A 546763-nucleotide genomic window follows, 5' to 3' on the forward strand; every position below is an offset into this window, starting at 1 on the left:
TCACAATGAAAATAATAGCACTATAAATTACCCCGGCTGCTGATAGAAGATATAAGGAATTGAAATAAAATTTCTAATTCTGAAGCGATACAAAAAGTTGTGATCTAACTCCTTTCTCATCAGTTCGCACAATCTGCGCTAGCGCCGGTTGTGGTAACTTCATGAATATAATCTACGGAATTGGGAATTTACACCTCTTTGTTCCCGAGTGGGCGCAAACTGAAGTGGACGTCCGGATTCGTCGAACTGTGCTGTCCACTGGCCGCTCTATATCTCACGGAGGAGTGTCAAACAGATCTAAAGACATTTCTTAGAAGGGACTACGCGGCGCTTTAGACCCTTACTTTTTCTACACTTAAAGATAATAAATGATGCATCCGAAAAAAAAGAATCCGACCTGTTCACGAGATAACGATCGGGAATCATTTTTATGGAAATGTTCGCCGGAATTATAACGATCAGAAATCCTTTGGGATGAGTCGAAGCGAGCAGACAATGCGTCGGCAAAAGTAGAATTTTAAAGACACCCAATGCATATTATCTGATGGAAATCTATAAATAATTGCAGCAATTTTTTAAAGTGATAAAAATAATTTATTACAATATGTTGGCAAGACCACACTTATTGTTTTGGTTTTAGTTAGATCACATTATTATCGAACAATTTAAAGGTAAAATATTGCAGTCTGCTATACCTACGCAAACGTACCCTAAAATAATGATGTTTATGAAGGTTAATCCAATATAAGATAGTAGCACTTTCATATTCATTTGAATTTTATTTACATCAAGTACCTACTTACGCATTTTGCCATCAAACCTGACGATGTATACTCAGCCACAAATGACAAAAGACATAAGCCTCTCTATACATAAAAGTATAGCGCCGGCGCGCGGCGTCTAGTTGGGACAATGTACCTACTAAACATCTCCGAGACACCATTTCATTGGCAATCCTTTGTGTTTCCACAAATAATGAGCCAAGCACTCGAGTCTTTATTTCCTCTCTTCATGGTTCCGAAAGAATTTAAATGTTAATATCCTATTAAAGTTTATTTTTGAGGTTTCTGCGAATAGCCCAAGATATAATGGAAAGTATTGTCCTATCGAAGTAGGTACATAGGGTGGGATAACAATTGGAACTACATATTAGAATGTGGTGGGATAATCTTATGTTATCAATAGAGGCCACTTAAACAGGAGCTTTATCAATATCATTGCATAGTAGATTTACATAATAATGGAAAATGGGTTGCAATATTGTAGCAACAACAGCGGAAACTTAGGCAAGCTTAAAACAGATCAAGTGCGAGTCGGCCTTGCATACGAAGGGTTCCGTATCATGGTACAAGATTATGTACTTTATAAATTTTTTTAAATAGCGGCCCTTTTGAAATTTTTATTATGAAATAAGTACACATTTTGTGAAAATTTCAACAGTCTACCTATTCGGGTTCATGAGATACGGCCCGCTGACAGACAGACGGACGGACAGCGGAGGTTTAGAAGTTAGTCCCGTTGGCACCCTTCGAGTACGGGACCCTAAAAAGGTTACTGAAAATAAATAAAATATTTTGTAAGCAGTGACCAAAACAAACGAAAATTTTTTTGGTCTTTTTTGCGGTTTATTGCGATGTTCTAGCTCGGAAAAAAAATACTTCACACACCCAAAATATGATGTTCATAATTATGTACGGAACCCTAAAAGAGCGAGGCCCGACTCGCACTTGACCGGTTTTTGTTTTATTATTTTCTTACCATAATGCATATAACTACATAGGCTATAAATTAATTATTTATTATTAGGGCTATGTGCACAGTGCACAGTGCAACCATATTATCTATTAGCGGGTACATTCCGTTACATTATAATGTTAGAAAAAGATAACACGAACGTCGCTTTGTTATGATAAAAGCAGAATCTCAAAGCCCGCTAGCCGCTCAAAAAGCTAGTCTCGTTGCTTCGGGAACAAAACACAATGCCAACCTCGCACTGAGTTGGAGTTCTCCAAGGGAACCTCTGTTTACCACTTCGTTTCCCATTCAATCTATTGTTCGGAAGTGAAGAAGTGCTCCATACTGGATATATAATGTTTCCCATTGTGTGAAAGTTAATATTTTAGCCCGAACGAAATTCGCTCTATTGTATCCCGCAAACGTTACCTGCCTTCTATAGAATAAGTGTGCGGATTGCACACTTATTATGGAAGCTCTATCAATAGTCGAAAATATCCGCGAAAGATCAAAATGCAAAGTATGCATTGCAGACGCTGTATAAGTGGGCAGACCGTTGTAATTGATCAACGAAAAAAAGATAACCACTCCTCCAAAACCGCACAAAAATAGGTACGTATTCCTTGGAACTGATCCATCATATTTTATAATAGAATAGGTACAAAAAAGCCTATACTCATACTTAACCAGATTAGGTTATGGTATGGTATGATAAAATGGTATGTTTGACTACAAGAGTATTTGTAGTAGGTGTAAGTATATTTATTTTATTGTATGATAGGCTTGCACTTGACGACAATCATGGATGGTAAAAAGCAGTGATGAGGTACCTAGGTATTGAAGCGCGCTCACTTAGAAGACAACCTTACTACCTAATATCTAATGTGGAAAAGCATTCTTTTCGATATCTTTTTTCGTATGTATGTTAAAATTGTCTATAAATCTATTCTGTTTTTAGCGAATCCTAAGGTGTATAATTGTGCAAAGACTGCAAATTAGCATTGCTTGTGCAGCACCAACTTCGTAGTTTAGCTGTACAGGATTCGTAAAGGTCTATTTTGTAAGTGCATCCTTATTGTAAATTAATCGACATTCTACCAATTTCAAACCAGTGGTGAATTCACTTGGCTATCCGAAAGAATTTTGTAAAAGTTTATTTAAATAAAAACTTCTATCGTTTTCTGTTCGGTGCATTCACACATCACAAAATTACTTAAGTTTTATGAAAAAAGCTGCTAATGGCAATAATTTCCATTCAAAAGGTGTGTACTGAAACGCCTTAGTGATAAAACAATTGCAGCCAACAATAAAGTTATATTCGAGCCGAGCCGGAGCGGCGCACCGTGTAATCACATACGGAGTGGATGGTCGTCGTCGACCTTGAGTGACGCTAGAGCGTTTTCCTACTTCACTTCCTGCTCGTTGCCGGCTTACCTGTGTCTTGACTCGAACGTTATACTTAGGCATAGTTTACATTGAGTGCAAAATGTCTACGCAAAAAAAGTATTTAAGAAGTTGTCCCAACCACCAGCTACACTTCGTGGCAGTGAGCACTGAGCAGGTCACGCTTGTCGGGGGATTGTCATTAGAACTAAAAAGTCTTATAGTGGAGACCGAATATTAGTAAACGTAATATGGGGCACCTGCCCGCACGATGGAAAGACTATATAAACAGGGGGAAGGAAAGCGACTAGATAAAGAAGGCTAGCAAGCACTAGATGTGGTCGCACAGTGTTCGTCGGCAGACTGATATGATGATAATAAAATGAGACCCCACCGAGATGATGCAAGGCTGACGTACTTACGTCAAAAAAGATTGAACGTTATGCATGTCGATAAAAATATAAATTCGAAATTAAAAGATAGCAGAAGGCCTGACCGTAGAAAAATACCGTGAATCAAAAACGTACGCGGAACGTTTGGACAGAACACCTGATCCACATTTGGGTATTACACAGCTCTTCAAAATTGAAATTGCTTTATCTAATGATATCTAACATTGGTAACCCGTATGAAGATAGCCAGGCTATGTAAATGCTACAAGAAAGTACTTAGATAAATCAGGGAGCACGGGAGTGCCCATGCATTGGGAGTTCAAAATATTCTTATCATTTTACATACTGTGTAAGATAAAAGTTATATACCCAGGTAGTATTAATACCTAATGTCTGTTAACCAACAATGCCTACAAATAAATAAGTTATATGTTTGGATAAGAAAACCACGTCTTCTAAGCACAGTATCACAATCCTTTAGGTACATAATGAGTAACGAGACAAAAACCGCGGAACTTGTCGCGCAATTTGTCATTATTCGCTTATAATTCTCGTGTAGGTATGCCAAAAAATATTAAACACAAGGTAAGCCCACTAACTATATATACTCTGATCATTTAAATATAGCCAACCTGTTCTTAAATATTACGGAATCACAAGATTAGGAGCATCCTAAAGTAATTTTTGTTTCCTTAGTTAGGTGTTCAGTTCACATCTTGATTCAAGCTGCGGATGGGTTAAAACTATTATTTTTTACGTATAAGTTTTGTAGATTTTCATGCAGCGGCCGTAAACTTGGACAAAAATACAAGGGTAACAGAAAGTTCAATATGTGTAATGTGTGTAAAATATGGTGTAATCTCAGTAATGGCCGCGTTTATATCCACCATTTCCCGGTTAGACTCTTCGCTCTTGTTTTAACCCGAATGCATTTTGCTTTTGTGACGGGTCTCGCTAGAAATGAATACTTCCTGAGCATAGGCAACCGTATAATGTCTACTGGCAACATTGAGGTGGTAGCAGGAACAATGTGTCAACGCTGGTACAGAAGACAATGTTCGCATATCTGCGCGCCCTCGCAATCTTCCTAATGAGTGAACCCTTTCACACTTAGGACAAAGCGGGGGTTCGCGGGTGACATGACATGTATTCACGATGTCACTCTTTGTGGTCGCGGGCAAAATGAATTTCTCCATTTACAAAAGGAAAAGTTACACGCTATTACATTTTTTTAAGTGATTACATTATTGTAGTTTCACGCCATGGTTGTAAGTTGTAAGGCTGTATGTAACGTATTTCGATAAAAAGTCTGGATGCCACAAACACAATTTTTGGGTCTTAAATGAGTAGTTTAGGGATGTGGCCCGATAAAGCAAAAATTTTTAAATTTCAAGGCAGACCAACTACCAATTGAAGTTTGAACTTGTTTTTGATTTGGACTTAAGAATAAGAAAAATCTTTATTTGCAAAATAATGTTCACAAAAACTTTGACCACTAGCTCCCAAAATAGTATAAACTGTGTCATGGGAGCTAGTTCCTTCTCTGGTGCTAATCTTTTAAAGCGCTTAACAGTAATTTTTAAGCCAGGAAATTATTTTTGTTTTAGCTGATCCTATCAATCGCTTTATAAGGTACCTACTAGGAAATCAAAGTGACGTTTTGCCAGCGCAGTTTACACTGTTGGTTGGTTGGTGTTGGGTATTTAGTAACTCTTTTGTTGTTAGCTGGTAGCAATGGAACAGTAATAATTGTTGTGATATCTCAAGATGCTTTCGTATATAAGTATACGATTTTCTAACAATAAGGACCTCAGCTTCTTCATAAAGTAAATGAGTTGGGTATCTATACAGCAGTTTAAGACGAAAATAATCATCAATCCTAATGATTCATTCAGTACTGAATTCTGAAGTGTGTCCATCTTATTCGTCGAATTAAATAAATATTGGATACCTCTACTAGTGTTGTGTAGTATCTATGTTATTAATTAAGTACTAAATACGTAGGTTAGGTATAATATAAATGCATATGTATGTCGTATGATAATAACTACGCCACAGAGTCACCAATTTATCATTTGGGGAAATAATGGTGCCGTTGATACCAACCGGAAACAGCGTTTAAGAGTAATTAAATAATCACATGCAGTCCGCCTGCTTTGTGTTATCCTTGAGTTAATGGCCTTTATTAATCGTACTAATATACAATTAATTGTTATGTCTATTACTCTAATGGTAATTCGCTATTACATTTATGTAGAGCAACAATATTAATTTAATTTTAAATTATTTATATTTTTAGTGTTTATAATTTATTTTATTTTATATAATATTATGTACTTCCAACCAAGCTTCCAACGAACTTTTTTATAAGCGCGATTTATATTCAGGTAAATATGATTTATCCTATTTTCCTACTTTTTTTTCTACTACTTATCTTTAAATGCCCTTACTATGCTATGTAGAGAAAGGTTGCTATCAAAAATAGATTCTTCCTACAAAGTTTCGCCAACCTTTACATGCCTACTTTACTTTATTAACATAAAGGTACCGGTATTTACTTTTTCTCGATCAGCGTCATTTGTTATAGACATCAAGCTTCCATATTTCCACACTATAAAAATATTTTCCTTATCACAGTATAGCAACAATTTCCTTGCATAACTACTCGTATGATAATAACATAATCTATCAGTTTCTTACGATTGTAAGTGTATTACCTACATCCGATAGCAACTTTTTACGAGTTTCAATACTCGTTTTAGCGTATTGTGTTAAAACGCAACACAAATCAATGTTAATTATTAACATTTAATGAGCAAGTCTGATATAATAGTTGCATCACATGAGTATTGGTGTAATAATAAGGTTGGTAGTGGTGCGTGCACGCAAGTACGGGGGGCAATAGGAAGCCACGATAGAATGAAAGAGGCAGTTATATACGTTCCATATGCATTTAAAAGAGAGGTAAAAAGGCACGGGTTAATCGTCAAGACGAGTCCAAATAAAATTATTATTGTTCGCGTGTTTACACAATTTGATTTGTATTGCTCGTATCACTGGCTACGTCTAACATTTTCAATTAACAGGGCTCTCTCCGTCACTCGTTTCATACAATCGTAGTTCCAATATCATTTGAATATTAAGCAACCAAAGTCCATGAAATTTTGCAGACATATTCTAGAAACTAATATCTGTGTCTGTGTTTTTTAGATTTTTCTAAAAATATGTAGTTTTAAAATTACAGGGGCTCAAAGATTTGTATGAAAATTTTTAAGAGCGCGTAACTTTGAAACCGAATATTTTAACAGAAATCTGGAAAACCACAGACATAGATATTAGTTTCTAGAATATGTCTGCAAAATTTCATGGACTTTGGTTGCTTAATATTCAAATGAAATTGGAACTACGATTGTATGAAACGAGTGACGGAGAGAGCCCTCTTAAGACAATAAATAGATGTCTAGTTTTAAACCTCCTAAGTAGATAGGTTGAAAGTAAAAAAAAAAACTTTAAGGAGGTAAATGCTTTTTTTAATGTAGTACTAAAAAGGATTGAAACTTACTAAAAAAAGCCTAGATACAAAATCCAAACAAGACTATCTACTTAGTCCCAGTTGACATAATATTATTATGCATTTTAGAGAGTTCCAGTCGGGATTGGCATTGTTTTAATCAAATGTTTTAATCCAATGGGTAACAAACTTAAAACTAACAGCGGACGACGATTTTACGAATTTTGGACGACCTTCTATTTAATAATTCCTAAGATTTTTTTTTAAATAGGCTTTATCCCAATTTGATATCCAACTAGAGAAGAATATTATAAATCTACAAAAGCTTTAGAATTAAAAAAATATGAATGTCTCTCCCGCTTCCCGATAACATCTAATTATAGCACTCAAGAAAACAGAAATAGAATCCGTGAACCCTTGCAAGGGTGAGGCGTGGTTGGAATGGTTTTACACCTGTGCGACTTTTAATGAAGGGTTGGCTCGTCTTCTCATACTTTCATACGCAGGTGGATAAAAAATGTGTACCTGATATATTTTTCTGTAGTAGTACGAAATTACAGGAATGTTTAAATGTATGTGTGTCAGTTCATCGCTATAATTCCCGAACTTATTAAATTTGAATATGGTGCGTTGGCTTCCACTATGCTTCCACTAGTGTCGCTTTGTGAAATTATAGACCAGGTACATATTATATCAAAATAAGTAAAAGATCTTATTGTAGATTGCGCAAAATATATTTCCTTCGTCCGTAAAATAGTACCTACCTACTTACTCCGGGTACTTACCTAGGTATATTTAAACTTAATCTGGTAGATATTACTTACCTATTTTTCATTCATTTGTTAGACCTGTAGGTACTACTAACTTATAGTTTCATAAAGATTATTTAAAGTTCACATAATATTATTCGTCATAAAAAATGCCTATCAAAACAAGCCGATCAGGTTGCGTCATTCCTAAGTCATCTTTATCATAAAAACCTTACGTCTGTCTTGGTTATGTCCCACATAATAAGCAAGAATAGGTATGTATGCTCGAGGAAGTTGGCTGAATATGCAAAAACCTTACAAGTGCCTCTCTCGCGGTGTCTATTTGAGACCATAAACATGCGTAACTGCAATAATTGCATTATCCAAGCGCTGACGTCCGCGCATTAGAGCGATTTACTCGTATTTACCTTTAGTATCTATCTACCTAACATATTTTTGCCCATGTTTTCTTACTAGAACTAAAAACCGTTCTATTTTTAATAAGTAGCAACAAAAAATTACACTATCATAAGGATATCCCAGTTTCCAATTTCCTCAGAACAAAACACGATCAAGAGGAAACGGAATAATATCCACCTACTTTGATATTTGAATATTTACAGGAAAATCGATTTTTCCGGCACAAAGCAGCATGTGTGCACAATTTTGCAGTATGTAATCTCTAACCCTTCACATCTAAAATCAATTAATGACGTTTGTATCTAATCCGCAGTGGATGGCGACAGATGTGTACGACGGAGGGATGGCAATGAAAATTCATAACCCTCCCTCCGAAAACGTGGACCCTACCGAATTGTGCAAACTGCTGGCTTCAGGCGCATCTGTCCATTTGCTTCCTATATGACTAGTGTTGATAATTAAGTATTTAGATTGTCGATATCGTTATAGGATAGAGCCGCTTCTCTTCCTGACCCACCGAAATTATCTACATACTTTTTCAAGAGAAGCAAAGCGATCGCGCTTCTTACCAAAATAATTAAATAATCATTTTAATTGGAATAGGAATAATAAATCCAGAATCATGGCTTAAGAATGGATGATACAGATAGATTGGCAGGTCTTAATTATTATCAACCTTTAATAGGTAAAAAATTACTTATTAACAAAACTATCAAAAACAAGGACACTGGTTATATTAGTGTGCATGTCTAATGAAGTCAATTAAACTTAATTGGTAGGTCCTTACACGACAACGATAAAAACAACGAATCGATCGAAGTACTTACGATTACTTCCTGAAACCGGCAGTTTTGCAAACAACAGCGGAACTGGCATTGTTTCATACCAAGAACAGTATGCGTCTGATACGTTACTGCTTCCTGTTGCCAATGAAAATGTAAACATGAGACGATAGATGATTTCGGAGACCTAAACGTCTATCGTAAACGACATCATACTGAAAAACAAGACCTTCTTTTCATATAGACATACGAGAAAGCGTAAAATAAGTATATAAACCTAAGAGCCGGTTTCCCACTTGTCGTCTGTCATACCCGGATTTTAATCCGATGTTTCAGTAGCAGAACATTTGATATGAAGTTATTCACAGTTGTGTGAAACCGATTTTGTGTCAAAATGTTCTGCATCCATCCGATGCAAAACATACCTACCTACAGACCTAAATAATATACGTAGATAGGTGCACAAATAAGAAGCACTATCTCATATTAACTATTCGTAACAAGTAACATTTATAATAAATATCGATAAGTAATATAAACAAAAGCAACTCAGTCCTATCCAACTAATAATGTAATCGGACGCTGCACTATGTCCCTCGCTGAGATAAGTCGCCCCAACATTCAAACAAGTGGCTCACGCACACTAGCACACAATCAGGAAGTACAATGGAGATTAAAAGGACTTGACGCACACACGGCGTTAATGTAATAATATTCTAGTAGAGGTAGATGAATATAAATAATACAACGTACGCACACAAAGGGAGAATTTAAATAAAGCATCTCGCGCATTGTACCAGGAAGTAGCAGCTCCTCACACACACACGAGAGTGGCGTTGAGTCCGCTATGGCGCTGGCGCACACTTGTGTGTCAACTACGCGTGGGAGCGCGCGCACATGGCTCGATTGGGACATACCGAACGAGCCCCTTGACGTTACATTTTTTACGACACGCATATAATATGTCACAGAATGTTTGATGCCGACAACGAAGGAATCACAAATAACTCTTTGGAATAAAGCCGTTTGAATTGTCAATATGGAACACTCGATGATAATATACATAATTGAATTCCATCATATCACTCTACCTGCTGTTTAATCTTTCTTTTATTAGCTCTCAATATTCGGACAATACTAGATTATACCAAAACGAGCCATTTCATACGAGATGTTTAGACAACGAGGGAGATTATAAAATCGCGTATGAATGCAGTCTCGACTAAATCACTGTGCTTTTCACTTCGATTGCGAGGAAATGAACCAGTGACCGCGACCTGTGGATGAGATCACTTTTATACTTACTTCACCGCTTCTGGTCATTAGAATAGAGAAGAATTTATTCAAATAAACTTTAACAAGTACTTTTAAATCGTCAAAGTTATTTACTACGTACCTATGGTCTAGCCATACACAGATAAATCACCCATTGCGCAGGTACAAGGTCAGGTTTTTTATCAAGACGCCAAATACACAATGTAGACCCGCCGACCGATAGACATATCACCGACTGCGCAAGTTCAAGTTCGGAGACCTTTTGACATGATACCAACTGTATCAGGAAAGTATAGCAACATTGGAGACTAGGCCCTAAAGAAATTTCCGTACAACATTTTTATGCCCAAAAGCATAAAAAAACTGTTAGACCGCTTACTCTCGGCATTAAAAAGAAAATGAGTATGAGTTAAAATAAGCATTAGTATGTAGCTACCTATATTTATTGAATACAAATTCGCCTGCGTATAAAAACTAAACGTTTTCCTAATAGGTAGGTACGTTGAATAAGCATGTGCCCTCTCCCAGCGCGGGTGCATTCCCGACCCGATTTTTTTGATCATGTTGATCCCAAATCAACGAAGGGGTCGCTTTGTCATGTGACACTTGCGCGCATAGTAACTCGCCTGGGGGTTACTCGTCAGAATTGGGGGATAATTGTCTATTCTCTTTTTAACACAACCGATGCACGAAGTTAGGCACTTGTTATTTGGACTTAGATTATGTAGAGTTGACACTCACCTCACATTTTATGCATATTATGTAGAAACATATCGTAAGATGGCCACTAGGCATTCAATCTCATTATTGCATCAATTAAACTCGCTTGAAATAAAAAGCATGAAATCTAGATGTTTTTTTTATCTATCAATCTACATTAACGATTAATCGCTGAGCTTATAGATTGACTTGATGCATGATTGGTGCTAGATTGATCTCATAGCAGCCTAACGACATTATCGTTGATCCTATGTGGCAATTCTAAGATAGGTTCTAACTCCCAACTACTGGTTTATCCTTAACGGGATGCAAGGATCAGATGGCGATCGCGCTGTGTATCTAAGTAGTAGCCTGTAAAATGTGGGTTACAACAACTCTCAACAACATTAAAATATTGTTAAAATGATACAAAGATTTAATATCCAAAGTTTAAATGCATGATGCATGATATTTATGTCATCTTTGCATTTAGCTGCTCACGAGATAGCATAACTACAATATTGTTATAATAAATTATCATCATATTGCTGAGTTTCTTGAATTCTTCGCAGCCATTTCGCAGCAGATTTTGCTTTCTGCAAAGTAGGCCTACATGAATAATGATGAAATACATGATTTTAACTTTGATGGACGATAGCGTAAAATTGTAAATATTACTTAGTACGTAAGTGATGAACTTCCAAAGAATGTCTCGAATGTGATTGTTCCTAAATTAGTACGGAGTACCTACTTATTAGGTAAATTGAACTTATAACAAGTGATTGATATAACCATACCACGTAATTATAGGTTGTAACTTAACCTTTTTGTACAACATAATTTTTCTGAAACAGAAGTAGGTATGTAATCTACCTATACTTAGTTATAAAGGGATGGTAAACGTTGTAACCGGAACTTAGCAATTTCATTGTCGACAGTAATAAGATTCCCAAGAAAAAAATACTATACCCATTACGTGATATCACCAAATTGTATGACAACGGATTATTAAGTGAATATAAATATATAACAACTAGGTAAATCGAACCGGACCAAAAAATAAAAAAATAAAACTCACAATTTATTTTTGGTCTCGTAAGTCGCGACATTTGTATTAGGTGTCTTTAATCCTTACAATGGATTGTTGCGGCTTCTAGTAAGACTTAACGACATCCGGTAGAATGAATGACCGCGCTAGAAGACGCGAGTTTAGCTTCAGACTTCAAAAATATTTCCTCTGCTAGAAGGCGGTTACGGACCAAACTGCCAAGCAATTGCGAGTACCTATAACTATTACTAAACATTCTCATTCTCAAGCAACAGCTATAGGTACTGAAAACACGAGTGAGTAAAAATTAAGGGATCAGAGGTGAAGTCAGTGCTTGCTGACGTCAGCATTTCTTCAATGGGTCAGATGTTTGGTCAGGTCATCGATGGGTCAGATGCAGTCAAAACTTGCTCCTAACTTGATCACATCCATCCATACTAAATCATAAATGCGAAAGTGTGTCTCTCTGTCTGTCTGTCAGCTGGCATTTCACGGCCCAACAATTTAACCTATTTTGATGGGTACAGAGTTAGCTTACATCCCGAGGACTGAAATCGGCTTCTTTCATCCCGGCAAATCAAAGAATTCCCACGGGACTCTTAGAGGCCCATCCATTTATTCGATTGTCATGAAATTTGGTACAGAGGTGGCTTGCTTCCAGGAAATTGCTATAGGAAACTTTTTATCCCGGAAAATCAGAATTCCCACGGGATTTTTAAAAAACCTAAATCCACGCGGACGAAGTCGCGAACATTATCTAGTTCTAATACTTTATAAATAATGAAAAATGCGCCGTGCCTCTCTCAGCTAGGTACCTTTTTTTACTAAGTATCCAAAGTTACAAAAAAAAATACACCTTACAATTGTTGGCTCCAGCATAAACCACGTGGGTTTATATGCTGAACCTACCTACATGAAATATACGCTTAGGTAGGGGTTAATAAGTCAATTTTGCTATTTGTTGGAACAAAAATGTCATGAAAATATGTAATGAGCAAGTACCTACTACCTACGTAGGAATTCCTACCTACTTATGGTCAATCAAAAAATTTCGCAAACGCAGCAGAGTAGTGAAGCATTGCTTACAGTCGCTGGTTCACGAGCAGAAAGTGGCGCAACTTTTGGTGTGACATCGTTGCCTAGTTTAGTAAATTATGTAACGCACAACAACAGTGAGCTGCCAAATCGGGGTCGCGGTCTACTACCAATCATTCGGAAGTGCGTTCAGAAGTAGTTTTATTTATTTAGGTACCTAGGTTTGTAATGTTGTTGTACTTAACTGTTTTTTTTATTTGATTTTTATTATTACCAATCATTCGGAAGTACCTCAAAAGGAAAAACAGAATCCTTATAGGATCACTTCGTTGTCTGTCTGTCTGTCTGCCTGTCTGCTGTCGGTCCGTCTGCCCGTTTGTCGTGTCTGTCAAGAAAACCTATAGTGTACTTCCCGTTGACCTATAATCATGAAATTTGAAAGGTAGGTAATTCTTATAGAGCAAGTAAAGGAATACCGTGAATTTGGGGTTAAGTATATAATTAAAAAAAATTAAGAAAGAATATAACCACACTTAGTGGGGCATCATATGAAATGGCTTTACCTGTAGGTACATTCTAAAACAGATTTTTATTTATTTTTATGTATAATAAGTTTAAGTATAATAGATATTGATTTATCGTGCAAAATGTTGGAAAAAATACCCGAGTACAGAACCCTCGGTGTGCGAGTCCGACTCGCACTTGGCCGGTTTTTTCCCATGAATTCGGTAATTTCTGTAACACTTATACTTAATCAATTTAAATTATTGTATTTTGAATGAGTAACATTTGACGCAGATAGTAGGAATTTAATTAATTTTATTTATGTAGTCGCAAGTAAATACCTATTTATATTGCTTGTAGTAAAACCCGCGTGATTCGGGTCAGCACACAGGAAGCGCCGCCATTTCCATACGATTGCAATTTCAAATGTAGGGGCATCCGGTCTAGACTTCCGTCAGTATATGTTGATTTCCTAGTTTTCCATTAAACGGGGAATAACATTTTCATTAATTTAAGGCACCTGTTTAGGCATTTAATATCTACTAGATAACGTTTATTTATTCTTAAAGGGAACATTACTTTATGTCGCCTCGTCGTACAAACATTAGATTTTAAACTCCTTCAGTGTGAGACACTTTGAAATTAACCAACTTCAATGAAAAAGGTTCTCCATTCGGTCAGTGTGCATGTATGTACAGTAGGTACTAGGTAGGTATCTGTGTTTGCGATTTCTGAGTTTACTCGTAGGAGTCAGTTCCCCTTATTAGAGTTCCGTACCTCAAAAGGAAAAACGGAACCCTTATAGGAACACTTTGTTATCTGTCTGTCGTGTCTGTCAAGAAACCTATAGGGCACTTCCCGTTGACCTAGAATCATGAAATTTGGCAGGTAGGTAGGTTTTATAGTACAAATACAGGAATAAATCTGAAAAGCGCGTACTTTAATTAAATTAAATTAAAATGTATTTCAAATTTCAAAGTAAGATAACTATACTAAGTGGGGTATCATATGAAAGGGCTTTACCTGTACATTCTAAAACAGATTTTTATTTATTTCCATGCATAATAGTTTTTGATTTATCGTGCAAAATTTTGGAAAAAATACCCGAGTACGGAACCATCAGTGCGCGAGTCTGACTCGCTCTTGGCCGTTTTTTTAAAGATTTTTTAATCGTTTAGGTTCAAGCAATAAGCTAACTTAGCCTTTCATTCGCATAGGTGGGCTTGCCTATTCTATAATAATCTATGGATTAGCAATCGGAAACCTTTTAGTTACTTAGTTAGTTTGTTGTTTAATTGGAAGAGAGTTGATATTTTCGTGTTTCTATTGCCGCTATAAAAAAACTATGATACTTAGCAAATTTCAAAATGGCCGTCAAATTAAAAAGGACATACTACCTGTGTATTATATCTTATAGGATGGTACGGAACCCTTCGTGTGCGAAACAGACTAGCACTTGACCGGTTTTTTTCATGATAATGGTGGAACTAGGATTCAGCTGAGCTTATGATACAAATAAGTAGGTACACATATTATATGATACAAAAAACCAGGAGAGTGCTACCTGCTTGTGCTTGTAAAATCAAAGAGTTCCGTCCTGATTGATGGACAAACAAATAGTAAACAAATTTCGCATTCATAATATTAATAGGGGTTGTAAAAATTGGTAGGTCTGTACCGTGTACAATGTACACAGAATATATTGAGATTAAAACCTATTTCGACATAAAATACAGATAAAATATAAGCGAAGCGAAAGGAGGGTCTACACTTCCGTAGTACCGGTTCCTTTTCCGTGCGGACATGGCCGGAAGTGAAACAGAGATTCGTTCCCTGACCCTCGTGTTCCGGTCCCCGTAGAACGAAGTTAATTTCCTTTTTCGCATGTCTTAATTTCCGCTGTGAACTGTACTTCATGTCTTCCATTTCCTCAGAATTAAATTCTTTGACACATTTCAACCGTGATGATGGTGAGTACCGAGTAGTGACTAGTGAGTAGGTACGAGCTACTAGTAAAGTACGGAGTACCTAAGTATAGGGCAGCGATATCATTATCTACAAGAATGGTGGAATAAGTGCTTCAAATGCGGCCCAAAAATAGAGACAAAATTAATGTTTAGGTGTTAAGTTTTTTTCAGAATAAATATTTTTGTGTTCATTTAAAAAAAACGAATCTTTTTAAACCTACCTAATTAGGTTAGGTCAGAAATTCGAAAAAAGACATCAGAAATTCGTCTGGTCTAATTACTAGAATAAACAAAAGAATCAAAATAAAGGAATATAAAACACCTTAGTTTTTAAAAATTGGATATCACACGTACAAATGTTAAATATAATTTAGTACTATCGCCGCCGGTAGCCAAACATAAATGCTCACGCAATGAACTTATTTCGGGCACTTCCGCATGTGTGGAGATTCGGCCCCAACCGCTCGTCGCATTCCAAACGGGCCACCTCCGACCAGACGATTACTACTATACCTACTGATGAATTACAATTTCCTTGAAACTGATTTTTTAATTGAAAAACCGGCCAAGAGAACTCGCGCACCGAGGGTTCCGTACTCGGATATTTTTCCGACATTTTGCACGATAAATCAAAAACTATTGAGTATGCATAAAAATTAATAAAACTCTGTTTTAGACTGTACAGGTAGAGTCCTTTCCTATAGTAACACACTTGGTATAGTTTTCTTACTTTGAAAATTGAAAATACTTATTATTTGTTCGCGAACACATTTTGATTTTTTTTTAATGATTTATGATAAATCACGGTTTACGGATTTTTTTCTTTACTTGAGCTATAAGATCTACCTACCTACAAAATTTCATGATTCTAGGTCATCGGGAAGTATGTACCCTATAGGTTTTCTTGACAGACAAGACAGACGGACAAACGGACAGACGGACGGACGGACAGACAGACAGACAACAAAGTGATCCTATTATAAGGGTTCCATTTTTCTTTTTGAGGTACGGAACCCAAAAACATATCTTAATGACATACAATCGTCAGTAGATAGGACATTCTTAGACAAAAAAAAATATACACCCCATAAATTGTTTCGAAAATCAGTCCTGCGGGCAAGCTATTTTTTATTTTCTTAGCATTAGTAAGTATCTGTTTTGTTAACCATCGAGATCCCAAATTATTTCAGACCATTCGTTGAGTAAAATGTTTACGTAACTATCGATACAAGATCATAAAAATAAATGGACAAAGAAAGTATAGGCAAGATCTGCGGTCACGGTCACGATTAAGCACACGAACGGTCAAACATCTTAATGTTTTATTCTCCAAATTACTCTACATGAACCTACTCTACAACAGACCATTGCCGTTCAGCTTTTACTTATGGCATGTTACGTATGAGTAAAAGAGAGGGCATAGAGGGCATGCGGGCGAAGGGAGCAACAGGTAAAGATTCCGAGGCCACTTCCGCCTTGGCTGCCGAATATTTCTGTACGAACCGGTAGTGGGAAGGCAGCCAGGACAAATAAGAGTCAAATCTATATTAATATAAAACAGGAACATCTAAATGGTGTCTTGTATCCGTATACCCGAAACGATGGTGTTTTGATTAAGTTGTGTACGTTTCGGGTGGTCGTCACCATAAGTGGGCCCAAATAAGCAGGCAAACCAGCAAAACCTAGAGAATTAATTATATTTAGCGTAGAATTGTTCAGGAAGACATTCATAAAATGCAGACATTTAATAAACTCAGCTGAAACCGGTTCACGTTCATATTGTCTCATACTCTACCAGGAAACTTATAACCAACAACGCAGACGTTTCCTGTGCTAATAGCAAGAACAGATCAACGATCAACAACTGCACACCTTTTACCAAGGAATCCAAAGTCTAATAGTAATATTATAAACTTCTTATCTTATTAGGTACCTACAAAGCATTTGTCTCGCTAGGTAGGTAGGTACCTAATACTGCATTACTTAGAAATTTTGCAAATAAGGAAATAGGTAGGTATTACAAAATTATTTAAATAAAAGACTAGCTTCGCTGAAAGGATTACGCCAGCCAACACTTCCGCATGCACTAGACTCACGCAGTTTCCACACCACTATCACTACAACTGGAAATAGCTATACCTACACATTGAATTTGATAAGATTTTAGGTTATATTGGTTTGTTTACAATCATAAAATATAAAGTTACGCATGCAGAAACTTAGTTGGCTTTTAATATTATCTACGCTGCTATTAAAAAATGGGACTATTCTCAAACGGGTTCCCGAAGTTTTATCTCATTCTCCGCTATATTATGTGAGGCGTGGAGGCGGAGGAGGCGAGGGACGGGGGGCGGCAGGCGCGCGTCCGTCCGCCCGCGCCGCCACCGCATCGTCAGTCCGCGTCAGAGAGTTGCCCGCGACGCTTGTCTGCGAGCTTGATCCCTCAGATACGCTGCTGGTTTACGGCGTGCCGTAACACGACACGTTTGGAGGGACCGCCGCTGCTTCGCGTGTGCTTGGTGCTTTATAAAGATCGGATACTGTGTTTCTAGTGCTGTGACAATGCATATGTGCTGAATTTGCAAGTTTCCGTATACACCTTAAAGGATTTTAACGACACTGCAAGTTCCGGATCAGCTCAGCCGGTGAGTAGCGGTGCTTATCGCGAGCGGCAAGCCGCGCTATCTCAAACTCACGCATTTCCGACCCCGCCCGATAAGGCCTACGGTGACTACTTAGATACAGAATCCGAACAGACGATATCAGCGAATATAAACAAAAATATATTATATACCCTGAAAACTTTTAAGTTTTACAGGTTATAACTATGTGCAACGCAAAAATACGAAGATAAACTATTATATCCTAAATACCCGCTCTGCAATATTCCTTCTAATAACAGATATCATGCACGTGCACCCTTTTTCATGGGCGTCGTTCCCCCTGATCAATTTTGACAACAACAAATACGACCCCAACATCAGTACAAGATTAACCTTGATAAAATTATTGTAAGGCGACTAACTTTATAAAACAATAACTATTGAGCTGTTTACGTCAATCTTGCCGATATGTTATGACTAACTATAATTTTGTACTTACTTAGTAGCTTTTGCTTTGTTTAACCGGGATATAAGTATTAAATTCTTTTAGGACGAAAGCTCCTTGAGTAAACGACAAAACCGGTATCCTACACAGCGGTTGAGCAGTGCAAAACAAGCAAACTCGCATTTATAATATTAATAAGGATGTAAATATCTATATAGGTAAATAGTATATTAATAATAATGGAAGTATGGATTATCTAGTTTCTAATACTGTTTGTGCTCTTTAATTTGAAGTGAAATTTTGATATTTAAATTATAGTTTAGCGAAAAATAATTACCTACCTACCTTTATAATATATTATTTAAAACTTAATATTTACCTAACTAACATGCTTAAAACAACTGTAATGTTTAATATAGGTAGGTATCTGCCAAACGCTAGCATACCTATAGATGCCAAATAATATCTTCCAAAGGCGCCTGTTATAAATTGAAACACAATTTACGGGAGAAAATGTAAAAACCAGCAAAACGGCACTTACAATACTGCCATCTATAATATTAGCTTAGTTATTAATTTTTAAAATTAATACATAGTAGCTCATTGCACACATATACAATGTAATCATTGTATAATAAATTAAGTTAATATACAGTAATATCAATATTTCATAATTTTGTTTACGTAATCTTCGACAAAGCGATAAAACTGAATTGATCTGTTTAACTATAAACCATAAAATGATAAATAATATTTATCAATTCGATGGAAATATTAGCGCCATCTGTTGACGAGTAGAAGCTATAATAAATATACTTCACAAGTTCAATATTTTCGAATTAACCATCGCCTACGATTAATCTCATGAAAAGAAAGGACTTCAATAATAAGGATTCATTTCTAATCTTTCCAGATCGTCGTGATGAAAGTAGTAAGCCTTCAATTGCCGTCTGGGCCTAGTATGGAGCGATTACCGCTACCATTCAGCCCGACTGAGCTTTTATGGCGGTACCCTTTACCTTGGGCGCCGCCACCACCGTCACCTCTTGGCGATACAAAAGCCCAGTTGCCTGCTGGTCTACCTCCAGAACCAAGACTGTGGACACGTGAAGATGTCATCGTATTCCTAAAATGGTGCGAGAGAGAATTCGATTTACCAAAATTTGACGTGGATCTTTTCCAGATGAATGGTATGTAGTATAGATTTTGAAATCACATTCAATGTCTTTTCATCACTTTGTGACAATAAAACATTGATTAATTTTTCTTTGCAGGTAAAGCCTTATGCCTGTTAACCAAAACAGACTTAGGCGAGAGATGCCCTGGAGCCGGAGACGTCTTGCACAATGTCCTTCAGATGTTAGTTCGCGATGCATGTTTACTCGGACGAATGCCGTCTTCCCCAGTGACTCCAACAGCTCGCGCCGCTCCGTACCCACCATCGCCACATTCTCACCCTCCAACCCCCACCTGGACTGTCGACGGATTCCACCACTTTCACGGAGCCGTCGCAGCGGCTGCGCAACCCAACTCTGTGACATTAAGTCCGGCACCGTCAGTCGATAGTTCGGGTAGTCCGCAAAGGGGAGAATCTATGACCTATGCCCCAGCATACGCTCCTCCTGTACCAATAAATGCTCAAGCTAGCTCGGGAAGTAATCAGTCAGATTCTGATGAAGAAGCCCAATTCTCGCAAGCTCCTCGTTCCCCAAAAGAAGTTGCTCAGAACAGCCCTGCACCACAAACACACGTTGTTCCTCAACATACACACTACAGAGTTCAGCATAGAGAATTCTTTCCGAACGATATGCCTGAATCTAATACAAGTAAGATATTTTACACAATATTAACGTTTTATAAATCATATATTGTTCACTTACAAATAGCATATCTTCTAATGATTGTTTCTTTTTGCTTTTAGATGGAAGACTTTTGTGGGATTTCTTGCAACAGTTGTTAAATGATCCCACGCAAAGATACACTAATTACATAGCTTGGAAAAACAGAGAAACTGGTGTGTTCAAGATCGTAGACCCAGCTGGACTCGCCAAGCTTTGGGGTATTCAGAAAAATCATCTTTCGATGAATTATGACAAGATGTCACGTGCTCTACGATATTATTACCGTGTCAATATACTGCGAAAAGTTCAAGGCGAAAGACATTGTTACCAGTAAGTAATCATAGTATAGTTACAAAACCTACATTCGTATTTTTATTAAATCTTGAGAACCTATTGTAATTTTTTGTTCAATTTTTACAGGTTTCTCAGGAACCCAACAGAACTGAAGAATATAAAGAATATTTCGCTATTGAGGCAACAAATGGGCCATACACAACAGCCTGTCAAAACAGAAATGAAAGAAGAACGTTGTGAAGAAGACAACATAGATGAAGATATGCCGACTGACTTGAGCATAAACACGTGTGAACAGTGGCGGAAGCGGACGTGGCCCGACTCCGCCTCGGCGCCGCACGACAAACACCGCATCAGCGCCCTCATTGGCGATAGTATTATGATGATGAAAAGAGACGCAGAATACAATTCCGAACAATGTGCTCTAAACTTAAAAAGTGAAAAATGTGAACAATGATTATTACAGACACATGTACACTTCTAATGTGATGTGGTGTTAATAAACATTAATTGTGCGACAAACTACTCCAACGGCTTAGTTCTAGTCAAATTTCTCTCAGATGTTGAGTCTTCCTCTTAACAGAAAGTAGAATATTATGTGGGAATTAAATGAGGTAAATCACTGAGAGCGCTTTGACATATTTAGTGTAGCTTTTGGAGTGTAACAGGGTAGGACATGGACCTAAATGATGCCTTTGTGCCAAGTGATTTTTATCTAATAGTGTCAATTACATTTAAGTAGATAGCAAAGGGGACAGAAGTTTATTTGTGTTAAACTATACTAATATTTTGTGCAATGGACCATTTAAAACTGTGAACTGAAATTAAGCAGTTGCAAATTGAAAATTAAAAGAGGTTGCCGATATCTACTGCTGCGCAGAGTTATCTCATGTACGCGCCCAAAATGCATTTTTGTTAATTTAATTATTAGTTATTTCTATGTTTATTTTCGTTTTTTTTTTTTGCAAAATAGCTGAGAGATAAAAGTTATGAAAGAATATCACATGAAACTTTATAGTCTTCCATTAATTTTATTACAAACGTTTCAATTGTAGCATGTGAAACAAAATATTATTAAAGCTACCACACAACATTATATTATGAACATAATAATTAATTAGAGTCTATCAAAACAAATTTACTAAGATATTTTGGTGTCAATTTGTCCCACAAATTATTATTATATAAATATAAAAATATTAATATAAAAGACAATAAATTAGTTAACCTACCTAAAACAATGCCTTGGAATCAATCAAAAAAATCCACTGTGATAAAAAGTATGAAGTGGTAGTCTTGTAGAATATGCTAGGGCTTTTACTCAATGATTTCCAGCTACAATTTTCTGTGATCTCTTTTAACAATATAGGTAAATAATCAAATAGAGAGTAAAATTATTGCGTTTGTAAATATTGGTTAAGAAGTAAGTTAGATTAAGTGAACCAAAAGAGTGTATGTATGATTTGTCAAACAAAATGTGGAGCTTTATTAAAGTACCTAGGTATCCATAAGAGATATTACAACTGAGTTTGTATTTTTACAATAATTTCTATTTGGCATCAGCCATGATTTCCAACTTGTACACAATATGAATAAATATTAAAATATTGTGTCAGATTTATAACTTAAAATAAATGGAAGTAATGTTATTTGATTTTTTCCCACACCTTACTCCTATAAGCTGACGTCATTTAAGTACGATCTATATCCCATTCCTTCCGTTTTTTCTGAAATCATCATGTTCCATCTGACTGCATGGGATGATGCAGTCTGATCAGTCAGTCAGTGACCTGATTTGTTAGGTTAGTGATTAGCCACGGCCATAGCCCTCCCCCTAGACCTGACTATATACATGATATTACACCACAGTGTGCACAAGTGGAGACCACAGCTCACTTCAGCTCTGCACCAGAGAAGCCCTTAAGGCCTAAGTATATTATTATTTAAAAAAAAATTGTCACCAAGACAAATACAGAACAAATAAATAGATAGGTATAGGTATAGGTATGGTATCCGTTTTTGAGGTGTGCCTCAAAAGGAAAAACGGAACCCTTATAGGATAACTTTGTTGTCTGTCTGTCCGTCTGCCAAGGAAACCTATAGGGTACCTACTTTCCGTTGACCTAGAATCGTAAAATTTGGCAGGTAGTAGGTCTTATAGCACAAGCACAAGTAAAGGAAAATAACTATACCTATTATACGGTATACCAAGTGGTGTATCATATGCAAGGGCTTTACCTGTACATTCTAATAAACTCGAAACTTGAACTCCGCACGCATGGTACGGCTCCACGACTTCGGGCTACGATACTTCGGCATTCGGCAAATCAACTGGATATTTATGGCGAATTTTCAAATAATTCGGCAAATCAGCCAGCCGGCAGACGCGAAATTTTGTTGCCACGATAATATATAGGTATATCCCGAAAAACAGAATTCCGCGGGATATTGAAAAAAAAACCTATATTCGCGCCAACCATTCCCGTTAGCGCAAATGTGCGAAACGGTACGGTTGCCGCTGCCCATACAATTCGGATATCACAAATCATTTTCCGAATGCCGATAGTGGAGCCATACGTCAGAATAATTCACAAATTCAAATCAATTTGCAATTTTTTCAAGATTGCAATCAGGGTTGGGACGCCCCGCACAGCCCCCGGAGCGGGCGGGCGACGTGCGGCGCGTCCCCCCGCCTGATATCCCGATTGCCATCGCGACCTGTCGCGTACCATACGTAGACTTCTACACTGGAGAACGCAAATTGCAGATGTGGGCACTGCTTTTGTTAGAAAAGACATGGGGGCTAATTTAGTTGTACAAAATCTCTAAACTAAAAAATCAACAGGTCTAACCCGTTCATAATGCTCCATGCACAAAAAACATCTGCTCAAAAGACCATAGCAGCCACACTGAGTTTGTAGCCTATAAAACGTTGAAAAATTCTACCTGATTGCTTGTTATTTCTTTTCTGGCATGTGACATTATCATCTTGAAGATAAAGAAGTTTAAATTAATGCTTTGATTTGCATTAATTGCTGTTTGTAGTATACCTATTTAATCAACTCCTAACTACAAATAATACTCCAGTCAACATTTATAGCAATAAAATTAATTAATGTAATTTAGCAATGTAACAACAGAAAAGCTCGAAAATATTAAGGTCAGTATTCAGTATACCTATTAGGGTAAACAATATGAGGATGCTTTGAACAAAAGAGTGTAATGTATTATGCAAAAACTCACATTCTTATCCTTCCTGTACAAACTGCACTTTTGTCTATACTACACCCTTGTGCTTTGAAGCACTGAATATATAAATTTTTTAATCATCAGAAATAGTGAGTTGTTCAATAAAAATCATGTTTTTAAATAATGACTTGAAACAGATATATTTTATCATATAAAATACCTAGCAAACTACAAGCTTATTTTTAAGATATATCTTAAGAGACCTACCTATCTGCCAAATACTAAAATGTATTCCAACACTTAAATGCATCCCAAAAGTTGTTCTTAAGCATTAATACACATTTCTGTATTCTGTTTTATACATAATAACAATTAATCAAATACCTACCTATCTATGCATTTGGTGGTTGACTTTGAAAGAAAATAATATCATCTGCTATCACAGTAGATGCTGTCCTAACCTGTCCATCATCTAATTTGATTTCACCATAAGACAGCTTGCCAGTGACATACACCCGTTGACCTTTTTTAAGATACTTATAGACAGTGTCGCGTAGACCTGGTCGGAAGACACTGACTCTGTGCCAGTCTGTTCTCTGAAGCATATCACCAGACTCATATTTGTAACTGAAGTGAGTTGCAAGTGGAAAATTTATGACTGGGTGTTCTTCAGAGCCTCGTTTTTGGGGATCAGCTCCTACTCTTCCCAACAATGTTACTTGATTAATTGCTGGAAAATAATATTATAATCTTTTTATCAACAAATTACACTATAAGCAAGTATTTTTTTAAATTGTAGTGAACATTTACTTTTTTCTGTATTTTGTGCGTCATACTTGGCAATAGTTGTGTGTAACAACTTCCCAGTTTGTACAAACTGTTTCACATGAGAGAATCCCTGTAAAGAAAAAGTTTAAATTACCTAGTTACTTAGATGTATTTTCACATGGACCCGCCAAGTTGCGGCAATTTATAGGTTAATAATTTAGAGTCACCTTCGAAAATCGCTGCATTTCTAACACAATATTTCTTTTAGCACAATTATATTATAGTGCATGTACCTAAAAACTTGATAACCGTTAGCAGTTGAAAAATTTTATTAATATTAACCCAAATAAACGAGATTAACTTTTCGTATTTATTTTTTTACCGACTCTTTGTTTTTATTGTTTTTTCACTAATTTTCTTTTATTTATATTACTGGTTTTAGGGCTCTGGGTTCTAGCTTTTATAAGAACACGACCACAGAGCAAAGACACAGAGTACATTGAAAATTATACACAGATAGGTAAGCCCAGAATGTAAGTGATGTAATAATAATCTAATAAATGACTCGGAACAATAAAAGACATGGAAGGAAGGTTGGATAAAGACGAAGATTGAAGAAGTCAGAGGAACTACATGTGGTCCCATGTGTGAGTTGTTGAGATATGAATACCTAGGTATTCATATCTCAACAACTCACACACCTAGTATTATAATATTTATAAAATAAAATATTGTATACCTAGATTGCCCACTCGTAATACCTACTTTACACCATTCTCTCTTTTTTTTTCTCTCTCTCGTCTGGCTTTACAAAGATTAGCCAATGTCAAGTTTGTAGTTATTTGTAACAAGTTAGTTAGACTATACAATTGTGGACCTCATCTGTGCCGGCGCTCGCCGACATACGCACGGCACCCCCTTGGAGCGCTTTCCAGTCAGTTTTAACAAAAAAAACACTCCAAAAAGGCAGAGCACGCCCGCCAGCCAACGCCAAAACCAACACAGACGAAGTCCTACACCATTCTCATTATGGTTCTCACATTGTTCCCCATAGGGTTGTTCTCGGTAATCTCGGTTCTCCGTTCTCATGGTTCCATTTATTCGTTGACAACTGCTGATTAGTCTTTACTCTTTAGTACAGAGTTTGTGGCAGTTTGTGGTCTATAGAGTATAGACATTCTATAGATAACCTATACACACTTTATACATACCAATACCATAGTGAACAATCAGTATAGATATAGATAGATTTCGTCTATTCACTACCGTCTACCACTATACCAATCCAGAAGAAGTTGTTGCCTGTGAAGGATGCCTTCTGCAGCGAATGCGAAGTCTGAAAAACCAGCTTCTTCGGAAGCAACGGATAATTCACCTATCCGACAAGTTATGACTATTATTGAACACAAAATTCGCAACTTGGAGAAAAGAAAGGTACGTGCAATTTAATGGTACTGTACAATGCTCTCGGCATCAACAAACGTTTTGTATGCTATTTTGTGATGTTATTTTTGTTATTTGATAGGTGGACTTGAAATTTTTGCATACAAGTACTATAATTTTATGTACATTAAGATCGGACGCTAAGCTAACTTTTCAATCGGGAGCATGTAAATAAAGATGCGGTTTTCCGTTGACGCCATTTTTACACATGTGCTTCAGTAATTTTGCTTCCAAATTGTGACGCCCAAAATTCGCTGAAACCAAGAAAGTCTTCCTAGTTCCTACCTCTAGAAACACAACTTGTACTTAAATAGATATTATATTCGTGCTATGCTCAGTATCATATCCATTTCTAGTTCCTATTAGGTACCTACTTACATACCTATAAAAAATAAATATTTTGTCTAGATACACATTTCAAAAGATTAAAGGTTTTACATAAATCAACCACAAAGTCACTTAAAATGTAACTTCTAAGGTCTATTTCTGTTTATAATTCAAAAATTTACAAACATACAGATAGGCACCTAACAAAAATATACAGTAAAACAGTGATGTACAATTATAATTGTTAATTTACAAAATAAAGTCAATCACTTAAATAGTTATAACTTTATAAGCAACTAAATAAGAGTATCTTGTTTCTTTGTGGTTTTTTATCAAGCCTATGCCAAAATAAACTCGATTCTTACCTATCAGATGTTTCAGTGCTATAAATTACAAGCATAGACCAATGCATCAAGGGCACTAAAAGGGGTACTAAAATAACTATAAAAGTATGCCTAAGGTGCTCAAGGTAATTAAAATAGTTAAATTTCTAATTGACTTGGCTATCATTATAAAATGAAGTCAAAGTCAAAGCCATTTATTCAAAATAGGTACTATTATAGACTTTGACTGTCAATTGTTGACTATGTAAGATAATTGATTTAATGATGATAATTAACCCAAACTAAAAGAAACTAAGAGCTATGAGGGTTTCAAACGTACGTTCGGTGCCTAAACGTGCCTACAAGTGTTAGTAATTCAGAAAACTGTTGAGATGGCCAGGCACCCTTTGAGGAAAAATTTGTTACCCAAAACTGGTTCTCGGGTTAAGTGCTCAAAACAAGAACAACCATAATATTAAGATTCATTTTAATGTAATTTGTATATCTACCTGCCTATGTAATGTATTGATTATATTTACCTAATGCCTTAAAACGTTCTATAATCTAGAATTACCCAATATAATTTAAAAATGAGTAATAGTAATATTATGTAAATATTGTGTAATTATTATTATTATTATTATTTTAGCCTGCCTCTAATTTTTTTTTTTTTTTTTTAATTATTATTATTATTTTTTATTTTATTTTTGTAATTTTTTAATATATTTTTTCCTTTCTTTTTTGTCTTTTTATATTTTTTCTCAATATTATGTATATGCAGGTAAATATATATATTTTTTTTCTTCAAATTAGTAAGTATAAATATACTTTTTTTTTTTTTTTTTTCTTCTTCAGAGGTCATCCCAAATGCGGGCAAAGGCCTCCCCCCTTTTCTTCCAGTAATCTCTGTTCGCTACCAGGCGCGTCCAGAGCACTCCAAGGCCGTCGAACTCCTCCAGCTCTGCGCGCCACCGCGTGCGGGGCCTGCCACGGCGCCGCGCTATGTAGCGTGGACACCAGACTGTGCTCTCCCGCGTCCACCTGTTGTCAGATTGTCGCATTACGTGACCAGCCCATTTCCATTTCAGTTTTCTCGCTTGTCTGATAACATCGATCAACTTAGTTCGGTTCCTTAGGCATTCGTTTCTTAATTTATCTACCAGCCTCACTCCGAGAATACTCCTTTCCATTTTCCTTTGTGCTATCTTTACTTTCTTGATCTCTTCTTTATTTAGTGCCCAGGTTTGTGCTCCATAACTCAAAATTGGCAGTATACATGTGTTAAATACTTTCGATTTAGTGGACAGTGATATTTTTTTGTTTTTAAAAATGTATTTTAAGCTCCAGTACCTTTTCCACGCATTCGAAATTCTTTTATTTAGTTCGTCGCCTTGGGTAGAGCTCTTGAACGATATCGTTTTTCCTAAATACTGTTCTAAATATTGTGTAATAGTAAACCGCAAATCAATATTTGCAATTAATGAAAATATGAATGGATTTTCTTTTGGAATGACTATGCAGGTCCTTGGGTCCATGTTTCACTTCTTACTTTACTTTATTTCTTTCTACACAATATCAAAATGGGGTTATTCAAAGAGTGAATCAACATATTCCTGACAAGCCAATAGTGCATCTCTTCACAATACATAATGGTAGAGGTTGGGATAGCAATGAAGTGAATTCCCAGATAATTTCACATTTGGTTTGAGGAAGAGTGTGGTTATGGCTCTTATGTTTACAGTCATTATCAGATGCTAGTGATAAAAACAGGCTCTTCAGGCAAGGAAGAATTGATAAATTCGGTCACTTATTGAGCTAATCACTTCAGAAGACTACAATCGAGTTTTTTATCATCTGCAACTTCTACCAAACATGCTTACTTACCCAGAGCAAACTGCAGTGTTTAGCTACTAGGCTACTAACTCTTATGAATAGTTTGATATAGTTTATAACCTAAATTAAAAATTTTCAAAAGAAAAATAAAACCGACTTCAAAAACGACAAACACTAAAAAGTAAAAAATAACTTTTGTTCAGCTACACGTGTAATGTACCTAGGTATGAAGTCGAGCGAGCATATTAAAACAAAATTAGAAATCCAAAAGTGAAGCTCGCCCGACTTCATACCTAGGTACATTACACGTGTAGCTGAACAAAAGTTATTTTTTACTTTTTAGTGTTTGTCGTTTTTGAAGTCGGTTTTATTTTTCTTTTGAAAATTTTTTATTTCACAATTTTTAGTGGCCCCACTGTACTATAATATGCTGTGCCCAGTTAAAACCCTACTGTTTACTAACCTATTACACTGATCGCGAGCAATTTGCTCCTATCCATTGAGGAGTTCTGTTCTCCATCTCCGAAGATATTCATCAGATCTTCACCAAAGGAGATCATTCTTTTTGGGCCTTTTCTGAAAGTGCCGGCCAACGAAAAAAAATGGTACGGATCGTTAGAACTAGCCATTTGGAGTAATAGTTAATATGGCAGAAAAGTTGTAGGATTGCTCTGAATCAAGTTATACAAGGTCGAAGATTCCTCATTTTCATACATTTTATTGATTTCTAAAAGTGCTGGGAAACATAAAATAATGTTAGATATTGCTAGAACTAATGATTTGAAGCAATTGTCATTATGACGCGAAGGCTGTGGGGCCATTATATGTCGTGTTATACAAGTTATACAAAAAATGAATATACTTTGTACAATTAATTGTAACCGATTTTATGATTTTTTTACTGTTCTGATTGTTTTATACGAATTTGAATACACGTCCAATTATTTTGACTCCCACGAAGTGCTGGATCAGCTGCAATGTGGACAAAATTCGTTTATACATACCTGGATTGTATGCGGCCTTGTAATACTAGGTGATCTCATCCATCCATCTCCCAAACTTCTGCCACTGGGATATCTCCGGTGAGCTCTGTGATGAATGCACCATTCGGTTATACGTACTGTTCACCATAGTAACTACGGCCTTGCTTCAGTCGATAGCTGCCCAAAGCAACCTGCGTCGATTCTTCTGTGAATCTAGGAAAGTCATTGAACGGAGGATGTCGGCTTCCATAGCCTAGAAATGAGCTCTTCTTCTTTTATAATTATTGTGTGTGGTAACAAGTTCTGCTAAACTGTTTTGCGCATTGACCAGTTCATGGATTTCGTCAAGGAAATCACGTCTGTAGTACACGTTATTGTCTATCAGAACATGATAGCTGTTTAGCAATGTTACCGCGATCCTGAAATAATCAATCACGTTACTTAATGTCCGGTCACTCTGATCAATACTGAGCAAACGAAAATCTCTTTTAAAGCAATTGTTCATCACTTCCACCATCCAGCGGCAAATGGAAACAAGCTTAGATTTATTGGTTTGGTCAGTAATTAGCTGGATTTCATTTAAATGTTTTGTTTCTAGCATTTGTGTCGCATAACCGCATGCCTCAAGAAAGAAAGGCTATCTATAAAGGACATGTACAGACAGATACAGGCATGTACATATATCTTCAGAAAAGCACTAATTACTTTTTTCAGTGAAAATCATACCCTAACCACAAGTTCCGAAACCACTAAAACCCTTTATATTTGCTGCGATGGAACAATAATCTACACGCTGCAGCAACTTCCAATGCCCAGATTTTAAATGATACCTTAAATGATATAGAAGATTTTTACTGGATTTTTATCTTAGTCCATGGTTTTAGAGATACTATAAACAATCTTGAGGTAATCTTTCTTTCTTGAGGTGTGCGGTTATGTGGCACAAATGCCAGTAACAAAACATCAGTAAAAACCCAGCTAACTACTGACCAAGCCAATAAATCTAGACTATTTACCATTTGCTGCTGGATAATGTAAATGAATTAACGACCGCTTTGGAAGAGATTTTTGTTTACTCAGGGTTATTCAGGATTTGTAACCGGACATTAAGTAACATGATCGATTATTTCAGGATTTTGTCAGCATTGCTGAACGGCTATCATGTTCTGATACACAACAACGTGCATGCACGTGATTTTCTTGACGTAATCCATGAACGGTCAATGAGCAAAACAGTTCAGCAGAACTTGTTATCACAAACAATATGTAATTATAATAGAAGGAGAGCTCATTTCCAGGCTATGGAAGCCAACATCCTCCGTTCAATGATTTTCCTAGATTCACAGAAGAATTTACGCAGGTTGCTTTAGGCAGCTATCGACTGAAGCAAGCCCGTAGTTACTATGGTGAACAGTACTTATAACCAAATGGTGCATTCATCACAGAGCTCGCCGGAGATATCCCAGTGGCAGAAGTTTGGGAGATGGCTGGATGAGATCACCTAGTATTACAAGGCCGCATACAATCCAGGTATGTATAAACGAATTTTGTCCACATTGCAGCTGATCCAGCACTTCGTGGGAGTCAAAATAATTGTACGTGTATTCAAATTCGTATAAAACAATCAGAACAGTAACAAAATCATAAAATCGGTTACAATGAATTGTACAAAGTATATTCATTTTTTGTATAACTTGTATAACACGACATATAATGGCCCCACAGCCTTCGGGTCATAATGATAATTGCTTCAAATCATTAGTTCTAGCAATATCTAATATTATTTTATGTTTCCCAGCACTTTTAGAAATCAATAAAATGTATGAAAATGACGAATCTTCGACCTTGTATAACTTGGTTCAGAGCAATCCTACAACTTTTCTGCCATATTAACTATTACTTCAAATGGCTAGTTCTAACGATCCGTACCATTTTTTTTCGTTGGCCGGCACTTTCAGAAAAGGCCCAAAAATGTATGGAGCTAGAATGATCTCCTTTATATGGGACCACCTGCACAGTATACCCTTTCAAACAAAAAAAAAAATTTCCAAATCGGTCCAGGGGTTTTTGAGTAATCGGGGAACATACATAAAAAATATAAAAAAAAAAAAAAAAAAGATTCCGACGAATTGAGAACCTCCTCCTTTTTTGGAAGTCGGTTAAAAAGGCTCCGTAACATCCTACAAAAAATGACACTTTTTAATTGTTTTTGTGATGTAACACAAATTCACATTTTTGAATTTTCTCCATTACTTCTGCTATTAGACATCACAAATTTCATTATTCTGGACAACAGGTAGTACCCTATAAGCTTTGATTCTCTTGACAGGTCTTGACAGACACAACTACAATGAAGAATCCTTTAAGGGTTCCTTTTTTTCTCTAGAGATACGAAACTACTGGCTTGTGTCAAATAGTAGATCTGATCAATCTTAATTTGCATTTTTACAGAGCAAACTAACATCTTACCGAGACTTGCAAAAAGCTGGTAAAGAGCTGAATGGTGATCAGAAGGTTGCTGTTGCGAAGTATGATGAAGTTGTTCAGACATTGGAATTTGCTCGCGACATGTTTAAGCAAGTCATGACAGTAGCAACTGTTGCCGAGCGGGACGCTAAAAAGCAAGCTAAAAAGGTAAAACAATATTATCTATACTCTTTAGTCTATATACTAATAAATAAAATTAAAGTGTCTGCCTGTAGTTTCGAAATAACTACCTCATAGTAAGCTCATATAGTTATTTGAACTGTACCACAACTGAACTGTGTGATCAATCACACGTTTTTAAAATTTTTGTCTGTCTGTCAGTCTGTCTGTTTGAATGGGCTAATCTTCGGAATGGCTGAACCTATTTTGACGGGACTTCAGACAAGTACAGGTTTAACCAAGTGACATAGGCTATTTTTTTAACCCAATTTCAAAAATGGAGGACTTGGATTCAGAATTTTTTTCTCGCAAATCCCTATCCTTGAAGCCGGTCAAATAAACCTAGTGTTGTGCAAGACCAAACTTTAATAAAGTAATAAAAGAATTGAAAGCTTTATTATTTTCTCAGGATGCATGGGTTCGCTACACAGCAGAGACAAATAAAATACGTGAAGTACTGCTTGTGTTGGATTGTCTTATGCAAATGGGAAACAATGAGGCGAGGGAAGACTTTCTCAATGGAACTAATGGGGCAGCCAAACTGACAGAAGATGATCTGAAAATTTTGGATGATTTGTAAGTATTGAAGCAAATAAGTATGTTGTTTTGATTATTTAAGGAAATGTATAGCCCACAACAAGTGTTTGTTCAATAAATAATAAACAAACCAGTCAAATGTGAGTCTTCTTCTTTTCACTTCTGCTGTTCCGATTTTTTCTTCCAATACAATAAAATGATCCTAACATGAAACCAAATCAATCAATAAATTATCAGTTAAAAATAATTTTTAACTGTTTCTTGCTAAACATGAACTTCCGCAAAGTAACGCCTGATTCTATTCTATCCAAATCAATCAATATTAAAAAAAAATATCAGTTTTGTTTATTTTTATGCTTAACTAAAAAATTGACTGCCTAAATTATAGTTTTCACAAAAAATACCTAATGTTAATATCTCCTATGGTTTTGGATTTCCAGTTAAAAAAAACACTATAGCTCTTTTTGCTAGCAATTAGTATCAAATTATATCTCTCATCTCATTTTCTATTCTTCAGTTATAATGTGCTATTAAACTGTTTTCCAGGTACCCAGAAGTGACCCCTAAACATGAAGTAAATGAAGAAGGGCTGCCTGGGTTCCATTCTTACACAGTAAAAGCTGCAGAACACTTGTACGCTATTATCGATGGCAAACCAAAGGAGTTTTTGGGAACAACCTATGCTCATATTAAGGAAATTATAAACGCGGTTCACGAATGTGGTTACTTTGATAAATCTCTGGAAGTGTCGGTCGCCGCAGAGCCCGAGGAGTGCCCTGAGCCGGAGGAGGAGCCCGAGCCCGAGCCCGCGCCCGCGCCGTCCGTGCCGTCCGCGCCCGAAGCGGCGCCCGCCTACGCGCCCGCGCCGCTGCCCGCCCCGCCCGCGCCCGCCGGTCTGCCCGCGCCCGCCTACCCGCTGCGCCCGCTGCCGCCCATCACGCTGCAGGAGGTGGAGCACGCCTACTTCGCGCAGCAGTACCCTCAGCAGAGACCCATCGCCGAAGTCATCGGCTCACAGAACTTCTTCTTCCTTCAGGAGTCCGAAATCGACAGTCCCGTCGGCACTCCTCAACCTCCCCCCATCTTGAACCAGCAGGGCTCCCCGGCGCCCATTCCCACGCAGACGTTCACCAACCAGCACTACGTGCTGCCCGGAGGCCGCGTGCCCGAGCCGGGCACGATCCCGATGCCGCCGCAGCCGCACTTCCCGCCGCACCCCGAGCCTGCGGTGTACCCCGTGCCCCTCGCCGCGCCGCTGCCGCACGTGCACGTCGCGCCCCAGCCCCTCGTCCAGCCGATCCACGTCGACCAACAGATTCCGATTCCACCCGAAGAGAGGAAGCTTCCCACGCCCGTCGAAGACGTAGTCGAGGAGAACTCGAAAGAGAGCAGGAGCCCCGAACGCGACGACGGGGACCGTAAGACCCAAGGCCAGGGCGACGGACAGAACAGGTTCAGGAGATACCGCGGCGGCGGCAGGGGATCGTCGAACGGCTTCCGCGGCCGCGGGTCCTTCCAGAACAGGCAGAACAACGACAACTACCACGGACGGCACGGCGAGTATCAGAACAGGTCAAACAAGGATGGATACCGGCAGTACAGCGACAACTACCAGAGCAGACACGGCAAAGACGGCTACCAGAACAGAAGCGGAAACGACGCCTACTACGGCAACGGCGACGCGGGCGACTCGCACCACCACGAGAACGGCGGCCGCGAGCGCTACAACGACGCGGGCTACCAGGGCGGCTTCAAGAGCCGCGGCAGAGGCGGCCCGCGCGCCGCCCGCGCCGCGCCCCGCGCGCCGCGCCCGCACCAGTACACCCGCAAACCCGACAACGTGGAGTAACTCACGAGTGCTTCTAATAACGGACTAAATCATTTGTGGAAGGCAAATTTCACCGGCAACAACGCGCTGTGGTAACAACAAACAAGAGATTATGGTATAAAAAACAAATTAAATAAAAAAAACAATAAAAAAAAAGTAAAATGATAAAACATGAAACTGAATAAAAAATAAGTTACTTGAATTTAGATGTATGATATATTATGCGATTATTGTAAGTTACGTTAATTCTAGATTCTTGTATAGATTGTGTCACGCAAGTGGCTGAAGCGACGCGGCGCTCGGAGAGTGGAGCGCCTCGGGCCGGCGTCGCGAGTGCCTCGTGGGTGCCTCGTCCTCGTGATGATAATTTAAGTACAGGAGATGTGCACACTGACATTTGCCCTCTAATGGGACTGAGCTATGGAATACAAGTCATTTCATTTGTTTTACGATTACCTGTTTTTATTTCATAATTATTAACATAATTATTAATTGTATATTGAAGTAAATTGTCATTTTTATGCTTAAGGTGAAAGGCACGGGTCTGCCCGCGAAATTTGGTTTTTCGCAATTTGTAAACTAATACGACAAAGTAGGCTTATGGCATTCTAATAGCGCCAATGGCAGTATCATTTCCACGGGTTTATATAAAATCTTTACTTGAAAGTGTCTAGTTTAAGAAATTAGTCAGAGTATCGACTGTGAGTAACTCTCGTCAAACTCATTATTTTGACTAATTTCTTATATAAAAATCATTACTTGTACTTACTTGAAAAGTGTTCAGCACTTTCAAAGATTTTTATAATATGAACCTGCGGAGATGATACTGCCATTGGCGCTATTAGAATGCCATAAACCTACTTTGTCATATTAGTTTACAAATTGCGAAAAACCAAATTATGTATTTTTGAATTTCGTGGGCGGACCCGTGCCCTGCACCTTAATACAAAATTACTGAATAGTATTTAAAGTTGTGCTGAAATTTTTATATGATTCTGCGACACTTGATATGCTAACTTTTGAAATTTTTGTTTTTTTAGGGTTCCGTATCTCAAAAGGAAAAACGGAACCCTTATAGGATCACTTTGTTGTCTGTCTGTCGTGTCTGTCAAGAAAACCTATAGGGTACTTCCCGTTGACCTAGAATCATGAAATTTGGCAGGTAGGTAGCTCTTATAGCACAAGTAAAGGAAATAAAATTGAAAACCGTGAATTTGTGGTTAACTACATCACAAAAAAAAAAAAAATGTGTTTCAATTTTCAAAGTAAGAAACCAAGTCTGGTATATAAAACAGCTTTACCTGTAGATTTTAAAAATTATTTTTATGCATAATAATTTTTGATTTATCGTGCAAAATGTTGGAAAAATACCCGAGTACGGAACCCTCGGTGCGCGAGTCTGACTCGCCCTTGGCCGGTTTTTATATGAATCTGCGACACTTGAAATGCTAACTTCTGAAATTTTAGTTTTTTTTACTTTAACGTCAATAGGATTAGCAACGCAGCGACTTGACCCATACAGATGAAACACGTACAAATTAAATGTAACTTGTCGCTGTATTTGTTATTTAATTTCAAGTTTCTCTCTATCAACCATGTTCTCAATAGAGGCTGTGTGCAAGAAAATTAAAGTATTCTATGAAAACAAACCTGTTTCATTGTTAAGTTCACCAAAGACCGACGAATAATATAGTCCTAATATTCCACGCTGGATTTGCGATTGCTGACCTGTTCCAATTCAATAGGGATGATGAGTGATGACTACTGGTAAAATTAGTGACTTTTTATCAAACGTCAAAACGCTTGATTAGTGAGGAAGCTTGTATGAAGTTCACAGATGTGACGTCATAAATAGTTGACATAATTTGACGTAGGTACCTACTTTTTTAGCTAAATCGATAATTTAAAAATGGTTAGCTTTAAAACTAACAACTTTTACGAATTTTGGAAGACCCTCTATTTAATAATTCCTCAGAAATAATTTATTTTTAACAGTCCTCATCCCAATTCCCGGTACGCTCGATGGAGTTCTTCGAAGCGGCGTAAAAACCCACTCTACACTTTCCAATGTACATGCATTTCAGTGCATAGAGATAGTCTCTATTCTACTTGGAGCAAATACCTGTTTCGGGGTCAGATAAATTACCTCAGTCATGACGTACTCAGCAAGCTAAGCCAGTTGCTTTAACGGTGAAAGAACACATCGTGAGGAAACCTGCATGCCTGAGAGTTGCACAAAGTTTTCAAAGGCGTTTGAAGTCTGCCACTCTGCACTGGGCCAGCGTAGCAGACTAGGTACCTATAACCTCTAAACGATTCTCATTCTGAGAGAAGACCTACTCATTAGTGAGTCCGCGATGGGTTGATTGATCATGATGATGATGACGTAACTACCTACTCTAGTAAACTCTGATTTATCTCGCTGATATTCCCAGTTGTCACACCGGGCATTGTCTCCAGAGGTGCCACTGGAGATCAATTCATTGATTTTTCTTGGTTTTCTTGATGGTCGCTTCTGGAGATAACCGAGACTATAAAAACGGATTATTTCCATTCGTCACCACTGAAGCGTCATCGCTAGTGGCAACTGGGAACTATTCATAGGTACTTACCTATAGTTCGTGACAAGTCGACATGGCAATCGGGGTACGACGGAACTAAGTGGACAATCCCGTATCTATAACCTACTAATATCATAGAGGAAAGATTTGTTCTACTGAACCGATTTTAATAATAATTCTTTGATTAGAAAGCTACTTTATCCAGATGTAAACTTATTGGTTTTGGTCAAGAAGTAACATTAAGGGCCTGTTACTTCTGGACCATTTGGGTATATTATATTATGAACTAACTGATGCATTAAGGTTTTCCAGAACCCCGTGAGAACTTTGATTTTCCGGGATGAAAAGTAGCCTGTTAATCCAGGGTAGGTATACCTAACCTATCTCCATTCCCAGCCAAATTCGTCCAGTAGTTTTCTACAACACACACAAACTTTGGCCTTTACCTATAATATTACTGTAATTTATTCATAACTAGCTGATGCCCGCAACTTCGTTCCCGTAATAATTTTTAAAAATCCCGTGGGAACTCATTGATTTTCCAGGATAAAAAGTAGCCTATGTTCTCCGTCCTTTTAACTATCTCTATGCCAACAAGTGTAAATTAAAAATTTATAACACCCCCGACAAGTGAAGGTTACAATAACTAGAAAAAAGCTGATAACTTTCAAACGGCTGAACCGATTTTCTTGGACTATTCCGCGGTGCCTACGATTCAAAGTATCTGAGTTTTCCAAAACATCATTTTCAAATAAATAATTATGTATCTAGGCAATGTCCATCTTGACAGCTTGACATTTGTCAATTGACATAATATTATGAACCTAACGGTTATCTAACTTTCTTTTCTACAAGAAAACTAGAAAAGAGCTGATAACTTTTAAACGGCTGAACCAATTTTTTTGGATTATAGCTAAGAACACTCTCGATCAAGCCACCTTTCAAACAAAAAAAAAAGTAAGGTCAAGTGGGGTAAGAGAAACATACTTTACTGGTTTGTGAACATTTTGGCCTTCAGCTATCAAAATTATACATTTATTTCGATATTAATTGAAACAAATCTTCGCTTTTGAAATATACTAACATTTTTTTTGATACAGAACTAGATTGTTCGTATAATTACGGCACAATTTAGCAACAAAGCTAGGTCATAAAAATGTTCCTCTTACCCGAGATTTGGGGTAAGAGGAACACTCGATACTTTTAAGTAATAACTCGTGTTTTTAAGTGTTTATATAGCATGTATTAAATTATTTTTTGAGTTAAGGGAATGAAAACCTTACCTCGTTTAAAATAAGGTCTTATTTAGGCTGACAGCATACAAAAACGAAATTTGGGGTAACAGGAACATATAGGTAAGGTCAGAGGTGCTAAACTTTTTCTGGTATTAAATGAACGTATTAAAAACTAGCTTTCCGCCCGCGACTTCGTCCGCGTTTTGGTTATATCGCGCTTGGCACAATTTTTCAAAACATGAACCCCCTTTAGTGTCCCGTGATCGGTTAAAATGAAGCCTATGCCCTAGCCCCGGGTGTCAAGCTACCTACCTTCCAAATTTCTTAAGATTGGTTCAGTGGTTTAGGCGTGGAAACGCAACAGACAGACAGACAGACATACAGACAGACAGACAGACAGACACAGAAAGACAGACTTTTGCATTTATAATATTGGTCGGAATAGTTGGGATAGAAATGTATTCTAAAAACAGATATGGTTTTAGTAAATTTCTTTACTTAATTACAATTTAAAAAATGAACTCGTAAGAAACAATACAAACTTCTAACAATTTTGAACTTTTCTCACTTTGGCCTATACGCGTAATTGTAAACAACAATGTATCACAACAAAAATACTGTCACAAACAATAACATTCGTAGTGAAATATAAACTATATTATAATGTTTTGAAATATAACTATAACATAATATTTTGAGGCTGCATAACCTGACAAAGCGCCACTTTTGACGGCCCTAACTGCTTCTAATAGTTTTTCTTTCGGGTAAGAACTTCTATCGGTCTTTTTTTCGTAAGCTCGAGGCATTTTGCTTTTTCTGTAACAAATAAACAGTTAAACAAATCATGGCTATTTACGGAACGTGTTATACCGGCTGACTTTTTAAGTCCTGGCCAAAATTTGTAGGATAAACCTTAACCTTTTGTATGGGACCAACTTTCGTACTCGAAAAAAAATATCTACTAAGTATTTCATACATTTTGGTCACAGCTGATCGATACTTTTGTATGGAACAGCTGACTTTTTATTTAGAAAAAGTTGTTCATATTCATAGGTAGGTTTATCCTACAAATCTTGGCCAGTACTTAAAAGTCAGCCGGTATTTTAGCGGTATTTTAAAAATGTTTGTTACCCCCTGAAACCGGGAAAGAGGAACATATGTTTCTCTTAACCTAGTACAGCCGTTCCTCTTTCCCAGCTTGCCATTTTGAAGGTTATGTTTTTATTGACATCGAAAAAGCACTAAAAACACACACTACAAACAATACAATACGTAGAAAATAAAGATTAAACGTAATAATTACACTTACCATAGCAATCAACCGCAAAACTGATGTTTTTAATATTTTAATAACACAAACAAGGAACGCCGCTAGGTCTTGGTTTTTTTAGTTTGACAACTGATTTTTTTTTCTCTCTTTTACTCGCTTATCTGCCGTGTTGTAGCGCAATCTATCCAAGAATATATGAACTACGCCTAATACTGTTATATCAACGTAGTGACCATAGAGCTCGCCGTTATAGTTTTCTTTTTACTAGTTACAGTTTCTCTTCCCCCCGCGTCCCTCTTACCCCACCTGACCTTAAATTAAAATAGGTTCATCCGTTTAGGCGCTACGATGCCACAGACAGATACACAGACACACAGATACACACGTCAAACTTATAACACCCCTCTTTTGGGTCGGGGGTTAAAAATAAAGTCGATTGAACGCGATATATCATTTTGAGCGGAAAACACCGAAGTGAATTTCGGTGCGAGTAGGTAACTCTGTTTATGATTTTCCGCTAGAGATTTCTCTCTGACTTTATTAAATTCACATAGAAACAATGGGGGTCAGGTGGGTAGGTAAAAAATAAAACGTTCTAGTTGATAAAATTGCCATTTATTATGATTTCGAATAATGAAAAAATGTGAAACAAATCTGATTACTTAGTCCTGCCTTACTAGAACAAAATAAATAGAGTTCATCTTTACTTTACCTGACAGAACCTTGTATTTTACAATAGATACTTATTGCGTATGAAATACGTATTTTAATCGGCTTATGAATATCATTATAAACCTATACAACCCAATACAATTAATTATACAAAATATTTTCTAATAGTGTACTTAATCTGTAAAGTAGAAATATATACCATTTTTGTTCATTTACAATAAGGGGGTAAATCGAAACTTAAAAACTAAAGATCACTCTTTTCAATCAGTATTACTTTTGATAACATTCGAAAGGCCGCTTTAGGAATGTGATGTTTAGCGTAAGTACTCTAATTTAATGAGTAGTATAATTATTTGCTATAGGTACTCCTTGGGCTATATTAGGGCCATAGCAAACACGATGCTTCAGCATCAGCGATCGGCGATATACCTAGTTGCTTTTCGGAAATTTGATGTCGCGATTAAACGCTCTATTATGCAAACAAACAGTCTCCATTCGCAGATAGTCGATTTTATAAATTATTTCAATGCAGCGATCGAACGCAGAACGTCACTAAAACGCGATGCAATATCGAAACAATCGCTAAAACGTGCGATTTCAATACAGCGATCATTTATTAGTATTATTTAGTATTGTGGCTGCTATAGCCCTTAGATACAATGTGATTGACAAGATCATTCCAAAATATACCGTCTGCCGCAAATCAAAACCTAGTGAGTGACAAACTTCTCACATATAATTTTTATATAACATATAAACATATAAATATTCTTTCTAAATCATATCCTCTTGGCTGGGACAAAAATCAGTCAGTTTTAAGATGCTCTTAAGTATTATAGTCTCTTTAGGAGTTTAAGTATTCAAAGATAAATTCATCTAAGAGCTAGTTACTATGCAACAAACGATAGGTAATCAAAGCTACGGGATTTTCTAAAATTAAAATAATATGTATCTACCTATGTGGTAACGGACGGTATGGGGGTGCGTCAAAAGGGTAGCTGACAGAAACTTTGATGCCATAAGTGCTACTTTGGTTTTAAGTGTACAAATCTTTAATATGCATTGAAAGGTCTTAAAGTAGTGTTATTATCATTTTCCGTGAAATTTTACTAAAAATACAGCACAAGAGATGTTTAGCTTCGACAAGATGCCTCAATGAAATTATATTTATACGATAAGTACTTAGTTATTCTAGAATCTAGGTGATGCACTACTGTCCGCGTGGATTTTTAAATCCTGTCGGAACTCTTTGATTTTCCGGGATAAAATTTCCATATGCTCCAAGATGCAAGCTTTCTCTGTACTAAATGTTTTGCCTTTGTTTCTTATGTTTTTGTCTTTAAATTTATATATCACTAGGTTTTGTTTTGAGGCAGCACTTGGGAACCAATAATACGGTAGGCTGTAAAGATAAAATAACAATATAATCACATTCATTTTTTTGAAGAATGAATAAAGCTACAGATCCAGTAAACAGTGCGTTGGGCGTGTTAGAACGTACTCTGGCGCTACAATCGAGGCGTGCCTCGAATGTTAGGGTGAAATTTATAGAGCGCACTCTGACTTTGCTTAGACTTAAGACAGAGTTAAAACGAGACAGATGTATATCTCTCACATAAATCTGTCTCGTTTTAACTCAATCTTAAGTCTGAGCAAGGCATAGTGCGCTCTATAAATCTATCCTTAGAGCGGTGTGCACCAAAGCGACAGTAGCGCGCACAAAGCCAAATAAAATGGATGATTCCGAATTCCGATCGCCTTCTATCGCGACACGATACACCAAAAGAGCAATGTGGTTGCGCGTTTAAACATAATAAAAATTACAAGGAAATGCGTATCTACTGCTACGTTAAACTTAAAGAAGTAGAATGGTTAAACATAAACATTCCAATTGTATTTGTGATGATAGTCAATGATGATAGAAAATAATTCAACTTTGAATGAAATAAAAAAATTACCACTTATCCTTTATAAAAAAAAAATATAAATTACTATTATGACCATAAATTGTGATGATGAATTTCTGACTTAATACTTAACCAAAACATTAAAAATCTAAAAGACAAGTTGGCAGACGATTTTATCATACGCATGATCATTGAACGTAAGACACGTTTAAAATAGTCAATAATAATTAATTATTATTAGTCAAATAGCGCTAAATTATTTACTTTGTTTTGTTGCACCATAAAATGTAACCTATGAAATTACTGTTGTGAAGTGTCGCAAATCGCAAAGTAATTCGTGACCATCGACTAATGCGCTACGAGCGCCATGAAAGACTAATGTGTGCACATCTTTCTAAAGGTGGACTTTCGAGTTGAACATCCGTGGCGCCAGCGTGGCCGCGACAGAGCGGCAGATTAACGCACAATGCAACGTAGGGAAAATATAGGGAACGTCATTTGAGCGCAGCGACACTGACAGTCAGGCGTAGGATTACCAGATGCCCCGTATTTTACGGGTTACCCCGTATTTCAGAGAATGATTACACAGAAACAAGTAATTGGAAAATAAAATACGGGGTAAATAAAGCTCCCGTATTTTATACAAATTCAGCCGCAGCGGGCCGGCGAAAACAATGTACAGTGTACCCATTTTTTAATAAATGCTTGAATTATAAATCTGCCGCACTGTTATGTCGATACTGTGTATCAGATGCTTGACTCGAAAGTCAACCTTAATTACCTTTTGGGTACGGAACCCTTAAAACGTATAAGGCACAACGTACCTATATACGAGTAGAGCCGAGGCGCGGCATTTTGCTCGATCATAACTCAAACTAAGTTTTATGTAATAAGAAATAAAAGTAAGCTGCGCCGCGTGTCATTTGATTATTTTCTGTTTTTTTCAACCATATATCAACTTACATAAAGCTAGGTTTGTTTTCAAAAAGACTCTGCTCTACTTCACTATAAAGGTAGCATTGCGAGCACAACACACCACAACGTAGTTATGTGTTTGGATTGTATGGATCTAAACTTCACAAAGGATGTATTTATTTCAGCTATGTTATATTTATGTCGGACGAAATAAATGAAAAATCCAGTGCACAGCTGTGTTGTTTTATTTAGATAGTGGCATTCGAACGTACCAAATCTAGAGCTAAATTACTTTAGTGCTACATGCTATTTTCTGTGGTTACCTATATCATATACTATTGATTTTCGCTCTGCCAGTTTATTTATTATTCACAAAATTAAAGAAATAAAAGCGATTTATTAATCAACAAAAAATTGAAAAAAAAAGCCAAGATTTTGTTCCACCTCGGCATTGCACATTATGACAATTTATCTAATTTATGTACATAAAAATATTTAATTATGGTATTTTTTTAACAATATCTGTTACTTAACATTTTCAAAATACGTATTTTACAAAGGCCTTTACCGATAGCCACGAGACTCACGACCTTTGAACTCGTTGACATAATATCTTTCGCAATTTTTTAACTATTCCCCATTTCTACTTACAGCAGAGTTCATAATATATTTATTTCATATTCCCATTAAATGCATTAAAGTATGATTTCAAGAAGGGCTTTACGTAATAATTATTGTATAATTTTAAAAATGTATCTAGATCAATTTTTTAAAGTAAATAATGACATTCTTTATTTGATAAGAAACCCCAGTTTCCGGAATGCATATACTCGTAAATATATTAACAATTCCGCTGTCCCACACCCCTTTTTATAATACGCTAAAATAAAAGTAAAGGAAAAAAATCACAAACATACAGCCGACGGCACTACTACACAGGGTAAACGGTTTTGCGTCCCATTATGCGAAAATGGCACCCGCACCTATGGTTTGACGCAACTATCGAACATACACTCCATAGACGTACATACCTTGACGTGACATCGTTAAATAAAACTGATACCAAGTAACAGCCATTCGATTCAAGAAATTCGACGTTTGAATTTAAAAAAAAAACTTATAATATGTGATGTACATCCGTTATAATTCTAAACTATAGTAGTTATTACGTCCATTTCGAATAGAAAATATTAAATGCTAAGGCTAGGTTCAGATAGTCGCGCGGTTTGCATGTTTTACCAATCGTGCACTTTGCAAGTAGACACTTGAAATAGTCATGTAAAAATGGGTAGTAGTACAATTTATTAAATATTTTCATCAAGGTTTACATTCAATATTTAAATTTGTATACAATTTTATGCTGCTTAGTAATAAAATACGAATTTATTTTCTCACGGGTGATTGTCAAATAAAACAAAATGGATACAATATGACACTAGGCGTGACGTCACCGCCATTACGTACAGGCGTGCGAGGGAGATAGCGAAATGTTCCCACTATTAAAGATATAATTTACTGCCTTTATTTTACTAACTATTTTGATGTTGTTTTCACAGAGAAGCTAGTTTTGATTGTATTTCCTGTTGAAGGAAATCGAACATAATATTAGGCCCTACTGCCTTACATAGTTCAAATGTTTATTTAGTAGCATTTAAGGCCGATTCACACCAAGCACGTAGTCGTGACACGTGCGTAATGACGCGCGTAAACCCCCAACACACCAGGTTACGCATACATCTACGCGTTACGCAAGCGGTGTGCCATGTTTCATACAGTTCCATACATTACAACGCAATGGTACGCGCTACGTCTACGCTTACGCAACGCTTTTACGGAGCCTGTGACCGAGCTTTTAATCGCGCATGCGAAGACCACATCCAGTAGAATCAAGACAACCAATATTTTTGCACATGTACTATTTTGCTATTTTTTTAATTGCAGTCAGTTTTGTGGACTAAATAAATAAAAAAAAGATTTGCCGGACGTAGTGGACGGTGATTTGATTGAATCGTGCGAACTGTACCACTGTTTTGAATTGTAGGCACAAGCGGCGCCATTTGCGAAGCGCGCGACCACGTGAACTTTTCTAAATTTAAAAGTTATAAAAAATATTTTTAAAAAATACATACATGCAGCACATATTTCACAAGTGTAAAAAAGAAATGTGAGTTAGTCCGTCAGCCAGCGCGCTAGTGCCGGTGTGGGGAACGTTAAATCATCTGGCGCGACATGGCGTGCCGCACGCGCCGCTCCCACGACTCCGCGTCGGCCCAGCCGTGCCGCACGTCGCGGAACAGCTGCCACAACAAAACATCATATCATATAAACATATAATAAAATAATAATTACATATACAATATTAAAAAATAATAAAATACTAATATTATAAATGCGAAAGTGTGTCCGTCTGTCTGTCTGGACCTACGCGGATTTCCGCTAGATTTATCCAGGCTATACATAAATATAGTCCATACAAAATGAGAACTCACTAACAATTATTTTAACTGTCATGTTAAATAAGGACTAAAATCGTACATTTCACATGACATTTAACACAAAGTTAAAATAGCGAAATCTCATTTGGTACGCATTTACATAAATCGAGCGGGGGGGAAAGGGCGCAAGTTTATTTAGGTATCGAGTCTGAGCCGATTCGACTCCCTCCGAAAATATTGTCAAAACGCTCTACTATAGTAAAAACTCCGCTGATTCTAGAAAAGTCACCATGAGTAGCTTAAGCCACCAGGAGCTTATTGTCATCTTTTTGTATCTCATCGTGTTCCAGATTTCCTAACAAAACTTAAAGTATTTATTAGGTATGTCGTCACATGCGTCACTTACCAGCACGCCATCACTTCTGCGACAGATGTGATCTGTCGACTGCCCTTCAGCTTCCTTATCCTCTAGGGCCTAGTCTAGGCTATGTTAAACTCTCGACGAGAACTAGATTTACAAGTCATACGCTCACTTGCGACAGACAGCCACACCGCGTCCGCCAGTAGCTTGTGGCGGTCGCCACAATTGTAAACCTCAATACGAACCTAAGCCAGTCGCCACTCACGACGCTCGTACTAGATGGCAGCACGAGTACCTTACAGCTGAAGCTCGAGTAGAACACACAAATCTGAATCGCACTAACAGAGCGTTTAGGAATCTGCACTATATATAGCTTGCTGCACTCGGCGTGCATCAGATACTGCAACATTTGCTCACCTGCGACAGCCACACCTCGTCCGCTAGCAGCTCGTTGAGGATGACGGTGGTGTCCTTGCTGGGGTTCTGCATGCGCTTCTCGGCGACGCGCTTGCTGCACTCGGCGTACATCAGGTACTTCTGGTGCGAGATGCGCGAGTACAGCTGCACGCGTCCGCAGCACGCCGTGCACACGAGAAACTCCTGGAACGGTAGAAGGTCATATGACTACGAGTTGGTAGCTGCGATTGCTGCTAACGACGCGGTTTTGAGACTTACTATCCCGCGGTAAAAGCTGCCTATTATTGGAATTTAGAAAGTCCGAATTTGTTGTTTTCGTTTCCTGCGTGTCTCGGGGGCACGTTAAGCCATCGGTTCCAGTTAGTATGACTAAAATCCGCCGACAATAATCGATAAATCTAAATAGGTCTTGACGATTCAAAAGTACTTGTAAAAGTCTAAATAATAAGTCTAAGAATAAAAATATTTTGAATTTGAATTTAAAGAATCGTAATCCCGTATAATAGAATGTAGGATCTGGGAGCCCACCGCATTACTATCCCAAGAAAACTTGAATACCTATGTGATAAAGGGAAAGTAATGGCCCTCAACCATGAGGACCACGAGGCAGAGAGAGATTACCTTCTCATAGGCCAGCCTCGCGTCGGGCTGCACGGGCTCGAGCGTGGCGGGGTTGTAGGGCTGGCCGTACAGCAGTAGGCGCGCCACGGCCGGGCGCGCGCACGCGCGGCACGCGCCCGCGCCCGCCGCTACGCTGAGGCCGGGCCACGTGGCCACGGCCGCATCCAGCGCGCGCGCGCCGCCGCCGCCGCCACCCGCGCCCGCCGACACGCGCGACCGCATCGTCTCCGTCACCTCGTCCACCGTCTTCACGTTCGACAGGAAATATTCGTCTGTGAACATAAACACAGCCCCTGTATGTGACTTACCACCATTTTACATTAAGTTCTGAAACATATATGTTATCTACGTGTATAAGTTAATAAGAACATTATTATTAATTTTTGTTTACATCGAAAACAGGCTGTGAGGGTAGTTGTATAATATACAATATTATTATGTTACCGCCCAACCCCGATTTAAAGCCAAACTAGTTCGTCCTAGGTCAAACCAGTTTATCCTACGTGTGCAGGCTATACCATCTTAACCAAGGACAATCTAGTTTCGTCTTAATACATTACGCTTTTAGTTTGATCTAATCTGAACTGATAGAGCCATTGCAAGTGTCAAAAAATCTTGGATTACCAGTTTTGACAATCTCTAGCTACTGCCGCAGCACGCTCGCGCGCTCGTGCGTTGTAGTACGATGCCGTGTAGAAATCAAAGGAGTATGGGTTTAATGAAAACTGCCATACCCCTTCCAGGTTAGCCCGCTTCCATCTTAAGACTGCATCATCACTTACCACCAGGTGAGATTGCAGTGAATATCTGTAGTAGTGTCTTTAGTTTATAAAAAAACCTACCTTGCTCTTGAAATATTTCCGTCAAGAAATTAGGGTCCAGTGCGTGTGATATTAATGTCTGAATATAAACTTCGAAATTTTCTTGATACATTTGAGTTTCTAACATCCTCTTTTCTATAAAGTTGACGTCGTCCAGTGGAAGTTCACTTCTTACTAATTCAACTATTGTTTCTAAGTGAGATTGTGACCGCACTTTTACAGGAACTTGCGTGTACAGCTTTTTATTCTCAGGGTTCCATGCAGCGTACTGAAAAATTTGTATCATTTTTGGATAAAAAGTTTTGAATGGTGCTTATTGTAACTAAATTGGTGGATATTTTCTTTATTACACTTAATAATAAACAAATGAGTACCTACTTAATCTTATATATAAAAATGAATGTGTGTCTGTCTGTCATCATATGTCGTTACATATATAAGTTTATTAATTGTACGTTTACACGTGCAATTGATAGTGAAATTAATGTCGTGAAAGCAATTTCGTGCCACTAATTTCGTAATATAAATTCCGCTTTATATTTTCTCAAAATTGCCGAAGGGCCTCCTTATTAAGATTTTTGTTGATGATATTTTTAACTAAAAAAATCGTACGTACAAGATAAGAGCGATAATGGCGCATACGTAAATTCATCCGTCCACTCGCCCTGCAAAGCATGTGTGTGCGCGGCGGACTGTAGGAAGACCTACGGTAACCTATGCGGGAGGCTGAGTATGACGTGATGACAGCCAACCAATCACAGACATGTGCCCTTCGCGCTCTTGTCAATCAGACCCAATTTCAGACAAAGAATCAAAGGTGGACTCGACATCAAAATAATAATACCTTGCTAGAGCAAGCTAAGTGTATGGAAAAGCTCTGAAGAGTGATAAAGACAAAAACACATTTTTTTCTTGGTCATAGTTTGTTTTTGTTGGGCACAGTTGTCATCTGTGCCCAACAAGCCTCTATGATAGTAATTTATTGCGAATATTAGGAGTTTTGATTTAGTTTTCTGTTTTTGTTGTTGATGTGTCGAAAGCCATTTATGGTGCATTGCTTTGTGATCGGCTGTAACAGACGTAGCAAACGCAAATTAAGAAACCTAACCTTCCATTCGTAAGTATGATTTGTTTTGTTGTCCCTTTCGGGTATACGCGTCTGACAAATGCATTGATTCTTTATCTGAGGACCCAATAAAGGAGTTCTACGCATTCGAATCATGTTTCTAAATGTCAGTCAAGGTTTATATTATCTTGATCAAATACTAACCGTGGATATATTTCTATATAATACTTTTCCATTTTCCTCGAAAGGCTCGTACTTTTGCAATAGCGCTTTGCCGTCGACTCTCCATATCGCCGGCCACATCTCGTTTAAGTCGGTTTTTATCGCTACGAACTCCCCCGACTGCAAAAACGAAGGTTTATTTACGTGAAATCGTAAAAACTGGCAGTGACGTATATTATAGCTATATAATATTAAACCTATTTGCATTAATTGATTGTACTGGTTTATCAAGTCAATAACTAGATGGATAACAAGAGACGGTGTATAATGGAGAACAGTGGTATCCGTTTTCTGCCTATTTATTCACTTTGTTTCCTTCAAAGATATTTTTAAGAAGAACGAGACTGTGTTAATTTTATAACAAGTTATTCATTTTAAAGATGGCTTCATTTATCCTCATTATAAAACTATAACTGGAACTGGACTAAATTGTATATTTTGAAAATTTTATCTGAGGAAACATTATAAAAAAAGGAAAATCGGAACCCTTATAGGATCACTTTGTTGCCTGTCTGTCCGTCCGTTCGTTGTGTCTGTCAAGAAAACCTATAGGGTACTTCCCGTTGACTTAAGAATCATGAAATTCGGCAGGTAGGTAGGTTTTATAGCACAAGTACAGGAATAAATCCGAAAACCGTGAATTTATGGTCACATCATTAAAAAAAATTCAAATGTGTTTTAATTTTCTAAGTAAGCTAACTTATACCAAGTGGGGTATCATATGAAAGGGCTTTACCTGCATATTGTAAAACAGATTTTTATTTATTTTTATGCATAATAGTTTTTGATGTATCGTGCAAAATATCGGAAAAATTACCCGAGTACGGAACCCTCGGTGCGCGAGCCTGACTCGCACTTGACCGGTTTTTTTAATGCAATATTCGGCTGAAGGCCACTCCAGTAAACTCAGGTTGAAATCTATCAGAGCACACTTTGACTTTACTTAGACTTAAGTTTCGGTTAAAACGAGACAGATTAATGTCAGCGGTATAACGCTGTCTCGTTTTAACAGTGTCTTGAGTGTTAGCAAAGTCAATGTGCGCTCTATAGATCTCAGCCTCACAGACCTCGCTTCACTTGGTCAATGTGGCCAATGGTATGTAGGTATATGGAATAGACAAATACCTGATACGGCATTTCTTCAACTGACATATTACTGTCAATTTGGCCAGTTCTCGAAACATGCTGATGTGTTTTTATATGGTGCAACTTCCTGTTGGAGTTGGCTTCGTTTTCTGTCGAGCCGTATACGCCGTAGCCCAGGCCTGCTGTGTGTGCAGAAGCTAAAAGGATAAAAGCAGTTTAAAAAATCAATTACAATAAATTAACATAATATAATATAATGATATATATGTATTTAACGTTACCTTATTTGCACGGAAAAATGGAACACCAAGTTTTTTGTTATTTCTGAATCTCGTTCACAATTAAACCATTTGTGAATGTAATTTAAATAAGGTAGGATTGGTAGGGACAAGGAAAGCCAAATGGTGAAGAATTCACCTTTTGCGATAACATGTACACATTTTTGACATGATACAGTCATGAGTGGTGATATGTCTGTTTTACAGTAATTCATAATATACAAACAATTGATCTATTTATAGAAATGAACATGTTATCCCTATTTGGCGAAGTGAGGGGTGCTACCAGGAATAATTACAAACTAAAATTATTTAACACATGTATCAGTAATATACTCGCGTTTATTTTATGTCTCCTCCTATTATACAAAAATATTTACATAAAATATTGAGAATTGTGCATAAACAAATAACAATTAAATAGAAATACAAAAACTTATGTTCGGGGCATGGCCTTCTAATACATTACTCACACTAACTTATAGCTGTCAATGTATTATTATGCAATTCATTTCTCCTTATAATATAAATCACTTTCGGCTAACAGCGAAGTATATGAATACACTATCCATAAGTACCAACTAAATTCAAATACTGTAAAATACAATACATTATTTAGTATATACATCAGACAACCACTGGTATCGATCCCATAAAAAAAAATATACCACAATTTTGGAATTATTAATGGTAGCACCCCTTCGAAAGCGAGTATGACAAGAGTCACAAATTCTACAATTTACAATTAAATGGCACTAATAATGTGTCATCAACAATTACATCAATGAAATCTTGTTACAGGCTAACCCTAAAATAACCACCTCCATTAAGATAGGTACATCACATTTTCTTCGTAGAAGTTATTTACAGTAAATAATAATAGATTTCATCTAATAAAAATTTACATAATTATCACAGTTAAAATGTAACAAGTTTTCACCGCATGCTGCCTCGCGGGCAGTTAGCTTGCTCCTGTCATACAAGCTTCAGGGCTAGCTCTTCACCATCGCGCTCTACTTCGCAAGTGGAAATCTAGCAAGTTGAACGCACCTTCCTCGGGCTGGTGCTGGTAATAGTACTGCTGCTGCGGCGCGGCCGGCAGCGGCGCGGGCGGCGGCGGCGCGCGCGGCTTCTTGGCGGGCGGCGCGGGCGCGGCCGCCGGCTTGCTGGGCGCCGGCGCCCGCGCCTTCTTACCTTTGTCGCTCAGCGGCGTGCTGGGCACGTTGAGCACGGGCTTGTGCAGCCGCCGCGCCTCCTCGTCCGCGTCGTACGCGGCCTCCTCCGACCCGTCGTACTTTCTCTTGCGGTCTTTGTTGAGGTTGTAGTAGCGCGGGTCCTCCAGCTCCGCGCCCTTCGCCTGCGCGGCCAGGAGGTGCGCCGGCGCGTGCGGCCCGGCGCCCAGCAGGCCCGGCGCGCCCATGGCGGGCGCCGCGCCCATGGCGGGGCTGCTCAGCGCCATGCCTCCGGGCGCCATCGCGCCGTTGGCGCTGCCGGCCTCGCAAGGACTCTTGTGGTCGTTGCCGTACGCCTTGTTGTTGGGGGTACTGTTCGTATTGGTCCTCGACCAGGTCGACTTTCTGGCACCCCTGCCGGCCGGCGGCGGGGAAGTATCGCGCTCCCCTTGTAAGAACTTCAAATAAGAGGCCATGAAACCCGATCCGGGGCCCGTGACCGGGACGTTGAACTTTTTATCCATTACTTTTGTATCTTGCGAAGTACTGTTAATGTTCGGCTGCTGAGAAGAGGGTGCTACCGTCGATGCAGTATTAGCTCGTTGTTCTGCAAGGAAACCAAGTTCTTCTTCTATATTGGGCACTACCACCTTAGGCTGTTCCTCTTCACGAGTTTCTGGTGTGGAAAAAGATGACGAGGAAGCCGAAGGTGGAGTATCGCTGAATGAAGATAACGGTGTTAACTCCACAGAAGATTGGAAGTCTGGATGAGGGCCGAGATGAAATGGAGGGAAGTAGGTGAGGGCGTGACCGTGCTGCATCGCAAGAGCTTGATGTTGATTGGCAAAACTTGTCGCATGTAGGGGTGCTTGAGAGCCAAAGGCAGATGTGCCTGAAAACATTTTGGGGGGAGGAGGAGGAAGATTCCAACGTTCAAAGTCAAAGTATCCATTTTGTTGCTGATTACTAGTGGAACTGTGAGCAGGGGGTGGAATTCTACTGGCCAAATAATCTGCCATCACTGCAGCATTGGAAAGTTCATTAATGTTTGTGTGAGATGGTTTCTCAGTACTTTTTCGCCGGGCTACCGTTTTGGTCGGCGCCGGTGTGGGCGGTGCGGGAGTAGGGTTTTTAGATTGCTTGACTTCCTGTAATTGGCAACTCTGTTGCAAGGTCTGCAAGTTCTTGACAATACTCATTGGGTCCCCACGACAACTAGATAAATCTTGTAAAGCGACATTAGTGCCATCAACATAGTGCTGTTTATCAGGCAAATTTCTGTCATTTGAGGTCTGAGATGTGGTTTTCTCACTGTGAGTATTTTCAGTTATACCATTATTATAATTAGTGGAGCTGTTACTATTACCATTACTACTAAATTTTCTTGCTGACTGTCTCTCAGTCTCCCAACAACTTTGGTTGGGGTGGCTTTGATTACGTTCATACCTATTTTCATTAAATGACTTGCTTTGTTCAATGCCTAAGGCCCGGGTAATAACAGAAGGGTAGGCCACTTGACTGTTCTGTGAGGGTGGTCTAGAAACAGAAGCGTCTAATGGTGACCTTGGTGCAGCATTATTCACTTTGCTATAGTGATCTCCATGTTGCTGTGGAGAGTTGGTGGAGTTCATAGGACTATGATACATGGGATATGCAGGACTAGAGCCGTGTCCTATTGGAGAAGTCTGGGGGGCAGTTTGCAAAGGGCTTTGTCTTCGTGCTACGGCAACACTACAATCTGGGCCATTTTGAGAGCTACTACTAGAATAGCCAGTATCTGTACTGGAGCTGCTTTTTGCACGAACATGATATTCAGACTCTACATTGTTACCACTCTGGTAATGCCTAAAACTTGAACTCTGTGAACCTGCATATTGAGAGTTGCCTATTCTGTTTGGTTTGGAAGAGCCACCACTTCCACTATAGTTCAACCTACCGGGGGCATCCATTATAGAGTAACTTATGGGGGATGACTGTGGTTGGGGCTTATCAATGGAATCACAACTTTTTCTTGGTTCACTACCTAACTCTGGGTAAATTTTACTTTGAGCCTTAGTCTGTATTTGTGGTGCTTTAGATGTGGGAGAAACGAATCCACTACTATTGCTGGGAGTTGGTTTTTCAATGCTAGCAGTTTTAGGTGACTGGGAGTTGTAGATGGAAGCGGAAGGTCTGGTGGAGGTGGTAGAGGCGCGGTAGTCTTTGCTGGGAGGGGTGGGGGAGGAAGTCACTGATGGAGTTGACACAATGCAAGATTGTTGGGAGTGAGCAGGGTTGCTTGCAGAACTTGAATATGACTTACTTCCAGCATAATCCTGCTGTGATGAAAGTTGACCACTCTTTGCACTACTCGTGCTGTATGAATTATCAGCCTGGTTACCGAAAGATGAAGGAGGTTGAAAAAATGATGAGGATGATGTAGAAGAAGTTGGCTGTTTGGACGCTGTCGCCGGCGATCCGGACCTATTGCTTTGTTTACTGGCACTGGAAATTTGTGAATTGAGGTGGTTATTGAGAGTTTGTGCAGCAGCAAAGTGAGCATTAAAGTTTTCATATGTTGCTGATGCTTTTGTTGTAGCTGGACTCGGAGATGAGGGCACAACACTTTCATGAGGTAGAATTCCAAATGGACTAGGGAGCTGGTTGTTTCCTTGCCAATTTAAGCCAGCTGTGCTACCCGGGGTTGACGATTGATCGAAAAATGAAGTTCCTTGAGTGGCTAGTGCCTGGTGTGGATAGTTTTCTCTTAGTGAAGAAATTTCAGTTTCCACTGAGGACTGTTTTGATGCAACTGCAGCTTGAGCCTGTGCTATCACTTGGCGATGTTGTGCCTGAAGAGACGAACTGTAATGTGCAGGTTTTGGATTCGCATGATGGAACAGAGGTGAGAACACTGCATCATACCCCACAGGTGGGGTGGAAAGAAATCCACCAGGATTAAACGGAGAAGCAGTTGATGAGCCAAGTTGGCCTGCTAGTGATGCTGTGGTGTGCGCCGCCTGTAGGAGCAGCTGGCTGGTGGTCGACGGCACAGCCTGACCGCCCAATCCAGTACCACCACTGGCCAGATGGTGATGGAAGTCCCCACTCGCAGCACCAGCTTGTACCCCTGCCAGTCGATTGTACGAAGCATATGCTGACCATGGTCCTACTGGATCCATTACCACCTCCGTGTTACTTGGTGTAGTGTCAATGTATGTAATTTATCAATAGTAGTCCACACTTTCATCCATAGTTTGTAATACACACAAATCATATATTTACTACCACTAAATTGGAGCACTTGTAGTCATACTGAATAACTTAATTACTCTCCGTCCAAATAACACCCCTGAAAAGAAAAAAAACAAGCATTTAAACATTAGCAGGCAAAAAAAATTGTCTTATAGGATAATTCCCAGTTAAAATACTAATTAATCAAGATTTTAAAATATGATTTCGAAGTACAAATTAGTATTACTTTCTTGATTCGGTTATAAACACATCGAAACAAAAATAATGCGCCGCTGGACAGGGAAGCGTCAATGTGTTCGAACAATGCAGCAACTTATTTTACTCGAATCTGTTTTAGAGAATGAACATTTGGTTAAAGAAACATACCATGGCATTAGTTTTGAATAACCATTTATCAATGTGGTTTCAGAGGACGCTCACACGACAGATAACATCATAAATATGGCCTCGACGACTCTTGGATCCCTTGCGACGGGTTTTGTCTATTGTGAAATTAAAAAGCACTTATACTTTGTTATGCATTACATATAACTGATCACTGAACAATGTACACTTCGCAACTAATTTTCTTTCCTTAGTTTTTACTACAATATTGTTTCAGAGAAGCGAATACTTTATTTACAAGTAGAAATACGACAACGTTTCGCCTTTCACATAGCCGCCATCTTACTTGTCGAATGTCGAAGTCGAACGCAGTCGAATGAACGACCGCACAAAACAAGCGACTTATGCGCCATCTACAGTTAACAAACGCATTTTCTTTTTTTCCACAGTATTTTTTTGGAAGTAGGTATCTAGACTAGATAGCCATAAACGGTCGTTCGATAGTAAAAAATATTATATTGAGCCACAAGTTTATTATTAGCTAAAATTTGTTTCTTATTACAAACTACTAAAATACAATTTTTAATGGAAGTGTCAAGAGTATTTTCGGTAGTCGACGTACTCGGGCTCACGGGTAACATTGTAAAAGTGTAAAACATTGTGAATCGATAAGAAACGATGGCTCAACGGAATTATTGGTATAAAAATTATTGATAGTAATAATATCTGAATGAAAGTAATACCATAAAAAGTATTAAGCTGGGAAGAAATCTGTACAGCGCAATTTGACTTTGCTTAGACTTAAGTTTCAGTTCAAACGTGACAGATTTATGCCAGCGGTGTAACGCTGTCTTATAGATCTCAGCCTTAGAGTTTAGGAATCTTAGAAGTACTCTATCTATAATATTTATAGAAAAACACAATGGTCAAATCAAAACCATTAATCAAGGTCACTGATTTAAATTCTGAGATATAGACGGATTTTTTAATAAACTAGTCTATGGTTCAATGCGCGCCACAGAAGAATTACCAAATTAATGGTTTAAGGTGGATGCGACGGGTCTGTCCGCGAAATTCAAATTTCATTTGGTTTTTCGCAATTTGTAAACTATTACGATAAAGTAGGCTTATGGCATTCTACGTCACCACTACGTTTCACTGCAGGGCCAATGCCATACTTTCCATACCGCTCGGCACCCGCTCTCGAGTAGGACACGTGCGCGCGTCTTCCTTTCAACACCCGCTCCCACCTGGGCCGCCGACATAAACTCTTTTGACTTCTCTGGCGCAGTGGTCTTATTAGTGGGAGGTCCCGAGTTCAATTTCCGATAAGGGTTTGGAATTTATAATTTCTAACTCTGTCTGGTCTAGTGGGAATGGAGGCTTCGGCTGTGGCTTGTGACCACCCTACCGACAAAGCCGTGCCGCCACGCGATTAAGCGTTCCGCTATGATTCCGTGTAGGTATGGGTTTAACAAAAACTGCCAAACCTCTTCCAGATTAGCCCGCTTCCATTGTAGACTGCATCATCACTTACCACCAGGTGAGATTGTAGTCGAAGGCTAATTTGTATCCGAATATGATAGAAAAAATCCACAATCTCAAATACCGCCCTAGTGCGTTAATATTACCGTACAGTTTTGTAGGCTAACTGCTGTGTAATATTTTTGTCGCATAATCTGTTAATACAAGAACTCAGTCAATGTACAAGTTTTAGTTAAAGGGTAGAGGGAATTTAAGTAAAAATTAAACAATTTGAACTCGTTTTTCACATTTATTACATTAATTAAAGGTACTTTCACATTAACAGCTATGTATATTCTTTGGTACAGAGATGCATACGTTCAAGGAAGACTTTCGAAACAAAACTTATAATTTTAAAAGCGCGCTGTACGTTTTAACATAATCAGCTATTTTCTATGTGTTAAGCGGAAAGGCTTTAAACTTCAAGAGATCTTCATTGTGAATAATTGTTTTCGTGTAGGCGGTTTGAGTCGCCTTGAGAAGTTGATTAAGTAGTTTCAAAGATTGTCACCGTGGAACCAAGTAGGTGCTGCAGAGTGACCAACATTATCAGTTACTATTTCTTTTACTATCGTTTAATCCTTCAGGCTGAATGCACATTGGCTACTGGCGCCCGAAACTGAAATCTGCTGAAAAGCCCACGCTCACGGTATTACAGCTTAGGCGAGAGTAACCACACGTCCAGACTTATGCTCAAGTGCTAAAACTTGCAGCTCCCGGTTGTAAATGTAATAAAATGCATAATGAGCAATAATACGTACCACCATAATACTAAAATAAGAGACTTCGAGTTCGGAGACCATAATATAGTCTCTAGGGTTGATATTTATAGAGCGTACTTTGACTTTGCTCAGACTTAAGTTTCAGTTAAAACGAGACGGTTTTATGTCACCAGTATAGCGCTGTCTCGTTTTAACAGTGTCTTAAGTCGCACTTTGACTTTGCTTAAGTCAAAGTGCGCTCTATAGATCTCAACTTAGGTAAGTACACTAATTCAATATAATTAAAAAAATGTAAGGGCGAGTAGAGACAGAAAATCAAGTTTTACAACAAATCAGTGATTAATTTAAAATTGTTTTGTATGAACAATTTAATTGTCGTCTAACTTTGGCACAAAAACTTAATGGGCAAAAAATATAATAGACGGCATCTATACAACGCACATGTTTACAACCGCGCAGGACGGTTTATCGTAAAACTATCGCTTATATTAGTTAATATAATAAATATGATTTTGGAACTGTGACTGAATACTACTATGCAGTTGAAAACATCATACTTACATATGTAGATATGACGCAGCGAAATGGCATAAAACGTGAGTTAGCTAACTCCCTTAGGGATATGGACGGGATTAACGCCCGGGAGATGTTACCTATTAAGATACCTAAAATGAGCCAGACATTTATTCAAATGTCGCGTGAGGCGGTCTACTTGGCTTCTGGAGCGAGCTTGGATGGCTGGAGTGAAGACTTAGGCGGGGAGGGGCAACGCACGCACAACAGACGGAAACGTTTAAATGCGGAAACCAGCCCAGAGAGAAGAGAGAAGAAAGAGGCGGGCTGAGAGAGCAATAACGTCGTGAGTCGTGTGTTGTAGACCTTGTAGTCACTAGTTGTGTTTGCCATTTTTGTCATATCCGAACAAGGTCATGCTGTTGCAGTTTTCAGGCTTGCTGCCTTGTTGAGCGAAGAGTAGCTACAGATAGCTTGACATTGTAATGAAGTCTTACATTTTTGTAAACATTGACCGTTTTCGTAAAAATTTTTGTCATGTACGGGACACGTGTACTGGTTATGTAAGCTCTACTCAACAGTCAACGTTAACGTCGAAATTTACAGACAGTGTAAAAACAAGCCTGTTTACCGCGAATTTCCTTATTGACAAAAAGTTAGACTTATGTTCTTGACACTATAGCCATAGCTATGTTGGAATCGTTTTGTGTGACCACACTGTAGCTAGAGCCTAGTATTGAAATCTCTCTGCATGTCATGATAATATACCCTATCCGAGAAATGAAGTTCATCATATAGCGCTCTCTCTAACTAATCCGATACAAAAACAGCACTAAATTAACTTCATTCCGCGGATAAGTTAGTATAGCGCTCTCTCTGTCACTTACCCATACAAATGAAAGAGCCAAACAGAGAGAGCGCTATATTTACTTCATTCCGCGGATAAGTTAGTATAGCGCTCTCTCTGTCACTTACCCATACAAATGATAGAGCCAAACAGAGAGAGCGCTATATTTACTTCATTCCGTGGATAAGTTAGTATAGCGCTCTCTCTGTCACTTACCCATACAAATGATAGAGCCAAACATAGAGAGCGCTATATTGACTTCACTCCACGGATAGGGTATACATAAGCCAGACGAGAGAGAAAAAAAAAGGGTATACATAGTAGGCACAAAAAATATTCAATCTTTCAAAATTGAATTTCCCAATTAACATGTTAGTAACCTACCTACTGAAGTAAGTAATGTGTTTCAACTTTTCTTAAGTCACAGTTCCATATTCTATAAATAAAAATAATACTGCCCTTATCATCTGAGGAGTCTGGTCATAATTTTTTTTTACCAAGGTGTTTACGGAGTGTCACAGTGATGTACGTATTAGTGGCGAGTCGATATCGATGAATTGTAAAAATATGTAATTTTTACTAGTAGGATTCCTACTAGTCAGAAATTATATCGGCACAGTTTCATCGATTTTATACATGCCTAATGTAAGTAAAAAAATCCATTGTACAGATACAACTATCAAGGATGAAATGAATGCGGCGACAATAATAATATTATGGTTACCCTCATTTCGTATGTAGCAAACAGTCGATATTTAGCAAGCCACAGTCCTACTTACAAGCACATTCCTACTTACGTTAAACGTTAATGACCAGACTCCTGAGATGACAACGGTAGTACAAGGGCAAAATAATGTACACTGAAGTATAAACGTTAGGAAAATAATAATGAGATACCAGCTTTTGTTTTTGATTTCGTCTGCATGATAATCAGGGTCGTTAACAATGTAGGTATGCTACTATCATTGAATTTTTTTTTAGAATTGGATCATTAGTTTATTTTTATACAAACTAATAAGTTTTACCTCATTATAATATGTATTACCAAAAACCAATGCAGGAGAATGGAGGAATATCTTTATATCTTCATAAAACTTATCATACAAATGATGATTTTTTGGCAATAAATTTTCTACGAACTACATATTTTTTATAAATCGTTTCATAATAATCTTCCTAAAGTTTATAAGTTCAACGTCGTCCCTTACCTACCCCATGTCTGCTTTGACGTCTGCACAGAGTACTTTATATAATATGACGACTGTGAATGCAAGAAGATAACAGGGCCAGGGCCTACCTACCTACAATATATTCAGTGATGTTGCGTTTTATTTTGGCCTGTTGCTACGTACACGACCATGTTGAATAGTCTATTTTAGTCGACCTATCTGTCTACACATAATAAAACTGTAACTGGGAGGTTTCTGTACATTAAAGGAAACATTATTATCAATATAAACCTCAAAATATTATTTTTGGATATTTTGTCTGTCTGTCTGTACGCGCATCACCCGGAAACTACTGAACGGATTTAAATGAAATTTGGTACAGTGGTAGCTGGTACTCCGAGTTAACATATAAGGTCGTTTTTGTCCGGAAATAAATTAGGGATGGAGGATTTTACTCCATAATTCCGTCTTGAACCAATTTTCACATTTTTTTCTTTACAAGGGTTGTACTGTGTAACTTTGGTGAAGATTTAATGTTCAGTTTCCGAAATAGAGGACTGAATTCCTCAATGGGTAACAGAAAATCGATCACGATCAGTATAATAGCTTAGTAAAAAGTAGACTATTAACCATAATACATAGCATATAGCATACAGTACATAATCATTTCTCCCCTATTAGTAACAGGTTTGCTTCCGCTAGAAAAACGGGTCTAAAATTTTAAGTGCAATTCAATACGCGTTTTATTGTATTCAGAACATTTTACGAGAAATCTTTATAAGCAGGTAGGTAGATTTTAATAGGTATAATAACTCATTCATACCCATATTTTGTCTATGGAATAGATAGGCTCTCCGTGCGAAGCCGGGGCGTATCCACTAGTATTTAATATAAGTACCTTTCTTTTATTAATAATCTTATTATATTTTCAATTTTTAAGTAAGTAGAGTTGATAGTGAGTATTGCTAATTAGTATTTTATGAGTATTACGAGATTCCGTAGCATAGTGTTTTATAACAAAAGCCTCGAATTGGCCCACGTTGAACACATGTATCATGTCAATATTTAGGAGACATGGAAAGTCTTACCTGGTATTTCCCGTAACTTACAAAATATTACAATATTTTTAAATGAAAGTTATCGAAATATTTATCGATATTATTATCATCACTAGCAGTTACGAATAATATTACGTTGGAAATATACTTGTGTCGTGTTGTGCCGTGACACGTCACAATCATGTTGCTTTCATTCATTTAGTTATAATCCGTACAAAATCAGAATTCACTCGCTATTTTAACTCTATGTGTCAATTGTGATGTCGAAAGGATGGTACACCTTAAAAATATGGACTAAATCGTACTTTTGGACTTTGTCTGTGGTGGCGTTTGTTGGCGCGCGTGCGGTGCTTTTTTGGAGTGTTTTCTTGTGAGAAGTGGCCAGTTTTTGTGTTCTGCTGGTGTTTATTGGTGGTGGAACTGACTGGGAAGCGCTCTAAAGGGGCGCCGCGTGTATATCGGCGGTCGCTGGCACAGACGAAGTCCATACTTATACATATAGTTTCCCTAACTTTGTAAATAACTACAAACTTGACATTGGCTAATCAGTGTAAAGCCAGACGAGAGAGAAAAAAAACGTACTTTTGACATGACAATTGACACAAAATTAAAATGGCGACTGACACACATTATGGTTGAATGACATGTTGCCCCGCCTTTTGTCTCTCTCTAACTACAACTTAATATATCAAACAGAAATTCTTCTGGCGCGTCACAACACAACACGACACGCTAGTGTATTTCCAGTTTACATTTAAACATAAATAATGATGTTAAGTCGGTTGCCCTCAAATCTCTTGACTGAACTTATGTGATATGTCAGTATTAAGTAGTGCTATCTTTTTCGTATGTACTTGTTCCCTGCAGTAAAGATTAGCAGAACTTTTAAAGATGCCAATTTACGGCTGAAATAATAAATTTTAAAAAATAGATGCGAATTTTCGAGGGAGAAAAAACAGAGAGCTGTAGTGATTTAGTATCACAGAGATACTCGTTATAAATATTGTTATTGACTTAATAATTGAACTGTGCTAAATATTTACTATAGTAAAATCTAGAATCTACAACGCCTGGCGAGCAAAAATATAATCTATAATTGTTGCGATACATTTACTAATGGAGTCTGCGTTTTTCTTGTATATTTTGCAATAAAATTATGGCAGCCCCATAATTTTAGTCATGAAGAGCTTACTCGAAAAACATAAGCTATAAATAAAGTAAAAAAAAATCTTACATACCTAGGTACACATTTTTGAGTAAACTTACAAAAGAAATGTGCGTTATTTCATTAACAATCTTTGGAATAAACTGGCAAGTAAAAAACATAACAATCACAAACTTAAAACTAACAACAGACCCTCAAAAAATCATTATTAACAAATAATAAATTCATAAGACTGGAAAATAATCTCTTAAGGTAGGTAATAATTTAAATTTTATGAGTATTTTAGTTCCTCTTATTTACTAATTATAATCTTTTTCTACTCAAAAATATTACATATGTAAATGATTTTATTATCTTTATATTGGACTATAAAAGGCATAAAATCTATCGGCTAACTGTGATGGAAACCACGAATAATAATAATTATTATAATATCCTGAAATACGAAAATATAAAATAAATATCTGACTGAAATGAATTAAATGCCTTGAGTGAGAGAATTCTCTAAAACTATATCAAATTCATCCAACGGTTCGAGTATTTGTCTGAGGAAGGTGAGCAGGCCGCGCTTGCGCAGGAAACTCTGCTCTTCATACATCTCGATGGTGACGCGTGTCATGGACATTGGCACAAGCATTCTGTGAAGCCAATGCTCTCTGGAGATGAAACATTTTCATGTCAATATAATTATGAACTTAAAATCATTCTTAAATATCTTGGATTCACATAGGTTAGGAAATAAGACCGAGCTGATTCTACAAAAATCGATCAAATTGGTCGACCTTATAAGATGTTCATCCATACAAATATAAATGCGTTCAAGTGTGTCAGTCTGCTGGCTTTTACCGTTTTTTTAAACCGATTTTGATGAAATTTGGTACAAAATTAGCTAACATCCCGGGAAAGGATATATGCTACTTTTTATCCCGGGAAATCAAGGAGTTCCCAAGGGATTTTTAATAACCTAAATCCACGCGGACGAAGTCATCGTCTAGTAATAGTTATACGAATACTACACCTAAGACAGAGTAAGTAGAGTCTGTCTGTCGCCTTTTCGTGACAATCACTCACTGAAATGGACATACTCGTGTATATGCTGGAAATCGTGTGCCATACAAAATGGCAGTTTTTTTTGTGCCAATTCGAACCGATCCACCGAGCGTACCGGGAATCGATTTTATTGACAGTGTCAAATGATCTTCCTGTTAACACTATGTTACATCACTAATATTCGGTTCTGAGTACGCTATGACACTCACTGCTACCGATTTTATTGACAGTGTCGAATGATCTTCCTGTTAACACTATATTACATCACTAATATTCGGTTCTGAGTACGCTATGACACTCACTGCTACTGTCAGCGCCAAAATGGCAAGAAAGAACGAGTCGGCAATCGCAAGTCTAGCGTGTATTAGTAGAGGTCAGTACAACCACTGGATCTATCTTAACGAGACAGCTTGCGTCTTGGACATGGACATGGGTTTTCATCCCGAAAAACTAAAAGGTCCTACGGGTTTTAAAAAAACTTAAATCTTAAATCGTCGTGGACGAAAGCGCGAGCAAAAGCTCATTTAAAAACTATTGATTTAAAAAAATCATTTGATTTGTTGCACTTAATGTGTAACCACATTGGGCTGACGCAGTGTCGTGATGTGATAGAAGACAGTTGAACCTGACCTAGTGCTCTGGCGCGCTGTTTGGTGGACTAAAAAGCGTGAAGACTTTGTTTGTTTGCAGCCTTAAATCAGCCTTAAATGGATCGTACCTGAGACTGAGGCAAATGAAGAGTTGGAACTTCCCGTCCTTGCCTAGCGATCGGCCTACAGAGCTGATCTCATCCATGAGATGGCAGTAGCACCTCCATATGGCTCTGTGCTCCTGGTCTTGTCTGCAGTTGTACGCTACTCCACAACTCTTGTTCGATTGTGTGGTTGATTCGTCACATAGACTCATTTTGAACTCATCCTTCACTCTTGCTGTAAGACGTAGATGGTATTTGTCGATATTGAACTTAAGTTAGATAAAGTGAGGTTTATGATTTCAATTTTTAAATGGATAGTTTACGTTATAGTTACTAAGCGAAAGCATGGCGCCTAAAAATATTGTCATGCCCAAATGGGATACCATGTCATTGTTTATGCACATTAATGCAGATAATTGAAAAATTAGTAGATGAATCACTTTTTCTACTTATATTAAAAGGGCTAGATTGGAAAAACTCACCAAAATAGTCCCAAATGAACAGATTCTTCCCAAATAAGCGAGCGGACTTGAAACCGCATAAGAACGCTTGCTCCAAGCACTTTACCAAGCCGTTTTCGCCGCATAGTAACACACTCAAAGAATTCGCATCTTTTTCCCGTTTCGATTGGTAATGCCACTTAACTATTGCGTTGACGCAATCACCTGTAAAAAATAAGGAATAGATAGATTATTATTATTCAACCTGCCACGCGTCGAACCGTCAGAGGGACCTACCTATCATGTGCTGTATGGTGGAGGTGGAGAGGTGCGTGGTGGGCGACAGAGCATGCTGCGCAGGCGCGGGGGTGCGCGGGGAGCGGTCGCGCGTGCGCGCCGCCACCACCACGCGCTCCGTCGAGCCGTCGTCCACACCCGTGCCAAGCCATCGGTTGCATGGGAATCTGGAATGAGCATCCATACAAATTTCTTATGGCTCCCGTTCTTTTGGTACTGGAGGAATTCTCCTTTTAAGATAAACCCCTAGGAGCGAGACCAAATTATTAGTGGGATTTCTACTCACCTAAACTCCCACTATCCACCACTTTCAGCACATATTGATTTGTGTGATTCTTTGGAATACAACATATATTTTATGTCAACGTATAATTGTCACGGATCCAAAACGGATCAAACTTGGAATGAAAATGGAAGGAGTTAATCTATTTTTCATCCAGCCACTTCCCGCCAGCCGCTTTATATCGTCGGTCCATCGTGCTGGAGGGTGTCCCACACTATGCTTGCTCAAATGTGGTCTCCAAGGACCGGATGTGGTGGCACTCTTTAGGGAAGGCCTATGTCCAACAGTGGACATTCACAGGCTGATGGTGATGATAATAACCTATTTAGAAAATATCTGTGCCCTCAACCAGTTTATACGCGCCATTATACAGAAAAACTACTCACGTATAAGTATGTCCTGTGACCTCGTTTCGGACGTACACTTGGTCCAGAAGCCATCGCGGAGACAAGCCGGAATTGTCATGTCCAATACGCAAAGTCGAAACTACTCCCAAATTTTTGTGCTGCAATACATTTTTTCCACAAATCAGAAGTACATATACATATTTTGATGACAAAAGATTGTAGGTCAGTGCCCCTATTACCAAAGGACAATTAATCGTGCTTCTCATTAGTTAGAATTCTCATAGCAGTAGCTCAAATTCACAACTAGATTTTAGCCTCTATTTGTAAAGGTGCAATAAACAAAAGTATGGTAACAGGGGATAAGCACAAAAGCCGAGGCAGGCTGCGGTATAATTTAAGAGACCTGGTAGAAAGAGAAAAGAATCAAATATAACTGCGCTCACTACCCGGACACGAAGCAGAGTCACGCGTGATGTCTTTTGTAGCTTTGATTCGGATGATTGTTCAATGCGTGAAGCAAAACGTCACATCTAAACTCACCCGCATCATAACTGCGGATTTACACCGCCCGCGCCGACTTTGCATTATGCGATGATGCCGCACTTATCGAAACTTACATGAAATACAAACTCATTGGTGTTCCTTGGAATGGGTATCTTCGGAGTAGATTCGCCGTTTGCTCCCGAAATTGAAAGCCAGCAGTTGGCAGTAGTTTGACTCGCTTTCCGAGAGGGCACAATTAATACGCGATATGGCAACTCTGCAAAAATGTATAATGATAATATAGATTGAAGCGCCTGTCTAATGAAAGAAGCTGAGAGTTTAAAAAATTAAATGTAAAACAGACTGCGCAGAAGCCTCAGAAACTTTAAAAAAAACTTTAGTGCTAAAGTGCTTTAGTACTTTATTCGAGGATATGCGAGAGGAATGGATGTGAAAACGGTTGTTACGGATTGTTAAACATGTTCCCGCCTGCTACACTCTTTATTAGCACCAATAGATTTCTAGATTATTCCAAAGTGACCTATCCTTGTTTTGGCGGTCCGTGCTTCTTAATTTTGGTTAAGAAAAACATTAGAAGGATATTTTGAAAAAATTTGAGCTTTTATTTTTTCAGCAGACCAGATTTGGAAAAATTCTGAGCTTGCTTATTTTTTCCCCTGAGCAGATTTGGCAAAATTCTGAGGTTGTTTATTTTTTCACCATATCAGATTTGGAAACAGCAAGTATAACAACTTGAGAAAGACAGAGGATTATTATGTAATAACGTTTTATTTTGTTAATATTTTTTAGTAGGTAAATTGAAATTATATAACTTACTTGTTGTTGGATATGTGTTGGTAAAGCAATAATAGTCTACAGCATTCAATGTCAACAGATGATATAGAAATTGCTCCCTCTCTTCTTCGCATCGCAAAAAAGCCGTTCTTTTGTACTGAGATCGTAGTAATGTTGTATCTGACAACAGTTCTCTGAGATGTTTCGACAGTAGCTTCTTTTCTAGCGACAGCCTCACCCATGCACGGGCATAACCAATTTCCGTTTTTATATCAGTCATTGCTTGGACATTCCTAAAAAAACGTATTCAAAGTCGATTTAATTGTTTAGTGTTATTTCAGTAGAGGACTAAAGTAACTATATCATCTTACAAATTTCTGACTATCAAAAGGAGTAAGTACCTACTTTGAATAAATGGTTTGAGTTTAAGCATTTTATTATATTACTTACAACCGCTAACAGAATTACACGGCAAATTAAATCTAAATCCAATACTATATTCCAATTCTAATAATAATGGATGTGCGATGAGTAAAATGAGATCTTACCTCATGTCAAATGTAAGGTTTTCTGGTAAAGGCCGCAGTGGGTTCGGTGGTTGTGACTTACGCTCCAAAGTGCTGGAATTACTGAGACGGTCGCGGGAACTGTCTCGGGATCCCCCTCGAGAACTATCTCGGGATCTATTTGTGCTGGTGCTTTGCTGGCTTTCGACTTCAGCACCCACGGATGATAAATCTGACAAAGTTATACATTTTAAATTTTTTAGGGTTCCATAACCCAAAACAAAAACGGAACCCTTATAGGATCACTTTGTTGTCTGTCTATCTGTCTGTCCGTCCGTCCGTCTGTCAAGAAAACCTATAGGGTAATTTCCGTTGACCTAGAATCATGAAATTTGGCAGGTAGGTAGGTCTTATACCACAAGTAAAGGAATAAATCCGAAAACCGTGAATTTGTAGTTTCATCATTAAAAAGAAATTAAAACGTGTTTCAATTTTCGAAGTAAGGTGACTATACCAAGTGGGGTATCATACGAAACGTTTGTTTGAGTGTTTTTAAGAGGAATAGTAGAGTTTTAAAACTATCTTATTCTTGTTTAACATGTAGTATTACTAAAAACACTATTAACAAAGGTACCATTTTGATATGCGATACTTTTTAGAGACTACTTTAAAAAGAAATAGATCCTATAACACTTGTAAGTTTCATAACAAAATATTTGATACTTACAGTCCAAACGTTTACGTAAAACACACCAAGCCAGAGCTGCATGTTTAAAAATAAACAATATTTTTAACAAAAACATGCAACAGCAGAACCTTTTCCGTTACTACAGTCTACAGGTTTTAGTTTATTATCCAATCCAGACCTGGATTGTCAGGTGTAACTCGTATAATGTGGACAGCGTTTTAAAATTGACGAAAAGTATCAATTTTGACGGGTATTTCAGAAAATTAAATAGCTTCCACGAGATTTTTAAAACCTAAGTAAATCCACGCGGACGGAATTCAAATTCAAATTATTTTTATTCAATTAGACTTTTACAAGTACTTTTGAATCGTCAAGAGCATCTACCATTGGTTCGGAATGCCTTATCGAGGACATCATCTATTTGGTAAAGAGATAAAGCTTGAATACTGGAGATGGACATGGCTACTTTATATTTCGGTAAATCAAAGAGTTCCCACGGGATATTACAATCCGGGTATCTTTAAAACAAGAGTGAATAGGCATCTTCTAGGTAAACGCGTCCCATCTTAGACCACATCATCACTTTCCATCAGGTGTGATTGTGGTCAAGCGCTTACCTATAGTGAATAAAAAAAAAAATCTATATCCACGCGGTCGAAGTGGCGAGGATCATCAAGTAGGTATGTATATATTTAATCTGATACGACTTACCAGGCGTAAGATAGTTAGGGTCGATAGGCTTGGTCGAGTTGCTGCACTGCTCCAGCTCTTGGTAATTCGTGAGATGCATCCAAAGGGCAGACTTGCCCATCTTATGCTGAAGGCCATGCGACCACAGACGTTCCAACAGATCACACAGTGACGCTATCATGGTGCTTTCTTCCACTCCCGTTATGGACACTTCGCTGCCTAAACCTAAGTCGTTCTCTTCTGTTCCCATTTTCTCAAGGAGCATTCTCTTGGTTTTGCTTTTGCATTCCTGTTTATGAGCAAGCAAGAATAAAAGAAATGAGCTGCATGAAAAAAAATATTTTTGGAAGTGTCTAAGCAGCCGCAAACGATCATTGAGTTTAAAAAATATTCGGCCACAAGGGAATTGATTAGTTTTCAAATTTGTTCTTTTAATGCAAACACATAAGGTTTAATTTTGAATGAAAGTGTCTACCTAGTATGCTAGTGGTCATTTAATAAAAACAAATATTCCACCAGACTAGACCAGAGATTATTTAGAAGTCGTAAATGCTTAAATTTTCTCTGCCAGGAATCAAACCCGGGACCACCCACTTATAAATAATATACATCCCTCCTGGCGGTCACAACCTGCGCCAAGGTCGTCAAAGATTTGGAGAGCGTCCTAGGGAATGTCCTAGTTATAGTACCTAAGTCGTTAAGTGAAAGATCATACCTTCAATAGTTTCTCGACGAAGGTCCTGTTATTCTGAGCGATCGCAGCGGGCGTGACCTCGGTGGACAGCCGCCTACCGATATCGCCAAGCAACAACTCCGGCGGGCAATCTTTCACTTGCCACTTCGCGTTCTTTATACGCTTCAAGCTGTTAGTTCTGTAACATTAAAGTAGTTTGTCAGGCCTTTTTACTTATTCTTGATTTAGTAAATACAAAATGAAAAGCTCGGCAAGCGTGAAGCAATTTACTTTTACATTACACAACTAACAACTATTATTATTTATTCTTTTTGAACAATTTTAAGAAACCCAACGTAATAAATTACTGTGAAATCAAGCAAATTTATCTTGTTCTGTTAATTTTTATGACAGTAAATAGAATCATTATTGGCGTATATATTCAAAAACAAATATAGAATTCAACGTCTTTATTTTTAAAATATTTAGATTGATATCCACATAGTTTTTGGACTTTATAATATAACAGTTAGCTTATTTCGCTCATATAAATATAATATGCTAATTATTTAATGTGTATATGGAAAAAATCTGTAAATTATATTAAGAAACCTTATGACAAAAATTTACATGCACAAGTTAACATAGCTGCATAAACTACATACAAGTCAATTATTCTATATTATGACCAGTGAATGGAATAGGTAGAGTTAAGAGTATAGATACCTAAAGTTGAAAAGAGAACATAACATGGAGTTGTTAAAACCACCAAAATATTAATTAATTTTTGTTGAATCCTTTAGTTCTCTACCTACTCCAATCTCTGATTATGACTAATCTATAATATAAATAAAAGTTTATCCACCACAAATTTTAATTACTATAAAAATCTCGTACTAACCAGAATTCAATATCTTGTTAGCGTGTACATACACTACACGCGGCGTTGGCATGATGTTTCGTAATTCGTAGCGTAAGTTAGTATAAATGTGCCCCACATATTTATTTATATTTTATGAACAAAACGAACTTTAATAACCTTGTAAAATTATAGTAAAAAATATTTGTTTGCACATTAAAAAAATCTTTTTCTGTATTCGCCCTTAAATTTTTTGTAGTAATTAAAAAGTAGTGTACAACAGGTGTCCATTGGTAATGTCTTACTATCTATTATGTACGCTTAGCATCCAAACATATAGTAAATACATGCAAAACGGCACATGACAAAGATTAATATTAAAAAATAATCATGCACAACAAATCACAACTTATGGAAGCATTATGTTGAAAATACACTTGAAACTTCACAAGAATTAGGAATATAAATATGAATTACTTAATGAGAGTTATAATTTCGTTGTTCTTTTCAAATATCCGAGGGAAAATAGTGATAGGACCAAATATCTATGAGAGCATAATAATATGTCAGTCAAATATTACATAGGTACATTATATTAAGATGATCTTTAAATAGTAATGTATATGATAACTATTTAAAGTATAATATTATTCAATGATTAATTGGATTTTAAAATTAGAAGTATTAGTTGCATCTTAATCTGCATTAGAATAGCAATGCAAAAACTACTTTTTTAATACAGTTGCTCAAAAAGTGGCGTATTGCAGGGACGTATAGCGTTCGGGATGTGGGCTATTACATACTCGTGCTTTTTCTTTACCTTTCCCGCACTAGTGCTTTTTCTTTCCCAACTGTCAAAATATTAAAAAGAAAAACCAACCATGAAGTTTTTACTAAAAAAATTCATAGAAGTTTTTATGATTCATGCAAATACGTATTTCTAATAAGAAGCTACTAATTTGTTTCAATATCAGATTTAATGATTTGATTGAATGAGTTTGGTTAGGTTTCATTTCATCTTATTAAATTTCATTTTCATTTCATATCACTAAAAAACTTCTACTGAAGACTTGGCTGTATGGCATAGTTCCCTTTGCCTACCAGAATGGGTGAAGAAAAAAAAAACTCTGCTTATATTCTACGGTTGGCGCCATTTTTCAGAAATTTTCTTTGCGAGTTTAGTTGCCTAAAATGAGTAATTTCGACCCTAGTTTTTTATATCTATTAACAATAAAGTTGTTTTAAATTAAATTAAATTAAGTTAGTTGAGTTTATTGTGTTTTTATTAAATTGCTTCATTTTTTCGCAACTGTATTAAAAATAGTCGTTCAGTACACGTGCGGAACCGTCATTGCAACTCGTTCCGACTGTCAACCCTCGCCTTCAGCTACGCCTCGGCTCGGGTAGACATTTGTCGGAACTCTTTGCAATGACAGCCTTTCCGCACTTGTAATGAAATATACTATTTACTATAGAAGCATATTTCATTTATAGGATAAGTATTTGTATAACTTATCAATACCACATATTTAAAAATTCGTAAACAAATTGTTTTTTGTAAAGGTTGATGTGACATAATATAATGTGTCCTTTATAATAATTTTATTATTATATTAAATGTTCACTATTTTGTGCTTATGTGTGTCACAGCTGATAAATATGCACTGTAGGTAACACAACCTGTACGTTATAGCTTTTAAATAAGACTAAGAAATATAACTAAATTTGAATTCAAATGGTTTGACCATTCAAGTCCAATTAGACAACATTTAATAAATATGAGTAAGTAACATACATAATGCTTTTAGCATAGTTTAAATAACACAGGTTTTTTTTCAAAGTATTATCGAGTCAAATGAATTGAGATTCACCATCAGAATAATAATAATCTATACTCCTAATTAATAATTTATCTACCCTACCTATTTTTGAATAAATATAGTAACTATCCTATTTAAGATTAAGGATCATAAATTATGCAAAATAATACCAACGTTTTTTAAAGAGTATTCGATAATGTTGTACTAAAAGGCAAGGCATATACAAAAATAAGTGTTCATTGAGAATAATAAATTAACAAAAACACAAAAATAAATAGCTGCATAATTTTTGCTTTTAATCTTAAAGGAATACTTTGCGCACTTATAAACAAAAAATAGGCAAATAATAATATTACTTATTTTGATTCATAAGACAATAAAAAATTATAATTTAAAAAGATATGTTAGGCATATCAGATGCACGAGTCATTCAGTTGTTTTTTTTAGCAGAATGACATAACAAAATAATCGACACATAGGTAACCATTGGTTAACAATAATTGACGATTCTTGTACCTTAAGCTAGTTTTTTAAGAATAAAGAAGTTTATAAAAATGCATTCACTGAGTTTGCTAAGAAGTTTGCTATGAACATTGTTCAATTTAAATTTACACATATGAAAAATTAAACGTAAACTCAGCAAACGCGTTCCGTTTAAATTACAACTCATTGTCAAAATACATATTCAGGGATGTTGCCTATGTCAAAAGAAATTATTTCTTAGTGATTATATTAAATAGGGTCTTCTAAAATACGCGAAATCCATGTCTACTGTTAGTTTTAAGTTTAATACCCATTTTAAATGATATATTATGACTAAAAAACCACGTGAAATGTCCAAGACACCACATTTCACTATTTTATACAAACTGTAAGAGAGCGTTTGGACGTTTGATAAAGAGTTGCTGATTTGATTAGTTGGCAACATCCCTATTATGTACTTGTACTGGGTATACTTATATAGAACCATGATATTAAAGCACCCATACACATTATACAAGAATAAACAAAAGCTAAACACATTTAGGTTCGATAAGCATATTTGCATGCTAACCACAACAAGCAAGCACTGATAACTTCTCACAATACACAATATTCACTTTTTGATAAAAACAGTTTCTTCCTATTCTCTGAGTCAACAATCCATGCTAATATTATAAATGTGATACTGTGTCTATCTTTCGGTTACCTTTTCTTTTCACGACCCATCCACTTAACTGATTTTGACGACATTCGATACAGAGATAGCTTGTATACCAAGGAAGGACATAGACTACTTTTCCAATATATAATACATCATCTAGTAATATCAATAAATTCGAGTATTAAATCAGACCAAAATGTAATTCATATACATTTTACATTTTCCAATTAAAATTATTATTAAAGTAAATACTTACTTCTAATCTAAGGACTACGATCAACAACTTATTAATCGAATTGAGATAGTTTATATAAATTAATAAAAGCAAATGCTATCGAATATATCATTGGTTTCATGGTTTGACCACAATCCGTTCACCGGCCCACTACTGGGCACGGGTCTCCTCTCAGAATGAGAAGGATTAGGTCTAGTCTATCGATAGCGGATTGGAAGATTTAACACACCTTCGAGTACATTATGCAGAACTCTCAGGCATGAAGGTTTTTTTACGATGTTTTCCTTCACCGTTAAAGCTTAATTTCTAATAACTGCGATAAGTAACGTTTTGGTAAGATATTTTGCTAACATTATATTATAATATTTTAATATTAAACGTATTGTCAATATGTTAAAGCTAAACTATTATATTTGTTATCTCAGTGTGCTTTAAAACATGCAAGTGACAACTGTTTTGTGTTTAAGGTAAAACTGATACTACGAAAATCTATGTGTGATTATTTTGTTCAAATTTTTTATATAGATAAAATACTAAACACAGTCACAGATATAGACAATTATTAACGAGTATAAATACAAGATTCGGCCGTTTGCTAGGCTTTAAGAAGATTGTGCATATTATTTTCACTAACAGTTTCTAAACTACCAACATTAGTTTTACTAATAGAGCTATCAATCAAATGAATAACAATTCATATTAACTATTATAAATGCTTAACCATAAATAGTGTCTTAAGTTTTGAAATTAATATGTAGTTGATAAATTTTATTTTACTGTGCTGTTTCTTTTAATGTGGGGAAAATGACAGATTGATGACAGAAAGAGAGATCGGTGTTTCACTGTTTTACCTACCCCCTATTAGTAAGGCCGACGGCCGTATAAAACTTGTCGAATTTAAAACCGCACGTGTTTTTTAATCACCCGATATTAACGTTTTGACAGATTTACTATGCAAAAACTGTTAGAACTTCAAATTTATTATTTAGTTAAAAGTTATTTGACGATTGCAAAATCGCCCCTCAGACAGATAGATACATAATAATACCAACAACGCAGTAACGTTGAGCCAAATCATTCTGTGACCACCACAGTCAAATAAACATGTGTGGTGTTGTGGTATTTGTCATATGGTTCAGAGCTTGGTTAACATTTTTCCTCATGGATGCGAGTGGAAGGGTCTCCGGTTGGGAACGGTAGAGGACACTACGGCGTGCGTTACTGGTCGTGCAAGCGGGCAGGCGGGGCGCACCTGCGGTCCTCGACGGGCGGGGGCGCGAGCGCAGCCGCATCGAGGCGCGCGGGGAAGGCGCGGTAGTAGGCGGCGCGGTGCGGCAGGCGCTCACCCGGCGCGCCCACCTCCACCTCACAGGCCCACGCACCCGCCGCGCCCGCGCCGCCCGCCCACACGCTGTACCCGCGCGTCGCCAGCCCGCCCTCGCCCAGCCGGCCCCTGCAACAACACCCGAGTGGTTCACGACTCAAGTATGCTCCCCTAAGCGCAGCCCAGACCCCAGGCAGTGTTCACTTTGGAAACTAATTTGTTTTCTACGTTAACGTATGGTCGTATGAATTTAGTCTGTTAGAAAGGTAGTCTGTCTTGTCAGAAAGGTTGTGTAGTAGTGTTTTACTGTTGCGTATAAATAAACTCTTCTGGTTCGGAAGCTGCGGTCCGCCCACACCCGACTTAATTTGGTCGGTCTATCGCATGGTCAACCAAAAAAAGTTAATTATTATTATTTGTCTCAAGGTTTGGAGGCCTTTAAACCTGAGGCCTGGGGCGGATCACGCTCTCCGCCCCACAATTAATCCACCACTGCTACCAAATACCCTGTTAAACCGTTACTATCACGCCCCCAAACCCAAAGGTGCAAACAAACTACATACATGCAAACAAAAGCACTTACCGCACTGCTCTTATCCTATGTTCGAAGACTTGCAGGTTAGCGTCATACTCGCCCCAGTTGGCCATTATCTTGTTGTCTACGAGCGTTGCGAACATCTGCGTTTCGAGGAAGCGCGACAGAAACGGTCTGTGTCGCTGTGGCTGGTCCGACAGAAAGGACGCTTTGTCGAAGTTCACCATTGATTCACGCGCCGATAGCCAAGAGTCACGGTCCTTGTGAATCAAACAAGAAACTTTATTAAGTGCGACAGGAACGGTCTGTGTTGCTGTGGCTGGTCCGACAGAAAGGACGCTTTGTCGAAGTTCACCATTGATTCACGCGCCGATAGCCAAGAGTCACGGTCCTTGTGAATCAAATAATAAGAAATTTTAACAAGCGCGACAGGAATGGGCTGTGTCGCTGTGGCTGTAAAGGACGCTTTATCGTAGTTTTCCCATGGGATTTTTAAAAATCTGAAATCCACATGGATAAAGTTCTGAGCATTATCTACTTGATACAGATATAGCTTGCATTCTGGAGACAGACAAAGACTACTTTTTTCTATGAAAAGGAGAGTATTAGTATAAAATCCTTAAATCACGCGCATGAAGTAGAAAGAGTTATAGTTAGTATTGTGAATGGAGTTACCTAAAGGTCATTTGAAAACGACATATTGTGTTGATAAAATTCAAAATTAAATAAGGTCAACCTATACTCAAGTTTTACCTGATCTGGCATAATGACGAAGTTTTCGTACATCAGGAACATGTGAACAAATCTGTTGAGGAAAGTTTCTCTTATGGCAATATTGAAGCGTATGTCTTCATTGTATTGTTCTTCATCGTTAAGCACTTTCTTTTTTGCTGTTGGCATCACTGTATCAGCATCTACATCGTCTATGTTCACACCTGTAAACATCACGCTTGAAATTAAAATCTCTCTATGGTCTTCCAAGGCGAGCATGAGAGCATGCTATCGCAATCAACATTTACGGGCGGGACATACCCAAGAACGAGATGCGTGATGTGTGAACAATTCGAATCAACATTTGGTATTATTGAGTAAATTTAACAGAAAATCAATAGTTATGCACGTAACGAATATTACCTGTGCGTTTGACAATGTCCACGATGCGTTGCAGCGCGTCGAGACGGCGCGGCGCGCGGCGCGGCGAGCCGGGCGGCGACGCGTTGAGCGGCCTACTCTCGTCCCACTCCAACACGTCATGGAACGAATGCTTGCGACGGAGACCGCCTATCGGAACGAATTTATTGAAGTGAAAACGTTGGCGCGTTGGGCGATTTTGGCATGGAAGCTGCCATTTTTTTTTTCAAAAAATATTATAAAACTCTAGATATGCCAAATTCGTACTCGTTATTCATATTTGTTGGTGCGTGACAGGCATACAACGTAATGGGGCAGACTACATAGATACTAAAAAACTGCTATGACTCGTGCACGGTAACTTCATCGATACTTCACGCAGAGTCCGTCTAATGTCTACCCGATTCTTGTCCGATCATCGGAGATACAGATACGATTTGATTGAGATCTGACACAGAACTGGACCATTTGATATGCGATCATGATATGATACGAAGTAATCTTCGTAACCTTCGCGATTCGTATCAGGATCGTTGAGCAAAAAGGTTTCGTCCGAGTAGACTGGATGTAGACCACAGAACTATAAGGATTCCGTTTTTCCTTTTGAGATACGGAACCCTAAAAAAGTAAATATTCTTTATTGTACACCAAATTACATATAGAAATATACAAAATAGATACATATTTGTACAATAATACACACAAGGATGCCAACGTTCACGGTTTCTCGCTGTTCTATGGTAGAATGGTGAAGGACAAACAAGGTTGTGAAGTTTCTGAACACACTCTCCAAAATATATCAGAATAATTAATTAACTTACCTGAAGGTAAAGTACAGCTGCTGCTCATTCCATCATTAATATTATGTTTGTATGAAGATCCGTTTAATGCCCCTAGTTTCGTTGGCTCGGTCTCCGGCCTTTGTATCTATGGATGAAAAAATATTACATAGGTACATTTAGTTTTACATGTAATAATAACACAATATTCCATTTAAAACTCAATATAATTTTATTCAAATATAATTATTATACAAGTTATACTTACATAGATATCTTCCATACCTTAACATTTTTGTGAAATTATTTTCGTCAACTAAAAACTAAAATGATGAGGGTCACAAATGCCCTGGTCCGAGTAGCCCATAATAAACTCAAATAAATTACCTGATGCTTGTCTAAAACATGATTGAGTTCTTCAATGAAAGGTGTCCTATGTGGCAATATTGGCAGTTCTTCAGGAAGTTGTATGTCAGGCTTGTCAATGTCGACAAGGCATAGAGCAGCTTCAGATACTAAAGCGATATTCCTTGGACCGTTGCTTCCGATGGTAATGGCTACGCTGTCGGCGTGAAGACCTGTTAAGAGCAAAAATTTAAATAGAAAAACCTTTTTTAAGTAATTAATAAAATTTTATTATTTGAAATAGAAGAGTGAAACTCAGATCTTTTTTCGGTATTTAATAGCCGCCAAACAGAACAGTCGTTTTAAGGCACTCATTTTTTATCTGTGTGAAAAACATCTCTAAAGGTAACAATCCTAATCCTACTCCTAGTAATATTACAAATGTAAGTGTGGATGTTTGGATGTTTGTTACTCAATCACGCAAAAACTACTAGACAAATTTGGCTGAAATTTGGAATGGAGATAGATTATACCCTGGATTAACACATAGGCTACTTTTATCCCGGAAAATCAAAGAGTTCCCGCGGGATTTTGAAAAACGTAAATCCACGCGGACGAAGTCGCGGGCATCAGCTAGTAAAAAATACATTACCCATAACAAACGGGACAGGAGCATCCAAGAAGTGATATAGTGGTGACGGCAAGATGGGCACATACACGTGTGCCCACGAAAACGGTAGCAGAAGCGACACTATGCATTCCGCAACTAACATAAGTTTGTTGAAATCTGAAAATGGTACAGAGTTTTAACACAATTCTATTTGACATAGATTTAGGCCAATAGCCAAGCCAGGATACCATGGCGGCGCCACTGGTCGCGTCACCGTGAGGTCTTGAACTGCCAAACGAGAAACACCACAGCAGACACCAGCGTAAGAGCGATCACTTCATATCAACAGTTTGCAGATACGAATAACATCATCATGCCACAGTGTACGAGAGAGGCGTCCCTGGTAGCGCAACTGGTGGTCGAGTGAGTGACACGCCAAAGAGCACTCCATACAAATAGTTGCGCCACCAGCAGGTAATCCCGGCTGCCACCGGTAAATTGGTTGTGGACCCAAGCGGTCAACAGATGAGAACAGATTCTGTCCATAGAGCATTTTTTGGTAACGCGACAGGTTACGCCGCCACTGTCCTAGTGAGGTAAGGCCTTTAATCTCTCTGTCTCTATTATCTCGTCTATCTATCGTATTACTCATTGCTGAGCATCGTGACCCCTTTCCATTATTCAAATAATGGCGGGAGTTTTCTTGGAATAATAATAACTCGACTAATAGCCGAAATTAATATTCAATTTATCCTTAATCTGCCGACGTTGTTAATTATTGTAAAAAAAGACCTTACAATTTTTGACAAAACAATGTTGCTAAGTAACATATCGACAGATTACAGGTAGGGTTTATTTTATTTTATTCAGATAGAAGCTAGCCCTCGACTGCAAGCACACTTTGTGGTAAGTGATGATGCAGTGAAAATGGAAGTGGGCTAACCTGGATTGATTAATATCAATATTGACCTAAGAGAACAAGATTGCCACGCAGATGAAGTTGCTGGCATTGTCTAATACACTAGAAAGCATAATAATTAACTCAACTAAAACTACCTGCCATAAAATATTTTTTTCAATTTTAACAAACGCATTATTTAGGGGAGGTTTTTAGTACACCAAAGTTTTTATTGAAGCAGAAATAAAAGGACTACATACCACTAGATCGCAGTAGAACCTGATGTTCTAATAGCACACAAGTAAACAATTGGACTACACATTCAACACCTAAAGTAGTAAACATCACACGTAGAGGATAATCTAACAGAGGTAACTCCTCGGGAGGATTTGGCATTCTTATCACCTGCAAAAAAAAAATATTATTGAACATTTTACATAGGTACACTATGTTGCACAAAAAAAAATATCCACTTAACCTTGCATCAACCAATAATTGGTTTGACCATTTTCACTTATTTTATTACAGATTGAAAATGGTCAAAACAATGTTGCTCTACGGCTACCTTCCTGCTTCAGCATTACGCGCCATTGTTTGTCAAACGGCAATTTCAAAAATCACTTTGAAATGGGCTTTTGGCAATGGACAAGAACTGGCAAATTGAAGTATATATTCGAAGAAGGTAATCATATCTTTTGTGGTACTGCTTTCATCATATTTACATTTTACACAGCTTTTTGGCCATATTTTATATACTCAACAGCTATCGACTATTGATAGATAGATAGTTTGAATTTTTAATTTTTTTTTAATTTTCACATTTGCAGACTTTCTATTTTGTGCACTGAACACTTTTACAGTGCCATCAATAAACCTATGTTACTGCATACACACATAACTGTAAATATTAATAGCAATACTTTTTTACAATAGCTTATTTATAGCTATATTATTCTTTAATATAGCAATAGGAGGTTCTTTATCAATTAAATAATGTATCTCTTGTTACTGTTAGGCACTGCTATTTTAATAATGCAGTGTTCATATAAATAATTACAACTTACAACTGGGATAGGATCAAGATGTGGTTCAGATGGTGGTACATAAAGACGTAAGGCCTGGCCGGGCAATGGCACTGGTACTTCATATAAAAGATTGTAGACATAGGATTCTGGACTAAGTCCTGGACCAGGTTGTCTGGGTAATGACCTGAAAACCAAAACATTCTTTTAAAAGAGACTAATTTCTAGAGTTAATCTTTTATTTGCCCCAGTGTATGTCAAAATAATACATGATACATCTAGATATGGTATTATAAGTATTTTATTGTTTTGCATAAAAGTTAATTTCATTTAATATATTTAATTATTATTAACCCCTGTTTGTAGTGATACAGTCTTGCATATCTTGAATGCATTTCTGAATTGCAAAAGTACCAATACAGAATTGTGGGCAAAGATACAGCGACCAGCGACACATTGCAGCCTAAAACCATTTTGGAACTGTATTGCTACAAAGAAGTAGGTGATCTCCCTTACATTAATATAGTTGCAAAGTTGTCAATCATCCCAATTTGTCTATGTTATGTAGTGTAACTGTTTATGGTGAAACAATATGGCACCAATTTAAGGGGTTTCAGACACTCTAGTAGTTACCGGTATGTTACCTATATTAGTTACTTAGACTATATAGTTAGTCATGTTAAATCTGTTTAGCAGTATGTAAAAACAACTTAAAATAATCAAGATTGAAACTATACATACCTAAATAAATTTTCTAAGAATAATTGTGCTACCCTGACATAAGGGTATTGGCATATAAGTGCTATACTTTTGGCTACATAGAGTTTATCTTTGGTTATATCATAATAAGTGAGGGCTGCACCAGTGTGTGGAGCTAATTTAAAGGATCTTGGTAATGAGCGGGAGCTCTCTTTTCCTGATCCCTTCCTGTGCCCAGGGGGAGTTTGTCCACTGGAAAGTTCAGTGATGTACATTGCCTGCAATGAAATCAAATTAGTTTTATATAACATTAAAGGAATTCCTTTTTCCAATTATATATTATATAAGTGTTATTAGTATTAAATATTTGAACTGACTTACCTGCAATGTGTGCATAGCACTGCAAATGTTTCTGTTTCTAACTTCTTCATAAAATATAAGACTGTATCCATAATATCTAGATGCATTTTCTCTAGTTACTACGAAACTGTGAAACTTTGGCTCCAATGGATGCTTTTGAGTTTTAAATTGAAGACCAGCTGGGAGACATAACTGTAGACAGAATGATTAACAGATGTTCAATCAATGTATTACTAAAATGTGGATTTCATATTCATTTAATATAACAGAAAAAAATATGTTACAAAAACTTACCATACAAACTGCATGCTCATCAAATGGATTGCTATGAACATTATCTGGATAGTGAGCTAAAACCTTTCCTTTATACGAACGGTCAAGGGGCGATACGTGTAAGTTATCACCTAAAATAATATATAAAATCACCGCATAAGTCTAAGTCAAATGTAAATTGACTTACAACAAAGAAAATTTTATAAGTACATAATTACCACTGAGCCTATCTGCTTCTAGTCCTGAATCAAAGTCGAGGCCACATATTATAAAATAATCTGCAAATCGACATCCTACAGATAAATCCGAGACAGACATATTCATATCGACCCGTTATTTATTATTTGAGACACTTTCTCTTCCAGTTATAGATTCCCAGGTTTGTCTCAGCATTGTTTACTTGTTCGTAGTTTGCAATCAAAATTAGATTGTATCATGGGATTCATAGCGTCAGCAATATCAATATTTGCCTTATGCAAATATAATTTAAGTAGGTATACTATATTTATTTAAAAGATTTAACACATTTTCAAAAATTGATGCACCACAAATAGATTGGATTCCAAAAAAACTAGCTAGTAGCTTGATATGTCAATTGGATGCACAGACCACGAATCCGGAGATAGACGACGAAGTTCCATAGATCTGTTTATGATTAGTAGCGAGTACTATACATACCGATAATATCGGATTATATATATAGAAAAAATCAATATCTATCTATAATAAACTTTCTTTGTATCATGGTCTTTCTATTTCACCCTCTTATGGCAATTTAACACTATACATTACACGTCTCTTTCCCACAATATAATATAGATGTAAACGGTTGCGGCAAAACGTCACGATGACGTCATGACAGCCTAGTAATTTTAGGGATGAGCCTCGAAAATCGTAATGAATCGTAAATTAAATATAGTGTCGCACTTTATCGTAAAAATATCGGTTTTTCGGTTTTCATTTACCGATTTTCGGCAAATAACCGATTTCTTCAACTTTTTTTGGTCAACAAAAACAAAACAAAATAATTTAAATAATTTATTAACGATTTCAAAATCTTATTAACTATTTTTGGTTCAATGACGTGATGGTGATAAATATTAGCACGCTTAAAAATTAAGGTGGATGCGACGGGTCTGCCCGCGAAATTCAAATTTAATTTGGTTTTTCGCAATTTGTAAACTAATACGACAACGTAGGCTTATGGCATTCTATTTGCGACAGTAACAGTATCATCCCCACCTATTTATTTAAAAATCTTCACTTGAAAGGGTCCAGTTTAAGAAATTAGCTCTAGTATCCACTATAACTCACAAATTAGTCGACGATACTAGAGCTAATTTCTTAAACTGAACCCTTTCAAGTAAAGGTTTTTATGTAAACCTGTGAGGATGCTACTGCCATTGGAGCAATTAAAATGCCATAAGCCTAGGTTGTTGTATTAGTTTACAAATTGCGAAAAATCAAATTAAATTTGAATTTCGCGGGCAGACCCGTCTCATGCCCTTAAGGGCCGGCGCACACATGGCGGAGTGCGGCGGAGTTCAGCGCAGAGCATGCCCGCGAAGTTTTCTATTCGCGTGACACATTACGCGAATTTCTACCATAGAATGCGCGAGCACGCGCGGGACTGCGCAAGTATCCGCACGGATGCACAATTAAATTTAGATATTATTTCAATGAGGACAAAGTCGATAGTACTTTGACTGTGAAAAATGCTCTGCGCTGCGCTCCGCCATATGTGGGCCGGCCCTTAAAGTACCTAAACTAAACCTTCGTAGGGTTCCAATGCACCACAACAAACTCAGCTGGGTATTTTTTGTTATTACCATCTCACAATCACACTTAAAACTAGTCAGAGCAATTTATTCATACTATTCTTTTATCATTATCTTTTAGAAAATAAAAACTTTAGATTTCAAGATACATCTCCAAAACGTTGTTTTGAGAGATTATTATAAACTGTATAACAATTAAATATCATAAAATGAATTGCTATAAGTGTAATAATTGTAGTTTTCTGACCAGCGTTTTATATTTAACACAATCGAACGTCTTGGACGAATTATACAAGACGCAAATGCCAAATTATCGTAGTCTTCATAAAGACATTATTCATTTAAAGTTACTGAGGTCAAGTATCAACCGATTTAAGTAATAAAATTTTCATTGTCAGGAAATACAATACAAAACCAGATAATGCAACAAGAATTTTGCATAACAACATGACTTATCTCATACTTATGACATACTTTTGTGTCTTATGACATACTTTTGTGTCTTATGACACAAAAGTATGTCATTATTATTCAGTTACTAGCTGATGCCCGCAGCTTCGCCCGCGTGGATTGGTCAGATCCCTTGCAGCATCAGGATTGGAGTTGGAATCCAAATTTTTTTTGAAATAATGTTGCAAAGTTCCTCTATCGATTAAAAAAGAAATGACGCAAATTGGTTCAGAAATCTCGGAGATTTTGGTGTACATAGGTAAAAAACACAACTCTCTTCTTGAAAGTCGGTTAAAAAAGTAGCCTATGTTACACCCTGGTCAATTCTCTACTTGTATGTGAAATTCCGTTAAAATCGGTTCAGCCGTTCCGAAGATTAGCCTTTTCAAACAGACAGACAGACAGACAGACAGAAAAATTTTTAAAAACGTGTGATTCAGTTATGGTATCGTTCAAATAACCATATGACCTTAATATGTGGTAGTTATTTCGAAATTACAGACAGACACTCCAATTTTATTTATTAGTATAGATAGTATAGATGTAGTCATGTTTTCAACAATAATAATTGTACTTGATTCTAAAAATACCATTCAAGTGAGAGTCGGATTCGCACAGAAGGGTTCCGCACGATCGTACAAGAAATCTCAAACCAGTGTAATAAAAATGTGCAAATTAATGACGAATGTGATTTAGTTAAACTAATTATTTGATTGGGAACACAAATCTTTAATTTTTTTGTGATGTAACCATAAGTTCACGGTTTTCAAATTTTTTCGTTCAATTGTGCTATAAGACATTGCCACCAGCCAAATGTCATGATTCCTATTTTGATTCCCCCAAAATGGCAGACACGGGGGGCAGACAGACAGACAACGAAGTGATCCTTTATAGGTTCCTGTTTTCCTTTTGAGGTATGAAACCCTCGACAAATGTAAATCTTTTCCATTAAACTACATTAACCAAAATATATTCTAGTAAAATGTATGAAACAAAAATTTTCAAAATCTATTTATGTGGATTTAGAAAATCATGATCAGTTTACAAATTCACAAAAAAATTAAGTTTACTAAATCAGATATAGATGGCGCTGTTGCCATTAACTTGCATTGTGGCAACTGTGCCACAATGCACACTGGTTAAAATATCTTGTATAATGATATGGAAACCTTCGTGGGTGAGTCCGACTCGCACTTGACCGGATTTTTTATACCTAAAGCCTGACTAACTAAATTCGTCATCATTCCAAAACGCTAAATGGTTGCAATTTTTCGGACAATGCGTTCTTAAAACCACTTTTAGAATGACCACAACCGTTTAAGCTATCGAATAAATTATTTATAAATAAAATTATCTCTGTAATGAAAATGCCATCATCGATGTTTACAGGTATCTTACAATAATCGTCAATTGTTAAAATGTCCATGTATGTCTTCATCCGCATTGACACAGTGAGGGCCACCTCTCTGCTAAAGACTCTTACAGCAAGCTTGACCTGAAAGGTAAAATGAATTATCAATGAATTACACAAATTCGAGCAAATTGTTAGTTATAAAATTATGAGACATAAATCACAACATTTCATGATAATCTTTGACTTTGATTAGATATGTGATGTAACCACAAATTCATGATTTCGGATTTTTCCCTTTATTAATTATTGTGCTATTAGGACATTGCTAGCTACCAAATGTCATGGATTATATACGGGAAGTATCTCAAGAGCTTTGATTCCCTTGTCTTGATAGAGACACAGATAGACAGACAGAAAACGAAGTATAAGGATTCCTTTTTTCTTTGAAGATATGGAACCCTAAAAATAGAGGACCTAAATGAATTAAAATAAATGCATCCTTTACTTTATTCTTATATCAAGGACATAATTCAAGAAATTTTTGGGCTGTGTCTTAAAAATAGTGCCACTGGTGCCGCTATTTTATGCACCAATTGGTCAAACCAATAATTAGTGGGACAAATTGAACTTTAAAATGTTATACAATCTACTTTGTCCTACTTGGAGGGGCAATGTGTAATAAGCCAAAATAAAAATCGGTCAAGTGTGAGTTGGACTCGCACACAAAAGGTTCCATACCATCGCACAAGATATAACACTATTTAGCACGCTGAAAAACAGACATACAGACAAACGGATGGACAGGTGGACGGACAGCGGAGGCTTAGTAATAGAGTCTCATTGGCACCCTTCACGTACGGAACCCTAAAAATTGATACGAGTCGTTGCAATGCTAAATACTTTTGGGTGCTCCACCTGTTTCTTCATAAAATGTTTGTAAAACTTCAGTTTGGTATGGTAAGATGTCTTTACTTGCCTTCATATTATCGACAGAATTTGGTTTCAAATGTCTATCTGTTAGTCGATTATTCCTTACAGTGCCACCAATCCCACCTACCGCATATATTTTTTCAATGATCTGACACGCAAATAGCACGGCGATTAGCGATGATTAGGTCCTTTTTCTGAAATTGTTTAAATGACATTTTAGTAGATGTGGAACATCACACATATTATGATATACTTTTTTGCCATTCATAATATAATAATAAACATTCAACCCATCATTGTCACTGCGAAGGAGACTGGTAAACTTTTTTTTAGAAAAAGTGCTATTACGAGGGCGGCACTGAAAATTTCGGGAATCAAGGAAGTGACACAACATTACTATTTAAAACATGTATTTATTGCTTTTCGAAGTATTCTCCGCGAAATTTGACACATTTTTCCATATCATGGAACCAATCATTGAAGCAACCATTCCATTCGGAAGTTGGGGTCTCCAAAATGGCCGTTTTGTAGGCGTCCACAGCTTCTTCAGGTGATGAAAATCTCTGACCACGCAATGTATTCTTTATTTTAGGGAAAGTACAGAAATCATTAGGGCTTAGGTCGGGGCTGTATGGCGGATGGTCTAATAATTCTATGTTTTCTTGCTCTAAAAACTCTTTTGTTCTGTGCGCGGTGTGAGAACTCGCATTGTCGTGATGGAGGATGATGCGGCGGTTGCAGTTCTCTTTACGGAGTTCAGAAACGACCTGTGGCAAACAAATGCTAGCATACCATTCTGCATTAACCGTTCTTTGTCCCTCAAGAGGAATCGTCGCAACATGGCCGGTTTTGGAGACAAACGTGGCCACCATTTTTTTTTGCAACACTTCGTGAACGAACGATTTTTGTTGGCTTTAACTCATTTTCGAACACCCAAACTCGTGACTGGTTTTTTGTTTCGGGTTGGTACGCGTATATCCAGGATTCGTCACCTAATACGATGTTGTACACAGCATCCTGCGTGGAATCTTTCGAGAGTTCTGACGCACCAAGTAACGCGAGCCGCTTTTTGCTCTTCACAGAGCAAATGCGGTATCCATCGGGAAAACAACTTTTTTACACCTAACTGTTCATGCAAGATTATTTGTATTTGACTCATGCCAATGTCTAAAGTTGCCTGAATCTCGCGGTATGTCACATGTCGATCTTCCTCAATCAGCTTACGCACAGCATCAACGTTTTCTTGGGTGACTGCAGATTTTTGGACGACCTTAACGGGGATCATCACTGAGCTTGACACATCCACGTTGACATTCAGCAAACCAGCGATAAATTGTGGTTTTAGATGGGGCTTCATCACCAAATGCAGAAATCATCCGGTCAACACACTGTTTTTGTGTTAAACCACTTCGAAAGTCGTAATAAATCATCGCTCTAGAATTTTCTCGAGTCAATTCCATTTTCTCAACGACTAAACAAGTTTGAAAAGACCTTGTGACAAGACCGAGAATCTTTTTTTAAATAAATAAATGGTATTCGATTTTTAAAACCAAGGAGTTTTCAATTAAAAAGATTTTAATATGACAGGGACGGTGGAAATATTCCATTCCCGATACTTTTAGTGCAGCCTATGTATGCCATAAATGATCTTCTTAACGACTTAAATATAATATAAATAAAAATATGGGTCTCCCTGCTAGGGCCCGCTGCATAGACCAAATTGCACAACACCCAAAACTGGGTATCTATAATACTACCATGTGCAATCATAGTATTTTGTTCCAAACTAGAGGATGCCCGCGACTTCGTCCGCGTGGATTTAGGTTTTTAAAGATCCCGTGGGAACTGGTTGATTTTCCGGGATAAAAAGTTGCCTATGTCAATTACAGGGACGCAAGCTACCTTAGTACCAAATTTCATACAAATCGTACAGCGGAAAGGTTTTTAAGAATCCCGTGGGAACTCTTTGATTTTCCGGGATAAAAAGTAACCTGTGTCCGTCCCCGGGATATAAGCTAACCCTATACCAAATTTCGTCAGAATCGGTTAAACTGTTGGGCCGTGAAAAAGTAGCAGACAGACAGACAGACAGACAGACAGACAGACAGACAGATAGACAGACAGACAGACACACTTTCGCAATTATAATATTAGTATGGATGTTAGATTTAAGGAAAGTATTTATGGAATTGCTATAAAAAACAAATAAACAAGTGTAAATTAAAAATTTATAACACCCCCGACGATCCAAAGTATCAGAGTTTTCCAAAACATCATTTTCAAATAAATAATTATGTATCAAGGCAACGTCCATCTTGACAGCTTGACATTTGTCAATTGACATAATATTATGAACCTAACGGTTATGTAACCTTCTTTTCTACAAGAAAACTAGAAAAGAGCTGATAACTCTTAAACGGCTGAACCAATTTTTTTAGATTATAGCTAAGAACACTCTCGATCAAGCCACCTTTCAAACAAAAAAAACTAAATTAAAATCGGTTCATTCGTTTAGGCGCTACGATGCCACAGACAGATACACAGATACACAGATACACACGTCAAACTTATAACACCCCTCTTTTTGGGTCGGGGGTTAATAAAAAAGATCTTCATGTGCATCTGACATCTGAAACTGCTGAACCGATTTTTTAAATTCTTAGACCAGTAGAAAGCTGAGCAATTCATGAGTGACATAGGCTATATTTTATTTTCAAAAAGTTAGAGATCTTTACTAAAATTGTAATTAGCTACCTGTGCATGTCACTTTTTCATAGCTTAACAATAAAACCAATTTAGATGTTTACCAGAAAGATAGCTTGCATCCTGAAGATGGATACCATACTATATATACTGGAAAATTAAATAAAGTCTAAATAAAGCCATTATTGTTTTTCTACAGACAAAATGACGGGTGTAAGCTTGTATAGTGAATGTAAAATAAGTAGTACAGATTCTTAATATGAGGTGTATGAATATAGTCTGCACATTGTATAAAAACAGAAATCAGCCAAGTTTGTGTATTTAATCCTTAGTCTATGACATTCAATTCCATCAGCCTGTATGCGTTCACTGCTGGGCATAGGCCTTTCCAAGAGTGGGCCACCAAACACGGTTCTCCACCTTCCGTGTGGACTATACAAATTTCAAACCCCTTATGGGTTGAATTTTCAAAAATCCCTTCTTAGCTACGTCTACCGTAATGACTATTTGCATACCAAAATTCAGCCCCATCCGTCAAGTAGTTTGAGCTGTGCATTGGTAAGTCAGTCAGTCAGTGATTTTTATATGTATAGATATATGGTATGATATTTAATAAACCACTGTTTTACTTGCCTCAATATGTTCAGGAATGCCTGGCATAGTTCCAACATGTTTCTTTTTCAGTTTTGTAGCTTCTCACACAGCATCTCAGGTGCAGGATTTCACTGTGTTCCCAGTGTAAACACCAATTCAGATGACCAACTCCTTATTCTGGAAAGTTAAGGCAGAAACATAAAGTAAATGGTAAATTATATTATCATTCATAAATAGAGTAAATTTTCTTTTTTAGCTCAACAAAAGAACCAGATTTGGAGAAATCCCACAGGGAAACAGCTTGCATCTGGAGACACAGATAGGCATTTTAAGAGCCATGCTTTTTATCCTAGAAAATTAAAGAGTATCCATCTCATTATCTCAGTGTTTATTTTATAGGAAGCTTTGAAGTGTATTAAAGAGTTCACACTTCACAATGAACAACATAATGAACATTTTTAGCCACTCATCAGTGAGAATATCCCTGTTTATTTGGTATAATGGATATATTTGGATTTGGCATGTTTAATGAAGAAATTCATCTGAAATTAATCCATACCAATATTATGAACGTGAAAGTGTAACTGTAACTTTTCACAGCCTATCCATTTAACCAATTTTGACGAAATTTTGTGGTGATAGCTTGCATCTCGGAGATGGATGCAGGCTATTTCTTGTTCCATGAAATGAAAGAGTTCTTAAAAATCTAATTCCACGTGGATGAAGTCACAGGCATCATCTATTTGGCACTGAAATAGCTTGCATCCTGGAGGAGACATAGGATACTAATTTTCATCCCAGAAAATGAAAGAGTTCCCATGGGATTTAAAAAATCTAAGTCACGCGAACAAAGTCGCGGGCATCATCTAGTAATACTTACTCTGTGATGACAAAACTATGCTTTCCACCTCCGTAATTGCAGTCTTATATAGTTATCATACTGCATGCATGTATGAGAGTCCCTTTAGCCTTTTCCATCCAGTCGTTCTCGTCCAGCCACTCTCCTGAGGTAGTTTTTCCAGCAGCTTGCACTTGGAGGTTGTTTTACATGCCCTTATCGCCTTCACAGTAAGAACACCCCCAGAAGTCCCCAGAACCCCCAGATGTTTGGTGCATCTTCGGCATTCGCTAGATGTGGGCCACCTTTTCTTTGATCTTCGTGAAAACGCAAAATGCAAGTCCAAACCAAGGAATACATTTCTCAATCGCGGTTATGGTTATTAGCGCTCACTGATTCTTTATACGAGTGTATACAAAACAAGTATACTCAATTTAAGAAAAAAAGACGATGAATTTCTAAGAAAAACATATGAAACAGTGATTTAAATTGGCTAAAAAGTTTTCGTATTTTATTGATTTCTACGTTACGCCATTTTTATTGATTTTTGTTTTATCAACAGTGTTGTCGACATTTGATTTTATTTCCCCCAAATTCAGATTTTTAATCGTACCTATTGAAATGAGAAATCGAATGAACGACATTGAACATTTTTATATTTTGTATGTTACTGCTACTCTGTTTTATATTACTTTATTCAAAAAATGGTTATCATGGTTATATCACTGTAATTTCAAACCTAAATATATTATTTTACTTAAATTTGCTCTATGATTCTTAAAAACCTTTAATTTTGGCAACATGAAATTTAAAGTTAAATCCAATAAAATATTATACTTTTTTCTATAAAAATCTAAGCTCGTTTTTCTTCCACCTTTAGGGTAAAACCCTTAGCTGGTCACACTCCTCATGCGACCATTCCATATAACTATAATACATATAGTAATAAAAAATTTCAAACGTGTGCGTAAAATATAGCTGTGGTAGTGAAGCGAGAAGCTTAATGTCTACCCATACTAATTATGTGAGATAGAAGACATGTACTTGCAATGTACCTAAGCATATTTGAAATACCGTAGGATAGCCGGCCCTGATTGGATGTCAATGTCATTGACGAAATCGATTCGGATATTTTTTAAATTGGTTTTACGGCTCTAGATTCCTTTTGAAAACAATTCAGCTAACCATTTTTTGGAAACTCAGAACATAGAACAAATCTGTGTTCAGAAATAATATTTTAGGGATGCACTTTTTGCATAATATTTAATATGGGTAATGTTATAAAATATGCAAACGTGTGTTTGTTTGTTAGCTGTCTTTCAATGACGCGGTAATGAAGGTTTGACCCATTTTATACAGATATATCTATTTGAAGACCTGGAGAGCGACGTAGGCTACTTTAATTTATCCCTAAAAATCCCAGGATAGAGCAGGTGTCATCATCATCATCAGCCTGTGGATGTCCACTGTTGGACATAGACCTTCCCTAAAGAGTACCACCCCAACTGGTCCTCAGCCTTCCTCATCCAGCCACTTCCCGATCGTCGGTCCATCGTGCTAGAGGGCGAGCAGGTGTACTTGAAATAAATACCTAGTACTTTTTTGACGGCCGAATGAGAATAAGAGATCAGCTGATATCATAATCGAAAATCAAGTGTCCAACCGTTCGCTCTAATACATCAATGTTTACTATGGTTCGCTCTTATTTTGTTAGTCGAAAAGGGGATGTTGTATCGATACCTGCAAAGAATCGGATCGCATCGACGGTGCGACGGTGCATCCCAAGTGTCCTGCATGTTCTGGTGGTCTGCAATCTATGGTGATGGTGGTTGTGCACAGCACCGACCAGAAACAAAAGCACAGCACAAACAGAATACACCATAGATTAGATGCCTCTAAATAAAGATCTAGTATAATACTGAGCAGAATAAAGTGCAGTGGATTACGATTTTTTATTTATTCCATTTTTGACGACAACAATAAAATTAATAACGTCAAAGTAATACAAAAGTCACTACTCTTAAACTCTTCTATCAACTATAAAAAGTATCTATATCACTCCCCCTCACGATGACTTTGGGGTCTGAGTGACTCCAATCATTTTTAAGAGTTTCGTCAACCTTGGCTGCGGTAACGCTTTTGTAAAAAGGTCTGCCTCCATATTTTCTGTGTCCTTGTAGCGTAAGGTAATCAATTTCTTCTGAACACAGTCTCTTATAAAATGTTCCTTAATGCTTATGTGTTTTGACCTTTTGCCAGTCATCAAATTGTTGGCTAACATCTGTGCAGCCAAATTATCATTATATATTGGAACGATTTGTTGACATACTCCAAGATCTTCCAACAAATACTTTAAGTGTAGAGCTTCCTTCGTGGCTTCTGTCATCGCCATATATTCGGCTTCTGCTGTCGACAAAGCCACCGCTCTTTGCTTCTTTGTCGCATAGCTGATTAGGCCACCGCCATATTTAAAAACATAACCCGTATAAGAACGACGGTCAAGGGTACATGCCGCCCAGTCCGCGTCAGCCATGCCTGTTAATGCCATTCCTGTCTTTTTATATTTGATGCTTGCATTCTTCGTTCCTTTTAAATAACGAAGCACCCTTTTCGCAGCTTGCCAATGTGTACTATCAAAACATGTATTGTATTGGCTCAAATAACTTACTGCAAACATTATATCTGGTCTTGTGGCTACAGCTAGGTACATTAGAGATCCAATTAACATTTGGTATGGTATATTCTCCATTTCTTTTTCTCCTGTTCCTTTCTCCAATTTCAGACCAGTCTCCATTGGCGTTGACACTGGCTTACAATCAGCCATGTTAAACTTTTTAATCAAATTATCAATATAATTCTCCTGTGACAACATCATTTCTCCCCCTACATGGGTGAATTGTATGCCCAGGCAATGATGTAGTGAACCCATATCTCTTAGTTCAAAAGCTTTTTGCAATTTTGTTTTAACTTCTTTCAATAAGTTTTCTGATTTATATGCCAGTATTAAATCATCTACATAAATGTTCGCAAATAGCTTTTCTCCTCCTTTGTCTAATATATACAAGCAAGGATCCGCTGACGAGTTCCTAAATCCAATTTCCAACAATTTTTTATGTAACTTCAAGAACCATTGTCTTCCTGCTTGTTTCAAACCGTATATGGCTTTATTCAATTGACATATCCCATTATTTTTATATTTATTTATATCTAATAGCATTTCTTTTGCTTTCCTAATCAACTCTTTATCTTTTCCGTGTGTAATTATAATTTTCAAATATTTGTCTAGATTTTTCGGCTTTTTCATGTAAATTTGTTCATCTATATCGCCGTTTAAAAATGCAGTACACACATCTAGTTGGGATAACTTCATTTTATTTTCAATCGCATGTGCAATGAGTAGTCTAATCGTACTCATTTTCGCAACAGGTGCAAATGTTTCTGTATAATCAATACCTTCTTTCTGATTAAACCCACGAGCTACAAGTCGTGCTTTTCGTCTATCTATTTCTCCCGTTGCATTGTATTTATATTTTAAAATCATTTTGCTATCTATCAAATTTTTGCTTTCATTCCTGTGTACAACTTTCCAAGTATTGTTTTTAAGATGAGATTCAATCTCGCTTATTATCGCATCTTCCCATTCATCACTGTTCTCGTCTATTTCACAGAGGAATGATTGTTCAGCATCCATTTCATAATCTTGATGCCATGCTGGTGGTTTTCTCTGTCTTTTGTCAAAAGAACTAGTCGCTTCGACTTCATTATCTGTACACATTTCATTATTTATTTCATCATTTTCTGTAGTTGCATCTACGAATATTTCATCATTCAATTCCTGTTCTGATTCATCAGTATCGTGTTCATTCAAACCTTCATTATTTTCTTCATTTTCTTTTTCAGGAAAAAGTATAATTTCTATTTCATTTTTATCAACTACATCTTGTTTTTGTTCTTCTTTGATCTCGTTTTCATAAAACATTTTGTCCAGTACTTTGACATCTCTGCTGATCATCACATTGTCTGTTTTTGGGTTGAAAATCCGGTACGCCTTGTGGTTTTCCGAATATCCTACAAAAATTCCAGCTGTCGCTCTGGCTTCAAATTTTCCATTTTTCCTTCCTTTCTTAAGTACAAATGCCTTACTTCCAAATATGTGAAAATGTCTTACAGACGGGATTTTCTTTACCCACTTTTCAAATGGAGTCGTATTATCAATACTTGTGCAAGGACTACGGTTTGCCAAGTAGTTAGCTGTATTAATAGCTTCAGCCCAAAAAACTTCTTTCATATTAGCGTCTATCAGCATACATCTAGCTTTATCAAGCAATGTTCTATTTTTTCTTTCTGCTAAGCCATTCTGCTCTGGCGTATATGGTGCGGAAAGTCTCCTTTTGATGCCATTATCTTTTAAATATTTATCAAACTGATTATTTATATATTCCGTCCCATTGTCGCTTTGTAAACATACTATCTTCTGTTTAGTAAATCTTTCAGCTTCGTTTTTGAATTCCTTAAATTTTGATAGGGCTTCATCCTTAGTTTTCATTGTATATACTCTTGTATATCTTGAATAATCATCTATAAATGTGATGAAGTATTTGGAACCCCCTTTTGATAGCTGTCTCATGGGACCACATACATCAGTATGCACAATTTGCAATCTTTCATTTGTTCTTTGCTCATCTTTAACGACATTAAACGGCAGTTTTGTTGCTTTGCCTTTAGCACAGACTTCACAGTCTTTAACTGTGTCATTTTTATTAAAATCTAAACCTTCCATAATTTTCTTATTAAGTGCTATTCTCATTTGCCCTTCATTAAGATGTGCTAACTTTCTATGCCATTGCTGCATCTTGCTTGCTTCGCAATGATTAGCTTTTTCTGCTAAATTTTCTCTAACATAGTATAAACCGTCTTCATTTCTTTCAGCTCTTAACAGTATTTCACCATTTCGCATCACGGTTGCATTTTTCTGTTTAAATAAAACTGTTGCACCTTTGTCTGTCATTTTTCCTACTGACATTAGGTTTGTAGTCAGTGACGGTACATACAAGGCTTCAGTCAGTTTCAGATCTGGTCTTTTCTTTATGTAAAGTTTAGCCAGACCACGTCCTTCAATTTGTGCTGAACAGTTCTCTGAAGCTAACCTTAAAGTTTTATTGTCATGTTTTTCTACATTAACGAATCTTTCCAATTCATGTGTCATATGTGAAGTGCAGCCGCTGTCAAGACACCACTTCTTCATTTTTTCTTTACTGTCATTCGTATTTAGACATGTATCTCCTGAGTAACATAGATTCGCATTATTTTTATTACCTTGGTCCACTTTTGACCAGCACTCATTAGCTTTATGTCCTTTTTTCTTACATTTAAGACATTTAACAATGTATTTCTTATTTTTTCCACGTTGTCTACTATATAACGCCTCTTGGTCAGAGTTCTGTTCACTTGTACTAGCTATATTTTTTCTAGCTTCAGCTTCTTCAATAATTTTTATTTTTAAGTTGTCTGGATCTGGTAGGTCATCTCTAGATTCTATTGCAATTCTAAAATTTTCGAAAGATTGAGGTAAACTATATAACATCATTATACTAAGTAATTCTTTGTTAATTAGTATATCCATGTCTGCGAGCTTGTCAACAATGTCCATGAACTTATTTAAGTGATCGACAATGTTTTCATCATTTTTCATCTTCCGTAATATTAAATCTTTCAATAGACTAGCCTTTTTTGCGGGACCTTTACTGTAATATATGCTTTCCAGCGTATCCCAGACATCTTTGCTTGTTGTACAGTTTTTAACTTGTTTTAACTCCCCTGGCGATATAATAAGTAATAATTCAGCTAATGCTAACCCATCTTTTTCTATGTATTTATTCAGCTCATCACCTTCTTTTGTTGGCTTCGTAATTATATTTGAAACATAGCTCCAAAGGCCAAGTTTCATCAACAGAGCTTTTGCATGGATTCTCCATGTATCATAATTTTCTCGTTTCAATGGCTCAATGTGCACGTGATGACTCATATTTTCGCTTTTCTTACGTGCGGGCCAATAACCTCTAGTATAATACTGAGCAGAATAAAGTGCAGTGGATTACGATTTTTTATTTATTCCATTTTTGACGACAACAATAAAATTAATAACGTCAAAGTAATACAAAAGTCACTACTCTTAAACTCTTCTATCAACTATAAAAAGTATCTATATCAAAAGAGCACAGAGTCACAGACCTTGATAGGCATAGGCATCCAGTGTTGCCAATTTGGTGACATTTCGATTATGCTAGCGACTTCTCTTGGCACTTAAGCGACTTAAAAAAAATATCTCATTTAGGAGCTGGGTCACTAATGCGACCATGTGGCTCTTGCAATGGCTCTTGTAGTTTGTATAAATTATATTATTGTAATACTTAAAAATATTCTAATTACTTCTACGACTTGTCTTACTACGGACTACCGACTTTTATAGCGATTATTAAAAATTGTCTTTGTTGAAATCATAATTTTCTACCCATGAAATGATAGAGGTCACCGTCTTACAGATAAAAAAGATATGGGATGTTTTCGAATGACGATGTAGTTTATAGCCATGTGTAAAATTTATTAAAATTTTGCATTTATTCAAATAAATCTCCTTGTGCAGTAAAAAATTGATATTTATTTTGTTTTGATTTCCTATTCTGATTTTTCATTGCCTTATAGCGACTTTTAATTTTTTCAATGCATGGTCGATCTGGCGACTTTTCAAAGATGCGTCATAATAGCGACAAACGGTTTTATAGAGTTGGCAGCACTGGTATCTATGGCTGTTCTGATTCTGAGCTTGATATTGTTGATAAAATTTGAAACATTCTATTGTGTAAATTATATTGCATTTGAAATAATTCAACAATCAAATAATTGTGTTGATCCTGCTCCTTATGATACTTCTATAGGACTCAGTATTCAGTGTTTTTAGTGAAACATAGTTCAAGTTGACTGTGATATTTTGTTTCTTTTGAGGATTGTTTAAAAGCCGAAAGGTAATTTATTACACATTTTGATAAGGATTTGGAACTTTAATTAAATATGATTGATTGGTGTCCATTATATTATAAACACTTGAATCAATTTTTACAGCTTAACAAATTAGGTAAATACCTACCAAATGATTGAAATGGTTTTCTAATAATAATTATATTAATGAAAATTGGTTTATAAGTAGCATTATGTGTTATCTAAAGTGTTATCTTTGATCAAAGATTTTTTTTTCAGAATGCTTCGTGGAAAAGTGCAACACCTATTTCACTGTACATTTTTTATATCATTTATATTTTTATTTTTGGTATTTGCGGGCGCCATCAATCTAAATGACAAGGAAAAACCATATATAGATCCTTGGGAAACCTATGGCATCTATGGAACCCTAACATTGTACACATTAAGACTCTTAACATTACTTACTATACCTCAAGTCCTCTGTAATTTTGGTGGGCTAACATTATTTAATGCATTCCCAGGGAAAATTAAATTAAAAGGATCTCCACTTCTTTCGCCATTTATTTGTATAAGGGTTGTAACTAGAGGGGATTTCCCTAAGTTAGTAAGGGACAATGTAACCAAAAATATGAATACATGTTTAGATGTAGGCATGGAAAACTTTATGATAGAGGTTGTGACAGATAAAGCTATAAACCTACCTAAGCATAGAAGAGTGAGAGAGGTAGTTGTACCAGCTGAGTACAAAACTAAAACTGGTGCACTGTTCAAGTCAAGAGCACTGCAATACTGCTTGGAAGATACAGTTAATATCCTGGCAGATACTGATTGGATTGTACACTTGGATGAAGAAACTCTGTTAACAGAGAACTCAGTTCGTGGTATAATAAACTTTGTACTAGATGGCCAACACCAATTTGGGCAAGGTCTCATCACGTATGCCAATGATCACATTGTTAATTGGCTTACAACATTGGCTGATAGTTTTCGTGTAGCTGATGATATGGGGAAACTCAGATTTCAGTTTTACATATTTCACAAGCCACTTTTCAGTTGGAAAGGGTCTTATGTGGTTACTCAAGTAAGTTTTCACTATCTTTATTTTTTACAAAGCATTACAAAGATTAAAATAAATAAAAAGTCATTACAATATTTTTAAGTCCAGTAGGTACATACTTGGGTAAAAGTACATTAAGATAGTTATCAGGATATTTTAGAATTGAGTTAATTCATTCTTTTCAGAAATTTTGGGGTCAACCAAAATATTTGTATATCGACTAGCTACCGCCCGGGGCTTGTCTCGGCGAAAATATACTTCTTTTTTCCGTATCCTGTGGATATTTGGAAGAATTTAGCCTTGTATCTTGTCTATATTATTAAAGGGAACCTCTGCGCAAAATTTCAGCTATGTACTTTGTAGGTCCAAGGGTTCGTGATGGGTGTAGGTAGATGAGTCAGGAATTATCTTTTTATAATATTTATTGATATTGAAATTCATTATAAAATATCTTTCTAGGTGTCTGCAGAAAAGAAAGTATCATTTGACAATGGTCTGGATGGCTCAGTTGCAGAAGACTGTTACTTTGCAATGAAAGCTTATGTACAAGGCTATACATTCAATTTTATTGAAGGAGAAATGTGGGAAAAATCCCCATTTACCCTGTGGGATTTTATGCAACAAAGAAAACGGTGGCTTCAAGGTATTCTTTTGGTTGTACATTCTAAAGAGATACCTGTTGTTAATAAGGTTTTTCTAGCGATATCTTGTTACTCATGGGTTACACTGCCATTTTCCACCAGCAACATCTTACTTGCAGCATTTTGTCCTATACCTTGCCCGCATCTTTTAGATTTAACATGTGGGTTTATAGGTGCTGTAAATATTTACATGTATATATTTGGTGTTATCAAATCATTTCCTATACATAGATTTGGCCCTCTCAAGTTCTTTATGTTTGTTGGGGGTGCATTAGCGACCATACCATTTAATATTGTAATCGAAAATATTGCAGTGATATGGGGTGTATTAGGTAAGAAGCACAAATTTTACATTGTAAATAAAGAAGTCAAGACTCCAACAACAGTATGATTATTATTATTAGTTTAAAAGCAAAAACACAAAACAGTTATTATTTGAATGTACATTGCACAAATTACTTAATGATTATTAATTTTATTTGTTGAGTGTTGATGTATGTATGTTTAGTGTATTATGATGTGATATCATTCATTTTCATCAGTGATTGAACAATTTAAAACATGAACAAGTGATCAATCACCTATTCTTTGTTACCAAAGACTTAAAGTAATATTTTTTAGTTATGCATAATGTCCATTCTTCAAATTGTTGTTTATTTTTTATTCTTATGTCTGGGAAAATGTTGTATGTGTTTTTTTCCATATAAATTGAGATATATTTGTATTTTTGGGTGTTTAATAGTTTGTTATTGTTGTTTCTTTCTTAAATTTTGTATGTATGGGGGATTGCTTGTAAAGGAGTTTTAACTTCAGTAATGTTACATAGTAGTAAACACCCAAAGGCTAATTAATTATTACTAATTAGCTGATTTTAAAAATAAATGTGAAAGTATTATAAGATAGCACAAAATTTATATTATTTACTTAATTATGTAATCATTTAATTTTTAATTATGTAATAATTTCAATCGATTGTCAGTTTAATAACTCAGCACAGGGCCGGCCTATGGGTGGTGTGAGTGGTGCGACCGCATAGAGAGGTGGGCATCGACATACGGGGAGCGCCGAAACGTAGTCAACAATGCGCCCCCTTGGGTAATATTATTAAAAAAACCGGTCAAGTGCGAGTCAGACTCGTGCACCGAGGGTTCCGTTACTCGGGTAATTTTTCCGACATTTTGCGCTATAAATCAAAAACTATTATGCATAAAAATAAATAAAAATCTGTTTAAGAACCTACAGATAAAGCCTTTTCATATGATACCCCACTTGGTATAGTTATGTCGCTTTGAAAACTGAAACACATTTAATTTTTTTTTAATGATGTAACCACAAATCAACTCTAAACTGGCTCTCAAGCAATGAACATATTTGCAATAGAACTTCTCAGGGTTTAGAGAACCTTTAGACCTGAGGCCCATCCCTAGTCCGCCAATTAATGGTTGGAAGAAAACTACATCAGGCGGCGGCCCTGGGCTCGTGGCCCACGTGACCTTAGAGGAAAGACGGAATCGAGTATATTTTTAGTGAATATGCATATTATTTAGGACCTACCTTATCAGTATACCTACAGTTAATTATATGTTAAAAGCCTCTGGAAGATAGGATGTGTTTTTACGTGACACCAATTACTGTACCTACCATTTATGTATAAACTTAAAGGCCTTTCCACAAAAATTAAGACACGTTTATCTAAACCTGACAGATTTCCCATACAAAGACTCAAAATTTCAATTTAGGCGTCAGTTAAAACCTGTTTCATATTTTTTAGAGACGTTTGTGTTTAAGTTCTTTGAAATGCACAAAATATGGCTAAGAACATCTTGGACGAAAACAAAATTTAGAATTCTAAATATTTTTCTGTAACAATTTACTTAATAACAAAATCATTAACATTAAAACACTAACTGCAACTGATCTCAAAAAGAACTGACAGACAATTTTAGATAGAATAAAAAATGATTCAGATAAGTACAACGTTCAAAGTAAAGCTAAGTACATAATGATGTAAAAATTAATTGTTAATATGTTAGTGTAATAAAATGTGTAGTGGGAGGTCGCGTGTTCGACTCCCGGTATGACTTTGGAATTTTATAATTTCTAAATCTCTGGTCTGGTCTGGTGGGAGGCTTCGGCCGTGGCTAGTTACCACCCTACCATCAAAGCCGTGCCGACAAGCGGTTTAGCGTTCCGGTACGATGTCGTGTAGAAACTAAATGGGGCATGGGGTTAATAAAAACTGCCATACCCCTTCTAGGTTAGCCCGCTTCCATCTTAGACTCACTTACCACCAAGTGAGATTGCAGTCAAGGGTTAACTTGTATCCGAATTTAAAAAAAAGGACTAGGCCTCTATAACATTTTTAAATATAATCAATTAATCAAGAATTTGTTTTCTTAAATTAGGGTCAGACAACATTTGGGTTGCAAGGCCGCAAAATTGCAGTTAGAATGCAGTTGTTGTGCAGTTAATACAACTGCATCGCAACTGCCGACCTACTGCAAGTCTGGACTGCCTAAGGACTGCACGCGGACTGCACAGTCTGTCAGCCTCGGCAGTTGCAATGCAGTTGTGGACGTGATTAAATTGTCATGTGATCAAAACCCATAACCCAGCTCAAAGTTGAAAAGTTGAAATAAATTATATGAAAATATTTTATGTAACCACAATCCAAAAAGTTAATTTATTAGGTATGTGGTGATAACTAGTAAGACTTCTGGAAGTGGAACTATCTTTATGATAATGTTTTAATCTTTATTGATAGCGAAGTACTATAAATTTTTATAATTTCATGTTTTTTTCTACAACTAAGTACAGATTAGACCTTGGTCACCTTTTGTTAGATAATCTAGACTGTTATAACGATCGTATTTCTTGTTTTTAAACATGTTGTACCTAAGTGTAGTAAAATAGGTATGATCAAATTAAAATTGTACTTCGTTTTCGTAGAAATAAACTTATCAATAATATTATTATCAGGGATAATGTACGGTATTGTTAAAGTTTTAAACACAATTGACTAGTCATACTTAATTGTAATTTTAATATTTATACATTATTGTAATTTAAAATACCGAGATAGACCAGTGTTGTTAAGATTTCTGTTCTCATGCCTACATGTAGGATAGGTCAATTCAGGGATCAAAAAAATATGTCAATTGCTGCCCTTTGCGTTATGTGCTTATGTAATTGCTTCAATCTACTGCCAGACGACACGTCCCCATTTTAAAATCGTAGGTACATAAGCGTTATCCTTGTAGCTAATTGAATACGCCTTTTGTATTTTGTTTGATAGCTAGCCCACACAGCGAATAAGAATCGCGCGATTTTTATTCGCAATTCTGTGACACTTGCAATCATATAGAGCTGCCCGCATTGCGATTTAAAATTCGCGCGGAAAATTACAAATTTCACACGGTGCGGTTTTAAATTCGTGCGAATATTTTATGTAGTATGAAGTTGTACGGCGATTACCGCTTTCGCAATGCGTGTAGGTGAAATATCGTACGCGGAAAATAAATAGCGCGAATAAAAATCGCTGTGCGGGCTAGGCCTTATTCGTATAAAAGGAAGCATTGGTATAACGATACTGCAAGTACATTTTATATTCAGCAAAATAATGTGTCTAACTCTGTTGTACCGACAGAATCTCTAAACTGAATTGATTTTCTAAATCGAGTGCTAACCTTTTCCGCAGGGAGCATTATGAAAGAGCCCTAGATTTAACCTGTGAATTTAGAGATTATGTACGTACACCAGAATTAGCCACACAGATTAGATACTAATTACAAAGGGATAATGATGTGTATAATTAAACATATTATTGGCTGTTAAATTGGTACCTGAATGTGTTACGTAGGTAATCTATCTTATTTGAGATTTGCGTATAGTGCTCGCAAAGCAAGTACCTAGTGCAATCTGAAGTTGCAACAAGGCGATTTGCGTACGTTATAGATTATTATAGACTAAGAATTACGTAGAGGATACGTAAGCCCGGCTGAGATCTGTTCTTGTATAATACGCAGTTATACGCCCCGTGTTCACATTGGACTTGTTTTGCGCGCACTATACGCTGCGTAATAAAATAATGTAGAATATACCTACTATTGAAAATTGCGGTACTGATAGTAAAATAATGCTTATAAATATAGGTCGTTATTAATGTGCGTGATTTTAATTGATTATTTATTCGGCACCTTATAATGATAGATAATTACTTGTACCTATCGAATAAAAGTGAATGCTAATTGCATGTAATTATTGTGTTTTATTGTACTTCATTCTCAGATATTCCTTCTTTCTGTTCGTGGAAATCGGATGAAAATCCGTATAGTAGTTTTTGAGATAAGCCCGATTAGCGCGCCAGGAGGAACGGGGAAAACGTTTGTTGCGAAAATACCTTGCTAAGATAAGACAATCAGGGAAGATAGCGATGCGATAGCATTTGCTTCGTCAGGTATTCCTGCAACTCTCTTAGCTATGGAAAAACTACTCATCCTCTTTTAAGATGAACGCACTAAGATTTGGGCGATTTGGGAAGTGTGCGAGGTTTCATGAGTTTTCATATACAGAATTCTAAATTTGTTTCGTTCGGCTCGGTTAAGTGTGCGTTCACCTTTAAACTTCCGCTATACGTATCTAGAATTCCATTGATTATGTGGGATGAATCCACTGTGAGCCATAGAGCACATGTAGAAGTTATGGGGCCATAACATTTTTGCTTTGTCACGATGACCTCATTGACTGTGAAGCACGTTTAAGGAAAATCTTTGGATATCTCAAGCAAATAAGAATGATAAAGGTACTATAATAAGTAGCCAAATACCCCAGTTTAGTTCCCCAGTTAATTGGTATTTTCATCAATAAAATATTAATTGATAACCTCTGAATAAGTACATTCCGATAACGTTCTTAGTCCATTATTAAAATCCATTTTTTTTAGTTTTTTTTTTAGTAAATTTTTAGTAAAAAAAGATAAAGTTTTTTTTAGTAAACCCGTCCCGGCTTCGCACGGGTGCAATTTAGTGTTTTTAGGGTTCCGTCCCTCAAAAGGAAAAACGGAAGCCTTATAGGATCACTTTGTTGTCTGTCTGTCTGTCCATCTGTCCGTCCGTGCGTCCGTCGTGTCTGTCAAGAAAACCTATAGGGTACTTCCCGTTGACCTAGAATCTTGAAATTTGGCAGGTAGGTAGGTCTTATAGCACAACTAAAGGAATAAATCCGAAAATCATGTACGGAACCCCTTGGTGCGCAAGTCTGACACGCACTTGGCCGGTTTTTTTTATATTGTGAAATGATAATATTTGCACGCGTGAAGTAGCTAGGTATCTGTCGGAAATCTCCAGCAAATACAAAAGTACCTGTATAATCCCACACAGCAAAGTTTTTCTGTCCATAGCCTCTACATGTGCTCTGTGGCTTACACTGCATTCATCCCACATAATCAATGGAAGTATGGAGACACACTAGATACGAATAGCGGAAGTTTAAAAGTAGATGAGTAGTTTTTCGAGTAGCAAGAACACCTGACGAAGCAACTGCCATCGCTATCTTCCTTGATTGATCTTAGTAAGGTATTTTTGTAACAAACGTCTTCCCCGTTCTTCCTGTGATGTTGGCGAGATTCTGAACATTGTTCACGCCTTGGCGAATGCATTGCTTGCACCTATTCTTAAGACTGCAGCTTTTAGAGATTGCATTCAAAATACTTACCTATTCGTAGATATTCGTATTTCAGACAACCATTTGCATAAAATTTCACGAAAATATTTGTATAAAAAAATAACATCAATATCGTGTGTTATTCTTATTAGGGTAAGTGCAGGCTCTCCCTACTCTATCGAAGGCAATCTATTAAAACTTTGTGGACAACTAGCGGCTTAGATTGATTGAATAGCTTATTTTATTTGCACTAGGTAAGTACCTACATCACAGGGGAGCGATGGACACTACGGTTGAAATCTATAGACCGTACTTTGACTTAGCTTAGACTTAAGTTTCAGTTAAAACGAGACAGATTTATGGCAGCGTTATAACGCTGTCTCGCTTTAGCGGTGTCTTAAGTCTGAGTAAAGTCTAAGTGCGCTCTATAGATCTCCTACGAGTAGGTACCTATTATTCGATGACCAGCCGACTTAAAAACTTAAAAAAGCATTCTACTCACGACACTGAGGTAGGGCTGATTTAGGAGGCAGCCAGATTGGAGCAATCTAGGGTGGTACCTATACACATGGCCGCTACGCATGTCTGCCGCTCAGTAATCGGATGCATATCTGCTCCTGCCGTCCTTCTAAGATCCGACCTACTACGACATGTTAAAGAGGCTTGACCACTTGTTACTCCAAATCGGCCCTGCCGCAGTATCGTGGGTAGAATGCTTATGGTACCTATATAATAATTTTTAAATGCTTCGACTTATCCATACAAGAAGATAGGTATTTATTACCTACCACAGGTGATACCTACTGATAATGGAATCTTTAGTGTCCCAACTCGGAATGGGTATGGTAAGTAGATTAAGGAGAGACACAGTACTCCGATACCTCCCGATTCTCGTAAATGTCTAGGTACCACAACGACGCTGCCATGACTGCCATATAGTAAGGTTCTTACGCGTAAGCCCCGGACTTAGTGAGGCTGTTTTGTATGTCATAATAATATGTCGTTTTGGTGTGGTTCAAGTGGCAAACCTAAAAGGCACCATGTAGGATTTCTAAATACAATAGAATATACCTACTTAGATGATTAAGCGAAATATTAAATCGCTTCTAAGTGCTTTTAAAATGAATGAGCTTCATTTAATTTGAGGTTGATCTTTACTCCTAATGCTTGTTTTATGAGTAACATGATATAGCATTTAATAACATTATGAGCGCAGGGAGCTTTCAGAAATAAAGCAAATTGTCGGGCACCGACCATTTTGTAACTAAACTTATTGTAACTTTATGAGAAAATATTCTTATTTTCATTGGAAAAAGTGGCAAAATAGGGAGTAGAAATTTTAAAGTGGGATTACAAGATGAAGTTTAATGGCGTATCACATAATATGGAAGAGCTTACATTTACACATTCTACTTTTTTCGCTAGACCCCAGGACTCTCCCCAGGACCTCATATTTGAATAGGTACGTACCTAAATGATTGGTATAGAAATACTCACGAGTTTATTTAAATTTGTGTTTATATAAATCAGCTGATCCTGCAGCCCGCCTTGCTTGCCGCAACCATAGTGTAAAAAGAGACACAGAAGTCCGACGCCTTCGACCTCGTGGTAAATGAGGACCACTATACAACATAGGGCCCAAACTACTTAGGGCATGTTCGGGTCGCTCCTTTGTCCCGCACGTACCGCAGTCGAGTGCTTCTAGAAAGCTTCGTCGAACCTTTTTATGTAATATATCATTACCTACTCATGGCGGCGGCGAGCAAAACAGCCTCTGCTGAAGGGCCGGCCGTGCTGCCGTGCAAACCAAAGTCCACGCCATTCGTTCCCTACGGCCTACGGGCGCGCTAGCGGCGTTATTTGACAAACTTATTATCAGTGAAAGTATCCCTTAGATCAAAATTGATGTTTTATTCGTAGGAAGTAACCCAATACGAGTGCTGAGCTTGAAGGATTCCTTGCTACAATTTTTTCCATTGCTAGGCAGGTATTCTTAAGATACCTATACTTATGGTTTTTGATAGGTTACGAATTGTAAGCCTTATATTCAAACCATTGATAGTTTTGTTTATTCTGAGATTCAAACGATAAGTTATTTAATATATTTTTTATTTATCCACTACATATCAACCATTGCATAAACTGCTTTATGAAGCCTACAAATTACACAAAAATATAACTTCTGAATATAGTCAAAACGCTGCCATTACATACTTTTCTAAAGAGATTACGCGTTGGAAGCCCTAAGCATGCGTTCGTGACCCGAGAGTACGTATACCCAATATAACATCGATGTATGGCGCATGCTTGGCCATAAGTTAACTTCACTTAATTTAATAATATAGCTTGCAGTGTAGGTAATCTTTTACCAAGGGCAAATGATGGCAGTGTTCGGTATTGGCACGGAAAGATTCGGTCGGGTGTCTAGTAGACAGGCATTTCTAAAAAAATGAGTGACGCTGAAGATTGCAATGGTGTCGATGACAGTGACGCCGATGAGGGCGAAGGGTACGTTGAAAGTGTAATGTGTCAATTTTGTTTGTGCTCATTCATTTTTGTAAGGTGTCTCAAAGAGAAGTTAAGAAATCATGGAAGGCTCAAACTCTCCTGTGTATACATAGTTATGATTAATTGTATATGTTGTTAAGGAAAAACATACCTAATTGTGATAGTAAAAAAATATTGCGAAATTCCACTGACAAATTAAACGTTACGTTAGTAACAATAAACGTACATTATTATTAGCGTAAGTAGGCAGAAACAAGAAAATACCTATTAGGTACGTAAAAGCAAAGTCATATCGTTCCGATCGTCAGACGTCAACATAGGAATTTCTGTACAATTCATGCCACTTGATAGGAGTACCTATCTAGATAATGCTTGGAGTACGTAAGTAGAAGATAATATAACAATATACCTACTTAAATATAAGAATTTTCAGTTTCGTGTAAGTCGCAGAGCCATGAATATCAGTAAAATCCTTAATTTTCTGCAGAATATTATTTAAGACGTTTTTTGAAATACAATTTTCAGAATCGTTTAGCTATAATTAGGGCACTTGTCCCACCACCGACGAGGAAGCGATTAGCTGTCGACTGTTTTCTCGTTCAAAAAACGTACAATCGATGTAAGTAGGTATGTTTCCGTGCCAATAAAAGCGCACACTGTCGGCGAGAACTCTTTCGACTAGTAATTTATCGCAGTAATTAAAGCCATCAAAAAAAAATCGCTCAGCGACACTCTCGTGGCGGGCAAAACACTCGCGCGGCTTCCGCTGGCATTAAAATGTCTCGGCCGTCTATCCGAATGACCACATGAGTAATTAATGCCCACACACCCTGGCTCATAACCCAGCCATAGCTATGCCAACTACATACTCGCTTCTCGTTGCTCGCTAACCGTCGGCGGTCGGACAAGTGCCTTAATGTGGCATTGTTAACCCGAAGGTGCTAATAAAGCCTTAACTGCTTTTGGGACACCTTTACAACCAGGTAGGTACTGTAGTAGGTACAAGGTACAATAGTACATAGTTATATGCTAATTTAGTAATTTAATAAGGTCTCATTGTAATAATACTTACTTGTGTATTTTCCATTAGCTGATTAAATTGTAGGTAGACCAATGGATTGCATGAATTTCATGCTAAAATACTTATTTTAATGGTGTTTCGTAAATAAAATGAATATTCTTGATGATTTAATATGCTGAGCCAAAGTCGGAAGCGCTTCTAAATAGGATTTGATTTAAGAACATTCACTAAATATTATTTGATACTTGAAATAGCTCGCAAAGTGCAGTGATAAGTTTAAATTGGATCTTTTCTATTTGTAGATTGGCCATTGACCCAAAACTGGGATGCCGGGTTCATTTTCCTACTGACGTCATACGAGAAACGTGAGTTACGCACCAGTCTCGACCGCAAGCGTCACATTCCAGTGACGTCATTAATTGTGGCTTTCTTAAAGACGTATTTGCACGATAATTATTGTAACCCTTACATCTTTGCTTATTTGCTATAATAATATGTTTAATCTACCTTCTTATATGGAAAATATTGGCGCTTATTTCTGCTTACCTAATTTTTCTAAATAAGAACTTATGATATTTTTTGTATTGATTGCAACTTTTATTATAAACACTAATTTCGGAAAAAAAATATATATTAGCACAAAGTTTCCTATTTATGAAACACCTGTAGAACCTTTGTGTGTAGGTAGCATTCACATTAACGATCATGTACTTATGTATGGCCTTTGAAATATTATCGCTTTTAAGCTCCCTGTGCCGTTTCTTCCATTAGTTCATTAAACGTTAAAAAATTACTTTTCATAGCCTTGTTCCTAAAATAACAATAAAATAGTACCGTGTGCCATCTCTCACGTCGGCAACATTGCAACAATGCTATGTCAGAGTACTTTCATTGCGTCGTAACTCCGTTGAGACACGTAATTTGGCTGTTATCGTTCCCTAAACGACAGAAGTCTTTGTAGGAGTACGTAGAAACATAGCCTACGTCTGAACTCTGAACGCGTGTTAACTGCTTAAGTTGGAAACATAAATGAAACATAATCCGACTCGCCGCAACTTTTAGACCCTGGGGCATACCTAAGTAGAACGACAGTACTGTGACGTTCGCAATCAGTTTAGTTGGCCAACACTCTCTTGCTATCGGTTGGAATGCATTTTTGCAAAAATAATACTATAAATTCAGCCAGTCAGAATTTATGGTATTGGTACAACTGAGATTGTAATAATGATTGATGCAACTTTTCCGTAATCGACCAATCTGTATACCCTATGACGACACCCGATCTTCAGCCTTCCTCATCCAGCTATTTTTCACTACTCTCTTTATATCTTCGGTCCAACGTGCTGGAGAGTGCGTCGGATCAGGCAGCGTGTTACAAGTGTGTTTCAGGCTTAAACTGCCTCCAATTTAGAGACACGTCGTACGCACGTACGGTGCGTTTCAGAAAGCTGCCTTTCAGTCAAATATATTTATAGTACGAGAGTCAACACCGAAAACTTTTTCATTATGAAAAGTTGCATTTCATGAGAATCAAAAAAGACATGATTGTAAGTTGTAACACACATAATGTGTAAATTACTTCAAATTATAATAACTTATATAATTACTTAAACAGAATTGCTTTGATAAAGCTTTTCATTTTATTATATTATCAATGCGTAAACACAAGTCAATATTTTTGAAAAAGAGTTTATGTTGTGGACTCTTGTCGTTTAAACCTTTTGCAGGAGACAGCGTTTATTGCCCATTCAACGTGAATGATAACATGCAGACTTGTATATAGAGTTGTGCTATTTTAAAAGTTCCATGAAAACAAAAAGTTTAGATATAAAACTGTAAATATAGATACTTAACAGAACGTTAAGCTTTTATAGTAATTACCAAACAACTAAGTTTAGTTATCGAAACTAGTTACTGGACCGAACTTCCTAAGGCCTCTTTACCTTTTCTTGCTCCTTATATATTATACTTCCTGCTCTCAATATTGGGATCAAATACATTCAGCTAACAGATGAGTGTAAAAATATTAAATAACTTCTTCGAATCTCAAAAATTTAAAGAGCACCCTTGATTGGATTTTCTTCAACTTTACTTTTTCTTGTTTTCTTATGTTCTCTGTTCTATTAACGAATTCTTTTGCGTATCATTATTGGACGTAGGGTATCATCACATGCTCGAATTTTCAAACTTTGAAGCGCGACAACTATGACTCTTAACAGAATCACCTTAGGCAAACTTACCTTTTTATGCTTTCTGATCTCGATTGGTAGATACACGTATCGAATTGGTTGGGTTAACATACTAGTTAGTGTAAGCAACCCTGACTCTGGACCTAATTTCGTTACACTATGCTAAGTTAGGGCATGCTCAAAAGTGCTATGAATTTTCAGAAGCATTATGCCAAAAATATTTTCATCTTAGATTTAAGTACATAATAATTACTGTAGTATCTGTATACCTAATAGGTATTATAATGCGACACGCCCGCGCTTCTATAATAACTTTTCGGATTTTTCGTTTTAGTACGAAAATAGGTTTTGAAAAGATGAACTTTTTTGTAAATATCCTAGAAATTTTATATTTGTAGAGCGAGCGTACCTAGGATACAAGAGTTACGAAGTACCGATGATCTTTGAAATTGAAACGTGTATTATTATTTTTTATCTGCGATATCAATAAATATTTGAAATCGGCAGATACAATAGAGGCATTTAATCTCATCAAATCTCGAATTTCACACAAGCCGGCATCATACAAAATAACCTACACGTAATATTAGTCATCATTCACAATAATTTAAACTCTTATTTCCTTATCTTTTCAGGTAAGTTTGTGTCATCACCCGAATGACGCACATATTTGATAAGGAACTAGATTAATTTTGATTTTGTACCAAAATTATTGTAACAGTTACATTTTCAAAGGAAGATTATTTACTTATTTGATTCCTAGATAAAAGGAAACAGCTGTCACACAAATGTGTCGGTAAGTACGAACTCAGTGCATGTTTTATCACTATCATAGATAACAAGGTAATGGCCAATCATTAACTTCGAAGATGATAACAAACTTTTATTTGAAAGATAAAATAGGTATCTGCTAAAAAGTAAAACGTATTGCGAATTGCGACGTTCCTTTCACATGGAAATGGACATTCATTAGGTAAGGTAATTCCAGAAGAAAACCATTGAAGAGAAATCTACATTTGTTACTTTGCTCTATTTGTAATCGTTCTCGATAGAGGGGACCTCTTTTGTTACCCTTACATTAGGCAGTCGACTGGGAATAATAAAACCCAAAGGAAAATTTAAACCAAAACTTTCCTTTGTTGTATTGCTACCTATCGATCTATTGCCATTAATGGTACTGAGTTTCGAAAAGGGAATAATAGAACCAGTATGTGCCTGTTATATTATTTTTGAAATTGTACACGCATACAGTGGTTCTGGTTATTTCTTTTAAAATATCTATTAATCTATACTTAAACTTATAATAAAACTGTAACTGGACGATTCTTGCACATCATTTTGATAACTTTATTCGGAGGAAGCATTATTATAGATATAGAGCCAAAAATAGTAGGTATTATTTTATCTTTGTGTCTGTACGTCTGTCTGTCTGTACACGCTTCACGCTGAAACTAAACTACTGAACAGATTTGTCATATAACTTGGTATAGGTGGGTATAGGTAATTATAGCTAATACTCCGGGTACATAATATGGTACATAGGATAATTTTTGACCCAAAACATAATAGGGATCGTTCTGAATAGGGAATGATAAAATTTTTGTTGATGTTACTCCATTATACCGCGAAATCATTTTCCGATTTTGATAATTCTACTTTGGAAAGGTTATGGATGTTATATACGTGTCTTATGTAAAAGTAAAGCTTTAATGAATAATTCGGAGCTGAAGGATGGAATTCTTTAACAGGTACCTACCTACTTAACGAGAAATCGATGGCGATCAGTGTAATAATTAATAGCTTAGAAAAAAGCATGATACCTACCATACTAGCATATAATAGGTACCTACTACCTATTAAATACTATGTATATACATATTAAATTTTCATTCCTTCCCTATTAGTAACAGGTTCGACTTCTGTCGGTCTGCTGGTCCTGCCTAAATTTCTCTGTGCAAATCATTATGGGTTTCACGAGGAAGGTTTATTTTATATGTATTGTAATATGTATATCACATTTACCTACTCATGGAATAGTTAAACCCCGGCCGATGCCGGGGCAAGACAACTAGTTTGCCTAAATAAAAATGTAACACAGAAGAGAGTGGCTATTGGCACCTACTTAGTGTCATAATACTTAGGTACTATAATAATAATTTACTGTGCATAATCGTACGCCCACCCGACTCACATAATTAAATTAACGAAAACATAGAATTAGAAGAAATAATAACTCATATCAATAAGGACACTCGTAGGTAAAGGAGGTAGTACCTAGTACCTACGTAGAAACTTTCAGTAACGAATGGTGAAAATAGAGAAACTGCGGTGAAAATAGAGAAAAATCAACAGCTCTAACTTGAAAGTTTTAATATAACATCAGTTATTGTTATGTTTACTGTACTGTAGGTAGACAAACTACATTGCTGTTGGCTTTATAACTAATTATACATGTGCTTTATTTATAGAGTTCAAGAAATGGACCACGTCGGCGGCATGACGGCCGCATATTGCTTATTTATTCAAAAGTCCGCGGCCCACTGCCCAAATACTTAACTGGTAGCTTAGATACCTCATTGCGAAGGTGTGAAATAAAGGCATTTGTCATTTGCGTGTTACTTATTCAGTAAAATATTTATTGGACTATAATTAAAACGTGAAATATTGTTAGCATTCGAGCTATTAAGATTCCAAAGATAACATGGTATTTTTAGAGTTCCGTAACCGAAGGGTAAAACGGGACCCTATTACCATTACTAACACTTCGCAGTCCGTCCGTCCGCCTGTCTGTCAGCGCGCTGTATTTCATGAACCATAACGACAGCTTAGAGTGAAAACCTCGTAAGTGTAAAAGAAGTAACTTTTCAAGAGGAAGAAAAAACTGCGTGCTGTAACTAACAGAAGCGAGTATTTACGAAATTCTCATTTAATGTAATAGATGGCGTTACGAGTATCGAATGAACAAATTAGTCAGATCAGGATGTGCGTTGCGAGGTTTTCTTCCTAGAAACGCAATAAAATAAATTTGAGCAAAAATGCATTCCCGAGGTTTTCACTCTAAGACGACGATAATAGGTAGAGACCTGAAATTTTCACAGAATGTGTATTTCTATTGATGAACAATAGACAAACAGGTACTAAATTTCAAAATTGGCGCCAAGAAAAAAAAAAACTGTTATTTCTTATGAATGATGGTGCGGAATCCTTACAGTGCGAGTCCGAGTCGTACTTGACCGATTTTTTTTACATATTAGGTATATAATATTATTTTTAGGTATTTAAGTAGGTAACTATACTATTAGGTACTATTTGATACCCGCGAACTCTCCCGTTTGGATTTAGGGTTTTAAAAATCCCGTGAGAAGTCTTCGATTTTTGTGATAAAAAGTAGGTACCTACTGTTTGCTTACGTCATGCAAACTATCTGTATCAAGCGTCCAGATCGGTTTAAAATTAGTCGTACAAATGTTATAGACTCAGTGTGTATTTTTAAAGCTTCCTTTGATAATTTTTTAAATGTATTAATGTGTAGACATTTTCCCAGACGAGAGAAAAAAAAAGAAATCGTCCATTTACAGTTTTATTTGGATCTGTTCCAGTAATGTTATATATGTATATAACATTACTGGAACATATATACCTATGGCGTATAAAATATATGTCTGAATATTCCTAGATACAAGATAGGTACTTACTGCAATTAAATACGAGTTAACGCTGAAATGATTTTGATCCTATTCTTGAGAAAAAAATTGTAAAGTGTGTCTTCTTCTGTATGTTAATAAAGTGTATATTATAATCATAGTGTGTAATAGTGTGTATAAATGCTTGGTAAAGTTAGTGGTATTTATTTAATTAAACTTTACAATACAAGGTAAGTTTTAGTAGTTATACTTACCATTTAAGTTTAATTGTCTTTGTTGTTTACTATGGAATCGCTCCATAGAGAATAAGTCGGTTACGAGAATTAAGCTCTACCACGTTTATTTGGCTCACTTAACTACCTACTCGTTAAACGTTGCTGGTTGAAATAATTTAACAATTTATAATCTACGTATTTATTTATTATATTATTATGCTTGCATCTTCTGTAATTACAAGGTGATACGAGCGATTTGGTCGCTTGGATTTAGGTTTTTCAAATTTTTGATTTCTTGGGATAAAAGTACCATAAGTTTGTCAGGCTTTGCGGTAGGTAGAAGTCACCTTTGTGCCAAACGTTCAATTTTCTCTGTAAGACAAAAGACGGAAAAGGGTCAGAAAATCGAAAAGCTACACCGCATGATCTTGAGGTCGGGGTTCGGATATGCGATTTCAGGTCCGAAACGCCCCGTCATTGTATTTATTGTACCGACCTATTCATTCAACAGTCAACACCCTTTAAGGACTAGATCATTTTAGGCAGGCTATAGTAATAACACAACGCAAAAGACGCTCGGATCTATTTTCTAGCTGTCGAGTCATAACACTGCATAATGAGGAGGTTAGGAACAAAAAGTGATAAATTATATGTTTAGCAAGAAACAGTTAAAAATTATTTTGCTATAATCCGCCAACAGGATAAATCTGTATGGTCAAACATGCAGTTACAAGCTAAGCACCGCTTACCTCCCCAACCAAGCAATAAAGCCAAGTTCCCAAGCAAGCACTGCCACCACCATTCACATGCAACACCACACAAGACTTTTCCACTACTCTCGACGCACGTTTCGCCCCGACACCGGAGGTTCCTCAGGAGATTTCGACTTTACAATGCTGTATTGTCAAGTGTCACTTGACAATACAGCATTGTAAAGTCGAAATCTCCTGAGGATGCTCCGGTGTCGGGGCGAAACGTGCGTCGAGAGTAGTGGAAAAGTCTTGTGTGGTGTTGCATGTGAATGGTGGTGGCAGTGCTTGCTTGGGAACTTGGCTTTATTGCTTGGTTGGGGAGGTAAGCGGTGCTTAGCTTGTAACTGCATGTTTGACCATACAGATTTATCCTGTTGGCGGATTATAGCAAAATAATTTTTAACTGTTTCTTGCTAAACATGAACTTCCGCAAAGTAACGCCTGATTCTATCCAATAATTATATGTTTACTTTTTTAAAGAAAAATGAGAAATACTTTTGAAGGTAAGTATATTATATCAAACTTTTTAAATTTTTATTTATATTTTTAGGAATTTGGATAATGAACAATACTGCAAAAATAAAAAATAAAAACTATTTACAGGTTAGAAGTTATTTATTATAAAAAAAACAAATTATCACCTTTTGACCCATACAACTGCTAATTGTCACTGTTTGATTCTTACTTTTTATGTTTTTTTCGAGTGCCAGTGTTTATTTGTTCCACCCGAACTGGTAATTCTTCCATACTAGTGAAGCAAAACACGTAAATAGCAATAACAAACAACAATAAATTAACACGATACAATAACGATCCGAAAACACTACGAAAAAGACATCTGACATAGGTAAGCATAACACATACAACGAAAATCAAAAACATAGATAAATAGCACCACAAACTAAATACCGTCACTGACAGAACACTGTAAATCTGTCATCTAACTCATTTTTTTTTAGTTAGCCCGCAGGGCGATCGGCTAAAAATGTATCAATCATTAAAGGACAGCATCAATGTCAAAACATGGTATTTACTATTTAGCCAATGGGATTGGCCAAAAACCATGTTTTGACATTGATGCTGTCCTTTAATGATTGATATATTTTTAGCCGATAGACCCCCTGGATACTAGCTTTTTGGGCTGCACAATCATTCGAAATCATAGAATTACATATTAAATGAAATAACAACTAATTTATCACTATTTGACACAAACAAGTACAGTTTCCTTGCTGTTTCTTTTAAATTTAAACACTTTTTGAACCGAAGGTAGGATTAAAAGATAGAATTTGTAGAAAATATTAAAAATTATCACTTTTTGTAGCAAACTTGATATTGTAAAAAAGTTTTTACTAGCATTTTAGCACGTTTTGGTACGAAATAAAACCAAGGGTGGATAGAAATCAAGGTGTAGATGTAGGATAAAAATTAAAAAAAATAATGGAAAAATAGCGAATTATCACTTTTTGTTCCTAACCTCCTCCATTAGAATCGAATCTGAGAATTCTAGATCCGAGGTAGCCGTAGTAGGTATTATTTGTATGAGGAGTTGCGCACTAGATCCAAATTTCGTTTTCCGAAGCTGAGAATTCAGAGCATTGTTCACGGACCAAAGAAAAACCACAATAGGTAGGTATATGAACGCTTGCGCGCTGCATCCGATCCGTCATGCGGGCTGTGGAGGCTCAAGAATACCAATCAACATCCGTCGAAACGGACGGAGTGTAAAATCGACATCCGTATTCGATTCGAGTTTTTAGATTTGAATTTTCTCGGATTTGGATCGGATACACGTGGAATGAATATTATGAAAATGCTGTAAATTGTAAGATCCGCGAGGTTGGTCCTGATTCTATATCGTTAGAAGAATTCAAGACTATCCATCGTCACAATATTTTGATACCTATAACACAAGGTTGCGACGAATATTGAACATCTTTACCTACATAGTGAGATTGTGTTTAATATTGATGTCGATCCACGAGTCAGTAAGAATAACTGAGGCATCCGCTATAAAGCTCAGGAGGATTGTTCACGGACTGCTTACATTATTCACGAGGACGCGTTTGAAACCTACTTGAAAATCAAGTACCTATACCTACGTTTCAAACGCGTCAAACCTTTTGGTTATTATTAGCTGAACTCCAACTCTGTTCTTCATAACATCGATCCAAATGAAAATTATTCAAACTAATTTTATCAAAAATATGCTCTCCTATTTAAGAAGAGCATATTATCAAAATAACGCTTTTTGGGAATTAAGATTAGATTAGATTATTTTATAATTTCAAAATTGTATGTGCAATTGGGTCTTAAAATTATAAAAGTCCATTTACAATCTGCCATGCAATAGCGCGCAATTTTTCAGAAGAACATTTTTATAGTTATAGTCGTGTGGTGTGTGTGGGTTGGTGAATTCATTTGGACTTGTAATTGTATTAATTCATGCAGAAAATTTTAATCTCTGCAGTGTTCGTAGTCGTTTATCGGTAAATCTGATTATTATTTATGTTGATAAATCTATAGTATAATAATTATACCTACTTATAGAGCTTTCCAGGTACGAGTGATGATATTAGGAATGTTGAAACTTTTTGTCTAATTAATTCTGTAACTAAATTTTAAACTTTACTCTATCAGAATTTTTAGAGGTATCGTGTTCAATATTTATTTGTCGTTTCGTATTCTCTCATAGGATAGCTCGAGCGCCCGTACTCACGGACGTATATCTGTTGATGTCACTGCTTACATTATTTACGAGATACTTTGAATTTTTTCAGCTAAAACTTTGATCCTGCGAAACATCAACCAAATAAAATGGGCAAGTCATCATCTAAATGTAAAATAAACAAAAAAACAATGTGAGAAATTATTATCTTGTATTTCAAGTTGATTACCATAACCATTCGTATATAATAAATACATTTTAATTTGTAATATAATTAGTCTAGTTTTAGTAAACATGTTATATTTTGTACCCTTAATTTATTATCTTACTTACTTTATCAATATTTTATACAATAATAATATGAACTGCAGGTTCATAATCAAGAAATTTAAGTAAATAAACATGCAAGTTTTATAATTTTATCCATTCTTGGGTTCTATACATTCCTACCTTATAAATATTAGGTTTCAATTTTATTTAAATAAAAAGTTTGAGAAACACTGTCGAGGGTGGTTAAACAGGCTTCAATGGCCCCGCAGATACTTGTAACAGTGTTTAAAAGTGTGTGACTGAATCTGAAGAATTTTAAAGGCAATGCTGGTAGGTGAGGGACGAAGTGTAGGGGCGCGGCCGCCCGCCCAAAGCTTCGCCAGTCGGCTTTTGCCTCGTGGGCGCTTAACTCGACTCGAAGCTCCGTACGTTTAAGGTAAACACTGAAGATTCGTTCGCGCGCGTGTACACTTACCGTTTAAACTTCGAATTTTCACCTCTCATGTTTTTTTGTTGTTTGTACTGACTATTATAACAGCGAAGTGAGTGACTTTTTGCCAAGTTTTTGTGTTCTTCGCCATGTGCGGCGGTGACCATGCGGCCGCCGCCGCCGGCTGATCATCGGCATATGAAAATTTTGAACTCTTTTGCACAGGTGAGTACATTTACTATAAACTTTATTAAAAACTATTACCAAAAAAATCGCTCAATTTTAACTGTCTAATGGTAGTTATTTTGTAACCAATCACTGCTACTATTTTAAAAATAAATTCATAATTAATATGCTGCTAAGACTTAAAATAATGTAGAAGAAAATGTTATTAATTAAAAACTTCGTTCTAAGAATTACAAAGTTTCTTTGTAAATTACAATGGAACGTTTGTTTTAAGTAATTTCAAAAGAAACGAAAAAGCAAAAGAAATGTAAAACTAAAATTATTCTCCTAATATTAATAAAAAGAACAATTTCAATATTTCAATAAGTTCAACAAAATCCAAATCTTTTTAAATTATATTATGTGTTATTATTTTTCTGATCTTACCTATACAGCTACTTTGATGTAACTATTTATTTACCATTGATAATATTTAATGCTCAAACACCTTAAATTTAAAGCATCATATGAAAAAAATATTCTCATTACTAGAATAAAATAAAATAAATAGGTATGATGTGTAAGTATGTACCTACCACATACTTACATTTACTAAGAACTTTTCTTTATTTAAAATTTAAGTGGAGAGCGAGAGAGATGTCGGGTATTTACATATGTATTTAGGATTTACTAAGAATACTGTAAAACCTAGAAATAAATAGCGATGAATTAAGCCGTCGCATCGGAAAAGAAATAATTATTATTTAATTAAAATGAATAGGCGAGTGAATCAACCTCGATTTTTAGACTTTAATTTTACAGAAAAGATGCCTACTTATAATAAAAAGCGAACAGAAAATCAGCAAGCAGACTCTGCGTAATATCGGAAGCGAAACGATCACAATTCCAACGACTTAATTGTTTTAAGTAAACGAACAGAAAAAGTTAATTTAAACAAAAAAAAAAAAAACATCAGTGCTTCTCGTTTTGCGATTTGACCGAATTTCAGGCATCCGCCGTAGACAGTAGTCCTAGGAACATTACCGTAGTATCTATGCCAGTCTGATTTTTTGTAAGTTGCTGTATTTTGTAATAACCATGCTTACTAAATTTCAAAATGAAAAAAAATTACTAAGGGAATATAACCGCAATTGAAGCGAATACAAATTCACCTTAATTTTACCGAAACGACCTTGTGATTCCTAATGTGATATTCATATCTTTCCAGCCTTCAATTTTTTACCGAAGACTCCTACTCCGAACTGGCTCTTTTGTACTGAGCATATTTAGGATATTACTAAAGGACTTCTTGGAGGCTCCCTAAAAACCCGAGGCCCGGGAAAGCCCCTCCGCCCCACCGGTAGTCCGCCAATGATAAGGAAATAAGTAAATTAGCTGAGGGCATTCCGAAGTAGTGGTAGGATTCACTTGAACATCGAAAGCACTTTGCAAAAGTTTATTTGAATAAAAAAACTTTTCAATTCAATTCTAAGTAAGGTAAGTATCGATTTTACTTGCTACTATGCTTAGAGTTTATGCTTAAGTATACCCAGTGACGGATTAAGACTACTTGGTGCCCTAAGCAATCCATGCCTGTGGGCCCCCCTATCCGTATGTCAACTAGAATCGGTCTTTAATTAAACCTTTACCGCCTAAAAACATTAGTTTTTTGTAAAATAAGATGATGAGATGTAACGTACTTTAGAAGTGGAGTAGGTGCGACAACAATAAAAACCAAAGCATAATTATTTATTTATTTATTGAAATGCGCCTTGCGGCTTTCGAATCGAATTGTCGGGCAGCGAGTGGGCAAGCGGGAGTGGGGTTATGATTCTAGATCGGACTCTATGTCAACTTAAAACGCGCGAATTTTCTAATTAGTCCTAGAAAAGTTTCTACTCTCACGTGACGTGAGAGTGAGACGTGAATGCCCTAAGGACAGATTTTTTGTGCTTCTTCTGGTGCCCCCTCAGACGTGATGCCCTAGGCAATTGCTTAATTTGATTAAGGGTTAATCCGTCACTGAGTATACCTTACCAAATAAAGTCTTTCTATATTCTGCCTCTATTTAAAACAAGGCGCAATTTTAGTTTAACGGCAGGCTTACGTGCCTGTGTGTGTTATAAATTTAACACGTCACTGAATTCATGATCAAAGTAATTAAAGTAACCTCGCAAACTTTCTATTGTAGTTTACATAGAAATTACATATTTCTATGTACGTAGTAGTACGTAAGTAATAAAAGGTAGAATAAAATGATTTAGTATATTTAGATAAGTTTAACAAACTAACTAACTATTATAAGTATGCAGTCCTTATTTCTACAGCATAAAATTGAAGGAATGGTTGTCAATTCATTTTAAACTTACAAACTTTACCTCCTGATAATATTAGTATACATTTATGTGTTCCCAGCTTAATCGGTTGGCTGAAACTAATCTAAAATTCAGTTGCAAGATTTCACCACATATTAACACGGCAAGTAATAAAACCTTATAACAATAATAAATCAAATAGGTACAAATCAAAAATTGCGGAACTTGTGATTCATCTGAGCGGCGCGGCGGCAATCGCATTTAGTCAAACTAACACACTGCGTTGTTATCGTTGTCTTCTTGATCCGAATTTCACGTAGACACGGCCGTAGTAAAAGTAATTTATAGTATCTAAACAGATATAGAAAAACACCCTTATAATATTATCATAAATATTTTTACGAACGCTTAGAGGAAACACTTTTATCGGTGGCGGATATAATTTCCGGCGAGATCCGGCTGCGTTTATTAAATTTACCCAGCTAAAAATAACTGTTCATTCGTAACATTTCGTTGCGCATGAACATTGAGGTAAATGCAGGTATTACCGACTCCTACACAGAAATTTTGTTGTTTTGAAATAGATGACAATTTTATAAATAAGAGTACCTACTTGGCTGCAAATATGAAAATATAAAAAGTAAATATGAAAATATTTACTTCATTGGATTGTAGTGAAACCAAAGCTAGGCACTGTATTAATTTGTTTCTTCCAAAACAAGTTTAAAATATAACTAAATTACATTCAACCTTTTATTGATAAAATATCCTATCAAAGTCTTATTTTTTTGTTTTGCAACGATAAAAATTAAAACCTTTATATTCTGTATACTATTTATATATTTTTTTAAAACATGTTTAATATAGGTACTTTCATTCAAATAAACTTTTACAAGTAGGTATAACTACTTTTGAATCGTCAAATGCATCTACCAATGCACTGGTTCGGAATGCCTTTCCTGCCGAGAAGGATCAGCAAAGCTGTGCACAAAATTATTATTATTATCTGAGTAATCACTTCTTTTTAGAATCAACAAGTGTAAATTAAAAATTTATAACACCCCCGACAAGTGAAGGTTACAGTAACTAGAAAAGAGCTGATAACTTTCAACGGCTGAACCGATTTTCTTCTATTATAGCTAAGAACACTTTCGATCAAGGCACCTTTCAAACAAAAAAAACTAAATTAAAATCGGTTCATTAGTTTAGGAGCTATGATGTCACAGACAGATACACAGATACACACGTTAAACTTATAGCACCCCTCTTTTTGGGTCGGGGGTTAAAAACAGCGGATATCAGGACGCTCAGGAAAGGCTCAGGCGCGGTGTCTGAATGGAGGCATTCGAGTAAATCCTAGTTGCCGAGGAGAACTTGAGACTATATTTTATTGACGCAATGCAGCCTATAGTTAGTAGGTACCTACTAGCTAGTCGTCTGGTTTTGAATTTGACCTATTTTTCGGTAAAATTTTCATGTTTGAAAACTGACGAAAAAGTTGTTTGTTTCGTTTAGTTTCTATTGACTCAACGTTGTAACAGGGTTCACTGCAAAACTAGAAAATGAAAATGGGCTGAAATAAACTATGGACTTAGAAAATCAAGCTAGCGGCCTAACATTTCTATCATCATCGTTATTATTGAAAACACATTGGTAGTAGGTACTCATATACATAGATAGTAAGGTTTAGCCTCCCTTGTTGATCCCGACTTAAGCGTCAACATATTACATTCACTCAACAGGATTAAAATGTCAACTTTGGAAACCGCCAAAGGGTAAAGAATCGACTAGGCCAACGTTTATTTATTCACTAACTTATGCCCGCGTGGACTATTCGAATTTCAAACCCCTATTTTACCTCCTTAGGAATTGAATTTTCAAAAATCCTTTCTTAGCGGATGCCTAAGTCATAATAGCTATCTGTATGTCAAATTTCAGCCCGATCCGCCCAGTTATTTGAGCTGTCCGTTGATAGATCAGTCAGTCAGTCAGTTAGCTTTTCCCTTTGTAGGTATATATAGATTTACGTTCATGTACAACAGATTCCTACCTACCTACATGAAGCCTTGTTTATTAAAATTACTTATTTAATAAAGTCGTTTAGGCGATATATTATGAAGTTAGAAGACTTTATACAGCCAATTTTTGCAAATCGGAAACGGACGCCCTTTATACCTACTTACCAAATTGTACCTGAATCTTGTACAAAATCGCTGTGCAATAAATAACATGAACCGGGATCTACTAGCTAAACCCATAAGCACGTAATTCAGGTTAAAATAACGTTACATGGGCATCGAATGCCGTTTATTTTTGGGAACGTAATAATAGAACTCAGTAAACTGTATTGCAGTTTCAAACATAGTTTCTAAGTTAGAAATTAGCTTTTGCTAACGACTTCGACCTAAAACTACGAATGGCAAAACGTAAGCGTAGAGTAATCTCTAGATTGTCGAGTTAATTAATTAATTACTATCAGCTTATGGTTCTTATAACTACAACATTTAAAAAAAAAGAATATTAGCCAAATTTATTATGCTGACTAATATTCCCCTTTCCCCTCCAACTAAGCGTAAAGCTTGTGCTAGAAGTGGGTACGACAATTATAGTGCAACGGGTGGGGTTTGAACCGGCGACCTTTCGGTTTTCAGTCCGCTCCTTTAACCATTGAGCTATCGAGGCTATCGAAGCTATCGAGGCAACATCACTGGATATTAGTTCTTCTTCAAGAGCTCTACACACTCCGCTACACCTAAAGTAGCGGTTGCGACTTGCAATCCCTGTCTCGCTGACCGTTGTCCAACAATTGTTTATCGGAGTCCTTTTAGTACTGGTTGCTACCAGGTGCAGTAGCATCTTCTTGACTGGGGTATACCGTGCTTCCTCTGAATGTAGTATGTGTTTCTTCAGGTCTACCTTTATACATTAATACATGGCAATAGCATAATCAATGTGCACAGGCGTTAACTTTCTTTCACGGCAGAGCCTGCAAGCATCCGTGTTCTGAAGCTTGAGATTGAAAACATAAAACTTCTACAGTTAGTCCCGTATAATAAGTATTATTTAATTTAGGTATGTGTTGTATAGCAGCTGTAAAATTACCTGCGTAAATCCAAAGTTGAACTTTCCCACATTAAAATAATTAATCCCTCTAAAGTCCAATATTTGAAAGGGATTTTATATCGTTTACGCGAGTTTACGTGCCATAATCTATTGAAAGCCAACATAATCTAACAACAGGCCGGAATAACGCTGTTATTTTGAGTTCAACATCACACGTAGACGTACATAAAGATATGTTTTACGACTTAAAGCTTCAGCTCATCAAGGTGGCCGAATAATGCAATATTGCGGAATTTTTTGCTGTTTTTATAGAAACTTGGGATATAATGGATGGATAATAATCTCACTGTGATCATTTTATAAATATCATCATCATCATGATTAACCCATAGCCAGCTCACTACTGAGCACGGGTCTCCTCTCAGAATGAGAAGGGCTTAGACCTAGGTCTCCCACGCTGGCCCAGTGTGGATTGGTAGACTTCACACACCTACGAGAACACTATGCAGAACTCTCAAGCATACAGGTTACCATCTCGATATTTTCCTTCACCATTAAAGCAAGCGATATGTAATTACTTAAAACGCACATAACTCCGATAAGTTAGAGGTGCGTGTCGAGGATCGAACCCCCGACTTCTCGAATAGAAGGCCGATGTCTATAACAACTAGGCTATTTCCGCTTCATAAATATAGAGACCGAAATTACGGAGATCGTTTAAAATATTATTAACCTACTTTCTATTGTTTTTCCGTTTTCTAGTGGATTGAGAGGTAGACCAATGAACTGGGCGGTTCAAGTGATTCTTCGCCAGTGCTTCAGCATAATATTGAGTATGTACGATACTCGAACACAAGAGTGATCATGGAAGTGGGACACTAAATGTCCAATTCATACATGTCGGATTTCAAACTCAAACGGGCTGACAAATATCGATTTAATAGTTTCTGCGATTTCGAAGATAAATTCAATATTTGGCATCTACTACTCCAAGTTCGTACTTAAGTAGGTATACATATATTTTAGGAATGGAATAGGTAAATAACTAAATATATTTATGGTGCATAGTGTGTTACTAATCTGTACTAAACTTAATATTATAAAGATTTGTAAGTTTGTTTGTAGGGGTAATATCTGGAACTACTGAACTGATTTTGAAAATTCTTACACCACTATAACACGACATTATTCCTGAGTTACATAGGCTATATTTTCGAAAATTGTAATAACCCGTGAGAAGCCGGGGCGGGTCGCTAGTTTATAATATACGTGAGTTATTAATATGTGTCTATGTACGACAAAAGTAAATAAACTTGTTATTTACTAGCTGATGACCGCAACTTCGTTCGCGTGGATATATATTTTTTTAAATCCCGTAGGAATATAATTAAATATTAGTAGCTATGTATATGGATTATGTAGAGTTGCAACTAAAATAAACAAAGTCCTTCCATCGAATTTCGATAGGTACCTACTTGCCTAAATAATGCACCAGAGACTTCTTTTGCAAAAGGAAAATCGAATGAGAATCGATGCACTCGTTTCTCAAAGCATGTACAAATTTTGTTTAAAAAGCTTTGGGGCGATCTAAACAGTATAAACAACTTCGAAAGTTTAGAGACGTGTAAGTATTTTCAAAAGACTCAACTTGAAAACAACTTGAGATGATTTAAGCAAATACATATAAAACAATCAGAGTAGAGTTTAGACGTTTATTCAATATGTTAGAACTAAACGATTATAGATAGCATAATCGTTATTTAATTTGGCCAGCGTGGTAGACTATGGCCAACCCTTCTCATTCGAGATGAAACCCGTGCGCGGTAGTAAGCCAGCCAATGGGTTCGATAGACTGTAATATAACTGTGGCATATAGTTATAACACAGACCGAATTATATAACAATTCTCTAAAATCTAATTTCTAATCTACACGATACTCCAAATTGTTAATAGAATCATTAATATTTAAGTGTACTATGAATATCAATTTCAAAATATTTAATTAATTAAAGGTTAAATCTCTAGTGTCTAATTAATTATTTATTAAAGTAGCAATCCGAACATAATGTTTTAATGATGATGAATCATTCTAACATTGCTGCCTAGATATTGTGGTAGATATAATTTCTACGAAGATGAGATTTAGATTATTAAATTAACAGTACCTATAGTAGATCTAGTTCTAAGCAGAATTATTATCTTACTCCTATCAAGAAAAGTCAAGATAAAAGGAAATAATAATATGTAGATTGTCACACTAATATAATAAAGGCGAAAGTTTGTATGTGTGTGTGTGTGTGTGTGTGTGTGTGTGTGTGTGTGTGTGTGTGTGTGTGTGTGTGTGTATATTTGTTACTCCTTCACGCAAAAACTACTGGACGGATTTGGCTGAAGAATGAAGATAGATTATACCCTGGATTAGCACATAGGCTACTTTTTATCCCAGAAAATCAAAGAGTTCCCACGGGATTATTAAAAAACCTTCATCCACGCGAACGAAGTCGCGGGCATCAGCTAGTAGATGATAAAATATTGTTTTCTCGAAAATTAATATGATTAGATTTTCGATGCATATTGTTTGATAGTAAAGTAATACTACAAGCATTAACCTTTGTAAAATCTGATCCAATTTAAAGTGCGTTTGTTTCTTGGTTTGTCCTTCAATCACATCGAAATAAATTATTATGTTTATATGCATGTTTCATTCATGTTCACCGGGGTTGGGGTGTGTCACGGAGAATCACTGAAAAACTTGTACCTATCTAGTATCAAAATACGTTGTCGAGGATACGAGTCTCGAGGTTAGACAGCTGATACCATTACAAGCACAAAGGGAATGTAGGTATCAATATCGTGTTTTCTTCATAACCACGTTTGATGTTATTGTATTTGCTTACAATAGGTAGAGCTTGGAAAATGTATGTAGGTGGATAGCACAGCATAGTTACGTGTCAAAGGCTTTCAACTTTCAAGGACTGAATCTAATACGTACATATTATTTCAGGTGTACGTACCTACATAACCATTTCTGTTGAAATAGTATACATTATTTATTAGCTCTAACAAGAGGTCAACTATCTAGGTAGATACAGGTAAGGTAATTTATGTAGACCATTTAGGTAAAAGTTGAAAAACGGGAGATGAAATACTTTATTCGGTTACACAGAAACCAGAATTAATTAAATTATAATATAAATAGAGAAGCGATATTGCCACAGCTATTGCTCTTGTGTTAAGTACCTTCCTGCCATTTACTTAGATGGTAAAAGGATGCGCCTGGACTTAGTTTAGATTAAGAACGGCCTAAGATGCGCAAACATTGTGATTTGTCATAATTAACAACTCTATTGTAAAATCAAGAATTGAAATGTTACTCTAAAACCACACAACGCATATGAAAGGAAAGATGCTATAGATAACTACATAATTTTGCTCTAAAATGTAAAGATCTTTTTTTTTGTGGAAAATGGGAAAATAGGTAGGTACCTATTTACCCATTGTAAGTAGGTAGATAGGTATCTACCTACTTACAATGGAAGATATTTGCTTTAAATAGCATTGTTGCTCATATTTTATCACCAAAATACGTCTGCAATATAATATTAATTCGCATTTACTAACTAATCTAACTAGCAAGCTAATAACACCCATATAAATTATTGTAGGACCCACAATAATTTATGTGGGTCTATCTAGTAAGTCTATCCATCTACCACGTCAGGAGCAATTTTCCGTATATCTCGTGTTGGAGAAATAGCCCAGGTTCGTTTGTAACCACATAGAGATAATTTCAACTAGGTCTATTCAAGTTTCTATTGGTGATTAGAACAAACAACGTGCTGTTAAGTAGGTTATAATACAGGAGCTTGTTTTGCAAATCAGTAGGTTTTTAAAATAGGTGTATATAGGTTTGTCCTCATTCACCTTTTGTGTCGTTCCACGTTCAGCTGCGTTAGTAGCGGCGGGCGGGCGCGAGAGTTTCAAAGTGTAAACTTAAGTTTTTATTATTTCAATATTTTTTTAAATTCAGATACAAGTACCCTTGACTCCAATCTCAATTGGTGGCAAGTGATGATGCAGTCTAGGGTGGAAGCGGGCTAACTTGGAAAGGCTATGGCAGTTTTTCATTAAACCCATACCTCTTTGGTTTTCTACACGGCGCGGCGTCGTACCGGAGCTTTGCCAGTAGGGTAGGGTGGTAACTAGCCACGGAGAAGCTCCTACCAGACCAGACCAGAAATTAAGAAATTATAAAATTCCAAACCCCTGCCGGGAATCAAACCCGGGACTTCCAACTAATATGGCCTCAGTGCTTACCACTGCGAAAGGGAGGACGTCATATAATAAATAATAATTAATAATATTTAGGAATACAAGTGTAAATTAAAAATTTATAACACCCCCGACGATCCAAAGTATCTGAGTTTTCAGAACATCATTTTCAAATAAATAATTATGTATTTAGGCAACGTCCATCTTGACAGCTTGACATTTGTCTATTGACATAATATTATGAACCTAACGGTTATCTAACCTTCTTTTCTACAAGAAAACTAGAAAAGAGCTGATAACTCTTAAACGGCTGAACCAATTTTTTTAGATTATAGCTAAGAACACTCTCGATCAAGCCACCTTTCAAACAAAAAAAACTAAATTAAAATCGGTTCATTCGTTTAGGCGCTACGATGCCACAGACAGATACACAGATACACAGATACACAGAAACACAGATACACAGATACACAGATACACAGACACACAGATACACAGATACACACATCAAACTTATAACACCCCTCTTTTTGGGTCGGGGGTTAAAAATATACGTATGTAATAATTAATTTTGATCAGTATGGAATCACTTTCATAAATGCAACACTGTCTCTCGTAGTAGGTAACCTGGCAAATGTAGGTAATATGGCATGACATTTACTCAGATGAGCAACCCGATATCAAATTCTTGATTGTCTTTTGACTGTTTGATTCATTTGGGATCGTTTACAAATTACAGTTAAGAAATACTGCACTGACTGACTCGTACGTTGTATCTATACAAATAATTTTGTACGTAGGTACCTATATACCTATTCGTTATTGCGCATCACAAAAACACAAAGGTTAGATCACAAAAGAAAAACTTAAAAGGTAGGTACAATAAGGCGGTCTTATCGCTAAGGAGCGATCTCTTCCAGGCAAACTTGACGCTAGGGAGAAATTGGACAGGTGGACAGTGGGAGGTGGTGTATAAAATTATTATAATAAACTTTCATGCTAGTACCTGAATAAACTAAAAAATAATATAATATTATCTATACTTACGGGGTGTGTTTGGAACACTCCTAGCTTTAAGATCATACTTGCATAGCTGATTTTATTTAGAGCTACCCGAAAGAATACTGACCGCACGAGGCGATACGGTGCAGGTCTGGTGCAAGGTGGCTCAAAATATGAGCTATGACCTTTAGTACCTTGTAAGTACATAATAGGTAGGTATATAGTATTAGGTATATTTTTGTTTAATTTAGAAAGAAAGAATTATTTAAGTATCATTTTCGTTTCTTCATTAATTCGAATTAAACAGGTTCGATTTCGCTAAAAAATTCGAACAATTCATAGGGAAGGTTTATAAGTCATCATCATCATCATCATTATCAACCGATATACGTCCACAGCTGGACATAAGTCTCGTAGGGACTCCCACATACCACGGTCTTGCGCCGCCTGAATTCAGCGGCTCCCTGCTACTGCGTCCGACAATTTCCGAATTTATAATTGGTATTGTAATATCGAATAGCTTGCGTCGCCATGCGAAACCAGGGCGGGTCAACTAGTAATAAAATATTTATAAATACTTACTTACTTACTACTACTATATTAATACGTATACCTAACTGCTCGTATTTCGAGTTTATTGCTAGTTTTCTTGGTAAGATAGAGTCAATACCAATTTGGAATAGTTTTTTAATAATTTTAATATACGGTCTACTTAATAAATAAACTGGAGTTTGTGAAATTGTGCCAAAGATATTCGTTAGCTGTTGAACTTTACCCTTATCTGTGTAAATCTTGTATGTAAATTACTCGTTATGTCTCGTTTAAATAATTTGATTGAATAAACTTCGTCGTACAAATAAATTAAGAGCTATTGTTCGCGGGTATATACGCGGGTCTGGCTGTATTCTTATATCTATATAGTTTCACGCCTCAGGCTCTTTAATATTTTAATAGGCTTGGAAAAACGCCACACAATACGCCATGAAACATGCCCAACGTTTTTCCAACCATTTTTAGGGTTCCGTACCTCAAAATGAAAAACGGAACCCTTATATGATCATTTTGTTATCTCTCTGTCTGTCCGTTTGTCGTCTGTCAAGAAAATCTATAGGGCACTTTCCGTTGTTCTAGAATCATGAAAGGCAGGTAGCTACGTCTTAGCACAAGTAAAGGAAAAAATCCGAAAACTGTGAATTTATGGTTACATTACAAAGCAAAAAATTAAAATGTGTTTCAATTTTCAAAGTAAGATAACTATACCAAGTGAGGTATCATGTGAAAGTTTTAGGGGGAATACAACGTACGATATGTTTTTAGAAAAAAAAAGCTCATTAAAACCGGAGCAGTAGGAAAACGTTAACAAAAGTCGCACAAACACACACAACTCGTTTACGTCAAACGCATACGTAGGTAGTACCTACTGTCTCAGGCCCATCGTGGTTAAAAACTCCATCGAAATAGCACAGTTTATGATATGAGCAAAAAATCGTAAAGATTTTATCATAGCACTACAAGTACCTACATTAAAGCTACGAAAAGTGTAAAACGCTGTGGGAGGGTCGTGAAATATCTACAGACAAACACAGAACAGATGTGAGAAATTATTAAGTAGGCAGAGATGCAGAGATCTGTATATTGCCGTCAGTAACGCTCTAAAGTTAAAGGCTTGAACAGACACATTGCGACGGAAACTGCACGGCAGGACGTTCCGTTGAGCACGCGCGTACGCGTGTTAAATTTTTTATACAAGGAACTACAGACGTGGGTCCTCGTATAAAAATTTGGCTTGTAGGTGTTTGAAAATGCCTGTGTTTAGGTGGATCGTATTAATATAAGCCTTTTTAATGGCTCTAGAACATCACTAGGGATATATTATAGGGTAGTTTGTGCTTTATGTGTAGGTAGAGACAGAGGTCATAAAATCAATTCGCAGCCAATATGAATCGACCAACTCATCAAGCACACGGCTAATTTGAAATAATTGGGGTATTTCCTATGAAAACAATGTGAACTTCAAGCTCTCTATACAATCGAACAACGTTTCATCTACACACAGGGTGTAACCAGAACGCAAGCAAAAACTTATCTTGTAGTTTTAGTGATTTAGTATATGTCGAACCCGCATTGTATAGCGTGTCAAACTCGGGTCAATGCCCCACCTACGACGCGGCATTGACTTCGAGTGACCTATTTACGCAACAGTCGTTGACCTCTAGTTTTATTTACAATATATTGTGAACTTAAAAAACTAGGATTTAAAAAAAAAAATCGTAGTCTGTTTTATGGTATCTTATTATTTTATTAGTAATCATCAGTACTATAGCCTATTTTCGTTTTTCCTAGCGTTCTGGTTCCAACTCTATACCTACCTCTACCTCTAAAAATACCTACATGCTGCAGTGGAATTTTATCTGTACGGTCTACATCACATCTGGGTGTGTACTATTGGTTATTTGATAAAAAAACCAAAGATAAAATAACTAGTGTATCTTATCAACTGGGAACTGGTCATAAGCTAATACAAATATCTCCTGAAGCGCAAATCTAGTTCAAGTCGCCTCAAATTAAAACCAGTTTTAAGAAATACATAGACTGCTAAAATCATAACCCTTCCTTTCGGCTTTGCCGTAGTCGGGTAAAAAGAAGTAAAATTACATAAGTAGCCTAGGTATTTATTTATTTATTAAACTTGTAGAATTACAGGGCATTTTTGTTACATAATATATAATTTATAATTTTGTATGTCCTGATATTTTTAAGGTTTTTAATTAATTGCGAGGTATTCTTTACAGCGGATTTTGAACAGCCCTTTAATAAATAGGGGTAAGAGGTATGGGATGTGGTATGGGTTTAATAAAAAACTGCCAAGTTAGCTCGCTTCCATCTTAGACTGCATCATCACTTACCACCAGGTGAGATCGCAATCAAGGGCTAGTAATATTTTGTAATTAATAAAAATAATGATAAAAGGCTCTTTTAAGTAGGTGTATATCAAAGCCATAATTATATTTTGTGTAGCGCTCATACACTGCAGTCAATGTAATTATGATGTGTAGACCTTCAGGCACTTGACAAGAACATGGCAATGCTTTCGGATCTCTCTGCACGGCATCACGGTACAATGTATGGGCTTTGTATTGTAAACCCGGCATGATAAAATATTTTTTATTTATTTATTTATTAACTGATATATAATTATGTACGTGAGTTTGTCCACGTGTAAGATCGTTTTAAGTTTTCTATTTGATTTATTTATTTATTATTCTTTTTGTACTGAAAAGTGTAGTCACATAGTAATAAATGAAGATTCCTCCCTATTTAAAAAGTATGTGTGTGTGTTGAAGTGAATTTGATAGACATAGATTTACATATTTAAATAAGTAATCCATAAGTACTATTAATATTATAAATGCGAAAGTGTGTCTGTCTGTTGTTTGCTAGCTTTTCACGACCCAAAAGTTTAACCGATTTTGATGAAATTTGGCACAGAGCTAGCTTATACCCCGGGGACAGACATATGCTTCTTTTTTCAGGGAAATCATAGAGTTCCCACGGTATTCTTAAACACCCATCCGTTTAACCAATCTAGATAATATGAAAGGTACATTGTAGCTTGTGTCCCAGAAATTGACATAGGCATAGGCGTAACAATACCTACCTAGTACCTACTAAACAATAGCTATATTATGAAGAGCGCAACATTTGAGCTTTGGATATTTCGGTAGCAAGTTCAAAGCTTTCCGGAAACGCTTTTTCGAACCGGTCATGAATTTTTACTAAACTGAATAGTAAATATTTGATGATGCAAAAAGACCGTGTAAAAATACGGTTAAAGTAAAATGTAAACACCCATTTTTGGTAAAACAGCATTCGTTAGAATAACATCCGATTAAAAACATACGATAAAATCGACATCACTACCCACCCATATCCTTCACTACCCATATTATAAATGTAAAAGTGTGTTTGTTTGTTGGTTCATTCTTCAAAAAGGCCAGTTTTTATTCCGGAAAATCAAATAGTTCCCACGGGATTTTTAAATACCTAAATCGACAGACCAAGTCGCGGGCATCAGCTAGTTTGAACGAAAATGAATTAAAATAAAAAGTCTTTCATTTCATTTTCTTGGAATGCAGGTGAGTAAGTAGGTAGATACCTATATAAATTATTTTAGTAAGATATTCATATTATTCACCTTAATTTTTCATGTTTCATGGTATCGGAATACTTGTGGTGCACCTAAATAGTGTAGAATAGGTACCACAAATATTTACGTAGGTAGATATTATAAGCTCAGAGAATGTTAGACGAGCTTCCGCAAGGTATGCCCAACTGAGAATGCATGCTGCAATACAAATAGGAACACTATCTTAACATCATACTATAATATGTACGTAGGTAGGTACATACTACGTGCGTTGTTGGATTATGAAAAGTTACCTACTACCTATTCACCATTATACGCCCGCGACTTCGTTAGCTTACAGAGAGCTTCAATAATATTACACTTCAATGATTCACGGAACGTTGGAAAAATATTTCTTTTTCAGGTGTGTTCTGTGTCACTTAGGCGTTTGCTAAAAAATAAACTTGTTATGTACGTTGTATAACCTCGTAGTTTAAACGTATTCAGATCAATGAAACTGCTTTTAGATATGATAATATTTGTAGGACTGTTGTAAATAAGTAGGCATTACTTTGCGAAAGTCCATGAGCATCCTTAAGAGATGTAGACCTTTGCAAATTGTAAAGTTTATCTCCTGAAGATGCTCCGGTGTCAGAGTGAAGCGTGCATTGAGTATACTTAATAGCAAATTAACCATTACGATTCATTTCTTTTTTATTTATTTATTCATAGATAGGAATTGTGTCAAAACAAACATCTGATAACTTTGTTGCACGTATATTTCATATTTTGTTCGTGTAGTTTACACATAGTTTACACGATTACTCAAAAAGTAAACTAACAATCACGTAACTCATCCCAAAGTCCATTATTCAGTCCATAGCATGTATTTATAATGGCGTGGCGCATCCAGATGAAAGTGTATAGACAAAGAGGCAGAGAGCTGACGTCAATATTGCTTTATGATTCAATCCAACGCTAACCGAGCTCGCCCAGCTGAGTGCAGCCCGTTCTAAAAATAATGTCATAACAATTTCACATACGTCTTAACAGGGCGCCATCGCTGCGCAAATATACACCACGGAAACAGCACATCACATAGCTGTATCATTGTTTTCCTCATGATTTATTTAAAAAAAAAAAACGGTCAACTGCGAGCCGGACTCGCACACGAAGGGTTCTGCACCATCGTACAAGATAATATAACACTATGTAGGTACTTTTGAAGTTTCTACGACAGCTTGCTGTTCGAAAACAAATAAATACCTCGAGAGCACCTGGAGGAGGTCCGTTGAAGCAGACCTTAAAAGATTAGGGCTCTCGTGGAACCATACTTATCAAGGTAGTAGCCAATGACAGGGAGACATGGAAAACAACGGCCGCAGACCTAAAATCCACGAGGAAATAAATCCATCATCATCATCATGATCTTCTAATTTGCATGACAGCCAAAAGGACTGGATGTTATATTATCTATTCGAAACCGTGTATTATTTTGTTCGGATGGCAGGTCTCCGATCTGCTTTGAACTTAATAACTATGTACTAGTGATAAATGATAATTTACAGTTACCCCGACGCATTGATCAGGAATTATGTAGCACCACTGACCTTTAGTGATATACTCTGGACTTGCCAACACAAGATTTTTGACCTGTTTTTGGAGAAACTTGATTTTGGTCATTTCGGAGCTGATAGCAGCATAGATTTAACACAAAGTGTCAATTTTAATTCCCAGTAGGTGCCCACGCTCGGTGGGGCGCTTCGAATCGGCACAAAGAATGGCACACATCTTATAAGATGTTTATTCAGTATTTAGCATTCATAGTATCCATAGGTAGATATAGGGTTCTACACCTAGGTTCTTGGTAGTAGGTATAGGGGAATCGTATCAGTATAATATTATCACCTTGAATACCTACCTAATAATATAAAATTTTCAGTCTACAGGACTTACAATATTACATTGAAGGCCCTCAAGTGATGGAGACAACAAAATAGGAGGACTTATTCAAGTATAAAATTTGGCCCTCATGAAGAGATAACGAGGGTGAATCCAGCTCAACTCGAATAAAGTCAGTAGGGCGCGGCCTTTAATCCTTCAAAGTTACGAAAGTCTGGTTTAAGGTTAAATAATGTTTTACTGTTTCCTCATAATTCTAATTCTTATAATATTAATAATATGGTTGAAAATGAAAATGTTTGGATGTTGTTATTCCTTCATGCCACAACGACTGAAGCGAAATTTTGAATGGATATAGCTTGTAACATGACTTAGCACATTTTAAGTTGTTGTTGCTTAGTAAAGGTGAGTTTCCGCGGGATTCAAAAACCTATATATCTACGCGGATGAAGCCGCGGCCATCATTTAGTTACCTATTATGAAAATTAAGTACTACATAAAGTATGACGTTAAATATCATCACTAGATAAGTACCTATACATGTTTGAAAGCCGTTTTATGGCAAGCGATTTCAAGTCCTACTGAAAAGATTTTATTTAAGTTTTTTTTTTATAATAATATGTCACTCCGTAAGGCCACATTATACAAACACTTACTTGCGTAAGGCCTTCGTGTACAGCCGTAACAGAGCCCTAGCCTCATCCGACAGAGGTTGGGATAGGGCTCCGTTACAGCCGCCTATCTGGCGAAGCCTGGGAAATCGAGTGAATATCTCCTATCTCTCCGCCTCGCTACATACACATTCCATTAATATTTTATTTATGTTGTCACATATAGATATTGTGTCTCTCGCAACGGGCTGCTGAGTCCTATAGCCACACAGTGTTATGCCTATGACTGCCCATGCAAAGCTGTGGCAAGCCTGCTAATAATGAATAACACAATCGCGCATCCTTTCTACGCCCCGCAGCGTTGACACGGCTCGTAGCTGTTAACAGCGGCTACGTTCATTACGGCGACTACGGTTTGTTACATTTATTTATGTTTTACTAGCTGGCTCCCCCGACTTCGCCCGGATGGTTTTATCTATGGTCCATCCATCCATCCATCAGCCTGTAAGCGTCCACTGCTGGACATAGGCCTTTCCAAGAGCGCGCCACCAAACACGGTCCTCCGCCTTCCTCATCCACCCGCTCCCCGCCACCTTCTTCAGGTCATCGGTCCAGCGGGCTGGAGGTCGTCCTACACTGCGCTTACCGGTACGCGGTCTCCACTCCAGAACACGTCTGCCCCAACGGCCGTCGGTTCTGCGACAGACATGGCCTGCCCATTGCCACTTCAGCTTGCTAATCCTTTGAGCTATGTCGGTCGCTTTTGTTCTCCTGCGAATTTCCTCGTTCCGGATTTTATCCCTGAGAGTAATACCCAACATAGCTCGCTCCATAGCGCGCTGAGCGACTTTTAGTTTGTGGACGAGGCCAACTGTCAGTGTCCACGTTTCAGCTCCATACGTCATCACAGCTAGGACACACTCATTAAAGACCTTAGTCTTAAGGCTTTGCGGTATCGACGACCTTAGTCTTAAGGCTTTGCGGTTATCTATGGTATGGATTAAATATTGTGAACTTATAGCACCGACTGACTGACGGACAACTCTGCGCAGCGAGTCAGTGAGTCTAGAAGCATGAGGTTCCTTGTCTATAGTAAAGCGAAGGTTAGTCTCTGGTGGGGAGTAAGAAATAATATTTGAAAATTCCTTCCGTTAGGTTAGTTCCGTTTTATGTTTTAATGTAAGCTCGGTTTAAACTATCGTCAGTGATTTCCATTATGAATGTGGAAGGAGTCACCCTCAGTACCTAATGAGGAACACGACGCTGAGAGAGAGACCCGAAATAATTTAGTAAATTTTGTTATTTATCGTTCGTCTCGTCAAGAGCTAGACAAAGCGTTGAGCTTTTGAAGTAAATATTTAGTTTTGGTTAACAGAAACGGAATATTGAAATAACAGTAATATTGCTCAGGTATAACCAACATTTACATCAATGAGAGGAGTTTTCTTGGGATAATAATACGTTGAATGAATTCAAAGACCGTTTCGCATATATACATACACATGAGACCTACTAAAAAAGTATTTATTTAGAACAGGATATGAAAAACTATTATTATTTCAGTAGGCTACAGCAACACCTATAAACACTGAAGTTTTAAGATTCAAGATAAGGAGCCTATAATAAACAACAATAATAAAAGTACCTAAACAAGAAGAATACAGACCGAATTTTAATTATTACTCTGTGGAGACGGTACCTGACTCGAATGGAAATCCGGATGAGATAATATACTACTTATTTAAGTACTAAGGGTACCTACAGCAAGTTATATTTATAAACTAGCTTATGCCTACGACTTTGTCCGCGTGGACTACATAAACATCGAATCTCTATTCTACCCCCTTTGGGGTTGAATTATCAAAAATTCCTTTCTTAGCGGATGATCATAATAGCTCTCTCTATCTGCATGCCTCAGCCCGATCCGTTCAGTAGTTTGAACTGTGCGTTGATAAATTAATTAAACAGTCACCTTTTCCTCTTATATATTTAGACTAGCTGATGACCGTGACTTTATCTGCGTGGACTTAGATTTTGAAAAATTCTGTTAGAATTCTTTGATTTTCTGGTATAAAAAGCTGCTCCGTTGCAACGTGATTGAATGACAAATCAACAAAGCAGGAAAGAAACACGTTATCTCCGTGAAATAAATGCGAAGTCATTTATTTCACGGAGATAACTTATGCCCTAACACAGGCTAATTTTTATCTCGGAAAATCAAAAAATTACCATAGGATTTATATAGATAAAAAAACCGGCCAAGTGCGAGTCGACTATTTTCCCAACATTTTGCACGATAAATCAAAAACTATTATACATACAAATTTCATGATTCTAGGTCAACGGGAAGTACCCTATAGGTTTCTTGACAAACAGACAGACAGACAACAAAGTGATCCTATAAGGGTTCCGTCTTTCCTTTTGAGGTACGGAACCCTAAAAACCCTATGTCCACGCGGAAAGTCATGGGCATAGGCATGGCATAGTAAGATATTATACTCCTAAGAGTGGCGGCCTTATCGCTGAAACAATCTCTACCAGACAGCCGCGTCACTCTGACCCCGTTGCATAGGATATAATGATCAGTGCGAAGGGGTCAAGGTAATCTACTAACTCAACAAAATGTATGGAAATATATTATGTCATATAACATACCTACGTTAGAAAAATACATATAACAATGATACTTTCAGGTTATGGTCAATTTAACACAAAGTTTTCCTCAATACTCCAATCACATAGTAAATAGCAACGACCTTTAGGGTCGGGTTTCTATTGACGTTTTTCAAAGGTTCTATAGTCCTTAATCTAAGGGTACATATCTCTAGGTGCATTGAGTTCAATAGAATAAGAGCAAATAGATTAGACAATCAAAATATTTAAATATCTTAAAAAATCGTGTAAAATGTAAATGAATTGTTTGCTTATTTGTATTTTTAGGGTCCCGTACCTCAAAAGGAATAAAGGAACCCTTATAGGATCGCTTCGTTGTCTGTCTGTCTGTCGTGTCTGTCAATTCAAGGGAATCAATAACTTCTTCAAATTTCAATAAAAACCTAGAATTGTGAAATCCGGCAAGTAGCAACAACGTCTTATAGCACAAGTAAACCTTTGCGCATTTTACTTTCTATTTGTTAATTTTTCTTTTCAAAAATCGTGCAGCATGCACGGACTGAAATATTCAGTGATAAATAGTGGTTATTATGTGATATTTCCACGGGTTAAACCAATAGGTATTAATAATTCAGCTTAACATACCTAGTCCCAGTATTTATTAGTCTGAGTCTACTTACTATTCTATCCCATGAGGATCTTATATCCATACATACCTACGCATAAGGTACTGGTCCAAAGTTCCGTAAGGTAAAGTTCCGAGTAAGAAAATTAGTCCAACAATGTAGAAAAAAGTCAAACGAAGCGTATAAAACTAAAACTGCTACATCTCCCTTAATATATTCGGAGTCGTTAATAGCAAATGAAAAATCAACTACCAGTCAAAGAGGAAACGCAAAGGCAGTCTGTATTTGAAACTTTTGTGTAGTTTTTAACGTTTTCATAGGAAAGTATGAAAAATGTTTTCTCTGTATCCATTTAATAAATATTTTCTCTATATCTACGTACGGCATTTACAATACAATAAAATGAGTTTGGAAAAGGAAAAACTGAACCCTGTCTGTCTGTCTGCCCGTCCGTTAGTCCGTCCGTCTGTACGTCTCTCTGTATGTTTGTCTGTCTGTTTGTCTGTTTGTCTGTCTGTCTGTCTGTCTGTCGGTCTGTCTGCCCGTCTGTCTGTCTATCTGTCTGTTTGTCCGTCTGTCGTGTCTGTCAAGAAAACCTATAGGGTAAGTACTTCCTGTTGACTTAGAATCATGAAATTTGGCAGGTAGGTACAGGTAGGTCGTATAGCACAAGTAAAGGAATAAATCTGAAAACCGTGAATTAGTGGTTATATCATTTTAAAAAAAAATTGTTTCAATTTTCAAAGTACTTTCGTACTAAGTGGGGTATCATATTAATGAAAGGGCTTTACTAGTATATTCTGAAACTGGTTTTTATTTATTTTTATGCTATTATGCATATATTTATCGAGCATAATGTCGGAAATAATACCCGAGTACGGAACCCTCTTAACTACTTTTAGTTTTATTGTTAAGCATCTAATTTAAATCCATCGTTTTAAGTATTAAAAATGAAAAAGTTAAAAAATTAATTTTGTAAGAGTGATATTTACCGTGCCAATTTAAATTTTTAAGGCATAATATTATGGTAATTGGTTTCGGCTGCAGTTACTTTACTACATGTAATTTTAATTTTTGATTAACTTACCATTTGTTTTTTAATTTCAATTTTGTGAATGCTAATAAGCATAATAGGTAGGTATAGCAGGAACCTAGATATATCTTTATTGAACAGAATTAATATGGATTAATTAATTAATTAATAATATATTAGTGGCGCTCTATAGGGAAGGCCTATGTCCAGCAGTGGACGTCCACAGGCTGATGATGATGATGATGATGATGATGAACAGAATTAATAAATCTCTTGACACTCTTCTCCCTATCGAGCCATGGTGAATGTCATTAGGCTTCACGGTCTGGTAAACTCACGCCGATATTTCCGATACACAATTTTCATCTTTAGATTAGAAATTAAAACAACCTGTACTGGAATGTTGGGGAGAGTCCTAGCTTTATTTCTTTTCTATCATAATTACTATGTTCTTCTAGGATACTAATAAAAAACAGTCAAGTGCGAGTCGCACTCGCCCACGAAGGGTTCTGTACAATCGTAAAAGAAACAACACTTTTTAATTTTCACGGTGCCATTTTTAAATTTTTTCATTGATTGTTATAGTGACAATAGAATTACAGATTCTGTGAAAATTTCGACTCTCTACCTATTACGGTTTACGAGATTCAGCCCGCTGACAGACAGACAGACGGATGGACGGAAAGCGGAGGGTTTAGTAATACGGTCCCGTTGGACATTTTGCGTACGGAACCCTAAAAAAGGTTATTTAAAATATTTCCGTAATATGTAATATTAGAGAGATGAAAAATAAAGGAAAACGCCACGAGCGTCTTAATTTAGTAAAGAATATTATGGTTGTATCAAAAGATTCAAGGAAGTGAACCATTTTGTGTTGCGCAGGTAAAGTCGCAAGCATCAGAATTTTCTTTATAACAATATTTAGATTTGAGGTCAGTAAATATTTATGACCTCATTAACCCAACGTAATTTAAATTCCCTTGTCTACTCTCAAATTGTTTTCATTCCACGAATTTCAGCCTTTCCTGTCCTCAACTATTTAAAATGTATAACCGGGTAATAAATACAGGTAGCAGGCGCAATAAATTAAATATGAGTAATGAGGGGTTGGCTATAGATAAGCCGAAAGATTAATTGGAGTAAAATTTCCGGTACGATTAGCGTTCCGGTACGATGCCGTGTGGGAACCGTATGGGTTTAATGAAACTGCCATACGTCCCTTCCAAATTAGCCCGCTTCCATCGTAGACTGCATCATCACTTACCATCAACTATGAGCAAGGGCTAACTTGATCAGAATAATAAAAAAATAAACTTGTGCCATGCAACTAATTTCATCGTGTAAATGCGACGTTAGGGTTCAGAAGTGTCCCTCGTGGGATCGTAACCCGGACTAATGAGTCAGCAAACATTGGCCGCTACAAACGAGTACGACTTGTTTGCTTTCTTACGTACTACTTACGGTATTGGCTTGCGTAACCTTATTTCTGTCTTATCAGAGATTAATATATACTTTAAAGACATCCACCGATGATAACAACGTAGGCAAGGAACCAAAAGCTTAATATAAAGGAAAAAGCTAATTGACGAACTGACTGACTGATCTATCAAAGCACAGCTCAAACTACTGGATGGATCGGGCTAAAATTTGGCCTTAGCTATTATGACGTAGACATACGCTAAGAAAGGATTTTAGAAAATTCAACCTGTAAAGAGGTTATAACAGGGGTTTAAAATTTCGCGGGCATAAGCTAATTTGCTATAATTCGCTGAAACAGACAAATCTGTATGGTGCAACATGCAGCTTGCGATTTGCACCGCCGGTCCTCCCACTGCTAAACATGAAGGAAAAGCTAGCTACCAAGCAAGCAATACGCACGCACCATCACACAAATCCCAAAACCACTCAACGCACAACACCAATCTAATACACCTAAGCATTTTACAGTGAAAAATGGGAGTAAGTTAATATGATCAGAGATTACCTTTGTTTGGTTAGCAATTTGTGATTATATCACGAAATACGATATTTCCCTTCCTAGAGCTAAACACAAACTCTACCTGAACTCTGGAGTTTGACTTGTTGTTCAGTTGTTTTAAGTGGTTAAGTAGTCCAAAGTCAATAGTTCTCTAAACAATACCAACATTAAACACTAACTTACTTACTTTTAAAACAAACCTAGGCACCTATTTAGCAATAAAATAACCTGTAGTAGATATTAGTATTTGTTTATTTACTTAATTAGTATAATATCAGCTGTAATCTGCATTTGTAGGCATTCTTCAAATTGATATGCTTACAGTAGACATTGTAAGTACCTATTCAAATACTTACTAGCTATCGCCCGTGACTTCATCGACTCAAAATTCCGCTAATTTCCAAGTACGCTCGATTATTTCTAAGCTCTTTGATTTTATTTTACGAAAATTTACATCGGCGAGGCGCAAAGGCAAAATAATAGCTACCTATTACTCCAAAATGCTGTGAGCGACGGACCGCTCCGTGTCTATCATCCATGGGACGCGTGAACAACACTCTCCTACCCGCCAGGTCAATAGCCATGGCTAACAATCGATATTTCTATACTTTAATATTATAAATGCGAAAGTGTGTCTGTCAGTCTCTCCGTCTGCTAGCTTTTCACGGCCCAACAGTTTAATCGACTCAGACGGTTACAACTTTAGTTTACATCCTGGGGAAGGACATAGGTTACTTTTCCCTTCCGTATTCCGGATTTTTATGCCGGAACTCTTTGAAGGGACGGGGTACCAACCCCGCCCCATCTTCCCCTATCACAATAAGAGTAACGTTAGAATTCCATTAAAATGTAACGCACCGAAACAAGAGTTTCGTTCGCATTCTATCGCATGAAAAATCCTGTAACAAGTACAACAACCTATTGATAAAAATGTTTCTGCCACAATACTCACTCGCATAGCGAGGAAATGAAACTTTATAGAGCTTAAAAGCGAACATCGTTTACAAGTGTTATAGCGTTGTTAGAGAGTTTATGTGTTTTCTTTGAATTTCCAACTACTCGTACAAGCAGAACAATGTACAACAGAATATATTATTGTTTAATTTATTGGTTTTCCAAGAACATTTTTATTGTTTTCGTCCATTATATAAATATTTATACCTAACTATGTTACTTAGTTACTAAAATAATAAAATCTATTTAGTCCTCTGTGTTAAATGACTCTAATTTTCTCACCAGAGGACTACCAATCATTATCATTTCAGCCTATAAACCGGAGATCTCTTAACCCTCGTCTCACTCACTCTAGATCTAACTCACTTTAGATCTTTTCGGCTCCAATGTCCATCGCTCCTATGACAAGTTGGCCTGCCCACTGACTGTCAACGTTCTACACCAAGTACCAACATTTTAGGTTTGTAACTCATTTCGTCTACGAGCTAGGACAGACAGACTTATAGCACAGTGACGTTAATAGAGCTCCGCTTTTATACTTTGGGTACACTTAAAACGCTAAAAAGGTTGTAAAGGTCCATTTTACTTAAACGCTGAAGTATATCGATGTTAGAGAGATGTAAACTCTCAACCACACAGTAAGTAGGTACCTCGAGAATCGTAAATTCATCACAATGCGTCGGTCTCAAATAGGTTTAACGTGACGACCGCTGTCATTCGCAGTCTCCCTTGACGTCTCTAAAACTAAATACATAGCAACTTAATTTATTTTCGGAAATGTAAGGGATTTATTTCTTCTCCACCACATATCTCCAAGGGACGATTTTTCAATCGCCAAATAGGGTTTAACTGGGAAGTGAGTTTCGTTTTTAGTGTTCCGTACCCGAAGGGTGCCAATGGGACGCTTTTACTAAGGCGTCCGTTGTCCGTCAGTCTTCCATTATGTCTGTCTGTCCGTCTGTCTGTCAGTGGGCTGTATCTCATGCACCGTAATAGGTAGAGAGTTGAAATTTTCACAGAGTGTGTAGTGTTATATCTCGTACGATGGCACGTGTACGTGTCGTACGACCCTCCATGTACGAGTCCGACTCCCACTTGACCTGTTTTTACAGTTCTTGTGTGTATTGAAAAATGTCAAATTAGTTCAACGTGTTCGTTTAGCGATTTTAAAAGTAGGTAATTACAAACCGCAATTTGCGGTTGTCTGTGTATTCGCATAAATAACTTCGAAACTTTTCGATGGATTTCAACACGACTGTCACCATCATTTAAAACATTTTACCAGAATGGTTTACATCGACATACATTCACATTCAGTCTGTAGAGTGTTAAGTAAGCTCATCCGTATGAATATATTATATACAATTTTTAGGGTTCCGTAACCAAAGGGTAAAAACAGAGTCCTATTATAATGTCACCCTGCTGTCTGTCTGTCCGTCTGTCCACGTGTCACAGGACTCATCATTTTTGTTCTTACCCTAGCATGTGGTATATCATTGTTTCGAGTTCATGGAGTAGAGGAGTGAATACATTTTTTTTTATCTTAATTAAATAAGGAAATGGGGGGGGGGGAGGATTTTCTTAGGTAGTAGGTAAGACAAAAATATTCTATACATAGGTCTGTCTACAGACTAGGGCCTACTGCATTTTTGCAGCATAAATTCAGTCAATCACAACCATTGTATTTGTAATAATGATTGATGCAGCTTTTCCGTAGTCGAATAACACGATGCTACAACTAGCAGGAAGCTATTTCTGTGCCAAAATCGCTAATATCGACAGACAAACATCGCATTTATAATATTGGTACATTATGCCTACTTATTTCTTTTACTTTTGTGTCAGTACCTTACTTCTGAAACTGTCATCCAAATGAAAGTATCATGGTTCTAAAATACTTTTGGCAGAAGGATAAAAGCAGGGCCATAGTCAATTTACTGAATCACAATAAACAATTTTGGTGAACTTCTACATCAATCAGGTTGACCCCATATTTTGCTACATAGCCGCTCTGGTAGTTATCCACTGGTAATATTTTAAAGCTCTCTCAAGCACCTCTAATGCTCAATTTACTTCTGATGATTTTAGAACACGCATCGCTGCAAATTGGCATCGGAAAATTAGTCGCAACTCGCAACGGCTTTCACAGGAAACTAATTAAAATTTATCACTCCGCTAAAGCTGAAACAAAACTACTCACAAATTACAATGCATGCATGCATACCATGGCTACTGTATTGAAAAACAGGTTTTAATAAACCATCGCCTGTTTGAAATTGGTAAGGTGTTTTAAATGCGTTTTTAAAATACGTGTAGACCTAGTTTTCCAAGCTATTACGTAGGTATAAAATTACAGATTAAGAGCCCGTGAGGGCCAGACCTTCGTTATTTTATAAAAGATGAAAGTGTCTACGTATTACCCTTGAACTTTAATATGCTTTGGATGTGGCAGGGGGTTGCCATGATACTGGCAGGCAATGGATGAAGTGATTTCTAATACTATTCCGAAGAAAATATAAAAAAGTAGACTTTATACTTTGACAAATGATTTTATACGTCTTTGTTACCTGTTATCTGCCAAAGCCACCATGATCTAAACTTCATAATCACTGATCGATCCTCTCAGTCTTGGGGACAATAAACTTTCAGGTTTTATAAAATAACGAAGGTCTGGCCCTCACAGCCTCTTTCTCTATTATTTTAGATACCTATATTATGTAGATGTTTAAAAACTCTTAATATTATTATTAAATTAGATTTTTATGGTTACCCATATTGAAACGATATAATTATATTGTAAATAAATACTCGTACCTATGTCTTTCTTATTATCTAGGTACCTACATCTAACTATAGGAATTTGCTTACCACTTTGGTTTTCGTGATATAATACCACATGATATTATGAAATACCATTTGAACGTTTTAAACCAGTTCAACGTTATAATAAAATGCCTTTCCCTGAACTAAAATTTATTTCTGAGAAAACATTAAATGTTGCAGTATTCATGAAAATGGTGTAGCTCAATGAAAATATTTTAAAGGAATGATAATAGATTTTTGTCATTCCAATTTACTTCTGGAATACGTGTAATGTTCTACATTTGTAAAAGCAATATACTTAGTACAAAAACAATTTGGACTTTTACGAAAATGGATTCTGCCGTCGGCATTGCACGGTTGAAATTTTCCCCTAGCTTAAGCTACTGCCACACCTGCGCGTATACATCGATGCTTGCGCGTCATAAACGCGGGATACGGGACGCGATGCGGGATCGTTCACGACGTTAATTTACAGTGCACATCTACGCGACTACAATTTGAGTCGCCATTCGCGAACCTCATTAATTTTACTCGAGCTCATATTATGAGCTCTTGACGCGGCGTCCCGCTCCGCAGAGTGCAAGTCGCGGTCGACTCGCGTTGCCTAGTCGCGTAGTTGTGCATGGCGCCATTAAAAAATATCATGGGAGGTGACCGCCGCAGGGTTGACGTTTCTGGTGGTGCAGGTGTGGATGATGTTTACACTGACATCCCACCATGCAAATTAAGTTATCTTGTGTTACAATGGTACGCAACCCTTCGTCTCCGAGTCCGATTCGCACTTGACCGGTTTTTAATTTCTCTTCTTTCCTATTTTATCATTGTACCGATGTTTTTTCCTCAAACTACACGTGGTAAACTTGTTTAATAGTCTTTAAAAATAGTTCGGACTACACTGATTGTATGCAATAAAAAGTGTTATTGAGCTAAATTAATGTTTGTCTGGCGCCTTACATAGAGATCTGGGAAAATAGGCCGACGCGACGGCTTTATTGTAAACATTGCTTTTGCCTGCGACTCGTCTCGCTTTTATCTCATACTAGCGTTTGCCCACGACTTTGTTAGTAAGGTAACTTTGCATTGCGTTTTGACGACATTTGCTTAAAAGTTGTATTAAAATAATAAAGAAAATCAACTTATCACTGCGACTGGAGAATGTCTGTATGCGGAGTGGAGTGTTCAATCGCGGCAATCCAAAAACAACTAAATTATCGATCGTTAATGCTAATAGCATAGTGGCGTTGATTCTGATGTTTTTTTTTCTAAACTAAATTTAGAGTAACTGCATCTTTTTCTTTTTAATATAGCTAAAAAAGGACGAAAAATGAATTTTAAATTCAAAGACTATAAGTTTTAGCGCTCTGTATAAATTAAACAATAGCCTCACGACTGACTCCTAAAGTTTCCTTTAAATGTGGTTTGACAGTTCTAAATAAAATAGGTTCGCCTGTCCTTTTCTTATTGCATTGATAAACAAGTGTAAATTAAAAATTTTCAACACCCCCGACAAATCATTTCCAAATAAATAATTATGTATATCTAGGCAACGTCCATCTTGACAGCTTGACATTTGTCAATTGACACTTGAATATTATGAACCTAAGGGTTATCTAACCTTCTTTTCTACAAGAAAACTAGAAAATAGCTGATAACTTTTAAACGGCCGAACCAATTTTTTTGGATTATAGCTAAGAACACTCTCGATCAAGCCACCTTTCAAACAAAAAAAAGTAAATTAAAATCGGTTCATTCGTTTAGGCGCTACGATGATACAGACAGATACACAGATACACAGATACACAGATACACAGACACACAGATACACACGTCAAACTTATAACACCCCTCTTTTTGGGTCGGGGGTTAAAAAAGGTTGCGAATACTTTAAAATTTAGTTACGCTCAGAATTAGTACCAGTGTCTGCTAAGGCCATTATTCTGTGGCTAGTTTCCATCTTTGAGAACGACTGAACTTATCTATCTATCTAGGCTATCTTACGTTTTAACTTGGTACATCGATATACAAATGAAAACTTAGAACTAGAATTATAAAAAAAGGGAAATTTTGACGACTCTGTTTATTTAAGACAGTCCTTTGATACGAACGGATACCTTTTGAAAAGAGTCTTTGAAACAGGCGAAAATGTTGAATTCAGTAGCGATTTGTTGTCTTTACATTTTGTACGGTGCTCAGGGCTTTAGGTAGAGAGTGCTTCCCGCAAAGCCTTTTGGGAATAAATTCGTGTCTATAATTGAACTTGACAAGAACATACTAAGTCTAATGGAATAATACTCTCAAGGGTGCATGGTTGATTTAAACCGATTTAAATTTTATATGAAAACGGTATCTTGACCAATTTTCCTTCCAAAGCAAGGAAAGACTGTTTTCAATATAATTTAAACAATCAAAACTACTTAGTAAAACCCTTTTCGCTTGCACATTGCTGGAGCGAGCTTTCGTGTAGACTGCCGATTCTCTTGTAATGAATATTTTGTGTACTTAACAAAAATTATGTTAAGGAATAATTATTATTATTATCACAATAAAATTTGATTCTCCCAATTCAATTAATACTGTGATAAATTTTATTATTACGATAAAAATCTAGTTTTATAAAATATAATCGGTACAGTGAAAAAAAAAACAACACGCAAAGAATGTTTTTGAAAACCTTTCGCGGTACGTTATGTCGTGACTACATGCACTCTCAACGAGTAAATGATATGGATTTTTCCAGTCCCCTACCTTGTTTCTAAAATGGAAAAGGGGCTTTTTAGTTATTAAACAACGCTACACAAAGTTATTGAGAATTCAGAACTTTTATTTGGTATATTTTTACAAGAGTTTAAAAACGTAGGCAGGTACCTATTCACGCAGACGTAATCTAGTCAAACTCAAACGGGCTTATTCCGTTTATTCACACTAAAATAGCCGCCCTAGGATATTTACTCAAAAACGTGTGTCCGACTATCCACCACAGATGACGAATTTGTATAGGTATTGTTTTTTAATTTGGGCAATTTGTTTTAGGGCATTTTAGGGTAGAATAGACAGAATAAACCGTCAAACATAAAATAAGGCATTATGAGCTAATCATAATATGGCCAACGAGATAACTTGCAAAAGAGCGTAGTTTATACGCAAACAGGTCAAGCTCCATTTCAAATTAAAATATCTGCTAATATTTAAATATACAAGCAGAAAGCTGCCAGAGACGACGTAAATATTATACGGAGGGCATAAATAATTCAGCGAGTTTCCAATTTATCCTGACGTAAGCGCCCTACCTCTGGAGAGCTATCCTATAAAATAGTATCCGTCAAACTTTAGTGACAAATGTAATCCACATGAATCCACCCAAACGAGTTGTCCATTTAAAAAAATCTAAATATATAAAAGGAAAAGGTGACTGACTGACAGCTATTATTACATAGATATCCGCTAAAAAAGGATTCTTGAAAATTCAACCCCTAAGGGGGTAAAATAGGGGTTTGAAATTTGTGAAGTCCACGCAGACGAAGTTGCGGGTATAAGCTCATAGATTATAGAATATAAAATTGCGCACCATAACAAATGTAAGTTACACAAAGTTAACCGGATAAGTCACTAAGCGGCTTTTGAAAAAAATTATTGCATATGAGTATAATTCTCATAAAAAAGACTGTTTTATACTATAAATGGTAGCTTACCAGTATAATAATATTAATATATACCAGTATAACAATATATAAATATACCAGCATAATGCAATATGAGCATTGAACTACTTCAGTTAGAATAAACAGTGCTTTTGCGCCTCTATGATCTGCACTGCACTAAAAGGTATAGTGCGCAAAAAACAAGTAACCTGAAGTTGTATCATGGCGATTTGCGCAGGTCATAGGCCAATTAATACACTAGCCCGGCTAAGATCTATTTTGAAAAATGCGCAATTAGACGCCTCGTGTTCAGATTAGACTACTTGTGTTGCGCGAAATATAGCTACCAATAAATGCAATGTGTAGTCAATGCAGTTCCAGTCTGATATCTGTTGTTATATTATGACGCAACGAGAGCAAAACTTGCACACATCATAACACAGTGACTGAATGCGTATGCAATGATGTAGAAACGCGATTAGCATGTAGGCGGTCGCCTGAACAAACTGGTTTGAAAATGACGCTTTTTAACGAGCTTACGGAACCGTCAGGGCACGCTTCGACAGGTAAATGGCGATGTCACAATGTAATCGATTCAAAATATATGACTGTGAGAACTCGCAGGCAGCGTAGCTTCGAATTGAACAATAACACAATGTGTGGTCAATCACTAACCATATTTCAGTTTTACGTCTTGATTATGTGATATCATATCATCATTATTTACGCATATGACTTCCTGGTTTAGGTAACTTAATTTTTGGCCTGTTGTTGCATACCTAATTCACATAAACTCTTTTGGATAAACAATTTAAAGATTTATACTTAACTGTCAAACCTGGAGTAAACTTAATTTCTCAAAGTACGTTTTTGTTCTTCAAGAAAAGCAGCTTTGGCTTAAGAAAACAGATCCTTGTACCGAAAATAAGTATCGAGTGTCTTTGCTCGAGTGCAATTTTTTAAAATATGTTCGCCCGAAAAGCCCAAATACTATTTCATAGTTAAAACTCGAAAAATTATGAACTTCATACAAACTTTCATCCCTTATTTAACCTCCTTAGAGGTAGAATTTCTAAAACCCCTGAAACAAGTGTTTTTAATTGTTAAACAAAAACCCAAATATCAACGTTTATAGATATACCGAAAAATTTTCATACAAACTTTCACCGCCAATTCCATCCTCTTAGGGGAGGAACTTCCAAAAATCCTTTCTTAGTAGAATCTGATTTCTGAACCAGTGGTAGAGTCATGACCTAATATCATTGATTTTAGAAACCTAACCTAACTAACTAAACAATAAATTCACTTCATTTCATTTCATTAGTGAGCGCTGACGTTGTATAAAACCTACTGTCTTTTAAGTGCCTTCAGCAATAAACCGTTCAAGCTGGCAGGACAAGTGTTTTTATACCTATATTAAGATTAAATGATGAAACATTATGTTAATGTAATTTGCATTAAATAAAAAATGATCACGCTGCTTGGAAATGTCGTACGAGATTCAATCGCAGTAGCATATAGGGATTTATATTATCCCGACGCACGTAACGCGTTAGCTACACAAGGCTACAAAATGCAAGTTTGAGTCTACGTGAAAGCCTGATAAATAGCGAGGCTGTCTGCGCAGAGCGGATTGTATCCATTGTATCTTGACTCGGAAGAATTCTGAAATATAATATTATAGCAATGCCCGTTGAGTTATTTTCTCGTCTTTTAGCTAATTTTAAGATCTATTTCAAACTCAAACAATAAAAAAGCAATTCTGTATTAAAAATGGCAAATTGAAATTCAGTTTTAATTTTCTCTGATAAATATTTTTGTTGCTACCACAAATCCATTACTTTCCCGATTAATATGTTCAATACAAAGGAATTAGGATACCAGTATTTTATATTATTTTTTTAGATACCTATCTATAATCGGCGCTTTAAAGCGGAAAAATTGTAAATATAAAATCGGTAGTAGGCGAATAAGCGGCTTTAACTCAATCGGTTTTATGGTCATACCTAGTACCTACCTAGTTCAAAATCAATCAAAGTTGTCGAGACTTGCAAACGGATGCTACGGGCTACAGTTCATTTTCCACGTGTTCGTAGCACATTCGTAGCACCAATTTGTGCTTAATTTAATGTGCAGGATGTTCGGTAAAACGTCACGATCCCATTGAGACTTGAGAGGTTATAGGGGAATATACTTACCTACTACACCGGACTACCTGTATAAATTATGTTTTGTAGCATGTTGATGTAGATTGCCCTATGCAAGCTATTATAGCTAGGTAAGGCTAAACTTTGGTTTAGTTGTGACTGTGTGCTAATGTACATAAAGGGAAAACTGTCTGACTGACATATGAACACACATCATAAATAAACCTCTGTCTATAATGTGGACCCCAACTTAAAAGCAACTTAAAGGTTAGTGCATTTTTTACTTTATAAATATTTGACTTAAAATAAATTGCGCTTGTTTATCAAATGCCACACTATGAATAAATAGGATTTAAATTGTGAACAAGCTAGGCCTACAGATTAACTTTGGAAACCAAAGAAACTTTGGAAAACAAGATAGATAGATTCATAGTAAATAGTAAGGCTAATTTGCTTTCTAATTCTGATAAAAAACCTATTCGTTTGTATTATAGACCCTGAAACGCACATTTCAGAATGTCACATAAAATCGTTAGTTCCGTGAACGTGATTGGAATACACGCGGAAACAAAACATGTTAATTAAATGAATCTCACGCTAATTTGTGCTGGCCTTTGGAAATGGAAATTAATATGTAAATATATGTGATTCTGCCTCGTTCTGTCCTTGTGCATTGTTACTCCTACAAAATCCTTAACTACAAGTATGGTAACAATTTTTTGGGTTAAATGTAATGGAACATATTATATTATGTTGGTAAAGCTACTGAAATAAAGATACACATGTGAAGTTTTAAAATGCCTTTTTTATTATATACCAGAATATTGGGGTTGCAATATTTCAGTAAGTGTAAAATATGTGTAAAATATTTTGAAAGACTTATTTACACGGGTAAATATATATTTATTTAGTATTTTTTGTTGCTGAAATAAAAAATGCGTAGAAACTCTCTCCCTACCTTGCAATTCTAGCGTGCCGTGCAGCAAACTAAAACATGTAGGACCTATACTTAATTTAGAAAATTCCAAGACTTTTTATTAATGAGACAATTTTAACAATTTTAAGAACAATTTGAACAGCTTTTTGCTTAAACTAAAGTGGTAATAAAAAAGTGTTTAGCTAGTTATTTGATCTGTGAGGCACGCTTTACCTCCCTAAGATCGTAATTAAAACTTTGCTCACTGTTTGTTCTTCGTGATACCACCAGTTTGTGAGCTACCATGATGAGACTTCTTTTATAACAGATTTTATTTATTTAGCTAGAAAATGGACCCTATTAACTGTGAATCTTTACTAATTGTAAAGTTCCTAGAAAAATCCGAAGGGAAAACTTTTCAGACTGGGAAAAATCTAGGACATTAACTTGGACGTCTAAAGGGCAAAAATTTATTTGAAGTAGATCTTCGTAGCATTTCTGATCAAACGAACTTCGATACGAGTGTTATCGAATCTTCAAGAAACAAAACGATGAACGGAAAAAATCTGGTTTATTTAAAGAACTGACAAAGTAAATAAGGAAAAACAAAGCGTAAATATAGGAGTCAAACAAAGACGTGAAAATAGGAAATGGGTCGGGCATAAAAACTTTTTACCTATAGTAACAATTTATAAGTCGATAGATATTCCGTCTTTACATTTTATTTTATGTAAATTACTCTTGCAGCAAGGTAGAGGAATTGGAATCCGAAGATCATATTGTGCTTGGCACCCAAAATATCAATAGACAATAATAAATAGATCGATCCTTAGATATTGGAGCTAGTATGTCTGCAACATCAAAGTTGTTCCAATTCGATGGAAACAAAATTCGTGAAGTTTCGTAGAAATTAGTAGAAAAAATTGGAATAATAAGTACTAAAATTACTAGTATTTGAAAATAATTTTAGTTTAACTCAATAATATCATTAAATCTTAGATAATAACAATAACGTGGACGTGATTTAATTTGTTAAATCACCCCATTAATTCCGATAACCATCTCTAACGTCTTCATTGTTATTTTGATTCTATTTTTACACAAGTCTTTTCACCCAAGGGTATTTATTCCATTGAGTTCCAAAGTTGTTCCTGCCAAGTTCAATTATAAACACTTTGGGTAAGCTTCGCCCACACTTTGACGAATTGTGAAACACAATGCGAAAATTAGTTTGTTTCAGTCAATAAGAGTTGAGGCATTGTAATAGCACAGTGTAAGGATGATGGATAATAATGGTGTCTTTTAAGAAGACGCGTGGGTACGTTATCTCGAGGCAACAACTAGGCAGATGACCATCTTTTCATTGTACCTATATAGTTAGACCCATGTCAAGATCATACTATTACAATAAACCAACTCAAAATATTTTATATTTTTATTAAGAAAATTTTTAAACATATCTAATATTCTCCTTTACATTTCAATAAATTTAACTTATGCTAAAATCAGGTTGACAAATAGTGCAACGTGTCGGGTTTGACCAATGACCCTTCGACCTTTTGAATTCAGTGCGCTTCCTGGCTGGTGAGCTAATGAGGGCTGTTTACACCTAGCTACCGTGGCTAGGATGTTCTATCATTAAGCTACATTACCTTGGATTTTAGTTGTGTCAATAAGGCTTTTCAATAGAACCACATCGTATACCCCTTTGTGTATATTCATTGATCGTAATGCGTAAGCATTTAGCCGATTCACTAAACAAAATCAAAGCGGATATTACTTAAATATATTGCCGGTGCCTATTAAATTACACATGTTATTTATACTAAACCAAGAGCCCATGGGAAATTTTGAAAAGGAACTCGGTAAAAGCTTTTTGTATGAATTCGCCCGCCACTTTGTTTAAATTAATTATTTCCGCTAAAACATAATATTTAGGTAACCTGAAATATCAGCTCTTATTATTTTATTTCTTTAATAAAATAATAAGAGCTCGATTAAAGAGCGACAAAGCGAATCTTCTGGCCTAGCCTATTTAAAAACACTGTAGGGGTAAGACAGATATGATATTTTTAGGTGCCGAATATAATGGTATATCATGCTCAGATCGTAGACTGCGTTATAAAAGTTTTCTATATAGAACGGAACTGGCTTCACCGCAATAGCAAATTCGGGCTGCTATCACGATTAATGCTCGTATTGTAAACAGGTGAAATATGTGATCAAGAATGGACCAAACTCTTTACTAGACAGTTCATGTGCGAAAAATGAAAATGTGCGTGAAATGTTAATGTGTTTTACTATGTATTCCGATGCTTTGTGCCTGTCGCCGCGATATTATCATTACTGCGACATACTCGTATCTACTGAAATCGACCATTTTCTTTGCGGTCGCAATGTGCAATCGTTGTTCATATCTGACTCGACCGAGTCGTAAGTAAAATGAGTTTTTCTTTCTTAGACATTTTCATTATAACATGGAGTACTCTAGACGGCATCATCTAAGTCACGTAAAGCTTTTGTTATGGGACAACGGTTCAGTTCGTACTTCGTTCATATGAATAAGAGCTCGCAATGTTTACCATACCTTAGTGTTTGTTGCTGATGACAATTGGTCTAGCAAACACGGTGTAGATTCTGCAAATTGCTGAAGGCTTTGTTTGGTTAGAAAGGAGAAAACAACAGCTGTGGGGCGAACGGCAACTGCTCCTATCTTGTATATTTTGTTAGAAACACTCATTAAAGCAAAAATAATATTATGTTAAAATGAGCACCTGCTACGTTCGCATATTTTAAAACAAATCAAACAAAATTTATTTGTTTCATATAGGATAACTAGTGTCCCTTATGCAAGAGGTCTGTGACTCTACCATCTGTTTTGAATATGTACAGTTTCTACTGAGAAGAGCGGCAAAAAACTCAGCAGTGGCTCTTTTCAAATCATAAAAAGTTACAATATTAGTATGTAACAATATACTACACCATCTAATGGGCTACTGAAAGTTGCTTCCACGTAACTTTGTCATTAAGGAATTTATCAATTAGCTATCATAGCCTATCATTGGATTTTATGATATGGCTATTAAGTATAGCCTCACCTTACATAATAAGTGTGTTTAAATTAGTGAAATGGCAAAACTAAAAATTCTTTTGTAACCATGTTATAAAAGCAAATACTCAGCCCCACAAAGGATTTTTGTACTTTAACGGACGAGTTCATGGTAAGTAGTTTCTAGGAAGTAAGTTGATTTTATGTATCCTCTCTTTTGGAAGAGAAGCCGTAATGAGTGGAGCCGAGGCAACGTCTTTCTATATAACAATTCTAACTAACCTTTAAAAAGGGAAGCAATTTTTACTAAATTCCTCATTTGACCTAGTTGGGAATCAAACCTGATATCACCCACTTATAGGATCACAGCACAAATTATTATTTCTTCGTAGTACTTAAATACTTGTAAGATACTAAAGAATACTTCTTTTTATTTGAAAATACTAGCTGACACATAATTCTCTTATTTCAGAGGTAGGCAATTCCCGCATCTGCGAGAAATGTAATATCATTTCGGTCCTTACGTTTAATATTTAATCTCCTACGTGATTAAGGAGTGAGGACATGTAGCTGGTAAGCAACTTAATGATAACTATCTAATAATATCAGATTCTGGGTTTTATTTAACGCAAAATACCACGTTAGATCATTGTATTTGAAGTTTAGTGAAGTGTCTAATAGACTCAATGAATTATTTAACAGGGCTCTCTCCGTCACTCGTTTCATACAATCGTAGTTCCAATTTCATTTGAATACTAAGCAACCAAAGTCCATGAAATTTTGCAGACATATTCTAGAAACTAATATGCTTCGTTTTGAAATAGGTTTGCTAGATATATATCTATTATATTTAGATATAAAAGGAAAAGCTGACTGACTGTCTGACTGACTGATCTATCAAAGCACAGCTCAACCTTCTGGATGGATCGAGCTGAAATTTGGCATGCAGTTCTTTGATTTTCCGGGATAAATGATGATGATGATGATTCTAAGTTTCGGCCAAATCGGTTCAGTCATTGAGGCGTGAAGGTGTATAACAAGCATCCAAACTTTCGCATTTATTACTTGTATTTTATTAGGGCTAAGATATCGCAGTCAAGGGATAACTTGTCATCTAATAGTCGTGACACTCTTGGCTGACTGGTCGTGATCATCACGAACTGAAATTTTTTGGGGGCAGATGTTATACGCCTCACGAGCATTCGCTACCCACTTTTTCCTGGTGACCGATAGTCTGATACACTCGTGCACGGGACCACAGCGGACTTAATTTGGAAGTTAAGTTAAGAAGTTCGTCTACGCGATGGGCTCACCATCGCGTAGACGAACTTCTGCGCCCTCTGGTACCCTCCACCTTGCCCTGCACTACAAGACGCTCTATGGAGTCACTCTAATAATAAGAATAAAAAGGGAAGTACGGTATAATAAACGATATTAACATGATAACTTAACTAAAACATTTTCTTGTTATTTATTTGAAAAGTGGAAAGGTAGGAAAGGAAATAATTTATGTCATAAGTTGTAATATCAGTTAAGTAAGAGGATTACTTACGATCCGATGCCCGGTGCGGCATTTGAAGCACGTAGACAATAACCTTGCAACAAACTCGCCAAAAGCAGATATTTACAGACTTGCTCCGGTGTTTGCTTTGTCCGATTTGCAGCGATTTTAAACTACGATAAACTTTTGCCCTATGAAAGTTAACGATCCTACTTTAAATTTGTTTTAACTTCTATGAAAGTCAACAGATACTTCTCTAAATGGCTTGTTCGTAGATCGCTGCAATAGGTGAAAATGTTTTGCTTACCTCGTGAGTCGTGTGGTAATTATAGAGCTCATTTTAGATAATTAATTAAAAAAATATATAAAACGCGTCAGATCGAGGGAAATCACGAGAGGTTACGCGATATCCAATATCCGTCTTCTATAGGAACCTTAAAGCCTCGACTACTGAACCGTTTCTAAGAAATTGGACATAAATTTTAAATGAAACAAGTGTTAACTAAAAATTTATATCACCCCCGACAAGTGAAGGTTACAGTAACTAGAAAAGAGCTGATAACTTTCAAACGGCTGAAGCAATTTTCTTGGATTATAGCTAAAGAACACTTTCGATCAAGCCACCTTTAAACAAAAAAAAACTAAATTAAAATCGGTTCATTAGTTTAGGAGCTACGATGCCACAGACAGATACACAGATACACATGTCAAACTTATAACACCCCCCTTTTTGGGTCGGGGTTTAAAAAAAATAAGGTACTTTAATCCTAGGAAAACAAACGGTGCCCACATGAATTTTTATAAAACCGTCAATACACGTGGATAAATTCTCGGACAAAAAGTTGTATACCATAATAATAAGCCACTAGCCACCTTTAAGCCACTTCACTGGTCATGCTCATAGCATATTAGGTCGCCAATCTTAACTTTATATTATATTCTACTAGCCGATACCCGCGACTTTGTCTGCGTGGATTTTGATTTTTTTAAATCCCTTGGGAACTCTTTGATTTTCTGAGATAAAAGGTAGCCTATGTCACTCTCCAGGTCAGGCATAAAAATCACGCTGATTCGTTGCTCCATTTCGGCGTAATTGAAGGACAAAGCAACTAACCAATAAACCAACAAACAAGCAGACTTTCGCATTTATAATAATGAAAAGTGATGTTGGCTAGTACCTAGTCATAATCTTGTAGGATTTTTTTTGATTGGACAAGAAATGTTAGAAAATAAAGTTTTCGAGCACATTTTATTTCTAGGGTAAAGCATTTTCTATAATGTCACCAAGTGGTCTGACAATTTTCCAATGATAACATGCTGTCCACATTTTAATACTACATTTTAAAATGGCGTATCTTTAACCGTTTCGTATTAGCATTTACATTAAAAATACTATTGAGCTTGTTGTATGTACCTATTGAAGTTTATTGCAGTTACTGCACTGGTGCTACGGATTTTATTAGTTGCAAATAATATAAGTGCAATAGAGCTGAAATAAAATGTTGTCTTCTTCTTGGGCTCACGAGTACAGGAGTGGATTGGGGCCAATAATATACGAGGCATCTATAGCACTATGTCTTTTGAATTACTTTTGACATGTGATCTTCTTGAAATTGGTACACTTGACTGAAAATAAAACAAGACACGGAGACAACTCAAAAGGATAAGCAAGCTCGTCATACTCTACTTTACTCTTCTTTGGTCTGCTTTGTTCTATTCATTCTATTCTTTTTTTTTTATTCACAATAGGCAAGCGCTTGACCACAATCACACCTGATGGAAAGTGATGATGTGCTCTAAGATGGGAAGCGTTTACCTAGAAGGTGCCTATTCACTCTTGTTTTAAAGATACCCGGATTGTAATTGGTAGGAAACACAAATCGCGAAAGAGTATTCCAAACCTTAGCCATGCGTATGAGGAATGAAGACGCAAAACGTTTCGTGCGTGTAGATGGAATGTCGACGACATAAGGATGGAAACTCGCCCGACGTCTTGCGGTTCGATGGTAAAATGGTGAAGGGGGTCTATTCCATTATATGCTATTCTTTTCCATTTGTTCAATATAATATCCTATTCTGAGAGAGGTAAAGTATTATGACAGTGTATAAAATCCTATGATAAAATCGGAGGCATTCGGTGGCAAGATTCTTGTCATACTTATCATAATAGTGGCACGCGCTGTCCTACGTGAAGTAAATAAATTTCAAAGCAAATCCCTCGTTTTCAAATGAATCTTTCAGTTTAATCATAGTATATATCCACTTCTCTAGAGCGTAAGTAAGAGCATTTTTCATGAGTTACGAACGTCGACTTTTTCATTTTATTGCCGAGCCCGTGAGGAGTTCTGCTTTTCTCTAAGAATGTTAGTAGTGAGATTTGTATTATAAAGAAAAGTATTCTTAGTCGGTATTTTATTAATATAGCACGGACACATTATGTGTAAGAATATAGTTCACCAGAGAATTTTGCATTTAAATAAGACTTATTATACCACCGGGCATCATAAACAATGGATACGCACCCAACTAAGAACCTTCTCCGTTTTGGAAGTCGGTTAAAAGAGTCGGTGATGCTATGAACCAAGTACCGATTAGATACTAGATTTTAAATGCAGATAAAATTATAGCAGTTTAGAATTATTTAGAGCCAACGCTGACAAGCGACAAATATTAATAACTCGATAGATACAGAACAATATAGTTCTCGCCTCTAGTAGCTTCGGTTACGTACCTATCCTTAAACCAAAATATTCTCAATAATAAAATACAAATATTTACTGGTACTTTAATGGCTTCGTAACTTTTAGGAACAAAGTAATTCTCCCGGATGACGCAAATCTAGCAAGGAAAACATAAATAATTCAGAATCCAATTTATATTGATGGACACACCGCTTTATTCGAAATCAATTTTTCTTACGAGCTATCATTTACTTTTTAAACAGAACTTGGTCTTTTTCTGCTGATATTTTTTTTAACTAATAGTAGGTATAGTTCGCGACACGTCGACATGGCAATGGGTGAGGACGCCCAGCACTCCTGCAGAGCCCCTTATATATATATTGAGAGCTATACATATAGTGTTGTGTGTATTGTATTCAAAAATTGTTTAAAGATGCTTGATTTCAAATTGGAATCTTTTGGTTCAGTTGGTTTAAAAAATTAGATTGTTAAACGAGCTGTAAGCTATCCATTTACGCCCGAGATGAGATGCAAAGCAAGGAAAATCTACTTCTAAGTCTTTGAGGAAAGTACTACTAAGTAATAAAAGTAAATAATCTTAATTCTAGTTTTAAATTATTACACAATAAAATATTTAACGAGAATGTACCTAATTCATCTTAAATATAATAAACCCTCACACTGCAACTGAACTCATACAGATACGAACGAGAGTATGTATTTTGCATATCTCCAGAGCCTGAGGTACGGCAGCTTTAAAATCTCCTCAAGTTCGTTCCGTGAAATGTTGACGTATAGCTGCACTGTTTTCGCGGAAGTTTCATACAGTTTTCCGACACTTAAAATAATTCAAGAAGTGTATTATGTTCACCGGTAGTTTATGTTATACGTGTAGTATCTATCTTGTCTGACTTCTTTGACATGTATTACGTAGATAGAATTTGAATTTATAATTCAATAGTCTATTTTTTTCATTCCTACAAGTGATGTCCAAAAAAAATCAATAGATTTAACAAGTGTAAATTAAAAATTTATAACACCCCCGACAAGTGAAGGTTACATACAGTAACTAGAAAAGAGGTGATAACTTTCAGACTGCTGAACCAATTTTCTTGGACTATTCCGCGCCTACGATCCAAAGTATCTGAGTCTTCCAAAACATCATTTTCAAATAAATAATTATGTATCTATCCAACGTCCATCTTGACAGCTTGACATTTGTCAATTGACATAATATTATGAACCTAACGGTTATCTAACCTTCTTTTCTACAAGAAAACTAGAAAAGAGCTGATAACTTTTAAACGGCTGAACCAATTTTTTTGGATTATAGGTAAGAACACTTTCGATCAAGCCACCTTTCAAACAAAAAAAAGTAAATTAAAATCGGTTCATTCGTTTAGGCGCTACGATGCCACAGACAGACACACAGATACACAGATACACAGATACACAGATACACAGATACACAGACACACAGATACACACGTCAAACTTATAACACCCCTCTTTTTGGGTCGGGGGTTAAAAAGAAAACTCTTAACTCACTCACCGACTGAATCATCAATGCCTAGATCAAACCCTTGGGCTTAGAAATCTTTTCGAAATTTCCACGGACGGAGAATAAAGAGGATTTTATTTTCCCTCAATGACTGAACCGAGAACTGGCTGGAGCAAAACCGGGGCGGGTCAGCTATGTTGAATAATTTTTTTTTAATCTAAAGTTCCCACGGGATTTCAAAAAACCTAAATCCACGCGGGCGAAGTCGCGGGGATCGGCTAGTATATTATAACATTAATAATAATTATTAGTATGCTATATCGAATAGGACACCCTTGTAATGGTGATATAGAATATGGAAAAAAAAAGATATTCAATAATTTCATGATGAATTTTCAAGACATTGCATAATAAACATGTTTATGCCAATTACAGCGTGGGTATTGAGTAAAGAGCACCCACTTGTGCAGTCGTAATACATCGGCACGGGTCGGATCAAAGCATTCTCAAGCATTTAGTAGGTATTTATAGAGTGCTTTCGTAATAAGGTTTTCTGTTATTCAATTACCAATTTTGTTTGGGACAACTTCCCTGGAGCAGTTTTGAGCGCGCCGTGCAAAATGGTAATAGAACCAGTGGGAGGTTTTGGGTTCCATAGGCGCAACTTAGGAATTTATAATCTTCGACCGTTGTTATGGCAACTTTGTCAGTCGGGTGATAATAGTAGTAATAATCCTACCGACAAAGCCGTACCGCCATGCAATTAGCCTTTTGGTACAATGCCGCCTAGAAGCTAAGAAGGGTTTCATTGAAACTGCCATACCACTACAAAGCCAGTTCCATTGTAGACTGCATCTCGTAGTCACGAACTAACTTTTCTAGCCTGTAACTGCAGGTCAGAGAGAGGTCTTTATTTCCGAGAGCGCCTCGCTACCAAGATCCTCCGTTTTTCTCATCCACTTACTTCCCATCACATTATAAGGTTGGGGACCCGATGTTGTACTTAGCACGCTGCGTTTGCCGATATGCGGTCATCAATCCAAAACACATCAGCTACCCCAGCGGCCACGGTTTTGAGACAGACTGGCCTGCTCACTGCCACTTCAGCTTGGCATTAGCATATGCGGGTCATGTCGATACTTTTCATCCTTCCAGGTGTTTCCCCTTTATGATAGACAGAATGGATTATTACAGAAAGAGTTTTATACCTTTGTATAAGAACGTTGTTACATTGCTCTACCTATCTATGGTTCTAGCTATGTATCTAAGGTTGCCTGGTGGAGATTGCTCTGAGCAATAGCCCACCTTTGCATCCAACTGCTTTTAGTTTTTAATTTCTTTGTTTTGTTCTTGGTTATTTCACGTTTTGTGTGCTACAAAGTTTTCTATCTATCTATATATCTATCTATGCTATGTTTTTCAGAAACATATACATACCTTATTGCTATATTTTGAGTACCAACTTAAATGCATTTTCATGATATTTTAGAGTTACAAAGGAGTACTGTAAGTTAACATAATACTACTTCATTTGCATACTTAGACTTAAATCACGACAACGAAATTAGAAATTCAGTAACTTAGCTAATAATTCCTCTGAGAAGCGTAATATGTTCCTCAAACTCATTCATTATGCAATTAGGGAATAATTCATTCATTACGCTACACGGACCTGCTTGATGAATTTATATTGCAATTTTATTTATTTTTATTTAAAAGGAAAACTTGCCTAGAGTTAGTTACAAGACGTAAGTACATACTTACATGTAAGTATTTACCCGATTGCGGTTTGCACTGCATCTATTTCTGCGCATAAATGCCGCAATTTAGATTTTTTAAGAATTTTACGAATCCAGTGGCTCCCGTGCCATCAAGACGAATCTATTGACGTCTTTCGACGTACCATTTATAAATTGGTTGAACCGTTGAGTAGTTCCGAGCGGGCATAAAAACAGACCTATACTGGCTGACTTATATTTGGGCTTCGCCGCAATCGTTGATAATACTCACAAGTTTTTAAGTGAGGTCTAACTTCGGGGCGAACAACTAGTATTTTTCTTGAATTCCCTTTCAGCGTATTCCCTTGCCATTTAAAAGAAAGGTCAGTTATGTAGGCATTACTGAGCAATCGTATTAAGTTGTAATAGAAGTTGAGTGAGTGGATTATTGGGGATCTGATGCGAGAGTTGGCATCTGAAGCACGTAGCGGGCTAGACAATGGGATAACTTACACAAAGGCATATCGGCCCACTCTCATATTTGCTTTACACGATATTTTATTCCTTTGAAATAGGTTTATTTGATTGTCGGCAATAAGAATCTGCATGTTCTCGGCCTATCGAAAGATCATACTATTGATGAAAATTCCCGCTATAAGCTTTTAATCACAGAAAGTGATTAAATTGCATCTTCTTGTATTCATGTATGTCGTTTACATTTATTTTTTGGTAACGACGCCACCACCGACTAGTGAGGTTCTTTAATTAAATTAAATAGTTATAAGTACTTAGTTGGCGGTGGTATTGTAACGAAAAATACCTAATTCTAAACGACACCTCAGTGGTGTCGGCCCTCGTATGAACGCGGCTATACATCGCACCACATTTCCATTTTCGGTAAGCTAGAATAATATGCAGGTATAGGTAGCTCTGACACAGATTTAGCCACATCCGCTAAACTTTGAGAGTAAATTTTCCGTGCGAAGAGGCTTTTAATGGTATAATTTTATAAGTAGATTCTCTGGTTATATCGCTGTGCAAGAAAACTCATCGATGACGAGGTTTTGTTGGGAAATTCAAAATTCAAAGTATGAAAAATTGCATCCGCACGTAAAGCTATCAATATATTTTTAAAAGATAGGTAATCTATGCTCATATTTCGGATAAAGAACTCTTTGAATCCGCACCCTTAACGTTTATGGAACCGTAAAAGCCTAAGCATCACTACGTAGCCGACATTCCACCGACACGTACGAAGCGATTCGTTAGCTCGTTCACACCGCGAAATGGAATGCTTCCGTTTTCCTCACCACCTGAATAGATAAGGGTCACTTCAGATCCAAAATGAATACCCTCTAGGCTCTAACGCGTGGCCTAGTTGTGACAACGCATATTAATCGATTACGCTTGTTTAAGCATCAGTGACACAAGTGGGTAAGTGGATGGGGGGCCGATTTTGGAGGTCTAAATTCGATCTTTTCATTTCCTCCGTGCTCTTTACTATCACTAACATCTGATAATAATAATAGCTGAAAATTAACCTGAAAGTCAGAATCTCATACTTGTAGTCGAGTTGTATGCGAACCCACCGCATTATTTTCCAAAGGGAAATCCTGCCATTATACAATTAATAGAAAGGGGTAAAGGCCCTCAGCAATGAGGAATATAACTATTTAAAAAAAGAATACTTTCTGGCAGAGTTCCCACGCTCGCCCAAATCTTCTGTGACGCTGTAAACAGCATAACACATTTCGAAAAAAAGGGTAAATAGACTTCACCTTAGGCCTCATCATCACTTACCAACAGGTTTACAAACATGTGTCAATATTATAATATATTACAAGATAAATGATAGTATTATTACTGTATTTTGTATTCGGTTTTAGCTTTACCTGCCTAATTTCATTTAGAACTTCGTTTGTTTGACCTCATTTGATGCTATTTTAACGTATACACAATATTAGTGCAAATTATGTGAATTGTAGCAAATCGTTTTCGGCCCTTGTTTATCAAAATAAAATAAAAGATTTTTACAAATAAATGAATTACTGAATAACTATTGAAAAAGATATGTGTGTGATTTATAATTTTATGAATAGGTATAGCTGTTATTAGGAACTATAGGCACGTCTACATTATTTCATTTTCCATTTTACATACCTAGCTCTTCACATACCTACCTATATAATCACCATCTTCAACCCATAATCGGCTCACAATTAAGCACGTTATTTTCTCAGAATGAGAAGGGTTTGCCATAGTCCACCACGCTGTACCAAGTATATTGGCCGAATTCACACACGTTGAGAACATTGTGGGAGGTTCGAAGGCATGCAGGTTTTCTCACTGTTTTCCTTCACCGTTAAAGCAAATAATATTTATTGGATCAACCGCAGGTATTAGGTACGAGTACATAACTCCGAAAAATTTGTGGTGTGTGTCCTGGAGCGGACATCCGACCCCCTATTAAGAGAACTACGTCTCAACCACTGCGTTATCACCGCTTTTATATACTTATGTAACGAAGTAAATACAATTTTTACATAAACATCTAATGTTTCATATTAATTATTACGCTATGACACCTAACACTAGATTTTGAAGCGAGTAGCTAATAAACGTAAACCATTGGAGCGTATGATCGAAATAATAACCTGTTATGGCAGAACCAATTTGCAGACTAATTAACTCTCACAAACTTGTACCGGTGAAATCCCTACATGTATCTCTAGTATTTGAAGCATCGCGTAGCTGATCTTACTAATAGTTAATTGCATATCTATCGGTATCGAGAGACGCAACAGGACAGCAGTAACAGGCCACATAAGTGAAAGCGTCTGCTGACATCATCAGCAGTTCGAATCGGAATTGGATCTGTCGCACTCATTTTTAGTAAATTTTTTAGGAAAATTAGTTGCATCAACTTTTGTTAGAAATACAAAAATTATCTAGGGAGAATTACAAGAAAAACAGTGTTTTTATTTATTGCAATTTTCCAATCGTGCACAGCGGTGCGCTGGACACTTTCGCATATGAAATAGGTATGGGTAGAGATGGGTAGTGATGAAACATATTAACAAGTTCTTCATTGAAAATTGTATGCAAAAAAAACTTAAGTATTTTAATTTTATTTTTATTAAAAATTCAAAACTAAACGAATATAAAGAAATGATTTAGATATCAATGAATAGCTAATCTGTCGGGAAGAAATTCGTTCCAGAAGCCCTAGAATGTGGGATAAAACAAATTGGAGAAAGCTATTTAGTAAGGTAAGATGACCGTAGACACTCATATTTCAAAAGGAATCATTAGATAGTCAATAAAACTTGATTAGTGATTAACGTTGAGGTAAATAGGGGATAGATAATTACTGATACAATAATTATGTTGTCAATAGAGTTATACGTATAATCGACTATCGAATTTAAGTTAATTATGCTTCTCTAATGACTAGAAGGCTCACGGAGTTAGGAATCAGCTGAGTCTAGTCTTAATCAGTATTAACATAATATTTTTGTAACTCAAAAAAACTCACACAACGATTTACCTGATAAGTAACTAAGAAAGCATTCTTAGGTATAACGCAGCCTAGCAGGTGGTAAGTTATAACCTATAATAAATAACAGCTGGTCAAATTCCAAGGTAATAACCCTATGTTTTACTGTTTTAATATTATAGTGTAGTAAAAATTTAATCAATGCAGTGGGAATCTATGCACTTGGCTTAGACTTTAATTAGAGCCATAATAAAGTCGTTAATTAATTAAAATGAAATGATGAATGATGTATAATTGAACCTGAAACTATTATACTTAATCATAAATTAATTATATCGTGTACTGGTACCTAAATATGTAGTTCCCAAATCGATAACGAAAAAAAATTATAACAGAGTTTTAGCTGAAGGTATAAGATAATGTAGCAGCAATTCATGTTTATCTTTATAATGCTTATAACTTCTAAACTTCTAAGTACAATTCAATGCCTTCATCGTGAGATAGTTTAAAGGATTTTCACTATCCTTTAGAGAATTTTACGATGAAGGCACTTAATCTCACCGCAGCGAAATTGGGGCGGCGTCGGTAACTGGTCGCTATTATATAACGTTAAATATTACATGGGTCACACTGAAAGGTCTAAGAATCAAATACCAAGGAATGTAGCGTACATTTATGGCAATACAATCAGATTAACATAACAAATTTTTGATCGCAGCTTAGCATAGGTAATTAATTTGCTCAAAGTACTTTTCTTAACTCTAAAAACAAGACTGTAATCCAGGCTGAATAAATAATTCATGGTATAACCACAGTTTTACGATGAAAACTGTGGTATAACAATGCAACTCGACACGAAAAAAAAAGAGTAGGTAAGAGCCACAAAAAATACCTACTTTTCAAAAAAAAAACAACCAGCTTTATCTTTATTCTTTGTTATATTATTAATCAATAAAGATGTTTAAATAAATAAAATAAATAAATAATATCCATCTAGTAAATAATATTTATAAACAGCAACATTTCGTTAGCAGGATTTAAACGAAGCGCGGTAGCTTTGCGAGGGTCACACTGGACGGCTATGTGGCCCATGTGCCTCAACCGAGGGTATAAACTATAACGCACCATTCGTACATGCGAGCGCTAAAAGTGTGGACCCCTATAAAGTTACTCGGAAAGATAATAATCCATATCAAGGCTAACATAAGGGAGCTAAGATTTTATCAAGATTGCATCGCTTTGCCATTTTCACAATTTTGTAAAAATACTTGAATCGGTAGCAAAATGTACTTGTACCTATATAATAGGTCGTTGTTCTCGCCTCAGCGCACATGTTGATTTTACTTATCCATTAGGTATACAAACAATTCATAATTCAATAACCAACAGAAAATTTTCTGCGAATAGAATAATTTTAAGGATAGAATAATAGTAGCTATCGTTAAACGACAAAATTGTTAGAATCTCACTTTGGGCGCCAAGTAAACACAAAGATTGTATAACGTCATGTTCAAATAGCGTCCCTTTGCTCAGTACCTACCTTCTCATTTTATTTCAATGTTATCTTAAGGTAGAACTTAAAACATTATAATTTAATAATCGTAGATTTACATTACGGGCTATGAAGGAATAGCGAATTAAAACCGCCCGTCCGTATTAATTTCTATCGAATTTCTTGACGTTAACTTTGGAGTTATGCTGGTTATGTCAAAAGTTAAGATAATTTTATGAAATATTAAAGATTACAAAGTTTCGATGGTCCGTTTACGAAATTAAAAAGCAATTAATGAACATCGTTAATACAGGCGCACGCTTATCTATAAATAAATACTTAATCATTTATGCAATGAATAAAATTGAAATGTCTATTGCTTTTCGTAAAAATTGTCTTAACAAGCTTATTTTTTTTTTTAATTTTGTCTTTATGTGTTGTTTCGGACTGAAAGAATGTTGGACGCAACTTTCACAGGTACCTTTTTTTTCTAATTACAAGATCGTCAAGGCTTGCGCTTGACAATTGTGCTTGAAAAATTACTTTTTTAAGCACGATGAAGTTGGAGTTGGACGCGCTTGCCTAGAATATTCTAAGACCTATTCATTCTTGTTTTCAACGTATTTAGGTTACACCTGCCAGAAAACCCGGATGCTGGGATAGAGCAATCTCCACCTTAACGCCCCAGCCGGAATCGAACTCGGCAGCTCCACTTATAAGACCACGCGCTCACCACTTCACCAAGGAGGTCGTAAATTAAACCATAAAGACTTTTTCATTCGTGTGTTTATACGATGATTAATAACGGCTATCGTGACTGTGAAAACTTAATGCGCTTTTCCTGTTATACGTTGGAAAAAGATTTTAGTCGGGCTTATCGTCTGTCAACATTGTACTGTGATATACTCGAATTTAAGTACTTGATTTTATGGCTAACTATTGTAGCTTATGCTCGCGGCTATCCTCCGTATGGGTTTAGATTTTTAAAATTTCAAAGGTATACTAGGTAAGTATAATTTTTTCTCAGGAAAAAAGATACCTAGATATTTAGGAAACTATGGTCAGGATCTTCACAACTTTGTTCCTCCTTCAATATTCTACCACAGGACAGCGAACAATCGTGAACTTTGGCATCCTTATGTGGTCGACAATCGACATCCAATCTGTTCGCAAGAATCCTTCTAAATTGTCTCTGGTCTGGGCTGGTGAGAAGTTTCGGCCGTTACCACGAGTAGCTACGCAGGAACCGAATAATATATTTAATAAAATAAGTCTCTTTCTCAGGAGTCTTGCTAAGTTTACTTTAATTGAGCGATTAAAACAACATGTTGTACTTGTTTCACTGAAGTTCGCTAAAACTCCAATTAGAGAAGGTAGAAAAAGAATCCCGTTGAACCTTCTACCAGATTATTATCACAGGAATAACATTTTGCACAACTTTTGAAATACTCGTAGTCTAGAAAGAACTGACCCGTAAAGAAAACTACTTTTCCTATGATTTATGTCGTATTTGTGAGGAGGATATAAACTAGATTTACTGTTTCGATGACAAACTGCTTTTAGTTGTTACTGAATAGGTACGTGTACATGCTTGTAACCTAAACACTCAACTGAGTCATGTTTTTAACTAAACAAGTAATAATAGGTAGGGTAAGTAGTAGGTACTTACACTGCGAAAAGTCGTAATCCCGAAGCCCGAAGAAAAAAATCGAAAAAGCCCGAAGGGTCGACGTATTTTACTATTAGGTCACGTTTTATTATCAGCATAGTCTGTAGCTCTAGTATCTACTAACTATTAACTAACTGAAAAAACTAATTAAACTTTAGATACGTTAAATAGACTAATAGTAAGCTCATTTAAGCTTTCATGGATCATGAAAATAGAATCAACGTGAACAATTCTGAAAAATACATAAATAAAGTGCCTCTAATAACCTTTAATTAGCAGCCCAATTTACTGTCCATTAAAACATTTTAATAATACATCGTTTTATAATGTACTTGCTTTATGAATAATAACAAATCACCGTCGTTATTTAATGAGCAGCTAATACGATAAACTTTGTTGCTTATTCCGTGTTTTTAACGGCTTAGCCGCGCTATGCGGCTTACCTAATGGAAATCGTAAATTATTTTTTATGTAAATGTTGTAAGAATAAATAATTACGAAACGTATCAAATACGTACCTTTTATTAAATCATACCATAAAATTTCACATAATATTTTTTCATATTTTCAATCAGAACTTCCTACTATTTTTCTTTAAAAAATACAGTACGCTGAAAGATAAAAATGTTAAGAAAACTCCTTTAAAATTTATTAACCCTTTCTTATGTATATTATTCAAACCATTAACAGAAAAAAGTTTACCTACTTCAATTATTGTGCCACACAATAAGTACACCTTATGATATAAAAATATGAGTTACCTATTCCGCAAATCAATAAATTATGTATCTCTTAGTAGTATAAAACCTCCAAAAAGTATTCTGTGAAACTTTCGTAAGAACATCCATCAATCACACGGTGTTTAGTTCACTAACCAAATTCAACAATGTAGAATATATTATTTTCTATACGCTTTGTCACTTTGAAAAATTATTTCATTTCTTAGCGCGTGTAAATATTCAGGTGAATTCTCGAAGTAGGTAGTATAAAGAAAAGTTATGAATAATTTACGTAGATATTGTTCCCGCCTTGTGCGTGACTTATGAAACTCTTAGTTTCCTATTCGTCATATGATTATTATAATATTATCGTACCTACACATAAAATGCTTCGTAGTTTTATAACAGGAAGAAGAATTGTTTACTTGGTGAAAATTTTATTACGGTCGAGACATCGTGGTGATTTATATGGTGAATCTATTTTTTCATATTAATAAGGTTTTGTAAAGCGTAGTTTATACGCTACGCCACTTTCATGAATATTTTATGGTAGTGGCAGTGATTTTGGTTAAGCACATAGTTGCTAGTAATTAGTGCTAGACTACACTTTATGGATAATCTATGCAATTAATAAATGAATTTATTGCTGCATGGATTTTCCATTAGGTACCTAATACATTTTTGAGCAGGTACCTACTTCAGAACGTAAAACTTTTTAATGTAAGTATACCTACTTGTCTAGATGACGTCCGTGACTTCGTCTTTTATCGTCTGAATTTAGGTTTTTAAAATCCCATGGGAACTCTCTAGGCGCTTCGCCCATTTCAGACTTTTTGTAGATTCGAAAATAATAATCGGGCCGATAATTTTTCCTACTTTTATAGCAGAATTATTGACCGACGTGTGCATTTAAATATTGCAATCTGTACGTTTAATTTTTTGCCGACAACAATTATTGGTCTCCGATTTACGAATGGGCGAAGCGCCTTAATTTTCCAGAATAAAAATTATTACTCTTCAGGTCTTTAACAAAATGCAAAAAACAAGTCGATCCATTGCTCCGCTGCGCCGTGATTGAAGGACAAAACCAAACAAATACAGTTTCGCATTTATAATGGTTATAGATCTTGGAAGCTTCCGCTATGAAGCTGTACTCTACGGCCTCTACTACACATTGATAGAGCACAGCTTTTTGCTCTTTTTGCCAGCAGCTATCGGTATTTAGTGCGTTCACAAGCTTGCGGTGCGGGCGTATGAAATACAAAAAAAAAAAACCTAAACTGGGTAGAAACGATTAGTGTCCGCGAGTAGTTTTTGTAATTTAACGAATCAAGTTAGTTATGTATTTATTTTTCGCATGGTTATATTTATAATGTCGTTTATAATAAATAGTTGACAAGATATGGATATAGTGATTTATTTATTGTACCTATTTATTTTGTTTATCAGACGATGCCGTTCCCATACCGTAAAAAAAAGATTCCGACGAATTGAGAACTCCTCCCTTTTTGAAGTCGGTTAATAATCGTTTCTACTTCTGTATAATAATCACATATAAGTATATTTTATGTATTAAAGCGAAGTAGATACAACCTACGTAGCTTTAATATAATAAATATCTAGGAATTGCATGAAAGAGGCTCAGAATGAGAGAGGTGTAGGTCTTAGTCTACCACGATTGCAAAGTGCGGATTGACAGACTTCACGCACCTTTGAGAACATTATGGAGAACTATCAGGAATGCAGGTATCCACACGATGTTTTCCTTCGCCGTTATTTAAAGCATGTGCTACTATATTTTATTCTTAAAACACACATAGCTTCAAAAAGTTCGACAAGTGTGCCTGGGATCGAACCTCCATCTCCCGATTAGAAGGCGGGCGTCTTAACCACTAGGCTATCACGGCTTTTTACCACTAGGCTATCACGGCTTTTATATAGTTTTATGAAGCACCTGCTCAGATTGCGAACATAGACGCTAATAGCAGTTGTATGTTTTAGTGGTGTTGAGCGTGGCGGCCGGAGCGGGCGGCGGGGCGGGCCCGCGACATGAGCGGCGCAGCAGCCCGCCCCGCCGGCCATGCAGCGACTGCGCACCACCTTCAGACGTTCCCGCACGCCCACGCCCCAGGATATGAAGACGCAGAGCAGCCTCGAAGTGCCCAAGCAGGTGCGTAGTTTCTTAAAACACAAAATGAAGAAAACTTTCTAAATCCCATTCATTCAAATTCGTTAGCATTACATATACCTACACTTTTTGATTGTCATTTGTGGGGCATCCTCATGTCAGGATGAGGAGCGGACTGAATTCCGAAAGGTCGGCGGTTCAAACCCTACCCGTTGCACTATTGTCGTACCTACTTCTAGCACAAACTTTACGCTTAATTGGAGGGGAAAGGGAAATATTACTCATGTTTAGAATGGCTAATATTTAAAAAAAAAAAATGATGTAATAGTGATAGAAGAATGATGAAGAAGTGAGAGAATGATGACTTTTCTCCAAGCTGATCTATTGGACGTCTTTGGTTTAGCTCACCTCAAGTGACACCGATCTTCTTGGCCTCAACCAGAATAACACTTACCTGCTGCCAAGCGATTTAGCGTTCTCCAACCAATTATACCCCTTATACATAGATTAGCCTGCTTCCATCTTAGCCTGTACGTTTTTTCATCGTTCATCATTTCATTACTTCTCTACCACCAGGCACAGTTTTACTCATCTGTGTTTTAAAATACACAGAATCTTACGTGTAGCTACGTATACATTTTTGTATACCTAAGTACAGACTAAGTAGAAACATAGTCATAGAACATACCTAATACAAATAAGTTAGTTTCTAGTTTACCCGCATAATATGATAATAACATCGTAGATGGCGGAGATTGCCTGTCTGAGTTAATATGTAATGATGTTGTCGGTTAGTCACATTTACAATATCATATGATAGTGGAGTCAATAAAGCAGTAAAATAGCCAGTCTTAGGAAGTCCTCAGAACATAATAATTAATGTGTAAAAAATATAATTAAAAAAAAAAAACATCAAAATCGGAGCTGTTTCTGAAGACTTCCGACGAAAAGGCTTCGTTTACTCCACTAAAATACGACGTACAAAGGAAAAGCTTGATAATTTCCGACCGAATCAATAATTTGTTCTGTTTTCACATTCGAATTGTGTAAAGCGTTACAAAGGGAAATGTATGATAAATATTAAGGTTGAACGTTGGCGTAATATCTGATTTTGTATAAGCTTTTGGTCATAAAGCCCGCGTATAGGTACTCGTGCCACCCAATCTCATGAATGCAAACAGACGGAAACAAACACATGATAGCTACGTTTTTAGAATATCATCATCATATTATCATCATGATCAACACATCGCCGGCTCACTACAGAGCACGAGTCTCCTCCCAAAGTAAGAAGGGTTTTGGCCACAGTCTACCACGCTGGCCAAGTGTGGATTGGCAGACTTCATACACCTTCGAGAACATAATAGAAAACTCTCAGGCATGCTGGTTTCCTCACGATGTTTTCCCTCACCGTTAAAGCAAGTGATATTTAATTTACTTAAAACGCACTCCGAAAAGTTAACGGACGTCCTAACTCAGCCATAGAAGCCACAGATTAGAACATAATGTACCTATTAAAAGTAGTAAAAAGTATTATTCTATTTTCATAAAGTTATTCGATACCTAATGACTGATTTATTATAACGTTATCAAACAATCATAATTTTATATACATACCTACATTATATACGTATGAATCTTTGATTTCCGTAATAGGTTTTGAATATTTTATCGTTAAGTAAATCATATAATAGAGCTATTCAGTATACCATTTTGTACAGAAATATTTTCCAACTAACACAGTTTATTTATTATCACAGTTTACAACCTTCCCCAATTAAGTTGGTTTTATTGAAACTTTGGAAATTCGCTATTGTTTCCTGCCCTTGTTCTGTTTACGAAAACATGTTCTCAAATCTCAGCTTCATAACAGCTTTGTAAGAGATTCAATTGTTTTCCTATTTGTTTATTGGGTTAATTTACATAAATAAAATAAATTGGTGCAGTGTAGGTAAAATAAATAATTTAAAGGTAACTTAAAAAATTGTGCCCAGTTAAAACTAATTTATAAAATAAAACTAATCACACTATCACGCTATAATATTTTATGAAGGCGAAAGTTTGTATGTGTGTTCGTATGTTTGTGGGTGTCTGGTACTCTTCCACGTATTGGATATTGTATGTATTATTTTCTTTTTGTCTTATCCATTGTATTTAAACAATATATGCAGCTATTAGCTAGCTTATAAATTGTACTGCCTAATGGTTTACTAGTAGGTATGTAAAAGGAGAAGTTTGAATAAGTATACGTAGTCATTTCTACGCCCCTGAGAAACGCTGTAGGTACTAGATACTTGACCTTGTTTCATGTTCTTTCTAAACATAAAAATAATTGCCAAGTTAATTTTCCCACAACCAACTCGTTGTTTGACTACCCTAGAACTTGGCCTCATTTTTGGCATTCACCTACTTTTTGGGTTGTGCCATAGTAAATGTAGAATCGACCATAAAATTACTTAACCCTTTTTGACTACAATTTCCAGTAGGTAAGTCAATTCTTAGTAATAGGATTCCATTGGCACGCTTCGCGTTCGGAACCCTTAAAACGAATATCGCTTATACCTACAGGTTTTACTTATTTCTCACACGTTTTGGGGAAGAAAATCATGGGACTGCCGATTACTCTCACTTAGAGAGATTTCGGGATTATCTAGGTCCGATAAGCATTTCTAGGTACCACATTTCTACTATTAAGCGCTTTCTCTATAAGCTAAACTTTTGCCTTTTTACAGTGGATGTTGCACGCAATCCTTTGACGTTGCGAAAACATGCTGTATAAGCCGACGTTCAAACATAAAGTGTCACCGGTGCCGAGCTGAATTTTTAAAGCACTTTTACATTTTGTTATTTTCACTAAACCTGCAAGTTTACATTTTCTCTTTTCATGCAATTCATCAACGTGTCTTCTATAGTATTTCACATTATGATAGATAATGCCACCGATTGTGTCCGCGTGTTACGTTAAAAAACTAATAGGCCGTGAAAAACTAGCAGACAGGCACACACACACACGCACACATTTTCGCATTTATAGTAGGTATTAGCAAAGTTTTGTGGTATTAGTATGGACTAGTATAATAATATGTCCGCAACTTTGTCCACGTGGACTACACAAACAACCCCCCATTTTTTTCAAAAATTTCACCAAATTTAGTACAGAGGAAGCTTGTATGATGCATCCTAGGGAATGAATATAGGTTCCGGAAAAGCAAAACGTTCCCACGGGATTTTAAATTCCTGTTTTAACGTGGACGAAGACGCGGGTATCATCTACATATTTGATACAGAGTTAGCTTGCATCCCGTATACAGCTATCTCATATCTAGATACATTTGGTCCCCGAAAATCAAGAGTTCCCTTGCGAGTTTTAAAAAGGTAAAACGTGAATAAAATCGCAGACATCATCCTGTGTGTAATATAATAAAAGATAGTACAAAATCTACTTGTTTATTTTTTAAAGAGAAAACTGTGGGAGTAGTTCCTAAGTGTTGGCAAGAGTTCTCAGAGAGGAGTGCGGCTTGACCTTGCCTTTTAGCTCACGAACTGCTGAAATACCAACTGCTATTAGACTACTTAAAAAACTTTCATACCAGTAAGTGAATAGGTTTTAACTGAACTAACATTAAATACATAACACAAACATTTCGATTTTTTTTTAAATTATTTCTGTGGGTATTTCTTGATATTGAGATATACTTAGTTAGGTAAGTACTAACTACCAGCTATCCCTTTTTTTATTCAATCTTTTTTAATGAATTTGCTGGAAGTCATATTGTATATTATAAATTACATTTATTGTACATACAATAAACACCTACTATTTTAAGATATTTACAGCCCATTTTGCTTTTCTCTATCACATTGATGGATTTGATTTAGAAAAATAATGTTCAATAGGATTTCATTAAGCAGAGAAAGGAGCAGGTGTTCCTTAATGCGCTTTCCATAACCATTCTTAGGGTTCCGTACCCAAAGGTTGCCAACGGATCCCTATTACTAAGCCTCCGCTGTCCGTTTGTCCGTCCGACCATTATCTCTTGAACCGTAACAGGTACCCAGAGAGTTGGAATTTGTTAATTGAAAAAAAAATTCTATTGCCGCTGTTACAATAAATAATAAAAAATTCGAAATTGTTGCCATAAAAATTAAAAAGTATTATTTCATGTACGATGGTACGGAACCTTTCGTGTGAGTCTGACTCGCACTTGCTCGATTTTTATAAGTTGATCCCTTGAATTTAGGTGAGTAGTACCTACCTACCTATTCATATATAAAATTGTATCTAACCTGTAAATATAACCTAAATTATAAGGGTCCTCGTGTTTCCTAATTCAAATAATCATTTATCAGTACGTTAGAATAGAGTGCACACTCGTATCTACTTTCTGTATATTAAGAAAGTGTTACTTGTGTAGATTAATTACAAACGGTAGGTACAGGTGTGGTACAGGCGCAAGAAGTTATTTTACTTTGCCTTGTTAAGGTAACGACCAAAATTTTGCAAAAGATTTGTAGCAGGTTACCGTAAGGATGAACGAGATTAATTAGTCAAAATTAATCTCCTTGGCAACCTCCGTGCTCTACGATCACGACCTAAACTGCCATCATAAAGGTGTGTTTCCACTGAAGCGGAGCAGCCCCCCGATTCTTTAAGAATAAGTATTCATCGTTATCGTAATCGATAGCAAATTCTGCCCTTTGATTGGTTGATTCGCTGTTTACATTTTTTCACAGCCAATCACGGGGCAGAATTGCTACCGATTACGAAGACGTTGTTTGACTACTTTTTGCCCTTGACTTCACGTGAGTGACCCCACATAGCGTAGGATAAGGTCAGGAAGAAGAAGAAGATATCTAAATGTTGTTTCTTTCGTCGTAGGTCCGGTCGGCGTCGTTCGATGAGATTCAGTTGGAGGCGGCTCGAGGCTCCGGCGCCAGCTCCCTGCTGTCCGTGCCGCAGTCCGGAGCGCGGAGCCGATCCTTCGACTCCGCCGGATCTGATGACTCGGGCACTTACTTAGAGGTATCTAGCTTAAAACTTTACTCCGATTAATATTTACATTTAGTAAAATATCTTCTCCGTTACAAAAACTTACAAACAGGTTAATTTTATTCATCTAAAGTCTAAAAACGTTATTAATGAAATAATTTTTTTAACAAACAATTAGGCATACTTCACAACAAGTTAAAAACGTAGTCCTGAATTTTATTATTATTTATAAGTGGCAAATTAAATTTCTATTGTATTATTTTTCCTATGGCAGGTCCCACGTCTTTGGTCAAGACGACGTTCGGGGAAAGGCACGCCACCACCATGCATTCACTGTCGTCACATGGAAACCTGGTTGGCTCAACGGAGCGAAGAACGAACGACACCTGAAAGGCCACCTGCCTCTTCATCTGCCGAAGATGACGACGACGATGAGGATGAGAGCGAGAGTGATACACCAAAAATTTTGCTCGCTCCGACCCCGCTGCCGAGAACATTCCTACCGCCTCCACCGCAGTCTCCACCACCGTCTCCGGGTGCACCGTCCTTTGAATTACAACCACCGATTGACGAACCACCCATACTGCCACAAAGACGACGTTCTATCTCACGACAGGAAGCTTTCTTTGTCGAACCTACGGGAAGCTCCCTCGAGAACGTAAGAGCTTCCGAGCAGGGCGCTAACAATGCTCCGAGGGACAGCTTGGTCCATGATATATATTTAGCTGTTCCTGAATTAAAACGCGATCGTGCCGCTTCAGTAGATTCGTGTTTTTCAAAAGTTTCCGGCGGTGCGAGAGCCGAAGAGTTAAGTGAAAATGGTGATTACTTGACCGTTCCGGGTACGGGGCTTCGCTCGCGGTCCGTGGATATCGTTTTACCAACTGCGGAGCAGTCGCGTTACAAAGCGCTCGCTCTAACGGCATCTCAAGCGCAGCCACAAATTAGTCATCAGGTGCCCGAAGAACCCCAAGCTATCCCTGTTGTACTGCAGACTTTAGATAACAGGTTAGTGAATAAACTTTACAAATTTGCTTGGTAACAAAAAGTTTTTTATTTGCTTTCCTCTTTGCCCTTATCCCGCTTTATTATTTTATGGTCGCGTTTAATTTTAAAAGTGCTCTTTTCCGCCTTTTATAGTGACGCAGTAAAATAGTTACTTTATTTTAACTAAGTAAATTTAAGTTCCTCTTTAATTATAGGCACTAGGAAATTGTTCTTGAAGGAAAATTAAAAATAATAATTTATGCCAATCGGTAGTGTGAGCCCGATAATGCTATGATACCAAGTCAAACTGAAACGAGAAAAGTTGTTGTGGCTTTTATTAGATATCGCCGTAGTCGTGTCTGTCATTCACATTGTAAACAGATCATATTGTTATAAATATATAGTGGTTTAACGTTCTCTGCCAAGCTAATTATCTAATATGTACCTATATAAAATGACAGTATATTTCTTAGTTAGTCCCTTGTGCATTCTTATAACATTCATCCGGTTCCGGTTGTAACGAAACTTTGTATAGGCAGTTGTTAGGATTTACCTTGGGGTTTGCGGTAAGGTTTCTGACGTAGAGGTGGGTGCGGAAGTAGTTTATACATATTTCAGCATATTACGACCCTTGAAAAATCTCCATCTTAGAGCAAACGAGAACGTATTGAAAAAGTTTATTGAAGCACGAAACAAAAGCTTCGTGCTTCAATAGACTATGTAGACTATTTTAAAAAAAAATTGCAAATCTAATAATATTGAGGCATACCTCATTACTTTAAAATGTCTTTATTTTGTTTAAAAATAATTGATTTGATTAGTTTTGTGAAAAATAATATAGATAAATTCAAACGTTGATTTGCATGGTCAAAACAATTTGCATCTCACTTTTGAGAATGTCCCACCCGTAAATACCTATTGATTGCAATAGCACGCTCTTATATACGCACACCCACGTGAACCATGAGAATACATAAAGAAATAAAAATATAGCAATGTAATCAAAATACACTTGCCTCTATTGAAGTACAATCTATCTTGTTAAAGTAAAATGATCCTTTTTAAAGTGCCTGTTGTAAATGGGAAAGCAATCGGGGACGTCGATGTTGGCCGGGCGACAGATTTTTATCAGGCACTTTGATCGCCTTTCGGTTCTATTTTTTCGCTTCTTTGATTTCAAACACATTATTAAGGATTTTACTGTATCATAAAAAAATATTTGGGTAAAAAAAAGTAGCAATAATGCCGATAAGCACTAAAACGCGTAAAGAAATCTTATATAAACATGTATATATCGCTGCATATCTAGAACAGAATACCAAAAGACTGTTACTTCTTGGTATTTTTATATGCCAGTTAGGCCTGTGCTTGACGACAATCCTGTCTAATAGACACTGCTGATAGTCTAAAGTTTATCATATAAGTTATTCAGAAGTATTTTTTTTACTATATTATTAAGTTACTTTCTTTAATCGCGAAATTGGGAAATACTCCAGAGACCCGCAACTAGAAACGTGCAAATAGGTATAAAATCCTAATAAATGTGAAACCAGCCACTTAGTACTCGTCGCATCACTACCGTTTGCTTTCCCTAATGACGCAAATGCACGTGAACACCTCGTTCGTTTGAGAAAGCTCTAAGCTCATTCGGTAGGTACACAATGGATCTAGAAACTAGAACATATGTACTATAATCACGATTTCGGTTTAGAGCGTGTATTTAACTCATCAAACCCACTCACCTAGTTATTTATCACCTGCAGTTACAGTTTGTCCCCTGGATACAATTTCATTTCAAATGAATAAAATTGAAATGTCTGTCTGTGATTTCAAAATAACTGCCTTTAAGATTGTTTATCTTATAAATAATACCTATTAATTAAAATCGAATTATATAAAAGGATAATGTAAGTCCCTACCTAGTTAACTGATTGGCGCACAGCTCAAGTTACTATACGAATCGAGCTGTGGGTTGATAGACATCTGCTAAGAAAGGATGTTTATCCGATAAGGATAAGGTCCACGCGGTCGAAGTAGCAGGCATAAACTAGTTATTTATAGGCACGTTACCAAAACAAAAATACTTTATTATTACAACTTTTGTCTAATTTTGAATTGATTTTCGCAGAACTTCTCTTGCGAAAGTGCTTACCACATAGTACTACAAAAATGTACTTACTATCCCGGATTGTATCCAGGATTTTTTAAACTTAAATGTGGACAAACAAAAGCTATAGTGTACTAATAAGGTACTTACCTACGTAAAAGCCCAACATGTTTATATACTTTAATCTGAGGTTTATACAAAAATATAATATAGCGAAACATTGCCATTTTTCGTCTTATCCCCACCGACCCTAAATCAAATCTAAAAGAAATAAGTAGATACTATTAACTATGTACGTACATAAGTTTCAAGCAAGTTATTATCCCTTTGATCATGGTCACTATAAAAACCAATATTACTATGCCAAAAACCGTTTGCCTTTTACTTCTTTTTACCCACTTTTCTAAGTATTTCCAATGATTGTGGGTTTTTACTAGGTAGCTTTTTATTTTTGGGTGATTTGCTTTGAAATAAGATTATTAAATCTGTGCCTTTACATCCACTTTTTTATTTAAAAATTGGGAAAATGTTGAATTAGCAACGTGTATTTACCTGCATTTTTACAAATATTCTGTAGATAAAATAAGTAATTGTTTTAAACTTAAACAGTTAAACGGTTTTTTTTTAAGAAAATAGAAACATAATAATGATACAGATAATATTCTCCATTCCACATTACCAGGTGTTTCGAATAGTTACTATTATTGTACACGTAGCATAAGCATAGATAAGAGTGAAAATTATTATACATATATTGTACCAATACGAAACATTAGAGTTCCTTTGTAATAAAAACTGAAGAACAATACGATTTAGTCCCAGATTTCATAATGTAAAATTTGATTTTACAGACTAAACGCATCCCTTATATAGAATCACTCGTGTGCCTGTCTGTCTGTAGGTATGCATGCCCGTTTGTCACAGCGAATTTGTTCCGAATTTACTGGATCGATTAAATATAGAAATTATTTCTGTGACCCCAATACGGTGGTGTAACGTAAACAAATATATTTTGTATATTAATGAATAAAAGGTTTGTTGTGAGGGTCTCAAATAATATACATAATTACATATGTTTTACTTATGATAGGACAACCTATGAGAAATACATGATCTTAGTATGGTAAATCTCTCAATATTGTACGTACGAACTTACATTTCATAGTACGGACTACGGAACCCTCTCCATGTGAGTTCAACTCACACTTGTCCGGTTTTTTATGGTGAATTCAAACCTCGTGAATAAATCGAATTAATAAAATCATAAGTATTTTAAGCTTTAGAACCTACTTTAGTGACAGCTCCTATGTTATAAAAGTGAGGTCCCAGGGATTTCGTTCCTGGTAGGAGCAGTAAGTTTATTTTTTAATTTCTAAAGTGGCTCTGGTCTGAACTGGTGCGAGGCCGTGGCTATAGTTACCACTCTACCAGCATGGATGTGCCGCCAAGCGATCAAGCGTTCCGGTACGATTCCACCCCGATACCGATTAGAAAAATTCTTAACCCCTACCAAGTTATCCTACCCATAACATTCCTAATATCCCTAATATTGATTAAACGAACTTTCCCGGATCATTTGGTCGAACTTATTTACCAAGTAATGAAGTTCGATTCAAAATTATCCTGGAAATTTCTATCGACGTTATTTGATTATCTTCAACCCATCGCCGGGTCACTATTGAACACGGGTCAGACGGGTCTGCTCTCAGACTGAGAAAGATATGGCCATAGTCCACCATGCTTGCCCAAGTGCGAATTGGCAGACTTCACGCACCTTTGAAAACATTATAGAGAATCCTCAAGCATGCAGGTTTCCTTAGGATATTTTCCTTCGCCGTTAAAGCAAGTCATATTTAATTGCTTAAAACGCACAGAACTTCGAAAAGTTAAAGGTACGTCCTCGAGATTGAACCCCTGACCTCCTGACCTGACCATAGAAGCAGACGTTTTAACCACTACGCTATCACGCCTCCTGTATTGCTAGCTGATTTGATAATAATAATTACTTAATCAGTCATCCATAAAATATTTACGGAGTTCTCGATAGTGGCCTCTTAATATTTAGGTCATACCATAACATTGAGGTCTATTTTCTCATAAAGATTTTACATTCCAAATTTTTCAATTAGAAAATAATGTTAGAGCAAACGTTGATGGTTTAGACTTGGAACATTATACCGGGCATCATTAAGGCTGTAATATTGCTTCGAAATACCTACTCCGATTGTGAAATTCACGAATGATCGCACTCCGTCAGAATTTAATTTCAAACTTTCCTTCTGCAATTTAGAAAATTCTAAATAAGTTTTAAGGGTAAGGAAGGATCTTCGCAATAATAAGTACCTAACTTCACTGGTAGATAGTTGTATATATTATAATATGTATAATTTTATACGTTTGAATTAAAAGCTGAATACTCTCGGGCTGTGACGTGGAAAAGACAATGGGTACATTGTCTCCGATATTCATTGTGGTTAGAAGGGCGGAAATTACCATTGAAATACTTCGCTCTGAAAACAAATGTACACATGGCATTTATTTGTAAAAGATATGAATTTCAAATCGTAAAATCGTTGTCTATCTGGGCTACACTTTTCTCCACCATGTTAATTCAACCACACTAAATCGCTAGGAGGCTATAACTAGCAATTTTAAAAGGCTCTGAAACTTTTTCAACTATTGTATGGCTATCGTTAAAACCATTTGTTATAACCATAGGAACACGTTTTTTGTATTTTAAGTATATAATGTAACGGCTATACTTACGTATTTAGTCGATGTAAGCTGGACTAGTTTCGAACGCGGGGTCATTTTTTAACCCCCGACCCAAAAAGAGGGGTGTTATAAGTTTAACTTGTATATCTGTGTATCTGTCTGTGGCATCGTAGCTCCTAAACTAATGAACCGATTTTTTTTTGTGGGGTGGCTTGATCGAGAGTGTTCTTAGCTATAATCCAAGAAAATCGGTTCAACCGTTTGAAAGTTATCAACTCTTTTCTAGTTACTGTAACCTTCACTTGTCGGGGGTATTACAAATTTTTAATTTACACTTGTTACATTAGGTGAATATATTACTTACCCTGAGCTGATGTCTCAATATATGGTCATAATGTTTTGTTAAACTATCAGTCTATTTCCGGTTCACTTACTGCAGTAAGTTCATAATATCAAAGTCATTTTTCTTCCTTACCCGTTAAGGTCATTAATATTTTTGTGTACAAGTACTACCCTACGGTAACATTATTCATAGTTCGCTTTGTAAACGTCACTAAGATTAATTATTATTATTTACGGTTAAAATGTTTCTAAAGTAGATAAATAAATAGCCTAGCCATAGGTAACACTTATATTTAACATTATGAAAATATATAAAGCCGCTTTCTTGTCAGTCTGACAAAGATCAAATATGTTCAGAAAAAATTGATATTGATGAATATTATTCCGTAAGCTATATAATATTATGCACGTATATAGGTATTATATTACCCAAATATCAGATAAAACCAACAGGTTTATGCTGAATTGTTATTTAAGTGCAGGAAAATCAATGTCTGCGGTTTAACCATTAATTTACATTCACAGTTTCACTATTTAGCGAAATAAAATAAACTTTATAATAATATTATAAAGAGGAAACCTTTGTATTTTTGTATGTTTGTATTGAATAGGCTCAAAAACTACTGGACCGATTTCAAAATTTCTTTTACCCCTTTTACCATTCATCATGATCAACCCATTTCCGCCCCACTACTGAGTAAGGGTCTCCTCTCAGAATGAGAAGGGCTTAGGCCATAGTCTGCCACGCTGGCCCAGTGCGGATTGGCAGATTTCACACACCTTTGAGAACATGGAGAACTCTCAGGCATGCAGGTTTCCTCACGATGTTTTCCTTCACCGTTAAAGCAACTGATATTTAATTGCTTAAAACGCACATAACTGAAAAGTTAGTGGTGTGTGCCCGGGATCGAACCCCCGACCTCCGATTCGGAGGCGGACGTTCTAACCACTAGGCTATCACAGCTTATTACCCCTAATTATTCTATATATTCTAATATTCTATACGGATTCTTCCGAATCCGTATAGGCTACTCGTCTTGGCGGGGGCACTGCCGTGCCCCCTGATATTTTATCCCGGAAAATAAAAAAAATAAATGTCCACCCGTGCGAAGCCGGGGCGGGTCGCTAGTATTTTATATTTTATGCCTTTTTCCCCAAACATTAAAGCTACTTTTTTTTTGTTTTTATAATGTTTCTACAATACATATACAAAATGTTTGTAATGTGGAAATCAAATCAGGTACATGCAATGCTATAAAATGCGAGCGAAAGGGTGCAATTTTTTTACAATATTGCCCAAGGGCGACGCATATTTGAGTCTGCTTTGGCGTCCCCCGAAATCAAATCTTGGTGCCTACTCGCAAATTAAGTTATAAGAATATTATATGTAGAATACAAATAAATAGTCTTGTTATAACTTATTGCGAGCTACTTGCCCAACGGGGGTGCATTTTTGAGTAGGTACATTTCGGCGCAAAAGCCCGGCGCGTTCACACCGTTTGCACCATCCCTGGTTCGGCCCTGCTTAGAAAGGCAAGGAGAGTTTTGGGAATTTTAATTGAGCCTTTTAACTTGGTAGCAATCGTTGTCGAAATTTTCGACATCGAATATTCCCGTGTAATTGAATTTCTAACTTTTCTACCGCAATTTAGGAAATGTTGAATACGTTTTAGGATTGAGGAACAAACTTTTTCGCGTTTAAGTTTTCTGAATTTATTATTAGGTACATTGTTTATCAGTATTTTGTATGTAATTTCATTTCTAAGTATGGGGAACCCCCAAAATTTATTGTTTTTATTTTTTTATTCTTGTGTGAAAATCTTAATGCGGTTCACAGAATACATCTACTTACCAAGTTTCAACAGTATAGTTCTTATAGTTTCGGAAAAAAGTGGCTGCGAATTACAGACGGACAGACAGACAGACATGACGAATCCATAAGGGTTCCGTTTTTTGCCATTTGGCTACGGACCCTAATAAAAAATGGGTAGGTATTATCGCCGCCGCTTATATCTTGTGTCAATTTTTATTTCGTATTCCTTTTGCTAACTTTTTCCTGAATGGTTTTAACGGCATTGGATTCCCATTAATTTTTTTATGTATTTTGCATTATGCTAATGAATTGACCTACATATTTACATAACAGTAGCGAATAATAATAACCATTCTTGAGTGAGACTCGTAATGCAAACCAAAATATTATTTTAAGTACCTAGTCGTTCTGTCACCTGCAGTTTTCATGAACTTTAAATGCGTGAATAAGACGCAAAGGTTTAATATTCAAGGGAATTCAATACTATATTTCTTGTCGCCAAAATTTATATTTGTCATCAAGTTGTATCACCTAATAAATAGATCTATTGCATTATTATTTATTTATTATATTCAAGTATGTAGTATACATACCGCAATTTTCTTCCGTGTTTATTTGTTACTTCTCTTTATTGTGCTTAAAATAGCCATCATCGTCCCAAAGTGGTTGATCACGCGGTTACTACTGTTTATAAATAGATTTATCACTTGGCAGATGTGTTAGCGAATCCCGTCGCCCCGCCCCGTAGACGTAGTAGCATACGTACATTAACGTCTGGTCTTTTGCATTGATACTTACTTGTAGATTTGTATCCACACATCATCAAGTAAGATAATATAATAACATTTAAAACAAGAAAAAATGATAGCAAACTAAGCTACGACAAAAACGATAAGTATAGGTGTATGATTTACACAGATGTTCTCAGAACACGTTCTGTGTGTCTAGCGGTTCTAAGCGATGCGCTTGAGATCGTTCATACACCGATTGGGGAGATCTGCTGGAACAAGCAGCTCACTGGAACTGTGGTGGAACGCTGCTGCATTTTCCGGTGCATTGATGTCATTATGGGACCGCTATGTAGAGCCATTTGATTGAGCTATGTATGTCCCATGTCCATCGCTATTTTAGTTACACGATTCGTTGCGCTATGTTGATTATTCTGGTTCTTCTACGGATCTTCTTATTCCTTAGACCCTAGACCTAGACTGTAAAATAGTGACTCAACACTCAGCAAGTTAGTTAGGTATGACAATAATATCAATTAGTTCACCAATATTTTAGTATAGATAGATCAACATAAATTAAAAAAACAAAGTAGGTACTAAATATTTATTTACCTTGAAATTTGTTTAGATAATGTCAAAATTATTTAGCAAACGAAAGAATTTGAAAGGGACAGGATTAGTTAAAAGAATCTCTTTATTAATGCGATACTTATACTCCTAGAGGCGTTTAATAGCTTCAAATTATTTTTAGAATAAAAACAAGTATTTAGGAATGAAATGTCTGAAAATAAATGTTTCATTTGTTTATTTTTGCACTGCAAACGAGAATACAAGTGTAAGTTAAAAATGTTCAACTCCCCCGACAAGTGAAGATTACAGTAACTAGAAAAGAGCTGATAAAATTTTCAAACGGCTGAACCAATTTTTTTGGATTATAGCTAAGAACACTCTCGATCAAGCCACCTTTCAAACAAAAAAAAGTAAATTAAAATCGGTTCATTCGTTTAGGCGCTACGATGCCACAGACAGATACACAGACACACAGATACACACGTCAAACTTATAACACCCCTCTTTTTGGGTCGGGGGTTAAAAAAGTAATTTAAGTCTTGATACTACAGGTTAGTAAAATCATCAAAGTGATGTGCGAGTCGGACTCGGAGTGGTACGATTTTAATATGCATGGCAGCCATTTTTAAAACTTTTCATTATTTTTTGTTAAAACTGCAATAGACATTAAATATACTCTGTAAAAATTTCAACTCTTTACCTATTAGGGTTTAAGAGATACAGCCCCCTGACAGACAGACGGACAGATGGGCAGGCTTAGTAATCCCGGCTTAAAGGGGCCCGCTGGCACCCTTTAGGTACGGAACTCTAAAAGATTAAAAGACAAAATGGAGGTAGGTATACTTACTCGTAACATCGGTGCATTATTTGTGAACATTATTTCGTCTCTCGGGTGTTAAAGTTTATCTTGTTAGTAAAGCGGAAAGCCATACAAAGCTCAAGCCACTGGGGTCTTGAAACTTGAGATTTTGCATGCAGGTTTTCTCTATAACGTAAGGGAGCGGAGTGAAATCGGGAAGATATCGTATGAAAATTCGCGATCTTTGAATATAACTTCATAAAAATAGCATTTGACCTATTGAGCGGACAAAAGCTATTTCACGACATCTGTCTGGGTGTACCGTACCTGTCTACCTATTTAAATATGATTAAAGTGGCTATTTGAAGCTTCATTTCAGTAAGGTACGACTACCTACTACACTTTTTAAATAGCAGTTCTTTGAAATGAATACCTATTGTAAAAAAAAATTGTTAGCTGAATAACAAAAAACCAATTAGGTGTGTTTACATTAATGAATAATTAAAATTGGCTGAAAATCTTTACACGTGCTTTACTTTGTTAAATCGACACAGGTCCGGAAAATTCGCACGAATTTTCCTACCGTTTTTGTTAAGCGTAAATTTATATGTGAAATAATTTTACTTATTATAGATGTGAATATGTTAATTCTAATCTTGTAACTAAAGATTTTTTTTGGGATTTTATAAAAAGTACTTACCATTTTTTTTCCGATACTTGAAGTAAGCCCTTGACTGCGATCTTGCCTGGTTGTAAGACATTGTAAGAAATTCTAACTGGGAAGTTAAAGTTAAACGGATGGCTGTGAAAAGTCAGCAGATAGACAGACACGTTTTCGCATTAATAATATTAGTAATTACCTATGGATATCTAAAATCTAAATTAGTCAATAGTTAAGTATGTCATTACGTAGAAACCAAAGGAGTAGGGGGTTTAATAAAAACTGCCATACATCTCCCAGGTTAGCCCGCTTCCATCTTAGACTGCATCATCACTTACCAGGTGGCATTGCAGTCAAGGGCTAACTTGTACCTAGATATAAATAAATTACATAATCATTGATAATGATCTATGTTACATCATCATATGATATATCATCATTATCTAGGGTAACATAAAAATCATACATAATCAAAGAGCTATCGATTGTATCGAGCTTATATCACCAGCAAGAGTACCTTTTCCTGAAAAGAAGATTACGCTCAAAGACATTTGCGGAGATATCAACAGAGTGTAGGTTCTTGTATGTATATTGTATACACCGGAGTACTTAATATGCTCCAATTTATATAGAAAGGTGAAGGCGAGGGTCAAACTCAGTGAAGGGGACGAATGCGGGTCCTCGGACCGTTCGTCGTGTCGATCGTGCGCATTTCTATTTCGGCTCGAACGCGACGACATCAGACGACAGCAGCGCCCGCGCACATTTGTAGGCCCTCTTTAGTTCACGTGTATGTGTCCCCAAACAAACACGCTTCGGATATAGTCGCAACCATAGAATGCGATCCGGCGAAAACAATAGTGTGTGAATGTGAATCATCAAACCAGTAAATCGTGTTCTGTGTTCGATCGGACCTACTAGAGGTACTTGTTGAGGAAGGAAAATACGAAACAGTGATTCATGTATACGATTGCAACTACGACATTTTAAAATTTCAGCACGAAGAAAGTTCTAACACTTCACTTGGTATTCATCGAAACATTATGTGAAGGAATATAATACTTATACCTACGAATACTTACATATTTGGGATCAATTTCGTGACTAATACAATGTTATAATAGGTACTTATTATATTTAAATACATTCCAGTATACCGTGAAGGTCACGCCATGTTCACTACACTAAATACCTATGTCAACTGCCTGTCTTGTATGTTTTCAATTTAATTGGAAGCTTTTTTATTGATACAAACTTTTAACAAACTGTTTCAGTTGCTTAAATAATTAATCTTTTAATTGGAGCATACCTACCATACCAACTCTTGATATAAAAATTTATTAAACCTTCATAAGTAGTTAAAATATGGTAAATAAGTAGGTACGTTAACTCGTCCTGAAATTAGACAAGTTCATTGACATAACGAAAATATCGATTTACATAACTCTAAGTACAACTGTCTGCGTAATAATAGGTACATTTAGTTCGAGTATGATCGATTTTTACTTTATGAGAGTAACAAAAACAAAGTGCTTCAGTCAATTGGCTCATTTATGCGATAGAGCAGGTGATATCAGCGTATAATAGACGCATTGACGACGGCTGGTGCTTGGCGCGCCGCTAATGTGTGCGCGAGATACCACAGTGTTTGCTTTGTGATTACGACGTCGGGAGTCTGCGCGCGCACACCGGCCACATATAAAAAAGCCGGCCACGTGCTTTTCACCGTGTCTCGTGGACAATAATAATAATCGCTGTAATAGTGCGACAGTGTCGGTGGTTGGCCAAATTACGTACTTGTGAACATTACGTCACGTAACGTGGTTCATTGCGATTATTGTGCGCGAGTGCAATATACGAAGTGCGTCGGTGTACTGGTGCGCCGATATGTTGTTGCATGGTGACGTAGCGGGAGGGCCTGTACAACGGAGGCACTTAGGTCTCTCAGGAGTTCTATGCTCTCGTGGAGTACAGGCCGCGGCGGCGCGAGGCGCCCGCGCCTGCCGCCCGCGGGGCCGCCGGTGCTGCTCGAGGAGCACTCGAGTGACGACAGTGACCACGACCCGCAAGGCGCGCTGCTCGCGGGCGCCGTCGCCAGAGCTAGAAGACGACACGCCGTCAAGTTTAAGAGGAAGTCTAAGATAGTCTTCAGAACACCAAGGTCGGTTACACGTTTTTACTTGATCTTGAACTCTGTTTCAATGGTTCTTTTTTGTTGTGGCAAACTAACAAAAAGTTAAATACCGGTATCCGAAATAAGTTCGATCGAACATTTTGTTGATTTTGCTAAGCCCTTAGAATCTGTTATGTATTGTCAAAAAATTATATTAAGTGCCTAAGCTGCCTGAAATAAAGATCTAAATCCATACTCTCTCTAATTCTCAAATCAGAAAGAGTCTGAAGCAGTTTTAGCCCGCGACTGACGAAGCTGGTCGCCCGTTATTGTTAGACAATTTGGGTCAATCAATGAATGGCCGATACATCGCACACGTATATGGGACAGGTATCACCAAAGTATTGCAGATATCGTCGGCCGTCATGGAATGCATGGTTTGGGACATCGAATAAATAATACAGATCGATTTAGGCTTAGCTAACCTCATATACGCCAGTGATGACCTAGTGGTTAAGACGTCGTGTCGGCCTTGTGTTCGGAGGGTCACGGGTTGGACCCCGTTCCATGCAGGCAGCTCTAACTTTTCGTAGTTATGCACTTTAAGTAATTAAACATCACTTGTTTTAACGGTGAAGGAAAACATCGTGAGGAAACCTGCATACCTAAGAGTTACTACTACTTAATGTTCTAAAAGGTGTGTTTAGCCTGCAATCAAAAACTATAACGGATAACCGGCTTTCATTAGATCGCCATTTAAATAATATCAGTCGGGTTAGTCTCACTAGTTTCAAATTAGTCCTGGGTTCCGGCATGAGTTCGGAAATCGGAACGCAGTGACACGAATCTTCTTCTTTACCTACTTCTTATTAGTTAGAATTACGTATCTTACTTGCGAAAAGTTGGTAGTTCTTGCTCCTCTAGTCTCAATCTAATATCTCAGTTCAGCTAAACTCTTAATTACGTTGAGCCACTGATCGTTTTTATAACTAACCAACTGATTTGCCCCGGTTTTTCACCGGTGGCCTCGTATCCTACTCATAGACTGTGAATGTTTGATGCAATCTTTTTCGTGAAATGTTCCAAATGATGGTGATAATATCCGCGTTAAAATCCGCAATGTAGGTACCTACATTATTTGAACTTATATTATAAGTATAGATAAGCTACTAAATGATGACCGTAACGCATCTGTTTACGTTATTTTCGAAATCCCGAGGGCGTGACTCTTTAATTTTCCGCGATAAATAGTAGCCTATATTCGTCTCTGGCATGAAAGCTGTCTCTGTACAAAAAGATGATACCCATGACATCTTCGGTGTGGATTTAGGTTTAAAAATCCCGTGGGAACTACTTGATTTTCCGGGACAAAAAGTAGCCTATATTCTTGCCCGGGACGTAAGCTATCTCCACCACGTCAAAATCGGTTATACACTTGGGCCGTGAAAAGCTAACAGACACACTTTCGCATTTATAATATTGATGTATACATTTAATAATTTTATTCAGACTATTATTCTTGTTGCTCCGTAGGTAGGTTATACCTACGCTGCCTGCATAATGTGTTGTACATAATATTATGATGTACATATAAACAGAAACTAAATTCGCGTTATTATTTTGCTGCATCCAAACAGAAATGCTATGTAAATACTGAAAGGAGCATCGTCCTGCATCACACTAATATTATAAAGGCGAAAGTTTGTATGTGTGTGTGTGTGTGTGTGTGTATGTTTGTTACTCCTTCACGCTAAAACCACTGGACGGATTTGGCTGAAATTCAGAATGGAGATAAATAATATCCTGGATTAGCACATAGGCTACTTTTTATCCCGTAAAATCAAAGAGTTCCCACAGGATTTCAAAAAACCTAAATTCACGCGGGCGAAGTCGCGGGCATCGGCTAGTTTATCTATATTTTTAGGTAATACTGCCGAACTAAGTACCTACCTAACAGCATTTTATTTGTTTAGTTTGGCATAATATAGGCTTTGCATGTTGCATTTTCCGAGCGAGAAAATTATCTACTGTTAAAAAACTACTATCATTGCTATACTCCCAATTGTTGTGATTGGCTTTTATGAGATTCTTGCTGCAACTAGAATATCATAAATTCAGCAAATAACAACAATTATTGAGACTGTAAGAATGATTGATGCAGCTTTTCCGGAACCGATTGCCAGAGCACCTTATTATGTATGACAAGACCAGGTTGGGAAAAAAACTGTTACTTAAAAAACTTTTTTTCTGTTTAAAACAGGATTAAAAACATGTTCAAAAAGCTTGTTTTAAACATTTTCTTCTATTTTCTCGACGAGACGTGTCCGAAGAATTTAATGATAATATGGAACTTTGATACAAGTATTGAACCTTGCTAATCGATATATACCAGAACTCAGTTCAAACATTTTGTGTAAAGGCAGCACTAACTTTGCACACCTTCGGCCGTAAAAAAAAGGTGCTAAGTTCAATGCAAAATCTCAAAGTGTTCAAATATAACGCTAAAAATGTTTTATATCCAGAATAACAATGAATAAAGCTGGAGGTATCGTATTTTTAATTACTTAGTTTAAAAAAATGTATTGCGTTTACTTGCTTTGCGCTGAGATATATTCTGTGCCACAGTGGGTTGTCTTTCCGTATTGAAAGACAACCCACTGTAGTACAGATAGTCACAACTTCTTAATACAGGGCTGCAGGGGTTGCCATACCTTATCTTTTATAACAATCATAAAAAAATATAAGTATTTTCCAAGACTTGTAGAAAATGATTTAACCTAGTTAACCATAGGGTATTTAAATATCTATTAATAAGTTTAAAAAAATGAGTAATCTGTAGCATAAGGCACGGAAATAAAGTTTATTATACTTTTATAATCGGTTTTCTAAGAATGGCATCCTAGGCTAATTAGTATTCCTGGCGTGCTCCCTATGTGGTCGCGACGACGCGAGAGTCCGATTCACGTCAGCATAACATCGAATTCGAATCCTGCACTCTGTAAAATATAAGTGAGAATGTTAAAAATATTCCCAGGGCTTATATTTAAATTTTGTAAGTTGTGGCAAACTTTGTTTACTTTATATTCTTCTCATGGATGTACCTAGTCCTACTAATATTATAAATGTGAAAGTGTGGATGTTTAGATGTTTGTTACTCAATCACGCAAAAACTACTTGACGTATTTGGCTGAGGAATGAAGATAAATTATACGCTGGATTAACACATAGGCTACTTTTTATCCCGGAAAATCAAAGAGTTCCTGTGGGATTTTGAAAAACGTAAATCCACGCGGACGAAGTCGCGGGCATCAGCTAGTTAATAATTCTTTTCTTATCTAATTTTGCCCTGATTGACTGATCGACTGACTATCTATCGACGCACAAGCTATACCACTGGGATTAGAAACTTATTTTGACTGTAAGCTACTTTTACAACTTAGACACCCACTAAGAAAGAATTTTTGGAAATTCCACCCCTAAGGGGCTTAATTCTATGGATGAAAGTTTGTATGAATCCGTCATTTTTCAAGTTATATAAAAACGTTTCAGAGGTTTTCCGGAAATTCTGCCTAAAAGGGGGTTAAATAGGAAATGAAAGTTTGTATGAACGTCTGTCATTTTTCAAGTTCTGTTTATGAAAATGGATATTTGGGTTTTAAGGAAAAAATAAAGAAGCACTTATTTCAGGATTTTTGGTAATTCCACCCCTACATCGGTTTTCAAAATCTCTACTCGAGCGATGCTGAGGCGGGTCAGTTGTGCGCCATAAAAATTATGCTGACACGTTTCTGATTCGCTTATTCAGTATATAAAAAGTTTTCCAGGCACCTATAATTTTAATAGAGGCTTTTACTGAATAGTTTATTAAGACCAAAGCAACAAAGTAAACTTTCAATATACAAGCTCTGACAAACCTATAGCTACGATTAGACGTTAGATTCCATGTATTTTACGCCAAACAAGTTTACTCTCAGTTGCCAGACTATCATAGAAGTAGAGTACCTATCCATATTATTGTAGAAAGCAAAACGCAGCTAGAGCAAACTTTATGTTGTCTGTTCTAACAACAACATTCGTTTCTATTGAAAACTTACTAAATAAAATGGTGTGGAAAATCGACAAAGATGTTTTCTCTGCCACAGTAGGTAGGTAATTATGTAGTATTTAATCTGCAGAGTCTTAAACGAATATTTGGTTGAGTGCGTTCAAAAACTCTAAGCGCAAAATAAACGGTTCCAGTTATGCAGCCGCGCTCTTGCGTAAAATATTAAATAGTAACTGAGGGGACCCAAGACATTCAAGCACATAATAATATTACAAAATTATGTTATTAAATTTTGTTTGTAGCGTTGTCTATTTCATTATCATCATCATCAACCCATAGCTCGGGTCTGCTCTCAGAATGAGAAGGGTTTGCCATGCCATACTGACCAAGTGCGGATTGGCGGACTTTGCACACCTTTGAGAACATTATGGAGAACACTCAGGCATTATAGGTAGGTCTCCCCGCGATGTTTTCTTCGTCATTAAGGCAAATAGGTACCTAATATTTAATTGTAATACCTAATATAAAAAGTGCCAGGTTCGTGCGTGCCCGGGATTAAACCCCAGACCTCCAAAATAAGACCTCAACATCTTAACTACTAGGCGTGTACTAGGCTATCACCATTCTCCTTTGCCTTTTACTTATTTGGCATTCCATTAATTTCCTAAGTGTATTGAATTTTTCTAATATAACTTTTAGGTAAAATTTTTCTTCAAAATACACTTTGCGCTGTTTCTTTAACTTACAGCCAATCATGGCCACACGCGTGTTTATTTTATGAAAAGCTTTTACATCATACAAGACGTTGAAGAACGTTCGCGATTGCTAGAGTGTCAAATTCAATTTGTAGCACACTTTTTATGGTAAAAAGGAAACGATCGAAGATTCCCTTAGAGAAAACGATCGAAGTTACCCTGGAATATTTAAAAGCCTTTCGGGTAAAAGGTTCTTTAACAATCGATACTCGTAGGTACAATGATGGCTGAAAGTTAATTAATTAATCACTTAAGCTCTATAGACTGGTAGGTATAAAGGTAGGGGATTCCGAAAGCTGCTAAAATATTGTGCATTGTATGCGGTAGATATCCATTATACGTGTAGAATTGAAGTGAACTTTAATCAGTGTATGGAGGGGTGGTCCTCTAAAATGTCATTCAACGTTATTGGAAATTAAATTGTACCGCCAATCAAGTACGCGCGGTATCGGGCCGTACGGGACACGGTTATTTGAATTTCTGTCGCCACCGAAACCTCTACTAATTTCAGCTATCACAGTAATACAATTATCTTCATTATTACCGAAAACCTCTGATGTGATATTCATTCTACTCTACAAAAATTATCTTCCTTTCTATAGTAATATACTTATACGAGTATTATTCATTCATAAATCAGTGAGCTTCGGGTCTTTCTAACAAATCAATCTGTTGTTCGTAAAAAAAAACGTATTTATGTATTTTTGAATATTGACATTTGACTTATTTACTAAAATTAAATATTTCAATGGAACATATGTTTTTTTCTCGTCGGCAATATAAAACACAGACTGACAGACAATGCACAGCCAAAACCGGTAGATCTAGAGATTTGAAAGGAGGATATATTATATATTTCTTGAGCGATTTACCATAGAGGAGATGGAGGATTATGGAAAGAAGGATTATGAGAAATGTCCAGGACATCTTTTGAAAACGTAAATACACGCGGGCAAAATAATTAAAGCTAATAACTTATTATAAAAAAAACTGCTTACAAATAATTTCGAATATTGGATTACTTATAACAGTAGTTCCTAGCCTAAATGCTCAGTGGAATGCGCTGGATCGGATAAGAAACCAGAGCGAGGACTGACTTATTTTCTCGTAGTAAAGTAAGCATAAAATCGCATACGAAGGCTTTAGTCCTCCAGACTTGGGTTTATTACATACCTACAAAGCCTCACATTGCGGCATGTAGAGCCAAAGCGACGCGACGCGTCGTCTTCTCTAAAGTTTCACAAAGTAAACTGAACTTATGTCGTACTTTAGTTTTCGTCAAAAATAATTAAGTACGTGGGTAGGTACTTACTCATCGTTATTTCACTATAGACACACGAAGTTCATATCATATATACCTAGTAGGTTTATAGCTAGTCTATAGTTTCAACATTTAGGTAGTAATTAGGTAACTCGTCGTCCACTGCTACGTCAAAGCAAATCCCTAATTGCTATGACGGCTACTATCGCAACGTTTGTTTACTAATTCTCTCTGAAGCCAATAAATTCCCCATCGCCACAGTACGAGGGGCATTTAATAACTGTCCAATTGCCAACAATCGTTTGATAAACAGTGTAAATTATTTACACAGTTTCAATCAAATAGACTCTCAAAATATTATAATATCTGCCCATAGAAACTCATTCGATTCTTAATTTATTTTTAGTCGATAGCTATAACTACTACATATATTTCTACGTTTTATTCATCTTCTGGGTCTGTTAATAATAATCTTAACAGTTTTGACAGGCTACAAGTTTTTAAGTAGGTAGTAGGTACCTACCTAGTTCAGTTTTAAAACAAAATATAATATTGCGACTTTTTAATTACTTAACCACTATTTAATACAAAGGTAATGTATCAGTTGTAAGTGATAATATTATTTGAAACTGACAGCTTGATGTGCCCTCCGAGGTACAGTGGACATGTAAAGGTCAAATTGGATCACTCAAAATCGGCGAGTTACGACCTGGGTCGACGATACCCAGCGCAATCAACTAATAAGACACTCCATCCTCACATCGCTAACACATTTTATTCCTCCAAGTATCTACTGAAAACAAAAATAGTTCGGTCGCGTGGATTTAGGTAGTGTTTTAAAATTAGGAAGCCTTTATTTTTCCAGCATGCTAAAATAAAGTTAAGAAAAACATAAAGAAACGAGTTTTTATGAGTAAGAAATAAGAATATATAAAAAATAGGTAGGTTTATCACCAAGAGGTCTTTCTGAGATAAACGAGCCCTAACGCGATGGATTTAGGTACTATTGAAGAATCTCTCTGGCCTGCTCCTACTTCCATCATCATACCAGCTCTATAGTACATATTACTTTCATCAGAATTGCATAAGTTTAAAAAGTTTGAAATTAGTATTATTACAATCAGAAGTGGAAAAAATAATTTCTGGGATTCAATTGCGGTCTACATTGTTACGAAGCTACAATAAAGCCTGTAAAATAATAAGCCCAGATCTCTTTTTACACAGCCATATTTATCTATAAAACTTACCACATTTGAATTTTTGGCTTTTGTTACGGCAATGCGGTTTGCATAAATTGTACCAACTGTCAGCTTAATAATATTATCTCAGGGGCTGTTTATTTGAACTTTGTGGTAGAATAGAAAGTCGTAAAGTACCTAATGAAAGTGAACATCATTCTTCGTTATCAGAGATTTCAAAGTTTTAACATTATATCTTATTTCGAAGTCATCTTCAGTCTTATTGACTTATACTTTATGAGCCATAACAGTAAGTTACTTTATTACTGTGTTCAGGACCATTTAATAAATAGGTTTTTTTATGGATTTGTATCTCGCATCCCACTTGACGTATCTGAGATAGCCGTCCCGACCTGATTTGGCGGGGTGACGATTTTTATGGCCAATAAATTTTTATAAGTATATAAATCTTTTATACTTTTTATATATCTACTTCCCATCTATTCTGTTGTCGTTAGATAGAACATTGGTGGTTATTGGCTATTCAAAGAGGCGCCTTGATGTTAGTAATGTTCATTATAATATCTATAATATATTATATCGTTAGCCATTGACTGCGATCTCACCTGGTGGTAAGCGATGATGTACCTAGTCTAAGATGGAAGCGGGCTAACTTGGGAGGGATATAGCAGTTTTATCAAATCCAAACTCCTGATCGGTTTCTACAGCATCGTACCGGAACGTTAAATCGCTTGCAGACACGGCTTTGCCGGTAGAGTGGCATTAAAAATCGGTCAAGAGCGAGTCGGACTGTGCTTATTAAATTTTGAAATTTTTATTTGTTGTTATAGCAGCAATATAAATAATACACATTCTGTGAAAATTTCTACTCTACCTATTGCGGTGCACTAGATACAGCCCGACGTACACAGACAGACGGGACCCTAAAAATAGAAGGGCTACTTTTTGTGTGGAGTTGATTGCAACTTCACACAAAAGTAGAGTGAAGTATAGAAAAAAGCTAATACTAAATTTAACGATCTACTAACACGAGTGAAGAAATTTAACCGTAGCTTTATTTATTTACATTAAATAAATAAATTATTAATAAATGAAATCGTGCGCGTCGTGCAACCAACTCGTAGAGTTGTTTTAAAGAGAGAGTTCGAGTAAAAATTTTCTCTACGATACAAGTTTCCTATTAGGGTGGAAACGGTACCTACTTAATATAAACTAGAAGATTTTCTCAACATTCACCTTCCAATTATTTATTACTAGGCATTACCCGCGATTTTGTCCACGTGGATATAGATTTTCATAAATCCCATGGAAACTCTTTGATTTTCCGAGATAAAAAGTATTCCATGTCCAGGATGCAAGCTCCGAGTATATCCGTGCTAAATAGATGATTCCCGCGGATTCATCTTATGTGGATTTAGACTATTTTTAAGAATTCCACGGGAATTCTTTTATTTTCCATCTCAGAATGAGAAGAATTTGGTCATACCTAATCTACCACAATGGCCAAGTGCAAATTAGCACACTTCACACACCTTTAAGAACTTTATGGAGAAATCTCAGGTATGCAGGTTTCCTCGCGGTGTTTTCCTTCACTGTTAAAGCAAGTGATACTTAATTGCTCAAAACGCACTTAACTCAGGAGAGGTGCGTGCCCGGGATCGAACCCTGGACCCCCGATACCAACCACTAGGTTATGACCGCTTACACTGTCACTGATATGCGCTGTCGCAACTAACAACAGCCTCTATTTTTAGCGTACCGTACCCAACCGTGCCAACGGTAGGTGCCCTATAACTAAACCTTTCTGTCCTTTCGTCCATCCGTCCGTTTGTCTGTCAGTGGGCTGTATCTCGTGAACCGAAATAGGTAGAGAGTTGAAATTTTTTCAGATGTATTTCTATTGCCGCTATAACAACAAATAATATAAGTTCCATAATAGCTGCTGTGAAAAAAAATGTTATTTCTTGTACAGTCAGCAACAAAGCAAGTTTGCATCCCGTCCGTAGTCGCTTTGACTGGCGGGTGCAAACCTAGCTTTGTTGCTGACTGTACTACGTGGTTCAGAACCCTTCGTATGCGAGTCCACTCTCACTTGACCGATTTTTTTAACATTTCAAACAATTTGTACCAACACTTGTCCACATGCAGTCTGTAAGGTGGGTCATGTAGATGGATAATTACTTACTATACCCAGGCTAGCTGTAATAACACAGTATTGCGATGTGTGCGAGTTAAAATAATCAGTTTCGTTTTTGTTGGTTTTCATTCATTCCATTAATTCAACACCGTTTCCAGTCCACCCGCTGCGCTGTGTTTTTATTCATTGAAGTATTCTGTTTGGCTCTAATAACAAATTACCCAGTGTGCTAGTGTTATTTTTCCATCATCTATCTATCTCATCATCTATCTAACCTATTCATACTAATATTATGAAGGCGAAAGTGTGTCTGTCTGTCTGTCTGCTAGCTTTTCACGGCCCAACATTTTAATCGATTTTGATGAAATTTGGAACAGAGTTATAATAGCTTATATCCCAGGGACGTATATGGGATACATTTTATCCCGGAAAATCAAAGGATTCCCACAACACAATTCGAAGCCGGGTTGAGTCAACTAGTTTTGAATAAAACTGTTTCATTTATTAATATAATAACAACAATGTTATTATATTATAACATTATATATATTATTGTTATTATTATAAGGTATATTAATATTTTATTTATTTTTTAAAAATATGGTAAAATGAGAAAAATAATTAAATGTTATAGGCGCCTAAATATAGGTACTTTGTTAAATCCTTATTCTTTCATGTGCTTTTTCCTTTTTAATGTGGACCTATTGTGGCACAAAATGAGCGAAGTACCGATAAACACACACCCTTGCCTACATATTATACACATACATCCGTAGTCAGATAAAAAGAGTTGTGCTTATCATAAATGAAGGATCTATTCAAGAGCGCCTTTGTAGCCGCAGACTAGTAGACGTGCTTAAACTACAGCTATTGAGCTTAATCTACTCGTGGCAATCTGCTGGCTCACTGTTTTGCTAGCACACTGTTTTGCGTGTTATTACGAAAACTGATATCTGTAGGTTTTTTAAACATGGTTCTTACCTAATAAAACTTTAAATTACAATAATCATGATATTTTTTGTGTTCCGTAAAGGTTCCGTACCTCAAAAGGAAAAACGGAATACCATAATATATCCAGATATTCGTGTATCTCATACAAATAAATAATTGCCCAAATGAAGGCCATTCGACAATTTTTCACTTTTTAAAGACTATTCGTACCTTCTTTTAGTACATCTCACGGTTACAAAAGAATTAAAAGTTTCTTTGATTAATTTGCCTGTGATAGCTAGATACGAAGCTTAATTGCAAGAATTTGAACTTTGTAGAGCTTCAAATCCCGTTTTATAAAAAGAAAACTAGCTATTTCTGAATTGGCTCGGGTCTGAGAGATTTTTCTTCCGGTAAGAAGCTTTAACTGCTGCTAATGAAACTGACCTAGAGGCTAGACTACATTTTTTATGTCTGGTTTATCACGTTATTATTTACCATTACCTGCGTATTTCAAAAATCATAATAACGGTTTCCGTGAGTTTTAAGCTTGTAAATGAACTTAAAGATAGAAGCTACAAATTTTGCTTGGGGCGCTGCGCTGGTTTTCTAACTCATACAAGGGATAGATACAGATATTTTTGAATCAATAACAAACTTCAACATTCTCGTTACATTTTCTAATTGACCCTCCATCGTACTTTTTGAAAGCAAAGTGAATAAAAAAAGTCTTATTTGAAGGCCGAGTGGAAATGTTCGTATTAACTTCGAGTAGAGCATGCAATTCCATTGTGCTACATTCGGGTTTTCGTCATGTTTCTCTTGCATAGGGTTGTCATCCGTCCGGGTTACCCAGCACACATTGTCTGCAAATAACTCCCTTGGATGTTGTGATATAAAGATATGCTTGCCTTCCCTTTAAGGCTGTAGGTTTGTTAAACATCATCAAAAAATTGAGTAATTTTCAGAGTTTGACAGATAGAAATGAAAAATGAGATTATTAAAACATCTCATTTTTAAGGGTTAGCTTGATCACAATAGTTTATAGAGTTTTGCAAGAGCAATTGTTTAGTTAAGAAATGAAATGTATTGACCATTTAATGATATATTATGAGACAACAGATATGGTTTCACGATGCAATGTGAAAAGTGTATACTTTATAGGATATTAGTGGAAAAGAGACTTCAATATGTCATACTGTTCCAGAATTTCCTTAGGAAAAAATAGGTTTCTTTCAATTAAAACGTTTTTGCTGAACGTGATGGTGCTAGATTATCAAAAGTACTCTACTAATATTCAGATCCCCCCCGATGAAGCCCAATCTGTCACACGCATTTTCAATGAGTAGGTATTGAAAAATCGTCTCGTGTTAGATGCGATTTTACTAGGGACAGCCCTACATTTACAGCAAAAATTTTCTTCGGAACATTTTGAATAGCACATAACAAGCGTCATGATTGCCTGTTCTAAATCAGAGGTTGATCAGTGCCATGCTGATATCACTCAAAGTAACTTGTTATTACGATTATTCGTCATCGGCTGAAAAGGATCTGTGTGTATATCTACATACTTAATCAAGTTATCGCAGTGCATTGAGCTCCATGTCCGTTGATCTATGATTAATAATAATTAGAAGTTGTAAGTTTTTTGTTAAGGTCGCTACATACGTAACGTGATTTCTCCGTTCCGGACGGGACGGGAGGATTTCTCGAACTACTATTGGACAACTGGAACGCCCCGCCCCGTCCGTTTTCTATTTGTCCAATAGTACTTCGAGAAATCGTCCCGTCACGTCCAGGACGGGAAAAAACACGTTACGTATGCAGCGACCTTTAATCGTCGCTGCGCATGAAAATTACGCTATGTGGAAAGTCACAAGTTTTCAGGATACTCGTTTAAACTTAAATTTTTTGAAAAAATCTGCTTTACCTTTAGATCAAAATCACATATCTATAAAGATTGATTATCTCTTGAACTAGCACACATGCTAAAGAACGGGCTTCTACATGTACCTACCTAACCTAGATACGCCTTTAAAAACCAAAAAAAAAATGACATAAAGAAATATCCTAGAAAAATAAATAGTGGATTTTGCATGCACAGCGACGAAATATTAATTATTTTTAGTATATAGTTAGAGTTTGAACTCTGAACATTTAGATTTCGTATATTCTACCCAATAGCTTAACTCAATATAATATATCATCTATACATACATATAATAAAATTGTAGAAAAGTGGTGTCTGTACAATGGAAATATATAAAAAAAAAGTAGCAGGGGTTGTTATTATATCGATGCCGAACCCGAAATTGTAATTAATTTTTTTTTGTCTGTTTGTCTGTTTGTCTGTGTGTTTGTGCACGCTAATATCAGAAACGGCTTATTCGATTTAGATACGGTTTTCACTAATATATTGTAGTAAGCTTCACTTAACATTTAGTGTTTATTTCATGTCAATCAGTTCATAAATAAAAAAGTTATGTCAATTTAAAGAATCACGGCGAACATTTTTAACGTACAGAGTATATGCTGCCCGAAAAGTCACTATTCCACGCGAACGAAGTCGCGGGCATAGCTAGTACATAATATTATTATATTAAATTTATTATGAACTAGGTTGCGCCCCCAACTTCGGCCACATAAAATGTATAATTTCAGAAAATCCTTTCTTAGCGGGGGTCAAAGAGAAAGCGTTCATGAATATTTTCAAGTTTCTAATCCTCGTCGTAAGCACCAGCTTTACGTTGATACATCAGTCAGTCAGATATTCCTTTTATATTACACACAGATTTTTCATTTTTTCATCGTAAATAATGGCGACTCAAAGCTTAATAATACAGCCCTTTGGAAGAAATTATAGCTACTCGCGCGTCGTCGTAAATAAATTAGGCGCGTCACTTTACCGCCTCGGTAAATATTATATTTTCGGGAAGTTTGTTTTATTTTGTTTGACTTGGAATTTTGAATTTAATTGGCAAAAAATGCGCCATATTTATTCTATCATCCTGAAAAATAATTTTGCAAGAAGGCACCTACTTGGTAAAAATAATTTCTCAGATAAAATTTTCATTCTAGGAAACGAAAAGTAGGAATATATTCGTAGCCTTTCGTAGCGGAATCTGTTTACAGATTTTTGACTTTAGCTTCAGTACCAGACGACTCCACTTTGCCGGTTAGCCAAGTAACCTATACTTACTATATAGAATACTAACTGATCCGCTCAGCTTAGCTCGGGTGAAATTAGAGGATTTACCTACCTAATATATTTTTTCGACATTTTGCACGATAAATCACTAACTATTATGCAAAAAAAAAATGAAAATAAATCTGTTTTAGATTGTACCTAGTCTATAGGTAAGAAATTTCATGTGATAGATACCCCATTTGGAATAGTTATCTTACTTTGAAAATTGAAAATACTTACTATTTTTCATGAACACATTTTTTTTGTGATGTGACCACGAATTCACGGTTTCGGATTTTGCCTTTACTTGTGCCTAACCTGCCAAATTTCAGACAGACAGACAACAAAGTGATACTATAAGGGTTCCATTTTTCCTTTTGAGGTATAGGTTTGGTAACCCTCATAAAGTTTAAATTAAGTACATAATTTTGTATTCAAAAGCCTACCAGTAAATAATTTAATATTTATATAGTCAACAAGCTAAGAATAATGTAATTATTTCGAATGCGAAATCCGAGAATGACGGGAAAGCGAGATTTCCGCTATTTATCCTGCCATAACAAGTTAAGTACATAAAGTTCATTGCTCTCACAATACATTTCGTAAAAAAATCGTTTTGATGTAGTTGGCGGTATACCTAGGTATTAGTCTCAAAATAGATAGTGTCCTGTTTGTACAGTTTCGAATTAGTTTGAATTAAAGAAAGTGTATTTTCCTTAAAACCATATTTTAGTTGAACCAACTATTTATTTATTGTAACTCTTAACACTTTTACATAAACTAACTTTTATATGAGTATATTAAAATACCGCCGACAAAACGTTTAAAATGGAATTTTCACCGCAAAATAAGAAGTAGGAGTTTATCTCAGGAGTTAAACACCACGTTTTTGTTTATCACGTTTAATTAAACCGCCAGACAGCAATGAAAAATTCTTTAGCACACCTGTTTAAAAGATTTTTTAAAGTTCATTTTCTTTTGTGAGTCAGCCTTTGAAGATTTTTACTAAGGGATTTCTGTAGATACCAACTTTCTAATTTAGTAAACGTTTGCAAAGGATTTTTGTGTAAAATAAAATTAATTAAGCTGTAAAATAATTGTTTTTGCTGAAGGTTATATTGTTCATTATAACAATAAAAATATATTGGAATATCTACTTACAAAAAAATACTCTCCGTAAAACCACACTATGAATTATGAAATGGAAAGCTGTATTCATATTATAATTTGACACCTTTTTAACCCCCGATCCAAAAAGAGGGGTGTTATAAGTTTGACGTGTGTATCTGTGTATCTGTTTGTGGCATCGTAGCTCCTAAACGAATGAACCGATTTTAATTTAGTTTTTTTGTTTCAAAGGTGTCTTGATTGAGAGTGTTCTTAGCTATAATTGAAGAAAATCAGTTCAGCCGTTTGAAAGTTATCAGCTCTTTTCTAGTTTTCTTATAGACGTTTTTGTGTTTTTTAAATTTTGAGAAATTACTAGTCTATATCTCAGTTTCAGAAAATGAAATTTAAAATAACAGGTTTGGTAAGTAACATAAACATAAAATAGACTTTTTGTTATTATATTCATTTTCGTCAATCCAAAAATAACGCGACGAGCTGTTTTTTAAATTTAGAGTTTTGTTTTGTATTTAGGTATCATTATTGTAAGTAAAGTATTGATTGTGGTATTGGAGCAATAACAAGTTATTAATTTCGCTCGGCTTAACTTTACTACCAATTATTTAGCTGTTGATTTCAGATGGACAGAGCAAGGTGAATTTTCTTGTTTCAACTTAAGCTGTAAACAATTTTTTGATGAAGCAAAGAGCAAAGCAAATACCAACGTAATATAAAAGAAAGAAACCCAAATGAAAAGCCAAGCTTACCCCCCGGTTAAGATTTATCCTGCCACGATCAGAATAAGGCGTCAGTCTCCACGGTACCTAAATAACGCTTGAACATAGAGGTGCTATAAACTAGAGGTGGTGATATTTCGCAAATTCAAGCGCTCCCGGGCGCGTTACTTACAATCATAATTTAACTCTCATTTGAATATTAACCAATCAAACTCAATGACATTTTGTTGACACGTTCCAGAAACAAATAAGTAGATACTTTTAGGATTCCGTACCACAAAGGAAAAACCCTCACTTTGTTGTCTGTCTGTCTGTCTGTCCGTCCGTCCGTCCGTCCGTCCGTCCGTCATGTCTGTCAAGAAAACCTATAGGGTACTTCCCGTTGACCTGGAATCATGAAATTTGGCAGGTAGGTAGGTCTTATAGCTCAAGTACAGGAATAAATCTGAAAACCGTGAGCTAAGTTCTGTACTCCTATAGTTTACAATTACAACTCATACACTTGAACCTAATTTACAGTTCTCGCGATGAATGGTACCTGTTGTACGAGTATGAACGATGAATAAGACTCGTTTATCAATTTGATTATAGCATTTATTGCTACCTTTGTATCTGAAGTGCTTTTGAAAACATTCTGTATTCCACCGTAATTGCTTACACCAATACGCTATATAAACTTCGTAAACTTAACTTTTGGCTTTTCCGTTTGGTTCTTGTTTTCTGATTGACATCCGTTTGATTGTTATTTTTAATTGACCCCGCAAAAACAAAATGAGCCCCAATAAATATATTTTAAGATAATATAGTAATGACGTCGTTTGAGACAATCATGACGTCAAAAGTTGCTTACGTAAGCTCTGCAATAGAATTTTGTTGAAACGTGATATATTTTTAATTCCGATACAGATGAGCTTAGCCCTTAATTGCGATCTCACCGGTAAACTTGATGATACAGTCTAACTTGGAAGCGGGGCATCTTGGAAGGGGTATGACAGTTTCATTAGGTATTCATCATCATATTCACATACCATTAGGTTTGATTGCATCTAAGCCTCTATTTAGGTACATTAGGCATATAACATTACTAGCTGTGCCCGCGACTTCGTTCGCGTGGAATAGTGACTTTTCGGGCAGCATATACTTTGTACGTTAAAAATGTTCGCCGTGATTCTTTAAATTGACATAACTTTTTTATTTATGCACCGATTGACATGAAATAAACACTAAATGTTAAGTAAAGCTTACTACAATATATTAGTGAAAACCGTATCTAAATCGAATAAGCCGTTTCTGATATTAGCGTGCACAAACACACAGACAAACAGACAAAAAAAAATTAATTACAATTTCGAGTTCGGCATCGATATAATAACAACCCCTGCTACTTTTTTTTATATATTTCTATTGTACAGACACCACTTTTCTACAATTTTATTATATGTATAGATTTAGGCACATTATAAAAAATAAGAAGCATCCGCTATACAGAAAAATAAAGAAAGGCTTCCAAATATAGATGATCATTAATCTGCCTTTAAAGCCGAAACTCGTTTCTTCCCCAAAAAAGTTTGTGGAACTTTATAAAGCGATTTAGACCCTTCTTTTTGTTGTGTGGAAATTTTAGAAATCGTTTTCCCTGACTTAACAAATAAAAATAAAAATTGATCTAGAAAATAACAGCTAAGGGTCAGGTTATAATCATTGATCTCGACCCTAAAGCATTTGTTAGGTAGGTAAGTATATTTGGATTTCTGTGGTAAGTAGGTATTACCAAATTGTTTGAATTAATGATATTTTGTAATGTAAAGTGAAAATTCCTTGTAGACATCCAATCCAACTTGTACTCCGATTGTGAAATAAAACGTTTAAAATGTCATCATTCGTGATTCATCCCATCAACGTCTTCCGCAAGGGGAACGGATTGCGGATATAGCACAGTAATCCAATGATAAGTGGGATATCTTATAATATGCATCCTATTCATCTTTATAATTTTATTCATCCGACTCCTTATCACTTTGGTTATTCATGAAGTAGATAGATACATAAATAAGTACCTACCTACCATTATTAAACACGTTGGAAAAAACAGTTTATTAATAATATATTGCAAGTAGAAATAACAAACAGGTACCTACCTCAATTTTGGGATGGTGATAATATGACGTAGGATGAAGGTGTGACATATTATTGACACAATATGGATACCATTTGATATATTATTGGCATGTTTTTATTAGTCATATCATAACAATAATAGGTATATTGCACATTCTTTAGCTATAATTTTTAAGTTCGCTATTATAATATTAATAATAATTAGTTAATTAGATTGATAATAAAGTTCAAAACTAAAACCCGACTAAGTACTCCTCTTAATAAACGCTGAAATACAGTAGGCAGTATTGTTTTTTTTATATTTTAATATTAAATCTTAAATTTGACATCCCAAGTTTCAGAAACCCCCACTTTTTTGGATGTAACATTTTTATCCGCATCCGTTGAATATTCATTGTAAAATGTGGCATAATTTCACCCGGAACAATCGATCCGTCGAACCGGACGAATCGATTGACACCTCATTCATCAAAATAGGCTCAGTAGCTAGACGCTACGGTGAAACATACACAAACAAAAATACACACATACATACAGAGGTACATAGACTGCTAAAATCATAACCCTTGCTTTTGCCGTAGTCGGGTAAAAAATATTTATCAATAAGTAGGTAGGTACGTCGATTACGTCTTGTATAAAAGCCGAAACCCGAAAGCTTAATGTCGCGATTGTCATTGTTCTCGTTAAATCCGAAAAGAGAATGCTTTTTGCTTTTTGATATATTTTCAATAGGAAATCTATATTATGGTCAGGTCTCGTTGTATTATACGTTTATCGCTTAGTGGTACCCAGTCCATTTTACTACTGAATTAGATAACCTTACTTTCAAGGATTTTTGGGTAAATATTACGTCATTCTTAACTTACTATAACAGTTAGATATACTCGTAGGTACTTTGCATGCACTTTTTATTACACATCTAATAAGGAAGCTATTTACTTGATTTTGATATTATTAAGGTAAAAATAAACGTCTTTAAACTATCACATTTCACACTAATATTATAAGGGCAAAAGTTTGTGTGTATGTGTGTATGTCTGTGTGTGTGTATGTTTGTTACTCCTTCATGCAAAAACTATTGGACGGATTTGGCTGAAATTTAGAATGGAGATAGAGTATATCCTGGATTTGCACATAGGCTACTTTTTATACCGGAAAATCGAGAAAGAGTTCTCACGGGTTTTAGAATACCTACATCCACCCGAACGAAGTCGCGGGCATCAGCTAGTACAAAATATATGAAGAGATATTTTCAACAATAGTGTTGCTATTTCCATTGTACACAATCACTAAACTAAACAAAACTATTACATTTTCAGTCACTTTTTTTACAATGTTTCCCGCTATGTTAGGGCTTGTCAATAATTAATTTAGTTTAGACTTTAGAGATTATGTGCACAACCATTATTGTGTGATTATTCAAACATCAAATGTCACGCGTTAGATTCAAATCCATCATATTATCTGAATCAAGTTTTATTCAGAATCAGTGTTGATCTGAAGATACTTCTAGAAGGTAAGGAATGGAAGGGAGATCCGATGGGGTCTGTCCCTGTGGATGGCGACCTTTTTTCTGTAGAACTTATGTCTATCTATCCCTACAATCCGTACGAGCAGAAATATTTCGACAAGCTCTGCCCAGTGCAGTGGTGGATCGCGTAGCTTTTCTATCCCTACAATCCGTACGAGCAGAAATATTTCGACAAGCTCTGCCCAGTGCAGTGGTGGATCGCGTAGCTTTTCTATCCCTACAATCCGTACGAGCAGAAATATTTCGACAAGCTCTGCCCAGTGCAGTGGTGGATCGCGTAGCTTTCTGAGACTCGAGGCGCAACCTGATCTGGAAACCCCCTAATTGTTATAAAAATAATCTTTCACAAAGTAACGCGAGAAATACGAATGCAATTTTTTTCTGTCATATTCAGAAACAATACTTATAGCGAGAGCTTTTCATAAAATCAGCGTTTAGCTATTGAATAATATCGCGAGCGAAGGAATGTTAAACCCTTACTAGATTGAAAAACTAAGAAAAACTATTTATTACATTATGAAACATAAGCGCAATCGAAGTGAGCGCGAAAACTTTCTTTAGCTTTACAAAAAAAAAAAAAACGAAATTCGAAGAAAGGATTTATGTTTTTTTTCCACTTCATTTTTTATCCCAGAGATTTTCTGCCTGGAACGGCCACTCTGTTCGCTTTATCATAGGCCCAGCCCTGATGCAAATATCACAGCGAAAAAACGGCAGTGCTTTATTCCACATTCATTCAAGTTCCCAAGTTAACAGACCTAGGTCAACTCTTTATAAAGGTCTACTGTTTACAAAAACTTACTGACCTTAGACAGTGGCTAAACGGGATGTATGAAAACATGCTTCAAGGTAGAAATAATTTGCTGCCTTATACTTGCTTAGTCAGACTTAAGGTGCATTATATAATAATTATTATTTGCTTTAGCTTTTGCGCACGACTTCGTACGCGTGATTTAGGTAATTTATAGCCTACTAGAGGATGCCCGCGGCTTCGCCCGCGTGGATTTCAGTTTTTTTTAAATCCTGTAGGAACTCTTGAATTTTCCGGGATATAAAGTAGCCTATGTCTTTCCCCTGGATGTATCCCAAGTCTGCACCTTAAAATCGGTTTAGTGGTTGGGCTGTGAAAACGTAGCAGACAGACAGACAGAGAGACACACTTTCGCATTTATAATATTAGTAAGGATAAGCATTAAGCATTTGATTATAACGAAATGAGTGAAAGACTTTAAAATGTCGCAATGGTTCAACGGATCGGAGTGATTTTTTGCATAGTTAAATTTAGATTTTTTATAGTTAAAGACCTGGAGAGTGACATAGGCTACTTTCTATCCCGGAAAATGAGGCTTCTACGGGATTTTAAAACACTAATTCCACGCGAACGATGTCGCGGGCATCAGCTAATATGGTTAGGTATACAAGTTTGAATAAAATTGGGGATGCTTTTTGAATTTTCATTATCTCTTTCAAACCCCTCATCGCTTGTGAAATGGCTATTTTTTGTGAGTAAAGAACCGAAAACTGTAGTGTCAATCACTTTTTGTTGCTTGAAGCCGCAACATTTTTGCTAATCTTTTAAAATTAATGGCAGCAGCAAAAATTAAATATTTCACAAAACAATACAATTTAAATGAAATTCCGCTTATCCATTGAGCCATTATTATTTTATCCCTTTAGTCCCTAAGTCCCCTAAATAGGCTAAGTTTATATCTACACGTTATGAACGTGGAATGCAGGAGCGTCCAAGGCGATGCGAATCTATAAATCTCTTTCTTGTGAGGTCGCCATTAGCATTTTGGGACCCCCAACGTCCATCGGTTTTTCGAACTATGTGCTCTGCCCATTGCCACCTCAGCCTTGCAACCCCCCGAGGCTATCTCGGTTAATCTGGTTCTCCTAAGGATCTCTTCATTTCTGATTTGATCACGTAGAGAAACTCCAAGCATAGCTCTCTCAATCACTCGCTGAGTGACCCTAAGGTTTCTTATGAGGTCCATAGTTAGCGACTTTACAATTATGGCATTTATGGCAAATCTATAAAAGTATCCGTTTCACTTTGCGGGAAAATCATAGCATTACTTTCAACTGTTTTATTTAGTTTACTTAGTTTAGAGATTGTATTCAAACGATTTAGCACCTACATGTTAGAATCAATACAGCAACGTGACCATGCAGGTGCTTATTTTATTTTTTTATACAAATCATTATTTATTTTATTCAAAAAAAGGTGTATTTAGGTTTAACACTCGTAAATAAATGTGTGTCTAATGAATTTGAGCTGTGATTAGTTGATTAAATTCACACTACTGTGTGAATCTATGTTTGTGCTAATATAATATCCGCTACTTGATATTCTTAGGAAGCCATTGACCCTATTTAAACTCACGATGCGCCGTATAATACCTAGTCATTATAATTACCATTTTAGCACTTGATTAGTTAATCTCCAGAAACGCTTTACGTTTCTTGTTTGAAATATAGTCTATCCTTTAATTCAACCAAATGGACCGTTCAAAGATTCAAAATTCAGCAACATAATATTAAATGTACATTGTACATACTGCTTTCTATCAAGTGCTTATCAAACATTATCTTCTGCCTTTAGCCCGAGGGTTCATCCCAAATGCCTGTACGTCCCTTTATGACCCAGGAGCTTTGAACTCTTGACATATCAAATGGGTGACGTAAAAGGGTGCGTCTAGTAATAATATTAATTACAATTCACTCCTGTTCATTATAATAATTTCTGTTTTTCATTTTCATTATTTTTTTAAAACTACTATAAAAACTTTATAACTACCTAGAAGATATTTTGCCACCTTTAGGTAGTATAAGGAAAACGCAAAACTAGTGTTTGTAGTTTGTACCTACCTAGCTTGATTTCAACATTTATTTAAACAGCATGACATTGTTCAATTTAATATATGCTCATTTATACAATTGTTGTAAGTAGGTATTATTTTTATGCGTTGGAGCCTCGCGTAGGCGCGCTCTGACCTAACTGACTCCAAATATAGATACTTAGCTCACATTTACTTTTATATTTGCTGTTCATTTCGTGGAGTATCTCTGTGCCTACTCGTATAAGGCCGATTTTCAAGTGGTTAACAAAGTACCTATCTAATTACCTGAACGTGATAAGTGCAAAATTTTATTCGCAACAGTTTATTATTTTAATAAATTATCACGTATCATGACAAAGACAGATACCTTGTTAAATTAATTAAGTATCTATACTAATATCAAAAAGAGATAAAATTTGTAAGTTTGTTTGTAGTTAGTTACCTAATGGGAATAACTGAACCGATTTTGAAAATTCTTTCACCAGTAGAAAGCTACATTATTCCTGAGTGACATAAGCTATAAAAAAATTAGAGATCCCTTTTTAAATTGTAATTAACTACACCCGTGCGAAGCCGGGGCGGGTCACTAATTTTTGATGAAGGAAAACATTAGTCGTCTGACTAGCGACCGCCCGTGGCTTCGCTCCCGTGAGAATTTCAAAAAGATCGGCGTTATTTCTGTCTACATTATGAAGGGAAGCTGAGTGCATCAACTCTCTATATCTAAGGGTTCTAGTGAGTGAGTCAGGATTTCGCCTTTCTACCATCGTATTGCAAGGCATCGTCAAGGTATTGGAAATTCTTCGTACACGTACGAAGCGATTTGCTTCCTCGTTTCTAATCCGAACCAAATTCAGTATGGAAGGTACCCATATTGAATTCAAGTCAAGAGTGAATAGGCAACTTCTAGGCAAGTGCGTTCCATCTTATGTTGCATCATCACTTGCTAGCACGTCTGATTGCAGCCAAGCGCTTAGTCTGTAAATTAAAAAATATAAATAACTTGTATGAGATTAGTCTCTAATACGACTAGAAAAATATTTATGCTGTGAGTGTACTGAATTGTTCTCTGATGTGCATCGTGCATAGCGCGTGTCGATGCGGATGAATTAACGTAATGCACGCGTCGCGCGGTGACGCGGGCAGCGCTCGTCGCGCGCGCCGGTACTGCAGCCTCCAGCCGCACTACACGCTCGCCGCGCTAGCTGACCGCTTAGTCACGCAAATAGCGTACACAACACCTGTCATGTTAATCGATACGTGCATTTGTGATAACCAACTGTGATATTAAATGTGATAATGGGTTTCCTCGGAGTGTCTTTCTCGGTTTTTAAAAAGTGCCCCAATCTCAAACTGAAGAGGAAAAGCAGAACGCGCAGGTATTTCTTACGACACACACATTCTTGACTTACACGCACGACTATCAGATAATCGGCAGAGGCCACGTGGGTATGTTATCATTGATAAGCATGAGATGTAGTGCAGAAAGAGGCGTGTTAAAATTAGCATAACATTTTTATTTTTATCTTGAAGCCTAATCAGAAGAAAAATGAATAAGCCTTGTTGAACTACAAACTAAAATGATTACAATCAGACTCAGGGTTGGCATATGATATAACAAAAGTTTTAAAATGTTTAAAACTAAAAACAACACTTTTAAACAGTTGTAAACAAGTTTTCCTGTTTTAAACAGAATGTTTTTTAAACAATGTTTTGGTGCAACCCTGCATATATCTTTGTCGAACCAATAGCTATGGAACTTGGCTATTTTTTTAACGTTATTAGTTCAATAGGTATCTATCTACAAGCTAATTATTCTAGAACAAGATATTTAATTGGATTGGAGATTGGCTGAAACTAAAAATTTTACCTATATTGATGAATAATTTAAATAATTATTATGAAATATCTTCAAAACAGTCAATGTTAATGCGGTAAACTGTACGACTATTAAGAACAGTTTACAAATTCACATACTTATCTACTTAATTTGACGATCATCACAGAAAATTATGACCAATTTACACGACAAGCAATCATGGACGGTCAATAAAAGTTTATTTTATGGAGCGTTCATATTAGCGACTAAACACTAAAATTAGCAATCCCATACGAAATACGAAAATGTCGTCGAGAAACAGTCATAAGCAGCTGTTAATATAAATTTAGTTTTTCGTTGAAATGACGCATACCTAGGTACAATATGACGTATAATAAAATTATAAAAAGTTTATAATTAAGTACTTAGGTTGAAATCTATAGAGCGCACTTTGGCTTTACTTAGACTTAAGTTTCAGTTAAAACGAGACAGACTTATGCCAGCGGTATAACGCTGTCTCGTTTTAACAATGTCTTAAGTCCGAGCAAAGTCAAAGTGCGCTCTATAGATCTCAGCCTCAGTATAATTCATTCTAAGAGGAGACCCGTATTCAGGAGTGGGCCGGTGACGGTTGATGATGATGTCGATGATGATGCTGGATACATAACCAGTTCCATTCCACAAACAAACATTGTATACAAACTTATACTTACGAAGTTTGTAAAAGAAGGGGATGACAATTATTATTTTTAACTCAAGTACGCAGTTGTAATAAATCAATGAAACTTAGTAAAGTGGATTTAATAAAAATTAAATACAAAAATCAAGCCCCGTATAAAATACCAAGGAAATATGACTAGACCTTCGCTTGTTTGAGCCACTCAGTTGAGTGCATTGCCTTTTGAATACCGGAATTTAAATTGGCAAAGTTGAAAGCCATTATGTAATGCGAGCACGAGCCCTAACCCTTGCCCTAAGTCCGTGCCCTTAATATACAAAGGTTCAAAAGAGAAAATAATAAGGATCAATAGACAAATGTGGACACAAATCAAATCCCAAATTCCTACGTTTAATTTTTCAAGAACATTTACCTACTCGTAGTTAGGTAGATGTTATTTTTTAACATCGCAACATAGTAGGTATAGAAATCACAACATAGACGTATTCCTTACTATATCCGATATAATTATTCCGGATATTAATTATTTATTTTTTATAAATTATACGCTGAAACAAAGATGAAGGAAAATGGCAAAACAATTTAAAATTAATTAAGTAAGTAGGTAAGTACATACGAATACTTCACGTTTATAATAATCGTAGTTAGCCTCATTTTATCCTAATTTATTTTCTCATAGACTTAGCAAAGGCAATCTTTAATAAAATAAGTAGGTATAGAAGAAATTTTGTTCTTCGAACTAAACAGGTCATATATCAAGACTATTTTTATAGAAGTCTAACTATAACCACCTTATCTGGAAGCAATCGGCTCAATCGCTCTAGTTTACGAATTGAAAATGTTCGTGTTATACGTCTTTGTTGTCGTCATCAACCGACAGACGTCCAAACCTGGTGCGAAATCGCCACACCACCACTTTGGGACCACAACGTCTATCGGATCTTCGATCTATCTGTGCCGCCCATTGCCAATTCAGCTTCGCAGCACGTTGAGATAATGCATTATATGTATCATCTTTGCGACTAGGAACATCTGACTGTAAGTAACATAATATTTTAACTTAGCAAGGGACTGAGTGGTCATCGCATTTGCAATTCATTGACAGACATTTTATGGTCAGAGCTAAGCCGTTACTTCCTTCTATTTAACTCAAGTAGAACTAATTAATATGGCATTGGATGTTATTTTCTGCTTCATGGAATATCGTGTCAAGAAAATTTACAAAAGGTGTAGTGTACCTAGTAGTGCTAATGTGATATCCATCTAAAACATATTATTTTATCTATTGTGTTTTTCTCGTCTACCAATACAAATATTGTTGTGAAATTCTCAATGCGTCGTACTACACTGGTTGGCTGCAACTGGTTATTTTGACATCTAGATTATTTCCAATCTCTTTGTCAGTCTTTGATCATAGGCCAACCTACATATTATTACCCTATCATATACTCGACTGAAGATTAAGTACGTGTTCTGAATCCTTTAAGTAAATACTAGTTAGGTATATTCTACTTGGTGGGCGCAACAAAAATTTTTGAAGCGAATAATTTGTTTGTAAAATTGTCTCTAGGTGTGGCAACATTACTACCACTGTGTTTACCAACCGTAACAAACCGTTGGTGACAACGTTGTGCATCAGTGATTTTAAAACCAATTGAACCAATCTATACCGACTTTAAAACTGACTCCGTAGGGTCCTTTTTGGCAATAAAAAATTAGCCAAGGACAATTCAACAAACGCAATTAATAATGGTTCAAGAAACGTCAAGAGTATGAACACTCAACACACAAACCAACGTTAAACAGTTGGGCGTAGCAAAAGAAATTCGAAACATTTATTAACTAAGTGATGCCCGTGACTTCATGGATTTAGGTTTTTAATAATCCGGTGGGATCTCTTTGATTTGATAAAAAGTAGACTATGCCTGTGTCCAGAGTGCAAGCTATCTCTTACTCAGTAGATGATGCTCACAACTTCGTCTAGGTGGATTTTTTTTAAATTCCCTGGGAACTTTTTGTTTATCTGGGGTAAAAATACATAGCTATATTGTCTGCCTCTCCGAGACAAAAGCTATCCCTGTACCAAATTTCGTCAAAATAGGTAAAACGGATGTGCTGTGAAAATTCAGCAGACTAGCAGACGCACTTTAACAATTATAATATTAGTATGGACGTAAACAAAAGGTAATAATAGTGATAATAAATTAATATTACCATTTAATGACTATAATTCTATAGAATTTTCCGATCACCTGATGAGTGGCCTTAGATTACTGTTGCATTTAATCAAGAACTAGGTAACAAGCAGGTACCTAAGTAATAAGTAGGTATGTAGTTTGTTACTACCTATGATTTGCTAGTAATGTTTGTTACCTATTTTATTCATGTTGATATTATAAATGCGTCAGTGTGCCTGTCTATTTGTCTGCTAGCTTTTTACGGCGCAATAGTAATGTGACCGATTTAGATAAAAGGTACAGAGTTATCTTGCACAGCACTTTTTATTTTGAAAAAGTTGAGTTTCCGCCAGGATTTTTAAAAACCTAAATACACGCAGATGTCGCGGTCATCATCTTATTAGATTATATATACTTACCTTTTTTTAATTAGAAGAAATAATTCGGAAGAAATATTTGTTTTCCATCTTACAGTAGGTAGGTAGGTACCTACTAGGTACCTACCTACCTAATATAATAATATAGTTTTATTTGAATCTTCTAAACAGAATATTGTATTACGTATCGTTATCATAATCATCAATCAGTAATTAATACCTATCTCAACCGAATAATTTAAGCGTACGGTCTACCGCATCTGCAAGTCGCAACTGACATTTCCATTCCGGCATTCATTATCTACGACCACAAGTATTAACCACAATAACGAACAGGTCCCTACTACCTTTACGTACCTAGATATTTAAAGATAATTGCCATTATAGCTAACTCAGGTGACGTGAGTTGGTAAGCTGTAGGAACATTACGCGCGACGCACACTGCCACAGTCAAGTGAAGTCGAGACTTTCTTGATTACTTTATTTACTTTGACACAAAGATTTTTTTTGTATTATTCCGATACAAGTTAACCCTTGACTGCGATCTCACTTGGTTGTAAGTGAATACCTAAATAATATTCCGAAAAATTATATAATATTAATCTTCTCTGATTTAATCTCGTGGTAGGCTTTTGACATCACTTATCAGTTATCACCCGTAATTATTACCCCTTCGGTACGTCCGTAAGACTAGAAGAGGTGTATGACTTTTATTAACTGTCATTCTTACCCTTAAGACCTTGAGATCGCAGTCAAGCGCGAACTTGTACCTAATTGAATAAAAATACACAATGGTTTTCTATTCATTCAATTGCCACATTTCGTGTTTCTGTGTCCATTCTTATTTTGCATTGCCTTGTCCTTGCCAGCCTTGTCCCAGTACCACTTAAGGCGGCTACAATATGCGACGGAACTGGTTATCCTCCATCTCGGCGTAAGCCTGGTCTACAAGTAGATATAAAATAAAACAGTATTATCTCATGAGCAACACTGTATACCCACACGGCTACTTAGCTTATGTAGGCCTCATCTTTAAAATTCATATCCATTAAGTAGTGTTTTATTACGGATCTATAGTAGGTAATAGATTTGTAATAAAACACTACTTATGCTGAGTTACGAGTAACTTTTGGGAGTAAGGGAAAATATAAAACTCTCTATGAGTACTTGCGTTTCTTTACTATGCTTATTAAATTAAGGTAGGTAATTATTTAATCTCAAAATTCACCAACCACAGAACTATACCTACTAATATTATAAAGACATAATTAAGTTACTTCCTGAGTTTGTGTGCCTGCTTGTAGAAAGTAACCTTCGGAACTAAATATGATCGGATTCTGAAGTTTTTTTCATTGATAGATAGATACCTAGCTACGTCATCCTCGAATGCTATAGGCAATTATATCAGGTGGACGAAATCGCGGGCAACAATTAGTTCTTAATAAGGTCATTTATAACTTTGTGCATCGATAAATAAAACATGAAACAATAAGTATCGGCTGACATTTTGTTAGCAAAGAACTTGGTTGAACAAAGCATGTCGTGTTTACTGGCGATAAAGAGAACAAGTGAATTTCTGCAAATCTGCAAGTGACGCGGCTAGCTAGGAATAATCAAACAAACTTGCCTCGAGAGCTCACGACATTATAAGCATCTTCACTGCCATTACGAATATCTGAATAAATATTTACCTAGTTAAGGAAGGATATTTTACCCAGTTAAGAAAATTTTAGGTGAAGGATACGAAGGGAACGGAAAGCGAATTAGTATAATATCACTACCCATATTATTATAAGTACATCGTTGTAGGGTCTCCCCACAAAAAAAGATTTTCCTTTGTGGATTCGCATATTCCAGCACTTTAAGCTGCACCAGCAACGTTTATCAATTCATCATGCTATCCCCCCCCCCCCCCCCCTCATTGCCACTTTAGCTTCGCGATTAAGATATAAAGCAGAAAAAGAAAAATGTGGACTATAAAGTTTACAAGCAATATCGAAAATAATATTTATTAGACTTTGAGCCCTTGTGAGCCAATATCAAATTATTGGAATGTGATCTTCATAATTTTTATATATTGTACATGTACATATTCATTTTGATATATTGTACTCAATGTTAAATTTTTATTAAAATTTTTGTAACTAATTTAACGAATTTTTGAGTTTCGTAAAATATTCAAAATGAAACAACGAATAATTATAATATGTCTCATACTACAATTAATGTCTATTCATAGCGTAGTGTGAGCTCACTTAGGTAGTGTGGACTTCTGAATATTCTTCGTTTATTCATTTTATTTTTATTGCATCTTATAAGTTCAATATTATTTTGTAGGAAATAATGAACACTTTTGAACTCTGGGAAATTAGTGTAGACGAAGGTGAACCTTGTCTTCGAGAGTATATATTTGAGTCTTTTGATAATGGCATAAATTTTACGCATAGGTACCCAAAACAAAAATATTTTTTCTAATCGGTTGAGTAATTTTGGAAATTACGTCCTGCATCCAAACTTACAAACTTTACGTCTTCATAATATTAGTGTAGAGAATGGCGGGAAAAGTTAATAAAACTAGAGTAAAGCTACTGAACATTTTGCCTCAATCCTTTTATAGCGGTTTTTCATAAGTGTATGTTCAAACGCTCGGTGTTATCCATAAAACGTGGAATATAACCGGTTATTATTCCAGGTGTGTGGTAATATTAAAGGGTTAGGTATGCTATGTTATGTAGGTACATTAAAATATGTTTATTCCTCGGTAATATGATAAAAGGGCAGGCTAAGCAGTGCCGCACATTGTGAAAGACAAGGGTATAGAAAGGATTGTAAGATAGTGTGAGTTGTAACAAGGTTGAAGTGTTTCGACTTTAGAGCATCAAGTTTTCCATTATTATTATCGTTCGTTATTTTATCACAGAGATTCGTATTTTTTACGATAATATTTTTCTGAATTCCAGGAATTCCTTGAAAAGGCCTTAGTTTTATTTACTAAAACTTGGAGTTCGCTTTTTATCTACTTAAGGCCATACTGTACGTTTGTCTCTGTATTCCATTATTACTTTAAGCTTCATTTTCAATGCTGTTTATTATTTATAAAAGTTTACATAATATTGTATAAGTATAACACGTTCACATTAATAAAGAATAGGCAAACCCAATTAGTTATCCTAGTTACCTAATATTGAAAATTTAATACTGTAAAGGCTCGTTTATCATGAAGGTTTATGGGGGCTATACAGACCGGAGATGAAATATAACTTTGGCAGTTTGGAACTGAATGAGACCTGCCACAAAATGAGCATATTACTATGTAAATAGGAGTTCTAAAACTTCACTAGAGTTCGAACGCATAGGGGTCCAGACATAAACGTGTGTTGCTTTTGCGCGCCGCGGGAATTAGTAGCAGTTCACTCTAGTAAAGCTGCATATTCACGAGGGAGCAATTTCGCTGCCTGACACGTGTAACGTATTACTTACTGTTAAAACATCAATTACGTGGAGCTGGAATTCGGAACTTTAAGTGAATACGTGCACACTTAGTAGGTTCATTAGTAGCTAATCACCGCGATGCTCCTTGTAATGTTGATAACAAAAACGGCCATTACGCAGCTGTAACTTGTAAATATACGGCTATACAAGGGTTGTACGCATAAGTGGTTTTGTCTCGCAAGGCACACATACAAAGGTAATTACACTGTGTGTATTTTTTCACCTCAAGTGATTACACACTTGAGGTAAAAAAATAAGCTTTTAAATCTAGAACCTAGAGTGATTATCTCCCAAGAAAAGGCTTTAGATATTATTGATAGTATACCTACCGGAAAGTAGCAAAGTTCTTATCTAGCTATAAGTTGCATTGCACGTTAAAATTGTAAAAGATACCTTAAAATAAGAATTTATTAATTATTATTATCAATTACTTAGGTTGCAAAACAGTATATCAATACATCAGTTTTATGTTGGAGCGACATATCTAGAATCTCTAGAGTTACGTGGTTAGTGGATGGAGACATAAGACAGTGGCTGCACCTCCAGCTGTTGGTGCTTGGAACCAGCTGCTCGCTGCTCAAGCAAATCTCACGTCCATGGTTCTCTCTCTTAGAATGTGCACAATCTATGTTTGTTACATAACCCAAAATAACCACCAAAGCTTATCGTCAACTTCTTCTTGTCTCTCGGCTTCTGGGAATTTATTTTACACAAAGTTGGAGCATCATACTTAGTTGATTACTACCTATTAGCTTAGCTACGAAATACAAAAATTGTATCTCAATCGGTCCACTGGTCCACATTCGGTCCAGTGGACCTTGTGCAGTGTTCGTACAAATAAATAGATAATAATTATTTTAAAACTAACACAAAATTTGTAAAATTGAAGCTTATTTTTTTAGTTTTCGGTATGCTATCGGCAGCTAAACAGTTAGTTACTTTAAAAACAGTTATTGCAGTTATTCCACACAAATAAATATGTTCTTTTTAAGCGATTTTTGAAAATATACTTGTCAAATAATAGAGAAATAGAACAGTGATTTGAAAAATTCTTTGTATTACCTAAGTTTTAGGTGTTTTTATAAATGTTTTATCATGTTTTTTTTATTCATGTTATATTACCAAACTTCTTCTTCTTTCGTATTCAGCCCATAGAGGTAGTAAAAAAATCTCACATTTTCTTTACTCACAATATGTCTTACTTTTCTGGATTTCCACTATCCACGTATTCAAAACCTTAACGCAGATTTTGAAAAGACGTTCACGGGCAGGATTTTTTCTCTTTCTTATCCTGAAAATAGGTAAGTAGGTATATTATACCCCAAAGAAAAGAGTAATTCCACGCAAGTAAATTCGCGAGCACCTGCTTACCAAAAATAAAAATATTACTTAACTATATCTACTTGACCTACTGGCAGCACCTTCTGGTAATAAAATTATTTGTTTAAATAAAAAAATTAACACCACTAAATAAGGTTCGGATATATTATGTGCTTAGATATACTAAGACACCAACCAAATTGTTATCAATATACCTAATTGTTATGTATTGTTTGTCAACAGACGCACAAGCGAGAGTGCCGGCGGCGCGCGAGTGATTCGCTCCACACCCGACTGGAGCGATGCGGCCATCAGCGGCGAGCATCTCTGGGCACCCACATCTGTGTCCGGGGACTGCTGCTACGTTGGAGACACTGAATGCCAGGTATGTTTGTCAACAGACGCACAAGCGAGAGTGCCGGTGCGGCGGCGCGCGAGTATTTCGCTCCACATCCGATTGGAGCGATGCATCGCGATGCGGCATCTTGAGCGAGAAAATAGTCGATAGCTACCCGCGTCCTCGTTGGCGGTAGTACAACTCCCTATAAGATAGGAAATAGAGAGTGGATCTATGTTTGTGCAAGTGTGTGCATTACAATATCACCTGCGTAGTTTACTAGTCCCTGTTATAATTATTGGCTTCCACCGCCGCCGCGCCGGTATGGCCGAAATTCAGTCAGGAGAACATTACAATAAAAATTTAAAATACGTATATATAGGTACTGAATGCAAGATATTCTACCCATTAGATCTGTAATATTCCTTCAGTTTAAAAATAATTTCTACGTGGAAACTAAAATGGAAAATATAAAAGGCCACATCGTAGGAACGGTAGAGCTCATTAACAGAGTACGCTTTCAATGGTACCGGACTCAATAGCGCCTTTCTTCATACTCGTACATTCTCATCGTGAGACCTTCCACATATTCCCGAGTTTATTTGCAGATCATTAACCTAACGTACGAGTCTACCTATCAAATGTAAAATAAAGCTCTTTTTTATTACTCGACTGTCCGAAAAAAGGAGTTAAATCGTTTTAGGGTTTATGCAGGTAAGTATGTACCCTGTTTATGTACCTATATGAGTTTCTTTGTTCCACCATAACTTTTATATCGAAAAGATTTGGATGTATGTGATAATGCATGATACATTATCACATACATCCAAATCTTTCAAAAATCCTGAATGACACTGCCTATAAAATTTAAAAAAAAAAATTAGGCAGAAGGCCTATAATTTTACTTTTTAGTTTGTTTTTTGGCAGGGCTATCGTGTTTTTAATTTTTTTAATAACGACTTGTGTTTATAAATGTCGAGTGGTGAAAATAGGTGTTTTCTGGGTCTCGATAATGGGAGCTTGAAGTCTAACCACTAGACTATCAACGCCTTTTTAAATATATATAATGAAATATAGATAAAAAAAAAAAACATTTAATCATTATATACCTAAACAAACCTAGCGGAAAATTCCAAAGTCAAATAATATTTGTTTGAATTTATAATTTACTGAATCTTCAAAAATGAATTTATATTTGAGTTGGAAGTTTTTTTGCGGAAAAATGTAAATTCGTAGAAGTAAATATCTACCTAACCGATTTATTTTAGAAAAATTATAAATTCTCTTATTTATTTATTAAACACATTTCTAGCTCAAGGGAATTTTATACCTACTGATTTTAACTGATTACGTAGCTTGTCCTTTTGTTTTTATTACTCCTTTACATTTTTTCATGTAAACGTGCATACCTAGTTAAAAGATGGTGTTTTACTGCAAACGTATTAATCACACCAGCCTTACATTATAGGTAATTTAATAAGGTATAGCATTTTACATGCTCATACGTACCTACATAGGAATTTTGCTTTTGTGTTTCCTAATGTAAATGCTATTTCTTTTAGCCCGGATGTTCTTTTTCACAAAGCCTTTGAATTTCCTTTGTAACAGGACCTACTTACGCAGTACGCAATCGGTAGTGAAACGTGCGTACCGGTCGGTTTCTTTAATAAACTGCTAAATGAACACTTACTGCGACTTTGTCTTTTTATTTTTGTTATGATGCCTACACTAACGACTTCGTCCGCATACAATTCCTTATTGCCCATGAAAGTAAGAAAGTTTTCCACTGTAAAAGGGATATCCTTTACTAGACATCTTTACGCTCACGCTCCTGTATCACTTCTATATCTTTTCTGCTGTGTTCTGCCGACATTGTGTCCGCAGGTCGTTAGTTGAACGTAAGATTAATGAGCCGCTTCCACCATTACCGCCGCAATGGCTTGTCACTGTCGATATAACAAAAGATTGCCCCCGGGGTGCAGGCAACAATCATTTACTAATAGCTGCGCTTTGCTTTAGGTACCTACTGTTTAGTGAATAAACGTTTTAATATATTCATCGTGACGTACCTATTTGGCTAGTCTTTATTTTTCTTCTCTTTCTCTCCCGTTGTATTCCTCATTTTTTAACCCCCGACCCAAAAAGAGGGGTGTTATAAGTTTGACGTGTGTATCTGTGTATCTGTGTATCTGTCTGTGGCATCGTAGCGCCTAAACGAATGAACCGATTTTAATTTACTTTTTTTTAAATTTTATCATGTAAATTACCTAACATAAACCAAGATGGTAATTGAAACTTGCATAGTTAGGTACACCATAGCATTGTCCGCAATGTTCCAAGAGTCAATAGAAATGCCACGCTTATAAAAGACATTATGAATGCCCTCGTATGGCATAGAAATTACAGAACTTTGTTAAATTAGAAATTCCTGCTGCAATTTCATTTCCATAATATAAATAGTTAAAGTTCTTATTTCACTTTGTACATATTTAGTTTACATTTCCGCGAATGTTCCGAAATACATATTTCCCCTGATATTCATAGGTGTGTTCCTACGTGTTTCCTTAAATTTATTAGGAAGAAATCGGTCAAGTGCGAAGTAGGACTCGCACAAGAAGGGTTCTGTACGATCGTGCAATAGATAATAGATACTTTTTATTTTATTTTAATTTTCGTGGCGCCAATTTTGAAATTTTTAGTATTTGTTGTTATAGCGGCAATAGAAATACACATTCTGTGACAGGTCTCTACCTATTAGATACCTACTGATAACGAGATAGGTACAGCCCGCTGACAGACAGATGGACGGAAAACCGAGTCTTAGTAATAGGGTCCCGTTGGAACCCTTCGGGTACGAAACCCTAAACAACCATAGGAAATGAATGAACTATTCACTATGATACCTCATCTTTGACCATTTTTTATCATAATAAGTTAATATAAATTATTTTCCAGCCAACAAAGCACTTAATTTCTCGAATACCTGTAAGGATTCCTTTAATAGAATTGATTTTTAGAATTGATTTTCTACCAGATTTGTAAGGTAGGTAACTAATAAATAAATTAAGGTCACTAAATAATAAAAAGTTACCTAATTAATGTACCTAATCATTATAAGAATGTAGTACCTTGTAATGACCGAGCTTCGCTGAGTGACTATTTTATTTGATTGGTGTTGGGAACTCATGACACTGATCTAGACAAATATGGGATTAGGAAAGTATAACATTATCTCAATACAAAATTTCATACAAATCGTTAGAGTCGAGTTTCCGGGAAATCAATCACACAATAATTTGTACACCTACTCTGCTCTAGTAATTCATTCTATATACCTTAGGATATAAATATGATAAAAGAATTGCTTAAAGTACAAGATTCTGAGCACTTATTATTCAGACCGCATACTACCACATATTGTCATAGTTAATCAGACCTGACGTCAAGTCAACTTAGATGAAGCGTTTGTTGGAACTAGGCCATACCACCCTAGCATAATATTATCTTATTATTGTACCCTGAAGAAACTTATTATTGTTATTCCCAGAACAGTGTCGATTTTAATGCTTGTACACATACAAAGCGATACGGCACGTGTCCAACGCGGCTCCTCTGTTTTAATACAAGCATCTGTAAGAAGGCTTCGCGCGTAGGAGCAGTGCGTGGGAACTAGGAATACCTACCTACTCACGTGCCGACAACGCTGACGCCCTTTACAATGTAACGTTCTCATATCTTTCTCTTAGGGTGGTTTCAGATTAGCGTTTTATTCTGCGCGCATAACGCTCGTCTTGGCAAACGTCGCGTTTACAGTTCGTACTTCACTGAATACGAACGCGTCGTGCACGCACTCATTCCGGCGTATTCGCTTGAACCATGCTCATCATAGTCATCCAATAGACGTCCGCCACTGATGTCGGTTACTCTGGTTCTATGGATCTCTTAATTCTTGATTTAATCACGTAGAGAAACTCCAAATGTAGCTCTCCTCATTGCCCGCTGAGTGACTGAGCTTTCTTATGACGCTCATGGATAAAACCATGTCGCAGATCAGACCAGTTAGTCAGTTAGTAGCAATATACTAGTTTTCGAAGAAGAAACGGTTCGCGCTTATAAGCGCGTCTACATTCGTACGAGATGCGCATGTGACAGGAGGCGGATTAGTGTGACATCCTGCCATGCAATTTCAGTCGTGTATGACGGCTATTGCGGATTGTGTATGTCAAAGCCTTAGCAGGTGCCAATTAATTCTTGTTTCCTGTTACAAGTCAGAGTTACTTCTCGCATTGTAATCGCGTGCCGAAATGTAATCATGTATTTGTCTCTCATTAGCTCTAACACGGTTAGCTATTTAGGAGACACAAAATGTAAATATGTATCCCTAAATTAAATGTAGATCCATGTTTATTTGGAGCGAGTTGTTTTCCCAAAAGGTGGCTGTAATGAATCTTGATGATTTAAGGCTGCAATTATTGTAATTTTATTTTTTTGATGATACAGAATTATGTATTTTTCAATATTTTCCGTGAAAGTGGTAAAAGTTTGAGTCACCTGCACCATGAATATTCACGAGATACAATCCGCTGACGGACAGACGGATGGACGGACGGACGGACTTGAAATTTTCACAGAATGTGTATTTGCCGCTATAACAATAAACACCTACTAAAAATTACAAAATGGCATGAAAATTAAGTTTACCTAAAGTTAATTTTCATGGCGGAGATTTCAAAGAAAGGCCTAATAGATTCCTTTAGCACCCTTCGGGTACGGTACCTTATATAAAAAATGAAATTCTTTACCTGTGTATTTTTTGGTGGGCAAGCCAAGTTCATAATATATTTTGGTCTACAAATTATTAATTCATAGTCGAGTTAGCTTCGCAAACTTTTCTTCCCCGTAATAAATATGCCTACTCGTATAAAAAATGATTTGGTAGCCTCAATACACATCACTGACTGATATTTGGACTTAATTGTTTCATTAACCGACTTTCAAAAAGGAGGTGGTTCACAATTCGGGCCAGTTTTTTTTATTTTTACTCTACATTAAACCAATTAATGGAAATTAATATTTGAGTAAACGCACAAAGGGACCTTTAGCCATTGATAGTCGCACAATAACGAGCTAACCGCACGACCGCTTCGAATTCGTGACTTGCCTATTTAAGGCTGATTTTCCACCAAAGATATGCTATGTTGTTAGCAACGTATGTGTGTCTATTCCACCAAAAGAATCACATGATTCTTCACAAGATAGCTTAGCTTTACTCTAGTGGGAAGGGATTCAACTAAGCTAAGTTTTAACATACAAGTCGAAGCGAGGGATGTGATCTAGGAATACGCGAGTGATGTAGCTATTGGAAGTATGAAACAGCCAATAGCAACCGTACTTTAGCTCGCGTCATCCATCTTCCTCGCATAGGTACAGTACGCAAACCGCATCTTCATAGCAAATCTTACCCTCTACGCTACATCACGTAGCATTGGTAGAAATAGATACATAGTTTCGTAGCTTAGCAACGTTTCTCACAGCTACTCACGCAAAGCGCATCTTCATATCATAGCACATCTTACCTGCTACGCTACATCGCGTAGCTTTGGTAGAAATAGACACAGTTTCGTAGCTTAGCGTTAACCTCGCTTACAGGCGACAGCTACTCACGCAAAGCGCATTTTCATAACTCATGTTACCCGCTACGCTTACCTACATCACGTAGCTTTGGTAGAATTAGACTACGTATTATAGCAAGAAACAGTTAAAAATTATTTTGCTATAATCCGCCAACAGGATAAATCTGTATGGTCAAACATGCAGTTACAAGCTAAGCACCGCTTACCTTCCCAACCAAGCAATAAAGCCAAGTTCCCAAGCAAGCACTGCCACCACCATTCACATGCAACACCACACAAGACTTTTCCACTACTCTCGACGCACGTTTCGCCCCGACACCGGAGCATCCTCAGGAGATTTCGACTTTACAATGCTGTATTGTCAAGTGACAATACAGCATTGTAAAGTCGAAATCTCAAGTGACAATACAGCATTGTAAAGTCGAAATCTCCTGAGGATGCTCCGGTGTCGGGGCGAAACGTGCGTCGAGAGTAGTGGAAAAGTCTTGTGTGGTGTTGCATGTGAATGGTGGTGGCAGTGCTTGCTTGGGAACTTGGCTTTATTGCTTGGTTGGGAAGGTAAGCGGTGCTTAGCTTGTAACTGCATGTTTGACCATACAGATTTATCCTGTTGGCGGATTATAGCAAAATAATTTTTAACTGTTTCTTGCTAAACATGAACTTCCGCAAAGTAACGCCTGATTCTATCCAATACGTATTATAGTTTCGTATCTTAGTAACTCGCTCACCGCGTAGCTACAATTGCACATCTCTGTTGGAAACGCAGCCTAATGATTGTTGTGTTGTTGTTGTTATCTTACTTTGACTACATATTTCGGAACCTTGGTATCCAATTACCAATTACCAATAGGCAATCTACCTCGGAATTTACCCTGATGTAAGGTTGATTTCACTTTATCGTTGTCATCATCTCAACCCATCGCCGGCCCACTACTGAAACAACGGGTCTCCACTCAGAATGGGAAGAGTTTAGGCCATAGTTTACTATACTGGCTAAGTACGGATTGGCATACTGACACTAGTTTTAAGAATGGGAAACTCTCAGGCATGCAGGATTCCTCACGATGTTTCCTTCACCTTCAGCGAAAGATATTTAATTGCTTAAAACGCACATACCTAACTCACTAGTTAATGCCTGGTATTCATTGCAATGCGACTACTGGTGCTATGCCAGAACCTTCATTTAAGTGCCGACAACAACTGTAAAAAGTTTCAACGCATAGGTTATGAACAGACAAGCATTGATTACCCGTTACATGTATATTACATACCTATATTATGTTAATAAGGCTTAAATCATTAGATTATACAAAGAACACTTTTTTTCTTGTATTCAGAATAAATACTTATATTCGTTATATGCTTCAGTGAACAAATTCCCTAGACACATTCACCCCTCCTTCATGTAAACAATACGTTTTGTTCTAACAAAGGTAATGAGGATAATTTCACATTTTATGTTAGCTTTCGTAGGGACTTGTAACACTGCGAAGGAGATATAAACAGGTATAGGTATTAACATCACGATTCTCGACACCCTGCCCCAGAGAGTTGATATTTGGATAGATAGAGCAGCATTGGGTTCAACCTGGGCCCTATTTCATAAAAGCCGACAGGTCGACAGTTAGTAAATTAGAAAAAGGTCAAGTGCGAGTCGGTTTCGCACTCGAAGGATTCCGTACCATCGTACAAGACATACCTAACAGCTGTATGTAGAACTCTGCAAGTTAATAACGGACTGCGCCATCTATATGTGATTTAGTGAATTAAATTTTTCGTGAACACATTTTTTCTTGTGTGATATAACCACAAATTCACGGTTTTCGGATTTATCCCTTTACTTGTGCTATGAGACCTACCTACCTGCCAAATTTCACGATTCTAGGTCAGCGATAAGTACCCTATACCCTACAGGTTTTCTTGACAGATACGACTGCCGTACAGACGGGCAGACACCAAAGTGATCCTAAAAGAGTTCCGTTTTTCCTTTTCAGGTACGGAACTCTAAAAATGACTTGACAAATGACAAAAATTATATTTAAAATTTATTCATTCTTGTCGTATTTTCATTATTTAATTAATTTGACTGTATTATAAAGACTGTAAGGACGAACCGCGTTTCTGAACCTTTCATTATATTATGCTTTTAGTTAGCTCACGAGAACTGTGTGCAGTGACTATTCTAATGTCGAAAACCTTTCCAGCCCAGGAGCTAAAATGAACTTTTCCACGCAGATTTCGAACGACAAAGCAAAGCCTTATTGGAGGTACCTATACTAAGATGAATAAAATGTATCCCATCAAAAACATAAATGTGAAAAAAGTGCCAAGTTCGATAGAGAAAATGAGAGATTGTAAGCTTCGCCGATAAAAGGTAAGCTTCGCCGACAAAAGCATTGATATCTAAATAGGTGCCAAGTTCTTATAGGTCTTTATATCATTCCTACAAGAATGTACAAGAAACTTTGATCGTTTTAAAATATTATTTTATGTTATTGAGTACATATAACTTGGCAAGTTTTAAAAGTCAGTAAATCACATTTTACGTTTAACATAAAATTTAGTTTAAGTTTAGGAATGTATTGGCAAATATCAAAACTTGCTAAGTGTACTATATTTTATATTAAACATTAAATGTAATTAACCGACTATTAAAACTTGCCAAGTTATATGTACTCAATAACATAAAATAATATTTTAAAACGATCAAAGTTTCTTGTACATTCTTGTAGGAATGATATAAAGACCTATAAGAACTAGGCACCTATTTAGATATCAATGCTTTTGTCGGCGAAGCTTACCTTTTATCGGCGAAGCTTACAATCTCTCATTTTCTCTATCGAACTTGGCACTTTTTTCACATTTATGTTTTTGATGGGATATCATCAATTTTTGTTAAGTTAATTTCTCTTCATTTATTAGGATTATCCTATACCTGTAAATTTTTGCGTGATTGAAAAAGCTTGCAGCTATGCAACTTCGCTTAGTCACTTATCAAGAGTGTTCATAGCTATAATCTAAGAAAATGTGTTCAGCCGTTTGACGATTAGCGACTCTTTTCTAGTTTTCTTATTAGAATAATAAAACCGGTTAATATCTACTATCCGAGTAATACATATTAGTATTCACTATTCAGCCTAATTCTAATAAGGCGATGTATTGGCATGGTAATGCGTAATGTGTATACTTAATATATCATTATACGAATCATTTAAAGCTATTTTCAACCCTCTGATAACACAGAAATACTTAAACCTAAACACGTACAACTTTGCATATCAGGTAAAACTTTTTGAATACTTAGAACCTAAAATTACATGAAAGTAGTTTACATAAACTGTTTTTCAACACAAGTGTCCACTTACTAGTTATACATTAGAAGTTGATTCTCTTCACCGTTAAAGAGAGCGATATTTAATTGCTTAAAATACGCATAACTTCGGAAAGTTAGAGGTGCGTGTCCGGGAACAAACCCTGGACCCCAGACCTAAAGAGCAGGCCGACATCTCAACCACTACTACCACTTTGTAAAGTTAATTAATATTTATTTATTAAAATTAAAACAATAATGTGTACAGTACCTACCTAAGTACTAATCAGTAAATGTTTTTGAAGTTCATGGGATACAATTTTTATTATTAAAACAACATAATATTGCAAATATTTTGGTGTCGAGTCAGCTGACATACCACCATGCTGCAAGAAAGTGGCCCATGTGCACTATTGTTTCTAAGCTACCTGCTTTTTTTCATCGTTTTGCCCCATTGAAGATCTTTGTTTTCGATACAGAATAATGGCACGGTAATGTTATGTAATATTACCGTGATAATGGTGCCTAATTTGTAATTTCTGAACGAGAAGTGGTGCGATATTGTTTCAAAACTAGGTATAGTAGTACCGGCCGGTTCGGAGTTAAAAGCCATAAAAGTTAACTAATTAGGTAAAATATTCCAAAAGATCATAAGTCGGTACGTACCCATTCCAAACGCTAACTTAACTGTTTACGCTAAGGTTTAAAGTCAAATGCCGTCATGAATAATTACAACAGATTTACTTAATACTAGCTGTGCCCGCGACTTCGTTCGCGTGGAATAGCTCTCAGCGCGCTTTATATAGCCACGGACGCTCAGGCGCGAGGAGTGTAGTACGTACTCTGTACGTTAAAAATGTTCGCCGTGGTTCTTTAAATTGACATAACTTTTTTATTTATGAACCGATTGACATGAAATAAACACTAAATATTAAGTGAAGCTTACTACAATATATTAGTGAAAACCGTATCTAAATCGAATAAGCCGTTTCTGATATTAGCGTGCACAAACACACAGACAAACAGACAAAAAAAATTAATTACAATTTCGGGTTCGGCATCGATATAATAACAACTCCTGCTACTTTTTTTTTATATATTTCCATTGTACAGACACCACTTTTCTACAATTTTATTATATGTATAGATTTTACAACAGGGTTGCAACAAGTGACGGAACTCCAAAGTCCGGAAATCCCGATCAGTCCTTCTTCCTTTAGAAGTGATAAAATAACCACCTGTTTACACCTACCTAAACTTCAATTAAAAATTATTATGTTTATCTTGTTATGTGTTTCATTATTATTATAAGTAATGTGCCTTATGTGCAGTTATGATAGTGGCAATTTGAAAAATACATCTATTTGACAACCCTATGCAGTCGTAGAATTTCTTTGTTTGCGGGAAAGGTAATAAATTTTTAGCTTTAACAAGTAGTCGTTAGGCTGAGTTTTACTCGACCGCATTAGGGCTTATGACCGTTCATAATATAAAACACTATTGTTAAAAAGTTTTATTGCTATTAGCTCTTAACCGGCCGGTACGACTATACCTGTTTTTAATTTTTAACGTTTCGCTGTCCAGCAACAAACCATGTGATTTCTAAAAAGGTCACTAACAACAAGTGGAAAACTTGAAATATCACGTTATTTACGAGTACGAGTTGCTTCGTGGCACCAGTGCTGCCGAAACAGCTCAAAGGATTAATGACGTGTATGGCGGTGGTTTCGCAAAGGAAAGCATAGTGCGTTTTTGATTCCAACGTTTTTGATCTGGAAATTTTGACCTGCAGAATAAGCCCCGGTGACGACCGGAGACCAAAGTTGATAATGAAGAATTGAAGGGTTTGGTGGACTAGTACCGGTGTCGTTCACTACAGCTTTCTTAAACTGGCCAGACGATTACGGTGGAGGTCTATTGTCAGCAACTGCAAACCATGATGGAAAAGCTAGCTGCCACACAACTGAGGCTGGTCAATCGCTCTAGGCCACTGCTGCTTCAGGACAACGCTAGACCACACAACAGGCGGCTACCCAATTAGAGGAGCTTCAATTGGAATGTCTAAGATATTTAGAAATTTTGATAACTTCTTATATATGGAAAAAATTCAACTCCGATGGGGCAGTCCATAGCGCCTTCAAAGATTTTATTGAATAGACAGCAATGGTATATACTTTGATTAAATAAATATATTATATTTAAAAAAATCGACTTTTTGTTCTTCCCTTACAAAACGCCAATTTCATATGTAAGGACCTAATATCATACTATATGCCCGTGCAAAGCCGAGCAAAACCGAGGCAGGTCACTAGCATACATTAATATGTAGTTATAATGTTATGTTACTTGCTTTGGAAGTTAATCCCATCACAATCCATATTAAAAAGCGAATATTTCTTTGTTGATTTGTCCTTCAATCACGTCGCATTGGAGCAACGGATCAACGTAATTTTTTACGTGAGTATATTTGAACCTAGAGAGTGACATAAGCTATTTTTTAAAAATCACAGTTTTTGAAACGAAGGACAAGGTCCACGTGGACGAAGTCGCGGGCATCAACTAGTATATTAGACAACACATACCTGTAATAGGGTTCATTATTGTTTGTTTTCAAGTAGGTAGGTATAATATGAAATAACTTTGCCTTCATACCTATTCGTTCATAATTTCTGAATTCGAACCGGCGACCACTTATTTATGGCTTTGATCACAGGTCAAGGATCTCTAAAGATGAGTATATAAACAAATGCACTATTATTAATTGTGAAAGTAGGTAGGTAATTACACAGTGTTACAAACTTAAAATGTGTGCCTCGATCCATACTTGCTGTTCTCTACAAGGCACCCCAATAACTTTGTCCTATAATATATGACATATTAAAACATAATTTGCTATTTTCTGATTTTTTCTTTTGTATACACCTAATTACCTATCACCATACCAAATTTCAAGTTTCTAACTCACCTGGAAGTAGGTTAGGTTTTTGATGAGTGAGTGAGTGAGTGAGTGTTAAAAATGGCACTTTTCAGACGTTAATAACTCAGGAACTGCAATAGATTTTTTCATGAAATTTGGGTTTCTAAGCGATCAAACAGACCTTAATAGATATGCAAAATTATAAATGTGTAGGTTTAATAGTTTTTGAGTTATGGGGGGGTCAAAAGTAGCTCGAAATGGTTCGTGTAATATACACTTGTCAGCGTGCCGCCGTTCTTATTAGAATCGAACTTGGCGAGACACGCTATCGCGTGTCTTGATTCATTCGGTGCTTTTTTGTCGCGCGATGTATAAGGTGTGTTGCTCTAAAGTCTATGATATAACTCGATGTCCAATTCCAGAGATAACTCGCAGGAAAAGAAACAAAACTAATTGGAAAGGAAGCTGCTAATGGGGCATTCGGTGTTCCATATAGTAAATAAAATAAGGGCGCTCGTCCACTCTAGTGCTAAGATAGCCTAAGTTAGATTACATGTCTCAGTGGTGGTTACACTAAAACGCACTTTGTAAGTATTAATTTGTTTCCTTTTAGTGCTCCGGGCTTAAACGAAAAAATTGAACAGTTATGGAATAACCTCGTAGTATGTTTATTACAGCAATTTATTCAGAAACTTATATCTAATGCTGCTGCTATAACACAGTTATCTCAAAATTCTCGTAGAGTTTTAGTCCATAAAATGTAATATAACATATGGAATTAGAAGGAAAAAATTGCAATCGTCGAGTCTAAATAAATCAAGAGCTTATTAATTTATAGTTACAGATAATTTCTAATCCAGTTGGTACATAATACATTATTGTAATTAGAATTACCTACACCTAAAATAAACTTTGTTAATAATAATAAAATTGTCGTAGGTATAGTCAGAATTAGGATTATTATCCGTCTTATCGTACCTTTTAAGCAATGTCCTTTGAGTGAAAACAAAAAAAAAAGGATATTAATATTCTATTCTTAAAAGCTTAAGGGTTTCTTTGACGCGTTAAATGTATTCACGCCTGATAGATGAAATTATTCTCCTTGAGTTGTTTTCAATTTGCATTCTAATTTTGTAACAGGCTTTCTCCTTGCTTCTTTATAGCTAAAAAATATAAATGTATTCAAGGTGTTTTCCGCTGGAATAATGACAGCAAAACAAACCACTTCTTTATCGTATCGGCTTACAGCCAGTAGCTATTCCTGCGATTCTAATCTACTACATATAAAAAGAAATAATGATTGACATATTATCAATGTAGGGCTCAAACCACAAACTGCTGAGTAGGTATAGAAACCTAGGACTTTTTCGTACGTTCTCTTCACAACATATACTTGTAACATACTACTACATTAGGATTGGTAGGTACCTACTCTCATTAATAAAGCCACAGCTAAAACCTAATATGTATCCATTAGTATAATCTATACCCTTTTAAAAAATTTAAAAGATTGTAAATAGCAGTCTATATTTTATTTTTCGTGAGAATTAATAACAAAATTAGGCAAAGTCGGGTGAGTGAAACTTGACCAGTGGTTTAGGTTGGGCGTTGACCTATCATAAGTCTATGGCGCTGATAGATCAATCAGTCTGTCATGACCATAGTAATATATAAGTCAATGGTCATGACTAGTCTTTTTTATGAGCTAGGGTAGAGCGCATATTGGCTTCTATCACCTTAGCTATCGTTTTTTCCGCAGCAGCTACTTATAAATCTCTATAGCAACGTCGGCCTCCAAGGAAAGCGTCCCAGCGACCGAACGGAAATATTTTGGAGCATTTCATGGCTGGAGAAGCTTGAACTTTTGTTTTAGATGGCTGCTAGAAGCTGCGGCCTTAGGTACACCTACCTACTTATAAAAACTTACAGTACTTTTCTGGTTAACAGAAACATGGATCCCGAATGAAATGTTCAGCGTGCAAGATCGTGGCACATCAGGCGTGCATAGACGTCCTAATAGACCGCGTGCAGTTCTCGTGCAAGCCTACTTTTCGGGACGTTGGGGTTCGACAGTACCGGGAGCAAACCCTGACTCATCACCATTGGGTCCATCGACGAACTGAGAAGGGCAAGTGCAAGGCTTGCGGCAAGGTAAAAGGAACCTTTACATTTGGGTTTTAACGTTTATTTTTCATTTGTTTGCATACCTACCATGTGCTCTGTTTAGTGAATAAATATTGGTGCATGTTTTACAGTTTGTGCTCGTTGTGTTTTGTGTTTATAACATTGTTGGCTAAACGTTAACCCATTTCTACACAAACAAAACTTTCACTTCATATTGAGTAGTTTCATGTGCATTACCCATCATAAGATGTTAATTGTCATAATATTTCAAGTTTACAAATATTTCAGTTGTAACTTGTTAGTAAAACATTGAACTCAATATTGTATTACCTTCCTAAGAATCCAAATAATTTATTAGAGACTGCCGTAACTCGTAGCGTAGGGCAACAAAGACGTCATGAAGGTCGTAGCCGCCATGAACTGAAGCTTTAAAAATATTAATTAAATTGTGTGATGATAGTGCAATTTATACTAGATTTTTAAATATCCTTGACTCTTTGTTTTTCCGAGAAAAAAGTACCTAGTCTATGACACTTTTCAGGTCTTTAACTATATCCATGTGAACAATCACGTAGTCCCATTGATCTGTTGCTTTGTGATTCCGCATGAATCGTTTACTTGCTCGCGAGTCAAATAAGCTTTTGTCACTTTCCAGGTCTATAAATTTATCCATGCAAAAAAATCACGTCGATCCCGAGTCGACCCGGTCTAACATTATTGAAATAAAAACCAACAAACAAACAATCTTTTTCATTATTATTAGTAAGGATTTGTACTTAAAAATAACTGCACTGCAGGGAGCTGCATGAATGGAGACTGCATCATTAATTTATGCAGTTAAATTATGCACATCTCTGAACTCGAAAATTTAATTACGTTGAAACTTTTATTCATAAATCATAATAAATGAAAGAGATATTGCACACTATTATGATGTTGAAACTCTCAAAGCACCCTGCACCTGCGCTTAACTAATTCAGATTTTAATTACAAAATACGGAGAATTTTGCAGTTGTTGGACAGTAATTAAAGGCATAAAAAGATGAGGAGTAAAATTCAAACGAAAAAATTTCAGAAGCCCTGGCGCACATTTTCAAGTGCCTACCTGTACTAACTAATTAACTATTTCAATGAGCAACTAAGTACCTACTTATATCTTTCGCGGTTTTTTTAAATCCTACACTCCTACACTAATTATATCTCTGACGACTATTTGCGTGCTAATTGTTTTGTTTATATGTATTACTTATAAACTTATAAGGTACTACTCGGTTAAGCTAAGTTTGCACCTCGCGTCCATTACGTCACACTGACGCTCAAGTACGGTATGCGAACCGAACTGACGCAACAAGATGACCGCGGGGAGGCGAGCGGGGAAGTGGGAGACGCGCCGCATTCCAGTGAGGTGCAAACTTAGCACGACCGAGTTATACATACATAAAGAAAAATAGTGTCCTCGTGTACTTAACACTAGGACTTATAGACAACACAGATCCTTACTTAACCCATTTCAGTGTCATTTCTTCAAATATTTTCCATATATAGCGATGTAAATATTTGTAGAGTAGCTGGCACCTATTCCATAACTTTAACCCAATATTAATTTATACCTGAATTTATGCGTAGGCTTATTTATTTATCTTTCGTTTGGTCTAGTTTCGTGACGGGCGATTAAACTCATGTTACTGTGATCGTTAAAATTGTCACCTAATATAAAACGAATTAAGTTGCACAAGTTAGTACATATTTATACCTGCACAATTTAAGTAAATGGCAAATATTTGGCTCAAAATTAACACTTGTCCAATGTACAACCATATATTATATATAATTTATATATATAATATATAAATATAAAATACATAATAAGCTAGATAAGGCGTGCCATACGAAATGACAGTTATTTTTTGTATCGATTCGATATCATAATAGATCATATAGATCTATGATATAATTATGTGCAGCCCATTATAACGTAATTTTATCAATCTGTCATGCGACTGGACTTTACAAAAGCAAGCAGAGCCTTCTAAGTTTGTTTTGGGTTGACCTTAATTTAATATTCTGTATCAAATGAAAACTTTCCCCCTTTTGTTCGACACAATTTCTGTGTGACATCAATTGAGAAGCTGGCGAACAAAACGATTTAATTAAACTTTTGATCTAAATACTTTTTAATCTTTAATACGGACATTTTTAATAGCCCACTGAATACAAATCTGAGCTCATTTAAAACAGAAGTAGAATGACCTAAAACTGAACTGGAATTGAGTCCAAAATTCATGATTTCGAATTTCGATCACTAAGTACAAACTTCACATTTACAAACAAAATGCCCTAAAACTGTTTGTGGTTACAAACAAAACGGTATAATTACAGTAAATTGTCAGAAGCTTTCTTTCGGTTTTTTGCTTCTTCTGTAAATTTTTTCATGCAGTACACCGCTGTCCGCCAGCTCCTCAATTATTTCCCTCGGTACGTCTGTAATTACCTGAAAACAGTATATAGTTTCTGATCTATATTCATGAGACACCTGAAAGACTCATTTACTCGTAGGGACGTCACGCAATCCCAGGAGCTCAGCGGGAATTTTAAAGAGGTGTTTGGTAAGGGCTGTAATTTACAAAGGTCAAACTATTGTTATTTCGCGTTACCTGATGGTTATGTAGATAAAATGGACCTGTAAACTGGTTCGTACTAATTTTTGAAATTCAAGTGAAATTGCCTAAGTATTTCAGGTCCGTTCAATCGTCTGCCAAAGTAACATCAATTAGTAATAACTAAGCTATAATTATACTGAACGCAATTGATTTGCTGTTAACTATTGTGAAATTGCGTCCTCCAGCTCTGAAACTATTCATCAGATCATCAGTAAGTTTACAAAAGGACTTATCTAAAACCTTTATAACAAAGAATCGTTAAAATCGGTTTAGATTTGATTGATATTGACAAAAAAGTTCATTCCCTATCCCGAACGAACCCTATTATTTTTCGGAATAGAAGCTATCATAAAGTTAACCCGGGGTATTAGTTATAGTACCTATGTCAAGTAATGCTGTGTTTTAATACTTTTAATACGTTCAGTAGTTGCAGCGTGATATTATGTGCATAGATACATAGACAAATAAGTATAGATAAGTAACTTGTACTTTGCTGGTATTCTATAAGATCAAATTTTATACGCAGTTAGCTATTAAATAGCCAAATTTAATTTACCAAGAACAGGTAACGCAGATGATCCTCTGAACAAACTTTCAGATTTTATCAAGAACTTCTACAAAATTACCTACGAGCTCTCGACTTATAAGCTCGGCCTTCATGGTTTAATCTAATTATTTCAAGTTGTACAGTACTAGCTTTAATAAGTAAGTTTAAAAAGATTTCTTACTTGCTGTTAAGACAGACGCACGCTACGTAGTAGGAAAAAGAATTAAATTAATAGATAACGAAATTACCTGCAATACTGAAATTATTTTTTATTTACTTGTCCAAGATATCTTGTCGACTTTCGAACGAATAGCAATATGAATCTATGCATTACATAAATACATAATATGTATGTATACCTATTATATTTTCGAAATAACAACCTATAATAAGTTAGCTTTTACTTATCGTAGAGCCATAGAGCCCACCCTGAATCGTTTAGAATTTTAGATCAATTAGTTTAATGAAGTTATTCCCTTTGGATCAGCTTCACTATTTTGCCTGTAAATTCAAAGTTCAATGGCGGACTTGGCTTTTGTGTTAATTTGTAGCTTCAGGCAAATTACTTAATAGTGCTCCATACTTAATTGTTTTAGGCCGTAATGCCCAACGGGTCGTATATCGATGCTTATTAAGTTATTAAACTTGTATTGTTTACTTTATTATTGTTGCTTACTTGAAATTTATTGAATTAATTTGTATAATTCAATGAATTCAACGTAGGTTACCTACTCACAATTTTCAGTGTCGCTCAGATCAATGGAGACTTTTGAATTTTTTTTAGCTAATGCCACGTCTTGTGTTGCATTGTGATTCAGGCGTCACCTATTTTACGTTGATAGTACTATGCCAAAAAAAACTTCACTCAACTTTTGACAACCACTGTAGTACATGGTTTCAATTCGTCTGATGAATAATGCGCGATCCCATAGATATATAAATAAATAATATTTGTATGAACGGGCAAAACTCAAGAAGGTATTTGTCGGAGTGTGCCCGACTAGTTTCAGACCCGTCTTGGGGTCATATTATACATTAGACCTCTGCACGCGATGCGGCGTTTAGCAAACTGGTCTAAAACTAATCGAACATGTAAGTATATGTGACGTCCGACAGATGCTTGAGTTTTACCCCATTTCAAATAGTAATTATAATCACAATATTTTATGACGAATATAATTCAGGTTAGTTTAAATGTTAGCCCATAAATAACGAATAGAAGACAGGTCATTAGTTTTCATATTTAGCTATATACCAGGTTCAAGTTTCGTTAAGTTTTCCGGGAATATTCCCGAAGCACAAAATTTAATTTCTTTGGACTAATTAGTACTAACGTACCCGAGTATAAAATCATTTGCATATTTTAAATTGCATGAAACACGAAAAACATCGCAGTCGCTCGACGTAAAATTAAAGCTTCATTTTTAATGACGTGTTAGCATATCGCGTACGGGCATTCGTAATGAACGCAAAGAACTACGTAGCAAGTTTACACCAAACCTTACCTTATGACCACAAGGTAGAGTTTATTTTCATTTATCACTGTAATTGCGATTAATTTTGTATTGCTTTATGACGATGGTTTGCTATTGTGAAGGACAATAGAATATAACATTGTAAAATCGACATTTGGTCATGAAGTTGTCACGACATTCTGATGTAATAAAGTTGTACCATGTTGTACTTATTAAATATCGTTTTGTTCTCAAATGGTTAAAAGTTTTTGAACTTTTGAATTTCACCGTGACTAGTCTATTTGTTGAGCTAATCTTCCAAACTGTCAAGTCAGACATTTGATTGAACTTAAAAGTAATCGAGGGTTAACAGGGCTCTCTCCGTCACTCGTTTCATACAATCGTAGTTCCAATTTCATTTGAATACTAGCTGTGCCCGCGACTTCGTTCGCGTGGAATAGTGACTTTTCGGGCAGCATGAACGTTAAAAATGTTCGCCGTGATTCTTTAAATTGACATAACTTTTTTATTTATGAACCGATTGACATGAAATAAACACTAAATGTTAAGTGAAGCTTACTACAATATATTAATGAAAACCGTATCTAAATCGAATAAGCCGTTTCTGATATTAGCGTGCACAAACACACAGACAAACAGACAAACAGACAAAAAAATAATTAATTACAATTTCGGGTTCGGCATCGATATAATAACAACCCCTGCTACTTTTTTATATATATTTCCATTGTACAGACACCACTTTTCTATAATTTTATTATATGTATAGATTAAGCAACCAAAGTCCATGAAATTTTACAAACATATTCTAGAAACTAATATCTGTGTCTGTGGTGTTTTAGATTTTTCTAAAAATATGTGGTTTTAAAATTACAGGGGCTCAAAGATTTGTATGAAAATTTTCAAGACCGCGTAACTTTGAAACCGAATATTTTAACAGAAATCTGGAAAACCACAGACATAGGTATTAGTTTCTAGAATATGTCCGCAAAATTTCATGGACTTTGGTTGCTTAATATTCAAATGAAATTGGAACTACGATTGTATGAAACGAGTGACGGAGAGAGCCCTCTTAAATAAGTATTATACCTATTTAATACTCCTGATTAATTTTATTGCCCTTCGCTTTTGTGTTTATTCATTTCATTTTTTTGTTGTTTTTTAATGTTTGCACTAGTCTGCATGTGCTGCATGGTTGTTTTGTTGTGTGGCAGTCATTCCGGCGCCGTTGCTGTGGTTGGTGCCTAACACCGCAAACATCTGTAGACAAGGCTATTGAATTACATGACGAAATAGGAAATCGTGTGCGTATATTCCCGTAGAGCTTACGCTTAAATGCTGATCTTTTGTTTTGCCACGTTGCTTTTAAAAATTATTTCTGTTTCACTGTTTATGTAAAAGACCCTTTTTAAAGATTCTGTTTTATTTACAGTCACTCCAAGCAAAACTATCATTTAGTTCTAAAGAAATTGTTGCACTGAGTTGTTCCTGGTGTAAAGATGCCTATCATAACAAAGAAAGCTGCTTTAATTTACAAAGGATAGGAGAAGAGTGTTCATTAGGTATGCCATAAATTTTTTACGTAGCTATCTCATTTTACTAATAGTTTTATGTATTTAAATTTTAAGATTTAAACATTATTAAATCCGTCACTCTTCCTTAGGTACGCAATGCAATATAATCGTCCCGCCGTCGTGGATAGTTAAACTCCCGAAAAGGGGTAGCTTTAAGTCTTCATTAAGAAAATCGCCAAAAAAGAAGAATACAGCGAAGAAAAAAGGAAAGGATTCTAAAAGCGAACAAAAGACTTTCGTAATCAAACCAATTCCAACTGCCAACGTAAAACCGGTGCTGGTTTTTATTAATCCGAAGAGTGGAGGCAATCAAGGGGCAAAACTATTGCAGAAATTCCAATGGCTGCTCAACCCGAGACAGGTGTTCGATCTTACCCAGGGTGGACCAGGACCTGGGTAAATATTCACAATTCTTTTATTTTCAGCAATTTCGATTGGCGGGTCCGAGGCTATACGATATAATATCTACATATTATTTTCTTCTCTACCTACTGCCAAAATTTTGCACGGTTAAATATTATTTCGATTGAGTTATAGGCAGTAAATAGTTCCAGTTCTAGTTATGGCCAGTGACGGATTAACCCTTAATCAAATTAAGCAATTGCCTAGGGCATCACGTCTGAAGGAGCACCAGAAGAAGCACAAAAAAAAATCCGTCCTTAGGGCGTCACGTCTCACTCTCACGTCACCAAAAACCACACCAAAAAAAGTTTCTAGGACTAATTTGAAAATTCGCGCGTTTTAAATTGACATAGAGTCCGACCTAGAGTCATAACCCCACTCCCGCTTGCCCACTCGCTGTCCGCTTTTGCATTCGACAATTCGAATGCCCCCGAAAGCCATTTCAACAAATAAATAAGTTATGCTTTGGTTTTTATTGTTGTCGCATCTACTCCACTTCTAAAGTACGTTACATCTCATCATCTTATTTTATAAAAAACTAATGTTTTTAGGCGGTAAAGGTGTAAAGAGCGATTCTAGTTGACATACGGATAGGGGGGCCCACAGGCATGGATTGCTTAGGGCATCAAGTAGTCTTAATCCGTCACTGGTTATGGCGATAACTAGCGATAAGATAATAATATAATTTTTATCATAAAATGATACTATCATAATTTGAGATGCTATGGGTAAATACAACATACATACTTTTACGTACGACTTCGTCCGTGTTAGATATATCATTTATAGACTACTAGAGGATGCCCGCGACTTCGTCCGCGTGGATTTAGATTTTTATAGATCCCGTGGGAAATAAAAAGTTGCCTATTTCGATTACTGGGACGCAAGATACTTCGGTACCAAATTTCATACAAATCGGTTAAGTGGATGAGTCTTTAGGAATCCCGCGAGAACTCTTTGATTTTACGGGATAAAAAGTAGCCTATGTTTGTCCCCGGGATGTAAGCTAACTTTGTACCAAATTTCATTAAAATCGGTTCAGTGGTTGAGCTGTGAAAACGTAGCAGACAGACAGACAGACAGACACACTTTCGCATTTATAATATTAGTATGGATATCAATCGGCGATAGTAAAAAATTTTCAATCGCGCCTCTTTATAATCTTGGTAATATATTATGTGTAGTAACTTCACTCACATTTTCGTTATGTTCCCAACATCATTAAGTCAGCAGGAGGTGTCGTGAAATCGTGAAACTTGCATAATGTTGCCCTGCTTTCCTTGAATATAGAAAACTCACCCATTTGTACATTAAACGATTAACTTAATCCGTTAATCTGCTAATTAAATATATAGCCATCACCATTTATAGACCTCTGAAACGAAACCAGCATACTGATGAGTTAGTTTTCGTAATTTTCTCTGGTAGATACTAAAAACCAATGTGATTAAACTCGGGATCGGACTTAATTCGCTAATTAATAGACACACGATTGGAGAAAATAATGGTTATGATGAAATACCTACTTAATTTAAGAGTGTTTTTATTTGAATAATGCATTTTGATATAAATTAATAATAAACAGTTTTTTTTTTTTTAAATTTTTATAAGATAAATATTACATAGTTGTACTAGTAAAATTTTGTAAGGTACATAATATTATAGGTATTGATAATTTTGCTTGAATAAATATTGTTAGATTTTGGTTGATTTTCCAAGAAATAAAATATTATGAGCTGTTTAACGCCACCGTAGCGCGTATACGAACGAACACTACTTATATGTACCGTCTACGCATCTACATCATGATCTACGTATCTCTATCTAAACTAGAATATTATGTACTGCAGTTTTAATGCGTCCTTTTTCAACCAGTAGATACTAGTACTCGTATAATGTCGGTGTAGAGTGAAACTCTAAATAGGATAGGAAGTACATACAAAACAGTATGCAGCATTTCAAAGAATTAAAATCAATGCTTGAAAGTGTCTACTTAGTTAAATTATGTATTACAAGGTTTTTTTTTTAATGTTTACAATTTAACAATGTGCTTGTTATCTGGCTATAAACGGTTTTTCTATACTCATTATTACAAGAACAATATGAATTTTTTATTTGCTTGGCAACGTTTTAACTCTCGAGGGAAAACATTTTATTATTCATTCACGTATCGTGTAGGTATATCTACATTCCACTGTATTATTAACACAACTGGCATGTTGTGTTAATAATACAGCGTTAGTAGTATTCTTAAATGTATATTAATACAAAAATAAAACTCAAAATGTTGTAGGTAACCGATAACCGAACCGATGGTTGAAGGTAAACTTTAATATTTTGGTTTTACGTAGGGTCAACAACAAAGCTACGAGTAGGTTTGCACCCGTCCATAGTCGCTCACACTGGTGGGTGATAGATTAACAGGGCTCTCTCCGTCACTCGTTTCCACTCGTTTCATACAGTCGTAGTTCCAATTTCATTTGAATATTAAGCAACCAAAGTCCATGAAATTTTGCAGACATATTCTAGAAACTAATATCTGTGTCTGTGGTGTTTTAGATTTTTCTAAAACTATGCAGTTTTAAAATTACAGGGGCTCAAAGATTTGTATGTAAATTTTAAAGACCGCGTAACTTTGAAACCGAATATTTTAACAGAAATCTGGAAAACCACAGACATAGATATTAGTTTCTAGAATATGTCTGCAAAATTTCATGGACTTTGGTTGCTTAATATTCAAATGAAATTGGAACTACGATTGTATGAAACGAGTGACGGAGAGAGCCCTCTTAAGTATTCCATCAATTTCAATGAAATTTGGCTTATAGTTACTCGTAACTCGCATACGGGGGATGACTAACGGACGTATTATTTATCTGCTATCCCGACTTCCTGCATCAATTTAAAAAATCTAAACAAGTCCACAAAAGTTATTAAATACTATCAGATAAAATAAACCTTAAAATATTCAAAATGCATACCCCGCATAAATACCTACTCGTACCAGAAAAATGAAGCCAGATACTACAAAAAGTTAATGCGAAAAGCAGTCGCAGAATGCATATTGTGTACGTTTTGCTACACTTTGAGACAGCTAATACTCACGAGAGAGCTTTGATCGTTTGACAAAGACTTGCGTTCAAGTGTTCCCGCTTTCAGCTGGCGTAAAGAGAATTACCACTAAGTACAACATTATTCACTTGCGAACTTGGATTGCACTATTAATGCTTCTTTATGAAAAAGTTAAAAGAATTCAAAGTTCGCATAAGTAGGTATAAAAATGCAAAATTAAACTGTTAAGAACTCTTGAGCTTTTATTGCTTAGCAAAAATGTTAACCAACTTAGATGAGAAAATAGTGCTTTTTTGTTTGTCTGTTGACTGATGTCTGCTTGCAGCAGAACTATTTTTGTTTTCTTTTTTGAGATCTAAAATAGGTACAGTAACCAACTTTAAGTTCCGTAGCTCATTATGGTGTTTTCGTCGTTATTGTTCCCAAAGTTTTAATTCAATTTCTAAGTAGGTACTAGTATTAGTAAGTCTCGGTAACGATTTTATTAGGTATATTTTAATGTAGCAATCAACCCCGGCTTCACAAAGATGCAAATAGTTACATAAATCAATAGTCATACAGTTATTTCCAACAAAATGTAGCAGTAGGCAACAAATAAATTTTGTAATTGGTATTCAATGGTGATGCTATTCAAAAAGTTGTATGAAGTTAGTAAGCAGATATTGAAATTCAAGTTTATATTCGCCACCGCAAACGCGATGGTCCAGCTTAAAATGGTTCGCATTAAAATTTCCAAGGATGACTCTGTTCAGAGGTTCTAAAAGTGTACTTGAATAAAAATCTATTCTATTCTAAAGAAGAAATCAGAATGACTATTTACTGAATAAATGGAAATTAAGAGGCAATTACCGAGCTCAAATACCTCAATGGAGCTATGAATAAAACATAAACGGGTCGTAATAGAGAACGAAGAACACATTACAGAACTTCGTGTTTTTCAACTCGTGGTGTTAGTCAGGTATTTATGTATTAATAGGCGGTTTAGCTATTTAGCTTGTTCAAATTTGCAGATGCAGTATGCTTAGGCTGCCTTTCCACCCAAACGGAGAGGAGCTGTGTTCAGTTCACTAATTAAATTCTTAATAAATGATTTTTGAAAACTTAACACCTAAGGGGGTAAAATGGGAACGAAGTGGTGGGCATAAGCTAGTGGGATAGTAACTTAGGAAATTTTAGGTCCGTAGTAAAATGAATAGTCTACAGCAGGGGCACCAGGGGTCTCCAAATTTTGAAGCCTTAGGGCCGTAATGGTTTTGTCAGTATGTTTCAAGGGCCAAAACAGTTTAAATTTTCTATCCTTAACTACATTTCCTACCTGGGTACTCTTCTTTTGAAGGTACCAAATATTGTAGTTGCTGGGGCAAGCGGAAGCCGGAAGAACATTACCTATTCTAGCAGGGCGTATTGGAAACGAGGAATGGAATCGCCTCGTACGAGTCCATGGAATTTCGACTATGCAGGGGTGCAGCTGCAGACCTTTACGACGCCGCGTGGTCCGATAGTAAAATGGCGACGGGGAATTAGATCAAATAATTCCTTAGCACACAGATCTCCGAAATAAAACATTCTGTAGAATACCAACAGACAGGCAATTTTCAGTGATCTTTACAAATTGCAAACAAAAAATTCACACATAAAAACTAAGTAACTAGGCTAAACTAGGTACCTATAACTTGTTTCAGCTAAAATGACGCGCCCCACATAATTTTGTTGATTTGTGTGGCGCGCGTCATTTCAAAATAAAAATAGACAAGCTTTGTCAACTTTATTCTAGGGAGTACTAAGTTGAACATAATAATAGTTATCTCGAAAGTCGAGACAAGATACTTGTCGAGTTTGTGTATTCAAGGATTTGAACAAGTATGCATGAGCGGTACACCTTGTGTTGACAAAAATATGTTCAAGTTGTGTGGGTGACAGGAACTTTAACGAACTTGTTTTGTGCCGGTATTCTGTGATGGTACGGTGTGATCGTCTATACTAGTGGTTAAGATTAGGCATTATGAAGAGATAAAATAAGAAATAAACTCAGCTGAATTATAGAAACACCTAGGTATTTAAGTCATGAGTTATTTACAAGTAATTAATTGGTACAGTACGTTGGGTGAACACGTAGACTTCTCGACCAGCTAACAGGTTTACACGGATTGAATTATAAAAAATTAATGTAAAATTTCAACTCCTCAAAATAAATATAATGAGTGGAGAGATTTGTTAATTTAGAACGTCCTGTTAGTGTGGAAAATCAGTTGATACGTGTATTTGCCTTATTTAGGCCATCGGTTTGAGACCAACCGGCATTCCTCAAGCACGGGGGAAATACCTACGCTGAAACTTCAGCCTTAATCCATGTTATGTGGGGCACAGCAATTGGACTCTCCTATTTTCGCTGCGAAGCGTTTTCAATTGCCTAGGTACGGAAACCTAGGTTCTTTTCAGTGAGCTCTGGGCTCGCCCCAAAACCATGGTATTTTTGTATATTTATATATTTGTTTGATTGATTGTCAATAAATTGGCCAATTTATTAGTTCGGAGAGTCCAGCTGTATAAAGACATGACGTGTTTGCTTTGTGCCGGAATCTCGCTGCTGGTACGTCACCAATCAACCATGTACCATATAATATCAAGCAAAGGAATTACAAAGTACAGCAAAACTAGTATTTTTATCTATTCAAAAACTCGGTGATTCACAAATTCAGCTGGCGTCGGTTTTAACAGATAATGTTACCTAAAATGCTGTTTGGGAAAGATCGGTACACAATAAAAAAAAGGTACCTACCTGCCTCGCCATCTGCCCTCTGGAGGCAGCGTGTACTCCATTGTCTCGTTCAGGGTAAGTAGATGAAATTTAGCTATGACTCGAAAGTAAAAAGGTCCCTTTGTCTTTAGCCTGAGATTCGAACCCAGCCAACTCTATTATCTTTAGTAGTGTAGAGCATTCTTGGTAAATTAGGTACTAATCGTTTTGTGAAAATAGAAGTATAAGGAAAAACCATCGTGAGAATTTCACATCCCTAGAGTTCTCTCAAATGTTCTAGTTCATTCATAACCATATAAAAGATTGATCATGATGATGATAATGATGCTTCGTCCTAACTTTTGTGATCAACTTCCACTAAATGACGTTAATTTATTTACTCAATTTCAATACTAATTTCAATGTAAGATGGAAGAAATTTGTATTTCTTAGTTCCATAGTAAGTACTTTAATTTAGGTAGGTATTAGAGAGAGAAAGTCAATATTGAAGGTTATCAAATTAAATATGCACACATGTGACTTAAGTTTGAGCTATATCAAAAAATCAAATGAACCATAACTAATAAATCTTTAACTTGAATCTCCTTTCAATATTCACTACTTCATATAGGTATAATTAAATATAGCAATAAAAGAGGAAAATAATATTCATATAATTTATTACTGGTGAATAGATTTTTCTACTACTCACTCAGTTTAAAAACAAATAAAGAAGAGAAACTGAATTTATTATTTAGACTGGGAATTAAGTAACTTTATTACATTAATTAATTCCTGGCCGAATATTGCTTCCTAAGCCATACTAATTATTGAAAGGGGAAAAGCAATATTCAAACGAAAAAACCCTTTCGGCTTTATGTACATCATTTTATCTAAAATACACACATGCCCACATAATTAATAGAGATATTATCTACAATTCTTACTTCTATAATAAAGTAAATTTTAAGGACACACATTACACAGTTTTATACAATCAATCTAGATATATTCAGATCCCAGCTCCGCAGTTAGTTATTTCGTCTCAATTAAACACTTTGGTTTAAGAAGTTTAATTTTATGTTCAAACGTGGAGTTAACTCATTGTGCGGTCTAGAGTATAGATACGATTTTTATAGCCTCGTATTCATAATTTAAGGATTATGTAAATCATTACAAACAAAATTTCTAGAACCCACCTCTGCTAAAACCAAGTTGTGGATCCCCGATTTACGTCATATAAAATACAAAGTGTGTAATACATTATCTGGATTCATTTCTAATTAAATCAATCAATTAATTTAATTAACTAGGGTTGTGGAGCTGATTTCAAAATAATCTAGTCAAAATAACACAAAATATAATACGTCACCCAATATCAGCTTCTGTCGGCTCAAAACACACACTGATTAATTAAGATTTTACACTATCAAATTTTACTAGTTACTAATTTTAACAATACTAAAATTATTGTTTCAATTTTACAATTTTTCTTTTCTCAAAACTTTAATTTTGAAATATCGAAATTAATGTCGAAATAATCTCGAATAGAGTGATGAGTCTCGAAGGCTGAGGGCCCGAATGAATCCTTCTCGACGACTGTCCTTTTGCTAATATCGTCTCCCTTCTCTACCTTTCGACTTTCTCCCTCTTCCTGTAACAGAAAAAAAAACGAGAGCATCTGATTCGTCTTTTGGTTGTCTCCTGCGCACCCCTGAATTTTTATTGGTGGACAGAAGAAATGGTGTTTCAAAGTTCCGCCTTTTGACACACCTCGGTGTTCCTGAATGGTCCGATTTTGGCTTCACAATTATTTCTCATGTTCCCATGGTGTTTTTTTTTACTTTCGCGCAATCTGGTTGCAATATATGGCATTGTTTATTACACTTACAAAGATTTCTAAGTTAAAATTGACGACTTTATCAAATTTATGACCGACCCTAACGCAATTTTAAAAACTTAAGCTAATTTATTGTTTGTTTATGGATAGGCTCAAAGAAATTTTGTTTTAAGACGTATTTCTCAGTATTTAATTTATTTCATTTCTTTATTTTTTTGTTCTACCATTCTTTTAACATTTAGAGTGATTTATCTCTCAAGCCGTTTGCTTTCTAAAAGCAAAACTTAAAGTAACGGCCATAAAAAAATCTATGATGAATAGGTATGACTATCTCACACTCCCCCAAAATAGATTTTTAATACACGTAGTAATCCCCCTTTTGTCCCTGCAGCTGTGCTAGTTGTTTCAAAATCTATTTTTCTCCTTATCTGTATTAGAACGTTAGTATTAAACCTCCCACGCCTATCTATTATCCCCTCGGGCATGACCATAACTACTTAACTCAGGTATCTCTTTGTTTAGTGTACCCCAAACTACCTGTTTTCTGTTCCTTTCAATACTCTGGTTTTACCTATCTTTCTAGTTATCTACATAGTACCTAAACAAATGAATGGCATTGTAGTTACCCTTAACTTTATCAGTATGAACGTCTATTAATGTATATACATTATTATATGGAACTGCCCCTATTATGTACGGTCCTTCATATAAGCGCATGAATTTTTTTGTCAACTTTTTATCCGCATCTGACTTCGTAAAAGTCTTAAGTTTCACTAAATCTCCAATTTCGAATTGTATTAACTTATGATTTTTGTTATAATGTAATTGCCTACTTTCGGCCGCCTTATCTATGTTTTGTCGTGCCTGTTGTCGAATCTGTTCTAACGGTTCACCTTGTAAGTCTGCCCTCACCGATGAGTCAGTGTTGAAATCAGTCGATAGCAGAGTACGTTTTCCATATATAATCTCGTTTGGCGAATATCCAGTTGTAGTATGTATTACCTGATTGTAACAATCTTCTATATCCGATAATAGATCTACCCATGATCGATGTGATTTGTCGCAATACGTCCTGAATAATCTACCTAACTCTTTATTAACCCTCTCTGTCGAATTTGGCCGCGGATTTCTAACAGATGTGTGCGTTAATTCGATACCTAGTTGGCGAATACCTAACTCGAAAACTTTTGAAGTAAAGTTCGCGCCTCTGTCTGAACATAATGTCTTAATTGTGACCTGCTTATGAAACTTTTTTACACAAGTTAAAGTAGCCTTCCCACTAGCCTGGCGTAGTGGGTATAGTCTGATTAACTTACTATAAGCATCTTGCATTACGAATATGTATTTAAAACCAAATCGTCCTGCCGGTAAAGGTCCAAAAATATCGCAAAAAACTCTCTCTCCTATTTCCTTCGCTATTACAGTTTTTATCGGCCCCGTGTGCGTTTCCAAAGCATGTTTTGACTTCTGACATGCCTCGCAAGCTCTTACAACACGACCTATTATACGAGACATATTTGGGAAATAATATTGACGTTTCATCAGAGCATAAACCTTGTATCGCCCGAAATGACCTACTTCTTCATGTATGCTAACTATCAAATCCCTTAGTATGTTCTCGGGAACATATAACCTTAAGATATCCCCTTTTATGTCTCTTCTATAAAGAATCCCTTCTTTAAGCACGTAGTACTTTGATTCAGAAGTGTCTGCTGTTTGCACGCGTCTAATTATCTCACTAGCAGTCTTGTCGCGACTTTGATAACTACCTATCTCTCTCCATCGCTCCCGCACTAATCGTCCTAATGATGTTTTAAATAGATTCATTTCAGGCCCCGTGACCTTGTTAGTTAATACATCGGTGGTCCCCTTTAAATGTCGAGACAATACGTCTGCTACAATGTTTAGTTTACCTTTCACATGTTCGACTGTGTAATTAAATCGCCCTATATAATGTACCCAACGTATCATCCTAGCGCTCAATAATTTGCACGTCTGCAAGAATATCAGGCTTTTATGATCAGTCCTAATGACTAAATTCGCTCCTCTCAAATATGTTTCAAACTTTGACAAACTGAAAATGATGGCCCATAGTTCTTGTTCAGTAACTGTCCATTTGCGTTCTGTCTCTGTCAATGCTTTACTACAGAACCCTAATATTTGTTCTTCACCTGCTTCATTCAATTGATAGACATAACCCGAAACCCCCAAATTACTGCTATCGGTTTGTAAATAATAAGTTCCCTTAGGATCTGGGTGTACAAGAAGTATCGTATCTATAAACAATTTCTTGACCCTTTCAAAACAATCATTAATTTCCTCTGTCCATGACCATTTCGTATTTTGTTTTAATAGGTCGCACAGTGGTTTAACCTCTTCGCTGTATTTTGAGATAAATCTTCTGAAATAATTTATTAATCCCAGAAATCCTCGTAATTGTTTTATAGTCCGAGGTATAGGGAAGTCTAATATAGCTTTAACCCGTTCAGGATCCATACGTACCCCGTTAGTATTTACTATGTGTCCTAACAACTTTACCTCTACACATAAGAACCGACACTTCTCTAATCTTCCAGTTAAGCCTGCGGTTTCTAATTTATCTAACACTCGATCTAAATGTTCTAAGTGTAACTTTATGTCCCCCGTAGTGAATATGACTATGTCGTCTAAATAGTTTACGCAAAACTCTCGTACTCCTACTAGGATATAATCCATTGCTCTCGAGAACCCTGCTACAGAAGTTTTTAAACCTTGAGGTAAAACATTATAAGTATACGTCTTCCCCATGAACGAGAACCCAGTATACTTCCTAGAATCTTTATGCAAAGGTATTTGAAAATAGGCATTATTCAAATCAATTAAACTGATATAATTTACTCCATGAAAGGATTGTAAAATCTCAGATGTGAGTGGAGGCGCGCCCGCGTCACCTACCATTTTCTTATTCAACTCTCGTGCGTCCAATAAGAGTCTTATTGACCCATCTCGCTTCTTAGTGAAAGTGAGAGGACTACAGTAAGGAGTCGCTTCCTGTCTGATCACGCCTAGTTTTTCTAACTCTTCTAATTCGGTTTTTACCTGTTCTCTATACGCCAAAGGTACCGGATAACTGTGTTTTACAAAAGGTGTTTCGTCTAATAGCTCAATAACGTGTTCGTACTTGTTTGTCAAACCTAAACCTTCCGTAAATACCTTACAGTGTTTGTTTAACACAGGTAGTAATAATTCCTTTTGTTCATTACTTAAGTTCGCGTCATCTAATTTTAATCCCTTAAATTTCTCATTATCTAAATTCATGTCTGATACACTTTGTTCCACTGGCCTAGAGTTTTGATTTAATATTAAATTAATCGTGGCTGCGTTCGTCTCTCCCCCTAACCTTTCGATTTTGCAGTCCGAATTCAGCCTAACACAAGACCTAACGCCCATATGTTCAATAGTCAAAGTGTGTTCACCATTACAGTTCACTATTCCTTTTACCCGCTCTAACCAATCGTATCCTAGTATCAATGACCTAGGAAGACGTCGCATAACTAGTACAGGTGCTTCAACTAAAGTACTACCTAACTGAAACTCTATTAGCACTAACCGATTCGTGCTTTCACTTCGCGATCCAAACGCGCCTTGTATTTGAATTGCTGGAATAGCGATCTCTGGCAATGTCCCATGTTCTCTTAGAATAGAGTCGTACAATTCCCTAGTTATTCCACTAATCTGACTTCCCGTATCTATGAGTGCACTCATACTTCTTCCATACAGTCTAACACATACTTCAGGTAACCTAGGTAAAGAATAATCAACACTCACATCGGTTTGTTCATCTAATTCATGATACATTGTGTACACATTCAAACCTCTCTTCATACAAGTTTCACAAGACACGCCTAACTCATTACACTCTGTTACATTTTCAAACTGGTTTTCCAATAAGATTCCTATACTCCTAATTTCAAATTGACTACTATACTCGTTATAATCAACGCCGATTCTTAATAACCGTTTAAGTCCCTTATCTCCGGTCCCCAAACTCTGTCCTGGCTTCCATCCACTATTAATTAAGATCCTATAGACTACACCTGTCCTTTCGTGATCTGAGGTCTTTCTGACGCCCGTGCCACACAAGAATAACTGATTTGACCTCGTTTGTGTTGGGCATTCTAGTTTTTTGATGATCCCTCCCCCACATTCTTAGACACAGTAAGATCCTCGCCCTCTTTCACGAACGTGATAGTCGGCCTAATTTGTTTAGATTCGGATACCGTAGGCCTGTTAAAGTTAACCCTAGAACCTAATCGACCACGATAGCCGCGTCCCCTCGTCGAATTTCCCCTAGCTCTCCAACTTCTTGTTGACATTGTTGCTACAATAGGTCGTCTCGATGATGACTCATTGTATCGTCTACCTCTGTAATTATTACTAACAGTACCTCTCGTAAATTGCCTAGGTTTTTCAACAATATTTTGCTCTATGTTTCGAAGAAATTTCGCTCCGTTCATGATGTTAACTTCCTCTGTTCTAGTAAACCATAATCGTTGTATGTCTATAGCATAATGTCGCATAATAGAATTGACCAAATCTCTCTCACTAAACGCAATAGTTAATGACTGCATTGATTCTGCTTGCTCAGCAAAATGTTCGGACATCGACATTCCCGAATCGCTTGAATATACCGCATTAATCAATTTATATCTTATAGATTCCTGAATTTGTTCGGTCCAATAATTTCGTCTAAAATCAATCTCGAAGTCAGCGATCGTAGTCCAGCCCTTCGAATACAAGTCCATAACCTTCCGAGCATGCCCCGAGATGCAACCTAACGCTATATCTATTTCGCGATCTAATCCATTTACCGCCCTTATATATTTCTTTAATCGTTTTAGAAAAACGATGGGGTTAGTGAATGGTTTTCCGTCGAAATTTGGTTTAGTTACTGACGGCTGTACAACATATAAATTACGGGTCTCAGATAATGTACTTGTGCTCGCGGTTTCAAGATTTGACCCCTGCCTATCAGATTTTTCATTTTCATTAATCCCGTTCGACTCGTGTGAAGAGACGCTCGCGATTTCATTTGAACCGGTATTTGAATTTAACTGATGTAATTTTGCTTCGAACTCGGTGATTTTTTTCAAAATCAACTCTAATGTAGCATTCCCTAAGGTCGTTGTTTGTTCGCTCGATTCTACGGTACTAACATCGCTTTGCCCCGCACCTACTTGCTTTGTTTTTCGTCCTTTCCTACCTGAAGACATCCCTTTTTTTTTTTCAATTTTACCCTATTCCTTTTACCTACTTTGGTACTATCTTAAATATTTTTAATTTTTTACTTTCCGTGTAAAATTTAGTAATATGCAAAGTTGTAATTAGAATAATAGTGCAATACTGCTATAATTTGCAACCACATGCGCGAAGTGCTTTGATTATATGAATCCCCAGACTTTAAGCAAAATTTGTTAAGTCTAAGAAATAAGCACGGGATAAATAACTCGGTCCTTGTAATATCCTCTCTGAAAACCTGTAAATTGTACATTTATAAGACACATAGCTTATTTCTGCTCCTGCTCCCCCTATACACAAAATAAATGTAAATGTACAACATATATATATATAAAACAACATGCACAGTGTGTCCTTAAAACTTATAATTTATAAATAGTAATGTAAGTTTATAAATTTTTCTCTCTCAAATACCCAATCACAATTTCTACGTTGTGTTATTTTTATGTTAATGTAAATCTAGTCATATCGTTATTTCGAATACGTACATAGATCCCTGGTCACTCGGCATCATATTTCTGTGATGGTACGGTGTGATCGTCTATACTAGTGGTTAAGATTAGGCATTATGAAGAGATAAAATAAGAAATAAACTCAGCTGAATTATAGAAACACCTAGGTATTTAAGTCATGAGTTATTTACAAGTAATTAATTGGTACAGTACGTTGGGTGAACACGTAGACTTCTCGACCAGCTAACAGGTTTACACGGATTGAATTATAAAAAATTAATGTAAAATTTCAACTCCTCAAAATAAATATAATGAGTGGAGAGATTTGTTAATTTAGAACGTCCTGTTAGTGTGGAAAATCAGTTGATACGTGTATTTGCCTTATTTAGGCCATCGGTTTGAGACCAACCGGCATTCCTCAAGCACGGGGGAAATACCTACGCTGAAACTTCAGCCTTAATCCATGTTATGTGGGGCACAGCAATTGGACTCTCCTATTTTCGCTGCGAAGCGTTTTCAATTGCCTAGGTACGGAAACCTAGGTTCTTTTCAGTGAGCTCTGGGCTCGCCCCAAAACCATGGTATTTTTGTATATTTATATATTTGTTTGATTGATTGTCAATAAATTGGCCAATTTATTAGTTCGGAGAGTCCAGCTGTATAAAGACATGACGTGTTTGCTTTGTGCCGGAATCTCGCTGCTGGTACGTCACCAATCAACCATGTACCATATAATATCAAGCAAAGGAATTACAAAGTACAGCAAAACTAGTATTTTTATCTATTCAAAAACTCGGTGATTCACAAATTCAGCTGGCGTCGGTTTTAACAGATAATGTTACCTAAAATGCTGTTTGGGAAAGATCGGTACACAATAAAAAAAAGGTACCTACCTGCCTCGCCATCTGCCCTCTGGAGGCAGCGTGTACTCCATTGTCTCGTTCAGGGTAAGTAGATGAAATTTAGCTATGACTCGAAAGTAAAAAGGTCCCTTTGTCTTTAGCCTGAGATTCGAACCCAGCCAACTCTATTATCTTTAGTAGTGTAGAGCATTCTTGGTAAATTAGGTACTAATCGTTTTGTGAAAATAGAAGTATAAGGAAAAACCATCGTGAGAATTTCACATCCCTAGAGTTCTCTCAAATGTTCTAGTTCATTCATAACCATATAAAAGATTGATCATGATGATGATAATGATGCTTCGTCCTAACTTTTGTGATCAACTTCCACTAAATGACGTTAATTTATTTACTCAATTTCAATACTAATTTCAATGTAAGATGGAAGAAATTTGTATTTCTTAGTTCCATAGTAAGTACTTTAATTTAGGTAGGTATTAGAGAGAGAAAGTCAATATTGAAGGTTATCAAATTAAATATGCACACATGTGACTTAAGTTTGAGCTATATCAAAAAATCAAATGAACCATAACTAATAAATCTTTAACTTGAATCTCCTTTCAATATTCACTACTTCATATAGGTATAATTAAATATAGCAATAAAAGAGGAAAATAATATTCATATAATTTATTACTGGTGAATAGATTTTTCTACTACTCACTCAGTTTAAAAACAAATAAAGAAGAGAAACTGAATTTATTATTTAGACTGGGAATTAAGTAACTTTATTACATTAATTAATTCCTGGCCGAATATTGCTTCCTAAGCCATACTAATTATTGAAAGGGGAAAAGCAATATTCAAACGAAAAAACCCTTTCGGCTTTATGTACATCATTTTATCTAAAATACACACATGCCCACATAATTAATAGAGATATTATCTACAATTCTTACTTCTATAATAAAGTAAATTTTAAGGACACACATTACACAGTTTTATACAATCAATCTAGATATATTCAGATCCCAGCTCCGCAGTTAGTTATTTCGTCTCAATTAAACACTTTGGTTTAAGAAGTTTAATTTTATGTTCAAACGTGGAGTTAACTCATTGTGCGGTCTAGAGTATAGATACGATTTTTATAGCCTCGTATTCATAATTTAAGGATTATGTAAATCATTACAAACAAAATTTCTAGAACCCACCTCTGCTAAAACCAAGTTGTGGATCCCCGATTTACGTCATATAAAATACAAAGTGTGTAATACATTATCTGGATTCATTTCTAATTAAATCAATCAATTAATTTAATTAACTAGGGTTGTGGAGCTGATTTCAAAATAATCTAGTCAAAATAACACAAAATATAATACGTCACCCAATATCAGCTTCTGTCGGCTCAAAACACACACTGATTAATTAAGATTTTACACTATCAAATTTTACTAGTTACTAATTTTAACAATACTAAAATTATTGTTTCAATTTTACAATTTTTCTTTTCTCAAAACTTTAATTTTGAAATATCGAAATTAATGTCGAAATAATCTCGAATAGAGTGATGAGTCTCGAAGGCTGAGGGCCCGAATGAATCCTTCTCGACGACTGTCCTTTTGCTAATATCGTCTCCCTTCTCTACCTTTCGACTTTCTCCCTCTTCCTGTAACAGAAAAAAAAACGAGAGCATCTGATTCGTCTTTTGGTTGTCTCCTGCGCACCCCTGAATTTTTATTGGTGGACAGAAGAAATGGTGTTTCAAAGTTCCGCCTTTTGACACACCTCGGTGTTCCTGAATGGTCCGATTTTGGCTTCACAATTATTTCTCATGTTCCCATGGTGTTTTTTTTTACTTTCGCGCAATCTGGTTGCAATATATGGCATTGTTTATTACACTTACAAAGATTTCTAAGTTAAAATTGACGACTTTATCAAATTTATGACCGACCCTAACGCAATTTTAAAAACTTAAGCTAATTTATTGTTTGTTTATGGATAGGCTCAAAGAAATTTTGTTTTAAGACGTATTTCTCAGTATTTAATTTATTTCATTTCTTTATTTTTTTGTTCTACCATTCTTTTAACATTTAGAGTGATTTATCTCTCAAGCCGTTTGCTTTCTAAAAGCAAAACTTAAAGTAACGGCCATAAAAAAATCTATGATGAATAGGTATGACTATCTCAATTCTTGTACGTGCTTTCATGAATCTAGCTTTTGCCTTGACTTTAACGGCGTGGATAAAGACGTCCTAGCGATTAATATCATTGCTTGGATTACTGTATGTTACATTAGCTTGTACGTTTACGAATTATACCTCGCCGCGGTTTGTGAGTGGCAGAGATATTGCGCGGACGTGACGCGAAAACAAAATATTGCCCCCATAGACCAAGTATGGGGATACTAGATACACAAGGGGCGTGGCGGTACGCACTCAACGAATGCACCGCGATATTATACTTTTTTAGATATACCTAGAAATAGCCTACTTAGCGCGTAAAACAATGGTTCAATCCGAAGTTGCAATCCTGCGATCAATTTACACCAAAAGATTGAATATACAATGAGATGATTGATGAATGATTTCCCGTATGAGATCTGTTTTATGCAATGTGTAGTCATACGCCTCGTGTTTAGATTGGACTACTTGTTTTGCGCGCACTATTAGACTACTATACCATTGGTATTTTTTTTTCAGATTAGAAATGTTTCGCAAAGTACACAACTTGCGCGTGCTGGCGTGTGGTGGCGACGGCACAGTGGGCTGGGTGCTAAGCGTGCTCGACCGCATCGGGTCTCGACCAGCTGTGGGCGTGCTGCCTCTGGGAACCGGCAACGACCTGGCCAGGGCGCTAGGTTGGGGCGGTGTAAGACCTTAATTTTAGTTAAATGAATATTAGTCATGTTATCAATAGGTACTCCTGTCTTTTCCCACTAAGGGTATGCATGGAATATGGGCAGTGTAATATAGGTACCTACGACGAAAATAGGGCAAAGATAAAATTACGTAGGTATCACCTTTTGGAATTCATTGGGCTGCCGAAATCGCAAAGCATCATAATATAGCCTACATCGTAGATCACTGGCGGGGATTTAAGTTTCTAGTATTCTTCTAAGTACGAAAGACAATGGCCGGGACGTAGTTAGGGTAGTTCGGGAAGGCCATGTCACTATTACGACATCCTGACAACCTGACGTGTGGTTTCATTTCAAAAAATTGTTGCGTAACGTGCGTTTTTCAATAATTTTTGTATTTTAGGGATATGAAGATGAGCCTATATCAAAAATCCTGGCTCATATCGGCGAGAGCGACACCGTGCTGCTGGACCGCTGGCAGCTGAAGGTGGAGCCCAACGAGGCGGCGTCGGGCGAAGACACTAGTAATGCTAAACCAGATTTGCCTCTCAATGTCGTCAACAATTACTTCTCGTTCGGTGTCGACGCACATATCGCTCTCGAATTCCATGAAGCCAGAGGTATGTCGTATTTTCGAACTCCATTAGTTGCACATTATAGATATTCGTACCTATTCATCATAATCAACCCATCACCGGCTCACTACTGAGTACGGGTCTCCTCTCACAATGAAAAGGGTTTGGTCATAGTCTACCACGCTGGCCAAGTGCTGATTGGCAGACGTCACACACCTTTGAGATCACTATGGAGAACTCTCAGGCATGTAGGTTTCCTTACGATGTTTTCCTTCACCGTTATAAAAGTGATATTTAATATACCGTGCCGTTCATTCCTATTACACAGAATATAGTATAATCCTATTACTAAAATTGTATTTATTATTAGTCTATTTGATAACTTATCACATTTTATACAGAGAGAACTTACAGTCTGAAAACTGATATAGGCTACATTGTGTTGCGACAAAATCTTTTCTTCTTTTTTTAATCCCGGCACACTTAGTGGTACATACGAGCGACAATACTTTCATCCAGATGGATTTATCCCGAGGTGTCCAATTGAGGAAAATCCGGGCGCTTTATTTCCTGTCATAAAACATATTTAGCTCGGACAACAGAAATTCCGCTACACTGTGGGTTCATTTATAGTCTAGTGGTGAATGAAGTATAAAATCCGTTAATTAATGCCTATGTCAGTTTACCTCACTTTCTTTTATTGTTGTTTTAGAGGCCCATCCCGAAAAGTTCAACTCCCGCATAAGAAACAAGCTGTTTTACGGCACGGCTGGCGGTAAGGATCTCATGCAGCGCAAGTGGAAGGGCCTGGCGGATTTCGTCACGATGGAGTGCGATGGGAAGGATTATACACCAGTGCTTCGGGAACATAAAGTGCACGCAATCGTATTTTTAAACATTCCAAGGTACCATTTTCATGCAACATTTTTTGTATTTACCTGGGCATAGTGTTAGATGTAGACGAGCCGCACGTCACTCGCTGCGTCGCAAGAGCAAAAAGATCCACACTACACATAAAAATCAAAATGACGTCAGTGATGAATCGCTAGGGTCTAGACCCATATCGCATCTTTTTTATATTTCATAGATCAGAGCATGCCTGCAATCACACTTGCAGATATGTATCGGTGCACCGCAGTTGTAGCACGCTTGCTTAGAAGATTCCTATTCACTTTTGTTTGGAGGTATACTACGTTACTTACTTTCACGTAAGTTATAAGTGGAGGGGAATATAGAAGGCTTTCGGCTTCTTTACTTGTAAATATCGCGAAGGAGCAAGAAAATTCGTGTGTGTGTCCGTGGAATTTGTACAAATAAATGAAAGCCGGGTTGTAACATGTGTCGCATATTTTGTCGGGCTAGTACTGTAGACGTAATTTCCATTTTCATTACTGAAGAGTACGTTGCGTTCTTGCGAATCTAGCAGACGATTGGCATGCGAGTCACACTGAATGTGTGTGACCATTATAATAGCAGTAGCAGCAAGAGCAATCTAATTTTCTTTTATGTCTAACAATAATGGTGTGAGTAGGTACCTAACTACGTAAGTTCCCTGATAGCGCATACAAAGTTACACACTTATAAATATTTAACTTTATTTTTCTTTGTAAGTGCATTAACCGTAAAGTTTGCACTTGCATCCTAAGCTAGCCGATTAGCTTTTCACAGTCCATACATTAAACCAATTTTGTCGAAAAAGATAAACGAATTTTGCAGAAATAGCTTGCATCCCGGAAAATCAAAGAGTTCCCAAGGGATTTCGAAAACCTAAATCTACGCGGGCGAAGTCGCAAGCATTAAGTATAATTAATTATTTACATTTTATATTATTTATGTGTATGTCTACTATATTTTAAAAATATTTTTATAGCTATGGGGGTGGAACTCACCCTTGGAACAAGTCGGGAGGAACTTCCGAGCCCTCGACTGAAGATGGTCTAATAGAAGTTGTAGGATTGACCACCTATCAACTAGTAAGTTATTTTTATCAATCGTATTTATTTTGAACTGATAATAAAATAGTTTGCAATTTTACTAGCAGGTACTACAATTTTATTATTAATGTTCGGTACGAAATGTTTTTTTTTATTGCAAGATAGACTTGCGTTTGACGACAATCATCTTTAGTTCTAAGTACCTATACTTGTAATTGTAAAGAGAATAGATTTGTTTGTTCATTTGTATTCGATTTTTATATTTTTTTCATCATTATGAAGCTACTTTTCTTAGAAGTAACATATTGCATGTAAATTACATACCTACATATAAATTACAAATTATAATTAGGATATTATTCGGGGAAAAAGCTAGTGCTTAATGAAAAGTAATGATGAGTTTTAGTTCTAGGTCAAATTATATTGAATTGTTCTAAGTAGGATTCGTTATCGTCAGTTCAGCTGCGTTGTCTCTTTGGAGTTTGGACGTAGTTAAAATTGAATGGGTACAAATTAATGCTATTTGATTCGGGCGCCCGAATGGACGCCCTAGCACTATAGCGTTGACATTAAATCTTATCGGCTAAGTGCTAAAAGGTGTATATGTAGGTATCCTATGAAACCTAGCACTGAAATAGAGCACGAATTTCCCCGTAGGTATAGCGATCGGCGTAATCCTATCGCAGGGTCCATTTCTGCTTTCTCACCGCGCGCTGATATCGTATAGACTATAGATGATACTATTCGCATTCCATTAAACTCCATAATGCTCTTGCAACTTGCATTATCCAGTACTAATACATTTATGTCGTAGCATCTATTTAGTATGCTCTATTATTAGATTATGTTGTTTCCACTCCAATGTAGGTACAGTTAATACTTATACATTGGTAGGTACCTACGGAATTAGAAGAAAGAAAGAATTTAGGTAGTTAGGTACCTATTATATTATTTACTTTTATCATGAATGTGTATAAAGGATAAATAATAATATGCCATTCTGCAAATGCAAATGATACTAGAATACATTCATAATAATCCATACTATAATATTATAAATGCGAAAGTGTATCTGTATGTCTGTCTGCTAACTATTCACGGTCCATTCGTTCCACCGATATTGATGAAATTCGGTACAGAAATAGCTTGCTTGCCCGGGGAAAAGACATTGGCTAATTTTGGCCAAAAATTAAAGTAATACGGCATTATTAAAAAATCTAAATCCAAATCGAAAAATTCCGGGCATTGTCTTTTTGGTACAGACATACCTTGCATCCTGGACTACTTTTTATCCTGGAAAATTAAAGAGTCCCCACGGCAAATTTTAGTAGAAATATTTACAGGAACAAAAAATTTCGTACAATATTATTCAGTTAAGTACTAAGTTTTCTCACGAACGACGATAAAACATGCATGTAGAGCTACTCTCCCCTATAATAGAGCTTTGATTTATGAACCATTCGTGATTGATTCACCACTTAATTTAATGGTTTCCATAAAAATGTCTCTGCGAACATTTTATTATATTCATTGGATAATATGGAATATGAATAAAAGGATAGGTAGTTCGAACGTAAGAAATATTAGAATTTTTTATCTTGAAAGATGTTATGGAGTAGAGCAAAAAACAAGACGAGGAGCTATGAAAGGGGTTGAACGAGAACTAGTTAAATAAAATAAAGGAAATAAATTAATATCTATGTCATATAGCAATGTGATATTATCTATGTAACGAAAAATCTCTCCAGTAGGTACAGACAAGTTGTCCTTTGTGCACGTCTTTTCATTGTATATGTTTCAGTTTGAAGTTATTGGTACGTGAATAAATAAAATAAAATACTTATTTTGGTAATTTAAGATTTCTATTTAAGTAAGACAAATTTTTCAAAGTTTACGTAAAGACGCAACGTGAAAAATTATGTAAAATCTTTTTTACGGAACTCAACAATTTACTACTTAAGTGCCTACCAGTGTGGAAACTATGAAACTGAAACTATGACTCATTTTTTAACTATTGAAGATGAAGTGGTTAATAACATCAATGGTTCAATGATTACCCATTTTCTAGCCATTACTGCAAGCGGGTGGTCACGGCACATGCATCACTCAATGCAAGACGGCTAAGATCGTCACCACGAAAGTAATTCCAATGCAAGTCGACGGCGAGGCTTGCAGGCTGGCACCTTCGATTATCACGTTGTGCATATTAAACCAGGCGATCATGCTCGCTAAGAAGAAACCAGGAAGAGTGTTGGCTCCGTAAGTTTTCAGATACTCACCATCATATTTCCTGATGACGTCCACTGTTGAATATACGCTAGCTTAAAGCTTTAAACCCTGTCTTTACATTATTTTAAAACTTATTTACTTACATAACGATGTTTACACAGGTTCTTATTAACACCCTTTAGCCTTCCTCATCCAGCCGATTCCCACCACCCTTTTTATATCGTTAGTCCATCCTACCGGAGATATTAATTGCAGACAAAGATTCCAATACAAGCAAAAATAGACTACTCATTCCAAAAGCTGTTTTTCATTGACACAGAGTCGAAGCTGCGTACTGAAATATATTTCCACAACGTACCTACCTATTGCACTTTCTACACAGAAAAGATTTGTCGGTTTTTCTCTGTAGTTCGTGCGATTACGATTTAGGTAGGTACTTTGTAGAGATAGAGGAATGTAAAATTTTATTTCGTGGCTTCGATTCGCTTTGACTCTCGGTCGGTGTGAATTTATCAAAGCTGTAGAGCTTCTTCATGTCCTCAAAGCACGTGAATGTATGAAACGTTTAGACTTGACAAAACGCGCGATGGTAGAGTATTAAACGCGGCTCTATTCAAGGAACTGGATGGAGGCATTCAAATTCAAATTCCAAATTCAAATTCAAAATATTTTTATTCAATTAGACATTTTCAAGTACTTTTGAATCGTCGAAAGCATCTATCACCGGTTCGGAAGGACTTTCCTACTGAGAACAACCAGCAAGAAACTCGGCGGTTGCTCGTTTCAAAGATTTGATATACAATTCGCAGTGATTCGCACTGTAGGGGTCTTGCTGTTGCCGTGTTTCGCAGAAAGACTGTCTACTGTGCGGCTGCCATCGCGCTTTGTCTATCCTAGGTCTTAGAACATATTACTGCCTCTAATAGTAGGTAATAATTATGAATTTAACTCATAATATTATGTTAATAGCGTGGATGTCTAAAGTAAAAACATTTTTTTCTAGCCTAACCACAATGGACAAATTGTCACTCACCGTGAATCTCATAACGATGGTCGATTACGAGCGGCACCATTACGATAAGGAATTGTTAGCCAAAACAGGTAAAAACGGATTTTATTTCTCTGGGAACACTATAATAGCCTTCTTAAATTACCAGCCATAACGTGACACCTACTAAGTACCCATTTCTTTCGATTTTTAGGGTCCCGTATCTCAAAAGGAAAAACCGAACCCTTATAGGATCACTTTGTTATCTGTTTGTCTGTCTGTCTGTCTGTCCGTCAGTCGTGTCTGTCAATAAAACCCATAGGGTATACTTTCCGTTGACGTAGAATCATGAAATTTGACAGGCAGGTAGGTCGTACACAAGTAAAGGAAAAATCCGAAAACTGTGAAAGTCATGTCAATGAAACATCACAAAAAAAAATTAAAATGTATACATGAAAAAATAATTAGTATCTTCAATTTTAAAAGTAAGATAACTTATACCAAATGGGGTATCATATGAAAGGGCTTTACCTGTACATTCTAAAACAGATTTTTAATTTATTTTTATGCATAATGTAATAGTTTTTGATTTATCGTCCAAAATGTCGAAAAAATACCCGAGTACAGAATCCTCGGTGCGCGAGCCTGACTTGCACTTGGCCGATTTTTTATTACAATGTTATTTCTACTAAGCCTCTACTGTGCGTTAAATACACTCAATTTATCTCGCACTGCGACACTTAAAGCTAGTCGGATGAACAAACTTGTAATACTTATTTATTATTATCTTTTAGGCTCAGAGCGTATCGCTACAGACGCGCAGTGAAGCAATGCTTCTTTTCAAAAATGTTATAAAGTACTAGCTGATGCCCGCGACTTTGTTCGCGTGGCTATAAGTTTTTTGGAGATCCTGTGGGAACTCTTTAATTTTCCAGAATAAAAAATAGCGTATGTGTTAATCAGGGGTACAATCTCCATTCCAAATTTCTGCCAAATCCGCTTAGTAGTTTTTGCGTGAAAGAGTAACAAACACACACACAAACTTTCGCCTATTTGTCTCACCCGTACGTACCTTATTCAAAATTCTACGGACACGTACAAAGCGATTTGCCTCCTCGTTTCTAATTCAAATAGGATATAGAACGCACTTCCGGCTTCAGTTTTCCTCTCCACTCTTCAAGTCAAGAGAATAGGCATCTTCTATATGCAAGCGCGCTCTATCTAAAGCTGCATCATCTCCTGCAACAGACAGTAGCTTAGGTCTGATTGCGCTCGTGCATAAATAAAAAGAAACTGTAATAATGAAATTCGCGTCCAGGTCCACTGACGCACTACTTGCAAATTCTTTCTACTTTACACTTTGTATGTTGCAACAATAAAAAAATAAAAAGACGCTTTCACAACGCTTCGGCTCTGCATGAAAATGCTTTGAGCCATACTTCTTTCTCCAAGCTAAGTGTCTTCTAGCTAATTATTTAATTTTATTTAATTAACTTACAAAAGTTAGCTCTGGTAAGTCATTGCATTTTTAAACACAGCAAATCAATTTTTGGCAAGTGTTGTATACAAAACTAGCAGATATTGATGTTGACATAACAATGAAGTTAATTTCTGCAAGTTTTATCGCTAAGTCGCATTACTAGAGATGTTTTTAGTGATTATTGAATTAACATAAGTAATTTTATCAAGCTCATTCAGTTATTTACAGACTTTATCAAACCCAAACAGCACTTTTTACATTTTTGTTGTTTTTTCTAGTCAGAACAAAGCTTTAAAATGGCTTATCCGATTTTGACGAGACTCTTGCAGATAGTTAGATGATTTTGTGAGGAGACTTTCTACCGAGGGCCATGTGACCAGTCGCAGGCAAAAGCTATTACTAGCTATTACTAGCTTTTGCCTTCAAGAATTTGTTAGCTAGAAGAAGTTTTGTTTATCTTGAAGCACGTAACGAATAGTTTTGAGTTTATTTTGCTATTTAGTGTATTAAAAATAATACGATAAAACTTCGGCTGCGCCACACTTTGTATGTCTGGTGGAATGGTCCCAAAATACTGATTACATTTCCATTTCGCTGAACAACCGATGCAAGACCGATTATTATTTGCTTAAGAATGAGCCCATTGATATCGATTGCTATAAGATTATGTCAATTCCAGCGGAACGGGTCGGCACTTTGGAAGTGAACCCAGCGGCTGACTTAGAGCAATTACGGACTCTCGTACAAAACATGATCAAAGAATCTCAGACATACTCGAATCTCGTTGATTGGTGGTTCGTGGACTGTAAGTATACTTGTTTTGTTTTTATTTATCTTCGTATAACCCAACGCTTCTTTTGCTTAATGTTCGTGTTACGTCTCTCTTGCTTTATTAACGTTTATTAATTCAATGTAGCCTTATTTCAAGCATAGTATTTTTCAACGTTCGACGTATTAAAAAGTAGGTACTAGGTAGCTATTTTTAGCTGAATGTCCTTTTATTTTGTTTAGTGCAGGCACCAGAGTGACTTAGTTTGCAATATAATAAATATGAGAACCGGATTCTATGAATGAATATAGGTACTGAACTTAAAACTTTATAATTTCGAGTTATCACATTTTTTGCATCCATGTTATGCGCAAGGCACTGAAATTCGATGGACAGGTTTATTTATCTATAATCCTTAGACTTACAGTAAAGAGTATGTTATAAGATTCAGCCCCATAAGGCTAAAAATACCGAAGTACTTACAACTTAATGAAATAGTACCTACCTACCTTGTAGCAAATAGCCTGTACACATAAGGCTTTTATATTTCAGCGGTGACAGCCGAGCGGTTCTTTCGAATTGACAAAGCTCAAGAAAATCTTCACTACCCGACCGATATTGGACATGAAAACATTTATATCCTCGACGCGGCGCCGCTCACTCCTGACACAGAATCAACCGCGCACCCTGACACCACTGCGACAGCTTCCTTAGATCGCACCGGACCATCTGTGTCTTTGGACACGACCACTGGACTATCCGTGTCGCTGGACATATCGCAGAGTGTCGACACTCCCAGCGCCGGAGTTTCTTTGGATGTTCCAGAATCACATGCTAGGTGATATTATTACTAACCTTAAAATCTATCCTTTTTTACTTCCTTACTCTAATATTATAATATAATAAGCTTTCTTCCGGGCATAGTATTAAAGAATATTATTCTTTAACAGTGAATCGGGATTCGGAAGCCCGGCGCGAACATCGGAGGAACTGCTTACTCCTCAAACGCCGCCTTCAGGATTGTTGACAGCGCCTGCCGCTCCAAAAATATCCATCCGTCCATCGTCCAAAACTTCTCCTCAGCCACCAAAAACACCCTCAGTACAAGACTCCACCTCCCCGCCACTGTGCACCAGTCCTCCGATCAAAGACCTGCAGGCAAACCGTGACTCTATTGCACGCTTCAAAACGTAAGTACATTTTTTAATTCTAGTGACGACCACAGATATTGATGTCTGTGATAACTAATAACTATTTACAATACACATTAATATCTTACTATATCTTTCCTATCTTCTAGGCTCGATCGCAAAACAAGGACTGTATACTTGATAGACTTATGAATACTAAAAAGCTAACATAAAAGTCTCCCTGTAGTTTAGAGTTCTAAAATATAAGCTATGTACAAAATTTTATGTCAACTCCTTATTAGATATTATAATGTTCACCTTTTTGCGGCGCTTTTTTCATGCGAATGTGACTATGGGTAATGTTTCAGTAGGCATATTATTTAAAAAGTTTTGTAGCTGCCACTCAATCTAAAATCTCGCGTTGTTACTTATGTAGATTTGTATATAGTATCTGCGTAACAGTGGTGGACTAAGCTCGACATCAGTAAATTGAGGCCACTGTTCTCTGTTCTACTTATTTTTCGCGGATTAAATTTTCAGAGGGGCCCTTATTAAATTTTTAGAGAAATAATTATTCAATAAGAAACATAAGCGCGAGCGAAGCGAGCTCAATTTTTTTTCTTAACTTTACAGAAACGATCTTATTATATCTTTTTCATTGTTAATTTTTATGCGCGCCTCCAACTTTCTCTAATTTTTTATTGAAAATAGTTTCTTGGCATTTTATTAAAAGACTTCTCGAGGTTTAGGCTGAAATCTATAGAGTGCAATTTGACATTGCTGAGACTTAAGTTTCAGTAACGAGACAGATTTATGTCAGACATGTCCCGTTACACAAAATAAATGTCGAACAGAGATGTTTTGTTTCAAACGTCAAAGTTCACGCCATAGATCGCACTCTTAGAGGCTTCCTGAGACCCGAGGCCCGGGGAGGACGCCCTCCTCTTAATCCGCCACTGCTACTTATTGATTCTATTATATAATAAGGCTAATCAATTAAAATTTTCAACGTTCTTAATTTCCATACAACCCATCCTAGTTTAGCTCTAGAGTGTTAAATTAGAGACTACTTTTTCAAGGCATAATTTACGTGTCAATAATAATAATTAGTACCTATGGTTTGCTTAGCCTGCACTTCTGTACCTGTCTGTTGATCTCTTCTGTAGCAGCAAGACACTATCAAATTATTACCTGCACTACTTTCCCTTGTTTCTTCTTATTGCATGCAGCGTTCACGAAAAGTTGTTTGGATTTGACCAAGAAGTGTTGGGATGTAGGTGAGATTTATGTAGACCGTTATACACATCTTGTTATTTCGTTTAAAGAATCAATCTGCTGATGATGACATAAATTATTAATTATTAGTTTCTCCAATCTTTGGAAGAAGTTTTGCCTGTGTCATCATTTTGGTGGAGTAATTATATAAGATCTAACAATAGCCACTCATCTGATTCTGCGAAGCCATCTTCTGTTATTAGAACCACGTGTCATTGTCTACTATCTTGGAGTTTAGGCGATTTCCATCCCTTTTTGAAGGAACGCTTTGATTTACCTACCGGAGCTTTCTAAAGTTACAACATTAATCAATGTCAAAATGCAGAACAATGAGCGTTACAGCCTTAATATTGTTACAGGAATTTATTGGAGAAAACAACGGACGCGCTGCTCAAAGCTGCAAAAGTGGGTGATTTGAAAATGGTAAGGGTCGTAACAACTGTCGTTTAAAATTAAGCATTCATTTATTTGCAACTTCATACGAATTTCGTGTAACGTCCAAGTGACAAATATTTACTCGTGACGCTGCAGAGTAGAGACTAATGATCCACAGATTGTGAATAGATATTATCGGGCTCGAGCATAGACTTTATCATTGAACTTCGGGTTCCAACTCCATAAACCTTATCTGAGATCTACATAAACCGTGAGGACGCAGATTCTAGGTACCTACTCATTATTTTAGGAGCTGGCGAACAAAATGGTACTTATATAGTATATACCTAATTACACTTCTGATCAAATTTTTTCTGGACTTTTTACCTCACCGAATCTCCAAGCAAAACGATCTAAAATTAAGCTGAAATTGAGTCCGTGATTCCGATCAAAACAATACCTGCAATTAAGTAAATTTTCAACAACTTTCTTTCAGTTTTTGCTCCTCCTGTTAGTTTACATTTCGTTTCGCTATACACCGTTTTATACGACAGCTCCTCAATTGGTAGATAAGTAGTAGGTATTGTGGGGGGGAAATGAAATAGTTGAACTTTGTTTAGATGAAAGAGCTACACGCGTCGGGTTACTCGCTGCTGTCGATCGACGCGACCGGGCAGACGGCGCTGCACATCGCAGCGCGGTACGGGAACAAGGAGATAGTGAAGTACCTGATCGCCAGCGCGCCGTCCGCCATCCTCAACATGCGCGACAACGAGCGCGGCCAGACGGCGCTGCACAAGGCCGCGGCGCACAAGCGCAGGGCCATCTGCTGCATGCTGGTGGCGGGCGGCGCGTCGCTCGCGCGGCAGGACCACGCCGGCCTCACGCCGCGCCACCACGCGCTCAGGGCGGACGATCACGACTTGGCGGCCTACTTAGAAAGTAATAAATATTTGATTTTTCACCCGACTGCAGCGAAGCATGATCTGTATGTATATGTCAAAGCCGTGATATTACAATCTCACTAGTGATATTATAATTAAACGGTAGATTGTCAAATGACTTCATTTAGTGACATTGTAATGCCACGGGGTCTTTATAGAGACATAAAAAATCTAGGTATTATGAGTCAAGTTGGCAGTGGAGACGTCAAGCGTTCTGATGGGTCAATTCCTTTTCAACCATCGTTTTCAACATCGGAAACAGACCAATCAGAGGCGGCCTCATAATCTAACAACCAGTGAAATTGTCAAAATATCATTGCCTTACAATAGCACTGTAGTGTCTATATGTACATATGTTTCTTTCCTATGCTGGGCCGATTTTGATAAATAATACATAACCAGATTCGTCTAGTCCGTGCGAGTGTCATGGAGTACATAAATTTTTTAGAAAAATCAAAATGGCGGATTTTATGCGCTTTAATGTGCGGGCCAAAAAAGATGAAGCTTAAACCGCAGTCGGGACTTTTAATTTTTTTTTAATTACTTGTTACTTGACAACATGAGAGTTATGTTTCTAAACATAACCCTGACAGACAGCTATTAACTTAAATATTATTAAATAAAGGCAGTAACGGTGCTTTGATATGCTATTATTGCTTTGATTTTATTAAGTATTTCTTTTGCAGGTCAAGAACATTTTCAATTAGTATCAGAAGATTTAGAGACAGCTGTGTGAGAAGAAGACAGTGATAAATATTTTACCAGAAAACTTAAATGCTAAATAACTAACAGCATTGTATAAATGACTTTAATATTTTAAAATTTTATTGTTTACTCAAACACCAAAGTGATATTGAGAATTTCAATTTACTTAATAATAATATATTATATATTTCGCTTAAAATATTTCCATTAAAGTGATTTAGATTTATGTACATTTAATAATAATACAGCTAATTTTTAATTGTTATAATTCTAAGACATTCAAAAACTCATTAGATTTAAAATTTATCCATTAGTTCACGGATGTAGAAGCAATGCAATAAAAAATATTGTAACAGATACCTACATTATTATCAATAATAATTATTTCCCTTACTCTACAAATGCATATCCTAATTCGACCAAAACAAATGACTTTATACATAAACGATATTCTTTTACTAAGAAACAGAATACAATTTATTTTTTCAAACCATTGGCACTTTACTTTTTTTATGATCGCCCTAAGATTTTTCTAGTTCAACTAATAAGCCGTTAACAGATTTTGCACGGATAGTCTAAGAATGTTTGCCTATTGTGGTGAAATCTAGAAATAAAAACAGTACTTAATTAATAATAAAATAACGATCAATAAGTTCGTTTTTTTTTCTCAAGATATGAACACTACCCACACCCTACACACTAGAGTGTAGACCGAGACGATGACGGCTTGAGCCACCATCGATACTAAAAGCTTTATATTATGAAGGACATCGAATGGTTCTAGCATAATATTGTGCCAACCTGGTAAAAAACGACAAGCACAGTTTAATTTTTGCAGTTTTGTCACAAAGTAATATTATTTGGTACCTACTTAAAACCTCAGGGATGCATAAAATATTATTTCAATTCCCACAATAGGCATAAATCTAGTTTGCAATACCTACTGGCAACGCATAACCACTATTAGTATTACCTAGCAACTATAAGTTTTTATCAAACACCTCTTCAAAAAGTCGTAGTCTACTGGCTCTTGAGCCTCCTTTTACAGCGACAACAAGATCTACGATATATCAGTACAATTTAAAAGCATTTCAGTAATAAAAAAAAAATTAAAATACACTCGTCATTTTATAATTCGCGTTCATTGATAATTATTATTATTATTAAGTACCTATTCGTTATTTCGAAATGATAAGAAATTCCTGAGGCATATCTTATTTACAGTAGCCATAAATTGGCATCTCCTGAAATTTGAGCAGCTGTTTAAATTTAAGGATAAACGAGTTACTAAGAGTGTGTAAATATTATTTGTTTGGTTTGAGTTAAATCTCTTCAACTATGTAAAATGAAGTCGAATTACATGTACATTACTACTACTAAGCAGGCCTTATTACTTTATATCAACTTGACGAATAATTTGTTGTGTTTAACTGTTGTAAGATTAAAATGTACTCGTGGCAATAATAATTATGCCTCTTTAATAGCGTGGTAACACCAGATTTTCATCGTAATACTAATAAGTTATTATAATGTTAATAGAATAGTAATATGATCTCAGTACTTCTGATTTATATATGTTTATCTATTAACTCTAATGTTTTGTACATAGTCATTGTATTTATTTAAATTTATGAATATTATTTAATATTCTTCCCCGTCGTACAGTTTACTTTCTTTTGCAGATACCTACATTTTTAAGGCATTACTAACAATCACCAGCGTAGCGTTCTTCTACCATGTCACTAACGCCTACATTAAGGGGCATGAGACGGGTCTGCCCGCGAAATTCAAAAATTTGGATTTTCGCAATTTGCAAAGTAATACGACAACGAAGGCTTATGGCATTTTAACCTGTGAGGATGATACTGCCATTGTTGCAATTAAAATGCCATAAGCCTGCGTTGTCTTATTGGTTTACAAATTGCAAAAAACCAAATTAAATTTGAATTTCGCGGGCAGACCCGTCGCATCCACCTTAAAATGTTATTCTTGCGCATTCCTTATTGAAATATTAATTTAACTTATGTTCCCTCATTATAATTATTACGAAACTTTTAGGAAAAGATTGTCCCATCAGTTAAAACACTATCGTCTCAACCGAACGATACCTATTGAAACATAAAGTTTGTATCGCGAATCAGTTTTGCTTGTCGGATATCGAGAGTATATACGGCGTTTGTTATCTCGTCGATGATATCAACGACTACTTATACAAGTACTTAGTGCTCGTATCATTGATGTTTTTATTATTATGACTGTTGCAAATACCTCTACGTATGTACTAGATGTACCTTATAGTTTTAGTGTTTAACGAATTTATTCGTACTACTCGCTAGTAAGCGAACAATGAAAGACAAAGCTGTGAGAATTTTGATCTTAATGTAAAAAGTAAGTTCATTTATCGTAAGCGCGATTGTACACCTTAATACAGTTTATGAGTATCAGTATACTTTGTGTCGTTGTAGATAGATTCGAGTTTCATAATGTCCAGTTTTTGTTTCTTTCTGTTTGCTTTCTTTTGGCGAAGTTCACTTATCACGAATTAGAAAATAGCTTAAATAAGTTTAAATGTAAGTATGTACCTTAATTACCTAATTTAAAATTCAAAATATCAAATCTCTAGATATATTATTTCGAATAACTTAACATGTAATATTCTTTTGTGCAAAAACTGTGTTGATTATTTTTTAACTTTTAAAGGGACCGTATTATTGGCAGTGAACGTTGAATGTATTATATTATAATATAAAGCCATATCTACGCGAAGTAGTTTTTTCATTTTAAATTTAAGAGAACGAAACAAGTCTGGACTGCTTTTAGAGAACTAAATAAAACTAAAAGTAGTTCGAATAGCAGGATTTGTAAAACAAATGAGTATTGTAGTGGTATTGAATACTACATAATATTTAGGACAGTTAAATATATTTTTACAAAATATAATTAATAGAGCTATTGAACAGTCGATATCTTATGAATTTTACAAAATACATAGGTACTTATTTCACTATTTCTACATCTCTTTTACATAATGTCATTATATATCGAGAGTTAAAATGACACTATAACTTATTCGTAATAATATAATTAGTAATACTTTCCTACTAGATATATACTAGTCTGTGTATATAATATACCTATCGGAGGCCTTCATCGTATTTAAAGATTAATGAAGTACTTTACGAGTATAATTATTACATTATAGTGTTAGTATTTCTCGACCAAATTCTAACTTTGTAAACTTTAATATGAACAAGATATCATTAGATTTAGACAGTCAAGCACTGATATATTATAACCGTTATAATGACAGGTACCTATAATGTTATTAACAGGGCTCTCTCCGTCACTCGTTTCATACAATCGTAGTTCCAATTTCATTTGAATATTAAGCAACCAAAGTCCATGAAATTTTGCAGACATATTCTAGAAACTAATATCAGCTGTGTCTGTGGTGTTTTAGATTTTTCTAAAAATATGTAGTTTTAAAATTACAGGGGCTCAAAGATTTGTATGAAATTTTTTAAGGCCGCGTAACTTTGAAACCGAATATTTTAACAGAAATCTGGAAAACCACAGACATAGATATTAGTTTCTAGAATATGTCTGCAAAATTTCATGGACTTTGGTTGCTTAATATTCAAATGAAATTGGAACTACGATTGTATGAAACGAGTGACGGAGAGAGCCCTCTTAAACCTTTGAGGCCTAGAAAAACTAGAAAATCTACGCAACGAGACGTACCTATTGCCACGGAACAGCATGAAAGAATATATCATTGAATAATGTACCTACTTATTATTTATACAAGGAACAGTATCTGTCAAGCACGTTATCCTGCCGAGACAAAACCGTGCTGTAGAATTGGGATATTACGGTACGTTAATCTAACTGACAAAAAATCTAAATTTTAAATTGCATATGACGGCCCTGTGGCATTCCGCAAAATACGAACTATGTTGCTCTGATGTAAAGCCAGTTTTTCGCATACTTCATACAGTTCCTTGTACAATGTCAAAGCCGCGTATTTTTCAGTGCCTAGTGCTAGTCCATTATAATTCAAAGGTTGCAATGCCTTTTAATAAGGTAGTCGTTGTATTTACATAATTTTAAATGCAGGTAGGTACCTATAATAGGGTTCCCTTAGATGATAGCTTTTGCTGTCAGTTTAATGTGTGAGGAGGATTACATCTGCTCCATCAATCATTCATCAGTCATTCATTCATTAATCATGGTTAACGGAGAAGCTATTATCTAATGGATGCCTTAGATCGCAGGTTTCCAAACGGACGGTAGATAGTTAGGCTCAAGACACATCGCGGGAGAGCCAAAGCGGGCGCAACGACGGGTTCTTTCTAAAGTATTGGAAAGGATTTAACATTATCTTCACTGTAAATTAAAAGTGTGAGTATGCCTTGAAGCAAGTTGCAAAATTTCTTGAATGCGCTAAAGAAATTTGGATTACTTTACACATACCTACCTATTTAGCTGGTACCTACTGAAAAATGCGTTGCTTATCTCGTCTTGTAATGTGTAATCACCTATAGATACCGATTCATCTAGTAACGATGTCAGACCAACAGTGTTCTAATGGTCCACTAAGCAGACCACAATCTGTCTGTATAATTGCCTTATCCACTCTTGGCAAAGTCAGCACGTACAGTAGCAAAAGACGATAGGTCCCGCCCCGGCTTCGTACGGGGAGCCTACCAATTCCATAGACAAAATATGGGTATGAATGTTATACGGTCTATTAGAATCTATAAACATTCCACGTGAAATGTTCTGACTACAATGAAACCCGTACTGAATTGAGGAGATCCATCTTCTATTTCGGAAACTATTCGTCAAAATTTTCACCAAACTTATCTACATGGTACCAACTTGACATTACAACCTTTGTAAATAAAAAGGAATTGTGAAAATGAGTCCAAATTTGATGAAGTAAAATCGATAAAATTTTGATGCTTTATCCCGAAGAATCCCTAATTTTATTCAGGATAAAAACTACCCGGAGTATCAGCTAACACTGTACCCAATTTCATTTTTTTGGTTCAGTAGTTTCGCGTGATGCGTGCACATACAGACAGACCGACAAAAATTAAAAAATGTTTTGAGGTCTATATCGATTATAAAACAGTATTATTATAAGTATATGTAGATGCACAATGTATTAATATTATTTGAGTGGAAAAATTACTGCAAGCCAAAAACAAGTACATAGTGCGTTTGTTAGGTACAATTTTAGTAAAGACACCTTGCGTCGCTTCGCTTTGACTCTGCTGCGATGTGCCTGACTTCGTGACACATTATTTGTTAATTAGTTGAATAAAAAGTGTGATTAATTATTATAGGTATTAAAAAACCTTATCAGATTATTTTATAGTCTTGTTTTAATATTACTGTTGTCATTAATTTATTTTTAGTAAGTAAAATGTTATATTTTAACTCTTGTTAAAAATCATTTATAAAAATTACAACAAAGTACAACATTATGCATTAGTATTAAAGGAGTAATGCTCTTATTAATTTATTTATTTATTACATAAATTATATAAAACCTAAGTATGATATTTGTGAAATCAACGACATTTAATAATGAATTGATATGAAATTTCTTGTATTATTTCAAAATCAACATGAAGTAGATATACCTACCAATAGACCTAGTTAATAGGGTTAATAGTTTGTAACGGAATCAGTTCGATTAAGTACCTACCTACATACTTTTACTAGAAGAATATTTTACACATATTTTTCTTAATAATCCCAGATAAGATCCCAGAGCCACCAGACGTTACTTATTTTCTGAGAAACAATATAAAAATTACTGCTCAGACTATAAGTAAGATTAAATATTAAATATGTTAATTAAAATAAGTAAGGTCTGGCGCGGAATTTTGCACTATAATATCTATTAATCGAGTTTGATTTAACTGACTCTTTATCAAGGTTATATTATTTAATCAGCGAAATAAAAAGGAGCTTGAATTTTTCCTGACTAAGGCACCTACTTAAAGTTGTAAAATATAGTAGAAAAATAAGTAAGTACCTACCAAGTACTTACCAACATAAGACACGTGGTTAATTAATAAATTAATTAGACAACTCACAATTATTACTTACCTATCTATTAGGCACTTTACAAATTAAGTCATAGATAGGTAGGACCTACTTTTATAAATGCATAAAATATTCCATGCGCATCCAACTAAAATAATTTAATGAAATATTATAAAATACTGTGAGTCGTTTAATGAATATCGTAATATTAATACTGTTTTGAGAGCACTCCTTCCTGTGTAACATACTTATTTTTGCACTCAATAAAGTCACTATTTTAAATAAAGTTATTTGATGAACTACCTACACTGCGAGTATTAAATGAATTATGAACAAAATTCGACTTTCATTTATTTAAAGCTGCCAAATATTTCCTTGAATCCAGCCCAGCACATTGAATTTTATTTCTTCCTAGGTATATGTAATCAGAGTAGGTAACTACTTAGTATAGTAGTTTCAGGAAAAAGGTATACAAAATATAATTTTCAAGGGAATCCAATGTTCCTACAGATTAAAAACGTAAATGGGGAAACAACGTTGCTCCATTACAACGTCAAATCCTGTGTGCTGCCTCAGGTGCTGCTACCTGTCAAGATAGTACCTACATAAGGGCCGGCGCACATATGGCGGAGCGCAGCGCAGAGCATGCCCGCGAAGTTTTCTAATCGCGTGATACATTGCGCGAATTTCTACCAGAGAAGAGAGAGCACGCGCGGAACTGTGCGAGTGTCCGCACGGATGCACAATTGAATTTAGATATTATTTCAATGAGGACAATTTCGATAATATTTTGACTGTGAAAAATGCTCTGCGCTGCGCTCCGCCATATGCGCGCCGGCCCTTAGTATAGCTATTGGTGTAAATCGAAATAAAAAATGGTAGGTAGCTATCTGAACTGGCGAGCAATATAAGGCCACTTTAAAATTGTAAAGAGCGTTGAAAGAGTACCTCTACCCAGGAGAACGATATTATGCACAATGCAGAAAGCACACACGGGGTCAATAGTTGTTGTAGCGTTTACTAGGTACCTGGGGCTGCTATTTCACGTCTCATCCAAGTTTGCTTTCCAATTTTTAAGAAACATCAATATCTAAGAATGTAGAAAGTGTTATTTTAATACATCATGGCTATAATGCCTTAAAATGATATTCGTATGATAAGACGAAAAAAAAAATCAACACTGACTCCATACAGTGAGATTTCTTTTATCTAATTAAATAGCTAGTTTTGAACAAATGCATCTCTTACCATTTCTTAGTATTTTTTTTTTGGCTCAAAAAATCTCCTTTTCTCTCTTAATTTCTCTCTTTTAACTCTTATTCTATGTAACTGAGAATAGGTGTTTTTTTTAACGTTATAACGAACGTAGAATTCTAATAAAATAGTGATGTCAAGGCGCATCGAAGTAAGTACCTACTGCCATTCGGCTAATTGAACCGCGGCAGAAAAGTGTCTAATATCGCCCTAAATATTAATGGCACGACAACCCCTACCGTAGACGAGGCGTAAGATGGGTTGAGCCAACCCCCAACTCAATGCTCACGCAATATTCAATATTTAAGTTGTTTGTTGTTTAACCCCTCTGTAAGCTTTCAGCGATGAGATGAGAAAACAAAACTTTCTCCAAGTTTGTTGCGGTAACGAAATTTTTGTGCGCATACCTACCTAATTTATATCGAAATTAGACGGTTATAACGCTGCTGGTATGAGACTGACGTCAATATAATGACGTGTGGTCTTGATGCTTTTGATAATACTTAATAATTTCTTTTCGAATTGCCAAATTAAATTTGAATCGATCTGTATCTAGTCTAATTGGTTCTAGATATTAAGATACTAACCATGTACCTAAAATCTTATCTGTATATACATAAGTAGATAATATCTCCCTGCACGTACAAACTGCACATACGCCTTCGATAAAATCTCGTATATAGATATTATTTGGTACGCACGAAAATACATAATTCTAATTAAAATTATGATAAAGATTGTAATGCGGGCCGCGGAGTTGCTTGTGTGGCGAGGCAGGTATCGCCAAGCATATCGTTGCGGGCGTCGTCGTTACTCGTTGCGCCATTTACGCACCGCTCCACGCTACGCAACGCACCACGCTTCGCAGCGCTCCACGCTACGCAGCGCACCACGCTACGCCCTGCGAGTCTCTGAACGAGGCCTAGGGTCCGTACATAAAGAAATTACTTAACTATTAATCCCAATCACGGGCTACGGACCACGGCGTTATCTTAATACTTTAAATACTTAGGTAATTAATTAGGTTCGTGATGAGGGCGTGTATTAAGAATGATGTCAGCGCGGATCAGATAAAATGAACAATGGATTAAGTAAAGGTGTGTAAATTTATGATGAGATAAGATTTAATTAAAGGGGCCTGCCAAAGAATTCTAAATAAGGAAATAGAAATATTCAGATATTAACCTAGAAGGGTTCCGTTTTTCCTTTTGAGGTACGGAACCCTAATGAAATGTTAGTGTCTACTAGCTTACTAGCAACTAGCCAAGGTTTCTATAGGTATTAAGTAGTAGGTACCTGTTAGTAGTTGGACCATTTTCCAGAATTTTAACAGCATTTTACATCTATAAAAATCTAAGTTTTTTTTTCCACCACAGGCTAAAATTACTATTATAAGTACTACTAAAATACTAGTTGATTAAGTGATCACTAAAATGATAAATATCTACTTATCCATGTACTGTAAGTATGAATGGACTGGAAACACGTCATACACATAATAATAATTATTACTAATATTCGTCTCGTAGGCATCTCGTAGACATCTCGTAGCGATTAGCTTACGCATGTCACCTTCACTGTAACAGGTACGCAATTTGTATTGTGTAGGTTGTTCTTCCAAGTCCTTCAATCAAACCTGCAAAGCAGTAACCAAGTTGGTAAATAGTTAGCTATAACATACGAAACATGTCAACCCTCATCAAATAAGATATATTGTAATAATAACCTTTCAAGCGAGTTAAACCTATACGACAAAGGTAAAGGCCATTATTTATTCAGCGAGCCTTTGCACAAGTTTTTGTCTACGAAACGACGTAATCTCGATGTTTAGGCCAGAAAGTAGGTATAATGTGCTACGAAATTCCCTTGTTTAGCTAATGGGGCTCGACCTCCGCTCTCAAATATTACTTAGTATAATTTCATCTATAGTGATTTTAACAATATTCGCCATTAAGACTGGAACAAACTCAACGTGTAATAGTTGGTAGGTAGGATATCTTTTACTATGTACTGAACAGTACCTAATGTAGGTACCTTCACTTATATTATGTACTTCACACTAGAGCGAATGGCGGATACTCCATACACCTACAGAAGCATGACTTACGCGAGCTTCACAATGTGAATGCCTTCACACAATTCTTATTTCCTAGTCATCATAATCATCATCATCAACCTATCGTCGAAATAAATATTTTTGTATTTATTTGTATTGTATTTGTAAACTGAAAAGATCTCTAAATAAATATAAATATAACCGTCATCTCATCGTCGGCTCATTACCGAGCACGGGTCTCCTCTCAATATGAGATGGTTAAGGCATAGTCTTCCACGCTTGCCAAGTGCGGAATGGCAGAGTTCAAAGACCTTTGAATCCATTATAGAGAACTCTTAGACATGCATGCTTCGTCACAATGTTTTCCTGAACTGTTAAAGCAAGTGATACTCAAAACGCACATAAATCTGAAAAGTTAGGCATCGAGCGCGCCCGGATTAAATTCGAATAAATAGCGACTCTTATTACGACGTAAGAAAGTGCAATATAATTAGCACAGTGCTGCGGCCTAAAATTTTATAAACACCTTTCTTTCTGTCATCTTACTCTTATCTATTTCAATCAAAAACGATACGAAAACGCAACTGCAGTCGAAGGAGCACACCGGCCGTGAGTCACGTGACCAAGTGAACACAGACTGATATGTGTAGAGACTAGAGTAAGTGTACTACCACCACTGTGTGTTGTACCACTACCATTAGCCGTGTTGGACACGTTTCCGTCGCGCGTTACGTGGGTATATTTCAGATTTGAAAGTTACTACCTACTTAACGCAGTCTGAAAGTTTTTGACGCTATAAGATGAGAAAGCAAAAGTTACGCTCGGGAAAAAGTTTACTGTCGTCGTGGTGACAAAATGCCCGTGACGGATTTTGAGCTTGTAATTTGTCTTTTGGGTAAAATCTTAGTAAAATAGATGTTTCTTAGTCGCTCGTTAAATTGGAGAACACTGAATAAATTTGCTTCATTATTTCCCAGGACCTTAACGGTTTAATTTGATCTCGATGAGAGCCCCGTGCTCTCATTTAATTACGTTGACAAATATTCTAATAATGCTAATTATTCTATAAATTATCATAAATATTTTGTGGTTTAAAATTGCTACATCATTCCTAGAGATAAAGTTCTTGTAGAGGCTGTAGATAGAGTCTACTAGTCCCTAGTAGAATTACAAAAAACTAAAATCAATTAGGATAATTTTTTTGCAAAAATAACATTATTAAGTATGATAGGTATGATAATGTTATGATTGATTGTGAAGACAAAAAATATATGTACATTTTATAATATGAGCTAATATATTATTCTTTATCTAGTCAAAGTAGGTACAATGTACATTATATGCTCATTGCTCATTTCTAAGATATAGCAATTTTAAAATGCATGAAATAAATAGCAAATAGTGAAAAAAGTGAATAGTTGAAACACGGAAAATAAAAATCCAACAAATACAAAGGCAATGAAGATACGTAACGTATAGTACGTACCGCAGTGAATTTATGCCGCGTCACACGTTTTTAATCAAAACAAAATAGGTACTTATTATGTCAATAAATAACAAAGAAATGGGGAATGCCAAATCGAAATTGTATCAAAATGTTTGCGTAGCATGTCACATGTAACAGAGGCGTGTTGTACAGGCGATATTTTTAATCAAAATTGTTACCCGCACATATTATAGACATTTCTTAATTGATAAATATTAATTAATCCAGTGTTAGGTTTAGCTGGATTAATAAAGAGATTTGGTATAATCGAATCAAATGATTATTTAACAATTCGAAAGTTATGAGCATTTTTCTTACTCAGGGAATATAAATTATGCCTAACTACTACGAGTATATATGTTACGGGCAACGTGATTAACTGGGCATTATTAATAAGGACCGGCCATTATTAATAATGCCCAAGAGCGATGGGCAAAGTGATTAATTTATCACTTCGACCGGCCGTTATTAATAATGCCCGACGGCCCGTGGTCCATGTAATAAGTCAGTGTTTAAGATAGCTTGAATTTATCACTTGGACCGGGCAGTATGAATAATTCCCTACTTGTAGCCGGGCAATGTAATAAATTGGACCGCGGCCGATGGCAGGGGCGCGTACGTGTGGGGGGAGGGCCTTAGGTTAAGTTAGGTTAGGTTAGGTTAACTCCTCTTCCATTGGCAGAGGAGGCTCGAGTCACCCACTGCTGGTCATAAGATTATCGAAGCTATCCATCCCATCCTCGAGGATTGGACGAAGAGGAAGCATGGAGCACTCACGTTCCACCTTGTACAGGTTCTTACGGGGCACGGGTGCTTTGGAAGATACCTGTGAAAAACTCTCAGGCATGCAGGTTTCCACACTATGTTTTCCTTCAACGTTAAAGCAAGTGTAGTTAACCTCAAAAAGTCAGAGGTGCGTGCCCGGGATTGAACCCCCGATCCCCTGACTAAGAGTCCGACTTTTATCCACTAGGCTATCACCGCTTCACTAATTACTATAATATCAACTGTGTAATATCAATATTATTTACTCATATCTTAATAATCTTAGACGGCAATTTTTTGTAATGATACCACTATCACACATTGGTGGCAAAAATAGTCTACGCTTAAAACGAAAGATATGGATTTCGTATAAATATCATAAGCAGTGATGCTTTCATTGTCACTATTTTCTAAAAGCTGGCCGTTGACCATTGTTAAGGAGTTGAGGTACAGAAATAACAATCAATGTTACGCCTCATCGTAGTTACGTTGGCGGTGGCGGTGTCTGCCACTGCCCTTCCTTCTGCCCTGCCGGATCCAGCAGGAATGACCTTTAAGAGTGATGACGAATTTGAAGACTACTTAGACGCCTGGCTTGCGACTGAGCAACTCCAATGGTTTAACCAAACAATCTCTCCACGAAGTGGTAATTTATTCTCTTTACAGTGTTAAATGTCTCTCATGTTTGTGCGTACGAGTAATTTTATACATATTTGTCTAAAGACTACCTAACGGACTAAACATTTACATGTCAAAGCTTCTTCAATGAAAATGATTATACGGTAGGTGCGGTGAGTAGCAGCAACAGTAGGCAGTGGAAAACAGGAACAGCTGGTTTGCCGACCCCGCTAATGAATTTTATAATACGCGTACCGACCTCAAAGTTGCATTACTTCATAAATTATTTTCAAGACAAGATAAAGTTGAAAACTAAAACTGCGATCGCTGAAATATTATACTAAAACTGTTTTCTTGTCGCTTGTTATTAATATTTTAATGTTGTAGTAAGTAGGTACATTAGTATTCATGAACTCAGAATTTTTTTCCACTTTCATTTGACATCACACTCGATACAATAGCAAAGAAAAATTTTTGGAAATCGCCACTTTTTTTGATGTAACATTTTCGTATAAAATGTAGCCTATGTCACCCGGACTTTTACAACGAATCAATTGATACCTCATTCATCAAAATCGGCCCTGAAGTTTAGGCGCTACGAATCTGGATACAAACATACATATATACACACATGTATACATATATACAATCATAGATAGACTGCTTAAATCATAACCCTTCAATTTGGCTTTGCCGCAGTCGGGTAAAAATATTTTATATTTTTATTAATAACATTAGATAGGTAAATGTGTAAAAAAAGCTTATTTTAAAAATATTACCTAGCTTACTTTATTTTTTTGTAGATATGCTCATTATTTTTTAACTTTAACAATACAGGGTGCAGTTTAAGAGTAAACGGTGATTTTGGTCAGCCACAGCCTGTGTACCTTCTTAGAGCAAGAAACACTTTCCTCACTCCTACTGGCAATACTGGTCAAGTTCGACTTAATGCTGGAGAGGAAGTCATTGTCTCTTGCCCAGGACCGAACAGACAAATTCGGCATCCCAACATTGTAACGAACGTTCATACTGCTGTAAGACTTTTAATACTAACTAACATAAACACATCTAATTTTAAATTTTAAATGTACGACTCCTCGCAATAGTACTCACCTACCTAATTTCCGATTTTTAGTTTTGATTAGGCACTTTGACACTTATAAACCGACAAAATCATTAAAAAATTGTAGCTTGATAACCGTTTAAAGGTTAAGTGATAGAGGGCATAGTACCTACTTCGAAGAACCAATGAATGTTGGAGTCTCTATCGATTATGGCGAACCCACACCGCACGACAGCATAGACCTGTCATTATTTTGGTGGAAAACAAGCCACTCGTCTTCATAAGTGGCTGGAGTAGTTGGACACAAGCAGCAGAATTAGTCTGTGGAGTCATGGAATGTGGAAAGTCTGTAAGAGATCTCAGTTCAACGGGCTCTACAGGGACGTTTAATGAATTAGACAGCGTGACCTCGAGAATTGGGTAAAAAATCGGAAGCATAGGATTGATGAAGAAGAATGTATTTTATATGTGTATACTGTATACCCAATATTGTTGTTATTAGCTGTTAGTAGGTACCGTATTTATACAATAGGCACACACAGTACACAGATACTTAGGTAACCAAAATTTACTATATTTTTTAGACCGCTCGATGTGTTAGCAATAACCTAGTGTCAGGTGTTGGGTGGTTGAGTGGAAATCAAGCTTTCGGACAAATTACTTGTAGTAGCCATGCCACGTTCGAGACACAGCAAACTAATCAAAGATGCTTCAACAACAATGTCGTTATACGGTATGCAATTTACAATGTAATGCAAAGACCTAATACGGAAACGTCTCTTAATACTTACAAGCAAATTCCCATAGAAGAAAATTTTAACCGTGAGGCTGCTCTCTTAAATCAGGTAGTGTCTCATACCTACATAATTGATCCCCGTTATTATTTTTAATGAAAACAACCTTGAAGTGCAGAGGTAAAAATTGCCTCAATAAATCTGTTTTTAATCAAAATCGGATTACATAGCAGGTATACCTACCTAGCCACAGTTTTTTCGCTGTCCTGTAAAATTTTAATTCCGTGGACTATTCGGTTCTGTTCGCCAGCTCCTCGTATCGGTGCTCATTAGTCTTTCATACAAGCATATAATCCTACTTATATTTTTTAATTACCTACTATACTGAAAATTATGTGCGTTTTGAATGCCGATTATTTTAATTTTTCTGTATATTTTTTTTGCGATTTGGATACTTAATTACAATTTCCAAAAATGTTATGAAATTGTTTTTGTAGGTATGTTAACCTAGCTAAGTTCATTTTAAATTTTTAAATTGATATATATTTGATATTTGGTCCCGTCGCTTTCATTACTCACAAATTTACAGTGAAGAAACCTATAAAATCCATCTATTCCATACCTTCCTTTTGTCTTTCCCTCTTTTTGTCTTTTTTAGTTATTCTGTCTTCATTTTTATTATTAAAGTTCTGGATTTATTGTCAACAACGTGTTCCATGTCCATTATTGGTCCTGCTTTGACACCACCCGAATGGAAGTCTTATATGTGTGGTACAATCAAGATGTAACAAATGGAATCCATCAAACTGGGGTTGATCGACCTAGCTGGTTAGGTAAGCGCTTGTTGCACACTTAATTATAATCCATCGATTCATATACAATTTGTATAGTTACATTGCTCCATATCGAAGACAATATTTTATGAAACTCTGATGAATGGAATGGAAGCGACGTCAAGAAGCTTGCTCTCCTCTTTGTGCCTGCAAAAGAATCTTAGCGCAGCTGTTGACTGTACCTGTAGATAGGTATAACAATGACTACTACTTGAATAAAAATCTATTCTATTCTATCTATTCTATTCTACTACAAGGCTCGGCCTCGATGCACGCAATTCGAAATGCTCCGAAGTTTCAGTTATTTTCCTTTTATCGACTTTAAATAAAGTGTAGGTACTTCAGGAAATATATTTTTTTTAAATACTAACTAAAAAATTGCAGATCGAGAATTTGATAAAAAGAAGCACTTTGGCTGTGGTAGCCAGAGATAATCACATTGAAATTGCGCTGGTTTTGCAATTTTCGTTACAGTACGTTTGAAACTTGTTTATCAGAAACTGTAATAAAGTATTTTTTTTCTAGCGGGTCCATTTTTCCCTGGCGTAAATATTAACAACATTTATACCCAAAACAACCAAAGACAAGTTTTTGCCAATCTATTGGGTAGCGACATGGTTAATAGATACTTAACATCTACCCAGTTCTTGGCTCGTGGTCACCTGGCCGCTAAGACCGACTATGTCTTTGCAACTGGACAACGCTCAACTTTCTTTTTCATTAACGCTGCTCCACAATGGCAACCTTTCAACGCAGGAAACTGGATGAGACTTGAAATAGTACGTATTTAACAAGTGATCTTTTTTAAATCCACAACGTTAATGATCCCTGATTGTCTCTCTCTGCTCTAAGGCGTCCAGACGATTTTAATAAAAATAGTAGGTGTCCATACCCTAGACGCTTACGTGACTACAATGCATTCGTGGCAGTAGGCACCCTATTCCAATATCTAGAGAATTATTCGTACTGCAAGGTAAAGGTCCCCTAAGGTCTGCACCCGTACGTAGTTGAAATTCCACGGACACGTACGAAGCGATTTGCCTCCTTGTTTCTAATTCGAACCGATAGGTTAGAACGCCCTTTCGGCATCAGTTTTCTTTCACCTACATTAATTTTAATATGGATACCGAAAGTTAATACGCATCTTCTAGGCAAGCGCAGCTCCATTAAAACAGTGTTACAATAATAAGTAGGGTACCTAAATATGCAATTTACATAAGCAACGTACCACAAATCTGCATATAAAGATTCTGCCTAACGAATATTATATTCTTAAGAGTTAAGAGTATTGAAAAAGCACTGGGCCTGCCAATCTTTTTTATAACTTTTGACGGAGGGATTCGCGTGGTGCGAGCCTACAAATTGATCGAAATCAAATCGGTTCTACAATATAAAAATAACCGGCCATCTAATTTCTAGCTGTATTTCAGAATCTTCGCCAACGCATTGCTGCTGCAGGATACAACACGGTTATTTACACAGGCACATTTGGCGTCACTCAATTAAGAAACAGCGGTGGGCGATTAATTGATATATTCTTGCATTCCAACAATCGTGTTCCTGTACCTGAATACTTTTATAAGGTAGGTACTCGTACTTTGCTACCTAAGTTTACCTAAGTTTAAGGTACCTTGTCTATCTACCTACGTTTGTTGAACCTACAGAACTTACTTAAGTAGTCATTCAGATATTCAAATGAAAAACTGGCCAAGTGTGAGTCAGACTCGCGCACCGAGGATTCCGTAGTCGGATATTTTTTCCTCACATTTTGCACGATAAATCAAAAACTATTATGCATAAAAATAAATAAAAATCTATTTTAGAATGTACAGGTAAAGCCCTTTCATATGATACCCCACTTGGTATAGTTGTCTTATTTTGAAAATTTAAACACATTTTAATTATTTTTTGTGATGTAACCACTAATTCACGGTTTTTGGATTTTTCCCTTTACTTGTGGGATAAGACCTACCTACCTGCCAAATTTCATGATTCTAGATGAACGGGGCACGATGACGGGAGGTTTTCTTGACAGACACGACAGACGGACAGACGGACACACTGACAGACAGACAACAAAGTGATCCTATAAGGGTTCCGTTTTTCCTTTTGAGGTACGGAACCCTAAAAATAAAACGCGTTAGTATGCAAGGCGCTCAATGAGCGCTCGAGGTGAACTCCTTTTTAAATAAGTAAAAATTTTTCTAGCAAAATCAGTCTTTTTAGAACTTGTCTTTAGAATTGGCGTGTCTTGATAAAATTACTGTGGTTATTTTCCAGGTGGTGTACGACGCATCTCGCCGCCGCGGCACTGCGTTCATTAGTATCAACAATCCGTACTACACTCTCGCCGAGGCTCGTCAGCGACAGTTCTGCACCGACAGGTGCCGCAACAACGCCGCTTTCAACTGGATAAACTGGCAACCAGACCGCGTAGACATCGGCTACAGCTTCTGTTGCTCTATACCAGATTTTAGAAGACGCATTGCACATGTTCCCAATTTTAATGTTGCTAACGGGCTCCTTTCATAAAATACTACAATTATGTACACCTAACTACTAAGTATACCTACTAAATAATTATTGTCTACCTATCACGGATCTCTACTAATTCAATAGGTAGGTACCTACGCTAGACCTTCTATTGCCGACTTGTTTTTGAAGCAACTTGATTAGTGATGAGAAATATCCTGCCAACACGAGGAACAATTGACACAAAATGACAATTTTAATTGCCGGTACGCCCGGTAAGACGCTTCGAATTGGTACAAAAAATAACTGTCATTTTGTATGGAACACCTCGTCTAACGTACTTACTTACTTGTATATCTATGCTATCTACCTATATCTACTTACCCGATCTCTTAAACGATGTATTATAGTAATTTGTATATGTAAATAATTAAATAAAATGATAAAACGATAAAATAAATTGAAATAAGAATGTAATTTTACCTATGGTAGCCTACTTATCTGGAGTGGAATTTTGATTAAACAAGTATTTTCGTCTAAAATCCTAGAACTTTGATCAAAAGTCGGAATGCTTGCGACTATAACGTGTTATTTCTCAAATATCGTTGTAGTGGCAAACAGGCGTTATGACAAAATATGGAACTTGGAAAACTCCGTTTCACAAAGGACTCGATTTCATATAATTCAGAGCAGATCCAGAATTTTGATCAATTAATATTGACCAGCTAATTAATACGGCTTAGTAATTGATATTAGTATTAAGGACAGTTAAATCATAAAATGAACATCGTAAACGTCATTATAGTACCTACCTTTGTGCCTAATAAAAGTAAAAATATACGTAGGTCGCTGCATACGTAACGTGTTTTTTCCCGTCCCGCACGGGACGGGACGATTTCTCGAAGTACGATTTGGACAACTAGAAAACGGACGGGGCGGGGCGTTCCAGTTGTCCAATAGTAGTTCGAGAAATCCTCCCGTCCCATCCGGGACGGGAAAAACCCGTTACGTATGCAGCGACCTTTATCTATAATAGCCTGAACCACCTGAAAAAATCCTAATATTGAAATGAAAAGGCGAAGCCGAGTAGGTAGTTACTTTTGAAGTTATTTTAAAACTTACTTACCTACCTACCTACTGTGTAATCCAACATTCGTCACGAACACACGAAATCCTGTCGAAGTGTCGAACCCAATAGTCGAAGCATGGTAGAAGCTATGGTAAAACTAGGTAAAACCGGAATTTGTATGTAGAAACACTGCCAAGTTTCAAACATCTATGATCTATGGCGTAGACCATACATGTTCCTATGGAATCATAATATGATGGCCATATTATGGCCCGTAGAGATAGTATAAGATATGGCCCCATTATGGCCCGATAAACGTGGGATTTGTATGTGAATTCTATGGATCATAGATTCTATGCTAATGGACGCGCTTCATGATTGTGGCAAACAACTTATATCAAATCAAGCATCGGCAAACACCATGCCGGTGCCAGATGCTTGTCAAGTGATAAACAACAAACAGCAAGCAAATACTTGCCATTGCTTTGGACTATGGCTTTGGAGCGTTTCGATTGGCAGACAAGCCATGTTTGCTGTACCTATGTTGTCTGATCTGGCGGCACCATGAAATGGCCTAGTTAGTTATCTGGTGATGCTACACACTTGTTACAAACAGCGAACCACAAGCACTGGCAAGCGTGTGGACGGATCTTTGCATATGCTTGCCAATGGTTGTTTCAACCCTTAATATGTTTGTTTACCACTGAGCAACTTTAATTTGAAGTCTCCTTTGAAGATCCTACATGTTATTGGTCTGTGGTCTTCATTTTCAAAACACTGACAGCCTGTGCATAAGTAATAAGTATTCTGTGGCCTGTGCTGACAGCTGACAGCGACTAAAAATACGTGACATTATTTTATTTAATACATATTTTCGAATCAAAGAATTATTTGATTTCAGTTTCAACTTTCAGTCACCCCGTAAATTTTATGTTTCATTGAATTACTCTTAAACAAATAATAAACTCCTTTGTAGATGGTGTCCTCTTCTCAAAACGACGACTTTAAAATCATTCAGTTAGTTTCCTATTCCCATTTATAAAAAACATTCTATTGTATTTAATATAATGGCTGAGGAACCAAAACCAGTTAACGAAGAAGATTTAAGGGAGTTAAAGGAAAGGATGAAATTAATCGTAGATGCGGATCCAGGCCAGTACCACAACGATTATTCATTGAAGAGATATCTACGAGCGTTTAAAACTATCGACAATGCATTTCAGGTAACTTTTAAGCAAGCACTTATTACTAACTTAATTTAATTAAGACATATTCCACAGCGTGGAAGAAAATTTAAAGAATTATCGACTAAGTAGCTAAATGCACTTTATAGGTAAGTATTGCTATTGCAAAATTCAGTTTTTGTTGCCCCTTTTCTATTGTACTTTTTTCTGACTTTATCCTGTAGATTTGGTTTTTAAAAATCCCATGGGTCTTTTATTTTCCGTGATAAAAGTAGCCTGTTTGTTACTGGGATGTAATCTCTCACCAAATTTTTGTGAAACTCTGTTTAAATTAGATGAGCTGGGAAAAGTTACAGACAGACACACTTTTGCAGTTATTGTAGAATGGGTAATACTTTTTTAAATCACCATTGAGTGCCATCCCCTTAATGAGGGGTATTCTAATAGAAAAATGTTAATAGATATAATTCTATTTAGGTATTACCAGGTTTATCCTACATGAATGAATATTTTTCAATTTAAATTTTAGGCCATATTAAAAACAAATAAATGGAGAGTCGAATATGGTGTATCTGACTTGCATGAAAACAAAGAACTAATAGAAAAATATAAAGACAAAGCTAGAGTTCTAAGGCACAGAGATATTGCTGGGAGGCCAATTGTTTACATCCCAGCTAAAAATCACAGCTCAAGTGATAGAAACATTGATGAGCTTACAAAATTTATTGTATATTGTTTGGTAAGTACTTTTTAATATTGTGAAAGTAAGTTACCTCTTATATTAAACCTACCTATTCAACATACATTTTAGTGGTGCTGGGAATAATTGTTATAGTGAAAAATCAAATTATTGGACATTGTAGAGGCACTAGCGAGTAATCATTTTAGAGGCTACGCGTGCAACGACGTAGCGTAATTCGTTAGTTGCATCTAGCCCGTTGTATTGTGCTGTAGTCTACAAGAATTGTAACTTTAAATAGTGAATTATAATATATATTTTTTTAGTGTTCATTTCTTTTGTTTTTATTACTACCCTGGTAGAGAACACGGCGCTACTATATATCCAGCAACATCAGTCGTACATTAAATATATATACATCAAATATCTGTACAAATATACCTGTACAGACATCATACCACTAACATGCATCTAGAGGTCTTGAATCTTCCAAATGTTTGGTTTTTTTCCTATTAAGGTAACAACCTTGTTACTAATTATACTGAGTGTTTAATACAATTTTTATATTTTTTATGCAATTTTAATAAAATTTATGTCAAAAAGTTTATTTATTTACTGTGAAGGAATAGTAGATACCTACTTTTATTCACTGACAATACTGAAACAATTTCTAAACCCTTCAAAAGCGAGTCAGACTTGCAGATGAAGGGTTCCCTACTCCAGTTTTCAAAAACTTGTGCATAAAAATCTGTTTGTAAAAATCTTATTTTGAAAATTGAAACATTTTTTTTGTGTAACCACGAATTCATGGTTTTCGGATTTTTTCTTTTACTTGTGCTATGACCTGCCTTTCATTATTCTAGGTCAACGGGAAGTACCCTATAGGTTTTCTTAACAAACAGGACAGACGGACTGACAGACAGACAACAAAGTGATCCTATGACAGTTTTAGTTTTTCTTTTTGAGGTATGGAATCCTAAAAACCAGCCTGAAGGCTAATTGCCACATAAAAAGTTAATAATTCTACAGACTGGTTAACCCATTAAAAACATGTTAAATTAAAACTTGTTTTGAAAGTTAGTTATGAATAATGTCAATGTTCTAAATTAAATATGATTTTATATATATTTAATTTTTTATATTTACTTTTTAGGAAGATGCCAGTAAGAGGTGTTTTGAAGAAGTGGTGGATAATTTGTGTATCGTTTTTGACTTGAATAACTTTACTTTGTCCTGTATGGATTACCAAGTCTTGAAAAATTTAATTTGGCTCCTTAGTAGACATTACCCAGAGAGACTTGGAATTTGTCTCATTATTAATGCTCCAACATTTTTTTCTGGTTGTTGGGCAGTTATAAAAGGATGGTAAGATACCAAAAATTTCTACAAAAAACTAAGCAATAATAATTTATTATTATATAATATAACTAGCTACTCATATATTTAATTTTTTAGGCTTGATGAAAACACATCAAGAAAAGTTACGTTTGTGAACTCTGAAATGGAACTCTGTCAATATCTTATACCAGACATCCTGCCCACCAATATTTAATGAAGGTATTTTAAATATACTATAGTTATTATGTATTTAAAAAAATCAAACTTAGCCATACTGTTATGCTTGCAATAAGTTATTGATGTTTATACTAGTCACCTACCTAATAACATACACTATTTATATACTGCTGTCTTAATTGCTGTTTTTAAGTAAAAATCTATAGACAAGGAGAAAATATGACTATTTATTAAAATAAAAATCACACGTGTTTTGAAGATTTTGGATACTAAGAGGTATGGATTCGCTTAAATAAATAGCCTAGTCTTGGAATCTTATTACTTTTTCAAAATTTAATAGCGAAATTATATAATTTGCAGGCCTACTATTAGGTATAATTTCAGTCATATCACATAAATGAATTAAGTTGTTATTTTATCAGACAGTTATATAAGTAAAAGAAAAATGAAATTAAAATAGTTCCAATATAGTATTCTATTACTTACTATTAACTTAAGTACAAGTGGTACAATGTAAGTTGTTGTATTTCATTAAAATAGATATGTAAGAATTACGTACATTTTGCTTTATTTCATATTTTTTTTACAAACTAACTAATGCCTGATAATAAGTACCTGATAAGTATGTCTTGTGATTTGTTTGTAGCATCATTCCAAAAATAATACATAAAAAAAACAACAATATTACCATTAAATTATAATGTATATGAAAGCTCAGTGAATGTTACTATACAAATTGTACTGTAATTGTATAAGTACATCAGTAGAAACTATGTAAAAAATATATATATTTAACTTCAGTTGCTGTAATCATGCTTTATTTTATGTAATGTATAATAATAAACATATATGTAATTGATATATTTTATTAAATAGTTTGATATTTTATGTTAGTTTATTTTATACTAGCTGATGTCCTCGACTTTGTCCACATGCATTAAGGTTATTAAAAATCCTGTTTCAACTCTTTCATTTTCCGGGATGAAAAGTAGCTATGATTCTCTCCAGGTCTTTAACTATACCCATACAATTGCGACGTGATTAAAGGACAAACCAATAACAACAAAAAACACACTTTCGTATTTTTAATAAGGGTAGTGATTGTTTAGGCTATTAAATTTTACTCTGCCGTCATTCATAATAATTTATGACTTATTTATTTGTGACAGTTTTTTTAATTAATTATACCAGTTTTTATTCAATTAAAATAGGTACCTAAATAAATTTCTTTTGCAATGTTGCAATTTAATAAATTAGTATAAGTTCTGAAGATTAACTTACTATTCTGTTACTATATTATTAACGTAGTATTAGTTATACTATTAATAGTATTCTGTGGTTATGCTCTAATTACAACAGGGTACTCTGTGTATAAAAAATATATAGTTAAGTAAATATATTTATTTGAAAAAATTCATCACTGTATTTGATTTAAAATGTTCTCTTCAATAGGAAAACCAAACTATGTACATATTTCTATATAAATTATACACATCAATAATAATATGATAGAAAGTAGTTAAGAAACCTTTCTATATTATGAAAGAACCCACGCAACATTGTTTGACTAGGGGTTTTTTAATTTGTATTCAGTGAAGTTTCCAAACAACTGCACTTAACTCTGGAAATAATTCTTTTCATTTTTAAGCTACTTACCTACTTTCTAGTTTATTTTTTTGATAATATTTCCACAATCGTGCTAGTTAGATAAGAAAAGATAGTTGTTATATTAACTCCTTATATATGTTGAATTCAACAATATTATCTTTTTCCTTCATCTCATTTCGTTACATTTTATGTGATAATTTTATCAGATAAAATGTTGATATTTATTCACTACTTTTACCTCTTTTCGAAATATTATGTAATATGTCAACTGTTGATAGCTGCGTAAATACATTAATAAAGAAAACTCCAATTATTCTTTTGTATAATATATTTACTTACAAAACAGTTATGTATAGGTACAAATTAATCGCTGTACAATTTCCAAGCAAACGTCTTCAAACAAAATATGTATTCATATTGTAATTATAATAATCATAATGTATTGTATTGTACTATTAACGTCGCGCTGTGACAAACTTGTGTCACAAGAGTAAATATATAAAATATTACAAAGCATTCGTAATAGCTATAGAGAAGCTATACAACTCATTCGAGAAAAAAGAAATTATACAACTTATTTGAGAAAATTAACTGAGATTAAAGTCATATTATTTCGTACATGATAAAGAAAATAATTCGCATTACAATTAAAATAACATTATTCAGTCACAAATACTTAAAATTATATCTACAAAAATTAGAATATGGAGTAGAATCTACACAAATAGTTGGCACAGTTCTGTGTCGCTACTATGTGATGGATTACTATCACTATGATTAGAAACATCCCTTTCCTTGTGGAGTAAATGGCGACCCAACGCACAATAATTTACAATATAATCTCTATCACATAATATTATAACATCCATCTTCATTTCCTTATTGGGACGGTATTTACTTATCCACATTGAATTAATTTAAGGAATCAGAAAAAAACTATTTAGAATTTAGATGCTAGTAATAGGTGATTAATAATTAATTATTTAAATTAGTATAATGAGTAATGACCTAAGCCATAACAAAACAAATAAGTGGTTAAACCCCAAAATTATGATTTGGGATGAACTTTACATTAATGATATGCAAGACGAAGTCAGTTAAGTAGTGAAAAATTTCAAAGTTAATTAGTAATATGAATTATTTGATTGGCCACGAAGTGAATGATCAAGTACCATCTCTTGATACTTGTAAATCTACAATCGCTTGATTGACAGTCAATTGCATTCAACTGACAAACATCAAATTAGTTCAACTAATGACTAGGTTTTTAATCACACGAAATACATAATATACGAATATTCGTCGTAGAAAACTACAGAAAATTCTTGTATAATAAACAGAAATTTAACAGCTACTATAAATTTTGCGACTATAATTCCTAATTTTATTATGTACTAGATAATGCCCGCTACTTAATAATCCCGTGGGAACTCTTTGATTTTCCGGAAAAAGTAACAATTCAGTCTATGGGATGCAGCGTTTATACGCCTAAAAATCAATTAAACGAATGGGCTTTTAAAGATCCTGTGGGCACTCTTTGACTTTCCGGGATAAAAAGTAGCCTACATCCCCAGGATGTAAGCTTAACTCTGTACCAAACATCAACATCGATCAAACACATGGGATGTGAAAAGCTATCAGATAGACAGACAGAAACACTTTCGCATTATCTATTTCAATGTCTCTTGAAAAAAAAACGTCATGAAAACTGTCAATGTGTTAAACACATGAAAATTTAAAAATCTAACATGTAGTAGTGCACATGGAAGCCAGAATTTCTATTAGAAGGTGGTTGTTAAGTCAGCTTGTTATCAAAATATTTTGCTAGATAACAAAACAAAATAAATTACTAGTAACGTCAGTAAAACTACATAAAACTCAGGCTAAAATTGATGTTTGTTATTTACGTTAAAACCCCGCCCAATGTCTAATGGAAAGCATATTATACTAGGCTAACCACACTATCTCTCGAATTATTCTGTCTTTTTCGTTCATCACAAATCGCCCACTGGTCGCTTGAAACCCGAAAACATAAACATAATCAGCTTTCAGGTTTTTATTTTAAAACTATTTATAGTTATTGCAAAAGTTTTATAGAAATAAGAAGCAATTTACTGTTTTTACATGTCTCATACTATACACAGTATACATACTATACATAGTACTATACACAGCAAAAACTACATTGGTAAAAATATGATGCTATAATGTGTTATCATACAATGCGATCGATAAGTAATTTAAAACGTGATAAATAATACTTATTTATGCATGCATGGCGACTAGACATAATAGGTATCAAATGTTAAACTTGAAATACTGTGCTGTAAACGCTAGTCTTGTTCATAATCATACAGATCTACGAATGTTTGACAATGGTAATAAAGTAAATATATATAGGCAGTGGACGGTTAAACTGGTTGCCCCTTCTAGATATCTAGGTATTATACCTTTTTCTAAGGCCGAGATCTATAGAGCGCACTTTGAATTTGCTCAGACTTAAGCTTCAGTTAAAACAAGACAGAATTATGCCAGCGATATATAGCGCTGTCTCGTTTTAACAGTGTCTTAAGTCTGAGCAAAGTCCAAGTGCACTCTATAGATCTCAAGCTAAGTCTTATTAGACAAACTCGCATAGCTGTAATTCAGAGTTAATTTAGCGAATACATAATGTAATTATTGTGAAACATAAACTATTATAATATAATAATTATCTTGGTTCATACATGTGTGACGTTATTTTAAACCCTTTTATTAAAATAATACCTATGTAGAACATGTTATATTAGTGTTTGAGTGAATTGTGATACATTTTATTGGAATCTTATGTTTTTAAAGAAGTTTTCCTTAAAACCGCCAAATAAGCTTTTACTGATGAATAAATTTAACAGATGTCCAATACAAAAACTGTCAAAACGTCATAATAATTTATTCGTCAGATAAAATTTATTTGGGTTCTGAAACGGTCCCTTAAAATGACCGCTAATAAAATAGTCCAATTAGGCCAATAATAAAAAAATTGATATTTCCTCTCATTTGAAGAATATAGGGAGCAATGTTTTACCTATGACGAAACGGAGACAGTATTTAGGCGTTTGGGATAACAGGATAATTATACTGTAGGAATAGGGAGTGTATACCTATTAAGTGCCATTTTTCTCGAAAACCACTGCACCTATTTTAATTCCGAAGATCAATAAAAAAATTATATGGCAATTTTTTTTAGATAAGTATAATTATTATTTTAATTTTTTGCTTTTGATTACTATTATTATTAATATTAGTAATACTGGACATGTCTTTTCTTAAAGGAATTATAATATCATAAATGATATGAAATATATCGGTAATATAATAACTAATCAATAATAAATAACATTATGTTATGTCCACATTTTAATACAAAAGTATTAATTATCATATTGTAATGGTTGACTTCATGACAAACATCCTTAAAGCGATAAAAAGTAATCAAATGAGTTAAATATTCTATTACATATATTCAAAAATATTTTTATTAATATGAAAAATAAAGGACACAATACTTTGTGATTTGTGAAACTTTTGTTTTTGAAATATTTAATTATAATTTACCTACAGCAGAGGGGTAACCTTGATTGCGTGTATAATTATATTATTTTTCTAATACACTTTAACTTTGCTACGGGTCTTTTGATAAAATAACTTATTATCATAAAATATTTGCTAATAAAGTAGTCAATTGAACAGTATTTTTCTATAAAATGTTCAAAACTTTACCTGGCTACTGCTGATTTTATGTTCAGAATTAATTTATTAAATCTACCTACATTATTTCTAATGGAATTGGTATTTCAGAATCACAAAAAGAATGAGAAGACTAGGGGGTTTAGAATGTACTTAAAAGTTATGGAACTTGATCTCACTACAAATAGTGGAATGTTGAAATTACGCGAAATGCAAACAAAATTCAGTCAGATGTTGAAATTGTGTCTAGATCGTAACTGCATTGTAATGCTTCTTGCCTTATCACTTTCCTATTTTTAACCGACTTCCAAAAAAAGGGGAGGTTCTTTCGTATCAATTGGAAAAAACCATTTTCTCGTATCAATCACGATTCACAACAGGGGCTTGGTGAAACCATAGTCCATAGTCGTCTTACTGATGTTAAAAAGACATGAAATGTCTGAGAGAAAACAACCAAATTGCATATGATATACGAACCAGTTCATCAGCTATATGCTATAGGCCTATTTTTATGAAATAAGTTATTTTGCATTAACAATGTCGATAATGTTATTATCGATATTTTAAGAAAGTTAAGTGATGATACATAAATATTTGAGGAAAATGTAGGTAAGTATTTCAATTAAATTACTCTGTAATCTTCCAGATTTTTACGTAATCTTGCTTAAAATATTAGGGAATCTGGTTTCATACAAAGTGTTATATTATGATGTAGTAGTCTCTGCACACATTCACACATCTGGTCTCATCTTGGCAATGTGAAACGTCTTCTAGTAGTATTCTACTATACTGTGATCAAAACGAAGCACTCTGTCTTGAGTGTTAAATTTAATTAAACAAAACTCGTTCACCGAAACATCTACGTTCAGTATCCCAAGAACATTTTAGAAACGGATTCCGATTCATATTAAACTTAAATGCAAATAGTGACATTTAGTATAAAAAAATCGCTCTCTGGCATATCTAGCACTAAACTTGTGGCTTCTCTGAAATTGGAACTTACTCATAGTCATTTTGTGAAATAGATATCACAGGGCGCCGCGAGTATTACGCTCCCCTATATGTCAGGTATTTGCACATATATTTATAGGGCGCTAAATCAGTCGTACACTGTAGGCTGTCCGCGTCACTTATAGTACGCGACAGGTTGAAATGGCAATCGGGAAGGGAACGCCCCGCTCAGCCTCCACACTAAACCGGTGCGGACGAGCACGGCTGACGTGCGGGGCGTCCCCCCGCCTCATACCCCGATCGCCATCTCAACCTGTCGCGGACTATTTACAAATTACAATTGTATTGACAAATTAAAATTGTATTGAATTATATTGTACAAAATACAAAGTAGAAGAGAAAATCCATAAGGAATTAACTCTTGCACGCAAGCTTTGTTTTAGTTGTAATTTGATGTAGTTAATTATTACCAATGAAAATTGCTTGGAGCATTTTGCTGCTCAGTTTCCGCTGACCCCATATTATGTCGGTTTACGAGACGAACACAAAGGGGGAATACGGTGCGCTCAGACGGGCTCGGCGGCGTGCAGGCGGCGCGGGCAGGGCGCGCGCGGCGGCAGCAGCAGCAGCAGCAGGCGCAGTCAGTCGGCCAGCACGCTGTGCGCCACGCCCGCCAGCTCCTCCTTCAGCAGGCGGAACGACGGCCGCTCCTCCGGCAGGTGCCGCCAGCACGCTTTCATTACCTGCGACCACAACCGACAGTTAGCGCGACACCATCTGAGGTTCTCTGTCATCATAAAATGGGAAACTTGTCATAATTCGAAAAAGTGACGCCCATTTTGATTTTTCTTGTCACTGATTTTTTCAAAATCAATATCTGGGTTCTCTATAATCTTAAAATAAATAATACGAAACGGTTGTCAAAATTAGAGAAACTGGCGACCATTCCGGGAAAGGACACTTTTTTATACTGGAAAATCAATTTAAAAAATATCATTTATAAAATTTAATTCCATCTAAACCACACCAAAGAGGTCGGAGAGGATATTTTAATATTAAGTAAACAAAAGGAATACTCACATTATAAATTTCATTTAAACAATCCTTGGGTTTTTCGAGCACATGTCCTTTCTGGACCATCTCCACCACTTCAGAATTCTTCATCTTACCGTAGGGTACTTTCCCGCACGTAAATACCTCCCACATTAACACTCCTGAAAACAAGAATTTACTTTAAAATTAATTGGAATTTAATAAACTCATTTTGTTTTAATGTAATATGGAAGCGGTCTGCAATTTAGGATGTGTTATCGCTTGGCCAAAAGAATAAATATCACTTTAAAAATATTGAAAACTTTTCAACCATTACAGATGTTTTACTAACATATCTCTCTGAACATGTTTTCGTTAGATTTTTGTCACAGGAGACCTTACAAAACGGGGGTGTGGCCCTGGCCTATTGGCCTGACAAATGTAAAATGAATTGGGATAAAACCATCACATCACGTATTCTTTATATAAGCGGCCCCTTAATTTAGGATGTAATTGTGGACCAAAAGAATAAAATAAAAATAATAAACTTCAAGAACGCTGGAAAGTTAACCAATCCAACTGACTGTTTGACTGACTTGACTGTTCATGAAGGAGTCACAATGTTTTGTTGAACATATTTGTTAGATCTTACGCGCATGGAGACTTGGTCTTAGGTTGTCTAACGATTGATAAAATCTGCCCTAAATAAGTAAAGATATGAAATACTTACCAAACGCCCAAACATCCGACTTGGATGAAAACCTTGTATAGTTTAGAACCTCTGGAGGGGCCCATTTAATAGGAAACTTGGTACCACCCGAACTCGTATACTGGTCGTCTAAGACATATCGCGCCAGTCCAAAATCGGCTACCTACAAAAAAAATTGATTCAAATAAATCTCAATGATCCATTTTAATGATCATAGAATGTGTTGTTTTTGTTGTATGAACAAAAAATATGAGTATACCTTGACAACATTTTCTTCCGCAACTAAACAATTTCTTGCAGCTAAATCTCGATGAATATAATTATGTTTTTCTAAATAGGTCATTCCCTTGCAAACCTGCAAATATAAATACAATTAAGTAGATTTATTTTATACTCTTTGAAACGTCGTAAATCTATCGATCTAGTGGAAGTTTGTACTGAGAAGTATGACAGGGTACCATTTTATTAAACCATACCCAATTGCATGCTGAATTGCTTGATGGTACGCGATGGCAACTGTACTACTACGGCCGAAGCTTCACACGAGACTAAATTTAAGCCAATTTAGAAAATATGATAAATTTCCGAATTGACTCTGCTGGTGTTTGAAGCTGGGACTTGACTCTGCTGGTGTTTGAAGCTGGGACTTGCCATGTCGCATGGATATATGTGACAAAGGCTGCTTTTTATCCCGGAAAATTAAAGAGTTCTAAGAGTGTACTCCGTCACATGTATATCGGTCGATGTTTGGAGCACGCGTCGTTTATGTGCGCGAGTGAAATGACGACCCACGAACCTGTATGCACATGTCCAGTAACACTCCGGAGCCGAGCTGGTCACGCGGCGTGCGGCGCAGGTAGTTGAACAGCGAGCCGTGCCGCATGTACTCCGTTACGATATATATCGGACGATGTTTCGAGCACACGCCGTACAGTTGTACTAGATTTGGATGTTGTAGTTTTCTGAAATAGATTATTGACACCCGCTATAATCTCCAAGCTACAAGTTTCAGCTTAATATTTAACAGGATAAGCTTGTCAGCCGACCATTTTCTTCGTTTTGTAAAGTCGCTTCGGCTTTGTAGAGCGTCGTCTCTGTCACGGATACATATGACGTTTTGTCACCTGCTTGTTTGTAGTCAGTTGCAACGAGAGAGACAATGCTCTACGAAGCCAAAGCTGCCGATTTTAATGTTTTTTTTTCTCAAGTTGATGCGATCTTCCCTACCGGATACTGTAATTCGATTTTGCAGTCTCTAAAGTGAACTTTAACATTGTGAAAAATAAGTTTTTGGATTTGTAATTTTTCACGTTTTTTAGCGTATGAATATGATCATCATACTCATAATAAGCTATGTACTTAAAAATAAAAAACGATGTCTTGAATCACGATGTAGGAATTGTCGATGTGTGAGCGTGCAATGATACTCACGTCATGACCTTGGCCTCGTCAATGAAGTCGTCCTCGGACATGGTGCCCTCCTTCATCATCTTGACGGCGGTGTCGGTGCTGCCGCGCCAGCGCCCGCGCCGCACCACGCCGAACTGCCCCGCGCCCAGCTCCTCCAGCAGCACCAGCTCGGAAGGGTCGATCTCCCATTTGTCTGCACCATTCACCATTCGACACTTCATACAAGCGGACTAATTTAATTACCTATTACTACTACCGGGACAGCGGCCTGTCCGCACACGATTTGTATGTGGGTAATGAATTACCCACGGCCTGTAGGGTTGAGCATAGCCCGAGGTCAGAGCGAAGTCAATCGAGCGGGACAAGTGACAACCGAGTAGTGGCCGTGCCAGTAACATTGCCATTAGTACGTTGCGGGGGTCTGATGTGATTATACGAATGGAAGTCTTGTTATACTCGCCAATTTCGTTTGAAATTGTACACTCGGACCTTTACGACGAATCAATTGACACCTCATTCATCAAAATCGGCCCAATAGTTATTAGTTAGTATCGGTAAGTAGTTTAGGCACTACGGTGGAACACACAGAATTTGGATACAAACATACATAGACTGCTAAAATCATAACCCTTCCTTTTGGCTTTGCCGCAGTCGGGTAAGAATTAGCTATATTGAGCATGGAAGTACCGTGAGAAAGTCCAGCGGTGGGCGGCGCCGGCCGGTCGCAAGGCGTGGCCTTGAGCCGCGAGCACAGACCGCCGCTGTTGTGCTTGTGGTAGTTGATGAGTTCCGGAATACTCGAGCAGCAGTGCTTGTCCGAAAGGTAGAACTCGCCGCGAGCGTTTTGTTTTATGTGATAGTGCTTGGTTTGAGGGTGATTTCTGAAAATGTATGACGAAAACTATGATGTGATTTGATGGTAGAAAGTGTGTGACTGATTCAATATTATATGCAAACTGATAATAATTTTACTGTCATCTAAATATGTATAGAAAAAGCTGACTGACGGACTGATATTTGAACGCTCAACTCTCAAAGTACTGGACGTATCGGGCTGAAAAGCATGCGTAAGTATAACTATTTTAACGTAGACACCCGCGAAGAAAGGAGTTTTGAAAATTTAACCCCTAAGCAGGTAATGTAAAATAGGAGTTTGAAGTTTGTGTAGTGCACGCGAACAAAGTCGCGGGCAAACGCTGGTTAATATATAGGATGTCAGACGTGTTAATTCAATTGTTTGTCGAAGTATGCCTGACTAGTTAAGAACCCGTCCGGAGTCCTTATTCAATGGGTCTACTCGCTGTTGGCCTGAAAACTGCGAGTCGCGCAAGCTGCGACTCGCTAAGGCATGGTGTGAATGGGGCCGAGGTTGGGGGGAGGTGGCTGCAGATCTTCGTCGTTGGCATCGTCAACAACTTAGTCCAGGCATGCCGAACTATAGTGGTGTCCTTTTCCAAGGATGGTACTAGCGTTAAAAGGCGATTTCCAAGCTGAAGGCCAGCATCTATCTTTTGTAACGATTAAATTCTCCGCGCGACACGCAGTCTCCAGAGCGCCACGTCGCATTTATAGGCCCATTAAATAAGGACGTCGAACGGGCTCAAAATTAGTCGGGTATACTCCGACAAACAAGTGAGTTAAGCCGTCATACATATATTTAGGTTTGAATGAATAAACAAAAATAATGGAAATTCAAAACACTACATGTAAGTTAACTACATACAATAATTCGGAATTACAGCTCTCAAATAATACGTTATACAAGGGGAAACTCACACTTTGGTAAATAAAGACAGTGTGTACATTCCCTTTGTGGAGGAGTTCCGTACTACGAAGCAGCCCTCTTTGTCCTCTTGTTTGAGTAATGATTCAGCGCGCTGCCGAGACATTTCGCCCACGTACCATCTGCAATGCAAAGTAAGGCAGTCGGTCAATTACAAGAGAGGCTGCCGTCTCCATCGTGATTATAATTAACGTTAAAGCTGCAGACACATTGCTGTGTTGTGTTGCAACTTGCAACGCAATCGGGCGAGTTCGGAGCCCGCCTAGAGCATCCGCGTGTCAGATTAATGCGCTTGTATTCATAAAATATATGACTCCCGAGTTCTGACCGGTTTCGGTCACCTCACGACTCACTTAAGCACGGCAATGTGTTTGCACCTTTAAGAACAGGAGGAACTTTTGTAAGAAACAGTTCTAATAATTTACAATTCAATCAATGTGAAGATTTGTGGATTGTTTGGATTTTTTTCCATGAAAATAAAGAATTTATTTATGTATACGGGATATTTAAAAATAAATAGGTCTGATAGAAAAAGTAAATTGTTTCTGTATCGTTTTTGGGCTGGTCGACTTAAAATAACCTAATAAAAACCCCAATCTAACAATTTCACAATTATTGATTATATTATAAATTAAATCGTTTTTAAGAGCTAACCTACTTCATACTAACAAAAGATTCATAGTTGTACACAAAACTAAACCAACTTGACAGAACTAAATCTAATGCTATCCTTTTCCGCAAAGAGCATTATGAAAGGGATCGCAATATATTAAGACCTATCCCTTTAGTGCAGTTTAGAGATTGTGTACAACAGAATTAGCCACTGTTTATTTTAATAATAACTAAATCTCCATTTAAAATAAGTACCAAAATATTTACTGCTACTTAGACTGTTTTAAGACAACAATACCAGACCAAGGTCTCTTAATTTAACTGGCCTTCTAAAACCACAATAAGTTTATTTTTAATAGTTACCTATTAAAATAAGTTTAACGTATCTTTATAAAGACTTCGATTATTTCGTTATTTAACTCCTATTTTGCGTAACATGCTAGGTAGTTCAAAATTAGTAAAGTAATAGATTGTAATATTTGCGAATCAAAATTATGTAATAATATCATTATAAATACGAAAATATATCTGTTTGATTGTTAATTCTATACGCTTCAATTCCTCAACCAATTTAAACGAGCACAGAGATAGATCGCATCCTGGAGAATATGGAGAACCTTCTGGACATAAAATATATTGATTCCATGAAAACAAACGGTATTAAATGAATAAATCTACACGGACCTAGCTGCGGGCAAAAGTTAGTATTTCATTCTTTATTGCAAACCTTGCCTGAAAGAAATCTCTACTAGAAGTATTAAATAAAGCATCCAATTGTTCAAAACTTTTGTTTTATTCTAGTAGACAATAAAAAAATGTTTATTCGTTTAACTCACGACATCTAAAGCTTACAAGAATGAAATTAATTTACCTGTATACATATTTGCTACTCTAATACAAACTGGTCTAACTTAATTTGTACTAAGAATAAAAATATATCATAGCAATAAAAGTAACTCACTCATATTTTTGTAATCCTATCGTTTCTTTCTCTTTGACATAATTACTAGGAATATATCCAACAGACCTGAAACAAAATGGTAAAAAATAATTCTAAATAAATTGTCTAAAATTCACTTTTAATCAAATACTAACAATCTAATGTAGGCAAGTCATATAAAGCAACAAGCTATCAAATGTTTCTAGAAAGATCTTGGCAGTTGGCTTTGGACTAGTAGAGGAACCAGTGTGGCCCTTAGGTAGGTTAGGTTAGAGATAAAAGTATGGAGATCCCTGTAATAGCCTGTCACAAGTAGAACACAACTACACCTAATTTATCAAAATTTTATGAGTAGCTTGCCAACTTTGAGGGAACCAATAAACTAACAAACAAATAGATATATTAATAGCTAAAAAACATACCCGTTTTCATCCTTCACTTTCCACCAGTGCTCTTGTGAATCATCTATAACCTCATATTCTGCACCCTATAACATAAACAAGATTTCTGTATTAAAGAACAATAATGAACAGTCAAGGTTATTTTTTGTCAGCCTAAATGGAGTATTATAATAATAGTTCAGAGGTATCATGTATAAAATACAGGGGCATTTATACATAACTCTTAATTATTATTATACTAAATTTAGTATAATAATGAAAACTCTTATTGATTCATTGGTTTTCACAATTAAAATACCCGACGTGAGTTCTAATACGAACAAAACAATAAATTATTCAAAGATACAAACTAGCTTCGTAGAACTTCGTCAGGTAAAATAATATGTAAGACAGCCGGACTTAACTTTCAAAGTTTTAATATAAGTAAACCAAATTCATATCATTACCTTTTCCAATGAAAGGTCACCACTTTCGATTGCCTTGAACGGATATAAGGCAACCACGACTTTGGTCCTCTGTTTATCCTAAAAATCGGAAAATTATTATTATTATCTTTATTCAGTACTTCAGCGATTAATCAGTGTAGAAGCCATTATTTTTTGTTTATTGATAAGTAAAATTTAAAACTCAAACTGCAGGTTTCATTTATTTCAAATAGATAAAAAGATAATAAACGTGTTAGGTAATAATATTTAAGAAAGATATCACTTTAATTTAAGTGACCTTTAGGATGAGCAAAAGTGATTTGAGATAGAATCTAATCTTAATGATGAGATAAAGATTTCTATTTAAATGTTAATGTTTAACTGCATAATAATTTAAAAAAAACAATGCCCTGCCATATTGATTGTTTTTCTTCAAAATAATTAAAGTCAGTGTCACTCGGGACGATGCTAAGGATTTCAACAATAGTACACTACATACGTCCAAATCTGTTCAGACATAGAAGTTATGGTGGAATAAACAAACTCACATACATACCTACATGAACCCTGAAACAAACCCCCTTATTTTCGGCAGTCGTGTAAAAATGATATTGATAGTCTGTTGTTTTACACTAAAAAATTGGCGTGACAAATAAAAGGAAAGGAAGAAAGAATATTAAAAAAAAATATATTAAAAAAAAAATTGCGTTCGAGTGACCTCTGGGTTCGTGTGAGAAAAGCTCGTAAAATAACATTTGAATCTAAAACAGTCCCGACGTACTCATTGTTTGATTCATCAACCCCAAGCTCAAACCCTTGCACTGGAAAGCCGGAAAAGGCCGGATTTTCGACATTCCCATAGGAGGGACGAGCGTTCGCTAGTAAGGTATATCATAGTAGGGATGATGACTACTAGTCAATTCAGTGATTATTTATCAAACGTCAAAACGCTCGCTTAGTAAGGGAGCTTGTATGAAATTCACAGATTGACGTCATAGACATTTGACGTAATTTAACGTACTTTTTTAGTTAAACCGATAATTTAAAATAGTTAGCAAACTTAAAACTACATCGAACGTAGATTTTACGAATTTTGGAACTGCCGCTATTTAATAACTCCTAATAAATATTTTTTTAGACATAAGCATGATCGAGATTACGAGTATATCAGCTTAGAAAAAAATCTCAATTACCTTTAGTTTCGCCGAGGGAGTCCCAGGAGGCGCACCACCTCCCCCCGGCATGGTGACCGCCGCTGTGACCGCTGTATGACAATATATCACAATACATATATTATTATGAGTACATTTTAAAACACTATTTTTAGAGTTCCGTACCTCAAAAGGAAAAACGGAACCCTTATAGGGTCACTTTGTTATCTGTATGTCTGTCTGACCGTCCGTCCGTCGTGTCTGTCAAGAAAAACTATAGTCAACTACTGTTGACCTAGAATCATGAAATTTGGCAAACAGGTTAGGTCTCATAGCACAAGTAAAGGAATATCCGAAAACCATGAATATGTGGTTACATCACAGAAAAAAAATTAAAATGTGTTTAAATTTTCAAAGTAAGATAACTATATACCAAGTGGGGTATCATATGAAAGAACTTTACCTGTATATTCTAAAATATTAGCCAAGTTTATTGTTATAGCTAATATTCCCCTTTCCCCTCCAATTAAGCGTAAAACTTGTGCTTGGAGTAGGTACAACTACAGTGCAACGGCTGGGGTTTGAACCAGCGACCTTTCGGATTTCAGTCCGCGCATTTAACCGTTGAGCTATCGAGGCTTAATTATACAGATGCTTATACGGCTATAAACAATCTCTAAGCTAAACTAATTTGAGAGGCCTAAAAGTAATGCTTTTTTCCGCAAGGACCATACCAGGTCAGGTCGAACAGATTGGAGATTGTTTATAACCAATAAGCACCATTGTGGTTTCACTTAGGAAGTCCCTCTTGATAGTTGCTACCTATGAATGCGCTATTATTTTCATACGTCGAAAAATCGATTTTCACTCGATCGGGCGAATTACGAACCACCTCCTTTTGGGAAGTCGGTTAAAAAAATATAACATGGAAGATGATTCCGATCGGCATATAGAGCGATATATTAGAAGACAATAATAACGCCAGTCGATATATTATTATTAGAATATTATCGTGCTCAGTGGCAATCGATTAAATCAAAAAAAAAACGGCTAAGTGCGATTCAGACTCGCGCACCGAGGGTTCCATACTCTGATATTTTTTCCGATTTTATGCACGATAAATTAAAAACTATTATGCTTGAAAATAAATAAAAATGTACAGGTAAAGCTCTTTCATAATATGATATCCCATTGGTATAGTTATCTTATTTTGAAAATTTAAATTTGTTCATGAACACATTTTAATATTTTATGTGATGTAACCACAAATTCGTGGTTTTCGGATTTTTTCCTTTTCTTGTGCTATAAGACCTACCTACCTGCCAAATTTCATGATTCTAAGTCATACGGAACTACCCTATAGGTTTTCTTGACAAACACGACAGACAGATAGACAGGTTCCATTTTTCCTTCTGAGGTACGGAACCCTACAATGTAGGAATAGAAAGTACCTATGTAATTTAACACAGATATATACCTATTGTTCGGAGTAATTTAGGTAAAAAACATTATCTTTTACCTTACGTGGGTATTGAATTGACTATAAACTTTCATTGAATAAAATTGAAAGCGGTAACATAATACTCAGGGTTACAAATTATATTTATCAAGCATACTATTATTATAGGTATAAACATTTTCGTCAGCATTGAAACCAAATATTGAACTCGCAAAAACTTTTTACAATAGCTACTCGTATAGTAAAAAGATTACCATGTAACTTATGAAAATAACAGATAAATTTAATCAGGAATTTGGTAGAAGAATAAAGAATCAAAACAATTAAAAACAAAGTTTTAACTAAGAGTTTCTTACACTGCATAAACTTGTTTGCATATCACTTTTTAGCATAGCAACTCACTGAGCTGCGAATTTTTACAACCGCTCCAGCAAACAGTTGAATTGAAGTTAGACAATAACACACAGGACCTAACTGTACACATAAGGTAACACTTTAATGAAACCCGAACCACTGGACATTTCACAAACGCATTAAATTACACCTGCCAAGACAAGAAAGTGACTGCAACGAGTGAAGTAGTGAACGCAACGCAACTGGCAGCGAGGCCACATAAATTAAAAAGGTCATTATAAGTAAATTGTACCCTCTAAAGCCGGGAGGAACGACGACAGCGATAGACATGGTATTTTAGATTTCTTCTTGGTAACCATCGGTTCGTCTTCAGACTTAGTCTGCAACATTGGGACAGAACAACGCGGCCGGACGTCCGCGCGCGACACTGCCAACAGACTGGCTCGCGACTCGCGTGTCAATGTACCGTGTCGGAGCTAAAGCGGAATACACAATACAGCCTCAACTGGTTCCGTTCAAACCAGCTTGTCAGTGACTTTTATGATTACATTACATTACCGAACGATAATTTTTATTTTTTAGATAGCCGATCACTCTTTAGTTGTTATAAGGTTATGATGGTGACATAAATCTGATATTTCTTTACTTTCCTGCTCTAACAGCAGATCTTGACCACTGTGTCTGCCAACATCAAGACCAGACATCGAGACATCGTCAAATTGTCTGATCGATCCCTACACAGGTTGAGTTAAGAGCTATCCTCAAAAGTCAAAACGGCTTTAAGGATTCTCATCAAATATAACTATACCTAAGTATAAAACATATTTATGGCTTAGATATATTTACTTAGCCATAAAACTCATTCAAATGGGTCCATCCATTTGAACGCTATAATGCCACAGACAAACGGACAAAGCGGTCAAATTAATAACAACGTTCCTTTTGGGTCAGAGGTTAATAAAACATTTAAAATGTTAAAATTATTGATAATACTAATTTTATTATATCACAAAGGAATATCACGTGTTTATTAGTAATAATGTTTTTGGTGTGTTGAAAAAATTAAAGATACTTATTTAACTTGATAAGAATGTCAAGTTAATCGTTAAGTTACCATGGTGAACATAGATTTATATTCCACGAGACGAGCGAGAGCAGAAAAGATGATCGTACTCGGCCTACATTCACCATTCGTACTGCGAACGCAAGGAACAGCTATCTCGCTCACCCTGATGGATTAAGTCTCTCAAACGATAGGAACAGAATATATTGTAATTCAATGACGAAAACCCTCCGTGTATATAGAAGGTACTTAATAACAGACTTGTTCAAATCATATTTTAATATATTAATGCGAAGTTAAGAAAGGAAAAATGTTGATTGCTTTATTGATAAGAAAAAAAACCGCCAAAAATACCGGTTTAATATGTCAGTCCCTACAGTAAATAAATTTTTAATGGGCCGACTATTTTCAATGTATAACGTAGACGCGAATCTAAACAATATGTATAGGCGATTATATACAAGACACATTTCACTTTCATTAATATGAAAGTGACGGATAAAAAATGAGATCGTGTGTCAATCAGGTTTTGAGTCGAGTGCGATGAGTGCGGCTTTATTACTCATCACGGTTGGCTTTTCAGATATGCTAACCGTCGCGTCGGCCTACATGATAATTGATTACAATAAAATGCAATATAATATCAACAAAACATAACATAAAGAAAGAACGTTATCCTGTTACGGCTGAAAATATCAATCTATCTGTAATCTCTTGATAAAGAAAATAAAATTGTTAATTAAGTAAGTATATTTGTCAAAAAACACCATTCAATTTTTGAGAAATAGCAACGTTGCGAAATAATTACCGACAGGATACTTTATAGGATTTATTATAATTTCGGCCCAGATAACTCATTTAATTCCGATGATTCGTTACTAATTGGTGTAAAGTAGATGCAAAAGCCTTTTTGAAAAAATCGTTCTATCAAACAAATTCAAGATGTTACTTGTAATTATTTCTTTCTAACACTATTAGAAAGATAACTACTATAGCATAAGGCAACTTATAAAAATTACAATTCATTGGATTATAAGGAAAATATAGTTATCCTTATATAGCCTTTCATCAGTTTCGTATGAAGTAACTACTAACTAGTGACTCATTGTTAACTGGGATATCGAGTTCTGCGAAAAAATATTTTTTGTACGGCAACGACAAAGTTAACGGGCAGACAAGACTGACAGACAAACTGTGGCAGTGCCTTGTTGGTCAAAATTATTTTTATATCACGTCTTAAAACAGTACACGGCAACTCGCGACTTGAGCGCAAGCAATTTTATTATTAGCGGAACCAGACACAAAAAGACAAAAACATTCTTATTTCACGGGCACACAAAAAATATCTTACTAATGCATCCGTGCATCTCCGTTAATTTTCGAGAAGACGTCTTTTAGTTAGATATTATAGAGTTAAAATATTCATTAGTAGATTAATAAATAGTAGGTACATAATATAAGCAGTAACGGCTATATAATAAGCAGTAACGGCTATATATAATAAACGGCTCTCTTGTTTAGTGCCGAATATCCTGAAAACATTTTAAGTAGCTAGAGGAAAATGCAGCTAGTTACAAGATTAAAAGTACTATATGGTAGATACCTGTCCAGAAATGACAGAGCATCGCCGTAACATTGGTTCAGCCACAATCTGAATCCCTCAACAACCCAAGCGGTCTGCTAGGTTTCTGTAGCGAGCTCGGATGCCTGAGCAAATCCAACAGTTTCGCTTACAACGGACGGATATCGTTAAAGCAGTGCCTAAAGAGTTACTTCAGACAGCCGGTTGACGTATACTTCTAAACAGCAATCCTGCAGGTCGAGAGGGGTATACCAACTGGTATATACCAACCAGCAGAAGTCAGCAGAACAAGCTAATTATTTTGCTTAGTAGTGCATCAGTCGTTGGGTACGTAGCTGCCACGACCGTAAAGCTGGCTCGTCCGCTAGCACCAAGGGAGTCATCCAACTGTATGTATTTACGTTATTCAAGTAAGGAAACGGTTAGAAAGGAGTAATACATACCTAAACTGTTCTCGTTGATAGGCTTGTGGTCGTGGAGGATGAGCTCGAAGTCGGGCTCCGGCAGAGGCCAGCCGGCGGCGAGCGCGCAGCCCGGCGCCGAGCGGCGCTCCGCGTCGCAGCACGTCCACTTGCGCGCCGCCCACACCGCCGGGTGGTACCGCACGCGACGAGTGTTCGATATGCACACTATATAACAATCAACTCCATTGACATCTTTGGAAGGTACAATATTATTTCACCATCAACAATTCCTGAGCCTCTATGAATTAGGAGTGCTATCTATCAGAGGTAAGGAGTTGGAACATCGAGTTCAATCATAAGTCGTTGCTTGGTACCTACAATATTATTTAACCATCAACAGTTCCAGAATCCTTATGGAGTGCTGTACCCTGCATCGACACAGCGGTCGACACACCTATCTGTGATGCAATCCACGCGGCAAGAAATAGAGAGCAATGGAGGAACATCGTAACAAAGATTGCACCGAAGGGGACCCATGATCCTCAAAATTGATGGAACGACGCAGGAAGAAGACCATGCATCATCAGGGTTGAAGAGTTGGGACTTGGAGTTCAATCATGAAGTCGTTGCTTGATACTTATTCAATATCAATTCACCATTAACAGTTCTTGATTCTCCATAACGTAGGCGGACAATAACTCTGTAGCATCGGAGTTAAAGAGTTCAGTCCGGTTATGGGAACTCGAGAACTTCCTCAATTGAGTAAAAAAAAATTGAAAATCAGTCCAAAAATCTTGGAGAACTCGATGAATACCTATACATAGCAAAAAAATTCGCCGTATTGAAAATCTCCTCGTTTTTGGAAGTTTATTAAAGTCTAATAACAAAAAAATCACAGATCCTATTAGCAATTTCCTACCTTCTCCCCAAAGATTGTAAAATTTAAAGAATTCCACACACAAATTCGTTAAAAAGGCAATTTTTACAAACATATTCATATTACAAAACTTTTCATATTTCAGAATAATTATAGTTAGAACGTACCTACAAGGCGGTTCACACTTCAAAACTACTAGTTACACATGTCAATGCAGTATGAATTGGTTGCAGGGTGCGCTCAAGCGACAAGCTTGCGGTCTATCGCAATGTTTCGAAACCGCGTATTATGTTATGTATGAGTGATAGTACATTAAGGGCGTGCAACTTGACACTAGATATTTTTCTTATTCACAAGCTCGATCCAAAATAAAATTACATACACTTTTCAACAGCCATAGTAGGCCAAACGGTATTTTCGCGAATTCGAATCTGATAAAAAAATGATATTCGAATTCACAGCCCTAAGTAGGTTTTAAGTTATGTTAATAAACGTGACAGTGGAGTTACGAAAATCTGCCAAAAGTGTATGAAGATGTCAAATCACGTTTCCATTTTTTTTTTTGATTGATGCTAGCCCTTTGATTCACTTGGTGGTAAGTTGTTACCTGTGGTGGGAAGAGGTTTCCACGATACAAGGAATCCTAGTTTGGAAATCACTGCCCCACTATCTAATTATAAAATACTCACCCATTGTTGTGATTCCTCAAGTAAATAAATGTTAAAATGTTAACGTGTTAGATGGTGGCAGACTAACTTGGAAGGATAGATTTACTCCTACGCACATATTACGTGACTTAGTTCGAAAAATTACATGGCTTCAGTATTTACACATTTTTCAGCGTATTTTCTCGGATTCGGCTTTTTGATCAGATTTTCAATAAAAGATTAATTATATTATTAATCAAGATAAAGATTAAATGCGATTTCCAACTTGAACCTCGCCTTTCAGAGTCAAGACGGGGTTGAAGTCAGTAACTTTTACAACACTATTGCGGATTCGAAATCTATCGTTTTGACAAAAAACAGAACTATGATTCTCCTAAAAGTTTCGCATTTAACTTTTACCTCCTAAAATTAAAAGAACGTCGCCTCCAGATGGTGGAGTTTTAGTAATTTAAGCCTTCTTCTTCTTCTTTGTTAGCCCTTATTTATCCATTGTCTTTAAGCCGATTTATTTAAATATTGCACTGGCCTCACAACTTATAACTAAATTATCTAATAACCTGCACTAACAGATTTCAAAGGATTTAATAAATATACTTACGTTTTCGAATTTCGTGTATCCAATTCAATCTTTCGCTATGCTCGCGTGCAGCGAGGTACAGCGTGTAGTCGGAGCCCTGTTCAGTGTACCCCACCTGTGCACAATCTGCACCATTTACATGTTATCTCGTTTCGTTACATAAAATATTCATACATTACACATAGGCAATCGAACCACTTGTTTTCAAAACAGCATAAGTAAATCCTGGTATGTTAAAATAATGTTGTTAGGAGAAAAATCGCGTTTTGAAGTGGACTACTAGTGCATATTTATTTTGTAATGGAACAAATATTTATGTGTAAAGGGGTGTCGCCAACTGCTTAGTTCCCTACATACATATTTATATTCGATCCAAAAACGCCTAATTCGCATTTTTGTCGAAAATGATTATTGAACGTAAGTTTAAAAACCTACATTTAAAAGCCATTTTCACCTAAGATGTGAGTTAGCCGTCATTAATTCTTAATCATCGAAATTGTCTATCTGTCTGCTAGCTTAACACGGCCCACCCGTTTAACCGATTTTGACGTTTGGTACGGAGGCGGACATACGCTACTGTTATGTCTAAGTGATGTATCTGAGATATACTATCTCTATGATCTGAGGTATGTGTTTTGAATACAAGTCACAAAATAATGAGCTTTAAAATAAAAAGCGAGTGCCTGGTCGCCCAGCGCGCAAATGCAGCCAGTATTCTTGGCACCATTCCACGCGGGCATGGTTTGTACAGTAATTAGTAAGACTAGCTTTAAGTTTTATTGTAACGTTAATAAAATGTACGAAGTACTTAGACGCGAATACATCCGTCTGCTCCCGTTGATTAGATTGCATCCGTTACGCACAGTTAGCCTTCTACCCTAAATGGTATTTAATCAGATACTTTATATCCATACCGTAAACAAATAAACATGTATGTACATTATAGGTACATATTATATTCTATAGGTAGATTACTTACTAGCTAGATTGTACCTATAGAAGAAACTATGTCGTTGCGAGTTCAAATAACTTTATTGGAATGATCGAATATTTTCAAAACCTACACTAGTCTATAAAAACTCCGATATTCCTGATAATATAATAATCAACACTAATATTAATAAATGCGAAAGTGATGAATAGTGGAAAAGTGCAAGTGTGATTGTTCGTCTATCTCCAAACCTTTCACGATCCATCCGTTTAACCGATTGACGTTTGGTACAAAGAACCATCAACGAAGACAAACGAGACCGAGAAGACAATCATTAATGTAGTAGGAACTACTTTTAGATATTATTCAAATACAAGTTAGCCCTTTACTGCAGTCTCACCTGGTGGTAAGTGATAATGCAGTCTAAGATGGAAGCGGGCTAACCTGGAAGGGGTATGGTAGTTTTCATTAAACCCATACATCCTTTGGTTTCTACACGGCATCGTACCGGAACGCTAAATATCGCTTGGCGACAGGATGGTAAATAGCCACGGCCGAAGCCTCCCACCAGACCGGACCAGAAATTTAGAAATTATAAAATTCTAAACCCTGCCGGAAATCGATGCCGGGACTAATAAGACCACAGCCCTTCCCACTGCGCCAAAGAGGCCGTCAAAACTAAACCAAAATAATCAACCAAAATAACCAGAAGCTCAGATAGGTTACTTGTACATAATAAATGACGTAATAATACAAAAAAGTCCCGTGTACAAGTGATGCGTCATAGTATTTAAAATGCGTTACCTGGAAGGGATACCTGTAGATAGGACTCTTTTCGTTGTCGGCGTCCGTCGGTATTTGCTTGCTCAGCTCTCCTAGTTGAGCTTGTTCCACGGTATGAATGGCGTCCGTTGGTATTCGTCCGCGCTCTTTACGCTTCTAAAACAAAGCAAACAGTTTTTTAGAAAAGAAACTGAAACAGCTTTGAAATGTTTCAGCCTTTTACGTGACATTTTAAATGTCGGGAATCAAACAATAAGGAAAGTGAATTTGGAAACGGTACCTAGGTATCTATAGTATATATGTATGCCGCTAGATATTTTATAAGTATAAAATATCTAGCGGCATACATCGTACGTACATATTATTATAAAATCGGTAACAATAATGAAACTTTATGTAAAAAAATAATATCAATGAAAGGAAATAATAAAGTGCTTCTGTCTTAGCACTCCTTTATTTTTACCGAGGTACCCATTTTTTATAGTTCCTCATCTCTTTGGAAAAGCGTGAGTCTTATAGAGTCACTTTGTTGTCCGTCCGTCTGTGAGTTAAGACCCTTTTCTCAGAAATGGCTTGAGGTATCAATCTGTTTGAATCTACTATCCTATGATACTAAGGTTAATGGCCTTCTCATTTCTGACTGATGTGCTTTCAAGTTTCTAGTTTAACGCAATAAAAAGTTTCAGCTTTTATTTTCATACAAAATGCGTTTATTTTTAATTTATAGACTAACGCTTGGCTGCAGTCAAACCTGATGGCGAGGGATGATGCAGCCTAAGATGGAGTGTGCTAGCCTAGAAGATGCCTATTCACTCTTGACTTTAAGGTTTAGAATTGGAGGGGAAAATTGATGCTGAAAGTTGATGACACGTAATCAAAATGTAAACGATACTTCCTATTGAACTATAATCTTGATGAAAAACACGAAGGAAGATCTCGTAGAATATTAGTATCTACCTAAAGAGAAGATTCGGAAAAGCGCTGACTTCAAATTGTAGTTCCTAGGTTCCAATCCTCCAGTCATAATATGAGGGTCATCATCTCGTTATTTATTAACAATTAAAAAAGCGAAAACTTTGTTTACGAACCCCAACCACACAACAAATACCTAAGGGTGTATAGCTTGAGTCAACGACTTGGAAACCAGTTTCAGTCTGAGTAGACACCGTTTGGTCCGTAGAACATTACGGGACCGAGATATACTTAATATTATAAGTTATTACCAATTAACAACATGATATTTTAACCCATCCAAAATTACATTCAGGGAGTTGTAGTTATACGGATAAATTAATTATGATGGTGTTTGAATCCACCTATCAAGTTTTCTATACAATTCTTAACTGAACTCTTTATAATTTGCAGTTCTGTAGGCGCACCATAAAAGTCAGATGCATAGAATATATTTAAAATATAAAAGTACTACGTACAGAAGTTAATTATATATATAAGTTACTACCTACTCAAACTTAATTAGTATAGTCTGTAAAGCAACAGAACCTTTGCCCTATAAATTGCGGCGGTTTTATCAATTGATGTAACTAACTGATATTTCCCACCGCGCCTCGACACCGCCAACACGTAACAGAGCCTAAGAGGATTTCCTATTGGGACCATGGCGCAAATTACGGGAATACACGCTGATTGCGGCATTACTGACTTTTAAATACGATAAAGTCGTTTAAATAAAGGAAATTTAGAATCGGACTCATTGGAACCGTTTGTAAACATCGCTGAAGATGAACAAGGTTATAAGTTCAAAAATTAAATCCTACCGCAATTCCTTAATATAGGTAACTTGTTTATTTTAGTGACGTTCACAAGTTTAATCCGAATCTATTACTGCAAATCATTAAAATCGGCCTACGTATTTCATATCTAGAGAGCCACAAAGAAGTAAAGAAATGAAGACTTTACCAATCATTTGCGTCGCGCAGTCGCGTAAAAATGCTCCAAAATCCTGATATTTGCTGATTCTAACTACCAAGAATATGTAGGTATATTATTACGATGATTTCTAATACCAAGCCGATGGGATAAACACCAAGTGACCCATCGACAACGAATGCAGCAGAGTCAATATTTACAAGTAGGTACCTAATATATTATACCTAATTATTAATTATATTCATTTTTTATGAATGACGGAGTATAATCCGTAATCATAGAAAACAACGTTTTATGCAGTAAATAGGTAATCTAACTTATAATGCATATAGTGGCCCTTCATTAACATGAAGATATTTTTTTAAATGACAATCTAGAAAGTTAAATCATGGCACCTTTAATTAAAATAGATTACCGTAAGTTCTCAAAAAGAGCAGTCGTGCATATTATTATGCGAAGAATTTAAAAGGGTTGACAACCACATGTAGTGGTGTGAATGGAGTTGCTATGGAAGAGGACTTTTACAAACAATTAGTGCGTCACAGAGGGCTCTCCATTAAATCGCTCACTAAGAGTCTGTAGGAGAGGCCGACGTGGCTGTACATACATTAGTGAATGAGGGTTGCGCACCCCTTACTTATCATGGAAAGTGACGAAAGGCGTTTACTATGACATTATTTCACGTAAATATTGAATATTTAAAAAGAAAATCCAATACCGTACGTAAAACAAAATGTTCTATTTTAAACGATTATTTATTATTCTAATTGGGCTCCTATTCTCACTTCACCCCGATCTTGTAGGGTGGTATAGAAACGCAAAACCCTATCTGATTGAACCGCGCATTAAAGTGCCTACACGGAGTTACCTGAATATGGATGATACCAATTAGCTAATTGATTTGAATCGTCGATAAACTGTATTTAACATAACATGAATACAGCGATAATATTGCTAAAATAAAATATACAAATCTATTCTTTAGAAACGGACAAGCCGATAGATCAATTAAAAAAAGGAAATAAATGGGGCCATTGTCGGAATCTATGAGAGTGTGGGGGTTGATACGGAAATGCCCTAATGATCCTATACGACGATTATAAAAGTAATATAAAATCATATAAATATAACTTCGGTTCAGATCGTATTGCAGTATATGTGTAAATAGAGAAAATATAAAATGTAATGATAAAATGTAATCTTTACCGGGAAATGCGAGCGTCGAACGGGCGCACGACCGGTGACGACGCAGCACTGCCGGGTGCCGCTCCGGATGGCAGACACGCCCAAGTCGCGCATGCGTCTACTAACCCTCTACCGGAATATTAGCAGCCAATTTGTGCAATCACAACTGCACGTTTTTAAGTCAAGTAGAGAGCTTGGAAGCTCGGAGAGTTGTTACAGGAACGACGTGCACCTACATTGTACTTAACGCCTTCGTTTTTTATAGCAAGATACCCCATTCCCGTTCCAAGCTAGGCCGCTTCCAACTTAGACTGCACCATCATAATATACAACCAAGTGAGTAGGGGCTACTAATATCGGAATAAAAAATAAAAAAGACTGCAATCTCATCTGGTGGTAAGTGAAAATACAGTCTAAGATGCGGGCTAACTTGGGAGGCGTATCATTTGGCAGTTTAATTAAATACGCATATCCCTAATCGGTGTATACGCGGCATCGTAGCAGATCGCTTGGAGGACATCTTTGCCGTTAAGGTGGTAACAAGCCAATCGAGTCCAAGACTTCCAACTTATAAGGCCACACCACTACGCCAGAGAGGTCGTAACAATTTACACAATTATAGCCTTGTATACTTTTGGTTTTTAACCCCCGACCCAAAAAGTGGGGTTTTATAAGTTTTACGTTTGTATCTGTGTATCTGTCTGTGGCATCGTAGCTCCTAAACTAATAATAACCGGTTTTAATTTAGTTTTTTTTGTTCGAAAGATGGCTTGATCGAGAGTATGGCATATTATTGTATATTGAGTATGGCATATTATTGTATATTGAATACTTCAAAAGAGCAACCGCCGAGTTTCTTGCTGGTTCTTCTCGGTAGGAACGGCATTCCGAACCAGTGGTAGATTAGTTTGACGATTCAAAAGCACTTGTGAAAGTTTAATTGAATAAAAATACTTTGAATTTGAATTTGAAAGTGTTCTTAGCTATAATCCAAGAAAATCGGTTCAGCCGTTTGAAAGTTATCAGCTCTTTTCTAGTTACTGTAACCTTCACTTGTCGGGGTGTTATAAATTTTTAATTTACACTTGTATTTCTAAATGTCTTTGCTAAAAACCTACTTATTGTTAGGGATGTCTTCATATTATAGGCATGTCTTATTTATTTGTTTCTGTATTTTTAACCCCCGACCCAAAAAGAGGGGTGTTATAAGTTTGACGTGTGTATCTGTGTATCTGTGTATCTGTGTATCTGTCTGTGGCATCGTAGCGCCTAAACGAATGAACCGATTTTAATTTAGTTTTTTTTGTTTGAAAGGTGGCTTGATCGAGAGTGTTCTTAGCTATAATCTAAAAAAATTGGTTCAGCCGTTTAAGAGTTATCAGCTCTTTTCTAGTTTTCTTGTAGAAAAGAAGGTTAGATAACCGTTAGGTTCATAATATTATGTCAATAGACAAATGTCAAGCTGTCAAGATGGACGTTGCCTAAATACATAATTATTTATTTGAAAATGATGTTTTGGAAAACTCAGATACTTTGGATCGTCGGAGGTGTTATAAATTTTTAATTTACACTTGTTAACAGATGTAAGTATTTTTCTTTAATTCAAAGTCAATTTATTCAAATTCGAAATAGAAGAAGTTTTGTATTTTCCAATAAAACTATCTATTCTGTTGTGATGGTAATAATTTAGAGTAACCAAACACTAATATTAGTTATGAACTTAGGCTAAAAACGCACTGTCCGGTTATTAGTAATACAATTTGCGGCCATTCTTCGCGTCATGTTTGATCGCAAGCTAAAAGTGTATGTCAAACTTATTTCCATTGGCACTGCGATGCGGCTGCTTGCCAACCGCTATGAGGGGTAATTCGCTTACTCAGTGTCTAACTATGGAGCCACCGAGCTCTTTGACATTTATTTTTAATCCACTGCGGGGTTTCTATGAAAAAAAATTTTATATCATCCAGTGAAGCAGCATTGTAGAACGCCATCTGAAAAGTGCACTTGTTGATAGTTCGCTGTGTCGGCATAAAGCGACAACTGCGCCCTTACTCAAGTGCCAAAAGAGCCTTGTCGGACTGTAAATAGTTTGATCTACCCGCAAATCGAAACAGTTTCTCAACGGTTACGATTGTATCTACCCGCAATTCGTTTAGCCGCAATTACAATCGTACAATTCGATTCGGGCAGTCGGGCCTCTGTACACAGTACGAGTAACCGGAAAGCGCGTATGTATGTGCCTTAAGAAACAGTAAAATGAAGCAGATTATTATCAAAACTTAATTGGCTTGAAATTCTGTTGGCACTAGTGAGCCCTCGAAGACACTTAATTTAGTGAGTGTAGGCCAGTAAGTTTTATAGTGCCCGGCAAACAACTTGGACCTGAAGCAGTGTAGTGGAAGAAGTTGGCGAATCCGGGAAGCGAAAGTCGACGCATCAACCAATCGCGTGCACCCGCCATTCGCCAGCCAATCGCGTCAATGCTCAAGTTGTTTGACGGGCACTGTATTCAGGCAATCACTTACCTTTGTTTAAAATTCTAGTCCCATGCAGCATTTAAACAATATCGATAAAAATAGAAAGATTAATCATTTATACTTCTCAGCCGAAACTGTTAAAGCCTTTAAGTATGAATAAAGAACTGTCTTGTTATCATAATGCTTGTATATTATTATTGTATAATATTCAATCAATGTTTCCATTATTTTTGTTGCTATACATAAAATAAACAAATAATGAAGTTCATCAAAAACTATGTAATTAAAGTGCACAATATTTTTTAAATTAGATAAATGAATTTCGTTTCGAGTCAAAATCTTGACTGAACATTCAAAGTCAATCTTATTATTATATCATTTCATGTACTTATTAATCTTACTTTCAAAATAATAATAATTTTTGTATAATAATTACAAAATGAAGAAAATGAGCTTACTTGTCCCTCTGTGTCATAGTATGTGAGAGCTCTCCTGGTAAGGACAAACCACCGACCCTTGTAGTTTACTGGAGTAAATATCTTCTTGTTCTGTGACCTCTTTATCATAAATCCTTCTCGGATCACCTCGTCTTCATCAGTACAAGCCATAATTCCTTTGAAATATATAAATAATTACAGACAAAACCATTTTCAAAAACATTACCAAAATCATAAGATGTATCTATACTAATAAATAAAATTGGAGTGTCTGTCTGTAATTTCGAAATAACTACCTCATATTAAGCTCATATGGTTATTTGAACGATACCATAACTGAATCACACGTTTTTAAAATTTTTGTCTGTCTGTCTGTCTGTCTGTCTGTCTGTCTGTCTGTCTGTCTGTCTGTTTGAAAAGGCTAATCTTTGGAACGGCTGAACCGATTTTGACGGGACTTTCACAGGCAAGTAGAGGATTGACCAGGGCGTAAAATAGGCTACTTTTTTAACCGACTTTCAAAAAGGGAGTTGTGTTTTTCTACCTATGTACACCGAAATCTCCGAGATTTCTGAACCGATTTGCGTCATTTCTTTTTTAATCGATAGAGGAACTTTGCGACATTGTTTCATAAAAAATTTGGAGTCCAACTCCTCAATCCTGATGCTGCAGGGGATCTGACCAATCCACGCGGGCGAAGCTGCGGGCATCAGCTAGTCTTTCATTAAATATAGGAAATAAAATATATTCCTATTTCCATTCCTACCAATAGTTATAACTTATAGGTACTTATAGAATTAACATGAGTTAAAAAAACATAATAAATTCCTTTCCCTTTTTCCTGTATCTATTTCAGAAAAGATTTTTGTTACTTTTGATCAAGCCGCCATTTTTGTAGCACGCTAAGCGTACTATAGTGTGTCACGCACACGAGCGCGCGTATTTATCTTCATAATTTTTTATGTGTATGTGTATAAAAAATGATAAGTAAAAAATAAGTAAAAAATGATAAATAAATGATAGTAATTTAAGTGTAGGTAAAACACTACAGTAAAAATTATAAATAAAATTTTGGGTACAAAATTATTATTAATTACTGCTTTAAGAAGTTTTCCTTCCTAGAAGAACCATTAATATTCAACAATTCTGCATGTGTGAACTATATTATTTATCATTGTAATTTTAACTATTAAGTACTAGTTAATTGATTTTAGTGGCAATAGAAAGTTAACTTATTATGAAAAGCGGTGATAAGCTAGTGTTTAAGATGTCAGCTTCCTACTTGGGAGGTCCAGTTTCGTCCCAGGCAAGCATTTTCAACTTCATCAACTTTTTGGAGTTATGTGCATTATAAGCAATTAAAATACATGACTTGCTTTAACAGTGAAGAAAAACATCATGAGAAAAACTTGTATAGCTGAGAGCTCCATAAAGTTCTCAAAAGTGTGTGAAGTCTGCCAACCTACACTTGGTCAGCATGGTGGTCTATGGCCAAACCTTTCTCATTCTGAGAGGATACGTGTGCTCAGCCAGCAATGGCAATGTTTCACCTGAGTGGTATCATAATATCAAATCATCAATAAAAGTGGTATATCTATTTTATTTTATTTGCAAGTTTTCACAGATACAAGTTACATAAGAAAATAAAAGTTTGCATGGAAAAAAGTAAATAAGTCAAGTTATAGTAAAAACTATATGTATACCTACCTAAATAATATTAATATACCATCACAAAAGTCAGATGAATTATAATATTATTTAGCTGAGCATCAGATGGTTAGCAACAGCCATAACTAATAAAGGATTGAACTAATACAGATCAGTTATAATTACTATGTACCTATTATTAATTACTCATAAAACTTAATAAAATTTTTATCAACATAATATGATATATTTTCTGAGTAAAAGTATAATTAGGAAATGTATATATGTACCTTTGTATAAACTGTACTTTCTGTACAAATCGACTGTATAAAGTATAAATTGATCAAATAATTATTTTAATATTCTGGCTACAATAATCAACATTTTATTTATATTTTATAGGGATAATAAAGTGTTACAGGTAAATGTTTTGAAATACACTACCTCAACAGAGGATATAGAGGTGGAGGGAAGAGGGTTTCAGTCCTCATAACACAAACCTGCTTGCCAGAAATACAGTTTTTTAATTTGAAATTTTTGACCATTACTTATTAATTCAGCACTTTGCCTTGTAGGCTAGCCTCATTCAGACTACTCCTACATAAGCGTCCGGCTACGCACTTTATACACTCTAGGGGTTAAGGCAGACAAGGCAACATGGAGTCATGGTCTCCAATTCCGTTACTAGTCTCAAATAGTTTTAAACTACTTAATAGTTTTATATTTTCTCTAGTAAGTAACAGTGATGTTAGGGGTTCCACCTAGGCACCCTGGAGCACCCCTACAAACATTACAGCTCCCGATCAAGGCAGTACGATTCAAAACCCGACCCGTATTACTTACTACCGCTAGTGCTACCTACTGCTATTTATTAAGTAATACCAGGAAAATATGGTACTCTATGTGGCCGCTATGATAAAAGGCATATGCATCTAAAAATTAATAATAGTCTTATCATTTGAAATTAATAATATTATTAAACTTAGTAAAACATCAATAACAACATGAACCATCAGTACTTTATACTTACTGTAAATACCTGTTGAGATTAAACGCAGATCATTATAATTTCGGCACTTGAACAAAGTAAATGAAACAATTAAAAACGTTAGCAGAAACTTAACCAAATGAGTTTTAATAACTCAAAGCGTTAGCATAATATTCTAAATAATTTTCTAGGATTGTAAAGTAGACAATAATATAAAAATATAGAAAGAACAAAGTTTTTCACTTTTTACTTTTTTTTTTTTTTTTTTAACTAACACCACAGAATATCAACAATAATAAACATAGACCTGAGTCCACAGAGGATAATTTAATGTAAAATCATTCTGAAATGGATATAATTTACAAGTAGGTACACTGGAAGAAGTGGGCGAGGCCCTAGTGTAATATTATAAAACTAGCTGTGCCCGCGACTTCGTTCGCGTGGAATAGTAACATTTCGCTAACGGCTGAAATTAAAAACCAATATTTCTGTAATGTGTTGATAAGTTGCTCAGCAACGTTGTTTTGTCAATAACAACAATTGCGATTGTAACTATATAATAATGATGATTGATGCAGATTTTAAGGAATCGAGCTACTGTATACGAGTACGCTCACAATTGACATGACACTCAGAACTCATGAGTCTTGATGTTGTATTATTATTAAAGGTGAATGGAGCACTCCTAATAGGTAGTTAGTTAGGTACCGCTAGTGTCCGACCTCTCACTCGGCAGTCGAAGAGGTATAGTGATAATATGTAGTAGGTAGTTATAATAATTATTTGCTACATGTACATACTATAAGGAAAAATACTCTTCCATAGGTATACACTATTATGATAATATCGTAATAGTACTAGTTATATTATAGTCATCCACTCACTGCTAATAAACAGATAGGTTATCAATAGCAAGTCCAGCGTACCAGTATTGCTAGAGGTCACTGTGCATGCGATTATGAGTTTTGTCTTTTATTTGTTCATTTTACGGCCTTAGATACCAGGGTATGAGTTTTGACATTTGATTAACCAGAGTTTAGGACCTTGTTTTGCTTGTTATCTGTATAACGTAGTGATTACATACTCTTTGGTTGGACTTCGTCTGTGATGGCGTTTGCTGGCGCGCGTGCTGTGCTTGTTTGGAGTGTTTTTTTTTGTTAAGAGTGGCTGGTTTTTGTGTTAGTTGGTGTTTTTTGGTGGTGGAACTGACTGGGAAGCGCTCTAAAGGGGCGCCGCGCGTATGTCGGCGGGCGCCGGCGCAGACGGAGTCCATACTTGTATAAATTCAATAACTTGAAAATATCACAAACTTGACATTGGCTAATCAGAGTAAAGCCAGATTTAAAGAAGAAAAAAAGACTCTTTGGTTATCTGTTGTTTATATTTGACGTTGACGTTTGATCTGCGCTTCTTAGATTTTTAAATGATTAAATTTGTTTCAATTCATAATAAGTAGTAGAAAACAACGAAAAAAACTAGGTATGTCTTCAGAAACAACTCAAGTTAGTTCACTGCCATTACCTCCATTGCAGTATATAAATTTTTACACGGACGAAAATGTTCGAAGAAACAGGGCTCCGCTGCCACCACGGCCTATTCATGACTCTTATCAAATGTTTGGTCACACATTTAACGCTGATGATACAATTATCAGATCATTAGAAAGTCAGGTACGTTAATTTTTCTCTTTGAGTTGTATACTTACCTATTTACTATGCTCTCATAATAATAAGTTATCTTTACTAGGGTTTCCGTCGTCTGTACCCAATGCACTTTGAAAGGAGAAGAGAATTAAAGAAACTAAATCACTCATTGCTAGTAAACTTTTTAGATCTGTTAGATTTACTAGTACATTGTCCAGATTCACCTAAAAGAGCTGAAAAAGTTGAAGACCTTAGCCTGTTATTTATACACATACATCATCTGTTAAATGAGTTCAGACCACATCAAGCTAGAGAAACATTGAGAGTGATGATGGAGTTGCAGAAGCGACAAAGAGTTGAAACTGCCATGAGGTAAATACTTTTCTTATAAAATGCACTGTAATTCAAATTGGGTAATTTATATTCAAGTACTTGGCTTACTATTTTTGTTCCAGATTCCAAAAGCACTTGGATAAAGTTCAAGATATTTTACAAAATGCATTACAAAGCTTGCCAGATCAGAATGATATGGAGTCTAACTTCAAAGTGCCTACAGAAATACTTGAGCATATGGATTGCAACCCAAGTGATAACACAAATCAAGACCCTTGCTATGAACTTGATAGAATCATGTGTAATATAGTTGACAATATGAGATAGTTTGTCAATTCACTATTAAATCTTTCATTCATTGTATGCTTATGGCCTTTGCTTTCAATATAATATTATAAAGGATTCATTTCAACTTGCTTTTTATGACAATTTGGATTTATTTTGAAATTACAGACAGCACTTCAATTTTATTTATTAAGTATAGATATAGGTAGAAACATTTTTTGTGTTTTATATAATAGAGGAAGATCATATCTTTTGGCAAAACTCATAGTGAGTCAAGTTGCTAAAAGTCATCAAGATTCAGAATATGATTGAAGCAATACCTTTTTTAGCCTTAGTTTTACCTCTGTACCCAATGAGTGCCAACAGGACCCTATAATTAGGCCTCGGCTGTCTGTCCGTCCGTCCGTCCGCCTGTCTGTCAGCAGGGTATATCTTGTGAACCACAATAAATGAGTTGTCACAGAATGTGTATCTTTATTGATAATATAACAAATAATAAAAAAATCAAAATAACCACCATGAAAATTTCAAAAAAAAATGTTATTTCTTGTACGATGGTAAGGAAACCTTAACAGTTTATTTTTGTAGGTAAAAAAAGCTAGCTTTTGCCCACAACAATTATTATTTCCAAGCAAGTTCAGAAGTAATAGTAATAATAATTGATTAGTCTTAAAGAGAATGAAGGGCGAGTTTATTGAAACAACTATTATTATTTCATTTTTTATTGAGGTGAAATAAACATGTCGAGATAAATTCTGTAGGTGAACCTTCTTTGGATTTTAAAAGATGTCAATAAAGAAATCTGAAACAATATTGAATTACAGCTTTTGTCCACAGGATGGTCCAACTCTGGTGACTGTCTTCTGATATTGCCTATATAATATTAAACAAAATTGTATTTTAAAATGTAGTACTTACATATTTTTTACAGGAGCTTCTCTTTCCCCATCTCTTAAATACTTGGTGATGATGAACCTAAGTAAAATAAAATAATAATAAAAATTATAATATATATACTCACAATTTTTGAAGCTTGCGAGTCACATTTACTTCTAGTAACTGCTGGATCCAATCTACAATATTGAATAATCAAATACTTACGACCTACAATGTGAAAGATAATAATTTAAACTACATTAAATAATAGGCATTATTAAAACAGAAATCCATTTAGCAGCTACAATTCAGCATTCAGCCACACTACCTGCAAAAAAAACCAATTTTCCACGAAATGATTTTCTTCAGCTAAATCATTCGCTTTTGCAAGTCAATACAAGGACATCCTATACAACCAAAACAGAGCAACGAGGGTAAACTGCGTAAACCGAGGGTAAAAGAAAGCAACAAAATACCCCATTCATCTCCAGAGATTATCATACTAATTTCATTTGTAAATTTTCAATAACTCTTTTGAAAATTTAACAAAGGGTTTTTGTTTACCACTCTACGTGGAAATCAGTCATAGGTAGATCAAAGCTGATAATAATATCAACTATATTAATTGACAGCCATTTGTTTTCTCTACTAAATAGGATTGTCATGGCCCAAATGGAAAAATATTGGAATTGTTTTTAGAAGTTGCTACGCCGTCTAAAAGGCGCACCACTGTTTCGAAAATCGCGTCTTCCATAACCACCCCTACCCCTGCCATAGTTGGAACCAGAGAATCTTCCAGAGTTGTTTAATCTGGAGCTGTATTTGCCTGAAGGTGGTGTGTACATCTTAAGGTTTCTGTCACCACTCCGAGCGCGCTTTTCTGGCGATTCTTTCTGATCGCGGTTGTCAAAAGTAATTGGTCTGTGTCTTTTTGAACCTGATGATTCTTTGTCTCTATCTTCTGATGCATTGGACTGTGTTATCTAAAACAAAATATATTAATACCATTAATAATATGCAGGAGCATTACAAAGAATAGCATAAAATCTATTTCAATTTATTAGCTTGTTAAACAAAAGACTAATTGCTCTTATTAATTAATGAATATAATATTGTAATTATTACCTCTTTTTCAGCCTTCTTAGATTGGAAAGAAAGTTGGACTTTGCTTTTGAAACTGGGAGGAGTGCGGAATATATCTCTTATAAGAGTATTTATGTTGGAGGTAGTTTTCAAAGCTACAATTTTCAATTTGTTTTCTTCCGAATTGGCATCTTCACCTTTTTTACTCTGTAAAAAATAATAACGATTATTTATTTGTTTAGTGGTGTATCTATTTGGTTTTACACAAATCTCAACAGGTGTGAAAGTAGTGCTTTTTCTAAATATGTCCAGCTGAAAATTATGCTGTAGCATTGCTTTTCACCTTGTGACTTTAATTTTGGTATAAAGATAAAAAATGATTATTATAACTGGCTTCAATGTACTTAAGATTTAACTTTTCTACTTAGTTTTGATGTTTGTATCATTGAATCTCAAATGTTATGTTAGAGCTTCTAGACGAGAAGAAAAGCTTTGAGAAGATGTTTCTGTGCATGTACTTTGGCAGTGAATGGGAAGCATAAGGTCAGCTGATACACAAATCGTGTGGCCGACAGCCCTACCATGTATGATCTATGAATGTTCTTTATTAAAGATATTTCCTAAATTTCAACATCGGGTTTATTTAAGGGGCAGTTTAACAAATTCCTCAATCGCTGGCAACATTTATGGTTCCTCTGCTGCTGCAAATGCTCATGGCCTGTCCATCACATAACATCAGCTGGTCACTGCACTAGTCCGCTTGCCCGTAATTTATCCTGTTGCCAATTATTATAAATTAGAAAACATGAAACACTCATACCTGTGTAACTTCCTTGAGCTTTTTAATATATCCTTGAGTCAGTCTAGCAGTGTATTGCAGTCTAAGACGCAAAGCTTTAAGTCTTGCAGCATCAGCGCCAAGTGCCTCTGGAGCTTTTCTGCACAAAGAATGAAGTGCAAACAGGGCACATTCAACATGTGAAAATTGTAAGGATGGTGCTGCTGACTTCGTATCCTCTGGTTTTTCACCATTTTCAGTTTTGGTGGCAATCTCTTCTTCATTTTCCACAGGCGCTTCTGGTAGGTAGTTCTAGAACAAATGAATAGATCAGTGCTCACTGGTGGTCTGTAAATGCAAAATATCTCTAAGAACTTGCTCTGAAGTTTAAGTATGCAATGCAAAAACTGTTATCCAAATCCACTAAATAGTTTTTGTGGAAAATGGTAAGACGCGTGTCTTATTGGACAGTTACAATACCTTTTTACCCCAAACATTTGTAGGTAAATAATAAAAATATACTATAAATCCTTAGGACATACATCTGCAACTTTTATTTTTATGCAGTGTTTTATTATTATTATTTTATATTTCTAATATTTAAGTAAATATTTCTTAAATTACCAGTAACACATCATATGTGATTTTGATTTTTTCCTCTGCATTCTCAATTTCTCCACAGTGTTCTGTGATTTCAGCGAATGTCTTTAGTAATTCCAGTTTCAAATCATTTTCACCCAATGTAGCAGCAACTTCATTCCATCGCTGGAGGACATGATCGCAGAATATGTTAACAAACTGGGTGGATTCAACTTGTGCCTGTAAATAAACCATACTAATAAGAAAGTGTGTATGTCTGTCTGCTAGCTTTTCACTGTCCATCCATTTAACCGATTTTGATGTTTGGTACAAAGATAGCTTGTGTAACAAAATTACTAACTGATATTATATTAGTTTTCTTCAGAATACAAAAAAAGATATAAAGTATAATTACAGAGAAAAACGGCAGAGCATGTTGAGTGCATTGAATAAGTCTGTCAACATATTCAGGATCCTCTGGGTGCCAGTCTTCAGAAGTAAAAGCCAGTGCTGCTATCAGCTGAGTCAGTTCTTTCTTTCCTGCTGGTGTCTTACCAAGTTTAGACCAAGTCAACAAATCCATAACGTGTTCTAACTCGTCAGCAACAGAATCCTGTAAACATCATAATTATTATGTTGTGCAATTATTTATGGATTACAAGAGGATAATATGAGCCTTGACTCTTTGTCTAACCTAAATCTAGGAAATTACAGGCAAAATGACTTTACTACTAAGCAATTGGTTGACTGCTCAGTTGGTTTAACTCTAGTGGCTAGCTTATCCTGCTGCAAGTTATAAGATTCACTTGAGCACTATGAAGTATACATAGGCTGCACTAAAAGTATCGGGAATGGAATATTTCCACTGTCCCTGTTATAATAAAATCTTTTTAATTGAAGACTCCTAGGTTTTAAAAATCGAATACCATTTATTTATTTAGGAAAAGATTCTCAGTCTTGTCACAAGGTCTTGTCAAACTTGTTTAGTCGTTGAGAAAATGGAATTGACTCGAGAAAATTTTAGAGCGATGATTTATTATGACTTTCGAAGTGGTTTAACACAAAAAGAGTGTGTCGACCGGATGATTTCTGCATTTGGTGATGAAGCCCCATCTAAAACCACAATTTATCGCTGGTTTGCTGAATTTCAACGTGGATGTGTCAAGCTCAGTGATGATCCCCGTCAAGGTCATCCAAAAACTGCAGTCACCCAAGAAAACGTTGATGCTGTGCGTAAGCTGATTGAGGAACATCGACATGTGACATATCGCGAAATTCAGACAACCTTAGACATTGGCATGAGTCAAATACAAATAATCTTGCATGAACAATTAGGTGTAAAAAAGTTGTTTTCGTTTGTCTCCAAAACCGGCCATGTTGCGACTATTCCTCTTGCGGGACAAAGAACAGTTAATGCTGAATGGTATGCTAGCATTTGTTTGCCACAGGTCGTTTCTGAACTCCGTAAAGAGAACTGCAACCGCCGCATCATCCTCCATTACGACAATGCGAGTTCTCACACCGCGCACAGAACAAAAGAGTTTTTAGAGCAAGAAAACATAGAATTATTAGACCATCCGCCGTACAGCCCCGACCTAAGCCCTAGTGATTTCTGTACTTTCCCTAAAATAAAGAATACATTGCGTGGTCAGAGATTTTCATCACCTGAAGAAGCTGTGGACGTCTACAAAACGGCCATTTTGGAGACCCCAACTTCCGAATGGAATGGTTGCTTCAATGATTGGTTCCATCGTATGGAAAAATGTGTCAAATTTCGCGGAGAATACTTCGAAAAGCAATAAATACATTTTTAAATAGTAATGTTGTGTCACTTCCTTGATTCCCGAAATTTTCAGTGCCGCCCTCGTAATATCTAATCTCGTAACACATAATTTAGCTAGACTCTCTGTTGATGACTGGTCTCTGGACTGGAGAACATTTACTAAATTATTACTATTTTATTGAATTTTAATAAGTCACTATTACACTACATTAGATACTGACTGCTGCACTAATCTAGAGGTTACATGTTTGACGGCAAATGTCGAGATCCTGGCTTTGAATCCCAAGCTGGGTCAAAAGTTGAGTTTTCTGTCAAGAAATTATCAGTACCAGCCTAGAGTTAGGAAGTTGGTGGTGTACCTCGGAGAGCATATAAAGTTGTTGGTCCTGCGCCCGAACTTTATCCAGTCAGTTGGGATTGAACATTGGACTCTAAGAGTAATGGAATAAAAAATTCACCTATGTTCACATGCATTGGTTCTTAGATCATAGGTAAGGCACAAATAAAATATAAAATTACCTGTAAGATTTTTTTCCCCTCAGCAATAATAATATCTTCGCAATCTTTGTCAATAATTTCTCTTCCTAACTGCTTAACTTTTGTGGCTAAAAACTTGATGCATCGTTCCCGTACAACTTCATTAGGAACATCACTGTCAGTGCTTTGATGGATTTGCGAGAACAAACCGGACAGTGTTCCTTTTGGATCAGTCTTCAGTATTGTAAGAAGGGAATTGGTGACAACGTTTATTTCTGTAGCATCCTCTGACTGCAGCAGCTGTGCAAGGATATCAGCGATCCTGGTGGTATGCTCTTTATTGTTCTTACACATAGTCGGCAAGTCTTTGATAGCCTGTTTTCGTATCTAAAATCATTACATTAGACACAAATTACTCCACTAAAACATATTTAAGTTACTCTTACTTCCTACAAACAGTTTAGTGGTATTTGTGTGAGTTGCAACTTTGCACAGTGAAATAAACCAACTACGGTAAAGTTTCTTAATCTAACAGTAGAGATACAATTGAGTTTCAATTCTAGAATATTTTCATGAATCATTTTATTCATCAACATATTAATATAATATCCATGGCTATCCAATCATTAATATCCAATTTTATTGAACTGACATGTCAGTTCAAAAAATCAGAATTATACTTTAAAGAGTGCTCAAAATCTAGATGGGCATAAACCTAACAATTGAAAATAATCTCAAATGAAAGCTGATTATTATTAATTAATATCATAAGCCCGGTCACCCTTTTATGTATCAATTCATTAAGAACTCAAATTTGTTCATACAGAACTATAGCAAAAATTGAAAACAGTGCATTTGCTCTCCTGTAAAATAATACGATATACGCAACATTGCCATGGACGTGATGTTTTATTATAAGCAAGTAACCAACTTAATAGCAGTTAGCACAAGTGAAAATAGCACTTACCGCCACATCATCATCTTCACAGAGATCGAACTGAGCTTCTATAGCCTGGTCCGCTAAATTAGGAAAACTGTTAAAGAATTTTGCAATAAACTGCGAGGCCAAACGCTTCTCTTTATCAGATCCTTTCACCGCAGCTAATATCTCCAAATATTCTTTTTCATGCTGTAACAAACAAAATCAGAATAGATAACATTTCTACATATAATTACTTTAATAAGTATTGGGATTTACTGTACATTTATCAAAATTAGTAATTTTATAGGTTAGGTAGCTACCTTAGATATATCATCCTTGGCATCGGCGAGAATACCATAATTTTGGTACAACTTTTCAATATTGTCTGCAGACATTTTAAGAACCAAAATATGCCTTTTGGTTATCCAGGAAAATAGAACAGCCCCAGTAATTTCGCTAAGCACTCAAAGCCCTAATTTTTATGATTATTATTAATTTAGAAATCTCAAATCCTACATTGGGGATGCTGACTGCCATTTTATCACGCCAGATGGCGCATCGTCGCCATGGCCATTGAAAACTGTCTTAATCATACGTTTAATAACCTTTCACAAAGTAATTTTTTAATTTTCTCAAAATATGCCTCTTTGTGCTGTGCCAGGATGTACTAACTCCGGTGTCCATTTATTTCCGAAAGATCCAAAGTTAAAAAAACAGTGGGAGAAGGTTATACGTCGCAAAAATTTTGTGGCGACTTTGCATAGCAGGTTATGTCGGAATCATTTCCAAGAGTCTGATTATGTAGGAGAGTCAGCTTACACAGGTGAGTTAAAAAGTATCTAATTTCAGTCATTAGTGTCACAGAATCGCAGTTATCATTTGTACCAGTGTGTTCATGGAACTATAAATATTTTACTGTGTTTGAAAGCTGATTTCCAACACACATAATTTGGTTTGAATATTTCCCTAGTTTCTTTTAAAGAATAAACAAACCATGCATCACTAATGTATCACTATGTATCCTGTCACCCTTTATCCACCTATAGTTTTAGGCCTGGTCTAAAAAGCTCTTATTTTTATCAATGTTACTAGTTATGTTACAATACTAGTTTAGACAAATAATATTGCTGACTTGTTCAATTTATTTTTATTTTTCAGGATATCCTCAAATATGCAGGTATTTAAAAAAGGGGACCATACCAAGCATATTTCCTTGGTCCACCCATGTGTCAACAACGCCTACATCAAGAGCCCGTCGATATTTGGCAAGAAGCAGACGCCAAATTGACTTCGGTCAACCAACTGTGGATGAAAGTATTCCAGAACCCTCTACGAGTACTGAAATAGAAATATCTACAATAATAGAGTCCTCAACAGAAGACATTACTCCAAAAGCAATATCTGTTAGCACTCAGTGTGGTAGTACTTTGGGAATATTATCACTAGAAGCTATGAGAGGCAATAATAAAACTATTCATTTTTATACCGGTCTTGAAAACTATGACAAATTCATGCTGCTCTTAGACACATTAACTCCTATGTGCTATAATTTAAACTATTTGAGAAGTACAGTTATGAATGTTTGTGTTCGTGACCAAATGTTAATAACAATGATGAAACTTAGAAGGTATTTACCAGATTTTGAGTTGGCATTTTTGTTTGGTATTTCAGAAACTAATGTTGCAAACATTTTTATAACATGGATCAATTTTATGTATGAAATATGGAATTTAATTGATATTTGGCCCACTAAAGAATTAGTTGAATACTTTATGCCGGAGGCATTTAAAAGAGGTTTTCCGAGTACAAGAATTATTGTGGACACAACGGAAATACCCATTACAAAGCCTGGTAATCCTATAGCACAGCAAGTGACATTCAGCAACTATAAACACAAAAATACTGTGAAGGCTATGATTGGGGCAACACCTGGTGGTCTAATATCATATATCTCAGAATGTTATGGTGGTTCTGTCAGTGATAGACAGATCATAGAAAGATCTGAGCTGGTTAATCGTTGTGACAGTGGCGACTCTATTATGGCTGATAGAGGTTTCAATGTGCAGGATATATTTGCTACAAAAGACGTTACTATTAATATTCCAACATATTTGAAAGGAAAGACACAAATACCTGGTATTAGAATAGTCCAGGATCGAAAACTAGCAAGCAAACGAGTGCACATAGAACGTATTATTGGGCTAGCCAAAACTTACAAGATTTTAAAAAGTGAATTAAGCCCATACCACGTAGCCTTATCATCAAGAATTTTATTCATTTGTGCTTTTGTATGTAATTTTAGAGAAAATATTATGAAATAAAAGCTGTTTAATCTTATATAAATTTTTTATTAGACATTATTATTCTTTATATAGGAGTTTTTTAATCACAGCAGCTTTAAAGAAGTTGTGATAAAAATAATCAAGTTTTTCTAACATGTACTTAATGAATTCTTCATCATAATCAATGAATATGACTTCTAAACTTTTGAAGGTATAAACCAATAAGTTGCAAAATTTCCTTTTTGTGACATACAATTGCCCTTGTATTTGATAGTAATATATGTTGTTCTTTTTCAAAGAGAGTTTCCCATTTTCATATTGTAGATATGGCACATTTAGTGGACAAACTTCTTTGTTCCGCGAACTATATGGACATTTTACTTCTATTATTGTTTCTGATCCCAGTAAGCCATCAGGGGATGCTCCTAGGTAAGGACGTTCCTTACTCAAAAATAACCCACATTCTGTAATTTCAAGATTAAAAGTGTCCATATATTTTTTCATTGCAATTTTTTCATTTATATTACCATGTGCCATTGCTTTGGTTTTTATTGTAGTTTTATGTAAGATTTGACTGGAATATTTCAATAAACTTTCAGTTTTTAAATGGCACACAGTATGAAAAATGCTGGCTGTTATATGGGTTTTTCTGTAACTATGCCATTTTGGGTTATTGCTTTGTCCTCGAGTCTCCCTTTCTATTTCCAGAATCTTTTGTTCTGATACATTTTGCAATACCATAGATTCTAAAAAACAATCTATGGCACTTTTTTCCAAGTACTCATGGTCCAAACATATGCTTCGTTGGCTGGCTACAGGATATATCTGTTTTATAGGCATTGATGACTGTGGATAATTTAGAATCATGGACTGGAATCTGCATTGAAATGCCTTCTTGTCAAAATCAGGGTTTTGCTTCAAGTATGGCGAGAAGACAGTATTATTTATATCCCTTTTTGATGGGAATCTGGAAGCTCGTAATGGAGTAGCATAATATTTCCTTGATGGCTTATGGAATGTCTGTAGTTGTGACGTAGAAACTTCATGAAGGATTATTATTTTTTGCTGGACAATGTTTTCTGCTGCAAGAAGCACCACAGCAATGTGTTTACAGTGGGCTTCATTGCCTTCACCTGCTGCACATTCACAGTTTGCCTCTTCAGGCATTCCATCATTATTTAATTTGATGTTAATCTCGTATTGAAGTTGTTTCATGGATGCCTTGCAATAACCTGGAAGTATAGGTATAATAAATTTTAATTATCAAATTAAGGCAAGTACACAAACAAAATCTAAAACCACACTGTCATACCACAATCAATAGTAGTTGCATATTATTTCAGTCATCGCCTTTTATTTTCTTATATCCTACTAATATTAAAAATGCAAAAGTATGTTTGTTTGTTGGTTTATTCATTTGTCCTTCAATCACGCCACAACAGAGCAATGGAATGTGATTTTTTGTATGGGTATAGTTAAGAACCTGAAGAGTGGCTACTTTTTATCCTGGAATATTGTGTGAGGAGTTTCAGTAGTACTTAATCAAAAAACTTATTCCACACAATTTCCAAGGCATCAGCTAGTTAAAATTAAATAGCTAGTCTAGTATAAGTGGAAATAAGCCTACCTTTTAGGTAAGTATCTTGGCCAGATGTTGCTGATCGTAAAACAAGAAGGTATCTCGATTCATACAATTTAACAGCATCACAGATATTTTTATTGAATCTGAAATAAATACCAATGCATGAGGACTGAATGAGGCTTAGGGTATTACATGATAAATAAAGGAACAGTATTATTATATTAAATGTCTTTTGAAAGAATAATATTATATTATTTGTTATTATAAGCACTAGGTACCTACCTATCAAAGTAACTTTGAATATGATGTTTGGTAATCTTCGGCAATATGGTGGAGCTATTAACGTCTTTGTAAAGTTCTACAGCAGGTACGTCAATTGCTTGGCTTTGAGAAGCTTGCAGGGTTTGGTGACCAAAATTAAAATTTCGATCGTAGGCTTCTAACCTAAAAATTAAAAACATATATTATGTACTAAAGTAACGATCTCAGGGCTATACTTAATTTTTTAACATGAATTATTTAAGAATAAAAACATTCAAATCCAAAAAAAGGTGCTAATTATATAAAAGACCACTAAAAAAAATTAATAATATATATTAGGACTACCTTTCTACAAGTTCCGATTTCTTTCCAGTTATCCTCCCTCCTCGTTTTTTTAATTCGTCTTTCAATTCTTTGAGCTTCCAGGTAGAATACATATCAAGTATTGCGTTGATCGATAGGTTTTAACCACAAAAAACAGCAAAAAATCGATTTGCAAACTGATGTAAACAAAGCAATTACAAAATGACAGCGGCCATCGCGCTTCTAGCGCCCTCTGCGCTCAGCTTTGCGTCAGCATCTTCATTGAAAGCTATTTTTCTGCCTTTTCGTCGCTGGTCGTGGTCGATGGTTGACTCCAGGGATTCGTGGTCTGTGGACTCCAGGCAAGCCATAGACAGACATATTATACATTATACAATTATCTATGCCACAGACTACATTGATTTTTTTAAACAGTTTTTACGGCTTTGGGTTCTAGCCTTTTTAAGCCAAGACTACACTGAATAGGCAAGCGAAGCCAATAATATAAATATCTTACTCTTTGAGCAAAGCTTTACACAGAGAATTTTTGCATCAAATGGCTTTTGAAAATCTATACTTATAATAATCAACTATTAGTTCTAGAGTCTGGCTAATGAAAGATGGGACTGAAATCGCCCGGCAAATTTAAAAAAAAATCGGAGGGCATTTCCAAAATTATAGTGAAAAAAATTTAATAACTCAATTTGATACTTACAATTATTTAATTTCACTTTAAGGCTTAATTTACAGCATAGTTATAATACGTTCATGGTTTGGAAAATAGCCGAGTGTCATCTTTCATGAGCCAAACTAACTACAAAATAACTCACTTTTCACAACAAAAATTAGGTTAAATTGGTGATTAGTCTGTGATCAAGAAATAAATTTTTGAAAAAATAGAAAAAGCATTATTACTATTAAACTAAAAACACACTATTTAACTAGAACCAAGTAAGTAAGCAGTTGTAAGTTTGATACAGCCATTGTTGAATGCTAAGCTCTAACATGTACAACCTACTGTCTTTATAAAAAGAAAATCGGAATCATAGGAGTGCAACTTCAGAACATTAAAAAAATCGTAAATTAAAAATCGCTTGTGGTGCCATCTATATGAGAGCATGGGTTAACAAATAGATAAATATATATTATCTTAAAACATGTTTTAAACAAACGTTAATGGAATTAATAATGTTTGTTTAAAACATGTTAAAAAATATAATATATGCTAGTACAGTACATTAAAATAGCTTTAATTGAAATTTAATTAATTTTCGCGCTCTCGCACGCCTAGCGCGCTATTAGTGCCCTCTAGATGAGAGCACACGCGTTACTTGGAAAAATAAATCTGGAGTCGCACATCTATCTCTAGTAATATAGTAGATAATCTATGGTCGGGACTTCGTCTGCGATGGCGTGACATCGCAGCAGCCAGCAAACGCCATCACAGACGAAGTCCTATCACAAACTTGACATTGGCTAATCAGAGTAAAGCCAGATTTAAAGGAAAAAAAAATCTATGGTCGCAATTGACTTTCTAGCATGCTACAAAATCGAACGACCCACGACACATTCCACTACGTAGCATTTGCTCAAAAAGAACATGCTTTCGTGCTAATAATGAGCATGTGTATCTGTACCTTTAGGGTAGATACCTAATTATACCTACCCAGGGCCGTAAAATAAATTTTTGACCAATCAGATGTGATTGTTGCGATCGTGACATTGTAGCTGTCATTGTCATTAATATTGTAGTCTTTGATTGTCATTCTATCGTAATCGAGCTGACGGGTAACATTGATATAGAAGCCAGTATTTTATGGATACCATTGAAAAAGTTTTGTGCTTGGTTTTGCGTAAATATGCGTGCGCTAGCCCGCACCGGGTTAGCACGGGGGCTGTGCGGGTGTGTGGGGTGTCCCCACCCCGATTACCATCTCGACCTGTCGCGTACCTATTATAAGTAGGTAGGTATACATCTGAACTCATTTTGACGGAAAACACGAAACATACCTACCTGAGCAAGATTTTCTAATAGTGAAACCAACGCCTCACTTCATCATGCACCGGTGTTGAGATATTCGCTATTCGCTTTGTTTCTACCGTCTAGAGTTGGTTTCAACCTGGGTACGCTTGAAACCAACGGTCTAGGAACAATCAAACATAGTTAGGTACACAAACATTAAAAAAATCACCTCCAACGACGATGAATATAACATGTTAATTTTTTTATAGGCATTTTTTTATTATTTGCATGTGTTTCAATTGAGCCCAGGCACTATTTCAACCGATCCTGGCATGGGGACGTTTGAAACAAATTACTTTTTATTTAATTTGATTTCAAACATGAAATACAAGATAGTTAAGTATCTCAATTAACATTGCCTCTACTGTAAACTAATAGACAGATAAGTGGTATTTTATTTAATATCTTATTTCCGTCATCTCTCCCTTAACAGCTAATCCCGATGCAATGGACGATAAACGCTAAAATGTTTCAACTGTACCACGGACTGTACCCAGTCTACCCTACCTACCTAGTACCAAAGTACCTACCTACTTATAGATAATATTGTTTTCATACAATGGCTAACTGATCATTTAGTTTATACAAACAAAGAATTAACCGTCGGCGTCCCAATACCTAGTAAGTAGATTAGGTCGTAGGTAGGTAGGTAGTAGGTACCTACCTAGGTAACGGTCTATTCTAAACACTTCGAGAAAAAGGTACGTAGCGCCCCGGCCGCCGTTTGGCTCGTCTTGGCGGGGGCACTACCGTGCCCCCTGATTGACAGAGCCTTTCTTTGTAGACAAGTAGGTAGGTACCTTTTTAACCCCCGACCCAAAAAGAGGGGTGTTATAAGTTTGACGTGTGTATCTGTGTATCTGTCTGTGGCATCGTAGCGCCTAAACGAATGAACCGATTTTAATTTACTTTTTTTTGTTTGAAAGGTGGCTTGATCGAGAGTGTTCTTAGCTATAATCCAAAAAAACTGGTTCAGCCGTTTAAAAGTTATCAGCTATTTTCTAGTTTTCTTGTAGAAAAGAAGGTTAGATAACCCTTAGGTTCATAATATTCAAGTGTCAATTGACAAATGTCAAGCTGTCAAGATGGACGTTGCCTAGATATACATAATTATTTATTTGAAAATGATTTGTCGGGGGTGTTGAAAATTTTTAATTTACACTTGTTACGAATTTTAATATCATTGGGCTTTATCGTAAAATAGAAACATTGAGCATGATTTGCAAGTTGTACCTAACTATACTAACTTTTCATTAGAACAAACCCCCAATTTTGAAAAAAAAAAACAAATAAATCATTTGATTTTTATCTTGCCACAGATTAGGTACCTAATAAGCTGATATTATGTAACTTATTCTGCAGGCATAGAATACAAACCAACCAAAATATGACAAAAGGGAGTATTTTATGTTTAGGTAGTTAAGGGAGTTAAATAGGTACTACCTACATGCTACCTACCTATTTACTTATTAAGTGCTGTCGCTAATATCGAACGTAAGCTTACCGTGTAACGCGGTTAGGTATACCTACTTACTTGAGGTCTAGCCCCGTGTTATTCCCCCGACCCAAAAAGAGGGGTGTTATAAGTTTGACGTGTGTATCTGTGTATGTGTGTATCTGTCTGTGGCATCGTAGCGCCCAAACGAATGAACCGATTTTAATTTAGTTTTTTTGTTTGTAAGGTGGCTTGATAGAGAGTGTTCTTAGCTATAATCCAAAAAAATTGGTTCAGCCGTTTAAAAGTTATCAGCTCTTTTCTAGTTTTCTTGTTACTTTGTAACAGACCGTTAGGTTCATAATAATAAGTCAATTAAAAAAGTCAAGCTATCAAGATGGACGTTGCCTGGATACATAATTATTTACTTATTTGAAAAGATTTGAAAATGATGTTTTGGAAAACTCAGATAGGTACTTTCTATCGTAGGCATCGATGTATAGGCGCTTTTAATAGCTATCTAAGTATACCTAATCCAAGAAAATCGGTTCAGCCGTTTGAAAGTTATCACCTCTTTTCTAGTTACTGTAACCTTCACTTTTCGAGGTGTTATAAATTTGGCTTGGGCAAAGGTAAAAAGAATAGTAACGCATCACAATGTTACTTCCGATTTGTCCCTAAAAAGGCTAAAAGAAGTTACTGAGCTGGCACCATCGATGTATGGCACTCACTCGGGTCACAGAGGCAGATTGGTGTGGCTTCGATGATCACGTTATAATTTTAGAAGAAAATTACCTATTGGCAAAAAGATGGTTTCATTGAAGATATCATAGACCGATTCATAATGAGGATAGTGACACCGATTCAAACATGTCTGTCATTTCTGAATCTGATGATTAATTAAATTTTAACGATTTTTTAAGTTGATTTCGATGTGCAAAATAATTGTTAAAAATGTGTAAAATACATCGATGGTAAAATCATAATCTTGCTGTTTTCATTATGTTATTAGTGTAAAATGATAAACTTGAAACATTGTTGAAAATCGACAATACCTACTTAATTATAATTAGGTCACAGCACTACCGCATTACTGAGCTCAGCATTCAACTCGTTCGCTATCTGTAAGTATGTTAATTTGAGCTTTTGGGCCATATACTTACCTATATTTTTTGAGTAGTAAAATTTCATCACAAATTATGACAAACAGTCCTATCTAAGTATGTACCTACCATCGATATAACCTACTTAGTTATACTTAGGTACGAACTTCGGTCTTATTTTCCATGATCCAAAAAGTAGATAGGTCAGTAGGTAGGTACCTAGGTACCTTCTAAGTAATTTCTTAGATACTTTCGTCCCTTCTGGCAACGCCGAATTTGCCCAAAAGTCGCCAAACATTCGCCGAATCCCGAATTTGATGGCTACACAGTAGGTAAGTACACTGGCAACTGGCTAGGAGATTTGCCGTTTGGCGAGCTTTCGTCAAACTAGCCCAAATTAGCAATATTCGCGCAGTGGAGCCGTTCCGTTAGATACCTATAGGTACCTACCTAGGTATATTAATAAAATTGTCCTACTGCGAGAACGTAGATACGTTCTCGCAGAGCGTCGCTGCCGCGCGATGTGATACCTATTGGCCCGTCCATGTAAAAAGACAAAACCGCATTGGACACTCTAACGCCTTAGGCCCCTTTCCCACATATCTATGCCATTCCCCTAAATAAAAATGTTTAAATCTTAATCAAGAGGCACTTCCTGACATAAGGTATGTACTTAGGTACCTACCTCCAATACTCAATAGTCACTGTTCATACCTACCTACACTTTACAAGATATAAAAATATTTTAGTCGTGTTTAGTCCGACTTCATTACGGCGATGTCCATTATTTTTGTTTTAATTAGGCAAATTAAACGATATCATGGGGCGCGGCGGTCGAGTTGATTTATCAGGGCGGGTTGGCACAGCGAGCGCCTCATTGGCTGAGCCGCCTCCGCCTCCCGCCCCTCCCGCCGAGCCGCGGCACTACCCGCCGACCCGCGCTCATCTCAGTCGAGCCACATCCCGCGTTGTGTGTTGCACGTTACATAGCAAGCCGGAGTACGGTAGTGTTGTGACAGCGAGTGTGTGTGCGATGCTCGGACGGTGATCGCAGCATGGTGAATTACGTTAACCCGCTCGCCATGTACCAGGGCAAGGGCGGTCAGTACGGAGCGGGAGGGTGGTACGGCTGGCAGCACCAGAACTTTGAGGAGCAGCAGTGGTGCGCTTGGAACAGTGCGCCGGCGGGAGGGGAATGGCCATCAGATCCTCATCATTTCAAACGGGAGCCAGGAGAAAGAGACGTGGGCGAAATGCCATCCCCCGCCCGCGGGGACCTGGCCAGCCCGGGAGAAGGCTCTCCTGGGTCGAGACCCTCGCAGCCACCGGCGCCGCCGCGCTCTCCTTACGAATGGATGAAAAAGCCCAGCTACCAGTCACAACCTAACCCAGGTTTTAATTTTTAACTACCTACCTCCTTATTCTATAAAACTAAATAAACATCACGGATACCATATTTAATAAGTATTTTATAAATGTTAAGGTTACGCAAGTTAGTAGATCTAGCTATATAGGGATGTTAAGTAAGGAGATAGTTTATAAGTAAGTAGGTATTAGGTTTTGCTTACCTACCAAGTACCTACCTACATAGGTAGATAGTAGGTAGGTGGACTGTCACTAACCCACTAGAACTGTAAAATCTCTTGTAGATAGATACCAGGTAGGACACCTTAGCGGGCTGTACCTACTTACTTATCTCGTGAACCGTAATAGGTAGAAGGCCGAAATTTTCATAGAATGTGTATTTTATTGCCGCTATAACAACAAAAATTAATTATTTCAAATGGCTACCATGAAAAAAAAATTAGAAGTGTTATTTCTTGGACGGAACCCTTCGTGTGCGAGTCCGACCCGCATTTCACCGGGTTTTTAAACTAGATACCTACCCAGCCGCGACTTCGACACGTGGCCTACACGAGCTTCAAATCCCTATTAATAAAAATCCTTTTTTGCGGATGTCTAAATTATAATGGCTAATTTAATCTGCACACCAAACAGCCCAGATCCGTCCAGTAGTTAAAGCCGTGCGTTGATAGCTCAGTCAGTCAGTCTGCAGTTAGGCACCTTACCGTTTTATAGGTATCTATATTTTATTTAGATAATTAATTGAAATAGGGTTCGGTACGTTTACCTACGGCTCCTTATCTCGGATGGACACATGTGTTGGCGACCACTAGCGCGAAAACTAGGTAGGTATATACCTATAACTAGTGGTTCGCCCGAACTGAGACCTCGCCGTATCCCATAATTCCCATAACTTTTTTTTTGAAGAAATGTAATGCTTGCAATTAAAGAAAAGCTCAATAAACCCCTTTATAATAACCCTGAACTGTGCCTGAACCTATTACCAACATTGTCAACTCTATGATTGCATGGGTAGGTACATAGTCATTAGTACTAGTAGGTAAGTAGGTAAAATAAAACACAAAAATGCTCCTCCTGAAAAGTACCTAACTACTTAGGCCTTTTGTAACAGTGTCGTTATTCCTAGGATACGACGACATATTATTATTATAATATAGGTACAATACATTTTCATTCCTTTCCTATTATTAGGTAGGTATAACATGTTTGAATCCGGTAAAAAAAAAAATTGGTACCTAAGTACAGGTACGATATCTACCTACTACGCGTCTAAATTTCTCAGTGCAATTCAATGCGGTTTCATTGTATTCAGAACATTTCTCGAGGACTGTTTATAAGTAGGTAAGTACCTAGGTACTAGCACAGGTACTAGGTAGGTAGGCTCCCCGAGCGAGCCGGGGCGAGTCAACCTTCACCAACGTCACCTATTCTTTCCAAACAATTCAGGAAGATGGCAACTCATCCGATGTTGGTAAAACTGCTTCAGGTCGTACTGTAAGACTTTAATCACGTTAATTACCTACGCTGTAAATTAACGGTCTACCTAAGCTACGTTCCTATACGTATAGGCATGCTATCTACCTACTAGGTACCTACCTCTACCTCTTGTCTATATTCTAGAATGAATCATTGAACTTATGTTCTTCAGATAGAATAGGTAGTAATTTTTATTTTTATTCGCGTCAATGTTGCGACCGGCTTGAGGAAGGTCGAACGAGCAGTCCAGACGAACTTTGCGTGACCAATTGCAATTTTTCGGACTTTGTCTATTCGGCGGTGTTTTCTTTGTCTCTGTTTCTTAGGTAGGTACTTAAAATTTATTTGAATTGGTTTTGTTTACAACGGCGAGTACCTATTATATGTCTATGAAAATGGCTAACCAATTGTAATGAAAGTATTTTTCAGAAAAAATAAAAGCACAGACGATGCTGTCCCAACTAACCCCAGAATTACCTAATGTTATTATCCACCTAAATAATGGTGATAAAGTTCTAACTGTATTTTTGGACCTTGCGAAGGCCTTTGACACAGTACCTACCCATTCCTGCTCTCCTAGTCAAGTTAGAAGGAACGGGTATTCGTGGTAATCAATTGAACCTACCTTACTGGTCGAAGACAAAATACCAAAATCGATAATCTCATTCTTTAAGGCCCCGCGCTTACACTAAAATAAAAAAATATTAGATTTCAAGCTCCAAATTAACCATCATAAGAAAGACTTCCACATAATTGAATACTTATATGTTTAAAATAAATCAATCTTTCGTATTGACATTTAATGTAACATTTTTGCAAAAACTATTTTAGTTAGGTAGGTATATGTTGTGTTGATCAATCTCTCACACCTAGTTTTAATGATATAAATAACAGACTCAACTTTGAAGCCCTCTAAATCTGTCCTTAGAAATCATTTGATTTACTGAAATAAAAATTACAAATATAGTCTTATTGACACATAATGTACTAGAATATGGATTTTTTTTTACAAATTATATGGCTAGTTTAACACGATTTTTTATATAGAATGAAGCATAACTTCACTCAAAAATTTATGTGAAAATAAACTATGTTCTTTAACGAATCTATTTATATAGTTTTGGTAACAATCCATTTATTCACTCCAAAATCACTCCAAATTGCAATAAGTAGTCACGCAATGAACAAAATAGTCTTTTTAAATATGATAGGTACATTGAATGTCAATACGAAAAATTGGTTTATTTTAAAGAGGTATTCAATTATGTGAAAGTTTTCCTATAGATAATAGTAAATTTAGCGCTTGAAATCTTAAATTTTTTTGATTTTTGTGTAAGAGCGCTCTTAACATTACCAAAACTAAACTTATGTGTTATATGACCTATTCAATACGAACAACCTTATTGTTATCACTAAAATTACCGCTTACTCAGTGTAAAATGAAAGTGATATGTTTTTTTGCTGAATACCTACTTAAATCTTATGAAGAAACTGAAGTAAAACAAGTAGAATACAAGTAAAATATAATAAAACCGCGAGCGAGGCGAGCGCGAAATTCTTGATATACAATTTGCAAAACTCGATATGAATATTAGGGAATGTCACAAAGGTCCGGGCATCAACTAATACAATATACCTACCTACATATAAAAGCGCCATTACCAGAGAGGCCAGAAAGCCCACCGACAATCACACTAATATTATAAAGGCGAAAGTTTGTATGTGTGTGTGTGTGTGTGTGTGTGTATGTTTGTTACTCCTTCACGCAAAAACTACTAGACGGATTTGGCTGAAATTTGGAATGGAGATAGATAATATCCTGGATTAGCACATAGGCTACTTTTTATCCCGGAAAATCGAAGAGTTCCCACGGGATTTCGAAAAACCTATATCCGCGCGGGCGAAGTCGCGGGCATCGGCTAGTCAAATATATTATAGACTCCTAGAACACCTCAGAGAGTAACTAATAGGTACTTACATATATTAAAATTGGCTTACCACCGATATTGACACAATCTGAATTATTAAACACAAAGATCAATCTTTATTTAATCCACTCATTAATAATACCTACGTATACTTAATATTTTTTATTCGATAAAGCGTTGTGTGCGGTAGGTATAGTGTGCCGCCGACATTAATTTCAATTAAAACTAATTTTTAGACGTTATCTACTAATTCTTTATTTAGTTAAACCTGTTTACAGAAATGGCTATACTTAAGTAGCGGCTCTTTGTCGAAAATATTATAAGTACTTATTACATAGGTTAAGAACGGATTAAAAGAGATCGATCTTTGTTATTTAATACTGTAGATATTAGGTAAGCTTGTGTCGGTTTTGGTGTTTGTAGATAGTTGAGTGGTTGAATTTAGATCGATTGTACTAGTTAGGTATTTATATCTATAGGTATATGTTTTGATTACAAGGCTGATGTGAGGAATTTGTAGTTCAGTAGTAGAGGTTTGTATCTATAGAGGAGACCAGCCCAAAACGGGTAGCCCGCCCAAAACGGGCAAGCGTGTTCGTGCCTTTTGCATTTAGTTTCAATGTTTGCACTTAAATTACAGGCAGTCGCCTCGTACGCACGGTTCACATGGTTGCAAGGTAATTTCTAATCAAAGATTTCGCTGCCTTTGATAAAACTTTTGAAGAATTTGGATCTGTGATTAGTCGATTTTGGTTTTGTTTCATACAATTAATAGTTTGGTGATGTTATCTTGTTGTAATTGAAGTATCTTATCAGCGAAGTGATATTTTGTAACCTGTTGTTTTGTTTTGCGGATCCGCGCCATCATTCTCACCACTACCGAATGACTGTCCGGCGCGGGCCGAGGGGTTCCTTATGCAATGAAAGTGGCAAAGTCGCGCAGCGCGCTATCATTTCAAGTTACCGAAAAAAAATGAAGTGCCGCTTTGCCTCCTATGGCTAAAATAAAGATGAAATATGGATGAAATATTATAAAGGAATTGAAAAGTTAAAAATGAGTAGGTACATGAAAGGTACAAGAATTAACACTTTAATTTTTTTTGTGATGTAGGTAACCACAAATTCACGGTTTTCGGATTTTTTCCTTTACTGGTGCTATAATACCTAGGCATTGCTACTTATACCTTTTTTTTTTCTTTAAATCTGGCTTTACTCTGATTAGCCAATGTCAAGTTTGTGATATTTTCAAGTTATTGAATTTATACAAGTATGGACTCCGTCTGCGCCGGCGCCCGCTGACATACGCGCGGCGCCCCTTTAAAGCGCTTCCCAGTCAGTTCCACCACCAAAAAACACCAACTAACACAAAAACCAGCCACTCTTAACAAAAAAAAAAACACTCCAAACAAGCACAGCACGCGTGCCAGCAAACGCCATCGCAGACGAAGTCCTACTTATACCTGTCTTCCACGATTCTAGGTCAACGCGCCTACCATGTGTAAATAATAAACAATATAATATTATTATGTAGCAAAATATTTTTCATGTTTTATTATTTGTCGGCAGTTGACAGTCGATATTAAATCCGTGTCCCAACGCTATTTTAGTTAGTACTTAAGTAGTTTGTCTTTGAAATAACCAATCAGACATCGCCGACTCTCCCCGCAGCCCGCGCTTTCCGCTAATTTTGATGACCTAGGAACTATGCAAAATTATAGACATGTGGTATCTATTCACCGACATCTATTGTAGGTACAATACAATATTATGTAGGTGTATCTACTGGGGGTGATCTGTGAGTTCACTAAGTACCTACCTATACAGTCGCAGCTTGAAGCAGTCACTTCTGACTGTTTCAAGTTGTCCGCGTGTAGCCGGCTTTAGTGGTTAGGCAGGTACCTACATACCTACTTAGTTAAAGTTTTAAGCTAAGGGATTTCGTTCTAGTACCTACCTACATAGGTACTGGCTTAGCTATTATGTAGGTACCTTCCTACCTAACCAAACATTATTGAACTTACAATGTGATAAAACTTTAAAAAAAGTATAGGCGCCTACCGAGTTCTATTCAAAAGTCAAGAAAAGTATTGAATAAGTAGGTAGGTACTTAATTAATTTTTAAATTATTATGAACCTCAATTTACTCGTCTAGTCCCGTTGTCCCCGCTAGCCTACCTACCTAGAGTCTAGACCTACCTACTAAGGTACATACATACTTAGATAGTTTTTGATGTCGATGTCGGCGCCAAATTTTATTTATACCTACTTAATTACTAAGTAAAAAAAAAGTAGTAGGTAAGTAGGAGGCAGTCCGGACTGCGGGTAGCGAATGTTTAAATAGGTTTTGGCCCTTTGAGTACGGTACCTACTACCCTAAAAGTCCAACGTATTAAGTAGGTAAAATAAACGAAAAATAAATATCTAATAAAATTTTCGAATTCGAAAAATGTTGAACTTAATTGCTGTTCAAAATAAAAAATAAGTATTTAACCCGCCAGAGCCATTGTTCGAGGCAATTATCACCGGGCATAACATTACTTAGATGTTATTCTGCACTTACTGGAATGTTCCGCTTTAACGGGAGCCGAGGGAGTGGATGCATGGTGAGAGCAATTAATCCCGGAGCCCCGGAACCCGGGATAGGGCTGCTCCCGGCGACAATCATCGCCAACGGCGCCCCGGGGACTAAAAAGTTAAATCTTTGCCAAGTTTGCCGCACTCAATTGTAATTGTACTTAGCTTTTGTCTTTATTTAGTGAACGTTTTTGTTCTGTTTACTCAATTACGTAGAGTTACTAAAGAAACTAGTTAATCGTATTAGGTACTTAGGGTACTTAAGTACAGAAATTCTGCTAACCACAATACAATTTCCAAAAAAAACCCCGGCCAAGTGCGAGACAGAACGCGCGCACCGAGGGTTTCGTACCTACTCGGGTATTTTTCCCGACATTTTGCACGATAAATCAAAAACTATTACGCATGAAAATAAACAAAAATCTGTTTCAGAATAAATGTATAGGTTACACTTTCATTCATATTATATACCGAAACTTGGTATAGTTATCTTACTTCGAAAATTGAAACACATTTTAATTTTTTTTAAAGATGTAACCACAAATTCACGGTTTTCGGATTTATTCCTTTACTTGTGATATAAGACCTATCTACCTGCCAAATTTCATGATTCTAGGTCAACGGGAAGTACCCTATAGGTTTTCTTGACAGACACGACGGACGGACGGACGGACAGACAGGCAGACAGACAACAAAGTGATTCTATAAGGGTTCCGTACCTCAAGGAAAAACGGAACCCTTATAGGATTACTTGGTAGTCTGTTTGTCTGTCAGTCTGTCGTGTCTGTCTTATAGCACAATTAAAGGAAAAACACAAAAAAAGATTAAAATGTGTTCATGAACAAATAAATAATTACCTAGTATTTTCAATTTTCAAAGCACTATACCAAGTGGGGTAGGTATTATAGGCTTTACCTGTATACATATTCTAAAACAGTTTTTTGTTTATTTTTATGCATAATAGTATTTGAATTATCGTGCAAAATGTCAGTAAATATACCCGAGTAGGTACGGAACCCTCGGTACGCGAGTCTGACTCGCACTTGGCCCGTTTTTTTGAATGAAGTCTAGGTACATAAATAAGTAATAAATGAAGTCGTATTATGCTAACACTAACGGGTTGTTAAATACAACATCTGATCTAGCTTTTGTGTTATTTTTGCGTAAAAGCTTTTTTTATCTATGTTTGAGTTTGAACAATGTCTAACTAATCACGTTTTATCTGGCTCGTCATTAGATAAGTAGGTATACCTATCCTTAGTAGTTCCACTATTCAATACCTCGACAAAACACAATGCGTTATGTTATAACAATAATAGGTATCTAACTTAACTAACACAGATTAATGTATGTAGTGAATTATTCTAGTGTTAAGTTTATCAGTGTCTCTGTGTGGGTACCGTAATCGTGTTCTCAATGCATGACGATTGCATGTCTCTATGTACACACCAAACCTTCCTGTCACTATTTATCTTGTTTTGTTTGCACAAACTCGGGAACGTTCGTGGAAATAATTCTCTATTTGTCGATATTCATTCACCAATCCTATCATCAGGGACACAGCCGGCGCGCGGCGGGGGCTAGATTATATCGAAAAGTTCACTGAAGCGGAAATAGTATCGCAGTGAACGCCTCTTCTCCAAACAATTCAAAGATATCGGAGCTTGAATGGAAATTGTAATAGAGTGTTGAAAGTTTCTTTTTGTTTGCGGTGGTGACGCAACGGGGAGTCTGGCTGTTTGCAAAAACATCAGAAGTTAACACAATAACAGGAGCTGATTATTATTTGTTATTGTGTCAGATCCTAACTAATCGTTGTTTAAGAGTCTGTTTTTTCTCCCTACGATTTTTTGCCAACTGTCTCTAATTTGTACCTAAACTTGTTCCAGTTTTATTAAGTGACTGTCACTGCTCTCTATTTCTACCGATATTTTGTTGATTTTTGTGGATATTTTGAATTTCGATTTGCGGATAATACAACAGAAAAATTCTACATCCAAGACTTTGCTCCAACAATTCAAATACCAAACTTGTGCAATGTGCAATTTTATGCATAATAAAATACTTACTTTCTTAATGAGTATAGTATCTTATGTAGCTACTTATTGATTGATAAGTCATAAGCTAGTAAAACACGCAATCTAAGTAGAAGTTAACGGTCGTTTCGGCGCCGTCGGGTCGGATTAAAGCTCTAAATGGACGTAAAGCAATACATAAAGTTAGCGGCCTGGCGCTTTATGACCCGCCCTTCTACTGAGCTTCCCCGTGTAGGCTTTTTCTCCCTCGGGAAGTTTTCGGTATCGCTCGAATGTTAGTTACAAATACATAATATCTATACTCTTACGTCTTATCACCTGATCAAATAATACAGCACCTGCAATCAAATCTCCACAGATTCTGTCTAAATAGAATCAGCTTCACTTCAAAACTTATCACGAAATCGTCTTGAAAGAGTTTATCGTCATGATAGATGATAGCCGCGCCCTCGTCCATCAAAAACGCATTAGGTAAAGCGCTTACAAGAAGGTAACAAGGGCGATAGCACCAATGTTGAATCAACATGTTCAAAGGCACCGCTATCGCTGGCTAGTCGCGATTATCGCGCATTAATGTAAGCGGGGATTTCGGCAGGCCGACAAAGTGCCAAGCGTAGCCGATAACTGGTCTATTAATTGTTTCCCGTACAAATCGCGTCGGACATCATGTTCGACAAGCAATCATACGATACCGATACTGTAGGTACACGTGTAATCTTTTCATAGATATCTACTGAAAGGCTGAAACAAACAAAACGAGTAACGACATCGCAGCATGCGTGATAGCAATAGCGGCGCAGCGTGATTGCAGGAAGGAATCACAATAAACGCGCATGGTCGCGTTCATGGTTTGAAGATCGGAGACCCTGTTGTAACTTTCAAAACGGTAAATCTGTCATTAATATAGACGGAAAAGTTTTCTGAATGGCAGATTTTTCACCAGAGGGTACGTTAATTTGGCAAATGTAAATTAAAAATTTATAACACCCCCGACAAGTGAAGGTTACAGTAACTAGAAGAGAGCTGATAACTTTCAAACGGCTGAACCGATTTCCTTGGATTATAGCTAAGAACACTCGATCAAGCCACCTTTCAAACAAAAAAAAAAACTAAATTAAAATCGGTTCCTTAGTTTAGGAGCTACGATGCCACAGACAGATACATAGATACACAAATACACACGTCAAACTTATAACACCCATCTTTTTGGGTCGGGGGTTAAAAAGTAATAAACTAGGGCCTCTGAAACTGTATAAAGCACGCTGCATGCCACGTTGCAGCTTACGATGACGACAACACGATGGAACGGTAGCGGCACTACAAGTAACACGTATTTACTTCGCAGTCTGTAGGTACGCCTTCAGACAATTCCTCGTTTTACACTTCTAGGAGCCATGTTGGACGCGTGTCGTCTCGCGATTTGTGTGTTTTAGCCTTTAGGTAGTTCATTATTTACTAATTCGACACCATAATATTTGAGTGTGTGAACTAAAGCGTCACCAACGAGTGCAATAAAATCACAAAAATGTGATTTGTTTAACGTACCTATAGGTAAGTACGTTAAACAATTTTTTTTATTATAGCATGAGGTTTTGTTATGGTTTTGGCCGTTTATTAACCTTCCGCTACACATACTTAATACCTATCTACGAACTTATTTATTTTACCTACTAATATTTTATATTTTGAGTAGGTATAGTGACTACTTTATCACTATAAGTCGCGTCGAAAAAATCGTTTGCGTGCAGAAAAGCGCAAGCCCAAGCTATGCGCATTGACTAAACCCCAATGTTAGGTACACACTTACACCAAGATCTTATCGAAACACAAGAACAGCACAGATTCGTGTTATCTCGCTCATAATTCGCGCGTACAAAACATGGCGTGTAGGCAACAACCAATAGCGAACGCGCTATAATTGGCTGAGATATATGTATTCGCGCCATTCAAAAATAAGATTTCTGCGCAGGTACATTGGCGTAGCTTATAAAATGATAGTACTAGTAATTTTCATTCGATCTGAGGCTAAGGAGGCTAAAATCCACCCCGTTGTTAGCCAGGTTATCTGATGTATTTGTATATGATAGCAGCTGACTAAAAGCTATCCACCCTCGACCGCCGCGCCCGCCCGCGCTGTTTGCGTGCAACAAACAACATATTTTTTTCTTAAAATCCACCTGATAACAGTCTGTACTTCATATATTTAGTTTGTCATCTAAAGCTACCTCCACACTTATAATAAAAATTGCGTTGTCCAGCGAAAATTATTACGACAAAGTCCTCAAAAAAGTCTAAAAAGTTTCATCAGTCCCTGTAGCGGCGTTTTAGTCTCGTATCCATCTACTACAGAATTAATTTATTAGAATTTAGAAGGCTACTTTATTCAGACAAGGTCGCGGGCTAAAGCTAGTAGTAGTAGATAGCCATAATAATATATATTATAGCTCAGTTATTTATTCATTACAGCCAAAAAAGTAATTTTGGAATTGTACTCTGTCGCGCATCACGCTTAAACTACTTGGTAGGTGAGTCTGAATTAACAATTAAGTAAGTATGTATGATAATTTTGGTATCCCGAAAAACCTTCCTTTTTGAGATTAGAGATAGGAGTCTCTAGCAAAGTAATTCAACAGATTTTAACAATTTTTTTTTACTGGAATCATTGTAACATTAACTTAGTTAAATCAAAATTTGCTGAAGATTTGTTAGTAAATCTTTTTCTCTTTAGATATTGTTACGATTTTCTGGTACAAATAAAATATAAATAAAGAGATTGAGGACGGACCTCCTCAACGGTACCTACCTACCTAAGCAGGTACTATGCGGGCAGATTGAAAAGTTTGCGGCCTAGTCAAGAAAACAAAAAAGAAATTCTAGTGCATCTAACTAAATCACCGATCGCTTTCGCTGCTGCTAAAAGCATCGTGTCTGCTGAGGCCCTAACTAAGAAACTCTGAAAAACTTATTGAAGTAAAATATCAGTTTAAAAGTAACAATACTATTACTTACTACAACAATACTAATAGGTACTAAGTATTATCTATTATTATGAATCTTCTTTTTTAACCCCCGACCCAAAAAGAGGGGTGTTATAAGTTTGACGTGTGTATCTGTGTGTCTGTGTATCTGTGTATCTGTCTGTGGCATCGTAGCGCCTAAACGAATGAACCGATTTTAATTTACTTTTTTTTGTTTGAAAGGTGGCTTGATCGAGAGTGTTCTTAGCTATAATCCAAAAAAATTGGTTCAGCCGTTTAAAAGTTATCTAGTTTTCTTGTAGAAAAGAAGGTTAGATAACCCTTAGGTTTATAATATTCAAGTGTCAATTGACAAATGTCAAGCTGTCAAGATGGACGTTGCCTAGATATATTTGATTATTACATAGAGATATTATATAAACAATAGAGGTAGTCATAGGTTGTTGCCGCTCTTGTACATCCATTTGTCAACTAGATATTGTTATCTCGGTCTATTTCACGGAACCTCCGTTCGGGTAAAAGCGATAGCTCATATAAGTCTGGCAACAACGCACTGTATGTGTAACTGGTGACAGTAGTTGTCAGCATTTGGAGACAAAACATTGGGATTTGATGCAGCGTTTTTATAAAATTTTAAAAATCACAAAAGTCTGGGTTAAAATTAAGATAAAAACTAAAAACCAAATGTGTGACGCTGTGTTTTGTGCCTCCAGATATAAGAAAGAAGGCGTCCAAGTTCCTGGATTGCCTTTTCATAGGTAAGTCTTTAATAACTATTTCATCGATACCAACCACGACTTTTATTCCGAAAATCGCTAAAAATTAAAGATTTACATGTTATAAGTGTAATTATCTCGTGTAATACTGACAAAAATCACGTTTTACAGCGCAATTTAATTTTAATTTATGAATTATTTTAGGCATCATTTGTAGTGATGTGTACACACTTTATCGATAAAATCAAATTTGTCTTTTATCGTATAAATAACATTTGCTTACTTTTGTAGATTTCCAAATTGTCCTGAAATTAGAACTGCGTGGATTTGGACAATAAAACGAAAATCTGGAAGTGAAAGGTATATTCTCGTCTATGCTCCAAACATTTGGAAGAGTCTTGTTATGTTTCTGGTTTAAAAATAAATAAATTGAAATCAGATGCAATACCTACTATATTTGAAAGATATCCTCAAAAGTCAATACCATCAACCAGTAAGCACTAAGCTCTTTCAAATTGTATGTAGGTACTTATCTACAAATAAATATGTAGTAATGTTACACTTTTCTTTATTTGACAATAGTTAAACAAAAAAGACACCAACAATTAATTAATTTATTAATTTTTTTATTTGTACAAGTATATTTGTACAAAGTGGACAGGGAAGCACTTATCTCTATAAGAGATCTCTACCAGTGACCCTTGGCAGTGCGAGAGGTTGTAAAGGGAGTAGAATAGGTACAGCAAAGAGAGAAGTAATTATTATGGAAAAAAAACTTAGTAGATATTATGTTATAATATATACTTAATTTTAAGGTTTGAGGTACAAGTGAGTTTAAATAATTTCTAAAATTAAAAATTACCTAATTGTTTTACTGATATTTTTTTAAATTTTATTATCATCATAAAGAATTATGCATTTTTGACTAGGTAACAGCAAGACATACATTAATTCATTTAATTTCAGGTTATAAAGGACGAACGAAACAAACTTCGAGAGCTGGCTAATAATGAAACAAAAACGAAGGTTTTGAGCATTTTCCTCAGTCAGTTTTCTACGTCCAGCTCTCTATAATTTTGTTGACCTAGAATTCTTGACTTTTACTTGGCTTTTTATTTTATAATAGAGCAAGATCCCGGAAGCGCCAGACTGTATTTATGTACTTATTTTCTGAGAAACGGCCAATTTATAAGTATCAGCTGCTGCCTGCTAAAGGTACATATGTATAACATTACTCACTTTTCTTAAAGTCTGAGTGTAGATATAATATAAGTAAGTATGTTTTACAGAAGATTGTGAATAATTAATATTCAATACTGTCAGAAACTTTCCGCCACAAAAAGCAACATAATATAAAATATGCCTTTTATTGCCTACGTTATTAATTATAGTAATAATACTAATAAATTGATTTGAATTATTTGAAAAGTGTTTCATTTTACTCTTGTTTTTACTGAATATATAATAACCGTCCGCAGGAATTTATAGGTTTTTAAAAATCCCATGGGAAACCTTTAATTTTCTGGGGTAAAAAGTTGCTTACGTCAATTTCCAGGACGTAAGCTACCTATGTATCAAATTTCATATAAATCGGTATAACGGATGGGCCTTAAGAATCCCATGGGAACTCTTTGATTTTTCGGCGATAAAAGTAGCCTATGTCCGCTTCCAAGGTAACTCTGTACCTTTCATTAAAATCGGTTAAGCTGCTGGGCCGTGAAAAGCTAACAGACAGACTGAGATACACTTTCGTATTTATAATATTAGTATGGATAAGTATATATTGCACGTAGTCCGTCGTAGTAACATAGAAAATTAATTTTGATGTGGTATCGATATACCCAAATTCGCCGTCCCAGCCCTAGATGGTGCACACAGTGACAAAATGACTTACGCACACAAAAATAATTGACACGCATTTTCAGTTTATTATCGGTCCATAGTTATAATACGTCCATGGATTATTATTTATTTGAAAATGATTTGTCGGGGGTGTTGAAAATTTTTAATTTACACTAAACTTGTCTAGTTACATCTCCTATCGGAGGTTGGCAACCATTGAAGGATAAGTTGCTGGATTTTGTTCACCGTTGCCATGAACAGTGATCTTGTACTCATGATGAACCACTGGCGAAGGTTCTTAAGCCAGGATGTTCGTGTATGGCCTGGTCTACGTTTACCTTTCTTTCTTTTCTTTTTTTCTTAAAAATAATATAAGCCATGCTAATCATGACTAATACTCCCTTTTCCCCTCCAATTAAGCGTAAAGCTTGTGCCAGGAGTGTTTACGACAATAGTGCAACGGGTGGGGTTTGAACCGCCGACCTTGCGGAATTCAGTCCGCTCTTCAACCGTTGAGGTATTGAGGCTCAGCCTTTTGCTCAGCTTTGAACTCAGCTTTGCCCTGTATTATAAGTTGTAGCAGGTCATATTTTGCGTTGCGCATTATATGGCCCAGATATTTGAGCTTTTTCCTTTGCGTCTCACTGGACAACTCAACTGATTTCAATGGTCATTCTATGCAACATTACTATGAATAGAATATTATAATTGTTATCTGTTGAGATTACAAAAGCACACCGACGCGACGTGTGTGAGGGCAGAGGTACAAGGTGCCCGGCCGGCCACTGTTTGCCACGGAAATTAACGACTTCTATCAAACACTGCATCGCGTATAGATAGAGCATATTTGTTTGCCTTACTAGTTCTCCTTTGTTTGCTTCTCTAACAGGAAATTTATTTAAGTTATAATTTTCTGTCATTCGAGCGCTCTAAAGAGTTTATCTCCTAAGCTACATCTATATGCACAATATTGTTACACTTTTTTCAAACTAGCGTAGGAAAACGTTAAGGTGTTTACTTTTGACCCTCGATATCGAAGGCAATCAAGCCCCTGATACTTCATAATTTGTTACTTACAGAAGATCTTGTTACAAGAAATCTTATCATACAAAATGTTAAGCTCAATAGGTACTTACCTAGGTAAGTATAGTAGCTACCTAGGTACAATTTGAATGTCTTTAGAGGGCCCGTTGAAATGAAGTTTCAAAGAAGTGATGACTGATGATGTATGAATTATGTATTTATTTCATATTATAGGTCAACTTATGGCACTTATGACAAAATTACTATCCATTAACTACACCTGGCAAAAACTATAGGTAGTTATCTAAATAATTCAAGTACAAAAAGTGCTCTTACCCAAATCAAATCTAAAGATTTGAGCTGATAAATTGATATTATCTATTAATAAGTAATAACTGTTTATTTGAAGTAATAAAATTTATATGATCGTAAAATGACGTTAGCCAAACATTAACAACGTGTTTTTATTACGGTAAATGTACCTACTAGGTATAATTCACAGTAATTATGTTACCTAAATGATATTAATTTAATACATTTTTTTCTATCTCCCAACAAGGAAGATATATAATATTTTTGTCCAATTTATTAATAAGTAGCTGCATGGTATCTGCTTACTTATCTATTAGTCATGACCTATCATTATAGGTATATAGGTATTATGCTTAAAAATATATAAAAATCTGTTTTAGAATGTACAAGTAAAGCCCTTTCATATAAGATACCCCACTTTGTATAGTTATCTTACTTTGAAAATAGAAACACATTTTTCACAGCCTAACTACAAATTCTCGAATTTCAGATTTATTCCTGTACTTGTGCTATAATACCTAAGTACCTACCTACATGCCAAATTTCATGATTCTAGGTCAACGGGAAGTACCTACCCTATAGGTTTTCTTGACAAACACGACGGACGGACGGACGTACGGACAGACAGACAGAAAGTGATCCTATAAGGGTTCCGTTTTTCCTTTTGAGGTACGGAAGCCTAAAAATAAATTACTGCCTTTCCTGTCTATGAATATATACTTATAATAAAATATGCTGTAAAAACCAAAAATTAAATAAATACTGGAGTTCTGTATAATATGCGTAATGTTTATATTGTATCTACGTCTTTCTATTTCTAGACTCCATTCTCTCGCATGTGACAAACATAATTTATGAAGTTCCTAATGCCGGGAGATAAGGAATATTTACACACTCTGAGTATACAAGCAGACACCTCAGCTCTGTCTTAGTATTATGTCAACAGATCTACGTATCTTAGTAATTTTACTGTTGAGAAATCTACGGTACAGATAAACAGTGTAAATAACAAATTACCATTTTGACAAAATGGTGAAAATATTCTACTTTCCTGCTTGTTTATCAGTTCAAATACGAAGGAATGTCTTAGTAAAGTCAATCCGTTGGATTAAGAAATTGATAAGGTTACAAGGAAATATTGTTAGTACCTACCTACCTAGATTTGTCTAATCTACTTACCTACCAATGACATCATTTTGAAGGACTTTTTGTTTAAAAATTATCGAACAAGAAGTACTTAACACTTTTTAATTTTGTTTAATTTTTATAGCGGCCATTTTCAAATACCTACCTATATTTTAGTACTTGTTATTATAGCGGTAATAGAAATACCTAAGTACCTACCTACTTATTTTTTGAAAATTTTAGCTTTATCTATTACAGTTCACGAGATACAACCCACTGACAGACAGACACACGGACGGACAGACAGCGGAGTCTTAGTAATAGGCTCAACAAGTGTAAATTAAAAATTTATAACACCCCCGACAAATGAAGCTTACAGTAACTAGAGGAGCTGATAACTTTCAAACGGCTGAACCGATTTTCTTGGATTATAGCTAAGAACACTCGATCAAGACACCTTTCAAACAAAAAAAATGTAAATTAAAATCGGTTCATTAGTTTAGGAGCTACGATGCCACAGACAGATACACAGATACACACGTCAAACTTTATAACACCCCTTTTTTTGGGTCGGGGGTTAAAAAACACAAAAACGGTCGAAATAGGTTTGTCACTTGAACCACTTAGGGATCTGTAAGTAGGTATTGTGTATTCCCATAAGATAGTAAACACGTTTACATAGAAAGGGGAGGACCGCGGCTCGATAACGTTAATCCGGGCGGCGAGGAAAAGAGGTGCCGCGCACGCGGGCTTAGCCATGGGATCACTAGGGGACCACACGGCAAGAGTCAAGACCACTATTTTTCTTATACTTAATCGCTGAAATATAGTAAAATAGTTATTCGTTCAACAAGATAGCAAAGTTCATTTTTGTTGCGAGTGCCTAGTTTGAACCCCGAGCGGGCGAAGGATTCTATTAGAATCCTGAGTGTAGTGAGGGATTCAAAGGCACAAGGAACTAACTCGTTTTTGCTTACTCAGTGAGAAAAGTGTTGAACTTTTCTTGAGACAACACTTTTTCTCCATAAGTGAGCAAAAACGACTAGCACACTGGTTTAAGACAGCAAAGGCGCCCTTTTTGGGCAAGTGAGGTGAAAAATTGTTTTTCTTTCGCTTGGTAGGTATATTTTAAAACAAGCTGATGCCCGCGACTTCATTTGCGTGGATTGAGCTTTTTAAAATCCCGTGGGAACTGTTTGATTTTAAAAAGTATTTGAGTAAAAGTAGCCTATACCATTCTCCAGGTCTTTGACTATAGTTGCGTACTTATCACGTAAATCACGTAGATCCGTTGCTCCGTTGCTACGTCTACCCGTCATATTGATTTTACTCGTAATGTTTTTATTTTTAGTCTATATGCATGACGTGATTTCTAATACTATTCCGAAAAAAATATAAAAAATTACACTTTATACCTACTCCTACTTTGACGTACCTATCTACCTACGATTTTTCAACCTTTGTTAGGTAGGTACCTACTTGGGTACCTGTTACTTACCTAGGTATCTCCCGAAGCCAGCATGTTCCAAACTTCATAGTCGCTGATCGTTCCTGCCCGTGTTAGAAATGCAGCTTTTATAAAATAACGAGCGTCTGGCCCTCACAGGCTTTTAGTCCATATACCTAGTATTGTTTGATATAGAACTTTATATTTATTGAAATTTGTCTATTACTGTAGGGAAAACCCGCACGAAAGACAAGTACAGAGTGGTCTACAGCGACCACCAGCGGTTGGAGTTGGAGAAGGAGTTCCACTACAGTCGCTACATCACCATCCGGCGAAAAGCGGAGTTGGCCGTCAGTTTAGGACTATCAGAACGACAGGTGAGCGAAATATTTTTTTTAATAACGTTGCTCAAAAAGTGGCGTATTGCAGGGATATAGCGTTCGGGATGTGGGCTATTACATACTCGTGCTTTTTTTTTACCTTTCCCGCACTCGTGCGTTCTCTTTCCCAACTATCAAAATAATGTCTATTAAAAAGAAAAACCAACCATGAAGTTTTTACTAAAAAAAATCATAGATGTTTTCATGCAAATACCTACGTATATTTCTAAAAAGAAGCTACTAATTTGTTTCAATATTAGATTTAATGATTTGATTGAATGAGTTTGGTTAGGTTTCATTTCATTTTTCATTTTCATTTCATATCAATAAAAAACTTCTACTGAAGACTTGGCTGTATGGGCATAGTTCCCTTTGCCTACCAGAATGGGTGAAGAAAAAAAAACTCTGCTTATATTCTACGGTTGGCGCCATTTTTCAGAAATTTTCTTTGCGAGTTTAGTTGTTTGATGCACTAAATGAGTAATTTCGACCCTAGTTTTTTTCTATCTATTAACAATAAAGTTGTTTTAAATTAAATTAAATGAAGTTAGTTGAGTTTATTGTGTTTTTATTATTTTATTTAATTGCTTCATTTTTTCGCAACCGTAACACGTGCGGAACCGTCATTGCAACTTGTTCCGACTGTCAACCCTCGCCTTCGGCTACGCCTCGGCTCGGGTAGACATTTGTCGGAACTCTTGACAATGACAGCCTTTCCACACTTGTAATGAAATATACTATACCTATCCATGACCATACTAATAATTGCACTTGCAAACGAGGTAATTTTGGTCTGAGGTTGTTGTTTGGTCTATCTATAAATTTCAACTACTCCGTCCGTTTAGGCTGGAATGCGGAGTCAGGCAAGGTGGACGGAGCTCACCGAAGCTTTTCAGCCTGTACATGAACGAGCTGATCGAGGAGCTCAGCAGCATGCATGCGGGATGTTCGATTGATAATCAGATGATTAATAACATCAGTTACGCGGATGATATGGTGCTGCTGAGCCCATCGGTCTGTGCGCTGAGAGATTTGCTGAGGGTGTGCGAAGACTATGCTGAAAAGCATGGACTTAAATATAATGTAAAAAAAAAGCATGCTAATGGTCTTTGCGGCGGGTAGCATTTCTCCCAGCTATGTACCTCCAGTGAGACTGTACGGTGCAGAGCTGGTTAGGGTGCCTAAATTCACATACCTGGGTCATGTGGTTACAGCAGACATGAAAGATAACTGTGACATAGATAGGGAACGGAGGGCGTTGGCGGTTAGAGGGAATATGATAGCTCGCAGATTTGCACGTTGCACAAGGTCACTTTGTTCAAGTCCTTTTGTCAGAGCTTCTACACGTGCAGTCTGTGGGTTGACTATACCCAAAAATCTATAAACGCTCTCCGAGTCCAGTATAATAACATCTTCAGAATAATGTTGGGACTGCTCGACTGTAGCGCGTCCGGTATGTTTGCGGAGAACCGTGTAGACGGTTTCTTCGCAATAATGCGGAAACGGATCGCCTCAATTAAAAGCAGGCTGGAGAGAAGTCCCAACATTATCCTGAAGGTGATAGCAGACAGACAGGACAGCGCTCTCAAAGCGCACTGGATGTCTGCATTAGTTAATAAGTATATTAATTATATTAACTAACATAGAATAAGTTTCTTACTAACATACATTACATTATAATTTAGTTACTAACATAGGTTAAGATGTTTACTAACATAATATTGTGGGCCTTTGTTGCTTAAATAAATAAAGATATTATTATTATTATTATTAAATTAAATCTGTAACTGCAATCTCACTTGGTCAGACCTTGTCACAGAACTTAGGTAGGTATACATATAATATAATGCTTCGTGAGTAGTTTGCCTTGAATAAGAGAAGTTGAGTGAAGGTTATTTAAAATATCTACATTCAACAGTCCACAAAACATGATTTCAAAATACCTAACTAAAATAAAATTGTTGGATCGGAAAATTGTTTGATTGTATTGATCGGAATCCTATTGATAGGAGACATCCTATTGATAGGAATTAGGCTACCTACCTACTAAGTACCTTGCTAAGTACTTGATTAGATGCAAAACAGATGGAATGTTATTTCGAAAAATAAACTTCATCTGGCTTTTCTGCTATTTGACTTTTTTGCGTTATTGTCACAAAGAAGCACGTCTATATGCACTTAAAACTCATAAATAGAATCGTGAAAATAGCTAATATGAATCTAGGTCGATTTCACGGATTTCAATGCCATGTCGTACTCCGCCGCTTTAGGTACCTACCTACCTACTCTGAAACTTGCTGCCTAAGTAGGTATATGGAATGATTAATTCTGTCTCCGCCAGTCCAAATGCTAAAATCGATGTTTTTCAATTAAGACCCGTAAATTTTTTTATGGAGAAACAAAAATATTTAATAATAAGGATTATACCTACCTATCTAAAATTGGGTTCTAATCAAATTTATTTTGTTATAGGTAAAAATATGGTTTCAAAACCGACGCGCAAAGGAGCGAAAACAGGTGAAGAAACGCGAAGAAGTCGTGATGAAGGAGAAAGGAGACCACGCATCCCTACAACACGCGCAGCTGCATCATGCGACGATGTTGCATCACCAACAGATGATGAACGGTATGATGCACCATCATCATTATCACCAAGGGGTGCTGCAAGGAGTGCCCGAGCCCTTAGTGCCGGGCGTGCCTCCGGTTCCTCTTCTGTGACCGCAACAAGACTTCTGTGTTCATAGTGACACCTATGGATAGTGACCAACCCAGTGATTTTACGTGGACATTTCCCATCGTTGCCATCCTTTATCTAAAGAGCCGTTAGGTGCAAAAATATTTTTTGAGTTTTCGCCAAAAAATGTGAGAATTATCAAAAAGTAATGTTTCTAAAAATAATGCTTCATAGGACCAAGGTTTACAGTTTGGTTCCACGTTCTTAGCATTCTTTTCTAGAAACATTTTTGAAAATTCCTACGTTATAGGGAATTACTAAAAAAAATATTATTCACACATGCCTAACGGCTTTTTAATTATTAGAGGATGGCTTATCGAGGACTTTTGTGCATTTGCATTGAATATTCCACACGTGTGTATAACGAACTTGTGATAAATAGTGCAATATCCATACGAAACTTTTTCGTGCGGATAATTCTGGTATGTAATTGTAAGTAGGAACCTCTTTTACAATGTATAATATTAATTAACACCTAAAATCTCCCTCGAGGAGATACACTTTGGTGTCTAGGCTTTTTTCATTAATGACCATCATTTAAAATTCTAGCATCTTAATAGGTGGTAGAATTATATTTCATTATACTTATTTATATCCGGATAGATTCAGGAATGGTGCCGCATACTCGGCTCGCGATTACTTAGCTGGCTTAGCTTATTCTAAATTGGTCCATCCATCCAATTCGCAAAGTGACTTACTTATGTTGATGTTGTTTCTGGCTGATATATCTAAGTACTAAGAACTATCTACCACTCTCCGAAGTTAACAGCTTTACCTTGTATCTTAATGGGAAAAGTCTTGACCCAAGGGTTGAAAACGCCCTTCATTGCCTTTTTAGTGCTAATACTTAACTTGGTAGGTGCCTCAGCGGTCTCGTATTTAGGTTTTGGCCTATTTATTGTTATTCTACGAAATAGAATAAGACTATTATTTAAAAGGATTTTTGTCAGTGTAAATATAGATTACTATATTTTTATATTATTATAGTGCATAAGTATTACTAAAGTCGATGGTTTTTAACGTATTTACTTATATTTCTCGACGTTGCCAATGATGCTGATGAGATTATTTTCCCTATAAGTAGGTAATATGTATAATACGGTGATGCCTGGACGTCTGCATCCATTTATTGAATATGATTTTTTGCTACTTATTTGCTTAATATGGTCTATTGAAATGAAATGTAGGTACATAAAATGATATAATCATTATATAAGAATCTCATTTAACTTAATAAAATCATAAACCGTGTCCATAACTCCATATAGCTTTATGGCGCATTTATAGCATCGGTAGCGTGGAGAAATAAGTAAATATTCTTAATATAAATGAGATTATTACTAGATTTAACGGTTTTGTAAATATAATGTAGTGTATAAATTGCTTAAAATAGCTATAATTCTATCTCGGTTAGGAACAATGATTTATTAGGTAAACACTGAAAGTTATTCTATGGATTCACGTTTTGATATTCCGACTGCTTAGATTTATAATGAAATCGACTTTTTCTACGATTCGTAGCAACAATGTAACGATTTATTATTTATTGATTCCTGAAAAGAATTGTTTAGTCGTTTTGTGATGCCTTTTCGTAAGATTGTATTGTGGTGCTAATTATATTTGCCCTACTCTTTTAAATCATTTGAAAATTGTAAATAGAAAAAATATGGAATATTCAAGGGGTGATGCAACTTTTGCTTGTTGTAATATATTAAAGTAGGTACCTATTTACTGTAGGTGCCTATGTTATGTTTATAATATCGAGTAATGTTTGCGAACACCGTGTTAATTACTATTAATAGATTTGTACGCAGCACCATCACGAAACACATTTGATAAACTAAATAAATCCATGTTAATCTGATTAGTTATTGTATTCTTATTTTCCAGTAAAAACTTGCAGTTTATCATCATCTATTAAAAAGTTTTGAGTAGGTACCTAGGTCCTAAGCGAATATAATCAGAAAAAGTTGACCCGCCCCGGCTTAGGTTGGGTAGAATATAGGGTCTTGGACTGTGCTATGAAAAGTATCTCAGCCTATAATTGTTTACATTTTTTTTTTGTGTTAAAGTATTGGAAATATTTGTCGTTTGTTGCCTTGTGAAGTCATTGATCGCTTTCCGTACATGGTGACGTTAATAATTTATAATGTTAAAAATAAATAAAAATCATGATTTTCATTAAATTATTCTCTTAATAATGAATTCGAGCCCCATAAACTACCACTAGGTATACAAAACATAATTTAACATTTTATTATTATTACAGTCCAAGACTCTTTTTTTGAAAATCCCACCGACAGTAGGTATCTATTGTACCTACAATAAGTAAGTACTTACATATCGGTGGAAAATCTTCTCTCAGTGAACAAAAGCTTATGAAGAAAAGAAAATCTACTTATCATGCACATTTTCAAGTAGGTATCTACTATCTAGACTCAGCGATTTGAGCTGTAGGTACTTACGTTGATCAATCAGTTTTCCTATTACATTAGAATAGCTGGAAAATTTTACTGTTTGTTAGATAGATATAGGTATCTAGGTAAGTATTGTTTTATATCAGATCTGCGTAAGAGCAGTAACACGGAAGATCGTCTTGGTTACACTATAATAATACGAGTATATCGGGTCATGTACGATTTGTAACAGGTAGGCCGTATGTATTAGGAGCCGTATGGAGCCAGGAGCACCTAATAGCGCGGCGACGACTTGACGACGCCGACGGCGGCAGGCGAATCATCCTACCTTCATCCTACACATCATCGGCAGTGCAGTAAACAGCTTCTAGGAGCCACGTAGTGGCACTAGGCGCATGTATATTGAGTAAGTAGGTACCGATAGAACCGTTCATAATTACGTAGAGGTGGTCTCTCCCTGGCGCAGTGGCTGTGGTCTTATTAGTGGGAGGTCCCAGGTTCGATTTCAGGCAGGGGTTTGGAATTACATGATTTCTAAATCTCTGGTCAGGTCTGGTGAGAGACTTCGGCCGTGGCTAGTTACCACCCTACCGGTAAAGCCGTGCCGCCAAGCGATTTAGCGTTCCGGTACGATGCCGTTTAGAAACCAAAGGGGTAGGTATGGGTTTAATAAAAAACTGCCATAGCCCTTCCAGGTTAGCCGGCTTTCATCTAAGACTGCATCGTCACTTAGCACCAGGTGAGAATGCAGTCTAGGACTAACTGTATCTGAATAAAATTAAAAATAAAGTTAGTACCTGAGTACCTAATGCAAAAAATACACACTAGCTAGCTAGGGTCTTAGAGTCCTAGCGCCTCGCGTCGCCGCGCGCGCCGTGGCGCGTTGTATCTTACCCATCCCTATATAAAAGGAAGTAACGGCGCTAAGGAATGTTGCTAAGTGAAATGTAAACCGATGCTTATTGAGGGCATTTGGAGGGTCGAGTCAAAGGCGCCGCCCGAACTACGCGTCGTCGCCGCGCTGGACTTCGGAATGATCGTAACGCGTCCAGGGAATCCATTATCCAAACATGTTAATTGTTTAATTCTTTCATTTCCGCATTATTAGATCTAACTATACCAGTCTACATCTATACTATGTACCTACTTCTCTTCTGAAAATAGTAGGTAAGTATAAGTAAAACTAAGTCGCTATATGCGTTTGTCTGGAAAATTACTTAGGTATCCGTTATAGGTAGGTATAGGTAAGTACTTACCTACCTAACTTCTAATTGGATAAATTAAACCTCTCATTGGATTTCAATGCGATTTCCGCATTTTGCCTTAATTTAGAACTAAGTATTTTATTGTAAATGTTTCCTCGCTCGAATGGACCTTCTCCAGGTGTTGGTTGGTCGACCAGGACTCCTGCATCCTAAATAGCAGTAGGTATAATATGTAGGTATATCATAGTAATTGGAACAGTAGATGGCTGGATAGTCGGAAATGGCTTCGATTTTGAAAAAAAATTTGAAAAAAAATATACTTAAGTGTCATTCTTGAGTTCACAAGGCACGGAAATACCTCAAAAGACGCTGAGTAAAGATTCGGTTCTGATCGCGCTAATATCTAGGTAGATCCTTACTTATTGAAAGATAAGGTAAAACTAGACAACTAAGCTTTTGTTGGTGATTAGGTGAGAAGGTAAGTCCCAGGTAGGTACCTACCTAACCTACCTACCTTTGTTTGTCTGACTCCTTTCACGACTGGACCGTTCAAGCAATTTTGATGCAATTTGGCAAAGCGATTGCGGTACCTATATCTTAGACACGAATAGGTATAAAGAAGCTACTTATGTCCTGGAAAATTAAAGCATTCCTTCGCTATTTTAACCTTCGTTCCTTCGTTATTTTAATATAAAAATACCTGATGGTAGGATCGGTAGGTAGGTAGGGATATCCCTACCTACCTACCGATCCTACCATCAGGTAGTGTTGCAATCAATTATAAAAGATAATTCTAGGTACAAGGAAAGCGTAGGAGAATCTTAAACCGACGACCACCTCCGCGTTCACTGACGATCACAAAGCGGCCCGGCTCTGAGTAAATACGACCACGTGTTTACTCGACTGTGTTTGCCTTGTTTGCTCTTTGACAGCAATCTTCATGTCACGCCTAACTGGGAGGAACAATATCGACACCGAAATCATCTAAGAATCCTTTAAAAAGAGTCCTCTTTGAATATCATGTAGATAGACCGTACCTTATCTTATACACCAGGGTCCAAAAACTAGAAATGTACTTAGTCCAAGCAAGCAAGGACCAAGGGCTAAAGGCGTAAAACTATTAGGGTCTCATAAATCGGTTTTGTCATGCCTGGAAGTCTCTTCCTAGGCTCAAAAAGAAGCAGAAGAACACTCCGAATTGGAAAAGAAGAAGACTATAAAACACTTGCAATAAGTATTATGTAGGTATTGCAATCAAAAATTTGGATTAAGTATGTACCAAATATGGCGAGTGCTCGAAAACCCACAAGGATTTTATGTAATTATTGTCTTTTTATGTTAAAAATAAATAAAGGAAAGATAAATAAGTGGGTTCATGTGGGAATAGGTATACCTAGTACCTACCTAAGTCCTACTTACTTTGGTTTTCTTCGATAGGACATACCTACTTAGGTACAAGACATACAAGGGGTAATAACCTACTTACTACCTATACCTACCTACTTACCTGTTGTTTAGTGATTTCAGGTTGTGCCACCACAGCGCAATTTTGCGTAGCTTGGAGAAAACACGAAGAAAAGAAACTTGCTGTTTCTAATCAACATTGGACACCTGCTAAGTGCATCTACAACCACAACGCAAATGCTTTCTTTTTCTTCTTTGTTAGCTCTTAAATTTTATCCATTGTTGGACATAGGCCTCCTCACGTGCACGCCATTCTTCTCGGTGTTGGGTGAGCCTCTCCAAGTTTTCCCCGCAAGCTTGGTGATGTCGTTGGACCAACGCGACGGGATGGTTGTCTTCCAACGTTTCTCCTTCCAGTACGTGGCCTAGATTCCAGTCCAGTCCAAAATGTTTTATACCTTCCTAATTAACATTTTCATGTTCGAGTGAAATTAGCGGGAGGCGCAAAAACGCAGCCTTTTTGCCATTGAATAGGAATGGGATAGGGGTAACCGCAAGGAGTGATTCACATTGCTATAAAAATGTGATCTCGCATCCGGTTTTTCTTTTCGGAATTACCTGTTCCTAGTCTTAAATAAATAATCAGGTAGTAGGTAGGTACCTAGTCTACAAACAGAATGAGAAACGCACGATGAAGATACGTACCTACCGGATATTTATACTGTGATGCATCTTAGGATTCAGTAATGAACAGCTGCCTGATTCATAAACATTTTATTTACACCTACTAAGTATAAAAATTACGTGCCTACGGTAAAATACCTACCTAGTATAAAATCTTGTAGAATAATATTTTTAATTAAGTAGGTATAGGTAGGTATACCGGTACCACTGTACTACCTATTATGTATTCTGAGATACCGGTAAGATTCTTTGCTAGAAAGTAAAAGAAAACGTAAATATGAAGATGATGATGCATGATGATGCTAAGACGAAGCCCAAAGACAAAGGTCACCCCTACGTTCCATTACTTAATTAATTATGATTTCTTTTGTTTTATATTAATTTAAAAAAATAGGAAAGTAATTTAATTAAGTAAATACTTAGGTAGGTACCTATGTAAGTTGCAGATAAGTTAAAATTAAAAAAAACCCCGATACAAAAACCTCTTTAAGAAAACTAGAAAAGAGCTGATAACTTTTAATCGGCTGAACCGATTTTCTTCGATTATAGCTATGAATACCTACTCTCGATCAAGACACCTTTCAAACAAAAAAAACTAAATTAAAATCGGTTCCTTCGTTTAGGAGCTTCGATGCCACAGACAGATCAGACAGATACACAGATACACACGTAAACTTATAACACCCCTCTTTTTGAGTCGGGGGTTAAAAATAAGACTTTCTTCTTTATTTTTGTACCACGGCTGTGCGAAGCCTACCGCACCGGTGCCTGTAACGGCCCGCGCCGCCGCCGCCGCCCGCCGCACGCGCCTCTGCTTTCGCTATGTATCTATCGATGTCTATGGTTCTGGTGGTCAGCCCAAACAACACAAAGCTGCATCTGCAACTGGAAGTGCAGTAGATAAGTAGGTAGAGTTTCTTTCGACAAATGATACCTAGGTTTGAGCATGTGCGTGTTTTATCATTATGTCTCGACACGCAGAAAGATAAAAAGTATCTCGGTTTATCTACCTATGTACCTAATAATATATAAGTAAATATACATACTTTAGTAAATAACTTTATTAAGTTGGTAATATGAAACTAAAAAGTGAACCTAATTTCCTACCTACAATCAAAGAATAAGTAAGTAAGTTGGTTTACTTTTAGTTCCGTATCTGAAAGGTGCCAACAGGACTCTATTTTACGACTCCGCTGTCCGTCCGTCCGTCTGTCTGTCGGCAGGCTGTACCTCGTGAACCATAATAGGTAGAGAGTTGAAAACACAGAATGTGTATTTCCATTGCAGCTATAACAATAAATACTTAATAAGAATTCCAAAATGACAGCCATGAAAAAAAAATAAGAAGTGTTATTTCTTGTACGATGGTAGGGAACCTTTCGTGTGTGAGTCCGACTCGCACTTCGCCGATTTTTAAGTTTAACAAATGAAAAATCTACATAATAACAACACCTGATACCTAATTAGTTGTTATCACTTAGATTCTATTAACTACGCTGGTTAATCCTTTAGAAGTGATATCTTGATAAAGTCAGGATTATCGGTGAACATGAAAGAAGGTAAATGAATTTTTAATCCCTCTTTCCCTTCGTCATAGCCGTATCAGTCGCACCTATCATATGGCTGCGAGTGCACATTAAAATGTCACAGCAATTTTTAGGATTCCGTACCTCAAAAGGAAAAACGGAACCCTTATAGGATCACATTGTTGTCTGTCTGTCTGTTTGTCTGTCCATCTGTCTGGGTTATAGTTTTTTCAATATTTTTTTTAAGATTTAAAATGGAACCCTTATAAAGATCACTTCGTTGTCTATCTGTCTGTCTGTCGTGTCTGTCAAGAAAACCTATAGAGTACTTCCCGTTGACCTGCCAGTAGATAGGTCTTATGGCACAAGTAAAGGAAAAAATCTGAAACCATGAGTTTGTGGTTATACATCACAAAAAAAAAATTAAAATGTCTTAAAATTTTCAAAATAAGATAACTAGGTAAACCAAGTGGGGTATCATATTATGAAAGGGTTTTACTTGTACATTCTAAAACACATTTTTTAATTTATTAATTTATTTTTATGCATAATAGTTTTTCATTTATCGTGCAAAGTACCGGAAAAAATACCCGTGAACGGAACCCTCGGTGCGCGAGTCTGACTCCCACTTGGCCGGTTTTTTTTATTCATGTTATAATCTCTTAGGTTGAAATCTATAGAGCGCACTTTGACTTTGGTTAGACTTAAGTCTCAGTTAAAACGAGACAGATTTATGCCAGCGGTATATAGCGCTGTCTCGTTTTAACAGTATCTTAAGTCTGAGCAAAGTCAAAGTACGCTCTATAGATCTCAGCCTTAGAGATGTGAATAAAGCTAAAATGTAGCACAATTAAAAACTTGTTTATAGGTATATATTTAAGTTTAAAGCATGCTCATGGCTGCAATTTCCAGCTTATTACGTAGGCCGCGATTACCAATTACACCTGTAAGTTTTAACCACCTTACGAAGGTAATAATTAATCGACAGCATATTAACAACAAAACTAAGGTACGAGTATATGTAGGTACTTGTTTAGACTAGTTTTGTCGTAAGTTTATCATGTAAGAGACTTACGCCAGTAAAACTTACAGGTGTAACAGGTGACTCCGAGGCCTTAGGTATAAGCATGCGCCCGAAAAGTTACAGTAATTGCACTTCATTTTCATACGTTATCTTAAAAGCATTGTTTAAGGTGTTATTGATAAGATAATAGTAGGTACCTACCTACCAGATTATATAAAACAAGGGAAATTCCTAATTTACATAATCGTACCATTTATTAGTTATTATGTATTAACCTATACTTGGATATCTTTGAAAATATCGACACCTGCAAGGAAAATCATCGTATCTCATTTTTCGTGCCTTTACAGGAGAGCGCGTCAAAGATTTAAAAACCGGCCAAGTGCGAGTCAGACTCGCGCACTGAGGGTTCCGTACTCGGGTATTTTTCCATCTAATATTTTTCATCGGGTATTTTGCACGATAAATCAAAAACTACATAAACACATAAAACATAAATACATAAAAAGAAATAAAAATCTGTTTTAAGATGTAGGTATCTACAGGTAAAGCCCTTTCATAATATGACACCCCACTTGGTATAGTTATCTTACTTTGAAAATTGAAACACTTTTTAATTTTCTTTTTAAATGATGTAACCACAAATTCGCGGTTTTCCGATTTATTCCTGTATTTGTGCTATTAGATCTACCTACCTGCCTTTCATGATTTTAGGTCAACGGGAAGTACTCTATAGGTTTCTTGACAGACAGACAGACAGACAGACAGACAGATAGACAACGAAGTGATCCTATAAGGGTTCCGTTTTAAATCTAAAAATGAGCATTTTTGTTCACTCACTTTTTAGTGATTTTGAGTTACAATTATTGGCGTCACTCAGAAAAGCAGGTATTATTTAAATATTTTTATCGAATTATTGGAATGTCCTCTCCAAAACCAACACAAAAAAACACAAGTTTAATGTGTAAGGTTATCCGAGAGTTTTAATCTAAACAAACTAATGCCAAAATAAATAATTTAATTAGAGCGTGATTGCTATCACAACATCTAATTATTCAGTTCACAATCCAAATACCGAAAATATGCGATATCGCTCCGAATCTCAGAAGGAGACTGAACTAAAACCTTCGAAACACCCGTATTTATGCAAGTTCAATCTTGTTGGCCTCCTAGCAACAGATTGTATGACATCGAATGAGCCAAATATCGATTTTATCAAACTACCTGCATTAGGTAAATTAATAATTTTATATTATTTTTGACAACTCAAATCAATTTTTAAAAATAACCTTACACAATGATTGTAACTCAAAATCGCTAAAAAGTGAGTTACAATGTTTTTCCTTGCAGGCGTCGATAATATGTAGCTAGCTTAATGCTATTTTATTATTTTTTTATTCTTCTTAAATGAAACGGTACTGTTTTGAAGTGGCACCGGCATGGCAGGTTGAATTTTAAATATGTATGTATACCTATCTATGTATAAATTCCAAGGCATGTTTTGTGTTGCGATTTGACGTGAGGCAAGATTTATGTTTATAGCACTTCTAATTTATAGCGTGCTATAAACTACGACCAATGTCATCGATATACAAGTAGTAGGTAAGTTAAGTTACCTTTGATCGGTACTTTTCATAAGCCTCTACCTGCATCTAATAATACTATGTGCGGCGTATCAAACTTTGCTACTCTATTTATGTGCCAGTATCATTTAAGTTGAATATGCATATTACGAGTAAGTACCTTCATAAAAGGACAAAGTACCTAGAGACTTTGCAGTTCTGACTGAGTTGTGGAATAAAATCAACAAAACCTTTCATTCCCTATCCTGGAACCTTTTTTTATCTGGATGAAAACTATCACATCGTCGCTGCTCATGCAAAATCCACTAAATAAGTAGGTATGTATTTTTTTAGGATATTCGTTTTTGATGTCATTTTGTTTGGTTTTCATTGCACCAAATTTCATTTTTAAATCAGTTCAGTAGTTTAAGCGTGATGCGCCTACAGATAGACAGACTGACAGACACAATCACCTGCAGAGCAAACAGCCAAGACCGCGACGTTCAACGGCGTTTCCGTTAAGCGTAGGTAGATGTAGCCACGATCAATGTACAACGGCATTTACAATGCCGTTTGGCGTTAGACGATTGTAACCCCAATTCAATTGACATTAGACGTTCAAATAAGGCCACTAAGTTTAACGCGTTGATTATCGCTATAATTATGGCGTTGGTTGGGCTAGCCGCAAAATATTGACAGCTTTTCTACTTGAAAGTGAATCTCAAGGAGTAAGTAAGGACCGCGATTTTCATCAGTTTATAGAGGAACTGTGGCAGAAAGTTCCTACTTATACTCTTATATAATATTATTTTATTTAAATGTAGATTGTCTCCTTTTTAACTAGGTGGGTTTGCGCTTGACTGCAAACCAAATTGTACCTAAGTGATGATGAAGTGCAGTACGCTTGCCGGGAAGGTGCCTTATTCACTCTTCTTTTGAAGGTACCAATATCACAGTTTTTCGTAAAACTGTGCCAATATTAAGCAAGTTATACCTACCTACCTAACTCACGGCCACGCGTAGATAGATATACCTACCTACGAGTAGGTAAGTACTTATAGGTAGGTACAAACTATAAAGCCGGAGCGAGTCAGCGAGAAGCACATTCCACTTAATCAGATAAAACTTTTAATATTATTCAAATAATTTAATAAAACTTAAAAACGTGTAAGGTGTGAAGTCGTTAATATTAATGACAAAATTAATGAATTGTTTATATAATCATGGAGAAAAATATAGGTACTTATGTACATTAACCTACGCTATGATCATTAATTTTATAGGTAGGTACCTACCTACTTAGGTATCCTATTTTATTTTTTTAAGATCTTGACGTGATCTAAGTATGATAATGATGAGTCAAAATATTTTAAACTTTGGAGCTTTTTGCTAGTTAAGTCAAACTAAGTATTTTGATAACTCTGTAAAGTTTGTGCATTAGATAGGTTAGTTCCTACCTCCTACCTTTGAGAAATTGTACCTACCTAACAATCTAATTATATTTTATTTGTACAATTATTGCTACTAATATTTTATCTAGATAGTATAAGTATTTTGGAAGGATTTACTAAAAAATCTAATAAGTATGAAATAAATTTTTGATGTTTAGCCGACCAAGTACCTACCTATGTAAAAATTTACATAATAATCAATACAAACCGAGCTCGTTTTCAACCTTAATTCTCTGTATATTGTTTCACTCGAAGGGATCGCAACCCGCAGGAACAATGAAGACCTAGGGGCGGGCGGCAACGGGCGGACCGGTTGAGATAGGCGACACATTTAGCACGTGATCATTTTGCGAAAAACGAACAAAAAGTCGGCACGACTCAAAGACTCCATCCTCAAAAGATGTTCGAGTCAAAATATGTACAAACGCAGACCGTAATGGGCTAAACAATAAAAAATGGATATCTTATTTAGGCCTTTAACAATAAGCGCGGTGCATTTCGTGCGGGGTTGCCTCGTACAATAGTAACTTTTATGACGCCATAAAGACACGTCTTTGTCCACATCTCGGTCCATAAAGTTGGAAGTTATCCTCTCACGGAGAAGCCAACTAAACTCCTGAAATATATTCCGCTGAGACTGTATGTAGGTATATACCTACGTACAATTCTTCTGACCTAGTTTGGCTGTGTGGTTTGTGTGCCACAGAGCGGATAATTTCATACCTCTGAAGAGCTTCTGAATTTCTTGGTTGCGCGACGTAATTTTTGGTAAGTATCCAAAATATTAATGTTTTATTAGAAGTAAGTAATTGGCAAGTAAGTAGTTTGAAATAATTACGTTCAGTAATTCAGAAGTTATAAGGCTCTGACAGACGGACGGACGGACAAGTGTAAATTCACTCAAGTAGACTCAAAGACCTTGGCTTTGCTCGGTCAAATAGGTCTCATAGCAAATGGAAAACTTGAGCTTACCAGAGTGAAACTTACCTACATAGATATAAAAAATATTTGGTAAAATTCTTAAATTCCAGAAGGTAGGTATTCCCCGCTGGCAAAATGTTTAAGATCTTTGTTTTAATGTTGCCAATGACAGATGTACACAAAACAACATTCTCTATGGACTTATGGACTTAAAGCTCAAAGGATGCCGATGCACCTACCTATTTACTTAAACCTTTGGAAAGTTGTTATTGTCAAAGTAACCTTAATTGTATTAGACGACTAATAAAGAAAACGTAAACGAACTAATCTTATTACTTACGAGTAGTTAAACTTTGTTAATGGAAGATTGAGAGACTTTATAAGACGATGGATCAGTTAGGTTTAATTACCTAACTAGGTAGGTATATTTTAAAAGCACCAAGTGTTTGTGTGGAACTAGTTACCTACTGGTACAGAAAATCGGCATTGAAAATGTGTAAAAAGATTGATCACATGTCGTAGATTATTTGACATCACAAGAGACCGAAGAGCTGGCAGCTACCTCGGTCAAAGAATTAGTCTAGCCATTCAAAGGGGGAAAGCTGCCCGTATCTTCGGAATCTTGCCTAAAGGGACATCTTTTAATAATTTATTTTAGTTACTAAGTATACCTATTATATTTTTTAAGGTTTTTAGTTTTAGGTTCTTTGTTTTAATAATTTAGATTTTAGTTTTTAATTTAATTATTTTTATTAGTTTTTAGTTTTAACTCAGATGTAACCTAATACTTGAATATAACTAAATAAGTTTTTTTTGATGGGTAACCTACCTAGGGGAGGTATCTATAGGTATATCTATTAGTTATAGGTAGGTATATCTACAGAGAAAATAAAGCTAATAAATAAGAACTGAGGCTACGAATAGCAATTCGTGATGTTTTGAAAAATCTAAAAGAATCGGAAAATGTAACATTGTTGAACAATAATATAAATATAAACTTTAGCCTCATAAAATAAAAGGAAGGTGTCTGCTGTACCTACTCAAGTAAAAGTAAAGTGTAAATTAAAAATTTTCAACACCCCCGACCAGTGAAGGTTACAGTAACTAGAAAAGAGCTGATAACTTTCAAACGGCTGAACCGATTTTCTTGGACTAACTAACTTGGACTAATTAACTTAGACTTGGATCCAAAGTATCTGAGTTTTCCAAAACATCATTTTCAAATAAATAATAATATATATCTTGGCAACGTCCATCTTGACAGCTAGACATTTGTCAATTAATATTAAGAACCTAACGGTTATCTAACCTTCTTTTTTACAAGAAAACTAGAAAAGAGCTGATAACTCTTAAACGGCTGAACCAATTTTTTTGGATTATAGCTAAGAACACTCTCGATCAAGCCACCTTTCAAACAAAAAAAAACTAAATTAAAATCGGTTCATTCGTTTAGGCGCTACAATGCCACAGACAGATACACAGATACACACGTCAAACTTATAACACCCCTCTTTTTGGGTCGGGGGTTAAACATAAAACATAATCACACATAATCTAAATAAGTATACTTATAAAACGAAAAGTTAACTGACAGACTGACTGGGTAACTGCTGACTGACTGATCTATCAAAACTATCTACCTACTTGACGAATCGGGCTAAAAATATATGCAGATAGTATTATGACGTAAAGATCCACGAAGAAAGGATTTTTGACCCCTAAGGGGGTAAAATAGGGGTTGAAATTTGTGTAGTCCATGTAGACGAAGTCGTGAGCATAAGCTAGTATTATTAGAAGTTCAAACTCGATTCTATCCACATCAAGGTATTCCCATTCCAAATCAAAATTAGGTAAGTAGGTACCTACTTATCCAGATATTTTATCGGATTTCATCGGGACAGCCCATATCTACGTTACTATACCTACCATAACTTAAATAAAACATAGCACATTTTATAAACTTCTCAAAAGTTTTATCCTCGCAAATTGCCTACCGTAAGGGAACCCGACTAACTACACATTTATGACTTTTTATGGTGCATAATCGCTGTTCTTATTAAAATTTAAACCGTTTCCTTTTCTTACGTTCCCTTTAACGAATCCTTAGACATTTACCGTATTAAAGTTACGTAGGCAGGTAATTATATACTTGCATGCAGGAGCCGCTGCAGGCATATAGTGTAGGTAGGTAAGTACCTACTTATCACAGATAAGTATCTATGGTAGGTTATAGTTTAACGGCCGTATTCACAATCATTACTATGAGGATTCACAGTGCGCTCGAACCACAGGCTCGAACGCATAGTTTAGGTTCCACCATTCAGATAATTGTAAATTGACGTGATACAGTAATCTAGTGGAACCTACACTGTGCTGAGAGAGCACAGAATTAGATATGTAAATTGCGTTCCTGTGCTAAAAGTCTGGTGTGGCGGTCCCACATACCCTCCCGGAAGCAACGTGGTCTGCGTTGCTTCCAGGGGGAGATGCATAAAAGCGTTTATCAGCGAAAATTAAAAGAGCCGTAGCGAAGACGAAATCCCCGATTTCTAATTAAGTAAGTGAGGACTAACCAGTCCCACCAATCCACCTATCTCGACCTCATCCTAAACCGTGGTTCGAGCCTCACAGGACTCGCCCTTAGGAGGACGTTGGCCAACGATTTCTATAATAATTATTTCTTTGAGGTCTAGGGCTTACCCCTCGGAGCTTAGCACTCGCAAAGGTTTTGTTTTTGATTTCAAATTTATAGTTGTTGATTGATCTCGTATAATAATAATTAATGTTTATTTTGTAGGTATATAACTACCATAATTACTAAAATAATTAAAGTCGCACTGATTATTTCTAATATAGGTTTATACGCTATTTCCCTATGATTGTGAAAAACTGTTGTTAATTCAGAATTGTTGAGATGTAGTTATACTAGCTACACTAGGTACTAGACTTAGCGTTATTTTTTCTATATTATAATATACCTATGAGTGAGAACAAACATACCTATTAATTAATGGCATTTTTAAAGTAGGGCATTGGTATATTAAGGTACCTACTTAAGGCGTTGGTTGCCCCCCAATACCTACCCCCTAGCTACGTCCGTCGATTGGCCTAAAAGTCCCTAAGTAGGTACCTTAAGAACCTACTTAGTAAGTAAAGAAGATCCTACCATTCTGTGGATATGTTTTTTCCTTTTCCATCGATGGTCTGGCACACATTGCCTGTAAGTCAGGGTCCGGATTTCGGGTACAGTTCTGTGTAAGTAAGAATACACACCTTATCTACGTGCTATGGATAAAACTTTTAAAATCATAAAGCATTAAGTACTAAAAACTTTCAGCTGTCCATAATCGAGCTTTATCCCCTTCATACACATAAAATTCATTAAAACAATTCCTCACACATTAATTTAACCACTCGTTCCAGTTACTATCACTTGTCCACGTGGTTTGATATATACAGGGTATTATTAAAGGCTCGGGCACAATAAAACGATGTGATAACGGATTTGGCGGCTCTTTTCATGTGCCCCCTTTGTCCATTGTAATCCGCCGCCTGCCTGCGCCACGACTGAGCTGTGACTCCGCCTACGTTATCTGCCATTAAAAGAATCTTTATGTAACTCTATTAATATATTCTTTTTGGGATTAAGGTCTTAAAATATTGATATTTATATGTGCTTTAGTACAGTAGATAGTCTGTATATATTGACGTCTTAATATCTATCTACGAGATTACTTTCACGTGCGTGAGCTTTCGTAACTACTTAACGCGAAAGGCGAGAAACTTAACTACTAAAGTTCCATTTTCATGCTATCTTAGTATTAATTTTCGTAATTAATATTTTATATACAATTACTACATAAATGATGCCCGCGACTTTGTCAGTGTGCAGGATTTACCTACAGGATATATTTGACAGAGTTATAGGGGAACTCTTTGATTTTCCGTGATAAGAAGTAGCCTTTGTGTTAATTATGTTAATACCGAATGTCATCTACCTAATAATAGAATTACCTGTTGTTCACCAATTTCACGGCAATCAATACCAAATTAACGCTGACAGAATGTGAAGACGAGAGTGGTCGATTATACCTACTTCCAAGGAACAATGTCCTAGCGTAGTGCGTAAGGAAGTTCATAAAACGAGGTGACGCCGTTTTGTTCCAAGCACCATTTTTATTGTGCACTATATAAATTTATGGAATCATCATCGAGTTGTATGGACTCCTCTATTCGTTCGCAGCGGGTCCATAACCATTACGGATTGTATTTAGATAAAAAGTTTATAAAACCTCGTTTGCACGGCTATTTTTTATTTCATGATCCACGATCAGTCTTTATTACCTTTTTAAGAATGGGATGATTTCATACGTGCCTCGTTTATTTTTAAATAAATATTTTATTTTCATTCAAAGGTCTGTGTAGGAAAATCATTTTTAAGTATCAAAAAGCAAATCGGCAGGGGTTATTTCGATTACTTAGTTATAGATACATATTGGGTAGATATGTACCATGAAACAAGGAATAAGCTTAGCCTCTTGTAGATACTATAGGTGCCTGGCCGTTATACAGTAATTGTACCTACCTACCTACTGTGTTTTTTGAACCCCTTTCAGCGAGGAAACCCAAAATGAATTATGACTAGACTAGAAAAATTCACACCACTTAAACATGTATGAGTCGTAATTAAAAAGTAAATATTTTAGAATAATAAAACTTCTCGACACCCGGCAGCTGTAGATAGAAGGCATGTGCATAGTATATATCGAGCTTCGAGCGAGGGCTCGTTATTTTCTGGTCAATTGCTGCTTTACTGCGCCCGCGCATCCTCACTTCCAATTACTGCCCAGCCGCCAACGCTATAAAATACCTTTCGATCATGATACGCTATAAAGGTTCTTATACATAAACTGAATTAGGCTTTATATTTAACACATAAAGGTTTTATTTTCGATGGTGTGTTTTTTGACAATACGTTAACGTCCCGCATCAAATGCAAATTATTCTTAGGCAAGACGTGTTTGTTGTCAGTCGTGAGTTTTATTTTTTACAATTATATCGGTTCGGTTACTTGGAAATGCATTCAAAGAAATCTGAGACGGTTCGGTGATGTTTAATAGGCTTAGATTAGAAGTTAAAAGCCGGACCCTAGCAATAAGATCCATTAAAATGCTCACAGGACTCTATGTATCTACTTACTTAGTTGAACCGCCCGGCTTCGCTCGGGTAAAATTTAAGATTTAAAATTTACATATATTTACCTACATAACAATGCAGCCAATAGGTATGTTACTTCTGGATAAAGTAGCTATCTAGGTACTTAATAGTGAAAGAATTTTTAAAATCTGTTTAATAGTTTCAGAGTTTTCAATTAAGTACTTACAAGCAAACAAAAATTTCCCCTTCATTTACTTACTTAGGAGGTAGGATGGGTGTAGGTAAGTGTTCGAAAAGTTTGAAAGTTTGAAAGTAAAAACTCTAGGTAAGTAAGTAGAGTAGGTAGGTTCTTACTTAGATAGCGTGGGGACCTCAGCATCACATTCTGTCATCGTAAGAGGAAACCGCTCGCTCTCGAATATGATAGGTATACTTGGATGACGTGATCGGTACTTACCTAAGTATCGGTCGGGCATGATGAGTTGGAGCGTAATCACCTTCTTCTGTGAAACTCACACTTTTAAGGTGAATGCGACGGGTCTGCCCGCGAAATTCAAATTTAATTTGTTTTTTGCAATTTGTAAACTAATACGACAACGTAGAATGGCAGTATCATCCCCACAGGTTTATATAAAAATCTTTACTTGAAAGGGTCCAGTTTAAGAAATTAGCTATATAGTATCGACTAATTGTGAGAATTAATCGATACTAGAACTAAACTTCTTTCTTTGAATTTCGCGGGCAGACCCGTCTCATGCTCACGGAGCCGGAACGAGCGCTATACCGTTCCGTAGAAGAAAAAAAGGGAGACGAAGGAGTTAGGAGACAATATTATGTTCACATTCTCCCGTCCGCGTCTTAAGAAATAGGTGCAAGCCTGTGCCGGTTCTACGTCGGGAGTCGGGACGCCTCAGTCGCATCCGATAGGCAGGTACCTACTTACCCGGGATCTTAAGACGCCTCATGCCTGAAATGCGGACTGCGCCGCTGGGTTATTTAGTGGGTATCCTGTGGCAGTGCCAATAAGTCCCACATACCTACCCGTTTTTGTGCGGAAAGCAAGTGCATTTACCCCAGCGAAAAAAGGTAGGTAAGTAAGCAAGTAGGTACCTACTTAGTAAGTAGGTACTTAACCGAAATTTACGAAAATAATAACAGATTATTTTATTATGTTGAGGTAGTTTTCCATCTCTATAGCTAGGCTAGGCATGTAACATAACGGTTTTCAATTGACTTACTTACTTAAATTTTTTCCTTAGTGTAAGGATCAATATGAAATGATGATATTTCAAAATTCAAAATATTTTTATTCAATTAGACTTTTACAATCGTAGACAGTGGCAGTTAACTCTACCACTAAGCATCTACCACTGGTTCGGAATACCTTTCCTACCGAGAAGAATTGATCCGATTGTTCTAAAATCAATCGTATAAAAAACCTAAGTATCCTTTTTGCGCATATTCCAAATTTTAATGGCATAATAAATAATTCATTTTGCGAGTGCAATTAAGGTACCTATTAAGGTACTTACTTGGTTACTTACCGACAAAGGGCTACAATGCTTTGAAGCCGCGCCGGTGTCAGCATCCGCTTTCTCTAGGTTGGTAGGTACCTACGTACATCTTTACCGGATATGACGTGGCCTTGCCGAGAGAGCTTTTGACGATTACATGATAAATTCCAGCTTTTTTGATAAAAAAGTTCCCATGTTTGCGTAACGAGACGACCCTCATGTGATTCATATAGTTAATGAATACTGCATAGCTTCATTGTGATTGTCCTTTGTAAATATTGAGTGAGAGAAATCTTTTTAAAGGGAGATAGGTCCCACCTTCACCTAAACCTACTTAATTTTCGAGTTTGTAACCACACGTACTTACTTACCTACTCAGCTCATGGATCGTACAGACCTAATTGATGGAATTAAATTAAGTATTTTTAGGTAAGTACTAGGTAAGTAGGTACTTACCTACCTACTTAAAATTCGTTTACCTACCTACCTACCTGCGCATTTAGCATGAAAGGAACACAAAGTTTCGCTCTACATTAAGTTATAAGTAGGATACATACCTACAGAGGTTCGATGAAGCTGTCACTCTAGACTCTAGAGTTACCCCCCGTCCACACACTGCTCTAGTCGCGCAATTAGGTACCTAATCGCGACGCGCGCCGCCGCACAAGGTCACTTGCCTTTGCAATGCGATGTACGTTGAAACTGTGGCATGCGTGCTATTGCATACCTACTTACTGCAAAATAGGGAGCGATGGGTGTGAACAAGGAACACGCGAGTAGCGCGGCCACACTACGTCTCTGCCTCCGTTCCTCGCTTCTTCGCAAACGGGCAGTGTGTGGACGGGGGGCTAGACAGCAATCTTGCGCTAAGTGCGGGACGAACGGAGCGACCCGAACTGACCTATGTAGTTAGGGCCCTATGTTAAAGGGTCTTCGTGGTAGCATCTACCACGAGATCGAAGGCGTTGGACTACTGTGCAAATATCATTGGACTTTCTGAAATAAACTGAAATACCTACTTCTGAGTAACGAATGCATTTTATTTTGTGCATGTCAGAAACATATTAGATAAAATTCGATAAAAGAAAATAAAAAAACACAGACGATAGCAGGCTGGATTTTATTGCTTGCGTGCTGAATTCATTGAATTTACAACCGCTCACTATCTTGCGGAGAACTTTAATGCGGTTTTAATAGCGATGCATTTTCGATTTATTTTCCCAACAAAAGGAGGGAAAGGCTGAAAGTGGGGGCGAAGGGCGGTGAGCGGCGGGCGTACGGCGAGCCAATAAAGGAGCGCAGTAAATCCACGTAATTTAGAGCGGTCGTATACAGGGTTACTGGTAATATGTCGGCAATCCGTTAAGGGGGTGTAGGCGAAGTAATTTGCAACCAAATGACCCCTTATGACCCCTAGGCAAATGTCAACCATTTTCGAGTAATTTGACTTTTTGTGTTTTTTAGAAGAATTTGAGGTATGCAACTTTGAAAATTTATAAAAAAAAAACCAATGCATGATTTTTTTTATTATTATTATTATTTGCTTGCTAATACTTCAATACATAATAATCAACCATAAAATGACACTTATCTTTAATAGTTTTCAAATCACAGCTACAAATCTGTACAAGTTTCATAATTTACACCAGGTGGTCTGACAAAAATGGTCGATTTATGTAAAAAATTACTGAAGAACTTTATCGGCAGAACATATGAAAAACATGTGCAACTTCTCAGCTACCCAACGAGATACAATATGGTACCAGAAATCAGAAAATGACCGAAAAAAAATACAATTATTGTTAAAAAGACGAAATCGTCTGCAATCCAAAATTACAATAATCGTTTAGGAAGTTTAAAATAATTACGTAGATAAGTTACACTAAGCCATTAAAACTAAATTCTAAAGTTCATTTTCAAAATGTGACCCTCTATTTCTTATGCACAGGCGCATTCTTTTTTTAATTGAGATTTTACTACATTACTAGTCAAATTGGTTCTTATTGAATTAGCTGCATTTATTATTCTAATTTTCAATTCTTCGACTGATGGCACTGGTGAGAAATCGTACACTAGGCTCTTCATATGTCCCCAGACATAATAGTCCATAGGTGTCAGGTCTGGACATCTTGCTGGCCAAAGAATTGGGCCTCCTCTGCCTATCCATCGATTGGGAAAATTAGTGTCTAACCATTGCCGAACTGTTATTCTCCAGTGTGCTGGACATCCATCGTGCTGGAATCTCATTCCTCTTCTTATTTCCAGAGGTACGTTTTCTACTAATGCAAATAAATGTTCTCTCAAAAAAGTCTCATACGAGCACTTCGTCACTTGGAGCGTACACACGTGGTCTTCCAGAATCGGATTGTCTCCTCTGCACTCGTCCCGTCTCTCTAATTCTTCGATAAACATCACTGAAGACAGACCTGTGTGGTACTCGGCGGCCAGGAAATCGGCGAAGATATTCACGGCGAGCGGCCAAAGCATTGCCGTCACAATATCCATAACAAAAAAGGATATTGGCGTATTCCTCATTGGAGTACTGGGTTCTTTCTGCAGCCATTAGTCCTTTTGACGCGCCAAATTGTCGGGAGAGCAATAAATCAGAGTCCAATCACAAGCCAAATCACAGAGTATGCCAGAAACAGTCCATAAGAAAAAGCCAGGTCAATTCACTTCCAAATTCACAATGATGTAGGTACCAACTTAGGTAGAGATGATCTGTACAGTACGAGTGGCACAAGCAAACTGTAAATTTTTGCAGTTTTGCGCAAATTATGAAACATTTTAAATGTCTTATCTTTTAAGTCTAAGAATTTATAAATACAATACAATTAAATAAGTTAAGGATCCCACCCTTCACCTAATGTTATTGTACTTGCCAGTGCTTTAATTATTATCCTATTCTCTGAAAAATGTTAGGCAAATCTGGCTATTTATGCCTTTGTTTTTTCTATCCAGTCACTAGATAATGTTTTTAAGCTCTTCTTATCCGAGAGCGCTGATTGGTGCACAAAGGATTAAAAATGTCATTCTTGGAACTCTCATTATTTTTAGAGTGTTATTTTTAGAGTTTTATACTTCGAAAATGAATTGTAAGATTAATTATAACTCATTACTCATCCTAAATAAGAAATAAGAATATTACCATAAAATTCGACATTGAGATATTATTTCGTATTCTTAAGACGATTTCATTTTTTTCACAATAATTGCATTTTTTTCGGCCAATTCCTAATTTCTGGTACCATATTGTATCTCGTTGGATAGCTCAGAAGTTGTACATGTTTTTCATGTGTTCTGCCGATAAAGTTCTTCAGTAATTTTTTACATAAATCGACCATTTTTGTCAGACCACCTGGTGTAAATTATGAAACTTGTACAGATTTGTAGCTGTGATTTAAAAACTATTAAAGATAAGTATCATTTTATGGTTGATTATTATGTATTGAAGTGTTAGCAAGCAAATAATAATAAAAATAAAAAAATTCATGCATTGGTTTTTTTTTTATAAATTTTCAAAGTTGCATACCTCAAATTCTTCTAAAAAACACAAAAAGTCAAATTACTCGAAAATGGTTGACATTTGCCTAGGGGTCATTAGAGGTTATTTGGTAGCAAATTACTTCACCTACACCCCCTTAACAGATTGCCGACATATTACCAGTAACCCTGTATATAAATGCCCGGCCGCGTACCTGCCGCGCCCGCGCCGCGCCGCCGCCTCTGCGTCACGCCATCGTGACTGTAAATCAACGGCCGACTGCCAGCCCAGTCCGGCAGCCTCAGCGCTCGCCCTGACTTTACCGAGTGCATTGTGGAAAATTAGGACTAGCTAGTACGGTCTAAGTATCTATCAATCAACCTACCTAACAGCTAGATACCTACCTATAAAAGGAACCAAAAGCTTAATCTGCTTTTATCCGCCGAATCAGACAAATTCGTATGGTCAACATGCAGCATGCGACTAGTATCTGGCTATCAAATCAATGTACCTACCTACCTAGTAGGTAGTTAGGTACATACCTTCCTATACAAGGAACCAAAAGCTTAATCAGCTACTATCCGCCGAAAAAGACACATTCGTATGGTGCAACATGCAGCATGCGATATGTACCGCCCGCCCTCCCACTGCTAAACTGCTAAATACATACGTAATTATTTCGAATGATTTTTGAAAATTCTACTACCAAGGAAAAATTGGTATTTGGGATTTCCGTCATAATTGAAGAAATCGGTACCTATGTGTGTTAGAATTTGTGGAAATTCAACCCCCGCGTTTGCCCCCGCGCCGATTTTCTAAATTCCACCTGAGCGAACCGGGGCGGGTCAGTTAGTAAGAGGTATGAAATAAGTTGCGCGTTTGGAACCCTCATATAGCTTTAGTTATCTTCACTTTAGTAGTATGATGTATCATTGACAATCAGAAAGTGTAGATAATAATAGTACCTACATACTAACCTATACCTACCCAATTTGAATAAATGACTTTGACTTTAAGTAGGATGCATGAATAGCTTAAATTTCAGCTCTGAAACTCGTACCTACCTACCCAATAGATGATAATAGGTAGGTATACCTAATCAAATCTTAATCACAACGGTCAACCTACGCCGCGCCGCCTACGAGGGCCTACGCAACGGTCTACGATATTTTTGACCTAAAAAATTTTTAAAATCGAAATTGATAATTTGATACAAATGAGCTTGACGTACTCAAGTAGGTTCCTACCTAGAACCTACCTATCCAAGTTTTTAAAACTCAAAAGAGCTTTTTAGGCTTTAAATATTTAAGTAGGTACTTAACTAGGTACATATATTATGTAGATATAATGTAATAAATAATTCATACTGTCTATAAAAAACTTGTTTGACTGACTGACTGATCTATCAACGCACTGCCTACACCGCTAGGGTAAGAAACGGTTAAGAAACTTTAAATTTTGACAGTAGGATAGGTAGGTACTTAGATTCCTTTTATGACGTGGGCAAGAAAAGAAAAGATTTTTGGAAATTTCGCCCCAAAGGGGGTCAAATAGGGGGTGATAGCTTGTATGAAAGTCTGCCATTTTTCAAGTTAGGTAAGGTAAGTAAGTAGGTACCTAAGTATTATCTAAGTATTTCCATGAAAATTTGTATATATGAGCTTTCGATGAAAGTCCGTAATTTTTCAGGTTTTATTCATGAAACTTAGTAAGTAAGTACTTAAGTGGACTTTCAGTTAAAAATAAAGAAATACCTACCTAAGTAGGTACCTACGTGTGACAGGAATTTTGGAAATTCTAGCCCCTCATCAATTTTCAAATAATCCATTCAAGCGAAGCCGGGGCAAGTAAGCTAGTCTATACTAATATTATAAAGAGGTAACGTTTTAAAGTTTGTTTGTACCTACTTAGAAAGTAATCTCGCAAATTACTGAACTGATTTTGAAAATTATTTATTTCACCAGTATAGAAAGCTACATTATTCCTCAGTGACATAAGTAGACTAAGTAAGTAGGTTTATGTATCTATATTTTATTTTCAAAATAGAGATTAGGTACCTACCTACGAAACTACCCGTGCGAAACCGGGGCGGCCGCTAGTTTTCAATATTTCATATTGAACTAATTAATTACCTAAATAAGTAACGTGAATTCATATAGCTCAGTGACATTTTTAACCCCCGACCCTAAAAGAGGGGTGTTATAAGTTTGACGTGTGTATCTGTGTATCTGTCTGTGGCACTTATTGTTGAAAAATAGTTTTCAATATTTAGTAAAATATTGAAAACTGTAATAGTTGTCAACTCTTTAGCTCAAGTTACAACTTGGAATTAGATATGATAAGTACTTGTCCATGTACCTTACCTAAGTATAGGTACCTACAGCGTCTAGACGAAGATTTTTACGCTCTTCGATGGAATCAATTTCGACCAGCTATTATATCAAAGAGATCTATGATTTCCGTGCTTTCGCTTTCAGTTTACAACGCCGCCGCTATCTATCAATCTGATACGGTCAGTCGCAGAAATCAAGTTCAAGTGTTCACAATTTCGGCAAACTCAGTTTTAATTATTACCGTTTGGTATCCGTATCCTAGAGGCATACTTACCAAGTTTAGTAGGTACTTACTTGGGTACCTAAGTATAGGTGCTTATTCCAGCTATTTCTATAACACCATGGCTCACTAAATATAGTGACTAGTGAGCCAGGGTGTTATGGAATGTATCATTTAAAAAATTAGTACCTACTTACCATCGTACATATTCACCAATCAACCATCTTTGACCAAATTGTAACTGCCTATATTTTTGTTTTGCTTTCTTTACTTATGTGTTTTTCTGTACTTAGGTACTAATTTTATGTGTACAATAAAAGTATAATAAGTACTTACCTATTCATTCATTCGTTCATTCATTCGGCATCCATTGTGATTCCAAAAGTCTAGATAATTTAGCGATGACTGCAATTATAGTACGCACCTACTTACTTACCTAAGTATAATTATTCTAGTCAATGATTTATTTCATAGAAGTCATTGTTACTAGCACTTTTGTACCTACCTTATAAGGAAACTTAGGAAGTACCTAAGTACTTAGAAACCTACGTACCTAAGTTATTTATGGGTTCAACAATGAAGTATGGTGCAAGAGACTGAATAAGTAACTACCTACCTAGGTACAGTTTAGTACCTACTGCAAGAGACTGAGTAAGTAGGTACCTAGGTATAGTTTAGAACTTGGTTTAGATCTATTGTTCTGGTTTCTGGTTTTGCATAACTAAGGATTTTTGATACGGTGTACCAGCTAAGTACCTACCTGCAACCTAGATGATTATTTTTATTCGCATTATTCGAATGGTGAACACTTAGAATTTACCTACCTACAACTCGCATCTAAGTATCCATCCCTATACCCGACACTTTACCACATCTTGTCTACATAAAAAATGTCCCAAACATTTCGAGCTATAAAACCAGGCTGAGTGACATTTGGAATCAGTTATCTGTATATAGATGTCGAGCTATAAAATTCACCTAACACGTGATGGTGAGTGATTTACTGCACGTCCGGGACACAATATATCTCGAGTTTACTTTAGACAACCCGGTGACCGTGCGTATACTTTGAATAATTTATTTACACACTAGCAACCCTTTATCTCTTTGTTGGGTTTTAGGTCAGATAAAATGGATAATGTGTTTTCTTTATGGGCGAAATCGTAAAATGAAATGGTCGCCTTACATTTCTGTTGTAGGGTTAGTTTCATGTTTATGTGTTTGCGTGTCGTAGGTACTTAGATAGGTACCTACTCTGTCAACGTTAGGGAAGAGTAATGAATTTTCTTGCTCATTTAAGAATCTAAGGTAAAATAAATATCTTCTCTCGCTTGGGCATACCTCTCTATACCTACATACTTACTTAGGTAGGTACCAAGATAGGCACCTAATACTATGTAAAAGGTATTCCTATTTCCTACAGAAAATAGGTAATTAAGTACACAGTTCTAAGTACTTACCTATAGGTATCTAATAGAGTCGTGGGTTTATAAAGGATTTTTCCCTTAGAGATTTCTCGCCGCTTTTTCAGAATTACATAATATTAGGTATCATACTTCCGTCATCATAATAAACTTATTCAGAAACACTTCCAGAAAAGGTATAGGTAGTTCCCCATGCTTTAGTCTGGCTCGTCTTGGCGGAGGATTTACTCGTACGTAGGTATGTGCCCCTGTGCAGTTGTAACAGGGCATGATAGTATGTACCTAGGTAAGTAGGTACCACCATGAATCTTTCGCGTTCTCCTACGAGAAGGGTTTCACGCTACGAGTAGGTATAAGTAAGTAAGTAAGTTATAGTTCGCCACACTGGCCAAGTGTTGATTGGCAGACTTCACATCTGTTTGAGGTCGTTACCCTAAGTATACCTATGGAGAACTCTCCTCTCAGGCATGCAAGTGTCATCGCGATGTTTTCCTTCAGCGTGTGATATTTACCTACTTAATAGCTTGTTATTATTTACCCTTAATTCAGAATTTAACGCTTAAAATTGTCCCAGTGGCGTGCAGCTCACACAGGTATACCTACCTACCTAAAAGTACCTAGGTACTGTCTACCCTAGTTGTACTAAATCAACACTTATTTTCCATTAAGAACTTATGACCTGCCAGAAAATAAGTGCTTACCCTGGCTTTAAACTTTGTGCACGCCACTGATCTGTACCCGGTTCACCCTACTTATTTATTAGGTAGGTAGATATCTATACTAATAAATAAAATTGGAGTGTCTGTCTGTAATTTCGAAATAACTACCGCATATTAAAGTCGGTTATTTGAACGATACTCTAACTGAATCACACGTTTTTAAATTTTTTGTCTGTCTGTCTGTCTGTTTGAAAAGGCTAATCTTGGGAACGGCTGAACCGATTTTGACAGGATTTTCACAGACAAGTAGAGAATTGACCAGGGAGTAACATAGGCTACTTTTTTAACCGACTTTCAAAAAGGGAGTTGTGTTTTTCTACCTATGTACACCCAAATCTCCGAGATTTCTGAACCGATTTGCGTCATTTCTTTTTTAATCGATAGAGGAACTTTGCGACATTGTTTCATAAAAAATTTGGAGTCCAACTTCTCAATCCTGATGCTGCAGGGGATCTGACCAATCCAGGCGGGCGAAGCTGCGGGCATCAGCTAGTAATTAATAAGTTGATTTGATATCTATCTAAGTAGGTAGGTACTTTTCTAGACGAATTTTGAAAACCAAGCAGGGTAGTTTTCCTGGAGGTGAGTCTACCGTAGAGTTCACCAATGGTAGGATATTTACCCTCACCCATTTTTCTTATTTAAAAAAATCTCCGGAACTAAGAAAATAAATACAAAGTAGGTAGGTACATATCTACCTATCACTTATATACCTACTTATCTAACAAACTTCTCATTCGAATGGCGGTATAGATATGTATATTTCAATTTTAACTAATAAATAATTTATCATCGGAATTTTAGCACCTCATTAAAAAAGATATAAGAAGAGAAGGAATGAATTATTAATGTGTAAAATCCCAGAAAGGTCATGCATCAAAGAGCCGTCGAAACGTGCAGCGTCTCGATATCTCTAAGGAAGATATTAGGTAAAAAACATCGGTGGATAAGCGGCAGGTAGGTAGAGGCGGAGGCCGGTGCAGCGCGGAGCGATATAGCGAGCTTCGAGGCTTTGTTATCCGAGCTAGGCCCCGCCCTGAGACTCTGCCGCGCTTACATCCAACATGGCCGCATGGCGCCGACGGAAAACGTATCTACGTATTATAATAGGTACACCTAATGAAAAGCACTTTTAATTAATTCACAGCAATCACATGCGTGCATGCCGTCGCTTTTATGTTTATTGTTGCCATATCATTTAAAGCCACACATTTGATTTCTCTAGAGTGTCACCGCTCTCCGCTCATAATGTTTTAATATTATTAAGCACATCTACCTATTGTTATTACGTTCATGTTTATAAACAGTGTGTAATTTTTGTCATTAATGTGCCGTTACGAGGTACTTTTACTTAATATGATTGCAGGTGTTAATAAAAGTTTATACACATCCAAGCTATGTGGTAGGTAGGTACCTATTCTATAATTACCTAATTGTTATTATTTTTATGGAGCTTTTCATGAAAAAGTTGTGGTAGGCAAATAAAATATTGGACTTTTTTGGAGAAATACCTATTTAGGTAGGTACCTACCTATAGCTAGAGAAAAACCTCTACAGTAGGTAGGTAGTGGGTAGATCTTTAATAAGTACATACTTACTTACTTGCATCCATTAGGTATGGGCCACCTTTATTGAAATGCTTATAATTAAAAAAATATTGATCCTACTTAGGAAGTGAGGGCATGTAAAAACATGCCCTCACTTCGCTCAATACCTAGATAGAAATGTGTTTTAGTTTGAGGGTTATCCTGGTCATCGGTGACCCAAATCGCATACCTATAGGCAGTAGGATAAAAAAGAGTACCTAAAGAGTATCTAAATTATTTTCTTTCTTAACCTTAAAGAACTTTTCTTTAAGGCGAGTCTTTCTGTTTAAGAAAGAAAAATTTTAAAAAATATTTAAGAAATAAAATTAAATAAGTAAATATATTCGTACAGCTACCTACTAGGCTAGCTACCTACCTATTCAATGAGTTCTACAAAAATGAAGACAATGATACCCCATGTCATGTTAGGGTCCTAAGAAAAAATATTTTCTTCTGGCTCCTGTTTCATGTAGTAGGAGCCCCCTTGAGAAATACCTAATTGAATTGAATTTCTAATTCAATATTCAGTTTTGGGTCAACGTTCTACAGAAAATACCTACCTACCAATTTGTAAGTAACTCATTTTGTCTACGGGCTAGAGACCTGTGACACGCGGACCGACAGACAGCAATGTGTCTGTCTAGTTATACCAAGTGGGGTATCATATGAAAGGACCTGTAAGTATATTCTAAAACAGATTTTTATTTATTTTTATGCGTAATAGTTTTTGATTTATCGTGCAAAATGTCAGAAAAATTACCCGAGTATGGAACCCTCGGTTCTTCTCGGTAGGAACAGCATTCCGAACCAGTGGTAGATTATTTTGACGATTCAAAAGCACTTGTAAAAGTTTAATTGAATAAAAATAATTTGAATTTGAATTTGAATTCGGTGCGCGAGTCTAACTCGCACTTGGCCGGTTTTTAGCCTTTTGTGTACGGACCGTACTTTGTGGTATTAATTTAGAAATTGCGAAAAACCAAATAAAATTTGAATTTCGCGGGCAGACCCGTCTCAAGCACCATAAGCTCCCTAACTAAGCGAGCGTTTTGACGTTTGGTAAAAAGTCGCTGATTTGACTAGTAGCCATCATCCCTATTGTATCAAATTCCAACCGCAATTAAATCAGTTTTGCATTTACGTTGCGGTAACTGTTCTCGTTTTCCCCCCGCGGCCATTTGTCGCGCGGCTCCCCAAGGGGCCGTTACATCTCGCGAGCGCGTGATTTATCCTCCACGCGACACAACCGACACATAAATGTCGCTTTTGTCTCTCTTTACCTACTCCGTGATTTGGAATAGGCTTCTAGGGAGTGAGAGGGAATGCGAATGGACGAATAAATACTCTTTTTTTCCGTACCTCAAAAGGAAAAACGGAACCCTTACCTATATGATCACTTTGTTGTCTGTCTGTCTGTTCGTCTGTCGTGTCTCTCAATAAAACCTATAGGATACTTCCAGTTGACCTAGGTCCTAGAATCATGAAATTTGGCAGGTAGGTAGGTCTTATAGCACAAGTTAAGGAAAAAATCCGAAACCAGTGAATTTGTGGTTAAGTAGGTACATCACAAAATAAAAATATACCTAATAAGTTAATGGTTCATGACCAAATAATAATTGGTATTTTCAATTTTCAAAGTAATATAACTAAGTATACCAAGTGGAGTATCATATGAAAGGGCTTAACCCTTTTTTTATCATATGAAAGGGCTTTAGGGCTAGGGCATAGGGTAGGATGTATTCTAAAACAGATTTTTATTTAAATTAAACATAATCGTTTTTGATTTATCGTGCAAAATGTCGGAAAAATAGTACGGAAGTAAAAGTAGTAGGTACGAGTACGGAACCCTCGGTGCGCGAGTCTGACTCGAACTTAACCGGTTTTAAGTAGGTCTGTGTACTACCTGTGGTTATCACAGAGATTTGAGGTATAACATCATTATATTAAAACCTTATTAAACAACTTATAATATCATCTAACCATCACGAACTGCTGGCTCACTACGGAGTTGTCTATATTTGTCCGGGATACATAAGCCTGAGTGTTGCAGGTAACAGCAGCGCTTGGGCTGGTGTACCCTGGTAACATGGTTAACGATGTCTCTTCATGGGATAGTGTTAGCCATGGCTAATTGGACCTGGTAGGGAGGGGGTGTTGTCCGCGCGTCCCTAGAATATCAATAATATATAGCGGGTGTACCCTAAGAATATCACATTTGCACAAAGCGAGTAGAATGGAAAATGATTCGTATTAGTCCGTATGCGCGGATTTTCATTTTTAGCGATCCGACACACCACAATTATTAACTAACAGAGAATAATTAAGGTATTATTAGGTAAGTATTTAAGTAATTTGTACCTAATCTAATAGGTCCCTACCTACCTATCTAAGTTTTGTAACGAGTGCATTGATCTAATTATGTATTTCGAACTAATGACCTTGCCGCTATATAAACACGACGACGCGCGACGATAACAGCGAAACTTATGTCAGTTTGAAAGTTTTATTCAACAACATGGGTAAATTGAGTGTTTCTGAAGTGAATTCTATGAGGGATGAACAGTTCGAGTGGGTGTTCAGGAATGTGATCGAGCTGCGGCCGGCGGCGGCGGCTTGCGTCCGGGAACAGCGTCCGTTCACAGACGCCTCTGACCTCTGTGCCGCGTTCCACAAATATTTGGACGAGCTCAGCGTTGAATGTGGGTAAATATTTACAACTATTGTATAACTTTAACTTTGAAAAGAATAAAATTACAACCTTATAAATATAATAAGTAGGTGTAACGGCTTGTATTTGTCTCAATCGTGACAGTGGAGTATTGGATGCTGCCCTCAGCAACCGTTTTTAGCGTTCCGTACCCAAAGACTAAAACGGAACCCTTTGATGTCGCTCTGCTGTCTGTCTGTCCGCGTGTCACGGGTATTTAGCTCGTAGACGAAATGAGTTACAAACTTGAAATAGTACTTATCTACCTATTTGGTGAAGAACGTTGACCCAAACAGAGTATTGAATTAGAAATTCATTTAAATTATTTTTTAGGGGAACTCGCATAATAAATGAAAAAGTAGAAAAGAAAAGAAAGAAACTTGGTTTCGATTGACGATTTGCGATGTGATGCTGAAGGATCTGAGAAACCAACGTAATTATCCCAAGAAAAGTCCTCGGTAGGTATATGTTTCACTATGCGATTGCTCAGAAATGAGAAATACCTCACAGAGAGATTCTGTTTAGAGAGGATCTTTTGGTTTCTTCAGTAGGCAGATAGGTTCCTTCTAACCTTGACTATAAATTAAAATCCAGTATCCTATCATTGCAGGCAAGTTGCAGGTGTTGAAATCTCATCCCGACTTAGCTGGTCGCTTAGCAGCGGAAGGAGAACTCACGCAAGAGTCTACTGAAGAACAACGCAAAGCTGGACTAAACGAATTAACCGTTGAACAGAAAGCTGTAATGGATTCAAGAAATGAAAGGTAACAATGCGAAAATGTGTCTGTCTCTCTGCTATCTTTAACCGATTTTGACGAAAGGTAGGAGATAGGTAGGCACTCTAGTTTGCATCTTGGGGACGGACATGGTCTTACTTTTTGTTCCGAAAAAGCAGTTCCCACAGGATTTTTATAAAGCCTAAATCTACGCGGAGGAAGTCGCTGGGCGTCATCAATTTTTTGTCTAAATCACACTTCACACTAATATTATAAAGGCGAAAGTTTGTATGTGTGTGTGTGTGTGTGTGTATGTTTGTTACTCCTTCACGCAAAAACTACTTAACGGATTTGGCTGAAATTTGGAATGGAGATAGATCGTAGATCTCCACTAGGAGAGGATTTTTGAAAACTCAACCTCTAAGGGGGTAAAAATTAAATTAGACACCAGCTTGGTACCTACTTACTAAAATATGAACTAAAATATCAGCTTGAGGTATTGCAAGTTTCCAAACCATAATTTTGCAAAAAAACCCCCAATGGCAAAAGCTACCAACACGCCATTATATTATAGATTCTTATTTTAACCTTAAGTAGTGGGGCCTGAGCCCCTGGGGGTAGATTTGAGTTTTATTGAACCATTTCCCAGGATTTTATTCTCCTAGCGACATCTTTTAGCAATTTTGTTATTCTAGTCTGAGCGTTGTGCGTGTAATGCTGAACTCACCAGTGAGGTCAAGACGCTTTGAAGTTTGGACCAACGAGGTAGTTTAGCTAGAAATCTTGAAATGGTTACGTAGTTCGGCGTTATCTAGCTAGATGGCGTTGTTTAATGAAGAGTTATATAACACTTAGGTATTTTCTTTTTGCAGATATAAAAAGAAGTTTGGTTTCCCATTTATTATTTGCGCAAGAGAAAATAAAATTCAGTCCATTATTGAAGGCTTAAATACTCGATACAATAATATACTGGAGCAGGAAATTCAAATTGGCATTCATGAAGTGAAAAAAATATGTAAGCTTCGAATACTTGATATTGTAAGTTGAGATCAAAAATTGATAACAAAATATTAAATACATATTGTCATTGAAGTTGTAAACATGAAAATGAAATAAAAATTACAATTTACTTTTGAATTTGTATTTATTGAAATTATGTATTTAAAAAATTGATTCAAGACTTATTATAATCATTTAAAGAATACCTAAAGATCTTTCAACCACAGCATGCGGTTGTCCACTGATTTCACAAAACTCTGGCGTGTTGAGTATGTCTTCAAAACCAATATCAAGATATCTGCCTGTGAATACATCATGCTGTAGATTTGAGCTTGGTAGGAAAGGAAGATGGCCAACCTGTCAAAAAATAAAATAAATTATTAGTTACTAGCGACCCGCCCCGGCTTCGCACGAGTTGCAATGTTGATACTACATTATTTCTTGTGAAAAGTAATGGATAAAAAATGGTTACTGTGGGTTATCCTTAAGAGATAGACATATACCATCGCGGACTATTTTGTAGACCTTTTTAAGGTCTACAATACTGTAGTACACTATTTTGTTCTATCTCGTAGGGTTTAAACAGTGTTTGCAATGTAAGCGCAAAAAAATGTGTTTATTTACAACATCACATTAGAAACCTCTAAATTTAAATATTATCAGTGTTATTCTACTATATTACGCATGTATTGTACATAATAATCTTCCTCTTGAATCACTCTATATTAAAAAATCGCATAAAAATCTGTTGCGTAGTTTTAATGATCTAAGCATACATACGGACAGACAGCGGGGAGCAACTTTGTTTTATACTATGTAATGATGTCCCTAATATGTTTATTTTAATGCATAAAAGTTTTTGATTCGTCCTTCAAAATGTCGAAAACATACCTGAGTATGGAACCCTCCAAACCCATATTATGATTCCATTTGTATGGAGGTGCATAAGAAGTGTAATCTTAACTGACCTACATTGAGCCTATTCTTTGGCAGATCATACAGCAAAGAGCGCTTAAATATGCATTTTAGCTAATAGTTGTTTATTCATTACCTTACTGGCAAATTTCCTCTCCATGGCCAGTTTCATAGGTGCATGGCATCCTTGAACATTACAAAGCATGGACATATTCATTTTTTCTTCATTTTGGTGGTACTGCAACAATAAAGGTTGATATTTTTTGAGATTGAATTCAAAATAATATTCATTCTTCACTTTCAATATGGAGATATTATTTTAGTTTGATAGTTGTAAATGTTAAATGTATTTAAATTTTAACAAAATAATTACAATATAGATAGTGTTTGAGCCATTTTCGAGATATTTTATTTAATTAATTAATGTGAATGTTAAATGTGGATTCAATTATAATAATAGATACATTTACATACTGTATGTAAGTTCTTTTTTAATGATGTTAAAAAGCAAAAGATGCAGATACTCTAAATTTAGTTTAAAGAATGACAACAGAATCAGCATTTAGCACTAAAACCGCTTTTAAAGTATACAGCAACCTTTCTGTATTCAGCTGTTAGCAGCAGAATTATAGAATACCTAATCTTTATAGGAATATTTTTATGAATACTAGACAATACTCGCAACTTTGTCTGTGCGGATTTAGGTTAAGGACTCTTTGATTTTCTAGGATAAAAGGTAGCCTATGTCGTCCATCCCCAGATGCACACTACTCTGTGCCAAATTTTAGTCAAAATTGACTGGTGTGGTGTGAAAAAGTAGCAGACAGACACATACAGGCAAACAGTTTTACATGTATAACATTACTTAGTATAGATTTTCAATGTAGTAAAACTTACATTTCGTTCCGAAACTTGCAAGGGATGTGACATGCCTAATTTATTTTTGGTTGCTCCCAGACCAGCAACCATGGGGCTAGGAATTCCAAAATGACCTTCTTGGACTGTGATATTGCCCGCATGTTCAGGCTTTACTTTGAGTGATGGCAGACCGAAGCTCTAAAATACAGAAAAAGTATTGAAAAGAATAATCATAGAGTATCTGGATACATTACATTTAAATAGTGAATTTAAACAAACAACTAAAGGAATTACTGTTACTCATTTTTGCCGATTTTTTGCATACTTACTAATACTGAAAATAACAAAATAGTTGAATTTATAAAAACAATGAATTTATCAGCGGCCTCAAGCAAGATTTGTTTCTGTAAATTTTAGGGAATAACTCACCATTTTGTATGATAGTATTTATTATTTTCTATGATAAAATTCCTTTTGAATGAGCGTAATTAATATAAACTGAGTCGTGAATTTCCTTTTGGTTAATTTAAATTTTTATCGAATCGAAGTGAACGTGATTCGACAACTTTAATTTTATGTTTTTTAATGCTAGTGCATAGACTATAGAGTAAAGTAATATAAGAAACGGAAATGTCAAGTTGTCAGTAATTGTCTTCTCTTGTCAGAGTTGATTTTTTTTTTCTCTCTTGTCTGGCTTTACAAAGATTAGCCAATGTCAAGTTTGTAGTTATTTGTAACAAGTTAGGGAAACTATACAAGTATGGACCCCGTCTGTGCCAGCGCTCGCCAACACACGCACGGCACCCCCTAGAGCGCTTTCCAGTCAGTTTTAACAAAAAAAGAATACTCCAAAAAGGCAGAGCACGCCCGCCAGCTAACACCAACACAGACGAAGTCCTCAGAAGTTGTTAGTTGTCAGTCATACTGAAGCTCACATTGAAATATGGTTGTCTTATGGTGCTGCCAGACGCTTGCGGCAAACAACACACAAGTAGGTAGGATCGGTAAACACCATAGAGTAACTACCTACTTTTTAACCTCCTACCCTCCGACGCAAACAGAGCGGGGTGTTGAAGTTTACCATGTATATCTGTATGGTATCTGTGTATCTGTCTGTGGCAACGTAGCGCCGTATGAGAATGAACTGATTTTTTTGTGTTTAGCTTGCAACTATGGTTTGGCTTGCAACCAATCGCATCGAACGACAAGCACTTGGCAAGCAGCAAATACCTGTCCACGTGTCCACCTTTTTTTTCCTGGTCAGTACATGCAGTACATGGTACTATCCACACGCTTGCCAGTGCTTGTTGTATGTAGTTAGTCGCAAGTGTCTGGCGGCACCGGGTTGTCGCCATAGACTAAGGAACTACCTCCACAGAGCGACACACGAACTTCGCACACGAACATCAGCCACCGGCATAGAGTAAGAGCTGCCGATGCCGCCCCCATAAACATTGATCCATGGCTGGCATAAAGTAAAAGAAAATGGCGGTTGTGTTTTGGCGGCAAATTTAAAACACTCAAGCCGTAACATTCGTAGTAAATTGAAAATAATAATTGTACAATCACGTATAATATGATTCAAGCAACAATGTAACTAATAATAATTGTTCAATATTATGAAGATAAGATAAGTAACTAATGTTGGTTTGACCCTAACAAAAGAAAGATTCCTGCAATCCTTCATCTTCCCAAAGGTATGGTGAAGTCTGCCAATTTACACTTGACCAGCGCGGTGACTTAAACCCTTCTCATTTTAAAAGGAGATCCGTGTTCAGTAATGGGCTGTCGATGGGTTGCGATGATGATGATTCAAGGTTGATTGGCATACCTACTTTATACGTGATACTGTCATTTCAATTCGATCACACAATATTTTATCGTAACATAGTAACCATTGATCGTAAAATATTTACCCATGTGTTCTTTACTTTGAGTGTTTCTCAATCTTGATGGTTAACAATATTACCCATATCGCATATTGACCGATGCCACAGACTGATCACTGTGAGCCAAGGAATATACTGCGAGTTATTAGCATTTATGAAGGAAGACTTAAAAAATGTACTACAAGCTTCCGTACAGAAACAATGGGATGAAGTTCGTCGTGCTATGTCTGCTTTCACATATTTCGAAGGACTCGATGAGGTATCAAATCTAAAGAATTATTTTGCAAAGGTTTACATCTTGAGTTTATTCAAATCTGATGATGCCTCCGGCCTCTTCCGCGTAGATGCTCTTTTTACCCCTGCCCCTTCCCTTTTAAACGCGATTTTTAAATCCCCTGGGAACCTTCCTTTTGTTTTTTTTTTTCACTTTCAGGATTAAAAGTAGCCGATGCCCGTCTCCAGAATGTAAGCTATCTCTGTTCCACAATGTCCACGTGGATTTAAGTTTTTAAAGAATCCCGTGGGAACTCTTTGATTTTTCGGGACAAAAGTGGCCTTATACCCATGCCCGGAATGCTATCTCTGTACCTATTACCTTAACTTTAAATGTTTACGTACTTAGCTTATTTTAACAAAGTGTTCATAAATTATAGTTTTAAATAATCTTCTTGGATAATCACTCATCCTATTCGTGAAAACCGTATGTAAATCGGTAAAGAAGTTTCTGAGATTAACCCGAATAAACACGACCACAACGCGGTGGGGGACTTTAATATTTATAGTATGTGTGTGTATAATGTGACAGTGAAGATAGTACCTAAGCAAGCTAGAAGTACTCATGTATTAAAAATTAAAAGTAAAATAAAAGAAGTTAAATAATAATTATGAGCGATAATTTAAACAGGTGGCGCGTCGTGAAGGTTGCACAGTTGCGAAGATGAAATCTTATGAGACAAATGAAACGCTGCTCGGAGACGGCGTGGGAGTACCCAATTTCGTCTATTTTACGCTATCAGGGCGATGCCAAATGATAGAGTCTCTTCAAGTCATTGTAACTACGCGCTTCGGGAAAAAATCCTTCACTCTATACGACCCTTATGTACGTTTTTTAACCGACTTCAAAAAAAGGTGGAGGTTCTCAATTCGTCGGAATCTTTTTTTTTAAATTCACATACAAGTTATCCCTTGACTACAATCTCACCTGGTGGTAAGTGATGATGCAGTCTGATAGTAGCGGGCTAATCTGGAACAGGTATAGCAGTTTTTATTAAACCTATACTTCTTTGGTTTCAACACGGCAACGTACCGGAACGCTAAGTTATAATATTTCGAACCCCTGCCGGGAATCGAACCCTGGACCTCCCACTAATAAGACCACAGTGCTTACCACTGCGCCAGGGAGCCGTCAAAACGTAGGGCTTTCTCCTTTTACTTTGCTTATAGGATATCCATTCCATCAATTTCTTCTTGTCTTGTCTTGCGCCGCTGGATTCTGGCGGCGCAAGACTGTGGTGTGTGGAAGTCCCTATAAGAAACCTATGTCCAACAGTGGACGTCTATAGGTTGATAATGATGATGGTAATATTGTAACCAAGATCTAACATGACATAACACAATTTTCACGCGCTTTGTTTTGATTCATTTTACTCTCTACTGAGACAAAACAGTCTTAAAGGTAAATCTAGATATCCATAAGTTGAGTAGAGACTCCCTTTTATCTGTTGTAAATTTTTAGGTTTTAAAAGAGGAAAGTGATCAGGATTTAGATGCGAAATACTTCGGGGCTTACAAAAATTTGAATAAAGAAGAATGTGATACTGATGCAACAGTAGTAAACGAAGAAGATCAAGTTGAAAGTTTAAGCAAGAGAGGTTCTTTGAAACGAGATAATGGTCAGAGAGTAGAAAATGAAGGCGGAACGGAAAAACTCAGTAAAGGTAGTGTTGATTTCGAAATTCCAGAAGAAGCAAAATCAGAAGAGCTATTGACGTCCACGTCCCATTCAAATAGAGATCATGTAAGGTTAGCGTTTGTTTTAGAAGTAAAGTAACTTGCAAAAAGTATTTTTTTCTTTATCGAATAAAATATTGTAGGTACCTAACTCATGATTCTTTTTTGCAGAATAATTGCTGACGCAATTAGTGAAGATGTTTCAGTGATGCCAATACAAAATCTTCGAACTTATTTTATGCAGGTTAACAATTTTATTTGGGCACTAATATTTTTTTCAATCTGATAAGTTACGGGATGAAAAATAGTTGAAAACTTTCGTGCATTGAAATAAATTACCTAGTATCTAGGTACCTTTAGAAAAGCAGAAAACAACCATCTTATTGTCACAATTAGTATCATACTGGATATCAAGTTGTAAGCAAGAACATATTGCAGCTCCTAAAATGTTTGTTGTAAACCCGTCTTGTTCATGTAAAGTTGTTAACATAGAAGTAGTATAGTACCTACTTCTTACTATACATAGAAGTTGCTTTCATATGTTTTCTTATTTTAAGGTTTGTAAATTTGATCCTGGTTCAAGTTTTGGCTTTGGAGAAAACATGCGCGATCGTCGCATCGTTGCCCTGACTCCTGTTAGCTGCATGCTTCTTCCTAAGATATGGCTTCTTCAGCGTAACACTGCTAATATTTGGACACGGATACAACATTACTTGGAGAAAAAGGCAAGCTGTTTTTTATGTTTTGTATTTTTTAACTCAGGAAATATTAGAATAGAATAGATTTTTATTCAAATAGACTTTTACAAGTGCTTTTGAAACGGCAAATAATTTACCATTATTAGTGAGTTTTTCGGTGACCTCAAGGGGCGACAATTTTTGTGAGCATTAAGTAAAAATTCGGGTCGACGGTTCTTGGATTTACTCCAAAGATTGCTAATAATAATCTAGCTAATAACTTATTAGCTAGAGTATACAAGTATAGAGTGTACACATATACAAGTTGAGCAGTACCTACTATACAACAAGTTGAGTGAGGCATTGCAATTTGCAAATTGCAACGCATGCCGGCTAATAAACTAATATTATTGAAGTTTATTTTTTAACTTTTGTTCTAGATACCCAATAAAAGGCAGCTGTTCAAAGAGTTTGTATCAGCACGACGATGGCAGGAGTTCAAAGAAAGCTTGGTAGAAGATGTAGTCTCTCGCTCGAACACAGTTAATTGGACGACTGCCCATGACGTGCCGTATTCCATCCGAATGGACGAAATGCTGGACATTTGATTATTACCTAATTGTTAATTGATAAAAATAAATGAATGAGGTTTAAATCTGGATTTTATTTGTGGTTATCATCTAATATTACGTGTTAGCGATAATAAGTCATCTATAGTGCCACGTGTTGTGATATTATACAAGGTGTAATTAGAACACTAGCGAAAACTTAGCGCTGTTATTATACTACCTAAACCCAAACAATACCAATAACCAATGGCATTATACTTGAGTTTTACTGATTTAGTATTATACACACCCGTAGTATATAGCGTGCAAAACTCGGGGTCAATGCCTCACCTACGACGTGGCATTGACCCCATTGCACCCATTCATTGACTTCTAGCGTCAGTCAGATGTTTTATTTGTAGTACATTGAGATAACATAGATTGAGAACGTAAAAAAAGTAAAGATAAAAAATGTCAAAAAAATTGACAACTTGAAAATATTTATGTGTTTATCATTGTGTTTATTTAATTTTGTAATTTATTCAAACTTTAGAATAATTTAAAAGTTGTGCAAAATAGCTACTTTCTTTTTCTTGAAAAATAGTCATGGTTGGACGTCGTGGTTCCAAGAAGGAACTGGTAAGTTCATGCAAATATTTAATTAACTGAGCCATCCGGTTTCGCTCAAGGCTGCTCGAGGGAGTGAAATTTCCGAAAATGCTGAAATCTTGGCTGAAATACAACAAAATTTTATCTGAAACCTTGAATATCAATTTTACCGAAATGTCTTGAAAACGAAGGACTATAATTTCGAAAATCTCAAATTGTTCAGGGTCTTTATCATCGATGTACATGGATGGGCCCTTCGAAGATAAAAAACGCGCTCAAAGAGTCAATAGAATTTGCAAAAGTCTCTTGACTTTGTCAATGACGAGACGTAAGATTCAAGCGTATTTTTGCGGACGGAATTGTATGGGAAAGGCTAATCGGTCTTTATAAAACCCACGGGAACTCTTTTATTTTCCGAGATAAAAATTCGCCAATGCCCATCGTCGCGATGCAAGCTAAGTATCTCTGTAGCTTTCGTCAAAATGGATGGGTCGAAAAAAAAGTAGCAGACAGACACAGTTACGCATTTATAATATTAGTATGGGTTGTTATCTACTGTTTACTGTAACTACCAAACTAATCTAAAATGGCAGGATCCTGAAGAGCAAATGAAAAGAAAATTCCGTGCGAAATGCTTGTTTCGTGCGTTAGGACGATTGGTAATGGCTAATGCGTATTGGCTGATCGAGGGAATAGACCAGTACGAAGGCACAGACGACGTGAAGCGCAGGGTGGAACAAGCTGTTAGAGGGAAGGCTAAGAAAAAGCAGTTGCTTAGTATCAAAGTGAGCCAAATCAAGCAAGTTACTTATTACTTAGATTTTATATATTTTACCCCCGACAGAACCGAGAGGTGGTACGTAGAGCTAGCTCAACTTTTATTTTCCATCATGACCCGCTAATAAATAAGAAGGTACGTAACTCTGCTTACCTTGGCTTCAAACCCCGTACAACTCCACACCATTGCCATTGAGGATAGTTAGGCCACCAGGGGGCGATACAGTTCGTCGTAGGCTACAGTTACAGTTCACATTGTACATACAGCTCGTTTTGATTTTGCCTTATTTTATTACTGATATGCCCTGCCGAAACATTTGTAAAGATAAGCTATATTTGCCATAAGATACCTACCAAGTTTAAACAAGCTGGTAGTTTTCGAGGTTAGAGCATGTCGATTTAGATGTTAGAGGTTTTCCAAAGATGTCTTATTCTAGTACCAAACCTACAAAACTATTTTATTTTAGGATAAAGCCCTGTTGAATAAGAATGCGGCAGAACGAACTGAGCAAGAAAAACGATATATATTTCGCATAATTGGAGGTCTTAAATGTTTCAAGAGATATCCAAACGTAAGTTTAATTTATGTCCATCTTTCGATAAATCGAGAGATATGCGACATACCTACTTATACTAGTTTTACTATAGTCATTTGACGAACTTATAAATAGAGTTTGGCTGTCCATATGCTAGCGCATACAGCAGAAGCTGCGGTAGGGATTTTCAAAATATCGATAAAGTCGGTGAAAATCCAGCTTACCTGGAAGCTTTTCAATAGAGCACTTTAGATTTATTATGAATAACATCACAGTGGATTTTCACTTGCCTCACAAATCTTTCTTTTTTCCACCTTTCTCATCCACCCACTTCCCACTATCCTCTTAAGGTCATCAGTCCAGCGCGTTTGAAGTCGTCCCATACTACGCTTGTTGATACGCTGTCTCCACTCTAGAACACGTCTGGTCCAGCGGCCATCGGTTCTGCGACAGACATGACCTGCCCACGGCAACTTCAACTGACTGATTCCTTGAGCTATGTCGGTCACTTTGGTTCTAGGCGGGCGGTTCAATAGTATTTAAATTGATGCTTCTTCAACAGCATGTTAAGAAGAAACTAGCTGCTGCAACGTATTTTAAGTACTACGGTCCTGGGCGAGTTATCGTTCGACAACACCAGGAGGCCCATGCTATGTATTTCATTATCAGCGGCGACGTGACGGTCAGCCAGCTTACATTTGATGAGCTGATCCAGCAGCACGTGTCTGTGGATGTTGGGGTCATGCATCCTGGGGATATGTTTGGAGAGGTTTCACTACTACACAACATACCAAGGACTGCTACTGTAACTACTAATGGTCAGGTATTACCCCACCATTATCACTAAATCATCAGGAAATTGAAAATAGGTACATAAAGTTGTCTAATGTCGAAGAATTGTATGAAAGCATTAAACAAAAAACCATGAGTTTGAAACGCATGAGCCAATGAAAGCTCTGATTTGAAACACAGATTAGCAGATATTATCATAAATATTTTGGTATTAGATATCATTTCCATTCATCCATCTGCTTCTTGTTGCAAAATAGAATACGGGTAGGTAGGTATAGCAGAAATAGGTAATTTTTAACCCCCGACCCAAAAAGAGGGGTGTTATAAGTTTGACGTGTGTATCTGTGTATCTGTGTATCTGTCTGTGGCATCGTAGCGCCTAAACGAATGAACCGATTTTAATTTAGTTTTTTTTGTTTGAAAGGTGGCTTGATCGAGAGTGTTCTTAGCTATAATCTAAAAAAATTGGTTCAGCCGTTTAAGAGTTATCAGCTCTTTTCTAGTTTTCTTGTGATAAAGAAGGTTGGATAACCGTTAGGTTCATAATATTATGTCAATAGACAAATGTCAAGCTGTCAAGATGGACGTTAAAGGAATACATAATTATTTATTTGAAAATGATGTTTTGGAAAACTCAAATACTTTGGATCGTCGGGGGTGTTATAAATTTTTAATTTACACTTGTTATATTTATCGATTCTTACAGTGAAATTTTATGATCAAACGTTTTATCGTAAGATACGTGACCGTTAATCGTAAAAATTTAATGTGTCTAGTGCGTGTTTGTTTGTGTAGAGACAGTTATCAAAATTATTCATATCGCATACTGACCGATAGATCACTGTGAGCTATTAGCACTTATGAAAGAGGACTTCAAGAATATACTTCAAGCGTCCATCCAGAAACAATGGGATGAAGTTCGTTATGCTATGTCTGCTTTTACATACTTCGAGGCGCTTGACGAGGTATTAATATTGATTAAAACAAAATGGATGTAATTAATTAGGTGGAAATTAAATATTATCAAACATTTTAATTTTGTATTAGGTTGCGCTTCGTGAAGGTTGCATAGTTGCAAAGATGAAAACATACGGTATAAATGAAACGCTACTCGGTGACGGTATGGGAGTAGCCAATTTCGTTTATTTTGTTCTATCAGGGCGATGTCAAATGATAGAGTCTCTTCAAGTGATTGTTACCACGCGCTTAGGAAAAAAATATTACGCTCTACACGACCCTTATGTGAGTAAAATCACACTAATATTATAAAGGGGAAAGTTTGTGTGTCTGTGTGTGTGTATGTTTACCCTTTATGCAAAAACTACTGAACGGATTGGGCTGTATAGATAGATGATACCCTGGATTAGCACATAGGCTACTTTTTATCTCGGAAAATTAAAGAGTTCCCACGGGATTTTTAAAAACCTATATCCACGCGAACGAAGTCGCGGGCATCAGCAAGTTAATGATATTTTAGTTTAAATACTAGCGTTACTGATGAAGAGTAAAGAAAGGATGCTCAAAAATTTTTCTACAGGCTCTAACGTAAATTTTTAGGTGCCAAAAGTGGAAAGTGAGCAGGATTTTGATACAAAATACTTTGGCACTTATAAACATTTGAGTAAAGAAGAACGTGAGTCGGGTGTAACAATAAAAAGTGATAAAGAACGTGCCGAAAATTCGAGTAAATATGAATCTGTTTCCTTGAAACGCGGTTCTTTAAAAAGAGCAAGTGGTCCTAGAGAAAGTGGAGGTGAAATCGAAACGTCTATTAGTAAAGCAAGTGTTAATTTCGACTTACAAGGAGAAGCAAAATCGAAAGAGTTTGTAAAGTTCAGCGAGTTCTTTAAAGAGCAGCGAGAATCTGTAAGGTTAGTTTCAGACTTCAATTAATAAAAATAAGTAGATTCTGTTTTCTCCACTAATTCATGTATATATTTCAGAATAAGCGTCTTTCCGGAAGAAACAGGCGCTGGTGAATCCATGCCATTAAAAAACATTCAAACTTATTTTATGCAGGTTAACAGTTTTAATTTACGCACCTATATTGGAAAATGTTCGTTTAATATGTAGATGGATATTTGATGAAGTAAAATAATCAAAAGCTGTTATCTTCTTTTTAGGTTTGTCAATTTAATCCTGGTTCGAGTTTTGGTTTCGGTGAAAACATGCGAGACCGACGTATCGTTGCCCTGACTCCTGTGAGCTGCATGCTTCTTCCCAAGATATGGCTTCTTCAGCGTAACACTGCTAATATTTGGTCACGAATACAACATTACTTGGAAAAGAAAGTAAGATGTTTTTCAAAGATATTAGTAACAAGTGTAAATAAAAAATTTATACCACTCCCGACAAGTGAAGGTTACAGTAACTAGAAAAGAGCTGATAAGTTTCAAACGGCTGAACCGATTTTCTTGGATTATAGCTAAGAACACTCTCGATCAAGCCACGTTTCAAACAAAAAAACTTAATTAAAATCGGTTCATTAGTTTAGGAGCTACGATGCCACAGACAGATACACAGATACACACGTCAAACTTAAAACTCCCCTCTTTTTGGGTCGGGGGGTAAAAATTGACACTGAAAATTTCGTCCTAGATACCAACTAAAAAGCAATTGTTCAAAGAGTTTGTGTCAGCACGACGTTGGCAAGAGTTCCGAGAAGAGTTAGTAGAAGATGTTGTCTCCCACTCAAGTGCAGTTAATTATACTACCGTCCACGATGTTCCATATTCCATTCGCATGGAGGAGATGGTGGATATTTAAATGTTCATTTAAATTTAATTTTGTCAATTAAAATTTAATGTTGTTAATAAATGTACAACATATTTCATTTATATGCGTATTTAACCTGAACTTCAAAGAAATCTCAAAGGCTGAGCCAAATCACACACAAAAAATAAAAAATAAAAATTTTAAGCCACAAACGAAATGCCGAAAATCTTGCTATCTTTTCAGTATAAAAAAAAACCTGTCAATATCGAGGCACTGAATATATTGAAATTCGCGAAAGGAAAATAGATAGGTGCAGGTATATAATTGGTTTAAGATTCAATAATTTTGTTTTATTAAATAACTAGATGATGCTCACGACTTCATCTGCGTGAATTTAGGTTTTAAATTTCCATGATTTTTTTTTTGTTGAAAAACAAAGTTGGTTGAGAAATCTTTTTTCCCGTTAGATCGAAGAGTCCCACGGGATTTGAAAATACCTAAATCCACGTTGACGAAAGTTCGTGGGATAGATGATCTACCTATTTGACATCCCAAATAAGATAAGATTAAGTACTTTTTATTCCGAGGAATCGAAGAGTTCCCTTGGAACTTTAAAAAACCTTTCGTCGCGGACGACTTCGCGGGCAAAAACTAATAAAGTATAAAAGGGCCGTCTACTTTTGAAGAGGTTATAAGGATCATTAATAATACTTTATGTATAGTTTTGCATACACAGTATAGCATACGCATTGGATTGAATCTCCATTTTAACCAGCTTCTTCCATTTATGGTATTGTGATTCATAGGAGGCTTAAGTGGTTTATTGTCTTCCTATAGTTCACTTAAGTACCGGGCGGAGGCGGGGGCCTCGTCCAACTCACCAGCTCGCAAATACTGCAATCAAGGTTACAATAAAAATTTCATTTCATAAATCTCGATGGAATTTATATGCGACACTATTGCCACTGTAAACTCAACATGGCTTTGGTGTAGGTAATATACTTACGTAACGCCTTGGTTACGTATCCATAATATTAGATACTTATTTAACACTAATTTCATTCATTATTCATTGTAAAGATTTAATATGACAGTAGGAATCCTAATACCCACCATGAAACATCATCATCAACATCAACATATAGATGTTGGTGATGATGCTGCACATAGGTCTCTTGAACTTTTTTTAAGTATAGACTTGCGCTTCGCTGCAATCAGACCTGCTAGATGATGCAGCCTCGCACTGCGAGGTGCAACGCCTTGGGACCCCAATGGCTATCGGTTTTTGAAACATTAACTACAAAAAAAAAAACAATCCGTGTAGGTATATCGTTTTTCATGAGGTATCCTACCTATGCTGGTGATCTTAATATTCTAATCTTTTATATTTTCATTTTATTGCATTTCGACATTTTTTTTAATTAATTAAACTAACATTGGAGTTAAACTCCCTGTACCAATTAAGCCAATTTTATAAAAAGCTTTTTAAGGTTCTGCAGTAAAACAAACAAATCTTAAGTTTCTCTAGTCGTATGTCCGTCTGTCAGTGTTTTTTGTCGCATTTATTTAAAAAATGTAAATAAGCATAGTTAAATAGGAAGACGTTAGCGCTACACTTAAAAACTTTTTTATGTCTGTTCCTAAACTTCATGTGCAGGAAAAAAAATTAAAAATGTCGAAAAAAAAAATTTGTTTCATCCCCTTGATGTTACATCGTTTTATAGGAATTTTAAAATGTTTTCAGTCAGTTTTCAGTAGCTAGGTAGCATAGGTAGCTACAGAACTCTGGAACTACGGAACCGTATGCGTGTTCTGGTACGCACTTGACCAGTTTGTTTTTGTAATTCACTTAGTTATAATAATTTACATTGATATCAGTAGAAATTTTACACTATGCTATAAAAATGTTAATCGCTTTCCGTTTAAATCTAAAACTAAAGAAAGTGTGCAAAACATAGGAAGAAGATTGAAAACACGCGATGACGACATAGCATCGCGTAACCAAGGTGACCGGTTTTGGCGGGAGGCACCCACGCGACATCGTCGGCCCGCTGAGCTCAGGCTGCCGGCTGGCGAGGTGCGAAGTGTGGACGGGCGCAGCAATACAGCATTCGACCGCAGTGCACCGCGACGAACGAGCGCGATACGTATTCCGACGACAGCCTTTGCTGATCGAATATTCTGTTTATAGATCCTCTAACATAGTTAATTAAAAAAAAAACAACAACTTTTACGTTTTTTGTCGCGCATAGTTTTAATTTAAAGACTATTTTAGGTGTACAGGCTTATTTTATCATTCCATAACCGGTAAGTTTTACTGTCACATACTTAATTTATTTACTCTATATAGATAGGTTCGAAACTGAACAATATCTTATTCATAAGTATATTTTATAGCCAACTAGCTGATGTTCGCGACGCGAAATATCCCGTGGGAACTCTTTGATTTTCCGGGATAAAAAGTAAGATACTTTTTATCCCGGAAAATCAAAGAGTTAACGTCCGTCTGTGTGTCTGTCAGTGAGTTGTATCTCGTGAACCATAATAGGTAGAGAGCTAATATGCATGTACCTAATGGCCTTTTATTTTTTAAATAGTAAATTTTTTAGTCCTTAAATAGTACCTACCTTGCAGAATCAGGATTGAAGAGTTGCAATAGCACTTCTTAACCATACAGAATGTACAAGAGTTGCTCGTTTACTTTACAGATATAGCTTTGGTTATGAGAAATCTTAAAACTCCATAGTTTATCGAATAAGTACATACTACACAATAGTTTATTAAGTACATACTTAGATAGGTAGACCTCTAATAAAAACTTACCTATCAGTGGAATATTATGATTACAAACTTCCTTAGTTCCTCAGGTAGTTTATAGGTCGCTATACATAACAAAGTGATCTTGTCCTATTATGTATCACTGCAGCCAATTGCACCACAAAGTCAGGGTTAGATTACCTACCAGCGAATAACAATCCACTTAAATGAACAACGATGATTTATGTTTATGTTCCCGTATAACATCATAGCTATAACAGGTACGGAGGCCACGGCATTCTTATTTTGCATACGTTTGCAAATTAGCACCGGGCAGTTGTTTATAACTTGAGGGTGGATCCACACTTGACTGAGCGAAGCGAGCACGATTTCTTATAAGAAGATTTCATGTCGTATGGGATGTGACGCTTATTAAAATAAAAAAGTTGAAAAAAAAACCGACTGTGATCGTCTTAACAAACGGTGAAATATTAGAGCAAAATTGCTTTTCTGTCGTTTGGTATATATTTTTAATGTTGTTGTACATCTATATGTATAAACTCAGAATTTTCTCCTCTTTCATTTGACATCACACTAGATAGGTACAATAGCAAAAAAAATTTTTTGGAGACCTCCACATTTTTTGATGTAACATCCGTTACGTAATTTTTTTAGTACAAAATATAGCCTATGTCACCCGGACCTTTACGACGAATCAATTAACACCTCATTTATCAAAATCGGTTCAGTAGTTTAGGCACTACAGAATTTGGATCCAAACATACATACATAGACTGCTAAAATCATAACCCTTCCTTTTGGCTTTGCCGCAGTCAATGTATGTCCCGGAAAATCAATCATGTCCCTGGGATGTAATGTAAGCTCTCTTTGTACCCCTACAAATCGGTTAAACGGATGGACTGTGAAAACATAGCAGACAGACAGACAAACAGACACACTTTCGCATCAATAAATTACTATATAGAAGTATAAATTACGAGTGTATTCTTCTTCCTGAATCCTGACCTCATCCCATGCTACGTGAGGTCGGCACAATCATATTGTCTTCTACTTCCACTAACTTCTGTCATACATTATCTGGAAGCATGGGTTAATTCATATTGCACGTAATTAATAACAATGTAATAAATTAGACCAGACGTACCTAAGTACCTATATTATAACCGGTAACTATCCAATGAAGTTGACTTTGCGAGGTCGAGGCGATGACGGCATATTCAACAATTGGTCACAACTCACACGGCAGGTTATCGGTTGGTAAGATAGTATATGGTACCGACCTTTCACCTGATTTTGACGAATCGATTGAAAGCATTCATTGGTGAAGAGCTTGCTCTCTAATTTTTTTAGGGTTCCGTACCAATCTCCAGAGAAAAAACCGGTTTCATGATTCTAGATCAACGGGAAGTACATACTCTATAGGTTTTCTTGACAGACACGACAGACGGACAGACGGACAGACAGACAACAAAGTGATCCTATAAGGGTTCCGTTTTCCCTTTTGAGCTACAGAACCTTACAAAAAGAATCCTTATAGGACCACTTCGTTGTCTGTATGTCCGTCCGTTTGTCGTATCTGTCAAGACCCGTCGACGGTCTCAAAATCAATAGAGTATACTCCGTAATTTTATTCATAATATTATTATGTACGGAACCCTAGTAGGACGAGGCCTGACTAGCACTAGCAGGTTTTTTTGTAAATTGTTACCTACATAATATAAATAAACAAAGGCTTTTAATGTGCATAGCTAATACGGTTTAAATCATAGTTTGCGAGGGCGATTCGTTAACTGAATTAAAAAACAAACAAAATATGCTGATTGTTATATCATCGATATGAAAGCTGAATCAATTTTTGTGTTTATAATAAATTATCAACTGTGAACCTCTTCAGTTACATAACCATGAGATATAAAATCGATTTTGATTTAAAATACAATCGTTAAGATTCAATAAAATTTGAACTTAAAATTAATCTAGATACCTAATCTATATACATACCTACTTAGGTGCTAATATTATAAATGCGAAAGTCTCCCTTTCTGTATGCTAACTTTTCAAGTCCATCCGTTTAACCGAATTTGATGAGCTTAGTGCAGAGATAGCTTGTTTGGCCTCGGAAAATCAAAGGGTTCCCTCGCGTTTTTTAAAACACTCACGTGGACTAACGTCATCATAATATTTGGTACAGGGATAGTTTTTATCCTGGGAACTTTCAGTACTAAAAATAATATAATACTATTTTGATGACAACTTTTTGTTAGAGTAAAAGTTCCACAGAATAGGTATATTATGGTGCTTTATCTGTACGTTGTTCCTTTACCTACGTGTCCTTGTAGAGACTAGAAAGCTTAGAAAGTTAAAACTGTAGGTAGGTATGTTTTCGCGAACATTCATAAACGAAGAAACCAATGCCCCAAATACGATTTTATTCATTTTTCACGATGACAGTGACTCGCACGAACTGGTACTGAATTAGCTTTTCTTTTGCCGGAATATGGTGGGACATTTTTTCTGTAAATGTGAATATTATTAGCAAACAGTTTTTTCGAGTATAATACTAATATTATGAATATGAAATTGTCTGTCTGATCATCTGCTATCTTACCATGGCGCATTCGTTTAATCGATTTTGAAAAAAGCTGCAGGTAGCCTATAGCTGCAGGATGCCAAATCCCAGAGACGGGCGTACTTATGCTACTTTTTATCCCAGAAAATCAATTTTCTACGCGATTTTTAAAACGTAAATGTACGTGGACGAACTCTTGGGTATCATCTACTCGTATTCAGTACATAGGTAACCTGCATCCCCGATAGGGATATCTAGACTCATTTTTATTCCGAAAAAACTAGGGGTTCCCACGGGAGTTTTTTTAAAAATCTAGAAATTTTATGCGGACAGAGTCGCGGGCATACTAAATCTATTAGATACATAAGTAGCTAGTCAGATAGGTAGGTACGAGAAGGCTATATGCTTTCTTCGATCGATCACCCATCGGTTTTTCCTTTATTCATTTAGACAATACATATTTCCAATGGTTTTTGATAAGCCCGCACTGCAAAATTTCACCGAGAGCTTTTTTCCGCAGAATTCTGTGACATGGGAATTGTATGAAGCCGTTCGCGTTTTTAGCTAGTGCGTGCAACAACTGCATAAATATAATTTCTACAATATGTAACAGAATTTTGTGGATAAATGGCGCGGCGAAAATTCCCATTTGTGCAGTTTGTCAATATTACCACGATTTTACCGCTATTTTAAAATATTCAAAAATGCTTAATCATGGCTCAATAATCCCTAGTATGTAGCGATCTTTAAAAATGCTGTAAAAGGCTTCTTGATTATATACATCTATCTCTAGGTAGGTAGGTATCTCTTTCTAACAATAAACCAGAAATAGAATCCATAATCTTTTCCGTCATATGAATTGTGGGCGATGGGTGTATGAAGGCGACCCTGTGCAGTGTGGGTAGATGGAACCGGTTTTCTGTTTGTCATTTAAGGATAGTATTGATTGATTTATTTATTTTGCACGACACGTGCAGAACAGCTTTAAAGCGATACATTTTAAATTGGCTAGTTACCTTAGCCTCATTTCTAGAAAAATAAAGTCCGTGTCATACGTACCTAGATTTGATGTCTCAGCCATGCAGCTACTCGATTACGACAAAATGACAGCTACAATACAATGTCTTCTGATTGTTTAGCGCTTGCTCACTATTGGCTACAGTGCAGTGTTGCAAGAAGAATAGCATAAATTCAGCCAATCACAACAATTGAGATTGTAATAATGATTGATGCAGTTTTTCCGCAATCGACCAGCAGGGTACATGGTCTCGTCGCGTTTTCTTGTCATCTTTTGAAGTCGTCGGTTACATTGTTGTGCTTACTTCATCATTATCATAATGAACGCCATGATCTAGTGCTCACTACTGAGCACTGGTCTCCTCTCAGAATGAGAAAATGTTGGCTAAGTGCGGATTGGCCCTAACATACTTTATCTGTGGGATTGGTAGACTTCCTTTCCTTTGAGAACATTATGGAGAACTCTTAGATCCTGCAGATCTTCTGACGATGTTTTCTTTCACCCTTAAAACAAGTGATACCTACTTAATTGCTTTAAATGTACCTACATAACTTCGAAAAGTTAGAGGTGCGTGCCCGAAATCGAAACCCCGTATAGGAGGTGGGCGTCTTAACCACTGGACTATCATCGCTTCACTTAGCTACTCGTAATTGGTCAGATACAAAATGCGAAAGCAGCGTTTGTTTCTAAATAACTATTTACCTACTTACCAAAGTATGCCAATAAAACTACCGGTTAAATAAATTACTCGTGGCAATAAGTTTTCATGAACTGATTAACTACTTATGGCCATAACAACTTTCTATATCCATTGCATGTAAGTTTTTTACTGGATCAATCAAATCCTTAAAAGGTTCCTGGTTTGTTTTTCGAAATTGTTGTCTACTTGGTAGGCACCTGCGTTTTTTTACACAAAAAATGTTTAAAGATATTAATTTTTTACATTCTATCGTCATTTACTCGTATTAGTATAAATATTATTACAAAATCTACAAACAAAAAATTTAAATCATAAAATAATTACAAGTTTTCAATGACGTCAATTTTTTAATGACAAGCTTTCGCCTTAGGCTTCGCCCACAGGTTTCGCCCTTTTTGGGTAGGTATTAATGAATCGATTGTCATTCAAATAGGACCAGTTTTAAGGCTGACTACCTATTTTAATATGTAATATAAAATATACTTTCGAACTTGGAAACATTTGTCTCAATCGGCACAGTTTGTTGTGTGCTCACAAACTAATAAATATTCTGTTACAAATATAAAATAATATTACTAGAGATACTATACGTAAATACATAATACGGCCCTGTTTTTATTATAATCAGATTTCTTAATTTTATCTTAGGTAGGCCCTAGGACGCCCATTGGCTTTATCTCCGGAGCGATTGTAGCTTATTTAAACGTCTGGTGATACATGTAATATACGCAGTACCTACGCGTTTTTCCATTTTACCTGTGCACTGTGCGTAACTGTTTACACAGAACACAGACCAGTCATGCAAACAACGAAGGCGCTACATTGACGAAAATAGAAGTGACGTTATATTCATAGCTAGGTGTTTTTGTTAAAAGATGAGGAGTTCGTGTGTGTTAGTTTATCCGAAACTTAAGCTCGGTGCATACTTGTATCATTTTGGCGTATTGACGTGTACCTGTGTGTATCATGAGCGGCATGGCTTACACTTGATCGTTATATGTTGTGTTGTTGTTGTTATTCAGGTATACCTACGAATGTTTTTTAAATTATTTTTAAATTATTCATAATAGGCAAGCACTTGACCCCAATCACACCTGATAGAAAGGAAATTTGGTCACCCGACACGTAGGTCGGTACACTGGTAGCCAATTTCATTGATCTAGACTGTCAGCCAAATACATTGATCTAAAACTTGTCTATTATTGGGAGTAACAGGGTGGGCATCCGATTGCCCGGGTGAAGAACCTGCCTATATTCTTTGTGCGTAATTCTGCGCTGACTTACGATACCAAAATGCACCTAATAAGCTAGTGGCCGTAACTATAGGCACTAGGATAGGTATTAAGAGATAAATTAACGTCGATTTTTTGTGATGAAGATGTGATATAATATTCATACTTACACTAAAATGATACAAGTGTGGACACAGCCGTAGGTATTAGCAACAGCCAACACTTATCACCATGTTAGGATCAGCTATGTGAGAAGAACATTCTAAACTACTATATAAAGCCTTAATAAACATTCTACATTACTATACTTAGGCTTGCCTATTTTCCTGAGTAGTTTTAGCTTATTTGCTAAGCAAAAACGATTAAGGCATGGAGGAAAAGCATTGGGATGTCTGTGATCTGTTTGTTATCAATTTATAAATTATATTTTATATTTTAAACATATTTAAAAATCTACGACCAACAAAAATTGTTTGTCGTAGTAAAAAGTTTTTGACTTTATATAAAACCTTAGAAGTTAGAACATAGCTAAATAATAAATGCTTGACAGGTGGTAATATTGGCATATTACCACCTGTCCAGTTATCAATCAAGTTTCCAAGTAAACATAGCAATTTTCTTTTGGATTTTCGATTTTTATAGCATTTTTACCATAATTTTTACTAATACTTCCATATAGTTTTTAATACTTTACTTTTAAATTATGAATAGTTTGTTCTTAATATGTATTTTATAGTTAAGTATGTGCAGCTTGTTTTGATTAAAGTTTAACGAAAATAAAATCCGAATCATGGCGACGAAGTCTATGAAATCTACAACCAGTACAGCCAAATCGGTACCTAATAATGTTATTTAAATTTATCTATAGGCACAGGTTTAATATATTATTTATTATTCCTTAACTGACTTAAAAGATAAACAAGCAGCTTCTTACTGAAACACGTAAAAGACTTAGGTACTATCCCTAGGACCCACAGGACGTGGGTTTCCGTGATTGCTGTAGATATATCAGTTAAGGAAAACTAAAATATGGTATTTGGCATCCTCTCCAAATGCCTCATCTACCGCAGATTTTGATATTTGTTTGGTTTCATTATCGTGTTCGCGTTATTACTAATTATTTATTATCGTTATTATTTTTAGATTTTATCACACCAAAGACGAACAGGCAACGGATTAGTGCGCACTGAATCTATAGTAACGAAAAGGTCTTATCCTTGTGAAACACCGATGGGCGTTCGTCAAAACCCTTGGACACCAACCAAGAGACGAGGGCCGATTGCTGCTGAAGCTGCTAGTCCAGGGCCTGCTGTGGTATCTCTTCCATCCTTAATTGGTAAATGAAACAAGTTTTCCTCCTCCTCTTCTTTTTCTTTAATATAATAGCTTCCTCATATCTTCCTACCATAATATATGCAGGAATTTTTTATGACTTTTCCACAATATTGCATCTGGAACTTACTAGCAATCTTTCTTACTAGTGTTGCTAAATTGTGATGTGCTACTCAAGCATTTTCGCCGTCTTTAATTTATACTATTGGATATGATAATTTAAGGTTATATTAGTTTTTATACGATACCATGTAGCTAATAATTCAGTCTTTTAATTGGTTACATAAAGGTTAAATATTTGAGTGATGACAGATTGTAACCTTCACCATAAAAACGCACAAAATATACACACTACTGAAATAAAATGCGGTGTTTTTATAACAGTTGGTATAATTATTAATCGTACAAGAGATACAGACATTGACCCTCGCTAAGGTAACTCGGATGCCGTCATCGCTTGTATTAAATATTCGCTTCTCCAAATTTAATGCCCACGTCAACTTTTCCTACGATGTATACAGTATTTGTGTTATAAAATTCAACACAATTTGCATGAAAATGTAAAATATCGCGACAAAACGTTTTCGTGACTTCCCATAATATTTGGGTTGCGACCGATGCATTAGTAGTACAATACTCCATAATATGGCACCATATTTTAAAACAATTCTACCATACGTCGAGTATTTATGATTTATGTGTCCAAACATTGTTTCACCTACATTTGAAGTTGTTAAGTTCAGCTTGCTTCGTATCTTTTTTATTTTGTATGTGACATTGAAAAATGAATTATGCATTCAGTATATGTGTTCAGTTCAGTGTATGGCTGGTTGCGATTTTATCTTAGATACTTTTTGTACAACTTCAATTCTTTTGGGAAGCTCGTGTTCTCACGAGCTCCGAACCCGTGCTCCGAAATGTATAAAATATCTATCTAGTACCTAGGAACATGTTTGTTTACCGTTTATATGATCCACATTGGTCACGGTAGGTGGTTTCTTTTGTGCATAAATGTCTATCAGTTTCGGCAGTATTGTTCGTGGGGAGCTGACAATGCTGACATCATTCGGAGGTTGTGTGAGATTATCGCGTGCAAACAGCGGCCTTGCCCGTGTTCATGTGCTACGTGACATCATTTAGTTAAAGTGCGCCAATAACAGCATCAACAAGTTTTTTTTTATTTCACTGCCAAATCAAAGATGTGTTGACGTTCTCACTTCACATTCGTCGACAACACTTCGGTCGGCGATATTCTGTGGTACTTTTTTAATATTTGAAAACAGGTTCGTTAATTGTTATTTGCGTTATGAACACGGATAGTTAAACTTTATTTGGTGCTGTCTATGGTTGTGGCCTGTGGGCGAGAAACATTGACCGTGATCAAGGTGAGCGATGTTAACAAGACAAAACGACAATAACAAGAGGGTAGAGAATTCCTTTAGATGATTATTTGCTGTGTGATTTTGTTTTTTTATGTGTTTATATGTCTAATGTTCCATATCTGCTGTTGTTGAACTTATTTTAATGATTACATTTATTAAAAGGTTTTGGATGATTAACAATATTTTAATTCTCTTGTGATTTGTGTTGTGACTTATCCTATTATAATTTTGGAAATAAGTAGTATTAGATACTATTACACAACGCTTAGGTATATAGTAGGTACCTACTTAAAATTAGTAAGAATAATTAAAATTAATATTAGTAAGATGGATAACCATCTGTTTATAATATTTCAGAAGCTTTATATAAAAAACCAACGTAAATAAACAGTGTAATAATACCTCATTATTAAGATAACACATTATTTTCAAAACGAATTCTTATAAGATCATTAGGTATTATTAAAACACACGAAAAAGTGGTAGGTATACATACATACATATTATTATATTATGTATTATGCAAATCAGTGAAAGATGATTTACTAAATTAGGAAACAACTTCATAAAATATCTAAACATTTAATATTATTCGTACTTACATAAGTTATTTCCATAAATCTATGTACCTATTATATAAAAGGAAAAGCTGAATCACTGACTGACTGACTGGCTGACTGATCTATCATCAATGCACAGCTCAAAACATTGGAAAGATCGGGCTGTTTGGCATGCAGATAGCTAAAATGACTAGCTAAGGAAGGAATTTTGAAAATTCAACCCCTAATGGTGTAAAATAGGCGTTTGGTGTCCATGCGGACAAAGTAGCGAGCATAAGCTGGTTAGAAATGATTAAACGAGCGAGTTTATCTATTAAAAGTACTTTATTGAAATTGACCATGTTTGTCCCTAGGCAAACCTCCGCCAGAATCAAAAAAACCCCGCGCCCCAGCGTTTACATTCGGGCATAAATTGGATTCTTCTGGAAAGGACAAGGCAGGTCCCGGTCCAGCTACATACAACACAGAAGGCATGACAGCTAAAGGTAACAGATGTTTTCCAATTCCCATATAGCTTCTAATAATATTAATAGCTCCTAATAATCTAAATACATCAAAGGAAAAGGTGACTGACTGATCTATCTATCAACGCACAGCCCAAACTAATAGACGGATCAAGCCGTTGGGCATGCAGATAGCTATTATGGTATAGACGTCCGCTAAGGAAAAATTTTTGAAAATTCAACCTCTAATCCTCTAATGGGGTAAAATAGGGATTTGTATAGTTCACGCGAATGAAGTCGCGAGCATAAGTTAGTTTTCCGTACAGCTCCTAACAATAATGGAACTAACCAATACATCGGTAGCAACTACTAGCTATAACAGCGGATAGATACTTACCTCAAAAATATATTGGTGATATCACCGACAAAACAAAGCTAACCTTGATTTAATAAACAACTGAGTGCACATAAATTATATTAGTAGCTACAATACAAATTGAAGGTTCTATTTTATATTACGAAAATGATTTTTAACCCCCGACCCAAAAAGTGGGGTGTTATAAGTTTGACGTGTGTATATCTGTGTATCTGTCTGTGGTATCGTGGCTCCTAAACGAATGAACCGATTTCAATTTAGTTTTTTTGTTTGAAAGGTGGCTTGATTGAGAGTGTTCTTAGCTATAATCCAAGAAAATCGGTTCAACTGCTTGAAAGTTAGAAGTTCTTTTCTAGTTTTCTTATTAGACCGGTTATTACCTACTATTCGACCAACACGAATTAGTGTCCAGCCAAATTCCAATAAAAATGTGTCGGAGGGTTTTTAAATTTTGAAACTTTTGTTATAATTAGTGGTTTAGTTAGATTTACCGTCTCTATATTGGCTTCTTATTACTAAAAATGGCAATGGTGATTCGTAAATCACAATATTATTTTTTGGGGAAAGATAATATAAAAACAATGGAGGATTGTACACAATCTAAATTGCAAGCGATTACGATACAGGAATTGCCTATTTCGATATAGGTAGTCGATCGATCTTCATTTTCGTCTAATAGGCAATTTGTTGTATTGTGGGTCCCCACCCACGTTGCATTAAATTGCTAAATTGCAGCCAAAGGAACACCTGGGACTTTATTGAGTAATCGATTCATACGGACATGTGATTCGTTTTGAATTGCTTGAAGCTATCTTACACTACCGCCTACAGGAATGGCATCATTCTTGTGACAGATGAAATCTAATGAACCTTAACTACTGATTTCATTATCATAATATTATATTGATGAATATTGTGTAGAACTCGTATATCAAGGGTCAAAAAAATCGTCCCTACTAATAAATAATTATTTCAGTAAACATGTAGGTTTTACTCTTGCTAAAATACTATATTAGTGGCGTCATAATATTGTGGTAAAGATTATTATTAGTAACTGAGAAGAATAGCAGGTCTAACACTAATTTACTGACCAGGTATAGACTATAGTTTAGTTTTCCTTCGTTTATTTAAAAGCTTCTTGCTCAAATGCATAAGAGGCGTACTAAACTGGACCCATACGACCTTGTTATCGCGAACTGACAATGAAATCATGATACGAATGAAAAATCTTACTCCAGAAGGTCTAAGCGCCGAGCAAATCACGTCGCTTACGCGTTTCTGTAAGAAGGTTCCTGCGATTTGTTTATTATTTAGGCAAACTAAGGAAAACTTAGTAAGTTTAACACATCACATAGATAGCTACTGGTCCAGTCAGATTAAGGCCTTGCTGCAGGACATCATCACCTTTAGTTTATATTTATACCATCTTTCTGAATACCTAATTTATGTGCGCCTGTCTAAAAATTATTATTGCTATTAGCCCTGGCTAGTTGCATGTTCAAGGCAATCCCATTTAATGCCGTATAAATCATCAAGTTTTGACAACTAATTCGCTACAATAACGAAGTTAGACTATTTTTAGACCAGTGTGCTCATAAAATTTACCTACTGAATAATAAAATGATACCTAAACGTTGCTGAATCAAATTCTCGGTCACGATTTGTCCCTTCTTTTGGTTCCAATTTATCCTAATATTTTACATAGTAATTTTACAAGTAGTAAACTGTACAAGTTACTAAATAGTGTCGAAATATTTTATTAATATCGAACACGATAAAGTGTGTAAAACCACGGATTTAAAAGCCATCTGGATGCTCTAATTTGAGATGTTCAGTTCTTAGGTCCCTGCTGGTTCATCATAAGTTCACATTCACCATGGTGTCATTATTATTATTGTATTGTCATCGAAGTATTATGTACCTATTCCAAATTTCAGCTCAATAGGTTAGGGGAAAATGGTGTAAAATTCAGTTGTAAGATACTTACATAATTTAAAGCACATGTTAGCAAAATAAAAGCTTATTATATGCCTTGCCTTCACGGTAGAGGTAATAGTGGTGAGTAGGACAAGTTTCATCTCATTAACAAGGTTTCGTATTTATGAATTAACTTTAACTGACCTTTATACAATTTCTTAATAAATAGCAAGTTTTCCTTTTCCGTGAATGTATGTAGGCTGGCATTGGATATTTGCAAGTGTCTCTTGCATTGGTTGGATGTCGCCAAATAAGTCCGTATTACCGAAGGTGATCGAGACAATGAGTCAACGTGTAGGTAGGTGCCTTGGGACCATGAATGGATTGTTTTTAATCTGGTTTAGTCGAATGCAGCTCAGTCGTATATCTACTGCGGTTAGCATCGTTCTCATAAGTATAATACAATTTCGACATTTTTAAAAGTTCTATAATTACTTAGTGAAATAGTTTTCCGTGATACCTAACTGTTGGCTGTTTTGTGTGTCTCATATTTGAAAGTTCGACTAAATATTTTTGAACGCGAAGGTAACATCATAAGAACAAAAACCATTGATCTACCAATATATATTTTGAATAAATACTTAATTATAATTCAGAAGCCATTATATTATTAACTTTTTGGTTAATATGTTAAATATTATCCAATAGTACGAAAGATATATTTTAATAAATGAATTTGAGTGTGAATTTATAATAAGTAAGTTCTGAGATTAGGTAGTAGTAGTATTAGTAGTAGGTGCGATGTTCAAAATTTCGGCAGCATAATTATTTTTGGATGATATTTTTATGATTTATTACAAACAATCATTTATAATGTAACATACAAAATCCCAAGTTTCTAGTGTTCCAATGGTTTGAGCTACAGGTAAGTTTAAATATATGACAATGATAGTCAGTCAGTTTAATGATGTACTTGCCTACACTGCCTTGCCTGATGCCCGCGATATGTCAGCGTGGAATAAGGTTTTTAAAAATCCCGTCGGAACTCTTTGATTTTTCGAGATAAAAAATAGTCTATGTAAGTACTTAGTATTTCTTAAGGCTCTTAGCCACGAATCTAAAACCACTAAAATTTCATCGAGTATAAAGGAACTCCTGTACAAAATTTCAGGCTTTTAGACTTACCGGTTGAGGATGTGCGTTGTCAGTCAGTCAGTGGTACTTTTATTATGAGTATATAGGTAGATGTATGAATTAGTCTGGATAATTACTAACATATAAAGATGGCAGGGCGAGCAGTGGGTCCATCGGCGTCATTACACGGTCGATGGCCGCCACCCAAGCTGATCCCTACTCCAGCACCCTGTGACTACGAGCCCGGCAGATCAATCCGAGCTGTGTTAGACCATGCCCCGGCTTTCTCGATAGGTCTGCGTGTCAGCATACCTCAAGCCGGCAGCAAAACGCCAGGTCGATCACAATATACGAACAATGTTGTCATTATGTCACATCATATCTTTTTTTTGAATGTCATTCGTTGTTTCGTACCTTTTTGTATTTAATTTAGTTCTTGATTTATATTGTGTCTTGTATCTTTCATCTGCTTTTTTTCTTTGATCGTAGACAATCAGTAGTTCTTTGCACTTTATTATCATACGTTTTACTTAGCTCATTTTCATTTTGATGATTAATATTGAGTCCAGTGGTTGAAAGGTCGTCGGACTCCTATTCAAGGGGGTTGGGGTTTCATCCCGAGCACGCACCTGTAACTTTTCGGAGTTTTGTGCATCTTAAGACTTATCACTTACTTTAATTGTGAAGGGAAACATCGTGACGAAACCTGCATGTGTGAGAGTTCTCCATAATGGTCTGTGAAGTCTGCCAATCCACACTTGGCCAGCGTGGTGGACTTTAGCCTTCCCTTCTCATTCTGAGAGTAGACTCGTGCTCAGGTAGTGAGCTGGCGATGGATATTGATGATTAATTTCTCAGATTCGATACTCATTCGTTATTTATTTTCTTTAAAAAATAGTTTTCTTATGTTTATCACTTAGCTTGTTGACTTAGTTCTTAACTTAGTTTTTATTACTTTGCATCAGTTATTGGGGATTGTAAGCCAGTATTATCTACCTAATTTCAATGGTATGTTTAACTAACCCATGATTTTTGTATTTTTGTCCTCCTTTTGCATCCTTTATTTTTCAAATGTACTCGAACTTTAGTTTGGATTCTTCAGCAGAGCTTTTGCATCTCGACAATTATTATTACCATCCACGATATTGCTGTAACTTACTATCGCCAACGTGCCATTATACGAAATTTTAATTGCTTAGAATAACTTGTCATTTCTTGATTCTTATAATTTGCATGCGGTATAATAGCTCAACATTTTTCGTTTTTAAGTATTCTGTTAAAATAAAAATTATTTTAATTAAAACATCTCTAGATTTTAAAGTATTTAGTAGTATCTACCTAATCCAAGTAACTCATCTCACTTTTTTCTCAACTCACTAATTTTATAATACTTCGCACAGTCTCAAAGTCTTCAAACAAACTCAACCGCATGAACAGACTGACAGACAAACATTTGTTTGTGAAGATTTATCAAAGTAAATAGTAAATACAAGATTTATGATAACTTGCAAAAATATTCAATGCTAAATCTTTAAAATTTCAGCGCCGAACGTTTACTCTATGCCACCTGTACTCGGAGAGGCGCGTGAGGGTAACAAGCGAGCCGCTCCTGCCTTCAGCATCACTGGCCGGGCTAAAACGATCGAGTCCAAGACGCCAATGCCTGGCCCAGGCACTTACACCACGGATAAAGCAGCTACTGTGATCACTAAACGGCCTCCAGCATACACCATGGCTCCGAGAAGGGAACTGAAGCCTCCCACGGCAACTGTGCCCGGACCGGGGGTTTATTGCCCGGAAAAAGTAAGTTTAGACACTTTGTACGTATTATTAATGGCATAATATGTAAATCACTCATGCTTACAATAAAAAATATAATAAAATAATTATGTAATTAATGAATAATACTTTTTAAACCCGATTATTAATAAACTCTTACATTATATTTTTCATGTAACCAAACTAACTAACCTGGGTGCGTATGCAGGTTTGCGTGAACCTACCATGGGCCCCGGCACATACGTTCGGCATCCGTCATTCACCTTTCATCGGAGAGTCCGTTCACTATCCTGCGCCTGAAGGAGTCACAGCAATTTAACCTCATCTGTCTGTACTAATCTTTTTAACTCTTATTGCCTGACATAATATCATAATTAAACATTATATAGTATAAATGCTTATTCTAAAACATACTGCTTAAAATAATAGATACCTACTGTAATTTTAGAATTTAATAGCATTAAATAGAATTTAAAAGCACACGATTGCTTACTTAGATTTGAACTACGAGTAAAATACCAATAAAAATTGACTAAGCGATGTTGTGAATATGAAGTATATAATACTAATAATTACAGGTCACAAAAATACTTTTAGCCAATTAAATCAGTTTCCTCTCTTTTGATTATTTTTATTTTATGTTTCAGGCTGACGCTATTCTTCGTGAAAAGTCACCAAAATTCAGTCTTTCAAGCAAAATAAAAATAGAAAAAATTGAGCAAGTTCCTGCTCCTAATGCTTACAATCCCCAAAAAGCTGATGGACTATTAAGAGAAAAGTCACCAGCCTATTCTTTTAGAACGAAAAGTGAAATTGTGAAGGTACACGATGCACCTGCACCTAATGTCTATACTCCGGAAAAATCACTGCATGCTCTTAAAAATGGACCAAAGTATACTCTAGCTGGTAAAGGTTTGGCCGAGAAACATGAAGTGACACCTGCCCCTAACTCTTATAATCCACAAAAGGCTGATAAACTGTTACACGAGAGTTCACCATCCTATACGTTAAGATCGAAAGAGCATGCAGAAAAAATTGAGATAACACCAGGCCCTAATGTGTATTCTCCAGAGAAATCATTACATATGCTTGATAGCGGTCCCAAAATTACAATTGCCGGAAAAGGCTCATCACCTAAAATTGAGGATTTACCTGCACCGAATGCTTATTCTCTTGACAAGTCTGATAAACTCCTCCATGAATCGTCGCCATCTTACACGTTCAGATATAAAACTGGTGTTGAAAAACCGAACAATACACCAGCACCTAATGTTTATTCCCTTGATAAGGCTGATAAACTTCTCCATGAATCTTCGCCAGCTTACACATTTAGGCCCAAAGTTGGTGTTGAAAAACCAAACGAGACACCTGCGCCAAATTTTTATGATCCACGTTTATTAAATGACACGCCAAAATTTTCAATTTCGGGGAAGGGTCACACAGACAAACCATCTGATGTGCCAGCTCCTAATGCTTATGATCCACATTTACCTGATAATACTCTGAAATTTTCATTAAGTGGTAAAGGTCGCAGTGAAAAACCATCGGATACACCAGGTCCTAGTAGTTATGATCCTCATTTGCCAACTAATTCTCCCAGATATACGTTATCTGGCAAAGGACATGATGGAAAAATATCTGATGTCCCTGGACCAAACGCATATGATCCACATTTACCTAATGATGGTCCTAAATTTACAATGACAGGTAGAGCACATTTAACAAAAACACAAGAAACTCCCGGTCCATGTTCTTATGACCCTAATATATTAAACGGCTCTCCAAAGTTTACATTGTCAGGAAAGGGCAAAGCTGACAAAATAATTGATTATCCTGCACCCAATGCATATGATCCAAGCAAATACATTTTAAATGGAGTGCCTAAATATAGTTTTGGTCTGAAGGGACACACAGAAATACCTTTTAATAACCCTGCGCCTAACGCATATTCTCCTGAAAAGGCAGACAAAGTTTTACATGAGAATTCTCCAACTTACTCTTTTAGACCTAAAATAGTAGATGGCAAATTACCTGATACACCAGCTCCTAACTTTTACAATCCAGAAAAAGCGAACGAATTGATTTTCGAAAAAAGACCTGTCTATACTTTAACAGCTAAAGGAAAGGACGCAAAACAGAACACAAATCCAGCTCCTAACTTATACAACCCAGAAAAAGCTGATAACATGTTGTCAGATAGTGCTCCTCGATACTCTTTTAGAATAAAAACTAATCCATTCAAGCCCGATAATGTACCAGCCCCTAACAATTACAACCCCGATAAAGCTGACAAAGTACTGCTGAAAAGCTCACCACAATACACTTTTAGAATTAAACCGGAAACTGCTAATATTGTGGCTACTCCTGGTAATTATTTTTCTTTAATGTACTTAAATTACGCTTTAGGATAACAATAGTAAAGTACTATAATAAATTTGTTTTTACTATTTTTTAGCACCAAATACTTACAATATACCAAATCTACAAAAAACACCATTGTATACCATTTCGGGTAGACACAAAGAACCGATCGATGAACGTATAAAAGTTCCTGCTCCAGGGGCGTATAATCCAGAAAAGGGATACAAATTTGTTTTAACATACTCCCCTCAATATACCTTCGGAGTTAAAATTCAAACTGTCAAATACGCCGATACACCAGGTAAACATAATTAATGAAGTACAAAATGATGATTTGTTAGAGAAATACAAATGCAAGTAGAATAGTTTAATTTTTACCTGTTTTATTACTTACAGCTCCAAACAGCTATCGCATCCCATCCGTCCTGGAAGCTCCTGTGTACACGATGTCTGGTCGTCATAAGGTCCCGCAGGACGACCGAGCGAAGGTACCCGCGCCTGGCACCTACTCGCCAGAAAAGGTAATCAAGGATTTTATGTAATATTGCTAGAAAGACGCTAGCATGCTTAACATACTCGTAAAAAGCGCTTAAACCTTTAATTTATATTTATATGGAGACCAAGAGACTTAAATATTAAATTAATAAAATAAAATAAAATATAACGACAAATGCAAGGAAAAACATCATATCTCATTTTTTAGGGTTCCGTACCTCAAAAGGAAAAACGGAACCCTTATAGTATCACTTTGTTGTCTGTCTGTCTGTCCGTCCATCCGTCTGTCGTGTCTGACAAGAAAACCTAGTACTTCCCGTTGACCTAGAATCATGAAATTTGGCAGGTAGGTAGGTCTTTTAGGACAAGTAAAGGAATAAATCTGAAAACCGTGAATTTGTGGTTACATCATTAAAAAAAATTAAAATGTGTTTCAATTTTCAAAGTAAGATAACTATTTGAAGTGGGATATCATATGAAAGGGCTTTACCTGTACATTCTACAACAGATTTTTATTTTATGCATAATAGTTTTTGATTTATCGTGCAAAATGTCGAAAAAAAATACCCGAGTACGGAACGACTTGCACTTGGCCTCTTTTTTGTAACTTTACAGGTGCATCAAAGGTCAAAAAGAATCTTATAGGTATTAACTTCTGTCAAGCCCTAACAGGTCGGCAGATGGTTGCCACGATACTAAGTGTCTGGCAATGCATGATGTTCTAATACTATTCTGAAGAACATATAAAAAAAATAGACTATAAGTATAGTCTAATTTTAGACTATTTTATACATCTTTATTACCTGTTATCTGCTAAAGCCACAGTCGCTGATCGTTCCTTTTTGTGTTTGGGACAATGCGCATAGAAACTTTGAGCTTTTATAAAATAACGAATGTCTCGCCCACATGGGCTGTTACTCCAATATGATTCCAATATACACTTGCGGACTTCTACTCGTCATTTAAAAAAATTTACATTGAATTAGTAATTTTTACTTTTAATGAAGTTCTAGTAACGATTTTACAATTGGTAACTTAGTTTGATATGGTACATAGGTATAATCTATACCTACATATTTTTTACTGATACCCTAAGTAGCATGTGGTATGAGCACGACAATGATACGATATTACTTATTTTTAATGTGCCTATTTATTTCATTCCAGGTGCAGATCAACAGAACTCCACAAATAACATTCGGAATAAAACATTCTCCATTATTAGGTCAGCTGAAGCCTATTGAGCCACTTCGTCCTGTTAATAGAAAAATATCTATGATCGAAGAGGCCGATAAAACTCGGCCAAATGAATATGCAGATCTAAATGGGGATGATAGAATTAACACAAATTCACGGCGAGCCGATTCGATCGATTCTAATATTGATGTTCAAAATATGCGCACACATGTAACTCAAGTTAGAACACAGAATGAAGGTAGGAGCAATACGGCTACACCTGAGCCAATACAAGAAACGCTCACTCAAGAAATCGTATGGGTGCCGGAAAAAACAGAGCGCCGCGGTTCATATACGATTGAAAAATCCGATGGGAATGGATTTATCGAACGATATGAAAATAACGAAGTAATTCCAGTCGATAATGGAGCTATTCGAGTCTCAGGTAGCGGGGAGAAAGGAGCTTCCTCGACTGAAGAGCGTAGTAGTGAAGTTATACGTAAGGATGGCTATGTCCAGAATATTGATAGAAGAGTAAACAATTCAGAGGCCCATGAAAACAAACAAAAAGCGACTGAAGAAGTTCGTGTTGGAACTGATGTCCAGCACTTACCTAATGGTGGAATTGCTAAAACAACTACAACAACGACAATCAAAAAAGTTGGAACCGCTGCTAAAACTGCCAATGTGTCTTCAACAGTTACTCGCACAAACACTGCTATAAATTCACGCGACATTGGCGTAAAATAATTTGATCTATATTCTATATTATAATAAAAATAATTATAATATAACAAATTCAAAAAGTTTAATAAGCTTGATTAATTTTCCTGATATTACAGGATGCCTCAATAATGAAATGAGTAAGATTCGCTATTTCAATAACTTTAAGCTTCATTTGTAACATAGCTGCTCGTAGGCCTATTTATGAATTTGAGATTCTAATGAATGTTTAAATAGGTTATGTTTGTAATTTACACATTCTATATTGTTTATTTATTGTCATTATGAATTTATATTTTTTTGATCTAAATTAATGTTATTAACTGTACTAATGTACAATAATTTATACATTAAATTCTCTTTTTTACAACGTTTTTTTATTTATTTCGATCATCTTGAACGTATCTGAAGAATTACTGACAGCGGTGCAGTGGGATAGTGACTGCTTTATCCAGAAAGTTTTCTAACCACCTACCTTGGATACAATAGTTTATGTAGTTACATATGTGAGTATACAACATGATGGCTCTGCTATCTGCCCGTCTGTCTGTGTATCTGTCTGTCTGTCCGTTCGTCCGTCATTGAGACTGAGATCTCATTTTGTACGCATTATAATACTCAATTAAAATACTTTAGAAAGCCGCCAGACCATAGACGTAAAATCCATCTTAATGACCGACCAACACCTAGATATTATAATTACGATACTAATTAATGTCTAATTAATAGGTAGGTACCTGAGAAATAGTAATTACCTTGATTAATCTAAGGTAATTACTTATACTTTAACAAATTAATTACCTCATTACGCCTTATTATACCTTATACTACAATTAATTACCTATAGGAACTTTAATAATTTGCTTAATTTTATTTGTTCATCACAGACTAACAAAGTGCACGGTGCAGCAAATGTACACTCACGCGTTCTCAGCGGCGTATTAGAAACCTATTGACTGCGATAACCTTTCCAATTTTCATTATTCTCTAGTAGTTCTATATAACTAGGCTTCATACTTCATCATAAGCTCTTTCCTTTAAAATAACTGTCAAGGCTTATCACTCACATCACTATGGTTGTAAAAAATAATTAAAAAAGAGAGCTTCGTTGGTTATTATTAGCTTATCAACATCCTGATTCCTATAGTAGGTACTTGTAGTGAAAAGTACTATACGAGTAGGTATGAAAAAAACTTTGTACAGTTGTTGCTGGGACTTAAGATACACTATACCATACCTACTTACCATACATACCATACCTATCAACGTACCTTTAACAAATAGCGCGCGAGTTTGGCGCGAGTCGCATTGCAACGCATGCCTGGCATGTAATTAGTAATTACTTAATCAATACTTTACAGTATATCTACCTACCTACTTTATTATTATTTATTACTTCAATAAGTTAAAACATATATGTAATAGTTAAAACACAGTGAATATCTATTATCTCAATTCTAACAAGCTGTTAAAAATCATTAATTATCACTTAACAGAATCTTATCTAAGACCTCACATTGTGTTGAATGCCTTTTGAATTTTAAATATAAGTATAGAAATATTCAACGACCTCATTGTTAGGGAGCTGGTGGCAATTTCAATATTATGTTCATTTGGGAGTAATATAAATTCTGACATATTTTTGAAGCTTGTGAACCGGGTAAACGAGCTGGGAAAGTTAGATCTAGTTTATTTTAGAAAAACAATGTTAAATTTAAAAAAATAAAAGCTTTCCTAAATAAAATTGCTTGTGCAGATATAATATTTGGAATACTTTCGTTGCACCATTAGTAGATTAGGCAGAAAGTGCCAGATCATAAGCAAATTATTATACAGGTCGGTATTTTTAGATGTTAATGAATAATCTGCTAGTAGTTGATTTTAATAATTTTAAGATCAATAATTTTCTATGTTCTTACTGCCAAACGAGTGGGCACGATGTCTTCCATTTCTGCCACCAGTTCTTTGCTTATAAAATGCTTTGCTTATCATCGTTCTGATAGTCTTCTGGTAACAATGCTCTGCGAAGCTGCGTGGGCGCTGGGCGAATGGGTACGTACGTACCCATTCACAATGTAGTTAGTTCACTGCCCACTTATCCAGCGGCCATGCTGCTGAACTTCCGTTTCAAACGAAACGGGCTCAATTTATCACACAATAACATCCGGCTCCCTGATTAAAATATTATTGAATCTTTAGAGCATATTCCAGTCACTTTGTCCTCAAGTTTTATGTTTTTATAAATGACTAGATCATGCCCGCAGCTTCGCTCGCATGGATTTACGTATTTAAAAACCCTGTGGGAACTTTTAATTTTCCAGGACAAACATAGTATATCCGTAATAGCCCGTCCCCGAGATGCAAGGTATCTATGTACCCGTAAAAACATTTAAACGGTTGATCCGTTCAGGAATGTAATTTTTACAGCATCATGGTTGAGTTGGCTCTTCGAGATCAACGACAAAATCTTTACTCGGTATACCTCCAATATCAATTTATAACGGACAGTTTCTTAAACCCATTAGCTTTGGTGGTCAAGTTCCCTGCAGCATCAGGATTGAGAATATGGAATCTAAATTTTTTATAAAACAATGGCGCAAAATTTCTCTATCAATTAAAAAAATACTAATTACGAAAATCGGTTCAGCAATCTCGGAGATTTCGGTGTAAGTACCTACTACGATAGCATCATAGTTCGTACACCGTATACCATCGTTTATTTTTTAGGGGGGGCACCCAAACATGAAATAGGAGCTGAAGATATATTTTTTTTTACCCTAGCATGTGGGGCATCACTATGTAGAGCCACTACTTGTGAAGAAATGGAAGGACGTCAAAGTTGTCAGTTTTAGACCATTTTTGTAACTGGGGCTATCTCAAAAACTAAACTAGTTAGGAATATGCAATTTCAGGGTATTATGTACCATACACTGTATTAAACAAAACGTACTGAAAACAACATTTTATAAAATGATTTGTAAGCTGTGACCAAAACAAACGAACAATTTTTGAGGTTTTCTTTCAGTTGCTCTAGCTCGGAAAAGAGATATTACATACACCCAAAATATGATGTTCATAATTATGAACGGAACCCTAAAGAAGCGAGGCCTTACTCGCACTTGACCGGCAAATACAAAAGGGCCCCTCTGAACCAAAGTGAAAGTCCATGCCTACTAACTGCTCACGTCACAAAGGCACCATTGAAAAATACGCTTGATTAATTTCCCAAAACACGAGTGACGTCAGAAATTAGCAGAACTAATTACTTAGTATTACCTATTACAGCAACAGAGTTCATGAGCAAATAAATATACCTATTAGGTAGGTATATTCGTCTGTGGTGTCGCGTTGTGTTAAAGGCTTTTTCGTTCTTTTTTTCCTTTTAATTTTTTTTTAATACTTAGTTATAATATTATTTTGAACTGATATTCAGCAAATAAATTTCATTTCATTTCATTTCCAGCAGTGGATAATGATGATGATAAATAATTATATTCTAACACTAGTTGTAATGGTGTTTCACGTTACTTGCAACATCCCAGGTCATTACCACCTTCTTCTATATTATAACAGAAGAAACTGACTGACTGACACTAGCAAAGTACTTACAGCTCAAACCCCTGGCCTAGAACGTCCTATTTTATTATTTTTGACCGTTGTGAAATTCATTGTGTATCGGAAACACATAACATAATTCGATAACGTAGAAACACGCGTCTTTTCGATGGTACGTAACCCTTCGTGTATGAGTCCGACTGGTTCTTGACCGGTTTTATTTGAGCAATGTGCATCGATGTGTAAGTATCTCAGACACACAGAATTAGAAAACTGTGGTATTAGTAAACTATTACAATATCGACGTACATAATATGCACCTATTAAAACGTGGTTATATAGTGTTCTGTAGAGTAAAATGTAGGTACCTATGTCAAAGAAAATAATACTGTAAAAGTACCTAGGTACTGAACCATCTGCAAGATCAGTTGTTACTTTGCAAGTTTCATTAAATAAAAGGTCAGTGTGTAGCGACGGCGGCGTCACCCTGGTCTGGTTGCCTGATTGACGCAATTCGCCCTACCCCCCCTACTCCGCATATCACCCTATAAACGAAATGGGCATTCTTCCTAAGTAAGTAAGTAATGTATGTTGTCGACGTTGAACAGAAATTATTGGACATTAACTTGTTTGTTCGTTAACAGGTAGGTAGGTACCTACTTAGTCTATGTCTATTACTTTATCACTACCTAGTACCTACTTATATTATAAATAGGTACTGCAATACCTAAGGTGTACTACTACATAATACCTTAGTATAAGGTGTGCTTTTAGGGGTCCGTACCTCAAAAGGAAAAACTTAACCCTTATAGGATCACTTTGTTGTCTGTCCGTCTATCGTGTCTGTCAAGAAAACCTATAGGGGTACTGCCAGGTGATCATGAAACTTGGCAGGTAGGTAGGTCTTATTGCACAAGTAAAGGAAAAAATCCGAAAACCGTGAATTTATGGTTATATCACTCAAAAAAAATTTAAATGTGTTCACAAATAAATCACATACGTATATGGATGGCGCTAACAGTTATTAACTTGCAGAGTTCTACATAAAGATGTTAATTTTTTTATTTGTACAAGAAATTTGAAACAATCAAGAGAAAAGAAAATACTCTTTAAGAGATCTCTCTCTATCACTGACCCTTGTTTGTTGGTTATTCGTTTTTCGTTCAATCATGTCGGAGCGAAGCTAGTAGGGATCGATCTTCTTTTTTATGATTATATTTAAAGACCTGGAGAACATAGGTTACTTACCTACTTCTTGCCCCGAAAAAATCTAAGAGTTCCCACGGAATTTAATAAGACGGAATAAGTCCACAAGGAGATAGTCGCGGACTATAGTATGTATATATTATGTAGTATCATTGGCAATTAGATAAATTTTTTTAAACTCAACTTTAAAGATGCTTTTCAAGGAAGACACAATAAAAATAATTCATCATTGTAAAATTATTAAGAACAAGAGATTGAATTTACTTTGAATAATTTTAACAGGTACTAAATTGGGCGTTAATCTCAAAAACGACGATCCTACGGAAATAACTTACAGGCTGTAAACAAATAATATAGGCTATTTTCTATCCCCACGAAATATTAGTTTCCTCGGGATTATTAAAAACTTAAATCCTCGAGGACGAAGTTGCGGGCATCGTCTAGTAGTAGTATAAGAAAACCATATACCCCTATGAGATCGTGAGCAAAGGATGAAAAAATAATATAATATAATATAATAAAATCGAAGATTGTCTACGCTGTTATGATTCACGTTATAAGCATGAATCATTCTTGTACTAATATCACTTACTACAAGGGTAACTATTTTCATCTCAAATGTTTTTCCTTCTCAATATTTTTTTAAAAAGAAATATTGTATATTCTTCTCATTAATAAGATTCGATTCCAGCTCTCTCAGCAGCAATTTATTTAGAAACAGTATTTTTATCTTTTCTTTGTTTGTTCCTTTACTTACTAAGCCCAGAAATAGATAATTAGCCCAGTAAACTGAAATCTATTACTTAGTATCAAACAAGTAGTACCTAATCTTATAGAAAAAGAGCCCGGTAAATCAAAACCTATTAGTACCTACCAAACAAGTAGTAATCTTATAGAAAACTAACTTATGCCCACGACCTCGTCCGCGTGGAGTTTATAAACTTCAAACCGATTTTTCATCCCTTTTGGGGTTAAATTTTCCAAAATTCTTAACGAATGCCTATGAATAGCTATCTGCTTGCCAAACAGGCCGATCCGTCCGTAGTTGGAGCTGTGCGTTGATCGATCAGTCATTCGGCTTTTCCTTTATTTAGACTAGCCCAGTAAACCGAAACCAATTGGTAGTACCGAATAAGTAGGTAGTAATCTTATTGCAAATTAGTCCTGTTAACCGAAACCTATTATTACCAAACAAGTATAATTAGTATTGCGAACGAAAAGTTGTTTCTTTTTTAACCCCCGACCAAAAAAAGAGGGGTGTTATAAGTTTGACGTGTGTATTTGTGTATCTGTGTATCTGTCTGTGGCATCGTAGCTCCTAAACGAATGAACCGATTTTAATTTTTTTTTTTGTTTGAAAGGTGGCTTGATCGAGAGTGTTCTTAGCTATAATCCAAGAAAATCAGTTCAGCCGTTTGAAAGTTATCAGCTCTTTTCCAGTTATTACTGTGACCTTCACTTGTCGGGGGTGTTATAAATTTTTAATTTACACTTGTTAATTATTTGCACAGCTAGATAACGAGACGGCGTTTGATAGTTTCTTCAAATATTATTGTTATCATTCTAGTACATTTATATACATACAGTTCTATTTTACTGTATTGGGTACAATACAGTACAATAAAAAAAACCCAACAGTCTCTACAAGTCGTTATCACAGTGCTATTTCCTCCATTATCTCACATATAACTACCCTGTTACAAATTGAGAGAACAGTAAATATTTATGTATCTGAGTGTATGTTGCGTTTAGTTTATTGCCAACCATAAATCGCCCGTTGAAAGTTAGAGCAAGGCCGTTAAATTACTATAATCGTAACATAAACTACATAATATTGATCTTGTTGGTTGCGTTAATAGATTTAGCCATTTTCTACTTTAATACCTACCAAAGGTTTATTTCTTTTCCCCTCTCGTAGACGACTGACTTTCCAAAATAAAAATGGTCTTAGGTTAGTCCTTATGTGTATAAGTGGCTATTATCATATTATTATGTGCATTTCCATAATTTTTCCAGTGTTTAATTTGGTTTCTTTACTTAACTACTTACCTAATTAAAGTTTTAACTTTATGGCACGTTTCTATCGACTCATTATAACGTTTAAGATATTTATTGTAATATGATGATAATATATTAAAAAAAGGATATAATATGCGGGATGCTAATTCAATCAACTTGTATAACGCTGACAGAACGGCACATTTACGGCACGTAAGTAAAACATTTTGCAGCTTAATTAAATTGTAGGAACAATGAATTTACTTTCCCACTGGGAATACAGTGTACGGCCGGCCTCATGCCGTGAGTGCAAATGAATTAATGTGTTATCCATAGTGTGTAATTGCTGTTTTATATTATCACTAGCTTTTCCAGGGACTTCGTCCGCGTGATATAATTTATTGCCTATTTATTAGCACTCGGAGACAATGTAACTATCTATAGTCCGTTTTTCCTTCAAGAAAAAGTAAACAAGTACGTCTAGCTTCTTTCTGAAATGCGTAAGAGGCACACTTTAGGAGGACCATGATCGTGAACTGACAATGAAATCATGATACGAGTGAAAAACCTAATTCCAAAAGGTCTAAGCGCCGGGCAAATCGCGTTGCTTAAGCGTTTCTTGGCGAAGTTTCTGCGATTTGTTTATCTTGTACACAAATAAAAAAGCAACTAAGTACATATATCAATGAATGAATTTTCAGATTCATATCATTAGTTCAGGAGATTACTCCCGACGTCCAACCAAGTTTGTTAACTTTGACTCTGATAATAATAATGTCCCTGATCCGTCCAGGCTCCGCTTGGGTGATATTACCGTTTTTTTTCTCAACAGTTCTCTACATTAGGTTTTCTCTATGATGCAAAATCTTAAGTTTCTAGAACCAGCAGCAGTTTGACCTACAGGTACGTTGATATGCCAGTCAGTCAGTTTATCCTTTATGTATAGCAAACCGTGGAAACGAATTTAAATTAGATTTAATAACTCGAATAAGCTGCTTATGCGAATTTTCAGTACCTAAAGAAAATGCGTTGGTTCTGTCGTATGCGATTGTTGTGTTGCAATTAAAGTAAAGGTAAATATTACGGCAGGTATGACAATCTACCAACATTTTAAATTTTATTGTGCTATTCTGCCCTGTAGCATGTCGCAATATTGCATTATGTTGCTTTGGCGTAAATGAAGCTTTATATTCGGTTAAAGAAAACACAAGTTTGTTCAGCTTTAGGTCTTCTGATTGAAAATATTACACTAAAACTTAAAGCTAGCCTTCCTAATTATAAATCATGCCCGCGTGGAATGGTGCCAAGAGTGGTGGTTCTTCTTGGTATTATTTTACCTTAAATCTTTGATCTTTAGTAGGCATGATTAGATAACTAAAGACTTGTAACATTCTCACTGTGACACGCGACCGGTCAAGGTTCGCTGTAGGTATACAGCACCCCAGCGTGTCAATTGTCTAGACTAATTCGTGGAATTAATGGTCAATATACTGAACGCCTACATGTCTGATTTATTTTGTTGTACTTAGGGGCATTTAAACAAATTGAATTACTGAATTCTTTATTGTTCAAGAAATACAGATCTAATGAGTAACATCTGCATTTTATTATATAATTTACCTACCACACTAATTAAGTGAGTAGTTGAATATTATAGAGATCCTAGTGTCCTTAGAGTCATCACGCACGGTCATAGTTGCCCGACAAGCTAGGTATTCAAAATTCAAAAGAAAAGAGCCTCGATAGCTCAACGGTTGAGGGGCGGACTGAATTCCGAAAGGTCGGCGGTTCAAACCACCACCCGTTGCACTATTGTCGTAGGTACCCATTCCTAGCACAAGCTTTACGCTTAATTGGGAGGAAAGGGGAGTATTAGTCAGAGTATAAACAGAGAACTCTTCCTCTCTCGCTCATCTCAACTCAATCCATTGCCAGCCCACTACTTAACACGGGTCTCCTCTCAAAAAGAAAAGGTTTTAGGTCATAGTTTAGCACGCGTTCAATGCGAATTGGCAGAGTTCACGTATCTACCTTTGAGAACATAATCGAGAAATGTCAAGCATGGGGGTTACCTCACGGTGTTTACCTTCACAGTTGAAGCAAGCGATATTTAATTGCTTAAAACAGAGAACATTGTGACATTAAACAGCGGCACGCGACAAGTCAAGGTTGAATGTTTTTAACGTACAGGGCGCAGTATACTGAGTTTGTTCATTTTGTGTAATTAGTTTCCAATGTACCTGCCTACCACACTTAAGCTGATAAGCCTAGCATGCACCGAACTTTGACCATTTTAAGGGTTCCGTATCTCAAAAGGAAAAACGGAACCCTAATAGGATCACTTTGGTGTCTGTATATCTATATGTCTTTCTGTCTGTCTAACTGGCAAGTGAAGATGTAGTCTGAGATGGGAAGGGACTAGCTTGGAAGGGGTTTCAGGTAGTATTACACACCTATATTCATATTGCTTTTCTCTATTGACCAACACGGAAACCGAATCCAGAACCTTTTCCTTGCCACGAAAATTTATTAACTACACTGTTGCGCCGAAGAGGTTAACATAAAGCATCAAATGAAAACTTGTGACATTTAAACGCGCCAGGTCAAGGTGATTTGGTAAAATGGACGATGCTAAACTAGTTCACTTTATAATTTTATTAATCCATTTTATCCAGTCTGGGAAATAAAATCCTACATACCCTACAGAGCCTTGAGGTTCTAGCTTATGATTTACAAACATTTTCATAGATATTTTGCTAAACTATATCTATACATTATTTTATTATATTAAAGTATATTTAAACAAAGGGCCTAATTAGGTAATGTATGTAATGATCGAATAAATATTACCATTCAGAATAATTTGTTAAATGTTTCACAATAATGTTCTAATTTAGGTAAGATTTAATTAAGTTTTTTACTTTGTTAGATAGATTAAAGTAACAAGAATCAGACGGGCAGATACTTTTTTTTTCTGTATTAGGAGTAGGTACGACAATAGTGCAACGGGTTGGGTTTGAACCGCCGACCTTTTAGAATTCAGTCCGCTCCTCAACCTGTTGAGCTACTGAGACTTTATTTGTAAATAAAAATATTTCCAAGAACTTTATTGCAACTTGCTATATTAGTTGTATCTTTGCTTAGGTATACAATTATTTCATAATACCTAATAGGTGCCTTTTCGTTTCTGGTTCTTTGCATTTTTTTTAATATATGCAATTTATATATACTAAGTTACTGTAAAGCGATAAATGGCGGCGAAGGTTATGCTGAAAATGGGAGGGGTATGTTATCAAATCAACAGGGATATTACGGGCAGGCATAAAAATGCTTGAACAACAAGATTTCCCTAATTCGTTCTATGGCATGGAAGACAAAATTGATCTTTATCCTCCATACATCGATGTTATCCTCATAAAAGTGGTGATAGCGTTGTGGTTACGGCATCCGCCTCCTATTCGGAAGTCGGAGGTTCATTCTTGGGCTCGCTTTTAACTGTTCGGAGTTATGTACGAGTACATTTTAAACAAATAAATCTCACTCGTTCTCACATCTCACAGGACAACAGCATGAGGAAACCTGCATGCCTGAAAATTTTCCATTATATTTTCAAACCTGTGTGAATTATGTGTTGGGGATTATGGCTTAAACCCACCTCATTCTGAAAGGATAGCCGAGCCCGGAAAAATGGGCTGATGATGATGATCGTTATATTAGAGCTCTTTCGATAGTGTGCTAGAGCTAATCTGCATGCGTGAGTGAGACTACAGTTATTTTGAGATAAAAATATGCATAGTATACGGTACATAATACTAAATCATTTGCTAGTAAAATAACATTATAAGAAGTGGCCATTCATCGCCTGCTAGCCCACCATCAATCCATCGCATAGCGCGAGAAACAGTCCATTCAATTTCTATCGTTTACCGTAAATAATGTTAAACGTACCTATAGGTAGAGCCTTGTAACATATTTGAAACCGACTGCCTCAAGTCTAAGCCTGTGTTGATTTACGTCGTTTGGCTTGGTAATTGATAATAACTTCTAATCCGGATGAGCCTAATTATGACATAACACTAACCAGACAGACGGCAGTGCATTATCATTCATCATGCACTCACTAAACACTATTATACTACTTACATGTTTATTGTCTTAGTTTATTTGACCTAATTTTAGTTTTATTTCTACAGTTGAATTTCTACAGTTATTTAAATACAAGAGTTATTTACATCTGGGAATGTGAAACCTCACTTTTTGCTGTAGGTAAATGCTGAAGAGAGAGAAACTCGGAGAGGCCAGTTTTTATTCGGAAAATGATTTTAATGAATGTTTTTATTCGGAAATTTTTGATTTTTAATGAATAATTTGGACAAATATTTTTTAAACTGCTCCGAATTTAAAATCGATAGGATCACTTGACTGAAATAAACAGTTGTGACTTGTGACAGACGGACGGACAGGAAGACCGAATTAGTCACATTTCTACCATTTTGGTATAGAGCTCTTAAAAATATAAATACCTACCTTAGGACTGACAGTAATGTTAAGTGCCATTATCTGTGAATATATAATAAAAAGCTTTTTCAACCTACTGTTGTTTATATTTATAGCTACTAATAAGAAAATAAACATTTTTGCAAAGTCTACATCAAAGTGAAACTCATACAATTACTATATTAACTCACTTAAAAAACAGAGGGTGCAATTATTTTATCATTAAGTCAATGCGAAACTAACAACAGTATCACTGATAACGTATTGTTATCATATCGCAAATCAAACTGAAATCAAGAGATTGTCAGTTTTGCGAGATGCGGTATTAAGTTGTCCGCTACTTTACAATGATTATTATTTATTATCAAATGCTCTGTCTGATGATAAAAAGTCAGAACCTTAGCGTTTTATACTATTACTAGCTGATGACCGCGACTTCGTCCCCGTGGATATAGGTGTTTAAAAATCCCGTGGGAACTCATTGTTTTTCTGGGATAAAAAGTAGCCTTATATGTGTTAATCCAGGGAATAATCTATTTCTATCCGTCTAGCAGTTGTTGCATGAAAGAGTAACAAACATCCATCCATATGTACATACTTACCTACAATCTTTCGCGTTTATAATATTTAGTAGGATAGCTTTTACCCAAATTCTTTTGTTATTGCTGGCCGAGACAAGGCCGAGACATGCAAAGTCTCAAGATTCTGGATAATGTTAAATTAGCTCTGTTAGCATTAATATTCTTGGTTTCTACACATACTTATAGCTATATGTTGACCAAGTGAGTAAACCAAGAATATTAATTAGTTTTTAGTGAAAATTAGGTAATCAATTGCTCTAGTTACATAAGCGGTATAAACTTCGCTTACCCGTACAGTGTATGTATCTATTAGTATTCTCAGAGAACATAAATTTATTATTCTTGCAATTTAATTACGCAGCAAAATGTTTTACCGGTCGTTAATGTAATGAGCAGTAACAATGTAAATAAAAGTTGAATTTATTATGCTTCTCCCTGAATGTAAGAGTCCATACTATTATTATAAATGCAAAGGTGTGCTTGTCTGTCTGTTACCTTTTCACCACCCATCCAATTAACCGATTTTGATGAAAGGCATAAAGTAGGCATCGCGGACATGGACATTGGATATTCTTTATCCCAGAAAATTAAAAGGTTCCTACAGAATTTTCAAAAACAAAAATGTGGACGAAGTAACAAGCATCATCTTAGTCTATACTAATATTATAAAGAGGAAATATTTGTTTGTTTGTTTGTTATCGATAACCTTCTAAAGAAATTTTAATAATTCTTTCACCATAAGAAAAAGCTGTATTCATATACATATTATGTAGGTATATGTACATAAATACCTAATATAATATTTACTATAAAAGCGAGTTATTAAAGCTAAAATTTTCAAAGTAAGATAACCACGACAATTTTTCATTCTATAGCTCTATGCTTGAGACTAATATAGTCATTTAGACTTTAATTTACTTAACTTAAATAAAAACGTCGTGATTAAGTATATTTATGATGATATCTATAAAATTTTCGCAGGTTCATATGCAGTCTACGCACGTTTGCACAGCTTTAGTTTTTACGATGCTTTCGATGTGATAATATTAGGTTCATTCAACTTTCAAAAGGCTTCTGAATCCGGCCCGTTTTTCCGATTTACCCATATCATAGTCCAATCCTACTTTTCACCTCATACTTAATACCTATTACTTATAGGAAGCGATCAGCTTTATGGAATGTCATAAAACCTAACAATAGTCAACCGTCTGCTACGTTGGGTATTATCACGTTGTTTTCTATGTCCATGTACAATGCTGATATATACTTAAATATAGAATGGATACAGACCTACAACAATAAATTGGTAAGTATCTCTCGAGATTGTCTCGTTGGACAATTGAAGACTATTTTTAAACGTCGTCTATGAGTAAGCAGTGACTACGCTTTTAACTGTAATAGTAGCAACTTTTTTTGTGCTAGATAGGTAAGTTTTACTTTCAAACGGAAAGTTAAGCAATTGTTTAGACGTTGTTGTTTTTCCTTTGCGTCCCTGAAAATTCATAAAGACGGTAAAACTATCAACAGGCCAATGATAATAATATTTTATCTATCATTCTCCTTTTCAACATTTGCAGTTGACCTGCTAAATATTGTTTTGATAAAATTGCATATTATGCTTTTTTAGAATGCTATTTTGGACTCATTCTCAGTTTGCTTTGCTTTGTATAAGTACCTATTTACTGAATGTCAATTACGCGATATTGTTTGAAGAGGAAGGAATGTTCTGATTTACATTTCATTCAGAATTTGCGTTTAACTTTAAGGAAGCATTTGCAGCAATAAAAGTTTATTTGAGAAAATGTGACTTAAGTCGAGTCGACGATCCATTTGAACTTGGACTAGTATAAATTCAATTTCTTACGGTTACTATCTTTCTGATGGAGAGGAATTTCTTACTGAGCTTACCGCTCTCACACGACACAAAACTAGGAGAGTGGATATGAAAACTACTTAAGTATGCATAACATAATATATAATTAACATAATTAATAAGGCTCACATTGTTACTCTAATGAAACAACTTGAATACTTTATTATAATTCCATCATAACATCAGGCCTTGAGTTGATCACCTTGGCAAAGCCTCGAAGGGGTGATATTTTATGAAACTTTCGTCCTTCTATTAATATACTAATATTATGAAAACTCAAAAATGTACCTACTGTTTAGAAACCGGTAAAATATGCAGAAATAGAAATCTCAAGTCATAGTCATAAATTGTTAACAGAAAATCTACTTATAATAGGGACAATTTCTGTACCTACCTACATTAAAATTATTTCGAAAGATTTTATGACGAAGTTTAATGAGTCAGGTTCGATTTCGAGATTCAAAATTTTCTGAGCGTACGGGCACACGGATTTAATCATCATTAAGAACTTTTCAGTAGGAAGATTTCCCATAGATATTTGTATATCTAATTAATAACACATTCATATTTGTCTACGGGATAGGTGAGTACTGAGTAGGCACTCCTCCTCCTGTCCGAATTCAGGAGGGTTAACTAATAGCTTATATTTTCATTCCAGACAAGTACTACAAGGAAGGCATATATATTTTAGACATTGTAATGCACGCGTAACTTAACAACGATTTACGACGTTAAAATATGTGTACCTACGAGTACTTATCCCAAAGTTAGCTAGCTAAAACATACCAAGTCTTTGGAAAACAATATTATGTAACCGCATGTGAGTGACCTTTCTATTGTGGTAATGGCACGCGAGGTACCATTTCAAATGCCTAGGTAAATAAATTGTTTTTTGTAAGATTTTAAGAGGAACCTATTGGTTTGTAACGTAATTTATAGCTACGATAAGAGCATGGTAGATATACTATGCTAGATTGGTCTCGCGTTGTCTCGTTTCGTTGTATGGGTCTGATATGGTGTTATCTTGGTCTGCAGGCGCGAGCAGCGGGCGCGCCACGGTCGCGCGTATATGTGTTCCATTGTACATAACATTCCGTCGGAGTAGACGTCGCGAACAGCCCGCGTCGTTGTTGCTTTTGTATCACGTGCCGCGCTCCACTGTACTTGGAACTTTTACTGCGACCTAATTATACTTCATACTTTTGTACGTGATTACTGGTTACCTACGCACGTAATCCGCAAAACTAGTGCCTGTTGTAGTGTTAACAAAATGTGAAAAATGAAATAAAAATCTCAAATTACTATTTACGAGTACAACGCATATGATTTTACTAAAAGTGACTCAGTGTTTTCAAGTTTTTAAGTGTTTACATCGACTGTGATTGATACTGGGATGTCACATTTTAAGCTTCTACGCTTTGGATTTAAAGCATTTAAAGCTTGAAATAGCTCCTATCAACCGTAATGGAATAAGGAGTTTATGTTAAGGAATGCATGGACGCTACTACTTTTAATTAAATATTTATAAGTATTTTTGTTTTTTAACAAACCAGTCATAATGAGTAGCAGCTCAATTCGGCCACTTTTAACGGTTGCCGTTGGATATATAATAATATGTTCTCATATATTAGCAGGTTTGAATTATTTTATTTTTATTCTGGTGAAATAACTGTTAATACTTCTTCTCTTCCTGCAGAATTATAAATAGTTCTGCAAATTAACTATATTTTAACACGCCCTTAAAATGCACGTTGTTCCGTTATCAGTATAGATTTCAAAGCCCTTTCAAAACTTATTATAAGGTATCTAGATATAATACTATGTATTTTAAAAGAATTAGCAAGAAATATGAACGATTAGAAATAAACAATACTTTATCTTAAAGTATCGATGACAACCATCATATAAATCTATTGATGAGAAACCTTAAAAGGAAAATGAATATAACAATATAATATAGCTGATAATAAATGAATCAGTTAAAGAAGATTTAAAATCTGAATAGAATTCAATCTTTGATGGCCATGAACTTAACTAACTGAATTATTGAACTAACTAACGAGTCTGTTGTAAAAATAATGTAATCCAAGTTCCAAATCGAGCGAATCGAATTAGCGAAAAGTTGTGGGTGTAGCGCGTTGAACTACCTACAGAATTTAATACGTAAAATAATAAAATTACCTTAAATGCTATTGTTTAAAATTTAGCAGCAAAAAGATCTTCTAGAAGAGGTTTCTTTATAAAACTGAAACGGCTTTGGGTACCTATACTAATAAAGAATATTATGATGAATGCATTGCAAATTCTGTTTGTTGTTATAGTTGAAATGACAACGAATTCGCAAACTAATTTTTCTCCATGCTTGCTGTAAAGTTGTAGTGAATGTAGCAATATAAAAACTTTTGTGGGATGCCGGCGGTGGTCACCGCTTTGCTAACAGGATATACGTAGATATGAGGAAAGCTATGTAAGAAATAATTAATTATCGATGCTATGCAAACGTGTGCTAACAATCTCTGCACAGGTAACTAGAGCTGATTTTGAAATGTAACTAATATTCGCAATTGAAACCATTGCCCTAATTTTAGAGTGCTGTCTGATTGATTACGTCTTGTCGTAGTAGATACCTAAGTAAATGTTTATTTCTTACATTTCTAAATATTTATTTCTTATATAATATTTATATCACAGATTTAAAATGAGTTATTTTTAGAATCGTCGAGATTGTGCGTAAAAATAGCAATTTAAAATTAGTCAATGATAGGGTACAGGGGTAGTAGGGTATAGGGTTACCATCACTTCCATCGAAACTGTCACGCAACGTCGGTTTTATTTATTAGGTAGGCCCAAAAATTGTGTGTGAGCCCTATCCTATCCTATAGAAAATTTGTAGATATATACCTAGTAGAGCAATTCTTATTTCGTACTAGATATTGAACAATTAGGAAATAGTCATAGTTAGAGATTACAATGTCCCGACATTTTCTATTTTACTAATGTTATGAATGTGAAAGTTTGGATGTTTGTTGCTTCTTAGTGAATGAAAAAAAAAAGTTTTTCAAAATGGACGTTATTATATGAGTGTAATATAATTTATAAATTTATACCTATGTGCAATATGAATCCAATTGACGTTGAACACCTTGTGTTAGTATTTAAATTCTTATAAGATTTATTGAATGAAGTTGAGTCATGGTATTCGTAAGCGTCTGAGTCTGATTTTTCTCCAGTTTCACGGTACATACTCCATTCACGGCGTCTTGGTGAGTCATCGGGGTATCTCTTTTATCACTATCGATTCGCAAAATATCATTAGCTACCTACTCTGTTCGTTCTGCATTTCCGGAAATAGTATTCTGTTAGGTACCTATATAATAGGTATCTATTTTATTTATATCTTAGATAAGATTACTTAATATAAATATGTAATTTGTTAATTCGGTAACAAACATACCTATATATAAGTAATATACTTAATATAATAATTTTGTAAATTCAGTACCTCGTTACATACTAAGTAAGTACCTACTAGGTACTATGCTAATTTAATGAATATTTTTTTTTTGTGCAAACTACACCAAAATATGTTAAAATATCGTGATCATTGATGTGCAGATATAAAAGTACCTAAACAAGTTGTAACTATGTATTTAAAATTTTGCAAGCTTAACGTTGTATATTAATAGTTGAATTGAAATAGACCCTACTGTTACCTAACAGACGAGTAGGTATATAGTACATACACTACCTATCTGTTATTATTACTGTGGGCATATATATAATATATATTGATTGTTTATTAATTAAATCAATTTTATCGAAACTTTAGTGTTACGCATGTAGTGATTGTGATATCTAGATATCACAATCTCTACAACAAATTAGGTAGGTATCTAATAGTATCTAATTGTTTTGTTGATCACTTAATAATTATCGTAGATGCTACGAATGTCTTTTACAAAGAAGAACGTTTAGGTATTATATCGTCGTATATTTTTATTATTATTATTTTTTATGATTATTTTTATTTTTTGATACATAAATCCAATATTCAGAAAAATTTATAGCATGCCGCATTATCGTATGTTGTTGCTCCGGCGTAAAACAGCCTTAAGAAACTTGTTAGTGTAATACCGCGTGTTCAGACGCAATAACTTGTACTAAGTGTTTAACAACGCCATGATTTTGATTATTTTTCATCGTGGCGTAAGTATAAATCATAATATACAATTCCACCTTAAACACGTCTTGTTCTGTTTTTGCTATATTAAATACTGGTGCCGAAGCGGTGACCGCTTGAAGGTCATTTGCCTGTATTTGTGTACGATTTTAATACGTTTTCCATTCGTAATTATGTAAATTATAACTACAAAATTATTCGTTAGTAGTTTATAATTTACCTAATACAAAATTACTTGTCATGCCATCAGTGCCAAGAAAAAAGATAAGAAATACATTAAGTAGTCCTTTTAAAGTTTTTAAATACCAAGCATTTTATTGCTATTTAGGCATCATTTAAGAATCTTTTGTAATTTGTCAGATAGTAATTGAAGTACTTAATCATGATGTTAATGGTGATAACTAATTACGTAAACTTCAAACTAAAGCTACCTACCTCAAAACGTGCCTTGTTCTTAGAAGAAGCCCACAAGAAACTTAGCTGGGTACCTTTTTATTATCACCATTTTAGAATATCACTTAAACTCTTTAGAAACTAACTCATTCCCAATGATCTATCAATGCACAGCTCAAACTACTGGACGGGTCGAGCTGAAATCTGGCATGCAGATAGCTTCTATCACGTAGACATGCTGATGCTGTAAGAAAGGATTTTTGAAAATTCTACCCTTGAGAGGTTAGAGTAGGGGTTTGAAATTTGTGTAGCCCACGCTCAAACTACTGGACGGATCGGGCTGCTAATAAATGATTTGCTAATAGTTCACTTAGTTCAGAAGCGGGTAGCTATCGATTAACAAAGTAAGACAGATAGGTACAATATGAAAACCAGCCAAGTAGGTACGTGTGCAGACTCGTGCACAAGGTTCCGTACTCGGATATTTTTTTCGATATTTTGCACGAAAAATCAAAAAATATTAAAAATAAATACAAATCTCATTTAGAATGTACAGATAAACCTCTTTCATATGATATCCCACTTGGCATAGTTATCTTACTTTGAAAATTAAAAATACTAATATTTGTCCATGAACACATTTTACGAAGTAACCACAAATTCATGGGTTCCAGATTTTTTCCTTTACCTGTGCTATAGTATAAGACCTAGCTACTTGCGAAATTTCATGATTATAGGTCAACGGGAAGTATCCTATAGGGTTTCTTGCCAAACACGACAGACGGACAGACAACGAAAAGATAAGGGTTCCTTTTTTCCTTTTGAGGTACGGAACCCTAATAATGAGTACAGTAAGGTATTCGTTACATTTAATTACGTAGAATTTTGACTTTTTTCCCTTACTTTGTTCGGAGAGTTTGGATACAGTGGAGGCACTTAACAGTAAAGGAAGCGTTTCATTCTACATTTTTATTAGCAGGAAGAACATTCTGATACTATCTTAACCCGCACATCCGGAGAAGTCTCCATAGGAGTAGATAATGTTTATTCAGACGACATCGCAGGGATGACCTAGTCTTTATATAAAACGTGCAATACGATAAGAATTATTGAGAAAAGCTACGGGGTTCTAATGGTTTAATTAGTTCATTTTCCATGACTTGATACGATCAATTTATTGTGATCAGCGAGTGCGGGAGCCGTTTATTTCCATCTAGTGCTAGGATTAATTTCCCGAATGATGACCACGCCTTTGTCACACCCGAGCACCAACTAATTAATACCGTTTTCGATAGGAACAGCGTCGCAGTAGGTAGTACTTCTCGTATTACATTTACCATTGGCATGATAAGCTCGTCTGCTGATCTTTTACGTTACTTGTCTGCTTAAATATGATATTCATTTGTCTACCCCATTGATTGGCACGTTGACTAAACTAATTCTTGTCAAGGTTGTATAATGTTAGTCTTCCCTACATGATTAACTACGGTATAGATGACGTTACATGAACGTTGACAAATTGGCTGCGGGAAATTTTCCGTGAAAGGTTCATTTTCTTTTCATTTAAGAAACGTATAGGTGCGGTCGAATTATTGAGTGAATACAGGCCATTACTGGTTGTGTGTTTGTAAACTAATCAGTCAAGAACTCGTTATACGGAACATGTAGGCGCAACGTTGACTGAAAATATAACTATATAGCATGTTTGATAAATGTCATTCCCAATTATTATGTACATCACGGAATCTTAGTTATACTGATATGAAATAAGGTCCTTGATTGGTTTCAGATAAAGAAATAAAAGGCCCAGTTATTATACCAAGTAAAAGTGACGTTATTCTAAGGAGTGGGCAAAACTTTACAATATTTTGTAAATCGAGAATGCCGGTACAAATAAAACAACAACACATTCCAGAAAATGATGTAGGACCTTTCTATAAGAAACATAGAAACATAACGAGTTCAGATGATAGCATATTGAATGAATTTGAAACAGCGCTAGATTTATACAATGTGGATAGGTATGCAATCGGATACTACGCTTGTTTCGATAGTAGTGTCAATGAGAGTAGCGTTCTCAATAACCTACAGAAAGAACCTAACAACACTGAACATATTTCCTATATTTACATCTACGTTGATGGTGAGATATAGAAGCATATATGAGTTATTGTTTTTAGATATAAAATCTCTGACTCCACTGATTCATATATTGTATTGTGTAACTTATAGATACGGGTAAATTATTTGCACCTATGAGAGAAATGGTCATATCCACACCTGGGGCGACGGTCGTAATTGAATGTAGACCTACGACGCCAGATGTGAACGTTACTCTGTTAGGGGTATGTATAAAACTATAAATGTTAGTCAAACATTCAAACAATTCCTTTCACACGACAATTTAAAAATGAAAAATAAAGATCGCTTATTTTAATTACGTGCAATAAAAATCTATATAAAATAAATTGCAAAATTGCTATTAGTATGTATGCATGATTCATAGTGATTTGTTTTTAACTTATCTAATTGTACCTATCTAACAATATGATTAATATCAAATAGGGTCATATTAACTGTAAATTAAGCAATACTATTGATTAAATCAACATTACTTCTACCTTATTATCAAAGTAACTCGCATGAGAAGTTTGGCATTGTATTATTGAGAGCTTACAAAGTAATACTAATGCTTGATGCTGCAAGAGAGTCACTAAAGCATGAAGATTCCCTGAAATTATTAATTGCTTTAGATAATTTGATAACAGCATTCTTAATATTCAGGACTTTCCAGACAGTGATTACAAACACTATTTTAGTCCTAAAATTGGGTTCACCTTCAGTAGCGATGCTCTCTTGGATATACCAATGACAGGTTTCTTCTGTAACTTTGTGAGAGAAAACCAAAATGATACGATCGAAGTTTATGTACAAAAATGTAGGTGATCTCATGATGTGTAAATTTATCTTGATTTACTATATTCACCATAAAAATACATTGCTTCATTAATGTTCTTTGTTTTGAAATAAAATTTGCCTAGTTATTTACAATTTTTATTTTGTGGTGCATATAGTATGTAGTGTTTTTCAGTTTTATGAGGTAGTAGTTACTGATTTTATATTTTTACAAAATACATGCGTATACGTACATGAAATAGATGATAAATATGAAATTGAAAAACACGACGATGAGGTATTTATATGCGTACTAACAATACATTATTTATTTGGTAATACGATAATGGCTGCAGAGTAACAACAAGACAACAGAGTACGTAGAATACTCTTCAAAGATTGGATTTTTAGTGACACTGCGTAAACTACGCTCATATATTTGCCATGGACATCGAGGACATATACATAATAATAGTACGAAGGAAATAAGTAGTAAGTAGATAGTGCTGCAATCTTGATGTCACATAACGAGGTAGCGTGGTGTGATGGTTTCATTCCGATTCGAATAATTTAATCTATCACGTTTGTGGGCTTGCTGCTTGTACTATCTACCTTTTCTTCTCACTTGGTGTGTTGCTCTGCGTGATCTTTGTATGCACATTCACGTTATGTAGTATATAACTTATTTACTAACATTGGACTAATACTTACCTTTTTGTTAATATTGTAGATACGATTATTATAGTATTTATTTATATTCGATTGCATATTTTTAACATAAAAGTATTATTTTTTGATCTGTTTCGCACTGAATGATGATAAATATTATTGGGAATAGGAGAACATACGCATGGACATGACTTAGATGGATGCCATTCATAGTAGCGTTGTTTATCTTAACACGTGTCGAGCAAACGCGGCGTCTGGTGTTGGAATGCGAAAAAACGTAACATGAAAATGCTATTTAAAGTAATAATTATGCGAAACGTGAATGATTGTTGCTATTTTGACGTTAAAATAATATTTAACATGCAAATCGATTTTATCGTATGTACCAGTGCGGAATGGGTTCTTTTTCATGATTTTTTTTATTTTGTCAGGGGTTCCGTACAGCAGTAAAAATTTATACTTTTGTATAGTTATAAATATTTCTTTTTAGATGCATTGATTTATGTAAGAATTAGTTACATACATAGACTTAAATGTAAAAAAACAAATTACAGACCTTTCAACTTAGTTACTGTATGCCGATGATTCTTGAATTGCTAGTTTTCTTAGTAAAACTTACCTACTTATATTTATATTCGTGATTGCAACTTCTCGGTGTTTTCGATTTTACTTTCTTTTTCTTAGTAGAAATATTGACTGTTAATTTTGGTATTGTCTTACATTATTATTATTTTATTTTACATGATTTTAATTTATGTAATGCTGTATGAAAATAGTTAACAATAATATCTATAGCACATACGGACCCTTTAGTATTTTATATTTCTAATATTTTTATCTTGTTGTTGTTTTTGTGATTTATTAAAATTAGATAGTTTTTTATGAATTACTGCACGGGATCTAGTTTAGTCATAATATTATCCTTAGTATAAAGACTTAAATTGAAATCAATACCAACTACTTAACGTACTTACCTCCCTCGTTATTATAGGAAGTGCCTAATTAAAAACCCTCTTTAAATTGAAAATTATTGTTATTTTTTAGTTTACTTGGTTGGAACTCTAATTAATTCAAAACTTAGAACACCGGTTGAACATCTGTTACTCTACAAAGTATATTTACATTAAACACTGTTTTTTTTTAATTTTTATGTATTCTTATAGTTATGTGAACATAACGAAATTGGTTATATTTTGAACTTAAAATATAATCGTGCAGTGATTCATTTTAAACTTTAACTATTATTCTGAGAAAAATATAATTAGGTACTTAATTTATAGAAGAAAATATCTCAACGGAGTAATTGAAAATGTGAGATGATATTGGTAAACGTTTTGATTGATGTTTTCGTTTCAGTATTACTGGCCGAAACTCCGAGACCAAACATTGTAAGCCAATCGAAGTATTTTCTGGAAGGTGAATCATTTTGGCTTAACTGCACTGTTGACTATGAACTGAACAATCCGGTTCTACTAGATTGGATTAAGCCTCGGGAGTTCACAAAGGTTCAAGATTTAAATATATGCTTGCATTAGTTGACAAATTTTAATTTACAATGGATTTGCATATTATACATAAGTTTATTGGTCGCGCAAAAGTATGTTTTTTTATATAATGACTATATGAGTATGTATTAATAGCCCAATTATACCTTATAAAACAATTCAAGATTCATTTATTCAATCAAAATTCTTAAACTATAGCACATAAAGTTATCCTAAATATTATTTTTATAGTATTTTTGTTATTTACTGTTTGTTAAATTGATGTGCCCTTAACAGCTGCTGTAGGCATACAATATACAAAAGATAATAAGAACGTACGAATAGATATCACAACCACTGTATGACTGTAAACACTGTATTACAGTGGGTTGATTATGTGTGTACTATTTGGTATAGCTACTTGAAAAATATCTTTATCTAATTGTTATCTTTGCAGAGTAAAGTTGTTATTGAAACAAATGAAGAGACGTTGAAAACTGCAGGAACTTTATACAAAACCTTAACTATAATTGATGCCAATGCTGAAAATGATGGGGATTATACATGCACATCTAGTGGTGCAGGTCCTGAACAGTCTACGATTACAAAGGTATACAAAGGTAAGCGATAACTAAGAAAAACCAGGTACCTAGGTCGAACTAGATCAGGCGTAGTCGAACGTCATTCACTGCATCTTGCCCTTACCTCGGTGCAAGTGTTTAATACTGGTAAGTAATATTGGTAATATTAATCATAAAAATATTTACCAATTTAATTTATGCATTAAAATAACATAATATATGTAATTTTAGTTCTTTAAATAAATGTAGAGATTACAGAATTTTTAAGGTTGTCAAAAATCGAAATTGGGCCCTATAGCGCCGATTTTTCAATCATCAAATAACTTTTATCTGAGGATATTTAGGGGTTGAAAAATGTTTAGAGTAAATCTATCAAAACGTCATTCTTTAGTTAAAGTTTATCTGGTGATTGAAAAATTAACCCATTAAATAATAGATAGATATTTAAATAAAATTGGTAACTATGCTAATCATAGATACTCGTAAATTTTATCCAGGTTGCAGTTTATTTACATTTTTCATTTTAGGCAAAACAGGATTTATAAACATAACAATGGGTAATCTTAAAAATCCAATAGAAACCAAGCAATCAAAAGCAACATTAGTTACAATTGTGAATGACGCCTATCCCCCAGCGAATTATACCTTGTAAGTTTTTTAATTTTAGCAAGTATCTTGATATTTTTTGATTTTACTGGAAAATAAGTATGTACCTACCTACTTAAGTATTTCTGTATCCTGTCCTTCGTCCAACAGCAAAGTGATAGTTTCTTGAGATGGTGGTCGAAATCATGGTGATCATTCCGTACGGGGCGGTAATCTTGTGAGCCAGGTCCAAGTATTTCGATACCTACTTTTCTTTTCTCCGTTTTCACTAGATTAGATTACATTAGATACTTAATTAAAGTATTTAACAAAATTTCAGTTATAAAAATGACAAGGAGATATTAGTAAAACTACCAAAATATGAAATTAAAGAAGGAGGTGGAAAAGTGAATCTGGTTATTTATAAATTAAACATTAACGACACAGCGAACTATACAGTTGTAGCAGCCAATAAGGACGTCTCAAAAAAATTAACATTTGATGTCAGAAAAATAGGTAACCAAAACGCACATTTTCATTTAATGAAAGAACATTAATTATGCATGCATGATAATTTAACCAAATCAAAATGATTACAGCTTATCCAGTCATCAACTTTGGGTCAGGTGACAAAAGATTTTTACTGAACACAGTTGCAACTTTACAATGCGAAGCTGTAGGATATCCTCTTCCAAACATTCGATGGTACTTTACGACAGAAACGGGAGAGCAACAAGAAATTAGTAGCATGGTATATTTCTGATATTGTATTTTTTATTATTTTCAACGCAAACCTAGAAACTTATTAGTATTTTATTTATATGCCATTTTTAAACAAATGGGTTTAATTTGTTTACTACAAATCGTCGCAAAATTACAAAATGAAAGGTTAGCATTTGACCTTATTTAAATAAAATAGATTGGTCATTTTATTGACGATACGAAATGAATTGTTTACAGGCTGAAAATAAGGTCGAATCTTTAACTAAAGTGACATCATACCTCACAATACCAGTTCACGCTTCAGGGAACATAACATGCAGTCCAGGAAAACAATCAGATGTAGCATCTGTTACGAGAAGATTTCTCGTATATGAAGTACCCAATGGTTTTGGCGTGGTAAATAGTCACAAAACGTGGTATTCTGAGGGCCAAGAAGCAATAATCGAATGTTATGCTTCCAGATACGACTTTCATAATGTGACATGGATCAGAAACAATAAAACATTGTCAGACTTTGGTATGTTAGTCATTATTTGCACACGTGTTTATTATAGCTAACTTGTCACTATCAGCCATATTAGCACGGAAATAATTGCGACAACTGGAATTGGCTGAATTGTTCTTGTAGTGTTAGCCTAAATTTTTATAATTGTACCAGAAAGTTGTAACAATAAAGAGAAAAAGAAAGAAAAAGTGGACAGGGAAGCACTTCGAGATTACACACTTAGACATCTCTATTAAGAGATCTCTACCAGTGACCCTTGGCAATGCGAATGTAGTTAAGACGTCGCGTCGGTCCCCTATTTGACAGGTCGGGGGTTCGATCCTGGGATCAGCTCTAACTTTTCGGTGTACGTGTGTTTTAAGCATTTAAATATTGCTTGCTTTAACGGTGAAGGAAAATGTCCTGAAGAAACCTGCATACCTGAGAGTTCTCTATAAGTTCAAAGTTGTGTGACGTCTCCAATCCGCACTTGGCCAGCGTGGTAGACTATGGCTATGGATAAATAAATGATAGGAGAAATGTGCTCGTAGTGACAAGTTGATGATGATGATGATGATGATTTGACAAATGTGCATTTTAGCTAAGAGTTAGAAGTTGTCAGTCAGTCAATAAGAAGTGGCAGCGAACTTTGGTGATATACTCGTAAAACTCGCTTATTCATATTTCTTGTGTTTCTTACAGTCACAATATTAGACACTGCACTGTCGTTTATAGCACGACTAAAGATAAGTAGTGTATCCATCAATGACGCTGGAGCTTACACATGCCACGGACATAGGAAGGATGATTCAGAAGAAAGTCAAACTGTTTCAGTCACAGTTGCAGGTAAAGGATGCAAATCAAATTGGGCTTAAATACTGGTTATTAAAATAGACCAGACTTACTGACCAACAGCTTTACTCGAGGGAAAATTCCTTGGAGATGAAACTTCCAAAAACCTTAAAAAACATTATTTTTATGCTATTTGATTTTTATGAGTTGTTTTCAAGCTCAGGAGCATTTTGAATTTGCAGTTAATAACTTATCACACATTTTCGTAAATGATGTATATACAAAAAATAAATTCAAATTAAAAAAAAAACAAATTGTAAAGAATAGGTAATATTCTGTTGCTCTAATATAATCTTCAATACTGTATGAGATTGTTTTTGTTACAAAAATATTGATGAAAGAAAGAAAGAAAGAAAATTATTGTTTAGAATGTATCCAACCAAACTTTCGGCTTCGGCTCCACCACCTCTAACCAAAGCTATGCCTTATTTTTCTTCTACCGCTTGCTTCACAGTTCACACGTTTATTCTATGCATTTTAATATACTTCAATGCCTTATAATAGATAGGTTTTAATTTGCAGAGAGACGACCTCCAAACATTACGATTCCGGCAAGTGAATCGAATGAGGAAGTAAACCCATATCAACCAGTACGACTTACTTGTCAAGCTAATGCTGTTCCTCCTCCTGTTATAAACTGGTACAAGGTAATAACATATACTTACTTTTGGATATTCTATCTTACCTTATTAGACATCGTGCAGACACCTAAGTGGACACTGTAAGGACAATACGAACGGCAGGCTTCGAAGCGGATGATATTTTAGCTTACTTTTTATATAAGTACTTCAATGCACAATAAAAAAAGTAAAATATTAAGTGGACTTAATGCTCAAGGGCATTACTTATTAATAAATACGGCTCGTGGTAAACCTTAAAAATGTGAGAGAGGCATGTTGTACTTTCGTTTACGAGAAATACGTAGATATGCCATTTAAATTGCAGCTGATTTTAGGTTCAAGATAAATTACAGTAAATCGATTCGATCGATTTATCGTGCTTTATCTATGCCGAATTTTTATAACACTCTACTATGTGTTTTATTCTATTTTCTTTATTATTTGCAGGATGGTGAAAGATTAGAAAACAATACATTTGTGGACATATTCACAGATTATTTAGATCACATGACGGTAAACTCTACAATTGATATAAAACAGATGCTTGAAGAGCATAAAGGGAAATACGAATGTATCGCTGAAAGTGGTGATACCTCCGTTAGCGAGTCTTACAATCTCATAATCAAAGGTAAGATACCTTTATATTGTAGATACCTAGATAATATTGTCGTTTTATTTATTTATTTATCTAAGCAACTTTATTGTTAAAGTATTACAAACATGAATATCCTTATAAAAGATCAATATTAAAAGAACCATGTTTCCATAAAAACATGAACCATAAACCATAAAAAATATTATGCTTGTAAAAAATAAGTTATTGTTAATTTATATAAATCACTGCAGAAAATATTTACAAGGAACTTTGTATACTTCCTTATTTGGAAAGCCACGTATTTTATTACCAATATTTTGTTATTTCAGAAAAATCTCCCTACAAGTCGGCAATATACCTAAGTATTATAGGTATTGTTGTATTTATCCTTGTTTTATTGATTGTATATTTAATATGGAAGATTCGAAAAGAAAAACAGTTCAGGAAAGAATTGGCAGCGGCCGGACTTCTGTATTTTAAGGAGGGAGTTACGAGATCTCTTAACCCGGAGTTGGGCATTGATGAACAAGCTGAGCTTCTGCCTTACGACGAAAGATTTGAGTTTCCTCCAGAAAAACTTCAACTAGGTAGGTAATTCCTCTAAACCATTACCCATCTGTTTGCATCCACACCCATGTCTGCCAATCCGTATTTGGCCTACCGCTGGACTACGGCCAAACCCTTCTCATTCTGAGAAAAGGTCCGTACTCAGTAGTGAGCCGGCGATCTATGGATATCATCATCATCATGATCAAAGGCAAATGCGAAAGTATATTAATTGTTTGTATTTTGGTTTGTTTTTCAATCATGCCGTAACGAAGCAACGGATCGAGGTGATTTTTTTGCATTGATATAGTTAAAGCCCCGGAAAGTGAATAAGCCACTTTTTATCTTAGATGATAGAGTTCTCACGGGACTTTTGAATAATCACAACCCGTGTACAGTTAAAGAGTACTTATCTAATAAACAATCATTAATTTTAACATGCGTATATCGTCAGAATAGATTATATTTCAACATTCTCTTCTATTCCATTCTGGTTAATCACTACCTACTCATATTATTATAAATGCGAAAGTGTTTTTTGTATATTTAATTGGTTTGTCCTCCCGTGCTAATCGACATAATTTATTGCATGGAAGAGCGGATTAAAATAATCCATTTCTACGTGGACGAAGTCGCGGGCATCAGCTAGTAAAAAAATAATGTGTAAAAGTAAGAAGTTATTTAGAGCACCTATCAGAAAATAATACGTAACGAGAATTATGAATTCGACCAATTTACAGAAATGTTATGGTATTTGGTTTAATAATATTAGCTCATGTTATCCTAGTCTTTATTTATGTGTGTTTAAAAGCGTACATTTCAGTATGAGCGAAAATAGGCTACAAACTGGAACGAGTTATTTTATTAAGGCTTCAGGCACAGGGTATAGAAGTGATATGATGATAGTTTCTAAAACGTTCCCAATAAAAGGATGCCCACAACTATTGTAGAAAACAAATTCAACACAATAAATCGATGCGTGCAATTGCGTCGCTTTTGTATTTAGTTTTACATACATTTGTATATATTACGTAGTGAAGTTAAAATTTGAAACACAAGAATTAACTTCTTGTCAGAGTTCAGTACCCGAAGGATGCCAACAGGACTCTATTATTAGGACTCCGAATAATAGGTAGAGAGTTTAAATTTTTACAACAAAAAATAATAAGATATCAAAATGACCGCCTTGAAAATTAAAAAAAATTAAAAAGTACGATGTATCAGGTGCGGAACCCTTCGTGTGCGAGTCCGACTCGCATTTGATGGATTTTTTTCGATGTCTGTGTGCTCTTAGCCTAACCAGACTTGTTTATTTCAGGTAAACAGCTCGGAGCAGGTGCGTTTGGCGTGGTGTACAAAGCAGAAGCTCGTGGCATAATCAATGCTGAGGAGACCACGCCTGTGGCCGTCAAAATGGTGAAGAAGACTGCTGATAATATGTACATAAAAGCTCTAGCATCGGAACTCAAGATAATGGTGCATCTCGGAAAACATGTTAATATCGTTAACTTGCTCGGAGCATGCACTAAAAATGTTGGCAAGCGTGAGTTTAATTTTCCTGTTTTATCATTAGGTAGGACTATAGTAGGTACTGGTCTTGTTTTTAAACAATAATTTATTCATTCAATAACAGAACTGCTGTTGTTATGTTAATGTGTGTATGTTAATGTTATATCCGAGAATTTGAATAGGATAATATGAACTTTTATGACGTCACTATAACCTCATTATTTCCGTTGTCATAACAAAGAGAAGGGGGAATATTGCCTATATTTACATGTATCTAAGTATTCGACTAGAAAAAGTCATCAAACTAGCACAAAAATAAATGAAAATCTGTGAAAATGTACAGGTAAAGCCCTTTCATATGATACCCCACTTGGTATAGTTATCTTACTTTGAAAATTAAAACACATTTAATTTTATTTTAACCGACTTCCAAAAAAGGAGGAGGTTCTCAATTCGTCGGGATCTTTTTTTTTTTTTTATTTTTTTTTTTTATGTATGTTCCCCGATTACTCAAAGACCCCTGGACCGATTTGGAATTTTTTTTTTTGTTTGAAAGGGTATACTGTGCAAGTGGTCCCATATAAATTTGGTGAAGATCTGATGAATATCTTCGGAGATGGAGAACAGAACTCCTCAATGGATAAGAGCAAATTGCTCGCGATCACTGTAATAGCTTAGTAAACAGTAGGGTTTAAACTGGGCATAGCATATTATAGTACAGTGGGGCCACTAAAAATTGTGAAATAAAAAATTTTCAAAAGAAAAATAAAACCGACTTCAAAAACCAAAATCACTAAAAAGTAGAAAATAATTTTTGTTTAGCTACACATGTAATGTACCTAGGTATGAAGTCGGGCGAGCTTCACTCTTGGATTTCTAATTTTGTTTTAATATGCTCGCTCGACTTCATACCTAAGTACATTACATGTGTAGCTAAACAAAAATTATTTTCTACTTTTTAGTGTTTTTGGTTTTTGAAGTCGGTTTTATTTTTCTTTTGAAAATTTTTTTTGCGATGTAACTACAAACTCACGGTTTTCGGATTTTTCCTTTACTTGTGCTATAAGAGCTACCTACCTTCCAAACATGATTCTAGGTCAAGGGGAAGTACGTACCCTATAGGTTTTCTTGAAAGACACGACGGACGAACGTTGAAAAAATATAGTACGTTTACCACAAAATCGAAGCGACCTAAGGTTTATTATACTTACCTAAATTAAATTATGTTAAGGTAAACATTACTTCGCTACTTATTCGACTAGTTCAAGCTCCGTTTATCACTGCGTTGCGTAGATTGTATCGACAATATCACGGTAATATATTAAGAGATAATACAAAACCTATATCAGATTATGATAAGGTAAAAGCTTTCAGAATGGAGTTTTTCACATGGAGATACGATTGTAATACGTCCTATGGTTTTTTTTTCACATATCGTGGGTTCAAAAATAAGTATAAAAAATATATATTTTTAAACAATTAAAGAATAATTTTGGTTTCTTTGTAATTTCATATAATATAACGTCTGTGTGGATATTGGTTTTCAAAAAATTCTGTGAAAGCTCTTCGATTTTTCGGGATAAAAATTAGGTGGCCCATAGGTAGCCTATGTCCGTCTCCGGGATACAAGCTATATCTTTGTCAAACGTTAAAATTGGTTATTAAATAGATTGATCTTGAAAAATTAGTACAGACTTCACACTATTCACAATATTTAGTTTAAGTATTTAGTTATTAGTTTATTCACAATATTTACTTTCCAAATTCACAATATTTAGTTTGCAATAATATAAGTTTTGACATGGATTTTAGGGCCATAGTTTTGATCAGTAGATATGAATATAGATTAGACTAATAAATTAATGAGCATACGAGTAGAAACTTTGGTTACGGACCAAGTGTTTCCGTCATAAATTTAGTAGCATCGAGCCAATTCAAGACAACGCAGACATCAGACACAACTCACGAAGATTTTGTCTTCACCAATATAATATGTTTCGAGAGCCCGATTTTTGATTTCTAATCCGGCTGGGTCCAGTTTATTATACTTACACAGGTAATGCAAATGTAAGAACCTTACCAACTTTTATCTTTTACCAAACACCTGTCAAGCACCTCCTAAAAATTTCCTACTGGCTTTCTGATAACAAATAAATCTATCAACAGCGTAGTAGGTATAAATAATACAGTACAATAAAGGCAGGCGACTTATTTTTAATAGTTAATCATCAGTGTCAATGTCGAGTGTCTGCAATTGTATACGCCGTCTGTTGAACTTTCTTTCATACTTCGTTTATAGCTCAGTGACGTCATTATATAAACCAGACGGGATTTGATTGTGCAATTTCAATAACAGAGGAAATTGAAAGTTCCATAGAATAATATTCCTACTTTTCTTTGGCGACTAACTAGATAATATTTTAAAATGAGTAGGTACCTAATTATTTAGTTTATTAGGAAGTCAAAGTTATACTTGCCTATTTCATGACAACTTATTTATTTAAACTTATGAGTTATCAATATACGTAAGTATGACTATCAACTGACTTACAGGCTAAGTTAACATATGATTTTTTTGAAATACAATAGGTATCTACTTACTTAAATTAAACTAAGACATTTTCAGGGTTTCGTACCTCAAAAGGAGGATTCGAAAATCGTGAATCAAAGTAAGATAATTATACCAAGTGGGGTATCATATGAAAGGGCTTTAGCTGTACGTACATTCTTAAACAGATTGTTCTTTATTTTTATGGATGATAGTTTTTGATTTACCGTGCAAAATGTTGAAAAAATACCCGAGAACGGAATAGTTTTTTGTAATTTAAAATTAATTTACGAAAATAATAATTTGCTAAATCATATAATGGCGCAGTCTGTCATTAACTTGCGTGTTCTGCATAAAAGTGTTAGGATACCTTGTACGAGGTACGAAACCCTTTGTGTGCGAGTCTGGTTTTTAAAGTAATTTCCTTGTTGATGTTCCAGGTGAACTGGTCGTGATTGTAGAGTACTGCAAGTTTGGTAACATTCACAACTACATGCAGAGGCACCGTGAAGTCTTTATAGACCAGCTCACTGATGACAAGGAGAAGAATCTCGGCAAGGTCAATAGAGGGTTTATTTGCAACACTGGAAGCACTGGGTAAGTTACTTTATTCCAGGGAAATAAGCTAAAGCCAGACCTTTGTAGAGGAAACCAGAGTTTTCTATAATCGGATAGCCAGTGGTGTGCAGAGTTTAAAGCCAGGATATGCATTTGGTAGGAACCTATTTACTAGCAAGTTACAATCAAAATAAGCACTAACCTATTACAACTCCTTTCGAGCGTGGTTTTGCCCCATAACCTTCATAGCGACGCCTGCACGCTACTGAGTCTATGGAGGCAGGTTAATCTTTGAAGGGATGTGGCAATTTTTATTGTACCATTATCGTTAGCACTTAGTATAAGTATTTACCCTTAATCATTCAACGCTCTATCGTACAAAAACGCTTAATTAAAATAAATAGGTATGCAAAATTAAAAATTTGAACAAATTCGAATCTTGAACTGTGCTAAGCTGTAATTTTTTCTTGATGTTTCAGTGTGCAGTCAGACTATTTCGGATCGAACCATTCACAAGAGACAGACCACACTTTCGTCAATACTGCGAACACGAATAGATCGGGAAGGAAAGGTTATTTATAACATATTTATTTTAATCATCTTTATAAGGCCCGGTTGCATCAACATATTTTAACAGAATCACGTTAGCGCTTGGTTGTGATCTTATCTGGTGGTACTGCTAAGTATCTAATGATGCAGTCTCAGATGGAAACGAAGATTCCGCACTTTTTGATAAAGTCATACCCATCAATGATTTCTATAGGGTATCGTATCGGCAAATCGCTCGGCAACACGGCTTTACCGGTAAGTACGGTGGCACACGGTGGCAACCCACGGCTGAGGTGTCCCTCACCAAGCTAGACCAGAGCCATGTCAATCATTAACAGAGAAATATTTTAAATATGGTGCTACCGAATTTAATAACAAAAAAAACGAACCTTTAATAAAAAAATCATTGGTTCTGTCGTTGGTTTCGTCTGGTAACATTAACATTCGTAAAAAAAATTCTAGTGCTCGAATAATTGGTTATCCTTAAAATTTGATTCGTTACTTTTTAAGAAATGGCATACAGTATTATAAATTATTATGAATACTGTTTTCTTATTATAACTTAGATTTATTACAATATGTACTTGTAACATGCAAATATATCGAGAATAGTTCAATTATATTTATACTAATTATTTCTGGACAGATAATGCTAATGAGACAGTGGAGTTTGTTCGAGGTACTTTGCTTAATACCTGCTTCTGTTTATCTTTGTTGTTTTATTTGTTTTGCTCTGTTATTTTTAACCCCCGACCCAAAAAGAGGTGTGTTATAAGTTTGACGTGTGTATCAGTGTATCTGTCTGTGGCATCGTAGCTCCTAAACTAATGAACCGATTTTATTTTAGTTTTTTTGTTTGAAAGGTGGCTTGATCGAGAGTGTTCTTAGCTATAATCCAAGAAAATCGGTTCAGCCGTTTGAAAGTTATCAGCTCTTTTCTAGTTACTGTAACCTTCACTTGTCGGGGGTGTTATAAATTTTTAATTTACACTTGTTACAATAACACTACAATTGAATTATATCTGTAAATCAAAGGTTAAGTTGACAGATTTGTCGACCTGCCGCATATTTACTTGGGGAGGAAAAGGGAAAAATAGCTAGTCATTGGTTATTTCTGTTTTATTCGTGGCATGCTATTAGATGTTATGTTTTAATTTTACGTAACGAAACTAAGTCTAGTTAACATAATTGAATTCATGAGTCACAAAATAGGTAATTTTATTAACTTTTATTAATAAAAATCTCTATTTTCATTGAATTACATGTTGTATTACTTGTTGTTTTGCTTTTGTGTGTGATCTTACCTACTCACAAATTATTCAAAAGAGGACAATAAAGCATTTTGGAACAAAGCGTTTTATCGAAAACTTGTTAGGCATTCATGATGTTGCATCTGATTGCTTACCGGACGTGTCAGATTGCCGTCCCATTGGACTTAGAAAGTGAGGGAATGGAGAGTGCCCCTGAGTATGCGCACTTGTGCATTATAATATTATCTTCTGCATAGTTGGCTAGTCTTCGTTGAAGTTGTGCCGAAATGCGACCGGCATGAGGAACATTACTTACCTAATATTATTAATTTATCATTTGCTTAACATAATAATTTTGGGTCCTCGCCGACCTGGGTGACCTGCTTGGATTCTGGAGGGAGCTCGGTTTGCTGGAGTGATTTGGTCTGGAGCCATATCAGCGGTCTCACGTACAACGAACAACTTAAGTCCAAGTGCGGAAAGAAACCCAGGCCAAAAAGAAGATATGCCTAAATATTATGGTTTTTGATTTCAGTTTCGGAGACAGGCTATGTCCAGCCCGAATGGCGTTCAAATTACGAAACCGACTACGTTTTTGATGGACGCAACCCGCGGCCTTTGACTTCAAGAGACCTTTTGGCGTGGGCATTCCAGATTGCGAGGGGTATGGAATACCTTGCAAGCAGAAAGGTAAATAATCTTTTTAAAGTCTAAGGTGCAGTGCGCACTCACAGCGTTGAGTGCAGTCGAGGCGAGTGTCTTTTCTGATAGCCTCGCTCGCTATGCCCACATTATTTTGGGTAATAAAGCTAAGTTCGAGTTGTTATCAAAAAAAATCGGTTCTACTTCACTCCGTACGTATGCATCGTACCTTATAGTGCGACCCTCCCCCCTTTTGCCATGCCATGATCCATTATATTATCAATTTGTTCCATGCAAGAGGTTCATCTAATGAACTTTTCAATAATCCCTTTCAGGTGCTGCATGGTGATCTAGCAGCCAGGAATGTGCTGTTGGCAGAAGATAACATTGTCAAAATTTGCGATTTTGGCTTAGCACGAAGCATTTATAAAAATGACGAATATAGGAAACAGGAAAATGTAAGCAATAAAACTTAATTCTACTTATTCCAATGACCACAACTAAAAAGCAATTAAGTACTTATTACCTATTTTAATTTTCGAATTTAAGAATATATTTTATTAAGTGCCGGGCAATTGAAAACGCGGTCTAATCTTAAATTCAGTAGATAATACTACCCATTACTGCCTGTCTGGGGCATGAGTCTGATCCGTACCCGGTATAATATGAATCCACCCTGATGTTTCAGAGCCCCCTTCCAGTGAAATGGTTGGCCATCGAGTGCATGACCGACCGCATATTTTCAACGCAGTCTGATGTGTGGTCGTTTGGCATCGTGTTATGGGAGTTATTTTCTCTCGCCAAGACGCCCTATCCGAATGTTAGTCCTACAAGTCTTGTGCAGTGGCTTAGTGACGGGTAAGCAGTAAAGTTTTCAAGTATTAAGCTCACTGTGTAAGCTAGATCTTAGGTACTATTGCGGTGGTTAGTTTTGTATGAGTAGAGGCTCTAAGCCATCTAATCCAAACCATCGCATAGATTACAGTGAACGAGGAATATAGAATTCTTGGAGTGGACTCTAGACTGTTGAATCGGGACCGATGGCTACATGTTCCATAACATAAGCTTGAATACAATCAATCTTTCTCGTGCTCTTATTAAAAGTAATACTCGTTCTGGATATTAATTTGTGGGATCCCATTATGACAGTCTATATACAAAGCGGTGATAGCCTAAAACTTCGGCCTCCTTTTCGAGGGTCCAGAGTTCGACCCCGGTACGCACCTCTAACTTTTCGAAATTATGTGCTCTAAATATCACTTGCTTTATAGATGAAAAAACATTGTGAGGAGACATTGTGTTATTGAGAGTTCAATTTGCACTTGGTCAACGATGTAGAACTATGAACTTCTTATTCTGAAAGAAGATTTGTGCTCGGTAGTAGCCCGGCGATTTGTTAAAGATGATGATTCAAAATATACAAGTATTATTTTGGATATCTACACATAAATATTTTTTATAATTCAGCCATCGTCTTGAGAAACCGCAGTATGCTGACGATCGGCTATATGACGTGATGATGCGATGTTGGGAACAGAAACCCACGGCACGTCCGAATTTTAGTCAGCTGCAAGAGATCCTTGGCTCGTTCCTTGAGGATAATGTCCGAAACGTAAGTTATAAATATATTACCTAATGTCAATTCCAAATATTTGAAACAGTACAAGTGATAATCTTCACATACTTCACTTATACACTTCACATATCGTACTTAGGGGGTAAAATTTCGAAAAGGGTTATCGAGCCAACCGGGGATCCGAGAGCTGGCAGCTACCTTGGCCAAAAAATTAGTTTGGCCATCCGAAGGGTTAGTACCTATTGCTGCCAGCGTCTTGCCACCACCGCAGCGAGGCATAATGCCGCGCTGCGGTGTTCTCGTTGAGGTTTTAGATTTTTTTTTTAGTTTTAATTTAGATTAAAGCTTATTTTAAAGAATTGACAATTGTTATAATATAAGTCATAAACATATTTATCTCCCATTAGCTTAATTTTGTTTATATTTTATCTGTTGAGCTAAAATCTTTGTTTTCCCCAACAGCACTACGTTGATCTAAACTCAGTCTTTATGGATTCAAACGTGAAAGCCGAAGGGGAAGAGGACTATCTAGCCATGGTCTGCGCTCCCGACTACAACAATATGGTTACGCCCAGTCCACATCAATACGTCAACGACTCAAGAAACTTCTTCCCTGCAACACCCACGCAATTATTACACGGTATGTTATTAACTGGCGTTTAGTCTTCCTTAGAAATAACTTAAATTAACCCGTATTCATATCATTTTGCGAGCTGTTTTTGAATCTCTTCATATGTATATTTTTATACAATAAGCATATTTTTCCTTTGTCAGACGGGACAGAAAATACTTCATTTTGATCACTCAAAACCGAATACATAATATCGAAGTGGTAATAAAATATATATTCGTTATAATACGGCATGTTGGTTGTCACTAACCATTGTATATAGAAAATTGTTTACGTCAATGAGTTGACGACAATGGATATAAATCCATACTTCCATACTATTTTATATTATAAATGCGGAAGTGTGTCTGTCTGTCTGACTGATAGCTTTTCACGGCCCAACAGCTCAAGCGATTTTGGAAATTTATATAGGCAGCTTTTTATTCCGGGAAATCAGAGAGTTCCCACCGGGATTTTGAAAAAAACAAAATCCACGCGGACGAAGTTGCGGACATCATCTAGTATTTATTATATGATAGGAAAAAATTGTGTTGCAACTTGTAACTAGACCTTTCGGTAGTTTTCTGCATGCTCTTGTTTGCATTTTGTGTTGTGTGTAGATATTATAAATTATTGTGAACCGTGTAGAGATTCTCAATTAATAATGTTTTCAGATGACGAAGGCTATCTACAGATGAGTCCGGCAAATCAAAACATATTCAGCCCTAGAACGCTAAGTAACAAATTCGATTTCGATGCACGAAAGTTAAACCCTAGGGCATCTGAACTAGGGCACAGTCAAGGTTCAGAGCTTACACCAATGTTAAGTTTGAATAACTTGCCAACCAGAAGCGGTTCAGAATCCGATCACGAGGGGAATGTGTCTCCATACCTTAACATGTGCCCAAGAATCGACGAAGAATCAGACGAAGTATTTGAAACAAAACAGTACAATTTCAGAAACGCACATAATAACCTGAATAGGGCAGTAACGAACCCAACTTACATAACATTGGAAGTAGACTTAGAGAAGAAGCCGCAAAACATTTCTAATAATTACATGAACATCAATGTACCAAACGGTCTAGTCAAATAAATTATGTTTTCTGCACAGTAACCTCTTGTCTTCACTACTTATCTTATTGCTACTTAGAATTATCTGATTTTCAATTTGCAAGACTTGATCTCCTATCTGATAATTTTGATAAACTGTTATCAATTTGTTATAATTATTATGGTAATTATGGTATATTCTTAAAAATCTCACTGATTTTCGTATCTATCTATTAACCCTTTTGTATTGTTTCCTGTAATATTTTTTATAAAATGTTAATTTTATTATTATTAAGGATTTTTGCGTAAAAAGGAATGTTTACGACAAATGTGATATTTTGTGGTAGAAAGATAAATAGGCTGGATGTGATTAAATTGTGTGAAGGTACTCGTTTTTAATAGTTTTATATATATTTACAAAGTTTGTTTATCAAATGCGAAGCCCCACCATTATATATATATTATTATAGTAATTACTTTGTAAATATCATGTTATTTTAGTGCGCTTTTTACTGATTTTGTCAATATAATATAAACTCTAAAGTTTTTTAAAGTCTAGAATAATTCATAAAATTGATGTGGTAATTCTTATCCAGATGAGCATTTATGATTGTTTAAAATACCCAGGACAGGGAAAATAGAAAAAACCAAAAAAAAAATATATATTTTTGTACATAATATTAATATTACGCACATGAAAAGTATTTGCCGTGATGTACAATCTGATAATGTATAGGTAAACAAACACATATTAAGAGATATTTTTGCCAAACAATCCTGTGAGAATAAATGCAATTTTTGTTTTATTTAGAAAATCGAATAGGTATGCATGGGAATGCAGATTACTTCGCTATTTGTTTTTCTCCTGATAGGAACTGAGAAAAAGTTGGGCTGCGAATTGCGATGATATAATATGGAAACGAACATTATGGCTAATTCTCCTGTACACAATGTCTAGGCCTAAATCTACATATTTCCCCAGGGATTATTATGAAGGAGATATCTAACAATGTATTTAGACCTGTCATTTTAGTTTACAGCCCGGCTAGCATGGGCAGTAGATAAAAATTATATCCACTGATGTCATAGAAATCAGTGGATATAATCGGGGATATAATTTTCTACTGCCCATGCTAGCCGGGCAGATTGTGTACATGAGAATCAGCCCCATTTATACGTATATGTTAAGAACCTGTTTCACAGCCTCCAAATAAACTTTATCTAACGATGTTTTTGTATTGGGAATCTCTCAAAATGTCTTTATCTGTTAGATAAAGTTCATGTGGCGATTGTGAAAAAGGCCTTTAATGTAGGAATCGCTAAAATTATATTTTTGGGACTTTGTTTTTACACAAAGTTTAAAGCTAAGTTTTTTATTATTTGGTATTTGGTATACCTATCTGTATACAGTTTTTCGAGTTTCTAAAATAATATCCATAATTTCAGTTCTGTAAAATTAATAATAATTATAAATATAACAAGATAAGAAATCTACATAATATTATTATTATAAAATCATCATGCAATGATCACTACTTGACCACTACATAATTAAAAATAAATGTGATTAATTGTTAACATAATTATTGTAGTTGTGCTATGTGTATTGAAATATTATAGTCATGATATCGGTGTTTCTGTTGCTGGATGCATTAATTAGGTAATATATTTGTTTTGAAAACTAGATGCCATATACTCGATATAAAAGAAAAACATTAAATGTGATATTATAAAAATGAAGTTTGGTTTTAATTATTCTGGATTCTATACTTACTAAAATAAAGATGAAAGAGTTTCGTCCAGTCCATCTGTCCGTCAGTCTGTGTGTCACATCACAGCTATTTTAAAAAGAATTAATTACTTACAGCTATAAAGTTGAAAGGCATAGATAAATAATGCTGTATAGACGGGATCGCAAAACGCGAGGACCGCGGTTTGGCTTCCGTTATTTATGTACTTATTTTTTTGGATGACAAAAATAATATAGTTTTGTTGTTGCAAGCCGAATCCGAGAATACTCGATGCGAAGTAGCTGTACTATTTGTATGAGGGGTTATACAAGATCCGAATATTATATTTTTTCGAGAAGAATAATCTCGTTAGTAGGTAGGTACTATTTGTTAGGTCGCTTGCGCACTGCGTCTGACTCCGATCCGAATCTGAGCTATCAAGCGGTCAGTAGTATGAAGAATACGCAAACATCATCCGTCGAAATGGATGCAGCTTAAACCACCATCCAGATTCGAACCGAGATTTTTTTGGTTCTGAATTTATTCAGAAATAAAAATAAATTCAGAACCAAAAAAATTATAAAAAAGCAGTGAAAAATTATAAAATACAATTTACGAAGTGCGTTTCGAAAATGCCTTAGAAAATTTTAGATAATAAATAATAATATTATAAGGACGGTTGTCTGCTCACTTAAGGGAAGGTACTTAAGGTGCAAGGCACGGGTCTGCCCGCGAAATTCAAATTTAATTTGGTTTTTCGCAATTTGTAAACTAATATGACAAAGTAGGCATATGGCCTTCTAATAGCGCCAATAGCAGTATCATATCCGCAGGATATCATTATCATACCTATAAATTTCTTTACTAATTTCTTTACTTTCGCGGGCAGACCCCAGCCCTGCACCTTAACATATTGTTATGTTTGTATGAACATCACTTATCTTTTAAACTTTACCTGCTCCTATATCCACAGTGTAATGAATCCGCTCTTACATTTTAACTTAGGGCGAAGTTAGATTAGATAGGACTATTTAGTTGAAAATACTGCACATTACCGCGAGTAACAACATCACTTTCAGTTGTTTCTTTAAGGTTGAAAGAACTTGGTAGGTATACATTTCTAGTACGCGACAGGTCGAGATGGCAATCGGGGTGGGGACGCCCCGAATACCCGCGCTAACCTCTTGCGGGACAGCGCGGGTGACACACATGTATGTCACCCGCGGGGCGTCCCTCCGTCTCGTTATCGGACTTACTATCTGCCATAGATCGGGAAAGTTCAAAGTACCTACTTATAGTAAAAAGAGATTGACGGATTAATAAGTAGTTGGTACTAGCTATTGCCTGCGGTTTCATTCGCATGGCTCAAGGAAAGAATAATTCAGGTTTTTTAAAAAAAATCCTTTTTATGGAATGGTTACTTTTAGGGTTCCGTACCTCAAAAGGAAAAAGGAACCCTTATATAGGGACACTTTGCTGTCCGTCTGTCTGTCTGTCTATCTGGCTGTCCGTCTGTGCGTCTGTCTGTCGTGTCTGTCCAGAAAACCTATACGGTAAGGTACAGATTAAAAGTGGCCTATATCACTTTTCAGCTCAGAACGGCTCCGACATCAACTCTTTCCAGGTCCTAAACTATTCCTATGCAAAAAATTACGTCAATCTATTGCTCTGTTGCGGCGTGATTGAAAGACATAAGCTTGAAAAACAGCATATTTACCCGCGGGAATTATTTGTTTTCCAAAGTAGCCGTCACTCTCCAGGTCATCAACTATGCCCATACAAAAATCACATCAATTCGCAGACCTTTCGCGGCGTGATTGAAAACAAACCAACAAACAAACACACTTTCGCACTTATAATATGGGTTGGGATATAAAATTTTATAAATAAAAGAAGTGAGTATATAAAAATTAATTTATTTCAAAACGAAAACGAAAAGTTATTCGGGCTCTATAATGTTGGTATTATTTCGTCATAGAAAACATGCCGAAAAATGCTCTTGATATCTGGAAAAGAAAACAGTAGTTGATACAAAAAAAATATAGTATTATTACCGAATATGTATAGATACAAGAGTTGATGTAAGTATATTAATCACACTAATATTATAAAGGCGAAAGTTTGTATGTGTGTGTGTGTGTGTGTGTGTGTGTGTGTGTGTGTGTGTGTATGTTTGTTACTCTTTCACGCAATAACTACTGAATGGATTTGGCTGAAATTTGGAATGGAGATAGATAATATCCTGGATTAGCACATAGGCTACTTTTTATCCCGGAAAATCAAAGAGTTCTTATGGGATTTTAAAAAACCGAAACCACGCAGGCGAAGCCGCGGGCATCTTCTAGTTATAATACAAACTTTCTCCTTTATAATATTAGTGTGATTTTTTTTAGAGTCGGTGCCAATGAGGTGCCAAAGTGGAGTCACAAATAATATGAAGAGTAGTCAGTTCGTGCGGCTAATTGGCACCGACTCCAAAAAACCGGCCCAGTGCGCGTCAGACTCGCGCACCGAGGGTTCCATACTTGGGTATTTTTTCCGACACAAATTTACACGACAAATCAAAACCTATTATGCTTAAAAATAAATAAGAATCTGTTTTAGAATATACAAGTAAAGCCCTTTGATATGATGCCCCACTTGGTATAGTTGAAAATCGATTTACACATTTTCATTTTTTTTTGTGATGTAACGTACAGACGGAAGGACGGACGGACGGACGGGTGGACGGACGGACGGATAGACAGACAGACAGACAGATAGACATGATAGTGATCCTATAAAATTTCCGGTTTTCCTTCTGAGGTACGAAACCCTTCAAGTGCTCGACAATAGTTATACTTATATGTATAGTTTTTCTTGGATTTCTCTAAGGATGCTCTGACAAAATATTTTTAATTCTCCGAGTTACACTATCCATACAAAGGCCTGTGAACTACTTGTACTATTATGTATTTGAGCTAAAACTAAATACGAGAACCAATGCAATGCAATAAGAAATTATGAAACTTCATTCTCCAACTTACATCTCCACAAGTAGCCATCACTTTGTTAATTGCATGTAATATAATCTGTAACAATACATTCATCATTACATACAAAAAAAGTCAGTAAATAAAACAGCTTTTTAACTGACAGTGTAGATTGTGTAAGCGTACAGTCTATTTTCCTAGCTATAGTATATTTTCATAACTAAGGCAGTCGATGTATTAGAAATAAAAGAAGTCAGGTACAAAAAAATATTAATTAAAGTATCAAGGAATAAATCCATACTTCCATACTACCTAATAAGTATTATAAATGCGAAAGTGTATCTATCTGTCTGTCTGTCTGCTACCTTTTCACGACCCAACAGTTTAACCGATTCTGACGAAATTGGTACAGAGTTAGCTTATATCCCGAGGACGAACATAGGCTACTTTTTATCCCGGAAAATCAAAGAGTTCCAACGGGATTCCTAAAGACCCATCCGCTTAACCGATTTGTATGAAATTTGGTACCGAGGTAGCTTGCGTCCATATGTTATTGACATAGACAATTTATTAACCCGGAAAACAAAACAGTTCCCACGGGATCTTCAAAAACCTAAATCCATACGGACGAAGTCGCGGGCATCCTCTAGTAAAATATACAAATTAAATATTTCAATAATCCTGTAGCAAATCTTTGATTTTCAGCGTAAAAAGTAGCCTTTGTCACTCTCCAGGTCTTTAACTATACCTAATAGGTACCTATCCATGCAAAAATCACATTGTCAATCGGTTGCTCCGTTGCGACGTGATTGAAGGGCAAATCAACAAACAAACACACTTTTGTATTTATAATATTAATGGCATTGATTAAAACTTGAGTTCCATCGGACTGTGTAAATGACGGAATAGAAAGTGCATCTATGTTTGCATTTTAAAACAAAAATTCTTACATTAGGTTGAGGTTTAGGTGGAGCTGGGGGTGCCGCTGCCGCCGGTGCTGCTGGCACGGCTGCCGGCGCGGCTGGAGCAGCGGTGGCAGGAGCTGCAGTCTGACATAACACCACCGCTATCGCAGATAAAAAAAACAAAAACCATAAACCAATGCGGGCCATAACTATAGTGTCCAAACTAAAAGCAAGCTTAACAAATCTTTTTCTTATATACTGACGTTGATAACCGTAACAGTTTATGTATATTTTTACTAAAGAATTATGACGCAGGTGAGGACAGAGCCAAAAGATTTATGTTTATTCATAAATTTCAGTTACAGACACTTTGAAGACAACATAAAGAATTTAAAAAGACAACAGCCAAGGTAACAAAAATATTGGGCTGCAAGTGATTTTAATTTTAAAATATTTTTTTTTGTTTTATTGCACTCATCAATTATTTATAATAGAAATAACTAGCTGATACCCACGACTTCGTCCGCGTGGATTTAAGGATCCCGTGGGAAATCTTTGATTTTCCAGTATATAAAGTAGCCTGTCACTCTCGATTTTAAATTATATCCACGCAAAAAAAATCACGTCGCTTCGTTGCTCCATCGCGTGACAAGTCAGCTAACTAAAAAATAAAAACACTTTCACATTTATAACATCATGGGGGATACGAGAGATATTATGGGTAATGATCATTATAAAGACAGAAATATATAAAAACCGTAAAAGTGTAGTTAGCCACTTTTCAAGTGGCCGTAACCTTTGAGCTTCGTTGGCTGGGTGTAATATTATTTCGTTCTGCTTTTGTAATCAATATGGTTAGGTTAGTATTAACCCTTCAAATTATATTACCTATTTACGTTCAAAAAGCTAATTGAAATCTAAAGATATTAGGTACTTCGTATTCAGTCGTTCAGTCGTGGGCATCAGCTGGCGTGGCTTTAGATTCTTAAAATACTGTAGGAACTCTGTTATTTCCTGGAAAACTGTATCCTGTGGTTGTCTCTCTAGCATACAAGCTAGCTCTGTCCCAAAATAGGTTTTTTTTTTTCACTATAGGTAAGCGCTTGACCACAATCACACCTGATGGAAAGTGATGATGTGGTCTAAGATGGGACTCGAGGAATCAGATCATAGGTTCAGCGGTTGAGCGTGAAAAGATAATAGACATACAAAGTACACAATATCATCCTTTAATTTTATAATGTTATGTACTAAGGAAGGTTTTAAGAGTAATATTTTAGATACGTAAACTAAAACATTGATGTTGGTGGGTACGTATTTTCTCAGCCAAAATCAATCATGGCTGTGACCGTGGCCGGAACAAATTCAGAATCTCAGTACAAAATACATAACACCAAAATAGCATCGCCATCTTCGAATTTTGAAAATCAGGATAAGATGAAAGTGTATTGGCAAACTTTATACCTATCTACTCGTGAAAGTGAACGCAAGGCCGCCTAAACTTCTTAGTGCAATAAATTCAATACGAGTTTCATTATTCTTCAGAACATTTCACGAGGAAAGTTAAAAGTTAAAGTATAAGTACCACTTCTATAACACATTCATACTTGTAGTATACTCTATACTTTTTAGACTCCTCCGTTATAGTACCTAGTAGTTATAAACTGAATCTACAAATAAAGCCTGTACTTTGCGTAAAAGGAGACATATTTTTGCTTCTGTCATCTGAGCAAAGTCAAAGAGTGCTCTCGGATCTCAATTCTGTGTTAGTTTCAGGTAGGTATTGAAGCTAACGGACCTCTAGATACCTGTGATTAAATTTAATGCCTTGTAAGGGAGTTTAATGCCTTGTTAGTGCATGGTTGATCATCCATTTCCTTTAACAGTCTGTTAAACCATTTGTCAAATTAACGAACAGAGTATGGTGAAATCGGGTCTTAGGCTACTATGTTTGTATAAGGTTTTGAACACGCTTTATTTTTGCCACAGAGGAATTTGGAGCACAATGAATGGACATGATGACACACAATGCATGTATTACTGAAAATGTATACTGACATTCTATGGAATGATTGACGGTTTTCACATAATTTACGAATTACTATAGGTACATATTCATTATACATATTGTGTACAAAATATACAATTGCAGACATAAGGTTGACTGTATATATACGAGTATTTCAGACCAGTTTATACTCCTAATCTTTCTTTTTTAAATGTGTTAATCTAGAAAGAAAAACGCATAAATTCTGTTGAAATGATTTTCAAAAAATAAGATAAAAAGATTGGATTTTCTGCTACCTACTTTTTCTGCTATGATAATACAAGATAATAAGTATATTAGGTTCATATTAGATGGCGTAAAAGAATCGTTTCTGGTGATTAGTGAGACAGGAGAGGAGACACAAGACGCATGAGATAAGAAGAGATTGCGCTCTACATAAATGTGGCCCAAGTAATCTAGGAACCTAAGTAGAGACTAAATATAGCTGTGTTTTAGTATAATGAAGCTGTGATAGCCTAGTGGTAAGAACGTCCGCCTCCTAATCGGAGGTCGGGGGTTCGATCCCGGGCACGCACCACTAACTTTTCAGTTATGTGCGTTTTAAGCAATTGAATATCACTTGCTTTAACGGTGAAGGAAAACATCGTGAGGAAACCTGCATGCCTGAGAGTCCTCCATGTTCTCAAAGGTGTGTGAAGTCTGCCAATCCGCATTGGGCCAGCGTGGCAGATTATGGCCTAAGCCCTTCTCACTCTGGGAGGAGACCCGTACTCAGTAGTGGGGCGGAAATGGGTTGATCATGACGATGATGATAAGTATAATTAAAACTCAAAGGAACTGAAGTGCCATCTTCTAAGTTATAAATTTTCCACAAAGGGAGTCTCATGTGATCACAAGTAAAATATGCATATCTAGGTACAGCTAATATCTCCTAAGGCTCTCTTTGTAGTTAGGCAAACTTTGCTGTAACAGCTAGTGTTTCTGTTGCAAGTTCACAAACTAATGCAGCCAAGAAACCCTTTATCTAAGTAACTAGTAACTAAATTTCAAACCCCTATTTTATCCCTTTAGGGGTTGAATTTTCAAAAATCCAAATTTCAGCCCGCTTAGTCCAGTAGTTTTTGCTGTGCGAAGAGAGGTTCACAATCTTTCGACAGTTCACAATCTCGCGAGATAGATAATAATCTAACCGTATTTACTATTTACGGTGACATAATATGTACAGATTAGTTACTGAATTTCACGATGCATAGTTGCTAATTGCTAATAAGCCACTCAATTTACCCTTTTTATTCGCATTACTCAATATCACCTCGCAATGGTGCAACGCAATGGTGGTTAAAAATCCGAAGATTGACGGCTACTTTATATCAAGGAAAATTATAGAGTTACCGCGGGATTTTTAAACCTTAAATCCACGCGGTCGAAGTCGCGGATCTCAGGTAGTGTCTAATAAATATAATGCTGAAAGATCAAAAGCACATATAGTACATGATAATTGCTCGAATTCGAATGCCTAGAGTCATAAAGGTTATAAAGGTAAATCGCTTAGGCATCGGGACGAACGAGGGCGGTGTTTCGTCGTAATTGCAGCTGTCGCTGAGACGAATGTGTCCTGCACGTGCATAGGCACTCTCGCTCACTAACGGCTGCAATATTTTTTGAACTTTTAACTGATACCTACCGATATTGCACATAGGGTAGGGATGGCAACAATGAACCAAGTGGACACAGTGATTCACTATAGCTAGCCGCGCTATGCATCAGTGATATAAGTGATAAGATGTTTCCCGCACACTAATTCATCACCCTAGTCGCCGGCAAGCTGCCAATCTAATTGTACATGCACGAGCATTTTATGTGTTTTGAAAAAAATCTAAAAAAAACGAGACTATCTTTTTTCTTTATACTTTTTGTTCTACGAGTATCTTATGACTTCATAATTTACCTATCCTCCTAAATAAAGTGATATAAAATATGCAAAAACGTAATATGTGGGTTTAATTTATTTCCTAGCGTTTGGCGCAATTTGGATTATAGATCACTAAACAAGTGGAATTATAGCTGTTCAAACTTTTTGTGGTTCATTGTTGCTACTCCTACCCTACGCCTACCTACAAAGTGCACGTCTTGTAATTTTGATTTGCCTGCGGCTTCGTTAGGATGACTTTAGGAATCCTTTAAAATCATTAGCATTTAAACCGGGCAGAAAAAATAAACAAGCTAGGTATAGGACCACTTTCATTTCGAAGGGATAGAAAGTAATGATGTATTGATAAGATGTCAATTTTAAGTTCAAATTACTTTGAAAATAGTCCTTTCATCAAAAGGTTTGAAGGACAAACTAACAAACCAATAAACCAACCAACAAACATACTTTTGCATTTATGATTACGGGGTATCGCGTATATAGAGCCAATGGCCGTGACTAAATTGTGGCATAGTTTAAAGTTTTGAAAGAGCGCAATGGCGCGTCGTGGCACCACCGAAATACCTAAGTAACGATTCAATTGCTGTGTGAACATTTAACAGCAGGTAGATATGTCGAAAACACAAAAATACTCTGTGATTATAAAGTAAAAGCACGAATTATACAGAAGGCTTATCAAAAAGACCTCATCTGCATTTCATCGTGGGCTGTCGGGAAATTAACGACGAGAAGTTCCCGGCGTGATTATTATTCATAAACCGCGGGGTCATGTACGAATAAAATTATTGTTTTGATGATCAAATTATGCGTTCTCATCTTTGACACCGCCCGCCCTAGTGCTGTGAAATTTATTTATTTTGTTTTTTATTTTCAACACTTACCGTACAGGATAAATTCCTCATTCACTAGTGTAATAATACCTCTTAAGGATTTATTTATTTATTTGAAAATTGTGCCCAGAAAGATTATCTATACCTACTCGTACTACTACACTACTATATTTAAGTGATCTGTGATGTATAGTACAGTACTTAAATTATTGTCAAACGACAGACGCTCACAACTGGACATGGTCACTTAATATAGGGACCACACGCCACGGGTATGCGCCGCCTGAATCCAGTGGCTCCCAGCGACTCGTTTGATGTCGTCTGCCCCCCAAGTGCACCAACCAAAGCTGTGCTTTTCGGTGCGAGGTATTCATTCTAATTAATACCTTGGTACCTCAACGTCTATTATTCACATTTCCAGGCCAGTTATCAAGAGGAATAAGGTGTTTTTATTTGATTGTGTAGTTATATAATATTATTATTATACATAATATTATTGTGATCGACTCCACTTCAGCTTATTAAACTTTTGCACTAGGTGGGTACATCAGGATAGCTTTCTGGCTCGAGATACGATTCCAACTATCGAGAATCTCTATGGATATTTTATGGCCCACTGAGGGACATATTTTAGTGTTGCAAGCAACTTCTCAAGTTAGTTGTTATAGGTGTAGTCTGAAAGGACCTTTGTAACAAAATTTATGATGATTTTCCTTCGATTGTCCTTTATACGGAACTACGGCAAGGTTTGTCATCGGAGTTTACAGGAAGTAGAAGAAAGCCTAGTTCTAACAACGTGTAAGTAAAGTCAGATTAGGTGGTACTGTGCTTTACTTTTACTAATAATAATAATTATTATCAATGATCCGGAAAAGGACTGGTGTATCAGTCATAACTTTTGTATTTCAAGAAATTGGCACAGGATCTGTCTGTCTGTATTTATGCACATAACGCAAAGAGTACTGAATTGATTTAAACGAAATTTAGTACAGTGGTACCTGATACTCCGGGTTAATAATATAATAGAGTTCAACTTTTCGGGACGGCATCAAATTTTTACGTCGTCTTTAAACTGGTTTTCACATCTTTTATTTCTTTACAAGATTGTACTGTCAGGTTGGTACTATGTAAGAAAGGCTAAGAATGAAGAGAGGGAGAATAGTGCGCCGTTGATGTATCGTCCTCGCGCGTGAACCACTTGCAGACAGCGCGCGATCCATTCAAAATTTCAGGTTCTGATTGTATTGTAGCCATCAAACTACGGCGTTAGGCGAGCTGCAGATATGTAAATTTTGCTGCTGGTGCTTCACGATCCTACTAAATGAATGTAGATGTAACGTATTGCAGAGTAAAACTTTTACAAACTCACTCTCGAGCTTATAAACAAGTGAGCATGTTAGAAGCGGTTGAAAATCACCAGAAGTGAAAACTTTTCTCTCTTTTCATTACAGTAAGTGAGTCACATCGCGCGATAACGAGGTTCCACGCAAACAGCAACACGTGCTGCTCGCTAATGTAATGACAGCCTTCCGTGCGATGGCTCTTTCACGGCTATGCGGCTTTTAAAAGGAAAACATTTTCTGGGAATCTAATTTGCTTGGTTTTGTTGCATTTTTATCCAAATAAGATTTAGGTGAGGTTTCTTTGTAGGAGCTTCCTCCTCCGTGATGTCACTTTAAACCCATTTCACACCTATGAATATTATAAATACGATAGTCTCTCAGTCTGTCTGTTAACTGTCCATCCGTTTTTGACGTTTGGTACAGAGATAGGTTGCATTCCGATGACAAAATTATCATAGGTTACTTTTTGTTACCAAAAACTCAAAAAGCTCCTAGAGGATTTCATCCTATTTGGGTGTTTGGTACAGATGTATGCATCCCGGAAACGAACATAAGCTCCTTTTTATTGTTACAGAAAATCAAAGGGTTCGTAGTAGGGCCACTATTAGTTAAGTAAATATTGCAATAACGTTTGATGCATAATAATTTATTATTATTATTACTTGGACCTGGCCCACGAGATTACCGCCATGTGGAGTGTTGACTCAGCGATTATTGTACCGATAGTTGTATCAGTCCATGGTCTTATTGCGAACAGTTTCGACCAACATCTTAAGAAACTGTCGCTTAACTGTTGGATCAAGGGTAAGTACAGAAGGCAGTGGTTCTTGAGACGGCACGCATTGTGAGGAGGTTCCTCACCCTGGAGCCCTGACCACTGGCGGCTTGGGTCCAACCCAGCCCGCTGCTGCTAGTGGGACCCATTTTACCATATTTTTATCCAATTTTTTTTTCTTCCGTTACTTTAGTTTTCTGTTGTTTCTGTTATTTTATTTCTCTTTTGTTTCTGTTATTTATTGATTTTGTTGTTGCTGTTATTTTATTTTTTGTTCTTTCTGTGTTTCTGTTATTTTTTCTGTTGTTTTTGTTATTTTATTGTTTGTTGTTTCTGTTATTTAATGTTTTGTTTTTTCTGTTATTTTTGAACATTTTTTAAAAATAGGGTAAAATGTGCCAAATAAATAAATGAGAGTTAATTTAAAAATTATTATTAAAGTCCATATATTGTGTAAATCCATAATTTAGTTTTGTAAACTCAAAGTCAAGGATTTTTAAATATTTATACGTGAACTTGCTTGTGCTTTTAGCATTATTGCATTACGTATGCATGAGATACTAGATAGTACGAGCAAATTAAACGTCACTTTGGATAAACATAAACTTTGCTTTTGATTTAAGAATCAGTTTACATAGCTAAATAAACCAATGTATATTTGAAATCCTGCGTCAGTTAAAATCATGGTGTCAAACTTGCCTATAGATATGTAGGTATCTTGCCATGTTACTGAGGCATAACATTATTCTGTAATTTTTGGCATAAAGGCATTCCGAACCAGTGGTAGATGAAAAAAGTCTAATGTCTCTTGTAAAAGTCTAATTGAATAAAAATATTTTGAAATACAAGGAACCAAAAGCTTATTTTGCTATAATCCGCCAAACCAAAGAAATCTATCTGTATGGTGCATCCTCAGGAGATAACATCTCCTGAGGATGCTCCGGTGTCGGGGCGAAACGTGCGTCGAGTGGTGTTGGGATTTGTGTTATATTAATAACGCCTGCTTCTATACTACAAAATATTTTGAATTTTGAATTTTGTATACGGTGGGTATCTATATTATGCTCTCGCAATTACTAATCTTGTTTAAATTTCCTTTTTAGAAGTTTTAAAGACTTCTAGCCAGTATTCTTTGGACGTGCTATATTTTACTCTGTAGTAGCTTTAAGCACTCAAGAAAGTTCAAACCGTATAAAAGTTTCGTCTCGAAATAAAACTTTAAAGTTTAATTTCCAAACAGACTGTCTTTTTAATTTCTTTATTATTCTTTGTGGTTGTATATACATTGTGTTCTTTTGTAGATCGAGAGACGGAGCCAAAAATTATTCCTATTATTCCTATATTTAACGAACACTGAATATTACTGTAATTACTAGGACTTTACCTTTTCCTCTGATAGAATGGTGATAGTAATATTCAGATAACTTTGCCTTCAAGTTGGCTCGCAAAAGTTCCAGTGAGCCACATAATAGGTATTAGAGATTGCCCAAGGAAATCTTAAGGCCGTATCTTAGACTACCAATTAACTTTGGGCAAGCAGAGCTGAGCGATAAATACGTTGTAATGCGGAATTAATTAATTTGGCAAATTGCCCCTTAAAATTTACGCTGAAATAAAGGAGTGAATGATGAATAATGTCATTTTGAGCGATGCAGTTTATTACATTGCAGGACTTCTATTGTTTATAATATTTCAATAGACTGGTAACGCGCTGCCATGCTTTGTAGCATTAGGTACCTACTATGGATGTCGTTTTACCCAAGGGTGCGGTAACATCGCACCAATGTCTATGTAGTCTGTAGCGGCGGTAAGCGGTGAGTTGTGAATAAAGAAAAATGTAATGTTTTCGTAAATACAGGTATACATACCTACCTACTAAAACATAATAGGTTACTTTATTTATATGATATTAATTAATTATTATACCTGAATGGTTAAATTATAATTTCTTTCTTTATTTGAATCTTTAGTCTAGAGCTGGATTAGGTAAATAAACTGGTTACTTAATATCCAAAAAAATAAATCTAAACAGTAGATACCTAATAAAAAAATGTTTAGGTGAAATGTTAGTTAGGTATAAACAGAAATCAGAAAAGCCCGAGGACCAAACAATTTTAGCGCATAAAGAGGTCAATTATTATTATTGATGGCAAATCGTTTTTGTGTTCCTTTGACGCAAAGCTTTTGTCGCTTTTAATTGGAGCCTTTATACTAAACAAATTGGGGTCTGTTTTCAGACGCTTTTGTAAGCTGTTATATTTTTATAGCTTACAGCTTCAATAGAAAGGTACTTAAATATTTTGAGATGATAGAATTTTAATAACAAGTCGTAAATAAAAAAATAAAATAAAACACGACATAAAACAAATCTAATCTAATATAAACATGATCAAGGACCGAGGTCTTATTTGAGTTGGTTGAATGCACCTTATTTACCCCTAATTAAATTGAGATAGATACCAAAAAAAACCTTATGATAAATGAGTATTTGGTCTCATTAATTGCCCCCCATCTAAGTAATAATATACCTAATTGCCAATATTATGTGGGATTTTTCCAATGTATTCCTTTTTTTGCATTTTAATCTGGGACTAAGACTTTGTATAATGTACATAAACAATGTGTCTAATATATTTTTATATTCCAAAACATGTCTCTTTTTTAAATTAAACACTAAATGAGGCAATGTCGCCAGCAAAACGAAGTATTGTTTCTTGTAGAACAGGGAATTTTCTATTTTTATCAGTTATCCGATATAAAAACCGTCCACTTCATGTAGGCGGTTTGGTCTGGTACTTGGCAACCGCTTGAACGGATACTTTTACAATTTCTCGATACATGAAGTGATCCCTTTCACGACGAACTCATGTTCAATGGACCTTTGATCTCTTTAAACTTGACATGACGGTGCCTTTCACTGGAATAAAAGACGGCGTCCTATATGTTATGTATAAGACAAGTTGTTATGTACAATTTACTGCGAAAAGGCTCATATTTTTTAAAATATTTATATTACATACAACCCTCTGGGCTGCAATCAGACTTGCTGGCAAGATGCAGCTTATGATATTTCGCATTTTGCCTAGAAAATGCCTAATAACGCTTGACTGTAAAGGGTATCTAAGTTAAAATAATATACTTAATATTATGTTATTTTTATCAAAATCATACAACCATTATTACGAACATTCATTATTGGCCGAGTGAAAGCTTGGTCGCTGTACTAGAAGTAGCCTGTGTTACCGTCAACCAGATTTTGTTCTAGGCGGTGTAGGAATTTTGCTGCAATTTTCAAGTTTGCTAAGGCACTTTACAAATTCACACTATGAAAATATAATGTCTACTACCTTAACAAAACGTGCGGCATAAAGATTTTCAACAATCTCTAATGTGTCTAGTACAAGCTCGGCGCCCGCCTGGAAGATTTTCTCATACGCTCTTCCTCGAATTTACCCAAATTATAAGTGACAAGGCAGGCAGCTTCTATTTAAAGGCGAGTTGTAACACAATTTGTGCGGCCCCAATTTCCGACAAGTTGCTCCAGGACATTCTTGTTGTTTTCAAGCAAAAAATTAAGTGTCTCGCGGAAATCCGCGGTTCGAAGCGCTTGTCTTAACAATGGCAACGAAATAATTATTATTGTATTATTTCCCCTTTCTGTTTCCTGCATTTGAACTTTGAAGTAACTTTACTCTGGGTTACACAATCGTAAAGTACGTAAATTGAAACTGGGAGTTAATTTAATTGCATCTTGGCGATCTGAAAAATGTTACAGTTAAAGATAAAAACGTTTCATGTAAGTACTAAATATGTATCTAACTTCAAAAAAAGCACAACGTTATTTAAATATTAGTCACATCCACCTGCTGGATATGGTCTTATAACAGGATTTCCACAGGAATTGCATGATACCGCTGAAAACATTGGTTGTTTCCAACGTCTCCCGGCAATTTGTTTGATGTCATCAGTCCACTTAATGAGGCATCCATTAAACATTGCGCTTTTCGGTAGCGGTCGCACTCCTACACTTGGGACCACAACAAGGCGAAATCTGTTGTTAGCAATAACCGATATGACAATAGTCCCTCAAAGTCCATGCATCGGTAATCATGAGTTATAGGAATGTCAGAATGTGCTCCTTTTTTGAATAATAATGATGAAATATAGCCTGTTCTTAATCAATAATGGTGCTATATTTAGAAAATGATCATGGTGTTCGAATCACGTCTGGACATAATGGTCTTACTTTTCGTTTATTTTCTGCACTCACCTCGGCATTCTATTTATAGTTATAAAATCGCATGATAAACCGTCCATTAAGCTCCAGTTTCACTCGAAGAAAAATCAATTACATTCGGAATGCAGTATTTTAAGGCATACCGTACGGTTGTGTGATAAAAATAGCTCTTTGTCTCGATAAATTAAGTCAAAAGTCCTGAATCTAAACTTTTTGACTTGGAGAGCTAAAATTTTGAGGTTCCTTTTATATTACAAACAAGGAATAAGGCCGAATTTTTGAAATTCTCATTGGAGCAAAGCCGTTATTAATAGTTATCAATAGTCATAATCTTTGTCGTATTTATCATTAGTTAAATCAGAAATGAAAGTCTCATTACATGCACGCTACATCCATATCACTTATACTAAACTTTCTGTAGTATATCCTGTATTTATTTGTATATCGTTCCTACCTATAGGAAGCTTTCCGAATTGGATACAAAGCTCACTAAACGTAGAGAGGTACCTATATCTCGGACTGAGGCGGACTTTAAGGACTGAGCGGGCCAACTGTTGGATGGAACGGCTGAAAGGGCCCAACTGAACTTAGGTTCCAATAGAAGCCGATGCACCATAGTTTAACCTAACGAAAATTCAGCCGGAAACAATTATCACAGTTGAGATAATCGCAATTTATTTGAAAATTTAAGTAGTAGGCCTGAAGGAGGCTAGAAAAATATTGTATTGTACCTAATTTGTTTTGGTAGCGAAATAAATTAAATACATCCCACACACCACGTCCCATACGTCCACATTTTTCCTTATCTTGAAATAATTTCAAATTAAGATTCAAACCTGCTCCAGATTGCTCTGTTTACGAGACAATTGCTTTAGAAAGGCCAGCGGCATTGTTAAGTAGCAACTGTAGCACATTTTGAAAATTAATTCAAAAGGTATGAGGAATATTTTAAATATTTACATAATTTTGTAATGTCCTCAACAAGACCAGGGGCTCGCCAAATTAGCGGTGTAAATCTCATTTAAACCTGGCTCCTAAAGAGAATAAAATAATATTAAGTAAGTAGGTACATTTATTTCAAACGTTAGCGTGCATTTTGTTACTCAGATTTGGGTACGTAAATATAACCCTGTTATACTCATAACCATTATGAAGTTGGTACTAGGTATGCTATCTAATATTATAAATGCGAAAGAGTGCCTGTCTGTATGTGCCTCTGTCTGCTATATTTTCACGGCTTATCCGATTTTGATGAGGTACAGAGATAACTCGCATCCCCGGGACAGACATTTGCTACTTTGTACCTCTAGAAAATTAGATTATTGATTGTTTATGACACATATTTATAACTTTCGCGAAACACATCATTAATTATTATAACTAAACTAGCGTAAATAAGACAGTGAAAATGTAACTTAGTATATTATATTATATTATTATATAATATTATTATTCTAACAGCTTTTCGCTCTTTTGAATGGATTGTAACTTTCGTGAAATACATAGCACAATTAATAGACACCTCCTCGTGTATGTTTGTGCGTACTAGCGTGAATAAGACGGTCAAAGATTTAAAGCAATTACGGAGAAGGGTCTCCAACAAATTCCACCACAGCAATCACATGAGATTTGCATAAAGGAGAGTATGGAACTGTCTTCGAAACTTGTCCTTAATTTGTTTGCGAACATCTCGACCTGCTTTAGTAATTCATTGTTTCTTTGGTTGTAAAGTTTATTACTTAAAAATACAATACACGTGGGGCTGAATATTGTTTATTTTTAATTAATTACTAACGCACGCGTAGGTTTGTCTATCTTCACTCTATATACTTGAATGTACTATAGGTTCATCTAGTACTTATAATTTTCAAAAATTGCCTTTAAATTTAATTAAATAAATCAATTTAATTTGAACTAGTAGTCTGTGTTCGTCTAGGTCCTAGGATATTATTTCTCCTTGGGCAGCATACCGAATGTAAATAGAATTAATTCTAACTACTTATTTAGACCTTATAATTTAAACTATTTAGTTGGTTTGCAGTATTTAGTGCTATTACAAAGCTAAATAGTAAAGAGTTAGGAGGCTATCTGGCTCGTAGTGGACACACATTTGTCCATGCGACAGGAGTAATTACTGGGACACACCGCTCTCATACGTTCAAATGCCTAAACGTTTTACCTTTATAGCCCAACTAACCAGATGACCGTGACTTCGTTTAAACGTTACTGTCAAAAATTTTAAGTTTGTATAAGTATGTTTTTTTATACACTTCTAATCTTTTAACAATGGTTATTTATATTTCATAATATTCATCCTTTGCCAATGTTATATGTAGTTTGAAAAATGTGACGTTATAAGCGATAATTATGAGGATGCCAAAATATGATGCATATGCATTATGCTCGTACGAATATCACACTTCTAAAAAAAATTTGACGCAGGTAGCCTTATGCGTTATAGTAGTCCTATTTTTCTAAGTCGTGAAACACCATAGCCACCATATTTGACATATCGTCGATTCAGAATCAAACCAAGAGTTCCCTCACACAAGTTCATTCTCAAAATGAGCAGTAACACCACTAACACACTGTATATTATTAGTATTATTTCACTTGAAAAGTTACACTACGGTACCTGCATGGGATCTCTGGTGTGAAATTTATTCGAATAGAACAGCCAGGCTTGAAATTTAAAATTTACCTATTTACTTGAGAAAATTAAGTAAGTACTAAAAATAAATAGGAATAGTAAATAAGCGTAATTTTCTAAATGAACAAAGATGTTCACGGGTAAATTTAAAATTTTTAACAAAAATATTTAAGAGCAATGAAGCCATTATATTATTGTGGAAGCAATTTTCTTAGCAACAGCAGCGCTCTGACTTGTACGTAATTATGTGAAACTTTACACATTTGCTGTATTACGAAATTCCCTTTCTTTTCGCTCCAAGTATTCTCGAGTAATTCTTTTAGACTTAATAGAGTTTTATTTACTTACAATATTCACAAATATTATAAAAACTTACTTAAATACAAAAAATTACAAAATAAATATGTCATCCAAACCACTGAACGAGGCAGGGTGCCCAGAACGCCGGCTGCGTTACCTCGTTGAATGGCCAGACTAATATGCTGACCAAGGTAACTGCCAGACCTCCGGTCACCCGTGGACTCCACAAGACGGGATGACAGGTCCTTAAAAAAGGATCTGGCATTCTCGCCCCACGAACCCATGGTCTCCACTCCAAAAGGCACAAATATTATATTATTTTCTATATTTTCATATTTTCGCCTCTTGGCCCTTTCCGCCTTAGTGGCTACTGGCTGCCGCTCCGGCCGCCACGGAGGTCAGCTGTATGTGAGTCAGCGCCAATGTATCACGTGGTTGAGTAAATAACGTCTACATTTTAATAATATTTTAAAAGTTATAATTATACTAGCTGATACCCGCGACTTCGTTCGCGTGGATTTAGGTTTTTTAAAATTCCCGTGGGAACTCTTTGATTTTCCGGGATAAAAAGTAGCCTTGTGTGCTAATCCAGGGTATAATCTATCTCCATTCTAAATTTCAGCCCAATCCGTCCAGTAGTTTTTGCGTGAAGGAGTAACAAACATACACACACACACACACACATACAAACTTTCTCCTTTATAATATTAGTGTGATAGATACTCCCGGTTGTACTTACGTGGTTAGTCGAGATAAGCTCGACTAATTTCAAACCCATCCGGGACAGTAAGGGACTCAGCTCGCAACGCGTCGCGGGTGAGACTGCGTGCCGCTCGTGCCGCGGTCCGCACGGACCGCTCGCTGCCTGAAAGGGTTGCTGAGTGGGGTTGGGGGGAGATGGCTGCCGATGATCCCCCGACAGTTTCTGCTGAAACTAGTCTTTAATATAATATTCTCCCTCACTATGACAGACAGGTAGATATATTATTTTGAAGAAATTCTGTAGGCAAGTTTGTCAGAAAATTCTGTAATCTTATAGAAAGCCTCTTTGACGGATCATCACACAACGCGTCCTAGAGCAAATAGCAATATCAACGATAGATCTACTCTTTATAAGAATGAGTTTCTAGTGCGGTCTTTAGGTACGACTGAAATAGAATTTAAGTGTCGTTAGATCAACTAGGGAAATAAGTTCAAGTTTTCAACACAATATACCTTACCTTTGCGGATATTGTAAAATTCAGGATTTAAAGGATAAAATAAGATGCCTTAAATAAAGGAATAATGAAAAAGCATTGGATCCGTAACATAATATAGTAGGTAGGTATAGTCAATCTGCTCCGTATAAGAACGAGATTATCAAACTTGTGATTGATTAAACTCGTAGAACGTCATTGATGGAATTCAGTGAGGTATTTTTGATAAGCTCTGATCTGTATAATTTGTGCCTTGTTTTTATATACATAAAACTAGATGATCCCGTGACTTCTTCAGTGTCCTTCATTTATTACCTACGATACAAGCTATCTCTGTACTATGTATTGTATCAAAATGGACTAGACGGCTGGGCCATGAGAATATAACATTCGGTTTATCTCTAACATCTGATTATAATACGGAAGGACCTGGGAATCCATTGCATTAGTGTCTCAAGAAAACCCCCACCATTATGTGAATAAGGCAAAGCGGTCACGAACCTCAGCAATGAGAAATATGATACAGATAGGTATCTTACTAGAAATGTTGATAAAAATAAGTGCAAAGTAAGATTTTTATTAATTACAGCATCTAAGCACGATTCCCACTAGGTAAGTGCTGATAAACTCCGATTCCAACTTAGTAGTTAGGTACTTGGAAAATCTTGGATAACAAACTATTGGCAGGATATCTAGTGGCTAACGGAAACCATTAATTCATGAACTATCGAACTTTAAGCCAACTTTAAGTCCAGATGAACAAGTAGATATTTATCGATAGTGCTAATTCAGTTGGTATATTGTAATTGTAATCAAAAAAACGAATGCAATATAATTTATTGTTAAACTAGCATGTTTTTAATTTTTCAAATGAATATGAGCCATGTTAATCATGACTAACATTCCCTCCAACTAAGCGTAGAGCTTGTGCTAGGATAGGAGTGGGTAATGCAATAGTACAACGGTTGGGGTTTGAATCGCCGACCTTTCGGATTCTATGCAGGCTTATAAAGCATGGTTTTGACGTCCAAAATGAAATAAAGGCACCATTTTAAATAGAGGGATCTACATTAAAAGATGAGATATGTTTTGTCATGCTAATTTGGCCACAGACTTGATGCTCCTCCAGGGAAATTATGAGCTTTATGCGTAAGTACTTACTTCCCTACTTACTGTGAGAGCATTGAGATAACTTCTATCTTTAATATGAATATTATTTATCACGTCGACTTATTTGCTGAAATGATGCGATATTTTAGTATTTCAAGAGGAATATTTGATAACACAGAAAACTTAACAACTAAATTCATAAATGGATAAGTAATTGAAAAAAAAAAAAAAAACTGTGAATTTCTTAAGAAGACGAACATTCATACAACATTTTGTAGTACCAGAAAATCTTTTCTAATTTGTACATAAAGATAGTCTAAAGTCCGTAGGCTACGGTATTGCTTTTGCCTTTGAGTCACTGTGCCTCTAAGATTAATTTTAAAGGATTCTTAGTTCCAACCGTGCTTTATGAGGAGAGTTGCCTCCAATCGACATTGCTTGGCCTGAGGCTGCTTTAAAGGATTCAGTGATTTCAAAACAAGCAGTCCTATTTGAACTTACAACATTGTGGTTTGCGCAGGTTAGACGAAGATCTGTTTTTTAACCCCCGACCCAAAAAGAGGGGTGTTATAAGTTTGACGTGTGTATCTATGTATCTGTCTGCATCGTAGCTTCTAAACTAATGAACCGATTTTAATTTAGTTTTCCATGTTTGAAAGATGACCTGATCGAAAGTGTTCTTAGCTATAATCCAAGAAAATCGGTTCGGCTGTTTGAAAGTTATCAGCTCTTTTTAACCGACTTCCAAAAAAGGAGGAGGTTCTCAATTCGTCGGGTATGTTCCCCGATTACTCAAAGACCCCTGGACCGATTTGGAAAATTTTTTTTTTGTTTGAAAGGGTATACTGTGCAGGTGGTCCCATATAAATTTGGTGAAGATCTGATGAATATCTTCGGAGATGGAGAACAGAACTCCTCAATGGATAGGAGCAAATTGCTCGCGATCAGTGTAATAGCTTAGTAAGCAGTAGGGTTTTAACTGGGCACAGCATATTATAGTACAGTGGGGCCACTAAAAATTGTGAAATAAAAAATTTTCAAAAGAAAAATAAAACCGACTTCAAAAACGACAAACACTAAAAAGTAAAAAATAACTTTTGTTTAGCTACACGTGTAATGCACCTAGGTATGAAGTCGGGCGAGCTTCACTCTTGGATTTCTAATTTTGTTTTAATATGCTCGCTCGACTTCATACCTAGGTGCATTACACGTGTAGCTAAACAAAAGTTATTTTTTACTTTTTATTGTTTGTCGTTTTTGAAGTCGGTTTTATTTTTCTTTTGAAAATTTTTCTAGTTACTGTAACCTTCATTCGTCGAGGGTGTTATAAAATTTTAATCTACACTTGTGTACAATGTGCATTCATACGACTCGTATTCTTTTTGGAGTTTTCCGTTTTTCTTTGCCAGCTATAATATTGGGACTTTCAAAAGAAAAATGACATCTTCTAGGCAGGTGCGTTCCGCCTAAGGCTGCATCATCACTTACTATTTGGTGCGATTGCATTCAAGCGCATGTCTATAGGTTTAACTGTATTATATAGTTGACAAAATAGTTGGACAACTTGTGTTGCGCGCACTATACGTATCTTTACAAAGGAACTATTTGTTTAACCTATTGATCAAACATTACAAGCCATTTGTAAAATCCATATATCAACCAAATAATTATTAGGGGTTAACCGGTAGATAGATACCCGTAGTTATCATACACCGGTCGATAAATGTATGTTAAGCGGCTTTTAGCGGCGACAATGCGGTGTCCTGCACACAACGCTATGTGCGACATGTTTATAGCGGGCGACTGCCTGCAATTATTGTGTAGCACACAATAAATGCAAGCCTTTTAGTGCAACATAATTTTGGCTGCCGGTGTTTCCAGTGCCGTTATAATGTGTCAATTTAATTAATTGTTCTAGTGTTTGAGACAATAGCACAATTTTTTCATTATCATCTTCGTCAATAAATACACGTCCACTGCTGGACATAGGTGTCTTGTAGGGACTTCTACATGCCACTGTTTTGCACCGCCGGAATCCAGCGGCTTTTTGGGAATCGTTTGATATCATCTGTCCACCTAGTGGGAGGTCTTCCAAAGTTCCAATGCTGCGCTTTCCAGTGCGAGGTCGCCATTCCAGCACCTTTGGACCCCAACGCCTATCGGTTTTTGAACTACGAAAGCTCGTGAATTCTAATTAAACCGTAGTACTTATAAATCACGGAAGCCTCATGAGCCTAATGTCACCAGCTACGAATCATTCCGTTGTCTAATCACCAACCTACTATTTGAATGACGAAATTTTTTATAAGTGGGTCTTTAAAATATTACTCTAATTCATTTCATTTTTACTATATCAAACTCAAAATCATTTATTCAAAGTAGGTACTATTGTACATCTTTTGCTAGTCAGAATTGTTAGATTTGTATGATGATATAGTGGTGATAATTAATAATATAAACTTAAAACTAAAGCTACGAGGGTTCCAAACGCGCCCAAGTCTGAGAAGAGCCCACAACAAACTTAGTCGGGTATTCTTTTTTTATTATCACCAATTTACAAAATCCCTCATACTTATTAGAACTATCAAAGCTGCTTGGCAACTTATTCCCAAGCTTTCTTATCATTTAAATAATCCTATACATTGTAATAGGATTTATCAATCAGTTTACGTTTTATGAAAACTTTGAACTTGTTGAGACACATCTCCAAAATGTTTTCTGGAAGCTTATTATAAAAACGTACACAATTACCAATAAATTAATTGCTAACTTTATCATAAAAAATATATTCGCTTGGATTTAAGTTTCAAAAATTCCGTGGGAACTCTTTGGTTTTCAGCAACAAAATTTACCTAATATGTGTAATGTATTCAGGAGAGGGTGTTCAGCTATCTCCATTCCAAACAGCAAAATCAGTTCAGTCATTGTGACGTGACAGAGTAACAAACATCCAAACTTTCCTAATGATTTCAAAGTGAGTTAGTTATATTTGCAGACATAGAAAACAATAAAATTTTGATATCCATAGGTTATTTATGACAAAGCACAACATAAAAAGTGTAAATTAAAAATTTATAACACCCCCGACAAGTGAAGGTTACAGTAACTAGAAAAAAGCTGATAACTTTCAAATGGCTGAAGCGATTTTCTTGGATGATAGCTAAGAACACTGCCGATCAAACCACCTTTCAAACAAAAAAAAAAACTAAATTAAAATCGGTTCATTCGTTTAGGCGCTACGATGCCACAGACAGATACACAGATACACACGTCAAACTTATAACACCCCTCTTTTTGGGTCGGAGGGTAATAAACAGCATCTCTGCATGAACACGTAATGTAGCAATCAAAATCCATTGTTTCTCATTCAATAAATTCTTGCAAACGTATTTATTGACAAAGGAAATGTTTATATGTCATCTTGTTTACGTATTCTTTGTACTCGTAGGCAATACGTGAATATCGTCCTGAGATATTGCTTTGGAACAATGTTATTGTGTTTGATTTTTTGCTAGATAATAAATAATATATGGGATTGAACAGACATTGCCATAGGAATCATTTATAGAATTCTATATCCCACCAAAAACATTTCATGTAAAATGTTGCCAAGACTCACAAGTTCATAATGCTTTCACTGTTAAAAAGTTATGAGATCTCTAGTAGAGCCAAGCCCCTAGCTGAGCTTAGAATTGTGCTGGCCATGGGACCTATCCCAAGTCCAAAGTATATAGCTCTTAAATGCTCTTGAGTATATCTCATTTATAACAATAAAGAACAAATAACTCTACTTACAAGCTCTGATTTTACAAACCCTAAATCTTGGTTAAAAAAGGACGGCTTGGCCGTTTAATGTTCGTGGTACTTTTATCTGATATGACATTTAAGCCCGGAATAGCTTGTGCGACAATCATGAAGTATAATAAAAATTAGTAATTGTCGAACAAACTATTCCTTATGACCTTAATATAATATGTTATGTCATGTAATAGTTTCACGAACATTAAACGGCCAAGCCGTACTTTTTTAACCAAGATTTAGGGTTTGTAAAATCAGAGCTTGTAAGTAGAGTTATTTGTTCTTTATTGTTATAAATGAGATATACTCAAGAGCATTTAAGAGCTATATACTTTGGACTTGGGATAGGTCCCATGGCCAGCACAATTCTAAGCTCAGCTAGGGGCTTGGCTCTACTAGAGATCTCATAACTTTTTAACAGTGAAAGCATTATGAACTTGTGAGTCTTGGCAACATTTTACATGAAATGTTTTTGGTGGGATTTCATTTCTTTTTGGCAGGTGCCCTAGATTTTTTTTTTGGATCTATTTTTTGTAGGTACCTACATCATTTTCATGGCCCACTCTCTATTGTTACCTCTTTTTTTAAAAGCTTTTATTCCACTTGCAATGTATGTAACTATGTCTTTTTGGGTGGAATCTTGCTACTCAATTTTAAAGCAGATACATATATCAGATTTCAGTCTTTTAGGACTGTTCAGGAAACACATTTGTTAAATGTACAGACTGGGAAAAGTTTATTTTCCTGTTGTTTGAATGAAATCCCTAGCCTACATACCAAATTTCAGTCTTCTAGGACTTAGGGAAGTACTTTAGAACTTTTGACTAGAGGGGTTTTGAATGGCAATAAATCTGAAACCATAACAGGTAGACAATTGATACTTGGTACGTTTGATAAGTCTGTCAAGGACATATTATTCTGAAAATATCAGCATTCTAGCGATAGACTTTACAAATAATTTGCTTCCCCCATACGTGGGAGTGGAGGGGGGAAATTTCGAATTTCTTAATTTTCCTGTAGTTTGTATGCAATTTCTAGTGTACACACCAAATTTCAGTCTTCTAGGACTTCGGGAAGTACCCTAGAATTACAGACTAGAAGTTTTGACTGTCAATAAATCTGAAACTATAAAGGCTAGACAATTGATACTCAATGCGTTTAATAAATCTGCCCAGGACATCTTATCCTGAAAATATCAGCATTCTAGCGACAGAATTTACTGATTTGCTTCACCCATAAGAGGCGTAGAGGGGGGGCATTTCCAATTTCTTAATTTTCCTGTAGTTTGTAGTCAATTTCTAGTCTACATACCAAATTTCAGTCTTCTAGGACTTCGGGAAGTACCTTAGAGGTTTTGAGTAGAGGTTTTGATGATCATCAGTGAGGGACGAAATCGGCGTATTTTAGGTATCAATAAATCTGTAACCATAAAAGCTAGATATTTGATACTTGGTATATTTGGTAAATTTGCTAAGGACACCTTATACTGAAAATTTCAGCTTTCTTGCGTCTTCCAGACCGAAGTTATGACGGGTCGAAAATACGGCGAAACACTTCGAGAAAAAGGTACGTAGCGCCCCGGCCGCCGTTTCGCTCGTCTTGGCGGGGGCACTGCCGTGCCCCCTGATATTCTGTTTTCTGTTTATTAATAAAATATTTACCTTATTGCTAGGTCGTCTTCATTTAAACCGATGGATATTCAAGTTACACATAGAGTAATTACTCATAAGTGCATGGGCATCGTTGACGGATTTCTAGACTTCATGGTATTATTTCGCTTGTATTCAGACCCTTCCGACTCGTTTGATGTCGTCTGTTAACCTAGTCGTACCTACTAAGTCCGGGATTTCTTCGCTCCTGCAATAATAATAATAATACGGGGTTCATATTGATTTCCCAGCTAGAGCGGTGATATCGAATTGATTTCTGATTTATCCTATATCTAGTAGGTACATTTAGGGTATTATGTCGCTTCCTACGACTCGTTTGACTTCGTTGTCCACTTAGGGGAGTCTACCAACCCTGCAATTTCTTCGCTCCTCTAATAATACAGGATTCGTATTGATTTCCCAATTAGAGAGGCAATATCTGATTTCTTATTTATAGAGTATCTAGTGCTAAAAATAAAAGGAGCAGGAGGAAGTAAAATTGGAATAAAGTACAGGTGCTCCAATGTTTTCTTTTTAGTGTGAATTCCTAACCCGATAATCTTGAACAAGCGGGCTTGGCTACACATCTTGAATCGGGATGTGGCAAGCACTCGGAATAAACCTCGCTTCCCTGTTTCACTTATGTATACCATAGTGCGCTTAGTGCAAACTATTTCTATCCTCATGCGAAGAGAACGAATGCATGGCATCTATATACATCTATATACCTACATCGATTGTATACCTTTTCTTACTCTGCCTTTATTGGACCTAAAGATAGATCCAATGTTATTATTAGGTTAGGTTTATGTATAATACAGTTTTTTAGTTATAGGTAATTGTTGAAGTGAAAAAGTCTTTAGGCGCGTTAGGCAATTTTGAGATGGGTAAAGGTCGCATCACCGACTAGTGCTTAAAGTTCCGATAGATGTAAAAACCAAACTAAGGTTTTAATTTACAAATTATGAAATTTCATTTTTTGATACTATTCACATTAATTTGAAAATCCAAAAAAGTGCACTATTATTTTCATAGTTTTAAGTTTTCACTTCTGTCAGCAGTTTCCACTGAGTGCCGATATTTTATTTATATTCAGGGCTTTGAATATAACTTTTCATGTTAACGTGAACTGTGGGTAGGTAAATATACCAAAATTATGTGAAGTCATCAAATTAAATAGATTTCAGTGTGAAGTTTTCCTGTAAGTTAATATCTCCATAATACGACAGACTTACACATAGTTCACGTTATCTTACTAGAACCACTGATAATAACCTTTCATTTAATTGTTAGAGCAAGATCGGGAAAAGAAGCTGAAGTTGCTTATAAGATCAATATAAGAACACGCGAGTCGTGAACAGATAGATAGTGCTGAGTAATTACCGATTCTTTCCGTTTTCCGCGTTTGGAAAAGTTCAATTTCCTGCACTAAATACCCGAGTTGAAGATACGTGACTGGGGCAGTGTAAGTGGCGTTCTGACTTTTATCGCTTCCTCTTGTAATTTACAAGGTCTGGACAGATGCGACACTAGTGATCCATGAGGCCAGCTGTACGGTGGGCCGTGGGACATCACACTGATCATGTGTTGCGAAGCTAAAGTAGCAATGGGCAAGGCATATAGTTTGAAGAATCGATAGACGTTTCAAAGCCTATCGTTGGTGGACCCCTTACTTAGTGTACAGAGGAAATGAGACGAGTCACAGGGGGCCCAGGATACCGGTGGCGCAAGATTGCAACATGTGGAAGTCACTACAATTTTGACCAAATAACTAATTTTTAAGGTTTCGTACCTCATAAGGAAAAACGGAACCCTTATAGGATCACTTTGTTGTCTGTCTGTCTGTTCGTCCGTCCATCGTGTCTGTCCGTCAAGAAAACTTTCCGTTGACCTAGAATCACGAAATTTGGCAGGTAGGTAGATCTTATAGCACAAGTAAAGGAATAAATTCGAAAACCATGAATTTGTGGTTACGTGATTTAAACAAAATTAAAATGTGTTTTAATTTTCAACGTAAGATAACTATACTAAGTGGGGTGTCAAATAATTTTTATTTCTTTGTATGCATAATAAATAGTTTTAGATTTATCGAGCAAAATGTCGAAAAAATATACGAGTACGGAACTCTCGGTGTGTGAGTCCGATTCGCACTTGGCTGGTTTTTTTTTACTTTACAGACTAGCGCTTGGCTGAAATCAGACCTGCTAGCAAATGATGACAGATTAAAGATACAATTGGTTATTATTTGGGCCGTTAGTGCCTCTGTCAAAATATTTACTCACAGCCTTTTCTAATACTTACAAAGCAAATAGAACACTGTCATTCTTATGTCCCAGCAGCTAATAGAAAAACTGTTATAATAAACTGTGTTGATACAGACCAGTCGGTTTAACGGCTACGGGCTTTATCACCCTCATATCTCAAAGAGAGTGATAAATTGCCGCTTCATTGTTATTGAGTATGCTATCAAAAACTTATGCAACTGCGATTAAGCTACATTGTTACGTGGGTTAACTTATTAATTTATTCAAAATTTTGCCAAATTACTAGATTTTTCGCAGTTGGATCATCATCATCCTTACCCATTGCTGGCACATTGCTAGACGGGATTCCTCTCAGAATGGCTTAGTTTGGTTCATAAGCTTGGCTCTTAGGCTATAGTCCACCACACGGGCTAAGTCTAGATTGGCAGACTTTACACACCCTTGAGAACATATTAAATAAATCTCAGGCATGAAGGTTTCCTAACGAAGTGATATTTATTAATTGCGAAAAGTACGTACGTGGCCAGGATCGAACCCCGAACTATCCAGGAGGATTAACCTCTAGATTATCACCGCTTAGTTGGATTATACCATTCTTAATCTAAATTTCGCAAAATTGTTCTTATTCACGTCAGCATTGGTAAGTACTTACCAAGCATTTTTCGCACTGCTCTTTTACCTCATCAATAATCTTGGTTTAGACCAAATTGGCAAGGCTCCAGAAATTTAGATAAACGTGGTCATGCAACTCATGTCGACGTCTGCCTTGCCTCAATAATTTTAGAATATTGCCGCTAGAGTTGATTTCCCACGACATAGGTACCTAAATAAAAAATGGGACCGAAGGGCATTAGCAGGCAATTTAAAAGTTTTATTTGTCTCTCATCTATCTGTGTTAAAGTCGTTCAACCAGAAACCTTTTTCTGAGTATCTCTCAAACCACAAAATGGAGACCGTATAAAGGTATTTATTCTTAGATTTACCTTTCCGTTTATTGGAAAACAGATGAAACCACACACTATATGAATGAAGCCTCAGGAATAAGTGAGAATTTAATTTGTAACAATGACTTCCAAGCAATGGTAATTATTTACACAAAAGATTGTCGAGAGAAGCGCTATTTGGAACAAACCCAAAGATTTAATCTATAAATTTTCCAAGCTAATTTCGAGCTCTAGCCTAAATGCACGAATTTTAGATAAGTGGCGTAACTTTATCCGTTCATTTTTTTTAATTGGTGTGGTTTATAAATATTATGCCACCAAACTATGCCGTATTATACAGCACTAATATCATAACTAAATGTTAAAGTATGTCTGTCTGCTAGCTTTGACTGGCCCATTCCGTTTAACCGATTTTGATAACATTTGGTATTCTGGGGCTAAATATCAAAGACATTCCTACGGGATTTTTAACCCGCATCTACGCGGCGGACAAAGCCGCGGGCACCATCTTGTAGTAGTATAATGCTCTAGTTAATACCTACATAATATGAAGATGTTTTAGCCAGAAACTTTGCCGTGTCCGACCTATGTACAAGCCTATATACGACACGGCAATTGTACTCAGTCTTACGATGATGTCAAATTCTCTCTGTGAAATTAATTTATCAAAGTAATGGGTACAGTTCCAGAAGTTATGTTGTGTTGGAATACGCAGTGTATATTTGCCCCTTGTTAAACATTTTCGGCGTACCACTTACAAATTAATATAAATTGGCACTCAGTTATAATAGACATTGTACTCCTATAATTATAATATGGCGTTTCTCTATTTATAAATTTTTCTCGATCGTAAATTTGCCATTTTTGATCCTAATATTTATTTATTATTGTTATAAATTGATTGTGAAATGAAAAAATTCACTTCGGGAAAACAACCACTAAAAATTCAGCACGTAGGTATATACCATGATTTTCTATAACTAGCATTATTAACCCTTGTAGCTGACCTTTGTGTAATTTAACAAGTAACTAAGGATAAAAACGCAAGAAATCGAAACTCCTAAAAGATATTTTAGGACAAGGATTTTAAGAGCCGATTATTTTTAACCGTGGTAAACGTTTCGATCAAAAGCTGTTTATCGATTTCTTGTATCCAATGACCCATTTAGCTCGGTCAGTTTACACGTACTTGTGTACAATAGATTTATGCAAGGGTGGCGAAGCGGGAGCCCGCGGCAACTTGCTGTGCTGCTTGGTTGTACAGTGCCCACATTGCTTCCGTCATTGGCTTTGATTAATGCAATGTTCTAGCTCCAAAGCACCGATAAACTACTAAATATAGACCTATGTATACACTATCATAAGATAGACCGTACTCATATATTGTTAGGTTTTAGTTAGGTTACGTACTTCGTCGATTTAGAAGTTGGGATGCGTTCAATAGCTTGCACAGAATATAATGCCCGCAAATTCCTCAGCGTAAGTTTCGGGTTTTTAAAAATCCCATGAGCACTCTTTGGTTATCCGGGATAAAAAGGCGCCTATATTCATCTCCGACCTGAAATCTATAACTTTAGCTAATAGATGATGATATCAGTGACTTTTTCGGCGTGGATTTATATTTCAAAAAATCCTGTGGCTTTGACTCAATGGGATGTAAGGTATCTCTGTACCAAATTTCTTCAAAATCGATTAAACAGATGGGTCGTGAAAAACTAGCAGACAGACAGACACACTTTCGTATTTATATTAGTTAGTATGGATATGGGAAAGTATAGAAGTATTAGTATGGATTATAAGTTGTAAACTTTACGCCTGTCTATCTATCAACATAATATTATAAGCAAAGTAACGATTTTAGAATAGTGTGGGAATTCAGTTTATTGATAAGTATTTAGGTATATATGTATATTACGTTTTTATCAAAATCCGGCTAATATATGATATTTTTGAATATGTAAGCTGTACGAAGGAAATCAAGCGGATGAAATCCACTTTCTCAATATTCATATAACTTTATTGTTATTCCTTTCTGTGAACACTTCACATTGTATATCAGTAAGCGAATAACTTTTGCACCAATTCGGTTAAGACACGATGCCCGTCGGCAAAACAGCTGTTTAAAATAAGTCGTATCACAATTTGTGTGCCCATGACGCTCGACGGAATGCTTGAGGAAATTCTAGTTGGCTTATCCTTTCACGTAGAAAATTAAATGTCTCACGGTAATATCCGAGTTTCTTAACTTTGAGTCTGGCAGTTGATCTATTGTCTCTCGCAATTACGAAGAACATTTCCTAAATAAAATGTTAAATAGGCGCTGGGCGCAAGCAGTAGGTATTTTTTGTAATAAGGATAGGTATTTGGGACCTCTTTGTGCTACTAGCCTGGAGGAGATAAACCTGTGTAGATTCATAACAGCTAAGGAGTTGTTTTTGTTACGGAATTTTACTGGAACATTAGTCGCTTGGCAATAGGTATGTATTTAGTTAACTTTGCTTGTAGTTGATTTTTTTCCCAAAAAAAAAATTGATTTCAGATTTGACCGCTACAAAGGTCGTTGAAAATTACTTATTTTAATTCTAATGATCTTCTCTCTCCTTCTTGTCTCAGCATTTTTGTAATTACCTTTATGTACTAAGACTATACGGCTCTACACAGTTAATAATATTGATCTTACAGCCACTATAGTAAGTAAAATACATTGACGGTGCAAAACATTTAAAGAAATATAGTAGGTTAAAATATAAAGATACATTTGGCTGAGATGGCTGAGACAGAACAAATCCTGAGACCAAAGGGTGTTCGCAGGTGTTTTCAAAGACATTTACACTTTAGTTACAATTGGATACAACACTTGCAAATAAAAATATTATTTTCATTTAAAAATACGAACAACAGAATGAGTATTTTGTACCACATTAAGTGCCACATCGGTATCATTAGCCTGTAAAAGAATCGCGTCGGTTTACCGTAATACTTTTTTTAGTTTGGGTACTAGTTTCCCTCCTGGCTTTCGTTTTTCCCACTAGCGATTATATTGGTGCCTTCGAAAGAATAATGAATAGGCATTACTCCTACTGGACAGGCACACTACACTATAAACTGCATCATCACCTACTATCTGGTATAATTGCAGTCAAGCACGGTAAGAGAATAAATTAATTATACAGGGTGTTTGGTAATTAGTATATAATGACGACACGTAGGTACCCATGCTACTTTGATCTGATAAATACAATACTGAAGTAAAATGCTGAAATAAAATTATAAAAATTTCCATACAACATTTTAATTTTTTTTTATGTCCAAGTTTTCATGGCCCAACGTGCTCTAACTCACTGAGATCGTTGGCTTTGGCTTATCTAAAGATGGCCAACGATCTCAGTGAGTTAGGGCACGTTAGGGTCATGAAAACTTTGACATATTTTTTTTTAATTTTGTATGGAAATTTTTATAATTTTATTTCGTCATTATACTTCAGCATTGTATTTATCAGATCAAAGTAGCATGGGTACGTGTCATCTTTATATACTAATTACCTAACACCCTGTATAGTTAGAAACGCCTAATTTATCCACCTAATTATTTACAAAGATTATGCGTAAAACGTGTTTCAGCGACATATATTCATAGAACTATCCCGACAAAACCTCTTTTTCATGTGATTAATGGAAATAATTACAACCCTCAATAAATCACCTTACCGACTCATCTTAGTAGAATCTGCATTCAGAATTGATGCGAGACTTCTGTTGTTCCTACATGAAATAAATGAATTTTGATTTTGATTTTTGATTTCAGCATCGAAAATCGTGAAGAATACGATACGGAGGAAATGAGAGAATTTTATAAATAAATTATAGCTGTGGTAGGTATGATAACTCGAAATGTCGTAAACAAGTCGTAATGCGTAAGGTTGCTTTTCTGTTCTGTCATGCATACGCCAGGTTTCAAATCACGTGAAACACCCCGTTGTTCGTGAGGTTTGGGTCGAATTTATTTGAAGGAAACCTCAAAACCTGTATACCAATGTAGTTTTTAGTTGACTCAACATTTATAAAATTACATATGAGAATAGCACATGGATCCGTCAATATTACTTAGATTTGTTTGTGTTTAATTCAGGATAGGTCGTGTACGAGTTAGGCCTACGTAACCCGTTTGTTGATTGTTGATAGCAAATTATTGACTTCTTGTGTTATTCATACTATACCTAGCACCTTTAATTTCCTAGGATAGCATGTCGAATGGCGTCACTGAAAATGAAATGTTGTGTATAGAAAAGTTATTGTTTAGTTTCTAAGGGAACAATACTACTACTAGGAAACTATAGCTAAGAATATTAGTACGTGGAAATCATATTCATAGGTCCAGGATTGACCCTTAATTTTACAACTCACTGGATGATGATGTTACCCAAATATTCTAGTCGGATTAATCTAGCCACGTAGCTACGTGGTGCTACAGTCATTTGAGGCGATTTGTAACACAATTCGAGTGGCTGCCTCCCGACGCGATGCCAGGATGCTGAAGGAAATTGTAGTTGCCTTATCCTTTCACGTAGAAAATTAAATGTCTCACGTTAATATCCTCGGCTCCAAGCATTGGTTTTGGCATTTGATCTATTGTCTGCCGCACTCGCGGACTACGCTTTGTGAACACGAGTAATTATTTCCCAGCGACCCAAAACCGTTTCTCTGTTTGTCTAAAGTTAATCGTTTGCTTAATCGCTAGAATTAGTTAAATTTGATAATATGTTTGTATATCTCAGGTATAATAATATAATTTAAAAATGAACTTGTTAATCGACATTTTGATCCATACTTATGAAGTTTTGATTGAAAGTAAAAAATACAATACCTACTCGTATTTACGATATTTCATATTCGCAACATTCGTTAAGAGTTCAAATTGGCTTTTGAGAATTTAGTGAATTGCTTCTTTGGGTGCGTTCCAAATAGCTTTTCTGCCAGTGATCTTTCCCGTCTACCTCATTTGCAGTCACTTCACTTTTGAGATAAAATGAGTTTCAGTAGCCTAAATAAAACATTAAACATAAAGCATGACAATAACAAGGATTTTGCAGTCTTTTCCCTCTTTGCTGCGCGACTTTATCCGTATGGATTTGGATTTTTAAAAATCCCGTGGGAACCTTCAGTTTTTCAGGATAACAAGTATATTTTGTCAGTCTTCAGGATGAAAGCTATTAGTGCTAAATTACGTCGAATTCAGTTCAGCGGTTGAGCCGAGAAAAGTTAACAGACAGTCAGATAGAAAGACAGATGCATTATGTAAATAGCATGGATTATGTAAACAGGTGCGTATGTAGTTAGCGAAACTTTGAGTTCTGCTTTATGAGATCGTGCATATGGAACTCTAAAAATAAACAAAACATGTGCCCTGTACTCGTTCACAACTTCTATGTTAGTCGATAGTAATTTCGCTTCGTGGAGTTTACTCAGTTAACTCAGAGCGAATCTAACCGCTAAAGTCGAAACAGTCCGGGGTTTTATAGGGATTTATACGCCAGTTATCCGCTGTTTTTGCTGCAGCTTTGTCCGATCCGTTTACATTTGTGATACTGCAGAAAAGAGGAATCTCTGGCAGAATACCTACCTACTAGTGAAAGGTTATCCTTAGTTATTTCCAGAAATTACTTCTTGTTAAACTTTGTTGCGTGTGTTAACCTATACCTATTTACTTTTTAATACAAGATTTTTTAACAGAATGCTAGTTGCTAAGCATATTTTTAAAATTTAATTTATAAATTACTAGCTGACGCCCGCAACATCATCCGCGTGGATTTAGATTTATTGAAATCCCGTGGAAATTCTTTGATTTTCCGGGATAAAAAGTAGCCTATATGCTAATCCAGGATATTATCTATCTCCATTCCAAATTTCAGACAAATCCGTCCAGTAGTTTTTGCGTGAAGAAGTAACAAACATACACACACACACACATAAACACGAACTTTCGCCTTTATAATATTATTAGTGTGATTAGTGTGATTATTAATAAGTAAAATGTATTATAAGATTATGTTCAACTATCCTGCTTACCTTTGATGAATCGATAACCACTGATCTAAACTCCTGACTCAAGTTTTAGAAAATTCTCCAGCGTTATAAATGACTACTTTGGCAACAGCTTCGCTAAAACTTCAAAACTTGCATCATAGTTTTCAACAAGTTTATAAAACTAGCAAATATCCAAGACTTACTCCGTACTCGTATACAAGTATAGATATGACTAGAAAAATAAAGTAAGTATCAAAAATATTGAACGAAATTTTCTATCTATGTGCATAGATAGGTAGATGATAGCGACAAAGCACTCCATAAATCATTGTCAGTGTAATCACGCGAATCATTTCGCACGCGACAGGTTCATGTTTACATTGCCCGCTGTTCGGATGACATCGCTGAGGTCAGCCATCATTCACGCTTCCTGTCAATCTCACAGTAGATTTCCTATCTGCAGGCTATTAGCTGTAGATAGCTAGGTACTTGAGAACAAGAATGATAAGTTTGTTTTAACTTCAACCCCATTAAGTCGAACTCAAAGCAACTAACTATTGAAAGCGTTTCTGTTTCTAGAATGAGTAGTTAGTTACCGGCGATTTCATCCGCCTGGATTTAGGTTTTTTCACTAGATTACAACGTGAGGCGGGCGGACCAACCAAGGTGCTGCAAATGTTCATGGGCGGCGGTAATCACTTAACATCAGGTGACCCGCCTGCTCGTTTGCTCGCTATTTTATTTTAAAATATCCTGTGGGAACTCTTCTATTTTCCAGAATATTTTTTTTAAAAGTTAAAGATATAGATAGTTGTTACATTATTTATTTAATTAAATTAATATTAATTCACGATGCACCTTGACAGTGCAAAGTGGTTCTCAATGAAATATAATCAACGGGCTCAAATGATAAAACAACAAGTGTAAATTAAAAATTTATAACACCCCCGAAAAGTGAAGGGGACAGTAAATAGAAAAGAGCTGATAACTTTCAAACGGCTGAACCGATTTTCTTGAATTATAGCTAAGAACACTCTCGATCAAGCCACTTTTCAAACAAAAAAAAAAACTAAATTAAAATCAGTTCATTAGTTTAGGAGCTACGATGCCACAGACAGATACACACGTCAAAGTTATAACACCCCTCTTTTTGGGTCGGGGGTTAAAGATAATTTTAGAGGATACGTCAATCGCGGATGGCTGAGGTGAGATATCGGACATTTGTTACGCTCCTTGCTATCATGACCCTCATCTTTGTAACAATTTTCACTGACGTGTACGATATGTGGTCCCTTCCAATGTATCACTGTGGCAGTCCTATTTTAGTTTTTATTGAATGCGATTACATTTCACTCCGTTTTCCTATTTCCTAATAGCACTCACGTTTTATCCAATAAAGTTCGTCGGGTATGTGTATTTGCTTTTTTTTTAATTTATTGGTGATTAGGTATATGTTAATTTATTGAAGATGCCTATCCACTCTTGACTTGTAAGTACTTGAAGGTACTTGATGGTTGGCTTATTTTTTGTTTTTTGATTATTAGGTATCAAGTTGAAAGGTTCCGTACCTCAAAAGGAAAAACGGAACCCTTATAGGATCACTTTGTTGTCTGTCTGTCTATCTGTCTGTCTGTCCGTCCGTCCGTCGTGTCTGTCAAGAAAACCTATAGGCTACTTCCCGTTGACCTAGAATCATGAAATTTAGCAGGTACGTAGGTCTTATAGTACAAGTACAGGAATAAATCTGGAAACCGCGAATTTGTGGTTACATCATTTAAAAAAAAATTAAAATGTGTTTCAATTGTCAAAGTAAGATAACTATACCAAGGGCTTTAGCTGTAAATTCTAAAACAGATTTTTATTTATTTTTATGTATATTGATTTGTTTTGTTTTTTATTGATTTTTATTTGTTTTTGATTTATCGTACAAAATGTTGGGAAAAATACTCGAGTACGGAACCCTCAGTGCGCGAGTCTGAGTCGCACTTGGCTGGTTTTTTAAGATGACGATGATGATGATAACGCAGATGAAGTCGGGGAAAGCGCTAGTTCTTTATATATTTATAGATTTAAGCAATAAAGATCAAGACACATTATGCATCTACGGGGCTCTACGGAGCTCTATGAGGCTACGTTAAAGTAGCGACGTGTACACAACGCTCAGGACGACGTGTTTGCGGTAAGCGAATGCCTGAGGCTGCCGTACACACCCCTACGTATTGTTGCGTGCTCGTATTTTGTCATATCTATGGATAAATATACTGTTACAAGGTTAGCTTGTCAGATATAAAATCAGCTATAAATCGTGATAAAAGCCAACCTTTCGTAAGTATACGGTCTTTATCGACTACAAACCCAGCATCCTTACCATAGCGGCTCATAAGCCTCTATTCTATCTGTTTAGTTCCTATATTATATGTTTAATAATAATTCTAAATACAAATTTAATTACCCTGACAAGCTTCATGGCACAGTGGCGAACGCTGTGTCTTATAAGTAGGTGGTTTCAAGTTCGATTCCCTGCAGGGCAATTCGTGATTTTATAGTTTCTAAATTCTTCCGACCGAAGATTACGATACCGAATCCGGTCTGGTGGAAATCTTCGGTCCTGTCACAATTACAAGAGTGTAACAGTGTGTGTAATGATGACAATAGATGATGATGCCATGGAGCTATTCTGATGATTGATGTGGGAAGTGAACTTTGGAACTCTTTGATGGCATATGATGGGGCATTCGACTCAATGCTTTGTTTTCACGAGAACTTTAAAAATATACAATGACTTCATTATGAAGGCAGTAAAACTCCCTAATGGAAATTAGCCGTATAGTCGTGTTTGGACCAAATGCCTTTTTTGTTTGTGTGTCTCAGTCTTTTTAGTAGGTGAGTACATTACCTAAAAAGCTTTCACGCCAAAAAAGGTTTTTCACATAACTTATTATGATTAAAGCTGCCGTTATTGTCATTTAATGAAATTTCAGCACGCTGCGTGCGAATCGCATCATAAATTAACGTCAGTCGGATCACAGGAATCATTTCGCGCGCGGCATTCATGATGTTTGCATTCGCTGAATGTCCACTTGATATGTAGAATTTAACATTAATGGGTCATTTGTCTAAAATTGATTCAAATCTGTTAGTTTGTGTTTAGATTTTTGACAAATTACTCAAAAGGAATTATTGTTATATCTAAATACAAGCGAATACCCTGCGTGTGCTACTACGCTTAAAAATAAATGTGCCTAATGCGTTGTTTTACTAGTCTTAAACCATCTTCACATTATTGCCTTTCTGATGAAACTAGTTTGGGGCACATCGGTCGGATGGTTTCAATGTCTATAACGGACATACTAGGTAGAAACATTTTTTGTGGTTTATATAAATAAGGATTTTTCTTCTATGGCAGAAGATAGATATAGAATATAGATACTTTCAAAAGTCGTTATTTATACATATTTTTTGTGCTTAGATTCTTTATTGCGTAGTATTTTCTTGATTGTTTTAAATACTACCATCAGTATAACTTATTTATTTTGCAAAATTGCCTGTTAATGAGACTGCAATCGGTAGGATATTATTAGGTACTATTCGTATAATTATTTAATTTTGTACCTTCTAGGACAATTTTGATAGCTGAAGTGGCTTTATCCTAGTGGTAAAGACTTCGGCCACCTATTTGGGGCATCCGGGGAGTGATACTCCGGGGTGTAATTTCTTACTCTTCAACTTAGCAATTAAATATGAAGGAAAACACGAGGAAAGCTGCATGCCTAAGAGTTCTCCATAATTAATGAATGAATGAAAGAATGAATGAATGCTCTCAAGGGTATGTGAAATCAGTCAATTTCCCCTTGGCCAGCGTGGTGGAATAGGTCCTTATTATTCTGAGAGGAGACTCTTGCCTAGTTGTGGGTCTGCGATGAGTTGCGATGGTCATGATGACGAGAACAAGCTTTACACTTAGATGGAGGGGATAAGGTGGTTTTTTTTTAATATGCCTGGTCTTTAAAACATATTAATAGTTTAACGCTTTAACGCCTAGTATAATATTATTATAATATATTATAATGTGTAAAGATTTTACACAGACGTTAAAGCGATAACGATGACGGCAGCGGACCGTAGTGCCTATACACAAGCTGGGGAAGCTATTGATTTTTTATTTGGCTGAAGCTGTGGATAATGGACGCTTTTATGCAAATGCAGCTTCCGCAGTGCATCATAACTCGCTGAACTGAGCAAATAGAGTAAAACTGAGACCATTATGTACAGACGCGGACGCGATATTTTTATGCTATAATGTTATATGTACATAATATTACGTCACCACTAAAGAAAATTTTCTTCTTTGTCTTAAAATAACGATATATAAGATACCTATTAAAGAAGTCCAAGCATTTACGTTTTCTAAATTGTTCATGTAAATACCTACAATTTTTTTTATTTTAAATAAATGAGATAATTAATTGTCTGTTGAATTTTAGTTAAGTTTTTTTTGTTTGAAAGGTGGTTTGATCGAGAGTGTTCTTAGCTATAATCCAAGAAAATCAGTTCAACCGTTTTAAAGTTATCAGCTCTTTTCTAGTTACTGTAATCTTCACTTGTCGCGGGTACTATAAATTTTTAATTTACATTTTTGCTCTTGAGAACAATGCCCACTTTACAGGGCCAGACCTTCGTTATTTTATAAACAGACAGACAGACAGACAACAAAGTTATCCTATAAGGGTTCCGTTTTTCCTTTTGAGGTACGGAACCCTAAAAACTGAAAGTTTCTATACGCATCCTCCCCAACACAGGGAGGAACGATCCGCGACTGTGAAGTTTGGTTCATGGTAGCTTTGGCAGATAACAGGTACCTCAAAGACGTTTAAAATTTTTCCTCAAAGTATAAAGTCTATATTTTTTTTTTCATATTTTCTTCGGAATAGTACTAGATATGACGTCATATCGTGACAATCCCCTGCCACACACCCAAGACATATTAATGTTTAAAGTTCACCGCACCTAAAGCTACGTTGTTCAGTGCATCATCAATCTAGTTACTTAGCCATCAAACAAGTAGGAGCAAATAAACAATTCAAATGACTTTCACAATTCAAATACTGTTGTACTGATGCTAGTTTAAGTTCATTTGATTTTAATTTTGATGACTAAAATATTGCTAAAATAAATAGGTGGTAATGATTTTACTCTCATTTTGTTGCGTGTCAAAAAAAATATCGATATCGATTACCCGGTATGTGATGTCACCTCACTAGAAAATTGCCATGTTGACCTGTCGTGAAATTACAAATAGATATTTGGTCATAGATAGAGAGACACCATTGAAAAACCTGAATTTCAATTTTTAAAATATTACTACTTATACAGTCCACTTCAATTTCAGGACTCGTTGAATGACAAGCCAATTAATTAACCATAGGCTGAAGCAAACAGCAATTGCATTAAAATTTCGAGTTAATTAATTTGCCTAAGTGGATGTTAAGTTTTCACCGTTATTATAATGTCAATCACGAAACGTATTTATTTTAATTTTATTATTTTTTCAAGCGCGTTGAGTGATTTTGGGATAGGTAAAGATTTAAAGTTCGCATCACCGACATTCTAATTTTATTAGCTTTGTTTCTTAAAGCAATCTGCAAAGGTTCAATTTTTAATGGAAGTGTCAAAATATGCTTTTAGTAGTCAGAGTATCTCCTCATGTCTCCTGCTCTTCTGTTCTCAGTTCCTTCTCTTCGCTTCCGTTGGTTAGTTCCCGTTGATTCCCAATTTAGTAGGTACCTCGTCCTCATAACCATCAATCAAATAGGCGATAAGCTTATAAACTTAGGCAAATACTATCGTTATAGCCAGTGTTTAAACGTGTGGGTCATGTGGCCAATGCACAACAATTCAGTTTCAGTAGACAAGTAAGTACCTTCAGGCTTCTCGCTTCGTTGCTTGTGCGTAAATACTGTGCCCACAACTAAATACCTACATACCTACTTGTAAATCAAATGAGGACCATTTACGGGTTTAACAAACTGGGTCACTGGGTACTAGTTTTACATAAAAATAATGAAAGATTATATTATTTGACTAACTTTATATCCAAACAAAGACATTTAAATAGAGATGGACTGGACTGGACACATGCTTCAAGAGAAGTCAAAGAAATGGACCCAAGCTATGACAGTATGGAAAGTTAAGGCTGGCTCGAAGCGGAAAAAGGGAAGACAAAGAAAGCGTTGGGTTAACGACATAAAGAAGACAGCTGGGTGACTATGAACAAGAGAAGCACAAAACACTCATTTGGAAAAACCTGGAGGAGGCCTATGCGTCAGAAGGCGTGCTGATCGCAAAGAGACCAAAGTGCGATATTTAAGTTAATTATTGTCATGTACATTCAGCAATAAGGGCTTTATTTATTTATTTATTTATCTAACTTTATATATATCTATTAACTTTAAGAGATTATCTACATGTATTTATTGATCTATTTTTATTTATTTATCTATATCAAACTTGCGGTCTTGTGGTATTGGACTGGCAACCTCATACCGGAAAGCGCAGCGCTGGCTGACTCTCTCACTAGGCGGATAGACGACGTCAAACGAGTAGCAGGCAGCTGGATTGAAGCGGCGCAAGACTGTGGCGTGTGAAAGATTCTGTTAGAGACCTATGTCCTTTCAGTTGTGGGCGTTTATCGGCAGACAAGGACGACGACGACCTTAATATTAATATAATGAAATGGAAATGTTTGGTCAGCAAATGTTTGTCCGGATATTACTCCCACAACAAAAGAGAGTTATCGTAATATTAGAGTCAGTGATGTCCCTCAAAATGTCTGAATGAAAAAAAATAAATAAAAAAAATTTATTACCTAAAAACAAATTTTACAATACTTTATTGTATTGTGGGTAATGCAGGATTTCCTTTGCCTCGTTTTTATTAATAAGCAGTTAATAAGTAATATCTCTCGAACTTAGTCTTGATTTGACACAACTTTTCTTGCTAACCACTGCCCATATTTTAAATGCGAAATGTGTATATTATGTGTGTAAATTAAAGACCTGGAGAGTGTTATAATATATATTTATTTTATTTATTTTCATGTACCAAAATTGTAGTTACAAAGTTAAGATAAATTAAGCTATGTACAAAGGAAATGCTTATCTCTAAACAGAGATTTCTTCCAGCTTTATATACTTTGGGCTAGAATTTATCCCAGAAAATCAAAGAGTTTTCACAGATCAAGTCAACGTCCACAGTGGACGTTTATTAACGTCTGGTTTGTTCCTCCATCTACTTTAACTCAATAAGAACAGAATGTACAGCAATAATCATTATAATGACTTACCCTCTTAGGTGTTGTGGTACCTTTTAGGGACATATTAGTCTCTATTATATTCTTCATTTTGTGGTAATATGGGTAATAGAATAAATCCAAAATAAAAGGAGCAGCTATTCTAACATAATATATAATTGTCTGTCTTATTTAAAAGAGAGAGACGTTTTTACTATTTACTCATAGCTATTGAAAAAAGTCTTATCAACTTCACTATTGTAAAATTTTAAAAAGAGAATCCGCCGATTTTTATGCTGATTCCTTTCGGTGGCAAGATCATTACGAACTAGTGCTAGGTTTATTTGACTAATAGGTACCACAAAGACATTTTCAAAAGTTCATTCAGTTTAAAAAACCTGCAGTATTAATTTAGAAATCATACCTACGTACATGTTCAATGTTTATGCGTCTAGTAGATTTGTATCAATCTCGTGTAACCCCAAGACCATGTCCAAGTCAGAACACGTAGACATGTAGAGCAGCCTGTGCCTATGCAAAATGCACTTAACAGGCTATAGATATGTTTGGAGTAAACGTTATATATCTAAGTTCATGTTACTTTGTCCAATCGTATCACGTTTTTGGCATACAAAAATAAGACAATTCGTCTTAATGAAATTTGTATGCCTAAATATAGGACACGAACTTACTGTAAGACCCTCCTAAATGCTGGAAAACAAATATCAAGAAAGTTAATCCCAAGAAAATTAATGAAAAACAAAGGTATCTGTTTGAATAGCCTCGATTTCGTCAAATGGAAACGTCAGATCGTCTTCCGACCATCTCTATTACCTTAATGTATGGTTCGGACCATCGAACTAGGAATCAGCTTCGCTTAGTGGTCCGGACTGAGACTCCTTTGAGCATAACAAAAGACAGACGAAGTAATATGCCAAATGATATGGCGTGCCTCAGTTTGAGGCAGTATCTTTAAAGCTTCGTGCATGTTTGAGAAGTCTTGGGTAAGTAGCTTGATTTGAGGCAAAGTAGAGCTGTTCAAATAAAGACGTCTCCTCGTTCGTCAACCATCTTTTTTAAATGCACGTTTTCGGGCAGATGCTCCTTTGAACGCGTCAAAAAACCAACAAAAATTCTCGGCAAAGAATGGCTCATATGGCGTGATTACTTCCATGGGTACAAAGCTACATTAATATGTAATAGAGGCAGTTTGCTACATGCTAAATTTTATGATTCTAGGTCAAGGGTCTTGACAGACAGACAGACAGCGATGTAAACCTATAAAAGTTGCTTATTTTCTCTACAATATGGAACCCTAAAAGCTGAATGAAATAATATAATAAACAATTGGTGTATCGTTTAAGTACCATTATAGCTTATGAAAATTTTAAGCAAAAGCAAAATCCTAAAATTAGCCTCCAAAATATATAAAGTGGTTCTTTGGGTGCGTTCCAAATTGCATTTTACCCGGAGATCTTTTCTGTCTACCTCGTTTTCCGTCGTTTTACTTTTGAAATACGGGTTAAACTTAACCGAGAAGCTTAGCTACAATGCAGATTAGATCTGTACTCCTGGAATATAGTCGTATCTTAACATTGATTTGGTAACTAGTGCCCAATGGGATTTTCCATCATCCCCTATCTAACCTTCGGTTCACTTTAGCAACGAATCGAAGCAAAATTTTAAAACTTTATAAGTTAGTAAGTCATAGTACACTGATCTTATAAGAAACCAATCGCATTCATGTGAATTAGATTTCTCAGAAGAAAGTGCTTTGCGTGCTGTGTTTGATAGCTATTTGGTATGCGCTTAGATGCCAATGTGAATCGACCGGTCCAAGAAATTTTGAAAATCCTTTCAATGATGCTAACCCACGTTTTATAAAGAGTATTTTTGTATGTTTTTAGAACTACCAGTTTAAACTATATGGTGTCTATCAGTCAGTCAGTGTTAAGAGTTTAAGTAGAAGGACTGCAACTCAAAAAAAGACCTGCAAAATTTAATTCTGTGCAAATAAATTAATGTAATCTTTTGAGTTATAAAGGCTGTGTTCACTACCCTTTCGGTTTCAATCACCCTAAAAAAAATTTAGCCTGAAAATTATACAGGCAGACATCGAGTCAAGCCGAATGGGCTAAACCTGGATACCCGCCAATTTGATGTCAACCTGTAGTACTGATAAAGTAAAGGAACCATTGATTTTGAAAGAGCCACCCCTAAAGGAACGCATTGCGAAATGATTGTCAGTAAAATACTCCATTGTTTGAGATTTACCTTATTTATACCTATTTACGTATTAAAATAATTTATTATTTAGGCATCGATTGTATGCTTTCGATTTTTTTTCTTAATTAATATTGGTAGTTGAGTAACCAAATTATAGCCGGCGCGGTGATAGCCTTAGTTAATAAGACGTCGGCCTCCTGTCCGGGGAGTCCGAGTTTCGATATCCTGGATTAGCACATAGGCTACTTTTTATCCCGGAAAATCAAAGAGTTCCCACGGGATTTCGAAAAACCTAAATCCACGCGGGCGAAGTCGCGGGCACCGGCTAGTTCTCCATAATGTTCTCAAAGGTGTGTGAAATCTGCTAATCCCTAAAAAACTTGGTCAGCATGGTGGACTATTGGCAAACCCTTCTCATACTGAGAGAAGTCCCGTGGGTTTGATGATGCTGTTAATGAGTAACCAATTTTTTCTTCCTATTTACGTTGGTAGCATTAAGTACAACAATAAAAGAATATTTCATACAAGTTCTAACATAAAAAATGTTAGCTGCATGAAATATTCCCATTATTTTATTATTCCCTATGTAAATTCATGCTTATGTAATGAAATTGCTTAGTTAAATAATGAGTTGCTTGTTAGCAAACACTTGGGATCGTTAATTGGATAGCGTTCTAGATGTTTCCAGCTGACCAGCTTACAGCTAACTTCAAAGATAGTTTGCAATCCCATTAATTAAATTTTACTTATTCAATAGGTGCATAATTAGAACTTTATTTAAGTGCTAAGTACCTAGTTAATTAACATAATATAAGGACTTTTAAATTAAGTAAGCCGTTTTATTTTGTCTTTAATCAAATCATAATAATCGATAGATTTCCGTCCTCACGGTTTTAGGAGACAGAAGTATTTCTGCAGCATCAAAATGGAGGAGTTTAACCAAAGTTCAATTACAAAATCTCACAATAGATTATACAGAATAGGAAGATTTCTTTTTACTTAGTGATTAAAGTGGGCATCAGGATTAAGAAATTCGAACTTGTAGGTAATTCACATTTGATGTTGTAATCATGGGGATGAAAATGTGTGATATGTTTCATAAAAATCAGTTCAGTAGAACAATTGAAAAATCTTTTGCAAGACGTAAAACTAATAAACAAATAAAAAGCTTTTATTCAATTAAACTTTTACAAGTACCTACTTTTGAATCACCCATTTGCATGTACCACTGGTTCTTTCCGAACTTTTTTACCGAACGCTTTTCCTACCGAAAAGAATCTAATATGTACCTACACATTGTGTCATAAATTGGCTGTTTAGATGTATTCTGAGTAAGGATATATTAACAGCTACTTGGCAGCATTATGCAATGATGTGCACGCAACGGGACGCGCGATATGATTGCGGTTAGCCACGGCTGCCCTCAACTGTCATACACACCATCACCCATATTAGGCTGCCTTTTCACATGATATGTGCGAATGTGTCACTTCTTAACAGCTTAGCTTTCCTAAGTTGGTTAAATTATCTATATTTTGAGGCCTCATTTTATAAAAGGCTAAGTGCGAGTCGAACTCGCGCACTGCGGGTTTTTCCGACATTTTGCACGATAAATCAAAAACTATTATGCATAAAAATAAATAAAAATCTATTTTAGAACAGGTAAAGCCCTTTTATATGATACCCCACTGGGTATAGTTATTTTACTTTGAAAATTAAAACACATTTTTTTTTAAAGATGTAAATCACAAATTCACAGTTTTCGGTTTTATTCCTTTACTTGTGCTATAAGACCTACATACCTGCCAAATTTCATGATTCTAGGTCAACGGGAAGTACCCTAAAGGTTTCTTGATAGACACTACGGACGGACAGACAGACAGACAGACAGACAGACAGACCGAAAAACAGACAAATAGACAGACAGACAACAAAGTGATCCTTAGGGGTTCCGTTTTTCCTTTTGAGGTACGGTACCCTAAAAATGTGACTCAGATAGAGAGTAGAGCTATATAGGTACTTTTTAGTATAACAACCACTTACTTGTGTAGCTCTTCTCTCTAGCTCTCTACTATACTATGTATGAAGTTACCTACCAATGTCAAACAAATGGTAAAAAGTTCCACCAACTAAATTTACTACGTCGGTACAAGATGAGTTATTCCGAAAAAAAGTGCAGGTTGCAACTTTTTGCTTACAACTTGATTTGCAGCGATTTTTGTGCGAATACTGACCATGTCACATCCGTTTGACCATCTAAACTAAATTACAGATTTCATGTCTCATTAGAATTTGAAAACTTGAATTAGAGCCTTTGGAAAAAACGGTAAGTAATGAGGAGTAAAATCGAAAACGTGAGTAACGAGAGGTTTCACTCGCTTGTCTAAACTCTTGGTAATAAAAATCACTTTTGTAATTAAGATTCGTTTTCTCGCAACGTTTAGCCATCTTGCACAAATCCGGTGAAAAGGCAGCCCACTGTGCACCCGGTGTGCTACATACTCGTATAATCTCATCGTATATTATGATCCTAGTAAAGCTGTATGTGAGTCTAAAATATTTCAGTCACTAAACGTTCCCTAAAAAGGTGACTTAGTCTATGCTTTGTTTAAAACCGTTAGCAAATCTCAGAAACCTCATCGGACAACCACTTATACAAACTTATAAAATACCATTAAGTAAGTAGGTTGAATAGCGGTCAAGAGGAATGAAAATTCAGTAAATTGAATTTTTATTTCATTTGAAACGTCACTTTACGGTAAATTAAGTAGAGTTTTGAGACAAGCTTCAAAAAAGGGGAAATTCCATTTGCCTTATCCTTTCACGTAGAAAATTAAATGTCTCGCGGTAATTTCCGCGGCTCGTAGAATTGCTTTTGGCAGATGATCTATCGTCTGTCATACTCTTAAATTAAACCGCATAAAACAAATAGCTGGAGAAATAGTGGAAATATTTGCGGAGGTGCTTGATAAAAACTAAAAGTTCGTACTTAATCAAATAGGCATAGGTAAGCATGGTTCTTCTATGTTATGAGATTATCTTGTATTCTATGGTTCCTCAGCTTTGAGGATCGAGCCTCTCTCGAGATATCACTTCTTTCATGATCTTGCGACATTTTGCTCTATCGGAACCTGTTTTAATAGCAGAAGAGTTGTCGACCGCTTTTCTTAGGTACCTACATGGTTGGACCAAAGGTATGTCTCGGATTACGTCCTCGGGGTCTCTTTCTTCCAATGCTTTTCTCTAGCAGTCTGACCGAAGTCTTCGAGCATCCACAGCAGACAGAATTTGAATAGAAGAATCATTACTAAGTACATGAATTATATCAATCGCCCAGTATTGCTTCTCTAGCCAAAGTTATATAATTTCTCAATTGTTTTGGTTCTGATGTGGCAGCCGTGACTAGTTGCTATACTACTGGCGAAGCCGTACCACCAAGCGATTTAGCCCTCCGGCACGACCGACGCCTCGTCGAAACCGATTAGGCTATGGGTAGTTTTATAACTATCATACCCCTTTTAGGTGAGCCAGGTGCGATCGAAATCAAAGAGTCGACTCGTACCGAAAGTAATATCGAAAGTCGGATTTTGATTTTATGTGAAAACCCAGTGAAAATCGTATTAATTTCTCTACTAAATAAACCAAAGACAATATTACTCTACACTTTATACCTAGAACTATTATATTCTCGGTATTTTAAAAGCTTTCCTATGACCATTCATACTTTTCCAGCTCGCTTAGTCGTATATTTCGAAGACAATAGGTTAAATTAGTGAATAGTAGCAAAAGTGGTTTGGCAGCACCTGTCCCGGAGAACGACGGTAGCACTAACTCAGCGATCGGAAACTCCACCGACATTACATTTATTCCTCTAGTATGGGCACAAAAAGAGCGGAAAATCTATGTTAAATTGAAATATTTTTCGAAATCAAATATTTTACAAGTACCCACCATTTTCAAGGACATTTCTACGAGAATTATTTAAGTTATCATGCTTTGAAATGAATTCAACTGCATACTGCATAATTTGCGCAGGTAGGTACCCTACCTCTATCGCCGAGTGTGAGAGCCACCAGGCGCAAATAGGCATGAGTTTTATCTAGGTTTCAACTTTCTTGTGTTTTAGGATAAAGACACAGGGGCCTGTGGGCACGAGCGCTTTTAAAAATTTTCAATATAAAAGTTATCAAATCTATCATATCTGGATCGGGGTATCCAGAAGCTGGCTATCTTGGCCATCCAAAATGGCAATGTTAAAGCTTAAAGCGTTGCTTTTTCGCTTGTTTCAGGGCTCAATTATTCTTTTAGGTCCAATTGCGATTTTCATTGCCTTTGAACAAAAAATTTCATCGAAGTGCATTGTTTTGTGTCCGCTATATTTAAAGCATATTTTTGTTATCTAATCCAAAACATGCAATCTGACACGTTAAAAGATAGCACAGATGATAAAAATTAGAGAGTATAGGCTCCAATGGTACTTACAGCTGTTAACTATGATGTGAAAAACTAATGACCAGTAAAGAATGTACTGAACATTCCTACTAAACCACGAGGGAAACACAACGTCAAGATGGACGTTAAAGCCCTAATTATGTCTCCAATGATTGTCATTGAATAGAAATTCCTGTCGCTTAAATACAGCCCTCCCAATGGATATGGACTTAGCGCAAGAAGATCGTCTAAATTCAAGAAAAGCTTGAAGAGGATTGAAATAGTAAAGCTGATCGCTCTGGTATTTCAACGAATGAAGACCGTAGGTCCCGGTAATTGCAGCTGTCGCGAGAACAAATGTACGCTTAGCTTGTAGCAGTGACAAAGTGCTGCTCTAAAAACTGATTTTTGTTCTCAAGCTACCAAATAACTGCGACTTTGTTCCAGTTTTTCTATGGCTGTTAATTTTTCTCGTGGTTATAAGCCTAAATTAACCCTTGAGCTTAATAAATGGCAATTAGTCCGACTTCACATACAAACATTTTTCATTGCTTAGACCTTAGATTAGGTTAGGTTATCGTTATGAGCTGAAACAGCTTGGTATCTATTTAACGAGCTTCATAAATCAAGAAATCTCAGTTTATGATAAATTTAGACTAACAGAAACTCTACCTACTTTAATAACAATGAAATTCTTACAGTTATAATGCTCTAATCTTATTGAAATAATAAATTCAGGAAACATAATTAGTAGCGTTTGTAGTGAAACTACGTATAACACCCTAGTTATGTATTCCTTTTGTGTATACTTTTTTTTTAATTTAGTAAAGTAAACATAATATTTTAATCCTATTCAAATAATAAATGAAAGAAGCGCAAACGTTGTAGCAATTTCAGGATTTTCATGAAAATCCTCCGTGTTACTAAATAAAGCTCTGAATATTGTGCAGTTTCAGTAAAAACGCGTGAAAGTGAATAAAAGAATACATTACGAGCGTCAAGCTTTGTGCTTAGCATAGTGTAACGTGTTCCACCAGGATTGTAACGGTTTTATTAAAATACTAGCTGATGCCCGCGACTTTGTTTATACTACATATAACATGACTACAAAATTATTTTAGTACCTATTACGTGTTACCATTATTTAAACTAGATAATGTCCGGCATGCATTGCAACACGACTCGTGCGCACGCTGCTGGTACCTACTAAGTCAGAATCTTTCACGCAAGCAGCAAAAACAACTGTACAAGGTTTTAATTCAATCGAATGAAGATTACGCGAATACATAGGTAAATAGAGAGAAACAGATAATCTTTATTATTTCACTGTAATATACTACTCGTATATTGTGTACTGCAGGAGTTTGGTCTTTCTTTGGTTTGGTATCTAATTTCTAATGGCCTAGAGCAGTTAGACACACTATCAAGGTACATTAGTCCACAGGACAGGTACAGTTACAGAGATACACTGCTCTCATTCGTTCAAATACCTAAGTGATTTACCTTTATCTCGAGTGTCCAGCTATTATGCCTTTATAGATACGGCCTGTTGTACGGTCTTAGTCAAAGCCTATACAAACATTGCTTAGCCTATTATTCCATTCAATTCAAGTAGAAGATTCAAGTGGAAGATCTTTTGAATTCAATATTATTCGTTGTGGTACGATAAAAATAAATCCGTTACCTACTTTATGTATGTCTGACTTAAATACATTATACTTTGAACTCGACGGATCTTTTGTTAGGTGAACTTACACGTAAGAAAATATAAATCCAAGAGTTTAGATTAATTTGAGAGAGGTGTGGAGTAAGGGAAACCCAACCACCAATATAAAATTGATTGGAAGTTAATCCATCCATACTTTCATCCATACCAATTATTGGCGTCACTCAGAAAAGCAGGTATTATTTAAATATTTTTATCGAATTATTGGAATGTCCTCTCCAAAACCAACACAAAAAAAACACAAGTTTAATGTGTAAGGTTATCCGAGAGTTTTAATCTAAACAAACTAATGCCAAAATAAATAATTTAATTAGAGCGTGATTGCTATCACAACATCTAATTATTCAGTTCACAATCCAAATACTGAAAATATGCGATATCGCTCCGAATCTCGGAAGGAGACTAAACTACAACCTTCGAAACACCCGTATTTATGCAAGTTCAATCTTGTTGGCCTCCTAGCAACAGATTGTATGACATCGAATGAGCCAAATATCGATTTTATCAATCTACCTGCATTAGATAAATTAATAATTTTATATTATTTTTGACAACTCAAATCAATTTTTAAAAATAACCTTACAGTTCGGCCGTCCTGAATTTAACACGTCCTCGTGTTTCTAATCAATCTTGTCATGTCAGTCGCGGGCTTCCTTGCCCTAAGTCAAATCCAAATCATGGGCTATCCTGCCCTCCGTCAAATCATTAAAACCTACCCTTGAACTGCCGAACTCTCAGTTTTAATATCAAGTCAACAATAAATCCAAACGACTAACTTCCCATTCGATGTATACAAAATCTGAACCACTTATTGCAAGTTACTTTCCACTTCACAAAAGACTAAATTCTTAAAAAAAACTAAAACTTTTAATCACCAAATCAAACTCAATTAAAATTTTAATCAAATGTGGGTTGTTTAAAAAAAGATACCAAAGCGAAATTAACACAACGTGAGACACGTCCCGCTTCTGAATTATTGGCGTCACTCAGAAAAGCAGGTATTATTTAAATATTTTTATCGAATTATTGGAATGTCCTCTCCAAAACCAACACAAAAAAAACACAAGTTTAATGTGTAAGGTTATCCGAGAGTTTTAATCTAAACAAACTAATGCCAAAATAAATAATTTAATTAGAGCGTGATTGCTATCACAACATCTAATTATTCAGTTCACAATCCAAATACTGAAAATATGCGATATCGCTCCGAATCTCGGAAGGAGACTAAACTACAACCTTCGAAACACCCGTATTTATGCAAGTTCAATCTTGTTGGCCTCCTAGCAACAGATTGTATGACATCGAATGAGCCAAATATCGATTTTATCAATCTACCTGCATTAGATAAATTAATAATTTTATATTATTTTTGACAACTCAAATCAATTTTTAAAAATAACCTTACACAATATTATGTAATAAACTAGCAGTCAGACAGACAGACACACTTTCGCATTTGCGAAAGTGTGTCTGTCTGTCTGACTGCTAGTTTTTCACGGCATATCCGTTGAACCGATAGATACTTGCATCCTTGAGACGAACTTTTATAAGAACTACTTTTTATCCGGAAAATCAAAGAGTTGGCACGGGATTTTTAAGACTTGAATCCACGTGGACAAAGTTACAGGCATCATGTAGTAGGTGTTGTAGGTAGGTATGTTATACTTGGCCACTTTTCTCTCAATGGGAATTAAGATTTAATACTAATATTCAAAACATTATTTTTTTAAATACAAAATGTATAAATTATGTACAAAAACATTGATTACGTGGGAAATTCGTGATAATAGTAGAGTTCGATTTTCCGGGATAGTTGCCAATCCTTTAACGTTTGCTTCCGTTCAAAGAGCTCGATTTCCCGTACTAAATACCTAACCGAAGATACGTGGTTGCTAACTGCTTCCTGGCTTCTACCACATCCCCTTTGTTAACTTGAGCGCGAGTATGTCGGGAAGTACTTAACTGATAGAGGAGGATCTCAATTTATGTTAGAGCATTACGCTTATTCAGCAAGCTTAGCTCCAATATTAGTTCTACTTATGGCAACTGATACAATAATTACTGCAACGTAGATAATATAGGGAAACTTAGATGTTTCTTACTAGAATTCTTAGGTTGAGATTTGACTTTGCTCAGACTTGAGACACAGTTAAAACGAGACAGCGTTAACATATATCTGTCTCATTTTAACTGAAACTTAAGTCTAAACAAAGTCAAAGTACGCTCTACAGATATCAGCCCTAGACACAGACTTTTTGTCTGTGTCTAAGGCTGAGTCAGTCTTCTCAGTCTTACAACGCAGACGATTTCACTTTTTTGGAAAAAATTGCTGTAGCTTAATTTTGTTATAGTTTCATAATACAAAAAAAAACATAATTTTTAAAAAGCTCAACCGTTATTTTTTTATACTGTAATCCCAAAAAAGAAAATAATAAAATGAATTGATTACTTAACTTACTGAAAGATGTGACTCATTATATCACTGTGTATATTCGAGATAATTAAAGCAAATAAGTATTCAACTTTTCTCCGGGGAAATCACGAACTTGTGTTGAACTGTGTAAGAACCTAAAGTTATAAACTTCTGAGACAAGTTTTTAATGTGTTCTTGTAAATATGTCTTACTTCCACGTTGTGCGAATAGCTAAAATCTATTTAATTAATTACGGACAGCTTCTATTTATTTTAATAGATAATTAATAGTTATTATCTCTTGAATATTATTGATTGGAATGGATAGGTACATAAAAACAATACTGAGAAAAAAGTTAATTAGTTGATTTTTTAATTACCTTACCTACTTTAGAATTATTCTTATTATTTTGCTAAGCTTGCTATTTATTAGTAACGTCCAATAATCATTATAATTATTGTCGTCAAAATCATATTCTCCTTCAAATCGTAAGCGGAAAGATCTGGGAGGCTAACGCATCATTATTCCACGAATACAACCACCATCGAATTATCGAATTAATAATATAAAATAATACGAAAGTGTATCTATCTTTTCTGTGTAACTTTTTCACGGCCTCTCCGCTTAACGGTACCAAGACAGCTTGCGTCCTGGTGATAGACATATAAATATTATACTTGGCTACGTTTTATACAGGAAAATCAAAGAGTTCCCACAATATTTTTGAAAAACCTAATATACATATAATAAAGCAAATTTAAATACTTTATTGCAAGTCTTATTTCTACACCGCAGTCTGCAATCCATAATTTTAAATTAATCGACCCTAATGCCTCCTCAAATTCCGAACAAAGATTCCACCCAAAAATCCACATTATGACAGTAGTTGAGTAATTGTACAGATAAGAGGAATTGACGGCTATGCTTCCAAGGCCACCAGCCTTTTGTGTCTTTTCTTGTAAGAAAAATATAATTTCTCGGAAGGCGTACAACCTTTTTAGAAATAGGAGCTAATTACGTAAACTTTCAGCAGGATAAGGTAACCTTTGTTGTTGTCGTTCTTGTTACAAAGTTTATAGGCAGACAGGAAAAAGCCTTTGAACATTTTAAATAACACCTTTTTGTTCTTATCGATTGAATAGCACAGTTATCTACCTACCCATAAAAAACTAAGTTTGCATAATACATTGAAAAAAAATCTGGATTTTTCAAAATAGGTAAAACTTTTGAACATAAGTACCCACTCGCATGTCTTCTTTCCCTTTGCAAATATAATATATGATTCAGTATTCATTATTATCATTTATTATAAAACAAGATGAAGCCCGCAACTTCATCCGCGTGAATTCAGATTTTTACAAACTCTTTGAGAATTCTTTGATTTCCCGGAATATAAAGTGGCCTATGTCACTGTCCGAGTCTTTAACTATATCCATGCACAATATACCACGTTGAACTGTTGCTCCATTGTGACGTGATAGTTTATCAATGTTCATCTCAAAAATACCTCGAATAGTTATTGTAACTTTGAAAAACTAGTAAGTATGTCCGATACCTGGGTACCGGATAGCTTTACAACTCGTATTAGTTTCATCTTAAATTAGCTCAGAGTGGACTTTGCAAACAAAGTAACAGAGATGTTAATTTAATGTACGCCAGTGTCACTTGAAGCGGTCCGTCCCAACTTTCAAAGGACGAAGGCTGCTGCGGATTCTCTATTATGTAAATTTTCACGTAATTTTCCCGGCGCTGTCCGGACTTTGTAACCCGAACGGGGACGCCTCTTCGTTAATTTTTACCTGAGTTCGTCGTTTGATAAAAAACAAATCAAGATATTTTGATGTTTTTGTAACCTACCAAAACTTGTTATTTTTGGAGGCTCGTGATTATTTTGGACCTCTACTGGTTTGATGGCATCACCTGATGGCATAGTCTAGTTTAATCTACTTAAATGTGTCACTAGGCGAAGATTACTGAATGTAACTGAGCTTCGAAGTTAGACCGCGTCCATCTTAGACTGCATCATCAATCACCATCACACGAGGTGAGATCGCAGTGAAGGGCGTAAGTAATGGAATAAAAAAAGGCTCATATTTAGCGACCATGTCTTGGATTGAAGTGATTAAATCAGAAATGAGAAGATCTGTATGAGCACCAGAGTTACCGACATTGCTCAGTGTGTTGCGAAGCTGAAGTGGCACTAGGCAGGGCACCTAGTTTGAAAAACTGATATACATTTGGGTCCCAAGGTACTGGATTGGCGTCCTTGCTGCGGAAAGCGTAGCGCTGAAAGACCCCTAGGTAGACAGACCTCATCAAACGAGTCACAGAGAGCAGTTAGATTCAGATGGCGCAACATCGTGATGTGTGTTAGTCCTTACGAGAGACCTATGTCCGGCAATTTAGACGTCCATCGTTTGATGATGATGATAATAATATTGACGTTATGAAATTTTCAGATTCGAATCTGAGATGAATCATTGACGGTCAATACGGCCAATGGCCTCAATATTTTTGTTAATATACATTTTCCGTGTCTACGGGCTATGAAGGCCTAATAAATCAATTTTCACGATACTACGAGTACTTCTTACAAGATAAACGGCATAATAGTAAGGCCACAAAAGGTTCTTTTCGTTTAGGTATATTTTATTATGATAGTTTTGTAGTAATATAGAATACCTAGAATACACTTTAATATATGTAGTATCTACATTATGATTTATATCCGATAAGATGAGACTGGTGGGGTTTTGAATAAGCCGAATTATTTATTTATTTAACCTTTGATGTCATATCTTTCTATGAATTTTTAATTCTATTCATTTAGGTGCTAGAAAACAGCACCATAGTCTTAATTTCAGGTAAAATTACTTACTATCTTACTAGAGATATTTTACTCACCAAATTATGTACTGAAATTATGTACTTTTCGGGATACTAAAGTTTTATTTTAAACATAAAACGGTTTACGAGGTGCACATTTCGTGACTTGCGTAAGACGTTTATCAACTTTGTGTTGCTTTGTATTTCAGTGTAAGAAAAGCTGTTAATTAAATCCATATTTACACACTAGTATAATAAATGAGAAAGTGTGTCCGTCTGTCTGTCGGCTAGCTTTTCATGGCCCGTTTTCAAGCGCGTTCGACAAACAATATACCTACGTACAAATCATGATCAACCCATTTCCGCCCCACTAATGAGTACGGGTCTCCTCTCAGAATGAGAAGGATTTAGGCCATAGTCTGCCACGCTGGCCCAATGCGGATTGGCAGACTTCACACACCTTTGAGAACATGGAGAACTCTCAAGCATGCAGGTTTCCTCACGATGTTTTCCTTCACCGGTAAAGCAAGTGATATTTAATTGCTTAAATCACACATAACTGAAAAGTTAGTAGTGCGTGCCCGGGATCGAACCCCCGACCTCCGATTAGGAGGACGTCCTAACCACTAGGCTATCACAACTTCACAGCTTATTGAATTGAATTGAATTTATGTTGAGATATTTTAATTTATATTGAAAAACTTGTCTATTGATTTGAACGAAGTCTATTGACGTTAGAAAATTAAACTCTTGTATAATTTTATTATTTGTTTGGTAAATTCATAAGTTCTGCATTGAAGAAAATCTAGAAAATCCTGTGTTTGACAGGCGGTCGCGCCCTTAACTACTTTCTTCGTTGCGCAGCAAACCTCATTATCGTCCCAAAGTAAATAATATACGAGTAAAAGTAAAATGATAACATTCCCACAAATTCTCTTTTTTAAGCGTGTAATATTTCATATTATTATAGCTAGCCCATTCTGACTTCGCGCGGGTGGGCTTGCAAAAGACTAAATGTGTGATGTTTCAGATAAAATAAACCTTCCTTGTGAAATAAAGGGCTAGATGATGCCTACGACTTCGTCCGCGCGGATATACGTTCATTAAAAATCCTGTGGGAACTTTTTGGTTTTCCGGGATAAAAAGTAATAGTTTGTCTTCAGGATGTAAAGCTACTCGTATTTCTGTACCAAATAGACGATGCCCCCGACTTCGTCCGCATACGTGTTGATTTTTTTAATCCTTTGGGAACACTGATTTTCCAGGGTAAAAAGCCTCCTCCTACCTCGGGATGCATATCTACATTCTGTACCAAATTTCATCAAAATTGGTTAACCGGGTGAGCTGACTGACAAATATACATACTTTCACATTTATAATATATATTAATAATAATGAAAACGTTTTATATACTTATTAGATATTTAAAGATAGAGAGGAGAAAAAAAAAGGTTAAGTGAAATTGTATATGATCCAGTGGACAGCGCTACAAAAGGCATTGCAAATGTATCCAAAGTTACACAGGCTGCTACTGTAACTGCATTTTAATTTTTAATTGCGTCTGAAGCACTTCAACTGTACGTTAAAAACGATGCCGTGTGTTATGTGACCATTTATTCCTAAATGCTAGAAATAAAAGAGCGATGTCATAGTACAAATAAAAGAAGTAAGCAGATACGATTACATGAACGAAATGGAAAATGTGAGCAGCAAATGTGAAAAGTTTTTAATATGAGTCAGGGCAGAGTTCGGCTAGGAATATGGGCACTGTAATATAAACTTTTTTAAAGTATGAATTTTATACAAAAATTGCTTTTTGGTCTCCATAATTTTTATGAACGTTATTTACATTTCAATAATGATTTTGTACGCTTGTTTGTACATTACTTTACATTATTACTTTACGTCAGCTACTTATTTTAAATTAAACATAAGTTTTGGTTCAAAAGAGAGAAGTTAGATAAAGAGAGAAGATATTACAAACTATGCAAAAGTGTGTTTGATTGTTGGTTTACTGGTATATTGGTGTATTCTTCAATCACGGAAAGGAAGCAGAGCAACGGACCAATGTGATTTTTTGCATGGATAAAGCTTAAGACCTCAAGCACACTCCAAGATTTTCGGGGATAAATAGTAGCCTATGCCACTACATAACCTAACCATTTTATAAACCTAATTTCACACGGGCGATGTCGTGTGCACCAATCAGCTTATTCTCTAAAAAAATTAGTCCTTATGGATTTGTTGTCTCAGTTATAAAAACCTTAAACGGTTACTAAGCGAGGTTACTAGCTAGGCATAATATGTAAGGTAGGCACTAAGTAGACTGTGATAAAAATCGTTCATATACCTAAGCGTAGAGGCGATGAACGTTGGAGCCCAAGGTACTGTGACAAAGTTCAAGAAAAGCAGTTGAATTGAAGAATTATTGTAGGTACTTATAGATAAATCTTGATTTTATCCAAGAAAAAAGGCATTGTATTATTAGTGTAGTATATAGCTGAAAGTGAACACATTATCCCACACCACAATCTTAAATCACTCGGCTTAGTGTTTCGATTACAAAGGTTCGGGACGGAAACCCACATTATGAAGGTAGTGGAATAATTGTACCTAAAGATAAGACGAATTGATGGCTTCATCTTTTGTGTTCTTGATTGTAAGAAATATTAGCAGAAAAATAGACAATAGTAATGAACCCAAAGTTGACTAAATACATCAACAACACATGACTTGCTAACTTTAACGCCCTGTCCTTTAACCCCACACCCAAAAAGTTATATGTTTGACGTGTGTATCTGTGTATCTGTCTGTGGCATCGTAGTTCCTAAACTAATGAACCGATTTTAATTTAGTTTTCTTTTTGTTTGAAAGGTGGCTTGATCGAGAGTGCTCTTAGCTATAATCCAAGAAAATCGGTTCAGCCGTTTGAAAGTTATCAGCTCTTTTCTAGTTACTGTAACATTCACTTGACGGGGGTGTTATAAATTTTTAATTTACACTTGTAATAAGATTATCATAATGACATTCGATAACAAGTACCAATTTATTGTTTGAAACCCTCGTAGCTTTAGTTTTAAGTTACGTAATTAATTATCACCACTATATCGTACAAATTTAACAATTTCGACCATCAAAAGGAGTACAATTGTACCTACTTTGAATAAATGATTTTGACTTTGACTTTGAAATAAAAGCCTTACAATAATATAGAACTTTTCAACAGTAACACAATATATTAGAAGAGAACATGAGTTTACACAGCACTGCTACTCGTATATAATTAAACAGATCAGTAAGTTTTCTCGTTATGTCCTTTGAACGTTTTTAGAGTTTCAAATACGGAAGTTTTATACTTAGATTTTTATTGAACAGAGGATTAGTGCAGCGGTCTTGTGAAAACAAGATAAATTATAATGAGCCTTTTTGTATCCCATAAGGTATAAAATATAATGTTGTCTCAACCCATCGACAGGTCATTACTGAACACAGGTTTTCCCTCAGAATGACAAGTGTAAATTAAAAATTTATAACACCCCAACTTTCAAAGGATGAAACCGATTTTCTTGGATTATAGCTAAGAACGCTATCGATCAAGCCACCTTTCAAACAAAAAAAAAACTAAATTAAAATCGGTTCAATCGTTTAGTAGCTACGATGCCATAGACAGATACACACGTCAAACTTATAACACCCCTTTTTTGGGTCTGGGGTTAAAAAGAGTTCAGGCCATAGTCCACCACCCTGGCCAGGTATGTATTGGCATTTGGCTGACCACACATCTTTGACAACATTATAGAAAACTCTTAGGCATGCAGGTTTCCTCGCGATGTTTTCCTTCACCGTTAAAGCTAGTGTTCTTTAATTGTTTAAAACGCACATAAGTATTGTGTTCCCCATATCAAATCCCGAGCCCCGTGAATAGGAAGTCACCCTCTTAACGGCTAGGCTATTATGTATGTATATTGTATATATTTCTATGTATGTATTAATATGTGTGTATTATGTATGTATTATGTATGTATGGAGATGCGTAAATACACCAGAATAGGCAGTAGACTTATTTCATCTCAACTTACCACAATGCGTCTCGCGAAGGCTTTCTCATTCGTTTTTGTTTCACTCGCTGTCGTTGTTTTCCAGCCGCAGCTGGTTCCGTGAAACAACGGTTCATCTATAGATTAGTCTCTTGTTGGTTTTTGTTCAAGCAAAACTTCAACCAAATATTTTGACAGTAGAGATTATACTTTTTACTTCACAAGTTCGTATTATTAATAACTAGCGACCTGCCCCGAATTCGCACGATTAGCTTATAACAATTTTCGAGAAGATCTTCGGACTATGTGCCCTACCCGCTGCCCCTTCAGCTTTGCACCCCGTTGAGCCATGTTGTAGGGTACTCGGTTACTTCCACGGATCTTCTCATCTCCGATTTTATCAAGTAGAGAAACTACAAGCATCGTTGAATAATTTAATAGCACTTTACAATACTACACTTACCTAACTTGGGGAACTCCAGAAAAACATAAATGTCCTGAAACACGAGTAATTAATTATGTTGAAAGGTTCTTACGAATCCACATACGAATCACAATAAATAGATGAAACAACACTAAGAATTCAAGCTGCATTTCTGCTATGCGAATATGCTATGTTATACGAATTGAATGCTCTGAGCCAATATTTCAATGCCCGCGGCGTCCAACCATAATACAACTTGCCCCGATTTCATTATCGTTTAGTTCCCTTAGCTATGCCATTTAATTGTTTGCCATTTAAATAATACCTACTCTACTTCTATATAATGCCTAGTAGGTACTAAATAATTCATGAAGTCGTTATAAATCTTTTTGTCTCAAGTCATGAAAGAAAATAAAACTTTTTAACACAAAATAACTTTTGCAAAGTAGGTTACTATTAATTAACTCATTTTGTTTTGATAGCTTTTCAGAAAAAATCTTGAGCAAAAATAAATTTAATTATATTGTTAGAAAGCTGTCCGTTATTTTTCTTGAAATCTGGCAAAGAGGCTGATTTTTACCCAAGCAGCTACTATGTTTTAAATATGAAGTAGTGTGTTATATTAAAATATCATTTGGAATACATTACTAGTTAATTCTGCAACTTCATCCGCGTGGAGTTAGATTTTAAAAATCTCGCTGGAACTCAGATTTTCCGGAATAAAAAATACCTATATTATCCTCGTCTCCATGATGTAATCTTGTTAAGATCAGCTCTACAATTGAGCTGTGAAAAAGTAACAGACAGATAAACAGAAAGACGAACAGATATATTTTTAATATATCAACCTAATAGTATAGACAATTAGACAGTAAGTATAATGGATATAATTTCTAGTTGCATACATACATACATACATACCTAACTAAACACCCTTGTATTCACAGACATCTGCTTTCATACTAATGACTTGCATACCTGCATTGTACACGGTGTAATCCATCACACAAACATCAACATTTGTAACGCTTGAAAAATATGTTTCACTTCTAAAAGCGGCCCTATTAAAAAGTCTAAAATATTTTTCTGTACATACATATTATATGCTGGGTAAAATAATATTGTGTTTATTTTGGAACAAAAACCTTAGTCGAAGTAGTAGTAAATTTTATCAGCAATATTTGATTATAACAAATTTTAAAGTATTATTTATTAAGTGTTACTAAAATTCGCAGCACTCACGAAGATCGGATAGGATTATACGTAAGCCTAGGAATGTACCTTACTAGTTCCTTGCGACCGATTGCATTGAAGTCATAACATAAACTTGAATGGATATTTCCACTCATAGGATAAGAAAAAGGCTATTGTGTTTTATATGTAGTTTGGAAACCTCTGCGCATCTAACAATATGTACCCGGGAAAGATAACGAGGTATTGTGTTCGTGTACCTTCGTAGAATTCGATATTTTGGATATTTTGAAGACAGAACTTCTTTTCCTCTAACTCTTTCATTAGAGTGTAGATACGTATAGGTACCTAATAATTGGGTAGGTCATAGTAATTCATTTTTGAGTAGCAGTGAAATAAAAGGAAGCCTTTCGGAAAAAAAACGGTCAAGTTCGGTTTTCGTATTTTGAAAGTACCTACATCTCGCCTGTTTGAGACTACAACGTGCTATTTCAACAAGTGTAAATTAAAAATTCCCCGGTCAAATGAAGGTTATAGTACCTAAGTACTAGAAAAGAGCTGATAACTTTCACTGTAAATACTGAATAAACTGTTCTCATGGATGTAGGAAATAATAATTGTAAACGATGATTTTCAGAAATTATCACGGGAGCGAACCTATGGTGGTCTACGCTAATCCATACTGCGAGCGAACCCATGGTGGTCTACGTTAATCCATACTAATATGCGATAATGTATCTGTCTGCCTGCAAGCTTATCACGGCCCATTCTTTTAACCGATTTTGACGTTTGGTACACAGATAGCTTTGTGTCTCGAGGACGGACATGGGTTTCTTTTTGTTCTGGATATCAAAGAGAATCGGGCATCATCTGGTACATTCAATACATCAAGGAAAACTTTATAGATTTATTTCCTTACATAGTAGATAGGTACTCGTAGTGCGAGTAGGTACTTAGATGCAAAATAAGTTATAGCAATTTCGGAAGCAAGCGAAGTTACACATATTAGTGCAATGTATTATAATAGGAACGCTCCGAGCATGTTTAACTATTGAACTTAGAACTAAGCTTACTTAAGCTGCTCGGCGAACTTAATGTTACCGCATGCAAGGAGAAGACTGACCAATAATGGTGGTAGGTACCACACGCGCTATAATATTATGTAGGTCCAAATACATTGCATTAAAATATTTTTAATCTGCGCTTGACTGCAATCTTACCTGGTGGTAAGTGGAAGGCTAGCCTGGAAGGGTTATGGCAGTTTTTATTAAACTCATACCCCTTTGGTATCTACACGGCATCGTACCGGAACGCTAAATCGCTTGGCGGTATGGCTTTGACGGTAGGGTGGTAACTAGCCACGGCCGTAGCCTCCACCCAGAATAGACTAGAGGAAATTTTGAAATTATAAAATTACAAAGGAGATCATTCTAGCTCCATACATTTTTGGGCCTTTTCTGAAAGTGCCGGCCAACGAAAAAAAATGGTACGGATCGTTAGAACTAGCCATTTGGAGTAATAGTTAATATGGCAGAAAAGTTGTAGGATTGTTCTGAACCAAGTTATACAAGGTCGAAGATTCGTCATTTTCATACATTTTATTGATTTTTAAAAGTGCTGGGAAACATAAAATAATGTTAGATATTGCTAGAACTAATAATTTGAAGCAATTATCATTATGACGCAAAGGCTGTGGGGCTATTATATGTCGTGTTATACAAGTTATACAAAAAATTAATATACTTTGTATAATTAATTGCAACCGATTTTATGATTTTGTTACTGTTCTGATTGTTTCATACGAATTTGAATACACGTACAATTATTTTGACTCCCACGAAGTGCTGGATCAGCTGCAATGTGGACAAAATTCATTTATACATACCTGGATTGTATGCGGCCTTGTAATACTAGGTGATCTCATCCAGCCATCTCCCAAACTTCTGCCACTGGGAATTGGGATATCTCCGGCGAGCTCTGTGATGAATGCACCATTTGGTTATACGTACTGTTCACCATAGTAACTACGGGCTTGCTTCAGTCGATAGCTGCCCAAAGAAACCTGTGTCAATTCTTCTGTGAATCTAGGAAAGTCATTGAACGGAGGATGTTGGCTTCCATAGTCTGGAAATGAGCTCTTCTTCTATTATAATTACATATTGTTTGTGATAACAAGTTCTGCTGAACTGTTTTGCTCATTGACCGTTCATGGATTACGTCAAGAAAATCACGTGCATGCACATTGTTGTCTATCAGAACATGATAGCCTTTCAGCAATGCTGACAAAATCCTGAAATAATCGATGATATTACTTAATGTCCGGTTACAAATCCTGAATAACCCTGAGTAAACAAAAATCTCTTCCAAAGTGGTCGTTAATCATTTACATTATCCAGCAGCAAATGGTAAAAAGTCTAGATTTATTGGCTTGGTCAGTAGTAAGCTGGGTTTTATACTGATGTTTTGATACTGGCATTTGTGCCACATAACCGTACACCTCAAGAAAGAAAGATTACCTCAAGATTGTTTATGGTATCTCTAAAACCATGAACTAAGATAAAAATCCAGTAAAAATCTTCTATATCATTTAAGGTATCATTTAAAATCTGGGCATTGGAAGTTGCTGCAGCGTGTAGATTATTGTTCCATCGCAACAAATATAAAGGCTAGTGGTTTCGGAACTTGTGGTTAGGGTATGATTTTCACTGAAAAAAGTAAATAGTGCTTTTCTGAAGATATATGTACATGCCTGTATCTGTCTGTACATGCCCTTTATAGATAGCCTTTCTTTCTTGAGGCATGCAGTTATGTGACACAAAAGCTAGAAACAAAACATTTAAATGAAACCCAGCTAATTATTGAACAAACCAATAAATCTAAGCTTGTTACCATTTGCCGCTGGATGGTGGAAGTGATGAACAATGTCTTTAAAAGAGATTTTCGTTTGCTCAGGATTGATCAGAGTGACCGGGCATTAAGTAACGTGATCGATTATTTCAGGATCGCGGTAACATCGCTAAACAGTTATCATGTTCTGATAGACAATAACGTGTACTACAGACGTGATTTCCTTGACAAAATCCATGAACTGGTCAGTGAGCAAAACAGTTCAGCAGAACTTGTTATCACAAAAAATATGTAATTATAATAGAAGAAGAGCTCATTTCCAGGCTATGGAAGCCGACATCCTCCGTTCCATGACTTTCCTAGATTAAGGTTCCAGAAGAATTGACGCAGGTTGCTTTGGGCAGCTATCGACTGAAGCAAGCCCGTAGTTACTATTGTGAACAGTACGTATAACCAAATGGTGCATTCATCACAGAGCTCGCCGGAGATATCCCAATTCCCAGTGGCAGAAGTTTGGGAGATGGCTGAATGAGATCACCTAGTATTACAAGGCCGCATACAATCCAGGTATGTATAAACGAATTTTGTCCACATTGCAGCTGATCCAGCACTTCATGGGAGTCAAAATAATTGTACGTGTATTCGAATTCGTATAAAACAATCAGAACAGTAACAAAATCATAAAATAAGTTACAATTAATTATACAAAGTATATTCATTTTTTGTATAACTTGTATAACACGACATATAATGGCCCCACAGCCTTTGCGTCATAATGGCAATTGCTTCAAATCATTAGTTCTAGCAATATCTAACATTATTTTATGTTTCCCAGCACTTTTAGAAATCAATAAAATGTATGAAAATAACGAATCTTCGACCTTGTATAACTTGGTTCAGAGCAATCCTACAACTTTTCTGCCATATTAACTATTATTCCAAATGGCTAGTTCTAACGATCCGTATCATTTTTTTTCGTTGGCCGGCACTTTCAGAAAAGGCCCAAAAATAATGATCTCCTTTCTCCTACCGGGAATTGATTCGATCGAATCGTATCGAATAGGTTAGAGAATAGTTAGTCCAAGAAGTCTTGCAGGTACTATATAAAAGTAATGACTGTGAATTTTATAACAATTATGCCAGCCGTAAAAGCTAGCTCAAAGGATTCAGAAATCTCTTAACTATATTTCAGTGCTCAGTTTCACAAAATAATGTTCTCTAAAACCATTTACCATTTTCGCTGCATACTCAACTTCACAGGATACTATTCACTATGCAGCATAATACGAACAATTATTCGAATCTTTTGTGAAATACGTACGTCATGTTATTTCTGAGACCATAAAGCCCGATGTTGGTAATGTATTCTTTTACTCCTATTCACTTTCACACGTTTCCTCGTGAATTTTTATCCTATTCTTTATGTTCTGTTTTTGTGGCTTTTCCCTAAGATTGGTAGAATAAAAATGTTTTACTTTACATGTTATTCACCATAGGTTTGTAAAAAAATAATAATTCAGTACCGTACAAATGTGAACTGAATAACCTAAAAGTGCATTACGGCAGAGTTAAGATGACCCTTTGTCATATTGATTATGGTTGGGCTGGTGGTGCCATGAAATATTAAAACAAGTGCGATAATATAACATTGTAATTTTTTTTTAATAAGAATATTAGCCATGCTAATACTCCCCTTTCCCCTCCATTTACGCGTAAAGCTTGTGCCAGGAGTGGGTACGACAATAGTGCAACGGATGGGGTTTGAACCGCCCGCCGACCTTCCGGAATTCAGTCCGCTCCTCAACCGTTGAGCTATCGAGGCTATTTTGTTATTTTAAGACGTAAATACTACAGGTGTACATTCACCAAATTTCATTCCTAAGAGGCATTAATGCCTCTTAGGAATGAAATGTAGATAGAACCATATATACGTAGTATTGCTTGCCCAATTGAAACACGCTAAATAAAGGCTGAAACACAAAAAGCGCGATAGCGGGTCGTAATGTTACTGTCCTGTCCTGTAAGTCATGCAGACTTCTTAAAGTCTTTACAACTTTCAAAAGTCGCGCTAGAAAAAGAACCGTAAAGAACTGTACTTATAATATTATAGGCGTTGACACTATGAATCACTCGAAGAAGCCGCGGTTCTGCATTCCCGCACTGTCGCTGATAGCTACAGTATGACGCAATTACCTCTGATTGGCTGATAGTCAACTTATGGCTCTAGATTCTAGCCCTTCTGAGCTCATCGCAGTCACCTATGACTATCCGAGAAATGCATTGTTGCATAAATAATTCCATAAATTCAGACAATCATATCAATTGAGATTGTAATAATGGTTGAAGCAGCTTTTCCAGAATTGACCAGCTAAAATCAGCACACGCGTGCGAGCAGACAACGCTGTCATCGCGATTTGTCTGTTGAAGCCTTGACTGGGGCACGGTTGAGAAAATCACTAAGCTAACCACTATAGTAATTGAGAAAGCACCGCACGTTGTTAGGTAATTGTGGCTGCAACTTTGAGCGTAGTCTTGAACATCGACGGGAGTCATATTACCTGATTACAAACACGAGGCATGAGAGGCTCGAGTTAAGTAATAAAAGGTATACTTACCTGTACCTATACCTACCTTTATTGGTATCATATTAAAAAAATAAACTAATGTCTCTATCTTTACTTTATTATTAAGTATGTTATATTAAAAAGAGCAAAGATTTGTTTGTTTGTTTGTAATCAATAAATTCTGAAATTACTTGACCGATTTTAAGAATTATTTTACCATTAGAAACCTACTTTATCTAGAAATAACATGAGCTTACATGTAGTTAGAATTGCATATGTACTGCGTGCGAAGTCACGGGCAAAAGCTAGTTATGTACAAATCCATTCATTCGTAAATGTTCACGTCTGTGAATAGGAAAGCGAGTCGATCTGTCTGTTTGTCTGTTACTGAATCGCAGACTATAGCTAACAGAGCTAACATGTAGGTATACTAAAGACATACATTTAAATGCTATTTCATTTATTTAGATAAGAACATACTTAGTATTTTAAGTAGCATTTATTAAATACCTGAAATTGAAGTTTTTTCATGTAGAGTCGCAGAAAGTAACTCATATAATATTTCAAGCAATAAGCATTCTCAGACACCTAGATAAATCAAAAAAGTTCCCCGGTTTACAAATACTATAAAATTATTGAGAGAACCGCTGGATATAGTCGTTTCCACATATCGTAGTCCTGTCATCTCCATAAAATATTTATCCTTTTCAATCTTTCTGTATTGCCACTTTTTCCTTACGTCTTATACTGTTCTCTCTATGCCTATTAGATATTCAATACTGGAAAGAGATACATGTCTTATTTTTAACCTACGACCCAAAAAGAGGGGTATTATAAGTTTGTCGTGTGTATCCGTCTGTGGCATCGTAGCTCCTAAACTAATGAACCGATTTTAATTTAGTTCTTTTTGTTTGAAAGGTGGCTTGATTGAGAGTGTTCTTAGCTAAGTATAATCGAAGAAAATCGGTTCAGCCGTTTTGAAAGTTATCAGCTCTTTTCTAGTTTTCTTATAGAGGTTTTTGTGTCGGGGGTTTTATAAATTTTTAATTTTCACTTGTTCATAGTAAAAACTGCATTTCTTTCGTTCTTATCGTTTTTAACCGTTGGGGGTGTTATAAGTTTGACGTGGGTATCTGTGTATCTGTCTGTGGCATCGTAGCACCTAAATTAATAAACTGATTTTAATTTCGTTTTTTTTTTTGTTTGAAAGGTGGCTTGATCGAGAGTGTTCTTAGCTATAATCCAAGAAAATCGGTTCAGCCGTTTGAAAGTTATCAGCTCTTTTCTAGTTTTCATCAGCTCTTTTTTAGTTTTTGTTTCGGGGGTTTTTAAATTTTGAATTATTAAGTGTATTATAGCACTTAAAAATTGAGATAAGGATAACAAAATGAAATAGGTAAGCATAAGTAGGTAGATCTGCCAAGAAATTAACACTGCAGTTGCGTTTCATTTGTTGTATTACATACCTATTTGTTGACTTGAAATACGGCAACTTGTAGTAAAGATATTGAATTCCAAGCGCGTTTCCGGCGAGCGAATGTGGGTACGTGCCCCGCAAGCTTGTATCGAAGCCCCAATGTCTAAATGGACGTGTCCACAACTAAGATAAGAACGAGGCCATTGTGCTTCAGAAGCCGCTGGAAATCTCAAAACATGTCCAAAGGACATAACGAGAAAACTTTTAAGCCTCTCATATCTACGCTTCGATATTCCACATTTATATTTTATTTGAGTAGGTGGTAGGTATATAGTTCAAGTTATTGAGCTTTATTTTCTCTATTATAAGGAACGAACGGAATAGGTATAAACCAGCATAATTTATTTCCTTCTTTATTTGCTTTACTATCGATGTATTCTTAAAAATAATAACTTTGTAGCCTGCAGATAGAGCAATAAAGTAAATATTTGACAAAAGAAAAACTTATATATAATGAGATATTACATAATATAATATTATTTTACCAGACTTGCTAATCCACCCAGCTTCGCTCGGAGGAAATTTTATATACCCATGTATACACATATATATAGCCTATGTTACTTCCGGATAAAGTAACTGTCTAATGATAAAAGAATTATTAAAATCGGTTCAGCAGTTTTCAGAGTTTATCGATTACAAACAATCAAACTTTTACCTCTTTATCTATAAATTAAAGTATCTAACCAGAATTAAAAATGTTATCAATACCTAAATCGAATACATCGTATTCAATTTAATTTGTTAATTTTACTGAAAAGGGTACAAAACTTGAATTATTTATCTGCAATTTTTGTATGCTGTTGCCTTTGAGCGCTTCAATTTTTTTCTGAATTTTCAATAGGGCGCCACGAATCTATTCCCAGATTAAGAAAATGTACCAGATTGTGATCTATCCGGTATATAACATTTCTATTTAAGAAACTTTACAATAAAGGCCCCGAGGGATAGAGGTTATCAATTCGACTTATCTATACAATTATTCAACTACCGTCATAATGTGGGTTTTCGCGCCGAGCCTTTGTGTGTAATCGAAACACTAAGCCGAGTGATTTAGGATTATGGCGCGGGATAATACACTCATTGGTGTGCCTCAACTCGGCACAGGTAGAGCGGGTTACCACTGTGACAGAACACAAACTATGTTCATAGGCCGTCAAACAAGGAAAATTACCACCATCCAACCAATCTCATTGGTGAAAACTTTGATAAAATACAAGATAAAGTTAAACAGCACTAAACCCGACTACTACCCGCGAACTGCCGATCGTTAGCGATAGATACAGTATAAAATTGTTTATCTGTCGCTTGGTGTATTTTAACATTTTACTATAATTATTGTTATTTATGAACTTTTATGAACTGAGATTTTTTCCTCTTTCATTTGATATCCCACTTGATAAAAAAGCAAAAAATAAGTTTTCAGACCCCGACTTATTTGGATGTAACATCCGTCAGGTCGATTTTTTTCGTATAAAATGTAGTCTATGCCATCCGGACCATGATAACGAATCGATTGACACCTCATTCATCAAAATTGGCTCAGTAGGTAAGCTGTGACGGATAACGGTTTGTGAAATTCGTTAGCTCTAGTCAAAACCCTTGCTGAAAATATTATTGCTCGCTATATCGCTTGGCAGTATCGGCAAATGATTTAACGTGTATTTACTTTCTTTTTTTTTAAATAACAAAGTGACAAAGAGTAGACGCCCTAAAGGGAGACCCTCGCTCAGTAGTGGGCCGGCAATGAGTGATGATAATGATGATAATATTTTACAGAGCCTTCAATATAATGATTGCCATGATGCAATTCTTATCAACATATTACTTGTACAGCACTTTTTAATTCAATGAAGTATAAGAAAACAAAGAGCTCTGAAACATGTCGAAAATGGACGGCTTTCTCTTACTAATAAATTAATGTGTGAGCTGTGAGCATCAAAGTGATAACAAGGTTTGCGTCCTCCTAGTCGGTAGATAGTATTTCCCTAATACCATCACATCTGCTGCTCCTAATGGAGTAGCCGGGCATTTGCACAAAAATTCGTGCATGAGGCGAGGCTACTTACATTAATCATGTTTTACGAAGGAACATAATACCTATTATACTTACCTAAGTAATAATGTAATGTCTTCTTAACCAAATTTCCGCCACGGTGACCAATTTCATCACATACTAGTCAAGGACACGATTTTATAGTACACCATAAGTGTGTACCTACCTGTTCAATAGTTACGTAAACATAGATGTACTCTCTATTCCCTGATACTAATAATCGGATAAGACAGCAATTCGACACGACCGAAGAGAGATAAGGTCTAGGACCAACATGCTTTACATGCTTTCCAAGGGACGGAAGAGTACTGTCAGCTACTGCTACTGAAAAAATCTAATCAGAAAACCCCACCAACCGGTTAGATATATGGACCGAATGCCTTTGTACTTTCTCTAGGCGTGTTTTCGAAGGGCCTCTTCTGGGGCGGAAACTCACTATCACACAGATCCCCGCGTGAACCGCGGTCCGAAACCTCTCAAAAAGTCCCGCTGGTCCGCGTTCACAATCTTAAGCCGTTCCGTCTCTTATCAACTGATGCGCGAACTTCCACGTTGACCTAAGTTTCCCCGTGGCTGACGAGATGCTGGTAGTAGACTGGTATTCCTCACGAATGATGCCGTCCAGCAGTGCGCACCGGAGCTGAGGTTCCCGTCCACCGAACACTCCCACAGACGTGGTGGAGGGCTTCCTCTACCCGTCTGCATGGATACACGCCATTCTCCACAAGACGCATTTCATGCAGGTCCTTCTTGAAGAACCCGTCACCTGTCAGGATCTGCTAGGCCTCCTAGTCCAATATGACACAGGTTGCCTTGAGCCGACCGGAGAGAACTCGTTAGAACAATCCACGTTTTAAAATATTTTTGTGTAGCATTTCGTCTAAAGTCGAGATGCCTCATAAACCATTTTACCCTCTATGTTAATTTTGAATTCCCCAAATTAGGACTCTGTATTAATTTTTAAAATACACAATATGTTTCTAAAGGTGGTTTTATTATCCCTCACCATCAAAATCGAAATTTAAAAATAACAAAACTGTTATCTTTATATTTTACGATTTTCTTCTTCCACCCATTTGGATAAAGCCCAAAAATATTAATTTCAATTTATAATGAAACACCAAGAAGGCAATAAAGTATGTAAATAAAAATAAATAAATAAATAAATAAATAAAGCCTTTATTTCCAATCATTTGTTCATTAAATACAATAATTCATATTTTTCAGTAAACACAATTATTATTTTAATTATTTGTTACAATTCATAGTATGACTTAATTACTAATTGTTAAAATAAAGTAGGCAAATAATTTTAATTAATTTTTCTATAAACTATTATTATTTTATATTTTATTATAATGTCAATTCAAAAGATCAGTATTTAATTTTTATGTATGTACATTTATTTACAATATGTCAAAATTTATTATTATTAAGTAAGTATAGTCATAATCTCAATGTCTTAATGTTTCTAGTTATGTTTTATGTCTTGTTAAGTGTATGATTGGAACGCCCACTTTCGGGCATAGGCCTCCTCCATCCTTTTCCATTCGTTCCTGTCCCTCGTTAGCCTGGTCCAGGTATTGCCTGCCGTCTCAATGATGTCATCGCTCCAGCGACGCCGCGGCCGGCCTCTCGGTCGGCGCGCATCGCGTGGATACCAATGCAGTACTTTCTCAGTCCATCGCCCATCAGTTTCTCTTGCAATATGACTTGCAATATGATAATAAAGTATGTATGTATGTATAAATCTTAGTTTAAATATGCGAAAATGTTAAAATAGTAGGTGCATTACAGACCAGGCCTGAAATAAAGCAATTACGGCCGAGGAATATCGGAGCCGAGGAAGCCGAGGACTTCTAAAGTGATTTTGAAAGGACGAGACGCGAGACGAGTCCTTTTAAACCAAACATTTCAGCTAAGACTTGTACATAGCGCTTTACTTCCATTTGCGAGGAAACAATAAAAACAAACTCATATGCAAAGGTACCATAATATAACCATACAGCCTGAAACACACAAATTCGAACGTGACGGTCTTAATAAAGATGGGTACCCAACAAGTCACAATTTACTATAGATCACGATCATAATTCCTAATTAAATTATTATAGCTAACATTTGAAAAAACACTTCCCGTGAAAAATTACTTGTGAAATAACTGTAAAAAAGTAATGATTTCACCAAATGAAAATGATTTTAAAACTACAAATAATGCCCATCTCTCGTCTCAAAGAAATGCAAACAAACAGGACCCTAATTGAGTGATCGCTTGTGTGGAAAATTTATTGGTAAATAGTTCGTGAAAGCTATCGGGGCGCTCGGTTCGGCGGAACACAAACGTAAATGCTGCAGTTGCTGTAATTGGGTAACCGCTGCGCCTCATTAGGTAATTGCAGATACGGCTCTGAGCGCACCTTTCATCGCTAATGGGTTTCGATTCAGGTATCTGTGACTATTTGTAACTATACATTTAAGCTTTATTTACTGTCTTTCATTCCTTGCAAAAGATTTTTAAAGTTTTAATGATGGATATGTGTTTCACTTTGAACACAATATAAAGGTGGACTTCCGTGGGTCGCGGCTGACTGACTCGCGCGACGGACGCGCCGCGGTTTACGCGACAATTTATACTAAACACTGTGAAAATTCATGAAACCAAGTCCTAGTCCTAATGAAAATTTGCTGGTGACTTTTAAATTTCTTATTGGTTTTCAACGCATTTCTTACCATCATAATCGTGCGAAATTAGGTACACGATTTTTTTATTGTCCATCATTCAATACCCACATTATAAATGCGAGTTTGCTTGGATATAATATGTAGATAAAGACCAGGAGAGTGACACGTAGGCTACCTTTTGTGCAGAAAGTAGAAGAATTTCCACAAGATTTTAATAAAACTATCTAACATTAAAATAAACCTAAATCCACGCGAACAAAATCGCGGCACTAGCTAATTTATCATATTATACCTAGTCTACACAATAGGTAAGCGACCCGTGCGAATCCACAACAGTAGACTAGTAAAAATATAAAACGCTTGTAAAATAATTCCTGACCTATCTAGACTCAGTATTTTCATAGTGCAACGTAACTGCAAAAGGCATGAACAACTTTTTTAATAAGGAGAAACCCATCTTTTCTAGAGTAGAAAATATTTTCTAGGTTGCCTTGAAAAGGAAAAATAAAGCATACG

The 546763-nt window shown here is 36.0% G+C and overlaps 20 protein-coding genes and 6 long non-coding RNA genes across 60 annotated transcripts; 15 read left to right on the forward strand and 11 right to left on the reverse strand.

Moving 5' to 3' along the window:
- Positions 1-18003: 18003 nt before the first annotated feature.
- On the forward strand, positions 18004-22331 carry LOC123866299 (ets DNA-binding protein pokkuri). The gene is made up of 5 exons (XM_045907755.1): positions 18004-18144; positions 19461-19737; positions 19822-20373; positions 20469-20718; positions 20809-22331. The coding sequence occupies exons 2-5, from the start codon at positions 19470-19472 to the stop codon at positions 21137-21139; spliced, it is 1401 nt and encodes a 466-aa protein (XP_045763711.1). The 5' UTR covers positions 18004-18144; positions 19461-19469; the 3' UTR covers positions 21140-22331.
- A 1719-nt stretch (positions 22332-24050) lies between these two features.
- LOC123866300 (single-stranded DNA-binding protein, mitochondrial) lies at positions 24051-25049 on the reverse strand. Its single transcript, XM_045907756.1, has 3 exons — positions 24867-25049; positions 24682-24769; positions 24051-24601 (listed from the first exon to the last, which is right to left on the reverse strand). Exons 1-3 carry the CDS (start codon positions 24882-24884, stop codon positions 24264-24266), a joined length of 444 nt encoding a protein of 147 aa, XP_045763712.1. The 5' UTR covers positions 24885-25049; the 3' UTR covers positions 24051-24263.
- An 830-nt stretch (positions 25050-25879) lies between these two features.
- LOC123866298 (translation initiation factor IF-2-like) lies at positions 25880-34693 on the forward strand. Its single transcript, XM_045907754.1, has 4 exons — positions 25880-26073; positions 32000-32182; positions 32604-32770; positions 33278-34693. Exons 1-4 carry the CDS (start codon positions 25951-25953, stop codon positions 34578-34580), a joined length of 1776 nt encoding a protein of 591 aa, XP_045763710.1. The 5' UTR covers positions 25880-25950; the 3' UTR covers positions 34581-34693.
- A 76-nt stretch (positions 34694-34769) lies between these two features.
- LOC123866302 lies at positions 34770-35702 on the reverse strand. The gene is made up of 2 exons (XR_006796162.1): positions 35499-35702; positions 34770-35082 (listed from the first exon to the last, which is right to left on the reverse strand). It is a non-coding gene; the product is annotated as an uncharacterized LOC123866302 (long non-coding RNA).
- Positions 35703-40224: 4522 nt separating this feature from the next.
- On the reverse strand, positions 40225-55547 carry LOC123866297 (mucin-5AC-like). Of its 2 annotated transcripts, XM_045907752.1 has the most exons (9): positions 55199-55547; positions 53901-54929; positions 51621-52205; positions 50188-50345; positions 49045-49182; positions 47796-48042; positions 46954-47225; positions 46333-46515; positions 40225-45416 (listed from the first exon to the last, which is right to left on the reverse strand). In XM_045907752.1, exons 2-9 carry the CDS (start codon positions 54757-54759, stop codon positions 45330-45332), a joined length of 2529 nt encoding a protein of 842 aa, XP_045763708.1. In that variant the 5' UTR covers positions 54760-54929; positions 55199-55547; the 3' UTR covers positions 40225-45329. The 2 variants fall into 2 exon arrangements, with proteins under 2 accessions (XP_045763708.1, XP_045763707.1); XM_045907751.1 differs by having other exon boundaries at positions 51621-54929.
- A 6018-nt stretch (positions 55548-61565) lies between these two features.
- LOC123866301 (DENN domain-containing protein 5A) lies at positions 61566-81692 on the reverse strand. The gene is made up of 24 exons (XM_045907757.1): positions 81353-81692; positions 81156-81265; positions 80883-81053; positions 80544-80779; positions 79845-79989; positions 79041-79185; positions 77925-78059; positions 77315-77505; positions 76970-77075; positions 76152-76298; positions 75771-75952; positions 75066-75277; positions 74411-74611; positions 69143-69299; positions 68449-68716; positions 67777-67812; positions 67092-67281; positions 66586-66836; positions 65883-66025; positions 65305-65423; positions 64636-64802; positions 64381-64563; positions 63923-64133; positions 61566-62810 (listed from the first exon to the last, which is right to left on the reverse strand). Exons 1-24 carry the CDS (start codon positions 81456-81458, stop codon positions 62633-62635), a joined length of 3990 nt encoding a protein of 1329 aa, XP_045763713.1. The 5' UTR covers positions 81459-81692; the 3' UTR covers positions 61566-62632.
- A 14874-nt stretch (positions 81693-96566) lies between these two features.
- On the forward strand, positions 96567-110575 carry LOC123866086 (beta-1,4-mannosyltransferase egh). Of its 2 annotated transcripts, XM_045907444.1 has the most exons (4): positions 96567-96803; positions 97036-97840; positions 98276-98459; positions 110472-110575. In XM_045907444.1, exons 2-4 carry the CDS (start codon positions 97037-97039, stop codon positions 110495-110497), a joined length of 1014 nt encoding a protein of 337 aa, XP_045763400.1. In that variant the 5' UTR covers positions 96567-96803; position 97036; the 3' UTR covers positions 110498-110575. The 2 variants fall into 2 exon arrangements, with proteins under 2 accessions (XP_045763400.1, XP_045763399.1); XM_045907443.1 differs by lacking the exon at positions 110472-110575 and having other exon boundaries at positions 98276-99541.
- Positions 106449-273475, forward strand: LOC123866080 (eye-specific diacylglycerol kinase). 12 transcript variants are annotated; one of them, XM_045907417.1, is made up of 22 exons: positions 106449-106626; positions 171828-171996; positions 176834-176977; positions 177219-177952; positions 221737-221878; positions 235638-235841; positions 241711-241800; positions 241929-242058; positions 242160-242466; positions 259389-259557; positions 259950-260166; positions 260834-261026; positions 261992-262094; positions 264124-264314; positions 265288-265385; positions 267432-267557; positions 268074-268359; positions 268472-268711; positions 269881-269928; positions 270286-270349; positions 270922-271243; positions 271932-273475. In XM_045907417.1, the coding sequence occupies exons 2-22, from the start codon at positions 171907-171909 to the stop codon at positions 271979-271981; spliced, it is 3948 nt and encodes a 1315-aa protein (XP_045763373.1). In that variant the 5' UTR covers positions 106449-106626; positions 171828-171906; the 3' UTR covers positions 271982-273475. The 12 variants fall into 12 exon arrangements, with proteins under 12 accessions (XP_045763373.1, XP_045763381.1, XP_045763384.1 ...); XM_045907416.1 differs by lacking the exon at positions 106449-106626 and adding an exon at positions 117779-118040; XM_045907418.1 differs by lacking the exons at positions 106449-106626; positions 269881-269928 and adding an exon at positions 117779-118040.
- Positions 159908-176712, reverse strand: LOC123866097. The gene is made up of 3 exons (XR_006796124.1): positions 176579-176712; positions 165390-165398; positions 159908-159918 (listed from the first exon to the last, which is right to left on the reverse strand). It is a non-coding gene; the product is annotated as an uncharacterized LOC123866097 (long non-coding RNA).
- On the reverse strand, positions 223066-241728 carry LOC123866099. The gene is made up of 3 exons (XR_006796126.1): positions 241597-241728; positions 233413-233417; positions 223066-223076 (listed from the first exon to the last, which is right to left on the reverse strand). It is a non-coding gene; the product is annotated as an uncharacterized LOC123866099 (long non-coding RNA).
- Positions 262985-275274, reverse strand: LOC123866098. The gene is made up of 3 exons (XR_006796125.1): positions 274847-275274; positions 264636-264646; positions 262985-262995 (listed from the first exon to the last, which is right to left on the reverse strand). It is a non-coding gene; the product is annotated as an uncharacterized LOC123866098 (long non-coding RNA).
- Positions 275275-284013: 8739 nt separating this feature from the next.
- On the forward strand, positions 284014-289362 carry LOC123866089. The gene is made up of 7 exons (XM_045907446.1): positions 284014-284217; positions 285027-285223; positions 285837-285985; positions 286674-286819; positions 287345-287598; positions 288250-288402; positions 289100-289362. Exons 1-7 carry the CDS (start codon positions 284037-284039, stop codon positions 289349-289351), a joined length of 1332 nt encoding a protein of 443 aa, XP_045763402.1. The 5' UTR covers positions 284014-284036; the 3' UTR covers positions 289352-289362.
- Positions 289363-291179: 1817 nt separating this feature from the next.
- LOC123866091 (CRAL-TRIO domain-containing protein C3H8.02) lies at positions 291180-309967 on the forward strand. Of its 2 annotated transcripts, XR_006796121.1 has the most exons (5): positions 291180-291583; positions 292074-292283; positions 293377-293588; positions 293679-295025; positions 309956-309967. XR_006796121.1 is itself a non-coding variant. In XM_045907451.1 (4 exons), the coding sequence occupies exons 1-4, from the start codon at positions 291428-291430 to the stop codon at positions 293773-293775; spliced, it is 675 nt and encodes a 224-aa protein (XP_045763407.1). In that variant the 5' UTR covers positions 291180-291427; the 3' UTR covers positions 293776-295155. The 2 variants fall into 2 exon arrangements, 1 of the variants encoding a protein (XP_045763407.1); XM_045907451.1 differs by lacking the exon at positions 309956-309967 and having other exon boundaries at positions 293679-295155.
- Positions 295657-326054, reverse strand: LOC123866083 (tyrosine-protein kinase Btk29A). Of its 5 annotated transcripts, none has more exons than XM_045907437.1 (17): positions 325857-326054; positions 323192-323346; positions 317206-317340; positions 315492-315585; positions 313388-313573; positions 308529-308599; positions 307357-307434; positions 306932-306996; positions 306531-306596; positions 304951-305079; positions 303862-304055; positions 303196-303367; positions 302561-302726; positions 302024-302119; positions 301786-301927; positions 301104-301237; positions 295657-300766 (listed from the first exon to the last, which is right to left on the reverse strand). In XM_045907437.1, the coding sequence occupies exons 2-17, from the start codon at positions 323339-323341 to the stop codon at positions 300665-300667; spliced, it is 1980 nt and encodes a 659-aa protein (XP_045763393.1). In that variant the 5' UTR covers positions 323342-323346; positions 325857-326054; the 3' UTR covers positions 295657-300664. The 5 variants fall into 5 exon arrangements, with proteins under 5 accessions (XP_045763393.1, XP_045763392.1, XP_045763394.1 ...); XM_045907436.1 differs by having other exon boundaries at positions 325848-326054; XM_045907438.1 differs by lacking the exons at positions 323192-323346; positions 325857-326054 and adding an exon at positions 320278-320377.
- Positions 326055-327177: 1123 nt separating this feature from the next.
- LOC123866092 (mediator of RNA polymerase II transcription subunit 7) lies at positions 327178-328179 on the forward strand. Its single transcript, XM_045907452.1, has 3 exons — positions 327178-327475; positions 327552-327820; positions 327904-328179. The coding sequence occupies exons 1-3, from the start codon at positions 327287-327289 to the stop codon at positions 328106-328108; spliced, it is 663 nt and encodes a 220-aa protein (XP_045763408.1). The 5' UTR covers positions 327178-327286; the 3' UTR covers positions 328109-328179.
- A 591-nt stretch (positions 328180-328770) lies between these two features.
- LOC123866084 (apoptosis inhibitor 5) lies at positions 328771-335083 on the reverse strand. The gene is made up of 8 exons (XM_045907441.1): positions 334885-335083; positions 334610-334771; positions 333685-334029; positions 331798-331995; positions 331428-331622; positions 330846-331115; positions 330068-330232; positions 328771-329925 (listed from the first exon to the last, which is right to left on the reverse strand). Exons 1-8 carry the CDS (start codon positions 334957-334959, stop codon positions 329638-329640), a joined length of 1698 nt encoding a protein of 565 aa, XP_045763397.1. The 5' UTR covers positions 334960-335083; the 3' UTR covers positions 328771-329637.
- An 80-nt stretch (positions 335084-335163) lies between these two features.
- LOC123866088 lies at positions 335164-336885 on the forward strand. The gene is made up of 2 exons (XM_045907445.1): positions 335164-335387; positions 335723-336885. The coding sequence occupies exons 1-2, from the start codon at positions 335204-335206 to the stop codon at positions 336883-336885; spliced, it is 1347 nt and encodes a 448-aa protein (XP_045763401.1). The 5' UTR covers positions 335164-335203.
- A 39-nt stretch (positions 336886-336924) lies between these two features.
- On the reverse strand, positions 336925-339272 carry LOC123866085. The gene is made up of 4 exons (XM_045907442.1): positions 339035-339272; positions 338711-338872; positions 338474-338571; positions 336925-338078 (listed from the first exon to the last, which is right to left on the reverse strand). The coding sequence occupies exons 1-4, from the start codon at positions 339124-339126 to the stop codon at positions 336925-336927; spliced, it is 1506 nt and encodes a 501-aa protein (XP_045763398.1). The 5' UTR covers positions 339127-339272.
- A 5236-nt stretch (positions 339273-344508) lies between these two features.
- On the forward strand, positions 344509-367356 carry LOC123866090 (homeobox protein CDX-1). 2 transcript variants are annotated; one of them, XM_045907449.1, is made up of 3 exons: positions 344509-344945; positions 362604-362752; positions 365228-367356. In XM_045907449.1, exons 1-3 carry the CDS (start codon positions 344609-344611, stop codon positions 365471-365473), a joined length of 732 nt encoding a protein of 243 aa, XP_045763405.1. In that variant the 5' UTR covers positions 344509-344608; the 3' UTR covers positions 365474-367356. The 2 variants fall into 2 exon arrangements, with proteins under 2 accessions (XP_045763405.1, XP_045763406.1); XM_045907450.1 differs by having other exon boundaries at positions 362607-362752.
- On the forward strand, positions 356644-357886 carry LOC123866095. 2 transcript variants are annotated; one of them, XR_006796123.1, is made up of 3 exons: positions 356644-356668; positions 356918-356986; positions 357593-357886. It is a non-coding gene; the product is annotated as an uncharacterized LOC123866095 (long non-coding RNA). The 2 variants fall into 2 exon arrangements; XR_006796122.1 differs by lacking the exon at positions 356644-356668 and having other exon boundaries at positions 356782-356986.
- A 29207-nt stretch (positions 367357-396563) lies between the features above and the next one.
- Positions 396564-398672, forward strand: LOC123866093 (2-oxo-4-hydroxy-4-carboxy-5-ureidoimidazoline decarboxylase-like). The gene is made up of 3 exons (XM_045907453.1): positions 396564-396819; positions 397438-397591; positions 398416-398672. Exons 1-3 carry the CDS (start codon positions 396636-396638, stop codon positions 398588-398590), a joined length of 513 nt encoding a protein of 170 aa, XP_045763409.1. The 5' UTR covers positions 396564-396635; the 3' UTR covers positions 398591-398672.
- LOC123866094 (proteasome maturation protein) lies at positions 398669-400923 on the reverse strand. The gene is made up of 4 exons (XM_045907454.1): positions 400745-400923; positions 400355-400513; positions 399594-399695; positions 398669-398899 (listed from the first exon to the last, which is right to left on the reverse strand). Exons 1-4 carry the CDS (start codon positions 400745-400747, stop codon positions 398738-398740), a joined length of 426 nt encoding a protein of 141 aa, XP_045763410.1. The 5' UTR covers positions 400748-400923; the 3' UTR covers positions 398669-398737.
- Positions 400924-402339: 1416 nt separating this feature from the next.
- On the forward strand, positions 402340-410859 carry LOC123866265. The gene is made up of 16 exons (XM_045907719.1): positions 402340-402463; positions 403109-403303; positions 403940-404226; positions 404326-404398; positions 404712-404879; positions 405272-405426; positions 406212-406227; positions 406582-406773; positions 407233-407337; positions 407864-408119; positions 408931-409058; positions 409141-409335; positions 409651-409964; positions 410037-410112; positions 410217-410384; positions 410692-410859. Exons 1-16 carry the CDS (start codon positions 402359-402361, stop codon positions 410857-410859), a joined length of 2601 nt encoding a protein of 866 aa, XP_045763675.1. The 5' UTR covers positions 402340-402358.
- Positions 410860-412877: 2018 nt separating this feature from the next.
- Positions 412878-433150, forward strand: LOC123866082 (paternally-expressed gene 3 protein-like). 6 transcript variants are annotated; one of them, XM_045907430.1, is made up of 9 exons: positions 412878-413115; positions 420249-420441; positions 422733-422864; positions 426406-426585; positions 427793-428052; positions 428676-430395; positions 430484-430690; positions 430786-430910; positions 432052-433150. In XM_045907430.1, the coding sequence occupies exons 2-9, from the start codon at positions 420336-420338 to the stop codon at positions 432808-432810; spliced, it is 3489 nt and encodes a 1162-aa protein (XP_045763386.1). In that variant the 5' UTR covers positions 412878-413115; positions 420249-420335; the 3' UTR covers positions 432811-433150. The 6 variants fall into 6 exon arrangements, with proteins under 6 accessions (XP_045763386.1, XP_045763389.1, XP_045763385.1 ...); XM_045907429.1 differs by lacking the exon at positions 412878-413115 and adding an exon at positions 419804-419940; XM_045907433.1 differs by lacking the exon at positions 420249-420441.
- A 14410-nt stretch (positions 433151-447560) lies between these two features.
- Positions 447561-473135, forward strand: LOC123866079 (vascular endothelial growth factor receptor 1). 10 transcript variants are annotated; one of them, XM_045907411.1, is made up of 26 exons: positions 447561-448127; positions 452856-453209; positions 453299-453411; positions 453851-454004; positions 454373-454453; positions 455987-456135; positions 456572-456734; positions 457223-457343; positions 457621-457796; positions 457880-458031; positions 458241-458520; positions 459190-459333; positions 459862-459986; positions 460407-460587; positions 460884-461141; positions 462419-462643; positions 465598-465754; positions 466195-466286; positions 466911-466943; positions 468050-468204; positions 468492-468614; positions 468845-469014; positions 469624-469768; positions 470195-470372; positions 470507-470564; positions 471017-471154. In XM_045907411.1, exons 1-25 carry the CDS (start codon positions 448052-448054, stop codon positions 470530-470532), a joined length of 3831 nt encoding a protein of 1276 aa, XP_045763367.1. In that variant the 5' UTR covers positions 447561-448051; the 3' UTR covers positions 470533-470564; positions 471017-471154. The 10 variants fall into 10 exon arrangements, with proteins under 10 accessions (XP_045763367.1, XP_045763361.1, XP_045763362.1 ...); XM_045907405.1 differs by lacking the exon at positions 470507-470564 and having other exon boundaries at positions 471017-473135; XM_045907406.1 differs by lacking the exons at positions 466911-466943; positions 470507-470564 and having other exon boundaries at positions 471017-473135.
- A 39697-nt stretch (positions 473136-512832) lies between these two features.
- LOC123865974 lies at positions 512833-519586 on the forward strand. The gene is made up of 3 exons (XR_006796095.1): positions 512833-512914; positions 517045-517051; positions 519575-519586. It is a non-coding gene; the product is annotated as an uncharacterized LOC123865974 (long non-coding RNA).
- Positions 519587-546763: the final 27177 nt, after the last annotated feature.

The sequence above is a fragment of the Maniola jurtina genome, chromosome 6, assembly GCF_905333055.1.
Source record: "Maniola jurtina chromosome 6, ilManJurt1.1, whole genome shotgun sequence".
NCBI lineage: Eukaryota > Metazoa > Arthropoda > Insecta > Lepidoptera > Nymphalidae > Maniola > Maniola jurtina.

Excerpts from the sequence above, each read along its gene's own strand:
- LOC123866090 (XM_045907449.1), top strand. The coding sequence starts at position 344,609 with ATGGTGAATTACGTTAACCCGCTCGCCATGTACCAGGGCAAGGGCGGT. Across the intron at positions 344,946-362,603 it reads CCAGTCACAACCTAACCCAG|TAGGGAAAACCCGCACGAAA; the intron begins GTTTTAATTTTT and ends TGTCTATTACTG. Across the intron at positions 362,753-365,227 it reads TAGGACTATCAGAACGACAG|GTAAAAATATGGTTTCAAAA; the intron begins GTGAGCGAAATA and ends ATTTTGTTATAG.
- LOC123866092 (XM_045907452.1), top strand. The coding sequence starts at position 327,287 with ATGTCTTCAGAAACAACTCAAGTTAGTTCACTGCCATTACCTCCATTG. Across the intron at positions 327,476-327,551 it reads TCAGATCATTAGAAAGTCAG|GGTTTCCGTCGTCTGTACCC; the intron begins GTACGTTAATTT and ends TATCTTTACTAG. Across the intron at positions 327,821-327,903 it reads AGAGTTGAAACTGCCATGAG|ATTCCAAAAGCACTTGGATA; the intron begins GTAAATACTTTT and ends TTTTTGTTCCAG.
- LOC123866082 (XM_045907429.1), top strand. The coding sequence starts at position 419,896 with ATGGCGACGAAGTCTATGAAATCTACAACCAGTACAGCCAAATCG. Across the intron at positions 428,053-428,675 it reads GGGTTTATTGCCCGGAAAAA|GCTGACGCTATTCTTCGTGA; the intron begins GTAAGTTTAGAC and ends TTTATGTTTCAG. Across the intron at positions 430,396-430,483 it reads TAATATTGTGGCTACTCCTG|CACCAAATACTTACAATATA; the intron begins GTAATTATTTTT and ends ACTATTTTTTAG.
- LOC123866091 (XM_045907451.1), top strand. The coding sequence starts at position 291,428 with ATGGCTGAGGAACCAAAACCAGTTAACGAAGAAGATTTAAGGGAGTTA. Across the intron at positions 291,584-292,073 it reads CTATCGACAATGCATTTCAG|GCCATATTAAAAACAAATAA; the intron begins GTAACTTTTAAG and ends TTTAAATTTTAG. Across the intron at positions 292,284-293,376 it reads AATTTATTGTATATTGTTTG|GAAGATGCCAGTAAGAGGTG; the intron begins GTAAGTACTTTT and ends TTTACTTTTTAG.
- LOC123866301 (XM_045907757.1), bottom strand. The coding sequence starts at position 81,458 with ATGAATATGTCTGTCTCGGATTTATCTGTAGGATGTCGATTTGCAGAT. Across the intron at positions 79,990-80,543 it reads TTCTTAGAAAATTTATTTAG|GTCATTACCCAGACAACCTG; the intron begins GTATGTATAGTT and ends TTTGGTTTTCAG. Across the intron at positions 62,811-63,922 it reads TTCATTTGCCTCAGTCTCAG|AGAGCATTGGCTTCACAGAA; the intron begins GTACGATCCATT and ends TTTCATCTCCAG.
- LOC123866079 (XM_045907405.1), top strand. The coding sequence starts at position 448,052 with ATGAGTAGCAGCTCAATTCGGCCACTTTTAACGGTTGCCGTTGGATAT. Across the intron at positions 457,344-457,620 it reads CCCCCAGCGAATTATACCTT|TTATAAAAATGACAAGGAGA; the intron begins GTAAGTTTTTTA and ends ACAAAATTTCAG. Across the intron at positions 466,944-468,049 it reads GACAGTGGAGTTTGTTCGAG|TTTCGGAGACAGGCTATGTC; the intron begins GTACTTTGCTTA and ends TTTTGATTTCAG.
- LOC123866089 (XM_045907446.1), top strand. The coding sequence starts at position 284,037 with ATGTTACGCCTCATCGTAGTTACGTTGGCGGTGGCGGTGTCTGCCACT. Across the intron at positions 284,218-285,026 it reads AACAATCTCTCCACGAAGTG|GGTGCAGTTTAAGAGTAAAC; the intron begins GTAATTTATTCT and ends TTAACAATACAG. Across the intron at positions 288,403-289,099 it reads TACCTGAATACTTTTATAAG|GTGGTGTACGACGCATCTCG; the intron begins GTAGGTACTCGT and ends GTTATTTTCCAG.
- LOC123866088 (XM_045907445.1), top strand. The coding sequence starts at position 335,204 with ATGCCTCTTTGTGCTGTGCCAGGATGTACTAACTCCGGTGTCCATTTA. Across the intron at positions 335,388-335,722 it reads AGGAGAGTCAGCTTACACAG|GATATCCTCAAATATGCAGG; the intron begins GTGAGTTAAAAA and ends TTTATTTTTCAG.
- LOC123866093 (XM_045907453.1), top strand. The coding sequence starts at position 396,636 with ATGGGTAAATTGAGTGTTTCTGAAGTGAATTCTATGAGGGATGAACAG. Across the intron at positions 396,820-397,437 it reads GGACGAGCTCAGCGTTGAAT|GCAAGTTGCAGGTGTTGAAA; the intron begins GTGGGTAAATAT and ends CTATCATTGCAG. Across the intron at positions 397,592-398,415 it reads ATGGATTCAAGAAATGAAAG|ATATAAAAAGAAGTTTGGTT; the intron begins GTAACAATGCGA and ends TTCTTTTTGCAG.
- LOC123866298 (XM_045907754.1), top strand. The coding sequence starts at position 25,951 with ATGCCTTCTGCAGCGAATGCGAAGTCTGAAAAACCAGCTTCTTCGGAA. Across the intron at positions 26,074-31,999 it reads GCAACTTGGAGAAAAGAAAG|AGCAAACTAACATCTTACCG; the intron begins GTACGTGCAATT and ends GCATTTTTACAG. Across the intron at positions 32,183-32,603 it reads CTAAAAAGCAAGCTAAAAAG|GATGCATGGGTTCGCTACAC; the intron begins GTAAAACAATAT and ends TTATTTTCTCAG.
- LOC123866265 (XM_045907719.1), top strand. The coding sequence starts at position 402,359 with ATGAAGGAAGACTTAAAAAATGTACTACAAGCTTCCGTACAGAAACAA. Across the intron at positions 404,227-404,325 it reads TCAAATAGAGATCATGTAAG|AATAATTGCTGACGCAATTA; the intron begins GTTAGCGTTTGT and ends TCTTTTTTGCAG. Across the intron at positions 410,113-410,216 it reads TTCAAACTTATTTTATGCAG|GTTTGTCAATTTAATCCTGG; the intron begins GTTAACAGTTTT and ends TCTTCTTTTTAG.
- LOC123866086 (XM_045907443.1), top strand. The coding sequence starts at position 97,037 with ATGCTTCGTGGAAAAGTGCAACACCTATTTCACTGTACATTTTTTATA. Across the intron at positions 97,841-98,275 it reads GGTCTTATGTGGTTACTCAA|GTGTCTGCAGAAAAGAAAGT; the intron begins GTAAGTTTTCAC and ends ATATCTTTCTAG.
- LOC123866084 (XM_045907441.1), bottom strand. The coding sequence starts at position 334,959 with ATGTCTGCAGACAATATTGAAAAGTTGTACCAAAATTATGGTATTCTC. Across the intron at positions 331,116-331,427 it reads TCACATATGATGTGTTACTG|AACTACCTACCAGAAGCGCC; the intron begins GTAATTTAAGAA and ends CATTTGTTCTAG. Across the intron at positions 330,233-330,845 it reads AGCTCAAGGAAGTTACACAG|AGTAAAAAAGGTGAAGATGC; the intron begins GTATGAGTGTTT and ends TATTTTTTACAG.
- LOC123866299 (XM_045907755.1), top strand. The coding sequence starts at position 19,470 with ATGAAAGTAGTAAGCCTTCAATTGCCGTCTGGGCCTAGTATGGAGCGA. Across the intron at positions 19,738-19,821 it reads GGATCTTTTCCAGATGAATG|GTAAAGCCTTATGCCTGTTA; the intron begins GTATGTAGTATA and ends TTTTCTTTGCAG. Across the intron at positions 20,374-20,468 it reads TATGCCTGAATCTAATACAA|ATGGAAGACTTTTGTGGGAT; the intron begins GTAAGATATTTT and ends TTTTGCTTTTAG.
- LOC123866085 (XM_045907442.1), bottom strand. The coding sequence starts at position 339,126 with ATGTATTCTACCTGGAAGCTCAAAGAATTGAAAGACGAATTAAAAAAA. Across the intron at positions 338,873-339,034 it reads AAATCGGAACTTGTAGAAAG|GTTAGAAGCCTACGATCGAA; the intron begins GTAGTCCTAATA and ends TTTAATTTTTAG. Across the intron at positions 338,079-338,473 it reads CCAAGATACTTACCTAAAAG|GTTATTGCAAGGCATCCATG; the intron begins GTAGGCTTATTT and ends CTATACTTCCAG.
- LOC123866297 (XM_045907751.1), bottom strand. The coding sequence starts at position 54,759 with ATGGATCCAGTAGGACCATGGTCAGCATATGCTTCGTACAATCGACTG. Across the intron at positions 49,183-50,187 it reads TTGAAGAAATGCCGTATCAG|TCGGGGGAGTTCGTAGCGAT; the intron begins GTATTTGTCTAT and ends TCGTTTTTGCAG. Across the intron at positions 48,043-49,044 it reads TATATAGAAATATATCCACG|TACGCTGCATGGAACCCTGA; the intron begins GTTAGTATTTGA and ends CAAATTTTTCAG.
- LOC123866080 (XM_045907417.1), top strand. The coding sequence starts at position 171,907 with ATGCAGCGACTGCGCACCACCTTCAGACGTTCCCGCACGCCCACGCCC. Across the intron at positions 267,558-268,073 it reads TGATTGGTGGTTCGTGGACT|CGGTGACAGCCGAGCGGTTC; the intron begins GTAAGTATACTT and ends TTTATATTTCAG. Across the intron at positions 270,350-270,921 it reads AAGTGGGTGATTTGAAAATG|ATGAAAGAGCTACACGCGTC; the intron begins GTAAGGGTCGTA and ends AACTTTGTTTAG.
- LOC123866300 (XM_045907756.1), bottom strand. Across the intron at positions 24,602-24,681 it reads CGCACAAAATACAGAAAAAA|CAATTAATCAAGTAACATTG; the intron begins GTAAATGTTCAC and ends ATTATTTTCCAG.
- LOC123866094 (XM_045907454.1), bottom strand. Across the intron at positions 399,696-400,354 it reads TGCAAGTTTCGGAACGAAAT|TACCACCAAAATGAAGAAAA; the intron begins GTAAGTTTTACT and ends TTATTGTTGCAG. Across the intron at positions 398,900-399,593 it reads AGAGGAAATTTGCCAGTAAG|GTTGGCCATCTTCCTTTCCT; the intron begins GTAATGAATAAA and ends ATTTTTTGACAG.
- LOC123866083 (XM_045907437.1), bottom strand. The coding sequence starts at position 323,341 with ATGGCTTGTACTGATGAAGACGAGGTGATCCGAGAAGGATTTATGATA. Across the intron at positions 307,435-308,528 it reads CTCCCTCGGCGAAACTAAAG|GATAAACAGAGGACCAAAGT; the intron begins GTAATTGAGATT and ends TCCGATTTTTAG. Across the intron at positions 302,727-303,195 it reads GACGAGGCCAAGGTCATGAC|AAAACTACAACATCCAAATC; the intron begins GTGAGTATCATT and ends AATCTATTTCAG.